Genomic DNA, 576,716 nt, shown 5'->3' with positions numbered 1-576,716 from the left:
AGTGAGGACTGAGCTTGCTATTGTTTTGTCCCCCTCAATGTCATTACCTCACACTTGGACTGTGTTCTTTTGACTTGTGAGCAGGATGATGAAAGGCACATTCCGAACAAAACTCATGAAAACACTATTACAACTAACTTTGAAACATCTATCAAAGTAATGAATGTCTTGAACACTAATCCATGTAGATTTAATCAACCCATATCCAGTAACATACTTTTTTTTTTCAGTCTTACCCACAGTCAAAAACATCTAAAAGGGAACAGGGAATTTGTTCTTGTAAAACAGTCGGCTTTGCCCCCAACTACCGCTGTGTGTAATATTTTTTAGTACTGCAGTTCTGAAACTAATTAGATTTGTGTGCGAGAGATTTACATCAGGTAAATGTTCATTACTTTTTCTCAAGGTTTGAGAGACAGATCCAAAAAAAGTGCTTCCACCTTGCTGCATATCAGTTTGCCGACGTGGATGGAGGCAGGGAGAATGAAATTCATTCTGCCGAACCGAATGGAAAAAAAAAAGAGACATTCACAGTATTGGAAGCTTTATGTGCCGACAAGGTGTTGACTCTTGTCTCGCAACATCTTTGTTTTATTACTTTCTCTCTAGTTGTGTTCACAACAGGCTCACGTTGTTTAATCAGGGACTCAAGTGGTAATTACAGTTGCTGCATAACTCATGAAGATCATCTGAAATTGAAAATGTATCCGCAATTTACCATCACGCTTTGGTGGTGAAGGAGGTTCTATACAATTTTAGGATGAGATACTATATCACATATTGCCAAAGCATTGTCATAAACAGTAATAGCAGAGAGTACATCAAACATATAACAAAGCCACTTTTGTTCTCATCTGGCGTCAATAAAATTCAATTTACTCTGACTCAATAAAAAATAACCGAAAACCTGTTTTGGAGCTCCCCCGTGTAAAGTTAGTTTGAGGAAAGACTGCACTAGTAAAAATATATGATTATACAGAACAGATTATCACATTTATTCACTTTAGGGCATTTCCAGACTCAAATGCTATAATTAATTGAATCAGACAACATATTAGTGATTTACAACAGCATGCTGCTGGAGCCTGATTCATAATCTGTGTCTATTTCCCAAGGAATTCATAAGCCCTGCAAAGAAAGCAGCTTGTTTGCTTTGATTAGCCAATGAGGTGATGTCAGGGGATACATTTGTTGCCTCGGTTCAACTTTATTATTCTTGGATCATCCTGGTGCTTTTTTTTTTTTAACCTATCACGATAGCATCTGTCAAATTACAATGGCGCGAAATGAGGAGGATGTGTGCTCCTATTTGAGACAGAAAATGGCCAGGTGCTTTTTAAGCTAAAGCCTTGTCCTTTTATGTCAGTCTCTCCATCGGTTCACGGCATTTTTAGGTATCGTCACCTTTGCTTGCCTGCCCTTCATTCTCCCTCAGATGGCCTCACGGAGATTGTCTAGCCACGGCGAGGAGCGAGGGGAACATGGGTCCATGCTTGGGAGTTCAAGCATGTGCGGGTGTCAGTGATATAAATGAAATGAAGAATTGAACAACGTGGCGGTGAACCAGGTCATGGTGAAAGATTTGATAAATGTGTTCCTCAAATTCTATGGCCTTCTCGCTCAGCAGAGAGGTCAAAGGACCAATGTACACCACTCATTCCATAACTATCTGGTAGATTACACTGGTCAACAATGTTTTACTATATTTTTTAATCAGAGATTCAAGTTAATTTCTGGAGATCATTTTTTTCCTGCTGATTCGGAATCTGCCCTCATTATTTTTCCCTCACGCAACAAGTCATAATGATAATACTAATACATGTATAATTTTTTTTCATGAAATGTCATTACTATAAATTACAACATATGTCTGTATTGTGCAAGCTTTTATAGGTGAAATATAAGAAAAAACTTTTGAAAATAGCTCAACAAAACAAGTTTTTTTCCGGATGCTGCTTACGTATTTTCACGAAGCTGAAGAAATTACACAAACAGGAAATTCAAACAGGAAGTCGGGCATTGAAAATAAAACCGTTCTGCGAACTTTATTTTTCCTTCATAAAAACAAATTAATTGTCACAATTATGACTGGCATCGTGCTAACATAAGGTGAGAGGGTGGTGTGAGGCCCAAATGTGGCACCACAGTGAACTACGGGAATAGTTGGAAATTACTTTATAATAACTTTGAAATTAACTGTGTCAGGTCACTCCAAAGCCGGGCTACAGAGCCAATAACGTCATGTTTGAGAGAATGAGACTTTGAAGACTGGATAGTCATCAAATGTTCCATAATCCACAGTAAACAGGTCAGGCATGCCCACATTTAATTGGTGTCCGCAACTCACAGAAAGCATTGTCTTGGTAGCAGAATCCCCAACAGCTACACGGAGGGGCAAACAAGCGTGCTGAAACAAAATCTTGGCTGGAAGCAGAATGCTGAGCAACCAGCCAAAGGAACAGGCTGATTGCGCCATCAATAAAGAAATACATAACGAAGGGGGTGTAGCTGGCTGTGGCTCACACACTGTGAATTAGTGTCATGACTGACTGACTGACTGACACATGCACGCTGTGATCATTTCTAACATCTCACAGGCTCATCCAGTACAAGTCAATGGGCATTTCAGTTTTGTACCCCTCTCATCGAAAGGTAATAATTGCTGCAAACAACATGTGTGACAAGAGGGAATAGAACTCTCTATTTGCTGTATGCCAGTGTAAAATGAGCTGGGCCACATTTGGACTGGAGATTTTTTTTGATGACACATAATTATGATATGTTTTGTTTACAGTGCTTTTTAGTACAACTGTAGCTGTTGTGAATGCACCATACATAGAAATATAGTTGAGTGGATGAAAATAAAAGTCGCTGTCATATTTGCATGATTCTGATATCCACAGGAGGGAAAAGAAATGGAATCTTTCTCGAAAAAACATAGGCCTCGGCTCTTGTGGTGATTGATCGATTATTCATGACTTGTCGATGGAAAGGACGTCAGAATATTTATGACCCGTAGTGGCAAAGGAAGATTAAATGTAACTGGTATCATTCGTCATTGCTTCATTGCATATAAAAAAAAAAGTGCGTATACATATTACCTCACTATACCTTCCCCAATATTTGTTCTTGTGATGTATTTCTGAATCAAGCCAGGCATGAAAGGAACCAGCAAGTGAATCTCTTGTAATTTCTCAGCCCATCACCAAGATCCCTTACTTTCATCACATCCCATTTCTCCCGATGAAGGACTAGTGATTTTCATTTGGTGCTACAGTACAAGAAATCCCCTCAAGGCTGAGTTCAAAGACAAGAGAGGGTAAAAAAGATATAGATACTGTACATGGAACAGGAAAGGGAATAAAAAAACGTCCCAAGTCATGAACTAGTAAAGTAATCTGAACTGCTTCTCCAAATATCCTTTTCCTCGAATGTCATTTTTCCCCCCGCATTGGTCAGTGTACTTCTTTGAGGAACATCCGAGATTGCCCATGACGATTGCGTCAAGAGAAAATAATGGATCCAAATGTCTGTTAGTTTTCACAAAGATAAAAAAGGACTCTATCAATACAAGCGTGAATAATTCTCTTCAAGCGGGATTTGAATGTCGACTTTCTTTCAACCACAAATACTGCAATAAGGCCACGACTTCAAAGTTGATCCAGCTTTGAAACAGCATGACACAGCACTGAAAAGCTAAAACTTGCAAAGATGTGCTTCCAAGTTCATGGTGTCATGAAAAGTTTCATTTTAAAGTTCTTTTCTGTTACTACTGTACTGTTTACACAAATGTCTTTCAAGCACACTTAGAGAGGTTCGAGGAAGGTAACACTTTGTGGCACGAGTCAGTACCACCACCTCTGAAACGAGATTTTATATTATTTTTCATAGTAGTTTTTGTGCTTTTTGTGTTAAGCAAACCATTCTTTTCCTAAATATAGTAACTGCAAGCAGACGATGCACATGCAAAAATGACAGGGTATATTTTAAGTATACATAAATAAAGCAATTGTTCTGCAAACTCTTGCTAAACGAACATTGGACAAAAATACAACTTCACACCAATACCATTTTAGTTATACATATTTACTACAAATAATGTGATCGTCGTAGCATGGTGGGAATGCTAGCTTCGTATTGCTCACAGTGCTATTTTGTTGCGTTTCATTTACGACAATCATAACTATGCCTTCTCATAATTGTCTGCCATTATGAAAGACCATGTTTAAAAATTGCCATCATGCATGTTAGTGAGAGGGCGTGCCATTCGTTCGAAATTCAAAGAGGGACTAGTTTGTGAAGTTACATAATGTCATTTATAAATTCTAATTATGTTATCAATTTTACCGCCATCTTCCCACTTTGAATTTGAATAGTGATTTCATAATTTTGCCCTTATGAGAAGTTGCCAATCAGTCTCAGGAAGACAAAGAAGGGCTGTGATCGCTCCAGCTCAGATTGCTGACCGCCAATATTGTAAGGGAAAAAACTTGCTGATTGCACTGCGGATTCCCGGAATCATCTAGTTCAGTGAACCAAGTGGATAAAATGCAGTGGTGTCACTTCTGTGTAAAACTAAACCTGAAACTATCGAAAAAGCCTTAAGAGACTGGTATGCTTAATTATATTCCATTCACAACTTTACTCCTGTTAGAGGAATACCCGTTCCCAGATCATCTCATGTAAATTTGCGCAACAACAACAAATCAGGTGTTAATCTGATTATAATTTGCATAAATATTAAGTCCTCTTATTCCATTCACGTTACACTGCAGCAGTTGAGCAGTGAAGCTGGCTTGAACCTTATTCTAAGGAGGATTTAAAACCTATGTGGTTCCATAACCCATTTTGGATTGTTATATCGGCAATAATGTCATAAGATCCTCAGAGTGGTTCCGGAATCTTTGCTATGATCGGAAGAAAGGACCAATATATTTTACTGGACACATGCGTCAATTCGTATTCCGACAAATGTATAGCTGATGTTGTGCAGACATGGTACATCTAATGCAGCAAGACTGTAGTAGTAGACTGACTAGTATATTTAAATGGACTGCTCTGTGAAAATGCATTTGTCACAATCCAAGAATGCTTTGTATGCGTTTTGCTCTGTGACTGGCACCCTGCAGTGATTAGCCTCCCAGCACAGAACGCCTGGCGGGATTCTACTGGGGATGCGGCCGATAACCATGCAGACAAAATTAGTATTCATGCGGAGTGTGACGGGGTAATCAAGATGGGGGAAATAAAGCAAAGAAAACGAGAGGATTGGATGCAGACATTCCATAGGTGATGGTGGTAGTATTGGTGGAATACTATACTACATTTTGCAGATGAAGGTTCAGTGCCCTATTTTCCTTTTGAGGAAATACATTTTATGTAGAATGTTATGATTGATACGCTCCACGGCTGCTCCATTATGATACAGTAGCTACCGCTTTCATTTCATTTTGAAAACTCCCTTTCTTGTCCATCGACTGACCTTCTGTTTGAAGTGAAGGTTTCAAAAGTAAATGTGGTTGAATTGCAATGTTTGATTCAAAACTCCAGACGCCCTAGGCTTAATTGAATAATGTGTTTTTTTAATTAACTCCAATACCATCTGTAATTCAATATACACTCAAGTTACATTCACAATATCACTCTCCATCCTTACAAAGACATAACTTTGAAGGATCTGAAATCATTTTTGCTCAATAGCGTGTGTCGGTTCTTTAGCAGTGATATAATTGATCAGAATGGATGCTTCTTTAGAGGGCAGAAACAATCGTGCAAAATCTAGCCATCCATTTTCAACATGGCTTATCCTGTTCAGGGTCGCACACCACCACAGAGCAGGGACTGATCGCACGCTACCCGCCCCCACGTCAGGCGTGTGTACCCCTACATTATCAGCGACTCACAGGGCAAACATTTTATGGTCACGTGTCCGTTCCTTCCAGGGTCTACTTTTCCTCGCACACAGCCAGCTGCCGCACCTCCCGGCTTGTCCACAGTCACATCCGCTGTGACCCACACCGTTCACAGCCACGCCCTGCACAATCAGCACTCACTGTCTGCCACCTGTTTCTTATCAAGTCGCCTACTTAAGCGCACTTCTCTTGCCACACACTTGTTTGTCTGTGGTGCTACCCATACGCTCACTGTCTGCTCTCCGACTGACCTTGTCTGTCTGTTTGCCTGAATGCTGTCCGGCCTGACCCACTACCTGTACCCAACCACGAACTCGCCTTGCCCGTCTGCTTCGACGACGCATGCTGCCTGCTTGCTTACCTGTCTGTTTGCCTGCTCGCCTGATCTTCCCCCGCAAGCAACCAGCCGTGTTCCGGCAGCTGTCATCAGCTTGCCTTGGAGCTGCTTTGTCGCTGATCCTGCCCCACCAGCATTCCTTTTCCCCTTGTTCAACAAACAGAATCTCGTGCTGCACTTAGATTCTGTGCCTGGTATGTTCGTTATGACTTAATTTTTTGAATGAATTACCCAAAATACAACTCATCCTGAAAAGCTCATCAAATGATTACTTCTGGTGTTGAAGATTCATTTGGCAGTAGTCTGTACTCTCTGAGAGCTCTTCAATCTTTCTTGGGTTAGCTTTCAGATTGATCACAATTTAGGTCATCAATTTATACTTTGATATCAAATCAAGGCTTGTCGTCACTTTAAAATGTTCAACAGTTAAGGTCCGGCAAGATGAAGCACTTGATCTATCAGGGACCGCATGATAATGAAGCGTTTAATCTTGGTGAAGTTTAATGCAATCAATGACTATTTATCATGTGCTGTCTCATATCTCGTGAATCCATCCTCATTCTCTGTGACTGCCAAATTCATTCACAAATTCATTCCCGGTGGCAATAAATCTGAGATTGACAATGACTCTTGGCTCTTTGCTTTCAGTTCAACACCCTGACAAATAACATCAACAAGACAGCCAATAATTCAGAGTTAATTATGAAATGATGTTCCATCCTCTCGTTTCACATTTTGTTTCACACTTGCACAGAGTGACGAGCAGTGAATGACATCATTACGGACGAAGGATGTTAAAATTGAACGTTAACATCTGAACTATTAGCATATGAGCAAGAATAATTAGCAAATTAAACACTATTTCCCAAAATCTAAAGCAGAACATTTGTAGGTTTTTGACAATATATGTATCTAAGAGTTAACCATTTTTTTTATGATCTTGGCGCATAGTGCAGAGAATAGTTTAACATTAACATTAGCAGGGGGGTTGATCCTAAAATAGGCCCCACTGTGTTCGGCACATTAACGTTGGGAATCCATTATTACAATTTCTTCTCTTGGCATTAAAATATATGAACAAATGGCCAATTGTCTGTAGGATTTTAATAATGTCTCTATGACAACTTTAACCACAAAGGAACATTATGAAATAGTGAGATGAGATGATTAATTCATGGTATCAAGCATGGATTTTAACAGAGCCGCTTAAACCAAAAGTTGTGCTGTTCCATATCAGTCAATTTAAACAGGATTGGCTGGATTTGACACACATAACATCAACATTATTTCTATATATAGTATGGTTAGTGTTTTGTTCAAATGCTTTATTCTAAACGGGGGCTGAACTTATAACATTTTAAAGCAAAAACATGTGGCATGTACAAGTACTTGCCAAAACAAATACTATTCAGATTCATAAAACTGGTCAAGAGCAAATTTTAACCTGGGACGGCTACTATGAGTTCTTAAACATAATTTTGACGCTGATTTCAAACAGGGTTTTTCACAGTGATGGAAAAGGATTACATTCATATTTCTCAATATTTGTCCCTTTGTCTTTTGTGATTAATAGCGAGATAAATACATTTGACTCGAGTAGTTTTTATTCGCAGTCATTTCTTTTGTAATGTCATTCAGTTTCAACAACAATAATACAGTGATATGCTAGTTATACAAACCGTAGACATCCAGTCAATGCAAAAATTGCACATTGCATTTATGCCCATTTCTCAGGATATTGCTTGCGTAATACATCATCTGCCAGTCTTTCTTCTATATGTCCTGCTTTATGTGTTAGCACTTTACTGGGAAGGGACCAGTCGTAAAACAAAACAAATAACGTGATGAATGTGACAAGGTAATTGATTTTAGAAGACTTTGAAAGATGGTGTATATATAATGGTTTGTCTTGTTTTGAGATGTTTCCTTTATGCTCCACTCCAGGCTCTTGGGCATCTTCTGTTGCAAATATAAAAAATCAGGCAGTCCTTGCCATTTGCGACACCCTTTCGTCCAGTACCTATTGCTCCATATGGGCCACGTTGCTGACACAGTTCACAGGGGTTTGCCCACAGCAGAGTCATTCCATGTCTATGTCAATTTCTCTACAGTTTGTGAATGAGCACCGTTATAGGTCCCCTCGACTCTGACAATCAGGTTCCTCTAGCAGGTTTAAAATGTCAAGACCGAAATGTTATGTTAGAAATGTAAAATGTTTTGATGTTCGGAGCGGGATCTGAGCCTGTGACATGAAAGAATAAAGGAGCACACTTGCAACGACAAACTAACATTTGATGGCAAGTTGCCTGTCTCGAGGAATTCCTGTAGGTCATGTATCATATTGTCTCGTTGTCACTGTCATTTTTGAATTCCTACTAAAAGCCTTCAAAGATGACAGCGACAACAGCAGTAACAGACTCACATGAAGTCCCATTCGTATAATTCTCCATATAGAATCCTAATGAGAGAATTATTGCAGCAAAGGAAACAATAAAATGAGAACAAATGAATAATAGTCCTTTCCATGAGAGAATGAACTGCGTATATTCGTGCAAATTATGCAGGCTTGGTATTCAAGCGGCACCTTCCTGTCGGAATATATACGTGCATCTACTGTGAAATTATCCTACATAGGGTTTGATTTTTCAGTTTCAAGGCTTTAAACGCTTCAGCGTGTCAGTTGAGGGTGAGGGGTTGGGGTCGGTGGGGAAATTAGGTACCGAAACAAAGTTAAAAGTCTACGTATTTTCAACATACATGATATCGTGTAGACTCATTTCGATTCATCACCTCATGACTCATCATCCTTCACACAGCCACTGGAAAAATAAATTTAGTCCAACTCCAAGCAAGAGCTCAGACTCCTGAAAGTTATTACAAACTAGGGATTTGATGCCCACTCTGAAGCAAAGCAATTGAAGAAGAGACTTTGGCTGTCCATCCTTCCTTTGCACCGTAACCACAAACATAGCATTCTGGAGAGAGATTCACATTGCAGACATGCTCTTGCTTTCCATGTCCTTGTTAATACAGTAGTTATTGAACAAGAAGCTAAGTATACAACACCTAGTGTGTCGTTTGAGGGTTTAAAGATTTATCGTAACATCTGTGCTAGTTTTGATTAGCCCGTCTGACTCTTATGGTATGACATAATTTAGATCGAAACTGGTCAAATGTTTATAATCGTGATTAATTTTGTTCATTATTATAGAAAGTGACTGAAGATTTTTTTACTTGAAACTCAGAGTACAGTGATATCACCTTAGCAAGCCAAACATGTAAATGTGAATGAACCAATGCAAGTAAGGTGTATTGGGACTGTACTAACCAGAGCGAAGCTGTTCTCGTTCTGCCTGATATCCTCTTCTGTGACACCTTCCCCCATAGGGTATTGTGACGTCCAGAGGACACGTCCAAGTAACTCTTATCAACCCCATGACGCACACACACACATACACGTGCGCACACACACACACACACACACACACACACACACAAAGAAAATGAGCTATTATCACATCTATAATATATAGAGCATCTACCCCGCACACCCAGCCTTCAGTTTCCTATCTGTTGCCCTACCAGTCTGTTTGATAGCTGGTATGCGACCCGTCGGTGTCCCTGTTGTCTGTCCTCGCTGGTTCCTGTTATTCTGTTCTCCACTAACCCTTTGGTCCAAGCTGCATTTGGTCACTTTGTCCCGTTCTGTGACAAAATAAATCAATTTTCAACACCAGTTATCCTGTTCAGGGTCGCGGGGGTTGACACAATATTTCCCTTGAATGAATAACTCGAGTTTTAGCAAGTCTCCACTCTGTGACACAGAGATCAGTTCAAAGTGTGGGGTAAATGCTGGTACCTCTGAAGATTCTGTGGTTAGGGGAATGAAGCTGTTGGCATTCTTCATCCAAACATTCATCTCAATTCATTTAATTTGAAAGTGACTCAGTACTGGTTAGGAATGCAAAAGCCTTGATGATGCGACTTAGGAAGCTGAGCGGCTTTCTTGCAATCAAAAGATTGCTGGTTTGATCCTCCAGTGACTTCAAGTGTCAAAATGTCTCCAGGCCGCATACAGAATCCGTTAATTGCTTCTCATGCTGTGACATTAGTGTGTGAATGAGATGTAGTTATACAGTGTGATCTTCATCAACAGTGTGCGCATATTCATGTGAAAGAGGCAAATGCAAATCAACCACACTTTAGTAGTATGCAGGAGAGAGATGCAGCTGGAGTGGTCAGTGTTGTCAAAGAACAGCGGATATGCCGTCACCATAATTGACCAGGCTCAGTGAGAGGTGAGTGAGATACATTGTCCAAATTTCTCGTCCGAACAATTATGTGCAGTCATTTGCATTTCAATATGCTCTTCTATTACTGCAGAAGCAGAGCATCTAGAAAGAGCGGTACGATATCTGAAGGTTTGCCCAACACCCATGCAACCCTTGAGGTCCATTATTCAAGGTCGTTTTCCTGGGCCAAAAAACGCACAGCTGTGACAAACTGTCAAGGTCGAGAGTTAAGGTTTCTAAAGCTAAATACATAATTAACCACGATATCTCTTAAAAGGACCATTTTAAATATTAAATGTTAAAACTGTCGGCATTACTTGACAGTAGCAGCATTATCACAGTTCACTTTTTGTTCACTGCAGTGCAGATTATTCCCGATATCATACGGATTTTATGGTGATTATTTTTCCACATGGACAGTTACTATAGAGCAATAAATGAGAGACTGGAGGAAAGAGCGCATGACAAACAGATAATATCCAAAGTTTGGGATCATTTCACATTATTAAAGTGAGCAAAAGTACAATGGGTCTATTTGCAAAGAACTGGCACAACCCAAAGTAGAATTGTTAGCAGAGGTGGGCATCATCTTCCGTCATTGAGTTTCCCGTCCCTAGTTCAGCCTCGCCCTGTCGGCCCAAGTCTGCCAAACTCCGTCGAGAACAGACTTAGCGATACCACATCACCTGCGGGTGCTGCACACCTGACATGCAGCAAAATAAAATATTAATAAAAGACAGTTGTTTACCTTTTGGTCCCACAGACAGCAATGACGTGTCGCATATCGTTTTTAGATCAACACGCTGTGCGCTTGTATGTGTCTGTTTTGTTTTTTATTTATTTAGTTGCAGCTCCTTTGTGTGATGTGGAAATGATGTTCTTAATGGCCATTTGGATCTCACCAACGAGTGACGGCCCACGTGGGTCAGAGACTCGAAACTCAGGGATGGAGGACAATGCCCACCTCTGATTATTAGTTAAATAGACCCAGTGCAATTTATATCAATTTATGAATGTGCAAACAGTTTTAATGATGTCACTTGTTAAAACAATGTGAAAATTAGATACAATGATACAAAAATAAAAACACTAGTTATCAATAGAGTTGCAAAACTAGGAAATTGTCATTTTTTTAAAAATAGCTACTTTTTACGTAGGACATTAAAAAACAAAACCTGCCTGTGTACAATAAAACAGATGAAAACAAATACACAGCACTCTGTTGTGGGCCTTTGATAGCCCCCTCTGCTATTCTATGCTGGAACAAGTTTTAGTTTTATTGCTGTCCTTATTTTATCATCCATGGCCTCTTTGTACGTGTTCCCTATAGCTTCTGAAAGCAAAGCAATAGCATGAAGAGAAATTGTAAGTGTGGTGGTCGCCTGTTATCCGTTATTTTAGCGGCAACAACAATATCACTGTTTTAGATTAGCAGCATAAAATTTGCCTGTCTGCAGGAAAGGTTAATGAACACTACTGTTACAAAAATGATGAAAGTGTTGAGGGAATTTTGGGCCTAAAATTCAGCCCTGTAAAACTATTCCACCTCAATACATGTTAGAAATTTCCAAAAATATTATCCACGTTAAATAAAAAAAATAAAAAAATTACTGAACAGGTTGAAACTGAGAAAAAAAGATATTGGGCAATTCTGACAACATTTTAGAAAAATAATATAATATCATATATGAATGAATGATGTGTGAAATCTTGCTGTTCGTATCTGGCCCCCGGGCCTTGAGTTTGACACCTGTGCCATAGAGTATTGGTTTCATAGTTAAAGCTTGGGGAAAAAAAATGTCGCTACTTTATGGATTTAGTCTGTCATGGGGTGGACTGGAACTTAACCCCTACCATGGATGAATCATGAACTATAATTTGATTTGCAAGAAAGTAAGACACCCCAGGAAAATCACTGAACCAGAGACAGAGCACCTGACTGACAAGGTGTTAATCATTTACTGTGCACTCGCAGGCACATCCCCATCAGTCTAATCTCCAAACCGCAGAATTAGGCTGAGCACATGAAATGCATGGGGGGCCCAGATATTATTATCACCAAACAGACAGCACTTATTTTGCTCAGCAGCATGGAACGTACAAGGGCCACCGGGAATAAACACCATAACCTCTGTTTTCTTTTAATTGTAATTCCAAAAATCCAATGCGATCCAGGTCTTGATTTCCTCCAGACAGGACAAAAGTGGCCTCAATGAGAAATCATCTTTTTTTGCTCAACGAGAAACAGATCTGACAGTCATCCGCATACCAATGGAAAGAATTATGCACCAGGTTTTTTAAGATGGAACCCAAAGGCAGCAGATACAATGAAAACACGATACAACAGTGGGGCAGTGCAAGACTCAGAGCAACCAAGGCTAACGCAAAAAATTCCGTCAACCAAATAGGGCCTAAAGCAGTACTGCCCACTTAGTGCTGCGAACGAGCCAACAGTCTTCTGTGAGCCAAATGCTGCAGTTAAATCATACAAAACCAGACACACATTGTCTCCACTGTCATTTGCCAGGCAAATATCATTGAAGGCTTGTAAGACGGCTGACTATGTGCTATGCAACTTCAAGAGTTTAACTTCAAATGTGCCGTCGGTGATGCAACAGCGCCTGCTCGTGCAAATTGCATTGACTATACTTTATATGGAAACGCACTGCAAGCATGTTTTTTTTGTCTGCACGTAGCATAGTTTAATAACGAAAGGTGTTCATCGTAGCACTGCCCCTCCCTCCCCCGTTATAACACCGGGACCATTCTAGTTTGAAAACCACTGCCATTATGAATGGCCATGTCGAGACACGTGAGTGAGTCTTTGGGTCATAGACACAATTTTTTAATGAGTGTAAAATGACATGCTGTATAAACAAGAACCCCGACACATCTCTCTGTAGACATTATTCCATACATAAGCTATGCTGCCGGTTCGGCATTCACCGACAAGCTACTGTACATTACTCATGCTGCCACATGCACTTAGCTTTGTGTTAACGCAAGTCAAGCAGCTGGGGGTAGGAGACGTAACATAGTGTCCCGAGGGTAGCAGAAGACCGATGAACCATTCTGCCTTGTCTCAGTTGCTTACGCAGACAGGCTTGGTGCTGTCAGGGCTCGACAGTAAACCTGCTTAACTCTGATGCTAATTAATACTGAGGGAAGTTCAATACTATACGGCAATACTGGAATAAGACATTGCAGATTTATTCTGTACATGCCATGAAAATCAAGGGTTAAAAAAAAAAGTTTGTCTTCTTACGTCCCTTATCCCCTCAGCAATCATCATTGCATCATCAATATCTATTCGGTTTCAACTAATAATAGTATTCATTTTTATTAAAATACAGATTATGTTTTATATATGTCTTATATAAATGTATAAAGAAAGACTTTGAAAACAAAACCACCGAATTTGTGGGACCTGCAGCGTTCGAAATAATATCAAGGTCAGTTAATATTTATTAATTAATATTTAGAGTATTTGCCAACACCTCTGGGATTGATATTGAAATGATGTTATACATATATTCAGGTGAATTTCTTTGGTAGCTAATTACACAGTTGATATTTAGATCTATTTAATTGGTGATGGATATAATACTGACAAGTTGTCAGTGACAACTAGTGAAAGCCCCTTGAAGTCTTGCTATTTAACAAGCGGGTCTAAAAAAAAATTCTAACTTGTGAACTAGTTATGGCCCAAATATCCACTTGTGCACTAGTGCGACATTCTGACTTAACTAGAAGGGATGTTCCAATCAGTATTTTGTACTACCGATACCAATACATGAGTGTGATTTCTATCATGTGCAAATGTCCTGGTATGACAATAAAGTGCCTTGATCTTTTTAATATCTAAAGCAATTGTAGATTAGTACAGAAGCCCATTTTCCAGAAGTAAGACAGCAGTCTCTTCACACAGGAGTAAAAAAAAAAAACACTGCAAGAAATAATTCAATTAATTTCTTGTCCCACGAACACGTCGTGCACGGACACGTGTCCAGGGGCGTATCTGCATGAATTCGTATGAAGGAGCCGATTGCAACACAAAATTCATTTTTCATTTCTACTACATGGAACATTTCATCGGATCCCTCACGTGGATCAAACCATTGCCGCCTCGCCAGCTGCTGGCGAAACCACCCCTTGCATGGGATGAAAAATGATCGTACATTTTTATTCGAGTGTAGGTGACTGACCTGGAACCTTGTGAGCAATGCCTCATGTTGAGGCCGACCAGTTCAATGGACCTTGAGGTGAGTTGGAGGAATGGAAGCAGCTGAGGTTTGTCCCACATGTTAATCACGATGCACATCATGCATGGTTCTACTTCAACCCTCCAGCACACACAATCGGTTATTAATCGGTGCTGTGGATAAGGTTGTTGTTTTGTCAGAATGTTCAAGGACATGTCTCAGCAGAAATGAACCGCCCTCCTCCATCCCGGGCTTCATTGATTGTCACTGAAGAAAGTAAACAATCGTAAGAGGGTCACTGTGGGCGTTGACGACTTCTATCAATACTGGGAGACAACCCAAAGCAAATCACACTTTCAAAATAGCAAGCAGTTTTTGTGATTATTATTATTTTTTTTCATCATTTGTTTTCCTGTGAAATGCTTTTGCAAGATTTTTTTTTCCTCAAATATTTGATCTACTGCTACTTAACGAAAAATATTTTAGATGCTTCAAACCCTAAAGAAGCATGGCAAAAACGCAATGCAATTATTGTCTGAGTGCACAAATCAATCTTGAAAGCATTTGTTGGAATTTGAAAGCAGTTTGTTATGCAAAACTATCTCCTCCCCTTAACCATCCTTTCTTCACACATACGATGCTCTTGCTTTTATCCGAGTAACAAGTGTGTCACATGAAGCAGTGTGACATTCTGCATTAGTCAGACCAAAACACCTGAATTCAGTGTCTGTAAAAGAATATAATAGTCCCAAGGTAGTAGTAGAGGGACATTGTTAACCAAAAGAAGCGATTAATCTTGGTTATGCCACCCGTGAATGTGTGCATGACGGAAGGTGACAGTGTGGCCTTCACATGGCGATCAAATCTCCATGACAGTCACGTTGTGTTTCTCTTTATTCCCCGTTGTGTCACTCTTGGTGGTGATCGTCTACCTCCTACAATGTGCTTGGTGATTTTATTCAAGGCCAATTTGTTATGGATGGAAATCCTGGGTTTACTTTATCCAAATGCTCCACAGAGAACACTTTGAATAATCAGCATTAAAAAGCCAAGGTTGCACACATGTCTATTTATTTAGGTTGTATTAATGCTCTTCGTTTACATGCAGACAGTTTGTATATTGATGGGAGTCAAGGTCATTATGAAATCCCCACGACAGTCTAACTCTATCTTGAAAATTTAAAACGCTAAATATGTATTTATATGCAAGAATATGAGCTTGTGTTATCTTCCTTACGATGAGTTGAGGAAATTGTTTTGTACAAAAACCACATGAGCTTTGCAGTTTATCACTAACGGTAGAGGTCATGCATAACATTCATGAATAAATGCTGCTTAACAAATATCACAAATCGGCAGGCTAAATATCCCCTAAAATCCCATATTGGTCCCAAGGATCATGTTTTAGGTATAGTAACAACATTTCAAATAATCTAATTTGGAGTAAAATATTCATTAGTTGCCAACACGTAAATAAAGGTTGAAATAACACTGGCAGCCTCATTTGTTGTGAACAAAAGTGAAACGTTCTCCAAGTCTTAAATGTAATTGAAATGCAAATGCACTTGAGGAAACTCATTGCCAGGCACTAATGTAAGGAATGAAACTTCTGTCAAACTACTGCATCTAAAATAAAGAATGAGGGGGGAAAAAGCCATTGCTTGATCAATGAATAAAATCCCTAATGTGGATGAATGAATCTCTTTCAAGCGGGGAAGCTGCGCACATTTACTTATATATTTGACAACGCCGAACACGAACGCTGAACATGAACAGATAACCAAATTAGTCAAGTGATTTTTAAGCAAAGTACATTGTTGTACTCCAATGATATAATGCACTTATTCATGAAATTCATAGAGGAAAAAAAGAAAGAAAAAACAAAAAGATAAGTGCCTTCAGTGTCAATTATATACCTGGTAACTAACATACTTACAGGGAATTAAGAGTCTGTAATGAACCTTAAACTACAGAATATACAGTACAGTTTCATATGTTACAATTAATTTGACTGTCAAGGCATATTTCAGTAGGTCAATTCAAAGTGTGAAAGTCATTCTTTAGAGTCTTTACACAAATTGGGAAATGTTTCTTTTTCTTTTGATTGTGTTTCTTGAAGCTTATAACACCACATTCAGTCGCTCACAAATATTGTGAAGTCTGATATGGTCACCCTCCTAAAATAATCCTGCAAATCATTTTGCACGTTTTTTTTTCAGAAACCACACAAAACTGAATCAAATACTCCTCTTGATATGTTTTAAAAATACACAGAATACATGTATCCATACTGACCTGGCACTCCACACATGCTTTGCTTCCATCTAGTGGCAAGACTTGTGGAGATACAGCCGTATCTCATGCATTATCAGGACTTGGTACCTGCCACCACTTCCAAAATGATCTATTTTTAAAAAAAACCATCCCATTACATTGCTTGACGAGCCGGAAAACCTTCCAGCACTGGACCCCATCAACAATTGATGGGGTATCGCCAAGACTGAATCAGATCCAGACTGATAGGCTGCATGATGGGCTCCTTGTAGTTTATGGATTCATGAAAAAAGGGGTCTCCAACCAAGTACTGACTGTTTATGAATGACCATAACTTTTAGAAGACCAACAAATCTATAAATATTTTCACATAGTATTCTATTTTTAGATGGTGAATCATTATGAAAATAAAATCTTGAAAGATTACCATTTGTGGAATGAATCTATGTAATACAAGTTTCACTTTGGATTAAACTACTAAGTCTTCTGCAATATAATTTATTGAGACGCACCTAAGTACCATCATCAACTGTTTCTCCGTTACAAAAATAAACAAGAAAGCTCCCATGAATGCAAACCCTTGACTTGATTTATGACATTTTTTATTCACTCACTGCATGAGGTGATTGTAAAAAAAGCACTGAAACCCAGAATCAACACACAAACATTTAAATAAAGACATTCATTTGAGATGACCTTAACGATGCACAGTAAACTCTCCACAAACCACAATTCCAGTTGTAATTAAAGCTCAGTGTAGGTACAGCAATCTTGCCGGGGATATAAACAAACATTGACCATGTCGTCTGGGAGCCAGAATCACAAATTATAGCATATTCTAATGAGTCTGAAACGCCGCCCCCCCTCCCCTCCCCTCCACTTCTCTTTATTCTTTAGTTGCCAAAGAGCTGCTGTGTGCATTGTGGCACTTTTGACATTACATCCTCATTCTGTAAGCTTCAAATAATCAGTGGGTGCATATAAAGGAAGAAATCTGGACAGAAATATAAATGAATACAATATAAAATGGCACTATTGCACATTGTTCATCTGACACAAAGTAAACTTTGAATAAAGCAGAACCAGTATAAAAAGTCAAGGTGTTCCTTATATTACTTTACATTCAAAGAGTCAGTCCCTTCACGAGTGGCAAATGCACAGAACTTCTCATATTCTGTCCAGTGAACTGAATCAACTGTTTATTATGCTGCAGACATTGTGGCATTCAAGTAAGGAACAATCCTTTTCACAGAATTAGTTTGCCTCCCAGTGTTTGCTAGTGCAGATTGTCTGAACTTCCTCATGATGGAACAGACCCCAGAGCAAATTCTTCACACAACCATGGAGGCAGTTTAAAAAAAAAAAAAGAAAAAAAAAGGGGGGAGGGGTAGTGCATGTGACGCAAGTCTGTCTCTCACATGCCACGGAATACGTGAGCGCTTTGTATTTCCATGTGGTGTTCACCTCACAGAAGCTCTGCCTCGTCATTGTCGTCCTCTGAACCCGAGGGACCCTGACGAACTTCTTCATACCACTTGTTGGTTAGAGTCTTCATCTGGATCCGTCCGTGCATCAGGTCCTGTTAAATTCATGCTACAAGTTAGCTAAGGTGAACACATTCGTCATTTAACAATTCTGTCAAATTCCAGGAGGCTTTTATTCATGTAGTTAAACACTTTTTCATTCCTTAATATGGTCAAAATGTGTGAAGATATCTATTGTCTTTAATGATACACCAGTGGAAATTGAGAATTATTTCAAGTTCTTGGATATACAAAAGAGTGTGGCTGTATCAATTTACAAAAATTGTCTTGTTAAACAAATGTTAATGTCCAAACTTTGTTTTTGTATTTTAGTCCTGGCACTTATTCTACTGAATGCGGAGTATACACAAGCTTGAAAAATCCATCATTCAGCAATAGTACTTAAATTGGCTTAAAGGATTGCCAGCAAAGTGATGGAGCGGCCTCCAGTGTGGCGGAGGATTTCAGTCCGTCTCTGGCCATCTCTTACCTCCTGGGTGAGCCTTCGGGTGAAGAAGGGGTTAAGGTACTTAGCATCAAGCCACATGAAGCCCTTCAGATCCTGTCTCTGGTGTATGTGAGCCTCATATTCCTCCTCTGTCAGTTCTGATAGATGCTCCGACTCAATGGTATTCCCCTGGAGATAGCAAGAAGAAGGTGAGGGTCAGATAATCGGAGAGAAAAGGGTTGACTAACTAGCCACAGGGGAAAGGGATGAAGGAAAAGAAGGTGGACCATAGAATTAGAAAAAAAGTCCAAATGACACGAGTAGTTTCGAGATCACACTGAAGGATTGAGTGAAGAGACTGCAAAGGGGATTTTAGTAGTAGAGAGAAATGCAAGCTTAATTGATCTTGCTCCCTTTGGCAAGGCTGATTCCCATAAGAAACACATCAAATAAGACAATTCTGCACACAAAGAAATCACGTTTCTCTGTGGTTTAACTGTGTGACTCAGTTATGAGAGTGGTTTATATTGTGAAAATCTTGTGCCCTTCATAAACCATCTCCAACCCTTTGATGCTTTTCGCTCTCAAGAGAAACCACACAGTCTGATGGCAGAAGATGAAGGCAATGGCACTGCTTGGATCAGTGTGTGTTACCATTTTTTGCGTCTTGCTCAGATTGATGTCCTTCTTATTCTTGCGCCGTGACTGGCTATCTTCAATATCCATGATGCGGATGAGTGGCATGGTGCCACCCCCGAGGAGAAGGATAGTAAAGAGCACGATGATGATAGTGGTGGTGCCGATCAGTTGCCGCTTCTCGATTGGCTCCAGGCCAAGATGCAGGCTCAGAGCATACGGGATAGCACCTCTCAAACCTCAAAAATGCAACAACAAAACAACAAACATTACAGTAACTAAATTGCCCAAAGGTGAGAATGTGAATAGTCAACTTTCTACAAACAGAATTTTTTGAGCCAGAATTTTTACTAGTGTAAAAATAAACGTTTGGTGCTCAATTGCGTTTTTTTTTGTTTTTAAGTGGTCCATATCTGATAAACACCATGCACTGAACACAGCTTTATCAGCCATCTTGTGCAAACGCAAGTGTAGATGACTTCCTGTTTCTCTTTCGAAAATTACTATTGACCGTCTTATCTCACCACTGAACCACATGATAAACATCATCTTGGGTGTGATCTTGTGATCTCTGCAAAAGTTAAGGAGGAATGACAGAGGGAAGATGTTGACGGCACGACCCAGAAGAACCAGCACCTAGAATGAGATAAGAAAGTCTTCATGGTGACGGGAGGCATAAGCCACTGCCCACGAGTGTCAACGTAAGAAAATCACTTACAATGCACCAAATAACAAACGATATTTCAAATTTGTGAGGGAAGCTGAAGATGGATAGACCGAGGAAGGCAAAGACGCAGGTCTCTGAAAGGAAAAAAAAAAAAAACATCGTTAACGGCTATAATAGTGATGGGGTAATTATGGGAAACGGTGGGAATTAACTGACCGCACATAAAGGCCACTGAGCGTAGTGTCTGCTGCATGAGGATCTGGGTGACAGGAGACAGATTGTGATGGGTGTAATGAGACATCACGATTCCAGCAAACAGGATGGACATAATTCCTGTGGATGAAGAGTCCACATGAGATATTACAATCATACATGGGAAAGAAAATCAATCAGTCAACCTACAAGTATGTACCTACCAGACAGTGAAATACCCTCTGCCAGGCCGTAGGGAAGGTAAGCAAAAATGATCATCATTCCAAACTCTAGAGAGGGAGTCTTCCTCAAGTCAAAGTGTTTTAGGAACTGGTTCGCAAGTTAAGGAAGATCAATAAGACTGCTGCAAAATAGATGTTCACTAAACAGTACAGTAGCAGACCCAACATAAGTGGATACAAGAGCAGAGATGAGTCCTGTGAGGGTCCCCAAGGCAGCAGAACCAAAGAACATTTTGAGGAAATATGACACTGCTTGCAGAAATGTCTCCCAGCCTGTGGTTGTGTCGGAGCGGGAAAAGAAGCCCTCTGCAGTGCTAAAGAAACACCAGACAGAGAACAAAATGTTAACCAAGACTAGTTGTACCTTTGACTGACCCTAGAGGGCAGACAAATTCCATCTTTCAAATGCAAAGCCGTGTGACCAAAATTTTGGCACCAAAATCTGACGACGTATGACAAATTTGAAGAAAATGGACTCTTACTTTGTGAGGACGATAGAGACCGCATCATTAAGGATGCTTTCACCAAACACCAACATGTTCAGGACGGGGTCCACGTTGAGCGCATTAAAGATGGCGATGGTAGCGACGGGGTCTACAGCGGAGATGAGTGAGCCAAAGGCAAAACTACAACACAAGAAAGGTTCATTGTTTGTTGATGAAACTTTCCAAATGATGTGGAAACATTCTTGCTGAGTTAGTTATCTAAAATGCTCCACTAGTTTCTGTTTCCACAATCTTGTAAAACAAAGAGCTAAGGCCCTCTGCACTGATTAACCAGTTTGCAGAGGTGACCCCCGAAACCTGTTCACTCTCACCCCCACCCTACTTTCTCTAAATAAATATTCCCTTACAAGAGGCGAAAATTAGACTGCTTCCAAGCACCTCTGTACCACACAGGGGTGCTGATGGCTTTCCCCGCTTGCAAGTGTAAAATGTGCAAACTGTCTCACGTGTGGTTCTTGCATAAAAGGTAGAGTAGGCAAAACTCTATCAAGCTGAACTTTATTTGTGGTCAATCAGAGGCACTTTAAGTAGCGGCCGGTGTGTGCTGACTCCACTTTAACATGAGTTTGAATGTGATTGGTTATTTCTTAACACAGCCACATACCCAGTTGTAAGAGGACATGCATAATTCATCATTTCAGTCTAAAATTTATGTTGCTGTGATAGAACCGCTTATTTAGCATAATATTGATGTTATTCGAGTTTTTTTTTTTTAAATTAATAAACATTGAAAAAAAATCAAAACATGCTCTACAGCTCAGTGGCCTAGTGGTAGAGTGTCCGCCCTGAGACTGGAAGGTTGTGGGTTCAAACCCCGGCCGGGTCATACCAAAGACTATAAAAATGGGACCCATTGCCTCCCTGCTTGGCACTCAGCATTAAGGGTTGGAATTGGGGGGTTAGATCACCAACTGATTCCCGAGCGCGGCACCGCTGCTGCTCACTGCTCCCCTCTCCCCCAGGGGATGGATTAAAATCACATGGGGATGGGTTAAATGCAGAGGACAAATTTCACCACACCCAGGTGTGTGTGACGATCATTGGGACTTTAACTTTAACTTTAACTTTACTGTCCCGTCAATGTCTAAAATAAAAAGCAACTATCCTCGCTGGTTAAATGAACAGTGTTTGAACCTGCTATTATTCTCATTTTAATGAAGAAACAGCAGAAAATGAATATTTAACAGCAACAAAAACAAGTGTAGCATGGTGTGTAAGGGCTGGCTGGATTAACTTGAACAACTCTTTATACTCCACTGCATTATTACAATAAACAAAGTTGTGAAACAGGGAGGTCTCACCTATCTGTCATGGTCATCTTGTAGATCACATCTGCCTGTGGGTGAGAGAGAAATAAAAAAAAAAACCCGCAAGGCTATTGAACTCTATATGCCAAAATGTAGTCTGAGCATATCTTACTTGTCCGAGGAAGTAGATGCCTCCTCCTACGATGAAGGCAGAGATAGCCGTACCAATCACTGCAAACAGGGTGATGGAGCCAATGTTCTGGAAGAAGTTACCCTGAACACACATGGAGGGAGGCAATCCGTTAGATTTCAGTGGGGAGGCAATGTATGTCACTTGTATCAATCACACTTTATTCAGCTGTACATCACCTTATGTAAAGAGTATCCTGATTCAAAGATGATGGGCGGCAGGAGCAAAAGAAAGAACATATTGGGTCGGAACATTTCCTCCTCCTATTTGAAAACAAAAAAAGAAAAGGCCCTATTTAACATTTCACAGTCAAAGAACAACAACAACAAAAGCAAAATTATAAAGATTTAACAACTTGACAGTGAATAAGCAAACAAAGTGCTCCCCAAAAGTTAAAGTTAAGTTAAAGTCCCAATGATCGTCACACACACATCTGGGTGTGGTGAAATTTGTCCTCTGCATTTAACCCATCCCCATGTGATTTTGATCCATCCCCTGGGGGAGAGGGGAGCAGTGAGCAGCAGCGGTGCCGCGCTCGGGAATCATTTGGTGATCTAACCCCCCAATTCCAACCCTTAATGCTGAGTGCCAAGCATGGGTCCCATTTTTATAGTCTTTGGTATGACCCGGCCGGGGTTTGAACCCACAACCTTCCAGTCTCAGGGCGGACCCTCTACCACTAGGCCACTGAGCTGCCACGATTGCAGCTCTAGGGAAATTCAACATGCAAATTAGCTTGAACAGTTTTTAACATCCTGAAATTCAAAACCACCAGATTCAAAAGGAGATTCATCGGAAAGAAGGATATTTTAGGAAGTTGTTTCAATTGGATCTGTTACTTTACTGAACTGGTGTGTAAATCCAAATAGTGATGCTAATACAAACCAGAAAATGAATCTAAAGCATGCTTCTTATTAATACAAAATCCACCACACATATTTCTTATTCATTACAATAGTGGCAACAATCATCAGCTGACTTTATACTTAGCTGTGGACAAGGGAATTTGAGGAAGAGAAGCCAAGAAACAGTGCTTTATCTGACAGGACATATTAGCATGTTTGCTTCTAGATGACTGAATAACACACGCATGCATGCACGCACACACACACGCACACAATGCCAGCAAATTCATTCATTGCAGAGAACTGCAGACTCAAACACACATGCTATAAAAAGACACGTGAATTCCCCCTAAGAATAATCCAGGCGCGCACACACAGTCTCTGCGACCTTAGCTTTCTGATCATTTCAGTGCTATAATGAAATCATTGTTGCTAAATGGGCCAGCCTAGGTCAGGCGTGGGCATCATGTGCTCGTGCAGTGCTCCCTTCTTGTCCCTGGGTCTGTGCATACTAGACCATGTGCTCTTGCAAGAACACATTTACTATATATGCACTATGAACACGCATGCACGCACAAGCAAGTGGATGTGACGCACATGCATCGTCTGCCCATGCATAACATTCGGTTGAAGGTGGATGTAAAAATCTATAAATGAAGCAAGAAGTAGCCGAGCAACAAACTGTGCAGCAGAATGTCCATAATTCCTTTTAGTGCACGTTAAACTCAACACACGGTGTGCATTAGAAAGCAAAAGAAGGATAGATCTATTTCGGGGTAGTGGCTGACTGGACATTTGTATCAGTTTTCTGTCAGAAAGATCGAAGAGGGCCGGTCCATATTTAGTCCATCTAGTCAACAATCTCTCCCTTTGTGTATAGGCAGCAGTCTTGACAGCTTGTTCGAGCCTCTCTGCCCCAATGACCCCATGAGCAGATGGAGGCGAACACAGTCTGCAGTCATCAGCTCCAGGCACAGCATACCCATGATGAACAGAGATGGAAAACTGACCCCTTGTGGTGAAAGGAGAAAATAGTTCTGCTGCAGTTTTTGATACCTGAGCAAAGTACACATGGTGCAAGGTAGATCGTATTGATTCAAAGTGGATCTTATTCAATTGTTATGCTACTAGGTTACTAACTCAAACAGCTTTTTTTTTTTAGGCTTATATGAAAAAGCGGCCACCTAATAAAAATAAATAAATAAAAAAAACAACAGCAGCAAAAGTTCGACACAAATTTACACTCCCCCAACTTCAGTTTAAAACTAGGTCAAGCTATGGGATTGCATACAGAGCATACATGTTGCGGAAACAGACTTCCTTATGAGAGAAAAAGAGCCCATTCAGAAATTCTTGAATGTTCCCGCTCAACTAGACTTTTGCCTTACAGGGAAAGTGACAAGGCAAACATAATTCACATCTGAGACTGAGGATGGCGGCCCTTACATGCAGCAGCTTGACAGACATAATTCTGTATGCATGCACAGGTTTAATAGCAAAATAAAAGAATGTGTGCAGGAGTGAGCAGGCACATACGCATAGACATTATGCAACAATTGAAATATAAATGAAAAAAGCATATTCTCTACCCCAGTAACACTTTGCAATAAATAATAAAATGCACCACATTCATTCAATTATATGATTAAAAAGTTTATTTCTCCATCTCTTTTTAGCCTATGAACCTTTTATTCACCTCGTACTATAATGAATAATCTAGTACATAAATATGTACCTATATCTAATTGTACAGGTTGATGTATTACGATTTGCTTTTAATTTGCCTTGATTTATGCTCGTCTGTCTGCCGCCAGGTCGGTGAATGAGAAACAATTCTCATTATCTTACCTGGATAAATAAAATTTAAATGCAGGGTCAGTAATTACGAGACTGACCTACGTGTGAAATCGTGAGGGAGTGAAGTGGTTCAAATTAAAGATGTTGCAGACAGAAGAGATAATTACATTTGAAAAGAAGTGAATTACAAAAAAAAAACTTCGATGAATTTCTGTGTGGTTCCCCTGTGACCGCACTTGATGAGGAAAAAGGGCCCCGAAACCATAATTAAAACCGTTCTGTCCGTGTTGCTCTATTTTCTTGGTGTGAAGAGATTGAATAACGTAAAAAAATATGCACTGCCCTTTGAGGCTTAAAACACAGAACAACAGTCACATGGAAAAACCCACTCGTCAATGACAAAGAGGCAAACTAGGAGACGGGAAATTGTATTCACTAATGTAGCTCAATGTACTGGTCGTTTTTTTGTTCCAAAAGTTGCTGCCAGAGATACTTTCTAGCAGCATTCTAGTTTTCCGGACCTCAAGGCAAATGAGTGTATTCATAATACAAAAGAGTGCAAAAGAGACTTTTTTTGTGTTTGTCTGTGGGGAAAGAAGTGCAGATGGGGGAGTTTGCAGTAAAGGGCAGAGAAAGCAGATTGGTGGGGAAAGGCAAGGGCAAAGCCTGGAAAGGCAGGATGCGACTGCCTCGGGGGTCTTGCTGGTTTGTGGCTGAAGGCTTGATAGGTTTGTAAAATGGGCCAACTTTTGAAACATGCTTGCTGAGAAAGCAAGAGAGAGAGAACGAGGGAGGGAACGCCTGCTTTTAGGATAACTACAGGTTTAAACCTTCAGTTAAAAAAAAAAAAAATCATTCAAATTTTGAATTGAAGGAACACATTGCTTCTGTTGAATATAACGGTAAAAAAAGCATTTACGTAGCAAGTTTTTTTTGTCAGAGTTCATTTGAGGTTTTCTTGTCATTATCGAATTTTGAGAACCCGGATGGAGCGGTGTTCGCCCTTCACCACTCAGTGGGATGTGGTCTGGCATAATTGCTCGCTCGTAAATACGTTAGCCTTACATGACTTGTTAACGTGGCTACGTTAAAATGGTTCGTCAGAGAAGCTTAAACATTTCCTCCTTTGACAACGACTTGATGGCCGAATTAACGGAGCAAATAGAAGACAAGAAGACAGACAACAATATGTTGAAAAAGAAAGACGATGTTCAGCAGCGACTGAACTGATTGATCTAAGTGAAAGAAAAAAAACAAGAGTAGCCGCACAATAAAAGCTTGCAGGAAAAACTTAAAAACAAACGCTGAAGCATTTCTCTCACTAACATGTCTGACAAATGAGATCATCTTCATGTTCAGCTCCAAAACTGTTTCCTCAGTAAAATTCAAGAGGATTAAGTCGGTCTAATAATTTTCTTCTTCTTCATTATTTTTTAGCTATACACCTAAAAAAAAAAAATCAGCCAGTGGTAAAATTAAACTGTCCAAACAATTTGAACTGGTGTTAAGTTTCTAGCGCAACAGGATTAAATTTAACATGGTTTAAGCGCAAAAAATTAGACTGAGATTTACAAAGAGGTTTAATTATAATTTGTCTGTAATCCCGAACCATTTTATCCAGACAAGGTTTTTTGCCAAGCCTGACGTGTTTTCGTGGTGGTTTTCTCCGGGCACTCCGGTTTCCTCCCACTCCCCAAAAACATGCATGGTAGGCTGATTGAGCACTCCAAATTGCCCCTGGTGTGAGTGCCAGTGTGACGGTCGTTCATCTCTGTGTGCCCTGCAATTGGCTGGCAACCGGTTTAGGGTGTCTGCTGCCGACCGTCCGATGACTGCTGCGATAGGCTCCAGCACGCCCGCGACCCCCGTGGGGACAAGAATAACCTCTTTACATGTGTCAACAAACAGAGCTACTTGTGCATTTAAGTATCCTGATTGAACCCATGACACACATTGATTTTAAAATTCCTTTTAAGGGCATGTTCTGGTATCTGAAGGGTTTCTGTGGTCTTAAGAAACCCAAATACTGTCAAGATTTGGCTTTTAAAAAGGGGTATTGGCCACTTGTAAACATAGTCACACGTTCTGAAAAGCAAATAGACACCATGGGCTCATGTTACTGGGGTCAATGACTACACAGAACCCTGAGCGGCCCAAGGTAGAATATTGACACACCCACTTACCAACGCACGCGCGCACGCACGCACGCACACGCACACACGAAACAAAAACACAACAGGTCCCCTTGTATACAAAACACTAGCATAACCTGTCCCCTCTCTCCCTCCCCTTTTTTCTCCAGATTTCTCTCTCTTGTTCATTCATTCTTTCACTCGATGGTACAGAGTGAGGAATGTTAATTAAAGGCTGCAAGCTCCAGAAGATAAACAACGGGGGGGTACAATCAGGGCTCCATGGGAGCACGAGTGAACCATACACAGTGTGCGCAGGTATTGCGAGCGGAAATAGAAGATTTATGACAAACATTCGAGACAAGGCTAAGGGAGCAAAATATTAAAGGCAAAGCAAAACAAATGGACAAATGCAAAACCAACAACATTCATACATACAAGAATGAGTCACTGTACCTTCCAGTTGGCCAATTCTTGGAACTCAATGATCTTAATGAATCCTCCCATTAGAATCCCTAGATGGAATATGGAAACAAGAGAGCAAAATAATGTACCACTTTTATTATATAAGAACATTTCAATCCAACTTCAAGGTGTCTGGTTAGAGGTTAAAGAATGGACACTAGCAAAACATGTTGACTTTAGTTAATGAATATATTACACAGTTCTCCAAATAGTGCTCCCTTTGTTATAATTTACTCATTGAAAGTACCCATGGACTTTAGTGCTCATCACAAAGCTCAGCGAAAACACATTCACTAAAACGGTGAGAAAAGAAAACAGTTTAGGGAGCACTTCAAGAGCAAGATACTAGGGAAACTACAAGTGTAAGCATCAAACCGGCACCCTTGATGGATTGGGATGGTGAGGAGGAGGGCAGTGGATGAGAGAGAAGAGATAAAGAAGAAAGAGCAGTGTCTCCCTGATATGTTCACACATTGTTATCTCTCTTCAGCAGTGTCCTGCTCTAAACATGCCGAGATATCAATGCAGTCAGGGGGCGAGGGACAAAAAGGGATAGAGACAGATACAGTCCTCTCCAAAGGTTTTGGAAAGGTAAGGTCAATTCCTTTGTTTCGGTTGTTCGGTACACTAAACACATTTGGGTTTCGGGATCAAAAGATGAACACAGCATTTCAGAATTCCAGCTTTTGTTTTGTGGTATTGACATCAAGATGTGTTAAACAACTCAGGACCTTTTGTTTGAAGCAGCTGATGGTAGCAGCTTCTTTTGAGCAAGATGAAGACATTATTCAATTAATTAGAGGGATCATTTAGCTGTGATGGTCCATTTTTCACTAACAAGCTCACTTTGTATTCTTTGATCAGGAAAATAAAAACAGTTTTCATTTTCTATGTCATCCATTTGTTTTGGAGAAATAATGAAACAACTAATGCCGTGAAAAAGGTGCTCTTGATGGGTTTGTTCAATCACAATTTGTTTATTCCAGATCATTGTAACTATGTGGCCAACAATGTCAAAATAAAAGGGATGAACCACCCTGAAAGTTTGTGGACAGCTCTACTTGGGCCCACATCTCCGGCGGTGGCGAATGTGGTTCGTGGCGAGCACGGAGCTTTTTGGTTACCTTGACAGCAGGTGTCTGCTATGCAGAGCCTCGTATCTGGCAGGTAAGAAGCTGGAATCATTCGACTAATCTTTTCTGTTAAGCTATTGAAAGCTAATTCTGCCTCCGCAAGACACAGGAACTAGCTGGAGCCAACTGTCGTGTCTGTCTGGCCACAGAAGTGAAGGGAAAACATTCTGTCAGTGTCAATAGAAACTCACCAAGTGACACAACCGCAACACTCTCTGGAAGAAAATGTAGCTTGAACTTGATAAGCAGATGAACCAAGATGATGCAGATACCTGTTGTGACAAGATGGGGCAAAGATAAAAACCATCTGTCGCAATGATTCGGTAAGAAATAAACATTTGCAAGCAAGTAAGTTCAACATCATCTACTTGCCAATCGGTACCAGGTGTTTTCAAGTTTGACATTTGGTCATTTAGCATCCTGGGTATTTCAAACTGGTGATTAGAATATTTGCCAAAAGGGAGTTGTTGCGTATCTGCTTTGCCGTTCACAGGGCAGCCACACCTGAATACATATCCTGCTGCTACATGCTACCACTAGAAAGAATTGCAATTCACAGAATGCACTCAGCGACTCACGTTTAGCAGCAAAAGGAACATGTCGTACGTTTACAGAGACTGATGTGTAATGCAAACAGTGTTGACGGTGCACTGCTTCCCCCTCCTGAGACGCCGGATGGTGAACCAGCATTTCCTTTCTTAATTTATATTTTTTAATTTATTGTTTTTATTTGTTATTGCTACCTATACGACTACATTAACCTACAGCAGAGATGAAGACAATGAAAGCCAACCTACCAATGACTAGAAGGCTAAAGAATATGGTCAACCCATTGGACTGTTCTTCTTCTTGGGCCTGGACCCCGGTTTGCGCAGGTAGAATGGCCTTGGGATTTGGGGGTGCTGGCATTGTCGGCTTGGTTGACAATGCTGTGGAGTGGATGGAATCATTTGCGTGGATTTCTGTGTCATTTGTCTTGCTACAAGGAGAAAAGCAGAGTAGTATGAGCGAGTGGAGTGTAACACAAAATTCACTTCGAAAAGAAATCTTTCTTAAAAAACAAGATTCACTTAGAAAAGACCCTTTCTTAAAAAATGTCATTCAGAATAGTTTTACGGCAACATACTTTTACATTTACTTGAGTATTTTTAGTTAAGAAGAAACAGTCGTCTTTGCTCCAATGAGATACATTTTGCTTGCTACTTATATTTTTAGCTACAGGTATTCATTACTGCTTGTGCGGACTATTTTGGGTCGTCAGAGAGACTTATGTAATACGACTGTTTCACCAATCTAATGTAACTACTAGTGACCAAAAAAAACAGAGCCAGGTAGCCACATGAACAGCGTACAGTCTACAGGGGCCTACAGAAACTAAGGTTTTCAAGGTGACTTGTCTACAAGGAAGAAATCTATATTTGCCTTGCAGGTAGGTTCCATCTTATGCGTGACCCCAATGCAAATAAAGCAGTATACAAAATAGATGGATGGACTATGAAAAGAAAAGCTACACTGGCCTCCATATTTATTGGCACTACTATGAAGCTGGAAGCAATGAAGCTGCCTCATCGGGTTTTTTTGGCCAGCACTGCTACCTTTGTTGGACGCAGGTGACCACCTGGCCGACCAACAGTGGGCCGCACCCTCTTCTTACGGCTGCAGTCTCAGTGTGAGATATGCACCCATGCCCTCTTCCTTGTCGGACCCTGGATGGGGCCGACCTCCGTCGCACACCATCTGCATCTACCCCGCCAGAGTACCCTGGGTCCTCTAGACACAGACACCTGTTTTTGCGAGGCTCGACACCCACAGCCCATCGGCTGACCGCTGTGGATCGAACCGCCTCTGTGCTGTTTCATGGACCTTCTGGGTCTTTGGGTGTGGGGGGTTTCACCCAGCAGGCCTGCAGTTAGGGGGGTGGCCCTCACGACTGCCACATTCGCTTTCTTCCGTGACGTCATCAACCAAGACACGAAAGGGAGGGGTGCGTGGCCCTATTCCTCATGAGAAAAGTGGGCGTTTTTAAGGGCATTCAATGTTTCAATATTTATTCAAAATAAAATAGAAAATGCTAACTTTTTTCATTTTCCTGATAAAAAAACAAAACATAAATATGGCTAGTTAGTGAAAAATTAACCATCCTCGCGTTTACCCTCCCTTTAACTCGTGATGTGTTTTCTGCAGATGACGCAAGAGTTCAAATTTATTGGGACAGTTTCTTACCAATGACATTTACAAACCTCCGATTGGTTTCGTCTAGCCCAGTACTATTTCATATTGAGACCGACAGGCTTCTCCACCAATCACTTATATTAGAACCATGAACTCGCACTAACCTGACAGCCGCTATGTCTTCAGGTCTATCGGGTAAATCGCGAGCCTCTTCAATGTCATGCTTGGTTGATGAAAGCTGGCTGTCAGACAGAGAATAATCCTTGTGAAGAGCGTCCATTCCCTTGTCATTTCTCTCATACACGTCCGAAGACTTTATCGCCTCTGTTCGACCTGACAAGGACGGGCAAAGAAATAAAACTGTCAACAACGAACACAGAACGTGAACTCTATTGGTTTCCATTATTGTCAACATGAGTTCAAACAATAAAACGAATGTTTATCCCTAAAAAGACTAATAACCCCATGTCGACAGCGCCATGTTTGTTTTTAACGTCATAATCTAATTCCTGAGTATATGCTTGTGGGAGTTGTAGTTTCTAATTTTAAACGCATGCGCAGAAAATCCAGAAGCATGTATTTTAATTCGCTGTTAGCTCTTAAAATACGTATTAGGATGGTTTTCCTAAATATTAATTGAGGGTCGACTTCAGTAGTTAAGAGTTTAGTTTTTCATGTTATAAAAATATGTTCCAAATCATAGATTTTATTAAATGGACACCATTTCCCATAAGCCTTTGCAACGGCGCCAGTTGTCAAGTGCCGCCCTTAAAAAGTAGTGCGCCCAATGTAATAAACCGACGCTTCATGTAGGCAGGAACACTTACGAATGCTGCCACCAAATGGAGAGAAAATGTGGGGCTTTATGTAAACGAGTGTCTAAATAACGCAAAACATGAGGTATAGTACCTTAGTTAAGTATTGGCGTACGGGCTGCTTAGAGATCCCCTATGTATTTGACATCTTACCCGTCCCAGAAGGCAATAACCAAAAAAAATAGAAAAATAATAATCAGCGTGTCTGTTTCAAGCGAATGCATCCCCCTACACACACCCACCACAGCCCCCCTCCCCTCCCCTCTGTGCACGGTGGATACGCTAAAGGCACGTTGCAGTGTTGCTCGGCGTCTACGCCCACTGTGGTGCTGCTGCTCATTTTCCTGCGGGAAAAAGCTCATTACAGGAAGGCAAGCAAGCAAGGTAAAGCAGGCAGGGAGGCTGGCTGGCTGGCTGGCTGGGAGGCAGAGAGAGCTCAGGAGCGGCCGAGTTCCATCATCGACGTACAGCGTGACAAATAATGGCCCAGCACTGAAAAACGACAAGGCCGCCGGGTTGCTTCGCTCTGTCACCGCCAAAGTCCGTTGTTCCCGTACGTGTGCGTGTTGTGTGTATGGGTTTTTATGATTTCCACCTCGGACTTTAGACGCAGTTAGAGCTGAAACAACCCCTGTCAGGAATGGAATTCGTATGACTGGACTGATTACCGGAGGACCTCTCCTGTTGTCAACCTGCCGTGGAAATCGACGTGTGCTCTTGGCCGCCTGCTGCCTCGGCGAAGCCGCAGAGAGAGCGACACCACCACACCGCTCGGATCGTTAAAAGCCTACCACTGTCCGAACCTTCCAGCACCTGGACACATCGGGACCGCTCTGTCTGCTGGCTGTGTGTAGATAACGCAAACGTGCCACCGTGTGCTTTTTTTGCTGCCTGTATAATGCCGACACATTTGCGTTTCCGAAGAAGGTCATACCTTGGGCTTTTATTCCTTTTTTCGCTCTCAACCTCGGCACTGTATTTCATCTACTCCGCTCCTGGTATCGGTAAGTCTAAAGAAATGTTCTTATTTTGTAATTTGATGATATCTTGTAGGGTGAATTCGGCTGGTTAAATCATGTGTGTCGTTGGGAGTGGAGACATGCGCCTATATGGGCTGAGCTTCATCAGCTCCCAATCTCAATGATGATGATGATCCTCCACTGGATGGAAATCAAACCCATCATGATAATGACAAATTATAATAACGCATACCTCACTGTGATTACATTGATCATATAAATACTGGCTACTGTAATCCGGCTGGTGTTAGCAGGCCTAACTATGATTACAGAGCTCCAAATGCTTTTGGCTTCAATTGGGAGGCTCGCTAAACAGTCTAATTCGACCATGTGTGTATTAGGCAAATACCGAACGCGACTCACGGCATATTGGTGTTCAAAAGGTTATACCATGACTCATGGGCCTAAGCGATGTTTTTCCGCACCAGTTTGATGCACAGATATTACCGACAGTCAAGTGATTCATATAACCAATTTTATCATTTGCAGGAACCGGGAAGTCACGTGCACCATACGTACAATCCCCCCCACTCCCCCCCTTGCTTGCATTTTTTCAATGTGTGTAAGCGCCTGTCAGCTCGGGCTGTACGGTATTGGGAAAAACACGTGATATGCAAATCGGAATATCGATATTGCGATATTTAACATGTAGTTAAAGAAATATTTTTATTATCTAATGGCAGGGAAATTTTTTGATGTGGCGGTTAAACAAGCTCAGTGTATTTTTAGCTCATAAATTGTAATGTTCAACTATTGGATGGCTATGCACATTTAAGATTGCATCTGGCAGGTCAAATTTATATAAAATCATGCAATTACACAAAAGAATGATTGCATGTCTTTCCGATATGCACAATATATCGAAAAATATCGCAATAGATATTTTTTTTCAATTAATTGTGCAGCCCTAGAACTGCATCTCTCTAATCTTAGACCATGGTCCAGACCTTATTTTATGCCATATCAAGGGCTGATCCCAGTTCCTGTTTTGAGGAATTATTAGTCTGTTGAAACTCAATGGACTGATGCATATCAGACACGCACAACAATACTCACTTGGTTGGATAGGATTAATTAAATTTTATTGAACATATAAAAACATTTAATATTTGTACATCATTTATAGCACTATGGAACATACTATGGGGGTTATTCTTTATAAATTTGCTAGTTTCATATTTATTGGTTGGCTTTTGCTAAATTACTCCAAACACGAATAACATCATTATTGCATCCATTTGTTATATGTATTATTTTATCAATGATAATATTTGTAGCTGTTATAAAATAATCTGAATAGTTTTTTTTTTTAATTAATATAGAATTTAATATTTCCCATGTTTCTGGTTTATTGCTCTTGTTTAGCTCCAGTAGTGCATGGTAATAGTCTCTCTTGCTAGTACGTAATTCTGATATTTACAAGTTTATTTTTGAGTTATTCATTTGTGCTGGACATGTTGCTGTTTTGGTGTACTTGTGTGGGCATGAACTATGAGTATATCATTTGGTAGACAAGTCAATTCTCTATTCCGTGCTGATTTTATTGAGGCACAAGTTCCTTTTATTTTTCGTGACATTATTAGACATTATCAAGTCTTGTATTGTTTAAGTCCCGGATCATTTTGAAAATAACCTTAAAAATGTTCTTGTTGTTGGTTTAGAAGAATCTCTGTGTTGTTGTTATTGTTGTTGTTTGTTTACCTATGTTGGTGTCGACCTCAGGCTTTAGTTCAGAGTTTTGTTTTGGTGGCATGATTTTAATGGAGATTCGGCAAAGTCACTGGGCCTCCAGTACTCGCAGCTAGCGTTCGTCGCTCTCGCTGGTCACTGGGCTTTGGGAAAGTGCTCGCCGCTTGCGTTAGCCTCTCCCGCTGGTGACTGAGCCTCTGAGAAGCTAGCGTTAGCCACTCTTGTTGGTCGCTGGGCCTTGAGGAGGCACTCGCCGTCCCTCGCCACTCGCGTTAGTTTCCCTCACTTGTCGCTTGGCCTCTGGGAAGCACTCGCCATCGCTCACTGCTAGCGTTAGCTGCTGTCGCTGGTCATTGGGCCTCAGGAAAGCGTGCACCGCTTGTGTCAGCCTCTCTCACTGGGCGCACTGGGAAGCGCTCGCCGCTCACGTTAACCATTCTTGCTGGTCGCCAGGCCTCGGGAAAGCACTCGCCGCTTTCTCCTATTTAGAATTCACCCAAGAGCTGACTGAGCTGCTATGTAGTCTCTCACGTTATTGGTCTCTGAATTGGCCTGTAACCTTCCCCATTCTCCTCTTTAATGTAGAAACACAGATGCCACACTTGACACTTCTGTAGAAGTTCTTCTCTAAAATGCTTTCACAATGTACCAGTGGCAGAAACACTAGAAAGACACAATGTACATGCGAGAGCCTTTTCCTATATACTGCTTGAGTCAGCATCGGTTGGATATCCGGTTGTGCTGGCTGAACAAGGCACTCTTGCTAAAGCTGTGCTGCTTTAGTTGGCTATCATTCATCTGAATCAGGCATGCTCAGCTCGGGTCCTGGAGAGCCGCTCTCCTGCCTGTTTCAAATGACTTCCTCCTGCAACTAACCGGATTCAAATGATCAGCTCATTAATGAGCTGTAAAGAAGCCTGAAAACAATCCTGCTCACGCATTTACAATGTCCAATATTCTTCCCACCTGCAATGGTTGATGGTCATCAAATTTTTAAATCGATTTAAAAACACAGTGCTTAAAGTCCCTGCAAAGTTAAAATGCGTTCGGAAAGGTGTTCTCTGCAACGCTGCCAAATTTGATTTAAAATCTAAAACTCCAACCGCGTTCACGTCAGCGCTCATCAGGGTCCGTTCAAGGTCGCAAATGTTCATTAGACGTTAGTCAACAGTTTTAGTGCTTTTTTTTGTGACAAATGTCTGCAGATCATTTGCCGAACGATTGCGACCTTGAACGAACCCTGATGAGAACGCAACATTGACTGCCTTCGAAAACACTCACAATTGATCGCCCCTCTGTAGGATGGGGGCTTACGTAACTTGCAATTGAGTCGGATAACCACTGATGTGAAGAAAGTTGTCCAAGTGGGTGGGGTACTCTTACTGGTTATCACAGGGCACCTGTTTTAGCCACACACGCCCAAAAACAAATCAGTAACATGGAAGTGAGGTGAAACCCGTTCAATTCTATATCACCACAATTCAGTATTGCATAGTCATCAATTATCTTCAAAAATGTAAATGTATTCAAAAACAAATCTCCAAACTCACTTTACAAGGTCTTTAAAATTGATTGTTGAAGCAGGGCGTGATGTTGTAAGGCGGAACATATTTGATTTACTACAATTACATCCACAAAGAAGACCAAGCAAAACTTTTCTCTCTTACTCATCAAAATTGCGATAGATCCATTGTCGCTTTTTACCTGCTGTGGATAACACAATCGATAGTCGAATCAATTCTCATATGGAAGACACATTAGTAACAGGAATAGCCTGTGTAAGTCCCATTTTTATAGGCAATTCCGTCCTCTTGGGTTTTGAGTGCAGGACTAAAATGGTCACGTGGCGTGCTGGGGGTTAGAGCAAAACTGAACAAAGACCAGCAGCACCATACGATTAATTATACATGGTAACCAGGAGCGATAGTGCTTCTCCGGCTGTTACTAAAAGCTACATGAGTTTTTTTACACCCAGGATGCCAGGCGGAGGCCCATCAAGAAAATTAGCAGAGATTAGTTACGTTGAAGTAACATCATCTTTCTTTAGGTTAGAAAAGCTGACTGGAAAGGCTCTCGTATTTTCATTGTGTCTTTCTAGTGTACTCATTAGGTGAGGTCTTCACCATGTGCTGTAAATGGGTCCTTTTGACGCAAAACATTTCACATCACAACAGATGAATATTATTTCTTAATTAAAATATCGACAAGCTTCCTTTATATTGGCGTTTAGCATACAGGGTATGTTTTATGCCCTCTTGTTCTACACGTAATGTGAAGCTGTTCGTAGAGAACAGTCAGGAGCAAGATTGGAGTCTTCAGTAACTAGTATGGGTGCATCAGGCTCATAGATCTCACGACTGAGACACTGAAATAATGATCTCGCTATCACTCATCTTTGCTACAAGCTGTTTTTCCGGTAATCGAGTAATTGAAGCTTTCCAACAGTGATACTTTCTACGTTAGTGACACACCTACAAAGATATCTGTTCTGTTCTCCTGTTCCATTTAATCGTCTGTCTTGACTGCATTGTGGCACCAATGAGCCCTCTCCACATCTCTTTAAAGACGTACTCGGATCCATGTTGGAGGGCCAAGCGCCCTCCAGTCGTAGGTCCTCGCGTTCGTACAGTAGCTCCTCGTAGTTGTAGCAGGAAACAAGGGGTGAAAGTCAACAGTAATCATGCCAATATCGTACGTAAAATATCAGTCGGGTTGTTGTCAACGTCCTGCCAGTGAAGGCGTGAAACACCAAGTTACCCTCAACCAAAGAATGTCATAGCAAGGACACTGACAATGCTTCATAATGGGTTTGCTCAACCCAAAAAGAGTGGCCGCAAATCACCACTCGTGAAATAAATGAACTACTCGGTGCAAGTGTGGAATGGGCAGTTGATCTCGCCCTCCGCCTGTTGTGATGAAAAAGCAATGGAGGCTGTCGAATGTAGCGCCAGGCCAAGTGGAGTGGGGTACAATGCATGCTACCAAATTTTGCTCATCCAGCAGAACTGACTTCTTTGAATTTTCGAGCAATATAATGTGAAAAATTGGGGAGGGACTGATTGTGTGTCAGAGGACATTGCAAAGGAATTTATGAGAAATGGATAACAATGTAAGGAGGACAATAGTCAAGAAAGAGCTCTGCTTCAGTTCGGATTGTACAAGAGGGAGTTGATTCCAGCAAACCCGAGTGGGGCTTCCTGTTAGTCAGGTGGTTTCAGTGCCCCACTTTCACAGCTTAGTTCTATTGTCTCTCCCTTTTACGGGCTTCCCCTGTCTTTCCGTTTGTCTGTCGCCACACACTCTCATACACTGCGCGCTCTCCGCTCCGCCTCTGTGTTGGCCCCAGAGCGTGGATGCTGACTGATGCAGGCCGGTGATGCGGGCCGCAGCTGGGTTCGATTGCAGCTGTTTATTTAATTGAAACATGAGAGAATCCCATTGGTGCAAAAGCGAGGGAAGACACAAATTCTATTTATAGGCTCGAACACAGATGCGTGCACACACACCTCCACATCCCGGGAAAGCTGAGCAGAGGAGACAGGCCAGGTGGCTCCCTTTTGTCTCTGGCGAACAGGCTGCACTTTCCATTGAATGGCAGTGTGTAGGTGACACTCCTATCCAAATTTGTTCTTGTAAAAATGCTGGTGGCTTTATCTTGCCAGGGACACCATTTTAGCACCCTTAAAATACCAATGGGGATAATCGTTACTAGGGCTGAACGATTTTGAAAAACTAATCTCATTGCCAACCCCCCACTAACTCCTGCAATATTGTGTTTGTGCTTTAATATGATTTTATTTCAAGGTGGTTTTTCCATGTCATTTTGTAACAAACACAAGCAATACATTCATGTATGTATTACAATAAGCAATATCAGATTCTCAACCTTTTTTCAATAACGTACCCCCTGTGAAATGTTTATCATCCAACTACCCTTAAGCCAGTGCAAATAATTTTTTAAGGGGAAAAAAACGACTTAAAACTGAGTGCGGTACCATCAGGCTCTGATTTAGGGAACTTTTGAACTCTTTGTAGTGTTGGGGTTGAAAATATTTGGAAATCAAAATTATAAATGAAGAAAAATAATTATCTGAATTACAAATAAAGATTTATGTACAAAAAAAATATTGTCAACATAAAGTGTCCTCCTTTAGGTTTAGATCTGTTCTAAAATCAAATCATTAACTTGTTTGCAATAAAAGCATACATTTGTGAAAAAAAATCTCAATATCTAAATTTGTATTTTATTTAAAATAATTAACAATAATGGTGTGGCGTTGCGGTTCAAAACGGACCACTAAAGATTTATGGTAGGATAAAGACAGAAAGTCAATTCTTTTTCATAAAAACAACTTTATTTTAACCAGAATTGGAAATGCAAATTTAAAACTAAACCAAAATCTGAACATTGAAGAACAATATCATGTCAAGCCAGGTTTTAATTGTTGTGTGCGTTTGTGTACTTGCATGAATCACAATATGTGACGCTTGCCTACAGTGTACATTTCTTGAATGTGTGGCAAATGCTGCTGGTTTTCCTGTCATTGTTGGAGGCCCACCGCTTTCTCTTTCCTCTCCCCTGGTTGCCTGGTTCCTATCCCAACCAGCTCACAACAAACAATCTTCTCCTTTCCACGATGGTCATCTCAAACGTAATCTTCTGAAGAGGTTTTGGAAAGAATGTAGCCAATAAGAATTTGTCAGGCCTGGAAAAACACGACTTCATTTATCGAACCATAAGTAGCAGTAGCAATCATGTGGCAGGCCTAACAAACGGGTCATAGATGAATCAACCTAAGTTGGGTTCAAAGTTTAATGATGTTTATGGTATATTACAGTGATTTATCAAGCGCCATCAGCATGGACTGCTGTGGTAACAATAGGCTTGTAGGTTATGATTCATGTTGTGCCGACACTATCCTAAAAATCCAAATTACAGGCAGATTTGCTGTTTTTGTGGCATATTTCATTTCAGGTTGCCAATTTTTTTTTTTTCTTTTTAACTGGTTAAACACACAAAACACATTGGTGCCTTTTGTTATGCACATACGGTATGTGATTGTTTAATCTACCTATGACTGACTGTCCTGTTGAAAGTACCTTCCCAACGTCCTCAAAACCATTTGCATCCTAATTTGGGTAAGAACTGGCACTGGCGGTGGAGTGGTAGTTTACTAAAAGAGAACAAGCCAATAAAGATCAGACAGATATGTTCCAGGCTGCTCAGTTTTCACACCGCAATAGAAGAAAATGGAACAAGACCAGAAGTATTTAGACATGGTCTTGATGCGTTAGAATGACCTGGCCTTAGTTAATGATGGTAAATGATTAACTTGGAACTTTGCTTCCTTATTAGATTGATGAGTAACACCGTTTAGGACATAAACCCCAAAAAACATTACCAATGTAGCGTCTTAACCTCTAATCATAGCCTTGTAAAGTTGCTTTTCTTGTCAAGTTTTATAGCCATGTTAAGTTATTACTGCCTTGTGGAAACTATGGTGAAATGGTGTGTTTGCATTCTACATTTCATACTAAGAGTGTTTATGATCAGATTTCTATAGCAAAACTTGTGCTCATATGATGGCACACTGATGACTTATTGCATTTATCAAGCAGAACATATTCAGCCCAGAGGCCTCTGGCTATCCCTCTCTCGTCTGCCTCACAAGGTTCTTTTGCAAATGACAATGGTCACAGGAATGTCAAAATAGAGATAATGTACGGAATGCGTAATCAAAAGTCTTACAGACGCCTTTTTTTTTTTAAATTAAATATTTCAACTGGCACCCCTAATAACAAATACAACATGGCTTTAAAGGACAACATAGTGAGTTTAATGGATGCCATTTTAATCACTCTAATTCTTGTGGCTGGAGCATGAAAGGCTAGTGTTTGACATTTTCACTGCAGTTGCTATGGTTCCCGCAGGGCTTATTCGCAACGAAGACTAACTCTTATTTCTTGTCACTGCAACCATAGAAACCTGCTATCCTCGCTCCCATGATGACCTGGGCAAACATCCCAAAGGATACTGCAGTAGCAGCCATTTGTGCCTAACACCCAGCCTCTTGTTTAGGAGGGCAAACTGGACTTTTTAGACCTTCACTTCACCTGCTCTTTGTCAAAGTGGAGCTAAATTGTTGTTTTTGCGACCAGCTAAACGACAGCATGCTGGAGTAGTACACTTCTAAATGTATGTGCGCAGACCAAGGACATGTGACTCAAAATTTCATTGTTAATACAGTTTTGAGTTAAACATCAATAGCGCACGGGTTCATTGCACTCTGAGTCAGTCCGAGGCATGAGCAATCCTCTTAAAGCCTTTCACCGACCGTGCACGTGCATGGACACGCAACCGGAAGGATATATGAGGTACATAACTGGCCGGTGACACTGGAAACTTGGGCCTCGCTCACACCAAATGGGGACCACCGGCGCCACAGAATGTATTCAGATATCCGGCCCTTAAAGGATTCGAAAACCACAATTACCAATGTGAACTGCTCGCACGTCAACAGTATTTTCCATTGTTTGCTTTAAGCGAAATGGACTCGTGTGATGGGTTATTGTCGTGCAAAATGATTAAGTTCCTCTTCATCTATATCACTGGTGTCAAACTCAAGGCCCGGGGGCCAGATACGGCCCGCCACATCGTTTTATGTGGCCCGCGAAGACAAATTGTGCATCAAATTCGTGTCATTACTAGAATTGCAAATTGTCTTCACTTTTAATATTTTTTTTCTTTAAATATTTGACCGGTTTTTATTCGTCTGATTTGAAAACGAGTTATTTGTCAGTTTGTTTTGTAGCTTTTACTGTATATAATATGAGGTGCTCATACATTTATTTGGGGTGACAGTCATAATGGCCCTCCGAAAGAAGCTACGACTACAATGCGGCCCTTGAAAAAAAATGAGTTTGACACCCCTGATCTATATATTTCTCACAGAATCTTGAAGGTTCTGTGCTAACTCTGAGTGCTATGTCAAACTGTTCATAATTCCTCCTACCTTAACGAAGGCCCCAGTTTCAACCAACAAAAAATAGTCTCCATTGAAAGTAGGGATGCACCGAAAATTCGGCCACCGAAAAGTTTCGGCCGAAAATGACCCAAAAGTGCATTTTCGGTTTTTGGCCGAAAGACCTAAATCACCGAAACAACACGGCCGAAACTTGTGATGACGTGAGCAAACAGCGCAGCCAGCACGCGGGAAAACGGGATAAGAGCCAGCATGTCTGCGGTGTGGACTGATTTCACTATCTCAGAGAAAGATCCACGGATAGCGATTTGCAAAACATGCAATGCTGAAATTTCAAGAGGGGGTGCATCTGCAAAAAGTTTCTCCACGTCGGGTTTAATTCATCACCTGAAATCCAAACATCCCGATCGCCATTCTGAATATGAGAAGAAGGCGACACAGAAAAGGAAACTGACACCGAGCACGCCCACTCCGTCTGTGGCGGATGTTTTTATAAGAGAACATATTTAATTTTACAGTCTTTCAGCAGGCCAGTCAGTCATAAGCCTGTAAATTATTATTTAATGTACACATGAGTGGGGTCAAGTTAAACATTTTATTTTTATTTTATTTTTGAATTTGAATTTATATTGTGCATTGTTGTAATGTCAGTGCTAAATAAATATTTTCATACTTTTGTAACTGGTTTATTGCAATGCCTTGATTTTAGTGAGGTTAGTACACATGTAGCCATAAATGCTGTGGTTCTAATAACTGACATAATCATTTCTTTCGGTGTTTCGGTTTTCGGTTTTCGGCCTTGGTTTCCTCATTTTTGGTTTTCGGTTTCGGCCAAGAATTCTTATTTCGGTGCATCCCTAATTGAAAGTATGGAGTTATATTGGTGATAATCAGATTTATTTTTGCCAAACATCTTTTGAACCATGTATAGAAGTTCCCTCATCCATTTAGGAAATTTCAAGTATCTACAAAACGTAGCTGGCCAAGCCCATAGCCCAGACATGTGAAAGGTTGGGGGATTTCTGTCACATGTTTTAATCAGCCAGTACTTGCCAGGAATTCCTGCCGCTTCTCCAGTGTTGCTGTTGGCCTCTTAGCAGTTCTCTGACAAGATTTCTTTCGCATCTTTTCATCAACTTTGGAGAGACGCCTAGCTCTTGGTAGTGTTACTGTTGTGCCATATTTTCCCCACTTGACGATGACTGTCTTTGCTGTGTTCCAAGGGTATATTAGTATAGTATATTATATGCCTTGGAAATTGATTTATACTGAAATAATGTCAAAAACAGCAAAGAAGGACTGAACTTTTTAAAGTGTCAATCAGGAGCCCTTTAAATAGTGCCAGGGAACTTCCATTTAACACAAGTTGGAATGTGATTGGTTAATTGTAAACAGCAATTTCCAAACATATCATGTTTTTAAACAAGCCTCCAAACAATAACTCCTTGTTTTTATTTTTGAAAACAGGTTGTGAAAAAGGTTGCGAGGCAGTTCACATCCGTAAACCGACACTCTGGGAGGCTATTTGGACGTTCTGGAAAGAAATTCAAACGGAAGCAGTTCAACAGCTGTATGAATTACCAAGCTGCTACCAAATGAGGTCATTGTTAAAATGTTACTTAACCTGTTAAGATACATATTTTTGAGCTTTCGGTTTCAGCAAATACAACCTGCCAATGCTACATATTCGACAGATGACTATTTCAAGTTCTATCAAACTTCTAAAACGTCTTGAAACACTGCAGTGTATAATAATTGGGAATAAAATCGTATATTTTTGAAAACAAGCACTGCTATCATTGGAAGGCTTGTTTAAAAACAGTCTCTAAATGTTGATACTCAGAAAAATAAAATTTTAAGAATATAGAATTTATATATATCCACTGGATAACTGCTAACCTTTTTGCCTATTTAACTAAATTTAAAAAAGATCTCTCGCCCTCTATAAACACAGTAGTATGTACGTACATCTATTTTTACTCAATACCGTTAAGCATCGTTTGATACATTCGTTCTCGTAATCCCCTTGTGCAAAATGTGCCTCCAACTATGAAACTTCCTCCAGTTTCATCACGGGTTTTACAACCCAAATTCCCCAACTCTGTGCAAAGGCAACCTTGCAGCATCTTTTAGTTCCTCATAGTAGTAGTGTCTGTAAGATGACACTCGTCCAACCACTATTATCAAGATCTCTTACCACGGACAGATGGTGTGGCCGAGTGCACTAGAGGTGATCTAGGAAAGAGGCGGGCCGCTGTTTGTACTGGTCTACGTGTAGAGTTGAGGGGGGAGTGCAAGGGTGGGCTGAAAGCTCTTATGTTCACGTTCTAATCATTTATGTAACCTAATCATCCTGAGGAGAATCCCAGTCTTTGTTGACTTGGCCTGGAGCTGCCTTTGTTACTGAGATTGTTACCATGGTAACAGTGGTCTTGTGTTTGAGGTCAAACTGACCCGTAAATGAGCTGGCATATATCCCAGGTGATGAGGCCAGTAATGTATAAACCCAATGCATGGGATGATAGCAATGTGATAACTGTATGTCGAGCTGATTAAAAAACAAAATTCCATATGTACAAGTCACTTCTGAGCTCTCTGCTGAGGCTGTTATGTGCACAGAGCATCATTGAGCTAGTTGTGCAACAAAACCTATAAAAGATGACCCTCGACCCTCCCCCCATATCTACTCTGCCTGCCACTTTCCAATTGCATGGACTGTTTGGGGAAGGTGTGGAGACTTGACACCCAATCATCCAAATTAGAGAGCTGGGATATGCATGGATGGATCTGGCAATGTAACAAGATCAACACCTTGTATTGGCCATGGCAGCAAACACAAACAATTAGTTGAGTTCTTGGAAGATTCATGTATAAGATACCCTGGAGACCGCTTAGAAAATTCAAGAATCATAATAGAATAATAGACAAAGCTGATTTTCATCAGCATTATGGTAAAATTCACATTCAGTGGTTGGTCATTAGCTCCCTTATTATTTTTATACATGCATCCTCCCCCTACAAACACTTCAGCTCCTAATGTGCAGTGTAAAAAATACTTTTTTTACCTGCTGTACTCCGATTCTGTGTCCACAGCAGAAATGTAACTGAGATTAGCCGATCAATCGAATGATCCCTTTAGGACAAGTTTATGAAAATGTTAAAAAATGAAAGAACAGGAGCAAAGCTTGGGAAATTAAGCCCTCCCACAATCGCAATGTGCTGTATATGTAAAAGAAACAATTGTATTTGTTCATACTTGACTAAATACTTGAATCTTTAGTGAGGCTGATACAAACTTTGTTAATTAAGTTCTATGGATATTTTTAGATCTTTAAAAGACTCCAATATATGGTATTTTAATATTTATATTGACAACATATAGAATGAATAAAGAAATTCCTTAGAGGAATTTAGGTTGCGGATATAAACAATTGTGACCACAAAATGTGGCAAACAAGCAGTAAAATACAAGAGCATTACCTGCATGTGTCAGACGACATTCTTTACGTTGTCTGTTTACACAGTGTGTACCGTGGGTCTTTCCTGAGCATTTCATGTACCGTAGCAGCAGTCCAGCTATTACCATAATGTGGAGAATGTTCTGGGTACCCACCCGCCAAATACAAAAGCCAGCGGAAATGAGCCGACAGAAGGGAGATGCAGAGCCCCTGCAAGAATGAATCATTATTTGGTGGCCCCAGTCCTGCCAGAAATCTGTCACCATCCTGTAAGATGGCAAACAGGTTTTCCAACAGTCAAAACAAGAACATTCCATGGAGTAGTATTCTGCAATGAAAGTGTCATGTCTGCAATTGATCATGTGCCAATTGGATTTATTTCCGCCTAAACAAGTGTTCAAGTGTCAGCTTTGTGCCAACAATTGATACAGTATACATACTTGACCACAAACTATTAGACTCCCTTTAGATAAGGACATTAGTAACCCAGTGATCAATAATTATGGTAGATTTACATACAGTACATGTATCTAAACATTTTGTAAATGTGTGCCATGTACATTCTGTGACTATTGACAGACAGGACACGGAAGTCAAAAAATAGTCTATACAAATAAAAATTCAAAGGAATAACAGAGTACAGAGATGGATGCAGAATACAAAAAATACTCTGGAAAAACAGCAGGGCTACATACAAATGAAGATGGAAGAAAGCTTAGTCTGACAACGTCTTTCGAAGCAACTCCAGCTTAAATAGTGTTGCCTCGCTCACGGTTCACCTTTCATGACCTTTGTTTAGCAGATTTTGTCAGCACATCATTGGAAGAAAAAAAAAATTTGAATAACGCACTATTATACTGTTCTAAACAAAATAATTGTTTAAAAACTTGTGTGGAGCAACAAGGCATTTTGATTAGGGATGCACCGAAAATTCGGCCACCGAAAATTTTCGGCCGAAAATGACCCAAAAGTGCATTTTCGGTTTTTGGCCGAAAGACCTAAATCACCGAAACAACACGGCCGAAACTTGTGATGACGTAAGCAAACAGCGCAGCCAGCACGCGGGAAAACGGGATAAGAGCCAGCATGTCTGCGGTGTGGACTGATTTCACTATCTCAGAGAAAGACCCACGGATAGCGATTTGCAAAACATGCAATGCTGAAATTTCAATCTGCAAAAAGTTTCTCCACGTCGGGTTTAATTCATCACCTGAAATCCAAACATCCCGATCGCCGTTCTGAATATGAGAAGAAGGCGACACAGAAAAGGAAACTGACACCGAGCACGCCCACTCCGTCTGTGGCGGACGTTTTTGAAAAGGCAAGTTAAGTTTGTGCATCCACAATTCTTGGTGGATTTGTTGTTGATAAAGGCTATGGTAACCATTGTTTTGATACACTTTTATGTTGTACACACAGAACAAAATGTAAAAGGCACTTGACTTATGCACTTTGTGTTTTTATAAGAGAACATATTTAATTTTACAGTCTTTCAGCAGGCCAGTCAGTTATAAGCCTGTAAATTATTATTTAATGTACACGAGTGGGGTCAAGTTAAACATTTTATTTTTATTTTATTTTTGAATTTTCATTTATATTGTGCATTGTTGTAATGTCAGTGCTAAATAAATATTCTCATACTTTTGTAACTGGTTTATTGCAATGCCTTGATTTTAGTGAGGTTAGTACACATGTAGCCATAAATGCTGTGGTTCTAATAACTGACATAATCATTTCTTTCGGTGTTTCGGTTTTCGGTTTTCGGCCTTGGTTTCCTCATTTTTGGTTTTCGGTTTCGGCCAAGAATTTTTATTTCGGTGCATCCCTAATTTTGATATATTTGTATTTTCAATTGGTGCAGAAATAATATTGAGTACAGCAACTTGTCAGTTCCGTTAACCTCGCTTTTCGTTTTTTTCCCCCCACATCTCTTGGTGCAGGCTATTTTTTGCTCATTGATGCAGTCAATAGCGACAGCTGAGAAGACTTGAGTTTGTGCTCGGAAAAGAGAGTGCATTTCTCCATCTCGCTCTCTGTCTAACGCACACACAAATAGTTGCAATCTGTCTACCTCATTCCATTTTTCACGCTCCCTCCCTCTGATCTGTTTTTTTACCATTTGCTTACAGCAGAGGAAAAAAACAAAGGGTCCTGGCACCACTGCAGTGTCCATGTGCAAGCTTTCAGCGCATCTGGTCTCTGTGCCGTGTAACGTCTCAGCAGACATGATGACTCAGGGGAGGGGTCGCAAATGCACACTGTAAGCTGATAAGCACACATGGACTGTGGTGCAGCAGAGTATTCGGGGGCTGAGCAGATACTGTGTCCCTGCTCTGATGGGTGCTTGTTATTTATCACACTGCAGTCTATATTTTAATTGCACTTCACCTCACAACATACTACAGCAGGGGTGCCCAAGTTTGGTGCTCGAGAGCCCCTTTTTTAGCTTGTTTGAAGTGTCCCTCCTCTAACATTCAAATCATCAGAATCGTTATCAGGCTTCTGCAAAGCCTACTTGAACCAGCACCCTTAAAACTGTTGTTTTCAACCCAACATGTTTCAGGGTGTGGTGTGTTTGAGGAGGAAAACATAAAATGGGCTCGGTAGAGCCTCTCAATGGGCTCCCCTGACACACAGTATCCAAATTTCTTTTGTTCTGATCTGAGTTGAGTCACTGACATCATATAGCACTCGTATCTCAAGTTTGCGATCTCAAGTGAACACAAAGCAAATCGGAAAAACTCGTAAAACTTGTAGTTTGTGCCGCAACTCTAATGCCTAGTCTTGCTGCAGTTTCACTTTGTGATTATGACGTACTGTCAGTGAGTCATGAAGTATATTTCGCCATACGAAACTGGGAACTCCACAAACGTGCTTGCATTTTTCCTGGCAAAGTCACTGAACGTGCTTATTGCTGTGATGACCCTGAAACTACTAATTTAAACACACAAGTAATGCACGTGATGGTGTCAGAAGCTTACTAGAACATGACGCTCGGCACTTTTATGGGTCCGGTACTTTGCTCAACTCAGTGGAAGTACCAAGGCAGGTGACAAATCAGGTTAAATAGCAATGCGACAATGTTCAAACGTTTAATTCACTAGTCCAAAAGCCAAATGCTGAAGTGGAGAAGGTAACTAAATGAATAATGAGATTAAAAATCTGTACTTGTAATAAAGAGCATTTGTCAAACATGGTGATATAAAATAGTTTTCAATTGTTCTGCTTGATTAGACAAAGTCCTGCACCGTACTACTAGAGACTTTGTGATTGTTGATTTTAAAGACAATGGGAGAGAACAAGGGCGAGATGCTTTAGATAAATGAAAATTGTATTAATGAATGAATGTGACCAGCCAAGAGAAAATGGCAAGCAAAAAAAAAGCAGGGGATGAGTATATTTTGGAGGCTCTCAGGAAGCAGGCCTGATGCCAGAGACTGTGATAAGTGCTGATGTCATATCTGGACTTTCAAACCTGTCAAAGGGACATCTGCTCAGAGTATCCGTCTCTTTGTTTTAATTTCCTCTATCGCCTGTATATATTGCACAGCCAATGTTTATGTAATTGCGGTGCTTTTGAATCCCTTCGCCATTGGGCCAGCTATGTTTTTTTTCTCATCAATGACTGTTTACATGCAGTCAATCAGTTAAGATCAAAAGTACGGTTTCTCAAACATTAGGAATAACGCGTTTACATGCCTGAACAGACAACGCTACACGCACGAAGCTACCCCAACTGAAACCACAACACACATTGACGCCATGACGCATATAGACGTCATTTCCTCTTCTACCATAAATGAAACACATTATATTCATTTCACTCACCACAGAAATAACGAAGTAGGTTTCGTCCTCGCTCCAAAAGTATGCTTTTCTGCTGCGTCTATGAGCATGACTGTTTCCACCGAGTTGAAGGACTTATACAGATACAGACGTATTTGTGTATATATACAGACTGTGCCATTTTCAGCATATAGACAGAAAATAATCTGGAGAAATCACTGTATTCAAGTTAAGCTTGAGGAGCCGCACATACAAGTACTTCCGTACTCCAAAGACCAAGATTCCTGGCGTGTAGAGTCAGGTCATGTGGAAAACACAAACCAATACCAACCCTACCAAGAGGGTAGAGAGAGAACCCTCTTGCTCTCTTGATTTATTTTTTTTTGCACACTTCCCTCTGAAGTGCCAGATGCATATGCTTAGTAAATTTGGTTGGTGCTGGTGATGATGCTCATCTCCTGATGATTTATGAGATGCTACTTGCTAATGGGTAGAAACAGAGCTGTTAAAGGGATGTCTTTACACCCCTGTACGTCTCGTGAGTGTGGTAGCCGAATGCCTGAGGTAGCGTTCTTCATTTCTAACATGAGATAAAAATCAAAATCCACTCGTTTTTATTCATCTCAGGGTCGGCCATTTTGCCAGTTGCCGTCGACTGAAAATGACATCGCAGTTGTCAGGTCTCAGGTCACGATCAATCACGGCTCGCCAGTTTTCTGAGGCTGAATGGATAATTTTTTATGCTTAATTCATATTCTACAAATGTGATATTAATCAGAATGCCGTGTTTGGACAAGTGGGAGCACATACAACACAATAAAGTGTATAATTGTTTTGGGTTGACTTCCCCTTTAAAAGAAGAAGACCCCTTCTATATATACAGGTGAAAACCAGAGGCAACCGGGGAAAAATTGCTTTTAAAATCTGTTATATTAATCAACCTTTTTTTTATTTTGTTAGGGTAACAAGGGTCAGACTTACAAGTTGGTCTTATTTAGAATTTTCTTGGATTCCCAAAATTCTGAAAAATGTCATTTCAAGTTTAAGCTACGACTCTTGATACTTGAATAGTCTCCCTTGCTCAATCACAATTTCACAGTTACAACTCATTTTAGTTGTGTTTTTCTTTCATTAAAATAACTCCAAAAGTTGACTTCTTTAGCCATTGTAGCATACTAGTATTCAGTTCCTTATTAACCACTACACACTTCCTCTTTGCTTGGGCGTTCAGTGTTGATACTGAATTATGGATTGAGGCATTTAAAAGATCATGGAAGAGAAATTCAGTTTCCAGCCGATAGTCTTAAATGTGTTAATCCAACATTTGAGGACGGAGGTTTGTTAGAAGTCTGGTTTGAATTTTTTACCGTAGTTTAGTTAACGTACTGACTGTGTGCCCAGTGCTGAAGGGTCTCAGAAGGACTCTCATGATCTCTTTATGACTGGCATGTGACTACTATTACGACTACTCATGTTAACCACATGAAGAAAGAATTACTTTTATAGACTTCCTTTGTGACTGGTGTCTTGTGATTATTGCGTGATCAATGCGGTCAATTCAAATTTTCTGATTTATCTCTATTCTCTGTCCATAATAATTTGAAATACTGGCGGTCTTCTGTTTTCCTGTGAAACCCAGTGAATTACAAAAAAAAAAAAAAAAATAGAAATAATTTTGAATTGGCAGATTTTGACACATCCTAAATTTTAAGTAAACACAGTAAGTGGCATTAGTTTTCCTGGTGATATTTATATGTTTCTTTTAATATTTTTTGCTCTATTTTTTCCCCTCTGAACTCATTACATTTCAAGACTTGTTCCCCCTCTGGCTGACTTGTACCCTTAATGCCATTTCATGCACATGTCTCCCAAAGTAAGCGCACAATGCCCCCCTGGGGAATGCTTTATCTGCACAATAAATGCTTACATAACCTTTACGTTACTTGTGACAGTGGTTGTGGGTGGGGATTGTGAACTTGGTACTTTTAAAGTTTAGCAGGCGCCAAAGGCCAGAATCAAGGTAAAAGACAGGATTATATTATATGATATCATCTGATTGGCCAACAGATACAGTATGGGCATTTTTTAACGATGCAGCAAGGAACTGCTCGGTAAACGTCCATTTTCTGGTTTTAAGCCAGTGAAATAGCTGGATGAAAAATTGGACAATACACAGATCTGAATCATACCTGCAGGTATTTATGCTGAATAGGTGTTCGCTCATAATATCATAACTTGCCAGTCAATCATTGATTGCTTCAGCAAAATTGGAGACTGTGTGCATTTTTACATTGATCCATGTGTGTGTGCGCGCACGCTTGTGTGTAGTGTTCACGTGTGTTTGTGTACATCGATCCACTCCAGCCTCAGGCTTTCTCGACATCACTTACAGAAGGTTAAAGGAGGCAATAACATGCTTGTCTCCTTTCAGGAAGATTAATAATAGTTCATTTCTGACTAATGGTGGCATATTTCATGTGCTTGTTTAAAAAGAAGCTTTATCAGAAATGCAGAACAACATATCCTAAACATCCTCTGGAAATCAATACATTAGGAGTTTTGTGCTCATGTGTTGCGTAGTCAACGATTTACTTTCCCGTAAGATATTGAAATAGGATGTGGCCAATTTAAAGTGTCACTTTGCCGATGGGTGTCATTAGTTTAGGTTTGACTCTGATGTAACACGCATTCAGTGTTCACTGGGAATAGTGACAGTCATGTTGCTTTACTTCCTGGGTGTGTGTGGACATCACTGATATCCAGCGGCGGTAAAAATGGCCCGTTTCTCAGAGTGACAGCTTTAATCCCTGAAACCTGGGAGTGCATGTATAGGGAGTATGCTTGTGTCACCGCATGTTTGCATGCAGGGAGGAAAAAGTGCCTTTCAGCTCTTATCAGTGAGCCAGCAGAGTGGGGCCGATCACCTAGCACTGCTGAGCTATCAATGTGGAGTTAATTGCCTTTCAGTGGAAAAATGAAGGTGGGGTTGCGGGGCAGTGAGTGGGGGAGGGGTCATTTTGTTTACCTGGTAGTTTGGCTTTTTCGGGTTTTGATGAACCCTTGTTCCAGCGCAAATCGCAGTGCCATAAACCAGCGGCCAATCCTTTTAGATTATTCAATGTGGGTACAAACAGATTTACTACAACGTGTTGGAAATGACATTACGCAAGCAGCGAAGGAGAGAGAGAGATGAAGGCGATAAAGGTGATAAAGAAGGGATGGGCAGACAGGTGGAGTGGTGCTTTGGCATGTGGACTGTGTGTTCTGTCCAAACTATAGCACGCAAGGTCGTTCAAGGTCTACTTTTATGCGAGATAGGATTGTGTAGTCAATCATCATGTAGTACAGTGGAACCACGGTTTTTCAAGATTACTCTTCGACAAACTTTGACAAAAAGGGAATTCTCTGAAAGTATTGAAGATATATATTTTCATGAATAGCTAGTTTCGCATACATAAAACAGTACAGTAAAGGCTTTATGTATTTATTGATGTCGGCAGTTAGCTAACTCTTTATTGTTGTTCCTCACTTTGCGATCTCATTTCTTTTCTCATTTTTTACTCCTGCAACATCAGTTTCTTTGATTTTTTTTTTTTTTTCTTCATCAGGATGGAACTGATTGGGACACTGGATTTCCCACAAAGTGTGCCAAAATCAGACGCGTTCACACTAGTTTCGTACCTCGCTAGAAGTTCTTACTTTGATTCTATCGTACTGTGTGTGTAAGTTTCTTCATTAAAGGGAACGCAGCGCTTTGTTTGGCCCGATTATATCTTATTTAGCAGTTGTATTCGATAAACAAGAGCAATAACAGTGGAATACATTACAGAATGCTTGGGAAAAACACGCAGAATGATGCTCACTGAACGAGAAACAAGGTTCAGACTGAGTCCCGAACACATTGGAGGCTTTGTGCTGGCGCTCAATTCCAGGAAATGAGTGGCCGAGTTACATAGTGTTTGTATAAAAACTGAGCCAATTTACAAAATCTGAATTGAATTGAAAAATTGAATTGTACAAAAACACAGAAACCGAGATGCCATTGCATAATACAATTTGATCACGTCCCTTCAATTAAGTCAAGAATCTATGTTCAGTACAGTAGTAAGCATGCGCATCCGTTTACCAGTACCGTCTGGCACAAGCGACTTTCTGTTGTCGACTGCCGCATTTTCTTCCTCTGAATGCAAGGTCTCTTGTGTCTAATTGCATTTGTCACTGTTTGTAGCCTCCAATGCCTTGCACTCTCCATTACTTCATTCCATGGTGATGTGTCTCTGCTGCTTTGCTCTAAATTGAATCAACACTATCTGTCTGCTGTAAGAGAATTTCCCGCAATCTCAACCGACCCTTGAAAGAATACAGTCACTGTCCTTTTGGAGAGGAGCAGCCACAATTTTTCAAGGCAACGTTACACTGACCAGGCCTTTTTCTTTGCTTACAGTGTAGCGGAACTTTGCAGTATGATGCTGCAGTCACTACAAATGGACATTAAAACCTATTTGTAGTTTATTTGACGATTGAGAATTATGGCAGATTTGTGGAATTGATCGATTACCGTATTTTCCGCACTATAAGGCGCACCAGATTATAAGGCGCACCTTCAGTGAATGGCCCATTTTAAAACTTTGTCCATATATAAGGCGCACCTTCAATGAATGGCCCATTTTAAAACTTTGTCCATGTCCATGACTTTAATGTGCGAGCGCCGGAAGTACACAACATTTAAATGTTACACGCACAGTATTCATACAATGTTGTATATCCGTATTCATAATTTTCAAACTTGAGTAAAATGCCAAGTGTCCATCCCTAGCATTCACATATATGTAGCAGCAGGAGAACTATCTCCTTTTGCTTCACAAGCATGGGAAGGACAAGAAGGTTGGTGCCTGCAAGACTGGGTCACATGCCAGAAGTCTCTGAGCAATTTTCCATCATATGGCTCCACAGTGTCATCAGCGAGAGAGATTGCACGCATCCATGTCAGAGAGACCACCATTATCAGACATTTTAACGGTGATGCTCAAGGAGTTTGTCATGAATGATGTAGTTTTCATAAGAGTTCTTTGATACCCGTTGAATGCTGCTAGCTTCTGCTAAATTCACTGTGTAACCATGAGTGTCTAGTCCTGTAAGCTAGGTACTTTGTGCTGAACAAGATGAATGTGATGGAAACGGTAATACAATTACCGATGACAAATCACATCCAGTGGATTTATAGCTCAGCGGTATTACTCACACGCGCATGCACAAATACATGGACTTGCATTCATTGAGGGGTGTGCATCATGTTGGGATTGCTTGGTCTGGATTAGTGGTGGAGGGATTGTGCTGAATCGCAGGTTCACAGAGGAAGCAATTCAGCAGTGTTGTGCTAGCATGTTTTTCCCCAGTGAAACAACAAATAAAAGAAGTCAAAATATGATTCAAAGAGTTGTGGCCAAGCGGTCTCAGCTCCCACTTGTTATGAGCCTGTTTTTGAGAAAGTCATGTAGTACCTAGTCATAGGATGCTGATGATCTGATATTGGAATTCAGATGACGGAGACAAAAACAAAAGTTCTTACTTTGCTGTTCCACTGAATCTTTAACAATTTGCCAGGGTAATTTTCACTCACAGTCTGGTGACTTTCCAGTCACGGTAACATCATGTGTTCAACCTGTCATAAAGAGTCAAGAGAGGGAGGTGTCCCCGTTGTAAATGATTTACTGCTTGTTGATCCACCTGTAAGACTAAAGACCTGCCTTCCTGTTTTTTCCACCACTTGGCACGATGATCTCATGCTTGCAGTATTTACAGTGAAAATGTACAAAAAACTGTTTTGTCTTTTCTCTAGTTAGTTTTTTTTCCATTATAAATCATCATTGGTGACTCACAGTCAGATGAATTGTGTTGCCTAACAAGGGACCACATTGCAATACATTACGAAAGGAGCCGGTCAATTTGTGTAGAGTTCAGTTTCCTCCTTATTGTGCCCCCCCGCTGTCTTCATCGCTGATTAAGATTGTAGTTGTTGACTTGTTAAATATTAGAAGGGAAATGATTTACAATCCAAACTTTGCTGCACACTAGAATGATCAGAAACGTTTTACTTACCCTGTTTAAATAACACTTAGATCATGTTTAATGGTTCTCCGACTTGTAACGAGGATAGTACTGTTAAATATTAGCAGAAAATAGTAATGAGAAGAAATGATTTACAATACCGGATGGATCAAGCTCATGCTCAGCACACCTTTGTACGAACTTTACTGCATGCTAGAATGATCATAAAAGTTTTACTTAAATATTTGTTGGTGTTTAACGTGCTCTTTGGTCAAGTCTTTTTCAGTTACAGACATTGTTTAAAGTTAGGAATGAGTTCCTAACTTGAATGAGTTTTTCTTTTCTCTGCCTGCCAAAATGTTAACAAATGAAAACAATATAATACAGTATGTATATAGTTTCTGATGTCTGTGGGACGGCAGCATCAGTTCTTGGAAAATGTGCTAAGACTAAACACATGGACTGGAAACTCAAACCTAAAGTTTGTCTTTGTCTCTTTCCAAAGTGAACGAGTACGTGTTCATGGTCCAAGCTAGAGGGATCCGGATCAGAGAAAATGTGAAGAATATCGGTGCTCAGGTCCTGGAGCAGGTGGTGAGGGGTGCCTACAGCAATGGCACAGGTATTTGACAAATCTCTCTACCCTGAAGCCCATCAGGAGTGGACGGCCCATGCACAAATAATTGTGTAAAGACAAGGATTGACAATTTTGCCTTTTCCAGATTACTCTTATGACTTCAACATGAGCGAGAGTGATGCTCCTCCCACTGCATACCTCCCTGAGGGCTTCACGTACCTCCCCTCACAAGTTTGCCCTGAGAAGCTGCCCTCCATGAGTAAGTTCATTGTTGAGTTTGTTTTATTTTTCCTCAAACACACATTGTTCGGGTTATCTTTTCTTGCCACTTAGCCCAATCCGTTCTTTCTGGTGTTTTTTGGGTGTCATAAATATCAATCTCTCATTACTCTCTCTAAAAAATACCTCTTGAACACTGTAACATTTTTTCCCTATTGAGTTGCAATTATAGTGTTTTAATGTCAGGTTTGATTGATGATTAATACAAATGTTGTCATTGCATGGAATAACTTAATGTGCCTGATTATGCTTCAGAGTGCTCAAGCGTTTCAATCACTTTGCTCTCATTCCCTCCTACGTGCTCATTCACTAACCACCTTTTGTAATCATTAACGCATATTGCTTTTTGTCGTTTTTATTTCCACTGTTTCATATTATACAAAACTTTTTTGTTTTTTTTTTGTTTTTTTTGCCTGCAAACACAGAGGGTAGGTTGGAGGTGAATATGACTGAAGTGTCACTGGAGGATGTGGAGAGATCACTGCTGCAAGAAGAAACAACTTTGGCCTCAGGAGGCCACTGGAAGCCCAAAGACTGTTTACCTCGCTGGAAGGTATGTCACCACACTCTGCGGGGGAGCATTCACCAAAATGCATGCATAAAATAGTCGGCCCTTGATGAGCACACTTGATTTTCTCTGAATGATAATTTCAAGTTGACATGCAGAAGAAGGGTGTGCCTGTGAATATTTTTTGTTCATCCCCGTCATCGATTTCTCTGCGATTTTTCAATCAATTTCCTGGTTGCTTTAGTGGGTTTTTCCATTGATGAAACAAAGAGGTCTACTATTTGCTTGTAACCAGCAATCCTGCATGCCATACGTCTGTTCTATTAATTAATTTGCCCCGAGAGTGTACGAAAAACAAATATTTACGTTCACTCTCCAATTGAACAAGCTTGGCTCTCTCAACTAACAAGCCAACAAGTGCTTTTTGTTCATGTGACTTTTGTTTGCTTTGTATTCATTTTCAAAGGAAGCTCAAAATGCAGTTCTAAATACCTACGTGCAAACCCATGTCAAAACAATAACGCAGTTTTCGACCGAAACTGCCTTGCTTCATATGCACAAATGAGGTTTCAAATGTTTCTCTTGTTGCAAGCACACCTGCATGTTAAGTCATGTCTCTTTGGTTGCCTTAGGTGGCAATCTTAGTCCCATTCAGGAACCGACACGAGCACCTTCCTATCCTCCTGAGACATCTGGTGCCAGTGCTGCAGAAACAGAGGCTCCAGTTTGGATTTTATGTCATAGAGCAGGTATTTTTCAGCTTTACTACCAAACATTTAGCAACGCGATAAGACTTCTCAAAATGATGCATACTTTGCCTAATGACAGACAGGAATTTGAAAATTGGAAGATAGATTCTGGAGAAATTTAGTTTTTTTTTTCCATCCATCTATCCATTTTACTTATCTTGTCAGACAAAAAATGGCCTTTCTTGTAGTGTTATATCGCTCTATCAAATTTGGTCCAAATTGCCTTCAATATAGAGTAAAAGAGTTTAACTTGATGACTTGTCATCATTGACCATCTTCTCATCAACCTTTTGTCATGCTAGTTATGGCGGCATACACAGGAAGCCCGCCAACCTGTTTTCTGGGTTCAGTCATTTGACCTTTATGGCTAAATGCATTTTGTGGGGGATTTCAAAGGCCTTCATTTAAATTTCACGAGGATGACAGCCACTAGTCAGGTTGCTATAAATCCTCCCACAATGACCATGCACATATGCTCCTTCGCCACTTAAATATTTTCAATCCCACATTCAGGCCGGCACAGAGCCCTTCAACCGAGCCATGTTGTTCAATGTGGGCTACAAGGAGGCCATGAAGGATCTGGACTGGGACTGTCTGGTCTTCCATGATGTGGACCACCTCATGGAGAATGACAGGAACTACTATGGCTGCACAGACATGCCCAGACACTTTGCGGTCAAGCTTGACAAGTACTCATACATGTGAGTCCCAGATACGGTCTCCTCGGGGGGTCTCGAGTAAGTGCGGCTCATGTTTGATACTCATTTAATATACGTTTAATTGTTCCTCAAAGGCTTCCGTATAATGAGTTCTTTGGCGGTGTGAGCGGCCTGAGAGTGGGACAGTTCAATAAGATTAATGGATTTCCTAATGCGTTCTGGGGCTGGGGAGGAGAGGATGATGACCTTTGGAACAGGTAAGAACAGAGAGACACACAGAACATGTCCTATCAGAGTCTACAATTGCGGCAACCTGTCAATATAACATTAAGTATGTCCAAGAGCTGAACGAACCGCCTAATCTGGTTATGTACTTGTTTTTTTTTCCTCTCCATTTACCTTTGTCACACAGATTTGTCTTTCCACTGGCTTTGATCAGATGTAGCTGTACACACACAGCGCTGGTCTTTTATGACCAATTTCAATCGTGTACTCTACTTGTTTGTCTGTATTATGTTTCAAGCTGCGTGCATAGTCTTGACAGGCATACTATGAACATATGGTAATTAGTGTCACCAACGGAGCATTTATGCATCAATGAGCACCAAATGTGTTTGTAGAGTGCTGTTTGCCAATTACACCGTAAGCAGACCACACGGAGATCTGGGGCGGTACATGTCCATTCCACACCACCATCGCGGAGAGGTCCAGTTCCTGGGGAGGTCAGTGCCGTTGCATGCTAAACTCACTCATTCACACGCGCTCTGGTCCCCTCTAATTGGAACGAAGCTTAGGCTCATGTGAGCCAGTCACATGAGAAGCCCGAGCAATGACTTGAAGGGAATTCAAACTTGTCGGTTCAAGACTTTGCATGTGACATATTTCAAATCGCTCAGGACAGTCATCCTCACTGGGAAATTTCAAGTTGCATTCATTTCATTCAAATTGTTTGTAAATGTTATTTGTCCACCAATCCGTTTTACCCGAGCAATACATTGCCTTGAAATATGAGTTTAATTCGCTCCATGACTACACTAATATCTCAGATCATCTTTCTCCATTGAAATGAATGGAAATGCCATTAATCCGTTCCAACCCACCCCAAAAAAACGTTTTTTAAAAGGGGAAGTAAACCCCCATTTTTTTTCTTCAAGAATACAATAAAAGAATAAAACTGCACGTTAGAAATAAACTTAACGCAATCTTCTTCAGTTTGTGCATCATGATTAATTTATTGAAGCTCCTTCTGGTGTGCACGACTTAGCTACCAAGGTCCAGTATAATACAATCATTCCGCCACAAACCAAGAAGAGTTTCACCACTGCTGTAAGTACCTCAGTAAGCTATATAAACTTTTGTTGTTTTTTTCCATACAATAAAGAATATTTGCCTGTGCGTAATAAAGCTGGTAAACACTTTTTTTTTTTATTATTAAATCAGCGATGCAAGTAAACTTTTCTGCCCCTATTCTTTTCTCTCTAGCACATCAGTGTTTTATAATATAATAATATTAGGAGTAATCTAATCATATTTAATAATATAATTGTAATATATTTATGGTGCGGTTCAGTTGCAGGTGAAATGTTTTTCTGAATCATAGCTATAAATGGCAGAATCTGTATTGCACAAACTTTTATAGGTCAAACTCAAAAGCAAAAAAAAAAAAAAAAGAAAGGGAATTATCTCAAGATGTGCTCGAACAAAAGTCGACATTTCTGGAAATCATTGTCGAAAATATCTTCAGGAACACATAAAGCCATTTCAAAGTTGTCTAGTGAGATTTCGTCAAATGACAGCCCCTACCTCGAAAATCTTGGTGTTTCAAGGCGTCGCTGTAGTAGTCGAAGAAAAATATATTGAAACCCACCAACCTGATGAATTGTCTGATTGCTCTCGCAGGTATAGTCTTCTTCGCCATTCAAAGGAGAGGCAGAAAGTGGATGGCCTGAACAACTTAAACTACTCCCCCCTAGTGTCCAAGAGGCCTCTTTACACCAACATCACGGTCAGCTTGAGCAGAAATCTTGCACCTGTAGCCGACTACTGATGTAGGCAGAGCTGGACTGAGAACCACCCGGGAATCAAAAGTCTTCTGGGACATCAGCCATATCTCACCAGTTGCGGCACTGCTGAAAAGCGTTTTAGTTTGTTTGTGCTTTGTTTCTTTTGTGGGTATGCAAAAAAGAAAAAAAATACGGAGACTCAAAATACGCATTGGCTAAGTCATACAAGAAAATAAGGATAAACGCTGCACTTGTTTGTGCCACAGTCCACCACTTCACTCATCTGGGATTATCTAGTCTTCAGTGTCCACATGCCTTTTGCACCATTTTGGCCTTCAACACCCATCAAGTCATTAATTTCCTTCATTGAGTCTGCGATTAACTCATCCCTGCACTTCAGTTTACATTAGTTCTATAAAGTAGGCCATGAGACACACTTGCCACTCTTGCACGTGCGCAGCAGTTTGACTTAAAACGTGATGACGTGGTCTATTATTTTGCTTTTGCACTTCTTACTCCTTACATGAATGCAGTAGTCCTGTGAAAACATTTGCATGCACAAACACACACACATCTGCGAGCGCGCACTCACACAGACACACACACCTCTTACCACATGGAAGCTTGCAGCTGGTTCTGCAAAAGGTATGCCAAAATCTACAAATGAAGAGAACTATGAAGAGTGTTTTCAATCATCTACTATATGTGAGATAGTTTACGCTAAATTTAGAGTATATAAATACCTTGCTAATTTCTTACAGCTATATTTGACCCTGTGAACGTACCATTTGAAGACTGTGATATTTGTGTTTGCGTTGTCGCTTTGGGTGTACGTGGCTGCCAGCGAGGGAGTGGCTGTAGGTGGGAAAGCGTTGCTTGTCCTGTTAGCAATAAGCTGTAATATCACAGAGATGACTTTGGACCCGACTGCCTCATGATACAGATGCAATAGCCCAGGTGCTAGCGTATACTCTCATTGGACTACGGAGGCGGAAAGACTGCGTATGCGAAGGTTGCGGTCAGCGCACCTTTGGCTAAGTCAACACGCCACCCGATGAAAAAGGGCGTCTTCTCAGAACCTCTGCATGACCGCGTGCTTGTCTGGGAGTGTGTTAGCGAGCGAGAGCCTATGCAAATGGCTTGGATGGATCAAGTTGTCGTGTCATCAGAGTCGGAGTGACAGGATTGTCTTCAGACCCCATTTTGTTTGCCGGGTGTAATCACAGGCCGTTTTTTTTTTGTGATCGCCTCAGTTTTCATGATCTAACTAGATCACACTTGATTGCTGTCACTGTCCAGATGGTGTTTACAGAAGCTTTTGATTTATTTGTCTGATTGCATAGTCCCCCCCCCCCACTGTAAAACTTTAGTAATGTATTGATGCCTGCCTTCAGTAATATTATTTTAAAAGTAAAATCCTCTTTCATGCAGATCTGAATATTTAAGGCATCAGCTTCTATACCGTCGATGACCAACCCTGTCAGGTTGTGTTGTCGAGCAGCATGCGAGTCGAACATCGCTGATGTTCCACGAGTACACAGCTGTCAAGTAATTGCCCTTGTTTGATTTAAGTGTGCTCTGAATCGACCATCTCAATCTAAACATTTAAAAAAAAAACACACACACACACACACACACACACAGATACGCTCTCACTGGCTGCCGTCTCGTCACGAAGCTACTCCATTTCACTCATATCACCTTGTATGCATTTAAGATGTATGCGTGTTCTTTTGTGGGGGGAGGGTGGGCGATGAATTATTGTTGTTCCCACAGTGAGGCTGGACCTCTTTTTATTTATTTGATCCCTTATGGATTATTTTCTGTAATTGTTTTTCTTATTCTAATTTCTGCCGTTTGATGTGTGCTGATTATGACAAGATGTATGACAGGCCGTGTTAGACGCACTGAATCTTGTAGTCACGTGTATTTGTGTGGGGGTTGTGTGGTTCGGATCCTGTGTTTAAACCTGGGGAGCAGCTTTATTTCATCCAGACGCAAGGTCTGACCAAGTAGACCGGGACCCGTTTAAGATGGTGTGTGTTGATTTGCTCAGCAGACACGTCTGAGGACGCCATTTTGTGTGACAACCGCTGGAAGAGCAAGAAAGCCAATTACGTGTAAGCTCCTCATGGCTTTCATTGAGCACCTCCTTTTAGAGTGTTAATGGCGCTGACCTGCTTGATAGCTTCTCTTTCAGAAGTTTCCCATGCGCTTTTTCAAAACTATTCCAAGAACATTCCTATTAACTAATCCCAGTTGTAGATGTAAAACTACAACTCTTCCTTCATCTAAATATGAGGGAAAAAATCTATTTGGCAGTTCAGTCAAACCTTAGTTTTCATGAATCCATTCCAGACTAAAATGTAATCCCATAAAATCCAAAGCTAGATTTCCCACAGGAAATAATATCATCTCTCGAGTAAGTAAATATCTTCTGCGGTATATCCTAAAACAATGTGAAATGATAAATCAAAATGACTCATGAAGTGGCTGAATGAACTTTTCAACGGGTTTAATGTTTACAACGAGAAAGGTTGTCCTTTATTGGATTGTCGTGTTACTCGTTTTCTTTATGAAACTTCAACTGATGGCAAGGAGCGTTCGTCAATCTCAAGCTTTAATTAACTACTCAAAACAATAACAACAAGCCTCCCTGGAAAAGTTGGGGCAAAACTAATGGCATAACATCCTGTCAAAAATCAGGCCTTCAAAACAAAAGTGCAACAGTTTAAGATGTTTCACCATGCTTAATTTGGCCCTTTGGTGGCGTATTTATTCTATTCTGCGCTTGTCTTTTTTTTTTTAGCACGACTGTTCCTTAATGTTGCTTTTTATTTTGAAAGTCTGGCTTTTGACAGGAGATGTTTTCTAGATTTTGGAGAGCAGACCATGAGGGTTAATGCTACTGATTTGTTACTGAAACCTTACTTGGTGGAATACGCCTTGCTGTCAAATAAGCCACACAACTTAACTTAACAATGCGTAGAAAATGGTCGAAAATACTTAACATATACCAGGACATAGGAAAACCGAGTTTTCACTGTGCTTGCTTGTTTTTGGGCAACATGTGGAAATGTGTTTTCTTCTACTGTATTCAACCATCAGGAGATTGTTTGTTCTGATTCAGCGTCGTATTTACCTCCGAACCAAACTATGAAGAGATGCTCAGTGGCAGTCGTGGATAGTCACAGAATTTGTGTAAAGGACAAAAGCTTCTTCATGCGTGTTTGAGTGAAATGGCGGAACCCTCCAGAGGTGGAACTGCACTCTTTCTAGAGTTGAGACTTTGTAGTTTTCTTTTCCTGCACTGATAATGATTTATAGGGGCCTGGTAGTGAAACTCGGCAGGTTCTTTATTTTCTTGACACTTATACATGAAACACTGTATATGTTTTACTTTATCATTGCTTTAAATTAAAAGCTCAATGGACATATAGAAAGAACCAAATGGTTAAGGTTAGGAGCATTCACATGAGGATTTGACACGAATGGTGCTCGCTATATGAAGAGACCTGATTTGTCAGTGTAAAGTCAGTATTGGGCTTCATTTTCAATAATGTAGAACAAGCAGCTTCATCTGCCTGCTGATGAATTAAAAATGATTTTTTTTTCCTCCTATGACAGTTAGACTGGCTTGTAAAACTATAAGTCAGTCTGCACTCTCATGCTTTTGTCCAAAACAGGAAATTGATTGTTTTTCAGTTGGTGATAGGAGCATGCTGGCCAGTCAAGTACCTCTTTCATTTTTTTATATATATTTATATATACTATATATAAATATATATATTTATATATATTTATATATATATATTTATATATATATATATATATAGTATATATATTGTAACTGGTCTCAGTTCAGGCAAATACAAAGCCCGCTGCTCATGATACCATAACCTCACCTGTTCTGATCCATTCTATGCTGGTTTAAATGAAGGAACCATACTTGGGCATCTGATAAAACTGGCAGCCTTAAAAGCTTCTTAATTTATTGCAGTGTTTTTCACTCAAATTTTTTTTTTTTTTACAAGCAAAATATTTAAATTTCGATAAGTGCATATCAAGTTATCCATTGTAAATATTGTTGTGTGTAGTGTTTTAGAAAATCTATAAGGTCTTAAATTTACTACAGATGGTAGCATAAAGAACAAGGATTTGGAGTGGGTTTGGCTGGTACGGGTGCCATTCAAGTGAAGCTTACATAGTGACGACATCAATGTCTTTGCATCTCTGCTTCCCAGCACATCCTTTTTTTTTTTTAACCTAAAAAAAAGTTCAGTATCCTCGCCTCCCCAAATTTTGATTCCTCTCACATTTGCAGATGTGTTCTACATTCAAGTGGCCTCCCTCACTTAAGATGCTGGTATTGACGTAATGTGTCACGGCAGAAGTGGGCACCTGCCTTTGTATTTTTTTTCTGCTCGTGACATCTCCAAGGGTGACGGCAGTTGGAGTGTAAATGTGTGGGCGTCACTGTAAGGCTGCAAAGACGTCTGCCAAAAACACCATGTGCTTTAAATGCGACAAAAATACTGGCACCCAAACCAGCGACGCAATCTGCTCCAAAATATCCAATGATTCATTTTCTATGAATTTGAACCAATAATGACAAGAAACAGACTCCACTGAATTATTAATGAGAAGATTATTGACTTGATATTGTCCCTGACTGTAAAGAGGGACATGGTCCCTGAATTAGAGTCACTTTAAACCACTTGTCAAAAGTTGATGTCAGCCTTACGTGGATCTGTTTGTGTATTGGCATATTTATCTTTTGATTATAGAAATTTGTATGATGGGGATTTTCTTTTATACCATCGTTATTGTCGAAGTACACCAATAAAAAAAACTTGTAAAGATGCAGCGGCTCTGTCTTTATGTTCCGCACCGCTCATCGTTTACTGGCAATGGCCTAGCCACCCCAATGTGGTTGGTGACTCCATTTTTAAGTATTCCTCATATTCTGGTTACATTTCACAGCAAACGTGAGCATGTACGCTGGTTGGCCACTGAAGAGTTTACATTGGGGCTTAAGCAAATCACAGGCCATACAGTAAAAGGGCTTGGCTAGTGACAAGATCAAGTCTGGTTGCTGCTCTAAGATGACCTTGTTTGGATTTTAATGTTATTTCTCTGAAGGAGCCTGAAAACTAAAAGCCTGTAGTGCAACAAGCAGAGAGAAAGATCTAGTAGTCCATCGGGGGGATCAAACTACACAGAATATAGCCATGACTGCTTCCCTCTTTCTTTTCCCTCTCATTTAGTCTACCCGACAACATATCCCACTCGTTGGAAACTTGACATTTGCGAAAATCATCCGGTGCATGCCCAAGATTGATGCAGAGTAGCTGGAGTATCCACATTAATGGTGTCCTGGCAATAAAACTCTTTGGTATGCTGAGACCACTGCCACTTGGCCATCACTCACTCACGCACGCAGGCGAGCTCTTCAACTCTCTTGGCATGTATCTTTATTAGGGCTGTGCAAGAAATGGTGCTGATATGAATGATTCAAGTGAGCATGTAAAAGCGATCAGTGAATCATACATTTCTAACGGGAATCAACAAAGGGGCCTCAGTCAACTTCAGCCCTGGAAAGACCACCTCCCTAATAAGCCGAGCTCGGCACCTTATTCCTCATGGCTCTCATGGAGGAAAAACATGCGCAACGTCCGGTAAGAGACTTTCGGTAGAATTTAGCGGCTTTTCCAATCTTTTTTCTCGCCGATTGCTGGATGGGTAAGCTTGCATGTTTCTTTTTACGATCTAGCTGCAGAGACCATAACTCATTGAATTCTTTAGCGGCTTCGATGTGGATTGGGTTGTTACGAACATCCGACATGCAGCAAATCACGTGTCATTTTATAATCTGGGCTTTAACAAATAGACCAACGCAGGTAGGCTTGCCTAAGCCTTGAAAAATGAACAAGGAACACCTCATCGACAGGAACGGACGACCTTATTGCCTTCACTTAAATTCCCTTTGATGGCCACTTTAATGTCATCCTCCTCCTCACTACATTAGTTCAAAGTGGCATTTTTGTGTGTGTATGAATGTGTGTATGTACAGACACACAAGCATAGATCTCTGTTGATAATGCATCCAAGTGGCATGTGGTTTTGATGTCATTGAAGGTGCCTCTGCTGCTTGTGTGTCTGACCTGGTACACATCGCTCTACAGAGAGCCTTAAACCAAAATCTGCATCAGGAAACAGATTGGGAACAATTGGATTTGTGGCCTTCACTGGTGCAGAATTAGATCAGTGTTTCTCTTCACCCGTGCTTCCTCTTCTGTTAGTTTGGGAGCTTATAGTTGTTTGTGTGTCTCTCCTCAGTGCTTGCACACACACACACGCACACACAGATATATGCCCTTTAGCTTGTGACAATTTTTAGCTTTGTGTGTACCTTTCATATGAAGCTCTGACATCATGCACTGAAGGGGCCATTCGCTCATATCTGGTTAAATCAGAGGTTTGAGTAAGGGAACAGTGCCTTACAGGAAATTGTGTGTGTGCGTGCATGCGTGCGTGAAACAGATAAAAATATTTTGTCGCATGCATCTACTGACAGCAAATGGGCTTCTTCGTCTCTTTCTTGGCTTTCTTCTTCACCTTCTTCATTGCCTTCGTCTTTGTCATTTTCTTCTTTTTGTTCTTCATCTTCTTTACGGCAGCCGCGATGACTAATTTATCTGTATTTTGCAACATCGAAGTGTGCAATAATTCCCGACCCAGATTTTATCGTTGGCCTATAGAAAAACGCAATATAAATTCAATGCATTATTATTATTACTATTTAGGGATTTTTTTTATTTATTTTTTCAGGAAATACGTTACCCCCACACCGAACCTTCAGAAATGACAGATCCACTCAGAATTCATTCACTGACGTTGCCACAAGTAACGAATAGAGATTATAGGAGCGAGTCCACACCCTAGACTATATCATCTATACAGTATGTACATTCCATTAGCCATAATTTTTCATAGACCATATCCGTATATTCCTGTGAATATTGTTAAATGATGTCTACTTGTGTTGCTCCACCGTTTGTGTACAAATATCCTAAATGGTTCTAAACTGCCACTATTAATTCTGACTGTTGGCATGTAACTGCTGTTTTCGGTTGTATATACAGGCCGGCGTTGCTGTGCTACAGTGGTTAGTTACCCAACACCTGGGTGACCATTGTTGCGCACCGGTTAGCATGTCCGCCTCACAGTTCTGAGATTGTGGGTTAAATTCTGGCTCCGGCCTTCCTGTTTGGAGTTTGCATGTTCACCAGTTCCTGCGTGGGTTTTCTCCGGATACTCCAGTTTCCTCCCAAATTCCCAAAACATGCATGGTAGGCCGATTGACCATTCCAAATTTTCTGTGAGTGTGTGTGTGTGTGTGTGTGTGTGAATAGTTGTGTGAAGACTACTGGGATAGGGTCCAGCATACCCACGACCCTCGTGAGGATAAAGTGATACGGAAGATGAATAAATGAATGTTCACTAATTGAATTCGCAAATCTGAACTTGCAAGTCAAACTAAAAAAAAGTTAACATCAAATGCATACGGTTTCATTCAAGCTACCTCGAGGTTTATCTCATTGTTTTTCCACTTTTAGTGTGATTTTTCATCAGGTCACAAAAAATACAGGGTTGCACAGGACCTCTAGTGACACTTTTAACGCCACCTCCTGTGCGAGGAGGCAGAAATGTGTAAACTTTGCACAGCTTTGTTGTGACTCTGGCCTGCTTTCCCTTGTAAAAACATGTGCTTAGTCTTTCTCTTGCTTGCAGTGACTGTCTGACTGACTGCCCATCCTTATCTCTTCTGGCGGGCCTGCCCTTGTCACATCTCTGCCAATCAGTGCCAGTGGTCCTCCTCAGCAAGCCGTTCTGTCTGCACACTTTCTCTCCGTACTCGCTGTGAAAGCTGCTCTCATTCATTGCGTGCGTGTGTATGCCTGTGTTTGTAAACTGCTTGTAGTTAAAAAGGTGGAGGGGGGGCGGTTAAAAAGTTTGAATAAGAATTTGTATTGTGATACACTGTAAAACAATCTAAACTTGTTTTCAATTTAAAACTTTTAAATACATATAGATGTCCCGGTTCATGTAGATTGGGTATCTTTTTCATTGCAATTGAACAATAGCATCTCGCCACTGAGAGGCTTCAAACGGGAAGTTGCCACTGAATGCCACTGAGCTGAGTGTGTAGCTGTCTTTGGAAATTCTGACTCCTTGTGAGAGACTAGCAAATTGTGCAAGAAGTCCTAACAACACTGAGCTGTTGGAATGCGCATTGAAAAGCTCAGGGAAGGTCAAAGTAAAGTGACCTGTAAAGTTTGATTTGAATATTAGGTTCATCCTGAAATTCTACCCAAAAACTGAAGACTGATAACGTTTTGTGATTTTTAATCCAGTGTTCAGTTTTGTTCACGCCCTTCTCTATTCAAGAGAACTTCTCGGAGACAATGTCCTGACGCTAAACAGAAGACCAGCTGACTATGCACTTGTGTTGGCAGGTCAAACGCTCTCCCCCAATTGTTCATTTTATGGCTCCACCTAACCTCTGACACTTCTAACACTCTAATATCCTCCATGCCTTTACCTCATGACCCACACCGTCATGTGACCGCACCCTGTGACTACAGTCTTGTGAGCGGCATGTTTGGCAATGCGATCTGATTTTCGCACAAGGAAACGTCATGTTTATATTCCATAAACTTAATTACGTTCTTTGGGCAGATGTTCGTCCAATTGCATTGTTAAATGTCAACTGTACTGTGAATCATCTTCTTACATCTCATAAGATGGGTAATGAGAAATGTTTGAACATTAGCAAAACCACAAAGAAGCTGACCTCCATAACCATAAAATCTAATTGTCCACATTTATCCTTCACTTGAGAGCTGATCATCCAGATTTGTCCTTTACTGTTCTTAACCGGAGGACTAGCATTAGTAATACACTATCGTTTATCATCCCATAAACAGATGGAGGAATAACATCTGTTATGTGTCTACTTCCTAGCAATATATATGTTTCACAACTCATCCATCTTTGCATTCGGTCATGTGACACTCACGCCAATCGCACGCTATTGGCTCACCATTTTTACCACCTCCTTCACTCGGTCGACTGTCTTTTCAATTTTTGCCACAAATAATTAGACTTACTTCATTCATTCCAATATTATTGCTGAGTCAATGATGGATTTTGTACTTTTGTGATACTGAAAATGTGTTACGACGCGAGTACCAGTGGTGGTGCACAGGCTTACTCTCCTGATACCGCCCACACCTGATTTTAGCCTGTTCTGAACTTTTTATTCACCATATGCTATGATTTCAAGTAGTTTATGTGAATATATAAGAATATTACATTGTATTGATTGTATCCAAATTCGTTTTTTTTTCTTTGCTTTGTTTTACTCGGCTGTCTGCAGCCAGGTTGGCATTGCAAAAATATGCTCTTAAATTCTATAGCTTAGCTGGATAAATGCGGGTGAAATAAAATGAATAAATATAATTCATCTTTTGTTATGACCCAAGTGTCAAAATCAGCAACAATTCCTGTGGAGGTAAATTGGAGTTTTGGATTGGCCTAGCCAGAGCGGAGATGAAGATGTGACCTGAAGGGCTGTGCACAGGAGATGGAGGTCATCAGAGTGTGACTTGTTTGAAGCATTTTTGCAAGAAAGAGTGAAAGGAAATGCGCTCCGACAAACTTTTAGTTGCACACAGTCCTGTAGCCATATAATATAAATTTGTACAAAGAAATATAATGTGTGCTCTCTGTATATACAACTTTAATTGCATTTTGCATTATATAATAATTCTGCATATTTTTTACAATCTGTACCGGTAGTACTATTGACCGGCTGTATCTCTGTAGCCATGTTTCAGTGAGAGTTTATTAACTTTTCTGTGCATTGAACCTATTCCTGAGAACCATTGTCCACCAGCCAGCCGTATTCAATCCAAATCTTGGCTCATTATCCTGGTCATGGAACTGCTTGGAAATTGAGCTTCATGTTTTTGTTTTGTGAGTGGAAACAACATCCAAGGTCACTAAACCAGGTGTTAAGACTGGCTCTGTACTTTGATAAGCAACACAACTCTCATACGATACACTGGTGCCTTGAAACGAGTACAGTATGTTCCATGACTATGTTTGTGACTCGACGGACGGACGAACGTAAAGTATCTCGTATCTAATGTGCCAGTCGGGCCCCTCGTATTTCCAGTCACCATGCTACTACTAATATGCATTATAGTGGTCTGTATTGTGGTACATTCACATGTACATTCATAAATACCGATCAATGAATACCCTGTTTCCTTTCATGCAAAGAGATAATGCAAGATTAGTTAGTGTTAATATTGCTCCTTAATAAAATCATAATAAGACATGGCAAAACAATCCCATAACAAAACCTTAAAATCTAATATGAACCGAATTTCTGCTTTGTCCCTCAACTGTTGGCCTTGGGGATGGATAAAATTATAATGAGTTAAATAGCGTAACTACAGCCCACATTTTGCTTGCTGTTATTACCCTCATTAATCAGACAATAACACTTACACGCTCCAATGTTCGCAAAGCTGCACAACGCTGGGGAGTTTGGGATTTTATTTCTCAGACAATAATGAGTTGTCTCCCATCTTTATAGTACATTGCAGAAGTTGGCTAAAGCCTTGAAGCAATCAAAAACAAATTCATACAACTGCCACTGGAAAAATGGATATTTTTAACGTGTACAATCAGATGTTTACAGATATGTAAATAGCAACCACACTGATATAAAGACCACACAATTGTCAACACAGACGATATTGGGTGCAACTTATTAGTCCCAGGTTGCCCATTTTGTTTAGCATTATCACACGTCTCATACAAACATATGATAACAATAGTTTTAACAATATGCACTTCATATAAGTTAAAATGATGAGAAACGTTGTAGCCAAATGCCCTGGAGATTAAAACATAGTCCAGCGCCACAGAAATAGGTATGTCTTGGAAATGTGTGTGCTTCTCCTCGTAAGCAGGTCATCTGGAGGCACTGCGGTGGCAGACTTACAAAAAATTGCTCTCACCTCTCCGATTATTTTGCATGTATGGGGAGAGGCAGAAAACATTGATTCTTTTCAAGCCATTGTGGTTCAGATGCTACTGGTCTACCGTTGGGTTTGCTCCCTGCTTTGGCACATTGTCTCTGACTTCCCCTTTCACCTCAGCAAGCTGCTCTGAATGGGCGTCGACCGCACCGTTCACCTGAGCTAGGTAGGAGTCCGAGTGTCTCTCAAGTTCTGCCCTGATCCTCTCCAAGTGCTCAGCCAGCTCCCCCAAGCTTCTGCACTGGCCTTCCACATGGCTCACTCTGCTATCAACGTCTTTCACCTCCTTCTGAACTTCTTTCGCTGTGGTCCGGCAGCCTTGAAGCCCGCCCGTGAGCTGTCTCTTCAAGGCCACGAGTTCTCCCTTCAGCTGGGCTAGGCGCCTCTCCCCGGCCCCAAGGAGAGAGGCTTGGTGGCCCACTAGTTGGGTGATTCCCTGCACCTGATTGACGAGCTGCTGTTCCCGCTCTTCCCACGTGGAATTGGCATGGCCCACTTCACTTGCAATCAAACGAATAGAGTCCTTTAGTCCCTTGAGAGTGCGGTTCACAGAGTTGATGTTGACCTTCAGAAGGGTGATCTCGCCATAGACGGACTGGCCTGCCTCTTCCTGGGCTATCCGCAAGAGTAGGTTCTTCAGTGTACTGTTCAGGCGGTCCAGCTGGTCTGAATGAAAGTCCAGACGATTGGTCATCTTATTCTCCATGTCCTCACACTCCCCCTCCACTTCACTAACTCTGACACCCCCTGCTGGAGGAGTAGAAGGTGAGCACGAGGTGCAGAGGAGCTCCAGGTCGACTAGGCGTTTTTCAATGCCATCCAGATTTCCATGTAATCTTCTCCTCACAGACTCGATATCTGTTTCCCGTGGTGGCACCACCTGGCCCTCCAACAGCGCTGGTGTCGTGGCATTGCTCAGCTCCTCCACAGCCACAATCACCCTTTCCTCCAGGGTCTTCAACTTGTCCTCCAGCATGTTCTTGAAGCCATCTAGGCCACCGGGCAACCTCGACACGCCATCCGCTTCACTCACCGTAGAATTTAGGCGGCCTTCCAGGTCCACCAAGCGGGTCTCAATCAGCGTCTCTACGTGGATGTTCTGCTCCCTGAGTGCTGATTGAAGCTGTCGCTGTGATTCTGTGAGACCTTCAACGGACTCCTCCAGGAGCAGCACACGCTGAGAGAGGCTGTTCACCTGCAATGATCAATCACCGTTTAGATTGTCAAAAACCTTTTGAATTTGAATCTAATATTTTTGTCTTGTCAAGAAAACAAATAAGGAATGTATATATTCTTTAATTATCAGGCGTAACTCCAGTAAGGTATGTCCTGCACATCCTGCACATAAAATCAACGACATTCATATCAAACATTAATTTGGAATGTGACTATTTCTTTTTCATTACCTGTCCACAGCAGCTCTCTGTGAGCGTTAGGCCTTGGATCTGAGCCTGCAAAGAGCCCAACTCTGCCCTCAGTCCAGTTTCTCTCCCATCAAGGGACTGCTGCATCTGCTCTTGGCCATCCATGTGCTCCCTGTGACACTGTCTCTGCACAGCCCCGATCTTCTCCTCGCACTGGTTCTCAAGACGAGAGAGTCGCTGTTCAAATCCATCCAGGATCTCAGCCTGGATCCCAGCCAGCTTGTCCTGGAGGATGGTGTCCAGATGAATTGAACCGGGCCCAGGGATGGGCCTGCCTCTTGCTCCTTCCAGCAGTCTCTTGAGCTGCCCGTCATGGCCCAAGACCATTCCCTAAAGAGGCAAACATTTCAATGAGATCGAGGAAAGGTATAGTAATGTTAAACTATTCAACACGTAGCACGAACCTGAATCTCCTCTAAAATGTGAGTCTTGGCTCGTAGCTCATCTTTGACTTCTGTCACCCTCCCAGCAAGATCTCCAAATCCGTTGAAGCTTTCCTCCCCTCCCAGTACGCCCGGTGTCCCTATTGGGAGCATCCCAAATCCCATGGCCGAGTCCGGCCTGCGTGGCGTGCTGGGCAGCAGCGACACCAGGATCTTGTTGGTGTCTTCCCGAAGAGATGTGCGCAGTCGCTCCTCGAGGCCGGCCACCGCCCCATTGAGAGTGTTGAGACCCAAAGTGAGGCGCCGTAGATTGTCCTCCATGTGGTCCAAACGTTCGCCGCTCACTCCAGAAATCCCAAATTTGTTACCTGTATTTCCATTCATGAAAGAACAGTAGAGGAAAGTGGGTCAGATGTGAAAGCACTAACGTTATTTAATCCTGTTTCATTCTCACCAGTGTTTGGTTTTCCATTTCCGACAGGCAGCTGTCCACTGGGTATCGGTCTGTGATCATGTAGGTCGGGGTAAGGTTTGCCTGGCTCCAGCTGTGCTCCTCCAGGTTTCTGGTCAACGGGGACTCTGGGACCCTGGGGAACCCCCGTAATCCCAGGGCGATGGGGCAAAGCTGCTCCCTTGAAAGGAGGTGTCACGTCAGGCAGTGAGGTGGGTCCATCATAACAGTTGTCTCCAGAGTAACCCGGGCAACATCTCCACTCCAGCTCAGTCACCGTTTTATAACCCACTTTGTATGTCGGTTTGTGGAATGTCCTGTACCTAAAAGGAGAAACAAGTTCACCTTCAGGCATTATTTATGTTGTCATGTGGTTTCAGACTACTAATTCAGTCTTTGTTTCAACTAATTATTACAGGCGAGTCAGGGGAGGACAGAAAGACGAGAAGGGCATGGCAAAGATAACAGGATGTAGTCACTGTCTGTGGGATTAAACACGGATTAAGGGGGAGATCAAGAGATTAGTCAAAAGTGTAATGTAAATGATGTGGCTTTAGGACTAAGAGATTGAACCAGAGTCCTTATTGGAAGCTAGTGTTACCTTTTGTTAAGATTGAATTTCTTTTTGATCGTTCGATTTGGATTCAATATTGTCTCATCACAAACTTGCACACACATACCCCCCCACACACACACACTGATGTGAGTCATCTTTTTGGGAGGGAAAACCCACTCCTTTAATTTCCCCTGTGAGAGACAGAATGTTATTACAAATTAGCCTTTTTGGGCAAATGAAAGTCTTACTCACGAACAATATGCATGCGGAGTCAGATACCGCTTTTCCTCCTAATTTATTCAATGTTGGTGTATATTATTTACAAACACTATATACGTATATTATATTTTACATACATATATATATTATATATAATATATATATTATACATATATATATATTATATATAATATATATATATATATACGTATGTGTGTATATATATATATATGTGTGTGTATATATATGTATATATATGTATGTATATATATATACACATATATGTATATATGTATGTGTGTGTGTATATATAGATATAGATATAGATACTGTACGAGGGACGAGTTGTATATAATTGAGACTAGCATTCAATAGTCCGTGAACTGTACAGTAGTCAATATTCTTCTGCCTTCTGAATAGGTTTTTGACACCAGAGGGCAGCCTTGATACAGTACAAACTCAAGCTTTTTTTGTCACTCTTTCATGTAAGGTAATGGATGTAATGTTACTCAGCACATTTTTCTTTGACAGGGACATTTGCGTGTCAACGTACATGATAACAGGACACTTCTGCCCCCAGATGCATTTGATTGTGTACTCAGCCTTGACGTATGTGGCGACTCCATCCTGCATCGTGCACGTGACGTTCCTCTGGACCACATAGGCACAGTGGTTTCTGCAGGGAGAGGAAAGGGAAATTGGAATTTAATATTCCATAATACGATTCATCCAAAAGTCTTTTTTCTTTTCCAGCTTTATGTGATGACATTATGTCTTCCTAGGTACATCAGTTCAGCTCTTAGACTAGTTAGATTTGTCCCACCACGAAGTCATTACCCGTAAAGTACTTCCGATAGTTTTTGTATCCTGCTGGACCGAAAACCTTCTCTCCTTCCCTCGTCATTGCCAGAAGAGCGATTCCAACACCAAAATGATCCTTTGTGCAGCATCGGAAATTATTTTCTGCAATCTTCAGACTCTCATGTGAACACTTTCTCTCAGTCAATGGGGAGTATTTAGCAATACATGTGGCCCTTAATATTGCTCTGCAGCTGTTACAGAGCAGGAAGGCCGTGTTTTTGGAGGAGCAGAGAGGAACACGGGGGCCGAGCAGGCCCAACATGTTCTGAGTTAACAGGTTAAGAGGGTGAACAGGCAGGATTGCCTTTTACAATCTGCGAGAACATTTTCCCTGCTAATCACTAACTGTGCTGACAGTGTTTGCGTGTCCTCAATTATCTCATGTGCAGAAAAAGGGGGCCTGGAGGGACAGCTGACATTGACCCATATCAATGACAAAACAATGCTTTATATGATGCAAAGACACTGCCTTAGGAATCTCCTTCTTGTGCAAGATCTCATTCAACACAATTTTATAGTGATGGCCAGGAGTACAGTCATCGGAAGTATGTCCATGCAAATAGGTCAGCTGTCCGTGTAGATTTACAGCAACAGGAAGCATCGTGATGGATGTGTGTGTGGTTGCGGGTTGACAAAATACCTCCCTGGGCTTACCGCTGATTAGGAGCAGGCGCAACATGTGCAAATGTTAAGTGTTACTCTTTGACTGTTTTCACACATCTGTCAAAGTGTTTCGCATCTGTGGGTGGTATTTTATTGTTGTGTCTTGTATAGAGGCCTTTACAACTTGATCATGCTGGAAGCGGGATCCCTCTCCGGGAATCTTTGTCAACTCTGGGTTTGGGAAGCCCTTTGAGGGGACTTTATGATTAGAGATTTTTAAATAAACTTGTCTTGCCCTAACATTTGCAGAAAGAGAGACATCCTACTTTTATTAGTTGCACATGCACAAACAGGTGTAAGCACACAATGTATTTTCATATCTCAGGACATACATGCTGTATTTCAAATCATTCTTAATGTTCTCAAACTAACTGCTTATTTTGTCTGCTTCGGTGAAGAGGGAGAATCGATGACCTCCCTTATCCGGAATGATCCAAGATTAGATGTATATGAGGACAGATATAAGCTAATTCCCTCTGGGAGCTATTTTCATACAAGAGTTCAAAACTAATATAGCTCAAGGAGACTGCTGTTCGAAAGTATATATGACATTTGCGTTTGTGATCACGGGTGACAAATGAGAATGAGAGGCCGCATATGATTATTCGATAAGCGTAAAAAAACTAAGGCATGGAGAAGCTCTCAATTTATTGTCTGGGTCTGGCAGTGTGATGTGTAAGAAGGGGGGGGGGGGGGGGGGGGGGGGGAGGGTTTAGGTCAGGACGCTTGTAGAAAAAAGCTGTCAGTTCACCTAATAAATACTAAAAATAACTGCTGCTGTTTAGAAATGATCTAAACTGTCTAGCGGGATCTTATTCCACTTCTCTCTTTGCCAGTAGTGACTGAACACACAAGAGATCCATTTGGGGAAAGCAGAAAGAAAGTAATTGATAATTTACTGTGTCTTTCAAGGAACACGTCAGATGAACAATCCGTCAGATGTAAAAGGGTCACTAGACTTTTGGAATTTGGCAGCTACTTCTTTTTCACAATTTATTATGCAATTGTCTAAGTGACAAAGTTGCTCAAATTATTTGGGGGGAAATCTTATTCATTATTTGCTCCCACTACATTAGACAATGTAAAACAAAAGCTTAATAGTGAGCTGCTGTTCTCACTGCACTGTGACTCAGCAAACTGCACAAATATTAGTGATTTTCATTGAGGATAAATAATATATGCACGTGAGTATTTTTATATTGTCTGTCTACATGTTGTGTTGTGCACCCTTTTCGTTCAAACATTTGTCGCCACAAGGGTGATGTCTCACTCTGCTAGCATTGAGCTAGCAGCTCTCAAGTCAAAGCAAAGAATCGGTTGGACGATTTCATAAATCGGGTCACTTAAGGCCCCACTGTAGTCTGCAAGTCTGCCGATTTACAGCAACACACAAGCCTTCAAGACTTGACTTTTCACTATTTTAGAAATGTGCCTGTACCTCTTATTATATTAAAAACACCAGGTCCGTACGCTATCAGAACCACCCAACTGACCTCATGGTAAAAGTAATTCTCAAGTGAGGGAAACTGTCCTCCCAACCATGGCAGGCCATACTGGCTCCAACTCCAATCAACAAAAAAACACTCTGCCACGCCAGGAGAAACACGCTTCCCGGTTTCCCTCGTCTCCGAGGCCGATGCAAAAATATTGTCCTTCGTCATTTGTCTTTTTTTTTTCACCACGAGCCCCATCCCACTGTAAATATTTCCAGTCTAGCGTTACACTTGTAAGCTGGCTCCCATGGGGAGAACTGAATTCCTATCTTGAATTTTTACGTGCAGTGTTTTTGGCAAATATTGCTGCTGGACCTCCTCCCCCTGCATGCCCCCAAACCACCCACCTTCCAAAGCCCGCCCCCCCTTTCCACACATTTCTGTAGTCCCTCCTAAAAATCTGCAGACAATCCTGTTTTGATTAGAGACACATGCACTTTGTCCCGACTTTACCAATGTTTGTCATTTTGCTCGTCTGATGACTTGAGATATTCTTGTCCTCTCGTTTTTTTTCTGCCGTTCTCTGAGCTGCTTCTTTCTTTGTGTTTTGACAGCTTGGCACCAAAGAGCCCACCTTCCTCATTATTGCCTCACCTCTCACCTGCAGGGTTCTTGACTCTGTGAATGAACCCTGACGCTTTATGACAGGAGTGGTCTGGATTGAAGAAAAAAAAAATCTTTAATGGTTCCTTAAACGATTAATAAGGAGCTGACTCTTGAGGTTCTTGATTAGAGTTAACACATTTCACCCACCCAGTTTAAAGGCCAAGAGGATCATTTAGTCAACTGATTATACATCAAGTCACTTAGGTGTCTTACATTTTTGGTTACATGCTCATAAAAATTGAGGGTCGGTTTGTACACCTTGTAACATCAAAGTTGTCCAGTGTATATTTATTTTCCTCTTTTTTCCATACGGTTTTTGGTTTATATGAGTCAGCAAAGCTTTTCTCTGTTTGAGCTTTCTGCTACTTTACAACATATGATGCTTAAACCACACACCATTGACTTTTTTCTTTATTATCCTCAGGCATTTGGCAAAGCAGATAATCTCCTTAGAGTAAGAATACTTCTCAGTGTTACTAGAGAAAAAAAGAGGTTACAAATTGGACTTGCTAATGAGGATTACTGCTTTTGTGTTGACTGTGGGAGTGTAACCAAAACCGGTGGAATGTCATGCATTGAATTCTTCATTTGGTCATGAATCAAGCAGGACTTGAACTTTTGGAGATTGAAACTATAGTATTGCACAAAATATACATATGATTTACTTGTATGAGCAATTCTATACAGTTAATTTCTTTGAAAAAAAAAAAAAGATATTGTAACGATTTGCTTACTTAGTTTAGCGTAGCTCATTGCTATGCAAATTGCAAAAAAAAAATAGAATATAGAAAGACAGAGGGTCTCACTGCCTGTTTAGGAAGTAACCTATTGCTTGCGCCAAAAATGATGCAGTAGACAAAGCGGTTAGTTCAGACAATAATCAGCGCCAGACATTTTCAAAGTTGTTTTTATCTGCACTTTCCCACATATATTTGTAAAACTAGCCTCGTAGTGCTTCAGATAAATAAATAACTAGGCCACTTCTTTCATGCGGTCACAGACTAAATTCAAAGATACAGTAAGCGGGTGAGGAGCTTAAGCCTAACAACTGCAGGGAGGGGGAAACATTCACCCAGCTCCGTTCAAAGGTAACAAAAACTTTCCTGGCCACATCAATGCAACGCACAGATCTGCACTTTAGCCCTTGTTTATTTATGTTAAGCTGAGCTATGATCCGCAGATGCATATTTAAAGGAAACATATGTGCCATTAGTAGGAACTCAGCCTATGGGCAACTTTCCCACACTCTTACTGCTTTAAATAGCCTATTTGTCCCAGTGGCTTGAAACAAACAATGATGAATCAGCAATCTAGTGTCATGTTGGCGTACGGGCATGACAGCCTGTCCATCATCAGTTGTAAATTAACCGCAAAGCTCATTCAAATTCTAAAGATGTTATCAACACAGAGGGTGATGAAAGCAGAACATTTGATGAAATATAGCTGCGAGGTGACCTGGGAATTTTACTAACCAGCCTTTGTGACCTCTAGCTGGAAACTGACTCCATTCTTGCTCTCCAGTGGACACTCAACACAAACTTACATCTTCAACCAATAACCCTTGACCTTAACCACCTTTGTGTTGCCCCCCCGAGTTCTACCCTCTGGTCTCTGTCCCATGCATCAATCTGATGGTGTGTGGCATCTGCTGGAATCCTAATTGATCTACACGGCCCACAAACCAGGCAGGGGACAATGTTCCACCTGTTGTTTATTTAGTCCTCCGCTGGTGTGTTGTCATGATGACAGATGAGCGGGATGTACTGCATACTTTTTTTTTTCTTAGCCTCACTCTTCCTGTCAGTAGTAAGTGGCTGTAATGATCTTTTTTAACTTTACAGGGTCAGACATATTTAAATATATGTGACCATGGTCTTTTAATGGAACAATGTAACCAAGTAGTAACACTTTAACACACAATTGCATTGCCATACAATTTGACACGGGTTCTTTTTTAATACTCTATCCTTTCCATGAGGGACAGCATGGCTGATTTATTTCTAGCGGTGGTATTATTCCGTTGTGTCCTCGGGTCCAACTATGGTCAAGGTGGGTTAACATCTCTTTTATAAAGGCTATAGTTAGACTTGCAAGCACATGTACAGGATTGTCACCCTCACGGCAAGCAATTACTGACTATTATAGATCAAAAAAAGTATCGATAAATTTAGGTTCCTCTGTCAATCAAAAGTGGGTAGTGTCAAAAGGTACAAGGTAAAAAATGTTCGCCTTGCAGGCTCAATTAATGAGTCTATTTTGATCAGAGTTGAGTAATATTATTTTATGCTCTAGCGCAGGGGTCACGGACACCGTGTAGTCAGTTCCAAATGATCACATGAGTAGCCTGCAGGCCTTTTCTAAAATTGGCTTATCACTGATGGGACATTTTGTGAGGATTGTTGGGGAAGTGATCATCTGAAAAGGTAAAAACTGACAAGAGATATGATAAAGTGTTGCATATTGATCTTTTCTGTTTCTTATTTTTTGTCAGAAATCATTAACATGATCCGTGTCTTCACAAGACAAGTCAAGTCGTAACAGAATAATATTAAAATTAATTTGATTCTTTTTTTAACTTAGGAAGTGTGTGTCAGACTGCGAGCCAATCAGTACCCAAACAGCTTCAAGAAGTTCATGACTCCTGCTGTAGATGATTATAATGATAAGTCTAATTGCTATATTAAAATTATAGCTCGATTTGAAATTCTTTAGGTCTGATCCCAGGATCCTCGGACGTGGAATGCCATCTCTCTGGCAGCAAAGACAGGTTGAGATTTGAGAGCACACGATCCAATTTAGGTAATTTTTAATATACAATAATATCCGACTTTTTTATCTCGTAATTGTTACTATAAAGTATATACCGTTTTAGTGTTTTTTCTTGTAGCAAGGGAATTTCAAGCATGTCCATGTTCTTTACGACAAGAAAAGTACGGGCAAATATCTGTCTTGTGACCACTTAGCGAAGATTTGCGACCTTGAACGAACCCTGACGAGAATGTAACACTTGCCAGCCCTCAGGGAGTTGGGGCTGTAAATTAATATTAAAGTCCTGATCCCTTTGAGCAGCAATCAATTGCGAGTGTTTTTGGGAATGCTACATTCTCATCAGAGTTTGTTCAAGGTTGCAAATGTTGGCCAAACGTTCACCCACAGTTTTGGTGATTTTTTTCAGGCGATCGTCTGTCAACTGTTTGGCGAACATTTCCAATGACGTTTGGACTCCACCAAGGTCGCCCTTTGTCACCAGTTCTGTTCATAATTAATTCATTTATGGACAGAATTTCTAGGCGCAGCTGAAGTCTTGTCAATTCGGTTTGACCGTGTTATGTCTCTCCTTTTTGCAGAAGATATGGTTCTGCTGACATCATCGAATCTGCATCAGTCTGTCATGGCGAAGAAGTAACTGAGCTGAAACGGCAAGTTCTCGATTTCTTGACCGATCTATGTTCCGACCCAAACCACAATCTGTGGGTTGTGACTGAAAGAACAATGCTGAACTGGGTTTCTCTCCCCTAGAGATGGGGTCAGATGCTTGGTCATCTGGAAGGGCTCAGTCGCATGGAGAGGAGCTTGATGAGGTGGCATTGGCATCTGGTTGCAATGCCTCATGGACACCTCCATGGTGAGGTGTTCTGGGCACATCCCAATGTGAGGAAGACCCAGGACATTGGAGAGATTATATCTCTCAGCTGCCTCATGGATGTCCTTGGAGGAGCTGGATGAAGTGGCTGGGAAGAGGAAAGTCTAAAGGTAAGGCTTCCCTGCTTAGATTGCTGTCTCAGTGACTTAACCAGATAAGTAGAAGAAAATGGATGGATAGCTGCATGGATGGATGGAAATTGTTCAAACGCTAAAAGCATATAGAGAATAATTATGTATTTGGAGATGTGTAAAGGTTGTTGGTATCACTGTTATTTAAGCTCGTTTGCATTTGGAGTTTATTGTAGTATTTGACCTTTCGGAAGATCTACTGAATCATAATTTTTGGCTAATTGTTATTTAAGGACTTGTCAGGAGGCAAGTACACTACGTATATTCACGGCTTTTTGGTTAATTGAGTATGTTTGTGATATTTGGTGAGCGCAAGTTGTTTAGCACTTCAATACTGTACATTGATGGATTTCTCCAAGTTGAAATTTGGCTTGTTCTGAAAGGTATGGATGAAACCTAAGCATCATGACAATTAGATGCTGCTGACTTCAGGTTGCGGGATGCTGCATTGTCCCAATTTGCAAGAGGTGAGTGCACAAGGCAGGACGAAGGCAATATTTTGAGGCAGTTTGAGTGAAGCAGCAGGTAGCTGAGGAGCTGTCCAAAGCCATAACCATTCTCAGGGGAAGCCAAGCAAAAGAGACAGGAAGGGGGAGGGAAAACAAAGCCAAACATAAGCTATCTCTATCCAACAAAACATATATCACAGATCTGTTCCAGCTCACAACTGCATGACGTTCAAATTGACGTAATGGTTCTCTGTTCATGTGCTGCAACCGCCCAAAACACATCAGGCCGGAATACAAGGCATGTGACAAGAATGAGTTTTCTTCACCTCGTTTAAAAGATGCAAGGCAACTATTGTAGGGACACTCGTAATCTGCACTCTCCTGATATTTCTATTGATTGCTTACACCCCTCCTTTCTGGCACAGGGGTGCTCAGCTGTACTTTAAGGAGTCCATCTAATGGAGTCTCCCCAGACACCCACCCACCCAACACACACACGCAGAGTGAAGAATCACTTCAGATGTCATCAGCTCATGTGCTAGCAAGACCAAAACATGGGCTTTCTTTGCCATTGTTGCTCTTAAATATTGCTCCCCCCTCCCAAGTTCATCTGGTATTAGGTATGAAGTATTAAAAAAATAAAGGAGGACAAAAAAAGAGCATCAATTCAAGGATAAATGACAAAGCTCTACTTTTGCAAAGAAATACTCAATGTTCTAGTGTAAAGATGAATGACAATGACACCTATGTGTAAAGGCGAGCACTTACTTGTGTCTGGTCATAGGCTTGTTTGGAGTGTGCTGAGGACTGAGTCCAGCCTTGAACATGTTGTATCTGTGTCCATAAAAAGGATTGACATGACCTCCATAGAAAGTTCCTTTGCTGTCCACTACAAAGATTAACACTCCCAGGAGACAGACAGGCGTGAGCACCTGGTGCAACTTGACATTCATTGTTTTAGCTTGCCTTACTATTAATCCCACAGTCTGGAAAAGAAGGTTGGTTGCAGAAGAAATGAAGGCTGACGAGTAAGAGCTTTTTAGGCTCCTCGGGGTGCTGTGCTGAAGTTCCTTAGACTTTGTGCAGTCTTTTTCAGTGCGCCCCGAAGGAGACGTGGAGTCCAAACAGATGTCACTCGAGCAGCATCTCGCCTGTGTCGCTTTCCGCTCGTACACTAACCCCACCGTGCACACATTGGACGGATTGCGGAGGAAGGAGGCTTGTGGGGCTCAAGAGGGAGGAGGGAGAACAGCACAAAGGTGTGCTGGAGGAGGGCAGAGGAGAGAGATAGTGAGGGTGTCTCCAGAAAATGTTTGAGCTACACACATACGCACACACACACACACACGTGCGTGTGTGTGTGTGGGGGGGGGGGGGGGGGGGGGGCTCGCAGTTGAGGCTCAGCCTTCCTTGTACACGGCACGATGCATGAATGAATGTGGGTGTGCGCAAGAGGCAGCGTCTGAAGGGGGAAGGCAGACAGGCAGACCTCATTTGCATAACCCACCCCAAGTCCAGCTTGGCTTCACCACACCAGCAAGAGGAGGAGGAATTGATGTTTTTCTGTTTTATTCCATAGTTCTGTATTAACTGTATTGAACTTTCAGCGATGGTCCATTTCAACTCATCGGTCACAATTGTGATCAACAATGTGATGCATTTATCAATGCATGTACAAAAGTTCCTCTATCCATACCCAACAACAAAGGGTTTGAAATAAACAAAAAACATGGTAGCCTACCAAAAAAAAAGGGACATCAGAAGTCTTAATCCGGGTTAGGGTTATAAACAAAGGTTGAATCGGGGCAACTGTACTTCTTGTTTTTGAATTCAGTAATTAAATACACCATTTGGAAAGCAGATTTGAATAAACCAAAAATGAAAGAAAGGCAAAGGCATGTCATAACACATGAAATACTGTCCCTTTGTGAAACCAATTATAAAAATCTATCTGTAATAATCATAATCTTTAATCAGTGCGGTTATGTTTCAACCCAAATTTAGTTTGTACATTTTAAACAGATCTGTCCTGAGTTTCAGCTTTAATCTTTGAGTGACTATATACTAAGGTGTACTTTCAGCAAAGCTCATTGGCCCATGAAGGAGCTCCATTCCACGGCTGAGTTCCTCAATCACGACTGTAAAGACTCTGTTTCCAATTGACGTCATGGTCTCATTATGGCGCTGGTCTTTGCCAGGATATCTGGCTTCATTTGTGCACAGTGGCAGGAAGTAGAGACATGCCGTGGCAAGACAGGGAGCTCTGAAAATGTGACATCATTTGAAATATGAACATGCGAGTAATGACAAATGAAAGTAAATGAAAATCACTTTGGAGAAGAAAATGATATTCATCAAAATCCCCCCAAAAAAACATTCAACAGAATTTGTTTGAGCATCTACATTTTCACAGCTACAACATGTCATTCAAAAAAGCCAAACTTTTCACTGATGGAGGAAACGCTGAAGATATTGCAAAAGAATTTCGAGCCTGATTTAAAATAGGGAAAAAAAGCAAACTCTGAGAGGGTCAGAAGCAGGTGTCTGGAATGGCCTATTTGTTTGCACAGTTGGTTTAGCGGGTCGTTCTCACCTGGCTGCGGGTTGCGCTCCATTTAACCTGCTCTCTTTACTCTCCATTTACAGGTCAGCGTGAAAGGAAAACACAACATCAAAAGGGCACATCACATAAGTGGGTGAGTTTCCCAAAGCATTTCATAAAAGCACTTAAAAACACAACTGGGGGATAAACCACTGAAAAGATTTTGGAGACTTTACATCCTTTCATCCACATTATGGGATTCCGTCGACTCCGATGCTGTTCATTTCCTCAGATTATGCTTTTTAAACTTCAAGAGCATATATGTGGAGCTTCTGGTCGTGTCTCACGTCCTACTGAAGATTAATTCTGACATTCGAGAAGCTGTGACAGTACCAGCACACAAGAAATGATTCCTTTGTAAAGTTTTCTTTTCTAGAAAACATTTTATAAGGAAATAACAAGGTTACGGCCTACACTATGACACGGATGTGGTGTCCAGATGTGAAGGAAAGTATTCCAATATGGGAGTTAAATAATACAGCACATCAACGCGTCACTCAATAAATATTGCAAAAATGTCCTTTTGTTGATAGGTTGCTGCAGCCAAAGTGTTTTTTGTTTAAACCTTGTGCGTTAATGGCACATAAATTGTTGACCTAACCCTCCCATGACCCTTCATTGTTCACGGAGTGAGATTCTTGTTGGACTTTAACAGCAGAACATCCTCATTTTTAATGTAGGGCTCCTTTGAGTACAGTAACTTAACAAGTACTATGTTAATGCCAAATTAAATTGACTTCTTAACAAGCGATTGGCAGTGGTGTGGCCTTTTGAGATGGATGATCCCAACATCACTGACTCCACAATCGGAACATCAGTCGGGAATAATGAGCCGATTAGTGTTGAGAGATCGTGATGAGTAATGGAAGGCTACTATTTGAAGCTGTCACAAAAATAAGAGCCGAGCCACTGTCACGGGAAGAAATAAAATAAGGTTGAACCACGGGATTTTTGCAAAGGTCAAAAGTTTCTTCCTGTCATGAAAACAGCTCCTTGTTTCCACAATGGGACCAGGAGGATATGAACTCATAAAGACGTAGGTGTGGGAATGGAATGGCATTTAAGAGTGAGCGCACACACACACACACACAGACACACACACACACACACACACACACTAATGACCACTTCATCTGTCTTGGTCCACATACGTTCTCCAGGATATCTCCATGTTGTTATCAGGTATGTGCCAGTGTTTACTGTGTCTGCTGCTCTTCAAATAGGAGCGTACGCAGGTCGACCGCACAACAAAGAGAAGGTTGTGCGTCTGTTATATCTGCGAGGTGCCTCGTTCAGTCCTCGTGGCCTCAGCAGCATCTTGACTGCAAAGACTTGGCAACTGTTGCTGCTCTAGTGTGACGCGGAAACTATCCAGAAACCTTCCGGACATTCATAAATATAAAATCAGAATACTTGCTATTGTCTTCCAGTGAAAAAACAGTCTGAATATCGCATTTAAATCAGGGACTTTGATTCTCAAAGCTAAGTGTGGTACACAGAAAACCACAAAATTAAATACAAATGAATGTATAACATTTTAAACATAAAATACAATCAAAGAAATTCAATCGATAGATACTCCATTCATTCATTTCTTCATTCATTAAATTATAACTCAATTGAAACACGATATATACACACGAAGACAAACGCACAAATTAAAGTTGCAAAAGTCCTGCAAAAAATAAATATAAAAAATACAGACAGTCTTGTTATTGAATTACCTATCATTTTTAGACTTGTAACAAAAGCGGCCATTGTAAGACATAGTACCAAATTGACATCATCATTCCTCCACGTTAATCTCTATATCAACGGAAATTCAATACAGATTGAAAATGTTAAGCAGTCGCCGTGTATTAACAGACTTGATCTAACTACATGAGCAAAATAACAGCGCTGTTCTCCAACAGCAGCCGCTTTATGCGGCCTATATGATTTAGGGGTCATATGAAGCATGAGCTCATAGCCACTTATTCACGCTTTGCCAAATGCGGTTGGTGCAACACGAAATTACATTGGCGCTGTAATCAATGCTGGCGCTCGGCATCCAACGCACAGGCATCGCTCTCCTCAAGTGGCTTCAATAGTCTGCATCCATGCACTCTCCACATCTGCTTTACATCTCAGCAAAACCACCAGCAACAGCACCCACAGCAGATCAGTCATTACACACACACACACACACACACGCAAGCGCACACGCGCACACACACACAACACACACAAAACAACACACACAAATTTGATTTTCTGGAATCCCATAGTGGTGCCTTAAGATATGAGTTTAATTAACTCCGTGACCACGCTCAAAAAACACCCATATCTCAAATCATCTTGTGAAATGCCATTAAATGGCGTTTTTGTTTTTTAATTAGGAAAAATATCACGCAATAATATTGTACTTTATGAAAGTATAACATAATAACATTATGGAATAGAGTGCAAAGAACTTAAAAGTTTGTGAATGATGATTATGATTATGTATGATTTAATGCTGCAATCCAATTCATTGGACCGCTCCTTGTGATGTGCCCAACGTGGCCACCGGGGGGCAGTATAATCTACTCATGCCAATGCAAACGAGGATTAGCACTTTTTCTACTAGTACACAGAGAAACTCAGTAAAATGTAGAAAATAGGGAATCTACACCTGTGAGTGTTTTTGTATTTCACTGCCATCAGACAGTGCTCATATCTCAAATTACCAGTTGCAAGTCAAAATAAAAAAAAAACAGATCATAACAGCTCGTAAGTCGTCAGCTCCTCATGCATCGCTCTTACCTAGTGAAACACAGAAGCACAATATTTACTCTCCCCAGCAACATTTCTGACATCTTAACCTGATGTTGAGGTTTAAAAGTGTGTGCGCGTGTGTTCCGGGCATCTGCACAGTGGGATTGCAGGTTAAATTACTCAGGCGGAGTTTTATTGTCAATACCACAAATCTGGTGGGCAGCGGCATGCAGAAAATACGAGGTGTGCTGAGATGAACTCACGCTCACAGTGAAGGCCTTGTTTCCTCGGCAAATGTGTTTCCAGTTGTGAGGCAATTAAAGGAAAGTTTACTGGCCAACGACGCAGCGTTCTCTGGCAATGACTCAGTGCTGCAGGTTTGCCCATCACGGAGATGGGCACAGTTAAGTATAAACACAAGAATACAGACTACTTATGTGCACATTTACAGGCAGAGGAAAACAGGTGCAGAGTGCTTACAACCAAAATTCCAAAATTCGTTTCATGAAATTGTATTCATTTATTGTCAACATTTCTTAGTGTTTCTCATGGTTATGCTGCTTCCAGCGCCTTGATGTGAATGTTACATTTCAGCTTCTTTTTACTCCCGTCAAGGTAATCCGCCTGTGCTCTCCAGAATCAGTAGCACTCAAACTATTATGCCAACATGCCAGTTGCTGACAACCTCCTGCATGGACACTGAGTGTGGACCAAAGATGTGAGTGGTTCCTTTCAATGTTCTGTTGTATTTTGGTGCTTAATGAAGCATAAACAGAAACATTCATCTGCTGCAGCTGCACATCCGAGCAGAATTAGACATGAAGTCATTCAGTATAAAACAGAAGGCCATTGTTCGTTAAACATGCAGAAAGCTTTTGGCAGCCAATGGGTTTGAGAAGAAGAGTGTGCAACCGCACGGAGGTGTGAAATGAAGACCTACAGGCGACAGACTGCAACCACACGGTGAGTAAACCACACGGTGAGTAAACCACACAGTGCTGCTCGATTCACATGGCTACAGAAGATGCTGAGATCAAACCAGTCAGTCAGTAATCCTTTTTCCATGTCAGATCAGATTTATATATGAAAAACAAATCAAACTGGTTCTATGATTTTCTCCAAAAGGCTCTGTGAGAGAAACACTTTGCAACGGTGAAACAACAATAGTCTGTCCGTTGTCATGTCTCGTCCCCAGCCGTTTTACTATGTGTCTGTTGTCATGGTTTCTGTCTGTGTGCTCGCCCCTCCCCTCCTGTGTGCCCATGATTAGTGTGATCAGTCTCATCTGCCTCTTGTTACCTGCCGTGTATTTAAGTCCTGTCTGCTCCTCACGCCCCGCCGGATCACTGTTGTCGTAATGTCTGCGCGTCTTTTGTTTCACGTCCCTGTCGGTCAGTCCTCTAGTTATTTTGTTAAGTCATGTCAGTTTGCCGAGTCTGTTAGTTTGTTTTCTTTAATAAACCCTGGTCCAAGCTGCACTTGGTCGACCTGCTCCATTCCACCTGCGACATCCGTTTTTCTAAAGAGGTTCATATCTGCCATTTCTGTCATTTGCTACCAGGTCTTTCTTGAATTCTCTGGTGTTTCTCATTATCTTTGAAATTCATTGAATTGTGGCACAAAGTTCTATTGCCATCTCCTACATCCCGGTAAGATTGGACACATGGCCCTTTTCATTCTTTGTTTGAGGTCTTTTTTGTGCATGCGGTGTTTCTCATCTTTGTCAAATGGTTACTTGCTTTACTCTTTGGTAGCTTATTGCAGTTTCACGCATTAAAATACTTTTGTAAACAAAAGACCAGCAGCATCAAAATGGTTGAATTTAAAAAAAAATAATAATCAAAAAGACTTTATTATGAAAGCTAGCGCAAACAAAAACAAGGTTTCCATTAGTTTCAGTATAATCCTATAGAGATAAAGTCGATAAGAACTCAATGCTGGATGTGTGCTCCACGCTGCAGCAAGATGTGTCCCGTGATGGCGTCGAGAGTGTGTGAACTGACATAAGTGCCTCCATGTGTGAAAGAAGTGGTCGACACCTTTACTTCATTTGCCCTGGAACTTTTCCAGCAACAGAAAACGACACACGTGATGAAGGATTATTGATATTTGGAGAGACTTGAAAGGGGGTTCCTCAGTATTTGGCCTGCTCGGGGTCAACGGGTTTAAGGGTTTTTCACGTGGCTCCATGTGCAGAGTGGAAGAAGACTTGGCGATTGCATCCATTTTTTTTGGGATGTTCACGCCTGACTGAAATAACTTTGCCCCTCTCTTCAACTAGAGTTAGTACAAGTGTCCCACTTTATTTCAGTGGAAGTTATCACCCTAAAAAAAGAACATAAATCAATCTAAATACAGGTACTTTCTCGGTAATTCGGCCTTATCTTATCTGTGGTTAGCGTAAAGGACAATAGCAGCCTTGTGGGCTTGTTTGTTTTCTTTCCTGCCGCAAACAAAAGAAACAGGTCAATCACCCTTACAACTTTGTGTGCTGCTTGTGGAAGTATTTGTGTGTCCTTATTTGTGTAAATGACATTGTATAATTTTCCCACACACACCGGGAGGTCGATAGTGCTTCACAAGGCCAACTGGGGGACGGGTCTATTGACGCAACTATAGGCTGAGAAAAAATTCCACCATCTGTTAATAGCCGCAGTTGTCGGTGTTATCATTTTCTCAAACTTTCGGACATGGTCCAACATAACGCCCACAAATAATTACTCATAATTACAATAAGATGTCCAGAGAATCATTGACCGGTGCCAACCGTTTTTCCCGTGTTGGCAAACTGAGAAGTTTCAGTCAATAACAACCCAACACCACCCAGCCAATTATGTCCGGTCCGCATGCAAAAACACTGTTCGGTTCCCGACCCCGAGCTGTTTAGGGTTAAACAGACCAAAACATGGTCGAGAGTGGGATTTATTGCAGAGGGACTCCCGAGATCCTCTGACACACTCAACTTGATTTATGCCACGTCCAAATCAGTTTTCAGTATATGAATAACATATAAATCAAAGTTGCAGTAACAAAGAGTTTAAAATGAGATTAAACATTTAAAGCAGAAAACGGAGGCAGAGTTGGGAAAATGAGGCTCCCTTTTGACTTTGGGCTTGTGAGGATTCTATTGCAACATGTCACGGTGAAGCGCATCAGTGGTAAATCATCCAGTGATGGAATTTCAGTTCTTGCCAACTTCACTCACATCAACAGAGAAAATGTCTTGCATAAATCCATCTTCAGGCTGTCTTCTGTCTATCGCAAACCGCCACCAAAAACCCTGGCTAAATAATACATTCAATGCTTTGATTCTTGTCCAATCACAAGCAGCTCTGGTCAATAATCATAAAGGCCGGACATTAAAACACTTAGCCATTCCAAAAAAGACACGAAAGTCATTTTCACCATGTTATTTCATAGCTTTTAAAACACCATGAGGTGGAGGCGACATTTATGACTTTCCCAGAATTCACAGGAGAAAAATGCCGACCATGTTTATTTTCCACAAATCGTTTCTCAACGCCTCATTCTGTAAAACGACCTGGTTTTTTTCCCTCTAAAATTGGAAATGGTCTCAGTTATAGACTGAACATAGAACCTCCAAATGCAAATTGTGTCTCACAGTTTAAGATCTGTCTTTTAGTCTCCAATTTCCTGTGAGCCGTATGCCGCAGGACAAAGTCGGGCTCATCTGGGCTGCATTGTCAAAGCGCTGCGGGGGCAAAAAGCGGCCAGGCTGCGCACATCAAGGCAATAAGATGGACAAAACGATGGGTCACGCATCATCCGCTGCCAGATATGAGTTATTGTGTCTTGTTTCTGCTTTGAATGATACGCTGCTGGCTTTCTGCGTGGACACATTTTCTCAGCAGATGCATCACAGAAGTCAGAAATTCTGTCAAATGCAATAAAAAGTCAAGACTTGTATAATGTCACGCCAACTGATACACTAATGTAACAGTTGGATTAAGCGTGGGTGGTCATGTGTATTGAGAATGAGGCATAAGGATGACATCATAGAAAGGCAACGCTGCATTTGTGTAACAACATTACGGACACAATACACATGAAAAATATGTAAAATAAAAATATTGCTCATTTGTGACATAAGACAAATCTGTAGGCGGAATCTTCTGAGAAGCAGATCAACAATTTTTAAAAGTCGAAAAAAAAAAAAACATTTTCATTCTGCCTCTAGTGGTGTGTCGATAAGCTGGTTTCATTTTGATGTGCTGTAGATGCACAGTATTTACGTTTGTGGGCTTTTGATATGAAACAATGTAGGTGGCTGCGAAAAACTTCCTTTTTTTATTTGTCCCACTTTGGCTGTCCCGGCCAGTCCACAACTGATTCTGGGGCACAGCTGATTAATAATAGGGGAAAGTGCCCCAATAAAAAGCTTCTGGCAACGCCCCTTGCTGGGAGTTGTTCTTTGAGGAATGCTCACAACCGCCAAGTGTTTATGAGGTGACGTTTGCATGCCACGTGCATGATTGAATGCTGCTTCTTTTGGTGGTATATTGTTGTATTATCTGACCACGTGTGTTACGCCATTGTTTTCAAAAGGTTTTAAAACAATAATTATCAATGCTAAACATTGGCATGTCAATGACGTTTATATTAGCATTGAACAAATAAATCTATTTGATCTTATATAGAAATACACAACGCATAATTCTCTTTGGTTAGGGTTACTTTGACAGTAAACTTCAACTTGGATTTGCATTAAATATCTTGAAGCCTCTTTGTTCATCTGTCAAACTGTGGCTTACTGTGAAATGAGTTGAACTGAGTTCACTGCCACTGAATGGTTTGAATGTACAGTATCTTGAAAAGCTCGTTAAGTCCAGTCACTCAAATCTCAATGCACCACTCCTTTCTTTCCCGCTAAGGAAAGTCATAGTGTAAAAAAAACAATTTATGTGCATTTTAATGAAACTGGTCTGGACTTGGAAAACATGACCAACAACTCATAGTAGAACATCAGCCTAGAAGAAAAAGAGTGAGACATGCATACTGTACCAGATTACAGGCTTTTTAGCGTTTATGAGATCTAAATGAATGTCTTCAACTGGAATACTTTGCTGTATGTATAGTATGGTTTTTTTTTCATGGTGGCAGTCCTCCCTGACTCCAAAAAGCATACAGAGAGTACTTAAAGCACAACTTTCTACTTCACCAACCTAACTGAAACATCTTCTAAATGGCTCACATGTGCTGCCACATTTGGGATTGGCACTATGCCACCGGCTCATTCTCTGCTCTATTAAAAAAAAGTTTCTATAAATCAGGCCAAATGTTTCTCCGCACCACATAAATCTTGGAGAGGGGTTTCTTTCTGCTGTGGCAACTGCCCGGATTGGTCGCATATGTGGTGAGGCGTAAGGTATAAAAGAAAACCAGAACCCTAAATGTGCCAGCAGCCATTGCCATCATAAACTACAGCAGCATTGAGACCACGATTTAGAGTGTCTGCTGGGGTATGAGAAACTGAAACTGAATACAAAGCATGGAAGTCAGAAGTGACATCATTGCATTTTAAGTCAAATCTGTGGCTGTGACTTCCAAATGTTAATGGCCACCATAAAGCAAGTTAGTATTTTACAGCTAAAATTGCAACTGGCAAATGAAAATTCATTGGAGCATAACACAGCTGAGAAATGGGGTACAGTATAGGCCAGGGCTGAGTGATTTTAAATACTCAAACAGCTATTTGGACTGTGTCCCACAGGAATAAAAACAGAGAGCCACAGAACTATTTTGCACTCTATAGAAAAAAAACAAAAAAGAAACTGAAGTGTTGATAAAATCAGATGGTTGATGGATGAGAGCTGCACGGTGGTATCACATCAGCCTCACAGTTCAGGGTTGCAGGTTCGATTCCAGCTCCGGCCCTCCTTGTGTGGAGTTTGCATGTTCTCCCCGTGCCTGCATGGGTTTTCTCCCACATCCCAAAAACATGCACGATAGGCTGATTGACCACTCCAAATTGTCCGTAGGTGTGATTGTGAGTGTGAATGGTTGTTCGTCTGTGTACCCTGAGATTGGCTGGTGACCAGTTCAGGGTGACCCCTACCTACTGCAGGGATAGGCTCTGGCATGCCCGTGACTCTCAAATGAATGGATGATGGAGCGCCTAAAAAGATGAACTCTTTGACCTGATCATTTTTGGCCAGCGGGTTTCAGGTCTTTTAAAAACCAATGAGATTCCCCTTAAATTTGAAGAATAGCATTGACAGTAAGTGCATACAGTGCAGAGGCCAAATCCTTCCCTGCTTTATTACTTTGTGGGAAATATAATTATGGAATCAGGGATTTTTTTTTGCATCACTAATTTCATATGCAGCCGTGCTTTGGCTACAATTACTCTGCTGTGCATTTACCACACAAACCAAAAAGCGTTTAATCCCTACATCTGATTCGTCTCACAATTTAACCACAAGTTAGAAGCTCATCATTAGACTCGGTAATTACCGTGGCCAGAGCAGGACACAAGTCAGACTTGTGGTTGAAACTAATTTCACAAAATCATTCATTCACCATACGCTTATGCATAAGAGTTTACTGTCAGAATAAATAGTATTCAAATCTTAATTTTGGATTCTAAAATCCCATGTCGACTCCATCTGGTGTTGATAAAACATGCAAGTCAACCCTTGACTGCTCCACGGCTTTTCTTTCATCAAAATTCCTCCCGCTTTTCTCGACTTCCTGATCTGGCGTCTTCAAAGCGGCGCACTGTGCCGCCACGGCATGCACCTGTGCCAATAAACATAAAAGCATTGCACCAGCGCGTATGGATAAAAACAGAAATCCTGTTTCTGTTTTTAAACCAAAGCATTATGCGTATTCTTCAAATGTTAACACATGTGACAGGCGAAAGATGCTGATGCCTACAATTTGTGTGCTGATTCACATTTTGCTCAGTGTTTATTGAAAACAGAGCTCGCTTCCCAGACACGCAAATAGTCACCGTCTATACCAACCTCACTGAGAAACGACTGTTTTTGAACTTTTAATTCGGATTTAAGTCAAAGAAACAACAAGAAAAGGTCTCTGAATGGCAGAATTGTATGGAGAAAGTGAAGAATGGAATCAGTGATGCATCTGAAGCTATCACTTGCAAACCTATCCGAAGTTTCTCGTCCCCTCCCAAAACCATTCGCAACATTCCTTCACCTTCTTCCCCTCATTTTGCGATCTTTTTTTTCAATCTCTTTCATTCGTGCTTTTCGTTCTGGGTCATGCAGCAAAGAGAGGCTCCGCTTTCACAACACTGATAGTGGAATGCCATTCATAAATACTTTCTCTCTTTCGGGTCGACTTCAACAGCCCACAAAGCGCTGCATGACGACATTGAGTCGAAATGGCTGCCTCTTGAAAATCACTTGACTGAACCTTTCAACTTCAAGAAAAATAGATCCAAACCTCTGCAATGTTATTTTGAATAGATTGATGCTGACAGCTAGAAGTAGTGTTTATTTAATCACTATTTGGCAAAAGACAACGATAAATATTTTGGATTTGGATTGAGGGTGCGGATTAACCACTACTGCATACTACTCAGTTTGCTTACACGGGGATAAACTTAAAAAGTCAAACAAATGTCATATCCTCATGTAAAAGGCTTTTGTACTAGATACTAAGCCTCCAACAGCCAGTTCAAATGGTCACAGGACATCCCTGGAGCATTATCGGTATTACTCTAAGAGGGATTACTATTTGTTTGTGTGTCCACCCATGCATAAAATATACTTTCGAGGACGTAATCACACAAGCTGGCTGGTTGATATTATCATAATGCGCTCTCATCGTGGGATCTGTGAGCTAACAGAACATCATGACGATAAATTAGACAAAGCACAAAGCAGCTTCTGTTACAACAATGAAACATACTCTTCTCTGTTCCCAACACACTTTTGAAAAATTATCAACAGATGTCCGTACCAACAAGCAGTTCAGGTTCACCACAGAATATTGTTGGCTTCTACCGGGCTCCGTTCCTTTGCGTTTCCTCAATTCCTCTGTAGCAGCTCACTCCAGCCGCACCACAAACACATGCGAGTACTTGAAAAGCGAAACGCAATGTTTTGAGAAACAAGCTCATGCATACTCACCACGCTCATTATTTGGTTTGGGCTAAGCTATGCTCACCACAAACACAACTTTCTCTTTGTGCAGTGTTCAACTCTTTCATGTGGTGTGTTGCTTTACTTTTCATGGATAATCTCTCCATATTTATGGATTATAAAAAAAACTCAACTGTTGTTTTGTTTTATTTTGTTTTGCTAGAATCTGTAGAAAACATTGAGTCTCTCTGCGCTTATTAAGAAGCAGGCTTTTCAAGTACTATGGACTCCATAGGGTGCAGGCCCGGACTGTCCCAACCACAAGCAGCGCAGCCTTTATCGACCTAATACTTATCACCTCATAATTAGTGCCTCACGCTTCATGATTGAAGAAACAGAAAGTGTCAAGGGGGTGCCAGGGTGAGCCCTTGCCAGGCAGTTAAATTTAGAAAATTGTGAGACTGTAAGACGCAACACGCTCAGGAATGTATTGCGGGTCTCATAAAAACAATGAAAAGCAGAGATGTTAAAAATTAGGCACGGTCCTCTGAGGGATAACAAGGTAGAGGAACCAGAACAATTCAGAGAGAAAAATACATAATCACAACTATTGCTATTATTCATTTGGGACCAAGCCACAAAGCAAATACGGAAAAGTCCTCAATGATAATAGTTTAAACCCTAATATAACTCAAAGTATGATCCCAAATACTGTTGCAATATTTCCATAACATAACCCTTTAAAAAAAGGCTTACAAAGGGTTTGAATTTGAAAAAAAAAGCACTCTCGGCGCATGTATGGTGTCGCATTCCAGCCCATAAATACACCTACCTATGACTAATTTCCTATTAACCATCTTATTATGAGTGAGTTTGAGAAAAGGCTGATTTTGGAGCAGAATAATACGAGTCAACAACAAATTTACTGTCAAAGTTTGTATATGAGATCTAACGTCGGTAATGGAGTTGAGAATCTGCTCTCAATTACCTTACCTGGATAAACGAGAGTTAAATAAATCAAACAAATATGTCAATTGTAAATGTTCAGGGTGGTTGCTGTAGTCTGTGAGTGAAATTCCAGAAGGCTTTAGCTTGCTCTTAGATTGTGTATGTGACTCAGTCGGTACCAAACCTCATGGAGTCTTGCCACTGACGACTTCAAAACCAAGGTTTGATTCGGTTATGCTGGCAGTAGATGAGTTGTAATGGTGGGTTTGTGTATGTGCGTGTATGTGTGTGGGGGGCGCGGGGGCACCACCGTTGCAGCTGTGTTTGTTGAAACAAATGAATCACTCTGGAATTGTGTTTAACCTTTTATTGGGCAACAAACCTTAGTTGTTACAAATGAGGCAGCCAATCAGCAGACACAAATAATAATAATAACAATAATAATAATAGGAGAAGAATGAATAATTTAATATGAAATAAACTGACATAATCTTTATTAGATAAATTATACTGAAATATGTTCTTAATAGCAAAAATAATAGCTGTGCAATGGCCTTTTAATGCACTCCAATAATAGCGTTAGTTTTTAAATGAAAGTGTCTGCACTACATCTGTAGGAGGAAGGTATAAACAGAGGGAAAAATACAGATAAAGGATTCATATTCAAATTGCTCCCAAAGTGCTCCCAAATGCAAGGAACAGAGCCAAGTGTTGCTGAATGAGCATGTAAACACATCTGACTTGGATTTCCATGAGACATCTGAATGAACTTTGGCTAGCAGCTGACGCTTTCCCATCATGATATTTCCAATATTACATTAGCAAATTTCCCTCTAAAGGACACCAAGGGGTGGAGAGACAGAGAAAGACATTATATTGAATGCAGATTTGTTTACTTATTTGATCCTTGTTTGTTTGGAAAGTGTTTAGCCTCTCAGCACATTGCGTCAACATTCAGCTCCTGCCTCTTGGTCTTTCTCAGAATCGCAGCAGGATGGCAAAAGAAACATGAGCAGGTAAATGATGCAACTGCATCCCCGCCCCGTACGTATTTGAGAGAGGACAGTCGGTGGAATGAGCTTGAGGACTTTTCATTTTTTTATTTCATGCCCAAGTATGAGCCACCAACTGGACTAGTGGCTGGGAACTTGGAAGCATTTTGGAGTGGTTTGAAAGTAAAAACCATTGTCTTGATTGGCTACTGATGATAGTGAGTGGTTTGCTTTAATCCGAGCCGGTCAAGGTCCAGCTGTCCCAGTTCCCTCAACGATGCCAGCTGGCAGCTTCAAGGCCCCGGAAGACACAGGGCGCAGAGGGACGCCAGCCACACAGCAACAAGAAACATACTATCCAAGCCGATTGGTCGGTCGAATTTGTAACAGAAGATGTGTAGAATAGCCACAGGATTCACGACTGATCGTTTTTTTCCAGTGTGTAATGAAAACAAATGAAGACAGTGATGGTTGAGAATATCATAAATTCAGAAAAGTCTATCGGGAGTACAATCCACATCAAATGTATCAGCGCTGATAATAGGGTTTTTGTTCTCACCAACAAAGCTGTATCATCATCTCTGAATCTCTCCACAGATTACCTCAATTACTGCAAATTGTCCCATCTGGCGCCTCCAAAGTCCCCGAAATCTCAGCACTTATTGCTTGTGTTGGTGTGTGCGTGTGTGGGAAAATTGAGTTCATGTCTGCAGGACAACTTGAGGAAGATGCGCGTTTTGTGGATTTGTCAGAGTGTATCTGAAAGGTGTAGCATAGCAGGAGAGTAAGGCGCTAAGTAATACTGTACCTGCATGAGAACAAATTTACTTAACTGTGTTGAATATAAATGACCAGTTGTATTAAAGTCATTTTCTTTTCCTTCTGGCTTGTCTGCTAACACCAATTGCGCTCGTATCTTCCCTCACGACATCTTTCAACCTTCTCTCTCTCTCTGTCTCTCGCTTGCCTGGCGGCTCCATCCTTATCACCCCTCTACCAATTTCCTCTGGATGTGTCCAAACCATCTATATCTGCTTTCCCAAACTTTGTCCTCAAAACACCTAACCTTGGGCTGTCCCTCTGATTGGCTCCCAAAATAAACCCACAGCATTTGAATTTCGACGGCTGGACTAAGGAAGTGATTATTGATTTGTTTTGAAAACGGTTTCATGGATACCCTGAGCTCTGCATTCAGTCAGATTGATTGACATTGCAAAGTCGTACAAATAAAGCCCCACCAACCAATGTTCACATCTGCTGTCCAGATACACTTGCAAGTAAACACTCGACGATATCGAGGTGACACGTTAAATATCCCTGCTGCAATTATCCCCGCGCACATAAAGTGAAAGTGAGAACAGGCGAAAGGCCAATCCTGTGGAGCCCGCAGGGTTTCATTAAACAGATTGTGCATCGCATGTTTGAACAAAACACAGCATTAAGCAATACGTTGTATTCCGCCACAAACAATCCAATTGTGCAAAACTCAGTGGAGTTACGGTTCTGTAATTAGACGCAGCCACGAAAGCAATCCACAATGCAAAGCGCACGCAGACGCAAAACTTTACCTCCATTATTCTGTGACATGAGCTCGTGCCAACAGTATTTTATTTCACTTTTATGTTTGAAAGGAGACAGCCAGACACTACTCACATGTCACAAAATATTTGGATGTATGCTTTTACATGTGTGGACCACAACGGGGTCACTTTGTCAGTCATCCTCTCAGTCTGTAAATCTCTCTCTATTTTTATAGCACTTTGCATACATCTCGGTGCAGCTTAAAATTCTTCACTGATGACCATCCATCCATCCCTCTTCCATACCGCATAGCTTTGCGAGGGTCACGGGCGTGCTGGAGCCTATCTCAGCTATCGCAATGAAATCCACGGGCAATTCTAGGATTAGAAGTTTAGGTTTAATCTTTCCTAGCTTGTTTGATGTGATGCAAACAATATACAGAAATAAAACTTCTTTAAGATTGAGGAGCAATTAAATGTCATCACTGGGATAAGCCATGTTTGTTAATTATGAGTTTTGTGAAAGGACTTGACAGATTTAGCTTCAGAAGGAAAAATGTCGACTCAAGGCTTGATGGTGTTGATGTCCTCCATGTCTCGAGGCGTCTCCTAAAGTTGTCACTTAGTTTTGACTTGGTGGGTACCAGCATTCACAAGCAATGACAGTCAAAGCATCACTGAGAACAAATTGGAATTTCATGAGCACAGGAGCCATGCAGTTTGAACCGAGCAAAAGCTCAGTGGAAACTCGTCAACACAGAGGGATGGAAATACAAACACATGCATGCCCAGGGGGAGATGGAGTGGTAGGACCATATGTTTATAAGTTTGGGAACACGAGGAAACCCAAACTCAGATCGCAAGCGCTGTTCCTGTCTGCATCCTCACTGATAAGCCAGACACTTCTTCAGCTCACATCATTATGCTCTGACCTTTTGAATCACTGTGGACTTGTAACAAAATGCTACTTATCTGCAGATTTCCCCGAGTCCTGGCCTAAAATAACAGACACTGTATTGTTAGAGCTGAGTGGTTCACATACATCACAGTTAAACGACTTCATATTTTGGCTGTTTTCAAAAAAACAGCAAATAGGAAGTTTCTGCAATGATCTTTCGCTAATTCTAAAGTCGCAGTTATTTGCGTAGGTTACATTTGTGCAGACATGGTGTTAATGCTATATTGGACCCATTGTGTTTTGGTGGTACGGTATAATTTATAAATCAAACTTGTCAACCGACTGTCCGCAGTTATTTATGATTTCTTCCTCCTGCTCGATCATTTAAAAGCCGAGTCACATGCTCAAGGTTATATAATTAAAAGATGATTTTCATTGAAGAAAACAGAATATTTTTTCTAAAAATCAGAATTCAAATTTTCTTTCAAGCCACAAATATAAACAAAAAATCTCAAATGATTTTAAATGAGAAAGAAATGGTCAGATGCTACAGAACCTGAGGAGGCAAATTTAAATTATTGCAGCAATAGAAACCACCATCCTGCCGTCTGCTGACACCTTAGCATCACGGCTGGACCACTATTTTACTGACCTTGACGCATGTGATCTATAACAAACCAGCTCCCATTTTAAGATTCCAATCACAGGATTAGCATCAAATATGCCTTTTGAATTATGCCCAAAAACTTTGATTTCATCAATCCATGATACATTTTGTCTTGTGGTTAAGAGATTTTGTTATGGTAGAGGTTGCTTACATTAATAGTTGATAGTTCGATCACAGGAACCTTTCCAGTGATATGCTTATATTGTCATCCATATTCCATAATTGTGAAAGGGCCAAATTGTAGTAGATAAGAAGCAGTTGACTCATTCCTTTTCTTTGGGAGCAACATTTTAGTCTGTCAGGAGATTAGACATGTATGAATTTGAAGTTTTCACACAAAATTGAAAACAGTCCAATGCACTGGTATGCAGCCACTTATCTGCACACAGATACAAACACAAAATACAAAAGTGCACCTTAGTGAAAGTGGCCTGCTGCGGTGTGTTTGTTTTTCTGCGGATGGCCAATTCCGATGGGTGGACTTTCAAAGCCGTCTCTAATCCATTTGATTAGCTGAACCCAAGAACCTGAGCTGTGGACAAAGAGCTCTTTCACACATGCAGCCAATGCTTACAGCTACATGTGATCTCAGGAATCTGTACATCACAAAACATTCCTCTGCATTCCTCCTCCCTTCTCTTCTTTCCTCACTGTTTGTGTTTCCCTGAGCTGACACTCCCCACTACTGCTCATCCAACAATGTCTTCTTTACGCATTTTCCTCGCTGACACGCATTACAATGCCGTCGACGTTCACAGCACCCAATTGTCAATCACTGTGGAATTTCAGAACAGTGAATAGCTGTGAGGACACACTACATGAATGAGAAGGGCATTCAGCAGGGCAAGATCCCAGACACGTGGTGACCCATGGTGACCTTGCCCTTGAATCTGGTGACAGTGGGTGGAGGAAAGGGGCATGCACGGGAAGAGAAACAATTACAGATTAGCCATGTTTATGCTGCTCTCTGGAATGGAAAACTGCAACAGAATTCCCTTTACGCCTTCTCTGGGACCATTTCTGTGGTTTTCCTGTAATCCAATAACCTGATCAACCTAAAAAAAAAATGTTTTAAAAATCAAGTTTGTTTGATAGTGATCCATGCCACAATCATTATGGAAGCAAAAACCTTGTGCATGATACCACTGATGTGTCATTTAATCAATGAGGTGGTTCCTTCCACTCGGTTTTAATGAGATCTGCCATCTTACACAATACAAGGTAAACCTTAAATTAGATGTAATATCAGCCTTAAGAATATGAAAATTTAAATGAATGGAAATGCCAGTAGTCAGTTCCAGGTAGACACAAACGAAGAAGATTTTCACAGCGACTGTATGAAACCGTGGGAACTTTGATAATATGTTGTTTTCTCAGAAGATAAAGAATATATGCATGTAAGTATTGTTATAATGTCTGTCGCGACAGAGATCTTGTCATGTATTGGTGCACATGGTTATAATGGTGAGCTTGGTCGACCCAGATCTGAATGAATGTCCTGGTGGTCCAAAAAGAGCAAGAGGAAACAGTATTTTGTGGTAAATACATTTATTTTGACACAATGTACTCCCTTCTGTGCACACTCATGTTGGAATGCACACATGTACGTATGCGTGCACATACACACACACTTACACAAACACACACACACACAATTTAAACACATCCACTTTCTCTCGGGATTCGGTAGACATATTCTTATACCTGCTGCAATAAATTAAACAACTGGTCAAAATATTTAATGCATCAAGTATTATGTGTCATTCCCAAAAGAGCAATATGAAGGTGTGGTGCACACTTTGATAGATTATCCTAGACTTAGTTGATGCCTGACTGTGAGGTGAAGTGGGTCTGGTCTGGGTTAAGGAAGAACCAGACTCTGGGAGCAACATTTCCCCTGGGTTTGTCGCTCTTTTACTCTTACACTGTAGCTGCAAAAGCAACCAAGAGGTTTTCTGCACTCTATCTATTAGTTCACAGCCCAGTGAACATTATTCGATGGAGAGAGAAAAGTAGATGAACATTAGTGGAAAAAATCTTAACATAAATAGGCCAGAGTCACCTGTTAATTTATAGTACGAATGTAACAGAAAGAATAGCCACCCACAGTCGAATGAGCAGCACAATTACAGAAGAGAGTGTGGCAAAATGTTTTACTTCTTTTAAATACCATTTAATTTTGTTATTATCAAGTGTTGTTTTTAAGACCTTATGGAACAGATTAATGTTGTTTCCATTCATTTCAATGGAGAAAGATGATTTGAGATACAAGAGTATTACGTTGTGAGTGTGGTCATGCAACAAATTACACTCAAGGCGCCACAGTATTATTGAAAAAGATACCACTAAGGGCAGTCAGAATGATTTGCTATCATTATGTTAATATGACAGGCAATATAGCAGTGGAACGACATTCTCGTCCAACGGATAATTCCATTCCAGTTGTACTCAGCTCAACATGTGGACAGAAAAAGTCAGGTGCAGCCTGGACAAATAAGCCCGAGGTTACACGTGGACATTAATGCAGATAGACAGATGTGTTTGCTGCTTGCTGGGTGGGGGCGATGTTAATGTGGCTTGACACCTGGAGCATACCTTGATTATTAGGCTATACGGGTTTGTCATTACCATGTACAGTGTTCAGAAATTCCACGTGGGAAATGAAATGAGCGAAAAAGACTTTCACATCCCTGCAGCTCTTTGGCAGATGTTGATCTGCGAAAAACTAAACACGCCCGTTTCTTCGTGGTCCATAAAACGTGATCTCACGTGAACAGTACTCATCTTTGTGGAGATGTTGGAGGTCAGACAATGTATTATTGTGCCTTGGTGTTTTTAGGAGAAAAATATTTATCATCTCTGCCAGACATGAGGTCCCACCCAGAGAACAGCGAACAAACACACATTCCCACAGCTAGCCCCTCCCACCTACACACACACACACACACACACACACACACACACACACACACACACACACACACACAAATAGTTGAATCAGGCATCATAATATCTGACACAGTGTTTTAGCTGCTGACATGCACTTCGCTCTCACATATCTCAGTTGGAAAAATCCTTGGTGATGCCGAGAACACGATTCACAAGGAAAACAGATCTCCACCATGCTGTGTTCATCCATGATGCTCCGTCACAATTTACTGCTTTTTTTTGTCTTTTAACATCTCATCCCTCCCTTTGGACTCGCTTTCATGTCTGTCCAAAACGCCTTTATTCACATGTTGCTTCCACATGCTTCATGAGTGACTCAAGCCTTGCTGGAACGTATGTACTTCATGTATTTGCCTCCACCTGCCAATTGTTCAGGGCCCAGTCAATATTGTCCTTTTACAGGAGATGAATATTAATACAGTGTCTTGAAAATACATTTAAAAATAGAATCTGTTTTAAATATATTTGAAACCTCCACAAAGCTCAGTCTTTCAATCTGCTATAGTAATGCTAACACTAATTTGCATATGCAATAGATTGCACACATATAGTGGACAATATAGCAATATTTAATCATACCGTATATTCAGGGTTCTTAAGTAACACAAGCCAACCTGCAAATAGCAGGTTCAAATTTATTTGTGCCGGTGTTAATCAAAAACCTACGAGCCAACTCGGCCAGTGATGCATGAGGCAATTATGCTAAAGAATGAAAAAAGTATTTTGAATCACAAGCGAGGTCACAGAAGAAATTAAAATAATTTCCGAAGGGGCCCCTGTCCTAGCATTTACACATTTTCGCAATTTGGAGTTTAATGAAGTGTTTTTGAAATGTACACAGAAGGAAGCCAGCGTACCCAAAGAACACCCACGAATGCAAAAAGCAGAATATGCAAACTTGACACGGGCCAAACTTTGAGCTGCCGCTGCCGAAGTGTGAAACAGATGCGCTAACCACAAACGCAGCGGTGCCGCCCAGTATTGAAAGAGTTGTTATTTCTTATTTTCTAAAAGCAGGCTTCTGTGTTGTGGTTTCGAAGCAGGCTGTGTGGTCGGACTCATCTCTCAGTGTTGTAGGTCGTCGCCTGCCAAAGTACATTTGTATATCATGTTATCCTCAAAGAGAAATGTCAGCAGATAATCACAACAAATCTTCCTGTCAATGTTGCCCAATGCACTGATTTTGTGTGCATGTAAACAAAACGGTTTCACACGCATCGAGAGATAAAGCGTGAGTCATTTTGCATGTGCTTGCAACATGATGGATCCCCTGTTGACTGTTTTCGACAAACTAAAGCTAAATGTCTTCTGGATGAATTCAGTATTATTTATTGTTGTATTTGCGGTCAATGTGGGACACATTCCATTTCAAGTCTTGGATTGAATTTTTATTTGAATTGTGTTCTTGCTTTCCATTGTACAATAATTTCTGGATATTTGAAGATTTATCTCAAGCAGCAGAGCATAAGAAATCATTTTTTATATCATAGTTGTTGAAGGCAGTTTTTGTTTAGCCTCGGCTTTTAGTACGAGTGCAATATCTATGTGAACAGTCAGCAAGTGTCTTTACCAGTCTACTAATATCCTTTTCTTTCTGATTAAAAAAATAAAACGCAAATGCAGTACCCATTATAGTTCACGAACTGCAGTTCATTTTGGTTGTGTTGATAACCAGAAGTCCAAACAACTTAGAACTTCGGGTTTGCCATTTTTTTTAAGAGCAGACCTCAAGAGCAGTATATTTAGACGACATAAAAAGTTTTCCTCAGATGGCAAACAATGGGTATTTTTATTGGAAAAATATTTGCCTATTCCCTCTAACTCCTGCTGCATACTGTGCAGTGCTATCAAACCTGACTTGGATCGGACCATGATCCACCCCCGCACATTAAACACTGAGGTATGGGAGCCCCACAATGTTAAACGGTCAACCTGTATAGGCTTTTGAGACTGCACATGCAGTAATTATACTTTATCACTTTTCTTAAACCATAAAAAGACAGCATGACAAGTATGGAATGGAAAGGTTGTTACAGAGCGAGGACATGAGCGAGAATAAAGAGAAGAATAGGGACATACTGAAAGGCTTGCTCCCATTTACTTGAATGTACTCAGTATGTTTATATTGCTCGTGTACATTTTGACTACAGGCTTTTTCATATCTTCAGTAGTCGGCTGTGTCTCGCGCTCTTAAAATCGGCAAATGTTCTTTTACCATATTTGAAAGCTCATTTGCATTTTGATTGGCTGTAATCTGCAATGTCGCATTGGTGAAACTGCAAATGACATTTTGAATAGTTGTAAAACTAGTGGCTACTGGAAGAATTAGTAGCTGCTCCTATATGAATTACAATGACTGCTATCACCATGGACTATTTATATTGTTACTGTATTTTGTTTTGCTCTCCAATCAGCCCTTTCTAACCAAGTGGTTGAGGCCAAATGCCACCCCGCAGTGAGTCTGGCTCGAGCCAAGGTTTTTCCTCTTAGACGTGTTTTTCCCTTTGCTACTTTGGCCAAAACGTTCTTGCTCATGTAGCGATGCATTGTGTCCTTTTGAATGGATGAGGAGAATAGCGCCAAACTCGGTTCATGTTGAGTTGACTTGTGCTTTCATTAGCCATTCTTGAGATAAAAGACAAATGAAATGTCAGTCAAAGCGGCGTGTCCTGCACGTCACCCCCTAATGGCTGTTCTTCACTTTCACATGATCTCATCCTGGTCGCTTTCAGGCCACGGTGGGGAGTCTGGAATTCAAGAATCCTAAACGGATTGTCTTTCACTCATGGAAATATTTCCACTTCATTATTTTTTGTACTACTCCTCTCTCGCTCTTTCAGATCCCAAGTATATTTTTAAACGCAGTCATTACAGCACTGCTCTGATATGAACGGTCCAGATGGAGACGTGCCCTGCAGAGGAGCTGTTAGGCTCACTGTCACACAGTTCACTGACTCACAAACAACACATGACCCATGAAGCCATTTCTTTCCACCTGCCAAACTCTTATGGACTCTAAGTGCAACATTATGCATGCGTGTCTTCTTGAATGACTCGCTAATGCATGTTGACAAGTTTGAGTACCCCAAATATGCACGGGGGGCAGCAGAATTGCCATTTTGTTTTGGTGTGGGAACTTGTGAAGGTTTTCTTCAAAATCAAGTTGCGGAGGTCATGTGTCTGTGTGGCCTCATGCCAGGAGGGATTCTAAATGAACCCAGCAGGCATTGCCTGGATGCTGGTACAAGTGGGCACAAGATTCTGTGGCGTGCAGACAGAATCGTGTACACGTGAGTAGATAGAGGCAGAGCATTAGAGTAGAAAAGTAAGAGTAGCACACACTGTAAATCATGTGCTTCAAGAGCACATTTGGAACACTAAATGGAAACTATCTTTGTTGCATCTGGTTAGCGGACCATTATGGTGAAAGAGTTCTTTATTCCAGTGATTCCCATCCACTGTGCACACCAAAAGCAACAGGTGTGCCATGTGAAATGTTCCAATTTCACTTCTTTGGTGTGATGATCATTTTTTTTGATAACTACAAAAAATGTGTTTTGTGTAGTTGTGTTAAGTGAGATTATTCTAATGTAAATGTACATACCTTGGCTCAATAAAGGTTGGGAAACACTGCTCCATTCAACTGCAGCAGAAAATAACTAACAATGAATCATTTATTTTTAAGAAACCCTGTTTATTTTTGTAAGAGGCAAAACAGTTGAGTAACAGTTCTTTAAATACTACACTCTGTGGATAGCCATTAGCTCCATGGGCATATTAATCTGTGGGAAAAAGTTTTTGATAAGATCTTTAAAATTAGCCAAATTCACATTAACCCTATGGGGCAGCTGGATTGACCAATTTTGCCCATCCTGAAACAAACATGACCAGGCTGTGAACCAATCATCGAGAAGATTGGTCTGGCTTTTATTTGATGAAAGTTTCTCCCAGTTACTGGAGGTTTGCCCCTAATGGCAGCCCTCAATAAAGCCAGGTTTAATCAGGACTGGGTTATACTATATTCAAGAAAGAGGGAATTAACATTACCAAAGAAAACACATTTGGTCAAAACATTAAAGTGTAATATGTGTTCTTAAAGGTTACACATTATTTCAAAAAATGCATAACAGTCTCTGATCAGTGGTAGTCTCATGCACCCCGACATCTTTTTTCTTTTCGTCAAGGTAAAGTAGGGTGGCCTCCGTTTGTTAAACTGAATTCAAGCTAAACACATATTACACCAGTGCCATTGAAAAGAGCATTCCCATTTATTATCTAAACTGTCTAAGAACTTAGTTTCATGTCATGACGGTCCAACAAAAAAAAGATGTGAACCTGGCTAACTATTAAATTCCCTGCATTGTTTATTAATCCGACTTGCATCCATGCCAAAATCTCCAGAAATTCTACTTTCCAGTGTTAGAACCAGACAGATCAACCTATGATTTTTAATGTTCACACTAGATTTTCAAGTTCAGTTTGGCCTTTGCGATGCCACATTTCCTGCTTAGAATACTACGCTTTTCACAGTGTCCCGTCCTTGCTGATGTAAGAGTACGTGCCGACCGGGCTGTTACATAAGGTCTGTAACAACATAAAAATGTCATCAACAGAACCACATGATCTTGATATCAAACGACTGGCCGAGCAAATTATAACACAATATCTGCTCCTCCTGCTCGCCCTTTGTGATCTTCACATGAAGGGCGAGCAGCTGAGAGGACCCATGTGACATACTAAAAGTGTATGCAAGCACGCGATGGGTGCAACTTTAAAAGACTGAAGCTGGAGAAATAAGTCAAATGTTCATTCCACAGACAGAAATTATATTTAAAGTTTAGAATACAGTCCACAGGACCATCGAACACATTACGCTTGCAGGGACTCTCAAAGTTTGTGGTATTTAGTCGTAACCCAATAAAGACCAATAAAGATCTCATTACCAAACATCCTTGTCCTTCTGAGGACCATGGTTTCAGATTTGGAGGTGATGATCCTCATCCCAACTGCTTCAAGATCAATGATACAGTGAAAACTATGGAGAAAGTCATACAGTGCATTGTCCCTTTGTAATTCTTCTTTCTGATTGCATAAACTTGATTTATTTAGTTTGACTTCACAAACTGAATTCTTCTGACTGGATCCAAATGACAAAATGTACCTTGTGTAAGTCAAGTATCATAAACAACTCGGTACTGGAAGTTTCCTTTTGCACTGCCAGATGAAGGGGAGTCCGTGCTTAGTAATGAGCTTGCACAAACACACAGGCACACACACATACTTGCAAATGCTTATTGTCCTCAATGGTATATTAAAGGCCAAGGTATCAAGAGCTCTGGTCATAACGAAGCACATTCTGCATCAAAATAAAAGAATTTTACTCAGTAGAGTCATTCAAACACATTTAGCAGTGAAGCGTAATGGAAAACAGATGGATTTGCTCCAACTGAACTCCATTGATGGCGGAATGGAAATTATTTTAACCTTCCCAATCAGCACTTAGAGAGGCTTGCACTCTACGTACTGTACTCTCCTCTCATGGCAGCCCCTTTCCAACTGAGGTGTAATGCACATTATAAATCATGCAGTGGTTATTTTGTGAACTGTACCAAATGAAACCAAATGACCTGGCTTATACTTACTTATACAGTGAATTATCAAGCACACTTGGGAACAGCAATCAGAGGCCACTTTGTGTGCTTATTGCGTGTATGTGCATGTGTGTGTGTGGTTCGAAAGGAAGACCATAGACAGCAACAAATAAATGTTTCCAGGTGTTCCTTTGCAGGGGTCTGCCATCCACTTGAATCCACTAATTATGCTGAAGTCAACACACATATGAGGGAGTTGCAATTTACCTGCACTTTAAGGAATAAATGGACTAAATTGTCTAAATTGAGGCTTGGTGCGTTTGGGTTTGTGTCAGTGCATTACAAGTCATTACTAATTGTGAATTGAACTAACCTTTCCTGTGTGGATGTCACGTTCTTCTAGTCTCGTGTTGGCTGTGTTTTGCTGTCTTGCCAACACCACACTGGCCATACTTAACAACTTAATTTAACAGTGGAACTACAAGCCGGATTGCAATGAGGACTCTCCTGGCTGCGCTCCTTGCAGAGTGGTCACGGCAGAAGCATCAATGCCGTGACAAATAGATATTGTATTCTGAATCCACATGTAAGTATTGAAACTTTTTAAAGTATCAATACTTTTGACAACACTAAGGTACAGTCCACAGTGTAGTATCATGCGTATGGTTTGAACTCATTCCATTTTCTGTACAGTCCAATTCGTAGCGAAAAAGCTGAAGAACGGTGCCAAGGGCTGAAATGAAAATGGCCTAAGCTTCCATCAAGCCGAATGGTCCATGTGGCAATCAAAAAGTCACTCAGCCGAGAAGGGTGAGGTCTTTTTTTTATCAGAACATCAAAGAGCCTCTCATCCCTCAAGTCGGCATCTTTACTCAGCCACTTGGTGCGTCCAACGCCTTGTTTGATAAGTTCAAGCTCAAGCAACCGGAATAGATTGTACGCTATCGTTCACACTGATTAGTCTGTCAGAAGGTCAGTCCCTGCTGAGCTTGCCTGAGGTTTACCTCAGTGGGTCAAAGGTCAGCGCGCATGAGGGTTGAAACTCCTCAGCCAAATATCCCCAGCCTTTCCTCTCTGGCCTCCTTTGACTCAACCGGTATTCCCTCTGTGGCAAAAGATGAATCTGCGAATAATGGGGAACGGGAATGTCATCTGGGATTTGGCTTAATACACATAAATCGGCTCCCTGTTGTGGCCTTGTGACCTGTGCATGCGGCCTTGTCAGTGGAGGGGGCAGGTATGTGGGGAATGCAATTGTTGAAGGCGCATTGTAAATGTTTTGCTCGACCTGGAATCTCTTACGACAGGAGGAGTGCAGATGCCCGAGCCTTGATCCCCTTGACGTCTGACCGGATCACCTCCTTTTTTTCAGGCTCCGCCAGACTATAGCATGCGTGGAAGACGTGTGGGTAGCACCATATACGTACGCTCAGTGCCGTTAGTGCCGCTATCACCACCAACTACAATTGGTTTTTACCTGTCTGTCGTTTTTCAAGCCGAGCGTCTAAATAGGGAGAGGGATCTACCTCCACTCATAATAATCTCTCTTCACGGACTCTGGGGCAGGATCAGAACGGCGGGCATGCATGAAAGGGGATGAAAGAGGCGGGGAGGGGGTGCAGTCACATGCTGTTATATTCGTTTCAATATCATTACACTCTCAATATGAGAAGTATTTTATCACTGAAGTGAATTTCCCCCTTGTCACATTTTTTTTTTCTACCATTTTTACATGTTTATCTATTTCAGGAGAGCTATCAAGTCTTTCGGTGAAATATTCCTGCCTTAATACAGTTTGGAATAAAATCAGTGAATTGAGTGTTGTGTCAATAATTCTATACAAAAATGTGCAAAGAAAACATTGGAGCTCGTCTAAGTAGAGGTTTTGACACACCCTCCATCTGGCAGCATAATCCATGACTAATACACACAAACAAATATTACATTTTAATCAAAATTGGAATCCTGCCCTGAATCTTGTCAGGTGGGATGACGGAGCACAAGTTTATTCAAGAGTCACTGACCAAGATGAAGGTTAGAATCAGGGAATTTATTCATTCTATTTAATATATTTTCAAATTTGGAACAAATTTAAAAAAAAGCCTCTTATAAAGACTCTCAAAGAAAAAGAATAAATAGATATTTTCAAGCAGCGGTCAAATTAAACAACAATACAGTTTCACCTGCTGGACAGGTGTTTGTGAAAAATGACCTTTCTATTCAATTTGGGCCAGCTGTTCAGAACGTATAGGTTAGGCTGTTCTCGGCCTGTTGCGGAAAATTTCATGCATTCGATTGCCTTTGAAGCAGAAAAAGGAGAATCCAGTTTTACAAGATTTGCCACACTGTTCACATGGTCAATCCATCACTTATAGGAATAAAAAAAAGGGGTTCTGGTAAATGGAGGACCAGTGACCTTGTCCTTGACCCAAAGCTTTCTTCATGCCTTTTTAATAACATCCATTCACGAGCGGTAGGCTACAATATGAGGCGTTCCAGGCAAAATATCCTCTATACCAGCAAAGCAACAGTAAACGGAGTGTGGCAGTTTGTCACTGGAAACTGTCAGGACTGTCACATTAACAGAATTTTTTTTCCTTTATTTTACTATAGTGCAGATGTTTATGATGATGTTTGGGGGGGTGCTATGGCTCCCATGGCTTTGAGAAGGGTTAGGATAAATACCTCCCCGAGCAGTGATGGTATGGATTTAAAGCCTCATCCAGGAATCTGAAAGACAAACAAAGTGCGGCTCCACGCTGAACCCGATATGAAATATATGCATATGCCCCAACAATCACAGAACACGTCACAGCCAAAACTGTCCATCTGTTTGTCGTGAGTGCGTGTGGTGTGTATGTGTGTGTGTGTGTGTGAGAGAGAGAGAGAGAGAGAGAGAGAGAGAGAGAGCATTCAAGCAAGGGTGGCGTGCCAATCTACACTGTTTTCTCACGCTATCCGTTGTTGAGGTAAGGATATGAGCATTAAAGACCTAGATGTTTAACTTGAGGCACCGTGTGTCCACCCTGCATGACTGCTGAAATGGTATGATGGAATTCCCAGTATGGCAAGTGAAGAATTACAGTGGATTAGCCTTGAACCCACTTAAAGCATGTTGGCGTCAGTAGTTTAACCAAAGGGAAAACCTCTGTTGCTTTTTTTGTACCATACGTCAGTATAAAGGATGTTGCGTTTACCAATGCTGTTGACTCATTAGATGAACTCAGTCAAACAATTCCCTCATCCAAGTCAGGAATCATGTAAAAATACTGCATGTTCTTTGTATTTATCATTTCCAAATATTATGTCTCATACATTGACAGGTTTAACAAGAAGACAAAATCTTGACAGACCGACATAAAAGAAATTAAAACCAAAATTATTAAAGGAAAATGTAACTTTTGTACTGTATTCCAGCTGCAGATGTAAAAAGCTAACATTTTGCCTATAATTAATTTGGTAACTTCATTATCTTCCATGTTCTATTAATAACAAAATTATTGTCTTATTGTATTATTATCTGTCACGGTTTCTTTCCTGGTTTTAATGTCATAGTTTCGGTTCATGCGTCTGTGTGCTCGCCCCTCCCCTCCTGTGTGCCCATGATTAGTGTGATCATTCTCACCCTGCCTCTTGTTACCTGTCATGTATTTAAGTCCTGTCTGCGTGTCACTCCCTTTCGGGTTGTTCTTGTCTCTCGTCTCATGTCTTCTTGTTTCTTTTGGTTCCTGTCTTTGCCAGTTCTGTTCAGTTATTCTCATCCCTAGTCGAGCTTCTTGCAGTCTGTCTTTTGAGTTCGTTCGATAAACCCTGGTCCAAGCTGCATTTGGTCGCTCAGCTCCGTTCACTCCATGACACACAGCTAAATGAGGCTACTGAGTGAGGTTTCATTTTTTATCTATCTATCTGTCTATCTATCTATCTGTCTGTCTATCTGTCTGTCTGTCTGTCTATCTATCTGTCCATCTATCTTGCGTACTCACACTGGCATAATTTAGCTACATAAAAACTTTGGCCAGCAAATTAGTCAGATATTCCTAAATTCATCTATGGCATCTGCTCTCGCTTATTTTGCATCAAACTATTTACCGTGCGCATTTTAGGATTGTGTCTATTCCCAGTGGTTGGGAAAAAAAGAAAAATGGCTTCCTGTGAGCCAAACACTTGGCCACCTGGTTTGAGTAAGACTGGCCACAACTTGTACCACACAGTCACATGTACAAAAACATGTCCGATTAGGTGGTTTTGCCTGCAGTGATGAAGCAGAAATAGCTCGATCCAGGATTCTGGCCAGCAGGTCCAAACAAAAATGTTAATTTAAAGATTTGTACTTCATAATAAACACACCTTGATGAGAATGAATGATCTTTTGAGATCTGCTTGTGATTATAAATGAACTCCAGAAAGCTGGGGTGCATTCAGTCCATTTGGGAGTGGAAGCAGGATAGAGAAGGAAGGTTAAAATCAGAATGTCCTGCTGTTACTTTGAATGACTGTCCCGTAACTCAGCATGAGTCAGGACAAGGAGAAGAGGATGCGGAATACGACAAGAAAAATTTATGAGGGGGTAAAAGTATACAAAGAAGACAGGAAGAGATAGATTTATTCGTCCGATGTGAGAATAGCTTGCTGGCCCACTTGATTTTTCTGTGACTGTCTAAATATGTCTGAAATTCAGGTGGCATGCATGGTTAACTCATCATCAAACAAGTAATCTATTCAGAATGAGCTACCAAAACATGGAGATGCTGGGGAACGATCCCAGGACCTCATACATGCAAAGCATGCGCTCTACCACTGAGCTACATCCCCATCTTCTAACAGTTGAGTGGTTGTTTCCCGGCCACCATGAGATAGGTGAATCTATGAGCCATGTAAAGTTCAGTTTACAAGCATGGGTAACTCAACATCAATCAGATAATCTATTCAGATTGAGCGAAAAAAACATGAAGATGCTGGGGATTGAGCCTAAGACTTCACGCACACCAAGCATGGCCTCTACCACTGAGCTACATGGGCAAGTGATTGCTTTTGATGCATGTGAAATTCGGGTGGAATGCATGGTTAACTCAGACTAAGCTACCAAAACATGGAGATGCTGGGGATCGATCCCAGGACCTCATGCATGCGAAGCATGCGCTCTACCACTGAGCTACATCCCCATCTGCCAGTGGCTAATTGGTTATTCCGCAGCCACCATGTGATAGGTGGCTCTAGTACGATGCATGTGAAAGTTTGCATGCATGGGTAACTCAACAACAGACAGGTAATCTATTCAGATGAAGATACCAAAACATGGATCTTAATATTAGCGTGAATGGATCAAGATGTGAACAAAAAATGTATACACTGTACTTTAATATGTGGCACCACAAGAACAGGGTGTCAACTCAACTGATTGAAGCAGAACAAGAAAACAGAGGCAGGGTGAAAAACAATGAGCAGAAGTGTTGTGTGGTTGCCCGGTATTCAGATCCTGTCTGCTATGACAAGGTCTGCCAGAGTTCACGCTCGGTTTAGGATGTCATTGCCAAAGACAACAGTTGGTAAAAAGGGAAGTTAGCAAACAGTCATGTGATGGGCAGGTGTAGGGGGAGCAACATCTAGTCGATGGAATCTGTGGCCCAGGAGAAATAAGGGACAGGAAAGGATGTGCGTCTTGTCTAAACCCAACTTGATTAAAATAGGACTTGCCTGATGTTAAGTTAAGCTCTCGTGGAACCGCTTTACCTCTTGAGTGAAGACAAATTTATGACACCATTGAAACATAGCATTGGATGTTATCACTGTCTTTGTGTGCCACTGAAAAGGCTTTCACTCAGTCAATGAGTCCACAGGGGAAATGCATTCGCAAGATCGCTTCTTCATGATCACAATGGCAGACGCCTCCAAAGTGGACCGCTTCGGTTTCAGCTCCTGCCGCTAATCACTTAAGCAGATCATTCAAACAGAAGCGGACTGTTCACACACTATGGTGCGTATGACATTTTCCAGGAAAGATTTTTCACTTCATCCACCTTTGCAACCTGCCCTCGTTCATATGTCTAGATACCAAACTTCCAAACTTGGCCAAGCCCAAACTGCGCTTCCATGTCCTGGGAGGGGGCAAAAAAAAAAGAAACAACGACGACAAAGTCCATGGGCCTATCTCGAATTGTGTGAGTCAGACGTGATGCTTGACTGGGACTGCAGCAGGAGGACATAAAGATGAAGCACAAGCTGGCCATCAACTCACTCGACTTAATTCACAAAGGTGACTAAAGGGCAGCAAGTGGACAGAGAGGAGGAGAAACTCCTTAAATTACTTATCACATATTTTAATTATTTATTTCATTTCAGTAAACCAAAGGCTACATGATGCTTAATCCCAACTTTAATTGATGTGTTAAATATAAAAATATAAAACTCTTCTTAGGTAGAAATTATCCCACTTTTAGGAAGCATTTAATGATACTGTAAAGATAAAAGTTTAGAGGAGTAGAAGTTGCTATGAAAGTTGTTACATTTTCATGGTGATGTTCTTTTTACAGTAACAAAGCAGTTCCATGCAAAGTTCAAATAGAGTATCAATAAACATGTAAAATCATACCGTGAATATATAAAACGTCTACACACGCCTTTTCAAATACCATGTTTTTGCAATCTAAAAGAAAATTGAGACATTTCACAACTTTTTCCACCATTTTTTTTTACCTTTAGCGTGTGACACTAAATGGGAGGAAGAAATAGAAACACTTTCAAGAGAGGGAGTAAAAATAAACAACTGAGATAATATAGTTGCACAAGTGTGCACACCCTCTTATAACTTTGGATGTATAAGAAGACTTCAAACACATTCAAACTCATGTGGCGTCAGCTTACACCTGCAACCTTTTGAGGTGCTACTTATTAACCCCAAGTTAAGATTCCATATTTTCTGTCCTTTCTGTGTTCCATGATATAGTATGTAATACCTTGGAAGGTCTTTACCTACCATGCCCTTAATAATGAGACCCCTATGACATTATGGAAGCTCTCTATGGACCCAGAGTTGTGCTGTAAGATGTGACTACAAAAGCCAACTAAAACAGCTGGGGTCAATCAGGCTTTTGAACAGGGGTGTGTAGACTTTTTATATCCACTATATGTAATAGATATGCTACTTCAAAGATGTGTGCAGCATGTGGTGTGATTGCTTGACTTCAGCCATTTTGTGTTGAGAGGACAAGATGGTGGTGTGCAGCATGTGATCGTTTACAATCAACAAAGCCTAAAAGGGTATCCCCATGCATGAGTAATCAAAAAGCATCAGTTGATGAATAATTGATTGACATTATACACCCATGGTGAAACACCTCGCGTGTTCAGTCACATATAATGAACATTAAACCGCTGAGTCAAGAAGTCAAAAGCATTGTTGGTGGAAGAGAGTTTGTGAGTGAAAGCAGGCTTCTTCAAGAGGGTTTTTTTCTCATCATCACAAAGCCTAAAATTATAATCAAACACTGGACTGTACCAATAATTTGCATCTATATGTCTATATTGGGAATCTAAGATACATTTGACATAATTTGGATAGGTAAATAATTCACAAAATTAGCTAGGAAAAAAATCAAGCCTAAATAAGAAATCCATTTTATTTTTAAAAATGTAATAATTATTTTCCATTTCCAATTTCGCGGGACATTTGCAATACCACCACAGACTACGAGAGAGCCACCGGTTGGTAATCGCTGCAGTAGATCAACTAAGCAATTTTTTTATACAGTATATCGAATTTACTCAAAATTTACAGAAGAGGGCAGTCAGTCTGCAGAGCACTGACAGCAAAAAATTAGAGTTGAAAAACAATTTGTTCTTGAAAGTCCAATTCTGCCATCTGGTGCCAGAAGCTGTTACGACAACCTCTTCATAAAAAACCTTAGAAAAGAGAAAATGCTTGTTCCTGAATTCCATAACCGTTTTTGCAGAGCGTAACAGGAAGAATGTTTTTTTTTTGTGCAAATCAAAAACCAAACTTTTTTTCCCCACCCCCATTATTTCTGTTTACATCTACAGAAGCATCACTGATCATATGAACATGTCCTTTCATAAATTGTCCATTAATTACCATTACTTAGAGTAGAAGTTCACCCATATTAAAGGCAAAGATCAATTTAGTCATGTATTTTATTTTTCTTCCCAGATTTACAGAAAAAGGCTTAGGAAGAATACCTACTTTTTGAAAAATATATAGACAGGAAGTTACAAACAAGTATGAACTTTACAATGTTACAGGCTTCCACATCGAGCCACATAAACATGTGTATCCCCAACTTGGTGAGGGACAACTATCTGAGATGGAAGTTCGAGCTTGACTGATCTTTTAGTACACGCGAAGTCAGTCCACAGTAAAACCCTCGGGAAGATCCACCACCACAGGCGAATACTCGTCCAAGTCTGCGTCAAAATCCCAGGAAAACTTCTTAGTCAGGTGGGCTTTAAACTTCTCCGCTCTTTTGCGGAGCGCTACATCCACTCCGGGTCCGCTGGCCATCTGGAAAAAGTCCTACCGGGGGAAAAAAATAAAATAAAAAGTTGAAGTTGACTGGATAGGTACAAACAAGTTGAGTTTGGTAAACTCATGATTGTATTATTATCATTATTATTATTTTGTGCATGATGGTGGGACACTGGTTAGCACGGCCGCCTCACAGTTCAGGGTTGCTAGTTCGATTCCGGCTCCGGCCCATTCACGTCATCTGTATTTGTTTGACTACCAATTGGCGGTTGAGAGCTGTAGGATAACGAAGGCTTGGAACTGAAATACCTAAATACCTTTTATTAATGGGAATGGTAAAAATGGGTTTGAAATTATATTTTGTTTTGGGCTCATAATTAGTGTTGTATTTTTGGTTCAAACTATTAACATGGAAAATTTGTTAGGATTGTCGGGGCTGGGGGAGCGCCAGCGAGTTTCACAGTGTTCACTGTACTTCCGTGAAATAAAACCATTGGTTGGGTTTTGCCCCACGAAGCTGGTACCTGCAGAGTGGAGGTGAGGAAGTTGTCCTGAGAAACAATGTCCACAAAGAAGTCAGGAGGGATTTCTCCTAGCTGGTGGTAGAGCACGGCGATGAGCCCCAAGTAGAGCTCCTTGTGCTTCTGCATGGCCGTCTCAGCTCGACACAGAAGGCTCAGAAGGCGCTTCCAGTGCTCGAAGCCCTCGTACACGTTTCCCATCAAGAAGCACACAAAGGCAAACTGCAGCTCACCTAGGAAAGGAGTTTTGTGGTCGGCTCATAAAGTTCAACAAAGTCCTCCCATCCACCGCACATTTTCTAAACTGCTTGTCGGACTCTTGAGTAACATTACTCCGTGTGTAAAAATAATCATCGTGCATCTTCAAAGCATAGATAAACCGGTAAATATATTACTTTATCCGGTCAGCCCGACCAATGTTAAATTTAGTCAAGTAGTACAAAGACTACCAAATTATAATGAGCAAGGTAAACACTTACCAAGCAGGTCGAGAGGCCTTTCTTGGTGGTTCTCGTTGAGCACAGTCTCCAGGGCGTAGGTGAAGTCCAGGCTGCACTGGGTTATCTGGGCGGGTGTGGCCCCTGCTGGGTAAGTCTTCTCTGGGATGACAGAGAAGCGTAGTTGTGTCCCCTCCCTCTGCTTCATCTTGGGAAGCCTGTCCAGTCCCTCCCTCATGGTCTGGCAGGCCGTGTCGTTCCTCGGCTGCTCAGCCCGGTCCTTTGTGTGTCGGAACTCTGTCTCGGGAATAACGTCGCTGAAGGCACATACCCGTCCAGAGAGCGGCTGCAAGTTTTTGGCCACCTCCTCACTCAGTCGGTCTGTGAGGGACACCCACTTCTTCATCACCTCATACGGATAAGGCCCAAGGTATGGGTCCAGATCCTGCAAATTTGCTCGGACTCTGCTCACTTCCTCCTCATTCTGGGTGGCAGAGAAGTCAAAATCCTCTTCTTTGGGGTTCCAGTTAGCCAATAGGAGGTCTCTTGGTTTCAGACTGAGAAACAAGCCGGTCTTTGGGCCCACTTCTCCTCCACAGCTTGGTGGGTTGACAGAGCAGTAGTTGAGAAAGTGCAGCCCTGGGGGGATCATCTTAATACCCTGGAAGCGTGGACCAACCTTCCAACTTTTGCAGTCAATGCCAAATTCTGTGCCCTGAGGGACTCCAAGCAGGACCAGGGTGGCCCCCTCCTCAAACAGCCTCCGAGCAACATCGGGGTCCATGTCTACAGTGCTACTGCGAGCCATTTCTGGAATCTAAATTCGGCAAAAATTTGACGGAGTAAAAATTTTTGAATTATTTTCCAGCATTTGCACACGTTCATACTCACGATTTTTTGAAGAATTTCTTCAGTGTTCGGCACAGTTGACACGATGACGCTACGATACGATTTTGTGGCAAGACGTTATTCACAGAAATACTATTTTTAATAGATCGTTCGTGATTGATTAACTAGATCGTGTGATGTTGCGATGTTTATGTGATGTTTCGAATCGGGAAGAAACAGTGCACGGGCATGTCCTGGTGTAATTTGAGCCCGGAAAGGAACAAATGTTTCTGCGAAAAGGTTCCTACCAACGTAAACTAAAAAAAAAAGTACCCATTACGATTGTATTGAATAACTTTATTTTACTGCTGAAATTGCTGTTATGAAACAGCACTGACAGTTTTACAGTTTCAAAGACATTGCATTTTCAAAAAACAAAAATTAACACTTTTGGCAGAAAACACGTATGTTTAACAGGAATGGTTGGTCACAAATACGTCACAAAAAGAAACAGCTTAGAAAATTGACACATATTTATAAAAAACAATGTTCACAATAATGTATGAAGCCAAGATATTTTTGACGAAGCTTACAGTCAACGTATTGTACATCCATTCATTCACAAATCTAGATGATACCTCGTGGAGGGAAGGGGGGGAAAAGCCAGTTTGACAATCACCATCCGTGACAGAGTTTTATGTGCTTTGCAGAGAGACACTCTGAAGTTTCTGCCAACAATTTATTAGTGCTTTGAGAGCTTTAATTAACCTGATCTTATTTCTCTTCTTTCCTTGAATTTTCTTGACATCTGTACAAGAAACAGTCTTACCCTGGAATAATGAAAGAAAGCTGTTATTATTTGAAAGAAGAAAAAAAAAAAAAAAAGTGATCTTCCATTCAACCTTGACACTGTTATTTTCAAGTTTACAACCAAAAAGGATTGTCCCCTTGTTTGGTTATTTGCTAATTAGTGGTTGATAATCATGCAAATAAACTATTACAGTCAACAATCCTAGTACTTGGCATCTCACCAGGGAATTTGGACTGCAGTTAAGAACAATGAGTCTCTCCATGTTGTCAAGGGGCCGATCCAGGTCCGAGGGGCCACCTCGCTGACAGCGCATCCGCTGAGTCATTACAAAGATGGAGCGCAGGATGTGATGAGTCTGCTATTTTTGATGACAGTACAAATAAGTGTAAAAAAAAAAAATCAACAATAATTATTACTCCTTGCCCTGTCCGTAGTGTTGGAGTACAACTCCTACCTTTCCGGGACAGGGGTCCCTTGCTTTGGGCGTATCATTTGAATCTGTCAAATTCTACAAACAAAGCATGACAAACATTTGGACTGATAACCCATTGTGTCACAATGAGACCACTGAGCCCGATTACCAGATTCTGTAGCTCCACAAAGATGACCTCGCTGTACGAGTCCAGTATTTCTCGATAGTTACATCTACGTTTTCCACAAGAGGTGACCAATAAGAGAAGTGCCAGGACACTGCTGAGTAGCTTTCCAGTTTGACACTTTGAGAAACAAAGAGGGCAAAATAGAAAAATGCCAATCAATGTTAGATTTGACCCTTGAGGCACAGACAATTTTAACACACAAAAAAATAATTATTTGTGGAGCACCACAAATAAGCACCAGGAATACTATAGGCTGCATCCTTAAAATGCTGGGTTAAATGCAACCCAATTTGATCCTACATCCTGGGTTGTTTTGCACAAATCAACCCTTTTTTTGTATAGAACTCAGCAAATTGGTTTTATTTTTGCAAAACAACACAAAGTTGGGTCAAATTGAGTATCAAGCAAATTTATATTGTCATCAGCCAATAAATCTTTACTTTATACAACCGCATAGGAAAGTTGATGACATAGCATATTGGGAAAGTGCAGTAATTAACCTCGTCAGAACGTTTATTGTGATAAGAGTTAAACTTCCATAGTTACCTAATAACTAAAAGCACACTCACCATTTATATCATCTTCAACCTGCAGATCGACAGACGAGCAAACTGCCACCTGAAGAGTCAGGATTCACCTGGCTCGAGTTCTATGCAAACCTCATCTTGCAGCACAAAAACTTCCAAAAAAGGATGCAGTGAAGCGTACATTCCTTATCCAATGTCACCTCGGCTCTATTTTCATTCCCAGTCGTGGATGGCTTCCTCTTGGCTTGATTTAATCGCGGTCGTGCCAAGTCAAAGAAAATAATAACCACTTTAACTCACGCGGCATGTGAAGCAAATTGTGTGCTCACTTCGGACAAACGCACAAGGATAGCAGCAAGGGGAGGTGGTGCAACAATTTATTGTTGGCCAATAAAGTATTGCGAATCCATGTCTAACAAACTACAAAAACAAGACTACAACCGGACAAGGAATGCGATAAAAACAAAATAATGGAGAATGAGTAACTCCTGAGTTCAACCTAAACACTAAGGTGACATGAAGAGACACATTTCTGCTTCTCTCACGCTGTTTTTCTTTTCCTCTTCTACACAAGGATCGCAGGAGTGCTGGATGCTCACTGCTGTAGAAAGGGGTTGCTAGTTTACAGCACAAGCAACAATGTCTCATTACGCTGTTTTCATATCTCATTGAATATACAATTTGGAACACTTGCAATAATATTTGGGATTCAGCTGCACACATGGATTGAGATTTAATCACCATTATGTCATCATTGAGCAGTCACGGTCTAAAAAAAAAAAAAAAAAAAGTCAAACAGCAACTTGTATTTTCAATTTGTTATGAAAGCCTTATTTCACAGGTGATCACAAAGCCAGAGGTACTCAATTTACATTGTGTCTGCTGCAAATGGACAAAAACAAGCAAAAAAGCTGAGCTGTGTAATTTGACTTGCTTCATGTGTTGAGTCCAGCTCCTCAGTCTCAGAATGTGTTTTTGATCTTGCTTGCAACTTGTGCAAGAATCTCTGTTGTCTTCTTCTGCCAGTTCAGAACATGTTTAGACTCAGCGCACCACAACTCTCCGTGACGTGGCTCGGCATTCTCACAGCGTTTGCGCACTTCTTCCTGCTGCTCCTATTGGATGACAGTGAGTATTAGAACTAAGGCCCGATTGTTGTGGACTTTAATGGCCAAAGTTGATTCCAAGATTTGGCAATAACTGATAAATCAGAATATTAACTTTTATAAGAACATATAATACATCTATTATTATCTGTGACATTTGCATTGTGAAAGTCCCAAACAGGAATGTGAGCTGTGACGTTCACAATGGGACCCCCAGGGGGATTTTGATCTCAATTTCAGTCGACAAAGGCGGCAGTGCCGTATAAAATGTCACTCTCCATCCAATTCTTATTCCATAAACATATTAATTTGAAGAATATGTTTATACTCGTGGGGGACACAGAACATTGCAAAGAACATTTTTTAATAAAGTGCCCCTCTATATCAGGGAAAAGGGGATCTTACTTCTGTTCCATGCTGCAGCTCAAACTTGTAGAAGAGAGCCCAAGCATCTCCCAGGTCAGGCTCGATCTTGACTGTGCGAAGGAACCACTCTCTGGCTTTGGTGATCTTCCGCTCACTCCAGAACAACCTAAGGTTACACATTTGCATTGCAACGCTGGAACTCACAAGGAATCTTGAACAGAATACAATGAAGGATGCAGTCATACTTGGCTACGGCGAGCAACACATGTGGATCGTGTTCACATTTCTTCAAAGCATCCACACTCTTGGTCTTCCTCTGTGGCCTGGCTTCCAAAAAGACTGCCTCGGCCCACAGGATGCCTGGAACAAAGACGAATTTGAATGACATTATTACGCTGAATTAAGTGAATGGCTTCATCCCACATTGGTTATACTCTCACCTGAATTAGGACATTCTTGCAGAGCTTTGGCCATCAGTGTGTTTGCAATGTTCTTCAGTCCTGAGCGGAATTCTAATCGGACCGATTCCAACCTGGTTAGCGGGAGACACGGGCAACAAGTCTGGTGTGAGCGATGATTTTGTGTGTACAAGTTCCTCCCTCTGTTTTCTGTGGTGTGCCTTTCCTCACCACAACTCGGGACTCTGTGGGTTCTTGAGTCGCGCCTTCTCCAGGATGGCTCTGGCTCTGGTCAGCTGTCCCACTCGTTCTTCCAGACGCGATGTCAGAAGCCACAGGCCCACTGAGTTGGGACACTTTTTCAACTGTGTGGAAAATATGGGATGTTAGCTGCTTAGAGGTCAAAATGAGAGCATTTGAATAAGTAGCTCACCCCTTGGTTGTAGGCCTCTCTGGCTTTATCCATGCTGTCACATTGTTCTTCAATTTGGCCCCTCATCATCCAGAGTTTGGGAAAGTCCTCATAGTGTTTCAGGGCCTCGGTGCACAGCTCCTGAGCAGCTTCAATGTTGCCTAACACCCATTCTAACTTCACCGACTTCATAAAAACCTTTCAAGACAACATTCGTTTCAGTTAATATGGCTGCAGTGAACTGAAATGACCCTTTGTGAGTGTGTGTGCGGCGGCTCAAGTGCCTTATTAATGTCATATCATGACAGCTTTTCAGATGGACCAGTCAGCAAAGTCAAAAGAAAATCAAGACTCATGGGATGTTATTTGTCAGCAAACAAAATTCTCAGATCACCCGAGAGAGAAAGTGATCAAATGCACTGCTGTCAGCATCCGTCAGCATGAGCTGAGGTTTCAGAATCGAGCAGGCCCCAACTTGATGCACCAAACACATTAGGTTATCGACAGGATTTCTATAAAGTTAAGAAGGACACCTGACACTGCAACTATTCGCAATGCAAAGATGGATCTGAAGGCAACGAAAACATTCAAAACGTGCCGGTTTTAAGGTGTTACTTTGTATACTTTGCAAACAAACTAAAGAGTCGTGCACACAGAGGAGTTGAACAGATTCTGAACTCGAACACTGAACAGTGGGGGATAGACAGTGTAGCTGCAGGTCGAAGGATTTGGAGATGGCTCAAGAGGGGAAATTGGGAAGGAAGAACTCACTCTTGCTGTGGGCGCGCTGCTGCGAGCTTTGGCTAGCAGCCGACGAGCTCTCTCGTACTCGTTATTTTCGGACTCCAGCTTGACAGCAGCCAGCCAGATCTCCTCGCTGTTTGGGTTAGCCTGTGGGAGAGTGTGAAGCAGTGTAAATACAACGCTCAACATAAATGAGGACACCCCAACAGATGTGTTAGAAAAGCATGACATTGCTATCAGGATCTATATTTTCTACGGCAGTCAACAAAAATACTCCTCATGAAAATGACAGTTATCTCACACACACAGAAATATCTCAGTTAACGGTGCAAAAATGACTACACTCCAATCCAAATCTAAAATCCAGAATCTAATCCAAACAGAGTTAAAAACCTATGAAGGAATTCATACAGATTTAAAAAAATTGGGTTTACTCATTTGTTAAGCACAGTAGCTGAAACATTAAATATACAGCTTTCTTCAGACTGGAGACTACTTAGTTTTGAGAAGATCCTTGATTACCTGAAAAGCCAGAGCGAGGATACTTCTGGCGGCGGGCACGTCCTCAGCTAGCCACTTGGATTTGGCTCCCATAAGCCAGAGTACCTCCGCCTTTGGACAGTGAGCCACGGCTTTCTGGAGGAGTGTCTCCAAAGACTCCCTGACAGGTACGTGCAAAATATGAACCAGATGATTGAGTACATAAGATTGCCTTTGAAGGGAGCCTATTCTTTACCTGGTTCCGTGGTTCTTCTCAAAGTAGGCCGCTCGAAGCCACACGCTTTTCTTACTGGGGAACACCTGCAGAGCATGAGCATAGATGGCCCTGGCACACTCCAATGCTCCGTGCGCCACACACTGAAACACAAAAATATTCGTGTTCAAGGACCCTCACAGATATCGCATCTTTTTTTTTTTTAATGACAATTAAATATACGCACACTATCAGAGTCCTCCATCCAGGTGTGCTTGCGGTCTTCCTCGTCGATGCCTATCCCAATGACTGCTCTGATTACGGCCTGGCAGGTGGCCACACTGCCCGCCTTGTCGCACTCCTCTGCGTCCTGCCAGCAAAGAAGGGCATCGACAGTACATTCATCTCTTGGTCTTTTCACTGCCATCTGTTGTACAATTATGACGCACTACGTAGCATGAACACCCGGAGCAACTGATTAATTCATTTTAAATGCAAAGACTTAAATTGACTGTTAGACTGGCCACCTGGCCGGAAAATGAGCTTGACTGTCGCAGCATCACCACTCAACACAAAGTTAGCAAGGCTGCCCTACACGAGAATATTGGGGTATAAACTCAAACACACCTGTATCCACTGCTCTCTGTTGATCTCCACCCCGTTGGCACGCAGTGAGGTGATAGCTCTCTCAATGATCTTTTCCACCATCTGCGTGTTGCCATTGGCCTCCTCCAACTTTGCAGCGGTGATCCAAATGTGGCGGTCGGTGGGGATGTTCTCACGGGCCTTGTTCAAGACGCGTCGGGCGTTCTCGTACGTCTCAAGGCGAGCCAAAGCCAGCCACAGCTAAAGACCATGGACGGAAAGAGTAAAGAGCTCTGATGGGATTTTTCACATTAGGGAGTCAAAAGGCAGCATTGGTTCAACAAGTACCTCCACACTTGTTGGGCAACACTCCACTGCTCGGCTCAGCATAATTCTGGCATCTTCTGGCTCCTCCAGCTCGACGGCTGTCTTCCAAAGACGGACTGACTTGGACACATTCTCTAGGGCTGCATGAATACCAGAAGCCGCTTAAAAACCACACACACAACAAAATGAAGGTGGTACATTAAACCTGAGTCTTACCCTTCCTGAGGACTCTTTTCTTGGCTCTGACGTCTGTTTCTAGCTCCGCAGCTCTGATGTAGATTCGGACCGACTGCGGCATGTGGCGGACAGCTTGGGCTACAACAGCTTTTGCCGTGTCACCAGGCTGGAGCCTGGCTGCCTCCAGCCACACGTCCTCGCTCTGATAGACACAGACAACAACCACAGTTTTGCTGAAGGGCAAGCTATGACCTTAGAAGGAAAGCCAATAGCTGGTAAGTGTTGACTCGTAACATTTATGTAACTGAGACGTCAACCTATAGCTGATCAATGAAACACGCATCTTGTACCCAGTAGAAGTGAGTGTCAAAGTTCTTGCTTTTGACAACACACACGTACACAAAGAAACATACACTTGCATATATGCCCTCAGGTCAGTCTCTTTCCTCCTTTACCTTGGGACACATCTCTGTGCCTTTCATGATGAGGTTCCGGGCCACCTGAAGTTTCCCAGTTACTTCTTCCAGCCTGGCTGAGGCAATCCAGGCAGGCGGGTGATGAGGGTTCGTCTCCCTCACGGATTTCAATAGCAGACGAGCCTTTTTAATGTCACTGGACAACACAGAGCATGAGGAAATCAGCAAATACATTGTGGGCAAATAAAGCACATAAACCTTGGGCGTGGCACTGCGCCTATACCTGATGTCTCCTCCGTGTGTGGGGATCATGGAGTTGAGGTCTGTCAGGTAACCTTTCGGATCCACCACCGTCTGACCGCTGACTGAGTCAGACACCTGGTGAAAAAAATAGGCAGACACTTGACAAACAAAATCATGAACTCAACTACTAATTGAAAGGTGGGGTGCTGGCCTGATTACACGGTTGGCAATACTTTCTCATGCAACATCAAATGTTGTCAAGTGTTGGTGTCAGGCAGAATGATGTGCTTGCACTGTTTTTCCACAACCCAATAAGCGTCTTGCCCAAAACGATTTCTGATGACTATTGGAATCGGCCTCAAAAGATCCCAAAGAGTTGGGCCCAAATGCTTACCTGACTGAGTCTCATATCCATGAGTGTGTTCCTGGCCTGACCAATTTTCCTCATGTCCAGGTCTCCCGTCCCTGGCGTCATCAGCCCTGGCGTCATGCTTCCTGGGTATGGAGTGTTCAGACCACCAAGCTAGCGGAGAGAAAAGACAACAACAGTTGAGTGTTCCTACTTAGCAAGGCTGAACACATAAACCAGAACCATATTTTTTCATTCACATTGAATATGTATTTGCATGTCTACCGACCCCCTTCAGAGGATCCACACTTGTGTGGTTTTCTCCTGTCTGAAGGTGCTTGGAAAAAAAGCTGTCCGGGACAGGAGTGAGTTTCTCAAAGCGTGGGTTTCTCTGGCGCTTATTCCTGGCGTCTCCCACTTCAGGAATGCTAAGCCACTCCTCCTCTGAGACCTCTGCCAGTTTCCTCTGTATGGAAAAGAAGAGAAATGAGAGGTGGGGGGATCTGAGGATAAAAGCAGCACATTTAAGAAGATTGGTGGAGTCGTTCCATACTGTACCTTGAGATCTGAAAACTGCTGCTGAATTTTGGGTCGCTCCATACGGTATTTCTCAATCTCCTCCTTTTCTCTCAGCTCCCTTAAAACACAAAAGAAAGATATTCATCAAAAATCGACTCAGAACTCATAAAAGATGTGCTTTTCAATCAACCTTCTTTCTTTGCGTCTTTCATCCATCCTTTTATCCAAAGCCGAATATATGGCATCTGCTTCTTCATCGTCCTTCTCGTAAGGACCGCTGGAGAACAGGCTCCCAGCATATCCGTTAAACTGGAAAATTTAGAGTTGCATATTTTCAAGTGTACAAAGAATAAGAGGAGGAGCTCATCCCAAAATGTATACCTCATCATAATTAGTGTCATTCAGATCTTCTTCATCCTCTTCCTGGTTCTTCTTCATTTGGTCCCCAACCGTTCTCTTTCCTGGGGGTGCATGTCGATCATCTACTGGATCATTGGCATCACGAGCTGGACCAATGTCAGAACGGGTCGTGAAACCAGTAGCCCTGAAAAACACAATAAAGAAGTGGGTACACGTGTCGCCATCGCAGATGGTCAGAAAGGGTCACTGAATGAGTCACACTCTTGATCATGCCCGCAATATGTGTCAATCTGTGCACACACTTTTTTTGTACGCAGTACTGGCCAGGACCCTTAATGCTAATTTCATGAACTGTATCACATATAAAATGAACCTTATATCGTGTTCTACACCTTACAATGCACTATAAACAACTTTTGATGTGTCAATTTGTTTTTTTTCTATGTATGCTGGTTGTAAAATTGAACATTAGCTGATTGGCGTCAGTGGACTCTTGACCGATGTTTGTTTTGTGAAACTTTGCACTTGACTTTTTATAATCACTTTAACCTAATAATTTTCATACGTTGAGTGTTTCTGTGTTCAGCAAGAATGTCAATGAAAAGAAAGATGAAAAAGTTCTATAACTTTGGAACTCATTTTAAATATCAAAAAAACAAAAGGGTATATTAATACCGGTGTCGTGTAAATCAAAATAATAATATAATAATAAAGCACACCTGAATCAGGCTCATCTTCATGTTAGACGTTGAGCACAGCCTTGATTTTATTATATTACAGCGTAATCATAAATTACTATGCAACATGTTCATTAGGAGGAAGAATTAAAGTTAAATTCACGGACAGGTATGGCTAGCAAAAAGGCTAAAATGTTAGCTTACCCTCTGCCCAAACCGGGAACGTAGCCTAGTGGGGCAGGCATCCCCAGGAAGGGTTTCTTCTTTTTCCCCATTAGCGGGGAGGCGAGAGGAATAACCGGTGCTCCACCGGTTGCGCCCGCTGCTCCGGCGGCTGCTGCGTTTGTTTTAGGGGCATTTTTAGAAGGCGGTTTAGCCACACTGGCGGACATCTTTACTACACACACGACGAAGATGCACAATACCGGAACAACAATACGGACACATCCGCCTATTAAAATTGACAACGTTTGATTTGGAACAGCGCTCCTACTGGAAAGGAGGGTTCACGTTGTCAAATTATAACAGTTTAGCAGACGCACATTTTTTTATAAATACAAAGTGTGCCTTTGTGTAGGTATTGTGTAGATAATATTTAATTTCCAATAATAGGAATGAGGACGGTACTTATAATAACTGGACAAAGTTTGTGTTCCATTTGGTTGTCATACAGCCAATAGCCACAGAAAGGCGCTATAGCCATAATCCAATTGCTTATAGCAACTTGGTTCTTTTAATAATAGTGTTATTTTGGTGGTACTTTGCATATTATCTTTTACACGCACACGCACATGCACACACGCACTTACAGGATTTAACAAGGTTGAAAAAAAAACAACTAAATATCATGCAACACTTTATTTACTAAATATGGGCAAGTATTTACATTTTCAAATAATTCAAAAGGATCACCTCCACAATATTCCACAGTCTTATCACTGGTAAGCTATTTTTAGAACAAGAGCCAAACACATGGTCTTTGGGCTACTTGGTGCCATGTTGGTGACCCCTGATATGACATTTCCAAAAATGTTTAAGAAAGTCTTCCCACAATTATGAAAGCCGTGATACTATAGCTGCAAACTTGAGAACATTGTAGCATTTCTCAGTATTTGTCATTCCTAATGGTGAAGCTGTCCTTGTCCAATTAGTCAGCATGTCTCAAACTCAAAGCCTGGGGGGTAGATCCGGCCAGTGATATCAATTTATGTGGCCTATGAAGGTAAATAATGTGTCAACTTCATGCTTCTTACCATTTGTCATCGCTTTTAACAACATCAAATTGAGACAAGACAAGGTTTTTTTTTATTGATTGACCACCCACATCCCCCCCCCCATTCATGTCAAATTGAAAAATTGTTGAACAAACCATTCACTGGCTTCTGATTTCAAAACTAGTTATTCATAATTTTTGGTGTAAATGTGACAATGTAGGTCGATCATACATTCATGTGGGTTCACAATCATAACGACCCTCTGATGGAAACCATAGCAACGATGTGGCTCCCGACAAAAACCAAGTGTGACATCCTCGAATTAGTGTCATCATTACAGAATGTTTCATTCATCAAAAAACAAACAATTTAGTTGCATAATCCAGTATGCCCTTGATGACATTATTTAAAGACGTTATATTATGGCATTGTGTCGTAAATTAGCTTGGCCTATTTTATACTCGCCATATTGAAGAGGCTGTTCAAAATTGAAACAGTAGATTACAGTAATTGTAATTAACAGGACGACTCAGAATGTTATCCCTCGAGGAAAACTGGCTCCAGATACCGCATCAACTTGTTTCAATGATGTTTCACTCCACCCATTCACGCCTTGGCATGAGCCTTCACATTTTTCTTCATTTAAACGGCCGGGAGCATAGACATTATCATGCTCATGGGAAAAGGTGCTTTGATGAAAATGTACTGCCGGACAAAACACTGGCAAGGACTAATTTAAAAACCAAGTACATCTCATTTTATCCAGCTTTCATGATGTTCCTGTTACTTTTATGTGATGAGCGTCTTATAACATTATGCACTGCTTGAATTAACATCACTGGCCTGCATAATTGGTGAGAGAAAGTAGTAATGGAACAGTAAAACATTGTCGAGTCGTCTAACCGCATACAGAATGGTCTATTGTTCTATTTTACGTAGTTTAAGTATTCATCTGCTCGACCTAGCATGTCCAAATATCTTTCCTACAACCTTCACCAACACAGACATCTGAAGAAGTCGTTGCCTTCAGACCTTAGTTGAACACAGAGTGCCAGCGGAGTCAGAAAATACAACAACAGGTTAATGAAATAAATGTAAAGCTATTTTTTCCCATAACCTCTTTCTGGTTAGGTTACATTTAATATTTTACTCATATTGTAAGGCATCAGGTCGACAAGAGCCAGGTTTGGTGAGATCATGAGACGACAAAGTTATTGACATACTTTCGTACATCCGCCAAGACACACACTCGTACACACACAAAGAAACACTGATGCATCATTCATACAGTCTGAGTGGCATTGGCAAGTTAATTTTAGCTCATTAAAAAACAGTGATGGTAGATAGGACACTGACATTATCGTTTTTCCGCTATTACACACACAGGCAAAGCTCAAATGGCATCTGTTGGATTTAGGCACAAAGTAATGTCTACATGGAATAATATCCGGACAGGATGATTGATTTGTTGAGCTCTGATTAGCAACTGTTGTATAACAAAGAAAAGTGTCCTTGTAAAAGGTCAACTCTAAACTGCTTTTTTTTTTAAGTCACAACCCTACGGTACAACCCAAATGGAGTCTCTTTTTTGTTTTTTTGCCACAGATGCTCAAATGGAATTATTGATCCACTAAACTGAGCCTGACAGCAAACTTTTCACACTGATGATGAGAGCTAGAAATTGAGGCTGTGCAAAGGCGACAAAGGCTGATTGCGTGTTTGGAATAGTAATGTGTTGCATTGCAGACCACTCATATTGGGTATGATTCATTAGGCTAATTGCTATGTAAAGCAACTGAACCCCTTCTCTCTTTGTACAAGCAAGGGCACCTTCAGTAAACACCATAGAAATCCTCTTGAATATACAACATGTACATAACTTAAATCGATAGAGATGCTTATGAAAAAGAGTCATATCATGTGTTACATTACTTTGCAATTGCTTTCACATAGCGTGGGAAAAGAAAGGATGAGTACATTTGATACATTGATTCATATTAGGTATGCCTACATGTGTTCAAAACAATGTCTGGTAAATATTTCAAATATGTCACCTAATAACACCACGAGCTTGCATGAGTCTGAGCCTGAGGAGAGTTGACTTGTTTTTGTGATGCTGGGCAGATAAATTAGATTATTGACCCAGGCTGTTATTCAAGCACACGTGAGCAGTTAGCATTCGTTTCTTTAGAGAGGAGACGAGTCGATGCATGCAGTTAATGACTGCTAAACTCAAGTAGATGAAAGTGGAAGAGGTGCTAAAAGAGATTAGTGGGATTGAAAAGCAAATAGGAAGGCAATGACAGACATAAATTTGGAATTTGGCTATTCTGCTAAAAAGGGAATTTAAAGACCCTGCAATGAATTCAGGTTTTTTCGACTAAATACATTTTACATAAGTGAGGATGATTGCTGAGAAGTGTGTAATACTGATTTGTGGAGGTCTGGGGTTCAAACAGTTTTTGAAGGATTTCAATGTTACTGATTGTTATTTTTACTAAAATGGTGCCTAATGACACATTTTGGTTCAGGTATGAGTTAAAATTACAGCCCGACTGTAATTTTAGTGTCCGTGGTGGTGGGAATATTTTCAATGCGTTCTGTCAAAGCCAGTGAAGTTGATTAATTTGTTCTAAATCCATACTGACTGTCAAATAGTAATCTATATCTTTCAATAAATAGATCTAATCTATGAATTATTTTTTCTAAAATTTTAGGAAATTGATGTCACTGGTGAAGCTAAAAAAAAGATTTAATTTGGAGAGGGCATGGGGGGTCCAAGGATCTCAGGAAGTCTACATAACAAACAAACAAACAAACAAACAAACAAACAAACAAACAAACAAACAAACAAAAAATACAAACCTGCAAAAAAATCTTCAGAAAAAGCTGGTAAAGATTCATTTTATGTTTTCTGCAGGGGACAGGTGGGAATATTGGAAAACATTCCTGGAAAGTACAATTATATGGCGTGGCACCTTAGGAGGGTCGAAGCATATTTGAACTCTCCCCACTAGCCCCGCCAGCGATTGAGGTAGCAGAGAACAGGCCTGTCACTTATAAAGCTGTGTTTGTCACCCTGTTTGGTATATCTGTGTGATATTTGCAATCTACATTTTGCTCCACTATTACACTTTATGGGGACTTTTAAAATAAATTACAATAAAAAAATATGAGAACTGTCCAAATTCAACTGACTTTCAGCGACTTATGAAGAAAGAAAATGCCCATCTGTTTATATGTGATGAAGAAAAAAAAGCACATAAGGAGATTTAAAAATAAAAGAAGACAGAGAAAGCTACTTATCATTATTTTTCAAAAGAAACAAAATTCTTTCAAAAATAAGAACATATGCATATGTTTAGTGAATGCAGGCCAAATTGTGAGGAAAAAGAAGCGCTCACTGAAAAGTAATCACGGCCAACGGCATTGGTGGAGTGACCATCAGAGTGAATGCGACTGACTTTCAAAGATGAAACCCTAGATAAGACAGGATGATGAGTAATGTTGCAAATCTTACATCCGATTTCCCCCCTTTCTTCTTTTGGCTATGTCTCTTGGAGATTCACTTGAATTGCTTCCTCCCCGGCGGGCGACTTTCCAGCCGGTGTTGTTGAACCAGAGGGACATATGCATGCATCTCATCTCTCCCTACATGCTGTAGAAAATACCTATATGGACTCATACACACATTCACACACGCGAGACAAACACAGATGATGATGATGAGAAGCTAGCAAATGGATTCCCCCAAATAGGTTCTGTCAACATCCGCTCTCCATTTGAAATAAATGAGAGGAGATATTGCATGGTTACGGAGAAGGGCCTGTCGACAACAAGAACAAGAACTCCCCCCCAGGTCAGTGATAACAAAACAGCTCAGAAGCTGACAATATAAAGTGACTTCCTCTATCATTGGCACCCAGCAGTGAAACCGCTTCCTCTGGGAATTCAGTGCATTTCTTTTACTTTCACCTGAAAGAGCCACCCCTTTCATATCAGATTAAGAAGCTCCATTGAGCTCGCACTTCTTTCAAACTTCACTTTCTATGCATTCAAATACACCATCAAGATCCAACAACACACACTTTTCTTTGCGAGTGCTGTTCCATTTGGCCACCGTGATTTCTCAGTGCTCGCCAAAAGACCGCCATTCACCATGACACCGGCTTTAGGAAGGCCGATGCCACACTCCAAGCATCAATAGCTTCTCTATGTCTTTTCAGGAAGTGCTCCTCTCTTCTTGAATGAAGCCCCTCAATACACGCTCAATAAGCTCCCTTTTTCTTCCCGCTATCAGGCCACAATAGTCCATTTGAGCACGAGGACACTACAAACTACATATGAAGTGCTATCGTCAAATTGGGTGCTCGAGTTGAATCTCATGTCTGTGTGATCATATCGAAAGCGCTCTTAGCAAAGAAGACATATGAGGTGGTAGTATAAGACGAAATGGATATTATGCATGTTTTGTAGTGTCATCTGTTGCTTCAAGGATGTAAGGTATACGGATGCTATTATAAAATGTGGGAACATCACATGTAGCCATCCAGTTTGCACAACAAAACTCCCCCCGCCCCCCTCTGTAAGTCTACTTCATTATTCACAGGGCTGACCATCATCTGAATTAAAGATACATAATTTGACAGCTTGCTGTTAGGACCAAATGTCCTTTCAGGCATACATGAGCACACTTCTAAATTAAGATCTCTCTGAAATTAAGCACATTTGCAAATGTGCGTGTCTCTGGGGGTGAGTGAGTGAGTGAGTGAGTGAGTGAGTGAGTGAGTGAGTGAGTGAGTGAGTGAGTGAGTGAGTGAGTGAGTGAGTGAGTGAGTGAGTGAGTGAGTGAGAGTTTGCCATTACAAGAATTTAGCCAATACATGTCAAAGTCGTCATTGCACATTTTGTACATACTCGAAAATATTTAGGAGATACAATACGATTTAGTTTATCTTCTCAATCAGCAATTCCGTAAAAGCAAGCGAGACAAAAAGACTCAAAATATGATCATTAGTCTGGTGCATCTATATTTCCATGCTGTAATTGAGCAGAGAGTGGAGGACTGTGCATATTCTTAAAAAGACTTACAGTGGAAACGAGAGATTTAAATGTTACTCTGAAGGCTTTCCAAATTTCTTCTTATACTAAAACCTTGACTGTGCTTTAGAGCCTGTGTTACGCATGCTGTACATTCGATCTCATCCGCTCACGTGATCACAACATAATCCTGATGTGCTAATGGACAGGATGGATAGGGTTTCAGAGTGAGGGGCACTTCACAAAAAAGTCAGGAGCTCTGGTGCCTTGCTAAAGGGCTCATGTCAGGGCTCGAGTTACATCAACTCATCCAACCGTACACCATTGTTAACACCTTATTGATCCAGATGCTGCAACCCTCAGGGTGCTTCACCAGAATTGCTCGGGAATACACGTCTGGCCTGGGCATTATAATATTCAGGCAAACATTTGACCTTTGCATCATCAGTGATGCAGGCGTACCCCCGAAAAGGACGAAACACATCTATCCGTGGGGATTGTCTTTGTTAGGATAATCTCACCCTGGCTAAATGATTCACCAGTTTTCAGATGCTGCTAGGCACCAGTGCACCAAAAAAACGGTCCCCCAAAAGACCTTAAACAAGAGCGAATGGGAGCAGATGCGATTTTACAACGTTGTTCTCACCATAGGCAAACATGAACATGGGACAAAGTATACAGTAAAGATAACAGCGGCTTTTAAGATTGCCGCGGAACACAACGAATCATCTTATTTCATCAGGGTTTTATGAATACAAAGGATTTTCCCACAGCATTTTAGCAATTGTTTGATTGGTAGAAAATTAAATGAAAGATGAAAGTCACTTTCGTTTTCTCTTCTACTGCACTGCGACACATTTTACAAAGTACAAATTAATGCAGGCAAATGACACAGGCCATGTCAGTTGTGAATTTTAATATATGCAGTGGGCCGTTAAACGATCGCAATTAGCCCCAGGGCTGTAGTTTGGACACCCATGATTTTACTTATTTTACCAAACAACCGATTGATTAAAGCGTCTAAGGAACAATAAGGTGCTTCAGTAAGGGGAGTAGAAGAAGCTCTTTGTCTGTAATTAAATTATAATGAGCAAAATTGTTTTACTACCACGACTTCGATTGGAATAATATTCCGATGAACTCCCAATGGCTCTGACTCTTATTAAATCTGTCTGCATTTCTATTCCCAGATGTGCCTTTGGAAATTTAACCAATTATCACAAAAGGTCATTATTGTATCTTTATTGTGCATTGTCTTTGCAAGAGTGGACGTGTGTGCGTGTGTGTGGGTGGGAGGGTGAGAGAGTTATTTCACATTTAATGTTTCATATTAATCGTTTCATGACATGGAATTCTATTTATATATTCTGGGGAGCTATGCGGGTCTGCATTCTCACACATTTTTCTGTTTTAATCTTGTGAAACCACAATTAATCTGTACACATTGTATTGTTTTGATGTTTTTAATATACTGTAAAGCGGTCATGTACTTCATGCACAATCACTTCAGAATAATAAAAAGCACGACACCTTCAGTGTATGCAAAGTGTCATCAAAGGTTGGGTAGTTTTATTATCTGATACAGTGGTTCACTTATTTTTGCCCAACCACCAACCCATTTCTATACTGCTTTGGGTTGGAGGTGAAATGAGACCTATCTCAGCTGACTTTGGGTGAGTGGGGAAACTTAACTAACAATGTCCGAAGATATAACCACTACACTCTGTTTATCGAACAGTACTGTAATAATTTGTTTGCAATATTCTGCAATGTTTTTAAAAGTGAATACAATTTGCAGTTAGCAAGACACACCAAGTCAATGCACATAATTTGTTTTGGCTGCATGGCCATATAAAACGATGCGGCGGGCCGGATCTGGCCCGCGAGTCTTGGGTTTGACACCAGTGCTTTAAGTTGTGCCTCACCCAAAAAAAAAAAAAATTTTTTATGGGTTTACATGCACGCGACCAAATTCCACAGCGTTGCTTTGTATTTGACATTCTTTAAAAATATGTCAAATATTCAGCTTCCCATACTTGGGACTAAAAATGAAAACCGTGATGGAGAAGAAAGTGTACTGTCGTGACCTTTCAATCTCGGGGCAGTCAGGTGCAAAGAGGAGGCGGAGCTTCAGTGCTCACCGCCTCATGTGTGCGGGCTGCCGGCTTGTGTGACAACAAATGGTCGCGGGATGCGCGAGTGCAATCCGGCTGTCCGATCGAGAGGACTTCTTCGCCTCCTCCTGCACCGTCCACGCACCCCCAACGTTCCATCGCTCCGGGATCAGAATGGAAGAGCCCTTGTGACAGCACCACGGACAGACCCACGCTGAGACCGAGCATGGCCGTGGACGGTAGGCGCGTTTTGTCTTGACGGAACCGGGTCAGCCCCAAGCCAATATCATACTTTTTCTTCTTTCACACGGAATGCAATGTTTACGCCAAAAGAAAAGTGAAAGCGCCAGACTAGTGAGAGGCTGTAATATTATTGCGAAATACAACAAATATGTATACACTAGAAAGTAAACGGGATAATTATAAGGCGGAGTTTCCTGTCATGTTTCACAAAATTTGCCTGAACTTTTTTTTATTTATAGATTATTCTGTTGGCTAATTGTATGGACAATTTTAAATAATTTAAATGATTTCCCATTCCCTCACCTGATTGGGTGGCATCCAGTATTGAGTAGAGAGATACAAAAAATGAGCTGGCTTTTATTTGTTCTCCATTCTTTTGTTTGGCTATAAATAGAGATCAAGCAGTGTAAACACATGCATGTGTTCTTCAGTATGAATGAGCTCATAGCAGTGAGGGCTTTCTTTTTTTTACACACACAAAATGTGAAATTTCATGTGAAATATCAATTTGAATTTATTTTCACAGAATGTCACTGATGAAATTGTGGTACATTAACCTGACTGGGTGCCAGCAATGTTGGTTCAGTTCATGCACAGTGATGTTCGGAATATTGTTATAGAGACAGACGCACACATTCAGTACTGTTGACCAATTCAGGGTGAAGTTTAACCCTGTCTGAAGTCAGGCTTCATTTTTCCATAACCCTGAACAGGATAAGCAATATAGATAAAGCATATTTCAAAAGCTATTGACATGGGCGCCTAAATTGAGCCACATGTACTATTTTGATAATTAGAAGACTTCCTATTAGCTAAAACAAAAAGTGTTCCATTTCTCCTTAAAAAAAAAAACAGGATCCAAATCATTTTATTATTATACTTGCTTGCAGTTACGGGAATTGCATGACAACCTGGAATCATTTGAAGACTTGTAGACCCTTGCAACAGCTACTCGTGTATTGCTCACACTAATGCTATGGAGTCTATTCTGAATTACATGAATCACCACCAAACAAAATGTCTCAAAAATTATGCGCGTTATATTGAAATGAAATACTGATATGGTGCTAGTGGAAGAGGATTTATTTGTTCTACCTGTCACAATACATCACTGTCATTGGGTATTGGTGGTGATATGTCTGATTAGTTCTCATAAAATCCACCAATATTACCTTCAGGTAAACAGATGGCAACACTTTTTTGCAGAGAAATTTCTACATCCACCAGACTCCTCATTCTTCTTCCACTTAGTGTTGTCAAGATACCAAAATTTTGACTCTCATTGAATATTTAACATTTGACATCTCAGTCACGGTCTATCGTAACATGAGTAACCATGCAGATGGATGAGTGATGGCAATGAAGTCAAATAGCACGGTGATTTCACCCCTATCATTTTTCTTGTATGTCAGCTTTTATTGCTTGTTCGACAGCCCACATTGTTTAGACATTTGTAGTTCTTAGCATTTAATTCATTGATGGAGGATTTTTCTGTGTGAGTTTAAAATGTCCTTCTGTCTTTGAATGCACCTCGTGTTTGGTGCAGATTGCGAGATTAGTGTTTAACTGCTGTTATGATCCTCTCCGTTTTATCAATGAATCACAGAGATTATTACAAAGATGGCACAAGTGATCCGAGTGATCTACTCGCTTTTACACCACGCACAGTAAATACAATGCAAGTGGCAGTTGGAGACGGAACCGGCTGGTCAGCCACTTGAAAAACATCCAATCAACTGTTAAATTGTCAGTAATGTCATTTCCCCAAATTTTTGTATTTGTTTAAATCACAAAAAGTTTGTGTTTTGTATTTTTGACCAATATTTGGTTAAAATGAAGACATTTTCATCACAATTGCAAAATGTAACAGTATCAGCGAATATTGATAGAACAAGGAACAACAAACAAGAACTGGAATCAGAGAAATAAAATAAAAAATACACAGTAGGGGCAGATTAAAATGACTAGACCATTTTAAACAGGTGCATTTTGAATTGTGATTTGAATTTCATGAAAGAGTCTCTCCCTAAGCGGCACATGTGTGGTAAAATGAAAATACTGGCAATAGAAAGACAAATAGTAATAGGGCTCCCACCATCGCCTGCGTTGATAAATGTGTGCATGGTCGCCTTCTTGCCTATGTATTTGAACAGCAAATATGCACACTCAGCTATTTTAATGGTGAAATCATTGACATTATTGGATTCCAAAAGAAAATCAACATAAAGCACAAACAAGATAAGTGAAATGGAAAATAATTTCTTTGTTTTATCCTGCACATGGGATGGGGGGGCAGGGAGGCTCCAGCCTGCCCTGAATGCATGTCCCTGGTATTGATTGCAACTTACCAATTTTTCACTCTTGACTAAGCTCACAGTCGCGGCCATTTCCGCATTGATTTTGGGGCTACCTTGTTTCAAGCCTTGATGGAGGCACAGTACGTGCTTCGTAAGCACTCTTTTGTTTGTCATGTTGTCGTCATGCTTGTGCTTGACTAGCTGAGTGGTGTTTGCTTCAGGCGACTTAACATGAGTGAGGCCGAATGAGAGCCTCTCTCAGCTCGGGGGTATTAATATTGGTGAGGAGTCTGATGATTGTTTTTCAGTGTGTCTCTCATCAACTGAAGGTTCATTAGTAATACAGATGGCACACAAATTCAAGTATGGGCACTTAGTCGAACACGGGCTATGTTTTAATTAATCCATAGTTTACTTATGCATCATTGATTGAATGCTCTGGGCATCAATGAAACATTGTGTTCTATTTAACGAATGGGGGTTAGTTTAAAAATGTTGCAAAATGTTTTTCACACGTGGCTGACCTTCACAGTTTTGACATGTAATGTGTAATGTATATTTACAAAATTGGTGTCTCAGTTTTCTCAGTGATACGCAATGGAATATTATATTCTGTTATGCATAGATAACTAATTTCTATTTGTTAAATGGGGCTTATACATATCATACGTATAGGGATGAATTTACACTTTACATGAGCCTTGCCTATAAATTAATGAGACATTACTGCCTGCCGCACATCAAGTCCCTTTATGGTTGCTTCATAGCTATACTCCACAAATTGTGTAATTCATCATGTCTTTTTTTCTTAATCGCTCAGGATAACTGGCATGCCTTCCCATAAAAGTATGCACAATGCCACCGGACATATGGTGGTCAAAGCCTAATGTGCGCATTGTACTTGACCTTTTGTTTCAGAGGAGGGCTCCATCGCTCATTTCCAGCAGGATTATACTATACATGTGTAAACGTGTACTTGTGTTGTGTCTTCACTCACACTATGTGGGCCTAGCCAAGCTCAGCATGCGAGCTTTTCAGGATCTCTACTATTCCTTCCAATGCATCTTGGCTTGCTTCCATACATATGTAAGACGTGCACGCACACACACACACACACACACACACACACACACACACGCACACATTTACATCGGCCTGACAGGCCAGCATGGGGCCAAGCACACAGCTTGATCGAAGCACAAATTAACCCCCCCCCAACACGCCCACCAAGCCTCCGTGTCAATGAGACTAAACCACACACTGTCTATAAGAAGTGGATATTAACTTGTCACCGTGACAACATCTGCAGCTTGTCATGCTTGAAGCTTGGCATTTTGAACAACCACGTGTTTATGTGTCATTAATGCCTATTTCTGGCTTGTAACGTGATAGGGTTAATGCATTTTTTTATTGCATAGATGATGTTTAACCTTCAGGACTAAAGGTGATAAATGTCCTTTTCATGTTTATTTAGGACAGTAGTCAACTCATTAGTACATTTTCCACTTAAAGTCCCACTAGGGAACCTTTCAGTTCAAAAGCGATCGTATCCCCTCTTCATCGACAACAACTCTCGAGACAGTGGCAATAGAAAGGACCAACTGGTGAAACTGAGAATTTTGTCAAAATAATGAGAAACCCCCCCCAATAAATTTGACATTTAAAACTGCTATGGAATGTAAACTTGGAGTACGACAGTACAATTTTGTAAGATTTTCTGAATCTATTTATAGGTTTCACAAAAAATTAATCCATGACTTAAACTGGGAAAAGTTCTAAAATCTGGTCTCAGTTGTTATGGACCCAAATGTTCATTATAACGAAAATGGGAAAAAAAAGAACGCTGAGAGTGCAGCTTTAGGATGCCTGCCATATAATATTTTGGATGACTCTGCAATAACCGGCTTCGATTTTACTCTACCCTGGGCTACATCGCAGAGTTGGATTCTGGTAAAGGAAGGTTGAAAAACTCTTGGTCATGTAGTTGTGTGCATTGCGGCCTGTGTGTGTTTGTGTGAACATGCAGATGAAGTAGAAGGGCAGCCAGCCAGCACCCCAAGTGGGTGGGAGGATGGGGGTAGGCGTTGTTGCGGGCCTGTTAATTCAACAAACAAATGCACCCTTTGTCACTTTCCCGCCTTGCGTTCCAGCCCCATTTGCGAACAACGTCCATTTGGCCGATCCAGCTCTGACAGCAAACCACCTTTTGGTCTCTGTCGTCAATCGTAATATGGTGAAAATCTTTTACTTTACGTTACGAAAATAGACAAACCAAATACTTACCATGGAGGTTTTTTTAACGTTTTAAAAAACCCCGAAAAGTAATACTTTAACTAAAACCAAATTAAAACTGAACTTTTTTGAAAAAACTAAAATAAACTAACAAAGCCACCCTAAAAAAAATAATATAAAAAATAAAATAAAACTCAGAATGAAATAAAAACAGACTATAATTAAAATTCCTAAATTCTCTTTATATTTACACTGCAAGCGGCTCACTTGCAGGGTCTCGTGCATATTTTCTAAAGAGCGTGCGAGCTACTGACCAAACCTCCGCATCCTCGCAGCACGCGGTATGTCACTCTGTATAACGTTCGGAGATAGAAAAAACTCTTGAAGCCACACATGCACGCACTTGAATTCCGATTGGCACAGATGGCCCACCTGGCTTGATCCGGTGGTCTGGCCAGAGGAGGATAAAGATGCTGCAAACAAAATGATTGACCTAAAAAATGTTTGAATGGTGTAAACTTGTGTAGCGTTCCCCGATGAGGGTCGTTAAAGGGCAGCCTACTATATATTCTGTATTATTTTACAAGCATTTGTTTTAAGTGACCCCACTCGTATACGGTATTCTGATTAATATAAGTTTTGTAGCGTAAGAATCAATTTTCATCCACCTCCCGGGGTCACCATGGTGAGCAATCCAGATAGCGTAGCACTTTGGACATTCAATCGATGTACGTCCATCCATCCGCTGTGACAAAAACCTTTAAATTCTTTTTGACTCTACTAATGTCATCAGTACTGTGTGATTTTAAAAAGTGCAAAATTCGGAGTGTTATTTTTCATTCATTCATGGTATTTCCATTCATTTTACTGAGCAACCATGATTTAAGATACCAGTGTTTTAAATTGTGAGAGTGGTTATGGAACGACATCCATATTTCTCTTCATTATTATCAAGCACTGCTGTATCTCCATAAAAAAATACCTCATAATGGAAGGACTACATTTATTAATAGTGTCTCGGACCTGTGCCACGATAGATGAATAAATCAATCAGCAGATAAATATCTACATGCTTAGGCCTTCCAGGGAATGATGAGGTGGAGGAGAGCAGCATTCAATAAAAATCAGCAGCGGATTAGCACCAGTGCACACGCTGAATTTTGGATTCCCGTGGTCACGCTTCAACAGTCTCATCCAGTCTGACCTCGCCGCTAACCTTGGCATCCTCCAATATTTCCTCAAGTGACAAGGCCTCACTACTCGTATCCAGGGTCTGCATCTACGGCTCCGCCAATTCACACCCGTTCCCCCCGGCTCCTTCTTTCTAAATTAGAGTGCTCGTAGGTCCGTATCCAATTTCTCCCCTTTAATTGGGGAGACAGGAGAAAGTCTGAATAGGTGTCGGTACGATGGTAAATGAATACGATAGTAAAAAAAAAAGATGCCATAATTTCGAAGGGATTACTAATTAGGTTACATCATGTGAGGATTCTAATCTTAAAGAACTACACCGATGACTCTGACTTTACAGACACACACAAAAGATGAGTGACTCGGAAGCTGCAGTAATTGTATTTTTATTCACAGAAAATAAAGGCTGTGATTTTTTTCGTCTGTCTACACTTATTGCTCTACCGTTTGTGTTCAAATAGCTTTCATTCTGAAGGGTTTTGACAAGATGCTCTTCATTAAAACATCTATGGCATTTTGCATTATGTCTGACTTTATTAAGGCAAAGCTATGCGGTTAAATAAGCACGTGTAATTCTCATTGTTTTAGATTGAAATGTAAATTGAAATGGCTTTTCTAAGGAATATGTCACTTCACACTTTACCTCATTCGTTACAGACAGGAGTCGAACGTTGCGAACGTCTACGTGCGATTACTTCTGGCATGGCACAATCTGCAAAGCAATAAACGAAACGTTTTGTCTGAGGAGACAAAATAAACAATAAAAACTGAAACTTCTTAAGTTTCACTTGTTGCAGGGGTTGTCTGGAACATAACCCTGGCAGTGGACTGTATTGGAGATCATCAAAATGGAAACTTCAGTCTTACTTAAGCCTACAAGAAACCCACACTAATGAGGCTTAGGTTTTAAGGATTGATAAACAAACGCCTCTCATTTTGACTCAGTTTACCTCTTTTTAATGAGTTTCATCTCTTCCACCTCACAGTCACCCATCTGTCCTGAGAGCATGAAAGCCCCAAACACAATATGTCCTCAGCCTCATCGTTGGCCAGATGACTTTCAGCCTACAAGTTTCAAGGAGAGCAGTCGGCATCCGCCATTTGCAATCTTTCCATTAGAGTCTGCTAATCAAACAGTCTAATTAAGTGTGGCCTTGTGTGATAGGGTGCGCTTGCAGCTTCCCACTCTTTGTTAATAGGTTGGCCTTCTCCTCCCACTAAGTGCTGGGGGTCACTGCAGTCTGTGCTGCAGATTGCCCATTAAACCAAATGGCTATTGGCCTCAGCTTCAGTTCTCATGACTCAGGGAGCGCAAGTCACATTCATGCACTTGAAAAGCAATCGCAATTGCCTCTCGCAAGCTCAACAACTTGATATGTGTTGGTGGATGGGTGTGTGAGGGACTTAAGAACTATCTTTCAAACTGCCTACTGCTAACCTTTTTCAAGTTGCTTCCTTCCGCTGTGAGTGTGGCAGTGATGAATAGCGGAAATACTGCTTTGACTGTCCCTGTGCCGCTCAAATGGACCCTCAATTGTGTCAACAGACTATCAAAAATGTCTGTGCCAGCTTTGCATTTGAGGATGGGAGAGTGTGTTGTTTCAATGCCCATCAAAAGTGACTTTCTTTAATCTACAGAACTAATTGCTCTCTCTCTCTCTTTCTCTCTTCATCCTAAAGATGGAGACTAAGTCGGATTTTTCAAATAATAACAAATGCAGTTAGCTATCAAAACTTTTCAAATAATTTACCATTGATTAATTGCTAGATGCAATTTTATTTTGCATCAACAACTAGGTCAGTCAATTTGTTTCAGAGTCCATGTTGCAAATGCCTTATTTTGATTAAATACAAAAGCTAATCACTGCTTTCATAAAAGGGGCTGAAATCAGAGGATTCGATTGGTCTGCTTTCTTCTTTCTTCTTCTCTTTCTTAGTTGGTACATTCCGCCACCTACTGTACATATACTGTCAATACAGTCTACTCAAGCACACTTGTTATATACTAGTATGTATAACAACACACGAGACACGCGGGGTGTTTTTCAGTCAGTGACAGACTGAGAATTTATTTCCGTCAGTGCTGTCTGTCATTTTTAAAGTTTGCCATCAAGCGACCATGGTCGACAAAATCTTCCCTCCTCATCCGTGCGCAACTACTCAAAAGAAAGCAAGAAAAAGTTTATTGGAGGTAATTAACTTCAACGAGGCCACTCTTTTAGTCCATTCTGCAAGCAGCCAATCATATTTTGCAGTGCTTATAAATCCCCTCAAAAAAAAAAAAAGAACTCATTACCAATTACAGATGGTATTAGCGGTTATTGAAACCGTGACTTTTGAAAACCACGGTTAATCCTGAAAGCGGTTATCAGCCCGTGCCTATTGAGTTCCCGTTGTTGGATTTTGCTCGAAATGACAGCTGTTAAAGCCACTGCATGACCAAAATGTTGTTGCGAGAGGTAGCCGAGGTCACAGAGCTGTCAGTCAGAGTTACAGGGGACGCTGTCAACGTTACGTTCTCGCTCCACATTTCAGGTCACTGGTGCTTTGAAGGAGAACACATACGGATCCATAAATGCTCACACACATGCACAAAGTATAAGTCAATTTTATTAATGCATTCACACTGCAGGGATTCCTGTAGCAAAGAGACTGATTTTTGAGTTTGGATAAAAGTGACCCTAATTGCATATATTGGATGAGGGATGAGTTGTGAAACATTTAGATGGATATATAGAATAAAATAAAAAACAAGGAAATGGAATACGATAGAGATTAATGTTTGACTTTATTTGAAGAGGTTCATTTTTCACTTTATTTGAAGTTCAAATGAAATGTAAGTCCTGGGAGTCCCCGGGCTTAGCAGCATCTCTCTTAGAAAGTTAACTGAAAATTTAAATGAATAGTAGCCTGAGGTTTACGCAATCTTAAGATGATCTCATCAGCCCTCCCTAAAAAAAGCAGAAGCTGATATCACAATGACAAATATTGACTCAGATAATCATATGTATTGTCAATAATAGTCTTTCCCTATTTTTTATGACAGTCCGTTGAGACATGTCTTTATGCGAAACTGCTCCGTGTCACATAAAAAGTTTAAGAGCACTGTTCTGTGCTGAAAAATATTATTGGTAACGATGACATGGGCAAATCATCTTCAATCCAATCAGAGTTCGGGTTAACATTTTAATCGGTTTCACTGTATTCACTGACACTAAAACTATTGATCCGATTAGGACTTGTGTGTTCCTGCGTCACACTTCAGGCGGAACAAATAATTCTGACATGCGTAGATTGACGAAATAAAACATAAAATAGAATAAAACACTGCGGTGTGAAAACACTCAACACTCACTTGACTACAATGCAAATAGAAAATCACTTGGGGGATCTATAAATTCATCTAAATTCATTTTTATTTTTCAATATTCACTTTTAATTAAGTGATGTTTGCCAGGTGTTTTCATTGAAATGTATTGCGACCAAATTCACGCAAAGACTTAATTAGACGATAGCTGATCTCCTCGAGATATTTCACTCGTGTGTGTGTGTGTTTGTGTGTGTGTGTACGTGAAGTACAGACGTGGAGAACAGACGTTCCCTCTGGATCGTTTGGCCTTGAAAAAGAAGCTCCTTTCAGCACTTTGCATCTATTGATGTGTGTACTCGTCTACGAGTGTGCAGAAATACTTCAATCCAGGTTGAATTGTTTTATCTATTCCTTCTTAAACTGTCCATTTTTTTTTTTTTCTCAAGCTGTCTCTTTTATAACCTGACATATGGGACTTCAGGCCGTGTGAGTGGGCGAGGTGGTGCTTGTCTATCTGATTGAACTGGCTAGATAAGGAGGCAAAGCTGGTGTTCGGCTATGGCAATTAAGAAGTTCTAAGACACAGAACGTCTTGGTAGTTCAATACTTCTCCTACTACCCTTCATTCACATTAGTTATCAAGCATTTACAGTCTTGTCATGTTACGGTGCGATAATCCTGATCTCTAAGTCAATAATAATGATGTTGTGGTATCTAAAAATGAAACCACCAAAGCATTGGTGCAGCAAAGGAAATAAAAAGTAATTCACACTCACTAATGTGATTCGATCACCCAACCTTAACTGTGTCCATTGACATGCTTTGGGTTGCATGTTGAATTGCGTGATTTTGCATGGTGTGGCTCAGTGGTCGAGTTGTCATCTACCAATCCTGAGGTTGAGGGTTCAATTCCTAAACATTACCACTAGGTGTGATTCAATCTTCAAACACTCTTAATGGAAATTGTAACATAAGGTGGCAAGGAAGCCGAAACTGGATCATGACATGGTGTGTAAAACATTCTTGAACAATATTTTTCCCTTTGTCCACTCACCTGTCTCAGCAGTCGTGCACTAACTTCCGCATCACTTCCCCTTTTCTTCTTTCGGTCCGTCTCAAGCATCACCGACCAACAAAGCTGGTGTTTCTCATCAAAGTTTGACTTGTATGAATCAAATGGATGTTTGCCCGTTTGATTGGGCCAGTCCACCTCAACTTCAGACATTTTCCTTTTCTCCCTGTTAGGTAAGCAACTGTAAAGAAATTTGTTTTTGAAGTACTTTAATTATAATTGATGAGTGTATGGCATTTACGGGTTAAATATGAATCAAAGTTCTTGCTGTATAACACCCTTTTATGCAAAGCTATATTAAGGTGCAATTGCAATTAATATTCCTTCCCACTCTCTCTGTGTGGATGCTGGTAAGGCGCTGAGCAGTTCATCAACAAACTCTCATTTATTCCCGTCTTTGTTTGCAAACCACTCTATGATCAATAGCCACTGTGTTTGTGTGAGCGTGTGTGTGCGTTGATACATTTAGCCGTATTGACTGGCAGCTGTTTCAGCCACGCTACATCACTTTTTTCTCATTTGTCACGAGGTCTGTGACACGTACGCATCAATGGCGTGGTGGGCATCGGCTAAGGACGCTCAATATTTTATCGATCGGTGCGCCCCACTGTATGCCATTCACTCAGCAAGCCACAGCATCAGCGCTCCCCATTGATTTATAGTAGGCCACATGTGACAAACCCTTTGGAAGAGAAGTCCATGGAAACAGTCACTTCTTTCTAGCAAGTTTAAGCTCCACCCATAACGATCAACTGCTTTGGACACTAAATGACATGATTGTCTAAATTGTTGGTTTCTCAATGTTCACCCAATTGAGTGTGTTGGATACCTGGCAAGCTCTAGCTGAAGGTAAGTCATGTAAATTGTGGGTTTCTCAATGTTCACTAAACTGAGGGTGTTGGATACCTGGCAAGCTATAGCTGAAGGTATTTGTGCTCTAACTTGTCATGTTTTGGAAAAATAGTTGAGATCTTGATGACTGAATTGATGTGTGAATAATTGTGACTGCGGTAAATGCTGTCTAGATTAAATGTTTTTGCTAAACAGCAGTTTATTCACAAAGAGAGTGGTACAATTTGGGGATCAGCAGATCAGTTTGGACTACACTTCAATTTATTCCCACACATGATATATTTTTTCCAAAATGTAATGTGCCATTGTCATAAGTTTCAAACTGGAAAATAAGAAACTTGTTTTATTATACATCAATATTGTACATCAGAACTACTCAACCAACTGTACTACATTACCCTGACCTACACAATGTTGCTGAGATTTTGCTTCAAACTTTCTTTGTTATTGAATTATTCAGGTTGTTTAATTACTCTTTGCAGCTCAAGGGCAGACCACCAGTTATTTGCATTGTAATGCTCACGACTCCAAAAATAATAATAAATTATTATTTAGCGTTGTAGGCATATATATATATATATATATATATATATATATATATATATATATATATATATATATATAAAGGGTTTGGTGTTTTTCAGACCCTAGCTCAACCGGAAAGTATTTGGTATTCTGATGCTGAATTCTCTCAGGGTGTGGTTGTCCATAAGAATCATAACAGAAAAGCTGAATCCACCTGAGCGCTCAACCCTGCAGTACATTCTGAGCCACAATTGCCTGCAGTGTAAATCCAGAATCCATCTACTGTCCACACACTTGCTTCATTCAGACCCTGTGGTCGGAACCAACGCAGAAAAGAATTATCCAGATGTGTGGCTATCGGAGTCTCCATGCTGTCTTTGTGAGTCATATTCACATATGCATGAGCCTGCCAGCTTTGCCTAACACGCGCTTTCATACACAGATTTAGTTGGCCTGTGTCCTGATGAGAGTTGGTGTGTTGTTATCTTCTATCGGCCTGCATTGTGTATGCCCATACATGCCTAGCCAAGTGATAGTGATAGCTTGTGAAAAGTAAACCTCAGACCCAGCCTCCGCAACATTGTGTCATGTCAGAGTGGATAATGGACTGCAATGCATCATGGGTAAAAGCCCGGCTTCTGGGTTTTATATTTATCCCGAAGCACGTTCTTGAAATTGAGTAATTTCATGGCTCATTCCTGGGCTTTTTGCCAGGTATTGAAGAGGAGAGGCATCACAGATAACCCTCGGCTAGACCTCCGACATATTAAAGCTCAAACACATGCTAATCATTTGCAGACGTACCACCGACTTGTTGGTAGTTGACACGATTTCTCTGCTTTAACATGTTCTGCGGGCATGAAATCACCTTGTGATGAAGTTTCGCCCACTTTTCCATCACAGTTGAATGAGGATGAAAATACACCATCGCACTCCTCCACCAATGCCTGCAATAAAGTACATTATACAACTCTAGCTGACGGCAAGGTTATACAAAAATCCTACAAAAACTGTACTAACCGAGGTAAATGTTCTCTTCTGGAGTCAGATGAGTAATGTTAATCGAGTGTGGGATTTGCCTCGGAACGACCTTCCGCAATGCTGGCGCCAAATTGCTTAATTACCTTTTGTGAAGAAATACCTTTGAGATTTACCTGCCGCTCCGCACAGTAGATAGAGTACGCTTGTGCTGCCATGAAAAGTTGATGTGAGGTCACACTTCACTGGGTGGAGATGCTTTGACCTCTCTACCGTCTGTCTGCACACACATCCCAGCACTCACACACATGCACGCACGCGCACGTGCGCCAACACCTTGTATATGACTTTGCCCTTTAATTTGAGGCTTCTTACCTTCAACTGCGTTTCTTGCTCTGTTGTTCTGTTTTGTGTAAAGCTTTAAAAAAATGCATCTCCATCCATTGTCAAATGTGACACCCTGTGTTAATTTATCATGGATTCAGCTAGAGCCCTTTCGGGTCACCCCACACCGGGAAATAGGTCTGCAGATGCGTTTTTATTCTTTGCTAAATAATAGACTTCTTTATAATTCTTCCTGCCTCCTTTCATCCAACAACCATTTTTTATTTCACGTTTCCCTTTGGGAAGTTGTTAAAGGCTTCTTGTCAAGGGTAGGGGGAAATAATTCAACATCAGTTAGTGACAAATAGGACAAAGTATATTTGGCAGTTGTCCAAGCTAATCAAGTACTGAGTGTTGAGACAGAAAGGTGACAGATGACTCGTGATGCTGACCAGTGAAGATGCTAATCACCTCTGAGATATGACTGGCAGTTCCTTCCTTCCATTGTAGTCCTGGCCAAGCGACAGGACCAGGTGCCAGATTTGGCCCCGGTCCACCTACCAGGCCCACGATGTTTGCAGAGTTTGTTGCAGGTCGATATTTCCAACCCCTTTTCTTCAAAAACTTTTGGGCAAAGAGATTTTTGGTCAAATAAGACTTTTTAGTAACTATGCATTCTGAGTGTTTCCAAACGCCTTGACTCAAAGTTGGGACATTGGTTGGTTGATTAGAAATGATATGCCTAACTACATGATTTGATGGAGTATAATTTAACAATCAGAATATTTTTTTTCTTGCTGTTATTACTCAGCTATGGATTTTTCTTTAAATTGTCTGTAACCTCTTCTACGAGGTTAAGAACAAGTCTATGATAGTCTGCGGCGCGAGTGCTTTATCTTCGTTTTATGACTTCTGGAGCTCACAAGGTCTGGTGAAAGGGCAGCGAATGAGACATCAGTGGAGCGGAGATGAAATGATGCTCATCTAGCACTCTTGTCTGTCTTGCTTTGTCTCGTTCTTTTGTCTTTTTCTCTTCGATTGGCAGGTTTTTAGGCTTGCAGGGCGCTTTAGCTCCCCACGTTCCCTCTCCTGTTTCTTCCATCTCAGTCTGACTGGCAGTAATTGCACGGGTTTGTCCCGACGACCCAAAAGACCTGCCAGCTACAAAAAGGCAGAGAAAAATTCCGCTGGGAAACAAGGAAAAAAGCAGATGAAGTTTCAAAAGATATCAACAATTCCTGCAGGCTGTTTCTCATGTTTTCATCTGTTTTTTGCCACCATCATGGCAAAGCGAGCTTTGTCTTGTTGCAGCTGCTGACTGAACACACGGCTGAGTTGTGATAACACACGTCAGGTATAAATGGTGTGTCGAGAAATACTCTGAAAAACTGGTGCTCCTTTGTTGTTGGATGGAATGGCTCGTTTACTTATTTTTCTTTTAAGTATCTTTTTGGCAATGTGCAGCTCAGTTGTTCCTTTTTTTGTGGAGATGAATGTCGAAATGGATCGTACGGCAATTGAAATTGAATTGTATGAAATGACCTGTGTAAAACACCCAGGTGTTACTTACCTTTCTCTACTTCTATCTCCTCTCAGCGGCGTCCAGCTTCAGCTTTTGCCGCGCCTCCCTGGAGCACACGTTGTCGGCTGAAGAGCTGAGCTACCAACTGCCACGTCGGTCCGGGGGCAGCAACCTGACCTGGCATGACGGCCGTGGCGAGAAGACAGCTCACACGCGCACCGTCAAACTGCTGCAGCAGCCTGGCACAGAGGGCATCCAGGTACAAATTGTTTTGTTAGATTTAACTATGATAAATCCATTTTTGTCTTTTGAAATACTATAGCCCGGCTGGTCTGATCAAAGGCATGTTCATGAGTAAAATAAGTAATTAAGATTCACCCATTTTTTTGTAAATAATTAATTGATTTAAAGGTTCAGCTCACTGCTTTTGCCTATACTTCCATTTTTCCTGTTGCTGATCTTACATCAAAAGCATGCAACGGATCTATTCAGATGTGACTTTTATGTTTTTAGAGTCCCAAGTGATAACAAATCTGTCGTTGCTGCTGGAGGGGCAAGTAGAAATTTCCGTTTGCAAAGGCTGGTTGCAACGTTGTTTCCTCCTGCCTGGAGGCAGCAATACGCTTCCTGCGCTTCGCACCACACATAATAGAAGAAGGAGAAACTAAAATCAGACACTCTCCATAGTCATGTTTTATCATTGGGCATGTGCTACTTCCAACCAAATTGCTCAAGATCAATGATGCAGTCTTTGTCTCTCTATACACTGCAAATATGATGTGCCAAAATACCGTTTAACAGATTATAATTGACAAATAATCTTGATCTTTGAAAAAAGTAATTCAGGCTAACACAAATTTTACTTGTTGACTCAACACAGTCTTTGTTTAAATGGGTTTTAGTGAAGAAAATAGTTTCGGCAGATAGTAATCATGATTGACCCTCAAATGTCACATTAATTTTTAGCTCATAAATTCTGCATTCATAGTATCTGTGTGAAGCAGATACATCAAGTTGTTCTGACCCAGTAGTTGTATTCTATATGTCCAGCGTCTGTTAGTGTCGGAGGACGTCCATCCCTCGCTTGGGGTTAGCGATGCATCGAATCTCGAAGCTGGCGGAAACGTTAATTGTTTCTCTGCTCTCACCTGAAAGAAACTCAGTCTCACCGCTTGTGATGTAAACACGCTCAGATATACAGACCTCGTTCGCTCTCGTGTGACAATTATGTCTTTTATGGTATATATCCTCAAGTTTGTGTTTTCAGCCATCATCGGCAATTAGAATCTCCTCGGTGGCACCATGGGGGGACAAAAACAAGGTGTAAAAAGAAAAAAATTCAAAGCATTCCGCTCCTTGTTTGAGCCAAAACAGCGCATGACACCTTCGACTCCTTTTCCTGGTCCAGCTGCTCACGTGAAAGAGAGCCCATAGCCCAAAGGGATATTCCCACTGGCCTTAAAAACACTTGCAGCCGGGAGGCTGTAAGATGTACACATTCTCTGCAGGTTTGTTTAATAATTCATGAGTAGCCCCTCAGCTTTAACAACTAGAAAAGCTTTAATAAAAGACGAGTGAGAAGCTGTTTCCATATGATTACGCAGCGGACGGATAATTAAACCTCTAGACCATGAGGCTTATCGTTTCCTCGTGGCAACACGCCACCTCATACAATATTAAAAATAGCTCTCTCGAGGTGTGTATGTTTGTGCATTCACACTTTGTACGCGCGTTGCCCGTGCCTGCATTTTCGAGAGTCTACGGGCATGCACGGACGGTGGCAGACTTGTGCCCTGTCTACGTCTGGTGGGAGTGATGATTAGATTATTCTTCATTACACTGTTTATTCACACTTCAGCGCTAATGAGGAAGCAGTTATGTGAAGCCAGCTCATTGTTGGATTTAAGGTGCAACCTTGGGATTCCTCCTGGTCAATTTAACAGTGTTAATAGAACAACTCGATATACATATGCACAATCTCAGACACAAACAAATGACCCATGGCACTAAATTTAAACCCTGTTATGTGTCAAAGAAGACAACAGATTGAGTTGTTGCTTATTTAAAAATATTATTACCATTATTTATTCTGCCCTAGTCGGGGGATAAGTGAGAAGTGTGGACCGGTCCCTAGCTCGAGTTCCATCAGGCAGGGCATCCAGCTTAAAGCTTTACCAAGTGATTATGAGGACTCAAGCGGACATGGGACGACATCAGGGATCAACTCTAAGCCCCTTGCTCTTTGCATTAGTGATGTATAGGCTGTCCGATGAGGTTAGACTGGATTCCCCATGGAGCATGATGTTTGCAGATGACATTGTGATCTGCAGTGAAAGCAGGGATAAGATGGAGGAACATTTAGAAAGGTGGAGGCATGCGCTGGAAAGGACAAGAATGAATATTTGCAGAAGATAAAAAATAAATGTACGTGGATTAGAGTGCTAGAGGAGGAAAAGTGAGGCTACAGGAAGAAAAGAGGGTAGAGGATTTTAAATACTTGAGCGTCAACAGTCCAGAGCAATGGTGAGTGTGGTAAGGAGGTGAAGAAACCGATCCAAGCAGGATGGAACAGGTACAGGAAAGTTTCAGGTGTATTACGTCATCGAAGAGCCTCGATTTGTATGCAGGGAAAAGTTTATGACGGTGATGGCCTGGCCATGATTTATGGATTGGAGACAGCAGGAAGCAGAGCTGGAGGTGGCAGAAGATGTTGAAGATCTCATTCAGAGTCACCAGGATGGTTAGGATTAGAAATGAGCTCATCAGAGGAACAGCCAAGGGTAGATGTTTTGGGTGAAAAGATTGAGAGAGTTGATTTAGATTGTTCAGGCACGTACGGAAGGGAGAGTGTGAATATATCGGTAAAAGAGTATGGAGCTGCCAGGAGAAAGCGCAAGAAAATTTAAACTCGTATTGATTCTTTTTTCATTTGTTTGTTTTTATTTCATTGACCCATAAATCTGGGATTTTATTTTTTTCATATCCATTGTTTTCCAGATGAGGCGAGGAGCGGGCTCGCTAGGTGACCCCATAATGCTGTGTGACACAGCATGGAGGAGAAGCTTTTTTAGGGGAGCAATTTAGGAAGTTTCAGTCACCCATGTGTTGTCCTATTAGGAGAAACAAGTGCAAGGAAAATTGGCATTTGTAAAGCAGTTTTTCAAACTCCAAGGGTAAAGAAAGGCCAGTCGGGGATTTTTCTTCCATGACTTTGCTATTTTTTTTTACATGGTGGCGAGAGATTGAAAATAGAGTCTATTTGTTGTCATTTTCCTCATGCCACTAATAAGCAGAATGTCTTGATCTTAGACTTCTGCTTAATCGAGGGTTTGTGAAAACCCCATCTGTTCCTTTTTCCCTCGACTGAGTCTCTGTTACCAGACATTCTTATTTGTGTCCCATGAGGGACCAAACAGAGGTTGTATGTTGACAAATACCTAACAACCTTTACTTTTTTGAAAGTATGTAAGACAAGTCTGTGCTTGTTGAACGACATCTGAAGCAGCAAGAGATAGGGAGGCTTTGGTGTCAACAGCGGATGAGAATGAAGGATGGGAAGTGTGTGAGATATGCAAGATCATGTATCAAATCATCTGTCACAGTGGGATCGAAGAGACAAGTTGAATCTAAAAAAAGCAAGAACTGAACAGAGATCAACTGTCAGCCGCATCAGAGCAGAATCAGATTGTTGTTCACATAAATGTAGACATATATATGTTCCATTTCTACTCAGTAACACGGAAAAATATTCTTCATGAAGAATTTTTTCGGGGTGCAGAAAGGATGCTGAGAATTGCTCACATGAATTTATAGTAAAACTATATGATCCTCATGAAATCACATACAATGTATAAAGAGCAGACAGATGTCCGATTTTGTGACATAATGGAGGTAGGGGGGAGACGAAAAGAAGCATTGGGTTTATTTGACATGTGCAAAATCATAATAGGCGGCTCTAGCAGCAATCACACATCCAAAAAATTAATGCACAATAGATCATGCAATTTAGATTCTTAGCTGCAATCAGAGATTTGCTTCTAAATATATTGTATTTGTTTGACCATGATTGCTGAAAGCATGAGCAAAGGCGGAGAACTATAGAAATGCACTGCGGAGATATAGAGTTTTCCCGATTTTTATTTTATTTTTTTTCAAGTGGTGTCTAGGTAAAATGGCACCTGACTTGGCCACTTGACAAGAATCAATATTTTCCCACGATATACACTAAGAACCTAAGCAAGCGCTTTTGTTCATTTGTGAGTTCCTTTGTTGTGATGATTAGGCCCAAGTCTGTTAGCTTGCAGCCCCCCCATCAACCCAGTGGGATATATTCCAGCTACCTTTAAGCATCTGGTTTTATCCATCTCAGGGGGAGGACCGTTTTGCCACTTGACATCACACTTGCCAGGTCTCAGGTCACAACCAATCATGGCTCAGCTTGAGAAAATTAGTGTGATTAGTGTGACTGTGATTGGTTGTTGGGAGGTTAAAAATACCCCAAATCTCTCAGGGAAATTGTAGAGATAAAAAAAAAGCATTCATATTATTAAAATTATAATTAATATTTTGTTTTTGCACATAATAACAGCAGTGACAAAGAAAAAGGTTTGACCAGTCGTTCTATTGTCATGTGTGCTCAGCAGTGTAAAGTTATCACGGTCAATGTTGTGTTCGGCTGAACCAGACAAAAAGTAACTTTTTTTTTTCCCCACACAGATTTGCTGCTTTTAATATCCTAACATGACGACGATGGAAGTGTGGCGATTTTAATATTGCAATATTACGATATCAGCATGACCGTTACATCGCTGCTAACTATTGTATTTTACTTAAATTTAACGGAATATGTCAACTTTTTAAAGCTTGCAGCAACTGAAGGTTAAAATTAACTTCTCAGCATAAAATCTTACTGTCTTGATAGACAACAGGAAGACAATAAGTGCAGTATATATTACCCATCCTCCAATGTCTCATACTTCTTCTCCATATTGAGTTTCAGCAGGGCCTTCCATTCCTCATTCTCATTTCTCCCTCGCTTCCTGCGTATGTAATGAATGAGGGAGCTCCTCCCACTGGACAGAATTAGGTCTCGGGAAGAGTGGGGGAGTCGACAAAGTGTGAACAGGATCAGAAGAGAATTGGCCAGAGGACATAGACACTGATGGATGGCCATAAAGGCACGCAAGAGTAGCGGAGGGGAGGTGGGGGCTGAGAATCTGAGCATGATGTAGAACAATCACTCGGTTTGCCTTCTGCCAGCTTTTTTGACTCACACACGCTAACTTATAACTATGTTTTGTCAGTCTCTTGCCTGCCTTTTTACAAAATATACTTTATTCTTTTATTTATGACACTTTGCAGTGTCACAATAAGTAAAGAAATCAAACCCTTCCTTTTCAAGTGTCAATGCACAGTTTATTTTATTCATATCCATAGAGAAGAATTCAGTAGTCGACACCCCTTTTATCTTGTCAGCTTTCATGATCCAGAGAGCCAAACTGAGTTACTTTTTGTCCCCCGAAGGTGCCTTGAAATGAAGCAGTATCGTTCATAAGCTGTATCCAATAAAAGTGAGCAGCAATGTGCTGCCAAATACTTAATACTGTATTTCAGATGTAAAATTTAATGATGAATCCATCAAAGTTAGAGCAAGAGATTGTTCTTGTTGCATTGATAATAGCGGATGATTACCAGGCACTTGCAGGTCACGCTCACTTATAAATAATCACTGTGATTAATCTTCATTTTATGGATTTGAACATTGGGTGGGACTACATTTGCATATCTGCATTTTCACTCTAGCATCTGACGGAGAGAATTTCTACCTTACTTAGTCCGCATTCATAGGGAATTGTCTAAACCTTTACCAACTCAATTATAGTCAGTGATGGGGTGATAAATAGATGGATGGACAATCCATTATGATGATGACAAGTGGACCAGGAAAATTTGAACTTTCTGCATTTGGTTTGAATCCAGAGACGCGGCTCCAATTATTCCGGTTATGCAAGCAGTGTCTAATATGGGCTGCATTGAAAATATGTTCTGGCAACTGGCTATGGGTCACCATTTTTTTATTAAGCCACAAGAGTACATGCACGCTTGCGCTTGTTTGCATAACATGCCGACAAAAATAATCTCCATGACATGTAGTTCGGCAATGGAGTAGAAGTTTTGGCAGCCGATCTGTGTTTCTCTCCTGTTTCACGCTTGGCTCAATCAGGACATTTTAATTCATGGATTTTATGTACAAATGAGAACAAACAACATCATGACCAAGTGGGACGTTTTTCTCTACCCACAAAAACAAACTTAAATCAGCAAATGTATTTTGCCTCTTGAGAAAGGAAAGAACAGCGACATCATTCTAGCAACTACCTAAATTAGTCCCTGTCCGGCCTTCCTTTGTGGAGTTTGCATGGGCTCCCTATGCTTGCGAGTGTGACTGTGAATGTTTTTTTTTTGTCTATATATGGGTTGAAATTGACTAGTGTACCCTGCCACTCGCCCAACGTCAGCTGGAATAGGCTCCAGCTCGGGCTAATGAGGATGAGCGCTATAGAAAATGGATGAATTATGAACTCTCATCACTTGGGCCAGACCGATTAATCGGCCGGCTGATTTAAAATCGTCAAAAAATGGTCTGATTTTTTTCCCCCCCCGTTTTAGACTTTAATATGTTACAAAATCAGACAAAGATAGTGACAGTCAGTCATTCTTGTACAAAATAAGCAACATAATGGATTTTTATCTCTCATAAAGTTAAACAAATATTAAATTCAAGTCAACTCAAGGACAAAGTATTGTAAAACAGTCAAGTGTTCAACCCGTAATTCATATCTTTAATGTTGTAAGCATTAAGGGATCCAAAATAAAGGTTTTCAATTCATTACATATTTTTAAATTAATCAGCCAATTATCATCAGAATCTGAAATATTATCAGAATTTTACACCGCCAAATATCGGAATTGGTATTGACCTAAAAAAAAAATCCATAACCACTGGGCCCTACTCACCACCAAAAGATCAGTCAACGTGAACGTTCTCTTCGTGAAAGCAGAATTTGAAAGTCTGCTTGTGGAGTCATCTTGCATCCACAAATGTGCTTCACTGGTTTGCTATTTCTGTACACCTTCAAACACCTCACAGGAAGCAGATAATGGGAATCTGTTGCCTCTTTGTTTTCAGGTGCATCCAGGTGAAGCCTTCACTGTGTTCCACACCAGCCCCACGTTGTCCAGTCTGTCCAAACCCGTGGTGCTGTGGACTCAGCAGGACGTCTGCAAGTGGCTTAAGAAACACTGTCCTCACAACTACCTGACCTATGTTGAAGCCTTCTCTCATCACGCCATCACAGGTATTCACCTAACACGCACTGCGTCTGTAATTGCATTCACAGCTTGCGCCATTTCAAAGGACAGAAAAGTTGCGTGACTGTCACAGTCAGACTTTGTTGTGAATCAGTGCAATAAAGGGCTTGGCATATCTGGCTTTGCAAATTTTATTTTAAGGTATGTGGTTGCACAGCTTAGTTGGGTTTGTGGCTCCACAGCTTAGCTTGCTCAACTGGAAGCACGTTTGCAGCCAAATCTCTCCAAAGGAGATTGAGAAGGCATTCATGTGTAGTCCTAAAAAAACTGCAGACTATTTTTGGTTAAGAAAGCAAGAAAGGGGAAAAAAAACTTGGGTCATTCGTCATTATGAGTTCAAACAATACCTCCCACAAAACAGTCAAGCTATGTCGTAAAAAGTTATTTTCAAATCTAAACGACGGTGGTCCCTTGAGATATGAGTGCATTTCGTTCCTTGACAGCTCATATCAAAACACCACAAATCTCTTTCCCAATTGAATTGAATGAAAATGCCATTAATATATTCCAGCCTCCCTAAAAATGTTTTTTATTTATTAAGAAAATAGCATTTAATTCATACTTTATAAAAACACGCAATAGTTATTTTAAATACAGTTAAATATTCAAAGTGATTCACCCAAGTTAATTTATTAATATTACTTGTGGGCGACTTGGGTCATGGGTTGTTTAACTCCTCTAGATACAATAATGCAAAAATACTGTAAAAAACTGGATATTAAATTCTAGAGCAAAAAAAAAGCAGACGCAGCCAGTCGATGTAGGCTGTTTCATTCATTCAGAAAATGAAAATGTTTATCCATTGGAGTAATAATAAGGCAATCTGACAGGGTGGCGAACAGGAGTTTAAGCTCAGCAGATTCGGATTCGCTCTTCGATAAACCCTGATTTTGAATCAAATGAATGAGGATTTTTTTTTTTTTTTTTTTTTTTTTAAAACAATGTCTAAATGTGTGCATATGGCGAGTACCAATGCAATTGTCATAGTTGCGCATTCACAGAAGGGTGGCGGATCCGAGCAATGGCCCCAAGATGAATTCTCTGTCTGTATCATCTTTTGTTCAGTGACCCAAACGTAATCATGTCTCTCACAGTCTCTCAGTAAGCGCACCATCACAGCGGAACAAGCTGCCTGAGGAGATCAGTGTCGCCATTCAATTTGCACTTGAACATTTGGGACATCATTTTTCAGAGTGGGCTTTTTATTTAATCCTTTTACCAAACCTCTGTCCCTTTTTTTCCCATAACATACAAAAAGATGTTGCAAGTCCTTGTGGAAGACAGCTGGCATTCAAGTGATGTCCAATAGTATATTGTAGTATAACGTCAAATAACGTCATTGGCCATGTGTCAGTTATGTAGCAAATACATAACATGTAGCTGCTTGTCCACTTTTAAGCACAGCGTGCAGAAAACATCTATGATCTCGGCACCCTCACAGTAGCCAAGAGACTTCAATCTTTTGCTCCTCTCGCTACCCACAAAGCTTCAAATGACACGTGGGAATAAAAGTTTGCACCTCTTGTTTGCAAAATATCAATATAAAGGCAGCTAAGGTGTATTCTGATTAGAAAAGTGAGCAGTAAGAAATAAAATCTCTTCAAACTATGTAAGTAGCACCACTAGGTTGTTCTGCTTTTCACAGTGCCTATCTAGCTGCAAAAGCCTCATTTGCCATTGGAAGTGTTAATATGCAATTTGTTTTGAAGCCAAATTGAGACTGGTGATCTCTATTGAGCAGCTTTTGTTTTTGTCTTTCTCCTCTTTTGACAGCTCTCCCCAATCTGCATGCAATTAATGAGAGCCGTAGCACGTCTGTGGAGAATTGATTTGAATTCCATTCTACTGCTTTGTCTCATTTATGCACGCATATAGCAAGGGCATTGTGTCTCGAGGACAAGCTGGTGCAAGCGCTCACAAAGGAGGGGAGAGGGTGTTGGATGAGCTTGGTCTGGTTTTTGTGGATGCAAGCGCAAGGTTTGTGAGGAAAAAAATATAACTGCGCAGAAAATCAATAGGATATTGGTGTCAGTTTATTACAGAATGGGTTTCGTGCGAGGAGCATCGGAGGTTACAAACAATGGAGTCGGTCTCAGCAGGAAATTTGAGGTTTGACTAGATTGTGATGGATGAGCGTGTGATTCTATGCAGAGCAGCCATGTAGATTTGGGAGCAAATAGAAAACAAAAGAACTGAAAGTGGCCTCCATTTGCCTTTGCAGATGATTTTTAAAGCCGAACAACAGGCCATCACTATGAGGTGCCCATATAATTCTATCTTTTAAAATATGACCGCCAACTCTCTATTAAGATCATTTCTTTGTAAGATGTAAAATGGGGCAGAGGAGAAAGTACTGATTGATCAGTCTTGCTGTTTTTTCTTTTGTTTCCTTGTCTGCTGACCTTTCATAGCGACATGCAGGGTTACAGGTAGAAGAAGTGCTGGAGAGCACTTCTTCTGGGGACTTCACCACTCTGCTGAGTGACGTCAACGATCACTGGGCATGGGAGGAGTTCGGTGAGGCAATGGAGAATGACTTCCGGACGGCTTCGAGGAAATTCTGAGATCCTACCCCAAGTGGAGGAGTTCAAGTATCTTGGGGTCTTGTTCACGAGCGAGGGCAGGATGGGGTGTGAAATCGAAATGGATGGATGGATGGATGGATGGATGGACGGACGGACGGATGGAAAAGGAGATGAGAGCTTCATGAGTAATGACTATAATTATATCATTTGGGAGCTGCGACAGATATGATGGATTTTGCTTTCTGCAGTGAAGGACATTACCTGCCTGTATTAACGTGTGTGTGTGTGTGTGTGTGTGTGTGCGTGCGTGTGTGTGCGTGTGTGTGTGTGTGGGGAGGTGCGCACGTCTGTTGCTTGAAGCATATTTTTTTTTCTCATATGTTAACGTGAATGCAGGCTGCTTGTAAAATGTGCTCACTGTGGGAAATGGTTTGTTTAATGAGTGTCTCCCCTGCGTTAATGCCAGTTCTTTTATAAGTCCGATGCAGAACGAATGCTTCCCTCTTCATTCCAGACGTTTTACTGCCGCTAATTGGAAATGTGCAGTGTCGATTTGGATTAGGCTGTGAATCTCCAGGTTGAATTACAAACATGCCAACGAGTTTTTAAGTTTCCCTTAAAAGTGAAAAGTGAAATTTGTTTCTTTACAATAATGTTCTATGCGCCTTAAGGTGTACCCATGGAGGTCCTACGTTGAGGTTTTGCTGGGAAAATTAAGCAATAATATGAAGTTTGATCAATAGCTAGTGTCCCCATTTTTGTGTCTGGTCTTGTATTTGCCAAAGTAATCGCCCTCTCTATCGTTTAATGCACAGCACCATCATGTCGTTAACAAGGCCAAGGCCCTTTCACTTCAAGGTGAAGTTTAAAGCCCGGCGCACAAGGCGTTTGGTATTTTGCCATCTGCTCCTCGCCTAATCTGATGGGATTTAGACACAGATATGAAATGGAGTTTGAACATTTCAGTGGAATTTTCCATAAATTCCTGCCCAATGTGCAAATGGGGTCAGATCCAGATTAAACTTCATTTGGCATTATAGTGTTTGACATCAGGAACACAAATTAATTTACCAATGAAATAACTGGCTATCCCTATATTCCTACTATTAAATATAGTCATGAACAAATTGATTCCAGACTGCCCTAACCTTTTAACCCTTTTCTTTGAGGGTATTATATTAAACAAGAATCCGCTCTCCTCTTGACAGGGCGAGCCTTGCTGCGTTTGAACGGGGAGAAGCTCCAGAGAATGGGAATCGTCCAGGACACCCTAAGACAGGAAGTCCTCCAACAAGTCCTCCAGCTTCAGGTTCGAGAAGAAGTCCGCAATCTTCAGCTTCTCAGTCGGAGTAAGTCATAAAATAATCATGTTTGTTGTGTGTGGTGGGGGGCAGGGGGTTGCGGTCTGTACTGAGAAGAAACAGTCAGATTTGATTTAGCTTTGGCCAAATTGACAGCCTGGGAGCAGGTGTGCCTTCTGTGACATTATATAGAAAGAAAGGCAGTGTGTGCTTCATTGATGGCAGCACTCAATTCGCTGCCTTGCCCAGGAGTGACAGCTTCGGGAAACTTTTTTTTACGAGTCACTCATCAATAAAATGCATTGTTATTCAAAACTGGCATTTGCAAACCCTGACCTAGCTTTAAGGTCTGTTAAAAAGTACACATTTTGTCCTCACAAATAAGACAATTCAGTTCACTCGTAGGAAAACTGTAATGCTCCGTAATCCACACGTAGTAGCAGATCAGGGATGCTCACATTTCATTGATGTCTTAATCCACAATTTACAAAGAGCAGGAGGGAAAACTCACACTTTGTTTTCTTTGGAGCAGAATCCTCAACAGCCATCGGTAGAGGCAAACAAATGTTTAAATTAACATTGCTGACTGATAAATGCAAAAGGAAAACAGAAAATGATAGATGAATTGAAACATTATTTAGCTGTTCATTTTGTTTGGGCATGATATGCTTAACATTAACCTCAAAATGGATTTTTAATTTGAAATGAAAGGTAGGTCTTGAGTTGATTTTATTATGCTAATATCAGTGGAAGTTCTGCACTGAATTACTCTCTGGGTGAGACTATTTTTTTGGGGGGGGGGGGGGCTCATGCTCGTGACATAAAAAATTCACCCCGGACGGCCACTCGTGTGGCCCATGCCAAAAAATGCTACTGTGTAATGCTTCAACTCAGAAAACAATTTAAAAAAAAAGTATATTGTGTTCGTAGCTTGATGGGGATTTATTAAGTCACTCTTGATTGTTAGACACAAGATTGATATATCTCATTCCATTTTTTGACAGCATGACGCTCTCAAAATACTCATGGTTGTGGAGTTTTTTTTTTTTTCATAATAACTACACATAGCAATGGACTTTGAGATAAGTGAATTCGTGGTGAAAAAGCAACAAATTATTTCCAGCCAAAGTAAAGCTTTTTCCAATTAATCAGGCCTCATAATTAACAAATGAAAGCAATCAGCAGCACTTGATTAAGAATTTTGGATGAAGGAACAACACGCAGAACGACACAGTGTTTGTAAGACCTTAACATTTTAAATAAATGCTTGTAATCTAGATGAAATTATAGATTCACGTATTCACTTTAGACTGCTACTGATACAAATTTGTTCCAGTGGCTGGTAATAATTGACAATTAAACTTTGAAAAAAAGTGCTATTCAGATTAAAATTGAACTACGGTCGGGCTGACTTGTTTGCATGAAAGAAGCAGACAGTCAACTAATTTACTGAATTTACATTCATTGATCTCCAAAAAAACCCCATATGTGGGTATCCATTTGAATTAAACTGAATTTAAGTGGGAGCTTTTGAGTTGATGTTAGACTTGAGTGCAAACTAAAGTGTGTGCGTGTAGTGTGTGTGTGTGTTCGTTTTATTTTACTTTTAGTAAAGGGACATATTTTGCTGCTTGTACATAGTTGTTACCTTTTTTGAAATGAAAGTGTTGGAGCTTGTCCAATACGCAGAATAGAGTTTGAACACACCGCACGGCAGGACAGAATAAGAAGACTGAGCTCTGATTAGGTTTGAGCTGTATGACAGAAAAATTGACAGGCTGAAATTGATAGATCAGAGGATAATGAAGCAGTGCGTAGAGAGAAAACATTGTCTGACAGCACATTTATTCACTGGCTGCATGTCTCTGCCTTCCATTATGTGCTAATCAGTCTGTGACAGGCGCACTTGCTAGAAGCGCCGTAATAACGTTTCGCAGTCGATATTGAGCCGCCGTACTAATTGCAGGACAGCAAATTAGAGTTTAAAATGTTATTCACCAAGCAACACCTCGAGAGTTAAATAGAGAAAATTGACTTTCAGTGAGTGAAAGGATGTTTTTTCATGGTGGGGTGTGTATAAACAGTGTCAAATGGTTTCTGAAGCAAACTTTATACGGGAATGATGTGGCTACAATGAACTCATCTCGTGCTTGGTTTTCACATCAAAAGGCAAACAGAGAAGATGAGAAAATTCATAAAACATTGATATCAAGATGACATGGAAACTGATGAACCTTTGAACCTCCAGTGATGACAACAGCGTGTAAAAATCATACGTCTGCAGAAGCTGTTGAAGCACACTCCTTTTTTTTTTTTTTATTCAACAAAACTTTGAGCAAACTTTCAGGTCACGCTTAAGTAAGCCACTATATACTCCACTGGCAAGCTGAAAATTCACATGTGTAGAAAATTTAAATCAAAGTAGAATGCAAATGTATGTAAGCGAGCGTACAGGACATAAACTTATTCAACCTTCAGTGCAGAACTTTCACCCCTTTCATGTTTGAAATCTATTTGCTGCATAATCTCTCGCATGTATTTTTAGACTTGACTTTCCACGGTCAATGTAATGTTTCCAGCCTGGTGTATTGTGTCGCGTGTGCCGTGAAAGGTAAAGGGGAGTCTTCCAGAGTCCAAAGCCTCTTAGCTCTCCCAGTGTGACATCGGCTTTGCAGGGGTCGCTGTAACATCTGGATTGCTTTGGGACTGGCGGGCGGAAGGGTTGGAACCGGAGTTGAAAGCTCCTCCTCATTCATATTTCTTGCTTGTTGGTTTATCATTATAATAAAGTGTCAGTTCCTCCTTCCTTCTCAACACATCAATTTTTCATCAAAGTCTATCTTTGTATGCAGCCATCTGCCATCCCTCAGTATTTCACTAGTAATTAGATAAAGCCAGATGACTGTTACACCCCGCCCCCCATTGCATCTTTGACTGTTTGTATCATGATAATAAAAAGATGATTCAGTTAGTTTGCTTTGCTTTGGATTGACTCACATTTGAACTTCCAAGGTGCAAATGCAACATATCAAAGCACAAATTTGGTGGCTGGTTGCATCTCGCATTCTTTCCACATCCTCCTTTGGGAGCTCATTTAAAATATTTCCCATCAGAGAAATGTTTCTGCACACGCCTGCAGTCATATCTCCAGCCACTTCATTTTTCTGCCTCTGCGTGTCGTGGCTCAGGTTCACCCGAGTGCCGCACTCGCATCTGTCTGTGCCCGGAAAACAGGTGGCGAGTGTTTGTCGGCTATCACGAGAGAGAAGCTCGTGGCCGAAAATGCAGACAGTTTATTCAAAGAAAGTGTGACCGCCTAATGACGCTTGATGTCAGGAGTTGGCTGGTTGTCAGGGAAACCATCTGGTTTCATCTGTAGTTTTCTGAGAGATAGATTATGACATCATGTGAGCTTGTTATCGCGTGCTGTCACATAATAATTGGCATAGTATTAAGCAACAAACCACAAATGCAAAGGCTTGGTGTAATAGGAATAAAATATCAGTTGTTGCCCGCTTTATTGCGATTCAACAATTGTGTTCTTGCTATATTTTTGAAGATTAATTTGATCATAAAAATCCGTCCACCCATCGATTATCCGAGCAGCTTCATCCTCATGGTCGCCAGCCAATTGCATGGCACACATAGACAAACAACCACTCACAATCACACCCAAGGACAATTTAAAGTGCTCAGTTAACCTAGCATACATGTTTTTGGAATGTGGGAGGAAACCTGTGTACCTGGAGAAAACCCATGCAGGTATGGGGAGAACATACAAACTCCACACAGGAATTGAACCCTGCACCCCTGATGATGACCTTGATCATAATAATTAATAATGATAATCATGATCATCATCATCAATATTATATAACCCCTTAAGCATCACATATTTGAACACAAATGGTGCAGCAGCACATTTAGTATAACAGTATTCACAGTTATATTATCTAAGAAGAGCTGAAACAAGCTGTGACATATATACTGTATAGTAAAGGAAAAATGGCACTCGATAATATTGTGCTTTATAAAAACAGACACAAAAATAAAGTCTTTGTCACACTGCTTCAATTGAATGGCCATTGTACATACAGCATTTAAGAAAAACTTGCCTCGAGTTTGAGCCTACAGCGCAATAATTAACTAATAAAAAAAAACAACAACACACATTTATAGTCCTATAAAAGAGAGGCAATGCATTTTGACGAGTGATACTTTTCAAACTATGGATGCCTTTGGATCAGTCCTAATTATATGCTGCTCTTCTTTCTTTCTCCTCTCCTCAGCCTCCTTTGGAAACTTCTCTTAGCTCATCGTGTGGTCCATTTGGCAACCCTTGTCCTCAGCCCCTGTCAGAAAAACTCCATGGAGATAGATGCTTCTGTCTTCACATTTGCAATGGAGAATTAAGCCTAGGAAAAGCCTGTTGACTACACGCCAACCAGTCTGCTGGATTCTCATTCAACGCTGGTTTACCAGACCTCCGGGTGAGAGACAAAGCCTCGCTCAAGGCCGGAATACCAACTGTAGCATAGCGATAACAAGGTGATCATCTGAAATCGTCTGGTTTCGATCGAAGTAGCAAATCCATCCTTGTTAGTGGGATTGATAGATACACAAGATCCATTACAAGAGTTGGATCAAAATGTCTGCTTTTACAAAGTTAATGATAACAATAATTGTATTTGACAGTTTCAATTAAAACAGAGCATTATTTTGAAATCGAAATGGTGGGGTAGTCAAGGTTGTAGTTTAACTTTAAGTTTAACTTTTTTTTTTACATAAATTTTAACTTTTGAAACAAAGGGTGTTGAGACCATAGTTGAAATGATGTGTGTATATGTACTATATGATAACTTTACACAAACAACAGTGCATTTTCCTCTCAGGATTTGAGATCGCTGGTGGATGACTAATAGTAGATATCATCAGACGTTTTATATTGTGATTGAATTAGACTAGATTGACTATGTAGCGAGACACTATATACTACAGCACGTTTGAGGATTGTAAAATAACATGCACTGTAAGCAAGTGCATTCTCACAGAAGCTTGTGCTTATTTCTATGGGACAAATCCCAAGGGCAGGCAAGTATAATGTGATGATCTCGTTGTCTACGCTTGATCAAGCAATAATTTAAATGTAATTACACAATGAGGACTAGCTGTTAGGGCTAAGTAAGATACATTGAAATGCGTTATTTTGCAGAATGATGTTTATACGTTTGCCTGTTATAGAGGCAGCATTTAACTGCCTTGCAGTGTTGTTCAAGAACGTTACTGGAAGTCATTTCCCTCTCGAAGAAAAGGACAAACCCGGCGGATACAGTCAAACGTGCACCTGTCACTCTTACCATCCCATAAAAAACACAACAGCTTGTTTACGTTGCAAAAACTAAGAATTTGCTGTCTCGTGATTTTGTCACTCTAAGTGGTCTGTACCTCAGAGCGTTTGCAGATTATGTAAATGTCAACATTTAATGGACAGTTGTCAAGCCACTGTGATGCTGTCTATGGAGTGGGAATAAAAGAGACATTTGAACAAACAAATCAATAAAGAAGACATAACTAGACATTTCTGAAAGGTGGTAATGACAAAGGTTTTAATAACTTTATGATCTGATATGTATTTCTGTGCACTTTGAAATAACAAATGTTTTTCTATATATTGCCTGAATAGCTTAATGACCCTTAAGGAACTGTTTAATGCATGCCTGATGATTTTCTAAATCACGGACACTGCCAAAGTCGTCTAAAAATGTTCAGTACTTGATTATATTTTATGTTTTGAATAATGCTAGACGCCAGTTTTGGATTACTACTGAATGTTCTGGACAGAGGGAAATGTTTTGCCTAACAATGAAAAGATATGTGTCAAAAGATAGTGTCAGAAGAACAAACAAACAAATGCATGGTAAGTGGTGAGTAAGAACTTTGCATAGTCAGGGAACATTAACAAATTGATGATGTCACAGCCAAAAGTTCACATAATTCCGTACAAAATGACAAAATTGAAAGAAGGATGAATGGGCGGTGTGCAACAGAGGGCAAAGTGGATGTATGTGCAAGAATGGTTTACAGGAAGGACACTTGGAGATAAAACCGGTAGAGGTGCCATAGGAAAAGCGGCAGGAGGAAAACAACCAAGAACCCGGCCAAAGGTGATCGCCAAGGCCGAAAGACAGGATGGAAAACAACAGCCCCCACATAATCAGCACCCACCCCCACGGAAGCAGCTCTCACCCAACCAGCACCCACTCCCATGGAATCAAACTCTCCTGCGAACCTTGAATGTTGCCTTTCGGAATGGACTTTCTGCTCTTGAGCATGGTCGCACGAAAGGTCCAGCACTGTATTGTACTCTCCTGAAAACAGAGCTTTCTTGACAAGAATTGTGATTGAACTCAACCAACCTGTGTAAGTCTAAATTTTGTTTCGGTGTCTTAGCCTTTTCCTAAAACTGAAGAAATAAAACGAGCACGCAGTGAGTAAATTGGATAACAGGTGATTGGCTATGGCTTTTGCCGTGAGGCTTCCCAAATTGCGCAACAAATCCAACATTATACAATAGATAGTAGATACTGCATATTATGCTGCAGTAATATTTGTAAATTGAGTACCAAGTGAGAAGAATTATTGACAGTGATATATAACTTTATGCGCTCAAGTGTATGAAACATTTGTTGATTATGCCTGATGTGTTTGCATAGTAATTCAAATAGAGTACACATTGAAACTTTGGGAATAATAACCTTCCTTTTGACACTGTTAGATTGGCATTCATTTAACATGCCCAGAAACTGTGGTTGAAGTGCGACGGTGACGTCATTTTTAATGGCGCCTACTAACGATTTTTTACGAAACAACACCGCCCCTTAGTGGAAAACTAATGCATTAAAAAAACACTCGGGATGCAATCAAAAATAGAATATGTCTCCAGGAGGCCTACAAATGAATAAACGATAATTAAAAATAATAGCAGGGTACTCAATTCTGGTTTGGGGTCAGGCACCCTGTATATAGCTGAGTAATTAATAAAATACTTATATGTCTCGCGTGAAATGAAATCTCTTGCAAAATTTTGCATCTCCTGCCCTCTCCCGGCTGCACTTAAAACAACATTGACACCATGGGCATCGTCTCAAATGGTGCCCGTTAGGATATCAGAGTATTAGGTCATGACGACTGGCACCAATCAGAGAAATAAACATCCTTTTTTGCCATTACCGAACATCGTGACCTCATTGATTCACTTGAGACGCCCTGTGCTTGAACGACTGGCGTTATTATTAGCACAGTTAAAATGGGAAATGTCAAAAAACAGCTGCAGCACTTGGGAAAATACAGTTGTCCATTCTCTTTAACATGAACTAAATTGTTTATTTACAGACAACATGAACTAAGGTGTTATTTTCGGGTTATAATCGTGCATGTACAATGTTGCTGAGGCTTATTTTGATTTGGCAGGTTAAAGGAAGGCTGTGATTGGCTAAGCGCCCACCACATGCTAAACTCGAAGTGTAATCATTAAAATGACAGTGGACTAGATGATTTGGCGTGCTACATGCCAATATTAAGCGTGGTATTTTATTTGTTATTTTTTTATGACCTCAAATAGTTGGCAGAGCTTTTGAAGCCCTGGCCGTTTAATGTCAAGCGCGAAGCGTCTGGAGAGCCGGTGGCACAGCAGCAACTTTACCCCCGCTGGAATCTCCATTATGAAGCTCCCCCCGAATCGGAAATAATGATTGGAATAACAACTCTGACAACAATGACGCCAAGTTGCCTTGAGTGTCGTTGAAACTGTCAAAGGTGGCGTGCTGAGTTAAGCGTGTGACCCAGCACACATTAGTGGGAACGAACCCCGTGTACGGCCGCGCGCGGAGACATCATATCCGTATTAAAAGCGAAAATAATCCCGAGGTAAGGAGCCGAGGAGTGGTCGAAGAGCGAGCGACCGTGCGTTTCTCCTGATTTTCCTCCGCTTCGGGTCGCTTCTCTCCCAAAGTGGCCGGCAGACGTCGAAATTACTGCCCATATTATAATTTGGTGGCTCCCTTAAGATCCAGCCAGCGCAAGGATTTTTTTTTCCTGCTTCTCCTCCTTCGTTATAAAGTCGCCATTTTGCTTCAGTGCCTGTATAAACCATCCGGTATTCCAATATTTTTCCTCAAGGACTCGAGGATTTACGCATCTTTTCTGACTATTTTTGGAGTGTTTAACGGCAAGCTTGGATCGATGCCTTGTGGAAAATACATATTAATGCCTCAAAGGAAGGGGGCACGATCAGGCTAAATCTCCTGGATTGTTGTGGTATTTTTTTTAACCTACACGCAATTTGTCATTTTTACTTCGTTTCACCCCCGTTTCAAGTGGGGGCAGGACGACGGCAATCACCCGTCAGCAGCGTTTCGACCAGCCCTTGACACACAGCAGGTGGGATTGCGATGTAACAAAACATTGGCGGATAAACGCCCAATACGGTGCCTGTCTCCGGACCCCCTCCTCGCCCACCGGGCTAGCTGACCTGGGGCCAGCCGGCTGTGAGCTGTGGTTCAGCGGCCAACGCCTCAGGTAGGTGTGGCTGACCACAGAGCTCGTGGAAGCAAGAAAAGTGTCACTTTCTGTCTCATCGCGCTCGCGAGTCACACACTAACATGGCAGCGTGCCATGTGCACGGCGAAATGACTTGTTTCCAGTTTGTCAGCAGATTGCGTGAGTGGATTTGAGTACGAATGTTGTGTCTCGCCTGTTTTACATCTACCGCTGTCATTCATGCACTTTAAGCTCAAACTAAACGATGGTAGTGATTATGTAATAAGAAATAAGCACTTGTAATCAGACCTCTTCCAAACGTGGATAAAATTCAGATACACATCATATTTCCTATGTGTTTGATCAGTACCGTTTGGATATGTGTCACTTAAAATGTACAACTGGCATAGAATTGGAACTGAGCATAAAGACCTACTGTGTAAATCCTGCCTCAGAAAGTTCATAATATCCAGCAGTAGGACCGAGTCAACTTGCTTACAAACTAACAACTAATATCTCTCAAACAGAAAGCTTTCCTGCATGAGTTGAAACGGTCTCAATTTATATAAAACAATAAATAATGAGCACAGCATTCATCCTGTAATTTATGGACAGCTCACTGCCATATTTTGTGGAAACAGCCTATTTTTCCCATTTCTTTTTCCTCTGAGATCTGGCTGCTGTGAGGAGCGGTTTGTCTTTGACGACTGCAGAGTAAAACTCTTAGCAAGACACTGAGCGCACGTATAATCAGTTCAGCAGAGCATTTGTTTCGTGCATCTCTTCAATTATGCTTGATAAAAGAGAAAATCCTCTCCCTAGACTGCTTTGGGTTGTATGCCATTCCATTCCTTCTGCTTACTTTTCTCTTTCCGTCATTGTGATACAAGTCAGAGTCATAGGCAAACATTTCTCAGTGGGGTGACCATGGTGACACAACCTTTCACTGAAGGCTGTGACCACGTGCACGTGTGCATGCACTCATACGCACACTTGTTGCCCCTTTTGTAACTTAGAAGCCATTGTTTATCATATCATCCAGTGTCAGTGTTTACACGGGACACATTGATTCCGATTAAAAGCCAGATCAGAATAAAAATGCTTCATGTACACACCCCATTAAGAATATTCTGATCCGGTCAAATTTACTGTTACAGTCACGTTCAGAGATTCCCGTAATAAATTACGGACAATCTTGAATACTTCTCAGATCTGGAATTGTGAAGAATGAATTGATATTTGTGTCAATGTGATTTTTAAATACGATTTGATTTCAGAATGCTAAATAGTGTTGGTCTGTTACAACTGATTACTGAATAACTGTTAGCTAGTGAATCAGTGCATGAGATAGAAGTAAACTATAAGATGCAGTTGAACCCAAAGCAATGGCAAACTTTCATTGTTCACATAATTACATTACCTCCGTACTTAATTGCATAATTTTCTGCAGTTCTGTTTTCACTGTTTGCTATTCAAGCCTCCACAATTATTAACAACAATCTGAGTGACACCAGGTTCAATTGCAGTTCATTTGACACTGAATGGCACAGCACATAAACAGAGTGGCCTCACTGAGTGACCCTATGTGTGCTGTTGTAAATCATTATGAGACTGACAGGAATGTGCGCTCGGAGAAAATATGTGAAATCCCAATCAATCCCACTTAGCATAATTAGCGAATGTCAGCCTTCATCCATTAGACTGCCTCCACGTCAATGGCGAATGAGGGTTCAGCACCCTCAGCTCGTCGCTAACATATATCTTCTTATGGATGATAGCAATGTGCAGTTAATCACACACTGGGGTCTTCTTAACACAATTAGGAAAAAAAAAAGATGTCTGCCTGTATTGATATTTGAACAAGAGACATGCAACTGGCTGTCATATGGAGCTTTGAACCTCTCACCCTTGTCCCTCTCTTTGCCTTTACCCTTTATCTAATGGACAGAACAAGAAGTTAGTGAAGTCATGAGTGTATTGATTTTGAAATCAAACATGGAAGGTCATAGCCTCATTACCACTACTGATGTTTGCCTCCAATCAGATGACCTTCAGTGCGGCTGCACTCATGTCTAACTATCGTACTATGTGAATACAGTATCGTGAAATGCTATCGCTACAATTTGTGTTATTATCGGAATCAACAGGAATAATGCTTTTAACATGTCCTGTGTCTGCCCCCCCTCCACCAATGTAGGCATGGAAAACCCCAGTGGTACTAGGCTTGGGAAGCTTTCGACATCGGTGCTGCCAAGGGGACGGACCTCCAAGCATGGACATCCCCAGGAGCCTGTTAGAAGTGTGCCATGCCTTGAAAACAACATCAAACACAGTGAGTGACAAGCTGTCCTACTTAATTAAAACAACAATTATTGTCGCATTTTTTGGGAACTGTGAGCGCTTTGTTTGTGTGAGTCAGTTCCTGGTGTGATTCCAGGCAGAGTTCTATTTTAGCATATGTGGTGACAATATTTTGCAAATTGTTTGTACACATCATATCTGTTAGCCGTGACAAAGACAAAATGCTTCTTTGGGTTTGTCACACCACAATTACTCATGATGACTTCATTGAACGTCACTGGACCAAATTGTTGGCTCACTGCATGAGGCCTCTGACTTCAAATCTTCTGCTTCACCCCTTGATGGTTTAGAATTTCCAGTTGCTGTTGTCTGGGACCAGGTTTGTCTGTCTCCACGTCGCAATCACCAAGGCAGGTGATTGCTGATCGGTCCAAATATTTTTTTTTATGATGCTTGCAGTTCTGTCGATGGAAGTGAGAATAAAAACAGTTCAATGTAGTTGTAGTTGAAACATGCAGTTCCATGTTTTAAGGGGGCAAAACATGGACAAGGGCCTGCTAAATAGATTACAGACTGCCTTGCAAATGAGTTTTGCTCCAAGTCATCTGGATGGAGATGGAGGATTATAAAAAGAAATATGCTATACCGGGACTACTGAATTGGGTATCAGTCCAGTAACGAATGCAGCTTAACTACCTCAACTTTTTTTAATGGGGTGACGTAGACTTGGAAAATTCAAATGACCCAGTTGTTTTGGCTGCTACAAAATAGTCTTTTAAACCAACCCCCCCCCCCCCACACACACACACACACGCTCCACATTTGTAATACCACTGCACAGAATGACGGTGCTTCATTTTTTAGGTTAATAGGCTGCCCTCAAAGATGGATTATGATGCATTTGAGGCTGTGTATGTGCGTGTGCGTGTGCATGCATGCATTTGTGTGTGTGCTGACTTGTGTTTACCTGCAGTTGAGAGATTTACAAATCTTCCTTTGCGAGACAAGAATATAAATCGTAGGAACAGTCTGTATTGAACTATTCCTTATATCGCTTTCATTTTAGTTAAATGTGGATTCAAGATTCAAGATTCAAGAGTTTTTATTCGCCATGTTTGAGCGTGCCAAACAAGGAATTTGACTTCGGTAAAACACACCCTCTGTTCAACATATAGGTGACTAACAACACTCAGGACATGTGAATAATGGCAAAAACAGTGTAGACAAATTCAAAAGGTGTGAAGAGCAGGATGTTATTGCACAGTAATGCCTCTGAGACTCTATGAGTGGTGTGAGTTCATCAGAGCAACAGCCTGGGGGAAGAAGCTGTCTCGGTGTCTGCTGGTTTTGGCGTACCGAGCTCTATAACGCCGTCCGGAGGGGAGTAGTTCAAACAGACTGCAACCTGGGTGAGAAGGGTCTGTAGAGATGTTCCTTGCACGTTTCCTGGTCCTGGACAGGTACAAGTCTTGGATAGAAGGGAGGTTGATTCCAATGATCTTTTCTGCAGTCCTGATTGTCCGTTGCAGTCTGTGCTTGTCTTGTTTGGAGGCTGATCCAAACCAGACAGTGATGGAGGTGCAGAGGACAGACTGGATGATGGCAGTGTAGAAGGTCTTCAGAAGCTCTTGCGGCAGGTTGAACTTCTTGAGCTGTCTCAGGAAGTACAGCCTCTGCTGGGCCTTCTTCCGGACAGAGTCTATGTGGCCGGTCCATTTCAGGTCCCGAGAGATTGTGGTTCCCAGGAACTTGAAGGTGTCTGTGGAGAGAATAGTATTACTGCGGATAGTGAGGGGTAAAAGTGGTGAAGGGTCTCGCCTGAAATCCACTGTCATCTCCACGGTCTTGAGCGGGTTCAGCTCCAGATGGTTTTGGTTGCACCAGTGGACCAGCCGCTCCACCTCCTGTCTGTACGCAGTCTCATCACCGTCCTGGATCAGTCCGATGAGAGTGGTGTCGTCTGCATACTTCAGGAGCTTCACAGGAGAGTCATCTGAGGAGAAATCATTGGTGTAGAGAGAGAAGAGCAGTGGGGAGAGGACGCACCCCTGAGGGGCTCCAGTATTGGTGGTCCGGGTGTCAGATGTGATGCCCCCCAGCCTCACACGCTGTCTCCTGTTGGTCAGGAAGCTGGTGATCCACTGACAGGTGGGGGCAGGCACCGCAAGCTGGATGAGCTTCTGTTGGAGGATGTCAGGAGCGCATTCATCCATCCATAGACCTATTCAATTGAGCACTGCTGAGCTAGCATTGCTATGCTAGTGCCGGTGCAGCTGCTAAACACGGAAACAGGCACCATATAATACAGAGGAACTGTAAGTAAGTCTTTTTTTTTATGCTCAGTGTTATCAAGTCATTTTTTACCTCACCTAAATTGAGATTAAATATAATTTCAGGTCATTGTGTTGTTGAAGACAATATGCCGCAATAGGCTGCTGGTAATAATTTCAAAATAAAAGCGGACCAAAGCATTGATGGCCATATATTAGCGTCGAGCATTTACTCATTCTATTGTCCCTTTGTCTCCACAATGATTTCACCACAATTATTGCACGTTCGACAATGAGACATAAAGTCCATTTGTGATTTTAGAGACGGCGGTTACTTGCAGGGCGAGCTGAAGTCCATTTGTGATTTTAGAGAAGGTGGTTACTTGCAGGGCGAGCTGCTGCTGCTTTTAATTATTTATGTTATAAACACGCTGTCGTGTGTGTGCTTGCGTGTGTGTGCGTGTGCGTGTGTGTGCGCTCACAGCCAACTTCAGTGACTGCAGGACATCATTCATGTGCCATCTGCTGACCCTGCGTATTTGAAACAGCATCCGTTTCCCAATCACCCTCTGCTTGCATTTATTGTCCTGTTCTTGTCACATAAACGGACCCTCCAACCTCAAATGCAATCCATTCCATAGTGCTGGTTGACTTCCAAGTTGTAATTTGAAAACAAAAAGTTCCCATCGGAAATCAAGTTAAGTCAGGTTTTTTTTTTCCCCCGACCTCAGATGCTTCGTAAAGACATTTTGGTCTGATCTTGTCATCTCGTCACTACACTGTAAAGTAGAGCAGCATTTAGTTTCCATCTCTGCTAGTTCAAATCTGCCTCTGTCCACACGCTGAATACGGACAGTTATTCAAGCGCTCCAGACTGAATGTCAGTAAATTCACTGCTGACCTTGTCTCAAATGAGCATCTGGCAATAGATACAGCTTCCAGGGTTGGTGGAGTGTGCAGCTGATGTTGAAGGCTCTTCGAATCAGTGCCGATCTGAAGAGACCATTGAGGCACCGTGAATTACCAGAGAAAGAGGCAGCAATCTGAAACCCAAGCTCTTTTATTCAAAGCATGCGCCGTACGTTACATGTGCTATAAACCGAGCCACAGGTGCGCTCACAAAGTGCTGCTCTCTTCACAAAAGCTTTTGTCAATCAGCGGGGCTTAACCATTTGAGCAAATGAAGCTGTGCTTGAAAGAAATGAAACGACATGCATGGGCTGCTTATTTCCTGCCGTGTTTGTTTAGGAGTGTTTTGAACATCTTTATGCATCCATCCATCCATCCATCCATCCATCCATCCATCCATCCAGCCATCCATCCATCCATTTTCTACAGTGCTTGTCCAGTTCAGGGTTGCAGGGCATACGTATTTATCCGTCTTGAATGTTATGCGTTGGAGGCAGCGTTTACTTAAACAATCCGGAGCTGACACGGCAGTTTTATTTAAAACATGCACTTTTTGGGGGGTTAGGTGGATTTGTTCTTTAGACTTCGCTAAAGAAGGCTTTGTTTATCTGCTTTCAAACCCCAGTCACATATTCCCTCAGAAGAGGTTAACTTTGACAGAAAGTTGTGATAAGGGATCTTGGTTCCACACGGCCATTTGTATGCTTCTACCAAACAGCAGTATCGTTCTAATCCGACCGAGCTGATGTAGACAATGGCTCCTGTGTAAGCACTCGCCGAGAAAAACAAATCTGCATTCTCTTTCTGTTGTGTGAGTGTGTGGGGACATGCGTGCGTGTGTGTTGGAAGCGTGTGGGGAGCAATTGCAGGGGGAGCTGGGAGAACTCAGGGGTTATATGAGAACACCAGACAGCTGCCAGGACCCCATGACTGTTGAGTTCTTATTTCCATGTAAACTGAAAAAACACTTTTCTTTCATTTACACAAACAAAGTTTGTTTATTTTCTATAACCAAAGCGTCCCCTGTAAAATGTTGGCTTCGGTCTGAAATCTCCCATATGTTATAATTTCTTAAATGTAATATTTTTACACAAATCTATACTTTTTGTCAGTCTACACGTGGTTGTTAATTTTTGTTCTCATTTTTGACCAATTTAAAGTGTTGAAAATGGCTTGCGCTCTTTCGCGATAATGGTTGAACTAACATGACATTTCCTGAAAAGTGATGATTTTAGAAATAGTTTACTTGGATTCCGCCCGACATCAGTGAAATGTTATATGGTAAATTGATTAGACTATTTCAACAATCAATTAATCTGTTAATTATTTTTTTAATCAGTTAACGAATCGGACAATTAAATATTTTAAAAATCACTCAATTGATTGAAAAATACCCTTTAATTTAGCAACAAAGACAGTTTCAAATATGTCCATAATCTTTACTCTCTCAACAAACAGCCAATACAACTTCAACATCATTCCCCATGTAAGCTACAGAATCAACAAAAACAATATGGATATATTGTATCGTATATTTGAGGGCAGGTTTGTCCCTTCATTGAAACCGTACCCAAACAGTTGCTGTTGATGCAAGGAACACACATTGCCGTTGGTTTGCATTCTGAAGAACTTTACATTTAAAGACACGCATTCTTCATTTGTGTTGTTCGAAAGTTTATAATTTGCTGTAACATTGGTGCTAATTTTGATGAGCATGTCTGTCGTCTGTCGGCTGACTAACATAATTGTGCAACATAATAAATCGATAATAAAATGTATTGCCTTTTTAAAATCGTCAAATGACTTTTTACTGAGGGTTTTCGTTCCTGCTCCTCTCATCCCTGATTTAATTTACACGGGCGAACAGCCGCACAGATATTCAGACAGCTGGGAGCAAGTCGTGTCCTGACATTAAATGAACAGCTGTTTCATGCCTTTGACTTGTGTCCGAAAGTCGTGGTTTGGATGTGACAGGCCTGCTTTCTTTCAGTAGGGACAATGGCTTACTATGACCCAAGCAGCAGCAACGAGGCTGTCTAGTTTGTCAACCGACGTCTATTTCATCCCCACCGAGTGCTCTGCCTGTGTTGACTTCCCTGTTCATTAAATGGATCCGCTGATTTCAACGAGTTTGCCGCAAAGAGGTTTTTGATAGTGCTATGACAAGTCGATCTTATTCCCATTGCAACGAGAACACATCTTCCCCGGGAGCGCGTTGCGTTAATTAGGACCTTATTTTTACGAGACCTTTGTTTTGCGAGACAGGAATGAGTGCTCAATTTCCTGCTCGGCACAACAGCTGTATCACCCCTCCAGCTGCTACTCTGGCAGCCAGTTGAAATTTGCTCTGTTGCCCGGAGAATATCAATACGCTCCTCTCATAATAATAATGATAGTATTCATGCTCACAACCACACGGTTTTGCATACTTGTGTGATTATTTGTAGTTTATGTCTTCACACTATGAGCTGTTTTTGTGCCCAGTGCAAGTCTAGCGCTACTGTGTGTGTGTGTGTGTGTGTGGGGGGGGGGGGGGGGGGGGGTGTCTTTTAATGCTTTTTTGAGGGAGAAAACCAATCCGTCCTGATTCCATTTTTATAATCCTGCCAGTTACGCTGAGTGCTCTGAACCTGTTTGGATGCCACCACAAATGAGTCTGCATGTGTGTACGCGGTCACTGCTTGCTAATGAGTGTGAACGAGTGGACATGACATGTTTTACGTAATATTATTGGTCGTCATCGTGAGCCTTCCGAGTCTTTTTTCCCTTTTCACAACAAACAGGTACGAGTTATTCATTTAAAGGTGTTTCCTTTTGTCTAGATCTGATATGGCGAATTTTCTTTTTGCTTTAAAATGAAGTCGCTGTGAAGTTCAGTTCTATCAGTATTTGGAAGCTGACATCAGGTTAGATTGTGCACTATTTTGTGGTGCAGTAGAGCGGATCAGTTTGTACCTGCGGCACTGCCATGTAGGTCATCTACTATTCTGCTTGGTCAAAGGAAGAAGTCATTCACCTCGAAGATTGCTGACTGCACTCCCTCAGCTTGTCTCAGTTCATCGCCCCGCCCTACAAAAATCTACTGCTCCCCTTTATTTGTAGCGCTAGGCAAAATGGAGAAGCGGGCTGATTTATCTGAGATAATTGTAACAGAGGTACTGGTAATACTAAACCATTGTGCTGTGATCGTCATGTGGGTAGAAATCATGGGTTGAGATCCAATGGACAGGAAGACTATAGGCCAGACATGCACCAGACATTGCATAAGCAACATTGACAGTCTCGGGAACTGAAGTCGTCGTTTTTCTGCGTGCTGCTGTGTCAAAGATTACCAGCACTAGCGATTCATAGTTGATCTTTTTGGTGTGACTGCACTCTTAAATTAAAACTGCAGCTTGAAGCGTGTTTTTCTGTTTGATCCGGTTGGGGACAATTACAAGAACGGACAAAAACCCACTTCTGTCCTTGCTTAGTTCCTTTTTCTAAAAACCTCGCACTCTGGCCGGACAATCGGTGGTCATATGGGACGAACGGACAAACCATCACAGTATATAATCATGTGTCTGCACTCATAATATATATATTTTTTTCATAACAAATGAAGTATCAGCCCAATCAATTGCCGAATGTTATTCTTATTCCACTGACCACCTCTGTTATTTAAATTTCAGCGTCCTGAATGAGTCACCAGTTTTATGCAGTTTTAACACAGGATTTTTTTTCCCTTGTATTTTGCCAGCGTCTGTGTGTGATGAGACCGCAGAGGGGAAGAGGAAAGGTCGTCCTAAAGCAGATGAGCAGGAACTGAGAAACATCCCTGTGAGTAGGCCTCTTTGAACTGAGTGGGTATTTCAAATGGTTCTCATTTATTTGCTCGGGGGTAGCATACATTTGCATATCACACACTGCATTTCACATTTATTCTTTTCTTCTTCTTTCTTGTCCCCATACAGGCCCACTTGATAGTACAGTGGAAGGAAGAGTTTAAGCGCCGTTCCAGAGTTAAATGTCCCTGTTCAGGCTGTTGGTTAGAGTTTCCCAGCATCTATGGCGTAAAGTACCACTATCAACGCTGCCAGGGGGTGAGCCTCTCTCTACCTACATAGTAATATTCTATGAACATTATGCTTCACAATAAACTCATGATTTCCTCAGACCATAGTCGCTGAGAAGCAGAGCCACTGCTGTCTATATTGTGACACAGTGTTTGCAACAAAGGTGCGACTACAGAAGCACATGCTTTGGAACCACCCAGACAGGGTTAGCTTGGAGTCAAAGGATGAGCATCTTAATAAGGTTCAGAAAACCCCTGTCAAGTCCAATACCGTTAAAAGGTAAGCAATATTTAAAGCTTAATGGGGAAAATGGCCGCCCCTTGTGATGGATAAAAACAGGTGGATTTTGCCACGTTTAATTCATATTCCACAAACGAAACATTAATCTGAACACTGTTTTGACTAGTTGGGTTGCACAGAACATATTATGACAAAGAAAATTTGGGGGTTTGCCTTTTTCTTTAAAATTTCTGGCATAAGTCATTAAGTCTATTAATATTAGTTATGTCATATTAATTTTCTTGGTTTGCGATTTCAGGCCCCTGGATAACAACCCTCCATCCCCAGTGTTCTTCAAAGTCAAAAAGACGCTGGAGGCATCTACCCCCTCTCACAATGGAGAGCTGACCCACCAGAGGAGCGAGAGGAAACAGCACAGCCAGCCGTCACTGCAGAGTCACCAGTCGCAGTCAGCCCAGCCTCAGTTTGAGCAATCGCGTTCCCAAAGCACATCCTCTGACGCAGGGGGTAGTGAAAGCGAATGTGGCAGCCTACCGCCATCGTATCCTGATGAAGACCCAGAACGAATGAAACACAGTAGGATTCAAGCGTTTTTAATATTCACCGTGTATTTCTACTGTAAATGCTTGACCTTTGTTGTTTTCCCTTTTGTGATTTCTTGGGCAAGGGCGGAAGCAGAAAACACCGAAGAAGTTCACTGGAGAGCAGCCTTCAATCTCTGGAACGTTTGGATTGAAAGGTATTGACAAAAATATCCAGCTCACCTCTGTGTAGAGTGATCTTAGTGTGTGTGTGTTTGTGTGCTGCAGGTATGACTAAAGTGGAGGAGAAGCTGAAGGCAAGCCGCATCAAGAGACCAGACAGGAGTGCATTTAGCGAGGAGCCTCACAGAAGAACGGCTTCAAATCAGTCCTTCACTAAACACGCAGCCAGCACCAGTTCAGGTAAACACCTTTTGTCTAACCTTTTCCAAAGATGGGGTGAATCTTTGGATGAAGCTATGTCATCTAGAATTGTGCTTCTCAGCCACTGTTGAATAACTTTAACACACAACACTTGAATAACAAATGCTGTGAGCATACCTTAGACATTCTCAATTCAAATATCTCTATTAACTTCATGCATGTGAGATGATGATGTTATCTTAACTCATATCAATAATTTACTCTTGGCTGCTGTATATGCAACAAAATAAGTATAGTTTCCTGTGTAAGACCAGTAGGAGGCAGCAAAACACTCTTTGTAACCAATTTGCTTTTAGTTCCAAAGTAGATCTGGAAAGTAATAAATACAAACTTGCACACAGCAGCAAAATTTGCAATATCATGGCCATCCATGACTGAGGAATAGCAGAAGCAACACCTGCAAGATGACAGTTCCTCCGAGTCATACTACAAATATTTGATTTGCTCACTTCCAAAGAAACATCATCTTGTTTTTCTAGGTACAGTTCCTGACATTCAGTGGCAGAAAGCCATTTCAGAGCGAGGGGAAGTGGTGTGCCCCACTTGCTCCATCGTCACCCGAAAAACAATCCACGGCCTGAAGAAACACATGGAGATTTGCCAGAAGGTCAGAAGATGTGGCCATTTGTTACTGCATTTGCAAGTTCTCAAACTGAGATCCCAGAGCATTATAAGATAAGATAAGATAAGAGGAACTTTATTAATCTCACGTGTGAGAAACTGCATGTAACAACAGCTCGATTTACAGGAAGGTACAAGTTGGGGGATAAAAGTGCAAAAAGTGCAAAAATCCTGGGGGGGGTCGGCCAAAAATGCTTTACAATAAATAATGTAGCATTTTAATAAAGTGCATACCTCCATATACAAGTCAGGAAAGCAAACATGATAAACCGGTTCCCCCCTTCCCACTTTAGCGTCGGAACAATTATAACCTTGGATATGATTGTGACATATCACATTAATGTGATATCTCTTTTGTCTTGTAGAGTTGACGCAAGATCTTGGCAAATATTTGCAGCTTAGAAGCACTTACATGGTTTTAAAAGTTTCCAACAGAAAAATCGGAAACCTTTCACAAACGGCAAAACTACTGCTTATTGATTGACCCATATGCTTTTATTTGAAATCTTAATATGGCGCCTTGATTTGACTTCTGACCCCATGCAGCTTCAAGAGGCCCTGAGGTGCCAACAGTGCCACAAACAGTTCAAATCCAAGGCAGGACTCAACTACCACACCATGGCAGAACACAACTCCAAGGTACACACCCGTCAGCAGAAACATTAATCAATAATCACTTAATTCCACCAACAACACTGGAGAACGCAGTACATATTTTAGATTTAGTTCCGTCAATGACGTAGATGGGACAATGTGTTACTTGACACTACAACTATACAGAGTTCCAGCGGGGACTTTAAAGTCTTACTTGTTTTTTCCCCAAAAGTCTCATTTTTCATTTAAAATAAGTAACGTATCTTAAATAAACTCAACTGAGGAGCAAATCATTGAAATTGCAACAAAGTTGTTCCTTTCCTTTCGCAAAAAATGTCATGTGTATAGAGTTACCTGCACTGTTATTGTTGCACCTAAAGCTGTCCTGACCACTAGAATACATCGGGATTTTTATTTTGTGGATGCCGCGGGAAGTGTTGAGTCAATCTTTGCAACGTCTTTTCCAGTCACATTGAACATGACGGGCAGGCAGGAGGGGACGGGGGCTAAAAACAATTTATTGTTTCACTAACTTGGCTTGCAGTTCTAATGAAATGCCATCCATCAATCATCAGAACCACTTCTCCTCAGGAGGGTTGTGGCCAATGCTGGAACCTGTCCCAGCTGTCTTCAGGCTGTTGCCAGCGAATTGCAGGGCACACGTAGACAAATAATCATTCACGTTCACAATCGCTTGGCAATGATAGATGCAGTTATTGTGGGGGGAGGTGCTGCAATGGGACCATTGGCACTGGAATCAAACAGAGATGGACATGACTTGATGGAAAAATCGATAGTGGTGTCAAAAAATAACAGCCTCGTGTACGTGATTCGCCATTTCAAAAAATCTGTGTAGTGAGAATGCTACAAACAAAAGTGTTCCGCCACCAATTCTGAGGAAGGGCCATATTTTCTGTTTCAAAATTTCTCCTTTTTCGGACAAGATATAAAACTGATAGGGAGAATATTATTTAAAAAGAATGTTTTTTTTTTTGTTTTTTTTTAGTTTATTCATATTATTTATGAATTATTTATAACATGTAAATATATCATTTTATATTAGCGATATGGGAAAAAAATCACTAAGCTCACTCCTGTTACCTACATGACACATTCACGGGAGCGTTTGCACTCTCCTAAGCTATACTGCACAATATTTTGTATGTTGCATTTTAATTAGTCACCACGGAGCCTGTTTTTATCTTAGGTTTCATTCGTGAGCAGACGTCCCTCAAGCACTTACTATTTCTGCAGCTGTCTCAAGTCTGACAGCTATGAGAGCATCTTAAAGATATTATCAGAGCAGTCCTGCATTAGAGCTCTGGGCTTTGCTGAATAATTCAAATGGGTTTCAAAAAGTAGCATGAATGTTTCATGAATGGACGTACTTGCAAACCTTGTGGCATACTGCATGAGTTTTCCTTTTTTAGGGAGGGGCGGCATACTTTATAATAGTGCGTGACATGCAATATTTTAGAACTAATACAGTGGGACCTCGAGGTACAAAATAACATAGTTAATGACCAGTTAGTTTGACACTGAATTTTCACGAAAAATCCTTGGCTAACACACTTTTTGGTTCTTAAACTTTTTTTTTTTCCTACGTGAATTGTCCCTGCAGTGTAATAAGCACCAGCCAGGAGGAAGGAGTGTGTAAAAGATCAAATGTCCAATATGGTCGGAAACATAACCCCTACGATAGTGTGTGCAACAACACAGCATGCTGTTTGAGTTTGTACTGTCATATTGTACATGTGTTTTCTTATGCGCTGTTTATCATCAAAGCATTTAAACAATGCGGTCGATATTATATCACGGTTTCATCAAAAGCGATGCTATATGTTGACATGAGAAAACACATGAAGGTCTCTCTGCTGGGATGTCGATGCTCTCTCCAGTCATGTGCACATCTTTCTTCCCCATGGCAGCTCTGCCATCTGTTGTTCTGCTCTTTTGACGGAGGCTTGGTACAACACTCTGATTTTACAGGTGTCATAAATGACCATGAAAAATAGCCTCACCTTGAAGACATTTAATCCTCATAGATTGTGAACACATAAAATGGAAAATACATTTCATGACTGACGTGTATCCCTCCCCACCCCCCAGTCATCGAGGAGTGAAGGCCAGATGGACGACGAGCATGAGGAGAGAGAACGACTTTGTCGAATACTTAAACAGATGGGTAGAATCAAATGTCCTAGTGAGGTATGTCATTGATTTTTGTTTTGCTCATTCTTTCCAGTCCCTGCAATGCTGCACCTCCCATTTCACATTAGGCTCCTTGTTATGCAAGCTGTCATTTCTCTTTTGGCCTTTTTACCAATCTATTCCTTCTTTCCTGCCTCGTAATACACGTTGCCCAAAATCGTATCAATATTTCCCTCTCATTACATTCCGTCCAAATGCAATGCCAATGGAACAGAGAGGGAGGGAGGGAGGGAGGGAGGGAGAGCCAACAGCATGATTTCAGAGAACAGAGAGCAAGGGAGAGCCAACAGTATGATTTCATGCTGACAGTTGGGAACAATAAACAATATTTTTCATGCATCCTTGTTGTCCTTCTGTTAATGTGCAGGGCTGTTCAGCTCACTTCTCCAGTCTAATGGGCTACCAGTACCACCAGAAGCGTTGTGGACGTGAGTTCTCTGATGCTGAGAAAGCCAGGTTTTTGTGCCAGCACTGTGAAAAAACATATCGCTCCAAGGCTGGCAGAGACTACCACGTACGTACTGAGCACCCCCCAACCATCAAGTCGACTACGACAACCACCACCACCAACAACAAAGACAATAGGACCGACACCACCACCAACAACAACAGTGGCAAAGAGAGGGTAATATAGCAAACATGACAGGCATCTAATTGAAGAAAAATTTCCTAGTTTAAATTGCATCATGTCTTACTTTTCCTCCAGGTCACCTTTGAGAAGTTTTCAGCCATGAAAAGAGAGCAAAGCCAGCCGGAATGGCATGTAAAAACACAGTTGCATCGGGAGAAGGACAAGGTTAAAGACGAAGGCAGTCAAGTGAAGAACAGAGTCAAGGAAAAGGCAGCACAAAATCAAAGCCTTCCCGAGGATTTTGAACGGACACCTAGTGGCAGAGTGAGGCGGCGCTCAGCTCAAGTGGCAGTGTTTCACCTGCAGGAGATTGCAGAAGACGAGCTCGCCAAAGACTGGGGTACCAAGCGTCGTATCAAGGATGACCTGGTGCCTGACAGCAAAAGGGTAAGGAAGAAAAAGGAAAACTGTACTGTGCTGGCCATGAACACAGTTAATGATCACTTTCTTGTGTATAGCTAAACTACACCCGCCCAGGCCTTCCCAACTTCAGCAGGGAGCTTCTAGAGACCTGGAAGACTCAAGTCAAGGAAAATGGCTTCATCTGCTGCATCAATGAAGTAAGAGTGTTTCAGGTTTCACATGCCAACAAATCTGTTTCTAGTCTTCAATCAAATAAGTCTGTCTTATGTTTATGAAAATAATGCCGTTGTTTTTGGTGGCCTTTTGATTGATTTGTTTTTGTTGTCTTCAGAACTGCGAGGCTGTCTATTCCAGTGTATCTGGACTAAAAGCCCATCTTGCAAACTGTAGCCAGGTATAAACACTCATCAAAACCTCCCCTGACACTGCAGACGTAATCGTACTCTATTAAAGATATTCATGTACGACAATTCATTGTTGCAGACTTCAATGTTAAGAATCCATTTTCTTTTTGCAGTTGTCATGATCATCATCATTCATCATCATTTTCTCAATAACATGCTCGGAAAGGTGCTCTGTAATATTTGTAGTTGTATATGTGTTGCAGGGAGGTGGAGAACTGGCAAAATACACGTGTCTGATCTGTCAGAAGGAGTTTAATTCAGAGAGTGGAGTCAAGTATCACATAAGCAAGACACACTCACAGGTAGGTCGCAAACAGTAACACCAATTGGATACAGTCTTTAAACCATCAACATGAGGATAAATACTATTTTAAAAATCCCTTGAGGCTGAAGATGACACTCGTTTTGGTTGTTGTTTGTTTTCAGTAGAGATATTTTGTCCACCATAGTACCCAACCATTTACTGGAACCAGCGAATGTGTTTACCAAGTCACTGTTCTACTTGACGTCATTTTTCCACACTTGAAAGCTTCTAATCAGCACTAACAATGTTTGTATTGCGTCAGAATTGGTTCCGTGCATCAGACGGTGAAGGGATTTCTAGCAGCAAGAATAAAGCACTGGATTATGACGGCATTAGAGAAGAGGTGAGGAACGGTGCCACCGCTGGCAAAAAGAGAGGTCGCAAGCCCAAAGAGCGACTCCCTGCTCCTCTCCAAGCACAGACTGAAGAAGCCAACGTCAATCAGTACTCAGCGATTGACTCCACCCCGTCCTCTGACTCAACGCAGTCACCCGCGCATAGCCCTGACTTTACGGACATTACCGATCCAGATCCGAGCCAACAGCTCAACGGTTCCACCGCGCGACAAAGCAAACCTAAAAAGTTTTCGCTGTCTGAGTAGCTGTTTTTTATTTTGCTAACAAAACAACTGCTCCAGCAGATGTGATTGAACTTTGTGAGAACCGAGCGCTGAGGAAACAAAAATTGTGGCTGCAGGTTCTGGAAAGTACAAACGTAAACAGTATGTTTTTTTTCCCCCCCCATTCCAGTTATCTCCTTTTAAGGCACCCACTTTAGTTCCCGCACTCAGCGGGATTTTCCCAAAATGAAATCAAAGACTTCAGCAATGTTGCCTTTCACAGCAACACATTTTTCTCCTAGCATGGTAACGTCATGTGCATTTGCATTTCTTTCACAGTTCTACTCTGTACATAAACACTTAGTATATAGCTATATACTCCAAGCAATGATGCCGTCACATTTATACATCTAACAAAACCATCATTGATCATGTGTGTTAGGAATGTTTTGTGTTACATGTTTATCAGACTTTTTTTTTTAACCAATGAAGCAAATCACTTTTAAGCTATTTTGCCCTAAACTATTTTGTTGAATTTTGTCTGTGTACCACTTGAAGGGTATATCTGCTTTGAAACTCATAATTAATTCATTATTAGTAAGCAGAAATTCTAATAGGGATTGTTTTTTTCTATATAGTGTCAATTTAATCAATTTCAACAGAAAATGAAAAAGCTTGAAATACTGTCACTAATGTCAGACTGGCAAAGCTGAAGAAAATTCTTATGAAGATGGTTGCACTGTTGCAGCACAATCAAGTAAGGTAAAAATTGTTTTTGTTTTTTTAAAGAAGCCGTATTTTGGCTTTTACTTTATCCTAAAGAGATCAGACTCGAATGAAAATGCTATCTTTTGTAGAGGTTTAGGAGAGTGAGCTTTTATCATTGCAAATCATGATTCACATATAATAATATATATGAACTTACACCTGGATGTTCAAAGATATTGCATTGCACTTTAACCCTTGTCGTTCCCCTCTTGTGATTTTGCACTCTGAGAAAGTACTTATGTAACCTAGTCGCTGTCACACAGGAACAAAGATATTTTATTCTCGGGACAGACTTTTAGATTCTATTTACGGATAATGGGCACCTCTGTGATCACGTCGAGCATGACTATAAAGTTTTAACCCACCGCACAAAGCCATAATTGCCACCTCCTGTAATGATAGTTTTAGATTGAGTTTTCAAAGAAATATGAATCCCATGTTATCAAATTACCACATCTGATGTGTGCAAAAATCTGAAGTGTGCAATCAGAGAATAGCAGCGTAGATAGTACTTGAATCCACTGTTTTATTAATGAAGTGAGCAAATGAGAAATCCAGAAAAGTAGATGACGCATGTGTAGAAATCTAGGTCGCGCTCTTGCCAACTTGTTTCTTAAACGATTCGAGACAACTCAGCGGGTCCGCTAAAGGCCGTCAGCGCCGTCACTTCAATCAGGCCGGTCACGTCTGATTCATAGCGTGATTAGGATATATATTGACACACCTGACCTTTTTTTATAGTGCGAAGCTCAGATGTTTCTCCATTTTTAATCAAGGTGGAGATGATTATGCATGTCCGTTTCTCTCCTGATGGGATGGACTACCTTCTACTATCCAGGTTTATCCAGTGAAGATTTATTAGACAAGCACTGATTCATTTCCATCAGAGTCGAGTCGAGAATATGTGCGTGTGTGTAACATTTAGCAACTTTGTAATGACCAGGAAATGAAGAATCTGTAATGCTTTCTGTTGAGTGTTATGAACTGGCACAGAATCAATTGCTTGTTACTTGTCATTATTAGCGTCCCATTTTCCGGGCAAGCTTTGGTTTTCCGATATGATAGTTTAGCGCCGCTTTTACCTGGGTATTTTATCACGCCCTTTACTATCAGTCTTCCTATGGTATGGAAAACGCCTATGTATCACGCCGTGTGCGCTAACTGCAACATGTTTAGAGAGTAAAGCAATACACCATATTTAGCTGAGTTTGTGTGCTTGCTTATATTTTGATATTGACGTCTTCACACAATTGTATGGCTTTTTCTCAATTACCAACTTAGTTTGTTTGCTCTGAAAGTGCTTTTTTTACCACATATATCGTATGCTTATTTGTCTGCATACACTGTTATTTTGCCATTTTTGATTACTCTAAGAAAGTTTTTTTTTTTTTTTTTTTTAAATACATCATGACAAATACATAGGGATTGTCCTTTATTCTTATTCAATATGGGACAACGAGGCATATGTACATGTGTTTGTTTCAGTATTTTGTGCACTTACTATACCATGAAATAGGCTTGAAATACGAGTGTTGTTTGAGCTTTCTAGTGATCTGGACTGTGTGTGGTGTGACTTTTCTTGCCGGACAACAGCAGACTCAAGTGTCTTCCCTTTGTTGTTTCCTAAAAATGAGGCGACTTTCCGCAAATCCGGTCAAGACCGTCTCAGAAATATACACCTTTATTTGTACGCTACCTACTTTTAGAATAGTAAAAGACATCGGCTTATGTCGCAGGTGTCATTATATTGGTTGAGAGTTTTAAGAGATGGTGTTGTAGCTCACAATGGTGAAGTAGTAACAATATCTGAAATAAAGCTGTGTTGTATCTAACAGAAGAGGCTTTCTCCCTCCTGTGAGTCTGGACTGCTAACAGTTTTCTTCCAAATGTATTGTATGAATTGTTCATTATCCCTCAACTAATTAATAAAGATTTGTTGAAGAAAAAAAAAAGGCCATTACTATATTTGTCCAATTTGCCCTTGTATTTTCTCTTAGTATGTATTTTGTGTTATACCCATGCACAATGCATATGTTGTCGTCCAACATTGAGGAATTGATTAAGATGGAAATTTTGAACATAGCCTTATCAATATCGAACATTTGGCATGAAATCTGCCCTGAAGGCAAATTGCAGCTCTGTGGAGGGTGGACTGGTAATACACACAGATACAGTGTGCTAATTGCCACAAACATTATTTAATCAGTGTCCCACTCAAATGTTGTCATGCATATATCAATATATTGTTTAAAACTATCGAGACTCCCCAATAAAATGTCCTTTGCGAAATAAAATGAGATGATTCATTCCATTCAGACGTGGTCTGAGCCTGAGGCCCTTCCTTTTTTGGTAAAGTCACAAGGTTTCAAGCCAGGCACTGCAACGGACAGTGCAGCGAGCCCATGCTGCTTGTGGGCGAACGGAAGCGCACAGTTGCATTCTGGGACTTGTATTGCAACGTGGATTGAGTGCCGCTGTCATTGTAGTTTACTGAAACACTGGATGCCTTCATATCCCATCATGCTACGCGGCAAAACGTAGATTGTCAACAGATTAGCAGTGTCTGGTGCTAGCATGGAAGAAAGGCTCGCCAAAATGGAGGAGATCGACAAAACTTCAAACAGGTAAGACACCTATCGATTCAAGACGCTCGTTTTACAAACTGGGAAATGATGGCAAGGGCTTTATTCGTCTGCAGTAATCACGAACAGTTGTCATCAGAGAATTAGGACCTGGCATAGGAGCCAATGGTTGGCTGTAAGAACTGAGCACGTTTACTTCCAACCAGTGAAGACGTTGTTTATAATGGACGCCACACCGGCTTTTAACTATTAATATGGCATCTATTTAACCGTCGTTATGGTCGATTTTGCCTGATCTCTTAAAACAAACCGAGAAGAGCCCCATGACAAGATGGAACGTTATATATCGTGGGAAAGTTTCAGCAGAATAAACTCTTGTATTTGAAGGTTAAACGGTGGTGACTAAATGAACTGGGAGTGATTTCGTCTACATTTAGTTTTTCCAAAATGTGAATGTGTCAGTGAAACGCTCAAGTTGACTCTGTTCATGCTCAACTGGCCACAAGATGGTGTTCCTTGCCTTCATGTGCCCAGGGAGGCGTCGATCCCATTTCCACAAGGGGAAGGAGTTTTGCTTGCTTTCAGGTTTTTGATCATCAAAGCAACCGCATTTAAAGGAATAATGGATCCTTCTGATACGACTGTAATTTTCCGTTCCGCTTTGAAATCAATGGGAACGATGTGAATATATCCCAGCACCCTCGGAATAAAACACCGCCACATAGATGTCAATATCTAGCCTGTGTCAATTTCCCATCATATGGTAGCATTAATATAGATGGCTATGTAGTTGTTTTAAATACATAAGTTATAATTATCTTTTATGTTCTATGACTTCCTTCTAGACTGCCAGGGGCTTTTTTCCAGTATTGTTTATTTTGCAAGTAGTGAGTTTAACACGTGCAATGGGGACCGAAGAATAGTCCTCAGTTACTTTCTGTTGTTGGTATTTCAGCTTTATAACGCATTATTGAATTTGAACGTCGCCGTCTGGTGTGATATTTTGGACTGCAGCGACTCTCAGCGCTCACACTTGACATTTTAGTAAGGAAGCAGCTCTTGTGACTTATTTGCAAGTATTCGAGATGAAAGACGCTCTTCCGCTTATGCTGATTTAAATCACATGACGTCACAAGTTAGTTTTTCCCCACGCTGCCAAGCAATTACTTAAGTACAGCTCTGATGTGACCATATTGATTTGTTTGTGTTTTGACTGGAGTGGGCGGGACTAGAGGAGCGGTGTCAGCTGATGAGAAGTGTCGGATTTCATCATGCTGTTTATGAAGTGTGTGCGCCTGCGCGTCTGCGAGAGCGTGCGAGACTCTTGTGAAAGATCGGGGTGGATTTCATCATGCAATGTGTTTGTGCGTGCGTGTGTGTGACTGGTGTAAAGCACTGTGAGACACAGGAGTCCCCGCAGGGGGAAAACAAAGCTTCCCTCCCTCCCTCCCTACTCGGCCTTCTCCAAGCTGCCGAGTATTCAGACGCTAGGCAAGAATAATAACTTGTTTGTTCCTACTTGTTAGCCCCCAGCCTTTCAGTCCTCCTGCTACTTATTTCAGCCCCAGCTGCACCGTGCACGCGCGCTGTCAACCACAGATGACTCGCGAGTGACGTAAGCGCGCTCGCGGACGGGAGACTCTTTGGCAAAACTGCCGCTATTAATACCGCCTAATGAAGTTAGTCGTAAGGGCGGATCCGTCCTCTTGCATTCGCTGTTGGTGGGCAGGGGGAGGAGAGGAGGTGGAGCCTGCAAGTGGCTGCTGGTGCCGTGGTTGGATCCCGAGCGCGCCGGCCAAGAGAAAGGAAACGGAAAGCATGTTGTAAAGTTTCGTTTCTCCTCCAAGATGATCCCCTACAACCCTGTTTTGCACACTGTGGCTCACATTTGACGTTTCACCACAAATGCAGCAGAGTGTGCATGTACTGTACATATGAAAGCGAGGGTGGGCGTCTGCAGTTAAATTAAAGTGGTGGAAGTCTCCCTCGTCTCTACAGTACCTATGAGCATTCTACCGAATTACTCAGGAGCCAGAATATCTGGTTGCTGGATACTGACATCAGATGGCCGGTAAGTGCACTTTATTGGATTCATTTGGAATGCTGTAGTGTGAATAGGTTTCTCTCTATTTGTGCCCTGCGATTGGCTGGCGACCAATCCAGGGTGTTGTCGCCTCGATGCCAGGTGTTATGGACTTCCAACAGGTTAAGCAGTCTAGAAAATGAATCGATGGGATTTGTCTCACTCACATGTGTAATGAGTTCTACATGACTCTTTGTAAATCCCAAAGCCCATTCAAGAGCTCTGCACATTCTTTGGGTGTTTGTTGACATACTTGGTTGTGGCGCTTGAGACTCATGTTGCCCTCGAGTATGTGAGTGGATTTTTGTTTCTTCTCACTGGATATGTTTTCATGGATGCATTTATCCGAATTAAAAGCCTGATCGAAATAGAAATGCTTCACCGACACGATTTCATTGTATACCTGTTGTACAATGACAGTAAAGGCATTCTATTCTGTTCTACACAGGCTCTGATATTTGTGGGTAGGCATTCCAGAGTTCTGGAGTCTGGAGAAAATGCTCTCGAACCTGCAGACTTCTTTTTGCCTCACGGGGTTACTAAAAGGCTAGCGTTTTGTGACGGAACATATGGCACCAAGTCAAAGAGATAAGAAGGCGCTAAGCCGTGTAATATATTGTAGATAACAGAACCTTGAAATCGCAACTCAAATGGACCAGCAGCAAATGTAAGTTGGCTAGTATCGGGGACTTTTAGTACTGGACATAAGAAAAGTACGCTACAATAATGGAGGCGTGACATAACAAATGCATGTATTATGATTGCTGCATCACATGCTCAGAGAATAGGATGCAGCTTAGCGATAGTGCTGACTGCGGAGGTGAAAGAAAACAGTAAGTAGAGAGTTGGGTCAAATGTCAAATGTTTTTACAAAATAACTCTGGGTAAGAAGAAAAGGAAGCAGTTGCCAGAGGTGGTAATGCAATCAATGCAGAAGTGTTTGATGAACAAATATTACGGCTGCTATGATGAACTAATAATACGGCTGCTATAAATTTGATTGGGGTCATGACGATGACAATGAGACAAGACTTGAAATTTTATAATAGTGCTCAGACATAACAGTAGTATACGGTAGTAGCATTACAGTTGCGATTGACAAGCCTCGACATGGTACCAAATCAAAAGTATTACCTTTTGTCTGCATTGCTTCATGTATTGATGACTCAATAAGTTGAATAAGAAACTCGTCAAAAGGTGTGGTAGTAACGATACAACGCTGCGTTATATTTAGAAATGTTCTATGCTGTTGACCTTGGGTAAGATTTGTGCTTCAAGGTACCCCTGCCCTCGTTCTCAGTTCATCAGTGTATACACTGTCTAGCGAGTGAGTGCAAATACAGAAGTGCATGATTCAGCATTTTCACCAGTGACGCTCATCTTTTATTGCACTCCGGTTTTGTTTTAACGGATAACCCACTAAGTGGTTGCTGCGTGTACGCTCTTACTGGGTCCATGCTACGGTGACCCCGCGCTGATAAGATAAATGCTTGTGCTCTTCACCTCTGAACACTTCGCATTCCACCTGTAAAGGCATGTTGCCACTTACGAGTACATTTGTACAGTGACGGTCTTTTGGAACAATGGCACATGGCTTTTTACAGCACTCATTGGGTGAGGTGTGGATGTCTCGGATAATGTGGTAAGTGTTCTGCCTAACAAGTTGAGAAAAGTGAATTGCTGAAAGTCAGCGTTACGACTATTTGTACATGTGTGTATTTGTGTTGAGTATGCAACAATTAATCGATTCATCGACAAACAATCGATTGTTAAATTAATCAAGAATGTTCTTGAGAAATGATTCATCGTTTCTCGAAATCGTTAAACTCGAGCTGCAGTTAACGCTGATTTTAATAATCGATTCATCTGTTGATTTTTATTTATTTTTTTCTGCCAAGGATTTAGGCACTTTTAAGTTATTTAAAGTGCCTGTAAACGTGTTTTTGAATAGAGATGGGCACAAAATGTTGTCTACGATTCATAACTATCAGCTTCATATGTTATTCCAAAAATCCTTAGTTGCAGTGTGAGTGAGTAGCATTTGAATCTTGAACGACCAACATCATAGCTCGTGACACCCTTTTGAGACGACACACTGTGGTTTCCAGCAATTGTAACCTTACTCAGCATGCAACAGGCACATTACTCAGTCGCGCAAACAGCTGAGCTGTTGTCATGGATTTGGGTTACTTTGTGTACTTTGGCTCCTGTTGGAGTTAGACTGGATTGGCCAAAAGCTTGGTAAAAACTAAACATTAACCCTCAATACTCAGTAACTCAGCGCATCTGGCTCTTGTTTACTGTTAACATGGTGACCAGTCACACCATGACGAGCTGGTTGTCTTGGGATTTTAAGCCTTTGTTATACACCAACCAAGTAGCAAACCCATCTGTCGAACAATGTCCAGTCGTTATCACTTTTGTCTATCAGATTTGACAGGATACTGTTACACAGGTATTCGTTTGATAAACTACTACTTATGGTGGTGTTGCTGTGGCCAGCCTGAACAGTATAAAGAGGGTGATATTGTGATCTTGTTTTATTGATTTTGGGTCTTTTGTGGTTGGCACATCGGCTAGGTGATCCGGTGGGGCGGTGTTTGTGTAGAGTTTCTCTTAATTACTTTCTCAACTCATCAAAACATGTTTCACAGACTGAGTGATGGTGACGAGCTCTGTTGTGTTTGTAGCGGAAGTGGTGATGGCTCACTGGACCGCCTCCTCCCCTCGGTGAGCACGGGCCTTTCACCGAGGAAAAGGACCACCAGTCAGTGCAAGTCTGAGCCGCCTCTCCTCCGCACCTCCAAGCGCACCATCTACACGGCTGGGCGTCCCCCCTGGTACAACCAACATGGCACCCAGTCCAAGGAGGCCTTTGTCATTGGTAGGATTATTCATGCGTGTGCATAGTCAAGAAACGCCACTAATTGTTTGCTGTATACATATTTGTGTTTATTAACCAAGGTTGCTCATAGAGAGTTGTGTTTTTGATTCTTGTTTAGGATCATGTTCAATAACTTGTCCTTGAGACAATGGGCTTGTCGAAGGGTAGGGGAAAGGGTCTTTGTGTGAAGGGAAAAGCCAGCCATTGTTGCTGCTCTTGATGTAACCCGATACTGTTTATTGTTCAGATGAAGTCGTAGCGAAACGCTATGAGACCCAAATAGTCTTTACACCATATTTTTCCCTTCTCTCTGAGCATGCGCTATTCAGTAATCCATCGTCTCAGCTTTAGCCTGCCTTTCAAACTCTCACATGAAGCTATCTACAGTGGTGCAATTGTGTGCTACTGTCTATTAATTAACGCAACAAAATACAAAATTGCGTCCACCGTTATGATGTCAACATTGTGCGACAGGTCTGTGCGGCGGCAGTGCTTCGGGAAAGACGACCGTTGCTAGAAAAATCATCGAAGCGCTCGACGTTCCTTGGGTTGTCCTCCTTTCCATGGACTCCTTTTACAAGGTATGCAAAAGCTCGCTGACACTATGTCAATATTTAACATGGCTGTCTCAGCATGGCCCCTCAGATGACAACCCGGTTTTTCCACTGTCTCGTTTTTTATTTAATCTCTGTCTGGTCAAACTGGTTAGCGAGCACCGAAGCGACAATTTAGTGCAGTCATTTATTGTGGATCAAAGAGAAGAACTCTTTGCTTTTGGTTCCCTGAGTGATTCCGTCTGAAGGGAAGGATTCAATATTAGAGCTCAGAAGTGTCTTAAGGAGGGCAAAGTGTTGTGAGGAAGCCCATTGCTCCTGCTTCTCCATGTACCCGCCCACTGTGGTTATGTAATCTTGTCACTGTGATCAGCGGCGCTGGAATCCGGCCGGCACAAGTGCCAATTTCCACACTGCCGTGTCCAGGAGTTGAGCTCTAAAATGTTTCTGAAATCTGTTTTGAGTTTAAATTCGCATGTTTATTAGATTTATCACGCAGAGGAGTATACAATTATGTCATTCATTTTCTTAGAGACGTCTCAGTGTCCAAATAACGTTTTAGTGTTTGACCACCTGGTGCAAAGGTCACCGTGGTACATTTAATTTTAGTTCTACTCACTTCTTTTGCTCTTGAACTTGAATCTGTGGGCAAGAATGCCTTGTTTGAAATGAACTGTTTGTCATACCCCACGAGCACATTGCAAATGTAATTGGAACAAGATTTCTTAAACCTATTTGGCGGAATCCTGTCTGTGACGAGAGTCAGTTTGCATCTTTTTAATTTAAATAAATAAATATCCGGGTCCGGATGCCACATTCACAGCCATCTAACCGGCCGGGTGGATCCTGGGGCGTCTAGCTGTCGATTTAGGAATCATTTGTGGCCTTCCTGTTTAGTTTGGAGACATAAATATGTAATTGAGTGCAGGCTCTGGGTCCCATAGCAACAGAGCAGGTGACTGATAATATCAGGCACAACAGCTAAATGAAAATAAATGAAACAACAAATTGATAATAAAATTCATTGCCAACACTTTTAATTAGCGATTTTTATCACTGTTATGTTTTGTTGTTTCAGCACTACTTCAGCGACTTAAGGACCATTTGCAAATGCACCCCCCAAAAAAATGCAGCTCTTAAGATGCGTGCTCGTTTTCATCAAAAAAAGCATCTTCAGATATATGAATTTTTCTTATCTGATTTATAAAATCATCTTCAGAAAACATTTGACAAACCATGAAATTTCAACATGAAGACCAGGTTAAGATATTTCGAAATAATTTTTTTACCGTTATCTTTTTTATATTACTGTCAATCATTCAAATACTCATGTCAGTAAAATTCTACGATTTGAATGAACGTCTTTACCATTATTGATCAAATGATATGATAATGATTGCATTTATGCAACAATGCTATAGCTGCATTATTTATGAAACGTGAATCTGATGCTTTCCCTCAGGTCCTCTCCTCAGAACAACAGATGCGGGCTGCCAGTAACGATTATAACTTTGACCACCCCGATGCCTTCGACTTTGATTTGCTGACGCACACGCTGCGAAAGCTCAAGCAGGGCAAGAGTGTGAAAATCCCCGTGTATGATTTCACAACTCACGGGAGACAGAAGGAGTGGGTCAGTATGAACGTACCAAATAATCAACAGCCTGTCAGAATGATTGCACCACAGACGTGTCTAGCCCATTTGCTGGGGTGTTAAAGCTCCCCAAAAGAGAATGATAGCACCTCCAAAATTTTAGAGGCAAACAATTCCAACACTGTTGGCGTAGTTAGCAAAAGGCACATTCTCATCAGGGTTTGTTCAAGTTTGAAGAAGTGCTCACAAAATGCCGTCTAGACGTTCACCTATAGTTTTACTATTTTTTTTCTTGTCGCAAGGACATTTTTTAAATTTCATCTTTATCTGATTCGTAGCCCATTTATGCGTAGACACTTGCAGGTGATAATGCCCAAATATTAAAGTGCTTTTACGTCCTCGATGGTGAAGGAATTTTGGAGGCTTGAATAAGCACATATTTGAATGTAATTTTCCGGAGTGTAAAAGTTAAATTGGTTCCCACATACATGGCCCAAAACTAAAATAACTCCGCTGATCTGCTGATGTCGTCACATAAACACGTACGTGTGCCAGTACAAGGAAGTACGTACTTTTACTGCATCCTTAATATTTTTACAAATGTATCCACCACAGAAAACAGTGTATGGAGCCAGTGTGATCATCTTTGAAGGGATCATGGCCTTTGTCGATAAAGACCTCTTGAAGGTAAGTTCAGTGTTGTTGTTGTCCAATAACATAATCTGATCAAGTTGGCTTTTTTTTGCCCTCCTATTGAATTCACCTGTGCCATCAAATACCGTGCCTGCCACAGTATACAGAGCAAATGATTTTAACCGAAACACTTTTCATTTTCCTGTGAAGTTGCTGGACATGAAGATTTTTGTCGACACGGACTCAGATATCCGTCTCGTGCGTCGGCTGAGGAGGGACATCACCGAGCGAGGCCGGGACATCGAGGGTGTCATCAAACAGTACAATAAGTTTGTCAAGCCATCCTTTGAGCAGTACATCGAACCAACCATGCGTCTGGCTGATATTGTGGTGCCTCGGGGTACGTATGCCGTCCACCCACACGCCATTGATTGCATGACTTACTGTGAACAGTAAAGGGATGGACACCCAACAAGAAGTTGCTTTGGAAGTTATTTCCCCATTATTGATATCAACTTGGATTTCTGTTATTCCATCAGGTGGCGGGAACATGGTGGCCATTGATTTGATAGTGCAGCACGTCCACAGTCAGCTGGAGGAGGTGAGAAAGTTCTTGACCTAAAGCAAGTACACGCAGAAGACGCATCATGCCAGTTAATTATAAGTGTGTGAGTTGAGACTTGGGCCCTCCTCCTTGGTAGTGTTATTTACTATGTTTAGGGCCTGTCAAATTCTTCCATACCAAACACATCAGCGCCCTCGAGTAAAAAATAACCTTTCTCCAACATTTTCGCAAAGTTAGATGTTAAAAAAAAAAAGTACAGAATGGCTTGGTATGATGATATGTTTGAAGTGAACACAGGGGTCCTGCCCAACCCTGATGAAGAATGAATCCAGGTTAAGGCCTTTCTCCTCACTCCTGTCGATGTACAGTACTGTATTTGAGCCTGCTTGCCTCGCTCTAGTACTCCCTCTAGTGGTTAGAAGATGGGCTGCATTTAATAGGGTATCCTTGTGAATTATCAGACTTATTTTGAATGTCGTTATTCGTAATGGCTCCTTATTGTTTCCACATAATAGAAATATTAGTCCATTATGTGGAAACATAATGTCCGTAATTAGGAGCAGTGTCCTCATACAACTTTGTTTGAAATTCTATCACACGGTCTCATTCTATTGTCGAGGCACATTACGCTTTTATTGTTCCTTTCTACCCACATGTGCACTTGCACACTCACAATGAATTGCTCTCCCACTCTTTTCCCACCACACCGTCATCCCACCACCTTCCACGGCTCACAGCGCGAGCTCAGCGTCAGGTAGAGTGGCCTTTAATCCTATCTGTCATCCATCCTTTCCTCAACATATCCGCCCCTCTTCCCCCGACTGCTGCTGCATTCTCTTACTGCAAGGCGGTGGAAAAGAGAGGGAAGCAGCCAAGCTCTTCCGCCTTCACCCGTTTGCTGGCTGCCGTGTGACATCACCAAGCACCACAATTGTAGACCCGGCCAATTCAAATTAATAAGGGCGCAAAACTGTTCCCAAATTGTGTTAAAGGTCCCATGGCAATTCCTTTTATGAAATTTGCAAGATCATTTGTTGTAAGTGTCCCGACGTGAAATGCGACACATCGCGTTGGCAGGGATCAAAGGCCGACGGGCTGGGATTGTGCAGGCCATTCACTTGAATATAACCTGTGATTCACGAACATATATTTTTCGAACAATGACTGCAAGCTTCCATCCTTAGGTTCATCCTGAATTCTAAAAGTTATGTCGTAAAACACGCTTGCTTAAAATTCAGAAATATATCGCGAAAGCTCACATTTACAAAGCCTTCCTCCACCATATGCACCCAAAGACAACACAATTCTGGTTAAAAAATGTTTGCCCTTCGAAGTTAGCACTTGAGACAAAGTTTTGGCTTTGCTTTAAGCTGCAAGTGTGCAGCCATTCAGTCAAAAAGTGGGCAGGTACTTGAATAATGATTAACCAATCGATCTCTGTCTCAACGGCACCAAACTCTGATGCGCTCATTTTGCAAGCCTTCGGTCTTTTTAACGGGTATCGCATACAATTGACAAACCACATAAATAACTCATTTTGACCAATTTGATGTAGAAAACAGTTGGGGGAGGGACGCATTTTGATGGCATGGGACCTTTAAGAAAAGCAATTGGAGAATTGACATTACCTCGAAAGTGGGTGGTGAGGTGAATGTGGAGCAGCCAGCATTTCATGTCAGGATGTTGCTTTTCCCTCTTTTCAAGAAATGACAACTCTCGCACACTCTTGCTGCCTTCTGTCGAGAGAATTAGTCAAGAGCAGAATGTTTGACCCCTCCTCTCTCTGGCGACAGGGGTGAGGGCGACTCTAAGAAATAGATCAATAAAACGTGTGGCAGTGCTGCAGTTGCACACATTAGCAGCCACCAAGTTGCCCTTACTGCATGCAGTGCGCTAGCTTTTTTTTTCTCTTTCCATTGAACGTCGGGCCACAGAATCACAGACCGATATATACACAAAGGAAGTGAAATGAAATATCAACTTCCACGACTGTAGACTTTGGTGAAATACGGGCCACGCTAGCTCGTGTACCACCCACGCATATGCACGGAGTCGATGCACAAGTTATCTCGACAGATAGACGGACGGCCATTGGAAACACGTAGCTTTCAGATTGGCCCTTCGTCCATTCATCCAGCCTGATGTTGTGCCCTTTCGTTTCTCTCATCTTCTGTTCTCCATCTGTCTGCGTCCCCTCCGTTGTCGTCATTGTGTTTCATCGAAAATTCCCCATAGAGGAAACTTCGCTGGGATATGTGAGCAGATTTGCTATGATTTCTGTTTTTCTTTGCATCCGGCTAAAGTGACAAATTTGGCTGTAGCATTTTAGAGCCACGACTGCATCACTACTTGTAACCGTGTGTGTTCAGTTTGCAGCCAAAGGGTAACCCCCTCGGCTAACAGTTTCTATATGCAAAACCTGCGTAGTTACTATATGTGTGTGTGTAGTAATCTTGGAAAATTATTACAATTCACCGAGACCAAATGCTGTCAAACAGAAAGCATCCACTTTATAGACTATACAATTATCATGGTCTCTATTCTGTTGTAATTTTCTACCAAATGACTCTAACAAGGACACTGTGTGCTTTGCTCTGCTCTTTTGCCTTTCTGCTTTTGCAATCCTACAGCTGTTTGTGATTTTTTTTTCATGCCTCCTTGCATTCACACTACTTACAAGTTTCTGTGCGTGTGTTTGCATTTATGAACTTGCACATTGGATGGTGCTGATGCCCACTCTTTTTTTTTTTTCTTCCCTGCACCTCTTATCCCCCCCACCACCACCATTTATTTATTGCTGTGGGGACAGGGCAGCCCTGGCTTCTGCACACCAAGCGCAACCGCTTCCGCAGACGCTCAGCGTTCTGGAGAGTACACCCCAGGTCAAAGGCATGCACACCATCATCAGGTACAATCAAGGAAACCGTTTTCCGCCGCAATCAAAATGCCTGTGTGGACATAACATGTACACTTGTCACCTCTTCCTATAGGAACAAGGAAACCAGCCGGGATGAGTTCATCTTTTACTCCAAGAGGTTGATGCGTCTGTTGATTGAGCGAGCGCTCTCCTTCCTGCCATCACAGGTGCTTAAGCTCAAGATACACGGTTGATTCATTCATTCGGAATCAATACAGACTTGACACCGAGGAGCCAGAGCAAAGAAAGTGTAAGGTTAATAAGAAAAATATCGCTCCATAATGTTATACTTTCACAAAATATAGAATAGTAACACTTGAGTGGGAACATTTCCTCCATTTTTGCCCATTTGCAGGTTTGTGTTAGCAGGTTCTTAAGCCTTTCTGGGTGATCGTCCTGTCGGGCCACAAGTTCACAGGGACTCTTGCTGTGAACAAATTAAAATAACAAGATGACTGTTGGAGACTGATTGACTACTGTTGGGGTTGCCTTGAGCAATCATTTCATATTGATGCTTTCACAGGTCCACGTCGTCCAGACACCCCAGGGAGAGGACTACGAAGGCAGGCGTTTCCACGGGAAGAGGGTAATGTTTTTCTCAAATCCTTTTGGTTTTCTCCATAAAGTCGACGAATCACTCTGTAATTCTTTTTCTTATTTCTTTGCAGATCACCGGCGTGTCCATTTTGCGGGCAGGAGAAACCATGGAGCCCGCTCTAAGGGCCGTTTGCAAAGATGTCCGCATCGGCAAAATCCTCATCCAGACCAACCAGGACACAGGAGAACCTGAGGTCCAGGTTTAAAACAATAGGATACTGGAGACAGCCATCTAAACAATGCGGAATATTATGGCATCAATTCATACTTTGTTTCTTGCTCAGCTTCATTACCTGCGTCTCCCCAAAGACATAAGCGAAGATCACGTCATTCTGATGGACTGCACCGTGTCCACTGGCGCCGCAGCCATGATGGCCGTTCGAGTGCTGCTGGTGCGTATGCATTTGTATTTCCATTTTTAGACATGTTGAGACACCACACCTCAACTGACCTTTCTGTTTCAGGACCATGATGTACAAGAGGATAAAATCCTTCTGGTGTCTCTGCTAATGGCCGAAATGGGAGTGCACTCGGTGGCCTACGCCTTCCCGCAGGTCAAGATCATCACCACGGCCGTAGACAAGAAGGTCAACGATCTCTTCCACATCATACCTGGCATCGGTAAGCATCCTACAGAGAATGTGAAGTAACTAAATAACCTTCCTATGGTAAAGAGTAGCACATTGTTTGCACCCCAGCCCTCTGCAGTGTCACTTTTTTGCGGGTATTTCCAGTATACTTTCGGTACTCTTTGATACTTGCCACATTGTCATTTTATAAAAAAAAAATATATATATATATATATATATATATATATATATATATATTAGCTCATGAATTTATACCTATTGCAGGTGGCGCTGTAACATTTCCTCCTTATGATATTTACTGGATGCACAAAGGCGTTACAACAGTTCGTTCTCATGTGACTATCGTTTTACATTTTTCTTTTCGGTAGGAAATTTTGGGGATAGATATTTTGGAACTGATGCACCTCCTGACTGGAGCGACGACGAGATAGATGAGCCTAGTTACTGATTTGACATGAGTCAGTGGCTGTGAACTTGTTCATCAGGTGGCCCACGAAGAACAACTTTGAAGCCTCTGCGGGGCCCAGAGCAAAACAATCGCACTGTACACTCGCACCATTAAAATGTTTAAATTATTTTATTCTTCCTGAACTCGTGTTATGAAGTTAAAGATATTTTTGTACAGTATGTTAATAGCTTGGTCCATGTGCAATTTGCGCCTTAAAAGCCTCATACTGTGGACGACACTGAATGTGAACTTGTACAAAAAAAAAAGGGGGGGGGGGGTCTGCCTTCATCAGTCACGTGCAGTTGAATCAGTACACAAACTCAACTTTCATCACATGCACTTGTGAAACGACCATTCAACCGGAAAATGTGTAGGTGTATTTTTTCCCCTTCTTTCTCTCTGGGGCGTGAAAACAGCTGAAAGCGTAATACACCCAGACGTCTGCCTTTCTGCAAACTGTCTGACCAGCAGGCTGTTAGATTGAATTCAGAGTGTGTCAAACACATTTCAGCCCCATTGTGTTTTTGGCCTCGCGTGCCTGGTTCGTACCTGAGTAAAAAACAAACACTTTTAGTATTAAAAATATAGGCTCCGTTTTTTTAAGATGTTGGATTAAAAATAGATATTACAAACCAGGTTACTCTAGTAATGCCTCTTTTTCAATGTCCTTTTGAACTTCATTGCTCTCCTCCTTATAGGACACTGTAAAAGTTTAGTTGCTGAATGCAAGTGGTGGCTTGTCAACTTATGCCGTTGCCTTTGCACTGTTTTGTTTACAAGTTAAGCTGCATGTTTTTTGTATATGTTCAATAAATATGCAGTTGTTTTAAACCTTTTCTAGCAGTGTCTTTCATTGGTATTACCCAAATGTAGTTTTGCTCCCTGTCCAGGAACAGGCAGTTTTTAATAGCGATGTTATTCAAATAAATTTTGCCTCATCAGAGAGAGTCCTTCATAAGGTCTTGTAACAAGGCTTCTTTAGAAAAAAACAGACACAGAGGAGTCCAATTGTGATCGATTCAATGCCTTGAGAAAGAAACGTCTTGGCTGAATGACAATATCCACAAGCAAGGCAATTAAAATCATTTTTAAGCTGTCCTGTAATGCTGTGCCTGATTAAAATGAGGGTTCTAACCCGATTCGGGATCTTTATAAAAAAAAAAAAGGGTTTGTAATGTTCGTGTGCTAGGAGCGCTCACTGCCATTAGGACAAAAAAGATAATGATTGAAAATGCAACTTTATTCTCATGTTTTACCTTTTATTCTGGAATACGTGCATTTATTCTTTTTTTTTTTTAATTATTGCACTAACGTAAAAATAAACTTCTTGTTTGTGAGTTCCTAGAGGTAAGTTTAATTATCACAATTACACCAATGCTTTTATATTTAGGTCAAAGCTTGAGAAGGATTGTTTTGTTAAATGTTTTTGATGATGTCATACTGTATTGCATATTATTTTAGAAACCAACAAGTGTGGCTTGCCTCCTTTTTACCGATGTTTTTCATAGATTGGGCAACAAGGTGTGCAGAATTTTTCCCCCTGTATATTTTGTCCTTTTCTTAACATTGTAAAAGTGGTTTTATTGCTAAAACTACTTATTTGAAAATTTATATATTTTTTTATCGGTAATCAAGCGTGACCCACTGCCTGACTGACTCATAAACAATTGTAACTTACCAATAGAACAAACATCAAGCAAAATCTCTAAAAAGGAAAATCACCGTACCTATTTTCACCTTTATCTCACACTTCGTACCAACTAAAAAAAGACCCTTGATATCAGGAAGGATGTTGTGGTTGTCCTCATCTCGTGGAAAGTAACCTTGATATCTTCCATCACTTTCCGTAACGCCCAATGACAGCTGTCAAGAAGAAGTATGATTGACGCCCGTCTGATGAGCCTGATGGACAATTACAAAGCAGAACCCTGTCAGACTTACAAGAAGCACCGATTGGAAGGGGGAGGACGAAGCTGTGTACGCGTTTGTGAAGGACAGTCAAAAGACGTGAGGGGAGCTAAGAATATCAGTGGGCCCGTTTGCCTGCTTCTCTTCAGCTGTCAGAAGATGTGAGCGTGGAAATGATCAAAATGTGCTGTGCCTTTTTTATTATTTTTTTAATAATCCTTTTTTCTAAGACTCCCTCAACAGAAATGACAAAAATGCTTCTCGAGCTTAATAGATAGAGCAGCATTTAAATTTCTGTTTCTTGAGAACAACATTGAATAATAGTGTCAGTGGAAAATTTAGCACCAGCAGTGAAACCAACAGGAAGACACTCAAGTATGTGTGTGAGAAGTACTACATCCCCATTGGTAGTGACGTAGGCGTGGTGCATTGTATATTCTTCTTCAATTAGTTCGGCTGTCATTCTTAAATGTTCTTCTCAAAATAGGCCCACTGCTTAGCCGGTCCACCTGCATGCTGTCCACAACCTTCACATAGGAGCAGAGGAGTGAGTAAACCTTTTATCTTCACTTTCTAAGAGCTATTTCCCAAAACCGGCTCATCATGGATTGATTGAACGCTTCACACATTTCTCTCATTAGAAAGAGTCAATATTCGCCTGGGGGAAAAGTCAAATGGAAGTGGATGGAGATACGCTTCATATATTCTGACAACAGCAGCAAATTAGACATTTGAAGTAGCAACAATGTTTCTATTTATAATAAACGCCCGGACAAATAACAATAGTGTGAATCACGATCTGTTGATTCACTTTTTTACTCCATATCAAGGTCCAATTTGTGAAAGACATTTTATGAGTAATTATAATGATGTAACAATGGCCCTTACTTCCTTCTGTTTTCTGTATGTGGCCCTGAGGAAGAAAGACACCCTTTATCTAAGTGTTCATCAAAAATGAGGTTTTTTTTTTAAATACAAAAAAAAAAGGTGAAATATCAAGCCATTGTCTAAAACGCTTTTGGTGTGTCCACTGAAAAATTGATTCTTCTTTGTTTAGCAGGGATCTTAAATCCGAGACCTCGGGCCCTGGGTTTCTGGGATTTTTTTCCATGTCTCCCTACCGTCACACATCTGATTCAAATGATCAACGAGGTCTGCATAAGCTAGACAATGACCTGATCCTAAGAATCACGTTATGTGACAACAGATAGGCATAAAAAACATCAATGAGCCGTCAAAATGGATCTATTCAAAGCCTCCACTGGTTGGAAAATAACCCGCCAGGTTGTTGCTGTATTGAGAGGCACCATAGTTTGTGAGCTAGCAAGCCTCCGAGGCTCCCCTTAGGTGGCTGGGGGGGGGGGGGGCGGCGGCGGCGGCATTCCCTCCAAGCTCGGCAATGAAAATAACGGCTCCGAGCTTTTCTGTTAATTATAGGACTAGATACATAGCTGGCTAACGAACTGTAGTTAAACTGGGCCTAATAAAAATCTCACAATCATGCCGGATAACCACTGATCCATGCAAACACACTCAAGGAATTTGTCTCCTGTAATTGGAGTCACTTGGGCAGCAAAAAAAGACATAAGTAGTTCACGGTAGTATATTAGTCCCGTATGTTTATCTATTTACTTTATTTGTGAAAATGGGTTCCAAAGGAAGAATTTCTTTGTCTTTTTTTTTTTTCGACATTTGACCTTTGAGCCGGCAATTTTCTGTGAGAAGGATGCAGCCGAGTGGTTCTTTCTTGGACTAACCGACTTTAGAATGGTTTTGTTTCAGTCTCATTCTCAGGTTTGTCAGTCCATCAAATAGCAACTCTCTTAGACAACATGCCTTCTGATTGGACAGTAAAGTACTTCATATTTTCAGATATTGTACGTAGATGAATGGATTTTCAGTATCTGTGCTTTACTTGAGTATTTATTTGTCTGATGACTTTTTAATTTAAAATTTTACAGTTCAGAACAAATACAATGGTGCCTACTGCTGCTACTCCACATTTCTGTCCATTCATACCACTGCCTTTTATTTGGCTTACAAAATTGTTCACTTACAGTACCGTTCAAAAGTTTGGGGTCACTTAGAAATGGCTATTTTCTCAACGAGTATAACATTAAATTAATCAGGAATACACTCTATACATGGTTAATGTGGTAACTGACTATTCTAGCTGCAGACGTCTGTTTTTTAAATGCAAGATCTACAAAGATGTATAAAGGCCCATTTCCAGCAACCACCACTCCAGTGTTCATTGTGTTTTCTAATTATGGAAGAAAGCTAATGGATGATTGGAAACCCTTTGAAACCCCTTGTGCAAGTATGTTAGTTTTAATGGAATACACTAAATTGCCTGGGTGACCCCAAACCTTTGAACGGCTGTGTACATAAACATATTTGCCAAATATAGTACATCTGCATTTTTTTTTTCAACCAGCCCTCTTCAAATCAAATGACTTTAAGATGAATCAGTCTCTTTTTCAGTAAGTATCTATACTTGCAGTGTGGAAGTCGAATTTCTTTTGCATACTTATTGAACATAGAAAGGCCCTGAAGACTGAAGAAAAAAGAAAAAAAAACATGAAAAAATATTACCAGTAGGTGGCGAAACGCACACACGAACCAGTGTGTGGACAATTGTCACTGAGCTTCGTTTTGGATTTTAATTTGAAATTGTACAAACATTTTTAGTATTTACATCCACAATCTGACTCTTTTTATTTGTATTTGAAAATATTTGAATTTACAAATATCTTAATCTTTAATTGTATGGATGTAGCATTAGGAAACCTAATGTGTGTCCATTTTACAAATTCTTATTATAGTGTTGAAATAATACTGATCAGGATAAAAAATTAAATTAGCAGGATGTTCATCCTTGAAAATCTAAAGAGTAAAGATAAGTAGTGCTCTTCTAAATGAATGCTCAATGTCTGAAGCTGGTTTATGAATTCGGAATAATAAACACACAGACAAAAAAACGTAATTGCACCCATACGACACAATTATCTTATCATATGAAACATTTTCTAATAATTTCACACTTGGATCAACTCAGTTTATTGACTCTATACTTTAATTACACTAATCAAAATGTTGTCATTGTGTAACTTTGTTTCCTTCTTGTAGCATCATAGAAAAAAAGACTTCTGCTTACTAAATAAAATTACACTTTTCAAAGTCTCAGAACAGGCATTTGTGTGTGTTTGTGTGTGTGTGCGTAAGGGGGTTAAGAAGGTGTGGCAGGAGGGAGCTTTGAGCTGAGGTCACTTTGTTCCATCCCCGAGGAGGCGAGCAACAGTGTGGGGGTGGCTCACTTCCCCTTTCCCCTACCCTGCCACTTCCTGTGAACGCAGCAACCGTTGACCACGCCCGTTTCGCCCCTGGCCTTCAACCCCCACGTTGCCACACACACACACGCACGCACACACACACTCGCCCCTATTTGTGCTTCCCCTGCCAAAGAACACAATCATATACTATACACCCAATAGCAATACTATCTGGGGCGGTCGTCAGGGATAGGATTACCTCTCTCACACACACAAAACTGAAATGCCTTCACAAATACTACGAGATTTTTCAGGTCTCACATTTGCAGCATTGCACTCCTCTCACACATTACTGATTTTTTTCCTCGCTCGTAATGCATACGACTAAAATGTTCTCACAGGCACACAAAGTGAAAAGCTCCCAGACCCACCAGTGAAATGATTTGAAACACTCAAACACACACTTCTCACACTCAGAAATGGAAACGCTCTCGCTCACATTTCTGAAACGATCTCACATGTAGAAACTGAAAAGATTACAGAAGAGACTCTCTCACCCACTATTGTAATGCTAACCAACACACTTACTGAAATGTTGTGATCTCTAATAATAATGCATATTTCTGTCTTGTATATATAATCGATTAAGGATTTCAGCACGGCGTGAAAGCATTTGAGTAGTGCGTGTGAGAGGTAATCCTGAATTATTTTTCTGATGACCCCTCAAACAATACAACCCTCACACCTCATCCTTCTTCTGAGCCTTTCTGCCTTGACAACCTCCGAGGCCAACTTATAAAATCGGGTTTTCTGATGTGTGTGTGTAGGCATGTCACTGTGCACGAGTACGTCCCATTACCACATTCTTATGAAGGACGGGCTCTCTGAAGATCTTGGTTTCTGGTTAGCAACAGCAGAGTCATGCAGGCAGTCGAGTGAGTGCAGTCGACTGGCTGCAGTCCCCCTTTGAGAAAAGACACGGGGAGTCCATTTTGCCACTTTTCATGATTTAAGGCAAGGGTTCTCAAACTTGTTTGGCTCCAGGGGCCCCTTACATTGGACACAATCCCCCTGTTTTTATCCATCTCAGAGGGCAGCCATTTTGCCACTTGCTGTCGACCGCAAATGACATTACAGTTGCCAGGTTGCAACCAATCACGGCTCAGATTTAGATAACTGGTGAGCTCTGCTTGGTTGTGACCTGAGACCTGGCAACTGTAATGTCCTTTTCAGTTGACAACAGGTGGCAAAATGGCCACCTCTGAAATGGACAAAAACGGGTGAGTTTTGTTGTTTAACTCATATTTCACAAACATTAATCAGAATGGGGGCACATACAATATATTATTATAAAGAAAATTTGGGACTTGATTTCCTCTTTAAATTTGCTTTACAGGAGTAATAAAAATATAATTTATTGCAAATTATTTTGACCCCTAAGCTGTCACTGAGGTCAGAAAAAGAAAATCATTCTCAACATTGCTGTCAATGTGTTTTGATTTGTCCTACACCTCTTGGAGTGAGATTGTCCTGATGTGCCTAATAAAGTGTCTACTGTAGGTGAACGCGATACTGATCATGCTTCGTTTTGCGCAGTGGGTATGGGGGGCATGTTCCCATCGGGGAAGGAGAAGGGAGGGGTGCACAGAGTGAGTGAATGTAGGGGAGTGAGCCAGTGTGGGGGCAGCAAGGCCATCTGGACTGTGAAGAGGCTGAAGAAAAAGAGTGTCTGTGTGCATGCATGTGTGTATACGCGTGTGAACAGAACGAGAGAGTGCGGACACCAAGCAAAGACGCACATAGCTTTAACTCTTCCAGCTTGTGTGGGTCAATATCACTCCTCTGTGTGCACAATTAGAAGGCAAAATTGCATTTTTGAGGATTCATTTTGGTTTTTGAACAACTACAGTGCTCTCGGTCAACCAAAATGTTAATAAACCCCAAATATGAATATTCAAGTGAGTAAAAGTGAGATTCAAGAACATGTTTATATATGCACAATTTTTAGGCAACTAAAATTTCTGTGCAGAATTAGTATGCAATTAAAGTTAAAAAAAAAAAAGAAAATTTGAAGTAATTGTTTTGTTTTTAGAGTTAATTTTAAACCCACCTTTAACTCAAAATGGTCCAACCAGCTCATCTTAAATAATACCAGCCCATACCAGTATCTTGGTGGCGTCTGATTTGAAATGAAGCTCTGTGGCCGTTACTGATCCAGCCTCGGGTCCAGGTGGTCCGTCAAAAGTCCCATCAGTCCATAAGATGTTTGAAAAATGTGGATTCTGATATCTCCTGGCCCAGTCTTGACATAGCACTGGAGGATCATGGATTCCTGGTAGTTTCATGTTTGTTTTCTCAAATCTTTGGTATTTTATTTGCGTCTTTTTTTTCCTTAACACGTTTCTTGCGACATTGTTGACAATGATACATTTGATGGTTCTGTGATCACACCACAATATCTTAGCAATTTCAAGAGTGCCGCATCACTCTGAATTTTTGACTTTTCAGAGTCACTTAAATGTCTTTTCCCCCGCATTTTGCCTGAGGAAAAAAAACACCTGCCTAATTATGCACACTGTGATATAGGCAACACCACTTAGATCAGGAAACTAAACCACATCATACCTGGCCTCAAATTTCATTATTACACAACATTTCATTCTTAGATATTGTAAATAGTGACCTTTGACATACAACGACAACGTGATGTCCTCTGTCTAAATACAAAACATGTCCATTTGTTGTGTTTTGTACTGTGATAGGTGAGTTGTACGCATCAGCCAAAACTGTCCTTGCATGGTCAGTTGACCCCCTCCCTTCCCCCAACCCTTCTGACCCTGTTCATTGCACTTTCTCCCATCCCCCGTTTGTTGTTGGTCAAATCAATAACACCCTCAAGACAAACTACCCTCCGACGTTCCCTACCCCGCACTCGTCACACTCCTCCTCACCGAGAGGTCATCAGGTCTCACAAGTCTGCAACTTTATGCTCCGCTAGCCGCCCCGGCCCTCTCCATCCCGCCGACCCACTTTCCCCTTGCTCCCCCGTCTGGGTTTTGTCAGTTCTACAGCTGGCGTGAAGCAGCTCTTGGATGGCGTATTGATCTGGGTTTCTATTCACCTTCACTCCCATCCTCTCGCCTCTTTGCGCTCCCCAGTGTGCTGTAATGCTCCAACCTCTTTGATCGCTGTGTTTGTGTCTGTCTGTCCGCTGCTTTCGTAAATGTCTCCATTTACTGTAAGCTCCACCATTTGTCTCACTGTCTAGCACGCACACACACACACACACACACACGCAAACACACAACACACACACGTTCTTGGAAAGGAATCTCGTTTCCCGCAGATGTATTACAAACAACGACTGTAGCCTCACTTGCAGATCTCATTTAACACATTTGTCAGGTTGGCAAGTCTGCGTTGTGTGTTTGTGTGTGCGTGTGTAATCCACATCTTCTTTATGTGGGTTTTGTGTATGACTTGTTTCCCCCCCCAAGGCCATCGTTGTTAAATCGTCATTTTGAAAAAGCACGCAAGTGCAGCACTTGGGTGTTTGGTGTTTTCAGACCTTTCCATCTAGGCTGTTGAAACGCGTGCAACAACAAACAAAACATATCGCTGAAGGGAGGGAAGATGGTGTATAGAGAAAAAATTTCCAAAGCAAATTAGAGGAACTGTTGAGGTGAGCGGTGGGGTGTGTGTGTGTGGGGGGGGGGACCAGCGACCTGTGGATGCAGGGTGGGAGTAGGGTGGGCCTCTGAGAACCTATTCACCCAAAACAAAGCTGCTGAGTAGACACAAATTAAGTCAAAACATTACAAGTGGCTCACAGGGAAAACAAGCGAGCACATGATGCCAAACGTGGGTTATCAGTTTCTTTCACCTTTGACCTTTTCCTTCTGTGTGTGTGTGTGTCACACACCCATCCACCTACTCAACATTCAACAATCCCTGCAGAAAACAAGACTTTGCTCAGCGCAAGGTCTGTCAAACTGAGAAGCTAAAACCTCCTACAAGCGTGACCCCCACCCCCAACTTGTCTTCCTCCAACTCTCCCATTCTCCCTCTCTCATCCTTTTATCAGAATCCCGTTCCTTTCCTCCCCCCCTCTTCCTGCCTTCGATTGCCTCATCTGGCTTTCTTGTTGGTTGCAAGTAAGCAGCTTAAACACCTACAGGGTGTGACATCGGGGTCCCACGCGCCTCCAAATGCAGTCAGTGCAGGCGGGAGGAAAAAAAAAAGTGTTTTATCCATTTATTCTCTCAGTCCCGCTCTGCCTGGCACGGTGTGGTTAAGGCAAAGCCAAGACTGTCCTCTCATATTAGGCCAGCCTGAGCCTGACAAGTCCTCATAACCCCCGACCCAGCACCCACCCCCGTCCACCTTCCCTGCTCCCCAATCTCCAAGGTGATTATGATAAAAACGAAAGACGGCCCCGAGAGATGGGACCGGTAGAGATAAGTGAGGAATAAGCGAAGGGCATAGGGGGAAAGCAGGGAAGAGGAGGAAGAAGGTAGTGGAGATAGAAGATGTACTAAGGATTTAGATGGGTGGATTGATGGGCAGACAGATGGATGGATGGATGGATGGATGGATGGATGGATGGATGGATGGATGGATGGATGGATGGATGGATGGATGGATGGATGGATGGATGGATGGATGGATGGATGGATGGATGGATGGAGAGCTGGATGGATGGATGGAGAGCTGGATGGAGAGATGATAATGGTAATTTGCTGTGGTGTGGAGTGGGTTCATGACCCCATGCGGTCAGCTGGGTCAAATCGAACAGCAGCACTGGGCCCTAAAAGGTCATTAAAAGGACAAGGGAGGTTTGACGGCGCAGGGAGGCGGGGGTGGGAGGACGCTGTTAACCCCTTCCCCTGCTTGCTTGCCCGCCTGCAGAGAGAAGAGAGGAAATGTAGCGGAGGAGAGGAGCTGAGAGGTCACGTTATGGTAGCATAGCAACCCAGGTTGGAGTGTGGGCTGAAGCGAGCAACAATATGTAATATCGCTGAGAGGTTAGACAGCTTCGAGGAACCTTTCAAGATGCATGCGGAAAGAGAGGTGCACTTTCGGCACACAAGAGGGGGAGGGAAGCCAACAGAGGAGGTGGGGGTCGCAGAAACGCGGTCGACGAAAGACAAACGTCAATCCTCCCATTTTCCTCCTCCTCCTCTATCCATTTCTCTTTGATTCCCTCCTTTCTCCCTGTGCTCAGAGCATCGTTAAAACAAGTGGAGTTGTGTTCGGAGCGTGGGGCTACATTGAGACAGTGACCTCCGCAACGAGAAGACGTTCTTGCTTCGGGGAAGAGAAGGTCGTTTTGTGCGCCTCTCTCTCTCTCTCTCTCTCTCTCTCTCTCTCTCTCTCTCTCTCTCTCTCTCTCTCTCTCTTTATGTCTCTTTTTTTTTTTTAGTTTACTCCTACCATTTGCAGTGGAGTAAATGAGACTGGGAGGGGCTAAGAAAGCAGAGAACAGGATCAAGAGGGTAGACATGCAGAACGAGAGTAGGAGATCACGAGCCTCAGAGGGGTTTGATGTAGGATACAGAAAACTAATAAACAGCGGGAGAGGAGCTTTGCTTTTCATATACTACGGTATTGAGTAATCATTTAGAATCATTGTTAACTTGAAATTCTCCAAATCTACCAATTCAGCCTCTCTGTAAATATTCTCTGGTCCTCATGAAAGCAGGCTGATTCTCTTTGTGCTTCATCCAAAATAAGACTTTTGCAAATATATGCTTATATGATATGATACAGTATCGTATGATTGATTCTACAAAAGGAACAGTCCTGTGAGGTGAGTCATCAATGCTGACCAGCAGCATCCAAAGGCATCTTTCTTTCTATCTATCTATCAGCAGCCTCAAAGTCCAGTGGGTGAAATGAGGACAGCCCCCTTCCCTGCATGTCACTGTCACGCAAGTAAAAAAAAAAGTGTGGGCAGCAAGCACAAATACATTCCCCTTATCCTCCACATGATGACAAACATCCTCTAAATCCAATAACCTCCATTCACTTGCCTTCCCCCGACGTCACTCTCTTCCAGCGCCCCGTTTTTAACACCTTCTGTTTCCTTCCCTCCTGGCTTCCTCACGATCAATAACGACCTCGGAATCTCGAAGTTTCTTTTTTTCTCTCCGAGGGACGACTCATCGTTTTTGCCACTGCTGATTTTAGTGTCACTAAGCTGCACCTTCACATATTATGTCTAGCACCTGGCGCCAAATATTCCTTTGTGAATCCCTCCCGCAGCCCCCCTGCCTGCACCTGGAAGAGATAGTGTTCTTTCAGCCGCAGGCTCTGCTTTCAATACAGCCAAGGCTGGGATGGCACAGGCCGCGCACAGCTGTTCCCCGCAATAAATTGATAGCAAAGGGTCGTGGATGGCGGCTCGTGTTATTTTTGTGCCACTTGTAGATTTTTGTGCAGTTGCAGTCGCTGATTCGAATCATACATCCTCCCGTGCACTGCAAGTGAAAAACTCTGACCCTGAATTGAGTTTGAAATTCCCCACATCCAGTATACTCTGCTCTGTTTGTTTTTTATTGAACCACAAAGACATGGTGCGATTGTCAAAGAAGAAGAAGATGGCGTCAAAGGGGAGGTAACGGGCGAGAGGTGGAAAGTGGATGATTTGAGAGGCTCTTGGCAATGGCTGCTGGCAAACTGGCAACACACACACGGTGGTGCATTGAGATGTGGTTGAAGTCATAACTCCCAACCGTGTTCCAAACTCCGCAAACTGATGAAATGAATGGAAATCCTATACCTTAATCTTTTCCAGCCCCCCTCCAGAAATGTGAATTGTAATGTGGAATTATACACTAACACTCCATAATAATGTCCTGTAATGACATGATTAGGTATTGTGATTGTGAGCGTGAAAGGTTGTTTGTGCGACAATTTCGGGGGTGTTCCAGTTCCTCCTACTGCCCCAAAGACAGCCGGGATAGGCTACAGCATGCCCACGACCCTCGTGAGAAGAAGCAGTTTTTGTCGCACTGCATTAGTTGAGTGGCCATTGTGCTGCTCCTTGTGGTGTGCCTACTTTAGCCACTTGGGGGCAATATAAGGCAGACAGATGGATTTACTGTTCAGAGCTGTCTCAACTCATTTGAGCACATCAGTTTGACACTCATATTGGTTGTTCTTTGCAGATGATAAAGATTATATGACTGTGTTCTGCTATAGTTTCAATTGGTGCACCATTTGCATTGAATCTGTTTCTTAAAGTGTTAAATAAACGGCTATATAAATAAAATTGACTTGACTTATTTACATTGTGCATTTCATACACAATGTGCTTTACATGATGAAAAGTACAACATTTAAAAGCATTAAAAAACAACAACAGACGTTTAAAAACACAGTACAGAAATAAAAAAAATCTTACGAAAATTACTCAAGTATGAATTAGGCAAGATAAAAACATTTTTTTAACTGAGTGGCAGGAAACAACCTTTTGGATTTTTTTCTTCCCACTATTTGCCAAACTGCTGCTTGATTAGAAGTGTGTTGTTAGCTCGATGGTGCAGCTAACACACAATTGAAACAAGGTAAATTGTACCAAACCATACCGAGCTGAGCTTGACCGAATCATACCATTTAATGGAAAATGCGTCCGTCTGCACACAAGCTCTGTTTGCCCCGCACCCACCCACCCTCCTGAGTAGATAGCCGTGATAAGTGTTCACAGGATCGAATAGATGTGTAAGTGGCCCTAATGAAGGGTTGTGGGGATGAGTGAGGTCACGGAGGGCGGGTGAGGTCACGCTTGTCATGTCGGCCAGATTTGAAGGCCACGATGGCGTGAGAGAGCGCAGCTTTGCGTAAAGCAGCTTGTTTCGGGCAGGGATTGTGTTAGAAGACCCCGCTTACGGCGGGGAAGTGCAGAGACCCGTGCTCAGGCATTACAGACCTGCATCCTTAATCCACATGCTGTTATCGCAGCGTTATCCGGCCCTTCAGTCGCCAACAAGCTGATGGAGACCGTGCTCAGAGCCTTGCTGGAGCGCGCTAACGCATCACTCTTGCTACACACATTAACACATACATAAACATTCACACACATACATACATACACACGCAGTCACAGTCTTTTGTGATCATGCTTAATTTCTATCGAAGTAGCGAGTTCTTCATTATATACACACATGCAGCAGGCATGCACAACTGAACTTGAGCTGAATTGCTTTTTCTACAAAGATATGTACATAGTGTCGATCCTTTTGAAAAATCTAAACCCAAAATATTTGAACCCAAATGGGCTTGCATTCGTCAAAACCGACTCTATTAAATATTGTGTTTGTGGACAAAGAGTTAAACATAATTATTCATCAACATTATTCCAGTGTCTTGCTGAGTGGGCATTTTCAGATGTAGGCCGGAGAAGACGTTTAAGCGCAAGTAGCGCCTTGCCTGCGACTATACAACGCTGTTGCAAAGTGTTGGCTGACAGATTGGAGTGAGCGATGGATTGAATAATTCCATCCTGCGTACGCTACGGCTGTCAGAAGAAGTGTAGTGCAAATTAAAAGGGGTGTACATCAACTTCTTGATCGCAAAGAGAGCTGCAAAAAGAATTTCAGATTGGCTCACAACTTAGTAAATGATATGTTGATGATGTTAGGATCATTTTTTTTGCAAGTAGAGCAAGTAGATGCAATGTTTTGAATATAAACCATTTTTTTGATTGTAAATGCTTTGTAGATTTAATTTTGCGGCAGCTGATGAAGAAAATATTTAAAATATAACAAATTTAGAACTAAGAACTTTAAGTTTGATATCTTGGGTTTTGTTTTCTTTTATGACACATGACACGTCACTTTGTCAAATGACACTCCATCCTTCCGCCACCACCGCATCATCAAGTAGTGTTTTTCCTATGGTTACCACCAGAGAGAATGGCTTTCCCTGAGCCCCTAATCAGTCCCATGGCAACCGATACCGCTCGTACCACCCGTGACTATGCCACAACACAATCATCCACATCTATTGTTATTGCTATTGTTGTTGTGATTATGATTATTGTTATTCTGATTATAATATCATCATCAGTACTAATAGTCGTAGTAGTACAATACAAGACAGGAGCTGTAACAAAGATAAAGCAACTCGCAAATAGCAATGGGACAACCACAAATGCACTAATGTCACCAAGCAATTTCAGTCCAAAGAACTTCCCATTTTTTCACCCATGTTATGCTTTTTTCTTGAAACATGTTGTTATATGTTACCATGAAAATAAGACCAAAAATAATTAATTTGAAATGTGTACATCGGTGGCGTCTGGAGGAGTGAATGATGATTTTGGACATGTCCAAAACTATCATCACTTCTCAGTGTTCAAAATCATCATCACTTTTCAGGTGACCCCAAAAATGACAGATTTGTTCAATCATTACCATTGTATTGTGAAAAAGAGAAAGCCATTTCAAAACTTTAGATTGGTCAATAATTTGTAAAAAAAAACAACAACACACATGTCTGGACTGACCAAAAGTATAGATTAATACTATTAAACTGACCCAAATGTAATTTATGAGGTTTTGGCCAACGCCAGCGATACGTTTTAATTTTTAAATGTCATTGGTTATCCCCTGAAAATTATTATTTTAATTTTTTTATATTCATCTATTTATTCCTCAAAATATGAAAAAATGTGATTGGTAGAGATAAAGAAGACGTGCGGGGGAGAGAAAGAGAGAGAGGTGAGGGGAGGCAGAGAGTATAATGGGGGGAGGGAGAGGAGAGGAGGGAGGGAGCGAGGGGGAGGCTCATGATTGCAAGACACGGAAGAGCAGGGGAGGGAGAAGCTGGGAGAGCGAGAGAAAGCGGGGCTGTGGAGTGGGAGAAAACACGGGGAATTACACTTGGCAGAAAAGACACGCATAGGAGAGGACAGAGCTTTCCGAGTGGACATCCCTCCCCCCCGCCCCACTGCACTCATCCTCCTTTACCGTGTTGTTTCTCGGGGCTGTCACACCACATTGGACTCGGAGGGAAGCGACACCGATCGCCCATTCAGAGCCCATGGGGTAGCAGGTATGTCTCACTTGCTTCAAGTAAGAAGCTTCTCCTTTTTTTTTTTCTTTTTTTTTTAATCGGCTTTCGAAGACTAAGCCACGCTGCATGTCTGTGCCTATTTCATTGATGCATTTTTACTAGTTCCCCTGGCGTGTCCAGCAACTCCGACACAGAGGTACCTGCCCGTGTGTTTATTTCAGTTTCACAGAAATAAGAATCAATCTTACGGTGGCTCCGTCGGATCACTGTGACAGGCTCCCCAGAGTGCATGAGCGGTGTGAAAGTACCTGTTCGGCTGTCTGCCGCTTTGTGCAAACTGTCACTCATTGACACGCGTGGCGTATCACACACAATTGAACACGGCACGCACTTGTCTGCCTTTGTTTGTGATGACACGCCACTCTCCGAGTTGACTTTTCCCAATGAAACTTTCATTTTGGTGCCAAAGAACGACTCGTTGATGTGATCATGGCAACAGGCGACCGCTTACGGCTGTGGAGCGCTTTCTTGCGGGGGCTGGCTGCAATGCTTGTTCGGCTGCTTGCAGGGCGGAAGACTGGACGTGAACCCTCCTCCGTCTGGCCTCACTTAACCTCCAAAGAGGGATTCTTTGTCCAGCTGAAATTTCTTCTGTTTCAACAGACCAAACTTAACAAGGAAATGCATGATCTCTTTTGCCAATGCAAATATTTTAATTGGAAAAACGTCACACAAATGTCATAAAAGCGTATGTGATAATCTCGTCTCACAAACGTATTTGCTGGGAAATATTGGTATGTTAAGTTACAAGGCAGTTTTTCTGTAGGATGAATTGCAACAGGTGGACACAGGTTGGTTGTACCTTCTGCCATCTAGTGGAAATGCATTTTGTTTCTTTTGCCTATAGCTATAAAGCTAACATAGTTGAGATGAACAAAGATAGTTGATTTCAAACAAATACTTAAACCAAGTAGCTTGAAGGCGTATTTAAACAAACATCCTGTTTTATGGCGTGGGGGGGGGGGGGGGGGGGGGGGGGGTTGAAAAGTGATCGTTTTGGAGGATGGGAGGGGGTGTGATGAAAAAGCAAAGTGTGGAGAGTCTCTGTCACTGACAAGCACGACTGCTGTCAATAAATAGTGTGAATAGTCACAGCCTCTGAAATAATCTTATTTCTTGTCATTTCCTGGCCATGGCAAGCCACTTCTTAGCTTCTTCAGTAAAAAAAAAAAGAAAAAGAAAAAAAAAGAATACAATACAGTGTAAGTAGCACCTCTAAGAGTTGTTTCCTGACAAGAACACCAGGGGGCGCACTTTCCTTTACAGTGTTATAGTGTTCGTTGTATATGCGCGGGTCATTCGACGAGTGCGAGGCAGTCGCCAACTGTGAAAAAAAAATTTCGTCATTGTCCAGTTTAGTCATTTTTGCCCACATCGCTTCATGTGCAGTGGTGCTATTATTGACAAAGTGGCTCGCTGATGTTCTGGGTTCGAATCTCAGCTCTGGCTGGAGTTTGCATGTTGGATGCGTCCGTGCTGCAGTTGTTGCTCATATTTGTCTTCTTTCTTTATCGAGCTGTCGACCCACATGTTTGTGTTCAATGAATTTATAACAAAGCCACGGAAAAAGTATTTGCGTCAAGGGCCCCACACGGCACAGTTTGACAGCAACTAACAGGATTTTTGGATTAAAAGACTGTCTGCTGATTTCCCAAATTGTCTTAAGGCCCGATCGGATTTGTGCGGTTGTTTTTTCCTCCGTCATTCCAGGTTAAGAAGTCCAGCTTGATATGGTAAGCCCTCCAAATTCCTTTATTCAGTTATTCAATTATTGTAGGATTACATATTCTATTATATGTGTCTGTGTATGTATATTTCCGTCAGTTTTGTTTGGCCCAAAAGTTCTCGCTGCATCTTTTCTTGACACCACCTGGTCTGCCTCAGGAGCCCTGTGCTTCCCTGAGGTGGTGTTTTGTGCTACCCTAACAAGAAGAGCATCACGGCACGTGTGTGTGTGTGTGTGTGTGTGTGTGTACACAGGTTAGAGTCTAACCACTGACCAAGATGGCAGTGAGAAGGTGAGTGGAGGAGGCATGCGGGGGCGAAATCCACTGTGAGATGGAAAAAATATTAGCTGCACGTTGCCTGTGAGATTATAAACTACTTTCCACTCGGGTTTGAGCTTATGTCTGAAACTTTATAAAGATGATGACCTGAGGTGAGATTTGAACACATCTTCTGCTCAGTTTTGGTGGTCCACATGGTAGTTGGAGTGTGGATGGGAGTAAGCAAGCGCTGGTGGGTCAACCCGACATTTGACCGGTGAGCTTTTTGTGCAGATTGGGTTGAAGATTGGATTTGGGTTGGCTAAATTGAAGGTGGTTGCAGTTGTTTGTTTAGTGCCTTGCTCATGGGCCCTGAAGCAATGAGCGGCGTGTCTGTGTACCATTTACGAGGAGGGCGGAGCTTTCAGTCAGATGCTGCCGCAATGCCAGCAATAAGTGGGGGAGGCACGGCTTGGCACGGCATGATTCGGGTGCCAGTTTGGAGGCTCGTGACGCTGCCCCCTCTCTGTTGGTGTATGTGCGAGCCTGCTGGTGTGTAGGAGGTGCTCGGTGCCCCCGTGTAGGTTGTAGGCTGACGTGTGCTAGTTGCTTAGTGGGCTTCTATCCCCAGGGACGCAGTGTACTCCCCCCCCCCCCTAGTGTGTGTGTGTGTTTTATGTAGATGGTAACCATACACCTCTTAATGACCGTAGAGAAATGCGGAAAAGAGGTCAAACGGTCCGTAACGGGATACATGCTTCATGCATTGTTTTATCTCTGCCACTTTTTTTGTAGTAATAACTTGTTAATGTGTTCACCTGGCTAGCAGGCCACTGGATTAACTGTTTGCTCTCACTTTAAAAGAGATCCCCCAAAGTTCACTGTTGTACGCATCCCATCTTGAATGTTATCCTTCTCACTACTTGATTCACGGCTTTGGCTCACAGTGAGCCGGAGCCAATTGCGGGCTGCTCCCCCCCACCTCGGACAACTCCTAAAGCTTTTTAGATTAACTGCCTTCCGTAGCACATTGTGAATACAGGTGCTCCTAATCCTAGTGGGGAGCCAGTGGGGGATGTGTGTGTGTGTGTAGCATCTGTCATTTTTGTCCACCTATCTAACATGCTCATCTCCCCGCCCCCCAATTAGGAACAGGTGAGTTTGACGTACCCTCAACATGAACGACCCCCACCACACACGCACACACACACACACAGGCAAGTCTCCATGGATGTGATGGTGCTTGTACGTATTTCGCATGCATGCACCTGCATGTCCATTGGAGCTCCTTTTGTCTCTATTCTTGGTTATTGAGTTTTCAATTAGGAAATCAATTTGAACTAAAAATGCATTCATTCTTGTTTATTAACTATCATTCATTCATCCATTAATTCATTCATTCATTTCATTCAAGACAAACAGCAGATTTTTTTGGTCAGCATCAATTCAAATGTATTATGATTTATTTATTCAACTTCTTCCCGCATGCTGCGCCAGTTGTCCTTGAATGACTCGGAATGTTGGACGCGCAGAGTGGCCATCCTCAATGTAATTACCTGGCAGGCATGCCAGCGGGCACACACACATACACACGCGCGCACTCTCTTAGTTGTTCATTTACAAGTGACTTAGAGTCTTAAACTCTGTGCAGAAAGATGATCAGCCCGACTTCTACTGAAGGTGTAAGTTTAAGTGTGGACGGTGCTGAAAGCTTTCCCCCCGCAAAAAAGTACATACTTGTCAGTTGATATTTTTCAAGTGAATGAATTTATTTTTTGTACATACAGCGACAGCAATTGATGAGAAATTGAGTGGCTTGGAGCAAATACATCTTCAGAAATGGTCCGCTAGCCTCTGGCTCTGCCTGGTGCCACATTTCCATATCAAAGCTCAGGTAAGAGAGAGAGAGATGTGCTGAACGTGGGAGAGAAAAACGAGAGAGGGGTTGATGAAACCAAAAGCAAGCTATGTTGTTGTTTTTAATATGCGTCTTATAGTTTATTCTGTGTCCGTACAGTCTATCCTAATCCAAACTCATCAGTTTAGAAACAGAATCCACAAATTTTGTCTGCTCACTTCTATATGTGACACAAGCAGGAACATGGTGGAAAAACAGCTTTCTGAGCACTTGATGATCAACTGTACATTTATGGGGGGGAGACTGGAGTGATTTAACCCATTATGGTCTAAAGCACCTCGCAACCTCTAAAACCTCAGGGCGACTTTAGAAGCATACCCAAAAACAAAAACGTATTACTGGAAATTCAACTATACGGGTTTCAATTCTTTTCAATGGGCAAGGATGAATTTAAATTGAAGTATTTTCCAGACCTTTGTCAAGAAACAAATTCAGTTTGTATCTCTAGGATTGATTATTCCTGCGACTTGGAGTGTCATCCCTGACCCTGTGGACTTGATGGTGACACCAACAAATGGATGGGCTCTTTGTTTGCCGCTGTTGAACATTATCCGGCTTTGCGGACTTTAGTAATCCAGTTGTGAACTGGAGTGCTAAAGTGCCGCTAACAAGACCTGTTTAACATTCACTCCTCTGCTCAACATACAATTATTCCACTTGGCTGCCATTAACATGTACAGTAGGACTTGGCTTTTAATTGGCCTGATATGACTAATGCCAGATCAACTCGGATTTGCTAATTAGTTTTTGCTTTAAAAGTGCCATCAGGACATAAAATATTCATTGATGTGATGTAGAGCGAGGACTGTGGGTGGAATTATGGGATATTAGTGCTATAGGCAGGCTGCGCCGGGAGAAGAGATTGAACCTTCGTCGGCTTGTTGTGGTCGCTTATTCATACTTTGGGTGAGGTGTTAGTATTTCGTCACACGCCCACGTACCACCTCCATTCAAAGCATCACAAGGCCACTTTTTCTCCACCAGTCCCCTCCTACGTCGTCTCCATCGCACCTGTTTTACCCCCCAGCCCCCCCATATTTTTGAAACTACATCTGCACTGTGTCTGTAGGGTGGCATGAGATTTTGGCCATCTTTTTCTAAGTTCTCTCGCTCTCTCGCTCTCTGTTGCTCTCTCTCTCTAACACTCATTCAACACTCATTCAACATCAAGTGTTAGAAACTGGAAAGCTACAGTTGGTAAGGCAGGTAAACTAAATACAGGGTTTAGTTTTAGAAGAGTTGTCGGTGGTGAGTGCGAGATGGCGGGGTACACAGTCTTTCTCGTCTTACTATGGACTGGCCGATCTCATTCGCACCCCAACACTCATGGCAGATTAATCAAATATAATTCTTTCTAGATTCTAAATCCATAATTCACAATCACATCGTATAAGTGTATTATGGTGTTCCACAAGGTTCAGTATTAGGTCCCAAGCTATTTATGCATTATTTAAATTGACAGTATGAAATATTTTGATAGAAATAAGAGGAATGAACGCCCAAACTAAATTGATGGTGTTTGATGGTAGAACTAGTAATATTTAATTCAAATGGCTCTAAACTCAAAAGAGTATGTGAAAAGAAATTCTGGAGTGATATTATGAACATAATTGTAAAATGTATTAAAACGTAACTTGGAATAAAGAGCTTTCTTCTCTGCTCACCTTTTGGTCGCTTCACCTCACACGTGCCCCCGTCCTCTCCGTGCCCTCTACTCATCCTGCTCCAATACTCCTCCCACTCCTTCATCCCCCGCCTCTCCTCCTCCTCCAGTCACCCTACTGTAAGTGGGCCAGGTGCCTCCTGTGGCCTCCCCTACTCTATTTCTCATTTTTACCCTTGCTCTCCTCCCTCTTACATTTTCACCCTCTTCCTGTTCCCTTTCTCATTCCTGCTCATATTTATATATCCTGTTAGTGCAACAGTTACTATGAGGGTACCATGCAGGATCAGTGTTGCTGCCTTTGACCCAATGGGGCAATTTAAATCTAAAAGGTCAAGAGAGCTCTGCAATATTTAAAACAAATAGTTATACAAAACAAAGTCGCAAAGTTATATGAAATAGTGCTTACTACATCATAAGACAGAAAAGGTGTCTCGAGAATTAATGCATTACTACTTTGCTATTGTTCCTGAAGATGATTGCAAAATCACAAAGACGATTTGCAGGTTTTGGTCCTGATGTAATACTTTCCTGGAAAGAGCCACATTCAATTGAAGTCTTCTAACCTTCAACACAATATTGTGTCATATTATTTTTACCTTAAAACAATTGCCTCAGCTTCATTTGAAATAGACTTTTAGTAGCTAACAAAGACAAGAGCCTCATTTTCATCGCCATGGCAATCCTGTACATTTTTTTTGTCGTCGCACTCTCAATGGACCAACAACCCTGCTCTTGTTGTCTAGCGCCAGTGTCAATGCCAAAATGATCACACATCATATTTTATTGCTTTCACATTTGTCATTTTGACTTCATTTAGCCTTGACAGTTTTTGTTTTCTCTCTGTGGAGTTTCCATGTTCTCTCTGTACTTGCGTGGGTTTTCACTCACTCCTTTCTACTTCCACGTTCCGAAAACACGTGGTCTGAATTGTACGTGCATTTGAACGTGAGTGAGTGTGAATGGATGTTTGTCCCAATGGCGACCAGTCCAGGGTGTAGCCCTCCTCTCACCCAAGTCAACCCTAACGAGAGGTATAGAAAATAAGTGGAGTCCCTAGTTCGGCTTTAATAACTGTTGACTATGAATTGCCATTGAGACATCAGAGTGACTGTGCTTGTTTTAAAAATGGTTAATGCTTGACATTTTGAGTTTCTTGAAACAAATCACTTGTGTGCGTGTGTAATGAGTGTGTAGTCTCATCTGCCGATGGGTATTCTTGAAAATAGAGATCAGTCATTGTTGCTGGAAGTCTTTTGTTGAATTCAGTTCCTGTTTTCAACCAGGAGTGATCAAGCCAGACCTGAACAGAAGTGAAAAAGTCCACATCCCCTTTTAAGCTGCGAGGGGCGAATTTCCCCCCACTGAGTTTTACGTTGACTGTATGTGAACACAAAACGAAACGTCGACTCATTGCGGTCGCCTCATTGTCTGCGGCTCTGTTAATTCTCACGCTGAACTTTCAACATCACTTGTCATTTCATTTCATCTTGTCTCAGCTCACACCTTTCACTCATTGTCATTCCTCATCCCTTCGTCAAGTCTTTCTTCCTTGCCCTCTTCTTTTTAATCGCTTTCTCACCTCTGTACACCGCCTTGTACTGTCTCACCCCCCCATTTGATTTTTGTTCAGGGCATTTCCACGGACACCTAATACCGTCCCTTCCTCACAAAAAAGGGAAATTTGCGTGATTTCTTCAAATGAAATTTCCAAGGTGGGCGTCGTCCTTGGCTATTGATGGCGTATATCGTGCCAGTTGCACAAATTAATTTGCTTTTTGTGGCTGCAGGGGTTGCAGGAGTTTAACATCAGCGCCATAAGCCTGCAAGTCGCGGCCGTCTTTCGTGTTAGTCAGAAGGTGTCAGTCTATGTAATGTCAATGCCCACTTTAGACGAGAAGACAGACAGACAGAAAAGGAGACGTCTGGAAAGAGGAGCAAGACAAATGTGAGGCTGTCCATGAGACTTGGAGATTCATCACAGAGGAGTTTGTAGCCTTGAGGCACAACAAAGCAAACTTTACATTGCTTTTTCTTTTTACCTCCCCAAAAAATATCTGCCTGAAAAACAACCTTTGGCTATCGGTGGGGTAAAAAAACCAACTGATACACAACTAAGCGACTCACGCTGGATTGCTGCTTAAGTTTTTTTTTGCGCTTAATAAAAACTACTTTGTGTCTGCGGGCTGCGAGGAACTTATCTGACAATATTACATAGATTATACCATATTTCTTCTTTCAAAGCAACAGTTTAAGTAGTATAATAACACATATTGAACTGTTGATTGATGAACATTTGTAGTGGAAACGTGCTACATTGAGTCTTCCGCTCAAGTGTCCCCGATGCCCAGTTCTCTATTCGTCCACTGCACATCGATCTCAAGCTACTTTTCTTCTTTATCCGCCACAACACTGCTTTTGTTCTCCATCGCTCTTCCTTCTCCTTTTTTCTCTCGCACCCCCATCTCCTCCTGTCCTTCTTCTCCTTCACCGTCTTTTCTCCAACTCCAAAAATGTGAGTCCTTCTATATTTAGATGCCCCTCTCCTCTCTGCTTGATTCTTCTCCCTTTATCTCACCTCGTTTTTTTTTTTATTATTATTTATTTTTTATTTCTGCTGTTGAAGGACAGATTTGCCAAAGAGCTCCAAGATTTCTCCCTGTTTGATTGTGGCGGCGTTTTGATCAGGTTGATGAGTGACACGGCAGCCTCAGGCCATTCTATACAAGTGCGCTTTTATAAACACGTCTTTGTATGTAAATCACTTGTATGATAGACTCAGGAAGCCAGTGAATGTTGTATATTTGTATATTTTTTCCTGCTTTTCATGCACTCTGCAGTGTTTGAAAATTAGATTTGCTGTATTTGCCCATGAAGGGGAGTGTGTGGGAGGGCGTATGGGGGGTGGTGACATCACACTTTTTCCCCTTTTCTTAGCTGAACTTATTGTGAGCGAAAGTTCATTTTAGAAGAATTTAGAATTTAAGAAGGATGCCTGTTTGCTTTTTTAGTAAGTGACTTTACCACCAGGTTACCCTGCACGCACGCACGCACGCACGCACACACACTCTCTCTATTGAACACCCGCCTCGGCACCAGATAGCTCGCCACCAGTGAGTCATTATCATCCAGTCATTCAAAAAGCACACATCTTAATAAACAACAATGAGCTCACATGGCGTTATGATTTATTTATTTTTTGTGTGAACATGGATTCCTCATGCACTGTCACTTTGGCATGTATCAGTTTGTAAAGCCTTTGATTGATTTTACCTCTGACTCATACTGAGAATTGTTTGGGATATTGACATGATTCACAATTCCTTTTGACTTTCTGCGTTAAATTTAAGGGTGTTTACATCTTAAACCAACTGAACAATTCAGGAATTACAACAGTTTGTTGTATATGTGTTTCCCCACCGTTGAAGGGCCAAAAGTAATGGGACAGTTGACTGCTAATCTCTCTTGTAATTGTAATTCACTGCAAAGCATTTGGAAAAAAGGGAAAACATGAAAGTTTGATTCATGATCGCTCCTATTATTTTCCTGCTCCAAATGAAATGTGATAGTCTGCATTTAAAGCACATCTTGTTGATTTCATTTTACAGCCAAAATGATGACAATTGTGTCCATGTCCCAATCTCCATGGACATTACTGTATGCTGTCATTTCAAACTATGACAGATGATTGTAAGGATTCAGAATAATTTTTCATTTTTTCCCCCAGCTCTGTTTACATAGCGGTTGAAGTCTGGCCTACTGGCTAATCTAACGGTAGCGATTCTAAAACAAAGACTCACTGTCTTGTTATCTGTTTGTGTCTTCTTCAACTCCTCTATCCTCCCTCCTTTCGCCTTGACATCCTCTGCTCCCACTCACACGCCCCATCCTGTCCTCCGCCTTCCTTTATAACCCCTCTTTTGTCCTAGGGCTCCAATCATCCACACCTCCTCCCACACCTCCCACACCTTTTCATTTGACTTCTCTAACTACAGTAATGAGATGTTTTATTATTTGCATTGCACAGCTTTTAATAGAGAGAAAATTTAGGCTAAGCCCCAGGTCGTCCATCATGTTGTTACCATGGGAGGCCGAGCGGGCGTAGAGAGGAACGTAGCCCAGAAACGACGCATACACATTGAGAAGGAAATGACAAGGGTGCACCATCTTTGTGGAATAAAAAAAAAAAGAAATCATGGAATGAGCACTTCAAAGACCTCTAAAATCCTCCATAACAAATTATCAATAAAAAAATATTTGCTCAAAATGTATTACATGACATTTGCAATTAGTAGGCTGCAATTAACGTTTATTTCAACCATCAAATAATTTATTGATTATTGATGATTTTACAAATGTAAATGTTTGATGCTGTCTGAAACAACACGGTAATTTTGATGCGTTGCCTTGGACAACCCCTCGAAATTTCGACCTGTACAAACTTACTTGGTGGATATTTTGAACTGCAACTTGACAGCCAATTGGAGAAGGGCTTCCCCGAGTGGCAGTGGAACTAAAATGCTTGAGTAAATAATTACATTCTACTGCTTCACTTTAATTTGAGGGCATTTTTCTTTTTAAATCAAATTTCTCCAAAAACCCATGATCTGATTCTCAAAAATGTTTGTTCCTCCCAGACTCTGCTTTTTGGCACAGTGTCATTTTTGGTGAATCTTGTCACAACGCTAACTACAATACATCCACAATACAGTCACATGCATGCAGTATCACTGACTGGTGTCATGGGGGTCACCTGAGGGCTTGAGGAGCCAAACAAACCGCCATTTTGGGATGATCCTAGTCTGTCATTAGTGTGACTGGATTTCAAGACGAAGGGCTTAACACCTCGTGAAGCCGGAGGTGAGAAAATGAGATGGTGCCCAGTATAGTAATGTCTTAAGACAGGCTCAAAACTGGAGGCTAAGTCCCTCACAGAAATTGAATCTCCGGAGCTTGATGGGTGACCGAGGCTGACTTGAAGGGTGTTGACCTGAGTTTTCAGGTGCTGGTTGAGATGGAAGGGAATGAAGGTGGATGAAGGAAGTAGCATTAAGTCTTCCTAAGCCTCCTGGATCTTCTTTGGTGCCTCTCCACATGACATGACTATCCTTTTGCCCTCCACCCTGGCTTCCGGGAAAGCGGCCAGCTAGACGGCCGGAGGGAAAGAGGTGGCAAATACAGCATGCTCAAAGCTGATGGGGACAGGTAGGTGCACGGGGACTTGATATTAAGAATATGTGAAATAGGAGATGTAAAGAACCGCAGCAAAGATGAGAACGGAGGAGATAAAAGAGTGCAGGATGAAAAGAAGAAAATGAAGGAGCCAAGAATAATAATTCCTAATATATATATATTTTTTAATGTAGCTGGTCTACCGGTCTCTCGCTGGCATTGTGTGTGTGCGTGTTATTTTCATTTCCAGCCTTGTTGATGGGTGAACAAGCTGGCTTGTCCCGAAAGGCTGCCAGCTCTGTCGGATTGGGGATTAACCCCGGGATAATGGCCTTGATGCCCAGTTGAGTGGAAGCAAAGCTGTTTGAAAATATTGGCTCCCTGACTCATTTTCCTCTTCCTTCTTGCCTTTCACTTGTTGTCTATCGGTCATATCTCTTCACCTGATCTAGTCTTGCTTTCTTTCTTTTTTTCTGGATTCCTCATGTCCCGCTCTGCCTCCGTGCTTGCGTTTCACCATGACCTTTGACTGCCCTCATGTCGTGAAGGGAAAGTGAGCGTAGAATCATTGCTGCTCATCTAATTGCAAAAGAGTGATGACATAACCAATCATTGAAAATGAGCATTCAATTAAATAATACTTTCTGCCCATGCACCTCAGATGTGTGACGGTCAAAACACAGTCTGACTCCAATCTGTCTGAAGAGCTGCAACTCTGTTGTTGCTCACTTGTTCACCCCGTTTAAACCCATTTTATCAAGTAATGTGCAGAACTGTGACATTTTCTGAGCAGACGAGTGCAATTTGTATGCACCGTGATTAGATGAGGGTGGCAATTTTCTGAGCAGCCTACCGGCTGGGGGTCAACTTCCCCTTTAAAGGGGATCAACTTCCCCTTTAAAGAGGAACCCATCCAAGGGAAAGCTCATGTAAACAAAGTTTGCCTCCGTGTTTGGTCCACAAGGTCGTTTGTATTGGTCTCGGGTCAAGGAAGCAGAGGACAGGCTCGGAGCGACAAATTGAATAGAAAGACACACACAAGGAGGAAGAAGCCCCTTCCTCTCACTCCATCACGTCTCATCACTTTAGTTGTCTGCCTAAAGTGACTTTGGTATGATGTGACCGGCACAAAGCAGCCGCAACACCACGAAGGCTCTGCTAAGCGTGTGTGTTTTAGCGCTTATATGCGTTTGTGTGTTTGAGGACCGTAACAATGTGTATGTGTGATTTTAGAGCAAGGGGGCCCTTGATTTTTTTCTGTGTGTGTGTGTGTGTGTGTGTGTGTGTGCTGTTCAGCCAGGGCCGAACGACGACAGTCACTTCTGATTTGGAGTCAGAAGGATGACAGAGTCTCGAAGCTCTGGTGGCACCTTCACTGAAACAAAACCGAATGTCAGCCATCTTGTGTCTTCTGAAGAAAATTCATGGAAGGAAGGATGAAGATATTTTTATATGTCAAGTAAATCTCTAAGAAAAAAAAAGAGGAACAACAGTGGAGAGATTTGGGATTGTTGGTTCTGGACGGAGTTGAACATGCTGAAAAGAAACAAGCCAATTAGGCCTGCGGACCGTTTAGAGGTCAAAATACACTCTTTAAAAAGTCCCTCCTCTCTGATTAACTGCATACTCAGAGTCTATGTGTGAGTCTATATGTGATTAAGCAAACATTTTCCTCCCTCATGTTTTCATTTCTTTCTCCTTAATGGCTATTTCTGAAGTGTTTGTTTAAGTCATGATATTTCTGGTTGTGGTGGTTGTTCACAAAATTTCATTTTGGATTCCTGGATTACGTTTCATGCTCAAAAGTGAAATAAAAAACCTTAGAGATTAGATCAGCCCCATTAGCTGCACTATACGGAAAATTTGCATGATACACAAGTGAGGACAGGTTGATGTCATCTCCGCCTTGCTTGACAATCAGTCCTGGTACAACATCATCACCTCTTCCTCCTCAACTCATGTAAAATGTCACGCTCCGATAGGTAGCATAGTTTTTGCAGCGAGGGTTAAAAATTGATCACAACCGTAAACAAATGAGTTGTACTTCCATGTTTGTAAAATTGATGAAAGTCTCTCACATTTATACAATTAAAAGAAATTTCTGATCAGCTCAGAGACGGAAGTAAGAAGAGCTCAAAGTGTCATGTCATTTTTCAAGCAATGTGGTTTGTCTAAGTTTCTCCGGGCTGTAGTGTCAGTGTGACAGTGTGAATTTAGTATCAGGATTCCGCTTGACTTTTTGAAATGAAAGGATGATGGCTGGTAAGATTGACTGGTCGCTACGTATTGTGATATTTCAGTTTCCTCTAAGAAGTTAGTTGAAGATTGACCTTGTATTTCTCTAGCTACCGAGAAAAAATAATTAGCAGGGTGCTTTCACAATTGAAGGCTTTTCTGGTCTTGTGTGCGGCAATAATGTTTTTACCTTATAGAAATGGGCTGTCTTTACAACATTGAATGCAAGTGGCCCTGAGAAGTAAGAGAAAGGATGCTGTGCCTTTAAAGTTTGTCTGCAAAGGTGATTGGAGAAGACTCTTGATATTTCCATCATACCAACGCAGAAAGAAAAAAAAAATATCTCAAGGTTAGAACAGCAATAGATTTCTTTCAGCAATGCGTCAGCCAGAGGAAAAACACCGGAAAAAAAAAAACATATCTTGTTGCCTTATGAAACACATATCCACGCATTTCTCAATCTTTGCTGGTTAAATAAATGCTTATCTCAATAAAAGGTTATGAATGAGCAAAAATTGATCCGAGCCTTTTTCCTCGCAGTGGTCCAGTTCTGCTCACAGGAGACACGTCTGAGCGGACGTGGGAGACATTGAGGATTTATGTGATCCTACAAGCCATCAGGTTGAGCAGAGCTTTGCTAAACGTGACCTGAAGTGTGCCGGCCCCGCAGCAAACGTTGCTGTCACCTTGGCCCAGGCAAGCTGTCATCTCTCCGAGAGGCCCACCAGACCTGACAGCTGTGGCGTTCCCAAAACAAATCACCGCTGCGTTTGGTAACACTCGGCATCCCCGCGATTTAGTCTTCGTCCAGACGAGAGCAGGGAAGGCAGCTGTTAATGCACTGCCTAAATGTTCCGTGTTCATGTTTTAGGCTCGCTCGGCTTTGTTTTCCGCCATCTCCTTCAATGTTTCGATAATGCTTCGGCGACGTGCGCATCTCCCTTTGTCACTTTCCTCGTCCTCCTAGCTTTTGTTATCACCTGCATCTCTTTGTGTTCAAGTGTGAAATGCCTTTTGTGAACAGAAAAAAAGTGGATAACAATTGGGTCTGCAATCCCAAAATTCAAATCGGAATGTTTATTTTTGCATGCACGTCGCTCTTCAAATTGTCATAAATGGGCTATTCTTTGTAGCACGTCCATCACCTCGATTTTGCAAGACCAGAAGCTCCGAGGTGAAAGTTCAAGAGCTTTGTCTTGTGGTGAAAGCAAGTCCTTGTTTATTGGTTCAATGCTCCATTTCACGCTCGTGGTGAGCCTTGGTGGTCTGCCCTAAATGTGCCCCCCCCCCCCATCCTCCCTCTCAACTTTTTAGTGAACATGTTGTAATGTGGCTGTCACATCTAATGACACCGCACACACACACCTTTTCTGTCTCCGACACACACTTTCGAATCAACCTGTCAGACAGTGTTTAAAAAGAGATTTCTGTGTATTTATTGCTGGGCTGTTTTTAGACATCAAACTACAGCGGTTGGGATGTGGCATCTATTGATGTCATTGTCTTTATGTCACATTCATTATTGAAAGATCCTTAGCCTGGCTTGTCTTTCTTTTTGCTAAATATACTTTATTCTTCTTCTTAGAGTAGAATCGAAACAATGTCCAGTTTATTTATTTCTCTTGGTCTGATTTATTTAGCACCGTGTGCCGAAGCACTTTGTGACACAAGTACTTGGCTTTTTTTTTTTTTATTTGGGTTTGAGACTGATATTGGGACCACTAACTGAGAATCACACACCAGTACTTTTAATTCCAGAGTAAAGCAGCCAAATGACATCTATTGCGTATAATGTAAAGAAAACCTAATGTTTTCATTGCTAATTGATTTGTATTTAATGCATAGCTTTTCGAACTTGCATCTTGAAAACTGGCAAATCATACAACGCGCTTTAACGAAGGCTGCAAAAATTGAGAATTTTTTTTAATCTTGATCACGATAACTGTCATTGATACAGTATTTGAATTTAAAATGCAAGCTCTGCTGTATATCTAAAAGGCACTTTGACAGCCAACTACCTGAAAAATGCCACATCGTAGCTCATGTTTTTTTTTTTTAAAAAACGTAATGTTTCTAGGTATGGAGCGTCATCCAGACAGCCGCCGCTAAGCAATACAGCATATTGGAAACGGGTGTTTTGCAATAATACCAGACTATAGTTATGCTGTACTTTTGTACATTTGCCTGAGGCTGAAAAAGCCAAGTGTAAGGAGTCTCTGTCAACGTAATGCACGAGTGCAGTCAATGAATGGAGCCAAAAGTCTGTCAAATAGTCACACTTTCTCCTCTTTTCCCCTCATATCTTTTCTTTATGGTATAATATACCTACAGTGGCCAAGACGATCCGCTTCTTCCTTGACAATAATAATGGCAACCACACTGTTGGTGGTGAAATAAAAAAAGAAAGATAACTGTGGCACCTCCAAACAATTGTTACTCAATAAGAACACCAAGTGTTGCAGTGCTTCTATTGGGAGAAGGTCAACTGCTTGTTGGGGGTGTATGATTTGGAGATTGGTTTTCACGATTGTACATTTCAGTCACATGTGGCCTTAATGAATCACCTTCTCAACACTTTTGCAAATTTATAATGTGACTTCTTGGCAGTTGTGCCCTTTTAAATTTTTTTGCTATAATTGTGTTTTTTTTTCTTCACAATCTAGCACAGAGAAAAACATGACTCATTACACAAATAACACCAAATTCTGTAATGTTTGTAAATATGACGATTATGAGTTGCAAAATGACAATAAGAGGGAAAATTTGATTTCATCGTCTTTCTTTTGTCTTCTCAGAATTGTGGAAGAGAGGCTTTTGTTCAGATACCCAGATGAACAACAGGAAGGAGGACATGGAGATCTCCTCTCACTACCGTCAGCTCCTTCGAGAGCTCAACGAGCAGCGGCAGCACGGCATCCTCTGTGACGCCTGTGTCATCGTGGATGGAAAGATCTTCAAGGCCCACAAGAACGTCCTCCTGGGCTCCTCACGTTACTTCAAGACTCTTTACTGCCAGGTGGGGTTCCAAACTCTCGCTGAAGTCATGACAAGGGAGCGACTTTTATGTTGCTCCTCGGTGTCTCGACGAAATAAATAAATGCAGCTTCACTTTATGTCCCAGGTTAAAAAAGGTTCAGAGCCTCATCATCAGACTACAGTCACTCATCTGGATATCGTGACGGCGACAGGCTTCAAAGCCATTCTCGACTTCATGTACTCTGCTCACCTCGCCCTCACAAGTAAGAACGTCATTGAGGTCATGTCTGCGGCCAGCTACCTGCAGATGACAGACATCGTCCAAGCGTGCCACCGCTTCATCAAGGCCGCCCTCGACATCAGCATCCGCTCCGAGATGGCTGACGAACTGGCCGAATTTGAAATGGGAGCCGTCGTCACGGCTGGCATTGGAGGTGGCGGTGGAGGCGGCGGAGGTGGAGTTGGCATAACTGGAGCAGGGGGAGTACCCGGAGTGGGCTTGGGAGGCGGTGGGATAGTAGGAATGGCTTCCGAAGCCCTCGCCTCCATCATGTCTGGTCGCAGCACTTCTCCCTGGCTGGCACGTCGCACAAGCCCCGCCAACTCCTCCGGGGACTCTGCCATCGCCAGCTGTCACGAGGGAGGCAGCACGTATGGCAAGGAGGACCAAGAACCCCCCAAAAGCCACGAGAGCCAGGAGGAAACCTGTCACGACTCTCAGCCTGCTTGGCCGCATGACTACAGACCTGTTAGCGTCAAAGAGGAGCAGGTGTCTCCTGCCTCTTCCTCGCACCCCCGGGACAACCCCAGGGGTGCAGCCCAGAGCCAACGGGATCCGGTGATAGGGGGCCCAAATGCAGGTGGGGATGGATCCTGGCAGCCCTTATCAGGATCGGGACGGAGGAAGAACAGGAAGAACAAGGACACGGTCAGACATATAACCCAGCAGGCGGAGAGGAACTGGGAAGGAGAGCGGCAAAGGGAGAGAGACAGAGACAGCAGGCCTGGATCTCCGCTTCCATCCATGCTAGCTGTGGCCGGCTGGAACTACAATGGACAGGATATCCCAGGTATGACTTGAAATACTATACACATACACAACTACTTGAAATGTTGTTGCCGCATGTACTCAGTGTCAAATCACACCATCAAAAGCCCCTCAGAGGGTGGTGAGTTGAATGAGTGGACACAAGGCAATTCCTTGATCCTGAGAATTGTAGCATGACAAGAAATGGATGAGTGTCTATCAAAATGCAAAGTCTGCTTGGAATAGTGCTTTCAACTGTAGTACAACACACCAGGGACAAAAATGAGCGAAAAACATCCCCAATAACCAGATGTTCTGATGTTTATGATGAGAAAAGTGTTATGGACAGTCGACTAGACCAGTGTTTCCCAACCACTGTGCCGCGGCACACTGGTGTGCCGTGAGAGATGTTCAGTTGTGCCGTGGGATTGTCCACTATTAATTACGGTGCGCATTGTAAACAGGATCGCCAAACCACTGGTCAGTTCGCGCAAGGCCTGGTCAGCCACTTGCTATTTGTGCATGCGTGGAGAATCGGAGAATCTTAAGATTTCATGTTGTGTCGGTCTGATTGTATTGCATCGGCACATACTCAGTTTATGTGTGTTGCCGTGTGCTTTTGCTAACAGTGACAGACACGATGACGGTCGTGGTGCGTTTGGTGTCCGATGGAAATCAGATCATGCAGTTCAACCGGAGAACCTCGACTGTGATAGCCACTCAGCTGCTGTCAGAACAGCAGAGCGTCATTAAAAGTGACTTTGTTCTTATTGTTGCAATATTTATAGACCTAGTCTAAAACAGTAAACAAAATCACGTTGATTCTTTTATTTTAATCACAATCACTTTAAATAGTTTATTTCTTACACCGTCTAAAACCTTTTTAAAAAACAGTCACTTTTATTTAAAAAAAAGGAATACAATTTAAAGAATATTTAGTATTTATTTCTATTAAATTATTCGACTCTCCATACATATATATATATATAGGAATAGGACTTTACGTCTTTCGTTGTAATATAACTGATTTTAATATAGGAGCATAACAGATTTTTGTTGGCGGTGTGCCGCGAGATTTTTTCCAATGAAAAGGTGTGCCGTGAATGAAAAAAGGTTGGGAAACACTGGACTAGACTTCACATGTTTTTCCAAGAATATTTTTCTTATGGAAGATTTTAGGGGCCTTTGAGGTGCTTATTTTGTGTTTTTTAGAAAACTACAAAGACGACAATTGTCCTGTTACTACAGTGAAATACTGATTTCATCACATATTGTATATTATGTACTGTTTTCAAAGGGATAGCAGTTAGACGTTGTTGTAATCTGAAGAAGACATTTCATGTCGTTGGAGTTATATACTTGTTTTGCACCTAAGCAGAAAATCAATTTGCCCAATTTTGTCTTGACCGTTGAATTTTGAAATTTTATTGAATTTCTCTTTTAGAAGAAATTCCACTCACAGTTCAGCTTCAGAGGCAACATTCAGTCACTTTATGTGCAGCATGAGAAAGTGTGCATGTGCTACGTACTGAAAGTTTACTCGTGGAGTATGACCTCTTTTCTTCCGGCGGGGTTGAGATTAGCTTGCTTCCACATGAACGTGTTAGGACTAAGATGATTATCTCAAATCTTGGAGGTGTGAGGTGGAACGGGGTTAAATGCAGATAGATGATACAATCCTCTTCCTGCTCTTGTTTCTGTAACGCAAACACACTCAAGTCACCCACCTCAAGAAGCAAACCCAATCTAACATTCAAATTCACTTTTTCATTTGAGGAAGCCTATCTCAGTTCACAATAGTTAATGAATTTTCTATGCACAAAAACTAATTCATCAAAAACACCTGGCTGTGTGTTCTTGTGTGTCTGTGTGTATTTGTGTGTGTCTATTGGTGGGGGTTTAAGTGCGCTGTGGGCCCAAGGCGTCGATAGTTAGATCATTAAAAGTAAGAGAAGCTAATCCTGGGCGCATTAAGGGAGTTGGCTGTGAAATGGGCACACACGTCGCACCGCTAAAGAAAACAGGATAATTGAATTGACCTGGGTCACTGCACGGATTACCATGGCGTCCTCACTATCCTAAGCTCCACCCCCTCTCTGCGGGATTTAGGGAAGGACCTCCGGAAAGGGCGAGCAGATGGAAAAAGGTAGACATGTTGAGGAGAGTGGTACATGTGTGGGGTAAATCAGAGCAGAGGACAGAAAATTGTCCGCTTAGAACTTCATCTTCCATCTCATCTTGAGATACACATTATCAACTGTCAATCAATTAATTCTTAGGGTGGTGATCAGTCTATTCAATATTTGGAGCTGATCAATCATTGTTGATCTTTTTACCATGCTGCACTCATTGTTCTGCGCTTCCGATGAATTCCTTCCATAAGGAGTGGCTTTATTAAATTTATACTGCAAAACAAATGACAACAGAGAGGTAGCGGTTTCTTAAATGTTCAAATAAGATAGTATAAAGACACTAAGTATGAAATAATCATTGGACCTTGATATAAAATATCATGAATATATGGGCCCAGTGCCTGTTCTTGCAGGACCACCACAACGTGGCTCACACCTAAAAGACATTGTGTCGGAAACTGGACAGTTGGGATATGATTACCATATTGTGTTTAGTAAGACTCCAGGAAGGTGGTTTCTTTGTACTTAGGGAGAGGGTTGAGATGGAGTTCTTTCCTGAACAGGTTTTGTGAGGTCATTATTGACTGAGGAGCACGTAGAAGACCTCTCACTGGAGGTGGTGTGATTTGGCTGGTAAAGCATTCTGCTCTAATGTGAAGCCAGTAAATTCTGACAGAAACAAATCTTTACTAGAACAAAAGTAGTGTCAGTTGATCCTGAGTGGCGGTCATAAACACGCAAGATCTGTTTAGGCTTATGTCCTCTTAAGTTTTAAGTCTCTGTAAGTAAAGGATTTTGTCACCTGCCGTTGGAGATTTGAATCAGATGTAAAGGGCATATGGCCATCCAGGGAATTAGAAAGTTGTGTGTAACTATATTTAAAGCTATTACGCTCATCATGGAATTGCAAAGGAAGTAGAGTTGAGACTTGGAATACAATCCGTTCAAGACTTACAGTAAATGCTGTTTGATGTGTTACGTTGGTTTTATTGCCATATACATTGTAAAGGGAAATTATTTGTAACTACAAGCACAATTTAACAAAAAATTGGATCAAGTCTTACTTCAGATTACTTTTATTTACTTGGACAGGTGGATTCACTCACATTAAGCAGCAACGTTCTTCTTTATCTTCAGCTGCTCCCTGCACCTTTTGAATTTGCACAACTTTTACTTCAGCGATGAACCGAGAGCATATCATGATTGACCCGCTGCTTTTATTCAACAGTTTGGTGAAACTGTCAAGTGGCACAAGTCTCTCTGATTAACCAAAATATCTAGCACAAGCAATAATAAATACCTTTAGCTGAAAGTAAGGATTTTTTGTCGCCCTTTTTAATATTTGAAAATCTGATTTGGCAACAAATTAATTTATTAAGTATATAATGAATAAAATTACAATTTTATTTGAAAGTTATGAATTGAACACAGGCAGAACATGTTTTAGAATATCCTGTGCTTTGGGTTTTTTAACCACAACAAAGATGCATTCAATTACTAAAACACGCCCAAAAAAACCATCCAACATTATCTTTAGATTCTTAATTCATTCAAGCTATGCAGTATGCAGCAAATATGCAACATGAGTAATGTTACAAGCAAAGCATCATTTATCCTTAATGCACTATACGTCACAATTCTTTTCCTCTATTATTTTCTATGCTGTGAAGCGATGACTTTGAAATAAAAAACATGAGATGCAATACGTGTCTTCTTTGACAATTGCATTTTAAATACATGATATGAAGAGAGAATTCCACTGAATTTCTGAGAGCTGATCTTTTCTTATTCGTTTCCCTGAAACAAAATTCCTGATTAAAATGCCTGGCAAATCTACATCCGATTATGATTATTTTGAAAAGGGCTAATATTGTTCAATAAAATCAACTGGCTGATCAAGCGCTCGGGCCCTACTAAAAATACTTGTAGCAAGTGCAGTGTAACTAACATTGTGGTTTCTTAACAAAAAGGCTTAAGTAAAAGCAAAAAGTATCTATTAAAACCACTCTGAAAAAATGATTATTTGAGTAATTGTAACTCGAATCGTTATGGCCTCGTCTCAAGGACGGCCATATCTGCTGTATCTATGGTGATCACTGTCGATGTTTTGCAGCAGTTTTGCAACGATTGCCTGACTAAGGATTTGAATGGATTATTTTCCTCACATACGGATGATGTATGGTCGTGTTTAAACTGTGTCATTCGTGGTGGCGTGTCCATGTTGACATAAACGGCTGCACGAATGAGGATTTGGTTTCTTCAGATCCTCTTCCCTTGCACACATCTGCTGTGTTCACTTGACGCTATTATTCGGGCCACCATGCGCGCAACTTCCTGTCTGTGACACGAGATCTACGCTTGTCTGATGCTCACCTTGTGTGCTGACACAAAAAATTGAAACTGCTCACATGTGAGAAAGGACAAGAACTCAGAACTGTTTTTAGATGGGCTCCACTAATCTGGTTATCTGTGATAATTTTGTTTCTGCCCACTGTTTTATGAGAGCTGGCAATTTCAAAAGAGATGTTTTAAATAGCATCCAGCTCTGCCAACTGATGCGTAAACCTTTAAATACTTACTACCTGAAACTATTTTTAGTTTGTTATCCGCCGTTTCTACCTGACCTGGGATGAAAAGCATCCACAGATCAAAAACTGATCTGATATATATATATATATATGTATGAGATTGTTTACATCCATCCATCCATTTTTATCAACACTTATCCAATTCATTGATTAATCGCCAGATTAATCGATGATTAAAATAATCGTAGGTAGCAAATATCCAAAACACTTGCATTTGGGGGCGAGGCTGGAACTGATTAATGGCATTTTCATTCTTTTTAGTGAGGACAGATGATTTGAGACACTGCAGTAGTGTTTTGAATAGCTCAACACTGTAATTCAACTTCTCCTTCATAACTTTCTATTTCAAGTTATCTTATTTATATAAGTCCCTGCTCATTATTTAGCTTGTGGATTTCTTTCGAGATTCTTCAAGTCATTTTTCAACAACCCTGTGCATAGTTCTTTTTTGCTGTATGCTTGCTTTGAATTCAGCCCCAAGGACACACCCACTCAATCTGTTGTCCATAGTCTACATGGTAATTATTTTATGTATTTATTATTTATATTGAAATAATTTCATGACCTTTCAGGGGTGCTTAAGGGGATTTTTTCAACTTGGTAGAAGGCCAGATTGAGATGCTCACACATGAAGAGTTCAGACACGTGGGTTGTTCTTGTTCTGTTCTGTTTTTCCCTCGAGCTGATGCACATGGATTATATCTCAAATTCTTTTTATTTTTTTTTCTAGTCCAACATCTTCATGTGACTTTCTCCTCAACAAAACACTCATTCATTCTCTCACACCTGCCCGCAGAGACACACAAAAAAATGTTTTAGCGTCAACTCTACTCAGGTGCTGCTTGGTTTGGCTTGTTGGTGCTCAGACCTTCACCCAGAACTCACCCGGGGCCTGCAGACTGGCGTCGCCCCGCCGCTCACCTCATGTTTGAACTTCCGCATCAACTTTTGCTCTTTCTCGCTCTTTGTCGCCTTGCACCCCGTCTCCCCAAGCCTCGGCAGTCGAAAGGTGAACACTTAAAATAATGAATCAGATCCCCCTTTCACCCCCTTCTTCTCTGTATTCCAGTTAAGTCTCTCCCAATAGTATTTGCACTTCATTAATCTTGAAATAGGTTTAATATTTAAAACACCATGAACAGCTTTCAACAGCTCCTCATCCCCCTCCACTTTTTCACTCCCTTCACACTTTTTGGTTTAATAATCCACTCCTATATTTCCTCCCTAATTCACTCCTCCTTCATTAAAAACCAAAATAGATTTAATATTTCAGATTGTGTGGACTTAATTTGCACTCTTTTCTTCATACGCATGCGGTGGATGAGTACTTCATCACAATGAAGGCTGTCCTCTCTCGCCCCCACACTATTCTCTTCTGTGTGTCTTCTTTTTTCTGGCCCCTGGTTGGGCTTTCTCACTTTTTCCACAGTGGCTCCTTTATCTGTTGTCTCGCATTGTGTTCCACACCTCGCCGTTTCCCCCCTCCATCGAGTTGCTCTTTGTCCCCAGACTACACGCATGATCATTTCAGCCCTTTCCTCCCATCCTATTGACTCCTGTGGCCGGCCTGCCCCACCTCCCGTGCATCAGGCTGTTCTTCCCCCACGATTCTTTTTATTGAGAGCCTCATTTCAGCTTTAAGCACAAAAAAAATATAATATTGCCGTGGCAACCAGTTTTTTCTCACCGCCCACCAGCCATCCTTGTTGTATGACCTCACATCCTGCCGGACATTATGGGCAGTCCACCAGCTAAAAGCCCCTTCTCCTACCCGCACACATTCACACCATTTTTCACACTCTTGCTGTCTGTCTTGTTCTCTTGCAGTTCTGTCTTCTCTAAATGTGCTCTATTTTTAATTCTATGGCTTAAAACCAACCACATTGGGCAGGGGGAAAAAAAACCTTTTTGATGGTCCTTTTTATTCCTATAGAATCTTGGACAGCATCCCCACCACCACCCCCGCCTCCCTTCACTCCCCACCTTCTGCCCCTAGAGCATGCCAGAGAATGTTGGTGCGGGGGTGTTAAAGATTAGAACTACCACCCTGCGTGCACTTGGGATGGGCACGTGTGTGCTGGAGTGAGCCGTGGCCCACACACACACACACACGCACACACACTGTATGCGCTCACCCGCGAGAAACTGCATGCAGTATATGCACTACAGCCCCCACAACTCTCGGCATCTGTCAGTCAAGTCGAAGAATTAAACGAGCCTCTGCGCATCACGGCAGGATGTCCTGTTGGAACAGCATGCAGGCTGGGCGGGTCAGAAGGTTTCTGTGGTTACACAATTCACGGCAGAACACCCCCCACCACCACCAAGCCCCAGTGGTGAAACTCCACCCTAAATAACCACCACCATAAATTGCTATTTTTAAAATATGATTTTCAGTTTGATGGGACAAACTGCAAGTGTTTTAAATGCTCTTAAATTGGTAGAGATGGTCGAGTAATGATACGAGGTATCAGTATCGGTGCCGATACCAGTCTTATTTCAAGGTATCGGTAACTTGTGCCGGTGGCCAATTGTGACCGTTTTACCATCAGAAATGACTCAAAATTAGAAGAATAGAAAAATGCCATTCATTTCATCTGTCATTGTTTTTGGGTGGGAAATTTCAGGTCTGAAAAGTGGTATCGGTGCTTAGTATCGGTGATACTCATACCAATATCGAAGATCCCTACTAAAAAAGTGTTTTATTGTTTGTGGTAAATGTATGGTTCCCATTATTAATATAGGCAATTATAAGCACTTTTAGGGGTGCGTCAATTAATGTAAATTTGCCGTTTGCCCGGTACTTATTCCATTTGTGGTTTTCTCAAGGTGAGCCACATTTTCAAATAGCTATTAGAGAATAATAGAGGACTACTATCATCTACACATGCCCCTTTAAAGTCAACGTGAGGCCCATGTCGCAGCTTCTCTTTGGTGATGTGAGCAAGGTAACATGCTTCCCTCCCACTGATCTGATAGCCGTTAATGGACCCTGTAGCCATGAGCCTGGCACCACCGCTGGGCTATAGCGTGTCTCACTGTACCTGACATTCGCTAAGAGCCATTTGAGTACAAGCTGCAAACTTCAGCATGACAACAAGAAGCTGAAAGTGTGTGAAGAAACATTCCTGTTAACTGATGTCTGAATCTTTGCACTCTGTCATTTTCAGCTAACCTGGAGTTCCTCTCCCCTGCTCTGTTTATTTGAGCAAGGTAGCTTTGTTCTCTTCACTGTGCTTGCTCCCTCTGTGGCCTCCACCCCCGCGCCACACCAGTTAGAAAGGAGAGCCAAGTGGGGAGGGGGAAGCGTTGGTGGGGTGGGGGATGTTTGGACAAAACGGACAACCTGCACAGGATGTCGAGGTTTACAGCCAGTGGGTGTGTCCTTTTCATTGAAGCATTGAGCTCATACGTATACTATACACACACGGACGCACACGCACACGCACACACACACACACACACACACACACACGATACCTCAATGAAAGTTATATATATTAAATTTAAATATACGTGTATTAAATGTATGTTTGTATCTACATACTGTACATGAACGCATGCATACAGGCACGCACGCACGCACGCACGCACGCACACACACACACACACACACACACACTGTGGGTATGTTCCACTGGAAGTCTCCTTCCTCTCTGCACTAATTTTGTTCTTCCCTCCTTTGCCATCGTCTCCCCTTCCACACCTTCTCCTTCATCCCTCATTTCATCTCTTGTGACGACGCCCCCTCCTCCCATGCTGCTCCCCCCCTTTTTATCGAAGGACGTGTTAATCATACATCGGAGTTGGCCAACAGCAAGGAGACACTACGAGTGAAAGGCTGGAATAACAACAAGGGACAAAATTATCTTTTAGGCTGTGTTTGTTAGTGAGTGGGTAGTTTGGATACACTTTGTCTGTTTGGACGGTCGCATCGCCATTCCATCTTGTACATTGTACAAAAGTTTCTGTATCGCTGCCATATTTATTGCGATGCTTCTTGAAATGGCTAAACTTGAAGATGAAGTCACACTATCACAAACACACATGCACACTGTTGATCGGAATGTATGAACAAACTAGCATACACTTATGGTTGGTTCAAAGCTATTGCAGTTTTTTATATTCATAAAAAATAACAAAAGAAGATTCAGTCTCAACTTTATCAATCGACAGAAAATGTAACGGGTGTCAGCGTCTACTTTAATTTTGATAACAAATGATGATGAAGCTGGAGTTTGATTTACGTGCTGATCTACTAAGTAGACACAACCAGTGTTGTGTCTGCCAAATACGCTAAATTGCTAAGCAGTTCATTTAGTGCATTATGGGAGCAGTTTATGTAAATGAATTAATTAACTTGTTCAATGTGATTTATCAAAATTAAAATGAATGACGGAAGTTAGATTTTGGTGCGTCTGAAAGGCAGATACAAACTACACACCTACAATAGGAGAATAATAAACAAACATGAACATTTTGAAAGGTGAACAAAAATGATGGCAATATATTGTCGATTCAGCAAAGCAAGGAGTCATTCCATTTCAACAATGACAAAAGTCAACTTTCACATCTGGACTTTCATCTCTTCTGTTTTTTTGGGTTGGCTGTGCCAAGTCTTTTATACACAGGATGAACGTATACCTGTACATCCAATTGCCACATAAATGGCAAGAGTTGAATCAAACAAAGCATGGCTTTAATCATGCAGCTGCTAGCTTCTGCAAAATTAGCAGAGTGATCAATACTAATTTTTGTTAGCCTCTTCTTCTAACACTTCCAATTCCATCACTTCAAACCTCATTTAGCGCACACAGCATATTCCTGACTTTTCCATGGTGACCGAAAAACTCTTAAATGTAAAGATGTATTGTTCTATTTTGAGCTTTCCGCAATTAAATTGAGTTAAATAGGATTATATGTTGCCATTGTTTTATCCAATATAACCATTTGAGACACCAGCTGTAAAATTACCATATTGTTCAGAGTCAGTGGGGGGGGGGGGGAAAAAGACTCGTGGAGACATTTTAGATTTTCGGAATGGGAATCGCGTGGTCGGAGGGGGGTGGTCATAGTTTGATGTTTTTTCTTTTTGCTGTGAGACTGTTTGGCCTTCCCATGGTTCCTCTGGTGCATCAGATGTTCGGCTTCAAGGTTCTGTTTGTGTGTGCTTTTGTGTGTGTGTGTGTGTCTGTGTGCGTGTGTGTAGATGCGTCAAGGAGAAAGGGGGCAACGGCGGCTTTAAAGGTGGATTTGATAGCGTTACACACCCGGACCCTTCTCCTCCTGCATACCCCTCTGTTTAGACCTTGATAAGTGGAGCCGGAGTCTGTGGGGGTTCGGGATTCCTGTCTGGCACAAACACGCATGTACAGACTGCTAAACACACACACACACACACACACACACACACACACACTGGGATACGCCCGCTCTACATTCCAGTGTCCGACTAAGGAAGCAGCCGAGCCGTCTTCCCCTCCACTCCCAAATTATCCCCTTGTCCTTAAGTCACATTGAACTTGTGCTTTCTTATCCTTTCTGACTCATTCATACTGCCTGTGTCTGTAATGCTTTTATCCTCCACTCATCTCCATCATGGTGGGTGCAAGCTCTCGTGTGAGTCAGATTCAGATCATTCATGGCATATTTTTGTTGTTTCAAACCACTTTGGTAACAACAAGTCCACTTGGTACAAGGGGAGATGTGTACAATTGATATTGACAAAAGTAGCTTGCTTGATAGTTTGTGTCTTAAAGTAGATAGATGATAGATAGATGAAATAGAAGGACGGGTAGAATTTAAATTGCCGCAGCAGTTCACAATTACCCCAATAAAAGAGCAATCATCTGACAGAAGAATTAAAAAACAAATAGAAAAGCAGTGTTTAACGAGCCCTAGGGAAAACTTACCCTCAATGGCCCTCGCTTACTAACAGTGTGTATGTCCCAATTTATGCGCAAAACGTGTACAATGATTCACGTTTGATGCATGAATGTGTGATTCATCAATATCTTCATCATTAAGTTTGTAAAAAAAAAAAAATGGACTGCCTGAGACCATATGTATGCACAAAGAATGAATGACCAGCTTCTGGGAAAACATTAAAAAAACGTTTTACCCCAGATGCATGACACATTGCTACTGTAGTCACAAATAAACAAGCATGAATTTTAACAGTAATAACTGAAATGGAAAATTTGCTCATGTTAAATACTCATTTGAGCCGCTGCATTGTATCCACAGTCACACAATACACTCCACAGCATGAACCCAACTTTTCCTAGTTGAATAACTGACATTTTAATTTGTTTTTCTATGCCTTCCTCCCAGTGTTTTTGTTACACTGTGGCTCTCTTTCCATTTTATTTTGCACATCCCATATGACTGTGTATATTTCTAAGCCCTCCCAGGGGTGTGTTACTGGGGTGAGGAAGGGGTCATGTGGTCTCACGCTGACCTTCTCTTTAATGGCTTCTTAATGAGAGCGTCCGAGAAGCCGAGAGAGGAGCAGTTTTGAGAGGCAGGGCAAGATAGCGCTCGTTCTCCTTAGGGCGCTGACTCTGGGCGTGTGTATCTGTGTGTGTATGTGTTCGTGCACGTACTAACCCCTTGTTCCATTTCGAGCCCTCTCTGAGCACTATGTTCCTCTCTGGGGAAAGAGGAAATAACACGTTAGTAGCCTGGAATAAGCTCTACGGTGAACCCTTCATATTCACCAGCCTCTGCCGTGAATGGTGAAAACCAGTGATGAAATGCCGCCCCCTCAAAAAGGGTTTATAGTTGGTATAGATGTGACAAGATGGACGGCAAATCACTTAACGCAGAGTATCGTAAAGCATCAACTCATGTTCACACCATTAACAACTACAATTAGTACTTCTATTATTCAAAACAGCCACCTTCGCATTAAGCTCATAAGTCGCATTAATTTGCATGCAAGCCTGAATAACCTGACCGCCCATTGACAAACAAATATGCACGCTCAATTCAAGATAATGACGAAATACTCATAGGCATGTATTCTTTATCCTCTACAAAAAATGAAACACTGCCATAGTGAGAAGCTGAGAGAGGAGCTGAGCCTCTCGTACAATCTTATCTATATGTCTGTCTTATACTGCCCCCTGGTGGCCAGGACAGGAACACCAGCAGGAGCAGCACAATAGTGAGCCTTAACGAAGCAATTCTTGCATTTTATTTCCATTCTCAAAACATGATTTCAGATGCAAGTGTTTTGAGTTACAAGCATTGTCAACAAAGGAAAAAAATATATATTTGCAAATTGTACGCAAAGTGTAACTGTGCAAAAAATACAATATAATTATGGGCTGAAATGTGTCTCACCAGAAACTGAATTTCAAACATTTAGTGGATGCACGTGCATTCACCAACAAAATAATACATCCCAAACACAGGCGTAAAAACATCGTGAATTAAATCTAACAAATAAGATTCCACAAGGGGGCGCCAAATAAATGTTTTAATTGCTTTGACCTAAGCACAAGACGGCAAATAACCGAGATTCTCAGTGAGTAACCGAACATATGTAAAAATAATAATAATAATAAAAAAATCCACGCATGACAAAATATGCATTGCACTGTCCACTTGGTCTGTCATAGGTGGGCGGGTAGGGCGCTGAAGTGGAGCCATGAGGGTTGGAGAAGGGGGTGGGCTGCTCTTTAATTTGCACATCTTATGCTCATTTGATCATAAGCAATTAATCTCGGTGGCTCAGCTCGGTAGCAAAGGGGGAAGGGGAGATGAACACACTTGCTTTGGTTTCCCCACCATACTTGTACTCTTACTGATTTCGTTAAATGAATGAGGAGGCATACATGGATAAACATTCAAACTTGGAGCGAAGCCCGCTGCAGTTTCCTCCCATAAAAAAAAATTATATATAAATACACACACACACTATTCTGCACACTGATTGTATTTTTTATTTGAATATTTTTATGATAGTGAGTAGGCAAAAAATTGAATTCATCACCTAGCTCTTGTACACCCCATATTAGCTCATGAGTGATAGAGGTCCACGAACGCTAAAGCTGCAGCTTGCACAGGTCTGCCCACGACGCCCCCCCCCCCCTTTCCTTCATCTTAGTTTATCTCACTTCCTTCCTGTTTCACCCTCAGCTCTCCTCGCTCATTTTGATCTACACAAGAGTGCACGGTAAACACTGCGACTTGCTCCATCACTCTCCGTCGCTGCCCAGACTGTCTGCCAGTTTTCCATCTCCCTCTATCTCGCTTGGCCTTGCTTTTCCTCTCTATGGCACCATACTCCTCCCATGCTGAGTCCAGAGCTCTCTCCTTTGTTGGAGGCAGGTTGCCAAGGATACGAGGACAGAGAAGCACAGTCTTAATGTTACGAGATGGGAGAGATGTACGATTGCTTCCCCCATCAGCGTCCGCTCCTTGGAACGCACCCTGACTGACATGGGCAGTTTGTCAAGGAACCTCTTGAGCTGGTCATCTGCTCTCTGTTTCTGTTTGTTTAGGATCGCACTGTCTTGTTTTATGTTTGTTTGTTTTTTCTCCACCTTTGTCAGATGGCCCTTAAAAAAGTCAAAATGACAATGTGAAGAAAATAAGTGCAATGCCAATTTTTTGGCAAACAAAATGTATCAACTCGTACCATATTTTGGTACGCACAAAATTGCAGATATCCAGCACATTTCTTTGTGATATTCAATACATTTGTATAGCATTATTGTACCTAGAATATGTACATTTTTATTATCTAACATTTTATTATCTTACATGTCCTTCATGCAGCAAGATAAGCAATTTCAGTGTATCAGTAGCTAATTAATTTTAATTACCTTAGATGTTCAATTATTGGTTTCCCATGCACACTTGCGCATAGTGATCAATTTCAGATGAACGCAAACAATTCCATGAGAAACTTATTTGGTGTCTCTGCGATATCCATATTGCATGGGCCAATATCGCAATATTGATACGTATTTGCTATATTTTGCAACCCTACCACCAAGAATCATTGTGAGTGGTTTGGCTGTGTGCGGAATTCCCACCCCGACTGGAGTGTTGTTTGCCCCTCCATTTTCCATTACCACTCAAGAGCTCATTCTGCAGCCTCACGCGGCTAATTCGACCCCTGGACTGTCTGGCCGGGACTTTTGAGTCCATGCCTGTCGGTGACTTCCTCCCATGCTGGAGCCACAATATGCAAGCTCTCTGTCTCTCTCTCTCTGTTTTTCGCACAAAGCCCCACGTGTGTGTGTGCGCCTTCCTTCCCCACCCAGCATTCTTTCCCCATGCACACCTCTCCCCCGCACACCGGCCAAGCGGCCACTTTGCCTCTTGCCGCCAACTCGCTCAGCTTCACCCCACCTTTCAGGAGCAAACTCTTTATCGCACATGCTCACTTGATTTGTTCTCTCCACTCCCTGCTTCTATCGCTATGGCTTTTAGTTTGACCCTCCTTACCCTCACCTCCCCCGCGTCCTTGGTTGCTGATACATCTTCATTTATTTCTTCCTCTCCCTGCTGCTTATAATTATCTCCGCCGGGGAGCCTGTTTTCATTGCAAGGGCTTTATTTGCTTGTTTGGGTAAACTTTTTGCTGCGGCCACAGTTTGTTTTTTTCAATGACGACAATTTTCTTTGTATATTGCTTATGTGACACTCTAACGTACAAAACAATTTTGATTCAGATTTGGTGCCAATTGTTTATTCTATATAACCCTGTGTAACAGGTTGCCATAAATTGCCATTTTAGTTTGCTGTGTTTATGTGGAATCTTTCCCCAACGGAATTCTTGATCGAGATGAAACTTCCCAGATGTTGGGTTTTTTGCAAATGTTCAAGCCTTGGCGGAGGTCTGCGCTCTCTCTGTGCTCTTGTTTTCTCTCTCTGGACTCACGCCTCCCCTCTTTCCCGCTTTACCTCCCTCCCTCGCATTCCCTCTAAGCTGCATTAACTCTCGAGATTACCTCAAACCCTGCAATCCTCCACCCCCTTGTGCACTCTCCCCTAGCACAGTCCTCCCCTTAATCATTGTCTCACCTATAGACTACCCACTGGCATTCAGTGCAGCAGCAAATTAACACATATAGTTTGCATTTCTCTTGAGATCTTTTCGAAAGCTATTCATTATTTTTCAGGCAACAGCTCTCATAACTAATATGACATCAAGACAGACAAATAATGACCGTGATGCTTTGGACTGGATTAGAACGTAATGTATTTCTTTTACTAAAATTACACTTGCTACATGTCTCACAAGCAATTTATTATTCAACTCAATCAATCAGAGGAATAGCTTTCCTAGTACAGAACTCTGTCAAGGCTTTAGCAGTTGTCACGCGTGAAAGTCCTGTAACGAGTAAAAGATTGCAACACGTGGAGGTAATCAAGTGTTCTCTGGAATTTTCTCATGATCCAGAACAAGATGTCAGAAACCAATTAAATCAATAAGCACAAGTGCTATAAATTACAGCCTGATGTCATGACATTTCACCAAAATAGATGAGTAAGTCGCCACACGCCAAATATGGGAAACTGAGCCAATCATTCTGGTTTTGTAGATCGAAAATTACAGTCGCTTGTTTACTTTTAAACTTAAATGTGCCGTCGTGCCCGCTGTGATGGTGACTTCTGTGATCTCTCATCCATTAGCAGCTTCAAACAACAAGAGAGAATGGCATTTTTTCCGTTCTTTGGCAGTACAACTTTAGGTTGGCAATTACCATTGCACTCTGTAGCTACTCGTACTCTGTAAGTGATAACCAGAGTTGGGCACCGATCCGTCCTTTGTCCCCGAACTGGGCACCCTTTCGTCCTTATTCGTAATATAGTCGACCCCCATTCCCGTTTTGACGAAAAAGTGCTGTTCCTCTTGTACGCTTGAACCAAAGTGAAGTCAATCCCTCCAGTATATACAAACACCCTGAACACGCTCGAGACAAGTAACGCATTGTGATATTTCATATTCAGTCTGTATTGGTGGATTACACACACACACACACACACACACACACACACACACACACACACACACACACACACACACACAAGACTGGGCGTGTTTCTGTCAGTCGGTACTTGACCAGATTGGGGACGATTTAGAGAGATGGAAAAAAGCCCACTTCCGACCTTGCTCAGTCAGTTTTCCCAAAACAGGTGTCTGTCCAGGACCGTTCCATCCCTGGGACGCAATGCCTATCAGTGGTAATAACGATGCCTTTGTGGGAGGATGTTTAGCAGCTAGCAAGCTAAACATCAGCTACAAACACAGCCCTAGTATGGCATGTTAGTGCCAAATATTCCCCCAATAGCAGCTTTGAGCTTATTTCTGTGCAGGACCAGTCAGAATTCTGCTTCTGATAGGTGAGCTTGGCGGGAGAGGAGGGAGCCAGCGCTTATGTGTGAGATTATAGATGATACAACAGATTCTGGGTCAGTTAGAAGCGCTGTCAAAAGCTAAAGCTCTGGCGATCACGTGATCACGTAGTCTGGAATCGCACTTCTGACCCTGCATGGGCACAGGAGGTTTTATTCAAATTACATTCATTATAAAGATTGTCACTTTTGTATGGATTGTCACCAAAATGCAATGAGTACATTTTCAAATCCATTCAATATAATCCACACAAAAATAAAGTGGATACAGTATGTACTGTACATACAAAATAAAACAGTGGTACCTTGAGATGAAACTTTGATTTGTCCCGTCACCATGCCTTAAATCATCTTTCCCCATTGAAATTATTTAGTCTGACATCTCAGATCCTCAAAATGTATGCCTGCGATTACTGTTATATTGAATGTCTAAATGTATAGCTGCACCTTTTGTGATCAAATATCTGTTGAGTATGTTTTTCCCATCAAGTTAGCAAACTAAAGGCTAAGCTATGTACGTGTTTGTTTTTAAATACACACTGTGTAATTCTCCTAGTTTTACGTTTAGTTGGACAGTAAACTTCAGCTGGGCGTGAAATTAAACAGCTTTGCTCAAGAATTGTTCACTAAGTGCATCTTATATGATGTGAGTTAAGTTGAGTTCATTACCATCATACAGTGCTCAAATTTCAAGTTTGTGCTCGAATTCAAAGCAAATAAAAATGGCTGAATATCTGGTCACTCAAGGCACTACTGCGAACATAAACATATTGCCCCCCCACTCTAAATATGCTTTGCTCTTCATTGAAATAAAATGCATGCAATCTTAACACAAATAGCCAGCAGGCTGCTAAACCAACTCGGGATCATTTCAGTATGACCCCTGATACATATTGCCCCTGCAACCCATTTGTATAACTGCTGTACGCCAAAGCACAGTTTAAATTTGGCAGCCTGTATTATAAACATGAAAACATGTTTATGCAGCGCTCGGAGATCCTCATTCAAAACTTTTCTTCAGGGGTGTCAAAAGCTGCGGATGAAGGCGAATAACTCCACTCAAATGATTTACTTTATAAATACATCTTGCCCCTGCAAAGCCTCCCACCTACGGCACCCCCCTCCCACCCGCCATCCTGGCTCCCCTGCACTCACCCACCCACCCACACTTCATCACCTCGCTGTCCACCTCTCACCCCTCTACTCGTGCAGTTGCTGATTCTCCTCTTCTCATCCCCTCCACCCACACTACCCCGCCACCCACTCACCCCCTTCCAACCTCCCCCAACAGTACCACCGACTCCACTTGTACCATCTCTCGCTCTCTTTCACTCTTTCTCTCTTTCGCTTTCTCCTGTCCTCCACCGCTCTCACCCCTCCGTCCCTCCCTACTCTAAAGCCTTCAGGCTCTGCTTGATTTATGCCTGCCCTCCCTACACGCACACACACACACACACACACACACACACACACACACACACACACACACACACACACACACACACACACACACACACACACACACACACTACCACCACCAGCCTTCCCTATCTCTTGTGGAGGTTGTGGCCTAGCTAGTCCCTAAAAACAACAGAGGGAGAGCAAGCCAGAGAGGAGGACTGGGAGCAAAAGAGAATAACAGCTTCTTTTGCTTTCCATCTGCCCTCCATTTTTAACCCAACATTTTTTTCATTCCCCTCTCCCACACCGCCTTTTAAATTGCCTCCGAATTCTTGAGCTGTTTTAGTGTCTCACTCCCTCTTCTCTCATCTGAAATTACTTTTTTAACCTCTCAAACATCAGCATGCCGAGGAAGCGCCCTCCACCTCGCCCCCCCTTCCCCTTTGTCCACTCGAGGCCAAACACACTAATCATGCGTGCAGGGCATGGGAACAGTTTGGGTTAAGAGAAGATGGATGCAGATGTTGCAATAGAAGGTCATGTGATGACATCATAGTACCTATACAAGGTGTCCCACAAGTCATTAGACACTTTCAGGTGTCATTCAGATGGACTCAAGGTCATCAACATTCAACTTCTCAGACTTTGTCATTTTGAAAACGTATCATTCCCTTGCCAATTGACATTGGAGCAGTAGTGCAAAATTGCCACTTGGCAAGAAGTTTTTTCTATTCCAAACTTCACTTGTGCTTTTAAACGCAGCAAAACAAAAGTAGTCAAATGCTGGTAGCCTCATGTCTGTCCAAATCTTTGGGACACAAGAAGCGGATGAGAAGATGATGATATAGATGGCACATAGTACTTCTATTCATCTCCAAAATTGGGGGCTAATTCAATTCCAATTTGTGAGGACAAGCAAACGTGAGCATTCTTTCCTGAATGAGACTGACTGGCCACTACTGACTTTTCCGTCATTTTCAATCTGTACTTAAAACATAAAGACAAAAGTTGTTGTTTTTATTAGATTTTATCCTGTCAACTTGTCCTGTCAAGGCCTCTTACTTTCATGCCCACACACAAATTCAGACAAATAAAAAGACGCCGTCTCTTGTTTGCACTTCAATACATGCAGACAAGGCCCAATTTCTTCTCTGACTGCCCTCTTTTAATTCAACACTTGTTGCTTAACCTTCCTGAACATGTTCTCTGTTGTGTTTGGTTATTTTCGTGCGACCGTCGCAATGCATGACCTCAGGTTTTAAAGTAGGTTTAGGGTTGAAGTTGTGTGAGAGGTTTTGTGTGTGTGTGTGTGTATGTGTTATGTGTGTGTGTATTGCTAAGTGGGAGTGAAGAGTGAATGATGTTTTGGGGATATTTGCACGCACACACACTTCATGAGCACAATCGGAACATGACAACATAGGAGCAGAGTTCAAACTGTCCGATGACCTTTACCTCCCTTTTCAGGCCTTCTTTTTTCTCCTTTTTCATTTCTCGCATTTTAGCTCTCACTGCGACAACACAACTTCCAATACACAGCACCCACCCATTGGCACGCACACTCAGGTTCGTCACACTGGCTGCAGCCACACAACCAAACTCTCTCCTATTCATGAAGTGAAAGTTTTGCAATAGCTTTAGAATGCTGTGTCCTTCACTGTTTGTTTGAGAATTTTGTTTGACACAAGGCCGATCTTGTTACAGTGTTGTCTCAAAACTCACCAAGGCGCTCAGAAATATTTTCCGGGTGTCCGCTCACTCACACCCATGAACCAAGTAAAGCACACATTTGCCCATCTTTTGTTTTAAAACTGGGGTTTTATTTAGCAAATGATGTGCAAGCCAAGCGAGGTTGGCTACTATGGCAACCAAATTAAACGGAAAATCTCTTCAGAAAGCAGAAATCTAAATGATTCTGACTTCTTTATCAGAGGGAAAATGAAATTCCCCTCTCTATAAAGTGACCACTGTGGAGGCCAAAATAAATGAGGTAAAGATGAGGAAAATGCTTTTGTCCACGTTTAACCGTTGCTATTGGGAGGTGTTTAACAATTGTCATGTGTGCACAAAGGGATGATGTAACTGCTGCGTCTCTAAAAACTCCAGATAAACCTCTTGCCTCCAAAAGACACCGCAACATATGTGTGTACAAATCCTGAGCGAGCCCGTCGCCCCTCTTACGAAATCCATAAGCTGTGTGGCCAGGATTAGGTGTGGACTGTTCCTACTCCGGTAAATGATTCTATCTGTCGGAACAGAACGAGATTTAAGAAACACACAATCCACGCCGACCTGCTTACGCTTACATAAGTGAAGGAGGATTATGTGGCGTATTGCCATTATTTTGTGCGGGAGCCTGTTTGTGGTCAGCTGAATAGTAATTTCCAATATCTGCCGCTCAGTCGCAGTAACGTGGGTAACTCCTCCGAAAGCAGGTTAGCGGGAGAGCCTCTGGCGCCGAACGCAGAGAGCCATCTCGCTGATTTGGGAAAGGGACGTAATAGCGCCTGGAGTGTGTGTTGAGTGTGTGCGGATTGTAGTCCGTGCATCGTGTGGACAAAGTATTGTCACTGTTTGCCGATAAGGAGGGCCCTTGTGTGCCTCCTGTAGACGCACGTGTCCAAGCTGCGCTGGGAAAAGTGGCCAAGGGTCACACACTCATCCCCTGAAAAAAATGAGTAGAGCAAGGTGAGGGTCAGAGGTCACACTCCTTTCTCTCGCTCTCTCATTCGGATCATCTCCTTCCATTTCTTTGCCTCTCCGTGTGTGTGTGTGTGTGTGTGTGTGTGTGCATGTGCATGTGCATATTGTTGTTGGCCAACAGGAGATCTATGTTATTGATTGACTCCTGTGGCTGCTGGGCTGCCCACTGAAAGAGGGGGCAGAGCTCTAATGAATTCCTGCACCTAATGCCCCGTGCGCCAACCCCTACACTTCCTTCTTAATTAACTTTGTGTGTGTGCGTGCTTGTGTGTGTGTGTGCACGCATGCATTTTTATATTTTATTGTATCTTGTCTCCTTCCCCCACAGATCAACACCCCCGCTCTTTTGTAAGATCCCTTGCCATTTTTTTCCCCCCTACCTCACTCCCACTACTCAAAGCTCCTCTCGAGCATCATTCGTGTGACTTGAACTCCTCTCTTCCGTCAGTGTTTACAAGGAGCACCTGTCACAAAATTAGGTACCTAAGCACAAGAGCTGCATAAAAAACATCTTTCTATAAATAATACTTATGGGAATAATGATAAATAAATAGACAGACAGACAGACAGACAGACAGACAGACAGACAGACAGACAGACAGACAGACAGACAGACAGACAGACAGACAGACAGACAGACAGACAGACAGACAGACAGATAGATAGATAGTCGTGGCTTAACATGATGTGAGTTTTTGAGATTATTGATTTCTTTTAAATGGACTCGTCACCCAAAAATGATACGAATACTGTATGGTGGCGGTGACGTCGGTTCACTCACTCACTCACTCACTCACTCACTCACTCACTCACTCACTCACTCACTCACTCACTCACTCACTCACTCACTCACTCACTCACAACAGATTGCTTAAAGATGACGAGGTAAACATTTTTTTAATCCTAGTCACAGAACAAATGAAGCTTGCACCACCGTGTGTTTATTGAACTGTGGCGTATCATCCTCAGAGCGGTTTCTAGTATTTTGGGGACCTCTATTAGACAAGACACATGAACCCTCACAGAGTATGATACATGCAACTACGCAAGTGTGAACTGCATATTTCATTGCCTGATTTGTAATGCTGGTGGTCACAAACATTTCAACATCCCCCATTGCGTGATGGTCATTCATCTATACGGGTGATGAAAATGACAAGTGTGTCTGAGAGTGTGGTCAACACTGGCCTAGTACGGCGTGTGAAGAGGCTGTGGAGCCATCAGTATTCCAGACAAACTCCCATCACTGTCACCTTGACTTCCTCTGCACAAGACAAGGCTGCACAGCAAACGTACATTACAGTTCACAATTGTCATTCGAGGGGACTAAAACCTTGATTTGTTCCCACATATTTTTCCTTGTATGCGCTTCATCACATCTGTTTTTGTGGCACTGTGCCTATCAAAGGTGACTTCAGCTGTTGTGTTTAGCCTAATATCAAAAAGGTACAGTAAGATAAGAGTTTAATTTGTTCTGTTTGCACTCTCAAAACACTCCAATGATCTTCTCCCATGGAACGAATGTAAATGCCATTAATCCCTTTTTTGTAGGAGAAAATAGCACTTTATATTTCATTTACAACACCCGCGGCTTATAGTCCGGTGCGGCTTATATATGAACAAAACAGGATTTTTCCCTAATTTTAGCTGGTGCAGTTTATATTCAAGTGTGGTTTATATTCCGGATTATAGTATATAGATATACAAGTAAAGAACTATGTGCTGCTCTCTGTACTTTTTATTATTAATTGTGTGCTACAGCGCACTTCGTCTTTTGTTCAGAATCAGCAACTTATCACAGGTAAACGACTCAACTCTCTTCTCGTTGCGCTCTTATGCAGCCGCACGTTGAGTGTCTACAATGTGTTGTTCCACTGCGCGAAACTGGACGGTCATTATTGGATAAATGCTGGGCTTTATTCCGCTCATCGGATGCTCGATGTCTCTTGGGGTCAATGGGGCAGCGGACTGGCCCGAATGCTCGGCTTCTGCATAATGACTGAATGATCCATCTTGGGCGGAGTTAAGTTGCCCCTCATTTCAATGACCAGCAGCAACTACTGAGGCCAGGGGTCATCAATGTGGTGCCCAGAGGCATCAAGTGGCCTCCAAGGACCACAGGAGTAGCCAGTGAGCCTGTTTTAAAAATAGCTCACCAGCGATGGTGCACTGTAATTGTCTCGGACTAATCATATGGAAATCAGAGGCGTAGCCAAGCCGGGGCGAGCCGGGGCGGCGCCCCGGTTAGGACTCCCTGCGCCCCGGTTGAAAAAAATCAAGCTTTTTCGATTCTTCATTTTCATGCCGTTTTTTTCTTTCGGTCTTGCGCGAATGTGCTTGCGCTATTCTATGTGCGCGATGTTATCCATTCACCGTTTGCCTCCCGGACCCGGATGTTGTTTTAGCGATCAGCGAACGGCGTGGGTGATGTTCGATTTTTTTTCCTGTGGGCGTGCGCCCCTACTGGAAAAATTCCTGGCTACGCCTCTGATGGAAATATGGAGAAAAATATGGAGATTTATAGAAACAAAGTGTTATTATTGTTCTATTTCTTCATTATATGTAGTGGGAAATTCATGACATCAGAGTCTTCCCACACATTAACATAATTATTATTAATAAATTAATAACAGCATTACTAAAGGTGATTTGAGCAAATTTATTTGTGTCTCGCAAAATGATTCCAGTTCTCAGTGTTGTAGTTGTTGTAGGCATCTCAGTCCTTTAAAAAAAAAAAAAGCCAGATAGCGAGCTGTCAACAGTTAACAAAAGCGTGTGCGTGTTGCCGTGTGCGTGCACAAGTGTCGATGTGGAAATATTGCATCGCTCCCGTGGAACCTCCGACATTGCATCGACTGCTGACAGTTTCTCCACACACAGACAGTGTTTGAGCTGTTCTAACATTCTAACCTTAGCGGACAGACTGCTGCTGATTAGACACGAGAGTTGAATGAAATGTTATACTCGTCTGCTGAGACATTTCAAAGAATTGCTTTAATACGGCCTTTCTAGTGTTCTCTCCCGAGATGATATCGCTGTCAGGTGGAGCTCTTAAATCGTGACAGCTTTTTCAAATACAGTGTTTTTATACAAGCGCCATCCTTTTTATCCACTCAGCAAGCGAGTCACAAATCCAGAGCGGTGGAGTCTCCAGCCCACACGGAGGCTTGTAATCTCTGGAATAAAGTTGAGGCAACACTGTGTGAGGCACTGCCCATTGCCGCTCACTTGCGCTGTGCCGGACAGACATTTTAGTTCGAGCTGAGCAATTAAGCATAATTTTCTGTCTGTCTTTTTCTTTTTTTTTTATGCATTATATTTTTTGCTCAAGAGCATAAGTCGCACCAATCAAATATTTGCAAGAAAAATAAATGTATAGAAAAGAAAAATATTAGATAAGTTGTACTGAACTGCAAATTGCATTTTTGAGGGAAATTAATTCCAGAAAAACCGAGAGGAAAAATAGCAGAGCTCAGACTCGCACCTGAGTTCCACATATTGATGTAAAAAGTGGTGAATTGATTATTTTTCAAGCTGGTTCAGCCCTAATTTTAGCAATGGCAGCAAAATGACAATCTATCGTTTCCTGTCTCTATCTACGCAGACGCAGACATGATCGAGCCCAACAGCTCCGACAGCCGCGGCGAACGCCTCGACTTCTTTCTCAAACAGGAAGAGGCTCTCGCAGCGGAGCCGGGCTTCCTGGGTCCCAACGAATCAGAGGAGGCGGGAGGTGGCGGAGGCAGAGGCGGCAGTGGGATGCTCTCGTCGGTAGCCAACCTGAAGGCGGCGCTGATGAGTAAGAACAGCTTGCTGTCACTGCGGGCTGAGATGATAGGAGATGATAACCCCTTGCTCTATGAGTACCTTCCCAAAGGAGGACATTCCTTGACATGTAAGTCTGTATTTACACACACACACACACGCACACACACACACATGCGGGGGTCACACACCAACATGAATAGCCTGCATGCCTGTTCTAGGATAAGCTCAACAGTGATGGCGCATTGTGATTTCCTAGGAATGTTGATAAATAGATGGATTTATAGAAATCGTGTTGTAGATTGAATCATATGTTTTCTATCCTATCATTGTTGATAACACTGGACAACAGCAAATCTGAATCCGAGATGGGTTTTATGAGTTCCGAAATGTATTTTTGACTCTGATTTAAAAAAATGTCCATATTTTTTCCATATTTTTTTTATAGCACATCAGGTTTATTGAGCTATTTTTATTTTTTGTTTTTGAGTTTGACCTATAAAAGCTTGCACAGAATAGATTTTAGCATGATTGTTTCATAACTGACATTTCAGAAAAAAATTCCACCTGTTGCTCAATTGCTGAACCTAACCTTTTATTCTTATATATTATATGTATTACATTATTTATAATATCCTATTATAAATGGTGCTGAATATATTACTATACGTATTATTCTACGAAACCAACAACACAAGTCGTGTGTTTTTGTTTCTTTGCTTTTACTGGCTAGTAATTGGATCTTTTGTCCTGAGCTGAGCCTGCCTTTGAGCACGGCTGAGAAGCAAAGGAAAAAGAGAAGCAACTCTTGCCCCCCTCACTTATAAAATAAAAGCCGGCGAGTGAATAGATGGAAACGCATGCGCACGCACGCATAGTGTACGTCACCCATGCAAGTGCAAAGTATATGAGATTGAAATGTTTGGGTTGGCTTCCGAAGGTCTCGGAATGCTGTCACAGGTTCACGGGCTCCACAGAATATGAGGCTCACTCTTATACATAGACTCAGCCTTGGCTGTTTGTACATGAATAGGAGAGTTGGTGAATTCAGAGCATTTTAAAACATTCGTAAAAGAAAGCATACTGTACGAAGTTACTTTCAAAGCGATTTCAAAGCTGCTGTGCAGAATGTCTTGCTTGTAAAGCAACCATGAAAAACCTCCTTTCAACTTTTGCGGATTTCTAAAGAGACCTTGGGGAAGGTGTTGCTTGGTTATTCTGGAATAAGCTGCCACAATAGGGGTCACGAAAATTGTCAACAAGCTCCCCTCCCTCCCAGTAGTGTCTTTATGGCCACATAAAAAAAAACACTGCACCTTCGATTACTGGCTGGAGAAGTCATCCTACTTTGAGTCTTTGCTCCGCGCTTCCCCCGTCATCTTGTTTTCACACACCGTGCTTCTCCTTCACCCCCACATCCTTCCTGTCCCCTTCCCTTCCTTGACTCCCTCCCTCCCACTATCCTTCCCTCCCACTATCCATCCATCCATCCATCCATCCATCCATCCATCCATCCATCCATCCATCCATCCATCCATCCATCCATCCATCCATCCATCCATCCACTTCTCCTTCACCCCTCCTTAACACTCATCCCTCAGACTCGCCTGTGTTCCCTCCCCGTATCCTTTGCTTCCTTCTTATTTGGCTCACCCTTGTCTATTTTCCCCCTTTATGCTTTCGAGCATCAAAGAGGGTCTGTTTAAGATCCTGGGAAAGTATTGATCACGGGCAGGAAGGAGGGAAAGAAAGGTGACCCGGTCCAATCCAACAGAGACCTCCGAACATTTGCAGAAGGTCTCAACTATCTCATTAATGTACGTGTCACTCGCCGTTTACTCAACTGCGGAAAGGAAAGGCTGCCATTTGTCATTTAATGGTACAAAGTTGGCTCTCCGGAGCATAAAAATGGATTGCGGAGCGACCGTTTGCTATTGAGCTGACTCTCACCTTGTTGCCTTTCAAATGCATCAATTTGCTGTCTCACGGAGATGCAACTGAATCCGAACATGCTTAACATCAAAACTACAAGGCATATGTCAGTCAGCCCTCTGAATCCAGTGATGATCAATGGGATTTGACCCCATTGCTCCTTTGTGTGTAAGGCAGTCGATGGCAGATGGTGGATTTCGCCCAACTGTTTACGCTGCCGCTGTGTACAGTGTGTGCAGAACATCCAATTTATCATACTGATATTAGCGGCTTGCTCTCATTGCAGTGCATTTCAATTAGAAAAAAAAACAATCATATTGCCAATAAATGGGACTATTTTGGCCATTATTTAATCCAGATTTTACACATTTTGAGGCCTCTTTCAATGCAAAAAGAAAAACTATGAGCACAATTGAGATTTTTTTTTTTCTTACATCTTGCTTCTGTTTGTTCAGAGCTGATTCAAAGCGGTCTTCTAAGTAATTTCTGAGGAAAATACAGACCCAAAACCCATGCCATTATTTTTTGAGTAGGTAAGTGGTGGGAGGAAACAGCAGAAACATTTGGAAAGCTTACGTCATTCGCAACATTTTATATTCAACAAATAAGTCACTTTAGGTACAAAACTCAGTTTTTTTGTACAATTATGAAACGCTACTGTGACTCTGTAACTCAATATACATTCATAAGTATGACCAGTGTGCACCTAACGCACAGTTCCATTAAGATCCAATACAAGCGTCGCAATCAAAATGTCATTACAATGATGACATTGATTCATTTTGAAAATATTTTAAAGTACCTTTGTAAAGGCAGACTCTTTAGTACAGCTCTTGGATTTGGCTGTATTGTGCATCTACGGCTGTGACCTCCTCCCTCTCTATTTGGCCCCTCCTGATGTCGCCAGAGGTGGCAGAGAGGAATGGGAGTTGAGCATTGGTGTGTGTTCTCAGTAAGTGGGAGTGTCGGGTGCGGGAGTTCAACATTCCAGAAATCCATCCACGGTCAAGCCTCAGCGTTGCTAGATTGTGTCCATTGTGTTGAGGAGGGCGATGATAAATGCTTCACCCACGGCATAACTTAGTTGGCCACACTGGCACCTTCACTCACACCACACGGTACCTGCAATGTGTTAATTAATGCACATAAAATAGCAATGTGGCAATAGTTAGTGGGAGGGCTGTAAGATTTTATTTTTTTTCCTCGTGTCTGAACTTGTTGCTGGTAAACATCCTCCCTGGTCGATGTCCTTTCGCCCTGCGTGTTCAGAAAGTCTTCAATTGAGCTGCAAGATGGCACCCCTCCAACACAATCTCCCTCCACGCTCCAGAGGATCCTCAAGCCCTCTCCTCATATGCATTTTACTCACTCACAAAAGCACCAACACGCACACATTCGCAGCATCCTGTGTGTATGCATGTGGGTGGAAGGAGAAGGAGAGCAGAGGAGCAAATGGAAAAGAGTGAGAAGAGAAGCCCTAACCCTTTCCCCTCGGCTGGTGGAAAGTGAAACTTCAGAGTTTTTCTTCCTCCCCCTCTCCATAGTGTTTGATAGTGCAGCACTGGCAGCCACTGTGTGCCCCTCCACCACCGCCACGCACCCCTTCTGCCCACTCTCTCCTGTTCTGTTCTGGTGGCCAGCTGCTAGCAGAGTGTGCAGTTGTACGTGAGTGGGTGGGTGAGACTCGTTTCCTGTGCTCCTCAGGGCTCCGCTCCAACAACTACTGCAGCACGCTCCGTCCAGGGGCCACAGGGGCCACTATTCATAACAAACAGGGGGCTGGCAACTCTCCTCCTCCTCCTCCCCCTCCTACTCTTCTTCCTCCTCATCTTCGACCAACACCGTTACCGCCATCATCATCATCATCATCAACGTCATCGTCATACCGCCCCGCCACTACGCCCACTCCCCCGCTGCCCACTGAGCCTCGGTCCCTGGAGGCCCCCGGTTTGCGGGCAGGGGCACCCCGGCTACGCTCAGACAACTTGGACATGGAAGTAGAAGAGGCCCCCGAGGGCCTGGAGTCCTCCACCCTGACTGAGGTAAGCACAAAGATCCTGGCTCAACTCCAGAGGTGAAGGCTGCTCTCCGAGTTTCGCTCCGCCTCTCGGATCCAGTTTTGATCCGAGTGAATGGATGGGAGCGTCTCGGAGGCTGCCTCAACCTATCTTGCTAACTCCCCCGAGGAGGCTGAGTGGTGTTAAAGGGTATGAAGTGACCAGCAATGTGGTGGAGGGTGGGCACCAAGTTAAGTTATGGAGGCCACATCAATAATCACTCAGTCTCCTCCCAGTGTTTCACTATGTGTGGAATCCGGCACATTTCCTGCTTGCTTTGTCTTACACTTCAATGTTTTCTATTCTCTATTCACATCTCTTTTCTTCCACATTTTTTTTTTCATATAGACAGGGCCAAAGCGTAGCTACTCGGTACTAGTGCTAAAATAGTTTTTAGTTGTTACTTTAGAGATGACAGGCAGCATGTTGTAGGGTGGCAGATAGCGGCCAGGGTGGAATCGATACTAAAAGACAATGAGAGGTTTGCTCTTGTGGCGCAGGAAATTGCTTGTTCTTTTCAGTGTGTCCGCGTGGGCGTGTGAGCGCGCGTCTGTGTGGCCGAGTGTGTTTTGTGCCAGTCTGTGCTTGTGGCTAAGTAAGCCTTCATGAGGAACATTTGATTTCAAAAGGACTTGCCTCTCAATCAGTGTCCCCATCTCTGCAAACAAGCCATCTGTGGAACCAAGGGCATGCTATTCTCTTCATGTGGCTCTTTTCTCAGGACCGAGGGATGAGTGTAGGGGGCCAAGGTAAAGGCTGTGGGTGAAAGAATGGACTAAGGGATTCAGTCAAGAGAGAGCATGTCAGATAAGGCAGGGGGTCACCCTTTGCATTGTATTCATTCTCACAAAGCCCTCTAGTAGCATTCATATCTTGTTTTGTGGCTGGATCAGACTATAAGATTTTAGCTTCATTATTGTCCCGTGACCATCGCAAATAATTTACCAGAGCAGGCCAACATATTTTGTCAGGAACAACCCATAATGCACAATTAAGCGTTTGGCCCTACAATTCCAAAATGAAAAGTCTGTCAAAAGTTTGACACATTGACATCAACCAATCAGGCAACGGCGCCTCGCCTCGCCTCGTCTCCATTGATTGTCGTTGTGAGCGCTATGGTAACCGTTACATCTGGTAGGACTCTTTCCGGTGCCGTTTTCTATGACAACTTGATTTGACAAGATTAACTCAATGATTGAACAAGACAGGATATAGTGACATTGCAATATTTGCCTTGTGTAGTGATGCCAGACTGAGGCACCATGTGAGAGAGCAAATTTGTCTAGTAGTCTGATCCAGGCTTTATTTTCACAGCTTGTCTCACCTGCCTGCCTGCCTGTTATGTGCACAACCTGACATACACACTTTTCACATTTGTGTGGAATAACGGGATTTTCTGTGCTTCCAGGATTGTGAAAAAGATCAAGACGAGCTGAAGGAATATAACGCAGGTAATGCGCAAACCTTGAGCAGTTAAATCAGGAGCACCTATTTTTTTTTTTTTTACTAGACAGAAATTCTGACGATTCTCTGTGTTATTCAGGCTTGGAAGATGACCAGTCTCCGAGTGAGACGGATCAGATGGCCAAAGCGACTTGTGCTGGTTCTCTGACGGTGCCTACGTCAGTGTTCATGGCTTCCGGCGAGATGGAGGCTCTGGCGGCGGTGACCAAAGAGACTAAATCAGGGGTCCTGCCAGAAACCAGTCGCTGGACCTCGCAGGGGTTTGCTTGCTCCCTGTGCAAGCGGCTGTTCAGCAGTCTGGAGTATCTCCGAGAGCACGAGTACCGCCATACCTTGTCTCTCATGGCTATGTCCCTGGACTGGCCAAGCGTGGCCGGTCAGTTTGGCCGGCCCAGCCAGTCTCAGTTTCTCCACTACCCCCAGTCATTGTATCGACCCGCCGCGGTCGAACCAACCCCGGTGCGCTACCTCTGTTCGCAGTGCCCGGCGAGCTTCACCCTTAAATCCAACGCAGACCGCCACGAGAAGACCATCCATTTTAAGAAAAAGCTCATGCAGTGTGTCTACTGTCTGAAGCATTTCAGGGACCGCACAGACCTGCACAGACACCTGTCCTCGGTGCACTCCAAAGAGAGGGGCCACATTTGCCTGGCGTGTGCAAAGTCTTTTAGCACCCAGAAGAACCTGGCCACCCACATCAAAGTATGCTGCCAGGTGGGGTCTGTGCCGGGAACTGTGCTAGGCAGTAGCACGAGCACCTCTCAGGATGGTGATCAAGTCCCTCTATGGAGGCTTTCTGAAGAGATGAATGTTGAAATGAGTGAGCATAGCATTTTGGACATAGCCAACTGAGAAAAATTCATGCCGATCATATGATGAGAAGGCTCCCTTACAAAATCACTTGGAGCTACTGCTGTGCAAGTTCTTACGCCAGCGGGCTGCACACCTTCCAAAAAGTTCCAGTTTTTCTTTATAAGCCTCAAGACTTGAATATTTCCAAGACTTTTGGAGAAACGCTCTGTGGACTGATGAGTCAAAAAATCTTTGGAAGGTGGGCAGATAATTCCGCCACAGCGGTGTAAAAGACTCATCACCAATTATCACAAACGTTCAATTATTGCTGCCAAATGTGGCACAACTCGCTATTCGGTTCAGGGTGCAATTACGTTTTCACAGACGGTCAGATAGGTTTCTATTAATTTTGCCCCTTGGTGAATATCGTTTACAAACTGCATTTTATATATCCCTGAGTTGTTTCAGTGGGATATTGAAAATGGTTTGAAGAAACCTTTGCCAGATAAAAATATGCAAAAAAAACTGAAATCAGTACATACTGTACATTTTTAAAAACATTTTTATGCTATAATCTAAATATATTTTTGTATTTAATCTAAAACGTAAAAGTGAATTCAATTTACGCAATGATAGTGACAATGTCTATGCAAAGCAAGTCTCATTACTGTTTAATGAGTTGATGTGTTCAGTACTTGAAGTTCTCACGGATAATCACTTATTGTGATGACAGGCAGCAACTTTTCATTTCCCCCCCCCAAACGTTATCTTTGTATGAACCTCTCAATTAGAAAGAAAGCCCAATTCAAAATAATTCCAATCTGGCAGAATGTGTTGTAGCTAAACAACACCGCCATCTGCAGGACATCAGTTGCACTGCTCATTCAGAAACCATCCAACTATCATCCGAACCGCTTCATCCTCTCAAAGTTCGCCTGTGTGGTCTATCCCAGCTAAAAGATGCTTTAAGACACATTTACAAGACTTTTGTGTCCACCTCCAGGTGCAGGATTAGCAGTAGCTTTTATATTGTCACCATAATAACCTGAGATTGTCTGCAGTGCAGATGGAAAGGCTGAGCTGGACAGGACAAAGCAAGCTAAAACAATGAGCCAGTGGCAGTAAGCTGGGGGTTGGGTAGTGTCATTTTCTTTCCATCCTACATCTGAGAGTGGCAAGAGATCTCAGGCCTGTAATTGGTCCTCTGTGGCTACAGCCCTCCTTAACCTTTGACCCTGAATCAAAAGAGGAAGCGGGGACAGTGGGGCAGGTGCCCTTTAGACCCGATGAGTTCAGTGACGTCACTGGTGTAGGAGGGATAATGATGGGCTCAGTACTAAAACAAAGGAACTAGCTGCAGGAAATTGGACAATGGACTCTTCGTGTCCACCGGTTTAGTGAAATTCACTCTAATATCTGCCAAAGATTTGTCCTCAGAGTTTACAAGAAACAATATTTAATACAATAGAATTGTGGTCGGCATGGCAATCTGCTTTTTTCTTGACAATCAATCGCGCCATATTGTTTGAGTCTCAATGAACAAATTATTCCAATTATAATGCCAGGAGGTGCAGTTTTCCCAGGCAGCGCGTAGGTTATTTGTAGAAGGGTGGGTTGTGTGGCTGTATGGTCGCCAGCTTTTTTTTCCCCCCAGGATCTTTTTGATACCAGCTCCCCACATGCCAAATCCTTTCGGACAAAAAAAAATCTCAGGTAGCACAGCGCTGTGCTGCACAGAAGCTGCAACAGGTGGAAGATAAGGACAAATCAGGATCGCTTTTTAAGATTTGTATATTACAGAAGAGTGTGTTGCTGCTTATTCAGATGTGTTTTATCTTTTGAAAAGGTGCTGTATAATAGATGTACTTTTCTAAATAAAAAAAAAAGACTTTGAGATAATGTTTGAGTGCTGAAATGAAACGTTAATAAAACGTGCAAACTCCTCTGGTGGTGTTGCTGCTGCTTTTGCTCCTTTGGCCCGGTGGTGTCGTGCACATTGACAGTCTCACAACAAAAGTTGCAATCTCTTAATGCAGTGGCTCAGGCGCTTTGTGTTCTTGCATGTTTTTTTTGTGTGTGTTTTTCTTTCCCCTTTGATTGCTATACTCTGAGCAGAAGTCATTGTGACAATGAAGGTAATCATTTGATGTTGTTGAAATGTGTTGTTCAGTGCTGCTTTTTCTTCAGTCCACTCCAGTTCTGAGCTTTTGTGGTCATACACGCACGCATAAACACACACGCACACACACACACACACACACACGCTTCACTCTACAGTTAAGAATCAGCTGGAGATGTAATTTTAGCCTCACCTGACCTTTCCCTTACATTCAAACTAGTGGAAACACGAGTGGTTTTCTTTTCTTTACCTCGACTCGCCCTTTTTGCGTGTGATTTTTAAATCCCCCTCCGCCAGCCTCTGTTTTTATGTCTGTGTTGTCTGTCGCAGAGACCTTCTAGACTAGAAACTAAATGTTTGTATGATCTCTTCTTTTGATGCTTGAGTATAGCGGAAGAACTGTTGCCAGGGCAACTGTAGCTTTGATTGGGATAGAGGGTGGCCATGGGGATTGATGATGCAATTATTTGTTGAGCACCCTGCTAATTAAGTGTAATAACTGAAAATTGATAGTGATCATTTATTTACAAGATTCATTCAAATCTAATCTTTCTTTATTTTTACCTCTACCCCCCACCCCCCCTACCCCTCCCTTTGTCTGCAGTGAATGACTTCACGGTGATCCGTAAAAAGTTCAAGTGCCCCTACTGCAGTTTCTCCGCCATGCACCAGTGCATCCTCAAGAGACACATGCGCTCCCACACTGGCGAGAGGCCCTACCCGTGCGAAATCTGTGGCAAGAAGTTCACCAGGAGGGAGCACATGAAGAGGCACACACTGGTGAGTGCCGTTGTGTCATCACCGATAGGGGGCAGTCTCGCGCCGAAAGCTGAGAAAAATAACTATTCGAACAATCAGTAGAATACTCGATAGAATAATCGATTAGAAAAGTATTTGACAGTGACATCCGTGCCAGATTTGACGCCTACATTTTAGGGTCGCTCTACCCAGAGTATTTGTCTTGAAGATGTGTAAATGACAGATCAGCGTGAACGCGAGTGTGCGCATAACCAGAAAAATATGGCCTAAATTGCAAAACTGCTTGAATGTGTCCACCAGATTGACTATGTGTATTTGCTGATGTGTTTCCACTTTGCAGGTCCACAGTAAAGACAAGAAGTACGTGTGTAAAGTGTGCAGTCGCGTGTTCATGTCAGCGGCCAGCGTCGGAATCAAACACGGCTCGCGACGCCACGGCGTCTGCGTCGACTGCTCCGGTCGGGGAATGGCGGCGCTGCTGGATCACGCCGGCGAAGCGGGGGGCGACATCTCCCCGGAGGAGGAGTTGTACCCGGGCGACCGCTTCCACGACGACCAGGCCGAGTGTGACGGCGAGGAAGAGATGATGGCGGAAGGGGACGGCGAGACCATGGGAGAAGGGGAGGACGACGCGGCCAAGTGGAAGGAGTCCGGCGTGACGACGGAGACTCGCCGAGCGCTGGACAACGAGAAGGAGGAGAGCGATTCCTCGGCGCAGGAAGGCGAGCCGCAGAACGGCTGTGAGAGGGACTTTGCGTGGATCTCCTAAAACCTACTCGGCTCCCGCTTGCGCTTCGACAACCTGTTTGTGGAGATCTTTTTGAGGATCTTTCAGGAATCTCTTGACCCCACGGTGGGATGGAATGATTTATAAATAAGCGAACACACAGTTGACGGAGAGTGATCGCAAGTCCTTTTCTGCTTACCTCTTTTTACCTCTGATGCAGTGTTTGCTCTGCCAGTCTCTTTGAGATTGAGACCGAGGACATGGCAGACATCTGCCTGCGACTTTGCCATCACAATCACCATGGAAACCAGGGATCACTGTTAGCGCGAGGGAAGGAAGTGGTCGACTTTTCATTTTTTTGGGGTCTCAATCTATTGCAAAGCTCCGCGTGTCGGGCGGTCCGACGGCACACTGTGGACCGAGTCGTACTGCCACAGACTTGCACTTTAATGACCTGTCGAAGCAACCGAGCCCACGGTTCACAATTTGTAATCTGTCCTTGACTGACCTAAACAAGTCGGCGACCGCACCTACCTTTAAGGATTGACGTCCTCTTGACTGTTATCGACGCATCGGAATCCTGATCCAGGTTGTCGTCCTTTATCGCCTTTGCCCTTCAAAGTGAAGTGGGGAGAACTTTTGTTTTTCCTTCGGTTTGGTTCACAGTTGCCACAGACGGTTCTGTGGAGTTTTGACGCATGTACATAGAATTGTGTGGAATGGAAATGAACGTTGGACATGGACGGCTTGTCCGTCTCGGCGCACACGAGCCACACTTAAGCAAACGGCTGCCTTTGTTCATTCCAATGAGTTTTTTTTTTCCTCCCCTCTTCTGGCTCAGTATCGTTAACTCCCAAGATTGAGAATATGCAGACTTTTTGATCTTTTTTTGGAAGGGGTGGAGGTCCAACCTGCGCTCACGGGGTGACAAAAGGAATCTAAAAATTTGCGCTTGATATTGTGAGAATCTTGTTATTGTTTGCTATTTATTGGATGTGTGTTTGCAAACTTCCCTTTTCTTTCAAGTGTGAGTGAGTGAGTGAGTGAGTGAGTGAGTGAGTGAGTGAGTGAGTGAGTGAGTGAGTGAGTGAGTGAGTGAGTGAGTGAGTGAGTGAGTGAGTGAGTGAGTGAGTGGGTTTGGGTGGAGTGAGTGAGTGAATGAGTGAGTTGGTGTGAGTGAGTGAGTGAGTGAGTGAGTGAGTGAGTGAGTGAGTGAGTGAGTGAGTGAGTGAGTGAGTGAGTGAGTGAGTGAGTGAGTGGGTTTGGGTGGAGTGAGTGAGTGAGTTGGTTTGGGTGGAGTGAGTGAGTGAGTGAGTGAGTGAGTGAGTGAGTGAGTGAGTGAGTGAGTGAGTGAGTGAGTGAGTGAGTGAGTGAGTGAGTGAGTGAGTGAGTGAGTGAGTGAGTGAGTGAGTGAGTGAGTGAGTGAGTGAGTGGAATGTACGCAAGGACGCTCATGGTCTTTATTGCTTTCTGAAGATTGTTGCAATGTTTTTAACATGCGGTATTGACAACTGGAGTGAAGCAGATGACAAGTCTTATTATGATTATCACAACTATGATTACTGTGGTTGATGTTATTGTTATTCATGATTATTATTATTATTAAGTGCTGGATGCTAAGCTTTGTTGTGTTTTTAATTTGGGGATGTTTTATAAATTGTACAATTTTGGGAAAAAAAAGCTTTTATACTTTGCCTTGTTGTGGACAGCAAGCCATGGGGCTTTTTTCTCGACCCTTTTATTGTGCCAGTTGACGCTTTTTCTGTCGTGTTTGCTTTTTTTCTAAGGGGGTGGGGCACTGTTATCCGTCTGTTTGATATTAATTGCGACCTATATTCTGCACATGCTTTTGCGTCACAAATGTACACTAATTGAAGAATACTGAACCAAAAACAATCTAGTACCTTGTATACATAAGTGCTTTTGTTCCAATGTCTGTGTGCAGGTGCTTTTGGATATATTTGGTGTGCTTTTGTTGTTCCTCTTCTTTTGTCACACGCTTGAATAAGGTGCACACGTTGTTGTTGTTGTCGTGACTCTGAAGGGCTGTGTGGCAGAGTCTCGTCAAAAGTGCATCTCGCATGACAAACAATCAAGGAAGAAAGGCAAGCATGCAGAGGAACACTTTTGGGATGGAGAGTCCGGCACACATCAGGCCTCTCGCTTTCCAAAAGGTGCCATGGATGCTCAGCCCTTCCCAGTGCACGTTCTTGATTTGATTTGTGTTATTTATTGTGTCATCGTTTAACCCTTTTATCAGATAGTTGATCGAGTGAGGGCGGACGGCTTTCGTGACAAAGACATTGGGGATTGGATTTCAATGAATGTTCATGATTTGTGTGTGTGCGTGTGTGTGTGTGTGTGTGTGAGACCCCTGCACTGTTCTCATAACCTCAACCTCGTCTTGTTCCTCATACCGAGTCGTACTTCAGGAAAACGTTTGCCATCAACCTCCTCAAATATGTGCCTCGATGACCTGTTGACCTGCGCGCTTGTGGGACAAGTTGGCTGATTCTCCAGCGGGATCAGATGATGACTCAAGATTCCCCTTCCCGTTGTGTGTCGATGAGCGCCTGTGCCCTTTTTAGTTGTTGGCGCGCGTGTGTGGTCGTGGTCCTACTGCATGCCCGCGTTTGTTTCGTCATACCAAAGTGATGTCTTCAGCATCCGCGGACAACTCTCATTCCACGCGATGCAAAACAAACGCTTTGCTCTGATGCAAAAGATTATGGGTAATTCATCGATGTTGACAAATCCTCATTTTGCTTGATTCACACGTGCAAATCATGAAGCCATAGATATGGGTTTATCTATAGTATACTATATTTCAAAGTTGCCGCTTTTTACTTTAGAGTTTGTTCTTCTACTAAGAGTGATGTGTGTATACCTTCATATATATGAATTTATATGACTATGATATTTATTTTCTCAACTTTAAGAAGGGTCTTTTATTTGTTCGAGGTCGCACTTAAAGCTTGAGCTTTGCTTATTTTCACTGGGAACATTGTTCAATATGAAACAGACTTTATATTGATGATACAAAACCTGTGTTTGTAACAAAACGTGTTTAAATAATCCAAAAAAAAAACAACAACAACCTGTCCTGTCTTTTTTTTGTTTCGGTTTTTGTTCTGGCCAGAGTAAGTGCTCTTGTGCATATAGTTTTGGGTTGCAACTTCTGATCACAACGTTTTTACAGTTGACCTTAAGCCGCCAATTTTGATGTTGGCCCAACGGCCGTGCAAGCTATCGTCATGTTTAGTGGAAGAATTAGCTTGACTATTATTTGCAACAATCAATCAATCTCAATAAATTTTGAAATTGCTGCTGTAAAAAGTATTTCACGTGTGCTGTCGTTTTTTGTAGTACAGACCGCTGTCCACAAGAGGGCGCAAAAGAAATGTCAACCAATCTCGCATATATTGTCGTGACTATGAAGGGCTGCCTCCACGCACCGTTATACACCATACACACCATGTACCGTGTACACCATATAGTGTACATACCTTCCCTTCACCTCAAGCGGGGATTCCATAGTGTAGTGGTTAGTGCTCTGGACTCTCACCCCAGCGACCTGAGTTCAAATCCCGGTGGAACCCAAAATATAATTTAACATGGAAACATTTTCAAGTTTGCAGGTGTGGACGCCCTCACCCCCACTTTCTGATTGGCTGTTTGATCTGTGACGTCACTCGGACACACTATTAGGTACACTGCCATTTTCAGGTGTTCCTAATAACAGGTCACTTCATTAGGGAAAAATCATGGTCAAAGCTTAAATGAAAGTGAAAAGTGCCACACCCGCCCTCACCCCCACTTTCTGATTGGCTGGGAATCACACGGACACTCCATTAGGTACACCGCCATTTTCAAGTGTACCTAATAACAGGCCACTTTAGTAGGGAAATATCAAGGTCAAAGGTCACAGGTGTCAAGCTCCAGTCCTCGGGGCCGCATTCCAACATGTTTTCCAAGTTACCCTCGTTAAGCGCACCTGCGTGAAAAGTTTTTGGTCACTTTCACGTTCTGAAGGAGCTAAAACTTTTCACGCAGGTGCACTTAACGAGGGAATCACACGGACACTCCATTAGGTACACCGCCATTTTCAAGTGTACCTAATAACAGGCCACTTTATTAGGGAAATATCATGGTCAAAGGTCACAGGTGTCAAGCTCTAGTCCTCGGGCCACGTTCCAACATGTTTTCCAAGTTACCCTCGTTAAGCGCACCTGCGTGAAAAGTTTTGGTCACTTTCACGTTCTGAAGGAGCTAAAACTTTTCACGCAGGTGCACTTAACGAGGGAATCACACGGACACTCCATTAGGTACACCGCCATTTTCAAGTGTACCTAATAACAGGCCACTTTATTAGGGAAATATCATGGTCAAAGGTCACAGGTGTCAAACTCTAGTCCTCGGGCCGCGTTCCAACATGTTGTCCAAGTTACCCTCGTTAAGCGCACCTGCGTGAAAAGTTTTGGTCACTTTCACGTTCTGAAGGAGCTAAAACTTTTCACGCAGGTGCACTTAACGAGGGAATCACACGGACACTCCATTAGGTACACCGCCATTTTCAAGTGTACCTAATAACAGGCCACTTTATTAGGGAAATATCATGGTCAAAGGTCACAGGTGTCAAACTCTAGTCCTCGGGCCGCGTTCCAACATGTTGTCCAAGTGACCCTCGTTAAGCGCACCTGCGTGAAAAGTTTTTGGTCACTTTCACGTTCTGAAGGAGCTAAAACTTTTCACGCAGGTGCACTTAACGAGGGAATCACACGGACACTCCATTAGGTACACCGCCATTTTCAAGTGTACCTAATAACAGGCCACTTTATTAGGGAAATATCATGGTCAAAGGTCACAGGTGTCAAGCTCTAGTCCTCGGGCCACGTTCCAACATGTTTTCCAAGTTACCCTCGTTAAGCGCACCTGCGTGAAAAGTTTTTGGTCACTTTCACGTTCTGAAGGAGCTAAAACTTTTCACGCAGGTGCACTTAACGAGGGAATCACACGGACACTCCATTAGGTACGCCGCCATTTTCAAGTGTACCTAATAACAGGCCACTTTATTAGGGAAATATCATGGTCAAAGGTCACAGGTGTCAAACTCTAGTCCTCGGGCCGCGTTCCAACATGTTGTCCAAGTTACCCTCGTTAAGCGCACCTGCGTGAAAAGTTTTGGTCACTTTCACGTTCTGAAGGAGCTAAAACTTTTCACGCAGGTGCACTTAACGAGGGAATCACACGGACACTCCATTAGGTACACCGCCATTTTCAAGTGTACCTAATAACAGGCCACTTTATTAGGGAAATATCATGGTCAAAGGTCACAGGTGTCAAACTCTAGTCCTCGGGCCGCGTTCCAACATGTTGTCCAAGTGACCCTCGTTAAGCGCACCTGCGTGAAAAGTTTTTGGTCACTTTCACGTTCTGAAGGAGCTAAAACTTTTCACACAGGTGCACTTAACGAGGGAATCACACGGACACACCATTAGGTACACCGCCATTTTCAAGTGTACCTAATAACAGGCCACTTTATTAGGGAAATATCATGGTCAAAGGTCACAGGTGTCAAGCTCTAGTCCTCGGGCCACGTTCCAACATGTTTTCCAAGTTACCCTCGTTAAGCGCACCTGCGTGAAAAGTTTTTGGTCACTTTCACGTTCTGAAGGAGCTAAAACTTTTCACGCAGGTGCACTTAACGAGGGAATCACACGGACACTCCATTAGGTACGCCGCCATTTTCAAGTGTACCTAATAACAGGCCACTTTATTAGGGAAATATCATGGTCAAAGGTCACAGGTGTCAAGCTCGAGTCCTCGGGGCCGCGTTCCAACATGTTTTCCAAGTGACCCTCGTTAAGCGCACCTGCGTGAAAAGTTTTAGCTGCTTTCACGTTCCGCAGGAGCTAAAACTTTTCACGCAGGTGCACTTAACGAGGGAATCACACGGACACACCATTAGGTACACCGCCATTTTCAAGTGTACCTAATAACAGGCCACTTTATTAGGGAAATATCATGGTCAAAGGTCACAGGTGTCAAGCTCTAGTCCTCGGGCCACGTTCCAACATGTTTTCCAAGTGACCCTCGTTAAATTTTAGCTCCTTCAGAACGTGAAAGTGACCAAAAACTTTTCACGCAGGTGCGCTTAACTTGAAACTTGAAACTCGCAAACTTGAAAATGTTTCCATGTTAAATTATATTTTGGGTTCCACCGGGATTTGAACTCAGGGCGCTGGGGTGAGAGTCCAGAGCACTAACCACTACACTAGGGAACCCTCGCTTATATTGCAGGGAATGTACATACACTATATGGTTTATTGGAGCAGCTCCAAGTGACTAAGACCAGAGACTTGTTGAACTCAAAGTCATCAGCATTAACTCTGCTACACTTGTGACTTGGATGCGTTTGCAGTTCAATTCTTCACCATACTGATGGAATAAAATCGAGAGGTTATTTGAATTCTACGCTCCTCACGTCTGCATGTGCGCTATAGTATGGTCGTCGTTATGTTTCATTATCTTTAATGTCTGCAGGCACAAAGCATTAAATGTCGGTAATGACGCTGTAGGGCGACGTTGTAAATGTATATCTTTTATGCAGTTTTGACCTTTTTGTTAACATGCACATTACCTTTGAGGTCATTATTTATTCCTGTTTGAAAAAAGTGACAACCAAATTGGCTAAAATGGTCTGGAGCCACTTTTTCTTTCTTTTTATAGGCACTTATATGTGTGTTAAAAAAAAAAAAAAAAACTCCATGCACACTCTTCTCTGTTAGAACTTGCTTACCTTAAAGCATCCAAACATCGCATGACAGGTGATGCTGAACTCCCAACAGGCAATGGTAACATTAGCCCCTTAGACCTTGAGTGCCTTGAAAGGTATTATTATTATCCACAAGGGGGCGGCTGGGTGGAGCACTGGTTAGCACGTCCGCCTCACCGTTAGGAGCATGCGGGTTTGATTTGACCTCCAGCCCGCCCTGCGTGGTGCTTGCATGTGTCCAAAGGGGCAAGGAAGAAGACAAGTTTTCTTTAATTTGGAAGTGTGAAATTGCTAAACAGTTGAAATGAAATATTGATTCATCAATTTTAATTAGTGTTTAGATCAGATTTGGCCCACCACTTCATTGCAAAGGCCAAACATGTATATCAACTTCCATGTTTATAGCTAGTCACTCACTCAGGTTTAGTCAAAATTAAACTAAAGCATAAACAGAACAAATTGGATTACTTTGCCAACACGAATAACAAATCTCAACAGCATGTTTGTTCCATTTTCTTTTTATTTGCTTTCACTCACATTACATCACATAGATCACGTGATCACATGCTCAGCCATTGGCGCTTGACATTCACACAAAAACTCTTGGCAAAGTCTTCCCTCCGTCAGCACTGTGCTGATGATGACGGGGAGGAGTACGACAAAACCATTCGGTCCCCTCCAATGTGTCACGTGGTATGGCAGATATATGGAAAGCTTTTGGAGCATTTATTCGATAGCCTTGAAATCTAGCTTGTACTCTTTCTAGGAGGCGCACAAGTAAAACTTGTAACATTTACCACATACTAGTATGACTTGAAAGTGGATATCAACGATTTCAAATGATATCCTGCTTAAGGTCCAATCATATACTAGTGCACTCTGTCCTCCTTCACTAGTAAGACAATGATTGCGTCGCACTAGTAAACTTCTTTTCCAGAACTGCGTGGCATTTCTGCAACACTATTAGTGCCTTCTGATGCTATCAGTAGGGTTTGGGAAGCTGCTCGTTCAACACAGTTATTAAGGATATCAAGGATATTGATGAAATGCTCCATGAGTTTCCATCGTGATGGTAATAGTAACGCATTACGGTACAGAGAGGGAAACGCGTAACAAAGCCTTCAGTGACATCTCACCAAATGAACCCAGACACATTCTCGACATAGGAAATTACCTCATCATTTCATCTATCCATTGTCTTAAGCAGACAAATCAATCAATCAATCAATCAATCAATGAAAACACAAAACGCAAAAGGTTGCGGCCCGCATGGGGCTCCACAACTACGAGAGAAAAAAAAACGAGGGTCATGTGAGGGACAAAAGGAAGGAAGCAAAGCGGAGCTGCCATTGCAATCATCACGTCGGATTTGGAAAGCTTTGCTGCTGATGCACACAAAAACTAACATTCCACCAAAAAAAAGCAGCAAAATGTTGACATTTTGGGGAAAAATACATGGAGGCGTCCTCTGTGCACATTTGACGGGGTTCCGTTAGCTTAATGTGCTGGCTAAAAGGCTTAAACCTGGAGGAAAAAAGGAGACAATGGAAAGAAAGCCAGTTGACATTTAACTTAACATCCATGTACTCGTACCTTCTTCATCCTCATCGGAAAGATGATTCGACACACTGTTAGGACGTTTATGTCCGAGCAAGTGCCTTAGTATAAAAAAAGTCCACTACTAGTGCATCTTTTGGATTAGTAGTTTGTAGATCTTAAGGTGGATATCAAGGATACCGAAAACAAACATTCACACAACTAGAGAAGTGAAGTGAATTGTCTGGTGGAACAATAGATGTTAACTAATAGAATTTTGTGTCCGTAGTAGAAAGCTAGTGTAAGTTTTTCCTCACTACTACCATGTAGTGGTCTTACTAGCGACAACAAAGAGTGTACAAGTACATGGACATTAACTTCAAACTAGTAGACCAAACATGGAAATTACATGCATGGTAAGAGTAATACTCTTTCCGCTTTGAAGACACATCTGCTCTGCTAATGTGCCCTAGTTGTTCTTTTACTGGTGAGGACAAATACTTTACTAGTATCTGATCCGAAAATTAATAAATGCTCAAACATCTTTCCATAGGAAGGCAGTAGAGAATAAAACTTTACCAGTAAGACAGTCGTTGTACTAGTGCGAATTAGTAGTTTTTCAACTGGTGTGCAAATTAATGACGACCAAGATCTTAAGATGGGTATCAAGGAGATGATATAAAGGCTTTCCAAAGAGCTTGTGTGGAAGACACTAAAAGCTTCCGTATGATGGAATGTGCAAGACAGGAATACGACTCCCTCTTGGTTTTCCTGCCTCGCAAACATCTTGACGGCACAAAAACAAAAAGCAGAGCGAGTGAGCAGAAGTTAACACTTGTGTCTCTGCCAAACGGTACTTTAAGAGGAGCAATACTGCACGGTTGCTGCCATTCCATATGACGAAGCAGCGCGGCAAAAGACGCCACAGCGACGTTGAAACATTTGGATGCCAAAATCATAACTAGAGGCAGTACACACTACACGGCAGATACAACCAAAACAACTTTTATTTTTGTAAGTTTTACATTCAACAGGTTGTCTTCCCCCCCTTGTCCTCAAAGCTACAATAGAATCTTAAAGCCAAGTCAAGTCAAAAATATTTGTTTTGCAATAATATATTCTATGTGCCCCCCCCCCCTAATTTTAAATTTTTTTGCATTTGTGTAATACAAACTAAGAAGACTAATCCAACCTGTTTTCCACCAGACAAGGATGTTGACATCCAATCCTCTTAATTGTTTTCCCACTGTCGCAATTCTGCCACGTCAAACATATTATCGCGAAGAATATTTTTGACTTGACTTCTACTTTAACGTATGTTCACAACAGCTTCTCAAAGCAATGTAAAAAAAAAAATATTCGGAGCATCTGTGCTGTAAAAAAAAAATGTTTCCTTTTAATATAAGAGAAACAACAACAAAATAATATATGAAAAAGCGTCAGGGTTCGCTTTATGCTGCATATGTACAAAAAAAAAAGTCCTGAAGCTGCAAGTCCATCTGTCTCTTGTCCACTAACGCCAACCGACATTCGCTACTTCGCCCACCCATCGTCTTTGAATCATTATTAGCAACAAGCGGCCTCGGTTAAACGCAGTTAAGGTGACACCGCAATGGGCTTGATCGTCACTGGCCAGATTAGTGCAACACAAAGAGGAGGTGCTCTACACGCTTGAGCTACACGTGCTGGTGGAGGAGATGGAAAAGTGCTTGCTTGGGAGCTTGGAAAAGTCAAATCGAAAATCCCAAAGCGGATGTGGGGTACAAGTACGCCCGTAACGCATGGCTCAGCTGGAGATGTGGAAGTGCAATGGTGATTTCAATCAGGGGTGTCCAAAATACAAGGAACAAATTAATCTCAAGGACTCACAGCAACTAACTTAAAGGGAACGTGTGGTTTGGCTTTCAAAAACTTTTTTTTTTTTTTTTTTGTGCTCAGGCCAAAACCGTGTCTTAGACGAAAATATGGCTTTGACGCCACCTGGTGGCTTGCTGGTGCTAAGTGCCAATGTTGAACTAAGTAATTCAATCAGATCAAATCTTTGTCTAGTATAAAAAGTGCTTTGCTGCAATATTGTGGCATCAAATACAAACTTCAGTATGGAAGTCAATCGCAAATTTTGGCTATTCCTTCTCCCGTTGATAAGATTTCTTGAATAAATTAATAAAATGGCGTATCTTGCTTTCTCTGTATTCACTCCCTGGGCGGCAAAAAATTGGACACCCCTGGTCAACCCACAGGAGCGGTAAAAGTGCCTGCTTTAAAAAGTCATCAACCGGGTTGCTCGTCTATCTTGGTGAAAAGCGGTATGAGCGCACGCGCACGCACACAGCGGGATTCATGCGAGCGAGTGGGAAGCGCAATCACAGTGCACATGAAAGTCCGGAGATTTTGCAGAAATGCAAGAATCAAGCACAGAACTCACAAGCAGGTACCGCACTGGAGGAAACACGACAAACTCTTGAGTACAGAAAAAAAAAAAGAGGGCCAGATCATTTCATCTGATGAGGACCAAGAAGATGAAGATGATGATGCTGATGGGAGGTGTTTCAACCTCAATCCCTGACACCCTGGTTTCTCTCATCGGGCCTTGGCCCTCAAACACTATTTTTGGAAAACTGAACAATCGCTTTGAAATCACGCGTGTAGAAAATGTCCACATAGAAAAAACACTTGTCTTAGCACAGTGCAATGTAGTGCAATTTGCTTCAGGTCAGTATAGCTTTCCTTTTTCTTATGTTCTTATCGTTGGCACTTTGTGAGGTTTCTGTCCTTTACGAGGTCGGCCAATCACAGGACGAGAGGGAGTTAGCTTATCACTTTACTGGAGGAAAAACAAAAAGAAGGTGGAGAAACCTGGGAATAGACGAGATCCCACGCATGCACTTAGGCAAGCATCGAGAAAAGAAAAGGTAAAGTTTCCATGGCAATAAAGATCAAAGGTCACCACATTTGCTCTGATAGCCTACGTGTTTGTCACTTTTTCTACAAAGCTGAAGGGCTGCGCAAAAACGTGGTCAAATCCACATCGACAACAAGGCTTGAAAATACGGATCCTCGGTCACTGCGCCAGTTTGTAAAATTAAAAATTAGTCCGATAAAAGTACAACGACCATATGACTTGCTAAAGAGGAGATACGTCAAGCGCTTCTTGGGTCTTTGAATAGAAGAATTATACAACAATTAGAAAAACAAGTCCATCTTAAAGAAAAAGACACCTAACAAAAAACTACATTGATTAGCAATGGTTTAGTCTACTTTCATCAATAAAATCACCCACGAGAGCCATCCAGCTTTATTTAGCCAATCACAAAGCTGCCTGTTATTGAATAGAAATGTCTTGATTGTCGCTGGCTATTATTCTCCTCAGCTCTCTCGCGTGTCTTGGACCTCCAAGAGGAATTTCAAACAGATTTGTGATTAAATAAAGCAATTGCCCTTACTGTACTAATCTTAAGATCCATCAGCAAGGTTTAATCTGGGGGGAAAAAAAACGGAGGACTATACTTCCATCTTATTACAAATCAAGTAAATGCTTTGAGACGCTGCATTAGAATTGCAAATCTTACAACCCAGCGAGGATCACTTGAAGGTTTGAAATGACAACAAATGTTCCAGTGAAGTCAGGTTTGCTAATGCACAAGTCTCTCCGCATTAAAGGGCTGCCCTCCAGACAGGAAGTCATGACGGGCTCACTACCTTCAGCGGCTAGAGAAAGTCTGCACACCCCCGCTCAAATGCGATAAACAAAAATGAGACCATGACAAATCATGTGCGTGACCTATAACCCCTGCAAATCAAATGAAAGAATAAGTCTTTTTTTTTCTAGAGAGAGACAAAAGTGAAAAATGAACCGAGATATAATGTCATTGTGGCAAACAATCTTTGGAAATTATGGCCAAAGGTTCGCACGTTAACAGTGGAAAAATTACCTTCATTTCGTTGACCTGCCATTTGAGCAAGGGTGTGTAGACTTTTTCTATCCTCTTAATCAGACGGGGGTGGTTTGAAACGGCAAAATACACGGCGACAAAAAACAATCTCTTCTCAGAATCTCAAAACATCAGCTGTCACGTGAAAAATCAAGAAAAGCAAAGACTGCCCGAATCGCCTTCCCGACAACGACAACATGAAAGCAAGAAAGACAATATTCAACGAGTTGTAATCCTGCTGATTGCATGGTGCAACTGCTAGTTGCTTCAGCACATCCATGCTGAAAATAAACTCTCTATAAGATAAACACTTTCCTCTCCCCCAGGCTTACAGTGATACTCGTAAAAGTCGAGTCGTTTCTTCAAGGTGCATATTTCTCTGGGTTAAAGAGGGGGGAGGGGGAGGGGGGTATGTTTCTTATGTTCTGTACATCTCTAGAGCTTTTTTTTGCAAAAGTTGAAAGAGGGGGAATTCTTGTTATTTTGTACCACATGATGTGAGGGTTTTGTGCATCGTTGCAAAAATGTGAAGGTTAATGTCTAGCTGAAAGAGTGAATGGACAGGCAGAACGTCGGCGTCCATTACGGCTGCGTGATAGAACTTGGTTGGAACTCAACAAGGGCGCGGCAGTAACACTGATGTGCTATGGAGCGTCGTGAACCCGTCCACTGATGCGTCAACAATAACTTCCATCATGCTGCTAGTATGAGCGACTGAGTATACCAAAATATTTGTCATTTTACACATTCAGTGGAAAATAAGTGAAAAATAGCATCTGAACGTTCCCAATTAAAATGGAAGTTTCTTTAACCCTGCCCTTATCCCCCCCTTTTTTTTTTTATCAACAGTGAGCGAGTGAAAAATCTCAGTCTTAAGGGAAAACAAATTTTTTTTAAAACCAGCAGAAAGTTCCTTTTTCTCTGTTTTTTTTTTTGGAAAGAGTAGAGAGCAAAGTCAAACCCCCTGCTGCTCTGCAGGAGGCAGCACTGAGAAGCAGAAGAAGAAGCCTGCTCCAGCGCCAAATAGCGGAGCTCGTCTTGCCGGCGACGGGGGGCGGGGGACTAAAAGTGGGGTGGGCTCTTAGTCGGTGAATCTCTGACAGGCCTTCTTCCAGCGACAGGCCGTGCACCACATCTCTTTCTTCTCCATGCCGTAGACCTTCCGGCACTTTTTGGCCTCCCCGCGGGGTTTCCTTGAGTAACAGCATATGTGAAAGCGTTAAGCGCACGCATACGCAACCAAACGCTCAGCATACCGGGGGTCACCGGCGTGGGTTGCCGGCAATGGAGTGTTGCAAAAGTGGTCATTTAAAAACGGACACACTTTTTATTTGACAGTTTTTAAACTGACCCATTGAGCTTTTAAAGTATAATAATACTCTTTGCAGAACTATGTTTCTCGTAATGTATGATAACTATACGTATTAATGTAATTATATTTGCTCATTGATTGTTAATAATAAAATATAAAAATTAACATTTTGCAGATGTGTTTGGTTAATTAAAAATAATAAAATTACTAGTCTTCATAATTAAAATAAACAGGTGTTTTTTATAAAATATACAATGAATACAATAAACAATTTTATCTTCTTACAAATGTTATCTAAGTAATTTGAAATTAATTAGTTATAAATTATACAATTTCAAAATGAGCATGAATTATTTATTATTATTATTTTACACAATGACTACACTGCAATAAAAAAAAAACAGATTGGAGCAGATTGTTATGTACCTGTTTCCCTGCGCTGATTTCGGCATGGGCATGATTAAAGCGTGGTTCTTGTTAACGGTGCCATTTGTGCCGGATGCCGGCTGCCGCTTTTCCCCGATACTCACTGTACGCACGTGGGTCACTGCGGGCCCCTAGACAAAAGTACAACTTGACTCAGAAGAGCTCCAGCCATGCATCAGACAAGTTCACAAAATACAACATTATGAGACTTTGATCCCTTTTTGAAAAAATGTGAAAACAGTCAAGCACTTTCTGGGTGCACTTGCCGAATTAACATAATGTTTATTACATTTTCACAATACTAATGTATTCGTGTCCGTGAAGGAAGAAGGACCTTGAAGAACAGCAATTATACAGCAGAAAAAGAAGATTTTATCACGAAGAAATCTCCAATGTGTACATTTGAAATGTGCCATCAGATTACTCATGTTTTTCACAAAAACTAAGTGCAAACAAATAATGTTTGTTTCTGGAAGCCAATTGCACTAGTCAACATAATTTAGAAAGCAAAGACTCTATTTCGAAAAACTTTCGTTCAACTTTTGCACACAAATAAATCAACATGATTTCTGGTGCAGATATTTAAAGGAAAGTAGGATGCTTTGACCATTTAAATTGTTTCAAAATTCATCTCGATTTGGAGGGGAAATTTGATCACTTTAATAACGTTATTTATGTTTTATAAGGGCGTGCACCTTATTTTAGTGGCTCATTTTTACATCTCTCTTTAGAATGTTGACCCCCATCCCATCCCCGCAATTGATCCATCCAGGTTATAGGTCATAATAATGCTGGAAGAATTTTGAATTCTTTGTCTCTCTCAAGGCGAGAGCAATCAATCTGGTAAAGGCATGTGGGTATTATGCAAAATGTGAACGTTAACAGTTATTTTACGAGTCTGCTTGTCCGCTACTTTCAAGGTGCTCTCGAGCAAGGCGTCGCCCCCTCACCACAAGCTCAAGTGGTGCAGCACCAATCTCTCGTAACGTGCTTGCGTGTGCGGTGTGCATCAAGAAAATATACAGCCAAGTGTGAGTTGGCCACCCACTTGAGGGAATATAATTAGTATAATAAAGTAAAATCGAAAAGAACTTTGACTTCGTTCTTTGTGTGAACTTTGGTTGATATTTAGATGAAACTTTCTCCACTTTATTACTCTGGTAGAGCCTCCCACACTGTTGAGCTGCGGATGACCTGTGTTTCCCACGCTGGTCTCCAAAACCGCCTCGGCTGAGCGCAAAGCATTTGCCAAATGTGAGAATACTGTTTTTGTAGGTGTGAGCGTGTCCTGCGACATAACCTACCTGGTAGGCGTGGTCAGTGCGGATGTGGCAGAGGGTCGAGGGAGCCGATTGGCTGAGCAGTGTCGGAGCGTGGCTGTGCACCCCGTTCAAGTTGATGTGCTCCGAGTGCGGGACGTCGGCAAGCGGCGACGGGAAAATGGGCGGGGGGCCGGCCGTGGTGGGCGAGGTGGGCGTGAGGCTGGACATGCCCTCCGTCAGGCTGTCCATGTTGACCTCGATCTCTGAGTAGTAGAAGTCCTCCTCCCCGTCACTGTAGTCCGAGTCGCTGTTACGCCTGAAAGGAAGCCATGACAACTCATTGCAAACATTCAAATAACTCTGCATAGCTTTTAATTTTCAAATGTATACATTTCAGTTGAAATTATCCATTCATTTCCCATAGTCCTTGTCTTAATTACTGTTGCAGGTGAGTTGAAGCCTATGCAAGGTGACCGTATTGACAATTTGTGATAAAACTCAATTGCCGAAGTTGCGATCAGTGTTATGATCATTTTGGCCGGCAGGTGGCAGGAGAAGGCAATGTGCAAAAAAAAAAGAAAAGAAAGGGCAGTGAGCAGTACAGCAGCTTCTCTACTGCACGAAATAAGAAATAAATCCCGGCTCTTCTTAATATTATTGGTAGGAGTGGTATTTAGCACTTTACATGTACATCGTGCACAGTGGGGGAGAAAACACTTCGGCCTTCCTTAAGTTTGTTCGTGAGGATCGTAATGAATGAGAAAGCGCTTTGGTCAAATCAAAGTTGAGCTTTTTGGCAGAAACTCGACATGCCTTTTTTGGAGGACAAAAAAAACTATCACAAATCTGACCCAAAGAATTCTACATTTCCCAATTCCCTTCAGTTATGGTTTGACCTGTCATTATGCAAATAATGCAAAAGCAGCTTCACTGAACTGAAGGGCCAATGAACACATGAATGAAAATCTCATTTTCCCCAGCAAGAATACTGACACATACAAGTGTAAATGGATTTTCAAACATGGCAATGCCCCAAAGCATACTTCCAGGATAATAAAGGACAAAAGTGTCTCAAGAGGGAGCATATTAAGGTCGTGGAGTGGAGCTGGGTCTGCCTCCAAAACTCAAACCAATAGAAAAGCCGTGGAAGAACTTAAAGCATTGAGTTTCCGAGTGGCAGCCAAGAAACCTGAAGAATCTTGAGAGTTTCTGCAAAGAGGAGTGGGCTAGAATGCTTACGAGAGGCATCTGCTCACTGTACTTGCCACCAAGTACTAACTTACGCTTTCCTTGCACAAAAGACGCAATAACGCAAAACATCACAAATATAAGAAGTTCAAAGAGAGCGTTAAACCGAAACAGGAAATATGTTGAGTCAATCTTATTTTCACCTAATCTCACCTATCAGAGAGACTGTGCTTGTATTTTCTTCCATTTAGTATTTTGAGTGGGTTTCTTTGTGGGCGGGTGCATTAACATAATCAAGGTGACTTGGGCACTTAACCGTGTCACTGAAATGCTTCCATTCTCCTGATGAGATTGGATGGTCCGCAGTTGTGTGGTTATTGGTCATACATGACATTATTGGTCATACATGACGTTTCATCCTCTCCTTGGGTTGCTCGAAACTAGCATTAGCCGTAGCCACAATTTTGTTCACTCCCGTCAGATGGCCGTCACCGAAAACAGTAGTCACGACATGATGAGCTTTGCTGAAGTAATGTATCACCGTTCAAGGTTTATTTAAAGTAAATAATGATTCATTATTATTTTTAAATAAGGAGACAGATGACTATATTTTGCATAAGGATGGCGTGATGATGACAAAGGACAAATTTACCTCTGGCAAAGTCATGCATGTAAACCATGTAGGACCAACTCACCCCAGGTGGACGGTGCGGATGTGCCGCTGTATTCCTGAGGAAGTGCTGAGGACCTTTTCACAGTTCTTCCACAGGCACTTAAACATCACCTTCATGGAGTTCTGAAAGAGACATGCAAGTCAGAAGTATGAGACGCCTCCTTTTCATGCTGTTCATTTGCGTCATCAGCAATCTTTGTGTTGCCTCCTTAGGAGGCCACTGGTGAGATTTCAATGAGAGGATATGATCCATGACGCTCGCTGCCAGATTCCTCTGGGGACCCTTTAACTGGCAGCCTCAGCAGAAAGCACTTTGAGGGGTATTGAACGCTGCCCAACAGGGGGTCTCGCCTATTAGACGGCTGTTTGAACAGCCAGTTGCTCCAACAGACCTTATGCATGAAAAGATCAGACACATAGAGTGTTATCCTCTTTAATACTCTGACTACACATTCAGTCACTTTGTTTGAAAAGCGTAATTTGTTATTTGGACAAATGTATTTGTATTGATATCTCATATTTTTACAAGAGGGCATTTTATCTATCGAGTACAGTAATTTGATAAAATATAATTCTGAATTATAGCGTTTGCATGAGAGGTGGAGTTATTAATTCTGTCCACTTGTGGTCGTCATCCTCACATTTGACTGTAGCATCTGTCTGTGACTTTGAGTTTGTATGGCTTTAAAAGGCGGGGCTTGGCATGGTGAGTGACGTGGGCATCGAGTTGGCCGGCTGCGATCGAGCAAACTCAATCAGTCTACAAGTTGTGTAACTCATGAGTTGTGGCCATTTCATAATCAATTTCTTTGTGCATTTTCTGCACCGTCAACTCAAAATAATGTCCTGTTTTCTACTAAAGGGATGGATTTTTTTAAAAATCGGAGTCATTAATAAATTGAGAAAATAATGGAGAAATGAATCGATTGTCCAAGCAACTCTCAATTGCTGCCTTAAGTGTGTAAGAGGTGTGTCTCAAAACCTTTAGTCCATCAAAAGTGCATTAGTCCCATTTTGACACAAGTCTCCATGAAATTGCGAGGCTCGCAGTGCGGACATAGGAAGAGGGGGAACGGTTGTATTTTTTTATCTCTTCATTTCCTCTTTTGCGTACAGTACGAGGGGCTGGCACCTGTCCCATCCATGAGCAGGCACGGACCTGCTCTGGCGCTAATGAGAGAAAGTGGGTGTGTACTCTGGGAAACCTTTCAACAGCCTCTGGAGAAGGGCGGGTGAGGAGGGGGCAAGGCCAGTTAGTGTGTCGAGAGTTAACCCTTACACGGACTCCAATGAGTTACTCGCCGGTGCTTGAGAGCTTCTAATGGCACATTTAAATCATAGCTATAAATACTTGGCAGCAAAGCCCCGAAGTCCAAAAAACACAAATCACCTAATTCCCGCAGGGGTTTTCTTACATTAACATGGTTATGCTAAGGCCGGTGACAGCCATGTTTAACAGTCTTCTTAACTTTCTGCCAAGAAAGGAATAAAATAGTTACACTTCCACGGCCGATATGGAAATACTCGTCCTCTGCATTCTCCACAGCCTACACGCATTTCCCTTGAAACATTTATCCAGCGGTTTGTGCATCACTCTTTACTGCTGTCGTGCTCCAATGTGGCCGACTCCCACATATTGCGCAGTCTGTGTACACTCCTCCAACACTGCGTTGCCAGAGGAAATATTGAGTTTCATTTCACCACATGCTGTTACTTTGTGCCTCAGCCCTCGTCTCCTTCTACACTGACGATCCTCATCTATATGCATCCCCTCCGTTGCTTGTGCACGCACTTCACACGTGTGTCCTTTCTCTCTGCGGTTAAAGTCTAAAAAACTAAGCAAAGGAGAAGTGAAAGCGCAGAATCCATCGGCCATGTGCAGTCACGGGTTTGAAAGCGCATGATGGTGACTTATTTCGTTGGCTCTTCTTTTTTTTTTTTGTGTCGTTCATTATCTTGGCTGTCAGAATTCAAAGCCCAAACACAATTCCCATAGGACATAAACTCCACATACAGCCGGCCGGCCCACCTTTCGTTTGCGAGGTATGGGGTCCTCAAACATGAAGTGCGTGCTTTCGGCGACGTCCTCGCTGACATCATCCCCTTGCGACGGGAGCAGGAAGTTCTTGTTGGCGTCGTTGGACAGAGGCGGTGATGGCGTGGAGGGCACCGATTGGTCGCTGGCATCCCAGCTCCAGTTGCCGCTGGTGGAGCTGCTGTAGCTGGCTGACAGCGCCTCCTTCCAAGCCCGAATCGCTGGTTCTGGAACTGCAGCTGACAGGATACACACTGGTTTGAGCATTTCATAATACGCTACTATGAGGGTGTCAAGGGCCACACACTTGCCACAATTTGATTTCAAGCCAGGTCAGCCCAATATGTTCATGGCCTAATTAGCTATACAACATCTATGATTAATTTTCCTCATAGTTTTGGTGCTAATAATTTATTGATTATCCTGGTTCTATCATATGCTCAGTATGACATTTCTTAACAGTTGAAATATTATGAATCCGTTTTTTTATTGCCACGTGCAACTTGAGGATCAAAGTGAGATTTATGCATGTGCGTTTTATAGAGTAAAGTTGCATATTGTCTTATGTGTCCCAACGACTAAAAGTATGCAGTAGCCGTGCCAGTTTGCCCTTCCCTGCAACCCCATGCACACAATGCCGCACTTGTGACTTTTGTTTACCAAGTTTAACAACACCCAAGTGTACTCTGACAAGGGCAAATGCCAATTTCAAACAGAATGTATGAAATAAAACATTCAAATCAATTAGTCAGTTCACCTCCATGTTGGCTCATCCGGAGCAAAGAGCCTCGGTAAGTTGTGCAAAAAGGGGAGGGGGGTTGAGAAAGTTGCCAGGACTTTGACCGTCTGGTGAGGTTGCCATGGCAATGGCAAGCACAGCAAAATGGAGCTGCGGTGATAAGGTCGCGACTGAACAGTTGGCTTGGGCACGTGACACAGTATTTGGTTTGCGTGGAGACTCGGCTGCGTGTGTTCCCAAAGCTGAGGAGGGTGTACCTGTCGGCGTGGAGGACGGGCAGAGCACCAGCGGGGATGTGGACAGCGATGTCAGGACGGCGGCGGCCATCACCTCCTTATCAGCATGACCTGAGGGCTTCCTGCAGACACACACACAGGCCAACAAGGTTTAGGTGCTGTACCAACTTTCTTGATATGCCTGCTTATTCGATTAAGGAAGCTCTGACCGTCACCAGAGACCAACACAGCGCTCCAAACAAACAACAGCCCGAGGACAGACAGATATGATATTAGGAGAGAAAGAGACGCAAACAAACAAGTCACCCCCACTACTGTCTTCCAGCTCAGTTACAAGCATGAGAGCTTGAGCCATATTTACACTGCCCACTTCAACGAGCACAAACTTTACACTCCCAAAATTAAATGTGTGCTAAGTCTGCTCACAGTAAAACTTTTCAACTCACTTCCTGTTATCTTTGAAAGCAAAACATGGGCGAAGATATATTTAAGGCTGGGCCTAGAATTCCTCAAAACAAACACACACACGAACGCACGCACGCATATGCACACAAGTGAGTTTGTCAAGAGAGTTGTAGAAACGGGTTCTCAAAATAGCCACCATGTGGTTCACATGCTACACTACACGTATGCATCTTAAATGTCCACATTTGAACTTAAACGTCCGTCACACAGAAGCACAGTGACTGGCCAGAATCTGCACATGTTGTGCAGCTTTAAGCGATCCATGACCCGCCCACAGACTTCTCCACTCCGCAACCAGAGTAAACTGGTTTGAGGCATTCTCTCAGCCAAGCCCTAAGCCCTGGCCCAGATTCACTACAGGTCTCTGTGCAAACACACAAAAACTTCACTACGGGCTCCACAAACAAGAACACAAGCACGTACGCCGTAAATTGAGCAAAGCTGGAAGTGCACAAGACCGAACGCGCGGCCGCCGATGAGACTTGAGTTTGTGTCTCTTTTAAAAGTTTCTGAAACTTTTAAAAGGGTCCCTGTTGGTGACACGTCAAACAAACCAAAAAATGGCAAGTGAGACTCAAAGGAGAGGAGGCTAACGCACATGCGCACACCTACACACATTCACTCATGACAGAGGCAGAAACAACCCGGTCTGGACGTGAGATAAAGAGATAACAAGATTAGTCGCGTCCTGTTTCTGTGCATGGCCTTGTTTTCTCTACTAAATATGGCCAATTGAGGACAGCCGTTTGATTATATGCCCATTTTTTTTTTTTTTCCGCTTCTTGTGTTTGTCACAGGGAACATGTTGACATCTTGACTCTGGAATGTAACACTGCACTTTCCCACCCTTCAAAATGTAGATCAGGACTTTGTGTTGTTTCTAAAAGACTCGTCTGAATTGAAGCCGGCAAGGAAAAATTGTGTAGGATTGTCGGATGGTTGGTCGACAAGCACTGATCAGACCAAATTCTTAATGATGGAACAATCGCTGATGTCAATTTTATGGAGGAAAACACACACACCAGCACACTACTTAATTAAGAGGGGGTTGCCTCATAAAAATATTTTGTGTCATAGCATTGACAGCTTCGCCACAGCACAGTAAACCACAGGAGGTTTACTAGCAGCAAATATGGGGCGGGGGTAGTGACTTTCATGTTGTCATTTCATCATGTGTGATACCGGCCATAAATGCTGTATCCCTGTATAAACACCCTCAGCTCTAAATTTACTCGCAGACACCCAGTGCACACAAAGTTGTTGACGGCCTGTTTGGATGCTAAATAAAGACGTAACCCGGTCAAAAATGTAAGCTTGCTCATCCTCTCATGAGATAGACGCACACTCACTGCAAGGTTGCACTGTGGCTGATTCTGTGTCAGAGCTGTCAAAATAAACCATGGAAGTGATAACAAATTGATTATCAAATGAGTTACCTCATATTTTAAGAATTGAGTGATTGAAAGCAGGCTGAATTATCTTTTGTGTTTAGTTGAAATAATTTGCAAATATCTGATTTTACGTTGGAGAACAATGACTATAAATCCTTATGTGATATTGCTTAGTTGTTGTTCAGTTGTTATTATAATGACGAATTAATACCAAGTAAACAATTCATGATTTTGATTCATTGATTAATCTATCAATCAAATAATTGTTAGTTGCAGCCCTATCTCCTCTCTGTTGTGCAGCTACGAATACTGAAGGGCAAAGAATTGTAAAATCGTCAAACATTGGGCTTGTTTTTCACATTTATGTTGCTCAAAGGATTAAAAAAAAATCGTTAACATTTTTAAATGTATCGTCTGATTATGCAATCGGTTATCTGAAAGTTTTGTGCCCAACCGCAAAATCCTCACTAAATCCATACTGCTCGGGCCCTATATTTTCATACGTTTCTGTTGCTCTTGGCAGAGAACACGATGCGCACGCCAACTCTCCCCGGGGAGATACTGTCCTAAGTGATGCTACAGTACTGCCGTGTTTTGTAAGCCCCCACCACAGCCGTCCGGCAGTACTGAGCGCCTTTGCTGTTGTTGGGGAGAAGACAGGCTCTATATTTAACAACCACACCTCTGCTCATGTTACCAGCCTTGCAGAAATCCCTGGCACCTGCCAGATTGATGTATGGTAGTTTAAGACCACTTAACTTTGAATTTAGGCAAAGATGTGACAAACATTCATAGCCAGACCAAGAAAATGTTGATGTTCTGAGGTGTTTTATTACATTTATACTACCAATCTTTGGTCTGCCATGCATATTAGCTTATCACTCACCTTTCATGCGCTGTGCACAAAGGGATCGTTTACATGTTGCTGTACACAAACAAATACAACACACGTTGGCGCTTGTGATACGCACACCAAAAATAGATCTTAATGTTTCCAGTCATTTATGTATCTTCTTACTACAGTGACAGTACGTGTGTCATCAACAACATTCAAGCGGTGAAACAAAGTAGAATCTAAAGGACGACTGAGCGATATGAGTTACAGGACCACAACCACCGTTTACATTTGTTTACATTGATTTGATCCCTTTTGCTAACAGTGGTAAAGATTTCTAAAAGGTGCCTGTTTGGCTGTTTGATTGTGTGCACGAAAGTGTGTCATCATCTAAGGCGCGCTCAGATAAGAATTTGAATAAACTGGTTATTACCACTGGTACCATGAAGTCCGGCGGGTAAAAATGAGGTAATGTAGTGACAACTGAGCGGCGTTGATGGCTGACAGCTGCCCGCCCCGCACCAGATACATAGCCTCCTATTAATAGCACACTTCTCTCAGTTCCCATCTCACTGCTTCAACGCCATTGAATGACGTAATTTCCTGCGTCGTCTTGCCTCTCCCTTTCTTGCTGTGTATTTGTGTGTGTGCTAATAACAAGCAGTAAGTAGACCACCCCGGCCGGCCCTCCTCTCTTCTCCATTCCGCCATGCGCAGCACCCAGTTCACGACTGGTGCTCTGACTTCTTTCTTTTTCGAGAGATACTACTTTTTTTGTGTTTTTCATATTGCCCTTTGGTGAGCATCAGCATATTCATGTGCATACTTATTAGTCCTTCATTGTTGTGCAGTCCACACACACTAGGCCTTATGTAAGTCAGAGGGCTGCGAGCCCCCTGGAGAGGAAGAGGCTGTGTCTCTTTAATGCAGGCCATCGAGTGTAATGACTTCAGTCCAAGGATAAAAGCCCACTCTTTGGTTCACTCTTGATCCTCAAAAGCAATCTGTGCCTTGGGGTAGAGCACAAACAACTGGCGGCTTTGTTGAAGTGCAATAATGGAAAGAGATTTCCTCTTTGGGGTGTCCCCACATCTGAACTTTCTGTGATGAACTATATGATTACATATGCACAGGCAGAGTTGTCAGACATGCTCAGAATTTCTGTGAGAAGAAGCTGACTCAGCTCGGGTTGCACGCTGTACCGATACTAATAAAGGTACAGCGATACTTTTAGTGTTGTGTGCAAATTTAACAGCTCAGTAGTTATGGGATGAAATATGTGATACCAGAAAAACAATTAGAATTATTTAATTAAATTTTAATCTGCGTATTGCTACCGTAATTTTCGGACTATAAGTCGCACCGGAGTATAAGTCGCACCAGCCATAAAATGCCCAAAAATGTGAAAAAAAACATATATAAGTCGCTCCGGAGTATAAGTCGCATTTTGGGGGGCAATTTATTCGACAAAATCCAACACCAAGAACAGACATGAACGAGCAACAACAGGCTAAACGATACGGTATGCTAACGTGACAAACACAAACGAGGAGCTGAGAACGGGCCTGATGTAACATTCAGTTATTTAAAAAAGACTATTACATAAATAACACGTTTATAAAACCATCTGTGTCACTCCAATTCATTAAATCCATCGATCGTCCTTTGTCAACAATGCCGTGTGCCGCGCCGCAGTTCAAATTATTCCACAGGCCCATACAACGATATATAAACTATATTTTAAATAACTATCACATAAACAACAATATTATCAAACCATTTGTGTCACTCCAAATCATTAAATCCATCGATCAAATTTCTCGTCTTTTATGTCATCCTGGTGACAGAGGACATGTCCAGAGGATATGGCGCTTTAAATTACTTTATTTGATTTTTTCTCTCTATTTTTCATGTTTTGAATATGTTCAAGATAAAGATATCAAAGCATGTGAAGTGATCAACTATACTAAAAATAACATGTGAAGTGGTCAACTATACTTGTAAGTAAGTGATGTGTTAATGATCAAGTAAAAAGTTGTGAAAAAAACATATATAAGTCGCTCCTGAGTATAAGTCGCCCCCCCCACCCAAACTATGAAAAAAACCGCGACTTATAGTCCGAAAATTACGGTACTCTTTTAATAAAACGTCAACAGACTTCGAGAGGGAGCATTCACGGTGACCTTCGGCTGCCCAACAACATGCCTGGCCTAGAAAAACAACAACAAGACTTTCTATACAACACGCTTTCTGGGTTAATTCCCCAAAGTCCACGCAAAATCGAGATTTAGGTGTATTGTTCTACAGCCCTCCCACCCAGTGCAAAGATGGCATAAAAAATACAACTATTTCCTGCAAAAAAGCACCAAACGTTGAATGGGTTAGATCGCAATAGCGCCCCCTCACCCCTAAATTGGGATGAGATTGCAAGACTGAGATTGTGCCTGTTTTGTTGTACATTTAAGGGCAAGCAGATGGAGCTGAACCGGAAGATCGTGTCATTAAAAAAAGCCTTCTGAATGGGCGTATGCAGCGGAAGATATTTCACAACTTCGCTATGAATTTCACAGGCCAAAAGAGACAGATAGGAACCAAAGTGAATCATAAAACAAGCTCGCTGCCATTTTTTAAGAGCTAAAATGGCACAGAGCCCCAAACACAGTGCTTTATACTCTGCAGCACTTCTTTTGCTTTTCATTCTTCCCACTCCCACTCTGTGCTTGAGTTTTGCACTTTTGCAATCCCAAGCCAGAGCAGGCCTTTCCTGAACTTTGTGAACGCAAACCAGAGCTGCTCCAAAGCCACTCAACTCTGCTTATAGTCCCATATAGCCAAGTCTGCAGAAAGCCAACCAGACAGAAAGAGGAGAGAGAGGATTCTTTTTTTTTTTGTGAACAGAATGTGAGGAAAGCTCAAACACAAAGATCAGGAAAAAGAAGGGCATACTCACGTGATGACTCCATTTCCCCCAAATAACATTTAGGGAGGGATGAAATCTTTGGCCATCACTCGGGTTCTTGTTGTGACATTAAAGCGTGAGAAAATGCTGTTTTCATGGGGTTTCTCCAGGTAAACTGGCTTCCTCTAAAACTAGATTGTTTTTTCTTTAAACTTTCTTAATCTAGTTAAGACAACTGAGACCAAATTCTCATTTGCATTTTTGATCCAGATGCCAACAGCAGTCAGTGTGGATGTTATTCATTTTATTGAAACGATAATTGATTTTATTTAGTAGAACTCTTGCTAGAACTCCTGCTATTGTTATGACTGACATCAGAAATAAAGTTTGAGCAAGCATAAAATTAGGTCAGGCAGACAATACCATGGAAGCCTCAAATGGTAGAATTAAGGACTATATACCAATAACTACTGCTACAGATTTGGGTGTCGAATAATAAATAAATAAATAAATAAATAAATAAATTTCATAAATTCATCAGCTTTTAATTGTTTTATGAACAGCTTTCTAGAAGGTATTGCATCAGACCGAACTCATGTGCTCCCATGGTGCCTGCATCTACTGAGAACAAAGAAAAACAATGAAAATGTGGATATTTGCATTTTTGGCCTAAAATCAAGAGTGGGTGGAGGTGGCGACAATAGACGGACAATTACCGCATTGTGAAAAGTCCTTGGAAGCGCTACAAGTGGCGCTGGGGTTTTTCGGGCAGCGAGCAACGCTCGGTCTGGCATAGTCAATGCTTTGTGCAACGGCATTGTGCTTACTTTATACTTGTCTCATCATAGGCTGCTTACAGTCTTTGAACTTAGTTGACATTCAACAGACTTTTCAACACTACTAACACAATTTTGCATGACTGAGTGTGGCTTGTCTTTCCAAAGTGTTCCTGACTTGACCGCAGGGCCCATCCTCATGGGTTAAAACGAAACACGGTGGTTGTAAAGCCAGAAACAAATTCCACCCCACAAATGTCTGTCATTCCAGACAGATGAGTCATACAGCACAAATGTAGCGTACACAAGTCACACTATGAAGTTTATATAGCATCCACATGTGCAAAGCGGTGCTCATGACAGTAGTGTAAATATACGTGAGTCAAACCTGAGTCAGCATTATGTCGCAAATTCTCGGATTGAATAGCTTGTGGGGTGAGTGTTCTCAGCAAGCTGCTGCTGAATGATGACTCAAAGCACCGATGTGCTGTCTTTTCTACCAATGAGCTCCCACTACAGTGTTTGTAAACCCACAAAGGAATCAAATAAATCTTAATTTGCGTAACAAGGTAATGTTGCATTTTAGCTGTGTTGGATATCTCACCACGTTGCCACAACCGCACAGCTGTTGTATTTTTGCATCTTTGCCTCTATAATTAATTCTTAACAAAGAAGACAAAATATATTTTTTGGAGGGGGGCAGGAAAGGTTTTCATCAAACCACAACCCAGACAAAAAGGCATCTTGTAAATTCAGTAAGATCTTTTAGAAAATCTTTTTAGAATCATTACATTTTATTTGTTTCAACTGTACAACGTCTTACAATATAAAAGAAGAAGGACAGGAGCACAACAATAGTTATTTTGAGATTAGGAGAAGCCGAAAGTCAGTGGTCAGCAGTAATATGGGCCAAAAAACAAATTCTAGATGGTATGTAGACCGACACTGCTGAGGCAAAAGTGATCTTACATAATTGTGGGTGAGCCAGTTTCCTTCCCTCTGGATGTTTTTTTTTTTTTTTTGCCTGTCCCACAGGCCCATAAAGACCAACTCACACTGTGATGACATATTTAGCATGATGTGCAATCAATGCATATTTTGTTAGAATTGTGCCTGTGCAGCACACTGTTTGCAGAAAACATTCCTCCTCACCTCCTACGCTGCTTGATGTGTATCAAATTGATTTCTCCACCCACGCAGCGTAGAAGCAGATGATAAACAGCTCATCGTCGCACTACACTATCGCATTGCCCATCGGCAGGACGCCCTCATTAGAATAACGAATGACTCAAAACTAGCCATTCCCGACCACGGTGCCATGGCACTTGTGTATACCATAAGAGATCATCTTGGAAAATAAAACGATTTTACCAAATTGATTAATTATTTTCTAATATGTTCTTGCTCATCCATTGTGCCAGCAATGCATAGTCAAAGGCAGAACAATTGAATGCACTTCCATTGGATGGCAGAAGGTTCATTAAACCTTTGCATCTCGTACTTGTTGCCATTCGTACAACAGACAACAATGTCCTGGCTTGATATGACTTACTATGTTTGCATGTAGCCAATAAACTTTCTAAAACCCAACATTTTGGCAGGATTTGGGTTTTAAACATCCATGTAGAGTTTTAGAATAAAGGAATAATATTTTTTAATAATAGCGAGTTCAATATCATTAAAAAATAATCATGATTATTAATTTTCCATAATTGCCCATCCCTACCGTGTAACATGTCAGAAATAAATACCGTAATTTTCGGACTATAAGTCGCACCGGAGTATAAGTCGCACCAGCCATAAAATGCCCAAAAAAGTGAAAAAAAAACATATATATGTACATAAGTCGCTCCTGAGTATAAGTCGCCCCCCCACCCAAACTATGAAAAAAAAACGCGACTTATAGTCCGAAAATTACGGTACTGCTGTTTCCGAAAAACGTTTGACCTACAGTATTATTATTATTATTATTATTATGAGTTAGAAAATTCTGATTATACATTTTGTAAAGATTTGTTGACCAGTGTAATCTTGATCTTATTCCTAATCAGTCTGCTCTCATGGAAGACTACAGGAATCACAGAATATATACTGCTGAGAGTCTGAAATAATTTAGCTAATTCTAAATTAAACATGACTGTAAACAATCGATTCTCTAAATAGTTGGCAATTAACTTACTTCATTATTATTATGAGCTGTAATAATAACAAGCAGTTAATTGATTAATGCTTGCCCTGGATAGTTATGATTTGCCGGTGCAGCACGTGACACAAGCTTAGGGTGACCAGCTGGACATGCCCTACTTGCTTACCCGTTCAACCCTCCCAACGCATGACTCCACTCATTAACGATGACCTTTCACCCTGCGGCTGTCAATGCAAGCTTTAACCCGTTGTCGTCTGTACAAGAGACAGAAGAAATTCATGCCAACATTTATACTGAAGATAAAATTTAAACTTAACCAGAAAAATACAAAACTCGGTCAAATATATAAAAGGAAGCAACTATTATAGGTTGCTGTGTTTAAAATGCATGTTGAGGAGTGTGGCCTAGACATCCCAGGCAAGTGTGGGGGGAAGGTAGCTGTTCCTCTGACCTTAAGCAACAGGCGGTAATATCTCCTTTGGGAGACGTGCTGTAGCAGTGGGGTTGTCAAAAGAAGAACAGGTTGGGGAGGGGTTCGTTGAAGCTTGTCAAGCTCGAGCCTGCCAGCCTGGCTCAAAACCCTCATGGTGATTCTTCCTGGTCTAAGTCTTGCACTGTCATTATTCTCAAGCCGGAGATGCCTATTGTAGTTACTTTGTAGCGATTTTGCGCCAAGTCAGCGCTTTCTATTCACTACAGTGAACAACGTGTACCTGAGTAAAGACAGATAAGACAGAAAAAGCCTTTAAATTCAAAACAAACTGCCCGCTCTCTGCCCCAGAAAACTGCTTTTTTTTTTTTATCACCGCGCCGGATCCCACACTGATGAGTATTGACAGGTATAACAGACTGTGCATTATGGTGCGAGAGAGAGACGGAATGGGGGAAGACTCAGGGACGCGGGTGACAAGACAGATGGGAGTGAAACAGTCTTCTCTCATTTGTATAGCTGTGTTTGTGCTCAAATTCAATGCAAAATGCAAATGTGTACATTTTCCCTTTCACTGCTACGTGCATACGCACGGCGGTGGCTACAGCGCTTGTATCACAGGCCAAAGCAAAACAAGCAAAGAGAAAAAGACAGCTCTGATACAGAAAAAAAGGTCACTCTCTAGTCACCACTGCACGTGGAGTTGGCTCAGCAAGACCAACCAGTTAGACTAATTATCTCATCCATTCATTCGCTTGAATGGTACGTCTGTTATGAGTGGAAGTTTAGTGTTATTTAATTTTCTTTGTCTCTGCATTTTCATCAGCTTTTGCGATGCTGTTTTTTTTTTTTTATTATTAAATCATGTATACAAATGAACACAGAAATATGTCTGAAATGAAGGAATTTGGAATACATGCTTATTCAGAGTGCATTAAGGAGGAATTCTTTTACTAGGGGTGTGCCTCTCGCCACAAAAGACTATTTGGTTTTGGTTTTCGATACGTAGTAAATGAAACCATTCAATAAAACTCATTTTAAAAGTGAAACGGTTTCGATCTGAAAGTGGAACAGGCTATTTGAAATAATGTCCTGTTTTTAATCATGGGATAGAAATAATCCAATTCACTGATTAATCGACAGATTAATCGCTAGTTGTAGCCTTAATGCCTTAATGCGCATACACTCGATCCTATAGTGTTGCATGATTGACAACAAATGACAATTGTTGGTTCCTCCTCCTCCTTTTGCAGCAGGCTCTCTGCCCTGGCATGTTCAAGGAACAGTGACCTACTTTGTAGCATTTGCAAACAGATACGACAAGATGTGAACTTTGTGAAGACACGAAGCTTAAAGCCAGGAAAACTGTTCGGCAGGAACAAGAGAGGCTCAGCGAAGGTGAACCACAGCTTTCACACTTAAGTGTCTTTAAACAACTCTAATCCTTGAACACAATGGTCGCATTACTAGTTAATCCAAATAAATAAATGCATCGTTTACATGATCCAAACAGCGGGAATGAATGTGCAATGAGTCACACCCAGTATAGCACATATACAAATTGGCCACAATGATCAGAAAATAATCCACAGCAGTACCTTGAAACACAGTGTAACTTCAATTGCGCCCGTAACCACGCTCACAAGAAAACACTGCACCTCAAAACATATTTCCCCAATTAAAATAAATGGAAAGGCCATTTATTTCACTAAAGTCTGTCTATCACTAATATCTATTTACTCATTGCTTCAAGGGTTGTAACGCCACAATTGTTGATGCTGTTTTCTAACGCATCACGGCTTCCAAAAGGTGCTTCTGTGGTCACGGCGCCAAGACAAAAGACAAAGGGAGCCGAGGGTCGGGTTCATCCTACAGGGCAATTGAGAAACAAAAGCGGCTGCGCCGCTATTATGACCACACCGTTATTTCTTGGAACCACATTGAGCAGCTGTGACATGTATGTTTAGCCACTACTGTGGGACGAGTACGAAGCTCACCCAACGATTTCAATCTGATGACGACCAATCAGGATTGAGGGGCGAGAATTGACACACATGCACGGAGAAGCAGACTTAAAAAGAACATGTCAAGACCTGCCAAGCGGCCCTGAGACGCGCATCATACGAGCGAAGAGGCACATGATGTTCTTGGGACGAAGACAGAACGATCAACCACGTGCACCACGTCCACTATCAAAGTTGGAAATTCCAATCTGCTTTGATGGCAGCAGTTACGTTTTATAATCATGTATAAAAAAACATTCAACCTTATTATTAACAACCTTGCCCTCGCTCTACACAGTCAGCCATCTGTTACTGGAGGCCATGAGTTTCCCTGTTAATGAATAAACAGTTTTACAGAAAGACACAGCCAGTAACTCGTCATAGTGCAAAAGGAAGGCGTGCTTAGGCCCAGCCTGCAGCCTCTCCCAGTGCTTTTTACTGTTACATAATCACTTTATCAGTGCACACGGCTTGTCCCCGAGGGTGCTTGCTGCTTGTTTTGTGCAAAACTGTGAGCGCATGGAAGCTTCGCCCCGGGTAAAAATAAAGAATGCCCCGCATACAAGTGCTTGTGCCAGAAAAATGAGGTGAAACAACAACCACAAGAAGCCAGGCCATGTGGAAACTAAAACAGAACGCACCCCCTTACGACAAGGCTCATTTTCCTGCCTGACAAATGAAGTGAGCATGCGTTGTCAAGAGAGAAGGTCAACAGGGAGGGCCAGAAAGTAAGAGTTCTGCACGGGCCAGAAAGGTCCAATCAATAAACTTTCCTAAATTGTTCACTAATTCACCGATTCAACAGCAACATCTAACCCAGTGGGTTTCTCAAATATTGGCTCACTGACGTCTTGTGTGCCATTTTCAATCGCAAACCTGTTCAGCTGACCCCCACGCCCCATTATTGGGGGAAAAACCACTAGAATGGCGGCTGCAACTGGAGGCTAAGTCAGTGAAACCTTTATTTGTTCTGTGAGCCTGTTTGTAATTCGAAATGTTTCAAAGCGAGGCAATATGAGTAAAGTAATACTTAACTGAATAGATATAGTGCAATGCAGAAATAGATGAAAACACACAACAAATAGCCATTCAGAACCCGAGGATACACTGTACGTATATCAAAATCCTTGTTATTGTTAGCTTTGTCACACAGCTAGATTAATGAGTCTAAATTTTCTTAATCTTCCAAATCCAAAGTGGCTGATATTATTGTGATCAAGCAAAAATGAGCGGCTCAGCCGACATCCTTTGAGGGGGTTAGCGGTGGTAAGTGGGCTTAATGTCGAGAAACGCCAGGTTTATAAGGAAATGCAATATCAGCAGTTTTACCAGAACTGGCATTTTCCCTCTTTCCCTGACATCAATAAGAAACACTTACTTGATTATTTTGATCATTTCTTGCTGAATATCCTGAAAGCAAGTGTGCTACCTGCTAGGCATAACTGCAATCCTGGCAAACCAGGTCCTTGAAAAAGTACTTCAAAGTAACTGGCAATGTCTGCTTTTGCCAGTGGAATAGTGTCAGTCAATAAAAAGTTACCATTCAGAATATTTTGTTTCAGTTTATGCACACAAGGCAATATGCACACTCTCGACATGACGGTCACCTCACATTTTCCTCCCGAACTGTTGGTATCACAAGTGACGTGGACAATCACTTGCATTACTTGCATTTGCACTAAAGGTTACTTTTTAATGTAGCACAACATAATTATCTGAGATGAATTTTAATCAGTTGAACAAAACGTCATGTAATATGGGATGCCCCAACAACACTAAACAAAAGCAAGTCAAGTGCAAGAAAGTGTTGTCATACCTGTTCCTGGGGACAGGGATATGAGAAGAAGGGAGCGGTTGTCTCTCCATCTCTGGTACATTCTGTCCTGGTGTTGGCCTGAAGCTGATAGCCATCTCCACCTGTCTCTCTTGAGTTGTGATGTCCAAGGACATAAAGCTGCCCGGTGTTTGCCCATTTGTAACTGGGCGGTGAGTAGGACTGGTCCTCTTCAGGCTTGCAGTGCAACCAGTGTCTCTGTGTTCGCCCAGGCCAGTCTGGGGAAATTGGGAGATTCAAATCAGGTTTGACATTATGAGTGCGAGGGACACAGATTTTCAGAAGGTAAACTCTCATTTCATGATATTTGCTATCATTATAAATTGAAGTCTTTAAGGATGGGTCAGAAACTCATTTGATTAGCAGGCCACATCTTGTTTATGATTTTCCCCAGATGGCCTTAAAGGAAAAATCAACCCGAAAACTTTCTTGACAGTAATATGTTATATGTGCCCTCACTAGTCCAAACACGGCATTCTGATAAAAATTATGTTTGTGGAAACGAGTTGAGCAGCAAAAATCACCCGTTTTCATCCATGTCATGGGACGGCCATTTTGCCACTTGCTGTCGAATGAAAATTACATCATAGTTGCCACAGGTCACAACCAATCACATCTGAGCAGTTTTCTGAAACTGAGCCCCAATTGGTTGTGACATGACATCTGGCAACTGTGATGTCATTTTCAGTTGACAGCAGGTGACCGCCCTCTGAGATGGATAAAAACAGGTGAATTCATAGCTTGGTGAGCTGATTGTGCTATTTCAAAGAAAGTTTCTTGAAAGAAAGTTCATTTAAAACTACCGTAATTTTCGGACTATAAGTCGCGTTTTTTTCCCATAGTTTGGGTGGGGGGGCGACTTATACTCAGGAGCGACTTATATACATATATATGGGTTTTTTTCACTTTTTTGGGCATTTTATGGCTGGTGCGACTTATACTCCGGTGCGACTTATAGTCCGAAAATTACGGTATGTATTTCATTCATCCACCTTCCATACTGCAATTAGGTTCTGAGTTGCAGGAGAATTTTCCAGCTGATTTGGGATGCGGGGCTGGGTGGGTACTCCCGGGACTGAATACCAGCCAAACAACGGGCCACATGTAGACAATCATTTACAGTTGCATTCACACCTAAAGACAACTTAGTCTTCAATGAATCTAACATGCATGTTTTTGGAATATGTGGGGGGAAGCTGAGGAACCCCATTTATGCATGGAGGGCTCGTACGTGCAAAAAAACAAAAAAAAAACAGAGAGAGGGCTGGAGCCTGGATTTGAACCCTCAACCTGTAAAACAGATTGCGAACCGCTTTTTCACCATGCTGTGGAATACTTATGGCTCACTTTGCTTTAATTCACTCTTGTAAAAATGAAATGTTTTATTATAATTCATTTTGTTTTTTCGTCAATATCACGTTTTGTATTTTGGTAGAGTATATTGTTGGACTACTCTACCAACCACTATGGTCATGACTAGTGTGACATCATTTAAACAGCATGCACATATAGGGTGCCCGAGTGACGAAATTCAAAGCAACATTAGGGGTTAACATTGAAAACTTTGAGCAATTACGAGAAGCAACAAACATGCTGCAGGCACAATAGTCTTGCGGTGAGCATTTATGCGAAAGGCCAACTTTGGAGTTTTTTAGGCCTTTTGCAAAGCTCCACCCTAAAGTATGGAAGAGGGGGGAGGGGCACCACTTCGGCCCCCTCTTTCCGGTGAACTTTGCAAACACACGAGATCGATCTGAATAACACTTTCAAACTGGATTGAGGCCTATTCGGAGCGTGTAATGGCATGTGCGCCGAAGTCCGACGTTGGAAACGTGCACGTAAAAGCGTCAAACCTGTCACTCAAGTGCGCACCACGATACGATGAGCCTGCCCCAAAAAAACAAAAACAAAAAAAAACATGCTACTCATTTGACAGTGGTGCAGTTATCCACACTAACTTTTTCCCCGTCGTGCAATCTTCGTCCATTCCCTTCAGCAGAGACGTTATCCTTCGTCGCCTGGCCGCCTCGCACACATTTGAAGAGGACGGTCCCGTTTGCGGTCGCCCCCGCCCGCAACCCGCCGCTTTTCTCCAGCCGGCTGTCGTGGAGCACCGAGCGGGTCGTCCGGTAGCCGAAGTCCGCACCAGCGAGCCGCGTCCCAACCACCGGCTTGTCCAAAATCGATCTTGAATCCATTTTCAGAGCGACCAAGTGGAGACTAAAGAAAGAAAACTCGCTTTCTATAGATCGTAATGCAAAATTCTCGAGTGGGATTCATTTATCGGGATTGTCGTGACTTTCTGGGTATTATTGATATCGTCCGTCAACGTCTACTCTACATGGGGCGTTCAGCTAGCCGGGATATCCAAAAAGCCGCCCGGTCCGGAGGATAAAAAGATTGTTTTGCCTCTTTCCTCCAAAAGAATGCCACGCCCCCTGTGCTTCAGTCCCATTGGTTGTCGCCGTACATAAACATTACACTTTGGCACGCGTCCACAGCAAGGCGGCCAATGATTGGCCTATCTCCCCACGTCAGTCATTTCTGTGTGTAATCTAATTGGTTTAGAGGGTTTAAAGGTGGGCGTGCCTATCATTTCACCGGCCGGTATCTATCGATGTCCTCACATTAGTGACGCTGAGGCGAGTATTGGCTGAAAAACAAAGCATTTTTCTTTGCACTAAGTATGTCAATGTCAATCGGCCTCCACATTGGTTAAAAGTAGTTCGACGGGTTCTCTTGCTGGGATTTGTGAGTAAAATGAGCCATACCTTAAGGTCACTAAATGCGTTTTGCAGCATACTATCATTATACATTTTATATCATGGGAACTGGCACAACTAAAACCAACGCACTAAACCGATTCCACTTCCCATCTAAGCAAAACCTCAGGATTGGGATGAATCATTATATTGCAAATCTGATGCATGAATACATGAGTATGGATATATATTTTTCAGAATTACAGTCCTATATTTTATGCAATAAAGGACTATCTCCTAGAATGAGAGCAAAACTTGAACGTATAGCATTCAGAAATGATTGTAGGTTATATGCTATTATTATAGTAGATTATATTTTAATGTGATTATTAAGAAACCCAAATCTGTTTCAAACCATGGGTCAGCGATCTGGATATGTGATAAATCTTGTGTTTGTTGTTTTGATGCAGCCCGAGTAAAGTGATGCAAAAGCCATGTAAAATGTAACAGTTATTTCATTTGTCAGTTTGCAATGCTAGTTTTTAACAACTGCAGATAACATTAAGGCAGCCACAAGTGGCTGTGTGCTTTGCTTGAGCTTTGTTAATAGCTAACAATTGCAAGCAGGATCATTGTACCCTACCTGGTACAAAGGAGGGGACTGTCTGAGCAAAAGACAAAAACTTCATAATGTGCCACTTTATTAGAAAAGTAAAAACTCACTTTAATATTTTATGAAGATTAATATAAAACATTACAATCTTTTGCATATCTGCACTGCCATAATATAATTTGTGTGTCATATATATATATATATATATATATATATATATATATATATATATATTATATTATATATATATATATATATATATATATATATATGCATATCTAATTACACACGTGTCTGTGGGTATTTGTTTCCAACTAAACCCTGTGCTTTGAGAGGATACAGTATTGGCTACAGTTGTTATGGCCCATAACTATATCCAAAGACAATTAAAACCCATCATCTGTATGTGCATGGAAAGCAGGAAACAATTTGCACCCACAAATGACAATATGTCTGTGCTAACCAGCGGACCCCCACATCCATTCCCAACACATATAATGCAAACTATACATTGTGACAACATCAGGACAGCAGCAGAGTATTGGAGTATTTTACACATTTACATATCCATTGTGTATTTGTGCAGCGAACATCTGTCTCCATCAGCGTACAACAATGTCCAACCAAATAGATCATATCAGTGCTTTTGTATCAAGATAAAGAAAATGGGGTCTAAAGTGATAGCTTGGGGGGGAAGGATTACAAGCGAGAAACAGCCAGCATTGTTGCTGAGAGGCTTCTCAGCTGTTTGCCATTTTTCATATTGGACAGTTGTTGGGCCAACGTTGCAATGTCATCAGAACGGACCAAGTATGACATTCACGCTCTCAGAAGTGGACATCAACCGCCCTCAGCACAGCGAGACAGAGAAGTAAAGAAGCAGGGCAAAGCGAGTTCTGTGTCCATGATCGGGAGTGAACACAGCTGGGGTAGGGAGTGTAGGCATGGGGCAAAAAGTGCTTCCTCCCCTTAACTAGAAACGCACATGGCTCAGTGTTGCAGTGTGCGCTCACTACGTGTACTACGTGTGTGTGTGAGGAGGAGGAGGAGGAGACTGTTGGGTCTGTGTCCATTCGTGGTGATCCACATCCAGCTTCATGCTTGCGCTCCTTCTCCCTCCCCCACTTCTATCACTCCTTCTTTCTCCCCCATTGCAGAATATAAACAGTGAGGCCTAAAATCCTTGTGGCTTCAATCAATCTTTTCTAGTTCCTCCCCTCCTCCTGGTCGCTGCTTTAGAGTCGGGGAAAAAACTCTGCTGTGCATTACATGGCAAAAAGTACAACAAAAGACTACCAAACATGAGATTAATAAAGTACCACAAGAATTGTTTCAGCTCCATATATTAATGCATGCACTTTTGGATCAGGCAGAATAAATTGCACCAACACAGACCAGACTTGATTCATGGCAGTGGCGTGAGCTATTCATTGTCCAAAAAGGAGAGGAAAAAAAATGAACAGTGCAATAAAATACATCAGTGCATTTGCTTCTATGCACGTTTTCACATAGTAATACATATGCTACTGACCTTTGAAATATTTGCATGGTTCTCTCACAGTGAGATCATTCCGTTAGATCCCTCGTAACCTCAGGCCCATTTATTAAGGGTTTGTTTTGTCCTTCGATCTTTTGTTAACGTTCCCCAAAGCTACATGAAAAAGATGTTGTTTACAATGAAGGATGCGGGGGCCGGAGAGCAGGCTGAGGAGAGGGCGAGGAGACTCCACGGTTGTTTTCTTTTGAGTTCAACATTTCGCTTGCTATTCCAACCACCTCGAAAACCATCGAGAGCACAGCTTTTGACTCGGAGCCGGGAACATTGACAGCGTACGGGATGTGGATGGCGTTTTCCGCAGCTGTTGAGTGCAATAGTAAATTTGAAAGGAAAGAAAAGTCACTTCTTTAAAGCCTTTGAGAAGAAATGCTTTTCTACTCATACGTTAACGGTCTTGTATTGTGAAATCTGTCACCCGTATAACTCTTGCTCAACATTCTGGCAACACTGGCCCTGATCGCTTCACCCTGTAAAACGATGCCAAGCATGCATGAATGTGTGTGTGTGTGTGTGTGTGTGTGTGTGTGTTTGTTAGAGAGAGAGAGAGAGAGAGAGAGAGAGAGAGAGAGAGAGAGAGAGAGAGAGAGAGAGAGAGAGAGAGAGAGAGAAGGGAAGGTTTGTCATCAAGCCTTTGACTACATATAGATGTTTGTCAAATTTGAGTGTGAATTGTTTACTGATGTCATGATCACCTTGAGGATTACATTGTGGATCAAACACAGAGGCGTTACCGAGAGAACTGCTTTGGATAACTGCCAATAGGTTTAAGCTTTAGGGAACGATGATGGTGGTTTGTGAAATGAATGCCTTCACTAGCCTTGGCTTTCATTTGAGTTTGCCATTGCTTGTACAAAACACCACAACTTTCCCTGCCTGGCAACAGGTCAGTATGCACAGGGAACCTGTTTCAGATGTTTGCTTAGATTGAGCTGAGCTCCAAAAATCTTGGGGACATCCATCTGCTTATATTACATAAGTGGCCACAAAAGTGTGTGTGTGTGTGTGTGTGTGTGTGTGAGTGCATTTGTAAGTGCGGCCTCCTTCACCTAATATAGCCAGCATTATTGCCACTGCTCTCTGTGGTTTGCACAAATCATGCATTTATGTTTTCTGTACATATATTTATATTCAAATGTGCTCGAATTGTGAGTCACGCCACAAGTCAAATAAACACCGTTCGTACAAAAATAAAGATATTATGGAAAATGATGCCCATGAAGTCACTGATACAGTATGTTTGAAGATTAATATTCCAGTTGTCCTGTCCTTTTCTTCTTTTTTTGATAAAATATTTTGGTCCTTTTAGGGTCAAAATTATAGAGCAATGAAGGAAAAGTCTGAACCTGGATTTAAACCCTGTTTGTACCTGATGTCAACACAAATTTGATCGTCATTTTGTTTGCCTGGCGTAGTCATACTATCTCAAAGTATGTACAGCAACCTTATGGCAAGTGAACAGGACTGTCTCTGTTACGATCTTTCTGGGCCGTATCTGCATGTCTGCCCGCTACAGGCCGGTGACATACATCTCCATTCCATCATTAAATGTGAAGATGGTGGTGGTGCTGGAGCTGTTGCCTCCTTTCACATCGCTGATGCTCTCATAGAAGTTATCTCCTCCGGGCAGGCCCCGAACAGGTAGGGGGTTGGACGCGGAGCCTTGAGGCGCAACCGATGGCGCCTGTTGCTTCTTCCTCTTAAGGGTGGCAGTGCCGCCAGCCGCGCTATTACTGGTGCTGGCCTGCTCACGTTTACGGTGGCTGTCAATGGTAGCGTACGCGGTGTCAGACTCTGCTGCCACACAGGCGGGCCAGGCCCTGTCACCTGTCGGCTCGTAACATGGCTCCTCCTGGGAACGCGCCTGGCCCTGGGCCCCTCGACCCCGGCCCTTTCCTTTATCGCCGCCGAAGGAGCGTGGAAGGGTCTTTGCTCCGTTGCTTTCCATGGAAGTCTTTTTCTTCTGGGGTTTGCACACAATGGAGTAGGTGTCTGCAATCTGACAACAGAAAAAATGTGGGTGCACATGGTTACGAACGAATGTCTTGAATTTAACGAATTTGAGCATATCAGGCTAAAAGGTACAATGTGCGAACATGGGCGAGAACGGCAAAAACTGCTAATTTGAGGTGTGAGCCTGATAGCGTGGGTGTTAAGAGTGGCACTGTGTTTGCTCTGTGCTGTAACCTGACCTATTTTGACAGGCTAGGATAAGACAGAGTAAACTGTGTTATCGCTTCGTCAAGGTCTAGCCGGGGAGTCGGCGTTCAGACTCGCAGTGGATGGACCTGTTAAAGTTTCACAAGTGCTTTGGCAACACAACAGCGAGCTGCGGTGTGAAAGCTCTGGAAGCCAGCCAAGCCATTGACAGAAAAAACCTGCTCATGGTGTATACCCATGGACTTTGCTCACATTTCATTTGCCTCGAACCAGGCGTTGTGATTGGACGTTTGTGTACATGTGTACTCAACATTCGATTTGGAACAATTATGGAAAAACATTATTTTGATTGATCTTAAATGAACAATTAAAATAAAAAACATAACTATTTGTTCAAAACTTTGATCTTTTTTCCAACTCAACTTTAAATAAGTAAAAAAAGAAATATTGTAATACATTAAAGGAATAGCAATAGAAAATAAATACATAAATAAATACTGTCTGTTCCTTTTCTGAGTGCCTTGGTCAGTGTGGTGCATTACGTGATGATAATTAGAGTAGAAGAATAAAGTTGCGATTGAGTTTATTAATCCACCTTATCCCCGAGGGCTCGGATGTAAAAACAATTATGGGCGCGGCTTTCTGTATTACAAAGGAAGTAGCAGTGAGCTATTTGTTACAATGGCTTACAAAAGGTGCTTTGATAATGCAGGATTTTGCAAACGCACACCGTGCCGTCGCACACATCAATCGTTTTTCTTTGATTAGAATGTTTTCGTAATCGTGAAAGGCCAAAATTGAAATCCTGATTAAAATTCAATTCATTGTTCAGCCTTGCTGTACCTGTGTCCGTGTCTACTGTAAGACGGCCGTGACGCCTGTGTGAGGTCGTGTGGGGAATTTGAATAACCTTTGCCACGACTTGCGGCATTTTTGTGTCCAAATACAATCAATACAAATAAACAGCTTGATGCCTCTTTTTTATATTAATTGTTCAGTATTTTTTCAACTGCTGCTTGGGTCAATCATATCTCAAGGCAGCCCTCTATTGTTATCCCTCCCTCCCACCTTCTCCGAAATGCCCCAACAAATCTTTTTTGTGACCTTTTAGGATAAATAAAGCCCAAGGTGTAGGTTTTAAGTGTTTAGAAAAACTGTGCACCGTGCATAATGGAGCAAACGCGTGTGCTGTTTGTGCACCCAGTGTTTGCAACATTGCGCAGCACAGGAAGGAAGTCACAAGACGGTGGGGATTTCAGAACTGGGCTGCAGCTGTTGAGGAAGCCTGCGCATTGTATGTTGTCTTCCCCCCCCCTCCCCTCAGCCCGCTTTCTTTTCTGTTATGTCTCCCCTGCAGAAGACACAAATTATACAGGCTGCTACAAACTTCAAACTGGGGAACGTGGCAATGAACAAGTCAGAGAAATAAATCAAAACAGACAGCCAAATTGAGATAACACAACATGGAGTCAAGGCCAGCCGCTCTGGAAACGACAGTCGACGGGCGCTACGTGCTTGTGCAATTTTACAACTACTTTAACTCTTGACTTTAGACTTTTAGGCTTTTCGAGAGAGAAAAACACCCTAGGCCAACTACATTTGTTCAAACACACTCAAAGATCAGGTTAGTAGTCCCCTAGGAGCGGCATACGTGTACGATATGACGACTCCCAAACTGCTTGTAGCTCTCAGCGTGCCGCACGAGCACAGTGAAAAAGAAAGAGTGGATTGCGAGCGGATTAACGGGGGAGGAGCTGTTGCATGTGGAAGCAGATGTGGTCGGGTATGTGACATTGAGACATGATTGGACAGTGGAGACTTCCTCTTCTCACCACCAGACATCTTCGCCATATATAATTAGAAAGAATAGGTTTGTTGGCAAGCCAGTCCCCAGCCAAGGCTCGTCCCATTCAGGCTGGTGTTTGAGGGGGGGAAAAAAACGTTCAGAGAAAAAATATCTCCATGGATGAGAAACAGAGATTAGCTTTTGGGAGCGAGTGATGCTTATGTTGGATCCATCTGGTGGGTTGTACGTTGGAGACTTAGCTTAGGGGGGGGGTTGTCAGGGGATTGCGGCCAGGGTTCATGCAGGGAGGGGGGGGGGGGGGTGTTGGGCCTGCGTGATGCGTGTAACCTAACCTCTGGCTGCAAGCCGAGTATGACAGAAAGGTCCAAGGGCAGCCGTGTTATGACGGCATGCCCAATCAAAGGGGCGCCCCCATCTATAAACAGAGCAGCCACAAATCACAGATATTTCTGTATGCACCTTCCCCTCCCACCACCAAAGATTCGCTACCTCCTTGGCTGTCGGGGGAGACGGGTGTCCCTGTCCGTTCTCAATGCGGTGCGGCGGCGGAGGCGGGTGCAAAGTGATGATGTCGTCATCCTCTGGTGGCTTCCAGATGTATTGCTCACCATTGCCCATAAACACCGGCTCCTGGCACACATAAATCAAATGATGAACTCAAGTAAATATTGCAGGTTTTTTTTCCCATGAATTTTTCACTATTTGCTTTTGTGAAGTGAGTTCCTGCAGCACTGGTTTTATGTCAAATCTTATCTCTTAAGTCAAAACAAACAAAAAAAAAGTCAGCCAATCAATGGCTCATATCTCAAGGCCATTCTATTGTTATTTAGAGCCTTCATTTGCAGAAAATCCAAAATCACTCGTCATCAATTTAATTTGCATGCATGCTGCTTCAGATACAACTTGTTGATACTTGTTCAGTCAGCAACCTGTCCACAAATTTCATGCAAATTAGCACTTCAACAATACTCTACTCCCACATTAGGATAGAGAAAGAGAGAGGAGCCCCTGAGGTGGCAAAAAGAAAGGCAATAGAAAACAATTTGCCATACTATTGCAAAATATACAGTAAAAAAAATAACGTCCTATATACATATAGGCATTTCATGCTCAAACACTATAATCCGCACTGCAATGTACTTCAAACTTCATGACTGTTCTATAGCTGCAGGCAAATTGCACGCAATTAGAAACCAATTACCAAGCGTGTAACATGCCTGCGTTATCAAAACCGTATTCACTCCTCCAGCGCGAGCCAGTATGTAATTTGGGCCAGAATAAAATCGCTTCAAGATGTGAGGCATTATTTATCGTGCAGATGGCTACCTGTTTGCCATTTCTGGGCAGACTTACTGATAAACACAACGGCGGTGCACTACACGTACACGCGCGCGTGTGCACAACACTAATACAAACAGGCAGCTTGGCAGCCCACCAAATTGTTACATAATGTATCTTTCCACTCTTTACACGCCAGTAACGCGGTACTGTAGCAAAGAGGCAGAGGAGCCACATCTGCACTCACAAATGCAGAATATTGCACACCGATTTACCAACTCACATCAAAATACTAGCTAATAATTATTTTATTTACTGCAAAGCCCCAAAAGTGAGGAACATAGTTAGGAATAGCCACTTGCACTTATATTATTTTCAATATATTTTTGAAGCACAATGAATATATATTTCACCATGTCCAATCAATATGTGCATACACACTGTACAATGTTTATACAATTTATAGTCACACTCAGAGCTCCTAAAGTGCAGTACGATTTATAATCTCAAAGCAGCACTAAAAGTGCGTTTACTTTGTGGACAGTGCCCTCTAGTGGTTCATCAACTGCCTCCCATTGGGTTTGAACGGGAGTGCTGCTGCACAGTGATTGCCCAACCACTTTGTTTATTATTAGTCACCTTTGGGAATGAATGCAGGTGAAACGGCTCCAGGGTTTTACGTGGAAACTCCTGACTGCGCTGTAGTTGCGGAGCAGCAGCCGAGGGCGAGTCGCTCACGCTCGATTGGTCTGACTGGCTGTCGGCGCCGTTATTTTCCTTCCTGTTTGTCTTGTCAACCTTGACGTCAGCAGTAAAGACATAATGTACAAAGCTCAAGAAAAACAACACAAAATATGAATAGGTATTTTTGGACTTATGTGGACCAAGGGAGTATTTTCAAGACTTTATAACAACATGCTCTGATCTGCCTTATTCAAATATTTAATGAGATAAAAAATAAAATCCCCCATCCCAACTTATTTAAGCACATGCCTCATTCATCTTTTACAATGAGCAACACACTTTCAGATCAGATCTTTTTTTTTTTTTTACCTTTCTGAACTTGCGAATTGAAGCGTAGTCGGCAGCAGTTGGTTCTTGGATAGCCAGGGAGTTGACTGAGGACAAGGGGGACCTGTTAACCCCGTTCGCCCCATTACTTTTCCCTGCCATTGTTCCGTTAATGATGCCATTCCCTTTGCCGCCCTGTAAAGAAGAGACAAATGCAAGTGCATAGCATACAGTGAACCCCTGTTCATTGCTGAGGCTATGTTCCAGGAAAAGCTTCAATGCAGCAAAACTTAAAATAACATGTTTTGATCACTATAAATGTATTTGAACACCAGCACGACGTCACAAATTTTAAAAAGTAGTACTTCCACTACTATTATAAATGACTTTGCACTACAAGTAAGACCATCCAAAATTGCAAAAATACCGGAGAGGCAAATAAGGGTTAGGATAGTTGTATAAAATTGCTGCCAAATTATTTCAATGTTGACCCAACGGTGTGCTTCTGCTTCAATTGCGAAAATATGTTTGCAAACATGGAGTTGTGTGTATGTACATACGGTTCCATTGCCATTACGGGCTCCGTCGGCCTGGGCAGGCGGGCTTTGGCAGGCCCTGACTGAAGTCGGAATGTTAGTTGATGTTGGCGGTGGCGCCGTGGGTGCTTTGGGGCCCGCTTCCCCTTCCCGGACACTGACAGTCTCGTACAGGCCGTCGTCCAAGACGTGCGTCGGCGTCGGATTATTCCGCAGGGCCACCTCTGTGTAAGTGTGGTCTCTCGCCTCCCCGCCTCCCCCGTCTCCTCCGACGTCCCCTTCTCCTCCTTGGCTGGATCCCTGGGGGCTGGTGGGGATCTGCGGAAGCTGGCGCCCCTGAGATGGCCTCAGGTCATTCTGGGAGCGCCGACTGTGGAGGAGCAGCAGGTCCATGCTGGCGGGACGGCTCTTACTAACAGCTGAACAAGAGAGCGGTTGGAGGAGAAATTGGTGGTAAATCATCAAAACTCTTTCCGCTGCATGGTGGATTGTCATATGGATTGCAGATAGATCACTTACAGTTCCCGTTGCAGGGAAAGCGATTGATCTCATGCAGCCTGGTGTCCGATTTGCTCATGGAATTCAGTTTTGGATGTCGAAGGGTACCCTGCTGTCAAACGTAAAATGAGCACATTTATTGAAAGCTGTTTATGTTTTAGGTCATACAGAAAAAAGGGAGAAGTGAAAGTACGTCTGACCATATTTACTGATGTGCCTTTCTCTCCGGCTGAAGGGTGCTTGCTCTTACTTTTTCTGGAAAAGATCAACATAAGAAAAGTTGAAGGGAGTCGTATTGTTATTATGATGTTTTCTATGTTTTGTTATATTGTTTTCTGTGACGCAAGCATTTATTGCCACCATTCATCACGCTTCCCTTTCCTTATTCTCATTCTAAAAGAGGGCGACAGTCATTGTGAATCCTCGGAGGTGGTAGCTATAGGCAACTGTTGACATGGAGCTAGCAAGCCAAAAGATGGAGCACAAAAATAACAAAGCCCATGGTGCAGGTAGGAAGGTTTAACCCCGCCCCCTCATCTCAGTTCTTCCACATGAGTGTGAATCTCACTTTCTGAGCAGCTATTTTCTCCAACCAAGTATGACACCATATGGATAACACGCTATAAAACTTTCAGAAGACTTCTCTGCTGGCTGAATGACATAAGAAGAACTGACTTACATATACGATTTATTAGATCTGATGATTTGTGTTTGTTTCACGGAATGAATGAGTTCTGCAGCCTTTCTCTTGGCTGTATGGACATGTGGATTTTGTCCAATCAAATTGAGGTCTTTGTTGCAGTGTTAATCTAATCTAACATGGGCCTTCAAAATTTGCAGTGTTGACAATAATAGCAGTCACATTTCAAATTTGTCTCTGTAAGTCCCTTGTTGAGGTCAGTCATTTTCAGTTGTTGCGAAAGCGCTGCACAAAGTTGAGTTGAGCTGAGTTAAGTTTCTATCATCAGACTTTAAATTTCCCATGTATGTGAATAGTTGTTTGTGCCCTGCAATTGGCTGGCGACCATTCTAGGGTGCCAATTGGGGCAAGATGAATGGATGGAGTTTAGCTTCCCGTGAGCGTCCGCTCACCTCTGGCAGCCCACACAGACGAGGACGATGAGGATGGTGACCACGAAGGCCGACGCTGCTGCGATGGCCCCCAGGAGCAGCAGGTTTTTGTAGGGAGGGTCCTCGAGATTGGTCCCTTCGCTGTCAGCCATGACACACGATCCCTCTCGCGCCCACTCACTTCCACTCTCAGCTCAAACTCCGCCACACAATCGCTCTGCTCAGGAAAACCTGCAGAGAGGAAAGGCGCAGCAAATGAAAGAAACGAGAGATAAGACCAAATGCGGCAGAGAGCGAGAAATGCTTTGCATGTGGTTGGCATGCCTCTGGCTTTCTGTCACTGTCTCTTTCTGACATTTCCGTAGCTATTTTTGACTCTCACAATTCACAGAAAATAGAACACCTAACGAGGCAGCCAGAATGCGCTCGCTGAAAAAACAGGTTTCAGCAACACCTTTTTTTCCATTTTGTTAAACAAGATCAAATGGTGTTGTAATGTTCATTTAAGTCATCAGAGATTCTTCATGTATAGTTTAAGAGTAAAAACTAACTGAGCTCAGACTCTAGCGTCTCATTGGTGGATAGATCAGAACTGCTACTTTTGGATTTTAGAAACTAATTTCTTCAATAGAAATTTGACACTGCTGTGGAACCTTGAATGCCACTGGCCAACATATTTAAAAAAAAAAAAAAAAAAAAAAAATAGAGATGCAAGTCAACAGATGAATATTTTGTGCTGATTCAGAACGCTTTTCCTCAAGCACATCAGGTTTTCATCATAATAATGATATAATAGGTAACAGTGATATATGTGGTGCAATTTGTTTTCTGAAACATCATAGCTAGAAATAAAGCATGCATATTGCGCAAGCCTTTATTGTATTTGCCATACTTACAAACACAAAATGAAAATATCTGAAATAAAAATGGGAAAAAGTAAAGACAGAAATCAGCATCAAAATACACTTAGGGACACAGAAAGCCATATCTGATTTAAATGTGCTCCAGTGTAATGTGAAAAGGTTAATTTCAAATAGAAATTCATTTTAGTAAACACATGCAGGCCTCTTCTCCATACCAGTGAGTACACGTTGAAAACAATTTGAATGAACTCACGATTTAAAGGCAACAAACTTATTAAAGTGGTCAATTGAACAGTTCAAATTTTATTGCCGTGATAATTGTCTTTCTCACATTTCACAACAAAGAAATGAGTTTACAGAGCTAAATGTCTCAGTACCCCAATTTAAGTTAAGCGCTAACAAACACTGTTGTCACGAATGTCATCGTTTCAACTTTGAAGTCGTTTCTGTTTAAATGATTGTTGTAGCCCTCTAAAATCCAAGTTGGTCTTTTTTTATCACTTCAATGTTGAACTTGCTACATTCCGAATGTTTTTTTGTCTTGAAAAAAGGGCGTGTAATAGAAAGCAGCCTCGCTAGGCATAGCGAGGTCTGCCAAATTCCCAAACACGGCAAACCAGACTTGCCGCGGCACAAAAATTAGCATCTGTTTTTACGTCGAGGGCACATGCACCCGTTTATAAAAATAGAACCCTTTCTATTATAACAAAACAACATCAAAAAATCCATTCTTCCCGTTTCAACATAAGAAAGCCTCAATTATTTTTTGAATCCAACAAATGCAACTGACATCTGTTGTATTTGGCTGAACCAAATGGCATCGCCCATTGTGCTTTTCGAATGCGGGCAGTATCGGTTTTCTCGAAGATTCCCGTACATTCTTTTATGCACACAGACAACAGCACAAATGTGAGGCGTTATGCCGAACAATGTGGAGTACAGACAACAAACCAAGAAGTAAAAACACAAAGAGGTTAAAGCTGTGTGAAAGATGCTTGGCTTTCTGTTTCTTGGAGATAAAACTACATTTCCACTCCACCCCCCGTGTCCCATTTTCTTGCTTTTTCTCTCCTTCTTCCTCCGGATCTCCTCTCTCCTCCTCTCTTCCAGTGTGTCGGCCTGACCCTGCAGAAATGTGAGGCGATGCACGGCGAATGAATTAGCAGCGTTGAGGCCTCAGACAGCCCTTTATGGATCAGACAGGCAGCAGGAGAAGACAGAAGCAGAGAGTTTGTGAATGGCGGCGAGGGAGGGGATGAGACACGAGAACAAATGAACGGGATGAAAGGGCTGACAGGTGGAGGAAGGCGAGGTTGAAGGCGAACGTGGGAAGGGGGGCGGGGGCGGCTAACTTAAAACACTGAGGCGAGCACCGGGAGGGTTGGGCGTGATGACAGATGAAGATGAAGACAGCGAGTGGAAGAGTGAGGGGAAGCCTGCGAGATTGTGCGACGAGCGCAGGAGCGGGGGGGGGGGGGATGCGGCAACGAGAAGGAGGTCACCAGCGGTCCGTCTCTTCTGCCTGCATTTCGTCAGTGCCCTTTGAAAAATTCAGTTGAGAATATCCAAGGCATGCAGAGTGGAGCGCCAGCGAGCAGTATGCGGAGCTCACAAGTGATGAGACGAGCCTGCAGGAGGAGAGGCGATATCTGCATAGACGCCCCTGCAGCACGCTGCCATTTACTAAGGTGCAACAATTCTCATTCCAGCATCTGTCTTCATTTCAAAACACCCTATGAGGGAAAACATGGCGCCGCTCAGATTCGGGAGAGCAATGATGATGCCGCTGACTGTAATGAAGATGCCAACAGTGATGATGAAGACTGATGGTGAGAATGAGGTCAAATTGAGAGCCACAAGAAACCAAAGTGAGAAAGCTTCCTGGGATGGAAGAAGCTCTTGTTTGATAGAAAACATAATCAAAGAGAAGCTCAGAGAATTATTCTTTGTCAATTAGGGTGAGTATCACTACAAAGTGTCCTAATTACAGTCAGTCATCGTTTTTTTAAAAAAAAAAATGGAGCACAAGAATGAATTTCGTAGTCTTAAGTGGCCAAACTTTTACATACATGCCCCATCGAAATTTCCTTCATTTTATTCCATTTGATTTTGGAAATCACACACACACGCACGCACGCACACACACGCACACACACACGCGCACACACACACACACACACACACACACACACACACACACACACACACACACACACACACACACACACACACAGAATTGCATCAAATATTACATCACACGATGGAAATTCCGGAATAATTGAGCTCTGCATTTTGCATATCTCTCAGGTACAGCTGGCATCCGTAACTCTCCAAGCATCTTTTTAGTCCAAGATACGTAGAAGACAAAATTTGTTTTCAAACTCTTGCCATGTGCCATAATTTGTTTTAGCCAGCAAACATGTAGGTTTCTGATATATGATTTAATTTCTTCATGTCTTTAAAAAGTCTCATTAACAACTGCAGATCATCATTTATCAATAGCCTATCTTATTATACAATGTATGCATGGAGTCCAGTATTTTTTGTTACTTAATTCCTCTTATGGGCGTAAAAGTGAAAAAAATATATAGTTTAACCTCAGCCTCTTTTCTATAATTCCCTCCAGGAGTCCAGTCACCTAAAAATGAACACTGTACACCCATAACTTTGGTCGTGTACATTGTACAGTCTGATGAGATCCATTAAAATTCTTCTATCAGTAACTTTACAAGTGCTAACAATGACCACAAAAACAACAGGGCCCAAAAACAACAAAAAAAGCTTCTTTCCGTGTCCACATGGGATTAACACAGCCAGCGTCCATGCAATTCTCCTAATTGTAGGTAGCCAGAGATCCATGAAGCCGCAGCACTGAGCACGTCTGTCATCATATTAAGACAAATTCAGATGAGTGGTTATCTGACAATATACACGATGGGGACAGAAGTATTGGGACATCTATCCTCTCACACCAACTAAACAGGACCAGACAACAAGTTCGTATTAAATACCTCACAAAAGCAAAAAACTGTGATTACATAATGTTCCCAAACATTGAAGCATTACAGGCATCCATTTTTAACAAGCAGCTGTACTCAAATGTCTTCAACCTAACTTTTTCACTTATTGTAAAAAAAAAAAAAAAAGGTGACATAATGCTGCAACAAGTAGACAGTTCATAGATTTGTTCTGAAACAATTTTCAATCATTAAATTGGTTAGAAAGAAATACCAGATGATCTAGGGACAGCTCAATAGTGTCCATTTGTGAAAAAATAGCAAACACACCTATTTGTCATAAAGGGTTTCTGCTTAACAGCAATGCTACAAAGCTAGTGAGAATCAAAAATGGGCATGAATGATCTATAAATAACTATCAGGTGAATATAATGTATTTTATTTCAGGTTTTATGTTTTTGGTATTTTTGTTTGATAAACTTTGATTGTCAATTCCTCCAAATGATATTGCATAGCACCGTTTGGGATGTTTTTGGAATAAAGTTAATTGTTTTTCTTAAATGGTGTTTAAATGCTTCTCTCTTTCTGTCTGTAATGCCACAAATGGTTAAATTTTGATTTTGTATATTGTTATGCAAAAGGTCACTAAAATCACCACTGAATGAATGTTAATGTCCCCAATGCACCGCAATAACATACAAATGTGATTCCTCATCCAAGGGAGATGAAATATCAACTTGTATTTTGCTGCTCTTTGCATCTAGAACATGAAGCAATTGCAAACCGAGAAGGCAAAACAAAAATAATAATCATGAGGGACAAGAGAGAGAGGCAGTGGGGGTGGGGTGGGGGGGGGGCATTGTGGCTTAATGCATTTTTGCCATCAGCGGCAATGCCTATCTAAGCTGAGCCAACACACAACTGCTGTAGAATAAGACCTTTAGCACTTCGAAATGAAGTCCATCCCAGAATGACCTTTCACAAAGTGCCACATCACACTGTGAACCTTAAAAACAATTTGTCCTGGACCCATCATTTATAACAAAACAAGATTGATTCTGTGATGGTCTTCAAAACATATGCCATCATCCTCATAAGCACATTTGAATGAAGGCTATTTCCATTCAGTTGGGCAAAAAATCCCACCATGATCCCCAGCGTCAACTTTTCAGAGCTTATTCTCAATGTCACCCTTTGCCAAAACCTCACATCAAAACATGTCACAAATACATCCTTACATCTCGTTAGCACGCTGAATGACACGTCCTTCATTGGAATGAATAGTGACGTTTTTTTTGTTTTGTTTTTTAACTAAATAAAATCCACTTGCCCGCCTTGCTGCAGTGAAAAACTGAGCAGCGAACAAACGCGGGTGAATGTTCTTTATTGTTGTGCTGAAAATAGTCCTGAAGAAACGCTCTATGTTCTTGTGTGTCAAGTCCCTACTGCAGAATGCCTGGCACGACGACATAAATACGCAATGAAAATGATGTCAAAACATCGTCCTTTATTGGGTAAAGAAACATATTTGTTTATCCAAGCGGACAACCAAAATAGACCCTGCTTACATTACTATGCAGTAGTAGGAGTCACAGGAGTAGTAGAATTTATTTTGTTCCAGTTGCTAATTTTTAAAATGATTATATACAGTATCCTTCGAAAGTGTAGGAATTTTTGTTGTCTAGCAAAGCCATTCAGATTTCAGATCAGAAGGTGGATATCCGACTGTTTGGAATTACATCGAGATATGTTGAACTCAGGACAGAGCGCCTTTTGTTTGAAGCCACCAACTTTTCAAGTGAGCAAAAGTATTGGAACAAATATTAATTAAAGTACATTTTAATAATTAATTATTAACCGACTGTTGTATTCTTCGTTTGAAATGTTTTCTATGCCTTCACTGCAGCCTCTTTCATTTCATGGTCACAAGCATCAGTCCATCTTTTATATGAAATTCTTGTCCTCACAAGGGTCGTGGGCTGGTCACATGCATAATGTATGAAAATCGTATACCATTTATTGTGTTTTTTTTTTACTCCATGGATAGAATGTTATTGCGTTAAATGCTAACCTGTCAGATATGATCATGGAATGTGTGCGTGAATAAATTATGGATTTATACTGTATGTTACATAAGACTGCACTTAAATCATCGTGACGCTCTTTTTGTTCATTTAAAGATCTTCGTTTCTCTGCCATATGCAGAAGAAATCTTTCAAGGCAGTCAAAAAATGTAGTGTTAAGGGGACTTGGAGGAAACTTTATGCAAACATTAGTAAAATCCACGGAATGCAACTCTCAGGAGAGGACATTTGGCAGTGCTGCTGTGGTTGCTGTTGGCTGTAAACAATTGTTTGTCTTATCTGTCCCAAACCCCAATTGTGAGCCTGCAAAGTCCTCCAAAGGCAACCCCTTGTGTTGTTTTATTTTTAGAGCCGCGCCAAATTCTGACATTTCACTCGTTTGCCTCATCCTACGTCGCAAAGCGCAGAGAAGATCCCAAAAGGTTTCTCCATTGAATTATTTTGGTGTGTGTGTGTGAATTTTTACTGCAGGCAAGTGTGGGGCCTACTAATAGCATCAATTACAAATGAAGCTGGATGATGATGAGGAAAGCAAGCCATGATGCTGAATTAGGGGCAAGTGGGGGGTTGTGATGGTCAGAGTAATACAAATAGCAGAGAGAAACTTTCTTGCTTTCATTGAGTGCAAAGTGGTCAGTTCCATTGAGGAATTTTGTGAGCCTTCACTACAGTACAGCGGTGATCCTCGCAACATACAGTAAGCAAGCCGAGACCCCGTTTTCCATTTTCCTCTCACTTGGCTTGGCTTAATTAACCAGAATGAGTCAGAAGCAACACTCAGGATTTAAGATTTATTCTTAAGGGATTGGGGAGCTCTCTTTGCCTCCCTCACCGTGTTTATGGTACATTTCCGCGTTAACTTCCTTCTCATTACTTTAATGACGACGCTGCTGCAAGCTTATTTTCACAAATGCAGTATATTTTTCAACGACGCTGTTTGGGCGTCTAGTGAGGAGGAAAACAAAATTACTCAGACGTATTCTGTCTGCACAATGCGGCTTCAAAAAGCAACAGTGCGAAGGTCGTATGATAAACCACATCGGTCACAGTCATGAAAGGTTTCCGGACGGAGGTGACAAGAAATGAAAGAAACGGTCCAAAAAACAAAACAATAAACATCTGTTTTGGCCTCCAAAGCGTCAGGCAAACTCGCAACATTAAGTGTAAAACAGAGGAAGAATCTGACGGATACATCAAACCCCAGCTCTCCGCCTTTGCTTTAGATGCATTATTCATCTGTGTGCCAATTTGGAGGAACCCTCCCAATCCCTCAGCTAGCGCCAAAAAGAGGAGAAGCGAGGTGGGGAGAAAAAGTCACAGCAAGAAAAAGACAAGTCAGAAGGAAAACGGGAGACGAGAGACGCCGGAACAAAAGAACGAGCGAGACAGACGTAAGAGAAGCACGAAGGGCTTAATCTCTTAGCTGCAAATTAGAGAAACATTCAAATGGGATTTCACATGATCCACAGAGACCTCACTCTGTCACGGGTTTTAACACCGCCACAAGTGCAGCCAGACTTGTCTTTGCAGCGCTGAATCATCAGGATTTCCTTGTAAAAAAAAATAAAAATCTTCAAATTGGGCTGACAACAGACGGAGCAAAGCCCAAGAGGTTGCAATCTTGTTTAGCTAGGGACGAAATGATTAGCACAATTATTCGGATCAGTATGGTAATTATGAGTATCTATGAGTTATTCATTAAGTTTGTGCACCTTCAAGTATACACACTCTGGGCCGAGCCACCTTGAAATGAGGGCATTCTGTCAAATCTGGTGGTGGACATATTCTCCCAGACATTTTGTCTCGCTCTGCAGGCTGCACAAAAGTTTGGCCTCTTGAAGGTGAAACATCATATTGCGCATTTCGATTCACTTAAATGCTTCCGTGCCTACGCTGGTGACAGCCACGCGAGAGAGCGGCTGCTGACTCGTGCTGACAGCTTAGAGTTTGTCTTAAAGCACTGCACTGAAGGTACAGGGCAGCCATTCTGCGTTGCCCCTGACTTATTTTCTCTTTTTCCCCCCTGAAAACACAGTTATCAGTGACATACACCAGGATCCCTGTCTGAAGTGAGAGCAAACATTGCTGGCTGTCGGGGATGGCAAAGAGAAATGCCAAAGAGAAATCAACGCATTCAAGTTAGATGCGCTTAAACAGTGGCAACGTAAGATGGCCCCCGGTGGCTTCACTTCTTACTCTGGCAAGTAAGGGGGCATTAGAAATGCAGGTTATTATGTACGTTTGCGAAGCTGCAGGATGCACTTGATTATTGTTTAGGCAGCTTAATGAAGCCCTAACCATGCGTTCAGCCCTTGTGGTCGGCTGACTACTTGTTGAGAAAGCCAAATTAATTGAACAAATAATTTAAAATCCAAATCTTGCCGACAATCAGGCTCATTTAATTGTGGCAGCCAGGAACATTTGGTGAATTGTGCAGCCCTACCGCACACACTCATGCACACTCCATCATCGGAAACACCATTTCTACTGGATTTCATGCTCTGCCACAAGCTCTCATCATCACTTTGTCTTCCCATCACCAAACCCCCTTCCTGGCAGCCTTAATGCTGCCCATATTGGGAACTAAAGCCAGGTTTGTTACCTTTTATGGCAGCAGCCTTTTACATCACAGCCTGGAGTATACAAAAGTGTGTGTGTGTGTCTGTGTGTGGTGGAGGGGGTAAGCGTGTGTGGGCTGGATGAGTAGGATTGCCTTTTAATCTGCCTCCGTTTCCCTCCTGTAACACGGCTCTCGTCATTTAGAGCCAACAGCTGGATGTGTCTGATTCACATCCAATCCAACCGACTGCCCCCACCTCACCGCTGCTGCTACATATTAACCGACTGAGCAGTATTTAGTCAGTCATACAGCACTTTTTTTTTGTAAATTGCACAACCCGATTCACAAGTTTTTCGAGATATATTTGGCAGATTTTTTTTTTTTTTTTATTGCTTTGACTTACAAGCAGACTCATCAAGCAGCGCTGGATGGTGGCAGTGAACTCATCGAAACTCGCTTTACAATAAACACCACTTTGACCAATTATTCAAATGAGACTTCAAGTCAGTTTTCCAAACTAAAAAAAAAGAGACAATTACACAAAAACAAAGTGTTCTCAAACCACCAAATAATATTGCTTTAAGGCTGGCCTACTTAGATTAATGCTAACAAATGATGCAAAAACACCATTGACATGTTATTAGTCACAGTTTTAGAAGCAATGGATATATGAGAACAAACTGTGGAACAAAACATAATATATAGATATATATATATAGGGGTGTGTAATCTATATTATACCTTCTATGAAAAACGAGTTTATTACAGCAACTTAATGGGTCATTTAGAATAATGGTAGAAGAAGTGTGCCATTCGTCTTTGTTCGTGTCAGCATGACTAGAGTATGATAATGTAAACACTCACCAGACCCATCCCTGAGCAGATTTAGACGGCGCTTCGTGCCAGACTTGGAAATGGAGCCCTAAATATTAACTGGTTTGAAGTTCTTTTAAGCGTGCCTGTGAGTAAAAATGGCACAATCAATCTATGCTGTTAACTAAAACATGATGGACAATTCTTTTGCTTCATTAACATTTTTGCCTCACTGAAGCTTTGGAAGGGCGTTGACTTGCAAGCATTCCGTTAAGCCGTCAACGTAGAGCTGCAGTTGGAATTTGGCTGTAGGCCCTCATGTCAGTTTGTTCTGGTCTTACCCCCTCAGCTTGGTCAGGTCAGCATGGCGGACTCGGCTTCAGAAAGACGCTTGCATGCAGAACACGTTCGCACCATTGCGTTTGTTATTGTAATAATTGTTTCAGCAGCACCACTAATAGTTTTGAGTGAGGATATGTCACATTTAAAACTATACACAAAATATATTGTTTAATTATTTAAATTATTATTTTTTATTTTTTTTGTAATAATTGTTTGAGTATGCACTCCTACTTTTCCAACTTGCTCCCTTGCCCTTGGGTCTGATACCTTTTGCCACCAACCCCACTACACAGTATTGCACATACAAGTGCTGGGCAAAACAGACCAAAACTACCTGAATTGTATTTCATTGTGTATTTTAAATAATTTCATACAGAGGACCGACCCACTCACATACTGACTACTGAAATATAAATGTATAAATGACTGCACTTTATGAGCTAATTCAGGTTCACAATGTTCTGATATCCCTTTTTAGTCATTCATTTTTGTCCCTTGTATTCTATTCTTATCAAGCGATGCATGCAAGTGCAGATGTCATTGTCATATTCTGAAAAGCACATGAAAATGCTGCTAGAAAAATGCATATTGAGCCTAGCCATTATAACTTTATGTAACCATTTTATAGTGACTTTATCGCAGTTATATAAGCAGAGTGACTTCACTCTCATTACAGCATCAGCGAGAGCGGCATCGATCAATCGGAAAATACCTGACGCAAATTCATCTTGGCCATTAAAAAAAAAGGTGAGATTGTATTTGAAACGCACTAGAAGCGGACACAAACTGCGCTGTTCCCAGGTCTTGCTCTGCGACTGATGTTTTCACACTTGTGTGGAAGATTGCTATTTCTGCACACAGCCACATAACTCAATTATTCATTGTGAATACTGGCGCACTCACTTTACCTCTTTAAGGGAGCGAGCAGGGTGTGTCTTGCATGTGTTCCGTGCCTTTCCAATGTAATGCAACATCACAGAAAAAGAAGAAGCGGTGCTATTTCACAGCGTGCAGTGGGAGAGGAGACAAGGGGCTGTCATAAACATGCAGTCAAAGCGGTATGAGGCAGGAGGTGCGGATCAAACAGCGGAGGGAAGAAATGGGAAGAATCTGTCTCCCTTATCTTCTCTCGCAGACAGCTGCGCATCCTCCGCTGCTCGGTCCACTGTGACCGAGAAAAACACTTTCTTAAACGCGAACGCAACTCTTGAGAAAGGACCAGACTCATATCATATGCACACAGCCTTGCCGAGGGGTCAACTTGTTCAGGGTGCACTTTAACTAACAGGATCACTTCAAAGCACTGATGAATCGCTGTGATTTATCAATTGAAAAGGAATGCATCAAACAATAACTGTCGTTATCAATCATGACTACAAGATTGATAAAAAATGAATCGTGACTGTAATCTTGGCCATAATTTTGGAACACGTCAGTCAATTTTCCAGTATTAGTTGGTAGTTGAGCGATCAAAAGATTTTACCGGAACAAAAGCATTACATCAAAACAGCTAACCACATGGAAGTAGTGATTTCTCAAAGGCTTACATAATACACTATAATATGAAATAATTGAAAGAATTCCATCCATCCATTATCTTATATCATGAATATATGGGGCCAGTATCGGATCTGACTGGGCCGCCACGACAATCTCATTTATTTATTTACCTGGTGGTGTTTTTAATTATTATTATTTTATCCTTTGTATTGTGAAGGGAAACGTCCTGGAAGAATTTCATTTTAACGCCATATCACAATAAAAATCTTCAATCGACTCTCCTATACACATACCTGTGTGATTGCACACCTTGCACATTTATTGGACCTCTTTCTCTGACTCGCACCGAGCAAAATAAATAAATAAATAAATAAAAAGTACACGTCCAGGACTGACAGTCTGTGACACTTCTATCAGTATGTGCTTCTGCTGCCCATATTTCCCAGAGGAAAAGTGTTAGGAGCCAATTGAAACACCTCGACAGTCTGCACAACCATTTTCCACGGTGCTCTTTCCCTCATCTTTAGGGTTTGTGACTCACTCTCTCATGCTTACACACATTGATAAAAACAAACTGGCACGGAAAGATATTTCACGAATGCATTTTAAAGGAATACAAATGGTGTAGGTTGACAGTTACACCACAGTGCTGGTTTCCGACGGGTCGCTTTCTGCACTTGCAAGCTTGCTTTTAAGTCTGTGCGTCAAAACGAAACAAAGATGTCCGTTAGGCGTGCGCATTTCCAACCAGCACCAACCTCAAGCACTGTGCGAACGCTAAGCTATTCAGTGGAAATGAGACACACCCCTAAACTGCCTCGCTACCACATTTTCAGCGGCCTGTGCTATCCAAATGACTGTCTAATACTCTTCTATTCCATTTCCATGTGAAAGGTGAAGCCTTATCGTGGCTGTGCAGACGCCATGAAGCTCCCCTGCTCCGCCATCGATTTGATTCAGGCATAAAAGGCCGGTCATCGTCAACAATGGCGGCTTATGGAAAAACCATTACCTGGGGTAAATTCTAAAATGGTAACCGACGTGCACGTCTGAGATGGTGCTCAAGCTCTCTGCGACTGCGATACACACGTAGATACACGGAGATGGGTGAAAGAGCGGTGCGGGTTTCAGCTTAATCAAACATGTAGGCTCCTAGTTAGGTGAGTCTTTCTAATCTCCTGCAGTGGTTATAAAAAGTCTGCACACCCCTGGTTTTGTGATGGAAAAAAATAGATATAGAAAAATATTTTCAAAGCTCTTTACAGCATTATTGTGACCTGTAAAGCCTGTATTTCGCTGAGCAGTGAAGGTTAGCGAGGGTTTGCACGAGGCCTGAATGTTGATTTTCTATCAAGGTTCGTTCACGGTCGCAAACAGTCACAAAGATGTTTGCTAGACATTCGCCATCAGTTTTAATAGTCGTCAAGAGTTTTTCTTGTCGTTAAGCAATTTTGAACATGCTCAAAATTGCTTTGCAACAAGCAAAACTGTTTGCAACTGTTTGCAACATTTTAGGAACCCTAATGAAATACGATAAAATATTTTTTTTTCAAATTAGTTGGACAGGTTTTAGGGGCAATGGTGGAAAATGTCATGCAGTGATTTTTATTGGACACATTTTTTATATTACAAAACCTCACTTTTGAACAGGCGCCCTTTTTGTATCCACCTTCACCCTCCTGAGCACTTTAGTTTATTTTACCTGTGCACACATTCGACCACTCACAAAACAAAACAAAGCAAACACCACTTTGTTATTGGTGAGGAATTAGCATTTGAACATGGCTAAAAGCTCCAAAAAGTTGATGTATGGCTCCTTTAACACGGCTCATGAAGAGTCATATTCTTTCTTCAGATGAAGACTAAATCACCGTAATCATTCCGACGATAAATATACAACAGCTTGCATTGTAAATTATATTTCATGATTTCATTTCAGCAGAGCATAAGGAAGGCTCAGTAAAATTTGGCAAGTGAGCAATATTATATCAGTGCCGCACACTTGCTGACTACCAATGGAGGAAATGACATTGATATCATAAGATGTGTGTGCGCATGTGTGTCTGAAAACATGTGCGTGTATGCGTCCGGTCTTAACGTGTTAATACATAGCGCAAGACCCTACTAATTAGTTTAGCGCAGGGTCCCGTAATTGGGTTAGCGTCGATTCGGTGACAGCTAGCATGTCGACAGAGCTTATCTTGTTCTTGATCAAATGACTTCATGTAGCGACAAACACAGCAGGTGCTTTCGTTGGGCAAGTGTGAGCACAGCACAACAAAACCAATCCTCTTGGGATCTCAGCTCTTCTGTGTGATGCATATATTTAAAAACACATCAAAAACAGATAAAAATAGTCTGTGATATTTTCTCAATGACACGCTTGCTTGGCATTTTTTGTAGGTTTTTTTAATATTTTCAATTAGTCAGTATGTATCGGATTTACTACGTACGGATTTTAATATGTTGAATGGCATTTTGTTGCACTTGTCTCCTCGCTAGCATTATCTGATAGAAGGTGTGAGGTGCAAATCCGCAAGGTGCCATGGGAGGGAAGTACTAAATAAAGCTATTTCAAAGTTTTGAGGCACCAAGAAATCTCCACCCCAGTTGTGTCACTTTGCTTTCCGACTTAACACAATCTGCTTCCTCCCAAAATAGCTCAGTGCTCCTCTGAAGCAGGCTTTCGGCACACCACTGTGATTGACAGTTATGGTAGCGTGCAGGGGATGGGAAAAAAACAAAAACACACAATATCCACGCTGTGACAAGACTACCGACTCACTACAGGATCTGAAGAGTCAGTTTGTGTGATGTTGCTGCTGTGCTGCATGCTAAAAGATAGGCGGAAACAAATAGACGAGACCGCTGGGGTTGCAAGCTCACACGTGACGCGTATGACACTTAACCTGACACGCCAGATGGCTTGTTTCACAAACCTCTGACTTCCTTCAGAGATCCAGAGAAAGAGCTACTCAGAAGAACATAAAATAAGATGAATGGACAGTAACACTTACGGTTGCAGCTTTGGAATATTTTTCTAATCGAATATGCTATTGATTAGTCTAGCTACTATCTGAATAGTCTTTCTGCCATCACACCAACTCATTTCTACCCTGAATGGTATGTGTGAGTGCAGTAACATAATCACAGGATTATTCAAATTTTTCAAATAATCCTCGCAGCCCCAGTCACAGTTCATCGAGTAAACTATTGCATTGAGACTTGGTAGTGTTTCTGGAGTCAGTCCGAATAAGAAAGTGCGCCACTCTCAATTGTTAAGAATTGCAGTTGTTCACTCATTGTGTAAAAATGGAGTGCTCTACTGGGTTGTATCCAACAGATGTGCTGTTGAGTCAGTCTCAACTGCAGTTTCAAGAAGGACAAGAGGTCAGTGAGAGAGATTCTCCCCTGCCATTAAGAATCATTCACAACAAAGTTCATTATTATTTGTCACAAACTATACAAGGGAAACACTCCTGAAAAGATTCTGTTTTGAGCAATTTGTCGAGGATATGGACTACACAGTTGAGCAGCGTGACAGTCGCAAAGATTCTCAAACTGGTGTTGAACTGTGGTTGAGAAAAGAGTTATTTCACAACTACAGTCGACCATGACTCATATTATTTAACAGTATAATCTGTGGATTTCTTTACTCTTCTTTTCACAAAAAACGGCTATTCAGTACTGGTAAAACTGCTGCTATAGCAACATCTATGTTCATCTATTCAAGGGAGACCATCAAGGTCTCCTTTCGGTGATGGGACACAGCGGTATCACATACCTCACAGACAACTATGTTTTTAGCTTGGTCTAAAAACCAAACCAGATCACGTCGAGAACATATAGAGTGTGACCCAAGTCCTTTCATGAAATGTTGTCAACCGTCTTCAAGCGGATGTTTTGATACGCTGTGAACTAGTCCTTCAAGACCAAGGCGGCCTCTGGGGTGGAGTTCAGTTGATGTGATCCCACTTTCAGCAAGCAACTCTTATTAAGCAGCACATCTAAAAGCCGGCAGATTCTCTTACTAAACCAATCGATGCACAACGCGCCTCTCTGGGGGAGACGTCGACTCCACCCTTCCTGCAACTTTCGGCATCCCCCCCGCACGCTCACTTGCAAACGGAGAAGAGGTGGATGCACTTCGCCACCCTGAGACCCGAGTGATAGCGTATGCGGGTGCAAAGAGTCCTCTGAGAGAACACAGACCGCCTGTTAATGAATAAATAAACACAGCAGTCAGCATGAACACTGCTGTCCTCTTCATCCCGTACACCTCTGTGACAGTCAGAAAAATCGATTAGCAGCACTCCTGTGCAAAGGGGGACTCGCCCGCCTGCTGCTGCTGCTGCTGCTGAGACATTCCTGTAGACGAACATGCTCCTCATTAATGTTAACAGCAGAACTGGTACGAAACCAGGGCACCACATGCAAATGAATTCATATGGCAGAGCAGCCCAACTTATTTTGCCGCACAACGCATCAGGGTACCCGCCTTCCTGTTGGCAAGACTGATAATTATTTCATCTCCTCATTCTGAAACACACCACTCAACAGTGCAAATGGTTCAAATGTGCACATTGAAGTATTTCCAGATTGCCCTTCCTCACTCCAAGTAACAAACCAAACAAATAAAAAGAGCCAAAAACAAAGGTGTATTTAAGCTTCTCCGCTGAACAGCAGCCGGAAGGCACTGTTGCCCTATATAAACAAGAATATTTAAATCCCTGCAAATTTGAGGCGCTATACTCACAACTGCCTCTGTGGCAAATCTGAATGTATTGAACATGAAGACTTCACACATTGACTGAAATTACTTTTACTTCCAGCAGCACCGAATCTCGTATTGTACAAGCAAGGCGATCGATGCAACTCACGCACACTCTGAAGACCAAATAAAAAGACCACAAGTATAATTTGATGCTAAGACGTTTGCTTTATTGGGATTCTTTCTTTCACATCAGATAACCTGACGATTACTTGGCTCGTGCAATACAGGATAAGCCTGGAGCGCAGGACGCCAGCGGTGGAATGGGAATAAAACAGAATTACAAGGAACAAATTGCTTCGAAACTGCAAATGCATGAACATCTTTTAAAACCTACAAACCGACCTCCCATGTGAAAAGTGGGCCAACTCCTGACGAGGCTACACAAATGCGCAAGGTAGAACGGTACCAATTAATTTCAATAATTAAGTAATCTTAAATAGACTAAGGTGTGTCCTTCCCAGAACGTCTAACCCTAAGTCATCCTCAAGCACCGCACAACAACAAATACAACTTGCAAAATATACCCCACGATAATTTTGGTCTGCAAAACAGCAAGGCCACCCCTCTGAACGCATAGTGGAATGGTGCCTTCCAATTTGCCACCAGCTGTTCCCCAGTCGCTACTTCCGTGAGGCAGAAGCATGGCCTCACTCTTTAGCAGCCCCGAGGTAGCAGAAAGACGAGGCAAGACAGAGAAGTTGATATTCACGAGGTTACACAAAGCCGAGGCATAACGGCGCAGGGTGTCACGTCAAATAAAATGCACGGAGGCTTTCTTTCAAACAGGAAGGTCTGATGCGGTCAGATAAAAGATGTCAAAGCTGCACGCCGCTGGATAGGAAGGATGTCAATGATGAGTCTTTCTATGATGTCATATTATCTTTCCAAGAACAGCTGTCCCACTGCTGCACCCGGTCGGCGGCTCATCATGACAGCAGCTAATAACAATTGACACTTTCCCCAGGCGCACGTGACGGACTGATACAAATACGTTTGCCATGCAACTGCAAACGTCTTAACTATTTACCTAAAAATTGGCCCACTTCAATTCATGTGCAGTTGTTTCATTGTTGATTTTTAATTACCCATCATTCATCCAGACAAGACAATTGAGAACAGATGCTCATTTGCAAATAATGCCAAACTGTCTGCAGACAGACTACATAATTCATTATCATAGCACATGGTGAATAAAAGGTTCATAACACACTAAAGTAGGTGTAGCAATCACGAACAATAACTCTCACTAACTTTTCCGAGATGACATAAGAGGTATCGGAGATATAAAACTGCTGGAATGGTGTGCGTGGGTATGCAAAATGAGCAAAGAGCCAAGATAGGGCGGGGTCTTGCCAATGATTGCTTTAGCCCCTCCGCAGCATCTTTATCGTGTCTGGCTTGAAAGTATCATGTGCGGAAAATGAATTTTATTGGATGTTCAATTTAAACATGATTTGGCCTGCAAGGCCTTTTCCATGGCAGAAGTACTATCAGTAGCTCTGACCTACATTTGCTTAGCCAAACAGCATAGCTGAACAAATCTTAGTTGAATATCATCAGAAGACCCCCTCCCCTCCCAAAAAATAAAACCCGACAAATTTACCAAACAAGAAGAGTCCAGTTTTCTCCATTCAACCTTGGTGAATGATCATGACCTGGATAACTGTGAATCTACACAAACATAAAGAAACAAAATGAAAGCCCAGTGGTGTTTTTTTAAATTGATATTCTGACAATACGTTAAAAATGACTTATAAGGCTAACTATTTATAAGTTATTCTAAATTTGAACATCAGTAAAATTGGATGAATTCATTCCCAGCATTCTATTCCCTAATTTCTATTTATTTTGTAATATTTCTCTTTGTGGTCCTTATATAGTGTTGTATTTTTGGAACATCCGACTTCATCCTCTATGTGCTGCCATGTCAATCTATTCTGCCCAGGGTCAGTAGTGTTGGCAGCTGGAACTGAAACTATATTAGAAATGGGACTGTTTGTCCTCCCAAGGCCAGCGAGCTGGCTCTCAATGACATAAGCATTTTACTGTCCTCTGATTGGTTGGTCTGAGCGCAACTTGTTACAAAAACTTGTTACATCCAAAATCTGTAGCGATTTATTAATCGGTATCACTGGTGAATGTAACAATTTATAGAAATATTTCGTTTTTGTCCTAAAACATATTGTGAACTGTTTCAAATGATGTATGTGAAACAGTTGTGCGGTCTTACTTGTTTTTGATGGTTTTCATGAGGTAATAATAAAAGTTGGATTAAGTCGGTTGAATCCCTAGGTATCAACCCACAGTCCGCCACATGTACAGACAATTGTGTTTTTAATTTGTTTTCATTCTACATTGTGTCTATATCCACTATATTTACAGTATAGTCACTGTGTTACAGTATTACGATACTCCAAGCTAACAGAATATCTTTTGCGATGTGACACTATCTGAGCTCATGATACATGTCAGGGCTCCAGACTGTCCCCAAATGAGACAACGCAAATACATCTTTCATCTTCTCGTTCCTGTAAACCAGTAAATTTGCTGATTTCTTTTTAAAATGACTATTCTTGAATATTTTTTGTTGCTAACACACATCAACCAATTTATCAGTAGTATAGTGAAAAGCCCTGTTCCTTCACTTGGCCTCTGCATTGCCTCCTTGGCCTCTGCTCAGCATTAATAATGAAGTGATTTTCATGCAGACATGATTCTGTTGCCATGAGCCTGTTGGTCTCCACATAGCATTAAAAGTTCGCTCAGGCTCCGGACTAACACTTCTGGCTAGGACACGCCTGTCTGACTGATATATACCACAATGATATGGATAAGGTGCACACGCAGCAGTTTATGCTCACCATTGCACACCCACAAAGCAGCAAGCCAAGTCGCCTGCAAAGTAACAGTTTGAGAAACCAATGCAATTTTTGTTACTTTTGTTTCAAGGTCAGCTTGTAGGTAGAGGTCTTTACACAAAATACCTTTACAGAAAAACATCACCTCTATTCGCAGGAGCTCAAAATGCCATGCACTTCCTGTCTCTTCCTATCAGTCCCCGATAAGGTCTTACTGTAAATTTATTTCAGCTTTTGTTAAATGCGAAATATTTCTTTTTTTTTATGTTTTGTGTCTCGTTAATTTGTGTTTTGAAATTTGCATTTTTTTTTTCATGCAATGTAAAAGTGTTTCACCGTTTGTTATTGTGTCTTGCACTTCCCAGCCAGTGTAGATAAGAGATTGTCATTAATGGTCATTTATAAGTTACGCCAATGTAATATATTTAAAGCTACATATATAAGAACAGTAAAAAAAAGTATTAATTATAAATATAAATTAAATATAAATTAAACTCATATGTCAAGGCACCACTACTGTTATACAAAAGAGGTGAACGTGTGTGTGTGATGTTTGGTAGAATGTACAGTTTTCCATGTTGTCATATGAAAGGGATGAGATATTCATGCAAGGGCGGGGCGGGCAACTCTCATACTCTCGCCTACTTTATCTGCGAGATGAAGACAGCAGGGCATCACAGTAGAGAAAGGAGCACTTCAGTCCTTGTCGCCTTGGGTGCAACATCGGCAGGGATAATTCTGTGGGGAGCATCTGACTGTTTCCTACCCCTCAACAAAAGGCTGACTCTGCCCTCGCCCGCTTGATGTCGAACGCACGCAAAGAATTTCGAGGCTGAGACTTGTCGTCATTTCCCACAACAAGCAGGGAACAGGCGGCCCTTCTATGCAAAGTGTGGGTGTGCTGCATGGCGTGAACATTATTGCCCAGGATTCCAAGCAGGGGGCTGGAGCTTCATCGCTAATGTGAAAGGTGGAATTCCTCACATCGTTCATCGGAGAGGTGGTCACAGGGGCTTAGGTCAAACAATTCAAGACAGATCAATTGTGCGAGCGACTTGTATCTTGAAATTTCATAAGTTCGATAATAAATCGAGCAAGCTTCAGAAACACCACTTAGTTGAGTAAAAAAAAAATAGAGCAATAAAGTTATTAATGCGACAGACTTGCTGATGCACTTTTTAACCCAAAATGAGAGCGCTCGCAATGAGCTGCTGTACGCCACAACTCATTCCCAGACGCTCACACAGACTCACCTGCAGCAAATCATGAGATCACACACTAGGCTGCACCTCTTAAAGCCACACAGTGAGATGACATTACATACAATAGCTACACTTCATAAAACTTTTTTTTATCTTCCTTTTATTTTGCTGAATACGCAAGTCAAACTTAAACCTTTTGAAATTTACGACACTAATGTGAAATCGATGCCATTATAACGTTATAACATTGTGGAATTGATGACATTACAACGTAAATTTTACCACATTAAAACATGAAATTTACCCCATTAAAACGTGAAAGTAATTTATAGAATGAAAGAAAAAATGTAATGTAATCTAAAATCTGAATTCCAATCTTTTCCAACAACACATGCTCACCCAGAAAAAGTTTAGACTTGAAAAGTCATTGGAAATAACATTCAGGGGTCATTTGGGTCTTTCTGACCACCACTCCTAACAAGCAGCTGCAGTTTGAGTATGACTGGTGCTTGCTCTCTTATCACCATAATATGGCAACCCACGCCCTGTGGGCCACGAGCGGATTAGTGATGAGTGTCTGTGATAGGAGGGCCCCCTGACAAAGGCTTTATTAATTAGGCTCACATTGACGCTGGGCCCTCAGTAATATGCGGCACACACTGACTTTGATCAAAAGTTTTCTCCCCAAGCTTCATCACATCTCGCGCTGCAATCCTCTGCATGATGTAAAACGGTCGTGCGTGCAATGCGCCGAGGGGGTGCACACAAGAGGGAGGGGCGGAAAAGGAAAGTGGAGTTGGAAGGGGTTGGGGGGGTGCACCATTTCCAAATTGGTCAGACAACTTTCACACATGGTTGATCAATGCACGGATGCACTTTTACCGAGGAGCGATTGATTGATTGATTGATTGATTGATTGATTGATTGATTGATCTCAGGGAGGGGGCGAGTGGTTTAAAATCAGTCCAGGCGTCATTAGCGCGGGCAAGCGGAAAATAGATTGAAGGGTACTCACTCGACCTGCCGGTGCTCTAGAGGAGCATCTCCGTCTCTCGCTGCCAGCTTCTGGGTTGACTTCTCCCGGGACGAGGCGCGTTGAACATCGCTATCCTTCCTGGCAGGGCTCCAAATCTCCTTTAGCGACTCTCAGCGCTCATTGTCGTCACCATGCAACATAAAAGCTGATGTTAACGCACAAATGTCTGATTTGGATCCCCCTTTTTGTGCCTTGCAAATGCCAGTCTGTGCGTGCAGGAGTCAAGTGACAGCGGCTATTTGAAGGGATGCTGACGCGGAAGCAGAGGGGCTCGCCTCCTTCCTCCCTGCTCAGCCTCCATCAGCCTTGCAGCACACGTGACGACCAGTGGCAAGCACAGCGCTTCGCTTCCGGGGACAGCTTTCAAAATACAAACAAAGGGTTGAAGTTTGGACTTGCACAAACAATGTAGGGATGCAGCCCGGTGAGGGATTACATTTAAAAGTTTGATGCACAAATGAGCAAAACGGAGTATTGCATTTATATTAAATAAGCAGCCAGACGTCGAGCAAATATTTAAAAAATGCAGCATCTATTTGACCAACATAAAGCACATATAGACAACTATACAAAATCATTTATGTCATCATTATATGTTTGTATGCTTGACATGGAGCTCTGCCTCCTTTGACCAAATGTTCATCATGGCAGGCAGGGTAAACTGTGAGGTCAATGTGTGCTAAGCAGTCACCCACTGTGCCACATTATTATTATTGTTATTATTATTATTATTATTATTGATGATAATAATAATAATATTTCTTTACTGACACAATTTTGCCCTTACTGTATGTAGTTTGCATTTTCTTCCAGCCGAGACAGAAGAAGTCTAAAACAGAAAGTGGAACAAAAACACGAAATTCTTGGGACAAACTTAAATTTTGTGTACATAAATATTTTGTCAATACTGCTGCTTATTTTGACAGAAAGCAACTCATATCCTGTATTTTTTCGCCGTCTTGGGTTTGGCTTGACAGCACCAGAGGCATCCATTCATTGAAAATCGACCTCACTCACGCTGGCCTCCAAGCGGCCAAAGTGAGCCATTACAACGACTGCTCACTGAAAAGCATGATGTCATTATTAACTCAGAGAATACTGGAGAGGAGCGGGTCTCCGCCAAGGTCCATGCACTACTATATATATATATATATATACATATAGTGCGGTTACTTTTCAGCACTCGGTAGGCTTATTTGGCCTCATAGGAAGACTTATATATATATGTATATATATATATAAATATATTCCATATATATATATATATTCCATATATATTCCATATATATATAAGTCTTCCTATGAGGCCAAATAAGCCTACCGAGTGCTGAAAAGTAACCGCACTATATGCCCCAAACGAGGGGAAAAAGCTGATCCTTTTGAGGTCTCTTTTCTATTGTTGTCCATCTCAGAGCCAGACTGCTGGGTCTCCTTCACAATGCGGGTCCCCTTAGAGCAGAGCGCCATTGGCTGACCTGTCGTTTCACATTAGCGTCTTTGCACAGAACGACTGCCCCGCGAGGGGACTTGGACACAATTGTCATGAAAGAAGAGCAGTGGACACACACGCACACACACGATAATACTTGCACAAATAGAAGGTGCTGGCCAAACTGAATAAACCCAATGAGTGCCTACTTCAAGGCTTTGAATGGAATTTCAACGATGACCTCAGCTTCACCTTTCAAGTAGTACTGCAGGAACCACTCACACAGAGCACACATTCACAAAATGCTCTCATAACATATGCAGGAGGGAAGGAGGGAGCAATCTCTAATGTAGTCGCGTGCTTAGTGAGGCTTCACAGGATATGGAATCTACTCAAATGTAGAAAATGTACACAGTGGCTAGAAAAGGTCTACACACTTCCTAACTAACTAACTAACTAACTAACTAACTAACTAACTAACTAACTAACTAACTAACTAACTAACTAACTAACTAACTAACTAACTAACTAACCAACTAACTAACTAACTAGCCACATCACCACCTATAGGGTGTGCACATTTGTGCACTAACATTATACTAGTTGTTTATTTTTACTTCCCTCTTGAAAATATGTTTCTTTTAGTTAAATTGTACTGGTTATCAGTCATATTAGTGGTGGAAAAAAAGCTTTGAGATGTTTATCTTGACCTGGCATTAAGACAGGGGTGTGTGCCTTTTATAGCTGCTGTAAATTATATTCTTCTAAATAAATTAATATACGTAATAGCAAACAAAACTTCACATCTACAGCTCAAGGGAAGTCAATGTTGTAGTCCAATGCACTACCGGAAACACAACTCAAGGAAAACAATTGCAGCGTAAACAACCAACTTGCAGTGTTTATAAATGGATTCATGAGGTGCACATTTTCATTTCCTGCTGGTCCATTATTCAACCTAGTCATGCTGCTCATTTGTAGTGTGTGAACTCAGTTTTAACAACACCTAATTTTCAAGGTGTTAGACCTAAATCTCGGAAGGATACTTTGAGTAACTGGGACTAGCTCCTCCTGAGTGCAAATAGATGCAGATAAGAAGTGCAGTGTGGGATGGAGGCATCAAAAAGTAGCACAACATACGTACTGTAGGGGTGTGTGATGAAATGAAATGTAAAGTGTACTCTGGCTCAGGCCGCAGAGGCGTAAAACATTTATCAAGCTGAGAAGAGGTAGGTCCTTCCTCTATGCACTGAGTGCAGGGTGGGGAGGGCAATTGGTGCTCTTATTGTTTCCATTATTCTGTATTATACTGGACCGCAACTTTACCAGGTACAGTATCTTTGCAAATTTTGCATTTTATTTTTAAAGGCTTAAATCAATAAAATAATAAATCCCCCATTTTTTAAAAAAAGCAATAACATTGTAAAGAAACATTACTTTCAAATGCAAGTCACTAGTAATACGTAGTACGTAGAACGTGACACTGCGCACGACCATCATCATTCAACTGTGTTTTAAGTAACTAGCAATGATCAACTTCATTTCATGCAGTACTTGAATTAAAAGATGAAATTGACTCCTTAAAGAAAGCTCCGGGAACTAAAAAAAAACAATTCTTCTTTATATTAGAAAGATTCACCACATGTTGACATTTGCTATCAGGGTGAAAAGCTTCCCGTGCTATTAGGCAGTCCCAAATCTGTGAGCTCTTTTCAGGGTTCTTTATGGGTCAGAAACAATTGCTCTTGTATTTTTGCCATGTCTCTTTCTCTTCATTTGAGACAGACAGACAGACAGACAGTTGTTTATTTATTTTTTCTATTGCATTGTCACTGTATGTGATTGCGTGATTAAAGAACCACGAAAACTTGTGTTTCATTTTATGACCACAAGATGGCGCCTCTTTTCCATCCCCAAATTGAGACATTAGGCAATTGAATAACTTTTTGTCCTTGCACATTTAAGCTCTCAAATATAAGCGATCACTGCAACATTATTTGTCCATTTTGGCATTTTTTCTAAATGGTCTGATCAAGACAGAAGATGGAAGATGGTGGAATCGCAAATTGACGCTCCTAATTACAATCCAGCCTCCGGGTTGATTGCTTCACCAACACCATGCAGCCCCTCCTCCTTCACCTACCAGCTCACCAGCGTCGTCTCCCAGGCAGCCAGTCACCTCAGCAAGCCGAACAGAAACACCAAGTGTGACGCTGTCGTGTTCTCTGCTCAAAAACGACTAGGTTGAGGGGGAAAAAACGAGACACAAGACTCCGCTTTCTCCATCAAGACTGAATTTGCTCGCTATATTTGAAGCTCCTTGGACCAGCTTTTTAAAGTGTTTCTCTCCCGGATCAGAGTTCGTCACTGCGGACAGACACGATGGGCTGCTGCAGCGGCCGGTGCACGCTCATTTTTATTTGTACCTTACAGTTGGTAAGTGGAGATTATTTGTTGTATTAATAGAGTGACATCTCTGCCTTTTCGAATGATGATCACTATGCCTTTAAAGTTGCCGTTGAAACCTTGATGATCTTTCGTAGCTTACTTACCCTTTGTGTTTGATGACAAGCAAACTTAACTGTCAAGTTTCAAGCTATAAGAACAATTACAAAAATATGTGACATTAACTTTTTACTGTGATCCAGTTGAATTGTTTTGATGGTGACATGTTGTCAAGTCATCCATTTATCTATTAACTGTTCATCCTCACGAGGGTCGCGGGCGCGCTGGAGCCCAACCGTGCGGATTCGGGCAGTAGGTGGGGGGCACCCTGACTGGGTGCCAAATAACCATTCGCACTCACTCTCATGGGCAATTCGGAGTGCCATGCATGTTTTTTTGGAAACACGGCAGGAAACTGGAGTAGGAAGGGGAGAACAACACTGATATTGTGATTGTATTCAAGAACCATATTGCATGTTTTTCCAATATCGTGCAGCCCTAGCAAGTGGTGAAGACAATCTCGTCTTCACTTACCAGGTCAAACGGGGGCAACGTTGATTCACCCTGTTTATATGTTGTCATGGTGGCTTTCATCCTTTGCGCCATGCTGCACTTGAATTGGCACATTAAGACGGATGGGCCGTTGAGAAGAAACCTTGTTTAAAGCTTGTCACAGTGTGACACACTGGGGTAAAAAGCGAGGATGGTGGCTCTTTCCTCTATAGTGCACCCAATCACTACAATCACACAGTTTAAAGATCATAGGTGTCAAAGTCAAGTCCCCGGGGCCACATCATTTTACGTGGCCCCCAATTCAGCCTCATGTCAATACTCAAATTACGAATGACACTTTATAAAATAGAGATAACTCTAGAATTTTTTCTATTACCATTCATCTTTTTAAAATATTTGAACGGTTTAACTGGTCTCTGATTTCAAAACAAATGGCCTTCCGCCGACTGATGCCGACCCCCTGTTGCGTCGGACTGAATGTTGGGAGTTGCGCTGGAAAAAATTATGAAAATACAGTGTAGCGGACAGACAGGGACATTAACCATCACGCACCTTCTGCTCACCCGTGAAATGTAATACCCTTCCACACCATCAGCGGTGGTAGTCATCATTTCTCATGATTAGAAAAAAAACAATCAGAAAGCTCTTTGTTGGGGTGGGATATAAAAATGTAAACAATTCTGCATTCTGCTATATTTTTATCCAGACAGACATTGTACGTCAAAATGTGGAGGTTGACGATGTGTAAAATGAGCAAAATTCTCAAGGCTTTCCAACACTTACTGTTTCTCCGCATTCATCACTTCCTGTTCTTGCCCTGTGCGCCGCCGAATCGCTTGCGAACAACTCGTCAGTGTGATAAAATGTCGCAACGTTACGACACCGATTCAACATGCTGAATCCGCCGAAAACACCCCCATAAATGTTTCCCAACAGGATCCGATGTTATGACGGTACATGTGTGTTTATCAGACAGTGCAATCGTTTCAATTAGGTGTGTGAAGGAGGGAAACTTCTAAAAAAGATAGGACAGCAGTTCTCCAGGACCGGACTTGCCTACCCCCGATTTAAGGACACACCTGATCCCTCTTCACCCTCTTCCCTCCTAGACATCAGACCTCATTAGAGAGGAGCATTTGTTAAAAGGTTTATGAAACTGTCAGCGAGCTGCCTAAAAAGTCCCCAAAGACTCCAGGAAACGGCTTTATTTCCCCTAAGGCACTATTTCTAGATGACCTGACACTTCCTGTCTGCTAAAACGCATGTGCACGCTTGCAAATTTTTGATGAGTTCAAACTACAATAAGGGGTCGCGTTAAACCTTGTGTACCCTTTTAAAAAGTAACCAGGTTGAGTATCTGTGTGCGCTCGCGTGAATATCCGTGCAAGTATGGGGGCCCCACTCTCCCTTTGAGGAAACCTATGCATTGGCAATGAACCAGGTTATTCCCAGACCATTACAGGCTCAAGTAACATTAACGAAACAACATAGACGGCCGCTCAGATGAAAAAATAGCTCCTGTGAAGCACCTCTTGTGCTAATTATCTGAGAGCTTTGATCAAACCTCTTTCGCCATCTCAGGCATCGTCTAATTGAATTGCGCTGCACTTTTTTTTCATCAGCTGGCCTAGCGCGGGGGACCCTACTCTCCATGACGGAAGCCAGCTGATAATGAGGCTATATTGATCGAGAAGCCTCCGTTCGCTCCTCGTCGCCAGCTTAGCTATTCCAAACAACAGGACTGGATGCTAGCAGAACCCCAAATCAACCCAGATAGGGGCCGGGTAGCTCGGGCTGCTTAATGATTTGTTTGTGCTCAGAGGAGCTCTTTTTATCCGAACAGTTGAACTAAAGATGACCTGGCATAAAAGCGTTGGTATTAGGAACTCAATCAGGATGCCTTGCACTGCGAATGTCAGTGAGTTGCCATGACATTGGTTGAGTGGAGATAATGGTCAGTCTCTAAGGATTAATAAAGCTTCCCTTTGCCTTTGTCATGGAAGGATTTCAGTAAATTGTGTCTACTCATATGTCATCACAAATATGAAAATGTGCAAACGTCATCAATTAATAAAATTTTTTTTTTTTTTTTTCCACATTCAGGTGCTTCCTTCTTATGCGAGTCACTGGCACTGTTGCGCCCCCTAGTGTCAATACAATATCAATATTTAACTAGGTATTGATATTTCAAACACACCCCTATTCAGATTGATGCAGCTTCAAAGAAACCTCGACAGACTTAGCAGTGTAATCCAATTTTCAGTGAATGGCCTAAAATGAGTGAAAAGACAAGTCTTTTTTTAAAAGAAGAGCAACTACTGCTTCAAACACATCTTGAGAGCATGAATGAAATGCAAATATACACCATATGGCATATTATTTGATTTCTGACAAACAGGTGTACGTGTTCCCGAGGCAGCCCAAGAAAGTCTTAATCGTCAGACAGTGCACTTTTCCCTCAATTTTTGATGACAAACAGCAGCTAAATTGAGTTTGTAGTGAAAACCTCTGGGAGGGTTCAGCTCAAGTGCTTCCAAGAAAGTTTTCCCCCAATGAGGAAGATCCTGAATAGCATTGTCTCTAAAGGCTAGACGTTATCCTTTTGGCTTGTTGCCATCTCCCACACATTACAAGGGGTTTAGGCTGCGTTATCTCCCCCGCCTCACACAACCCAACGTGCTTCTGCTGCTAATTCTTTTGCTCAATAGAACGTTCATAATTGATGCTGAATATTCATCAGGAATTTTGGATGTCCGTCAATGTTTTGTTTCTCCAGCCACTCCGCTCATTTGCGAGGATGCTGGCAACTACATTCTGCTCTGTCCACAATGGTGACGAGCTAAAATCTGCTGTCAGTTGGATTTAGTAAGCAGGCCTTTGCAAATGAGAACATTATTGGTTTGCCACCATTAAGTTCACACAATGTTTCTCTGGACAGTGATTCATAGCATTTTAAATAGAATACAGATATACAGCAGACCCATTGAAATGATCCAAACAGATAAGAAATGTGTCATGGGTGTTAGAGCTTTCCTGCCATTTAGTATGTTGTAGAATATTCGGAAGACTCTGAGCCCATTTCCGGATGAAGCTCAGGGTTACCAGCGTATGAAGAACACAGGTTTTGATTGTGTTTTTTTTTTTATACTTATATGGCACAAAAACAAGCCGTTCCTGAACCCCAAGAGATTTTGTATTCCAAAACATTCCTTTATTTTATACTAATACGTGAATGATTATGACAGAATGTATGCATTAACGGTACATTAGTTTTGTATCAATTTGATGGTGCTTGGGATTTTTTTTTTTAGTCCGATGACGATTCCAATAATCAGTAGAAAAAAAAATCTAATAAATTTTAAAAAAAGAAAATCCTTGAATAACATACTAACTTTGTTTTTGGTCCATTATCACTTAAAAAAATAAAAAAATAAAGCTATTAATTACATGCAATTACTTTTGGTGGGCTTTACCAGTCTAATATTTTCTATGGAAAACCACTTCCATTTTGGCAGGTGTTGTAGGTTGTCCTAGTTATATACAATACAGTACAGTGTGGGTCAGCATGAGTACTCCCTTTGCCCTCTTTGTCAGAACATCGGTGTTGTGTTCTGAGTGGCCTTGACCGAGGCGTTCTTGATTGCGTTACGCCAACACCCTCATCATCCTCTGAGGAACAAAAAGAGCAGCAGCACCAAATAAAGTTGATTGAACAACGGCCTGTAATTTGTGTGTGTGTGTGTGTGTGCGTGTGTCACAAGCCAAGGTACTTAAGCTAGTCAATGAGCGGCTCGTGGGCCACATGTGGCCCAGAACCAACCTCCGAGTGGTCCAGCCTGCCTGAATTGAATTGCAACACTCGCGTAGCTTATCCACATTGCTGATGGTGTTGTTTTGAAGCGTGGCTAGCCGTGATAAAAACAGGAATAATGGCAAGATACTGGGTAAAAAAACGTGTTTGTCACAACTTTCAAACGTGTGATTGACAATGAAAACTGCCGATATTGGTTTGAAAATTCTCAGCTGCTTACTGGTCGACTAATGTGCAAAGATGGTGGTGGTCTTTCTGGGCTTCAGGCCTCTTTCAGCCTTGTCATAATTCTAATAACGTTTGTGTTCTTGGACAATACAATCTCTTTGTCTCTACCACTCTTGAGATGACCATTTACATTTTTAATGTCATCAATTTACCAGGCTATTAATTTTGATGACCTTTACTGGGGAATTCCAGATTGTGGACGTCCATTCACAAGGTTGAATACGTGTGTGCGCGTGTTTGTGTTCCACATCAATGACACCGCAATTTTCCTTTATAATGAAGATAAAACTCAACCCGTTTGCAAGCCCATTTGTCTTTTTCCATTTCAACGGGTGTTGTGGAGTGTCATTTGTTCTGGGGTGGCATCACAGAAATTGCTTTGGGAGCATCAGCAACCTTGACAGATTCTACTCTGTTGATGGGAGGGATAACATTCATCCTCCTTCTATCAACCAATGATGCGGGCATTCAGCCGTGTTTCATTGAGAGTGTGTACTTATCATATGTGTTTCCATGATGTGTACTCAAACAATGCAGATGTATTTTTTCTTCCATTAAATTGTTAACATCATGAGGTAGTGGATAAAAACACTCATTGACTCACTCGGCTGGAGTGTAGCAGCTGCTGCTAGCCATAATGAGAATTTACTCTGTCACAGTTAAATTGCTGCCTGTTAATTGGGGTGAGTCGGGTGGCACTTTACGATTTTGGTTTTAGCCAAGATTCACAAGAGAGATTGACAGGCTGCTTTCATTTGATCGCTGTTGTGCGCGGGTTTATCCAGCACTTTGAGAATAACTACCGTGTTCGATCTGTCAAATAATATGTGGTCATAAAATAAAAGCATTACATTGCGTCTTTTGGTGTCAGATTCCAGCTGTATTCCTTCTCTCGGTGCAGCAACCTCTGACTTCTGCCACTTCTACATAAAATGAAAATTGTTAGGTTCAATCAATCATTTCTGAAAATAAAACCAATTTAGCAAACAGGAAGTTACCCCGGACATTGTTTGGACCGACGGGAAGGCCGTCAACATTTGACCGCTTTGGCTTTGCAATTTATTCCAAGCATATTATTCCCTTGATCATGACTCACTACTTGACATTGATACTGCGTTGCACAGTTGCCACCTAGAAATAAATACTAAATAGATCATTTTCTGTCCCCGGTTGCTGTTCAGCGGCAGTTTGAGAAGCTTTATGAGTGTCACACTGCTTCAACTATTTACGCTTCAGGTTGTTGAGCATCATAATCATCTACTTGAAGCCTGAAGAGCTTTTACCTAGCCTTACGTGAACAATGTCAAATGGGAAGCTATGGGTAAGAGAATGATAGGCTTATAAAAACTGGATAGTCTTTGCTGTCAAATGATGCATGATGGTCTCATATCTGTCTGAATTGATACCTGAAACAAAATACAGAAAGAAGACACCACGTATTTGCCTCGGAGGACTATGTACACAAATATACCTGAGTGAATCAGCGATCCATAAAAATGATGGCATCATTTGGATTAATCCATCAGTGCATCCTCAGAGTTGGTTCTAAGCAATACAAGTAATGATAAGAACGAGCCGCGATCAGCCGGAGAGTCCAGTTGATTTACTAAGTAGTATTCAAGTGAAGTGGAGGAATGCAATGTGTGGGTGACAATCCTTATCATGCACACCCAAACTAAAACACCAAGAACTTGCCTGCCTCCAGGGAGTCATTTGTGCACGATCAGGCGATCCATCCGTAGGAGGCTTTTACGGGCCACTTTGTTGCCTGCTTACAACTCATGGAAGAGTGTCGGTGATCAAATTCCACCCCACTCCCTGGTAATCTGCTTCCTCAGAGATGTTAGCCATACGGACATGAATGATGGTGCGTGAGTGAGATCGTTCTCTCCCCGAGATTGATTGCCGTCATCTCGATGGACGATTGAGTTAGTGGCGATCTGAGAGTCTTACGACCGCATTGAGAGGAGAATTTGGCATGCATGCACACCTCTCTCATGCCTGTACACTTTTATATGTCACAACCAATCTTTTCAATCTTTGTACACTATTCCAGACAAACAGACCAAAACCAGCTAATGAATTTTGCACGAATGGACTTTGGTGTTTTTTTTTTTTTTTGTTTCTTTCATTTAAATCGGCACTTTGAATGGCTTTTTTTGCGTGCACCTTCAAGTTCTAGTTTTTTAGAAAATCTGTTTGTAGCCTTCATATTTTTCCACACTGATGACTCTGGATGAATGACTTATTTTGATGTGAATAAATATTCAATTTAGAGGTGTAACGATTGAACCAACAACTAATCAATTATCAAATTAATCGATGATTTTTCTTTGCTAAATCGATTAGCCGCTTTCTGAATCCTCAAAATTCCAGCCTCTCAACAGTAGATATCTTTTGATTTCTTTAGTACTCCATGAAAGCAGACTTTTTGTTATTGTGTTGAATCCAAATAAGTTAGTTGTAAACATCTGCTTTTACAAAAGCGATCAATGAATCCTAATTAATTCATGTTTGTGTTTTATCCCATATGCGCCGTCAATTTAAAATAACACCCTGGTTTTGAATACAGCGATGGAAATTAAAACTAATAAAATAATCAACAGATGAATCGATTATTCAAATAATTGTCAGTTGCGGCTTTAATTAAATTAAAAGCTCCCAGTGTGAACACATCATTCCTTGCACCCTGTCTGCTGACCTACATAATCCACACGAAGATCTTGGAAGCCGGCTCTTCATCCAGCCGATAGACAGAATTTATTAAGAAAGATGGCGCTCAGTTATTCTTTGTTAACCTACAATCTATGAGTTGTCTTGCTTTGTCCGTTGCACTTTGAACATTTTCTCCTAACTTTTCAATTCCGATCAGCCCATTTTGCCCTTGTCAGTAGAGTGGAAACTATTATACCGGGGTGAGCAGCTCCACGATTTTCATTCTCATTGTGGCGGTCCCTCACTTTGTTCGTTGTCACTACCCACTGCGTCTGAGAATTTATTGCTCTCGCTTTCTACGCGGAGGACCGTTCACTCTTAATTATCACACTCTATTTGATAATGTCCCCCCTCTCTGTCTGTCACAAGGTCTCATTGGGTTGCCTGGTAACATTTCCATTTTATTAAGAGGAGCCTGCTCGATTGTGTAGAATATGTGTGCGTGCTACTCATGCGCTGGTGTCAGTGGGGTGAAGTTCCCTCCCTCCCCTCCCTATCCATCTTCAAGTGTGTGGCTGAAAATGACATGTCAACACAAACTCAAACACGTCGTTTCAGGCTCTCACCAACACACACAAAAATTGCGTGTACACACAAATTGGCAGTGCAATGGAATCAAAAGGGAGATGGAATCCTAATGAAATGGTTTACGTTCTTCACCCGCAGTTTTGACTTGATGCAAACAGCAAATCCCTGCTGTCATGAGCTTTCAAATTGCTTTGCTCTGCCTCCAAGGAGATTGGGTAGAGTTTTGGGACAGTGGGAAATGATGTAAATGATACAAAATATTAAATGCAAAAATGTGCGAATGGAGTATGTCATGGGAGCTTTGAATGTTTTGCTCTCACTGTAGTGGATTTCGATTACTTGTATGTGGGCATGCTGTTCATGCATGTGAAAACAATGTATGCCAGCTTGTAGTTTATTAAACGCCTAAGCTCCCTGTGGCGATATATTTGTCTCACCTCCCATGAAGTTTTATGCTTCTAAGAGGCTGTTGGCAGGAAGAGGAAATGGTGAGCTTCTCTTTAGCTCTGTAGTAGATGAATCAATACATCTGCCATTGTTTATTTTATTCAACTTCAAGTCTGTGCCTTTGGGGCGCTCCCACTGTTGGAGGAGAATCACTCAAGCCACTCCGCCAGATTGGCTCAGTGTTGAATTGTCGGCCAGTTGCCGTGAGCCTGAGTAGAAATGGTTTTCAGTCGATCAGACAATAACAGCGTGTGTGTGTGTGTGTGTGTGTGTGTGTGTGTGTGTGTGTGTGTGTGTGTGTGTGTGTGTGTGTGTGTGTGTGTGTGTGTGTGTGTGTGTGCCTTCCCAAACCCAAAATATTCCCAGGTGCAGGAAATGCATTATGCTTTTAAATCTAATGTGTTTCTCCGTTCTTCATATTGCTTTGCAGGTTTTGGCTCTAGAACGGCAGGTCTTTGACTTCCTGGGTTACCAGTGGGCGCCCATCCTAGCCAACTTTTTCCACATCATCATTGTCATCCTCGGCCTCTTTGGCACCATCCAGTACCGACCGCGCTACGTTGTGGTGGTGAGTTCTTGTAACTGACAGCATATTCACATATCCCAGTTAATCTGGACTATTTGAACAAACTAATTGGATAAAATTCTTCCTTGTGGGCTTATTCTAATCAGTATTCTGTCTGCTGGCTATTATACCTCATTATAATTCTTGATACTCTGTGAACAACTGCATTAGACATCTGTGTCAGATGGATAAAAAAAAAAATTGAGTTAACACGTAGATGACGCCATCATCCAGTGCTTCTCAATTATTTTCTTTTATGAGGAAGAAGAAAATATTTCCTGACCCCCAACTTTCCTCAATGACTTTAAATCGTATCATTTGTCTATAAAATCTGCATATTATTGTATCCTAATTAACATGTTCCCTGGATTTACACGCGATGCCCCGTTGGCATTGCACCACACCCCCACTATTTGAGAAGGACTGCAATCAACGGTTCTATCATAAAATACGAGATAACTTGAGTTTGGGAATCAATGACTTAATTTGGATTGAAAAAAACCCTCATTAATTCCATAGTTAGAAAACTTATGATCTAGATAAACCTTAAGTCTTCCGCAATTACTGTTTAGGGCAGCGGTGTCAAACTCTGGCCCGTGGGCCAAATTTGGCCCGCAGTGTACCGTAATTTTCGGACTATAAGTCGCACCGGAGTATAAGTCGCACCAGCCATAAAATGCCCAAAAAAGTGAAAAAAAACATATATGTATATAAGTCGCTCCTGAGTATAAGTCGCCCCCCCACCCAAACTATGAAAAAAAACGCGACTTATAGTCCGAAAATTACGGTAATTATATGTGGTCCGCCAAGACAAATTCTGCATCAAATTTGTGTGTCAATACTAACATAAATTGTCTTCACTAAAAGAGATGGAGATTCATCTTTTTGAAAAATTGAACAGTTTCTACCAATCCCTGATTTCAAAACTAGTTACTCATCATGGTCTGCAGTATCGAGCTGTCCCGAGACTCGTACCAGGCTGCAGACTGCTGTAGTAGGGAGCAGATACACCGATGACAAAAATCTTCCTAATTTTCCCAACCCAAAATCAGCAATTATGCGTCTAGGAGTGAAATGAGTCCTAAAGTAATTTGGGTCCCTCAATTAAAAAGAAAAGAAAATAACTGGGGAAAGTGATTTGAGTGTTTATAGTCACGAATGTTGTCACGGAATGAATTAAACAAAAATGTCAAAGCAGCCCTTTTATTTTGGTACAAATGCCAAGTTTTCCTTTAACTTTGTCTCTATTGTGCACATGCAGACAGTCAGCAATTTTTGCCCTTGTTAGTTTTAGTTTATTTTCACCTTGCATTATACGACAATTGACACATGGTGTTTCCTTCATCAAATGTTGTCCTCTCTAGTGTATTATTTTGCAACACCCTTCAGTCATGGTATCTGTGGTAATTTGGTCAAATTAATTAATAAAAGTGGGCTAGGCGTGGGTGGGGCTGGGGGGGATCATCACAATCCTGGACAGCGAAGGTCATTCTTGGTGCACAAATCATCACTGTAATAACCATGCACAGTTTCACTGGGAGGATAGGGAAGGGAGTAAATATTCAAAGCACGTTGTTTTGATAACTCATTTAAATCTCTATAGACATTCAACAGCTGCTACTATAAAGCAAACAATTGTAATGTCTATGTCACAATTAGGCTTAAAATACTTAAAAAATGTCCTTCTTAGTCACAGGATTAAAACCTTTGTAAATCAGATGTGATGTAGAAGATGACTAGGAATGCTTTACCAGCAATTCTGGGAAAGAAATACGCATGATAAGAAGAGGAAGTTGTTTGACGCAGAATAGGGAACAAGTCAGGACATTTTCATGATTCAATGTGTACGGTATGTTTTCACCAAAGCACTGTTTATCTGTCTACATTTCCTCTGACACATGATTAACACATCACACAGAATGAGTCAAAAGAGTTTGTTGAAGTCACGTTGAGAACTTTAATTTCTCTTGTTCCTTGAGGTATTTCTAAAGATAGTGTATCAATCAAGGGAAACATAGTAGATGAGTTAAAAGTTTGAAACAATAGTAACAATAGTGTATCGTGTTTTGATGGTGTCTATAAAAATTAAGGCTGTTGATTTGTGCATGTAACACTGATGTCCTCCCTTCAGTATGCAGTTTGGGTGGCTCTCTGGGTGGCCTGGAATGTCTTCATCATCTGCTTTTACCTGGATGTAGGAGGCTTGTCCAAGGTGAGACTTTTAGCATTGACAAGTACACGGACCAGCCACTGGCACAGTATAATGATTCTTACACCCTGATTTCTTCCTAATATTTTAAGATGGTTGTCTCTCATCCAACTTATTTAGATAAGCAAAATATTAGCTCAGTACACGTGATGTGGTGAAACTTTACTTTTAATTCTTACGCTTGTAAAGGCAGAAAACTGGATACAATTCTTTTTCTTTTGGATTTCATAATAACCTTTGAGTAATCATTGGGTTGTGACTGGCTAGTGTCTGTCATCTGTTGCATGTGTTATGTTTGAAACCTCAAGAGAGAAATGATCCAGCATCTTAAGTTTAGTCAAACAGTTCTGATTCAATTATTTTTAGCAGTAGTATTTCTAGACAAGCTAGACACAGCAACCTTTGGCTACATCTATTTGTTTCTGCTGGTCTGGCGCTCAAAAGGTCGCTAGACGCCGCACAAATGCTGAAAAAACATCGGCAAATTTCTACCTATAAGCAGATAACCCAAGATATACAGTGTTCAGTTGGGAAGTCAAAGCTATAAAACTAAGGGACAGGTTCAAATGCTGTTAATGACAGAAGAGAATTTGTGCTCAGCTCTGTCCTCTCTGGGGATTCAAGTGCAAAGACAAGCATTTCGTTTTATGTCCTCTTATAATCTCTCCACATTTTTATTTGTCGTGTTTTAGGTGACACGTTGCGACAGAGGTGTTGTAAACTTTAAAAGGCATAATTGAGTGTTGTCAATTTTTTATGACCGCGAAACATTCTTTTTTCAACTTAAATGTGATGCACTCCACCAGATGCCACTTTTACAACCTCAAAGCTGCATGAGTTAACACCAATACGTGTGGTTTTGTAATAAACATGTGCCGCCCTACTGTACACCCACAATCACTCTCAAAGCAGTGATTCACTGATATTTTGAACTATTCATAATTCCTTCCACCTTGACCAAAGCCTCTGTTCCTCTGGGGGCAAAACAGCCCCTGGTCACAATGATAACTGCTGTTCAAAGTGCTTACTCCCGCAATGCTTCACTGTACTTTGTGGCGACGTGCTGTGATTGCACCAAACAAACATTTTGGAATCATGTTGCTTTTGCACCAATCAGACCATTGAATTGTCAGACCATAATATATTTTCAACATGTGTTTGGGAGATATTGTTATCCTGAATGCTGATGAAACTCAGCCACATATTAGAAGTTAGAAAAACGTGTGCACACTTGTGCAACTACATTCTTATGTGTGTATATGTGTATATATATATACACACACATGCATGCACGCACACACACACACACACACATACACACACACACACACACACACACACACACACACACACACACACATACGTGTATATCATATATCAGATTTTCCCCCAAAATAATATTGAGTTCAAACCTGGCTTTTAAACATGAGTGTCAACCTTTTATAACCATTGTAGTATATAAACAGTCATCCATGTCTATCCCCCTAATATTTGCTGAAATATTTCCCCGTCCCACTTTTCATCCTCTCCTCCCAAATAACATGATCTCCACCCCTTCCTCACCTAGATGTGTTTTTTGCCCAATTGTCTGCCTGACCATTGAGAATAATTAATACAAGCAGCAAATCTCACACTTTCTCAGACATCCAAAATGAATTTCACAATCACCTTTTTCAAGCACTGGTAGATCTGCCATTGTGTGATGGACCTCCCATCCATCACGTATCTCTTCACTCCACTACGTGCGTCTCTTATGAATGTGTTTTTGTGTGTGCTGTACAATGGAGCGCTTAGGGGCCAGCTGCTCAGGAGTGAGCCTGGGCATTAACCCAACAGATGGAGCCAGCCTGGGCTCCCAGCCTCGCATATGGTGGCCAGGAGTAGAGTTGGCTAATGGAGCATGGACACACAAACACTTGGCACACACACGTACACTTAACACACAGCTTTATTTGAAACCCCTGACACATTTTATCATGAGACAGTGGCGGCTAATTCAGTCAGACCCTCCTTGCACAACCTTGACAGGACAGTTTGAAGGCGTGTGTGTGTGTTGTATTAAGCAAGTCAGAGCCTTCAAGCAGGGGGGAGGTCATATGGCGCATGGTCCGTCACCTCCTATTGATCCTATCTTGTCCCCTGTGGTGCAAGACTGACTAACAGACAGGCCCCTGCTTCTCGAAACAAACCTTTGACCAACACGGTGATCCTTTGCCTCTTTTCTCATTTTATCTCCATGTTCTCATATTGATGGCATATGAAAACATCATCGACTGATGTCAGTGTAATAAAGATAATGAGTCCTGTTTCCCCCAAGCGAGAGAATTGATTGTTATGACACCTTTAGCTGATTCATCACATTAATTATTGTATCAGCAGATGTGGGAGGAAGCAAGCTAACGCCCATAAAAAAAAAAACAAGAATTCAGCTACTGTTTTGTGTTGCCGTTATTTAGCAAAGCAATGTGAACTTCTTTACGCAACATTTCTTATGTATAATTAAAAGCAACAAAATAAAGGTCAAGTTAAAGGAATGGAAAAACTGTTGATTGGAGTCCTTCACCGGGTGCAGGATCTCATCCCGACCCGGAGACGGCACTTCAATATTTTTCTGAGTGACTATCATCGCCTCATTTTGGACGTGCTGATTCTCATCCCAAACGTTACACACTTGGCTGCAAACCACTCAAGCGAGATTCGAAAATTGCCGCTTACACCACCACATCGTTTCAAAAAGCAGATACACAAATACAGCAAACCAGCGGATCCCTTCAACGTCTGTTACTAGAAATTCAGTGACGAGGACGAACCTTGAATCTCTGAGATCAGATTGATTTGTGCCTTGTGGCAAAAAAGAAAAGCCACGTGAATGTCAACAGCTGGAGTGCTCCATCATCGAGAGTATCCTATGCTTGGATACAGAAGCTTCCGAGCACAATCAATGACTTCTCTTCACTATTGGTGTTCTCCTTCTCCTTTGACCTTAACACCACTCTCAAATGTTAGAATTTAAAGAAGAATGTTTGTTGTTGAGGGTTGCATGAGATAGGAACAAATGAAGTGTGTGAAAGTGTGGGGTTAATGGGATGCTTCTCGAGAGCATGTGGCTCTGTTAATAATGCATGGCTTGTCACGGTGGGGCACATGGGAGGTTGGATCGCCAAAGAATATTGACTGGTGTCAGCATCTATACGTCCTGGATTAAATACCTGCTGATTAGACATCATAAGACCATTGAAGAGCCTCATTTTGAGGTGGCTGACTTTGAAATTGCCCAGCGTGGACTATTTGTTTGTTTGACGCCCACATCCTTACTGGTCAAGGTTTGTCGGATACAGCCAACCTCCTTTGCATGGGATAGGGACCCGACCGGCCTGCAAATAGTGAAAATGTGCATTTATGTAAATGCAGATCATTTATATGCAGGTGGTGGGATATATTCAGATCCCAAATGTTCTGTAAAAATATGCAGATAAACGTTCAATATTCATTTCCACAAAAACAGGGAGAAAATGTGTGTGTGTGTGTGAATGCAAAGAACCCGCCTCCAAAAACATCCATCCATTCATCCATCCATCCATTTTCTGAACCACTTCTCCTCATGAGTGCACTGGAGCCTATCCCAGCTGACTATGGACTGACCAGGCGGGGGACACCCTGAACCGAAAGATTTAAATAATTTAAATGTATTTATTCATTTATTTATTTATTTTTATAGAGGCCCAAATAAATCTGGGAATATTTATCTGTCAAGATGCTGGAATTCCGAGTATTTAGAAATTCCAAGTCGCGAAAAAATGTTGATTAATTTCGTATTTAATTATTTGCCAATTATTGGATTATTTGTTGCACTTCTACGCCATTCCTTTCATAAAACCCCACTTCACAAAGATAGCATGTTAAATCTGTTTTTCTTTTTCGTGAAGTTGTTGCTGCTTCTTCTTCTGCCTCCTCATTTGACCTTTTCCCTTTTCAAAAGATGCTCACCAAAGCCTTTTTACAGATTCTTGAAAGCTTGCAGGCGAACCTTTTTTTATTTATTTTTAAATACCATATCACTTGACTAAAATAAAACCCTTTTCTGACGAATGATCAGTAACATGTCTCTCCGTTCTGCTCTGTACCAAATGTCTTGCGGTCCAGTGGTACGGGACCGCTGACCTAGATGACTGTTTGAATGGTGAGATTGAATATGTGCTGATTTGAAGGCAGCTACAACTCAATCATCTTGTGTCGGATAGCATTTAAAATCAATTGTGTGTCCTTGCTGTGAGAAATACAAGAAGCACTTTTAATTCCCCCCCCAAGGCCTGGTACACAGAAGAAAACACTGGTCAACAGTAAATTGAATCAGCAATGGCCTAAATATAATTTTGATGCTGATTTAATAAATATATCTACTTTTTCTCATGCACATCAGGTTTTTGAGATACTGTATTTGATTTTTTTTGTTCTTAAGTTTGAGCTTAAAAGCTTGCGCAGTACGAATTTTACCATACATTATAATTTAAAGCTGATGTTTCAGAAATTTTTTGCTAACCCTAACTTTATAAGTAATTCTAAATAAATTACTATCTATAAATTACAACAATCATCAGATTTTTTTTGTTTTGTTTTATAAAATTATTTTTATTTGATTAAAATTGGGTCCAAGGTATGTTAAGTGAATTTATCCCAATAACAGGGTCCACAACAGGTCGAGCAGACAATATTAATTTCCAATCAAATATCTTCGTGTTGCGTGTAGGAAACAAATGATGCAAATTTCCCCAATGTTTTTTTTTTTCTTTTTTTCCAGGACAGTGACCTGCTGACGTTTAATATCTCAGCCCATCACTCGTGGTGGAGCGAGCATGGGCCAGGCTGTGTAAGGAGAGAGATGCCACAATCTGAAGGGGTCTTCACCACTGAAAGCCACTCCTACATCACTGTCATGGGCTGCCTCATGGACTACCAGTACATTGAGGTCATGCATAGTGGAACTCAGATCCTGGCAGCTGTGAGTATCAATATGCACTTCCCACAGTCATGTGTCAAATTGTTGACGTCAGGCCCAAAACTCTGTCACAATTTAGTAAATTTCATACTTCACAAATATAGATACTATCTGTACTATTGGTTGGCCACACATGTGGGTGTTATTCTAAAAAAAATGCTCTCCCTTTCATCTCCCAAAACGATAATGTGGTGCAGGCTCAGCGTGGCAACAACAAGCTCGTGCAGAAAAGATTTTTTGATGTCATGGGAAGGTAAATTATTTGCATAATGCTGCTCTAAGCTCATTGCTGGAACATTTTGTCCTATCTCTTTTGTGTTTGAAACACAGAGCAGCCACTCAAAGGAGCAACGAAATAGAAAAGAAAGAACGCAAGGTTTTTAGTTGTAGCAAGAGGGCTTTTGAAGATTTCTATGAAATATTTAGGTGGGGCTCCAGGGATGGTCGTTGGTGTGATTTCACTGCAAAATTAATCTGCTGGCTAGTAATCACCGTCTGCTCAGATTCACTGTGTTTCACAAGATGCTGATGATGACAAACAATCCTGAAGAGGGGCTAATTCCACTTGGCGCAGGTGGAACAGTAGTCATCGCTCAATTTAAATGAGCAGATTTGATCCCCATTGTTCAAAGTCACCTGGGATAGGCTCCAGCTCACCCATGACCCTCATGAGGATTACTATAAGCGCTATAAAAAATGAATGTCTATATGGGAATGTTCGCCCTCCCCCACGCTGCTTTAAAATGTTTCATCTTCCAAAAAAGATGTACTCTGATACATACTTGTATTGAATGCCTTTTTATCTTACACCCTCATGCCCGTGAGAGGCTTTTCTTATTGGTTAAGGCAGCCGCATATGTTATTATTCTTTCACCACTGTGTGCCTTTTTGCTCCTTTGTGTCATATTCATTGTTAAATAAAACATGTGGCATAAAAGACAAGTTTTATGGGGAGGAGAGAGAGCAGTGTTCATGGCGGAAGAAGGGATCGAAAAGATACCAGGGATGTTTTTATCTGCATATGTCACATTTACTTTAGGATGACAGTTCTCTTAAAACGATTAAGTGCACGCAAACACACGAGAGTGAATTAACACATCACTGTAAATTCATTTTTATTCAGCGGCAGCCATCATGGGATTTTTCCAGCGAAAGCTGATTATGCACATTTGTCACGTCTGCCTCACTCCCTTGTTCCATTGCTTATTTCCTCTTTTTCTCCTCACCCAACCCAGCGCCGTATATCAGTACAGCCTATCTTCCTGTCTCATTTTCCCATCCGGATGTCAAATCATTTGACCTTCACGTTTGTTAAAGCCTGTCTATGAGGACTGTGCACTGAACTCTCTGAAAACCACTTTCCCTCTGTCGTTATTATTTCTCCTCTCGGGCAAGGCACTTTTAGGCTATTCACCAATCTGTGTTAAATTGAGGCCTGTCTAATGGCTCCTGAGAGCTCTGCTCTGCTAGCGAATACAGTCAGGTCTATCAATATTGGGACATGTACACAATTGTTAGCTTTTTGGACTTGATATGAAATGAACAAGATACGTTTTAACTGCGTTAATTTGACGGTAGAGGTGTCAAATTGAATCCGTTAATTGACAACAAACCGATTGTCAAATTAAGCGGCACGTATTTTAATAGTTGAATGAACATTTGTTGACATAGTCCAAATCTGATTTCAGCCTCTCAAAACTAATCATTTTCTGATTTATCAAAGCTGATTTATCTTTTGTGTTTAATCCAAATAGGACATTTGCAAACATTGGGATTTATTTCAAAATCAATTGCCGTCAATCTATCTTGAGTGAGATTGCTTAATTGTTGTGTAATTGGTTTTTAATCGTTTAATATCATTTAATGCAAATAAAATTGTATCCTATTCAGCAATGGATGGAATAATCGATAGACTAATCGATTCTAATAATATTTGATATTGACAGCCCCATTTAAGGGTACCTAAGTCAGCTGATCAGTGGAAGAATTACAAGTTTGTTTATGTTCCTCTCACTTTTTAACAGACTAATAGTGGCACAAATAAACAGTTAAGAATTGAACTTAAGACTTTGTAATACTTGGTTGGCAATCATCAATCAGGTCCTGTGATTGACTTGACCATTGCGTAACGTTCAACTTCTTTTCCGTCAAAAACTCTTTTGTTTGCATTCGCACAATGCTTGGCGTGACTGTCCATCTGCACTATGAAGCGTGATCCAATCAGGTCTAAAGCATTTGGCTGAATAGTAGCAGCTATAATTGCCCAAAACATTCCAGAATGCGCCATGCCATCATGATTAATTAACACAACGGAAGCAGGTTCATTGGTCGCATGCCTATGGAACAGCTGTTTAACCAATTGAAAAATGAATGTCGTTTCTTTCAAAAGTGGGAGGCACATATACAAACGGATTTCATTCCAACACCATTCACCTGATCTGTGTATTGACACCGCAATGTCACATGAGGAAGGATTTTTGACTTAATTGCAGTAGTGAGTGTTCTACCCAAAGAGAGGAGAAAGGAAAAAAAGACTTGTGGCAAATATGTCTCCAGCAGGAGAGGTTTCTTCCTTTTTTTTCATGTCTCGCTCAGAAGAGTCCTCTTTCCCTGTCCCCTTTCACCCACTCGGCCTGCGTGTGGAGTCTTTGAGCGGTGCTGCATTTGAAGACAAAGCCCTGTTTTGTTTGCCACTGCAGCTTTCTTTGTGTAGTGCAGGCTCTCGTGTCGATGAGGTGTGTTTTGGGTTATTAGCATACCATGCAGTTATTAGATGTGAAAGATGCAAATGAGGTCGTGCACATGTGTTTGTGCCCTTGCGTGTGTATTTTGACAGTGGGAGAGCTAGTAAAAAAAAAAACAGGTGGGTGTGGTCTCTGCAGACTATCTTTCTTGTTTTATCATGAAGCGCTCAGCTGCGCACACATATAAACATCTCATTTTCAAGGGGGAAGCCTTCGCCTCATTGTTAGGCTGGGGCCGTGTAATTAACCCGAGAAGACATCTGCAAAACCCCCTCGCTTTGGTCTCTTAACAGCTATTGCTCTATTTTACCTTGAACGTCATTCACGGTGCTGAGCCATAATCAATAATGTGTAGACTGACACAGATTCCCATCATCACTAATATTCTGAGCATGCTCACTCACAAAAAAAAACATTATCTGTTAGGAGTTGTATGATGTGCTGTATGTCATTGACTTAATCCCCGAATCTTATGATTTTATTTTATTATTTACTTAAAGTCCCTTCACAGTTTTTTTGTGGGGGTTAGGGACATTGGGCCAACCCGCAAATAGTGAACGAAAGAGATCAGAACATATTATTCCAATATAGAAGCAAAGAAGATCAGAACATATTATTCCAGTCGTAGAGGCTTGACACTTGGTCCCCGATCACACGTAGGAAAGATTTGTAAATAATGTTATTGAGCTATAAATCACTGAATGGTTAATGTTCTGCTTAAGAAATGCAAATTAAACTTAAACCCGGTAGGGCTCTGAGGTTAGCAGACTCATGTGGTGGCCAGAGTTCAAAGCAAATGTAGTGAATCAGCATTTAGTTTTTATGCTGCGTGCAAACGAGATAAGCTGCCAATGCAAATGAAGTTAGCCCCAAGTAAAAATGCTTTTCCAGGTTAGAAATCATGCTTTTTTTCCCTGCCATCCGCATAATTAAAGCGTTTCTATTAAAAATAAATAAATAAATAAATCTTGTTCTTGCGCTGTATGTTCTTTGGTAATTTCAGTAAAGTTGATCGCTTTAAATGTTATATCCTTATGTGATGCACTTTGTGGATGAAATGCACGTCAAACTCATTTTGTCGCAGGCCACATCATAGTCATAGTTTCCTTCAGAAGGCCATTATGACTAACAACCTAAATAAATTTATAATCCATCTTATATGATATACAGTACAACAAACTGATGACCAACTAGCTGTGAAATCAGAGAGTCGTAAAAACTGTTCAAATTTTTAAAAAGATGAATGGAAATACAATAAAATAAAATAAAATACATGTAATACAATAAAAAGAATAGCAACATCTCTATTTTTTTCAAAAGTGAAGACAATTTGCAATTGTAGTATTGACACAAAGTCGATGCACGATTTGTCTTTTTTTTATTGCTTTATATTTGAACATCTTTTTGAACAAAGCAAGCGAACCACACATCTTCAAATCAGTTCGTGATCATTCCATAAACGAACACCTCAAATGGAGACGCATCTTATTTTGTGCACTCGGCCGGATTCACGATGTAGCAGAAGCATCCACTTGTACACTGAAGAAAGTAGCAATCATAGTTTCAACGCCTGATTGATTAATTTATGTGAGAAACTTATGTACGTCTGGTCAACATTGAAAACGTCTAGAGCCTTTTCTGTAAGATGAAATTGATTTATGCCTTGTGGACACATTTTCATGATTGAGTGTGCGCTATGAAAATTTAAAATGGCATTCTGAGCTGGTCTATTCACCAACCCTCATTAGCCTTTGCAGATACACTTCGCCCTTTTTTTTTTCTTTTTCACCCACCTCACATTTAGCCCTTTTTTTTACGGGCCAATGTAGTGTATGTGCAGCCTTTCTGTAACCAAGGGAGTCTTTGGTCTCATATTTTGTGCACGCTGCTCCACGACGTCGCCAGTTGACCTGCAATTAACCTGAACCTCCACCAATTATCGTTGGGAAGATGAAGGAGAAGCAGATAAAGACAAAATAAAATGATATAGCCATGCTGAATTTTAGCAAGTAACCAAATAATATTTAAGAATGATTGTCTGACTTTGATTCAGTGTGACTGTTATAGTGCACCAAATTTATAAGCCATATTTACCTTTTGGGATTCAAAATTATGAGTGATTGATCTACATGACCCATATTGCATCAACTACAATCTTTCCTTTTTTCTGAGAAATTGGAAAGGCCATAGTCAAGAGGTTTTGGGGTGTTGGAGAATTCAAGTCTGAGGCAAGCAAAGTGCTGCTGGGAAAATTGTCCATTTAATATGCTCAAATTCATAGCGTTAGTGACTCAAAATGTTGAAACACCAGGAAGCTGGCCCGCTATCATCTTTGTGGAAAGAAGATGAAGCGGCTTCTTTTCAAGATCAGGATGTGAAGTGATTCTATGGCTACATGCTGAACATGCTGAATTAACTTTCACCCTCAGTGCTTTTGAACAAACGTATTATCTTAATTGGACACTTTCTGGGAAGCGTTGTTAGACTCTGCCTTTTCTCCACTGGTTACATTAACATTGAGAGTCTGGATGTTTCTTTTGTTTTCCATCTTTTATCCCACTATTGGCTTAAAACCTTTGAGAGTTTAGAAACGATGTAACATGATTTAGGGGTCTTGTATTGATGTTGGTAAGCAGCAGTAGAGCGTTATAAGGTTTAATGCCAACGTTGTTAACTCAAGAAATACGATTTCTTTCATTTCCTAAAAAGTAGCAACTTGAGAGATTTGACGATTCAGCTCAACAGTGATGAACCTTTAAAGACCACCGCATCCATGTGGCAGAATAAATTTGGAATGTTTTAAAGGGAGTGGGACAGATAGACAGGATTAAGGTCCGAAGTGCAAATGCAACATGAACAATTTTCACCCGCGTTGAGCTTTGGCTCGGGAACTGTTCCATTTAAAATGCATTGTTTTGACATGTGCCAACTCCCATGCCCTTCTTTTTGGCCCTTTTGCCAACTTCTGTGCATTTATGACTGCCATGCGCTTTTCCTTGTTTGGTGTGCCAGTGTGGAAGGAGGGCAGCTTGCCCAGGACTGTTTTAATTGGCATGACAGAAGGCCAAATGATGGGTGAAGACACGCTGTCTCAGTCTCCGTCGCTCGCTGGCTCTGTTTCACAAGCAATGACAGCCATCTGCCACTTTGAGGGCTCCTCTCAGTGTGCATACAGTAAATTATTAGCTGCAGTCACTTGTGGGCTGTCTGGTATGTTTCCATGCGGACTGTTCAGTTTGTGCAAACTGCCAAACCCCCTCAACAAATGGAAGACTTAACTCATTGATCAATATATGTATGAGTCAATTCTGCCATCATTTCTAAGAAAGAAATCCTTTCCCCCGCGGGGGGGCAATCTGTCACATCAGACTAAGCCAACTGACAGTGAAATTAAAAATATATTGGTGTTGATTCAGCAAACCTCTGTCTGATAACAATTATTATTATTATATAATCATTATTATGACCGGTCTAAAATCAATTCAATTAAATCATACAAATCTGTTATTCTTTTTTCTAATCATTGACAAACAACAGGGTTGTTAACAGCACTCTTAATTGTGGTGTGTCAAATTTCGAAGACATTTTTTACGTTATAAGGAGTTAAATCTTAACCAGTTCTTGTGAACCAACTTACACAATAGTATTTGTTGCTATTCAGAAAGTTATGTCCACAAATTATTGACTCTGTGACCTCTGTGTTTGGCATGTTGTCCTTTTGCAAGAACAAAACAAAGGCAGGGTGATTTTTATTTAGGTCAGAAACATTGATTAGGTGCTTAATGACAATCACTTTCACTCGTCTCAGTTGATTATCTACTGACCCGCAGAAACAACGCAAAGAGGAGTTGCATATTTTCAAACTAGAGAGACTCTACTGTGCATGGATTTAATGATGAGTACTATTTCTTTCCGTCAGTGAGTAAACATTTGCTACTTTTGTATCAAGATGCTGTTATTTAACCTGGCTCGTCTCCTTCTGTGTTCACAGCTCCTCGGCTTTGTGTACGCCTGCTATGTTGTCAGCGCCATGACTGAAGAAGAGGACAGCTGTGAGTATAGTCAGACTCCCGAATGCTTTCCACTTTCCTTTCACCCACCTCTCCCAAACTCCGTGCCTACTGGCTTCGCTCTCTCTCTCCATACTTACCCAGACGAGCCAGGTCTTCACACCTCCTTTGGTATGTCATCTCGTTTCAAGCTTTTCTTCCTTGCTTCTGCTGTGCTTCGGCTCTTCTGATGTATTTTGTTATTTTTTTCCACCAGTGTGCCTTTGAGTCGAGTCGTGTCTAATGTGGGCATGTTGGCTTTTTCTTTCATGTGCCAGAAATGCACCGCCACCCATGTGTGATCCAATAAATACAGTCAGGTCCATAAGTATTGGGACACAATTGTCATATAGTTGGCTCTAAAAGCCACTATAATGGATGGGAAACAAGACAAACAAAATATGCTTTTATTGCAAGCTTTCAGTTTTAGATTGAGGGTATTAACATCCAAATTAAGGAGTGTGGAATTGGTTCCCTTGTCTTTAATGATGATGTGACTGCTGACAAAAACATCAAGTTGAATTTTGAGTTTATCTGCTCATATTCAGCCAAATGCTTCAGTAATCATTGGATGGCACTTTACAACACAGATGGACAATGACTCCAAGCATACTGCAAAAGCAACCAGAAATGAATTTTTGAAGGCAAGACGTAGAATCTTTTGCAACAGCCAAGTCAATCACCTGACCTGAACCCAAGTGAGCATGCATATCATTCCTGCTCCGTCCACTTGAATAGGATGTAAAAGTCTGCAGTTAAAGCACATCTTGTTAGTTTCAATTCACATCATTTGGAGCCAAAAAGATGAAAATGGCTTTGAGCTCCCAATATTTATAGACTTATTGTTCAGCAAGTCAACTCTAACCATGTCTCTGTGGGCTAAATCATTCCAGCGCTGGAGTGTGTGAATTGACCTTGATTGTCCCTGTGCAAGGAGAAGGTGGAAAAAAGGGTGTGGGAAAACGCAGCAGGCCTAGTGAAATGAGTCACAAGAGAAGACTGAGAAACCAGAGAGGGGCATTTGTGATCAACGACACAGCTGCTGTGACCTAATAGGAAGCGGGTCAAAGGCCGTCTTTGGGGATAGCCAATCAGAGCAGCAAGAATTTGATCAAAGGGTCAATGGGAGTCATAAATATCTGATTAGTGCTAAGTCAGGACTAATAGCTTTGTCCTTAGGCACAAAAGTATGCCATGCTCGTTTTCACCACTGCTTTATGGAAGCTTTGGCTGAATGGATTAGCTGAGACTGTATGGCGTGTCTCATGTTTGGTGTGTGTGTGTGTGTGGGGGGGGGGAAGTAGTGTACTCAATTTCTTGGAAGTTTTTGAAGAACTCTTCCTCCTCTCTGTAATAATGTCAGTCGCTTTTGTCAGACATCCAAAAGTCAGACAGCCAAAAGTCCAATGTGATTTTTAAAACACACAACACAAGCTAAATTGCATGTTCAGCCAGAAGTCTCTTGTAATTTACTGCGGTCATGTATGTTCGTGTGGAACAGCTCAAATGTCTAACTGTGCGGTCACATACCAGAGATCCACTGGCTGTGAGCAGTTCCCATTTTGCCCAGCGGATCACCCCCATGCTTTGAACAGTAGCAATTACGCGCCGTGCACTCCCTAATCAAGCCTGGAGGCCCGCATCGTCTCAGCTAAAGTCAGCTTGACCAAAATCTAAAGATGCTTTCCATTTGTGTTGAACACATGACAACCGTTTAGCTAAAAACAGAACTGTTCATGTCTCCTGTAGTTCAACTTTGCGTAAGCAGTATTTATACATTGGCTCAGCGAAGCTTATGAATTCTGCTGCACTTTCTAAGAGCAGTAACCACAAAGTGACATGTTTTTATCTGCAGTTGGTTAATGGAGACGACATTCTGGATATAGTGAACATGTAGTTGTTCACTTGATCCAGACTGAACTGCAGTAAATTGCAGCGACACCGTTTTGAACTTGAAACCCCTTGTTATTATAAATCAGATCCATGTCCGCGTCCGCACCCACTACGCATCCCCCCTCCGCACACACACTTATCCATGCGCTTGCTCTCACACACACATCAACCAGAAAAGGTGCTCTCATTTTCCATTCTCATTTGATGTGTAGATTAAAGCATCTTTCTACAGTGAAAGCTCCCTGTCTGCCTCAGCATTTCTCTTCCCTTTAACGTCTCCCTTCTCTGACGACTTTCATGTTTTTTTTTTTCCCTGCGTCCCTTTCGGCAGTAGCTCTGGAGACGTTCTCTTTGTAGCATGTCTGCTTGTAGGTACTGTACAGAATAAGAGGAACTTTTTCTCCTCACATTGTTACAAAGTTTTACATTGCTCTGAGGGTGTCGCTGGTTATAGAGTTGAGGCTTAAAAGTTGGGACGGGCAGAATAGTTCATCAATTAATTGACGATGAGGGATTGTGATCAATTGTGTGCATAAGGGTTAGTGGTTGTCAAACTTTTTTGGAGCTGAGAAAATAATCAATTAATCGCCAACTAATTCATTATGAAATGACTCAAAAACTATTTTAATCATCGAGTAATCGTTTAAAGCCATTGTTTGTCATAAAACTACCCAAATCCTTTGATTTCAGCCTCTCAACAGTAACTACTTGATTTTTGTAGTCCTTCGTGATACACACTTAGCACATTTATCGGTGGCTCGCAGACACATCGTCTGTGCAAGTGGTGGGGAAAATCCTCTTTGTAAAGTAGGTCAAGAGCATTATGCCATCGAGCACCGTGATAAGCTCACTTTAGCATTTCTACCAATTATATTTGCTGCCCTTTGTGCTGAGTCACATCCCAGAAAATCCTTCACTGCAGACCTATGAAACTGGACCGATTGGTGAATGGATATTAAGCAGGTGGACTGTGGGTTCAAAATGTTTTTCACCTGGTATTCATATATAAAACATTTAATAATTGACTTTTTTTAATTGAATTTTCCATTGTACATGAAGGTGTTCGACTTTTGAGGTTACACTTAAGTCACGGTTGTCAGTTCTGTTCAAGCATGCTTCAAAGCGAGAAACAAACCAGCAGAAAGCTGCAAGTGTGTGATGAGAAGATAGAAGTGAGTCACAGTGGAAAGGGCCAGCTCCCTGTGGCTTCTGACCCTCATCCTTCAAACCTATCAGTATTCAGCAGATACTCTCCTTATCAGAATGGACTCGATCTGGCCTGACTGTAGTTTCCGTGGCGGTCATGGGTCTGTTTCCCCTCCTTCAGTGTTGGTTTAGCAGGATGTATCTGCCCATTTTACCCGAGAGAACGGAAGCGGCTGTTTGACTTGTGCTTTGATGAATCGCATTACCGTCAGTATCCGTTGTTCTTTCCATTTGGTGTTTGCGTGGGCCTGGACACAAAGCTCTTTCATATGCGCCCCTTTAACCTAATCTCTCTGGTCTCCTGTCAGTCAAAGCACATTGCGTGACCCCCACATCCCTCTGCTCCCTCCCTCCCTCTTCGCCTTTGTACCTCAACAAGCATCACAGAGGCTTTTCCTTCATCTCCAAAATGTCTCTCAGCAGCAATTTTCTCTCCCTTCTGACACGGCTGCTGCTCGCTCATCGGCACCTCACCTTCAGTCTGACCTTCTAATCGAGGAAATAGACCGAGCGGGTTGAGCGTACACCGTGCGGCCGAAGGTCACCTCTGTGCGTGAGTGATAAAAACGCAGAGGCTGTTTGGACAGCCGGACAGCTTCCACCTGTTTCCGAGCTCCCTCGGGCTCAGAGCAAATCATGAGGAAAAGTGTTGCATTTCTATTCTGTGTGTGTGTGTGGAGGGGGTTCTAAAAATATCTAAAGTGGTGTGTTGAAATAAAAATCTTGTTTTCCTGTTGAAATGAATATAAAGACAATCACTGGACAGGGCAATAAACACCTTGAAGTTTTTTTTTTTCTAGGGTTGAGTTTACTACCTCCATGCAGTGCTCTTATCTCAAATTTCTGCTCACAAGTCAAAGCAAATAAAAAAAAAAAAGAATTGGTCAAGTGATTACTTACATGTCGAAAAACTCGTATTTCATGGCGACAGTGTGTTTGGCTCTGCCATCTTTGTGTGCTAGCTACATCTGTTTCTGCTCATATCACTCCCATGTTTTCTTTTTGATATCGATTATCTGTCCATCCATCATTTGAATTCATTCCATAATTTTGATTTCCTTTTTGTTTGTTTTCAGTTGATTTTATTGGTGGATTTGAGCCATTCCCACTCTACCATGTCAATGAGAAACCATCTCATCTTCTCCTAAAGCAGGTGTCCCTGTAAGTACAGACATGCTGTCAGCCAGCCATACTGTGTGTGTACTGTATGTGTGTACCGTACGTCGAGGTTTTAATACAAAGGACAAAGTTACATATAAAAAAAAAAATCCTCATCAATCACACCAAAGGTTTTCTGAGTCATACAAGTACAAACTTAATATTTGTCCCCAAAATGTATTGTTGTGACTGGAAATGAAGCCTTAAATTATGTTGAAAAGTTAATCCTCCTTTTTGTTCACCAGACTATTTCTAATCCTTCTTACTTTTAGTAGCATATTCCAAGAGCATAAGCTGCGGAAACACAGGAAATCTTGGCAACATTTCAGCTTACGTCTGAAGCCTTTGCACACCACAACATACTTGACAAACGGGAGACATTTATATATTTTCAGTGTTCATCCCTTTCAAAATAATCCCAAAGTGTTACTTTTCTGCTATTTATAAATGTGTTTCTTTCTTCATGGAGTTCTTTTGAATTAGCTTAGTAACTGTCCTGAGCAAGCGAAATGTTTGCAGATGGGGTCTTCACTTTATTTTCAGATTGAAAAAGAACATACGAACAGTTTCATGAGTACCGTAATTTTCGGACTATAAGTCGCGGTTTTTTTCATAGTTTGGGTGGGGGGGCGACTTATACTCAGGAGCGACTTATATACATATATATGTTTTTTTTCACTTTTTGGGGCATTTTATGGCTGGTGCGACTTATACTCCGGTGCGACTTATAGTCCGAAAATTACGGTACAAATAAAATGAGCTCGTTCCAGCTGCCAAGGCTGCTAATCTACAATTCACCCGTTCCGCTTTGTTGTTTTCTTTCTGGTGCTAACGCCTATCTTGGACATTGTCTGGGGATTCGGGGGCTTTTATTGGTTTCCTTGCTTTGTGTTCTGAAAAGCGAGAACTTGTTTTCCTTTATCCGAGGACCCCGTTGCCTAATTTGTCGATGATTACCTCAGAGTACATTTCTGTCACTCAGGTATTTGGGTGTGTTGTTCTTACCTTTTCAACTTGTTTCCATGTTTTCTCTGCAGGTCTACGTAAATAGAAGATCAATCATCTCTTGATGCTGACATTGTTTGTCAACTTGCCACAATTACGGGACATTGTGCCGGACTTTTCCCTCCTGCTCTCACTTTACTGTTTTTAAGTACATGGCACTCACTGGTGGGCTGCATGAAAAAAAAAAAACACCTCTGTTTGATTGTCTTCTTCTTTATTAGTCTCTTTTCAAGCAACTTTGGGGATTTTTTATTATTTTTTATTGTATCTGTGCAGAGGTGCTGTGGCTTTCCAATCAACTGTAAAGAACATCACCTAAGTTGTTCTGAGTTTCTAATGGCTCAGCATTCCCGATGTGTGGCACTGTGTTTTAGAGCTGAAGTCATTTTGCATGTCCACTGCTGCTTTGGTTCACATTCTGGCCGGAAGGGCTGAATCCCAGTGGAATGAACACACCATTGTGCCCTGCCTGTTTACCTCAGGCCAGGGTCTTTGGGACAAACGTACTGTACCAGAAAAGGAAGCTGATCTACAGGGTCACACATCAAAAATAGACAATGTGAATAAAGCAATGATGGCAGGAAAATGAATTTAGTTAAATGTGAGATATGAAGAATGCAAAAGTCATGGCATGCACATTTTAGATATTTGATTAGTGAAGTCTTACGTTTCTGATTATTTTCACCCAAAGACAAGTCGCCATCAGTGAAGTATCAAGTGTTTGTGTTTGGAAAAAGCGCTGGTAGCTGAATGTGAGATTGTAACACAATTTCAATCTATTATGAGGTCGATTTCAACAAACATTAGGAACTGAAGTGCAGTCAGGTGCATCAATATTGGGACGAGTTAACGGCGTAAGAATGACAGCAGTTCGTATATGTGCCTCCAACAATCTAAGGGACCAAAACTCATGGGACACCTGGCTGCTGAAATTTGCATATATAAACATCCTCAAATTCAAAATGGCAGTCTGCAGTTAAAGCACATATTGTTTATTTCATTTCAAATCCACTGTGGTGGATTTTAGAGCAGCCAAAAGGGTGACAATTGTGTCCATGTCCCAGTATTTATGGACCGGACAATATGTGTCTATAAAAATAACAATGGAACTCGTCGACTGGCTACATATTATCTGATTTATTTTCTTGTAATGTTTCTATTAAGGTATTTCATACTTGAAAAGCACTTAACTGCCCATAGCCAATGTGCTTCAAGTCACTTAGTGAGAGACAAATCCACTGTTGCCTTACTGCCCTCTAGTGGTTACTGCGTTCATGCGCAAGAGCAGAAGGATTTACTCGACCCCCCGCCCCCCCCCCCCCCCCTCCAAGTCCAGCATTACATTGTTGAACAAGAAATGTTTTATTCAGCGGTTTATGTCCACTTGCTTTTATCATTCAAAGTTTTGTTTCTCTGGACCTCTTGAAATGTTTTTGCGTTCTACTTTAGCGCATGAAGTGGCTTCGGGATCAAAAAGAGTTGCGAACAAAGACGCTTTCCTTGTTTTTGTTCTATTCGCAGACCTTTGTGTTGTTTCCAGGAAGCTGAAAATAGCTCTTATCAGATTGCTGTAATATTCTCACTGCCGGGTGTTCACAAAATAACCCAGCCCAGTGCTGCTTTTTGACCATACAATGAACTGCATTGAGTGTGATGCAAATGCAAATATGTCTTTATTTATGTGCAGTTACACACACTGTATTTCCCAACTTTTTTTTTTTTTAGCTATTTACATTAGCAAAATATTGGCACTCCACGAAACATGTTAGAAAAAGTCAAAATACCGAAATAATGATGACATGATCTTCCACCGTATGTTGCTGGCAAATGTATGTAATTGATAAATCATTTGAAGACAAATGAGGTCAAATGGGACAGTTTGCCATCGCACTCTGGTTAAGAATCAATACTGTAATGTGTGTGCGTGTGCGCATGCGTCTCTTTGTGTCATAATCAGTATTAAAAAAATTGATAGTAAATCTTCCATTTTACTCTTGTTGTAATATAACTTCTTAAAACTGTTCCATGTACTGAAGAGATAACACATCCTTGTTAATATTTATATAGACATTGTTTTCTATTTTCTCTTTCAATTTGTCCCCAAACCTAATGCGATCCGTCCATTTTCCATATATATTCTTTGTGATCATGTAAATAATATTAAAACAAATGATTCTCTTTCAGTAGTGGTGTGTCATTTAAAGCATTTTTTTCTTTGCAAGTGGGCACTCATTTTGTCCTGTACTGCTCTCTGCTGTTGACCAAAATTGTGAAAGTGCCCCCTAGCTTCCTAACACGAAAAAATTCAACTCAATCTGCAATTCTGAGCAGCCTCAAATGTTTATTGTAGATTTCAGTTTTTCGTTAATGTAGTAACTGCTGACAAAAGCAGCAACCCACAAGTGGAAATGCGCAGTTTGTCAGGCAGGCAGATGCTGGATTTTGTCTTCTCATGACATGAAAGCCCGGACGCTGCCTCTGATTACGGCTCTGCAGATGGGGCAGTGTCGCAAGCTGGCCGCGCAGTCGCCACACACCACCAGATGACCGCACGGGATAAACACGATGGACACCAGTTTGTCCATGCAGACCTTGCAAGTCCGCTCTTCCTGCAACTGCCGCAGGAGCTCTTCAGGACTAGGTTCCCTCACCCCTGAGACTGGATACATTATGTAAGAAAGTTAGTTACGAAAAAAAAAAAAAAGCATGATTGAGTCACATGGAAGAATCTTGTGACCTTTGTCTCTCAGTGGTGATAGCGTCCTCATGTCCGCAGCATCAGATCTTTGCCTCCGGTCAGGTTCTGATAATATAAAGTCAGAAATATGTATTTAAATTCTGAATTCAATACTGCAAATAATACTTTTTGGACCAATTGAATGAAATGATATAATAACAAGACCCCAATGTTCATGGGCCCAGTGGCCGGGAATCACTATTTTCATCTCCCAGACATTACCTCGGCTCTGCGGCCTTCTCTGCCTGTCCTCCTCCTCAGCTTGCAGCACATCACTGACCAGGCTCGACACGTGCGAGTACTGTTGGCCTGTCAAAAGGTACTTGGTCTGGACCAGACTCTCCACCAGGCTGGCTTCAAAGCCCATTTGGAGCACCGTCTGCACCACCGGCGAGAGCATCACTGACGACACTGTCAGGCCGCCAACCACATCTGGGAGGTGACGGAAAACAGAATTCAACAACATTTGTTTAAACTTTGTGGTACAGTCAGGTTAAAAATGACCATACCATTTCTGGAGCCAATTTCTCTGCCTGTGGATGTCTGTGAGCCACCCTGGAGAGTTGAATAGGTTTCAAATTGAATAATTGACTGCTAATCACCATTCAGTCGTGGTGCCAAGTGATTAATAATGATGATAATAAGCACAGTAATCTAAATAGGAAGTTAAAGAGCCTCACAACAGTGTCGCCCAAATGGAAATGAGCATCCTGGATGTTGCTAATATATTCCTGTCCTCTTGACTGGATTAAAAATTCACAACTGAAAAAAAGACACAACAGTCCTCCTTTTACTTGCTGTGAATACACAAATGTTTTCGTATTATGTAGATCAAGCATCCAGATGACGTCATATTGCCTGTGTCGTTACCGTGGAAACCACTTAGCGTGTTCCTGCCAAGGGTCGTCTCCTGGCTCCCAGTTCCTTAGACCCCCGTCACAGTAGAAGCACTTGACGTTGTCGCCATGACCTGACAGCAAGTGATGGTGGTGGAAGGGGGGTGATTTGAGCAACTAAACACAATTTTATTTCAAATAAAAAACTTGCAAGTTATGGAATAGAATCTCGAAATAGCAAGAAGCATGTTCAATTTGATTTTTCAGTCTTTAAAAAATGACAGACTAGCACTGACGAAAATTGATTTTCTGTGACGTAAACACGACCCCGCCTGTCTCGTGTGTTTATTATGATTAACAGGTTTGCTTGAGTAGACTGCATTGACGGTATATGTCCAGTAGGTGGCGGTATGGACCTAAGAGAGATTTACCAGTTAGTCTGGGAGGAACACGAGAAACATTTTTACAGGGAAGTTCCTGGCCGTTGAGTTTTACATTTATATTTGCATTTTTAGGAAGGGGAAAATTAGGACGCTGTGTAATCTATTTGCAGCCCCACATTTCATTTCAGAATGTGGCAGCAATGCACCAAAAGTTGTTTGCCAACCGCTAAAAGACAGACGAGGCTTCATGCATGTCGCCATGTTGTTTACTTTATCATAGCCGTGCATGACCCTTGTTGACCTAAGCCAGTTGTGCTTTGCAATCAGCACATTGCACTCGCACCAAACTTTCAACATTCTCTATCATTAATGATAGTTGGGTTGAGTCTTTTTTTTTTGCACTCTTTCCTCCTGGCAATAGTGCTCATTGCTCTGCAGTAGCAATCTATTTCGTAAATTAAATTGAGGTAAATCCCACGATGTAGACAATAATCCACGTTATAGGTAGGATCACAACAATTTATGATGCTGTGAACATTGAGGGACAACCTTTGCATTAACTATCTTGGTAGTAAGAAAAATTATTTTGTGACTATTCAAACTGGTGGCCATCTTTGTGGCCGCTTATGATGTTGAATGAACCCTGACGTGTTTGCTACCTTAGCATACACTCGCAAACTTTCATCGACGGTAGAAGGATGATTACATGAATTCGTTCAAGCATATTCATAGTATGGTTAAACTGGAATGAAGACTTTGTGAAGCATCAGTAAAAGATTCTGAGCATCCTTCAGCTGGAGACTCTACAGTTGGTGACCCCCTATGACCCCTGATATGTCGCTGGTGCAAATTAGAATTGATTTGTCTTGGTGTAGGTCTGAGTGCTAATCTCTTAAAAAAAAATGTAGCAGAGCGTCCCTGTTGCTTTAGTAGCCCCAGCTGAGTCCAGGATGTTCTCTTCACAGCATAATGACTCAGCAGGACAATTATCAACTCTCACAATGAAAGGTCACTCTAGCACCAACTAGGTCAAAGCTAAATACCTCAACCATAATATGGATATGCAAATGTTGCTTGGAGTAGAATATAGTAGGTAAAGAGATGATGGACAATGAGCACCTGTGTAGAAAAATCCAGCCCTGGCGAGAACATCTGGCTGGACTGAGGCCTCTGTGGGCCAGTTGTGGAAAGTCGTGAGCCGGGAATCCTCCGCCTCCATCTCGGGGTAGACGGCTTGTCCCGCCGCGCCCTGGTCGTCCATGGTCATCCTTTGGAGTTGACTCAGCAGCTGTCCGTCCACAGAGTCTGGCGATCCGCTCAGCAGCGGAATGTTTCCCACGGCGTGGCCCAGAATGAAGCTGCACATGGGGAAATGCCGCTTGTGCTCGGCAGCCGGGCTGTCCCCTTGCACCCAGCATCTCAGAACGCCGCCGCAACAGAAACACTGGACTTTATCTCCCGGACCTAAGAAGAAAAATCCCGCCTTGGCCAGGTCCCCGCATGTGACGGGAGCGTCTGGCGGCCAGCTGTGAAATGTTCGAAGCCTCTCGCCTTCTCGCCGCATTTGAGGCTCCTCAAGGATGCACAGCATAGTGCTTCTGTCATCTGTCATCATTGAGCTGGAGGGAATTCTTGTCCGTGTTTCTGCTGTGGCCCGCATCCCTTCTGTGGTCCATAGTGAAGTGCACACTCAAAGCAAGTGGAACACAGCCGTTGAAATTTGATGTTTGTGGGGGCCTGCAAGGTGGACTATGGGAACCTACATTCTGGAAGAAGAAAAAAAAAAAAACACCCAATGGTGGAATGTTTTCTCATTGGCCCCTCACTGAATGACTGGCGAAACATGCCATGTTGCTCCGCCTCCAAGGCAAATAATGCCAAACATTTCAGAAAAGATACTTCACTTGACATCCCATCGGGCAGTGGCTCTTAAGCTTTTGACACCACCCCACCAAAAAATACATGGCTCTGTAATTACCAATATTAAAACACAGGAGTGTAATAGGCCAAAATGTTTAGCAAAAACAAGATAGTAGTTTTATTCTTAAAGTTATAATACAAGAAAAATGACATTTCTCGAAAATAAAATCTCTTTTATGGGGGTGGGAGACAACAACAAATCACATTAAATATTATATAGTTAAAAAACAGTATAGTAATATATAGAATATTGTTAAAATATTCCGAGAAAATATCAACAATTATCCGAGACTAAAGACAAAATACTACTAAATTAAACATTTTAAGAGGTGGGATAAAATCCTAAAAATTTACAAAATGAAGCTGTCATTGGAGGGCAATAAAATCCCTCTAAGTTCCTGGATGAGAAAATTGTGATATCATGTGGAAAGACCTAAACGTGGATTTTTTGGGAGGAAAATTTGCATTACTAAAGGAAATTGAGATATAATTTAGGAATCAAGTCAAAATATTACAAGACAAAATTAACTATTAGTAAGTAAAGTGTCAACTAAAATGTATTGCACTTAAAAGTACTTTTGCCTTTGCTTTTGTTATTTAAGGTCATAAACCCTTTTTTGTATTCCATCTTTTGTAGGGCCTTATACTGTCCTAAATAAAGTTCATTAAAAAAATACCAAAAGTTTAAATCATAGTTTCAATTATGCAGATTAAATAAAAAATGTATTGTCATAAAAGTTGAATACAAGTGAAATCTACAAGGGCAGTGATTATAGATTGTCCAAGGATCATTGGTGCTCCCTGCTGGTGACTATGTGTGACTGCTGTGACTAACACTTCAGTTGCTGTGATTCATTCGTCTCATTAAATAATTGGTGATTTATTTATTGCGATGTAATAAAACAATTGTTAATGCACACATTTCAATTAATCGTGGTTGAGCGATTTAATTAGGATGAGTTATTAGATAGTGGTAATTATAATAACAGAAAAAAAAATAGACCAACTCATTCTCTTATGATTACAACAAACTATTTAATCTATTTTACAATATCCCCAATGGGCAATTCCAAAACCATGCTCACCTTCATCTGGATACAAATATTCCAAATCACCCCAATATTTGTTTGCATTATGTATTCCTCTTGCTCTCTTTCATTACTGTAGATGCGTTTAAAATGTGTTTGAATTTTTTAAGTATGTTGAAAAATGATGTGATGATGTATTTCAAAAGGCTACTTTTAAATTGCGCATTTCACTTATTGCGGGGGTGGTGCGATGCGTAACCCCGCGATGAACGGGGTATGTCAACCTGATTAGGAAAACTTTCGCCCCCAGTGCGGACGAGGGGAAGTGCAGCCTTGTCGGCTGCTCGAAGGTTTCGAAGCCCGGATGGAGTGGAGCAGCCATTGGGGAAGTCTTGTACCGTGCTGGGCTTTAACGTTGCACAAGGGGTCTCTCTCGCTCCCTGAGATCAAATCGTCTAAGTAAAAAAGCGACGAGGACAGACATTGTCGCGGCAGGAGATCCCTTCTTTGACTCGTCGCCGGAACTTAAAAACTCCCTAAAGGACTTTTTGTCCTGCTGGGGGAAACGTACAAGTTGAGGAAAAGCGCACAGCGGAAAAGAGCACCACAGCTGAGCTACTAGCGCGGCACTGCTAGCCACACAGCTAACAGGGCAGGCAGCAGAAGTGGCAACTACAGCCTGGCAGCTGCCAACTCGTTTTTCCACATCCGGAGCTTGAAATCCAGTCAGCGGGCCGGGCTCTGATTGAATCCAGGGACTTGCTTCATGAATTATGTCTGCCACAAGCATTGACCCTCAGGTAGGACACGCCAAATCGCCTCGCCTGTGGAGAGCTGGCGAGCTAGCCGCCTGCTACTTAGCGAGCGACGGGGCTATGGTGGGGGGCCATTGCTGCTGCCTGCTCCCGGGAAGCGATAGACATCACAAGCAAGTCGGAAGCGTTCACGCAAATAGTGTCGCTGAATGATACATGCAAGAATATACATGTCCTACCCGACACAATACTATCTGTATTCCACCAACGTGAAGACCAGCGACTTCCCTGAACGCTAAAGCTAACCAGCAGAACGCTGCTAAATCGCAGCGTATCAGTCACGATGAAGCACAGTGCTACTCAAACTTTTTGACACCAAGTCGTACCCCAAAAAACAAATTTGCCCCCCCTCCCAGTATCTATAGAATAGCCAAAATTAAAATAGAGGCGCGAAGCAGGCCTACATATTGATCTAAAACGAGACAGCAGTTGTAATGATGAAAGAAAAACAAAAGAATGAATCGAAAACTTTAAACGAACTTGTACACGAAGTCATAAAATTATGAGAAAAAAAAACACGTATGAAATGGTGATACTGTATAAAACTAAATGCAAACATTTACACGAATAAAGTTGAAATATTACCAGAGAAAATATATCCATCAAAGACTGATTCCTAGATTTTTCTTTTAATAAGATTTGAAAAATACAACATCATTAAGTAGAGCAAAACGTTAGGCTGCTCGATTGTGGATAAAATCCTAATCACGATTATTTAGTTCAATACTAAAATCACAATTATACAAGAAAACCAGTCAAACTCAAGTACTCAGTTTTCAGTAGTCACCGATACAGTACCAAGTATCGATACAACTAATGATACTTAATAAGTCCAACCCATGCAGAAAATCAATGGCATGGGATTTTAAAGAAAGACTGCCATATTTCTACTTCCTGATTGTAAAAACTCCCGAAGAGATCAGCCAATACTGATATCGGTTGCTGTCACGAGTTCTGATACTTTAAAATAAAACTGGCATCTGCACCGTATCGGTGCTCACCCATGATACTTTGCATACTCTTTGGCATGTCTAGTTCAGTAGTTAGGCCTCATTTCTTGAACCCCCCCCAAATTTCTCTGTGCATTCAACAGAAAAAAAACCATCCCATCTGTTTTTCTTGAAATTAGCTGTACTCATCAAGAATCTTTTCTCCTCAGTGAAAAGTCTTTATGACAGTGTTTGGGTGCCAGTATATCGTTAACTTCCACTCGCTGTCACTTCAGAATTACGTTTCATCAAAAGCCTTAATGATCTTGACCTCTGTGTGGTAGCCCATAGGTGATTAAAAAAAATGCGCAGAGTAACGACATGGCAAATAACTAGAACCCACAAAATATCATTCTGTAGGCTGCAAGTGACCCTGGGGCCACAAGTTTGATACCACTGCCTTAAAGTATCTCCACCATTAGGTTGACAATTCTACTTGGAATGTGTTGGTGGTGTCAGTGTCTTATTATCGGAGCATAGTTCAGAGTGTCCCGGCCTTTTTAAGCCAAGGTACATAACAAAAATCACTCGGCACACCAGCAAAGGAAAACGTTGCAAACAATTCTGTATCCATGATGAAATTCTTATGATCATGTGTGAATTTACTCATGAATCGACGGATTATGAAATCAGAGCCCATCTGGCTAGAACAGTTGTGGATGTTTAGAAGGCAACAGGCGTATTCCCTCAAGTAGAAGAACTTTTTTTTCTTGTTCTGCCTGTCACTAACTGGATAGTGATTGGTAATGGTTAAAAAGTACAATCTTGGATAAGTGTAAAGATAACTTTTCTACTTTGTCTCCCCACCCCACCCTTTCTTCTGATGTGACTCCAGCGATCAAAGGGACAAGCTTCTAAAGGTGAGTTCTGCATGTAGTGTCTTAGAACCGCTACCTGTGCATTGATTGGAAAGCAAACAGTATCCAACATAAATGTGTGCAGGCCAATGGACATGTTTTTTTTTTTTTTATATATAAATAAAATAAATACTCTACGGCATACAGTTAACCCCTGCTATTCATGTTGGGCAGAGACTGGGTGGCCTGTGAATAGGAAACAATTGTCTTATTGATGTACATTGAAATTTGTTTAGGGGATAAGATATTCAAACTACTACAGCTAAATCTCAATTTTATTTGCTTCGATCCTACGTGGCTTTCTAATGCGGTTTGGTCATGGACCCCAATTTTTTTGTCATACATTTTCAAATAGTATTTTAAATGGATGATATAAGGACTGTACAAAGCTAAATGACTAGTGCATAAACCTTAGAGCTAGTGATTCGCCAAATTTCCGTGACTAATTTAAAGATAAGAATAAGAAGTCGGGCTGTTTGATCTTTATAACTGCATTATTACACTGTTACGGATAGCTAGGATGGTTTATGATTCGGAAAGGGGGAAGTTTGCGGAAGAACGTCATCCACACAGTCACAAGTCAAAGAGCGTGGCCGGACACTGTGGTAGAATAAGTGGCTGCTTTATTCTCTCTTCCGTCCAAGTCACATAGCATCAAAATGACTGACTCAATCTGTCTGATATTGTCATCTGCGTATTACTTCTCTTTTAATAAAATGTCAACAGACTGATGTGTGTGGGAGATTAACGGCAAACGGACCCCTTCGGCTGCCTAACAACATGCCTGACCTAAATTGATGTAACAAAGGACCCCTTCGGCTGCCTAAAAACATGCTTTTCTTAAAAAAAAAGACTTTCCATACGATACGCTGCTCAGGGTGAACACAATTCCCAAATTTTGGACCCCAAAGTCAGCGTAAAATCGAGATTTTGGTGTACTTATAAAATTTCTTCCAAAAATGCCGATAAACATTGACTATCTGTGAAAACTGAGGAAATGTGTGAAAATCCTGTAAAACAAAAATATTTATTTTAAAGGATGCAAATCTGTGGGTCTTGGCTGCTTTATCTCCACGTGTTAACAACGTTGTTTTGTTTCAGTGCAAAATGGTTCACTGCATCCGAAGGAGACTGTCCATGACAATGACTTTGAGCCATACCTCACTGGTCAATCAACTCAGGTAAATCACACTCAAACAAACCTCCTGTAATATTATGTTCTAACATTGCTTCTGTCGCGCATCAAGAACAACAGCTACCAGTCCATCACCGATCCTTACCTGTCCAGTTACTACGCTCCTTCCATCGGCTTTCCGTACCCACTCAGTGAGGCTCCTTGGTCCACAGGCGGCGATCCCCCAATTCCATACCTTACCCCCTACGGACCCTTGAGCAATGGCGACCATCATTTCATGCCGGACACGGTGTTCGGCCAGCCGGGTGGCCTGGGAAGCAGCATTTACCCTCACAGGTTTAATTTTTTCCCCGAAAACCCCGCCTTCTCCGCTTGGGGGACAAGCGGCTCTCAGGGCCAGCAGACTCAAAGCTCAGCCTACGGCGGCAGCTACAGCTACCCGCCCAGCTCCCTCGGTGGTACGATTGTACCTGACGGTCAGACGGGTTTTCACAGCGACACGCTCAACAAAGCACCTGGTATGAACAGCCTAGAGCAGGGCATGGTGGGTTTGAAGATTGGCGCGGACGTCACCAACCAGGCGTCTGCGGTCAAGGCTGTGGGCTCGGTGATTGGCGGCGCCGCAGTGGCAGCCGCGGGGAATGGCGCCACGCCAATTGGAATGCCCCCGCCCAAACCCGCCTCCTGGGCAGCCATCGCCAGCAAGCCTGCCAAGCCGCAGCAGCTGAAAGCTAAGCTGAAGCCGGGGCTGGCCAACCCAGGGATGGCTCTTCCCCCGCCGCCCATTAAACACAATATGAACATTGGCACTTGGGAAAAGGGACCTGTGACCAAAGTGGCCACGCTGCAGCACCACCACCACCACCACCAGCAGCAGCACGGTGTTCCTCATGCCATTTCCCATCAGGCCCCCATGCAGCCTCCCCATCCTCAGTCTCTGGTGCAGCCTCAGATGCAGCCCATGGCCTTACAGCACCAACCGCCCCACCACCAGCACCACCCGCCACCCCCCCAGCCCTACCAAAACCACACCCAGCCACCGCAGACCCAAACCCGCTGGGTAGCCCCGCGCAACCGCAACCAAGCCTACGGGCAGGGAGGTCCCGGCCACGACGGTAGCGTGATGATGGGTATGCTCGGTAGCGCAAACTGCAGCCCGCCAACTTACACCAGCCAAGGACCTGGCGGCGAGTCCCACCCAGTGCTAGAGAAGCTCCGTGCCTCCCACAGTTATAATCCCAAGGACTTTGAATGGAACCTGAAGAACGGCCGCGTGTTCATCATCAAGAGCTACTCTGAGGACGATATCCATCGCTCCATCAAGTACTCCATTTGGTGCAGCACAGAGCACGGCAATAAGCGACTGGACTCAGCCTTTCGCACCATGAACGGCAAAGGCCCCGTGTACCTGCTCTTCAGCGTCAATGGCAGCGGCCATTTTTGCGGCGTGGCCGAGATGCGTTCGCCCGTGGACTACGGCACCAGCGCCGGCGTTTGGGCGCAGGACAAGTGGAAGGGCAAGTTTGATGTGGACTGGTTGTTTGTGAAGGACGTGCCTAATAGCCAGTTGCGTCACATTCGCCTGGAGAACAACGACAACAAGCCGGTGACCAACTCCCGCGACACGCAGGAGGTTCCTCTGGAGAAGGCCAAGCAGGTGCTTAAGATCATCACCACCTACAAACACACCACCTCCATCTTTGATGACTTTTCACACTATGAGAAGAGACAGGAAGAAGAGGAGGAGGTGCGCAAGGTGGGTGCACATACCTCAGAATCCAACTTTTTTGGGATGTACGTTTGTGTTTGAAACAATGACTGGCTGTTTAAAAGCATGAGTAAATTCATCAAATAATTTTCATCTCAATGGTTTGGAAACTATTACTTATTCAGCGAATCATTTTCATCTCTATGGTTTGGAAACTCACTAAATAACTGACTTGAACTTTAGAGAGGATGGACACAATTGCTGGTGCACGCTTGAATCGCTTTATTGAACCAACGGTAACAAAATGCAGTAAACACAAGAACCTTGTTAGCCGATCTTATTAAGCCTGCGCCTTTTTTGTTCACACGGGAAAGTATATTTCAGTATGGAAAAAAAGTGGGCAGCAACACACCAACACAATATTTATCAGCAAGAAAATCATTAGCCACAACACAAAAAAATCCCCAAGAACTGAATGCAAACCAAAAACAACAAATCTTTTTCTGTCAAAAGTTTTTCACGAGAAAAATAGCACTCTGTAAATTTCTACTTTATGAAATCACACAGTAGTTTACAAGAAATGAATTGATTCACAGCTTATATCTGAGGTTGCTCATACGTCAAGGCCCAAAAGTGATTGATCTGCTTAGTCATGTTTGCCTGCTGTTGTTTTGGAATGAAACAAACATTTTGGTTCCCGTTTCTGCTCATTTCCTTCTTTTTTCTTTTTTCCCCTCCCCCCTTCATAGACGTTTGAACCTGCTCAAATTCAGAGCCGCTCTCGCTTGGATCAGGTCAGACATTTTCTCTCTACTGTTAGTGTCATTGACTTGTACCTCGAAACTAACAGCATTTTGTGTTTTTGTTGTCATCTTTGCCCAAACAGGAGCGCCAAAACAGGAATAAACAATAGAAGACGTTTATTTTTGGCTTGATCAAGTTACACTAGGACACGATTGATTTAAGAGACAGAAGAATACGAAATGCAAACGGACCCTTCATGTTTTCATTTTCAAGTCTGGGAATTTTCTGCCATCAAAGAATATGTCATTTATTTTTCCCCCATCTTCGCTCTACTCCACAGGCAACACTTGTGCAGGGATTGAGTTGATTTTGTGTATTATGCCACTTTAAATTCACTGTTTGTTAAAAAAATCTTCCAAATATTTTCTTAACATCTCGCCAGACTGGTTGAGTTGTTTCCTGTGCCCACTAGCTCCTCTCGTCTGATCTCCTCAGCTGCATCAGGGTTTGACTGTATCCTCCAGAATAAATCTGCCAGCCACTTTATATTTCCGTACAATCAGGAATGGCCATGTCTTACCCCTATTTGTCCACGTGGGGGCAGAATTGCCAGGTTTTAGAGGTCTAACTGTGCCAACAGTGTTGGAGCATCCTAAAGGAAATTTGAAACTGTGTGATAATGAAACTTCAGTGATTTGTTTTTCATGCACATTAACAAAATCTCTATTTTTTGGGGGCATACTACTGACAACTTTGATGATTGTTTTCTGAAGCCTTAGTGTTGTTGTTTTTTCCCCTCCTCCCCACTAATTGAACTGCGAACACAGTGACACTGCTGTAGAAATCAGGGATCGTGTGACATCACACAAGACATTTCAGAGGAGGATTCTGGGGGGGGGGGGGGGGGGAACAGAACCATTGACCTATCTTTTAACAAACAAACAAGAAAACATCAAAATGTACGCTCCACATCGTTCACATCTCTGTTCTTTGGATGTTTGTCTCCAAGGGTGCCCGTGTTTCTCATGCTGCGCCCTTTTCCATTTTTACAATCAAATTGATGTTGTGATGTTGCTTTGTGTTTTGCTCCAAGAAGTCAGGGGGGAGGGCTTGCTCTGTTTGTCACCATTCTGTCTTAATCCTCATGCATTTTTGGCCACTTCCCCATCCAACCACCCCCGAGTTTGCCAATTCTCATGTTGATGGTCATGCTAAGCTTTAACGTAGAAGCCTATATATATATTCATGGAGAAAGCCTAAAAATGTATAACCTAATAATAACTGTAACTGATTTACTATTTAGTAAGAAAAAAAATGAATGCAAAGTGGTTTGTGTCTTTTTTTTTTTTTTGGGTTTAGGACCCTGAAATCATTGTCTGCTTGTACACATGACACGTGTACCTATTCTGATGACAAAACCTAAATGCCCCATCTTCAGAAATGTGTTCATGTATGTCAAACTGGCATATGGCCAGTGTGCCATTCAGTAGGCTGGTGATGAAAAATGTGCAACGATTGCTCGAAGCTGTGAGCCATCTACACCTGAAGTGAATTCCAGACTTCTCATTCGGACTGTGAGGTTTAACTCAAACTCCATGCACATTCAATAGCAGCTCCAAATGCAATTGCACCTTAAGGTGGAACTCAAATATTTGCTTTGTAATAATATGTTTCGTGTACCCCCACTAGTCTAAACACAGAATTCTGGTCAATATTGCGTTTGTGGGATATGAATTAAGCAGTTGAAGTTATCCATCTCGCGACGCTGCCATTTTGTGCAAGTGCTCTCAGGGTCGTGTTGTGAATGGCACGGCTCACCAATTTTCTGGATTTGGTCATGTGACGTTTGCAATGCGATCCCAAAGCAAGGATGTAATAATAATGCTGTTTACTTTCTGTCAGAAGGAGTGACGCTACCGGCGGCCATCTTACGTTGCCAATTACTCGAGCCAGTCATACTTGAATACAATAATTTCTCTGGGTTGGTTTCACATTATTTTTTGTCTTTGGTGAAAATTCCCTCTTGTATGGCAAACAATTGACAAAATGCAGGAGATTGATGAATACAGATGGATTATCCATTCTTGTTTCACAGATGCAATATTGTTCAGTATACCGTGTTTAGACTATAGTCAGGACACATGGATCATAGAGAAAATACTTGCCTTGAATTCTCCTTTAAATTAGACACGCTTGCCATCCGCACAGTTGTTAGATTTTACCCTCGGTTTGATGGAGATGATGGAAAACTTCGCCACTTTATAATCGTTTGTGTGTGTGTGCGTGCGCGCGTGTGGACTTGACTAGTGACTCTGCAACATAATTTTATCCATCAAGTCTGGTTTCCATGGGAACTGACCTCTTGGCAGCATCCCTCCCACACCTCTATCCTGTCGTCAGGTTGCTTGACCGAGCTGCATAATGAATAGCCTTCACAGCTTTGCTTGTCTCCATTCGAGTAGTGTGAAAGGTGAGGGATGTTGTTTTTGTTTTAATCTATTGGGAGGGGGTCAATCACCGAGGTCAGTAGATGCTTGTGTTGATGTAGGATTGACTTGCACATCAACGGGAAATGGCAGAAGAGCGGGATTAGCCATGAACAGATGTATCAGAGATGAACGACAAATATAAAATGAAAATTCTCTTCTAGACCACAGTAGTAATAGAGATATTGTTCAACAGATGTGTCTTGTTTTTTTTTCTTTTCTTGGTAGAAGAAATCAAGCCTTAATAAACTGTCCATTCAGAAATGCTTTGCTCTCGAGCTCTTGTGTTCTGTGTCAAGCCTTAACCTCGACTAACCTCACAGTTTCTGTACTTCCTTTTGCGTTGCTACTGCTAAAACAGTCCAAAAACATCCAAAATAGTTTGATCAAGATGACTAAAAAAAGAGTCATATTCTGGCGTTTCTCACACAAAGAGTAGTTGCTGGATCGTTTTTTCTTTCCATCTGAATTACGTGATCCTATTTTATTGCTCACGATTCTCCCCGTTGACGAGAGTGGGCCTTGATTGGCGCTATCCGTGGTGCTGAACTGCTGTACTACTTATGCAGGTGTCAGAAAAAACACGAAACTAACGCGTTTGTAATCGTTTCCTCGGCAATTGTCAGCCAATTGAAAAAGTCGCTTTCGAAATCCTAGGCATGCCATGAAACATTGCCAAGTTTTTATATTTGACATATTACGCACGTTGAAAATGGTGTGGTTTTATGTATAAATAACAACATACAGAAGATTCGGTGCAGCTCAAGACTTTATTTGTCAAATAAATGCAAAGGATCAAACAAAATAGAAACAAGTTACACTCGAATAAGATTGAAATATATTCCTGTGATTTAGAAGAAATCTATTGATAATGTCATTACTGTTCAAATTGTGCACTCGACCAAATGACCATTTTTTTAAATTTTGCCTCAGAATAAACAAATTTAGGACTATTTGGTTTGAAGAGAATCTCGAAACCCTTTCTTGTGTGCATTGACAGGAAGAGGCCACTAGATGACGTCGAAGGATTTTGGTTCTCTCTGCACCGACTCCAGCGCGTCTCTACCAATGCAGTCGTCACTTTGAATCCTTTCAAGCTCATGTTGTACCTACACCTCCGTGAGCTCTGCAGCCACACAATACGCTTCTTAAAAAATTGCAACATGGAGCTAGGGGGCGCTTGTAATATTTTTGAGGCTAGGGGGATTAATGCAGATTTAAAGCAGTAATCAAGTTTCGCACCGCACCTCTTCAATAATAGAACATTTCGTGACGTACAAATTCGCCTCTTTTCCTCTTTGCGGCCAATTTTGATGCAAACAGGATGAAACATAATATCAGCGGCGACGCAGTGACCTCATTCCCAAACAACAACTGCACGTACGCATTGCACCGTTGGAACGCCAAAGCAACGCGCGCCGCGCACCCAGTGACAGCACACAGATACGACACCACACACTGCAAGTTGAAAGAGGTCAAAGTGAGGGAGCGTAAACCTCCTCGACACATACAACATATACGAAGCCATGTTGATTCCTCTCTTGGCATTCACCGCGTGCCTTAATTGTTTGGACATTAAATCAAGGTCCGCTGTGAACACGCAGAGTGATAACCATTTCGTAGTAGACAAGAAAAAAAAAAAAAGCCTTTCGGGGAAAAAAGGGAAAACGTCAGCCTCGATCCATGCAGCTTCTGCCCGCCAAAAGGATGCAGGCACACCGAAACGGACACATTAGCATGACACACGCACATCGTCGAAAGCCGATTTGGCATTCCAATCTGGCGCTCACAGCACGAACGTATACATGCATGCAGTTCGAAAGCCGATTTACAACCCGCACTGGCAATAATGCGCCACTTTGGATTTAACGCAAAGCTACGTAGGTGCAACTGCGCCATCACTCGGCGCTGAAGCCGCTTGACATTCGTGTTGGGCAAACTGCGCTTATATAAAATAAACATAAGGTGAATTCACATCTGCGCCATTTTACGCAACACTCCTGCATTGTCCCGCTTCCAAATCACCCCCCCCCCCCCCCAACACACACACGCACACAATCAAAAGTGAGAGTTGGCGGCAGAGCAGCACGATGTTCTTTCTATTCAAAGTCATAATCCGTCCCACTGCGAAGCTTACTGTACGTCCCATTCAATTTGGCTCGAATGTTCCGTGAGGGGTCCACTGCACAAGATGCCTCCTTGTCTGAAGGCTACTTTTTTGGGAACATAATCTGAATAGAGCGGGAAGAAGATGCTGGCGTCATGTCCTCCTCTTCCTCATCAAAACTCGAGCGGTTCCTTTCGGATGCAATCGCGACCCATTTGGGGGCTCCGGTCCTGCACGGATGCTGTCCATTGCCTTGTCTTGTCCTCCACTTGTCTCGTGTTCCCCTCTCAGTACATCGGGCTGTGTGATCCACCGTCTCCCGGATTAGAGCGGCGCGCTCTCGACAACCGCGAGTCTCATGCTGATTGGGTTTCAGCGCAAAAGGATACATGGGCACAAAGTGACGTCATGCACCCCGGCCCAGCCTCCCCCTCCCCTCTTCCTCCTCTTCACCTCCCCTCCATTAAAAGCAAATCCTCATCAACCCCGAGAACGTCCTTGAAAAGTGCGTGACATTCTGCCCATAAGTCACGCGTGCATACGTGCAACATGCGTAGCGTTGCTCCACGTTCGGATCGTCTAAATTTAACATGACCCTGTCCCTATCGGTGTCGACAGGCAAGCACCCCCGCCCCACACCCCCAACCACAAGAGGGTCTACGTCCTGCACGAGCAGGTGCACGCGTCCCGTATGTTGCAGCCTTGAGATAAAAGCTGAAGATGTGATCACACGCACGTCCTAAAGCATCGAAATAAATTGACAAACATCCACCGGCACATTACGTCTATGACATAGATGAGGACGGACAGGAACGTCAGCCTTCGTGAAGAAGCCTGAATCTAAATTAATACAAATATAAAATACGCACTATAATTACGAAAGACTTTGGAGCAGATTATTTTGTATTGGGCCAATTGATGGCTACTTATTTGCATGCCGTGCAATATTTGAGCTACGACCTGCATGAAGTAAAATATTTCAATTTAATAAAAGCATGCACTTTTGGTCTTTATATTTCCACCAAAAGTGAATGCAGTCACCTCAAGTGTAACACATTTTTCGAATATATTTTAGCTCACTCAATTGAATTGTCATTTTTTAGTCGTCGCTATACAAAGCGCCTACAAATGCAGGACTACATAAATTTGTGCCCCGGAAGAAGAAGGAATTCGATTTTCAAATTTTTTTTCCCTCCCCGCTGTCTTCTAGCTTGTGTCCACCTCCCACGGTGTGCGAACAAAGACGTGAAGAGGACCAACCTACAGCAGCGCTTGGCTGCTATTTACTCCTCATTCTTGAGCCTATAGAATCGCAAATGCCGTCATTATAGCTCGGGCAAAGGCAATGATTAACTATTTTAAAAAGCATTCCTACTGGCCGCCTCCCTAAAACCATGCCTACATTTGATGCAAGGCCTGTTGGTCCCCCATTTGCAAAACTCAAAATAACGCAGAAAAACACAGCATCCGCGTCTCGTAAAAAAAGAGAAGGAAAAATCCTAGGCCGAAATCCTTTGTTCGTGCAGTTCTCGCTCTCGTCATATCAGGTGCATCCTCGTCCACACATGTACGTATAGGCTGGCGCACGTCTTCTCCTTTTCTTTTTTTGCGCACAACCAAAGCTCTTCAACACGCAACAGCAATGCGCCATCATTTCAGCCCAACAATATCCGTTAAGCGAGCTGGCCGTGTACGCAAGGCGACTCGTCAGAGGCATGAGTGGGTGAGCTGGAGTGCAGCTTTTCTTCAGCGGCCTCCTCTTCGAGCGCTCAAAGAAGGGGGAGTTGTCCCCGTGCATTACAATGACACGCAGGCCCCCATTCATTCAGCTGCTGCTGTCTAACGGTCTTTGGACAGCAAATGCACCCCCATCGGGGGGTCGTAGCCCCCTTAGTACACCCCCCATCCACTCCCCCAATCCCAATACGCAGACCCCCACAATGGCCCAACAAAAGAGAGAGCCCCAGTTGTGCGAGCAGTGGCCCCTGGACTTGTGAAGTGTGCTGCATGCAGGGGAAAATCTAGTCAACTCTCGATATGGACCAAACGAAGGGGTGCAGCTTGATGACAGATCGAAAATCGCGAGAATTAAAAAAAAAAAGGAAAAAAAATCATGTTGAATAAACGCGAGGGGAAACATTGGCCATCCGGGCGCAAAATGTGCACGCGCAATAGCTAACTGCGCTACAGCCATTTTATGCCAACATCACACAAAAATCCCCAAAATTAAAATTACATTCTGCAACATCTGAATTCTTGCGCTTATTATTTTGAATTGTTCTTATTGTTTTATTCTTTTTGTTTCTTCCTGGCCCTTGATTAAAGTTTCCTTTATTGTTGTTATTTGTCTTTTAAAAGCAGAGCTGACTCTGTTTATCTAGAATTTATCTTATTTGATTTTATTAGATACGAATCTATTTATTCCTTGGTAGCAATAATGTTATCGTAATGATACTGATAAAATAATATAAATATTATAATATAAATACAATATAAATATATAAAGTATTACTAGTATAATACTACTACTACTACTGCTACTGCTACTATTACTGCTACAACTACTATATAATATATATATAAATAATATAGATATAATATATAATATAATATACAATAATAATTATTATTATTATTAATTTTTATTACAATTATTATTATTATTATAAAGAGGCAGGATGGAGGTACAAAGGTGGACTTTTTGTGGTATCCCAGGAACATCACTGCGATTTTGCAAATGCAGTTGAAGGCCCGAGTAGGCACAGCTGGGCATCTGCTTCTGCTTCTATTCATAGGGAAGAGGGAGAGGTCACGAGGAGCTGCGACCCTGCAGCTTGTTACGCAGATGCACATCGTATTCTATATTTGTTTCTTTCTATTCTTGTTCAAACACACCCAACTCACCTTGATGGTTACCTGGATGTCCAGAAAAGGGGAGCTTGGTTTTCCCTTTAACTCACTTTGTTCATTAATGACGCTTATAGAAAAACGACTCCATAACTAAATGATTTAAACATGTTATGAAATGTTAGTAAAATCAATTTGAGTGTTTGGCCAATCAAATTAGATTATATGAGATTATATGAGTTAGGCTCCTTGGAAATTTTCCTATTTACAGTGTATTTATTAAGCAAAATGCAATTTGGAATTAACCAGACACAAAAATTGTGATTAAGGGCCCCGTTGCTCTTTAGAAGCCGGTTAAATGCAGGGTGTTTGGTGCAAAAGGATATTAAAGTAAGACAAGAAAAGAAACAAATTTTCCGCTGCATGCGTTTGCCCCTCTAAACCTCCCACACTTTTCTACTGGCGCTGTTATTTGTTTTGAGAGGTACATAAAGAGATGTAAACATTTTGTAAGTGCAAAGAGCCAGAAGGACCCTTTAGCATTGTGCGCGCGGAGAAAGAGAAACACGTCGACAAAGGAATCCATTGTTCCTTGGAACAATCCAAGGGGCCTGGTAAGCTGTCCTCCACGATCAGGCTGCGGGCCGCTGATTTCAATGCAAGGGGCCCCTCCAAGGAGAAATGCACATATACGTACGTATATAGCAAGCAAGTGGGTTGGACCGAGCAGCGGGCTCGCTGAGGAAGCTTGCAAATGGACCTCAGTGAGGTGCATTCACTTCAAGCATATATAATGCACGGAAGCTACGTTTGCTGTGTTCTGGATGCAATGTCGTGCTCCTCTACTTGCAGGATCATGTTTTCTAAAAGCCTCAGCACACGCTAACGTGGACAAGTAGTCACAGGTAAGGGATATGCTGATGAAAAATGGGTCATCAAATAGCAGATTTCAAAATAGCACACATTTCACTTCGGCATGCACACACACACACACACACACACACACACACACACACACACACACACACACACACACACACACACACACACACACACACACACACACACACACGACTCATATCAATAATGCTGAGGCACTTGAACAACGGTGAGCATCAGCGCTAATATGGAGGTCCTTGAGGCCGCCTGATAAATGTCATGAGCTGCCACCATTGATCTGTTGCTGACTCATTAGCAGCACAATTCCACTATGCCAGGTAATATGGATTCACCGGGTTGACTATTGAACAACTTAATAAACGTCATATAGGAAGGCAAAAAATAGACAACCATTTTCATAACTCGTTGTGTATATGTTTTCTTATGGATGCAAACGTTCACCATCATGTTTTTAAATTTTTAACCTTTTTAAACTCTTTTAAAATCGTTTTAAATTCACACACGCACGCACGCATGTGCACGCGCACACACACACACGCACACACGCACACACGCACACACACAAAACGGGTCAACGTAGTGTAGAAGCCTTTCTGTGACCAAGCGAGTCTTTGGTCTCATATTCTGTGCACGCTGCTCCACGACGACGCCAGTTAACCTGCAATTAACCTGCACCTCCAAATAATATTTTAGAATTATTGTCTGATTTTGATTCAGTGTAACTGTTTTAGTGCACCAATTATATAAGCCATATTTACCTTTTGAAATTCAAAATTGTGAGTGATTAAGCCGTATGCTCCATATTGCATCAACCTTGGGACCTCTGCCCCACACACCCACAATGATTTTTTTCTTTTCTTTTCCAGAGCGGATTGCAATGGCCCCAGTCAAGAGGTTTTTGGGTGTTGGAGTGTCAGATGTTATGCACACAACTGAATTCAAGTCTGCATGGGGGATTTGTCCTGTTAAAATGTTCAAATTCATCCAGTTAATGTCTCAAAATTAAAACACGGGATGCTGGCCAACCATCATCTTTGTGTAGAGAGGATGAGGCGTCTTTTTGTGCAGCGATTCAATGGCTACAAGCCAACAAAATGGTTTAAAAAATTTTCAGCTGCAAATATCATGGTTCCGATTTCATTATCGATACTGCTTATGGATATGATCCCATTATCGATTCTCTCATGGTTTCTCTGCTGGTCGAGAGTATGATATAATAGAAATTGTCACTATATGTGCTATTATTGATGGCATTATCCCTATACGATTTAGTAATATAAAGATAGCTCTGCATAGTTCTGTTTGATATGGACAAATCCTACGACGCCATTATGGTCATTTTACAGCCTGTAAACCATAAATATCTAAATATTATATACTATTTTTATCAAATTATATGAAAGTTATATGAAGTTTTATTACTATATGCTGTATATAGTATTGTAAGACTTTGTAACATTGTAAATACACTGCACAAATAATCGGAAAGAAGAAAAGGGATTTTAAATTATTATAATTGAATAATATAAAGAATAAAAATAACAGTAAAAATGATAAAATAATCCATTAAATTAAATGTGAAATAAAAATGCACTTAAATGGTTAAAAGTCGTTTTTAACGATAAAATGCTAATACTTACTGCTTTTCAAATATAAACTACTAAACTACTATTTGCAGTGATGCCTTGAGATGCGAGTTGAACTATTTTCGTGACTGCTGGTATCTCAAGTCATCCTTATGCCTGGAAATTAATGGTAATGCAATGGATCTGATGCAGTCCCCCCCTTCTCACACAACTTGATTTAAAAAACAATCCAAAACATGTAAAAGAAAAATTACACTCAAGAGTATTGTACTGTATAAAAACACCTGGAAACGTGCAAAATTATTGCACAAAACACTTCAGTACCTAGTGTATTATCCTTCCTTGTCCTGGTTGCAACGAGCGTAAAGGCACATACTGCCATCTACTGATACTGCTAAATTAACATTAGCGCCATCTATCGGTGAGGTTCGGAAGATCACCTGTATCTGTATCAAGACAAAAAAAATTGTCCAAGTCACCCCCCAGCTTGAACGCGAACTTGCAAAAGTTTTGTTCATTCACTCAACTCGTAGTTGTTAGTTATTGTTATAGTTAGTATTAGCTATTGTAACAGTTGTTAGTTTTTGTAATTGTGATGTTAATTTTGGTCGATAGCAGATGGCAGCATTCAGGGGTCGGCAACCCGTGGCTCCAGAGCCGCATGCGGCTCTTTAGCACGCCCCTAGCGGCTCCCTGGAGTTTTTGCAAAAATGCGTGAAAATGGAAAAATATGTTTTTTGTTGTTGTTGTTGGTGGTGTTTTTTTAAATATGGTTTACAATGGGGACACAACCATTCGTATGCTATAAAAATGTATGTAGTTGTAAATATATTAAAAATACCAAATTTAAGAATGACGCCAAATAGCAAAATTGCGTCATAGCCTGCGACACAGCACAGGTGAGTTGTAAGCAAACAGGTGTGTGAGTGATGGGTCATGGATTCAAAAGGCAAAAAGAAAAAGATTGCTGATGAGAACTTTGCTTTCATTGCCAATGCTGAAGCATTGCCTGCATGTATGATTTGCAATGAGAAGTTGTCAAATAACAAGAAGAGGAATTTGGAGCGACATTTTCAGCTCAAGCATGCTAAATTTGCTGCCGATCACCCAGTTGCAACTGAGAGGAAAGGTGCAATTGCAGTGCTGGTGGAGAAATTTGAGGACCGAAAAAACAGGTTCAAGAAGTGGATTGCATCTCCAAACTCTCCTACCGCTGCAAGTTTTGTTGCAGCCCCGGAGATAATAAAGCGCGGAAAACCATTCACCGATGGCGATTACATGAAGGGATTTATTCATTGAAATATCAGAGTGCCTATTTTCGGACTTCAAAAACAAAACCGAGATCATTCAGAAAATTAAAGACATGCCTTTCTGCACAAATAATATCACCGATCAGCAAATCAAGGACATCAATTCAGCTCCACCTTTTCCCTCAATTGCCTGTGATGGATGAGTCGTGTGACGTGACCGATATGGAACAGACAGCTCTGCTATGCAGGTACGTGAACTCTAATGGGGCGCAAGAAGAAATGATCGGATTGATACCACTTTTTTAAAATTATTATTTTAATAGTAGGCATACAACTTATGTATTGACAGTCTAGGTTGCCTTATAAAAGACTTTTAGATTTTAGCGGCTCCAGACAGGTATGTTTTTTGTTTTTTGAACATTTTGGGTTGCCGAACCCTGGTGCCCCTCTGAAATGGTTGAAGCTTGATGAATTCATTTATTCCTAATTCCACAAAAACATTATCAGAATGCATTAAGTTTTCCCCCATTGCTGATTCATGATCCAACTATTTTGCAATTTTTTTTTTTTCCCCCCTTTAACATTCTATTTTCTCATGCCTCCTGTTTATTTTGTGTGTAATTCCACTGTTGACCACTTAATGGGGGCACACTATTTTCCTTTAAACAGTCAATTTCAAAGAAGAATCGAAACAGGTAGCATTTCAGTTTTGGGGGCGGGTTATTTACTGTCGACACATAGAGGGGTTGGTACGCTACTATTTTTGGGTCATCCCTTGCTCTTGCTCTCTTTCAATATATCATGTGTTTGTTTCTCATTTTATGTACATGCACATCTTTTGACCTTCTCCTCCCCAAAGAGCTCGATTTGAAATGACAATAATGTTGCTGTGGTTAAGGCTGATGTGTCACGTGTCAAATATTGTTTTGGCTTTTTCTCTATTTGTACTGTCTGCTGCCCAGTGGCCATTGTAGAGTGTCTGGGGGAGCTGTTTAGTCCCCCATAAGAAGATTAGAGATGATTGCTTTTATTGACTGGCCTGCACCGCGGTTATCAGGGCGGCTGTCGGAGCACCGAGCCTCGCTTTTGTATGACTCTCATTGTTCTTCCCAAGCCCCAACCCTGCACTGATATCAATTTGATATGACAGTAAAGTGCCAATTACATACACACACATGCAAGAACCCGCTCCCTTTCCGCACCACGGGGAGCGACAAGGCGGCAAAAGACAGGGAGGATGGTGACTGAGTTTTTGTCGGGCTAGCGAGGAGCTCTCTGAGAGAATTTGCAGCTAAAGATGTAGAGTTTGTTAGTTTCCAGGTCCTCATATTTTTCAATTAAACATTGCTAGAAAAAGGTTGATGCAATAAAGAGGCTTGGTTAGTGTGTTGTGTCTTGTAAGTGATAGACTGATTCTAGTAAACATGGACGTTACTGTAAAAAGTTTCAGCTGCCAATATTCAATACTCGTGATCCCACGTGATTTCACAAAACCGAAGAACAGAGGAATCCCCCGTATATGATGAGCATTGTCAGATGGCGATGTGGCGAAAAAGACTTTCTTAGGAAAATCATTTTTGCCATCTGGGGAAACCAAACACAGAAATATATTTATGGCGGTTTCCTTGTTCCAGCAAAAAACAAGTCTATTTTATTAATTACGTTTTTTTTTGTACTAATTCTTACAGAGGAAATTATTAATCAAATGAAAGGCCAGATGTGCACATCGATGTTGCAGTTCTTTGTTGCTCTGAAGTGATTCAACTATTTCTATATTTATGGACAAAGCAGGTATACTTTTCGCTCAAATTCAACAAAGGGACAGAAAACCAACAATCCAATCGAGTGGTCCATGTCTACTCAGTATGTGTGTAACGGGTGAAACATTTGAAGCGAAGGTCAGCAATACATGGTGTGACTCCATCACTAATTCCTCTTTATCCCTCTTCTCCTTTCCTCCCACTTTTATTTAGTGGTCGCGTAGAAAAGGTGTTCAATCATCTACATTATTTCCCGGCTATTATATCCAATTAATGCCTCCTCGTAGTGTTTTATTGTGTTATAAACTGCTATCGCTTGTGGTTCACTGGACAAACACAATATGTGTCTGTGGCGCCTGCCACCGGGGTTGTGTCTGCCTGTGCTGGGGAGGGACCTGGGGGGACTTGGCCACTGCCCACGGGGGCCCCGGACACTCGGCATCAGTTAGTTTTGGAGGAGATCCTAGTTGGCTTTTTAAGAGGCTCCATTATCGGCTTGTTAATGCCTTCGCCAAGGGGGAAACACGACCCAGCGCATTCAATTCTCCATGCGCTTCATCTCCTAACTGGCAGATACGTGAAAATTTCCTGCCCGCTCGCTCTGCCGGTGCCCCCTGCCCCCCCCGAGACGGACTTACGAGTGCGGGCCGGCCTCCCTCGTGCAGCCCGTGGGTTATCCGACACGCTGTTGCTGCCTCTTCATGCTCCTCACTGTTTCATGCATTGATCTGTGTGCGCTGGTCTTTCGTGTTGCCACCAACTTGTCTGTGTCAAAGCGTGCGTTTGTAAAATGTGTTTAGCAGATAGATAACCCTTTTGATGATGTGTTTTGGAGCCTTGAGAGGGAACTTGGAAATGTGTGACTGTATGATTAGGACAGCAAGTGAGGGTGTTTTTCTTTTTGAGAGAGAGAGAGAGAGCGTGTGTGTGTGTGTGTGTGCGTGTGTGTGTGTGTGTGAGTGTGTGTGTAATTTTAATTAACAAACTATATGTGAAGCGACATACTTTATTTACCAGTAACGAGCATGTTTCAGTACAAACAATCAAGCACACACAACGTTCATTTAAGGAACAATTTGTTTTCAGATTTAATGGAAGTTCTGATGTGCTGCACACCAAACTGTGTGCCACTTACTTTGTTCTGTTTGTGATCAAGCCCCACCTGAGGTGTCAATGCTATTCTCCTTCAGCTCCACATTATGAAGCGTTGTCAAGGCAAGTTGCCTCTCGGTCGCCCCGGCAACCATTGCCTCCCATCATGCTCAGTGTGAGTGACAGGGGAAGGTGTGACGGAGGGAGAGCTTTGTGTAAACGGACATCTCGCCGAAATGGACCAGCTCGTATTCAAGGGTGGCTCTGAATTTACCAGCGTGTCATATCACGATTCCATTCGCCTCAAACAATTTCAATGTTATCGTTTGCACAGAAGCATTTTCCATGCGATGCGAGCCAGCTCTGTCAACAGGGAGAGCAAAGAGTGAAAGATGTGATTATAGTGTCTCTCCCGTGTTTCAATTCATGTTCTTGAAGCATAAATGAAGCAAGTATGAGAGTGCAGCAGCGAAACAATTGTGTTCTCTGTTGAAGGATAAGTGGCTGCCATTGATTGCTGACAGCAATGGCAGCCTGTGTTCATCTCGCTCCCCTCTGTGCTTGCTCATGCGAGACACTCGAAGAGTATGTCCTCTTCGCACAAGACATCTTGGCCGCTGCAAGTGTGTGCGTGTGTCTGTGTGATTAGGCTTTCCACTTAGAATTTGACACTAAATTAGTCAGAGGAATGATAAAGTGCTCTTGGTGTAAATATTGTATCGTATGTTCCGCTTTTCCTGCAAACACATCTAAGGGTTCTCAAAAGTAGGACATCTGTCGTCTTACTTTGCTATTTGAGAATGTTCCACGTCCTGTCAACGATTATATTTCGGGATGCACATTTTTGTGCCAAAGCTTTGCATCAGTACTTGGAAAAAATGCTCTGAGACTGCACACTGATACCACTTTACCAGCTTGACATATGACATCCAAGCAGGCGTAGGAGCCACGTAAGAGTAATCTGGACAGCAATATTTTACTATATTATTATACTTTGAATTCCAATATATAAAAAAACCTCTCTGAGTTCTGATAGAGTTCATAATGTTAATTGGCATCCAGTCAGTTAGCCTGTCAGCAGCATCTTGGTTTTATTATGAACACAGCATGACACAAGTGGCTTCTCTCATTCCAATTCAAACAGAGGACAGGACAGTGGTGCGTGTCTGATTACCTGAGAAATTTTCTAGCGAGAAAAAAAGTGTCAGCTAACACCAATAAACAACTTGAACAGTGCACTGATTACATGCAGCAAAAATGAGGCATTTTGTTTGTTGGCATCGATTGGTAGACGCTAAGAAAATGTTCCACACAACCCAGTTTGAGCCAGGTACTTCAACCTTGTATATCACTACAAGGTAGCAAATTACCCTGTGCAGATGGCTTGTGCAGAGCCCGGTCGGGGTTCGGTGGGCGGGCCTGGGCTGAACGAACCATTTTTGATGCAAGGTGGGGTTACGATCAATGCTGTATGGTTATACACTTTTCCATCTTGTTTAAAAAGGACGCACAGCAGAAAACAAATCATCTTAAAAAAATAGGGGTTCATACAATTTAGGGGTGGGCCAGACACGTCAATGGCACGCGTGTCTTATATTCATGAGGATGTCTTGAAATAGACCCATGCTTTCTCATCCAACCTATTCCTGTCTTCCAGTTTTCCCTCATCCTTTCTTCGGCGCTCTTCTTTTATTTTGCCCAATTAGCCTACTTTCCCCTCCTCTTCCTCTTCCTTTTCTGGTCCTGCATGCCTCAGCAGCTTCTCCTTCCTGTCTGTCTGTGTTGGCATGAGGCTCAGCCCCCGCCCGCCGCACTTTATGCTGATTGGACCAGCTGTTCCACTTAAATTCACCATAGCAACCACAACCTGTTGCCAAGCAACCGTGCTCCTCTCTCACTGATCCCCGCCAGTGTTCTCCACAGGCAGAAGGCGAGCAAAAGAGATAGAAAATTCCCTCAGATTGTGCGTGTGTGTGTGTGTGTGTGCATAGGTATGTTTGACTGCTCATCCGGGAGTCACAAAGAAATGTGTTGGCGTACTGATGAGATCATACGAAAGCCAATCCTTTCAGGTCAGCCGGACCGACCGACAGTCAGGCAGGCCTTGTTTGCGCTGAATGACCTTGCACGTATTTGCACCCAGAATGCACGTCTTCCTCTGACTGTCCTCTCGGGCGTGATGAAGCGCGCGACAGTACAGTTGAGCCCATGTTTAAGAATTCATGGTGCTGCAGCTCTCAGAGGCCCCACTGTCAGTGTTGCCTCATGGCCCGAGCATACTAATCAGAGACACTCGACGGTGAGAGGCAAATACGCACGCTTGCTGTCCGCCTCTTTTCATTTAAAGATTAGTAATGCTAATGGACTTTTCCTGCAGCCGGAGAACCAGTCCCAAAGTCGGGTAATCCCATTGCTCATCTCAGCAGATTAAGGACAATGTTTCTAGGTTTTTTCTCAGGTAAGGTCACCGAGCGCAAGACAAATAGAGCTGCGTAGAGGAGCTCATCTGCTGCAACTCTACAGTCAGGGCCATAAATATTGGGACACAGACACAAGAGTCATCTTTTGGGTTCAAAACTACACTACTAATTGATGTGAAACGAAATGAAGAAGATCTGCTTTAACTGCAGATTTTCATTTTAAATGTGACGGTATTTATCAGGTGAAGGGCATAGGAATGACAAAAGTTCTTAAAGCCCTTTGTTACAAATATTTAATATTCAATATATGTCAACTATGCATCGATTTTTGAATAGCAGGGGTCCACTGTACGTGGCTGCTTTTCTTCTTTTGCTGTTGCATATAGTCTGAATTGTGCAGCATATCAACAACACCAGACACTAAATTTCACCGCCAGGACATTAACTTACTGATGGATACTAATACATTGACCCATTACTGGGGGGGGGTTTCAAAACACCAGCCCTCCCTGTGTCTTTTTTTTGTTGTTGCTTTGACTCAGAAGCATTTACTTGTGACATAAGCACTGTGTGGTAGCAGTTAATGCAACTCAACTCATTTCACAGCGAGCAGCCATTTCTCAGAAAAGAGATTTCAAGCTGTTTGTTTATTGTCGCTCCCAGTTGAAGTATACTGTCAAACAAAACGAATGCTTGCTTAATGCCTAACATATAATGGGAACGCCATAAATGGGTTAACAAATAGTATTTGTTTTGAGGTGTTATAAACCTTTACGCAAAGGCAATTTGAAGGCATACAGTGAAGCAACACATGTAGATGAATAATATAATATGCACAGACATGTATTCTTTATCCTCTGCGAAGAATGATCAGTGTTATTGCGGTGAAATCTAAAGCTAAGACCTTCTACATGTAAACTTTAGCTGGATGTATGTCTGCATTGTGATGTCCCCTGGTGGCCTAGGTAAGAAAAAGCACATCCCATGATTTGAAAACGGAACAAAAAAAACGTGCTTTTTTTTAAAGTATTTAAATATTCAATATAATTATGTCATAACTATTTTTTTTTTATAAAGTACAGTATTACAGAGTGCTGTTCTTTTTAGAAAAAACTAACTGAAAAACGTTTTGTGGAGGGGCGGGGGTGGCTGGAATAGTATTATCATGGTTGTATTCACTTGGCGGACAAAACACAAGTGACTAAGAAGTGAAAGAACGAGAGGCCAGTGAAGGATTGCACTGGATTGAAATCTATGCGGAACACTTCTCTCTCACACACACACTCCTTTTGGTCTCCATTGTCACTCGCTCTGCAGATCAGTAAGCAGGCACAGCTACGGTCTCATTCTCTGCTACATGTGTAGTTTGCTTTATGAATACTACACTTTTGTTTAAGCAATTGTACATCCACCTCTGTGATTATTCATATTCTAGCTCTTCATTTCATTAACTTTAGCAAATGTTGACAAACGTGGGTGAGAGACATGTCAGAGATAATGTGAGCGATCTACTTCATCACACAGGTGCTACCAAAAGCAAAGAACCTCCTTCCAAGTCATTTGAATGACAGTTCATGCATTGTCCATTAACAAGGAAGACAAAAGGAAATGAAGCAAAGCTCTTATGGTGATTGAAACAGTTTTCCTGAGAACCTGCCAGTTGTCTGCATCCGTCCCCCCAGAATTTAGAGCAACTCTGGGCCCCTTGAGTCCTTTGGGGCCCCCTAACCAATCTGTCTAATTTGGTAGACTTAGCTCCAAACATAAAAAAAAACCTGTCCTCATTTGCACGGATAAGAATGGCTTCTTCCATAAGTTAGAAAGAGTTGCGCTTTCTACATTTTTCACAACATTAAAATGTGTTATATTGTCTGATCCTCATGCACTGGATCTGCTAAATAATGCTCTTTTCTTAATTGTATAAAGAGATAATTAGTCTTTAGAGTTTGATACTGAGGCACACACAGAGATTAAACAATGTTTACTGACAATAATATGATGCATATATAGTGTATATATAAAATTTTAAGTGGGAGATTTGTGAGCTAGTTAATAATCAGCAGTTCATCCTGATGCAAAGGTTTCTCAATCAATTATTTTTTCAACTATCCATCGATATAGAATTTTGACAGATTCTTTTTTTCCCTTCCTTCTGCGATAGATGGAGGAAATGATGTGACTCCTGGTGGGGGCTTCAGTGTTTGGGCAGATGATTATTTTGAGGGATAGGTCAGGAGTCTGCAGGTCCAAACAGAGGTCTTGGCTTTGCTTGAAGATAGCCTCAAGTGACGCTTTGATTGCTGCGGCAGTTTATCTTTATTATAAAATTCCATAATGGAAAATCGACCCCGTCCGCTAAGCCCAGGACCTTATCTGGAATGGTTGAAAGTGTGTGTGAGTTCAAAAGGTGTATTTGTGAGAGGCTGATAGAGAGATAAAAAAACAAAAAAAAATGGCAAAGACAAGTGTTGCAGCCGAGTCCGACTTTCTGGAGTTTCTTTTTGTGCTTAATGAAGCTTCCGACCTTGGAGCGTTTTGTTGAGTTGCAAAACTCTTCATTTTGCACGCCCTGTGTTAACAATGCTGCCGTTAGCCCGGCTGCATGGCTTCAGCGGGTGGCGGGCCCCGATGACGGGGGGCCCTCCATTTAGCCAGCAGCCTGGAGGACAATAGCAGGCTGGGGCCATGTTGCCATGTTGCCTGGCTCTCTTTTGTCCGCGTGGACGTATGAAGTTCCAGTGACAGATGGCTGCAACATACTGCCATATTTGTTACCTTTCCCTGTGACGTGCGCCGCTTACTCTTTTCTGCAGTCGACCACAGAGAGACGGCAGCTGTCCATCGCTCTCCCCGTGTCGCCTCGCAAGGACACACACACTGCATGATTAAAAATCAGCTCCGTGTATTCAGGCTACATCGTGTTAAGTCTAATCTCGATAGAATGAAAATCTTATGATGTAGAAAAATGGAGCATGCTGAGTGTTCTATTTGTAGCTTTTGTTATTTTGGGATTTTGTGTGTCTTTCTGCCATGCTTTGTTTTGCAAGTAAAAGGGATAGCTGATCCTTTTATGTTGATATTCCCAAAGGAGGGCAATGTGCAGTATAATATTCAAAAATTGCACAACACGTCATCGTTTCATACTGACTGACTCTCCATTTGTCTCATGCATAAACAATTTGTTGTTCTTTAAAAACAGCTTCTTACTTTCAAAAAAATGGACTCAAGTATTTCTCAAAGGGGAAGTATGCAGGGTTAAAAGTGCTGGCAAGATTTGAACGTAGCCTCACTAGTCCCACCGAGTCTCTGACCAAAGTCTCTCACCAACGTGCACAAAAGCAATTCTCAAACACGAACTTAGCATGTGATTATAAAAAAATAGATACAAAAACCACGGCTATTTATAATAGCATGTAATTATAAAAACTAGATACAGAGAAATTAGCGCTGGGAATACTAAGATAGCATTAGCATGGTAAATGTAAACAAGGTGACATCAGCTAGCCATGGCCATGAAATAAAATAATCTTCCTTCACGAAAGAGGCAAGATATTTTTTCTGATCATTTTAATGATGTACTATAGGTTGTAGTCACAAGTATGACAAATATAGAACTCCCTCCATCCTTCTTTCTCATTGCGGAGACAAACTCAGAAATCTCATACTTACATTGTGGGCGGAAAAGACTACGCCTGTGTCTGTATTACTGTTTGTGATCATCCTGTTATCTCAACTTATTTGGACCATACAAAATGGTTCAAAATAATATTTCCTCTCCTCTTTGCTCTCCACTCATCTTAACAACATCAAATGGAATCGCAAGTAAGCAATCGTGAAAGAACGCTGTTTGAGTCGCCGAGGTCAAGCGTGGTAAATTGAATGCATGTCGCATGCAAGGCCTACAGTGAAACACAGGCACTAACAGTGTCTTTGAGCCGCCTCGCCATTTAAGATTTATATTGTCTGAGTCGCAGTGAGAACCCTTGAAGGCACATTGCAGGGAATTGGTCTGATTCGCACCAACTGCTGTTGATTTATCGCCGTGCCAAAGGTTAATGATGGTATTTCCCATTGCCACGCGTTCTCTCCACAGTCACGGAAGAGCCTGATGGCAAAACCCTGCAGCATTGTGTCTTGAACTGTCCCTTTCCTCTTAGTCACACAGTCCATTCAGGTCATCTCCCCTGACATTTTATTTATTGAGATTGGGCTCTTGAGAAAATAATAATCTGTATGGTCACAATAGAAAAAGCTGAAGTTTGACAAAGAGTGAACAATCCTTCAAATAAAGAATCCAAGATGATGATGATGATGATTATTATTATTATTGCCACTCCCACTTGATGTTGGGAAAATAAACGTAGAACATAAAAAAGGAGAATTACAGAACAAACAACATACAGAGCCTTTTGTCTGCTAGCTTACTGCTAATGCCAACACAAAATGGTAATCTGATACATAATATTTTAAGCAACTGTTATTCAAACATAAACAGTGCAGCAATATACACTTTGAATATAACAGTACTTCAAAGTCATAGATTCTTTATCCTCTGCATGGTGCTGAGACCAGAGGGGCTCGGGTGATGATATATATTATGATATTGGTCAGTGACAACGTACAGACACATGTTTTTGTTTTAAATAAGTAAATACATTGGCACATTCTATGTAGAAGCTTACCGATTGAATAAATGCAACACATCTTTTTTTATAATACATTCAGATTAAAAAAAAAAAAACTCTAACACATGTCGGCGTGCAGCCTTGCTCCTGCTTCATTGACTAAATAGACAGTTAATGTGAGTGCAACTCAAGGGTCAGAGGTCAAAATGACTCCATTGTTGTTGGGTAAATTAGTTGCCTTCTGCCAGCGTCAAAGTTTGGTTAAGGTTAAAGATCCCTAACAACCACGCGAGCCTTATGGAGCAAGGTGATTGTGCCCGCTGCATCGCAAAAACATGAGCAGCCAGAGCATTGCAGATCTTTTCTGGAGAGGGCAAGGTAGAAAAGTTTTACTTAGAACTAATTCCATCAATCGTAATCTTTTTTTTTTCATTTTAATTGCAAACAACCAAAACCATGTTTTGTGATCCAGGCTGGAGAATTTTACTGGGCAAACTCACGCAAATACACACACACATGCAACACACACACACACATGCACACACACACACACACACACAGACACACACAGGCACACACGCAAATACAAGAAAATATTAACCAAAAGCGTCTTCCCTGCACCTGCCTCCACCCATCCGACCATCCGTTTGCGCCTCCTCCCCCTTAGTCACCAGCTGAGGCTGCCAGCGGCGACCGTGGGGGTCGAGGTCCCTCTGTGGGAGGGGGGAAGTGGTAAGAAGTGGGATTTTTGGGTTGCGGGAGATGAATGAGGTCGTCTAAATGTGCGACACGTGCCGGGTGGCTAGTGACCCCCCCACCCCAGCCTTTTCTCACAAAACAAAACTGGTTGGCGCACACACACATCCTCCAAAGTATGGACGCGCAATCAAACATTGTGCCTTAATCTGTTTAATCCGTTTGTTAGTGCATCGCCACTTGGGAAGAGCGCCAACAGACATGGTGAAGAACGTCACTCGCAGATATGCACACGCTCAAGTTACGCACATGCAGTGCTGGGTTCATCTCTGATCCTAATTGTTTGGCACATGGCGAAAGCAGGCGGTGGGGAATTAAGGTCACATGGTCACATTTTTTTACTGCACCCACATATAAAATTTGGCCTCCGCAAAGAAGCAGACAGCATCTACTCGCAAGAGCATGAGGGGTGGGGGTTGGGTGGTGCTTCTAAGGGGTATGGGGGTGGGGATGACACGTGCGCGCACACACACACACGACACAAAAATATAAGAGTTTCTAGATTATTCGTGAGGGTATAAACAAATGATTTCCCACCAAGTCTAAACAATAGGAATAAGTACAATCTACTGGTAGTATGATAAATATTGCTTCTTATGGGAGGAGGCGTGGCAGGAACTGGTACGCCTCTCACCTCGCTGACTTTGCCTGCTGCTTCATATAGCCACATCTCTCTGGCCAGTTACCATGGAAACAAGAGGATAGGGTGTATATTTTTTGTGGTGAAATGTACATTGTGACAGGAGCTGGTTGGTGAGGGGAAAGGCAGAGTTGTGCCCATTTGTTGTTAATTTGTGAATTACTTCAGCATAAATCTTAAGTGTGTGTGTGTGTGTGTGCGTGTTTGAGTGTGTGTGTTTGAATGTGTGTGTGTGTGTGTGTGATACTGTTAGGTTTTATTGCCCTACTCCACTCACCTGAGAACTGGATTTGGTGGTAATTAGTGTTAGATTAAGTGAAGGCCAATACTTTGCATCTGTTAACACCAATATACACACATGCAAGCCAGCAGGCACGCATGCACGCACACACACACACACACACACACGCATGCACGTGCGCGCACGCATGCACGCACACACGCACGCACGCATGCAAAGAGGCAATAATTTAGTTTTTCGCTCCACCTCAGAATCTGTGCCATCGACTTGTGCACATTGTTCCTACGCATTACCGTATGTGAGTCAGTCATGAGGTGAAACCGCACGAGCACGACTCGTTTTAATCAAAATGTTAATTGACAGTAAAAAAAAGTGGGCTTAATTAGGTGCAATGAGACAACAGGACCAGCAGCAGTGCTCACCTAATGATTGAATGTTCTCAGCCTGCTGAAGCACTCATCTCCATAAGCGCATGCACACAACATAGGTCATTCTTACTCAGAGAGAATTCTTGCTGAATGAGGGGGTGGGCAACAGTTCGGATCCCATTGAGTCAGTTATTGTTAACCACTTATTGTGCGACTGTTTCATAATGCTGACATGATAACAGCGTCAGAAAGCGGTGGGGGAACAAAGAGTGGCGGAGGAAACGAACTGCGGTAGGACATGTAAAAACCAATGAATAGTTCTCGTCACAGTCAGCAAATGGCAACAGGGGATCCAAATTCATTTGCGGACAGGTGATCTGGACAGGAAGTGTGACGTGGCGGTAATGGGGTGCTATTCTGTTTGCATGTGTGGGCGCTCTCGTCTGATGACTTGGTTAATTGAGCTGCTCCTTTTGTTTGGGGACGTCCCTCCTGCCGCTCGCCTCCTCCCTCTCCCTCCCTGCTTCCGTTATTGCTGTGATATTTTTCTCTCCTCCATCCCAGAAGTAATTTGGCTTGTGAAATTGCACCTTTTTTCCCCGATACCCCACCACCAAGCAGCACTCACAAACCCCCAAAGTCAAATACACACACACACACACACACACACACACACACACACACACACACACACACACACACACACACACACACACACACACACACACACACACACACACACACACACACACACACACACACACACACACACACACACACACCTCGTGCTCCTCTTCGATTTCCTGTCTTGGTGGCTGCAATCACTCTCAACGTGTCCTTGGTCTTCGACCTTGGGCGGCCAACACCCCCTGCAATCCATCGTCATGGTGATGACCCCTCATCTATCACCATGGAGACACCCTTTCCATGGCGGTGTGCCACACCCGTTGTTCACACACTCTTACACACGTACACAAAAACCTGGCAGGATAACATAGCTTGTTTTAATTGTGAGCAATCCTTGCGCATGGTCGAAGTGAACGGCAACATGCAGAAATCGGATTACACTGAGATAAGAAGGAAGAGGGAAGATAAAACTCTTCATCTTCTGTCCTTTCATCAGCGGTAACATTCTTTCTAAATTCATCACTGCTGTTATGGACATTTGAAGTTGTCCTCTATCTTTAAATGTCAGCATTTCAGTCTGTGTTATCCTGTCATAAATACAGTTATCCAGTGTAGTGCAGTTCGTTGAATTTCAGATGTGAGCCTTCAGTGGGAACTTAAGTGATCTAATACACCCACAAGGGCAGCAGGGAGGCAGATTTATTTATTAACACTGTGTTCAAACATCAGTTGATTAAAGGGTTTATTATGGTTTCCATGATGGGTTAGCTTTAGCATTAGGCTAACATACATAAGACTAAGCTTTGTAGTTATTTTTAATACACATTGTGTAATTGCACGCTTCATTGTGTGTTTAACTTGAAATTAAGCTTCAACTGTTTGGTATTAATCGGCTTAAAGCCACTTTTTGGCAGAAGAATTGCTCACTTTTTTTTTTTTTAATTATTGGATCCTTTTTCTGTTGCTTGAAATCTTAATGGCAAAAAGTAAGTTAAGAATTTTACATCCATGCTGAACATGGAACCCACTTTAATGTCAGCAAGATAGAGCTGCCTCTCAATATGGTATTCCCATGTGTCAGTGGTCGGATCAGCAGCTTTCCAGATGCTTATAAAGCTCACCTCCCTTGATTTTTTCTTTGAGGGCATTTGAAGGTCATGGTGTATCAAAAGATGACAAAACAGGAATCACCTTGTACTATCATCATATGACCAACATGCACAATATGTTCTTCAGTGGAGGATATGCACTTCAATGTGCTTTTAAAGATAGAAGGGAACCTATGGAACATGTATTTATTAACCATGTCCAGTGCTTTGCAAAAGTATTCACACCCTGTCGCTTCCCCCCAATTCTCAAGGTTTTAAGTGAAATGAGAAATACATGCAATATTTAAAAATCAGTTGAATAAATTAATTAACCGAGAATTGGCGTGCTTATTGTTTACCCACTTTCTTATGAAGCTCCTAAAGCACAGCTCCTTTCACAGCTCTGACAAAAACCTTTCCCCCCCGCTGCTGAACTCCCTGCCTGTTATGGCATGCGCGCATCTTTCATTAATCAGCAAAGGAAAGACACGTTGGCAGTCAGAGGAGGCAAGAACAAGATGACGGGAAGGAGCAAAGAAGTAGAGACAAGAGTAAATCCCCCACCCCCATCCGCGGTATTACGCCCTCTGACAGGGAACGATCTCGGGGCCACGGGCGGATTCACTCATGCTGATGCTTCTGCATCTGTGTCAACCATTACTGTTTTAACACTACACTGTCACATTTTTTTTTCCAGTTATCCGGACAAAATCTAGGAGAACAAGAGACACATGATTAGGAGAATATCCTGGTGTGGGACCACTGCGGTAGAATAATGATTGCGGCATTACTGGGTGTGTGGGTGCCAGGGGCTGTGTGGCCATTTCATGCCAGCGCTGAGTGAATGTAAGGGATGTTTATTCATGAGAGGGTGATAAAAGATTTCAGGGAGGTGGGGAGGTAGTGATATTACTCCTCTGCTAGCTGTTGGTGTCTGTGTAGCTTGAGGTGACACAGAGCAGGTCTGTAGGTGCAGTTAATGACTGTTCTGTCACTTGATTTCCATACACTGCTAAGAGAATCTGGACTGATGCAAAATGGCCTTCTTTCTTTGACAACGGTGACAGAACAAATACAAATTGTGTAGTCCAAACAAACAATTACTTTGCCTTATGAATAGCCCCCCACTATTTTTTATGTTAAGATTTGGTAATGCTAACTTAAAAAAGAAAATGTCATTGATATGCTAATGAACACAAATGGTGGCACAAGATATGTGGACATAATGGACAATACTATCCACTATGGGAAAAAAATATATATAACTGCAGCAGTTAAATTTGCAGCAGTTATATATATACGTCTATAAAATAACCTAAAATAACCTTATATAGACGTCTATAAAATAACCTAATTTAGACGTCTATTTTAGGTCTATATATAGACGTAATTTAGACGTCTATAAAATAACCTAAAATAGCCTAATATAGACGTCTATTTTGGGTCTATATATAGACGTAATCAGATATGATCAACATGGCCCTTACATTGGATTGCATTAGGTGTGTAGCTAATGTGCATAAAATAGTTATCATATTAACATGTTTATAATCCTTATTTGTTCATAAAATGTGACTGGTGAAGCGATTCAATAGTTGCCCCTGCACATGGGCACTTGTTTCCACTGTCATATGTTGTTTTTGTCGCTTCAGCTTTCACACATTTTGCTCCAATCTCATGAGAACATGGAGGGAAGAGCTTTTAATCAAATGATCTCAAACAGAGGCTTGTGTGGGTGTTCGTATTGGGAAATGTTAGTCGACGCCCACATCATACATGCACCTATGATTGGCAGCGGAGCTTAATTAGATCCGTTCAAGAAAAGTATGAAGATAAAGCTCACCTTTATGATGACACATATTTGAGGTTTCCCTTTCTGCTCTCCACCACTGCTGCCCACCGCTCAATCTTTCCTCCCCTTACTGTTTCACCTTATTATAAGCCACACATTTGACACCGTTATCTGTGTGTTCAGTGAATATTCCTCACACCCTGAACTTCACGACAAAACGGGTCGCTGCCACATGACCTGAAGTGTTGAAACATTGAGCCTGGAGCACACACAATCTTCCACCTTCCATCTTTGCAATTACTGATGCTGGCAGCTGCAACCACAGGACTCCAAAATGTTCGGAAAGTGCTCCATTTGACTCCCCGTTGGCAGCGAGGGAACTGTATACCATAAATGACTGGGGCCCTGGGTGAATCATCACAAGAGAGTCAAAGTAATATGACAGCAAGATAAACAAGTACAGTAGTTGTGAAGAAAATTGCAGAAGATTGAGATGATTGCACATATTTTGTCGCAATTGGAGATCGCATCACTGGAGCCATACTTGCATCCATTTATCCTCATATGGGATGAGCTAATTCGGGTCACTTGTATCTCAAGGCACCGCCGTATTGGGAAATGCTATCTAGTGTTCCTCATCTACAAACCTCACTTCAATGAGGTGTACTGTTACGGTCAAACAAACATTTATTATACAGTACATGATCGCCAACACTAGGTTACACTAAGCAGCAAATTTCTTACCTTACAAGTTCCCTACACTTGGAACAAAATAGCATTGTGTAAAGTACACGTGTATTGTTTTAATATTTGTGCATATATATAAACATCCAATGTGCAAGTTCTATTGTGATTGATAATGGAATTGAATAATGATGAAATGCTTTCAGCTTTCTGTCTTTTTATGGGTGCTTGAATGAAATATAGCCGTCCTTGAGCCTATCTCAAAAGGTCTGCGTGTTGAGGAAGCATTTTCTCTTGAGCTCACGATGCTCTCCACGAGGACAACGTAAAGTCGGAATGGCAGAGGTCACTCTGGTGCATGTGCGTGTGCCTCGTTGCTGTTCACCCCTTAGCGGACATCTTCAGGCCTGCATGGCACATTTAAGCAGCCAGGTGTGAAACATGCAGTGGGCCAGATGAGGATGGCTATGTTTAAGTAGAGCAGAAATAATCCTGCATTTCCTCCTCTGTGAAACCAGCCGGGAGCATCACTCCCTTATGACTGCTTTTCTCATTCTCCCACTTTGATGTCGGAGGTTGCGGGCGGCTCGACTACACACGGGGAACAAAAGCCGATGCTGACGACGCAAAGCTTGAATGCATAAGCGAGTGGCCTCTGCGAAGTAATCCGCTAATCATTGTCCACAAGTCGGCAGAAGAGCCGCAGGATGAGAGCAGGTGTGTGTGTACGTGTGTGTTAGCGTGTGTGTGTCGGCGTATTAGTGTGTGCGCTCATGTTTTCTGCCGTTTCTTTGTCTGTTTGGTCTTATGCTCCATGCTAATTCAAATGAGAGGCCTCAGTAGTTATCGCCTTTGAACACGCGCTGCCGCTGCTGTCTTGTGCAGCAGCCTTTGTGTGTGTGTGTGTGTGTGTGTGTGTGTGTGTGTGTGAGTGTGTGAGTGCGCGCATGTTTTTGGGAGGCATAGTGGTGGTGGTGGTGGGGCAACTGGCTTAGCAATAAAAGGGACTCTGTCGCCTCCGTGTGAGCTGCGGAGGGAGAGGAGGAAGGAGACACAAATAAGACACACCCACTCAAGCCAACGAGATAACACCCAAACCAGTCCAATGTGAATTTATCAGATAATAATCCTCATTTATTACAGAACTTTGGACAGTGATGCCCCGCAATAGAAGTTTGATTAGTTCCATGACCATTCTGATGACTCAAAACATTTGCATATGAAATCATCTCCAACTAAATTAAATGGAAATGCAACAAAACTGTTGTAACATGTATTTTAAGGAGGAAAAATAGTACTCTGTTAGTGCCAATGTTGTAAAAACAAACAGCAATTACACAAGCAAAGAGAAATAAAAAGAATATCTAACCGAGTACTGTCATTCTACACGAGTTGCTGCACTCTTTGTGTTCATTCCATTGTTCAAAGGTTTTAGCACCGTAAATATATACATATACATATATATAGTATATATATAGTATATATACACTACCGTTCAAAAGTTTGGGGTCACAAAATTGTTTGGGTGACCCCAAACTTTTGAACGGTAGTGATTATATTTATTTAGGTAATTATTTATAGATTATATATATAATCTTCTGTGTAAAAAATCTTATAATATATATGTATACTTATATTCATAGATTATATATAATCTTATACAAATATAAAATATAATTTATAATATTTAATTCATAATATTTTATTATAATAATATTTACACTACCGTTCAAAAGTTTGGGGTCACAAAATTGTTTGGGTGACGGTAGTGTATATATATATATATATATATATATATATATATATATACATATATACATACATATAAACATATATCCATATGTTTGTATTGTACTGAAATTTTCTTGTAAAGTACAGTATGTATATGATATATATGATACGTAGTGGCTGGAATGGATTAAGGGCATTTTCATTCATTCCAATGGATAAAGATGACTTGAGATGCATCCAGTGTGTTCTACCTCCAGCCTAAAGTGAGCTGCCATTGATTCCAGTCAGCCGCACCCCTAAAATAATTGGTCGAAACGTTGGATGGTGGAATGACGCCATCTTGTTGGTCGATGGGCAAAAGAAAGAGAAATGATTCAAAAGTGGTATATACACAAATACATGGACTCTGTTTTGCTTGTATCATATTTTTTTTAACCTTTGACTGTGTGAAAAACATCAATTTCTAAAGAATCCAAAATTATGGAATACCATCTCACTGGTCTTGTTTGCAATGGTCTTACTTTATACATGCTTTTGTTTTGCTTCGAGGCAGACATGAGTTCGCTCCATTAGTGTGAACTGCTGCCATGTTTCGTCATTGCAATCACAAAGAAAGCGGGCAGACTTGAAAGCGGCGCAAGGCGGCGGTTCACAGCCGACCTTGTAAACCGAGTGTTTCAAAGCAATTAACAAGCACAATCTGAGCTGAGGCAGACTGGTGAATAGCTTAGTAAACAAGTGTCTTTGAATGGTGATCACTTGATGAGGGTAATAGTTCAAGGTGTCTCGATCTTGAGCATTTTTTTAGCAATGAAAGGTTCTCATTGATCTGGTTATCATTATGAAAACAGAGTTGACACATTTTTATTCAACTGACATACTGACGTGGTGTTATAGGTCTAGGAAATACATTTTGGATCCATAATCTCAGTATTAGTCGCAAAAATAATTGGTAATACAATACAACTTTATTTATATGGTGCATTTCACAAAAGCTGGCAAAGCGCTTCATATATAACAATGGGACAACCACAAACATGATTTTTTTTGCCTTGATCTTGAATTGTTTTTTTCCCCCCTTAGCACATCAGGTTTTCATAATAATGTAAAATAATATATGTACTATATTTATTCATAATCTTTATGAATTAAAGATAAAATGTGTAAAAAAAAAAAAAATCCATCCTGTACAAGCTTTTCTAGGTCAAACTTAAAAACAAAAAACGAAACTATCGCAAAAACCTGATGCGCTAGAAAAAAATACTTTTTTTAATCTGTGTCAAAAATAAAATTAGGAATTTATAAAGTCATCGCTGATTAAAATTTGCTGTTGTAATTATTATTTGTGCATTTTTTTCCGATATTCATTATCTCAACAAAATTGTGATATATACATTTGTAGCTGTGGATATACACAAGATGGCAGTAAATCACTCTTTTCTATTTGACAAGGCTACGTCCTGACTGAATACACCTCTCCTTACTCCAACAGAGTTCCTTTGGCCCAAGATGCCACAACATGTTGCCAAAGCAATACTTTTACAGTAAACAACGTTTTGGCCTGTGCAAAAGTAAAGGTAATACTTGATGTCATTTATGTATGCTGAGTTGTGTTGTTTGCTTTTACCCAGTGGTGTCAAATGTATGGCCCACGGCCCATAACCTGCACATTAGGGGCTTCAATCCAGCCGGTGGGGATGATTTTGGCAAAAAAGTAAAAACGGGCAAGATGTTAACTGCATTTGTATTTTATTCAATTTATTTCTTTTAAGGTTTTTGTTGTTATTTTTGTCCAACGAATGTCGCAGACGTAATGGTTACGTGAAAATAATAATATTATATACTGTTAAAATGATGTATTTTAAGACACTGAAAATTTCAAAATGAATACTTTAAGAATTGACTTGTGAATATTTTCACCAAAACAAAAGCCATGCCGTGCAAGACAAATGATGATGTTTGGAAGGAAGGGAGACCTGTGCGCACTCTGCTCACTCCACAGCATTGGGAAGATCGTCCCTGCTTATAACAAGCAGTACTCCAAGATACTGTGTGGCCTTATCAATAAACACCGGGGCATATCTCCTGACAGGTACAGTATGCAAACCAACTATTATAATGAGTTGAGATGGTGACTAACACATTCTATTTCAGGATTCATATTCATTTTGTGGGAATGGATGACAGCAGTGTCACCACAAACTACTCTACTTTTGGCTGAGATGGAGGTTGAGGTTCAAATGAAAAATCATTCCAGTTCCAATGAAAAGTCGTAGTTAAAATTTGCCAAGAAGCCACAAACACCAGATAATAACTTGTTTGATTTTATAGCATTTGTTTAGTTAAAGATTTTCATGTTCAACCATTTTGCATATAAAGATTGATGCAATTTTTTTTTCAAGAGAGACTCATCAAAATGTCAACATGACACAAGCGGTTGCAGGAAACAGATGAAAATTTTACATCATCATTTGCAAGGATATGCTGAAGCCTTTGCATCTTCTTCCAAGAAATGAGAAACTGCTTTTTTATGTGCACAACTAACAGTGACGGTTGAACAAATAGTTTGAACAATTTCAATTATAATCTGAGAAATTTACCAAAACAAAAGAAAAAAACTGTCAAGCAAACGTTTGAGAAGGCCCGTAAGAGGACAGAATTACAAGAAAACACCAGATGAAGTGACAAAATTCGAGTAATTCACCATGATGGAACCAAACAATAACTTACGTTTAATATTATTTTGCTCGCAAAAAACCACAAACTTCAAATTTAACTATTGTCGGCATCAACCTGACTAAAATATATACAACAAGTAGGAATTGATAGAAGGAGCGCTTTCCATAGTCAATTTTGAAAAAAGGTTTCATGCAAGAGACTCTTGTAAGTATTCTCACTTTTACACACTGACAAGAAATAGTATTCAAATTTATTTTAAATGGCTGCCTATTCCTGTTTTAAAGTAAACATCTTTTTTATCTCATCTTGATGGTTGACCCGATGGTGTTGAATGTTTCCACGTTCTCTCTTCTAAATTCAACACACCATAAAGAGTGTTGTCAATAACCCTGCCAAATTTAAATGATTGAAGAAAAAAGTCTAACTGCAATCATTGTTAATGCTGCCTGATGGGACGAGAGGGTCAGGAGAGTTACGCTGTCCAGGGTACTGGTCATGCAGATGCATGACAGGCACCTTTGTATTCAGTTGTGAAAATATAGTGTTACAGAGTTTGACACCATTTCAAATTTGTGGCCTGTGGCTGAAAACTGTACTAGTCTTTGCATATTTTCAGCAATTATCTTCAAATATGTACATATGTATGTGATCCGCTTATAATCATGACTGAATTACATTTACATGACTTTGTTGACACATGACAAAAAACAAGAAGGAGAGGGCATCGCTCCGCCTTTGCGACTTTACCTCATCTCACTTACTGGACCTCAGTCAGTCCCATTTCGAAGGAACCAGAAGAGAATATACAAGGAAACCATGCCGATTTTTGTTGTTAACACCAACATTGCCAAAGACGACCTACCGGCAGATCTGCTGTCAGAGGCTACAAAGGAGCTTGCCATAGCCATAGGCAAACCCACAGAGGTATGACAAGACCTATGAAACATAATGATGACGTGATGATGAACATGATATTAATGATATCACCCATTCAGCATAATTGTTTTCTCTTTTTTCATGCATCAGTTCATCGCAGTCCATTTCCACGCGGATCAAATTATAATGATTGGTGGAAACGAAGACCCATGTGCACTCTGTTCCTTTTACACCATTGAAAAGATCGGCTGTGCTGAAACCAAGCAGTTCTCGAAACTGCTGTGTGGACTGCTCAACAAACAGCTAGGCATATCTCCTGACAGGTACGCATGCATTTTTATGCAGTTTACACGGAACTACAACACTGTAGCCTCAGCCCATTCTCATCAATGCATTTGTCCATTTGTGTATTCTAGGATTTATATTAATTTTGTGGACGTGGGTGCAGGCAATTTGGCCTGGAACAACACTACTTTTGACTGAGAGCGTATTGAGCTAGCGATTCAGAGAAAATCATTGGAGCTGCATTGAAGAGTCATGGCAAAAATTGACCAAGAAGCAAGAACACAAGATAGTATAAGTTTATCTGATGTAGCTTTGCGCTGGTCTTTCTCTCCTACAATAAAGAACACCCTATAATAAGCAAACTCATATGTTCTCATTGTCTATCTCAACTGAATGGTATTATAGTGTCACATCTTACAAGTTAAAGTACACTTAGAAATTCCTGGCAGCAAAAAAATGTAAAAGAAATTGCAAATTTGTTTTAAAATGTAATGACGTGTAAGAAATATTTTTCCCTTTATTTCTTGGTGGGGGTCACTTGAGGAAACAACCACAGTTTGTCCAAAGGAAATCATTGTACAGACATCACTTATAATGGCAAAATAACACAGATCAACCAGCATATCTCTACCCAGGCCCTCTTCAACCCCTGAAAACCTCATAAAATGATTTGCCGTTCCATGGCGGACTTAAAAGAGTCTCCTCTTGTGCTGCCGGCTGGCCGACGCAGTCCACAGTGAGCAGATTCAGAGCTTCCTCGCTGTGCGGCTGACTTTGGCTGCTGATTGACGGCGGGTTCACAGGTTAAAGTGAGCAAGAGTCAAACTGTTCATAGTATGAATTTGGTGGCAAATAATCACCATGACAACAGAATGTGACAAACCAAGCCAGCAAACAATAAGCATTACAATGCTTGCCGACCTGACGCAGCAAGCGGTTGGCCAGTTTATCATAAATACAGCTGTATGTTCAGATACAGAGTTCCTTTGACGACGATAAACCTTATCAATTTACATTCACCATGCCTGAAGCAATTCAAACAGTAAGCAAACAAGACAGGATAATGTTCCAACAAGTTCTTCATAAAATAAGCAACCATCATGTGAAAGTCAACACAGGGTTTGTACTGGCACACAACAAAAACAATCAAACCTCTAAGGCACACGGGAAATTCTCCTGACAGATAAAATTATCTAATGGCGTCACATACGAGGTTGCGGTTTAAGGCTTTGTAAACTTGGCAACCGTCCCATTAACAAGTAAAGTACTTTGGGTGGATTCATGTTTAAACGTTGCAAAAGAAAACGAAATGCCACCGCGTCGGGCTACCCATAGAGCTGCTAAACTGTTTTGATCGGTAAACCAAAGATTTTTCTATTATTATTTATATGCAATATTGTTGTACTCATGTTTCAGTGTGTTAAAAAAGTGTGTTTATAGCATTTGGAAGGAATAAAGAGATGCAAAAAATGTTTTGCGGTCTTTATATACTGCGATAAACAGGGCTCATTTTAGTTTAACATACCCCAAACAAGAGTCCAAACAGAATAAAATAGAAATTGGGGTGACCAAATTCACCTTTTCACTGAAAATCAATAACATTTTTATTATAGCAAAATAATGAACTGTCTCGTGGTAAATTACCTCATCTAAATCGCTTCTTCAGTCTTTTTTTTATTTTTATTTAGATCTTTATGGCGCTACTCCGTCACCAGGATACCATCTGGCTCGTCTGGCACGTACGCGTTCTCCACCGTGGAGGGGTTCGGTACTCCTCCACACTCTGACACAAGAAGCCACACAGCATGCATCACACATTTCATCACCACATTCAACCATGCTGGAGCACAGTAGCACTTCCCCTGCTTAGTTTGCTTGCATTTTACAGCTTATCTTTCATTTCACCAAGTGACAAGACGGTGCACAGTGATTAGGCTTGTTTGCTCCTCATGCCTGGAAAGTTGGTCCGAGTAGGGGTGGAAACGTCATTGTGTGTGTGCATGTGTGTTAAATAAGAGCTCAGGGCTTTCCATATGCCTTTTTTTTGTGGAAAGAAAATCTTCAAAAAGAGGTATCAAGTGTACCACCAAACTACACATGAAAACAGTTTGTGTATTTATTTAAACAGCTACCTTACTACTTGCATACAATGGGAAACATCATAGATTCATAGGCTAACAATTAGCGCGACAGTTTTGCTACACTTTATTCAATGGAGATTCAAATGCAAATATGTGTAGCAACACTCAAGGTATATTATCTATCCTCTGTGAAGAATGACTAATATTCAGGGTTGGGGAGGTGGTTAGTTTTAAAATCTATTCAGCTGTGGTTACTTAGTAAAGTAATCCAAGTACTACAATTTTAAAGAAGTTTAACTTGAATACTTTTAATTCATTTTCAAATTAACGTGGAAGGGTGGGGGTCCATGACAGGCCAATGACGTTAGGAGCAGTTTTTGGACTCAGCAGCAGACAAGACACGCAAAGTCAATGACTTTATATACAAAAACACAAGTCATAATAGTGAGATTGGTGTGCCGTGCTGAAAAACCAAGACGTCATCCTTCAATCGACTTGACTATAAAGTCGACTACAAAAATCTTTGCTCATGTTCATACCTTATTTAAACTCATGTTGCTCCTTGACTTTTCTGTTACATCAACTCATCAGCTAGGCCATCTCAATTAGGCTAATTAACCCTCAGAAAGCATTCAGTGAGGCTTCTGTGGCACCTTAACAAAGCGGATGAAACCCTGAAGGTAAAAAGAGCACAGAGCACGTGTGTGTGACTGATCCCTTCCCAGATACATACAAAGGAAAAGCTGTTTCATCTCATTAACATAAACAAATTAGAGCAATCCTTACTCCCTTGTTAGGCCAAATTTGTCTCATTAGTGCCACTGCTGAGCAATCCTCTTGATTCGGCCGCACTGTCTCCCTTTGAAGAGTATAAAATCAGGAGTGAAGCTCATTCAGAAATCCGAAGATAAATAATTAGTGTTGGTTTGTGGAATTTTCTTTGTTTGGCAGCAAACGTGGAACAGTTTCTACCTGCGAGCACAACAGCAAAATAAATAAATAAATAAATACTAAATTAAGCAAACAAGGAGTAATAGCAGTATTGCTTTCTGCTAATGAAAATACAAAGTAAACCCAGGGTCACTCTGGCATTCTGAGTTTTCATTTCATAAACAAACTTTCAGAGTGACAGCTAACATTTGATGTGCAGTGCCAAGCAACGTTATTTACTGCGTGAGGTTCATGCGAGGCCCTGGTATTGCACAGTCCCTGGGGGGTGCATGCTAGGTAGGACGGCGACGTGTGGGTGGCGTGTCACGCGAGGATGAGGAGGTGGCAGAGAAACTATGATGTGCGTGAATGTTGATGTGCGTGCTGGTGGGAGAAAGGCAGGGAAAGAAAGCAGGAAACAGTGTGATATTGTCAATTAAATAACCCTCCCACGCAGCATCTGGTACGCTTTCTCGCACCGTCTGCCTGTTTTCCAAATATTACAAGCTTATTTTCATTCGTCTGTTTCTGAGTTTTTATCTTTTGTCTTTGGTAAGCATTCATCCGTCTTGTTTCTCTGCCTGAAATGCCAATTGATGCCAGTTTAAGCTAGTTTCCCATCCTCTGCCCTATTTGATCTTAACATCCCCTTTCTGATGTTTATAGGTTGGCTTGAATTGTGGTTGTAAATAAGAGGAAGACAAACAAACGTCCAGAGGACGCAAAAGCCCGCTTCATGCATTATCCCGAAACACTTGACCAGCTTAGCTTTTATAAGTACGTCTTATAACTTTCTGCCTCAAGTGTGTTAAGTGTGGCTTTGTCGAAACTGGTCAATTTTGAATAAATCCGTTCAAAAATCGAAAACCGAAAATATTGGTTCGACCATGTGTGGGCAAAGCTCTCGAACCATTTGATTCTGTGAAGTGTGACGTGAATGAAATGGAGCCAATCCAACAAGCGTCCTGACTGACAAACTAGGACAGATCAGAAAATAGAATACGTCCTACGCAATGTCGTATTTTGTGTAAACAATGAGTGGAAATTGCTTAAATTGCTTGCACTTGACAAAGTCAAACTTTCATAGCAAACCCTTACAAATCAATTGGTTATGGCTGGAAACAATGAATTTGGAGGCAATCTATCAGAACCAATGAAAGTTCAAAGAGTCTCTGGAGACTCATTTGTGTTGGGTTCGCTGACTTTCTTCACCCCGCAAAGAGCAAGGATCTCGCAATAATTTCATAGCATCCGATCTACCAAGTGCTCATACCTATTCTATCGTCATCCTAACCTTGCTGCTCAAATCAATACGCTGTGATGTAGGTTGATTCATTTCTGTGACAGCTTTGGGAGTGCCAATATTTCTGAAAAACCTTTCAGAGTCATATAAAATACCCACAGCATGACCTCTTGACTGTGCTCGCTTAGCTTAACTTGGTTCAGTCTGCATGCTGCCCTCATCCTCACATCCTTACTTCTTGTTTCATGCCTCTTTCAACGTGGGAAAGAAAAGACTCGTACTGAGTCAATTTACGAGGGTGAGGACAGCCTTTATATTAATAGTCAAAATCCAATTATAAGTTTGTGGGAACGGAATTGACTGGGAAAATGCATTTACATTTTAACTTTGGGTTTGATGTGAGAGAGCCCAAGATGAGAAAGAAGGAGGGGGATCTATGAAATGGGGAAAAAGGAGGAATTATAAATGTGTGATTTGCTGTGACTTGATCCAAGTGGATCTTCCGATGTGAGAAATAATGGCTGGTAGAGAGCGGAAGACATTAGGCTGATTGTGTTTTTGTCTCCAATGTTGAGCTGGGCGACGTCTTCTCATGTTTTTGGGAATCTAGGTCATTGTGGTGAATTAACAATATGCTGCTCTACACGGCTAAAGTGAAAACCCTGAGGATTCATGTACACACACACGCACGCACGCACGCACGCACGCACGCACGCACACACATCTTAAACAATACAGTCCAATTTTAGAATCGTATCTCCAAAAGATTCCTGAGAGGATTTTTGATTTTGACAAAAAACGAGCATTTGTTTTATTTTATTCATCATCACACCTCATTTCAGTGCATGGGAATGCTGAGTTTGACACCAGTGTGTGTGTGTGTGGGAATGGATGAGTTCTGATGGAGTCGACCTTTTGTTGTTGAAACACTCTTGGTTAATGATACGTCTCAGCCATCTTGCGCTGTTCTCCCTCCCCTCCCGTTCTGCGAGCGATAACGAAGGAGCAGACAGCCCCGAACTTCACACAAAGACGGGAGGAATCAGCACAATGCGCAAACTTTTGACTTTTTCCTCTGCGTCCTTGGTGACACACTTCAGATGATTGTTGAAACTTGTTCATAAGAGCCCACTGATCGAGTAAGGGACAGCTGTACCAGTGCAAGTCAAACACTGCAGGGATTTTTTTGGGTTGCACGTCCAAAACGAACGCAGAAGAAACAAAGAGAAGTGAATTTGTACTTCTCCCCAAGGGTGACTGAGAAGACTGTGTTGCTCATAAGTGTTGCATTTTCCATCATGGTATTTGTATATGTGGGTGTGCGTGAGTTGGGCCTCGCTAGCTTTCGCATGTATGTTGGAACTCGGCGGGACTGAGACTCGACGCCCGCTCAGAGCATCACGCTCTGATGGATGTTAATGTGGACTGACGCAGAGGTGTCCCCCGAGGGATGGAAGATGGCCAGCCAGGGAGCAAGAAGAAGCTAGAAGCTTGCGGACGGGGAGGGGAATTCATCGCTCTAATCCTCTCCGAGCTTCGCCGAGCTTGAGCAGGGGAAGAAGCAGCGAACCGCCCAATGAATAAATAAAAGCCCTGCCCCTCAGGCCCTAAGCTCTGCACAGGAGCACTTAAAACCTTTTCAACAAGAGAGCCACTTCATTAAATATGGACTTCTTCTGCAAAAAAAAAAAGAAAAAAAAGAAACTTGCAAGGGAAAGTCCAGCGGACACATTGTGAAATATAGGGTGAGGTGTGGGTTGTTGAGGCAGAAGCACACTGGAGTAGATACACAAAAAGACACAATATAGCAGCGCTGAAGGGAAACGGGAAGAAGCAAGATAACGGAGGCAGTGAGGTGAAAACTGGGGATGATTACTCAGCTCTCACAATGTGTACGCAGAGACCTCACAACTGTGTTGTAATAACCAGAGGTGGCTAGTAATTTGCTGCATTTACTCCATTACATCACTCAAGTGACTTTTGACATGGTCACAATGGCCGGGTATTAAACTCGCAACGTTTTGGGTTGGGAGATGACCTCTCTCTCTCTCTCTCTCTCTCTCTCTCTCTCTCGCAGATCATTCTGACAGTTTTAACAAATATAACAAATACTTCCATTGCTGCTTCAGTCTATGATCCACAATAATACAATTAAATAATACAACGATGTCTCTCCAGCACTGGTTTAGAAACTTTACCTCCTTGGTGGTTCTTTTTGGTGCATCACCACTGCAAAGCTATAATACGGCTTTAGGGTAAACACATGTCACCAGCGGCAAGGCTTGGGGCAAGTTGAACTTTATTCGCAGTAATTTTGTTGCTCTCTAAAAGTCGTGTGGTTCCGCTTTGAATTATTGGTAGCCTGCTTGGCAGTTGAACGAGTTGAACACACTGTTGTCAGCATCCCAGAGAGGGAGGGGATGAGGCTATTACTTGCAGGCAGAATGTTCCAGTGCTACATAATGTCCTTGCAAAGTCTCAGCAGAAAGGAAATGGTCTGTACTGTACTGTTCTTCATGTTTCTTTGTGGCTTATAGTCTGCTTCACTGGCGTGTGCATTGTCAACGAATAGCAGGATGGACAATATCAGCACATGTAAACCACACATTCACGTATTACCATTAATTTGGTAACGCCGGTTGATCGTGAATATTTTGGTGTGAACTGTCGGTCACGATGCACAGCACATGAAACAATCAGTGACATCCTATTATGGCTGCTGCACATTTAAGGGGCGGGGGGAAAGGCACTCACTTCAAAGTGGGTCACAGTAAAAATATCTTCAACAATTATTCATAGGACCCCGCCCGTCTTTCTCGAGCAAAAAAAAACCCTCTTTTGCATTGCAGCATTGAGAGACGACAGAAAGCGAGCGATAAGAAGACGCAGGAGACATGAGGGAGGGAGATTTAGGGTAAAACGAGGGAAGAGAAAGAATAGTACAGTGTGTTATTTGTTGACTTGTTAGAGCTTGGCTCGTGATGAAACGTGGGTGCGATGTTCAAAAGTACAATGTGCAACGGTTGCCAGGAAAACACTTTTGCATAGGCGGCGTCAGCCTCCCACCAAACACTAACACTGTGTGTGCTATTGCAGATGGCTGCCAAGTGGCGTACTTAAACGCTTACCAACACAGTTCTGCTGGGAAAAACACATTTAGTGAAATATTTCTGAAGGAAGTGGAATGAATATTTGCACACTTTAGGTTGCTCCCTCCAAGGTCAGATACTGAGTTTGCTTTAGTGTTTGGTGAGCGCCACTATGATTAGAGCAGTACGCCATCAATCAGAGGCTTTGATTGGCCAAGTGGGAGACAGGATTCCAGTGAAGCACAAGGGAGTCATGGCTGCCAGGTCCATATGTAGGACTGCACTGCAAATCCAAACCTTAATCAGAGTCGGCAGCGAGGGATCAAAGCGGCCTACTCCATCTTTATTCGGAGTGGCACTTTGATGTGTGTGTGGGGGGGAGGAAACGAATGCAAAGTTAAGCACACAAGACGATGGCAAGCCTCCGTTTGTATCAGCGTAAGAGTAGGCAAACTGCGGTTTCATTGCCACATGTGGCTCTTTCATTCTTCTGCTTCCGGCCTTGGTGAAAAATGATGAATATTTACCAAACCATGGATAAGTCCAAGACAAACGTGTCAGCATGTCGGTAAAGGTAGAGCGGTACTTAAATAATGCTTCAATTAAAATGTGTTGCACATAAAATTTAAATACAAATCATACTAGGTATAAAAACAAACTGTTCTTGCAGATTAACTGCAAAAAATGGTACTTTACGTAAATGTTACACACCACTGAACTGTGCCTAAAAAGGGAAAATGTGCACTCTATTGGATTTAAAAAAAAAAAAAAAAAAAGGGCATCATTTCTCCTGTGGGCGTTGAGAGTGAGAGGTGGAAGGGCGCGATTGAGAGGAAAGGCCCCTTCCGTTTGAACCCGAGTGGAGCTCTGTTACTGGACCTCTGTGGTCATCACGCATTGCTCATAATGCACAAGCTATCGGAGCTGTGGCTGTGAGGTGCTTGGTGCCTGTCATGGCTGAAATCCCCGAACCCGCTGGTGGTCAGGCATGTCGTCAAGCTGAAGATTTCAGTCCTATTTGGTGAGACTTTTGAAACAGCTGATGGGTACCGGCTGGCCAAGCGAAAAGCATCTTTGGCGGTCCCTGAGGAAAAAACTCTGGCCTGGAAGGAGTTTGGCAAGGCCATGGAAAACAACCTCTGGAGGTCTTCGAGGAAATTCTGATCAACCATCCAGCAGCACAGGAGGAGAAAGCAGTGCACCATTAACACTGTCTATAGTGGAGAATGCGTACTGCTGACCTCCACCAAGACATTGTGAGTCAGTGAAGCGAATACTTTGAAGATCTCAGGTCCGCCGACACGCCTTGAGGAAGCAGAGCCTGGAGACACTGAGATGGGATTTCCTATCTCTGGGATTAAAATCACCACGATGATTGAAAAGCTCCTCGGTAGCAAAGCCGCAGGGGTAGATGAGATCTGGCCAGACTTCCCAAAGGCTCTGGATGTTGTGGTGCTGTCCTGGTTGACAACATCCTGTGGACATTCGGGGACAGCGCTTCTGGATTGACAGACTAAGGTGGTGGTCCCGCTTCTTGGATGTGGAGAGGAATCATACTTCATCATTTTCATCTTTTGATTGGAAACCCAAATGTCTTCAGTATACAACAAAGAAATTGATGCAGGATGCAGCACAGAGACCTTTGCAACTGTGAGCACACAATGTTCCTGTCAAACATGACGCCAAATTCGGAGCAAAATGGAAAGGGCTCTTCTGCCACTTGGTGGACTTCGGGTAGCACTGCAATAGACAGTCGACAGTGATAGGCTCAAATGTTGGCCAGCAGCACTCGTGTAGCAGCTGAGGTTGCAGTTGCCATGGTAACTGAGTCGTTTTAGTTGGTGCGTTGACACTTTTGCGATGCTTGTGCTTTGTCCGGCAGCAATCGAACGCAAGTGCTTTGCTGTGAAAGTAATCTATAAATAAAGATGTATTGTATTGTATTGTATTGCATTATATACAATAGAATGCAATACAATCGAATTCAATACAATGGTTGTATTGTATTGTATTGTATTGTATTGTATTGTATTGTATTGTATGGCTCGGTGGCGCACTGGGTAGCACGTCCGCCTCACAGTTAGGAGGGTGCGGGTTCGATTCCACCTCCGGCCTTCCCTGTGTGGAGTTTGCATGTTCTCCCCGGGCCCGCGTGGGTTTTCTCCGGGCACTCCGGTTTCCTCCCACATCCCAAAAACATGCTTGGTAGGCCGATTGAGCACTCCGAATTGTCCCTAGGTGTGAGTGCGAGTGCGTATGGTTGTTTGTTTCTGCGATTGGCTGGCAACCGGTTCAGGGCGTCCCCCGCCTACTGCCCGATGACGGCTGAGATAGGCTCCGGCATGCCCGCGACCCCCGTGGGGACTAAGCGGTACAGAAAATGGATGGATGGATGGATAGTTAACTTGCCAGATCTAAAATGGATCCCTAGTGCACAAGTTTACATATAAAAGGTCCACTAGTAACTTTGTTGCCCATTGTGTCATGATTGATTGGAGGTGTTCATACACTTGTGTCAAAGTTGAGTTGTTTGAAGGCAAATTATGCTTTTTTTCCCATATTTTACAGTTTTTATTGATTGTTTTGACGCAGCCACCAAATCAAAACCCACATTTTCAAAACAGGTAACGCAGCGGGCACATGCCGCAATGGTCAAAATGACACTTTTTGTTTACAAACGGCTCTAACTGTGCCAAAACATTTAAAAGATGGAACAAAAGCAAATTTTGCCTTCAAACAATTCAACTTGTATTATGAATTTACAGTCAGGCAGTTCAAAACAGTTTACCAGCTGGATTAAGCAGGACTTGTTTGTTTATGCAACGTTTAAACATGAATCCACCCAAAGTACTTTTTTTTTTTTTTTACCTGTTAACGAGACAGTTGGCAAGTTGACAAAGCCTTGAAGCAAAACAGCGTGCGTCATCACGCCGTTAATTTTGCTTGGGATAATTATATCTGTCAGGAGAATTACCCGGATGCCTTCAAGGGTTGACCGTTTTTGTTGTGTGCCAGTATAAACACTGTAATGACTTTCATGTCATGATTGCTTCTTTCGTGAAAATTTAACCCTAGTTTTAAACCCTAGTTTGAAACCCTAACTCTAGTTTAAAACCCTAGCTTGAAACCCTAACCCATAGGTGTCAAACTTAAGGCCCGGGGGCCAGATACGGCCCGCCACATCATTTTATGTGGCCCGCGAAGACAAATTATGCATCAAATTTCTGTCATTACTAGAATTGCAAATTGTCTTCACATTTAATATCTTTTTTTTTATATATTTGACCAGTTTTTACTCATCTGATTTGAAAATGAGTTTGTTTTGTAGCTTTTACTGTATATAATATGAGGTGCTCATACATTTATTTGGGTTATAATGGCCCTCCGAAAGAAGCTATGACTACAATGCGGCCCGCGAAAAAAATGAGTTTGACACCCCTGCCCTAACCCGTTTGAAACCCTAGTTTGAAACCCTAACCCTAGTTTGAAACCCTAATTTGAAACCCTAACTCTAGTTTAAAACTCTAGTTGGAAACCCTAACGGTTAGGGTTTCCAACTAGGGTTTTAAACTAGAGTGAGTTAAACACACACACACCCCTCCCTCCCTTGTCTTGGTGGGAGTCACAATTTGTCCGACTGTCACGTCTCGTCACCGGTTGTTTTATTATGTGTAGGTTGTCATGGTTTCTGTCTGTCTGTGTACTCGCCCCTCCCTTCCTGTGTCAACTCACAAACCATGTACTAATCACAGTCCTCACCTGCCTCTCGTTACCTGTCTCGTATTTAAGTCCTGTCTGCGTGTCACTCCCTTTCAGATCATTGTTGTGTGTTGTTGTCGTTATGTCTTGATGTCTCCATGTCGTGTTGTTGTCTTGTCTCACGTTCCGGTCAGTCAGTCTAGTTATCGTTTTGTTAAGTCATGTCTGTTTGCCGAGTCTGTCTTTTGAGTTCCTCCAATGAACCCTGGTCCAAGCTGCATTTGGTCGCCCTGCCCCATCCGATCCATGACACCGACTTGTCTGACCCTTAATGTGATAATACTTATTTTGTCTTTTGTATATTTTTCAGTGTCAGACGGACAGAGTAGACTGATTTTTTAATATCACCACGAGATGGCACTGGATCCTCATACTTGTCTCACGCAGCCATTTAAAACAAGTTCCATTCTTTTTATATACCACATTGCTGATGTAACGTTTCAGGGTCTGTGGAAGTAAGGTGTCATCTGTTGCATAGAAGGTAAGAAGACAACATTTGCAGTACCATACACTGACTCAGCTGGTCCAAATGCAGATAAATATGTCAATGTTTCTCAAATATATGTGTGGAATGGTATTGATTTATTTATAATTTAACAAATTTAATTTATTTTTCCATCGGTACCCATGTCTTCTTAATGTTCTGTGTTCTGCTTCACCACATTTTGAGGCAGAGGGTGCTCTAAAAGGCAAAAAGAAATCCAGTTATTATGGTCCATGTTTCATTAACAACCTAAATTTTTGTATTATTCTAAAAAATCCAGTTATTATGGTCCATGTTTCATTAACAACCTAAATTTTTGTATTCTAAAAAATCCAGTCATTATGGTCCATTTTTCACTAAGAATCTCAATTTCTGTATTTTTCTAAAAGAAAATCCTGTCATTATGGTCCATTTTTCACTAACAACTTTAATTTTTGTACTTTTCTAATCAGAAAACAGAAAAGAGTTTTGATTTTCTATGTTAAGTCATTTAGTAGAAATAATCAAAGAAATGCCTTAAAAAAACGACCACTTTTAATGAGGAATGTGATCACGTCCGTTTTCTTTCATACAAGTCACCAAGATGCACAATGTGTCCCGAGAGGCTTTTTGGAAGTTCAATTGTTCAGAAGTGGTATTCTTCTAAAATCTGTAAACGGGTACTTTGATTTTACATCGTCGTCATGATTGTTTTTAGGCTTAAGTCAAGGTCCCAATCAATCAAGATGTAACCTCTCTAAGTAGTCAGAAAAAAGTACAGACGAACAATGTACTACTTCGTTCCATCCCATCGCTGCACTTGCCAAGTCTCATAAAGTGAAGAGTAAAGTGGGCTATGTGTCGCTATACCTTAAAACAATCACACAGCAAATAAAGAATGGAGAAGAGCAGCTCGAGTTAATTAAACGCTCGCCCTGATTGGTCGAGCGAGTCATCCCGGCGGATCTGGCGCGCCTACTAACGCGTGCGCGGGGCAGGACGCAAGCCGCACTTTGCCCAAGGCGAGGGAGGGCGCAAGCGAGAGGCGGAAGCACAGCGCGCCATCATCCGCTGAGCACACTTTGACAAGTTTGATCCCAAGTTGTTGTTGGTTGTGGTGGTGGTGGTGGAGGTGGTGGTAGTGGTGTTGGTGAGCTGTGCGCGCAGCAGCGAGAAGCGGCGCGCACATGTAGACGCTTCACACTCCACAAAGTCTCCTTGTTCAAGAGTCATCACCGAGGCGAGGAGAGGGGGAAAGCGAGGCGGAGTGTTGATTCCATCTTCAAAAAGAAACGGGAAGTAAACGGCTTCTTTCCTCCTTTGGGAGCGAAGATGAACGCCAGCGATGAGAATCTGCTCAAATCCATCAGCAACGACGCGCTCCTCGACCTGACGCAACGCTACGGCCAGTCAGCCTTCGGCTTTGGCGCTGGCCATGGTGCTGGAACCCCCGGCCGCTTCCCACTCACGCCGGCCGCCGACTTCCTCAGCGGGCAGACGGCTAAGTCTAACGAGAGCGGCGGGGAGCACACCAGTGACGACGAGGACGCCTTCGACTCGCTGGAATCCCGTAAAAGAGGCGCGCCCTTCGGGGACGACAAGCCCGGGGGTCCCCTGGCCAAGAAGTCCAAGGAGCAGCGCTCCCTGCGGCTCAGTATCAACGCCCGTGAGAGGAGGAGGATGCACGACCTGAACGACGCGTTGGACGGCCTAAGAGCCGTCATCCCCTACGCCCACAGCCCGTCGGTGAGAAAACTCTCCAAAATAGCCACTCTCCTCCTGGCCAAGAACTACATCCTCATGCAGGCTCAGGCTTTGGAGGAGATGCGGCGGCTGGTGGCCTACCTCAACCAGGGACAAAGCCTCACGTCGCCCATCCCCGCCGCCCTGGCGCCCTTCGGCCAGGCCGCCGCCGTGTATCCCTTCTCGGGCTCGGCTCTGGCCAGCTGCGCCGAGAAGTGTTCCAACTTCTCGGGAACCCCGTCAACTCTGTTTAAACATTGTAATGACAAGCCTTGATTCGCACCCCCTCTCTTCCCCGAACTTTCTAACTGCGTATTGCATCCGCGTTGCTCTTTCTGTCCCTCTACTTATTTTTTAAATCACGCTGTGAGGAAAATTGTGCATAATTCTAATCAAGTGATGCTGCGATGTTTCGTCTTAATTTAACGGATGCTGCATTGGTAATAAACTATTTAGGCCTTGTCACTTTCTTGCTCGCGGGCCAATTTTCAAACAAAAGTCAAATATCAATTTGATCTATTTTCTCTTTTAATAGTAATCTATGCAAACCTCAGCAACAATCCAGTCAGTAAAATGTCATTTAATTTTCACGTCAAGTATTACTGAAAAGTAGGACGGGATTTCCCTTAATGATGTTTAGATGCCTCATCCCTTTTCCCACAATATTGACTTTTTTTTTTTTTTTCCAAGGTCTTGCGCGTGTCACATGATTGTATTGATTGTACAAGTTTGGGGGGAAAAGCCGGACTGCGATATGGCTTCCATTTATGGCCTGCAAAGAAAATGTTTTGGGGAGGGATGGTTGTGTCGCAAAAATGAATTTCATAAATTGTTTACATGTGTTTATAATTAAAATCATATCTATATGCTCGGACTCGCTTTGGTTAATTTTTACCTAACTTCCAGCTTTGTATTTTATTTGACCTAAGCTCACTTATAAATACACACTTCAAATGTTTGCATAAACCAGTCAAGTATTACTCATTTTGAAATATTACCAACTCTAATCCAGCGGTTTAAATAATTACCGAGTGTCACTGTTTAAGCGACTCTCCGTGGGCAACTTTGCTTTCTTGCACGAGAAGCCCCCTAACATGAAGAGATTGGTCCAAACGAGCTCGGCGGGGCTGGTGGGGCGACTTTGGCTCGCCGAGGGTCGTTGACACTGAGGGGGGAGAACACAAGAAGAGCCGCCCGGGGCCACCCAGGACCTGTCTCTGGGTATTTGTCTGATTGCAGGCAGCTCCCTGCGTGGCGGCCTCTTACACCCCGGACCGCATATTAACACGATTTCAGCTCCTGTCTGCCCGCCTGCCCCAGTTCATGACAATATTGCGAGTCCACGGCTTTCGTTCTTGCATGCGGGGGGGAATTTCGGAAAACACCTGCAATAACGACGCATTCAAGTACTTTTTTCCTGGGTGATTTCTTCGGTTTCACTATCTCATCGCAATTTTTTTGCGACCTGCATAGGACATTGGATTTTGCACGCAGGTCGCTTTAATTTGCACAAACAGAACGAATTTGTGGCCATTTAAAATGGATTGCATTCTTTTTATATGGTTGATCATTGTGTTAGAGCTCAGCGAAGGATAAATGAAAGACTGTTTAACGTGCAAGAATCATTTTATTAGTTTTGATATTACACGTGTCGCAGACCTAAACTCGCTATATGTGGGAAAATGCCTTTTTGGAATACCCCTAGGCATTATTTAATAACTTTTACCGAAATTAGAAGTTCTTTAAACACTTCAAACACACTTTAAGAATTGATCCACAATTCCATCGTGACATTTTGCCTATATTTTGCACATTTCTGTTGAGACAGTCACTTATAAATATAACTTAGAATATAAACTTATAAATATAACTTTTAGCACTCTGCGTCATTTGCATAACTGTTGTTGATTGATTCTTTCAATCTGCATAAATCTAAGATTAAACCATGCATGAACACAGATCAACAAAAAAACATAATAGTTGATCGATCAGTCTGCCACACTTATAAGGAGCCTCCGTGTCATTTGCACAATTGTTGCTCTATCTTTTGCACTACAGGTAACTTTAAATTTTGAAAGTACCACAGTCGTGGTAACCTTACATTCAGTCAAAACTTTCTGTATTTATGTTATGTCCAAAATGTTCGTTCTGTTGTGGTGGCTTGTTTGTTGTCATATGAGAGGGGATAAAACTGCCGGACGAATTCCTCATGTGTTTTACATACTTGGTCAATAAAGATACTTCTGATTCTCTTTTGACAACAATACAAATACATTTAAAGATAATAATGGGATGGAAAAAGAGTAATTAGAAATGGTATTTAAAATAGGCAAACAAATATAACAAAATTATCACGAGTGTGAAAACTCAGCTGCATTCGAATGACACTGAGCTGTTCTCAATCTATTACACAAGACATTCAGCCATGGGAGAGTCTCCCTCTCTGCAATTTAGCAGCATGTCACAACAATACCCCCCCTGTGGCATCTTAAGTTGCCCCCTCTGATGACATGTGTCTTGTCAGGGATGTGATGTGACAAATACTGCATGGCCATGATATCCGGACCCTCCGCTCCATTGCATTCGACACAACACCGTGCCTTATTGTCCAAAATTACACTGTTGCCTTTTTTCTTTTTTTGGAAGAAGAGATGAGGGTCACTTTCCTTATATGTTCAGTAGGCCTCTGACAAAAGTTGGTTTTCCACTCACTCTGGTTGTTTCTTCTTGTGGACATTTTACATCTACGTGGTCATTTTAAAAAAACATAGATGTGTGCACATAATGATCACAAAAATTATGTATTTTCTACAATTGATTGATCAAAACCGAGTTAATTGCAGTTCCTTCTTTCTATTCAAAGTGTAGTAATCTGACTATTTGATTTAATGTACTTTTACCGATTGTTATTCAGTGATATATATATACTGTATATATATATACTGTATATATATATATATATATATATATATATATATGCAGAATGCGACAGCCTGGAACTGAACCTGGTATTACGAGTGCAAAGAATATTACACATGAACAGGACACTTTTTGTTTGAGGGGGTCTTCCCGCCGCAGACCAGCAGCCAGGCCGGTGCACTCGCCTTCTGCCGACAGCCCAGCATGGTGCACGTGTATACGGACAGACTGCGTGATGTCTGTAAACATTTGTGTTTGCTCCCAGTTGGATGGAAAGAGAGTGATTTCATTAGCATGGCTCCCAGCATTGAGGTATGTTTGTGTGCTTTTCTCCAAGCCGATGCTATAGTACTAAAACCATATGCCCTTAAGTGCGGACCTCTGCTTAATGCTTCTGACAGCGCTGTTTTCTCTAATTAAGTTCTCTTCATGTGCAAGCTTATGTGTCTAATGCGCGTTGTAGCACTCCAAGTCTCACACATACACACACACACACATGGCCACACTCACCCACAACAATTGCGGGCCTGCGAGGAAAAGGAGCATGCTTCAGCTCTTATTATGCTTACCATAGAGGACCAAAGGGGGTTTGAAAATTTGCTTTATTTTTATTCAAATGACGAACTAGTTGTGGCTTAATTATGTGGGTTTTTTATGCTGGTTGAGAGGAGAAGGCTCAGGTTGAGGTGAAATAAAGACCATCACATAAGGACCCTGTAACTTTTTTTTGGTGACGTCACATTCCTTCACCCCAGCCCCCAGCCCCGCCTTGTCGGAAGGGATGAGCGGGTGAGTCAGTCGGTTCCGAGGCGCCATGTGATTCGGGGCGACGTTGCTGCGAGTGCAGTGAAACAGGTCGGAACCCTTCATCTAAGTGGGGGGATGTCTGCTTACATGTGTCCATGTACTATGTGCTGTGTGTGTGTGTGCGCGTGTGTTTGTTTGGCCACAGAGCCTCTAAACACGGCAGCTGGGCAAAGCGTTTTGCCGACTGCCACAAGGCACCTGACACCATGCGTGGTAGGCCCAGACAATGTGGTTGTGGTACGGGACTAAATTAGGCTGTGTGGGAGAGAGCTGAGTAGGACAGTGCACTTCATGTCCTACGCGTACAGTGGAGATAATAAGTCTACTCACCCCTGTTCAAATGATTGTGACAAAAGACGAGACTATCATTTCAAATAATTTTCCATTCTTATTACAACCTCTTATAATTAAGAATGGGGTCTGTTTTTTTTTTCATGGTCAATATGAAGGAAACTATGAACAGTTCCAAATAGCCGTCAGTGTTAGCAGATAACTTTCAGGCTTCTGCTCGAATGAAAAATAAAAACTCTATTAGAACAGTGAGCATCCAAACAGGGCTTTGTGGACCTTTTACATCCATTTTAGATGCTCTTTGTGATCAGTTGAGAGCTGTCAAAACATATCGTCACGCTCTCAGACGCGCCTCTGAGTTTCTTCCCCCCTACCACCACTACCACCATTCCGTTGCCATGCTTATCACTCTTCTCCATTTAGCTTGTAGTTTTGACAGAGGATACGAGCTGACAAATGGGGGCATCCGTTACTGTACTGATGCCTAATCTCTGTAATGGCCTCACAGATATTGGACTGGTGGTGAGCAAACAAACACACACACATGCGCGCACACCTCAACTAGCTGGACAAGCGTACATGTAAAGCCCTGAGGTCACGTCTCATCTTTGTGCTCAGCCATTTGTACACACTGTAACCCCCTTCGCTCTCAGACAGCTCTGTCTCATTCTCTGCCCCCCTCACTCGCCACAGTACACACACACACACACACGCACACACACACGTAGAGGGACCAGCGCCTGTCTTCCTGTTCTGCACCAGCTGAGCAGCACCCTGGTTTTATGGGGAGCAAGGGGAGCTCGTTATCCTCATTAATTAATGACAAAAGCGATGTAATTGGCCATCCATAATCCTCCATGTGGAGACAGTGTGACAGGCAGAGACACACACATACACGCACACAAAAATGTTCATTCTCATTTTTGCACATCTCTAATGATACACTTGAATAATGCGACCTGCTTATAATTATGTGCAAGGCGACATACAGTATATTTTGGTGACTTAGATGAACTGAGAGTGTGCCACTTGACTGTTTAATTCTTATCCAGTTGGGGCGTCGGAGGTTCCACTGGGCCTGAGCTGCAGCACCACGCAGCAACATGCTGAATTGTCCCACTCCGCCCCCTCCAATCAGCAACTCCTTCCCCACATCTGAATGGAAAGACAAGATTAATAGCAGTTCCTGTCGCCGACTGGTCTAATTAAAAGTGTCGGAACATGCGCGTGGCCAAGGATCAGTGGCTTTTAATGAGGAGCTTGTTGGCTGATTTGGGCCTCATTTTCTGCTTAATAAGGCCAGTTTAAAAAGTAATTTTGCTGGGATGTGACTCCTTTAAACCTGCTCATTATCAATGAGAGCGCTTCACTTAAGTACTTCAGGAAGAACGCTGTGTTTAATTAATATTGTGCTGTGAACGTGGATTAGCTGGCAGTCTGCAATGGCAAAGCGCGAGCAAACTCAGCTCAGGAGTGAAAATTGATGAAGAACTTTCAAGGGCACTGATTTCATTAAGCAGCTTCATTACGGCCCAAATAACTCTTCCTGTCATTCTAGTGATTCAGCCGCACATAGGACACTTCAGTGCGAAATAATCCTGATTTAGTATGCTACCACTGGATGGATGGATGGATGGATGGATGGATGGATGGATGGATGGATGGATGGATGGATGGATGGATGGATGGATGGATGGATGGATGGATGGATGGATGGAGCATCCGCTGTTGGCTAGCCGCCATTGGATGCAATACTTGTTGACTGAGCTCACTCCCTGATCTGTGCAATAATTGTTTTTGATTTATTAGTTTCCATCTTCCTTTGCGTTTTTCTGCCAGAGTTCGCCAGCAAAGCTTTAAAGGTCAAGCAGTTTAAGGGCTTGAGAGCATTGTAGCAACTTTCACTTTGCACCAGGAACCCACCCACCCACAACAAGAAGGCTTACAGCCTCTTCATCCCATTGTGATAATCTTCTTAGCCCCTCCGACTCTGCTGTTCAATATGTAAAGAGCAGAACGGAGCCGGACTTGAAGGGCTTTAAGTGTCCACGGGCTCAGTCGCTGGGATTTTCCTCTCTCTAGGACCAATTACCTCACGCAAACCAATACGACATGAGGCTCCTTTATTTTTCATCCTTTTATTTTGACTTCTTATGCTAAACCGACTCGTGTTGTTTTTCCTTGTTGTCACTCCTGTCAACGTCAATACACAAACATCAGATTTCAATGCCACTGTCACTGTCTAAGTATGCAATTTTAAATACTTATTATTGAATTTTTTTATTTATTACGTATTTATTGAATATCAGTCCCACCCAAAAACTATATTTTGGGCTTGTCATCTGGCGTCAGAGTATTTTTATGAATACCAAGTGCTGCACAGATGTAGAGTATTGACAACAAACTGCTTTTGGTATCGGCACATGCATACTTGTGATGGCGCTGAGGTACGCATCTGCTGTTAACACGTTCAAATTCTTTCCATGTATCCTTTTATTGATTTTCTATATACCGCTTATCAAACCTGGCCTACCATTAGAGGTGAGATTCACCCTAGAATGATCACCTGTCAATCACAAATGGACAAAGACATAGTCAAGTCAAATATATCTACATATATTGCCCTTGATCGCAGACATGTCTCAAAGGGCTTTGCATGCCCACAGTTGCCAAACATTAACAACATCCTTTAGCCTTAAGCCCTAGGAGGGAAAGGAAAGACTTAAATAAATAAATAAATAAATAAATAAATAAATAAATAGCAACACCCCAAAACTACAGTTTCATAAACTTGAACATTATTTCATGCAGAATTCCCAAACAAAGCAAAGAGGACAGTTTGAAATACAAAGAATGGAGGTTACATTTTCGGGGAAGAGATAAATTGGGACAGAAACATGCTTGCTTTAATCTGGACAAGAGGGACTTGCTTCCATTATTTTTGTCATGTCTTGTTGATAGTATTCACAAAGTACGACATCCTATCAGGTAATATCAGCCTTTGCAGGATTAGCACGAGTAAGAAGGCTTTTATTCTGTTTTGCCAGAGATAATTCCTTTGAACATTTGAACATTTTCATTCTAATATGGAAATTGATTTTTTTTTTTCCATCCAGATGTATCTTGAGGACACTGTGTTATAAGGACACTTTTCTGATTGAAACATGCAGTCACAGAAGCTGTACTACAGACAGTGAATGTTCCAGTTAAAATCTCTGATATAACAGCATGAAGATTTTTTTTTTTTTTTTTTTTTAAAAAGAAATGTTAATTTTTTTGTCACCCTCAAATATGAATGTTAGCTTCAGAATGCTAATGCTAATACCACAGTGGTTAATAGAGGAGCTGGAGATAATCTGCAGCTCCACTACATTGTTATTCCCTGTTCATGGAATGCAAATAAGAGGATCACAACACAAAATATGATCCGCGGAGATAGTTATTGTTCTCCAATTGTTTTCAGTCCAACAACATCAACAACAGAAAAACACCTCTTGTTTGTGCCTGAGATGGCACCTGCTCTTTGGGTATTTAGCTTTTGTACATAAAGACATGAAAACTGGATGAGAAGTTATCATCCCATCACACTTTTGCTCTCAATTATTTCTGACTTAAAGGACATTGCTGCCACGCATCAGTTTATCTGTCCTTACAGATGCCCTGCTGACCTTGTGTGCTCTTTAGATGCCCCTCCCAGGTCGCCTGTCCCAAGGTTGATCGGTGGCGGGGATGGACATGAGACAGCTGCCTATCAGTCTCCTCCTGCTCGGGCGAGGTTGTTAGAGCCCAGACGGTGGTTGCATTGAAATTTTTGTTGTTGGCGTGTTTAATGCACAAAATGGAAGAAATTACTTTGCAAAGCAGCAGATAAATGACTACCTGTCATCTTGGCCAGTGATGTTGCGCTAAGTGCCTCAAGAGTTCAGCTAAAACAGGATGGATGGTCATATTGATATTATTTGTGTGTGTGTTTGTGTGTGTGTGTGTTTGTCTGAATGGAGCCCCATACTGTATCCCTGTTGGTGCAGGTCACCTGCCGTTCCCTCTGTTGCGTTAAGGATTATCCCAGGAAGTGAACTGGAGCAACAATAATTTGAATCATGCCTCTTACTGTAAGATACACACACACACACACACACACACACACACACACACACACACACACGCACGCACGCACGCACGCACACGTTCAGTGACTGTACAGTTCCAACATTGTAGCAGTGACAAGTTAGATGTGCAAGTTTGTGTGTGTGTGGGGGGCGTTTTCCTCTTTGCATGCAATGGCCACCCCTCCCGAAAAGCTTGTCAATAAATAAATGTACTGGATTACCTTTCCCGAAAACAAAATTTTAAATAAAACTAATTCCATCAATCATAATCTTTCTTTTATAATATTGCAAACAACCAAAACCATGTTTTATGATCCATGCTGGAGAATTATAAGGGGAACACACACACACGCACACACACACACACGCACACACACACACACACGCACACACACTGACTTCTGATCTTCCTTATAAGGTGAACATGGGATTTCTGCTAATGTCCCTGCTCCAATTTCATTTTAATCACGCCAATGGGATGAGACAAGCTGGTTGGCCTGACTCGCTTGATTGTTCTGATTGACTTGTCTTTGTTTGGCAGATATGTAATATAGTCTGCTTTAAGAGGATTTGATGAGGGGAGGAGGGAGGTTATTGTGGGCTTTCATCATGTTTGCGGAGGTGAACCTGCACTTGTCCACCTACACACACGCACACACACACAGGCACGCACACACACACGCACGCACTCATTGCTTAATGTCCATCTTTGTTTGTGTTAGAAATAAGACTGCCGACATGCCAGAAGCGGTGCACAAGGCTCCCTATTAGTATGACGGGTATCATTAGCTTGATGAATGGACACAAGCATGGGGAGGAGTTGGAAGAAAGTACTGTATACAGTGTATATACAGGGTTAAGTCTTTTCTTTTTCTCCCCTTTTGATTTTTTTTTGATTCGCTTGAGTCAAAAAGGAAAATTGGCCACACTGATGGACGGACGGATGGATGCATGAATGGATGCATGAATGGAAGCAACAGAGGGAATCTTGAATGTGCTTAATGGATTACAGTACTAAGTAGAACATATAGATGGATATAGACACAAATGTCATGTGTACCTGCGGGCATGTCTACCTATGTTCTGAACGATACACAAGCGATACAATCAAGACATTCATTAGACACTTGTGTAAATGTCCTTTTTGTTAGCACACATGACAAAGGGAAGCATACGGCAAAACAAGGTGTCCCAGCAGAGCGAAAGCACTGGATATGTCCAAAATGTGCATAGCATTTGCGATATGGGACTGGTCTAGCCTTCTGTCTCAATCTGGGGATTAAGCAGGCGGAGGTGGTGGGGTGACCCCTTTTCCCCTCTCATGTTCACCCTCCTTCCATTCTCACTCTCTCCTCCTCGTTAATATTAGTATCAGGAATCAGCCCCCCCGCAACCAAACATAATCACCCCATGCAGATGGGCAAATCTACAGCAACTTGCACAGTATGTATGTGAGGTACTGATGATGTCGCGAGGTGGTAGGGCATTAGGCATTAGCTTTGCTCAGTTTGTGGGTTTTCCCTGCATCTGCGGCAGTATTATTTACAGAAAAGCTGGCAGGGGGCCAGCCGGTCCCCTTCCAACATGCTGGCAGGCGTGACACTTGAGAGAAGTAAGACGTCAACTTCCTGCTTGTGTTGCTTAAATATTGACACTCACAACAAGCTTATATTTCCTGGGTGTAAGATGTACAATATTATTCTACATTTTTAACTGCATGCCCTTAATTGCTTAATCCTCTTATGACCCAATGCGCTGAAAAACAGGGTCATATCTGTCTGTGTTCCGTGTCTGTGTTTGTGCATTACATAGTGTATATCATGAGCGAATAATCCGTATGTTCATGTGTTTCTAATCACATCAATTGCAACAGACAAAATCAGACACAAAAAATTCCCACACTCTCATTAAGGTCAGGATATTGTCATATGAAATTATTCAAAGCGCCACCACCAATCTCAGAACGACAGATAGCCGCCTTGTTGGTTACGATAGTGTAGTCAGTGGACACGAGATTTTAAGAAAAAAAAAAAATGGGGAAAAAAGAATACTGTAAAAAAAAAAATCTCATATGTCTTGGAGACTTTTGGGTGCGACAACTGCACAGATGAGCTGCTTGAGTGTGACTGCTTGGCTTAGCATCAGATGTTGGCCCAGTCAGGCTCTACTCAGATTGCACCAGATTAGGAGACGGGGCACTCTGAGAGCAACTATGATCCATATTAAAGCTGCATAAAATGAAAATTGCAAAGATTTAAAGGCAGATCATAGGCCGCAGAGAATTTAATCACAACCAGGCAGTGCATGTGTGTGTGCGTGTGTGTGTGCGTGCGCACGCAGAGCACAGTGACATGAGGATTATGGATGTAGGCTGTATTTACTTATCAAGCACTGTTCCGAGATGTATCACAAATGTTTTATCGCTGCTGGAGTCCATCCCCAGTCAACTATTTTTTCAAGAATGTTTTAAATTTGAAGAAAAAAAAATCCCTCAAAACTCAGACATGCATTTTTCTGTGTTGTGTGAGTAGGCAAGAGTGTGTGTTTATGTGTGAGCATAGCTGGGATGAAACTGTTCTAGTGTCGTCAGCACTTGTAATCCCCCAAAAGCTTTAAATACTACTACTGTGCATTCAGTAATACACTGTAGAACTGTGGTAGCATGATTTTTACTTTGAACACCCAAATTTGGTTATATTGTATATGTATTAAGACTGTATGGTCTGTTGAATTGAAATCAGTTTTGACTTGGCCAGTCAAAGACCTTCCACTTTTCCCTTTGGATGAACTCCTGAAATCCTTTGCAGTGTGTTTCGGGTCATTGTCTTGTTGCATGATGAAGCCTCTGCCGATTAATGCATTTTTCTGTAAATGATGAAATAGTTTTGTAGACTTCACAATCTATTTTTCCTTGTCCCTATTCCCATGGATAGCAGGGACTACTGTACTTTTGGTGATTTTTTTTTTTTTTTTGTTTTTAAATTATTCCAATTTGACACGGGTATCTGCAGTGTGTCAAAGTTTTATTTTTTTTTCAATTCAATTACTAAGTAAAAGAACATGCAGAAAGTAAGGAAAATAGAGTTCCCCACTCCCCACAATAATATATAATATAATAATAATGAAAAGGCATAAAAAAATCAAGTAAGGTAAAATACATTTGAAGGTAAAATAGCAAAAGTGAGCATCACTTTCCATGTGTTCTCTCATGACTTCAAATTGGCGATAAAACGGAGAATACAGCCCCATATGGAGTAAAATTCTTTTCATACTATATTACTGGGACTTTCGCATTTTTATTTGATCACACCCGCTCTCAAAAAACACTCACAATCATACAGGTGAGACGTCCGTTGTATTGTAACTAGGATTCACACTAGGTTTTAATTTTAATTATTGTATTTTTTTTTCTTTCCTTGCCAAGTGAAATTTGAGCAAATGATTTATCGCATGAAAAAAATTTAACCAAAATTTCTAACAGAATTTTGTGTGTATGTTTTGTTGATCAAGTTTCCTATTAAAGCTCCCCATTAAAGGCATGCATCATTGTCCTGTTAAATGATTGTAACTTTTGCTCAATTATTATTGGCAACTAATGAAATAAAAATTGCGCCTTGATGTGGTTGTTGGTGTTGTCTGATCAACGTGACCTGACAGCATTTACCACTCGTGCCCTATTTGTGCTCACCTGCATTTACATCTCCTCTGCAGCTATCTCTTTTTTTCCCTATTTGCATGGCTTGATCTTCTTTTTTTAATTAAGTTGACATTGTCTATTTTCTCTGTTTGGTGCGGGTCTTTGTTTCTTATCCTTCTTCTGTTGCTCCTCTTTTCTCCTCCCTCCCCTTTCCTTCCATTCCATATTTCCAAATCCTCCTTTAAGAGCGCCTTGTGTCTGTGTGTGCTGGCATGCACGCGTGTGAGCGTGTGTATGATTGCGGACACACTCACACATGCACAGAACACAGACTTAGATGGAGCAGATGGTGACCGTATTCATTTTTTCCCCGACTAACATTAACCATTCATTATAGACAGCAGACTAAGCCAATCCCACATCCGCCCCCGTGCAACATTTATACACACAGACACCGACACACACACACACACACGGTGTCCCATCACTTTGTCAGTGTCCCAAATTGCAGCATGAGCCTGTTGTTTGATACTTTCTCCCATCTCTGCTCTGACTCAATCTGTTGACATTTCTCATTCACTCCCCATGACTCAAATTTCTCCTCCTTCACTTAAGCAGCCCACAACAAGATGAGGGAACATCTGATGGCTCCCTCTGCCTCCGTTTCCACTCTGTCCAAGATGTCTTTCCTTTGTTCCATTCCACACACACACTACTATCTGTGTCCTACCGGAAACTTGATGTGCATGCTCGGGTCTCGATGTGCCTCCTTTGCCTCCTCCGTCCACTTCCGTCACTCTGAGATCAACAAGTGAAAATGAACAATGATGGCGATGATGCTGCTGCTGATGATAAGTAGTATTAGTGCCGTACTGACAAATCAAGAAGAACTGAGACGTTTCAATGAATAGTATATTCGTCTGTCTGTTTTATACTGGCCTCAAGTGGCCAAGGAGTTTACACCAAAATGAGAAGCACAATGGCCATGCAATTGACGCAGTGCGAAAAAGGTTTAATTGTTTATAGTTCTATTTTATGATGCCATTGTATGTTTTTATAAAATACAACAAATTCCTGATCATTAAAATACAATTTACAACATTTTTTGGAGGGCTGGAACGTCTTAATGGCATTTACATTCATTTCAATGGGGAAAGATGATTTGTGATTTGAGAGTTTTGATTTATGGAACTGCCTATTGTTTACTGTTGAAGAACAGTTGTAAGAGATGTTTCAATAGTTGCCATAGCATGTTCAAATCGGCTTCGTATGTTTGCCGGCAGAGGTCTGCAGTTTTCTCATGCAGTAGTACGTTGTGTCCTATTAATGAAAATGTATTGCATCAAGTGAGATTTCTTAGCTGACGTGCGCAAAGGTTTCACAAATCCAAACCGATATCTGAAAATTTAAATACTGTTGGCCACCTTTTTGTCATCCCCACATGCCCTCCGCTGTCCAAAATGACTTCATCTACAAGGCCGCAGTCGGCTCGTGTAGCGGGGCGGTGTCTGTGTGTGTGCTGTAAGGGGATTGCAGTAATTACTGGGATCTGTGCACCGTATTTATCTTTTCAAGGGCTCGGTGATCCTGCCATAAAAAGCCCAGCATTTGGCAGTTAACTAATGCGAGCCATTAAATTGATTGTGCTGGATTTGTGTTTGTACTTTGTGTCCATTCATGTAAGCATGTGTGTGCGTCTAAAATTTGCCGACTGGTGTTGGTGTGCTATGTGATGTCTGTTAAATAATGCCTGCTTGTTCTCTGTAATCCTGATTAAATATGGGGTAATGTGCATCTGCTTCCAGTGGGCAAGTGGTTGGTCTCAGCAAAAAAAAGAAAGAAAAAAAACAAACAGTCTGATTCTGTGTCCGGCATTTGCACATACATCATCTTCCTTCTACAATCCAAATAGGTGCGGCTCAGTGAAGATTCTCCCCCGTGTGCAGATCATCACATGATTAGGATCAACATATGAACTTACACAAATAAAATTGTACTCACACAAGGGACTGGCTGGGCCCACGGAGGTCAGTGTCGTAAGGACGGAGGACGACACCCACCCAATTCTCGGGAACTCAAGTAGAATAGTTATTCATTCAAACACAGAAGATGTAAGATGACATCACATGCATTTGTAGTTGAGCAAGGCGTGTTGTCAGTGCAACCAGCAGACACAGCATTTGAGAGCAGTGAGAAGGGCTTGATTTTTCACCACTTTGTAACTTCAACTGAATGGGGATAAAGACCAGTCGGGTTAATTTAATTTTGGAAGGCTATTTGACAAGCATTGGGATAAAAGAGTGAAAATAACAAACGCAAATGATATCATCACTCCTCTTGGATGTGGCAGTGAAATAAACAGATTGACCACATTCTTCTTTCCAAAATCCTCCCCCGTGCAGGCAACATGTTCCTCACGTCCATCTTGGCTGTTTTTTCAGATATTTGGTGTCAGTGTGTGTGTGCGTTTGTGTGTGTGCGCACGCGAGAACGGAGGCTGCACCAGCCTGTCCAGCCTACACACAAACCGGCCCGTCGTTAAATCACCTTATCCACCGTCAGCTGCCCTGAGCATGTTTTTCATTTCATGTCTGTTTTGCTGGCTTTGAAAGACACACGGGGAAAAGGAGCTGTCGGACAAAAAAATACAAATGCACATCTACATATGAGAGGTGATGTGCAAAGACAGATTTTTTTTTCTACACATAACTAGAACTTTGGCACTCTGTCCATACTTTACTTACTACTTTCGTCTCTCTTGCCTCTCTGCAACGTCTTCACTTTTATATTTCTGACCTCCCAGGCGGACATGAGTACACAGATATATTACTCTAATGATCTAATTTTACAGCGCCATTAAATGTCCCAGTATTCCAGAATTATGGCGTTAATATAATAAAGAGGGTTCAGGCCACAAAGGTGATATGTTAACACTGAAGCAGTCCGTGAATGTTTCTCCGCACGTCTCCGTTCACACCGCATGCAAGGTGGAATAAATCTACACAGCTTTTATCTCCATTGCTTTTTGAAGAACTACATCTTCCAAAATAATTTCCTACTTATAATATTTATATTCTCATCATATTCCAGAATTCCATCCAGAAGCGGTGTTATTTATCTGAGGCTCAAACTGAGGCACGTTTGGGAGCGGTTCAAACTTGAAAGCTGTGCCAATCTCCCTCTTTTCGATCTGTTTCACCCACAATCACGGCACATTTTGATGTAGCACCCTCCCAATGGATGGCCATGTGAAATATTAAAACACACTTTGTTGTTTGGGGGACAGTGCACCTCAGCAGATGGGCCATCACTGCACAGACTCCAATGTATGCAAATCTCCATACAAAGCAGCCCAGGATGTTTTCAATATAACACAAGTGCCTCAGGCCCTGTTTTAATCCCTCTTTACCCGCAGCCAATGCACTGTTTCATCCAGTCAAACGCCTTAAGCGTTGTGTCAACTTGGACATCTGGCCACATGACTGAACCCCGAAAAGTGCGCATGTGTGTGTTTGGGAGGGAACAGGTTGACGAGGAAGCCAGGATGGAGGTGATTGAGTGCATGTTGTTGTTCTGGGATGAGTCCATAAAAGTGAGTTCACCATCCACGCCGTTTGGGGGAACAGAGAGGTGCCATTGCTGCTTTCTTCATTTGCTCGCAACTTGCTTTGTTGTTTTCACACTTGGTTTTGTTTCAGCCCTCCCCCCCAACCTCTAGGAATAACACACACACACATTCGGACATGCACAGATGTACTAACACTCACATTCATTTACACAAATGCGGTGCCTGCGCACCTTCTGGTCAGAACACTGATTTCCGTCGTTGTGACAGGTGAAGGCCGCCACAGCGCCGCCAGACACCTGGATACTCATGGCAGCCTTCACCACTGTGTGTCAAGGTCCGTGTGTGTGTAAGTGTGTGTGAAAGGTGTGTTAGGTGGGGAGGGGGGGGGTCATCAAATCCAGCAGCTCCTCAGGGCTGCTTTTCCTGGATGGGACACAAGTTCAAACACTCTTGGCAATGTTGCTTCTCATCTCTGACCTACATGATAGAAAAACAAATCACACATAATCATTGAGAGTATACGCACAACACACTTTTACACACACAGTGTGAATCACTGGATTAATTTGACAATAAAACACAAATAAATTGGACTAAATCAGTCGACTACATAAAGTGTTTTTGCTCAATTATTTGGTTGTAAAGCTATGGCAAATAATAGTTTCAAAGCAACTGTGAGTGGCTGTGTGCTCGCCCCTCCCTTCCTGTGTCTACTCTCAATCTATATACTAATACCAGTCACCTGCCTCTTGTTACCTGCCGCGTATATAAGTCCTGTCTGCGTGTCACACCCTTGTCGGATTGTTGTCGGTTTGTTCTCATCTCTCGTCGCGTCTGTCGTCGTCGTTCCTGTCTTTATCCTGTCTTTATCCTGTCTTTATCCTGTCTTTATCTTGTCTTTATCTTGTCTTTATCTTGTCTTTTTGTTCAATTAGTCTTGTCCCTAGTCGAGCTTCTTCTAGTCTGTCTTTGATTTCTCCACTAAACCCTGGTCCAAGCTGCATTTGGTCACCCTGCTCCATTCCTTCCATGACAGCAACTTTGTAAGTTTTGTAATGTTTGTCGCAAGAATTTATGTTCATAGTCTCTGATTTTGATTCATATGTGCATTATATTGTACGATTGCGCTAATGATTGTTTGTTTAGTATCTTCAGTTATTGCAACTCAATTATCAGCACATTCAATTTAAATGCTTCACACTTCAATATTTAAACATTTCAAGGCATTACGTTGATTTTTATGAAGCAGTTATTCAAATTTACAGTGTAAAATGGCGTTTAGAAAAGAACAGACGTATCAAATGTGTGACATAATGAATGCAATTCTGTTTTAATAATCAATTGCATAAAAGCACACAACTATGAGTGGCCACGATCAGAACTCTGTGACCATATTCCTTCCTATGTGTTTGTAGCTGGCATGAGAGGGACTGCCTGGAGGTTTTGCACTGGTCTGTGGATATGTGAGTGTTTCTCTTTTTTTTTTTTTTTCTTTTTTTTTTTTTTTGTCGGGGGGGGGGTCTATGCATGTGTGCTTAAACCTCAGGCCACAATAGTCGAGAATGTGTGTGCGTGCACGTGCGGGGGAAGAAAGAGTGTAGGTGAGTGCAGGAGACAAAGCTGTCAGTTTCCCAGCTGGTTACCCTGGCTGCAGGGCTCAGGCTGGAGAAGGGTGACACTCGGCATCACAGCACCACTACACGAGGCCTGAGGTTAACACGTCATCATATACACACACACGCACACACACCTTGGCTGGCCGTTCTCGCTCATACGACCAAGAGAACAGCGAAACCGCTTGGGCGAGTCGTCATATCTTTTCAAAGATTTTTTTTTTTCTTTGGCTCGCTAAGGTGTGAACAACATCGCAGACCAGATTGCCTGGCAATGGACTGACCATCATGTTGTAAGGAAGCAAGTATGGTGGGGGGGAGGTGGTAGAACACAGAGACACAGAATGAGGAAAAAGAAAAACACCAGTAATGATGTAAGCTTTTCTTTCCGGATAAACTTTAGCGAAGGAGGAGATTGCGAGGCAAGTTGTCTCCCCGCATCACGGCGAGGGACACGCACTCTCGACGGCGCGACTGCAATGGAGGTTGACGGGGACTAATAGCTGCGTGGCCCCTTCTCGCATGTATGAAGAGACGCCATCCCCATGCTTTGCTCTCATTTCACCACTCGCTTCATGGCGAGTCCCTCAGCGGCGTGGAGTCTCTGAGGAGAGAAGCGCCTGAGGCAAGCCAGCCTTCCAAACCCCCCACCGCACCCATCACTCCCCTGCCTCACCAAGAGCACACATTTCCATCTCCGCTACAGTAGAAGTGATGGAGAGTTCTTCAGGCTATGCAGACGAAGATGGCCTTTTTTGGGGAGGGGTGTTATTTAATAATCCGCATGCAAACAAGAGTTGGCAGACTGGAGAAATGATTTACTCCTCTGCGGAGAATTCCAGACATTTATTGTCCAATAAAACTGTTTAACTGGAGATTTGTGGAATCCTTCCTTCGTCAGTCAAGTTGTAGTTTCTTTCAGTTAATCGGTATCAAATGTTCCAATAGAGTCATATAGAGTATTCAGTTTACTATGTTGTGGACCCATTTTGACATTAAACCGTCTGACAACATTGACTTAATTATAAGATGACATCACATTGTTTCGGAGAGAACAATGTGACTTGTTTCTGTAATCTGATGGCAAGTGTTAGTTTTGGAAATGGAAATTTACAGGGTGATTCTATCCTTACTTTTTTTTATATAATTTAATTGATACATTTGCACCTTTTATTTTAATAACTATCTTTATAAATTTTGTTTAGTCCAAAAGGAACTTGCAAAATGAAAGTGTTCCAAAGAATTCTATTTGTTTTAATGTCTTTTACATTTGAATATAATTGTAAGTTCAATTATTACCAAAATAATTGTGATTAATATTTTTCCCATATTCAAGCAACCATACAAGTAACTTACTACCACTTTTTTTCTTGTCAGTGATTCTTGAGGCCAAAAAGTTGTCATTTAAAATGTATAATTCTGTCAGTGATCTGCAGTTTTTTTCTACAAAATTAATTGAATGAACATCCTCTGAAACTGATGATTCCATTCCATAATATTTGCTATGGGTTGTGATTGAGGCACTTTGTCTGTTAAAGTAGAGACTTGTATTTGTTCAATGGACTATTAGCATATCTGCGTCACACAATTCTGATGTTTTGAGCTTGCATCTCACCTCAAGCCTTTCTGTCTCCCAGTGCTTGAGTGTTTTTTCTGCATTCTGCATATTTCGCCGTCCCTATCATAAGTGGGACTGTGAGTATGACTGTCTCTATGTGCCCTCCGCTTTTCTGACAACTCGTCCACGGTGTCCACCTCTCCACCCAGATCTCCAGTTTAACAGAAAATGGATGGGGAAAAACCTCAAACTGCAAATGTAAATATTTAGTTGCTGCAGAAACAAACACGTTGACAGGTGAAATGAGCCTGTGTTCTGCCTGCTGCTGTCAAGGGGTTGCCGTGTCCGCGTGTGTGTGCTCTGCAATCAACTTCTGCTAAATACTAATTACTGACTACTTAGTGTGAATGCCCTTTCTATTGGGTCCCTTTAGTATAAACATTAATTATAGGTCTTTTTGCATGGCCGTCATCATTATTCCACCAAAGGCCCCCGAGGAGTGAGCCGAGGCCAGGCGCTGGGGCCGGACCAGGCCGAGGGGAGCGCGGGGATTGTGTGAAACTGCGTCGAACTAGAGCGCCAGGACCCGGTAATGCACACAAGTGATATTTGTGTGCCGAGATCAAAAAGCATTTACCTTTAGATGTTTCCTGCTATGAATATTCAACATCCTTATTGAAATCTAATTTGGGTCTCCTTGTCTCAGGGGTCTTTTCATCAGTGCCTGTTGCCTGAGGCCACTGCTGATTGACAGCCAAACTTTTGTAAAGAGCACGCAGGAAAAATAAAGTGGGGGAGGTGGGGGGCGCGATCTGGTGGCGTGAGCGATGTGAAGCTGGAACAGACGAGCGGGGTGGGGGGGAACGGCCAGCAGGGCTTGGGAGCCATTTAACCTCGCTTACAATCAAAATCAGAATGCTGCGCTTCTGGTTGTTTGCTAACAGAACAAATATTTTTGAAAGGTTTCATCAACTTCATTTTATGAATACATGTATTTGTCATTTTCATCTATGCTGTTTTGTGTCACTGATGTAAACTTGGGACAAACCTGCACACTAGCAAGCAAAATCCTTTTAATTAATTTATTTTTTCAACTTGACAGACATAATGTCTGTTTGCATCTATATTTGAGCTAATCTACCAGGATAACGAATGTGTGATCAGCATCTTTGCAGAGATCAAACGCAATTAATTTGTTGTTGAGTAAAGAAAAGATTTGTCCATATTTACACAGTTGTGACACTTCCATCTGACGTGCCCTAAAAAACCAAAGCGTTCTTTTTTTTTTTTTTTTAGTGTTTAACCGTTATTCCTTAACCTTACATGTCTCAACAGAAGACTTGCAAAGTCGTCAAAAAATATCTTTCTATTCATCTAATATAGTGCCCTCCATAATTATTGGCACCTAAAACTTAGTCACGTTGTGTTAAAAAAAAAAAATCTGTCCTGTACTATTTAATGAAGAAGGGCTTTAAAAACCTGAATACTGCCAATATTGGGGTTTCAAAATGGTAATTGACTGCACGTAAACGTAGTCAATGAAGGAGGTTGACGATGGCTTGCTGTTCCTTGCTAAATTTAATATGAAAAGGAATTTTGAGACAAGGTGGAGGGAAGTTTGAACAGTCTAAACGTTTGAATGTTTTTTCGGTTATAGGCTACATTAATACTAAATGTTGGGAATGAACTATCTTGGTCTTAATTTATTATATCACAAAAACGGTCATTGTTTAACATGTTTTTGGGAATGTGAATGGAAAAAACCAGAGCAAGCAAATGTAACATGAAAACTCTACAAAGGAAGGTCAAGATTCAAACTCCGAACGTCAGAATTATGAGGCAAACCCACAGCATTGTCTCTTGGGTAATATAATGTGATTCATTTTTAAAGGAAAGTGGCTCCTTCAACTTCACTGGTGCATAATACTGAAATATCAAGTAAAATATGACAATACGACAATCAGAACAGGCAGAAAGGGATCAACACACACACATACACACACAATTCAATGTGGTTCTCATCTGGCCAGTGGGTTCTTACTGCGCAGGTGTAGACCCGGTCCCTAAGGGTTCTATTAAAACGATGCCCCTCTCAAGGCCAACTCGGCTTTCTCTGTGGATTTAACGTTGGCCATATGTGTGGCAGGAGGCAAACAGCTGATGGGGTTTAATTGACCGAAATCAACATATTTAGTTGTGCGATTGTGTGCGCCAACCAGCGGGAAAATCGTCAGTGGGTTTGAGCGTCAGGATTGTTTGAACGGGTCAAAAATGGATCAGACCCCAGGTGGTGAAGAAATAGGAGCCATCAAAACACAGTAACGTGCCTGCTATATAATCATCTTGTATTTTTCTCCTTTTATAATGTCATTTTCAAGTGCAATATTAAAGCAGTTGTAGTATCTAACAGCTGGACTGCATTATACATTTTTTGTAGAACTATTGAAATGATATATCAACTTGAATAATTGAAAAATGTTTGAAAGCTATTAACAGATTTCTGTTTTAAAAATGGCAATACTCTAAATTCACAGGGTATATTTAGCTTTCTTTTAATTCTGTTAAATTGCTTCTTTTTTTTTTAAACAAATCAAACTAGTATAATACTCTTCTATAAACACAAAGAAGTGTCACCAATGAAGTGCAACAATTTTGTTTAATTTCTTTAATTGGAAAAGTAATATATACCATTATAAATACTGGGTAAAAAATTGGACCAACCCAGGAAGTTGGGTCATTTTGACCTAACTTTGGGTTCTGTTGCAAAAAACAACAAATTGTTGGCTTGTTTTGTACAAAAGAGGTGGTTTTGTGCAAAAATTGGGTTATTTTTCATCCAGTATTTCGAAAGGTGTATGCTTATGAGTATTGTTGTAACATTTGTCTAAATGTTGCATCACCATTTGTGTTCATATTGCCATTGCTTATCAAATGCATATTGCTTGTCTATAGTGTTTTCCATTATGAGTAGGGGTGGATGAGTAACGATACCAGGTATTGGTATCTCAGCCTTATTTCAAGGAGGTATTGGTACGATTGTTTGCCCTCTGTTTTCTCCAGGCACTCCGGTTTCCTCCCACATCCCAAACACATGCATGGTAGGCTGATTGAGCACTCCAAACTGCCCCTAGGTGTGAGTGCGAGTGCGGATAGTTGTTCGTTTCTGTGTGCCCTGCATTTGGCTGGTAACTGGTTCAGCCTACTGCCCCATGATTGCTGGGATATGCTCCAGCATGCTCACGACCCCCGTGGGGACAAGCAGTATAGAAAATGGATGTTTGCCCTCTTGTGGACATTTTACAATCAGGAATTTGAAATTAGAACCAGAGAAATTTGCCTTTAATCTCATGCAATTTCAAGGACAAGCACTATGCTGAATATATATTGGTCTATTTAAAATGATCTGTCATTATTTTTTGGGGGACATTTTAAGTCTAAAAATACTAGCATTATTGACACTTGGTATTGGTGACTATTCCAGATTTGAGTTCTTGTACTGGGATCTCTCTGAATAAAAGTAGTATTGAACATTTCTGATTATGAGTTAGCATTAAGATAGTATGGCAAAGGTATTAGGTTGTTTTAAATACACAAAGTGTAACTATTTGATGTTTGGTTTGACAGTAACCTTAAACTTAGTGGCATTAAAAAAAATGTCTTGGTGCTCGATGCCCCTGCTGCATGTGAATTGAGCTCAAGGACACCATACAATGCTATAAGCTCAAGTTTGCACTCACCAGCAAAAATTAAAACAGCCAAATGACAATGAAAACTTCTAAGTCAAGTATCTCCAATCTCAAGGCACCATTAAGAATCATTTCTATGAATTAAGTCACAATTTAAGCCTTTGAAACCCTTACATAAAGGGATAGTTTGATGACACTGGTGTGGAAGAAATTGAGATCGGTGACCCAGCAGGCATTCTCCTCAGGCCAAAATCTTGTCAAAAGAGTGGAATCCGAAACGGCTGCAAAAGAAGTTGATAGACTCCATACTATTTGTGTAATGAGGGGTCAAAATACTTCATTCAGTCTGGATACGGCACACATCACTTCAAAATTTTAGTGGCTTTACAAAACAAAGAAGGATTATAAAGTAGTGAATTTCAGTCTTGTTGGAATGGTTAAAAGTAGTAGTAAGTCACAAGGGATATTCCACCAGTGACCTAAAAGGCGCAACGCAATTAGCACACAAAGCCCATCAACGGCCCCCAATATCACAGTCCTCTAAGGAGCGGCAGACTTATAATGCCTCCTGATCTATTACCACAAAGTGATTAATCCTCCCTACACAATGACCACTCTTCAACTGGGCCTCTATATTATGAGGTGGCCCTTTACGGCGGTTGAGTTTTGTACTAATTAGCATTCAACTCAGGAAGCAAAGACAACCCCTCCACCAGGAGAAAGGACAGGAGACGGCGACACAGTGAAATGTCATTAACTTGATGTTAATTACTAATTAATAGGGCTATTTCATTTACATGTATCTCTGATGGAGTCTGCCTTTAGTGGGTTACTCTGAATGGCCGACAAGTTTGGGGAGGGGGGCGGTATCATGTCTTTCTGCTGCTCTCTGCTTCTTTTCTGCTAATTAAATAGTGGGTCGCTCATCACTGTTATGTCTGCTTTTACAGCACCATTTTCTGTCAGGGAGGACGCACAAAATAAGTGACCGCGCCAGCTCATTATGGATGAGGCTGTTGATCATCGAGCCCACCAACTTGGAACTTACTTTTGGTGAGCCCCCCCCCCCCCCTCCCTTTCTTCTCCCACCTGTTTCTATGGCAACCTAGCTGTTGGGTCCCATGAGAAGGTGTGGGCTGGTTTGACAAGTGTCTGGCCATTCACGCATGGACAGTGCCAGCGAGCCAGCATGGCACACAGTGTAGTGCCATATGGTGCCACTGCATACAGTACGTTTTGTTGGCCAGTACTTGGGATTTCGGGCTGGGGTAGTCCACGAGTGGTACCAGAACTTACTGTTCTAAAGATGATGCAGTGATTGACTGTGAGGTCAGGTCAAATCAGTTGTGTTCCGCTGCAGAAAAAAAAAAAAAAAAAAAGCCTCGAGCCTTGCACTCTCCTGATAAGTGACACTTTACTGCCTCCCAGTGGCATTGCACATCAACCACATAAAGATGCCTCAAATATTGCAGCTAATTACAGTGTTGAGAAAATACGTTGTTTTTTTTATTCCAAGTTAAGACGTGCTTTTAAATAACAGCATAAGTTGAATTTTACAATACTGCATTTTTGCAGTAATACTGTTATTTTTTTAAAGGCAAAATCCGGGAGAGCTGTCAGGAACCACACTGAGCAATTAGTAATGTTACAGTTTGGGGGTTGAGTGACAGAGAGCAGGTAAGAAAAAATATAACCAATACAGTAAAAGTGAAAAACTTGAAACATCAGAGGATTACCATATTTGTTGAACAGATAATGGAACAAATGTGTTCAAGGCATTCACATTGAGGAACGTTAACAAGGTACAGCAAATGTGCACGTTCAAGAGTGTGGCGATTCATGATCAATTATGTAAAAGTCTATGACCTAACTAGCCTTATCCCGTTTTCTAGTGCTAACCCTATACACAGGCAGCATGTGATTAAGAAGAGTAATGACATTTATACTGTGACACAAAACAATCTAACCATATTTGAGATGACAAGAAATTTGATATGTGATTACAAAAAACAGCCATTATAAGATGCATACAAAGCTGTGCCTTTGTATGTGAAGGTCAAGCCGATACACAGTAACAGTTGTGACATAATGATCAGATCACTGTGAGTCTCAAGCAGGCACAAAAACGTCTATGCATAGATTAGCAAAGTCAAGAACTAAATATTAAAACTTCCAAGCGTAAATGCTACAAGCAATAATTTACCATTTCTGGATGTGCAATACAAAAGAGTCTTCGCTGTTCTACAAACTGAAGATCTCTCATTGTCTTGCAGCATGTGCAACATTCATCATGTCAGTGTGCAACAAGCTCACAGTTAAGCAAAGGAGGAGGAGGAGACATCTCCCAAATAAGTCAAATATCGATGACGACAATAAGTGCTTTCACAAAAGCGAGATTCAAATAAAAACTAGTCAGGTCTATCGGGCTTCTTTTACCGTACCATCGCAACTTAATATATTCATTCAGTTTGAAAATATAAACCAAATATATCTTAAGCCATAAAAATATAGAAGTACTTTATTGAAAAATAATTAAAGGAGGTATTTCTACATCATGAAACTATAAAAAAAAAAAAATGTACATTTTCAGTAACTTTGGTCTTTCTGCTTTTGAACATTTGTTGCAACAGGTAGGACTCACTCGTTATCTCAAAGCCTTTTCACCTCAATGGAACGAAACATGTAACCATGTTGATGGGAAACAAACAAGTTAGAGGACAAAAGAGCGCTGCCAACAACTCACACGAAAACAAAAGAGGCAGAACAACCAAACGCTTAAAGCATTGCGTAACTAGACAATGAGTTGGCATTTCAAAAGCATTTTTTTTTTTTTTTTTTATAAACGAGGAGCATTCAAAGTGCAGAACGCCACCAAGGCTAAAATTAAAATCTGGATCAACAGTTGGGATACAATTTTGATCAGAGGTGGGCATTTAGTCCCAGAGACGGTTGTGGAATGGGACGAAGGATGAGAAAGTTAAAAGATAAAAAAAAAATAAAAATGGATCGATTATAGTGGGTTTACGGCCGTCCCGGATATTGTTCAAGTGTTGACTGAATACGCTTCGGCACACTGCCAAAGATAAGGGTCTCCATTTTCGCTTTGTGTAATCTCTATATTCAGACTAATTGTGAATGTTAAAAAGGGGAAAAAAAATTGTTTCTTTAAGCAGGATCTGGCAAAAGCGAAGAAAGTGATTTTTCTAAAATCCTGCACTGTCAAACAAATCTTGTAATATATTACCATCTGGTGGTCTTTTTGTGTCACTGTCTTATTACGTCGTCATCAAATAGTTTTCACTACGCAAAATTTGGTACCCATCGTATGGTGTAGCTGCTCTGATGTAAGCACTCCACATTTTTAATCAAATTCAGTTCCTCATTTGTTGGACTGTGACTTTTTCTTCCAAGGAGGTGTACGTTTAAATTATTATTATTATTATTAAAGTCGCTCAATAATAAAGGCAAAAATCAAGTATAATAAGATAATAGGAACTGGCAGGCCCCTGCCTATGACTCAAGGTAATGTGTATTACTACCATCATTAGTTAGAATGTACAATTGACGAAATGATTGATAGGATGATTGATTCTAAAATGATCTATTAAAGGGGTTAAGTTTGTTTTTGCAGGCCCAAAAATTCACCAGTAAGGGAGTAGGAGTATGTTAGGGTCTAAATACGAGGTACAAAATGGGGCCGGACAGTTTCACTGATCATATTTATCGGGCACTGCTGCCAAGTCATAATGACTGTTCTGACAAACATTTTTGAAATTGGCAAACTCCTCTTCCGAACTAAAAATGAAGCTACTTTAAATAACATTTAACCATGATGTGCTTTTTGTTCATCCTGAAAGCCTTGATAAAACAACAGCCTCTCTGAACAGTACCCTGACATCACGCTGGTGTTTTTATGATTTGAGGTTGTGTATCTATGTGAGCAACAAAAGGACGGTGCAGAGTGTGTGCATGGAAGACAGCTAAGAGAGCAAACGATCTAGAAAGCAAGAGAGCGCGAGAGAGAGGGATAGACAGACAGACAGACCTGTGCAGACAATGCAGGTCTTCCACAGGATAATGAAGTCCAGTCTTGGACAAAGTGTTCAAATATGGATGTGGTGATTGCGTATCTTGCTAGGGTCAATGTCAATGCGGCGGGCCTCAGCAAAGACCAAGAAGATGCAAAGGCCAAGCAGATTGACGACGGTGATGAGGCCAAACACGGACGACCATGAGCCTGTGGTCTCGATGAGATACCCTGAGAAATACACCATAAGGACCCCTACACACACACAAAACTTGAGATTAGTCTTAAGAGATAAAAAGTATGCGTGAAAGAATCACATTGCCGCTGGGAAAACGGCACAGTCCCACACAGGACCAACGGCTGTCATTCTGTGTCGTCCATTATTCATTCATCTGTCGCGGCCGCTGTGATGCTGCTTTCTTGATGAAATAAACATGACACAAAGGAGGCGACGCCGTTGACAGCGCGTGAGCTCAAAGTCATCATTTTGAGTGGTAGATTAATTATTTGACCAAAGCGTGTGTTATAAGGTGAGGGGGAAAAAAAAACGATGTTGTTTTTACCCATTGTTGTCAAATGAAAGAAACTCACCTGAGAATGCGCCGCATGTGTTCATAACACCTGTCAAAAGAAAAGAGAGACTTGTGTGAAACTTTTATACGAAATGATCCTCCTGTAGAGGTTTTTCCATCCAAATGTTATTTTTCACTTACCGAACAAGGCCCCTGCACAAGATGGAGCGAGATCTTGAACGTTTACAGATACCCCACTGTAAAGCAAAAGTGTCATGAGCTCACTCTTTTCGGTTGATCAGTGTCAAATACAAACGAGATGAGAAACAGAAAAAAAGCACAAACTGAAAAATGGTGACAAAAGGGAGACAATTATGAATACCCCTTGAGACCAAAGCATCCCTGACTACCAACCCTTCAAGGGCCAAATCAGGGCAGGGCAGCAACTGTTTTCACGCAGAAATGCAGCCATTTTGTTCCGTGATGAATTTCCTACATCTAGCAAAGGAATTAAAAGATGTAGCTTCTATTTGCCAGAGGACATCTGTTGAATTATGACTTGCCTAGAGATGAAATGTATTTGCAAATCAAAACAGCCTTATAGTTTCTGTCTGTGTTGGAATGTGCCCCATACGGTTTGCAACTTGAACTTGGGACACCTGTCGCAAAATTGAAATGCCCAAGCGAAGTTGTAACCTGGAATGTCTGATGTTATGTTGCACAAAAAAACAACTGCTATGGGGCCATCTTTACTAATCTCAACAGGGATTTTTTTTTGGTTATATGAAGTTTTATTTGGCATACACATGCCATTTGTGGTTACCTCGAAACTCAAAGTGGTTAGTTTAACAATTTTTCAATTACGACACATTATTTTCAATTTAAGGACCAGAAGTCACATGGTCATTTTGTTGTCGGGTTGGTTACACATTGAAGGATAACACAATGGAAAATCCACAAGATTTCAAGTTGGATGAATGCCAGACCAAAGGCAGCTCTAAACACTTTTAGCTCTAGTTTTTGTAAGCAAAGGGTGCCAAATGTTTTTTTATTTTTTATTTTTTTTTTACCTTGATTGGTGAGCTAAATTTTCAGGCCACTTGCCTCAGCTCTGATCCATATTTGAAGGAGCAGAAAGTGTGGTTTTACTTACAATTTACTCTACTGTATTAAAAACAAGAAATACAAATGTATTCTACTGCACTTAAAAGTTAAACACAACTGAACTGTACTGTGCTGGGTTTTAAAACAATGCCAACAAGTGTCGTTCTAGTAGAATGTTTGTATTACATGTTTTAAATCTTTTTTGTAATTAATTTGGTGATTCTTTATGACTGTACCACACCAACAATCAGTAATATGGTCAATTATTCACACTGTTGAGGAGAGTGCAAGTTCTTTCTAGCGATTTGCTAGTCATGTCTGTTGCAAATAGCAGAAGCCTGCGGTCCTATCATGCATCATTTTTTGTAACACTCGCGTTCAATACTTCAACAGGAGGAAGTGTCAGTTAACCAGCACAAAGAAATCAGCATAAAGTAAACGGTTTCTGCAAAATGGCAATACCTGTGACTGAAGGTGGTGAGGCCCATTGTGGCCGACACAAACGCTATGGCCCAGGAGAACGTGGTGTTGCCGCACAAAAGCAGGGTAAACACGCTGGAAACCCCCATCGAAAAAAACTAAAGAGGCAAATATATGCATAGAAAAAGCCATTGATCCAAAAATGTAAAGGTTGCAACACACTTCAAATACCAGGATGTTTTCACAGCGACTCTACCTGCATTAACTTCCTCACAAAGGCCGTGTCAAAGCCTGTTGGGACATTTGAACAGCCACTTGAGTGAAACGATTACATTTGAATACGGCGATGCCCGCAGACTGAACGTTCATACCTTGGCTTACGAGGTGGTCCGACAGGTAGCCGCTAAAGACCGATGAGGGGATTGCTACCAACCAAGGAATGACATTGAACACCCAACCCTGGAGGGACAAAACCAAAAAACACATGAGGATATTCTTTTGTCATGTTGCAAAATGGATTTGCTTTGCTCGTTACATTTGAACCCCAACTCAAAACACGTTTGCATAAAAATATATTTGGATATTTAGTCATTTGCTTTTGCATTATTTTGCATACGCTTTCACTACAAACCAGTCTTGTCTGCTGCCATTACAGTATTGCCTGCTGTTCGCGGTGAGGAAGCAAGCATAGCCATGGTGACTAAAGTACTATACCCTATTATGACGGACAAGCACTTAGTAAAAGCATTGCGTAACCACAATAAGGGTGGAAATCCGCAGCTTTATATTCATTGAGCTACACAATCTTGATTCTAAGAGCGTCATCACAAGACCGGCAATATTTCCCCTCCTCCTTAAATGGATCAAATTACCTTAGCATCAGGGAAGGTGTCTTTAAAGAAGGTTGGCAGCCATGACAACAAAGTGAAGAATGTGCTCGCTGTGCAAAGGTGTGTAATGATCACGGCGCTGGTCAGTAAATAAAGCAAAATAGAGAAATAGTGTTAAATTCTGGCGGTACGGCGGTTCAACTTTAACACGTATTCTCAACGCATGATCTCTTTATCATTTTCTCACCAGACTGCAGGTTGTTTGAAGAGCCGCAACCAGTGCCTCTTGGTCAATTTGGACTGTGGACCACCATTTCCCAAAGACTCCAGCGTGATGATTGGCCCTGCGAGTACAAAAGAACACAGAAGGGTTTGCATATGAGAGGACAGTGACCTCACTTGTAAGCGATAAGAAAGCACAGCAGATAGCAGAGAGAAGACTGAAAAACCTTACTTGCCTTCTCCTTTGAGTAAGTATTTCCACATGCAGTATGCCCACGTTACTGCCAGCAAACCCGACACATAGAAGACGCTCTCCCAGCCGTACAAGTCCAGCATGAGGGAACCAGCCCCTCCAATTACAAGGGTCCTGCGAAAGGTCACATGGGTGCACGTGTTGCGACGGCCCCCTCTGCAAGACGTGTTCCTTAGGTAAGAAATGACTTACCCCAGGTAAGAGCCGCTGCCCACGGTGCTCATGAGGAAGCCTCTCTCACTCTCCACCACCTTCTGAGAGCACAGGCTTGCCAAAGAAGGGTAATGAACACCTGTAATCAGGAAAGGTCAGATTTTCCATGGTGTTATTGTATACTGGATGCCACAGGTGTATCTAAGAATGAAAGTTACAGGATTAAATCAGTGTCAACAGACTTTGTTTGCAGAACAGGACAAACAATTAGATGTCTGTTAAAGAATTCTGCGACACACAGCCGTGCTGTCAAAATTAATGTCGGGACTGTTGTTAGGATGTTAAATAGTACAATCGTGATATTTTACCTTGTAAAAGGCCCATGAGAAAGCGAGCCAGTGTCATTGAGAAGATCGGCTGGGAGCAAAAATGGGCCAAGATGGGAGTGAAGGCTGTCATGGAGCCCCAGGCAGCTGCAGAGAGCAGGAGGACTTTTTCTCCTCCCACCCTGTGAGCACACGATGATGCATTAGTTCCAACTTAAGACTGTGACTTTGCATGTTTCACTCGAATTGCAATGACGACACCCACCGGTCACTGACGTAGCCTCCAAACACTTGCGTGAAGCAGTAACCCCAAAAGAAGCTTCCCAGAACCATGCCAGACTCCCTCTTGCTCCAGTTGAACTTCTCCGCCATGCTGACCGCACAGATGGGCATGGCCACCCGAGCACAGTAGAGGAGGCACGTACCAAGTAGGAGCACCACTGTCCATACCCTTGCCACCGGCCTGCACAGGAGGGATTGCACCGTTTAGTAAAAACAAAGAAGCGAAAGTTTGAAAGTGAGCATCACTGAGTGCAATGCCGTTCTCATTTTAGACGAGTCAAAGATATATTCCACAGTAGCCGTGTGTTAATAAGCATTTAGATGCAGGTGCATTTGCAACAAATATCAATAATGCACATCAATTCTGTCACTTGCCTGTTTTTCTTGGAAACACAATACACACCGCTGTGCACAGTGCACACGCTGCACACGCAAGGTCACCTGATGTCATCGGATGCGGCTTTGCTCCTTGATCAAGTGACACGAGTGTCATTGAATCATCACTGTAGCTGGATGGCCCAATTTACATACCCATACTGACCAGGAGAAATTACTACAATTATATACTTTTGTTATTAAGTCCATTTCAGTCTGTTAATGTTGATAACCATTTTCAAAAGAACGTTAGGTGTGATGCAAAGCCTAATAACTTCAATAACAAGCTTGAGATTTACCCGTTCCATTTTCCCCTTTGTTTTTTCTCTGTACTGTAAATCTTATGTCTAAGATATGTTTTATGTGTGTGGCCCTTATGTAAGAGCGTTCAGTTTTGAATCCCCGTGTTGTCAAAGTGTGGTATAGAAATAAACTTGCCTCGCCTTATGTATAATATGCGCCTTGGCTCAATTGACAAGTTTGGGACAGACTGTACAAGGTGTGCCGTGGGAACGCCAATTTCACTTACCGGATCCAAAAATTATCGATACGTACGTATTTTGTTGTGAGTACTTTGGAACATGCATCGTCATCATTATTATTTCAGTATCTATACATTTGGTGACATCATCATTTTCGGTTTGTTTCATTTTCACATAGAGGTTCCAACTCAAATAACTACAGCTAGAAGCAAACAAACTCACCAGACTTAAAGTTCTGCAACATGTCATGTAATGTATTTGTTTATTTGATGATCAAGTTAACACTGGAAACTAGCTTGATGGGTCGCTCATCACGGCTAATCAATGAAATCTTTGATTGTCTCACCCACGAGGGTAATCGTTACCTTGACCAGTTATTGTTGTGTTCAGCCCACTTCTTGTGACATCCAGATACTCCAAGCTTGTCGGCCGGATGGTTCTCCTTGTGACAGAGCAAATCTGGACCATAGTTCTTGCCATGTTTTTGAATTACTGCCATTCAACGTGCTGTCTGTAATGTTAGCGGCAGCCTCGACCGTCAGCTTCAATTTCTTCCCGGTGGTGGAGACAGGAAGACACGGCGGACTTTCGACGTTCGGACATGCATATCTTACTGTGAAGAAGAAGAAAAAAAGCTTCAACAGCCGACCGGAAATTGAGCGAAGGACTCGTTTTGTCCTGACTTCTGATGCCCCGCTGAGGAGAAATCCACGTGTCAGTTTTTACCTCTGCACGTCTTTGTGTGGTCGTTAGAGGGCGCTCAACCAGGAAGTGATTCCACAACAGCAAAACATCCGTGCACAACTCGATCAAAATCATGAATAAAGCCAACAACCGCTGATTCTTTTTTCCTGGCGTATTTTGACCTTTTAAGTCGACGTCACGACGAGGAACCACTGCGGATGCGATCATGCAAGGGACGTGTGTAATGCAGTGCGGGGCGCGATGCGATGCATGTGACATGTTCATTAGAATACAATGTTATGCATATGTGTAGTCACTGAGGAGAGTTGGGGGCCTGAAATAACAAGACAGAAAATAGTTGCGAAGCACTGGTGATGGGTTTAAAGAGAGCTGCAGACGTGTGCTCACTTTCAGTATCCACCGTATCTACATCGGCAATACGTTGACAAGCAGAACCCAAGTTTGGTGGTGTGCCTCCAATGTAAAATATGCGCCTTGTCTCAGTAAGTGTTGGGAACTGAGTTAGCGCATCCCTCGTAATAGAACACTCCAAGCTTTGGTAAAATTGTAAAACTTGCATTTATTGCAAAATAAAATAACAGTGAATGGAAGCACAGCAGATATAGTAAAAGAGAAGCTTATTTCTATCATGTACATAATACCATCCATGTGTCTTTGTATCTGCATTTGCCTTTACTTTTGCAGCCATTAACGGGAAAGTTACAGTCAACAAAGTATTTCGAATCATCCCCAAGTGTCTTATTGTGTCTCATGTTGTTCACTTGCTGACATGTGGAAGCTTTTATTGACATGCACACAGCTAATCTTTTTCACTAGAAGCATGCGGTCGGTCACGCATAGACTGACAGCCTAATTTAGGCTTTATTCACCTTCCAATACCAACTTTCCCTGCCAACAGACAGAAAAAAAAACTAGTGTACAAGTAAATATGAAAAAGAAAATACTGGTTTCATTCAGTATAGCGAAATGATAACACCAGGTCAAATAACATATTCCATTGAGTGAGGTCATTTTAAAACAGTATCAACCAAGTTCATCCTAATAAAAGGGAAATCTTTAGGAGGACAAAAATGATCTCTCATTTCTTTATGGTACAAATAGATACTGGAAACCTGTCCATTTTATCCTTTCATTATTTTGGTTCCTCGATGGTCCCCTTACTGAGGTCTGTCATTTTGGGATACTTGACTTTCTTTTGATCGAGTTCATTTTGAGCCCACAGCAGCAGCTTCAGGAGCTTGGCCAACTTGGGTGTTGACTCACGATTTTCATAGTCGAGTACAGATTGGTTCACTTCGCTCCACACCTGAAAGACAAACAAAATGTATCGCGGATCATTTTATTTGGCCAATATTTACTCCGTTACAAATAGAGCTGAGCAAAATGGACTCAAATTCATACCGCCAAATAAATCACTATGCAATGACAACATTGTGGTTAGCCTTTTCCTTCATGCTCGTGTCTGCTGAGAAAGCCATACTAATGTCAATTGACAATGACAGTCATAAAAAAAGTTGGAAATACGAGTGCACTCCTAGGCACACATTGATGCTTAAATGTTTGTTCAATTGCAGTTAGGGCTGCTATCTCTGATTGATTAATTTGGTGTAATATTTAAAGCTAGTTTTGCTTGGTTGGTACCAGCACACCACTGTCTGTACCTACGTTACCTTTTGTCTCTGCATCATATTGAGCAGATCTCCAAAAGGTGACTCTTCAGGGTTATCGAACGCCAGCAGGGCCAGCGTCCTTTCCATCTCAGTCAGACATTCTCGGCTCTCCTCCCCTTGCTCCGCTAACTGGGACTGAGCAAATTCAAGGGCAGCTTCCGTCTCCCTCAAGCGAATGAGCTCAATAAGATGCTGTTGCTGCAAACACAAATTGAAAAGATGCAAAATGGGTCAAAACAACAAGTGTGAAGGATATCTGCAGAGTGAGAAGATCCATCCATTCATACTTATAAATACTTATTTAAAGATATAGTATATTTAGTAGTCAGTGGCCGTGTGCCTTTGCAATTTGCTGACAACTAGTTTGAGGCGCTCAACTGCCTCTTGACCATGTTCTGCTAGGACAAGCTCCAGCTCACAATCATGAGGGCAAGTGGAAGACATTATAGACGAATGAAATTACCTGCAAGTGAAAGTAAAGGTAGCGATTGGTATCCAGCAGTTCCGGATGCAGACTGTTGATGAGCGCAATGGCATCCTGGATCTGCCCCTTCAGGATCATTTCTCTAATCTTTATTCTCTCATCAAGCGATTCCAAATCCACACTTGGCTCAATCCCAGACTCCATTCTAAACTTCTCCGCCGCCTCCTTGAATCCCTCTATGGCACAAAACACTTGTCATATTCTTATATTTTGCTTTCCACTATCGGTTATTGAAAATTCATTTTGAGAACCACACCTGTCACCAAATAGTTCATAATAAGTCTGTTCATATCAGCTCTCTGAATGTGGACATTGTTGAGTTTATCCATCCATTCGTCCCTCGTTATGTCGTCTGGTTTCTCTGCATAACTCATGATGATAAATCCTTAAAATATAGGGAATACAAGTGGTCTGAATTAAAAGTCTGAAGCAAAACCTTAGCATCATTTAAATCGCTGTAGCAACATCATGGCACCGGAAATGGAGTAGTCAGGCCTGTGATAAAAACACAACAATGAAGCCTGACTACATCATTGCACCAAATACAAACTAAGACAACCTCCGCTTGGGGGGGTTCAAATCACCCGCAACCTTTAGGAACGAGTGTCCATGCATAACCCAGACCAATAATTCTTTATTTTCAAGTTAAAACAGCCCTAACAATACCTTCAACCAAGTCGCTTCTTCGCAGCATTAGCAACTCGCCACTAGCTTCCAGCTTCAGCGACGGAAGCTCTTTCTTCTTCTTCTCCCTTTGCCCGAGTTGTTGATTAATGGAGCCTGGGTATAACTCTGCTGCCCCTAGAGGTAGCTTTTAGTTACTGCGACAAGACCAACTCTATCTGAAGAATAAAAATATCTGAAACAATTTAATCTAGTCCTACCCCTTGTTCTCTTTGAATTTCTCACATAAAATAAGTATTACGCTGGCAAGTATTTTAGAAAAAAAACTGCGTAAGATGATTAAAATGCTGTTGAGTATAATTATTTGGTATTTTTTGTTTTGTTCACATAATTTATATATTTAGAAGTTTTCCCACAAATCCCTTTCAATTAATGGTTTGATAATCGCGTCTGGAGCAAAAGTACACTGGGAAAACGAAAAAGACACAAGCCCCGCCTTTTTCTTGAGGTTCGACTCGGTGGTGCTGTGTGTCTATGGCAACGACGCGCTGAACATGTTGCGCAGTCAATGGGGAATCAGTCAGTAGGATTCTAGAAAAATGGTCAAATAGCCATGCGCTACAAACACTGTATGAAAGAAAAGGCACGTTATATCCTATGGTAAGTAACCTTCCAGAAAAATATTCATTTGACAACAGGTTTTCAAATGGGAAAAAAATGTACTATGATGGACGATGCATCTGTTCTTAAATAATAATTATAATAATACTTTGGTGCTAGAAATGTGGGCTAAGCAGAGACAAACAACTCACAATCAACTTTTGGAACAACGATGGAGGAAAGTGCAACAACAACGACTCCATTTACCAATGTATGTTCCAGTATATATGTAGTATGTTTCTATTATTATTGGCAACAGTACTCATTCAGAGCTTTATAATGTGTGTGTGTGTGTGTGTGTGTGTGTGTGTGTGTGTGTGTGTGTGTGTGTGTGTGTGTGTGTGTGTGTGTGTGTGCGTGCGTGCGTGCGTGCGTGCGTGCGTGCGTGCATGCGTGCGTGCGTACGTGCGCTCACATATTATTTTTCCAGTAGTTCCAGTATTTATGATGGCTACAGAAATGTATCAAATACAAAATGTTTCTGAGCTGCACTCAAACTGTTCCTTATTTTGCAGGCCAATTGGCTTCCTGCAAAGTGCCACCACCATGGCCGTGTCCCAAGCAGTGGAGGCTTACAAACAGAACAAAGAGAAAGGGAGACTTGTGCGCAGCCCATCACCAGAGCCGCAGATTCCTCCAAGTGTAAGATGTTGCTCCCGACAGTAATGGTCACAAATCATACATAAAAAGAAATGAAAATGAAACATAACATTTTGCAATTCAACATTTGCATTACAGATGCAAAGTGAAGCTCGGAAGCAAAGAGTGAGTTTACTTTTGAAAGCAATTTCCAGTTGTGTGTTCATTTGAAAAAGCTGAGCCACCTATTTCCTTGTATGCAGATGAATTATATATTCTTGAAGCAGTGTGTAGAAAGCCGCCCAGTCATTCCAATCCCACAGGAGTGGTTGGACTCTATGGATGGTCAACTCCCTCCTCAACTAAAAGACAGCCCTCAGAAAAACAAACTCTTGCACCAGCTCCTCACGGAAGTCAGCGACAATTTCTACGATGTTATCATCAAACAAACAGGTATTGAAAATTAGCAGTGTGCGTGTGTGTGCGCACCTGCACTTTCTGACAACACGGCATGTCTTCATTTAAGTGGATACGTTCCTGAAGGATCCAGAATGTGAAAAACCTCCTCCGGAAAAGAAGACATCTCTTCCATTTGAGTGAGTGTTTTATGGCCATACATGATTTCTATGGAGCTTGTTTGCGAAACAATTTTCTGTTTTGTAGCATTCTTGAATATTCCCAATCACGGCGCAAGAGCTTTGTCACCAACCGGAACCTGATGAAAGTGAATTTGCACATTCTACATCCCGTAATGCAAGTTATTTTGGAAATTGGATATGCGACCTTTTCTTCAATGACCTTGGTGAATCTCACCGGGTATAGGTATGCAAACGGTCCGAATGCAAAGAACGTCAAAGAGGCAAGTGGCCGTGCTGTTGTGCAAAGCTGCACGTGTTTATTCTTCAGGGCTTTGGGACCTGTGGCTAGCAAGGAATTGCATAAAGAGCTGGCTGTCGAATGTGAGACAGCAGAGGAACAAATCATGAATAACTGGTTCCCGAAAGTCATCAATGTATTAACAAGTCCAAAAACACTGGGCTCAGTTAAAGAAGATGTGATGGAGGCCTTCTTTGATTGTGCGTGCACCCTCATCTCCAATCAGGTGGAGTCCTGCCGTCATACATAATCCAACATTTGCTTGTCTTTTTCTTTGACTTCTGTTTTCCACAGATTGGTTCATTGACAGGGTTTGCACGCTTTCTCAAATTTCTTTTTGTTCTTTCCCATTTCCCAGCTGAAATCGCTTATTCAGAGAAGCGTGGAGGCCTTCGTGTACCCATTTCATCCAGACAACTACCACTTCTTACCCATCTTTCATATGTCCCTGACATTTAATGAGGAGAAAATGGGAATATACCCCACCTTGCAGGAACTTGAAGATGATATTTTTGAAATTCTTAATGCCATTACAAACACACTGCAGGTGAGCTCACTCGGAATCGCTCTTTTTGTGCCAAGTCCACCCGTCCTAATCTGCATATTGAAATGTATTTACATCGCTCCACAGAAAGTGCAGACGGTTCAGTCGTGGCTGGCAGAATCCACATCTGCGTTTGTGGATGCCAAGGCCCCTGATCACACACTCGCTTGGGCTCAATTTACTGTCAGCACAACTGTGCGCAAGAATCTAGAAGGACCTGACCAATATTTTCAGAATTATGGTGATGGAAACATAATCATAAATTATTTCATCATCCACCCAGTTATTTAATATCTCGCGTTTCTAACGTGCATTTATCTTGTAGTGGACAACTATGACTGGTTAGTCAATGGAACCGCTCAGACACGAGTTGAGACTTTTGTGGAAGAAACTCACTCGTTTGCTGAATATATTGAGGTGAGGATTCACAAATTGAAAAGTATATCAAGCCACTCCTTCCACTCTTTCCTGATGAATGTCGGTCCATGATCTAACTTGTGCTTCACAGCAAGTGGAAGAGTTCCGTGTCTTGTCAAGGAAGCTTGGCAACCTTCCTCCAAAGGTGCACTTTCCAATGGTCCAATTGTATTGTGAGGATCTCAACCAGGGACTGTCCCAAAAAGCCCAAACATGTGCTGAAATACTCATCAACAACATGAAAGCTAAACACACTCAGCAAAATTTACAGTGAGTCTCATTCTTGTTGAAATGTGTCCCTACACTGTGTTCCTTTACTGCATGAAATTGTTTTGTTTCTACTGAAAGGATCATCTCTGATTTTGAAGCCATCCAAGAAAATGCTTTGAATGTACCAGAGACTACAGATGAAATGGCCAAAATGATTGAATACATTGAAACAACTAAGACACAGAGTATTGCACTTCTTCATGAAAAGATAAAGGTGCAATTTAGTAGTGTATCTGATTTTACAATCCCTAAAGCTTCTTGATTCATTGATTTACATCTTCAAATTTGGTTGCTTTTATCATCTGGCAGAAGGCTCACCACAGATTGAGCTTTCTCCTGGATGTCCACATACTTGAACCTGAAGACCTCCAACTTAATTCAACTGTCTTCATGTGGCCACTGAAAATCCAAAAAGTGTTTGAACTCAATGCTGAGGTAATGTCTCATTCAACGTACGTCTGTATCATGGTGTTTAGCTACTCAAGTATGATCATAGAAAAAATACTGTTTTTGCAATTTTAGGTTTCGCAGGAAGCCAAGAGGAAAGGGGAGAAGGAGATGCTTGCCAAAAGGGAAAAGGTCCCGATTCATCTGGCCAAGCTGCAACGAAGGGTTGACGAGTTCCATCACTGTTCTGAGCTTGATATGATGCAGCAGGTACTGTGAAGCATTGGTGCTTCCAGGATTTGGCTTTTTTTTCCAAACAATCTTTGATTTTTACAGTATTTAACCGAAGTCAAGACAGTTCAGAACCTTCTTCAGGAGGCTGAGGAAACAATCAGTGACATCCACAAAGACGAGATGTTTCATCAGTGGGAGCAAACATATTACCCAGAAGTGGAGGTCATCAGAGAAAATGTTGAACAGTACCAGAAGTTGTTTGGACTGCTACTAAAGTGGCAACGCGCAAAGAGCAGGTCTGTCTTCAGTCATAGGTTGCATTTTGTAATTTAAGGTATTGCATTTAATCTTTTCTCCGTCAATAGCTGGATGGATGGCTCTTTTGCGGATCTAGATGGTGAGGGTATAGAGGTAAAAGTGGATGAATTCTTCAGGGACACTGTCAAGATGTTGAAGCACTTCCAGCTGAAAAAGAGCAAGAGTAAACAGGATACTAAAAAAACAACGAGACTGTCCAGAAAACAGCATGGTGAAGAAGTTACAAACATGTATGAAAGTCCTTCAGTTTTGTGCTCCACCGTATTAGAGCAGGTCCAAGAGTTCAAGGTAGCCAGTGTATCTTATGTTAAATGCGCTCATGAAGGCCATGCTCGTGCTTTCTAACTCCAAATTATTGTTATATTGTAGGAGCACATCCCGTTAGTGACAGTTCTGTGTAATCCGGGCATCAGAGATCGCCACTGGAAGCAGATGTCAGAGATCGTTGGGTATGACCTCATTCCTGACGCTGGTACAACGCTGCGCAAATTTCTCAAACAAAACTTGACTCCTTACCTGGAAAAGTTTGAATCAATCAGTGCTTCTGCTAGTAAAGTAAGGATTTCTCCGTTTTGGGTTGTTTGTTTATTTTTTTTCTTTCAATTTGTGCTTGAAGTAAAACCCAATAGGTTTCATAACATATCTTTCTTAATTGATCTATGTAGGAGTTTTCCATGGAGAAAGCCATGAAAAACATGGTGACTGTTTGGGATAGTGTTTCTCTCCAACATCAGCCTTACAGAGACACTGGTGTGTCCATCCTGACTGCTTTGGATGAAGTCCAGGCGATTTTGGATGACCAAATTGTGAAAACTCAGACAATGAAAAGTTCACCTTTCATCAAGCCCCTTGAGAATGAGATCAAGGTTACATAACCCGTATAATGTAAAATACAATAAGAACTATCGTGAAAAGCTTTCACCAAACTGGCTTGTGATTTAGATTTGGGAGGAGCGTCTTCTTCGTATCCAGGAAACCATTGATGAGTGGCTCAAGGTGCAGGCACAATGGCTCTACCTTGAGCCCATATTCTGTTCTGCCGACATCATGCAGCAGATTCCGGAAGAAGGGCGACTCTTCCAAATCGTTGACAAAAACTGGAAGGAGATTATGCAGCACTGCGTTCAAGAATCAAAGGTCATTGTCACCATACGGCATGATAACAATACAGTCTTGCACTTCTCAGTGAATGATGCAAATTGAAGAGAACAATTATGAAATTGTCTTCTACCAGCTTCTGGAGGCAACCTCAATGCCTGGGCTACTAGAGAAACTACAAGAGTCCAACTACCACCTGGACACCATCATGAAAGGACTAAATAACTATCTGGAGAAAAAACGTCTATTTTTCCCAAGGTGAATGAAACAGAATTGCATTAATTTCAGTTTTCCAGTTATATAAATCCAAAATGTTGTTGTGACATTACTGTTTGTTACCCAGGTTCTTCTTTTTGTCCAATGATGAAATGCTGGAAATTCTGTCTGAGACCAAAGATCCACTGCGTGTCCAGCCCCATCTGAGGAAGTGCTTTGAGGGTATTGCCAAGCTAGACTTCCTACCAAATCTCGATATCCAGGTAAGTGCACTTGCTGCATGGCAATAGTACATTTGGTTGCTCAGATGCTGACTGTTTCTTTTTTAACTTAGGCCATGTACAGCAGTGAAGGGGAGCGTGTTGCTCTTATTCAACTCATATCGACAGCTGAGGCCCAAGGAGCAGTGGAGAAGTGGTTGGTACAGGTGGAAGACTTGATGATTCGCAGTGTCAGAGATGTAGTGGCTCTCTCCAGAACGGTGAGATGACTTAACTGAAATAAACCACAGGTCTGAGATTTTTTCCAGTAAAAATGCAAAATACAAGTCAGTTATAGTGGAATTGTTGTTTTGGCAGGCCTATGCTGAAGCCCCAAGGAATCAGTGGGTGAAGGACTGGCCCGGACAGGTGGTCATCTGTACCTCACAAATGTTTTGGACCCTGGAGGTACATGAAGCCATTCGGGCAGGGCCTGAAGTAAGTTTCCAGAAAAGCTATTTGCTGAAAAGTAATATTATTAATATTAAATTGTATTCACCTACACAAATTGTGTTCAATTGGTCTGACTTCTCGTGACACCCTCATGCCGATAAGACGGGTAATGATATTTTTGACTGTCTCTACATCGCAGGGTATGAAAAACTACTTCCAGCGACTCCAGATACAGCTGAATGACATTGTGGGTTTGGTGAGGGGGCAACTACCCAAACAAACACGGATTACTTTGGGAGCACTTGTAACAATTGATGTCCATGCCAGGGATGTGGTTTTGGAACTCATTGAGCATGGTACGTCATGGCATGAAGGCCTATATTCACGATGCTATAACTATGTTTTCCAGTTACTATGTTAAAATAAAATACAAATTTGTTTACTGCACGTGTTTCATTTGTAGGTGTAGAGAATGAAAGTGATTTCCGATGGCTAGCGCAGCTTCGTTACTACTGGAGCAACGAGGATGTTCGAGTTCACATCTTGAACTGTGATGTTAAGTATGCCTATGAATATTTGGGCAACTCTCCTCGACTAGTCATCACCCCACTTACTGACAGATGCTACAGAACTCTGGTATAAATAACGGGATTTTGTATTTCAACAGTTGTTTTTATTACTATTGAAAATTCACTCCGTGTGTTCACAGATTAGCGCTTTTTACCTAAATTTGGGTGGGGCACCTGAGGGTCCAGCTGGAACTGGAAAGACAGAAACCACCAAGGATCTAGCCAAAGCGTTAGCTGTGCAATGTGTGGTCTTCAACTGTTCCGATGGACTGGATTATCTTGCTATGGGCAAGGTAACATTAAACAATAAAGGTCTGCTCTGATTGTGATTTCTGGTTCTAACAAAGTTCTTTGTATTCTGCTGCATTCTTTTCAGTTTTTCAAAGGATTGGCTTCTTCTGGAGCGTGGGCTTGCTTTGACGAATTCAACCGTATCGAGCTTGAGGTCTTGTCTGTAGTGGCTCAGCAAGTCCTCTGCATCCAGCGCGCTATTGAGATGAAGTTGGAGTACTTTGACTTTGAAGGAACCATGCTTAAACTCAACCCCAACTGTTTTGTGTCCATCACAATGAATCCCGGTTACGCCGGGCGCTCCGAACTCCCGGACAACCTCAAGGTCTTATAAGTTAATCATTTATGTGCTCTTTTATCCCAAAACTTTTATCTGAAAATGTGCATTTGGAGTTGGTAGCATCCAAAATTAATCGACATTATTTGATCATAACTCGAGTTTTTTTATTTAGCTCAACCCTTTTATCTTCCTCAGGTGTTGTTTCGAACAGTGACCATGATGGTCCCCAACTATGCTCTGATAGCAGAGATCTCCCTCTATTCATATGGATTCCTCAATGCCAAGCCTCTGTCAATCAAGATTGCAATGACTTACAGGCTCTGTTCAGAGCAGCTCTCCTCCCAGTTCCATTACGATTATGGCATGAGAGCTGTCAAAGCTGTACTTGTGGCTGCAGGAAACCTCAAGCTCAAGTATCCCGATCAGAATGAGGACATACTGGTACTTGTGATGAGCTTAATATTTACCCAAACTCCTTTTGCTCTGTTTATTGATCACTGTTTCCTGTTCATTTCTAGCTTCTGAGGTCTATTAAAGATGTTAACGAGCCCAAGTTTCTTTCCCATGATATTCCACTGTTCAATGGCATCACCAGCGATTTGTTCCCTGGCATCACCCTTCCGGAGGCAGGCTATGAGGTAAGACGTTTCAATGACTTATTTTTGTCTTGTCCCATGCAGGCTCACACGTGTCTGGGAGACAAAATTGCAATACTGTAATATATGTGACCATCTTCTGCAGTTGTTTTTAGAAGCTGCTACAGAGTGCTGCAAAAAACACAATGTACAGTCAACACAAATCTTCATAGGGAAGATGATCCAGACATATGAGATGATGATAGTCCGGCATGGGTATGGTGTTTTGAAAATTCCAGGTCACCTCATTTGGATGTGTTATATTTCATGTTCTGGGCTATAAAGTACAGTATTTCCCACAACTTGGATCTACAAGGCATTGCAAGTTACAACTTTTATGCTTCAGGTTCATGCTCGTGGGCGAGTCATTTTCCGGAAAGACCAAAGTGCTCCATGTTCTAGCGGACACGTTGATTGGAATGAATGAAAAAGGGTACGGAGAGGAAGAAAAGGTCATCTTCAGGACGTTGAATCCAAAAGCGATTACTATGGGACAGCTCTTTGGACAGTTTGATCTTGTTTCTCATGAGGTGGGCCAGCTCCTTGGATCATTGTGTATTCCACCCACAAATTGTTTTACAATACTTTTATTGTCTGCTTGTCTTTTTTTGTAGTGGACAGATGGGGTTGTGGCCAACACATTTCGTGAGTATGCATCAGCTGAAACACCAGAACGTAAATGGGTAGTGTTTGACGGTCCCATAGATACATTATGGATCGAAAGTATGAACACTGTGCTGGATGACAACAAAAAGGTAATATATATATACCTTATATGTATATTTATTATTTACTATACGTTGTCTTTACTATATTTGCTTTTATTCACACAACAGCTCTGTCTAATGAGTGGAGAAATTATTCAGATGTCTAATCAGATGAGTCTAATTTTTGAAGCAAAGGATCTCTCACAGGCCTCTGTAAGTTTGGAGTTTTTTTACAATGTTGCTACAACTTAAACGATCTATTTAGGAATTATCAAACAATGTCTGATGTAATGATGGCAAGCTTTGAAAAATTATTATATTTCCCATGGCAGCCTGCCACAGTCAGTCGATGTGGTATGATCTACATGGAACCTTCCCAATTGGGCTGGGAGCCTTTAGTGCTCTCCTGGATGAACACACTTCCTGAAGTTCTGAAGAGTCCTGGAAATTACAATCTGCTGCTAGAACTCTTTCACTGGCTTCTGCCAGCTTCCTTCAGGATGGTGCGTAAACACTGCAGAGTAAGTATTACAACAACCTGGAGTCATCGAGATGCAAAAACAAAGGTCAAAGGACTTTTCACCAATTCAGAAGAAACACAAATGTTGTCATTACTTTCTTGTTGACAGGAAGTTGTGCCCACAACCAACTGGAACAATTCTGTGTCCTTATGTAGACTGTTTGAGATGCTACTAACTGAGCCACTAAAGACAGAGAAAAATGATAAAACTATACGCACCTGGATCATGGTACAAATATTAATCATCTGTCACAATATTATTTGTGTATTTATACTTGTGCAAAATTTTCTCTACATGCATTTTATTTTACTTTTGTTCAATAGTTTTCTCTTTTGGTATTGCAGGCAGCCTTCTCCTTCTCCCTGGTGTGGTCTGTGGGTGGCAGTTGTGATTCAAAAAGCAGAGAGATGTTTAGTGAATTCATTCGGGATATAGTGGCTGGGAAGATGGCAGATCAGCCAGTTCCTGATATCGTTGGCAAATGGGAGTGCCCAGTGGATGAGAAAGGCCTTGTGTATGACTATTTCTACGAGGTACTGCTGAATAACATTAAGCAGAACCCTTTGTCTTTTACTTTTGAATCTCTCTTCTGCAGTCAAATCGAAGTAATGTCTTGTTCAGTTTAAAGGAAGAGGCAAATGGGTTCACTGGAATGATACCATCAAAAATGTCACCCTCGGAGACAAAACCACCAAAGTGCAGGACATCATTGTTCCGACCATTGACTCAGTTCGTTACACCTTCCTAATGGACATTTGCATCACCTATGGAATGTATGTTATCTGGTCACGGACATTTGAATGGTATGACTTTGCGTGAACGACTTTCTCTGCTCAGGCCTCTGCTCTTGGCTGGCCCTACTGGCACTGGAAAGTCAGTGTATGTCATGGAGAAGTTGATGAACGGTCTGGACAAAGACCTCTTTTTACCCCTCGCAATCAATTTTTCAGCCCGCACCACTGCCAACCAAACACAGGTAAATTGGAACCACTATGACGAAAATGAATGTTTTTACAACTTGGATTGTTTACTCTTGGTCTTTTCCAGAACATTATCATGGCCAAATTAGATAAGAGAAGGAAAGGTGTGTTTGGCCCTCCTATGGGAAAGAAATACCTCATATTCATAGATGATGTGAATATGCCAGCGCTGGAACAGTTTGGAGCTCAGCCACCTGTGGAGCTTCTTCGACAGTTTTTGGATCACAAAAAGTGGTGAGAGCCGCTGCCATCATACGAAGGACATTGAATGTAAGAGGATAGAAAACACTTTTGGAACATTCCATTATTTTTTGACAGGTATGACCTGAAGGATACTTCTGGCATCAAATTAGTCGACATCCAGATCCATACAGCCATGGGTCCTCCTGGTGGCGGCAGGAATGCTGTGACATCTCGCTTCCTGCGCCACTTCAACATTTTTAGCATCAATTCTTTCAGCGATGAGACCATGGTTCGCATCTTCTCCACTATGGTTGCGTTCTGTCTAAAGAACAATGAATTTCCACCGGAATATTTCACTGTTGGCAGCCAAACGGTGACAGCAACCATGGAAGTGAGTCCTCAGAATCGGACCAACACATTCACATTCCTATCAGCAAAGTCTTATCTTTCCCATACTTGAGTTTCCCAAATGTCTTTCCAAAGGTCTACAAGCAAGCCATGGAGAACTTACTCCCGACACCAGCTAAGTCTCATTACACTTTTAATCTGCGGGACTTCTCACGTGTTATACAAGGGTTCCTGCTTGTGAAGAGCAAGTCTCTGGAGAACAAGCGCACTATGATCCGACTGTTTGTCCACGAGGTCTTTCGCGTCTTTTATGACCGTCTGGTGGACGACAAGGATCGAGCTTGGTTCTATCAGCTGATGACCAAAATCCTCAAAGATCACTTCAATGAAGGCTTCAACCTGGTGTTTGATCATCTCAAACAAGGCAGGCTCGTACGTTGGCTTGTGTTTTTTATTGCTCTGATTGTGCATTATTTTGATGTCAGAAGTTTTATACTTTCATACTGTTTAAGATAAATATTTGTGATGTTTCTAAAACTGTAGCAGTTGTGCAATTGTAATTACGTATGTTCTTATTTGTCAGCTGGTCGAACAAGACATGCAGAGGCTACTGTTTGGTGACTACATGAACCCTGACCTCGAGCCTGATGAACGCTTGTATGCCGAGGTGCCTTCTGTAGAAAGCTTTGCTGTCGTAGTGGAGTCATGTCTTGCTGACTACAACCAGATGAACAAGAGCTGCATGAATCTCGTCATCTTTCGGTAAATTATAATCATAACATGACTAAATTAAAACAAATGATACTTTGCATACATACATTATTTTTTTTAAGAGTGCTCTTCTTCGAAAATGTTTTTTGTGTTATAAATTCACAACTACTGTAAATGCTGCTGGTGTAGCACCTCTAAGAAATTTTGCCTAATGTAGCTATCTCTTGGAGCACCTGTCCCGTATAAGCCGTGTGCTGAAGCAACCAGGAGGACATGCTCTTCTCGTAGGAGTGGGAGGCAGTGGGCGCCAGTCCATCACTCGTTTGGCTACTTTCATTGCCAAGATGAATCTTTTCCAACCTGAGATCTCAAAGAGCTATGGCATGGTTGAGTGGAGAGATGACCTCAAGGTGCTTGTATTTTGGATACACAACATTTTTTTTTCTTTTTCCTTTTTAGTTTGCTCTCTGAGTGTGATGTCGCACATTTTTACTTGCTTTTACAGAAGCTTCTCATAGATGTAGGGGTGAAAGGTCAAAGGATCGTTTTTCTGATTAGTGAGGCTCAGCTCACAGATGAGGCTTTTCTTGAAGATGTAAACAATGTCTTGAACTCAGGAGAGGTGCCTAATCTCTTTGCTACCGATGAGAAACATGATATCATTGAGGTATGACATGAATCAAAGTACCTTCTACTACTCAGAATTATACAATTGTTGGAATGTTCAGATCACCATTTTTGTGATCACAGTCGTTACATCCACATTTATATATATTTACATAATCCCATTTTCTTCTCATTTCCAGACAGTGCGCCCCATTGCCCAAGCGAAGAATAAGAGTATAGAGTTGAGCTCTTTAACTCTGTTCAACTACTTTGTGGCACGCTGCAAGGCAAACCTGCACATCGTTGTGGCCTTCAGTCCCATTGGCGAAGCCTTTCGCAATCGCCTGCGCCAGTTTCCGTCCCTTATTAACTGCTGCACCATTAACTGGTTTCAGGTTGGAGTTTTCAATCTGTTGCCTTTCTGTATTGTGTGGTATATGTATAATATGTGCTTGACTGGCCCAGTCATACAGTGATGACAGTTTTTCCACTTTTACGAACCAGTAGGGTGACACTCAAGCCACATTTTTACCTGTATGCCCTGACAGCCTTGGCCGGAGGAGGCTCTTGAGCGGGTAGCCAATTCTTTCCTGAATCCATTGGAAATGAAAGAAGATGAAAGGAAGGAAGTCATAGTGATCTGCAAGAAAATTCATACCTCTGCCAGTCAGCTTTCAGAAAGGTATGACATGAGTATTGAATGTAAGAGTTCAAACAGTATATCGGCATCTGGCTGCAATCTTTCTTTTGCAGATTCCTTGCTGAGTTAGGTCGCTATAATTATGTGACACCCACGTCCTACCTGGAGCTCATGGCAGCTTTCAGTCAGCTCCTCACGATGAAAAGAGATGCTGTCATGAAGGCAAAAAAAAGATATACTAATGGTCTTGAAAAATTAGCCTTTGCTGAATCTCAGGTACACAACTGGAGTTTATACTTTGTTCTAAACACAAATATGTCATAATTTAAAGTGTTTTTCCTTTCTCCATGATTGTACCCCTGCAGGTTGGTGAGATGAAACAAGAGCTGGTAGACTTACAGCCCAAACTTGAAGAGGCACAGATGGAAAACGATAAAATGATGAAGGTAAAGAGATTACTAACTAGCATCAATTGCATTTTATGAAAATCTACATGCAAAGTCTACCATGATATGTAGGTGATCGCAGTAGAGTCTGTTGAGGTTGAAGCTACGAGTAAACTTGTACGTGTGGAAGAGGAGGCCACGGCTGTTCAAGCTGCTGAGGCACAAGCTCTGAAAGATGAGTGTGATAGTGAATTGGCTGAAGCCATCCCTGCCCTGGAGGAAGCAATGGCAGCTTTGAATACCTTAAAAGTGAGAGGCCTCTGAAAAGACAACTTTGCCTTGCATGTCATGACCTTCTCTTTGACCTTCCTGTAAATTGCAGCCTGCTGACATAACGGTTGTGAAGTCAATGAAAAACCCTCCTGCTGGAGTTAAGATGGTGATGTCAGCTGTGTGTGTAATGAAGGGAATACCTCCAGATAAAGTGGCAGATCCTGCTGGGTCTGGAAAAAAGGTTTGTTTTGATAAAAAATAGATCTCTAATCATCTTTGCATAAACGTATCATCAATGAAAACATGACATTTGTTTTACCATGAATTTTTCTGAATGGCCTAGGTTTTGGACTACTGGGGTCCAAGCAAGAAGCTGCTAGGTGACATGAACTTTTTAAGGGATCTTAAAGAATATGACAAGGACAATATTCCTGTAAGTTTCCCAAAACATTTTTGTAATGCGTTATAATAACTTCACTTCATCTCTTCCATCTCTTTATTACAGGAGGAATTAATGCAAAAGATCCGTACTACCTACATGACAAATCCTGACTTCAACCCTGCTAAGGTGGCAAAAGCGTCCTCAGCAGCAGAAGGCCTTTGCAAGTGGATCAAAGCAATGGAGTCCTATGACAGGGTGGTGAAGGTGGGGCTTGGCTTCTTTTGCTCTTAAAAAGTAAATGCACTTTTGCGTCTTTGGATACTTACCTCTGTGCTTTTAGATTGTGGCTCCCAAAAAGGCCAAGCAAGCAGAGGCTCAGGCCACTCTGGCTTCTGCCATGGCCACACTATCAGAGAAGAGAGCCCAACTCAAGGAGGTTATGGACCGTTTAGCTGACCTGCAGAGAATATCTGCGGAGAAGACTGAGGAGAAGGCCAAGCTAGAAGCCCAGAGAGATTTGTGTCAACAGAAGCTGGAGAGAGCTGAGAAACTCATCGGTGGTCTTGGTGGGGAGAAAACAAGGTATAACGCTTCTTTTTAGGAGAAGAATTTTAAAGATGAAAATATGCCACTAAGTAAACTTGTTTTTCGTCAGATGGTCCAAGGCTGCTGAAGATCTGCAGAGCATATATGACAACCTAACCGGGGATGTTCTTATCTCTGCTGGTGTCATGGCCTACCTGGGCGCTTTCACCGCCAGCTTCAGACAGGACTGCATCAGTCAATGGATCAAATTGTGTCAAGTAAGTCTTCTAATTATTTTATTGACAAAGTCTTTTACTTTCATTTCTAACATGCATGTATGTTGTCATTATGTATTTTCTCTAGTCTAAGAACATTCCATCATCAGATGACTTCTCTCTGAGTAAGACCCTGGGAGATCCCATTCAGATTAGGGCGTGGAATATCGCCGGTCTTCCCACGGACTCTTTCTCGATTGATAACGGTGTCATAACGAGTAACTCACGTCGATGGTGAGAAGCGTTATGCAAACTATGGTCATGCAATGGTTGCACAGCATTGATATGCTTGAGTCAATTACAAAGCCACTCAGAAGGAAGAGCAGGACTGTCCTCATGTGTCCCTGCGCTTTCAGGCCTCTGATGATTGACCCTCAGGGTCAAGCCAACAAGTGGGTGAAGAATTCGGAGAAAGACAACAACTTGCAGATTATCAAATTAACGGATGATGACTACATGAGAACTTTGGAAAACTGTATTCAGTTTGGAAGCCCCTTACTACTTGAAAATGTAGGAGAGGAGTTGGACCCTTCCCTGGAACCTCTTCTCCTCAAACAAACCTTCAAACAAAGTAAAACAAAATGGTCCTCGGATGCAAAAGGGCCACCTGACATTGAAAATAATGTAAAAACCATCATTGCTGTCATTCTTAATCCACTCAGGTGGTGTGGAATGTATCAAACTGGGGGAAACCGTGGTTGAGTACTCCCCGGAATTCCGCTTCTACATCACCACAAAGCTGAGGAACCCTCATTATCTACCAGAACTTGCCACCAAGGTGTCTTTGCTCAATTTCATGATCACCCCAGAGGGCTTAGAGGACCAACTGCTCGGGATTGTGGTTGCCAAGGAAAGGTACGACAAATTCTATTGAACCTCCACTCAAATCCTTTGGTCTCTTTGTTAAAGGCTGCCTTCTTCTTCATTTGCTTTGCAGGCCAGAGCTTGAAGAGGAGAGAAATGCACTCATCTTACAGTCTGCTGCAAATAACAGGCAACTAAAGGAAACTGAGGACAGGATCCTTGAGACGCTATCGTCCTCAGAAGGAAATATTTTGGAGGATGAGAGTGCCATTCAGGTGCTCGACTCTGCAAAGATCATGTCCAATGAGATTACAAAGAAACAGAAGGCAAGTACCGTGTTCAACATAAGTTGTCTGTGTTGATGCGACGGGTTTCTTTGACTCCAAAGTCTCCATGAATTCTCCAGATTGCAGAGGAGACGGAGATCATGATAGCCGAGTCCCGAGAGTGTTACAGATCTATTGCCAAGCACTCGTCTGTCCTGTTCTTCACCATTGCTGACCTGACCAACATAGACCCAATGTATCAGTACTCTCTCACCTGGTTTGTCAACCTCTATATAAACTCCATCCAAGACAGGTAAGGAAAGCACACGGCGTTCTTCGTTTCATGGTATCATGTGATGATATTGACAGCATATTTTTAGATGCTATTTCTAGGTTTTGAAAATCCTCTCCTGGTTTTAATTCAGCAAAAAGTCCAAGATCTTGGAAAAGAGGGTCATGTACCTGGTCGATCACTTCACCTACAACTTGTTCTGCAATGTCTGTCGGTCTCTCTTTGAGAAGGATAAACTTCTCTTCTCCTTCATCCTCTGCTGCAACCTACTTCTGTGAGTGTCACAAACCATTTAGGGATAACAAGTGACTCGTTCGGATCATTCTGCCTTCTGTAAATAAAACAAATACTGGCATTCCCATCAGGGCAAAGGGTGAGATTGAGTACCCCGACCTGCTCTTCTTGATGACAGGAGGTGTGGGCCTGCAGAACACCCTTGCTAATCCTGATCCTAGCTGGCTGCAAGAGAAGAGCTGGGATGAGATTTGTCGAGCCAACGAGCTTCCTGGCTTAAAAGGAATCAAGTGAGAATATTTACCAACGTTCTATGAATTGTTCTGAATAATACCGAACCTTTTAAAAACGATGGCACTTTAATTGTGTTCATTCGACAGAGATATATTTATTGCAAGCCCAGAACTTTTCAAGCCTGTTTTTGAAAGCAAAGATCCTAGTGGTGTTCCTTTGCCCTCACCCTGGGATGAAAAACTCAATGAACTGCAGAAGATGATCATCGTCCGTTGTCTCAGGCCTGACAAGATTGTGCCAGCTGTGCACAGATATGTGATAAGTAAGATTGGGAAGAATTTTGTTCAGCCGCCTCCCTTTGACCTGAGCAAGAGCTACAATGACTCCAACGCCACCATCCCGCTGGTGTTTGTGCTTTCCCCTGGTGCCGATCCCATGGCTAGTAGGTTCTGCAGTTTACTTCTGAAACTTCATGCAGCGCTGACACTCAAAGATGATGACATATTAACGCTCCACAGGCTTACTGAAGTTTGCTGGTGACAAGGACATGGGCGGGGCCAATTTCCAGTCCATTTCTCTGGGGCAAGGCCAAGGACCCATTGCTTTCAAAATGATCTGTACAGCCATGCAGAATGGGACGTGGGTGTGTTTGCAAAACTGTCATCTGGCTGTGTCCTGGATGTCCACCCTGGAGAAGATCTGCGAGGACTTCAGTCCCGCAACATGCCACGAAGACTTCCGACTTTGGCTCACGAGCTACCCTTCGCCCAAGGTAAAGTGAAACGCGATGTTCACCAAGCTGTGGAGCAGTCTGGTTTTATCTAGTTTGTGCTTTGAAGCTGCCTCCTCTCTGAATTCAGTTTCCAGTGACCCTTCTGCAGAACGGGGTCAAAATGACAAACGAGCCGCCAACAGGACTACGATTAAACATACTGCAGTCGTACATGTCAGATCCTGTTTGTGACCAAAACTTCTTCAATAATTGCCCGAATAAAGAACTGGTGAGTTCGGGGCTGCCGATTGAATGATTTGGCCACAGTCTAGTATCAATACGTTTATTTCTTACACCGTTTTAACTGTAATGGCTTTTAGGTCTGGGAAAAGCTCCTGTATGGCCTGTGCTTCTTCCATGCACTCGTTCAGGAAAGAAGGAAGTTTGGCCCACTCGGCTGGAATATTCCGTATGGCTTCAATGAGACTGACCTTCACATAAGCATCAGACAGCTCCAGGTAGTCACTCCCACTCACAGAATTGCTCCCGTCGCATTCCCCGTAAGGCATGTCCTCTGTCTTCTTCTATAGTTGTTTATCAATCAGTACGATGAAGTGCCTTTTGAGGCCGTTACTTACCTGACCGGAGAGTGCAACTATGGAGGCCGCGTCACCGACAACTGGGATCGGCGCCTCCTGAACACCATGTTGGCTGACTTCTACAACAGGGATGTTGTGGATAAGCCTTCATATCCTTTCTCACCTAGCGGTGACTATGTTGCACCCCCCAAATCTTCCTACGATGACTACTTACGATTTATCAAGGTAAAGCGTAACGTCACAGTCATGAGATGGTTTATGAGACTTCCAAATGCCTAACAATAAGTTTGTGGCCTACCAGGAACTTCCACTCACCCAACACCCAGAAATATTTGGGATGCATGAAAATGTGGACATTTCAAAGGATCTACAGCAGACCAAGCTGCTGTTTGATTCGTTGCTTCTCACCCAGGGAGGAGGCTCAAAGGGGGGAGGTAGCTCTGGGAGTGACAATGTGCTGTACGATATAGCCAGTGACATCCTCAATAAGGTATGGTGAAGATATCAATTTGTCCATTTCCAGGTGTGACAATGCTTAACTGTACAAATATCATAAATTTCGGAAAATTATAATAGATTGTATTGAATTTCATCAGATTCCAAATAACTTTGACCTCGAAGTATCTCTCATCAAGTACCCAGTGCTCTACAAGGAGAGCATGAACACCGTGCTTGTCCAAGAAATGGAGCGCTACAACACGTATGGACAAACACTTCGTGTGTAATTTGATGTCGTGTAAAAAAAGCTCCCCTGACCTCTTTCTTCTTCTCAGGCTTTGCAGTACCATCCGTGTTAGTCTTCAGAACCTGCTGAAGGCCCTCAAGGGTTTAGTGGTGATGGATGCAGAGCTGGAGGGAATTGCAAATAGTCTGGCAGTGGGCAAGGTTCCAGAGCAATGGGCCAAACGCTCGTACCCGAGCCTCAAGCCCCTGGGCAGCTACATTAATGACTTTCTCGCAAGGCTCAAGTTTTTGCAGGTGATTGAGGATTGCCTGGACACGAGGATATCTTGTCCACTTAGGTATTCACATGAATCCTATGTGCCCGCAGGGTTGGTTTGACAATGGCAAGCCCAGTGTGTTTTGGCTGTCGGGATTCTTCTTCACCCAGGCTTTCCTAACGGGAGCTACGCAGAACTACGCCAGGAAATACAATATTCCAATTGACCTGTTGGGCTTTGATTTTGAGGTCAACATTCTTTTTTTTCTTCGACACGTCACATCTTAATTGCTCATAACAGACTTCTTTGAGGAATTCCATGCTTAATGTTGTGATTTCATCCTTCAGGTTCTCGCAGTTGATCAGTCAGACACACCTCCAGAAGATGGTGTCTACACTAATGGGTTGTTTCTTGATGGAGCTCGATGGGACAAAGAAAGGTAGACGGGACCACACAATGGTCTTTTACCATCATCATAATTATTTGAAGAGCAGGACAAATACTTGAGAAGCAGTCTAAAAAGTATAATTGTGTTGTTTCTATCATCAGTGGGATTTTAGCAGAGCAGTACCCCAAAATCCTATTTGACACAGTGCCCATTATCTGGATCAAACCAAGTGAGTATACGTTTAGATGTGTTTAATACATTGCCCTAATAATCACCAATATTTTTTTGACAATTGTTACTTCATCTGTATGTTTTTATAATTTCTTTGCTTATTTTTCTTATCTGCAGCAAAAAACATCCCAGATGAATCTGACCGTCGCTACGTTTCTCCTCTCTACAAGACAAGCGAGAGGAGGGGCATCCTCTCTACAACGGGACACTCCACCAATTTTGTCATTCCAATATTGTTGCCCACCGGCAAGCGCCCGCAGCATTGGATCAAACGCGGTGTGGCACTACTCTGTCAGCTTGATGACTGACAGAAAAAGAAAAAAAAAAGAGAAACACAAGAGGTTGTATAGGATGGATTATACCCATCAAAGACCCTTAATCACAAAGGGAATGACAACGTCATGCAACTTGGAATAACTATAATATATATGATAAAACTGAAGTGTTTACCATGTGACTGAAGACACTGTATCTAAACTGCCCCTGTTGTAAACATCAAACTCCTTGTAAAGAAGGTACTCTTTCAGTCTAGGCGGAAGAGGGAGGTAACTGATGAAAACAGACGCTTTCAAACGGAGTCCATTAAGATGCTCTCGAATCTGCAGCCGGCACAGGTGCTTCAAGCTTCGTGCATTTCCTGGGAAATAATCAATTCAGCAAGTTCACCTGAGGTCAACAATGCCTAAAATGATTGATGAAGTAACAAATGCATACTTTGGATTTGGCAGATCTGCGCCCACTGCTTTTGCTCCTGTAAGACTTCCCTCATTTTGGCGCAGAAGGTGACATGGTTGGTGTAGTCGAGCATGATTCGTACCACCTGAGCAGATAAGTGCTTGAGCCAAGACACTGTTATCACCTCACAGAACTAAAGAGAAAAAATAAGATATCAGGTCACTACCACTGAAACATCCTGGAATGTGTTTCCTCCACATCTGTAGTCCCCAACCTTTTTTGGACCAGTTTCATGTAAAGCAGGGGTGTCAAACTCATTTTTTTTTCGCGGGCCGCATCGTAGTCATAGCTTCTTTCGGAGGGCCATTATGACTGTCAACCCAAATAAATGTATGAGCACCTCATATTATATACAGTAAAAGCTACAAAACTGACAAATAACTCGTTTTCAAATCAGACGAGTAAAAACTAGTCAAATATTTTAAAAAAAGATATTATTAAAAGTGAAGACAATTTGCAATTCTAGTAATGACACACGGATTTGATGCACAATTTGTCTTCGCGGGCCACATAAAATGATGTGGCAGGCCGTATTTGGCCCCCGGGCCTTGAGTTTGACACTTGTGATGTAAAGCATACTGAATGTATGCTACACAATTTGGGGTACCGCTTATTTCTACAATTTTTGACCCATCTCACCACCATATCTTTGATAACCGATGTTGTCCAAGGAGCCGAGTCATGGCGACCGTCACCATACGGGCAGTCAAAACAACGTTTGACGTCGTAGCCGTGGTTCAAAATCATTCTCAGCATGACTTCGTCTTTTAGTGCATCCTGCAGGGCTGAGGGAAAGTGGGTAGGGTTGACTCGAGAGTAGTAGTTCACATTTGCCCCAAACTTCAGCAAGGTATTAATGAGCTCATAGTTGCCCTGTCTCATTGCCACTTGTAAACAACTGATAGGGTCCTGGTTCACCATTGCCCCCGCCTGCAGCAACAGGCGAGTGCACTGAAGATCGTTGTTGGACACGGAGAAAAAAAGGGCAGACTTGCGTTCATCATCATAGTTGCGGCGCACTCTCGGGTGTAACATTTGGTTTGGGTCAAAGTCAGCTTTGAGCAGCAACTCCAAGCAATGTGCATGCCCTCCAGCAGCTGCAGAGTGAAGAGGACTCATCCCACTCTCCTTTATTGCACACAGTTTTGTCACTGGGATGAGGCGTTGTAGTGCTCTGTCAAAGAACAGGTGAGTTAAGAACAAAGCTGTAGGGTCAAGTAAAAATGGAACAGCACAATGTTACTCACAGAATGTGACCATGATATGCCGCATGGTGAATTGGCAGATGGCCACTGTAAAAAGGCGAGTTAGGATCTGCTCCATGGTCCAGCAGCAAGGATATTACATCAGGGTTTCCTGATGCTGCTGCGTCAAACAAGATACTGCCAGATTCTGATTGGCACTCAACATTTGCGCCTACAAAACAAATATTCAATTGCTTTATGGTTGTACAACATACGTATTGCTCATATCTCTTTCCTTTTACTCCAGCTCATCTTGTACCTTTCTGTAACAAGTGCTCCATCACGTTTAGATGTCCATTTTGTGCCGCCAGAGCAAGTGGTGTTTTCTTTTTGATGTCACATGCATTTGGGTTGGCACCAGACTCAAGGAGCAGACAAACAAAGTTCTCCAAGCCAAGGAAGGCAGCCTCATGCAGTGCCGTCCTTCCAAGCGGGCCGAGCTGATCCACTTGAGCGTCGTAGTGAAGCAATAATGTTGCCAGGTCATACTGGTCATTTAGAATAGCTAAGAAATAAGGGGCAACAGATACATAAAAGTCTCGGAAAATACCAAATTTTCTAGACAAGCATGCAAGACCTACCTGCCATTAATGGAGAATCTTGCTCATCATCCTGGATATCGGGGTTGCAGCCATTCTGTAAAAGGAATGTGGAGTTCTGTCGACGGCCATAAACTACAGCTAAAAACAATGGTGTCTCCCCCTTGAATGTGCGACACTGGGCAGCACCAAAGGGTGAAGCTGGAAAACAAACAACATGAGCACAAAAGCCGTGTGGTCAAATAATTAGAAGACAATACCTGAAAAGATGATCTCGAGTATGTATTTACTCTCCTGCACTGCAGCTGCATGTAGAGGAATCCACCCATGCTCATTAATTCTGGAAAGTCTATCTGGTTGTTCCGTTAGTCGTTTGAGTGCATCCTCATCACCTGTATGAAGCCAATAATACATAAAGACATATACATGCATCCTCCTCGAGTGTGACACACAAGTTTGATCATAATAAAAATAAGGAAAAGCCCCCAAATCCGAGCAATCTTTGGTAGGCAGGGTACACCGTGAACTAGTTGCCAGACTATCGTAGGGCACACATAGACGAACAACCATTCACACTCACGCTCAATCAGCTGACAATACATGTTTTTGGACAGTAGGAGGAAATAGGAGTACTCAAAGTAAACCCATAGAGGAACAGGGAGAACATTCAAACTCCTAACAGGAAGGCCGGAGCCGGAATCGAACCCTGCATCTCTAAACTCTTACATCAAATTTAAAATAACAGTTATCTTAACAATGAGCTGCAATCTATATTTTTTTATGGGGGTTGGTATTTGATGCGCCTTGCATGCAGTACATTGGAGTGAAACCTGGTCAACTCTCAATTTGCACTAAAGTTTTCATTATGAGCACGCTACTCCGATTAAATTGTTTTTATTGGATTCTAAAAAGTGAATGCAAAAATGCACGTTCTTTCAAGTTATTCTTAAATGAGCCCTACACATGTCATGTTACTTATAAGGACCTGACAGAGAACATGTTCTTGTAGTCTACGGTGCAAACTCAAAAAGTAGCTTCCTGTCAACATAAACAAATGGGCACACATTCAGGTTTTTCCCAAAGACATTATATTTTTGTTTATGGCCAATGTTTTGGAAGCAATTTGCAACAGCAACAATAGCTAGTGTCTTTAAGGCACTGAAATGCGCAGGAGTTAATAGCATCTTACCCTCAGCAATCGTTTTGAATATATCATCAGGGTCTTCGGTACTATTCAGATGACTACAACATGAAAATAAAGGGTGAGGCAAAAAATGATAACCACTAAAGTTAATGTTGCATCAACAATCACCTTGGACTCAGTCCCTTGAGCTTTCTGTATTCAATGAGACTTTCCTCTATTATAGATTGGGTTGTTACATCTTCATCCGAGTCATCTTCGGATTGAAAAATGTCATCTTTTGTATCTGCGTTCATCTGTTTGTCCAGTTGATAACTATAATGTATGGCCAAACAAGGTATTGCAATCCTCAATCTGTTTCCTGTTGTTGAAATGAACATAGAAATGACCAAAACATACAAGACAATAAATTAGGAAAAGTGGGCAAAATGCAGAGGTTCTATTTCATAAATTCAACATGAGTCAACTTTGTCAGGCCACTTGAGAGCAGAAAAATATGTAGAAAGTTGCCTCTTCCAGGTAAATTCATGCATAATTATTATTTTTTTGGACAAGCCGGGGTGAAAGTACACACATTAAAAAAAGAGCAATTTTGATTAGCCTGGCAACATCAACATTTCATAATCGATAGCAATAATAATCAGGTTGTTCGATAGACGTTGATTTTGTAGTGTACTGTTTACCTTCAGTCAGGCTGTGCTCCTTCTGGGACTCGGACAGCAGTGTAGTTGGACACCCTTGCACTCACACACGACTGATATTTATAGCTCTTCAACTATAAATAACAGATTGTGGCGCCTACCATGCATATATTACCCGTACACCTAGTTTTCATCCATTGCTGAGGTCATAGCTCAGATCAGTTGGTGCAATTGTAATCAGACACCAGAATTCAGGGGATTAATACTTTATGTCAGTGCTCTCAGGCATTGGAGGTGAAAGGTCAAATCCGAATCACGGTGAAGACACAGTCTATTGTACAAGATAAAAGACAAAGGTGCCAGAAGGGAGAAAAACCTCAGATCGCAATCCAATCATCTGATCATATCTGTCCCCCACCACTCAAAAAACACTATTAAAAATGTAGCTTCCTTAGAATATGAAAGACAGCAGTCTACAGGTTTATATTTATTAAAAAAAAAAACATACTGTAAAAACAATCCAATAAAATCTAAAGAATTAAACAGTTTCCTCATCATGATCCATCTAACAATCGTTTAGCGTGCACGCCATGGCCACCATGAAAAACTCATCATAATCAAACGAATACGTAATATTAGTTTTTTCTCACCGAAAATATAAAAATGTATGCCCGAGTATTGTTACAATGTTTGTCGACATGTGACACTGTTTAAAAACATGTTGGCTAATCAACCCCTATACAAAACCAAATCTACCGTAATTTTCGGAGTATAAGTCGCACCGGAGTATAAGTCGCACCAGCCATAAAATGCCCAAAAAAGTGAAAAAAAACATATATATGTATATAAGTCGCTCCTGAGTATAAGTCGCCCCCCCACCCAAACTATGAAAAAAACCGCGACTTATAGTCCGAAAATTACGGTAAATCACATGCACATATTATATCTTGTCCTTTTCATTGAAACAAATAATCCGAATTGGTCTGTGAAGTTCTCAGTCATCAAGCTGACAGAGTAGTGCCACGCCACGCTTGATCCAGTGCTGAGGGCGCTTGGCGGTTGGCAATAACATTGGAACGACAAAATTGGTGGAGTGTCCCGTTGTAGAGAGAGTGCCCCTCCTCTCGCTGGTCTTGTAGAGAGGAGAAAGGTAGCGACCGTCAGATTCCTCCGGGATGTTTTTTGCTGCAGATAAGAAAAATAGGCAAAGAAATTATAAAAACATACAGATGAAGTAACAATTGTTAAAAAAATATTGGTGATTATTAGGGCAGTGTATTAAACACATCTAAACGTATACTCACTTGGTTTGATCCAGATAATGGGCACTGTGTCAAATAGGATTTTGGGGTACTGCTCTGCTAAAATCCCACTGATGATAGAAACAACACAATTGTACTTTTTAGACTGCTTCTCAAATATTTGTCCTGCTCTTCAAATAATTATCATGATGGTAAAAGACCCTTGTGTGGTCCCGTCTACCTTTCTTTGTCCCATCGAGCTCCATCAAGAAACAACCCATTAGTGTAGACACCATCTTCTGGAGGTGTGTCTGACTGATCAACTGCTAGAACCTGAAGGATGAAATCACACCATTACCCATGGAATTGCTCAGAGAAGTCGGTTATGAGCAATTAAGATGTGACGTGTCGAAGAAAAAAAAGAATGTTGACCTCAAAATCAAAGCCCAACAGGTCAATTGGAATATTGTATTTCCTGGCGTAGTTCTGCGTAGCTCCCGTTAGGAAAGCCTGGGTGAAGAAGAATCCCGACAGCCAAAACACACTGGGCTTGCCATTGTCGAACCAAAGCTGCGGGCACATAGGATTCATGTGAATACAAAAGTGAACAAGGCATCCTCATGTCCAGCCAATTGTCAATCACCTGCAAAAACTTGAGCCTTGCTAGAAAGTCATTAATGTAGCTGCCCAGGGGCTTGAGGCTCGGGTACGAGCGTTTGGCCCATTGCTCTGGAACCTTGCCCACCGCCAGACTATTTGCAATTCCCTCCAGCTCTGCATCCATCACCACTAAACCCTTGAGGGCCTTCAGCAGGTTCTGAAGACTAACACGGATGGTACTACAAAGCCTGAGAAAAAGAAAGAGCTTTTTTTACATGACATCAAATTGCGTACAAAGTGTTTGTCCATACGTGTTGTAGCGCTCCATTTCTTGGACAAGCACAGTGTTCATGCTCTCATTGTAGATCACCGGGTACTTCATAAGAGATACTTCGAGGTCAAAGTTATTTGGAATCTGATGAGATTAAATACAATCTATTATAATTTTCCAAAGTTAACCATTATCACACCCACCAAATTGATATATTCATCATACCTTACTGAGGATGTCACTGGCTATGTCATACAGTGCATTGTCACTCCCAGAGCTACCTCCCCCCTTTGAGCCTCCTCCCTGGGTGAGAAGCAGCGAATCAAACAGCAGCTTGGTCTGCTGTAGATCCTTTGAAATGTCCACATTTTCATGCATCCCAAAAATTTCTGGGTATAGGGTGAGTGGAAGCTCCTGGTAGGCCACAAACTTATTGTTAGGCTTTTGGAAGTCTCTTAAACCATCTCATGACTGTGACGTTACGCTTTACCTTGATAAATTGAAGGTAGTCATCGTAGGAAGATTTGGGGGGTGTAACATAGTCACCGCTAGGTGAGAAAGGAAATGAAGGCTTATCCACAACATCCCTGTTGTAGAAGTCAGCCAACATGGTGTTCAGGAGGCGCCGATCCCAGTTGTCGGTGACGCGGCCTCCATAGTTGCACTCTCCGGTCAGGTAAGTAACGGCCTCAAAAGGCACTTCATCGTACTGATTGATAAACAACTATAGAAGAAGACAGAGGACATGCCTTACGGGGAATGCGACGGGAGCAATTCTGTGAGTGGGAGTGACTACCTGGAGCTGTCTGATGCTTATGTGAAGGTCAGTCTCATTGAAGCCATACGGAATATTCCAGCCGAGTGGGCCAAACTTCCTTCTTTCCTGAACGAGTGCATGGAAGAAGCACAGGCCATACAGGAGCTTTTCCCAGACCTAAAAGCCATTACAGTTAAAACGGTGTAAGAAATAAACGTATTGATACTAGACTGTGGCCAAATCATTCAATCGGCAGCCCCGAACTCACCAGTTCTTTATTTGGGCAATTATTGAAGAAGTTTTGGTCACAAACAGGATCTGACATGTACGACTGCAGTATGTTTAATCGTAGTCCTGTTGGCGGCTCGTTTGTCATTTTAACCCCGTTCTGCAGAAGGGTCACTGGAAACTGAATTCAGAGAGGAGGCAGCTTCAAAGCACAAACTAGATAAAACCAGACTGCTCCACAGCTTGGTGAACATCGCGTTTCACTTTACCTTGGGCGAAGGGTAGCTCGTGAGCCAAAGTCGGAAGTCTTCGTGGCATGTTGCGGGACTGAAGTCCTCGCAGATCTTCTCCAGGGTGGACATCCAGGACACAGCCAGATGACAGTTTTGCAAACACACCCACGTCCCATTCTGCATGGCTGTACAGATCATTTTGAAAGCAATGGGTCCTTGGCCTTGCCCCAGAGAAATGGACTGGAAATTGGCCCCGCCCATGTCCTTGTCACCAGCAAACTTCAGTAAGCCTGTGGAGCGTTAATATGTCATCATCTTTGAGTGTCAGCGCTGCATGAAGTTTCAGAAGTAAACTGCAGAACCTACTAGCCATGGGATCGGCACCAGGGGAAAGCACAAACACCAGCGGGATGGTGGCGTTGGAGTCATTGTAGCTCTTGCTCAGGTCAAAGGGAGGCGGCTGAACAAAATTCTTCCCAATCTTACTTATCACATATCTGTGCACAGCTGGCACAATCTTGTCAGGCCTGAGACAACGGACGATGATCATCTTCTGCAGTTCATTGAGTTTTTCATCCCAGGGTGAGGGCAAAGGAACACCACTAGGATCTTTGCTTTCAAAAACAGGCTTGAAAAGTTCTGGGCTTGCAATAAATATATCTCTGTCGAATGAACACAATTAAAGTGCCATCGTTTTTAAAAGGTTCGGTATTATTCAGAACAATTCATAGAACGTTGGTAAATGTTCTCACTTGATTCCTTTTAAGCCAGGAAGCTCGTTGGCTCGACAAATCTCATCCCAGCTCTTCTCTTGCAGCCAGCTAGGATCAGGATTAGCAAGGGTGTTCTGCAGGCCCACACCTCCCGTCATCAAGAAGAGCAGGTCGGGGTACTCAATCTTACCCTTTGCCCTGATGGGAATGCCAGTATTTGTTTTATTTACAGAAGGCAGAATGATCTGAACGAGTTACTTGTTATCCCTAAATGGTTTGTGACACTCACAGAAGTAGGTTGCAGCAGAGGATGAAGGAGAAGAGAAGTTTATCCTTCTCAAAGAGAGACCGACAGACATTGCAGAACAAGGTGTAGGTGAAGTGATCGACCAGGTACATGACCCTCTTTTCCAAGATCTTGGACTTTTTGCTGAATTAAAAACAGGAGAGGATTTTCAAAACCTAGAAATAGCATCTAAAAATATGCTGTCAATATCATCACATGATACTATGAAACGAAGAACGCCGTGTGCTTTCCTCACCTGTCTTGGATGGAGTTTATATAGAGGTTGACAAACCAGGTGAGAGAGTACTGATACATTGGGTCTATGTTGGTCAGGTCAGCAATGGTGAAGAACAGGACAGACGAGTGCTTGGCAATAGATCTGTAACACTCTCGGGACTCGGCTATCATGATCTCCGTCTCCTCTGCAATCTGGAGAATTCATGGAGACTTTGGAGTCAAAGAAATCCGTTGCATCAACACAGACCGCTTATGTTGAACACGGTACTTGCCTTCTGCTTCTTTGTAATCTCATTGGACATGATCTTTGCAGAGTCGAGCACCTGAATGGCACTCTCATCCTCCAAAATATTTCCTTCTGAGGACGATAGCGTCTCAAGGATCCTGTCCTCAGTTTCCTTTAGTTGTCTGTTATTTGCAGCAGACTGTAAGATGAGTGCATTTCTCTCCTCTTCAAGCTCTGGCCTGCAAAGCAAATGAAGAAGAAGGCAGCCTTTAACAAAGAGACCAAAGGATTTGAGTGGAGGTTCAATAGAATTTGTCGTACCTTTCCTTGGCAACCACAATCCCGAGCAGTTGGTCCTCTAAGCCCTCTGGGGTGATCATGAAATTGAGCAAAGACACCTTGGTGGCAAGTTCTGGTAGATAATGAGGGTTCCTCAGCTTTGTGGTGATGTAGAAGCGGAATTCCGGGGAGTACTCAACCACGGTTTCCCCCAGTTTGATACATTCCACACCACCTGAGTGGATTAAGAATGACAGCAATGATGGTTTTTACATTATTTTCAATGTCAGGTGGCCCTTTTGCATCCGAGGACCATTTTGTTTCACTTTGTTTGAAGGTTTGTTTGAGGAGAAGAGGTTCCAGGGAAGGGTCCAACTCCTCTCCTACATTTTCAAGTAGTAAGGGGCTTCCAAACTGAAGACAGTTTTCCAAAGTTCTCATGTAGTCATCATCCGTTAATTTGATAATCTGCAAGTTGTTGTCTTTCTCCGAATTCTTCACCCACTTGTTGGCTTGACCCTGAGGGTCAATCATCAGAGGCCTGAAAGCGCAGGGACACATGAGGACAGTCCTGCTCTTCCTTCTGACTGGCTTTGTAATTGACTCAAGCATATCAATGCTGTGCAACCATTGCATGACCATAGTTTGCATAACGCTTCTCACCATCGACGTGAGTTACTCGTTATGACACCGTTATCAATCGAGAAAGAGTCCGTGGGAAGACCGGCGATATTCCACGCCCTAATCTGAATGGGATCTCCCAGGGTCTTACTCAGAGAGAAGTCATCTGATGATGGAATGTTCTTAGTCTATAGAAAATACATAATGACAACATACGTGCATGTTAGAAATGAAAGTAAAAGACTTTGTCAATAGAATAATTAGAAGACTTACTTGACACAATTTGATCCATTGACTGATGCAGTCCTGTCTGAAGCTGGCGGTGAAAGCGCCCAGGTAGGCCATGACACCAGCAGAGATAAGAACATCCCCGGTTAGGTTGTCATATATGCTCTGCAGATCTTCAGCAGCCTTGGACCATCTGAGGAAAAACACGTTTCCTTAGTGGCATATTTTCATCTTTGAAATTCTTCTCCTAAAAAGAAGCGTTATACCTTGTTTTCTCCCCACCCAGACCACCAATGAGTTTCTCAGCTCTCTCCAGCTTCTGTTGACACAAATCCCTCTGGGCTTCTAGCTTGGCCTTCTCCTCAGTCTTCTCCGCAGATATTCTCTGCAGGTCAGCTAAACGGTCCATAACCTCCTTGAGTTGGGCTCTCTTCTCTGATAGTGTGGCCATGGCAGAAGCCAGAGTGGCCTGAGCCTCTGCTTGCTTGGCCTTTTTGGGAGCCACAATCTAAAAGCACAGAGGTAAGTATCCAAAGACGCAAAAGTGCATTTACTTTTTAAGAGCAAAAGAAGCCAAGCCCCACCTTCACCACCCTGTCATAGGACTCCATTGCTTTGATCCACTTGCAAAGGCCCTCTGCTGCTGAGGATGCTTTTGCCACCTTAGGAGGGCTGAAGTCAGGATTAGTCATGTAGGTCGCGCGGATAATTTTCATGGATTCCTCCTGTACAAAAGAAAGGGGAGAGATATATTGAAGTGTTTTTCTTGTTAATGCATTGAGAATCACAATTTACCGTACAGTCACTCACAGGAATATTGTCTTTGTCGTATTCTTTCAGCTCCTTTAAAAAGTTCATGTCGCCTAAGAGTTTCTTACTTGGACCCCAGTAGTCCAAAATCTTGGAAATTAAGAAAAGGTAAAACAAATGTCATGTTTCCAAGCAAATGCTGTTTATATTTTTTAAATATTGGCAATCTTTTAAAATGTTAAACCTTTTTTCCGGATCCAGCAGGATCTGCCACCCTATCTGGAGCCAATCCTTTCATTACACACACAGCTGACATCACCAGCTTTACTCCACCGGGAGGATTTTTCATGGATTTGACAACTGTAATGTCAGCAGGCTGCAAACAAGAAGGGAACTGAAGATCAGCCATACAATCTTAAAAGGTGACGTGCAAGGCTAATGTTAGCTTAGTGAGGAGTTTTGTCACCTTTAAGGTGTTCAAAGCTGAGGTTGCTTCCTCCAGGGCAGGAATGGCCTCAGCCAATTCACTATCACATTCATCTTTCAGAGCTTGAGCCTCAGCAGCTTGAATAGCCGTGGCCTCCTCTTCAATACCCACAAGTTTACTTGTAGCTTCCACTTCCACAGACTCCACTGCAATCACCTAGAGGTAATCACGGTAGACTATGCAATTTTGTACATTTTTCCACGTAAAACTTGCAATTTTGAGTTGTTGCTACCTTCATCATTTTTTCATTTTCTATCTGTGCCAATTCCAGTTTGGGCTGCAACTCTACCAGCTCCAGTTTCATCTCACCAACCTTAAGTGACATTGTGTTAAAGGGGACATATATCAGTTTGTAGACAAATTCAGTCTTGCCCTCACCCATCAGGCATAAAACTAAACAAGTCACTCTTTTGTCATCTTTCTATTCCTGACAATTTATAGCTTTGAACAAGTCACACTGAATTGCAGCGACACAATTCAGTTAATTTACATAATTTTACTTGATATTTTGGAATAAAAAAAGTCTCCAGTAAAATCTCCAGTAAAACAAGTTTGAAAGCATTCCATATTTGAAATGGAGAAAAACAATCTAATCCAACTTGAACACACTATATACCTGAGATTCAGCAAAGGCTAGTTTTTCCAGACCATTAGTGTATCTTCTCTTTGCCTTCATGACAGCATCTCTCTTCTTCGTCAGGAGCTGACTGAAAGCTGCCATGAGCTCCAAATAGGATGTGGGTGTCACATAATTATGGCGCCCTAGCTCAGTGAGGAATCTGCAAAGAAAACATAAGTGTAAAACACAAGTACTCTTACTTTTAGTTTGGTTTAGTGAGTCACACCTCGCTGAAAGTTGGCTTGCAGAGGTGTGAAATGTTTTGCATATGGGTACGACCTCCTTTCTCTCCCTTTCTTTCATCTCCAGCGGCTGCAGAAAAGAGTTGGCTACCCGCTCAAGGGCCTCCTCCGGCCATGGCTGTCAGGTCCAGATAAAAATGCTTTTTAACACAAGTATGCAACTCCATATATCCACAACTCCATAAATTGATTCTGTATATTTCTTACCTGAAACCAGTTAATGGTGCAACAGTTAATAAGAGATGGAAACTGGCGCAGACGATTGCGAAAGGCTTCACCAATAGGACTAAAAGCCACAACAATGTGCAGGTTTTGCTTGCAGCGTGCCACAAAGTAGTTGAAAAGAGTTAAAGCGCTCAACTCCACACTCTTATTCTTCGCTTGGGCAATGGGACGTACTGTCTGGAAATGGGTAGAGAAAGAGATTGTTCATATGTTGTGCAGTGTGGATGGTATTAAACTTGGAATTGTGATGGTCTGATTAGGATATTAGGCACAATGGACATACGTACGTATGGGCAAAAAGCACTTCATAACAGACATTAATACATACAGTGCAGTGAAAAAGTATTTGACCCTTCCATTAAACGCATATTTTTGTATGTGCATATATATATAGTATATATATATATATATATATATCACACTTAAATGTTTGACATCGTATCATAATCATAATTCAATCAATCTGATTATTCTATAAAGATGTCCTAAGTAAATATAAGTGCAGTTTTAGAATTTTTTGGACCACGACAACCCAAACCATCCATCCATTTTGAACAGTGCTTATCCTATTCAGTGTTGCCGGAGTGCAGGGGCCTATCCCAGCTGACCCAGCTGACTATATTTATTCTACTACTGTAGTGCTGACACCTCCTGAAGGTCACAAAAAATCCAGAACAACATGCAAAGAACTGCAGGCCTCAATGCCAACAGTGAAGGCTCGTGTTCAGGACTTAATTGTAAGAGTACTTTGCAAGTGAACTGTGCAAGTAGAATTTAATGTCATACCTCAATGATTTCCTGTTTCTCATCCATAGGAAACATGTTGGGAACCTCTCCTGTGTTCAGGACACTGTTAACATCTTCAAGAAAAGCCTCATCTTTGATCTGAGAATCAGTGAGCAAAAAAACGATTCTTTGACCTTTCACCCCTGCATCCCTGAGCAGCTTCTGTAATGTCATGTTAAAGGTTAGTGTTGACATCACACTCAGACAACGGATGTCATAACACTTATGATGCATGGAGATAACAAGCACAACACTGACCTTGAGGTCCTCTCTCCACTCAACCATGCCATAGCTCTTTGAGATCTCAGGCTGGAAAAGGCTCATCTGGGCGATGAACGTGGCCAAACGAGTGATGGACTGGCGCCCACTGCCTCCCACTCCTACGAGGAGAGCATGTCCTCCTGGTTGCTTCAACACACGGCTTATACGGGACAGGTGCTCCAAGACATAGCTAGATTAGACACAATTTCTTAAATATTCATTGAGATTTTTGTGTTAATGGTATTAGGGGTGCATTAAAAGCAAAGTTTGTCTTAAAAGAGCCATATCATGCTAAATTTACTTTTTGGAGCCTTCAGTTAAAATGCAAATTCCTAACCAAGATGACCACCAGAGTGTTTTTTTTTCTATTCACTCTTCTTGAAGCATTCTTGCCCATTCCTCTTTTCTGAGTACCAGCCCCGCCCGATCCAAGAAAATGACCGGGTCCTCACATTGTGATGTCATAATGTCAGATTGTGCTAAAGGTAATATCTAATCATACTATATATGCATATATTTGCTTGTGGAAAGCTTAAAATAGCATGACACAGCTCCTTTTAGAGAAACTAACATTAAAAACCAAACTGAAATAATCTGTTTTAAAACAATATTCTTGGATTTTACAAGCGAGTAATGTCATTGTGATTTACCGAAAGATGACGAGATACATGCGGCTTTTGTTCATCTGGTTGTATTCAACCATACATGCCTCCACTACCTCAGCATAGCTTTCTACTGAGGGCACCTCAGCATATAAGCGTTCCTCCGGCTCGAGGTCAGGGTTCATGTAGTCGCCAAACAGTAGATTTTGCAGGTCTTGCTCGACCAACTAACAAATAAGAACATACCAAATCAAAATGACAGACAATCTTACGTTTCATTTTTAAAAGCATCCCAAATTCTTATCCCATGCGTCACAAATTAATATCCATCCATCCATCCATTATCTGTACCACTTGTCCCCACGGGGATCGCAGGCGTGCTGGAGCCGATCCCAGCTGTCATCGGGCAGTAGTCACAATGAGAACAGAAAAAAAATAAAAGCAAGCCAACGTACGAGCCTGCCTTGTTTGAGGTGATCAAACACCAGGTTGAAGCCTTCATTGAAGTGATCTTTGAGGATTTTGGTCATCAGCTGATAGAACCAAGCTCGATCCTTGTCATCCACCAGACGGTCATAAAAGACGCGAAAGACCTCGTGGACAAACAGTCGGATCATAGTGCGCTTGTTCTCCAGAGACTTGCTCTTCACAAGCAGGCACCCTTGTATAACACGTGAGAAGTCCCGCAGATTAAAAGTGTAATGAGACTTAGCTGGTGTCGGGAGTAAGTTCTCCATGGCTTGCTTGTAGACCTTTGGAAAGACATTTGGGAAACTCAAGTATGGGAAAGATAAGACTTTGCTGATAGGAATGTGAATGTGTTGGTCCGATTCTGAGGACTCACTTCCATGGTTGCAGTCACCGTTTGGCTGCCAACAGTGAAATATTCCGGTGGAAATTCATTGTTCTTTAGATAGAACGCAACCATAGTGGAGAAGATGCGAACCATGGTCTCATCGCTGAAAGAATTGATGCTAAAAATGTTGAAGTGGCGCAGGAAGCGAGATGTCACAGCATTCCTGCCGCCACCAGGAGGACCCATGGCTGTAAGGATCTGAATGTCGACTAATTTGATGCCAGAAGTATCCTTCAGGTCATACCTGTCAAAAAATAATGGAATGTTCCAAAAGTGTTTTTTATCCTCTTACATTCAATGTCCTTTGTTTAGTGCCAACGGCTCGCACCACTTTTTGTGATCCAAAAACTGTCGAAGAAGCTCCACAGGCGGCTGAGCTCCAAACTGTTCCAGCGCTGGCATATTCACATCATCTACGAATATGAGATATTTCTTTCCCATAGGAGGGCCAAACACACCTTTCCTTCTCTTATCTAATTTGGCCATGATAATGTTCTGGAAAAGACCAAGAGTAAACAATCCAAGTTGTAAAAACATTCATTTTCGTCAGAGTGGTTCCAATTTACCTGTGTTTGGTTGGCAGTGGTGCGGGCTGAAAAATTGATTGCGAGGGGTAAAAAGAGGTCTTTGTCTAGACCGTTCATCAACTTCTCCATGACATACACTGACTTTCCAGTGCCAGTAGGGCCAGCCAAGAGCAGAGGCCTGAGCAGAGAAAGTCGTTCACACAAAGTCATACCATTCAAATGTCCGTGACCAGATAACATACATTCCATTGGTGATGCAAATGTCCATTAGGAAAGTGTAACGGACTGAGTCAATGGTCGGAACAATGATGTCCTGCACTTTGGTGGTTTTGTCTCCGAGGGTGACGCTTTTGATGGTATCATTCCAGTGAACCCATTTGCCTCTTCCTTTAAACTGAACAAGATATTACTTTATAGATTTGACTGCAGAAGAGAGATTCAAAAGTAAAAGACAAAGGGTTCTGCTTAATGTTATTCAGCAGTACCTCGTAGAAATAGTCATACACAAGGCCTTTCTCATCCACTGGGCACTCCCATTTGCCAATAATATCAGGAACTGGATGATCTGCCAACTTCCCAGCCATTATATCCCGAAGGAACTCACTAAATATCTCTCTGCTTTTTGAATCACAACTGCCACCCACAGACCACACCAGGGAGAAGGAAAAGGCTGCCTGCAATACCAAAAGAGAAAATTATTGAACAAAAGTAAAATAAAATGCATGTAGAGAAAATATGATATTTAGGGCAGTTTATTTAAAGATTTTTAAATACTATTGTGACAAATTATAAATATTTGTACCAAGATCCAGGTTTGAATCGTTTTATCATTTGTCTCCGTCTCTAGTGGTTCAAGTAGCAGCATCTCAAACAGTCTACATAAGGACACAGAATTGTTCCAGTTGGTTGTGGGCACAACTTCCTGTCAACAAGAAAGTAATGACAACATTTGTGTTTATTCTGAATTGGTGAAAACTTCTTTGACCTTTGTCTTTGCATCTCGATGACTCCAGGTTGTTGTAATACTTACTCTGCAGTGTTTAAGCACCATCCTGAAGGAAGGTGGCAGAAGCCAGTGAAAGAGTTCTAGCAGCAGATTGTTATTTCCAGGACTCATCAGAACTTCAGGAAGTGTGTTCAGCCAGGAGAGCACTAAAGGCTCCCAGCCCAATTGGGAAGGTTCCATGTAGATCATACCACATCGACTGACTGTGGCAGGCTGCCATGGGAAATATAATAATTTTTCAAAGCTTGCCATCATTACATCAGACTTGGAATTGAGTGCCAAAGCTCATCCAATAGTTCAAGTTGTGGCAACATTATTTGAAACTTATTTTCAAATTATTGAGTAACTCCAAACTTACAGAGGCCTGTGAGAGATCCATTGCTTCAAAAATTAGACTCATCTGATTGGACATCTGGATAATTTCTCCACTCATCAGACATAGCTGTGGTGTGAAAACAAACAATAGAGATGGTAGTAACAAACTATGATGAACCCAAAAGTCTGAAGACAGTGTAGTGCTGTTGCGTCATATCAGCTGTACATGTGGCTTATGCTGTGTGAGACTACTTTTTCAACAGATCCTGCACACTCGGATTGACTGGTGTCCATACGACATTTCTATTTTATGTGTATAACAAATACTGTACCTTTTTGTTGTCATCCAGCACAGTGTTCATACTTTCAATCCACAATGTATCTATGGGACCATCAAATACTACCCATTTACGGTCTGGGGTTTCAGCCGATGCATATTCACGAAATGTGTTAGCCACAATACCATCTGTCCACTAATAAAACAAAGGAAAATAAAAGATACAATACAAGAGGAATAAGATTATTGAGCTTTAAAAATATAGAAAAAAGGTCCGAACCTCATGAGAAACAAGATCAAACTGTCCAAAGAGCTGTCCCATGGTGATTGCCTTTGGGTTCAACGTCCTGAAAATTACCTTTTCTTCCTCTCCGTACCCTTTTTCATTCATCAGAATTAGTGTGTCTGCTAGAACATGGAGCACTTTGGTCTTTCCGGAAAATGACTCGCCCACGAGCATGAACCTGAAGCATAAAAGTTGTAACTTGCAATGCCTTGTTGATCCAAGCTGTGGGAAATACTGTACTTTATAGCCTAGAACATGAAATATAACACATCCAAATGAGGTGACCTGGAATTTTCAAAACACCATACCCATGCCGGACTATCATCATCTCATATGTCTGGATCATCTTTTCTACGAAGATCTGTGTTGACTGCACATTGTGCTTTTCACAGCACTCGATTGCAGCCTCCAGAAATAACTGGCGAAGACATGATTGCATGTAATACACAACACATACTGTATATACTGCACTATTCAGCATAAATCTGCTTGCACACATGACACTGGCACATCTTACCTCATAGTCAGCCTCCGGAAGGGTGATGCCAGGGAACAAATCGCTAGTGATGCCATTGAACAGTGGAATATCATGGGAAAGAAACTTGGGCTCGTTAACATCTTTAATAGACCTCAGAAGCTAGAAATGAACAGGAAACAGTGATCAATAAACAGAGCAAAAGGAGTTTGGGTAAATATTAAGCTCATCACGAGTACCAGTATGTCCTCATTCTCATCGGGATACTTGAGCTTGAGGTTTCCTGCAGCCACAAGTACAGCTTTGACAGCTCTCATGCCATAATCGTAATGGAACTGAGAGGAGAGCTGCTCTGAACAGAGCCTGTAAGTCATCGCAATCTTGATTGACAGAGGCTTGGCATTGAGGAATCCATATGAATAGAGGGAGATCTCTGCTATCAGAGCATAGTTGGGGACCATCATGGTCACTGTTCGAAACAACACCTGAGGAAGATAAAAGGGTTGAGCTAAATAAAAAAACTTGAGTTATGATCAAATAATGTTGATTAATTTTAGATGCTACTAACTCCAAATGCACATTTTCAGATAAAAGGTTTGTGATAAAAGAGCCAATAAATGATTAACTTATAAGACCTTGAGGTTGTCCGGGAGTTCGGAGCGCCCGGCGTAACCGGGATTCATTGTGATGGACACAAAACAGTTGGGGTTGAGTTTAAGCATGGTTCCTTCAAAGTCAAAGTACTCCAAATCCAGCTCAATAGCGCGCTGGATGCAGAGGACTTGCTGGGCCACGACAGACAAGACCTCAAGCTCGATACGGTTGAATTCGTCAAAGCAAGCCCAAGCTCCAGAAGAAGCCAATCCTTTGAAAAACTGAAAAAAATGCAGCAGAATACAAAGAACTTTGTTAGAACCAGAAATCACAATCAGAGCAGACCTTTATTGTTTAATGTTACCTTGCCCATAGCAAGATAATCCAGTCCATCGGAACAGTTGAAGACCACACATTGCACAGCTAACGCTTTCGCCAGATCCTTGGTGGTTTCTGTCTTTCCAGTTCCAGCTGGACCCTCAGGTGCCCCACCCAAATGGAGGTAAAATGCGCCAATCTACAAAATAAATTATTTCATACTGAAATTGAAAAAAATGAATACTGATACCCATGCCTAACCACTGTACTATTTGTACCAGAGTTCTGTAGCATCTGTCAGTCAGTGGGGTGATGACTAGACGAAAAGAGTTCCCCAGGTACTCATACGCATACTTTACATCACAATTTATAATGCGAACTCGAACATTGTCGTTGCTCCAGTAGTAACGTAGCTGGGCTAGCCATTTAAAATCATTTTCACTTGAAACACCTATAAAATACAAATAGAGTAAATACAATATTTCAAATAAACAGAATAACAGCAAAATGAATGTAGTCTTTGTGCCATGAGGTACCATGCTCAATTAGCTCCATAACTACATCCCTGGCATGGACATCAATGGTCACCAGAGCTCCCAAAGTAATCCGCGTTTGCTTGGGTAGTTTCCCTCTCACCAGCCCCACAATGTCGGCCAGCTGTTTCTGGAGTGCCTGGTAGTAATTTTTTACACCCTGTTGAGGCCATCAAAGTTATACATTTAATTAGAGTTTAGTTTTTCAGTAGAATGAAGTGTCACATAAGGTGAAAAGGGCTGTGTAAAGACAGTTGCGGGACACACTGTTCCCTTTATTAATCTTCAGTATTCTTCAGACTAAATCTTACTTCAACCCCTCCCCTGATGGCTTCATGCACCTCCAAGGTCCAGAACATTTGTGAGGTACATATCACCACCTGCCCAGGCCACTCCTTTACCCACTGGTTCCGTGTGGTTTCAGCATAGGCCTGTCAAAACAATCATTTCAGGTAATACTTGCAGGATTACTAATCACCAATAATAAATTGAAAGATGAGCTATTTCAGTTCCGCTTACTCACCGTTCTTGAGCGATCCACTACATCTCTGACACTGCGAATCATTAAGTCTTCAACCTGTATCAACCACTTCTCCACTGCTCCTTGGGCCTCAGCTGTCGATATGAGTTGAATAAGAGCAACACGCTCCCCTTCACTGCTGTACATGGCCTAAGTTAAAAAGAAAAACAGTCAGCATCTGAGCAACCAAATGTATTGTTGCTATGCAGCGAGTGCACTTACCTGGATATCGAGATTTGGGAGGAAGTCTAGCTTGGCAATACCCTCAAAGCACTTCCTCAGATGGGGCTGCACACGCAGTGGATCTTTGGTCTCAGAAAGAATTTCCAGCATTTCATCATTGGACAAAAAGAAGAATCTGGGTGATAAGCGGCAATGGAACAATTATTAACATTTGGCAGTGATGTAGAATTGAGGAAAAACAATATCTCATTGGACACCTTGGGAAAAAGAGACGCTTTTTTTCCAAATAGTCATTCAGTCCCTTCATGATGGTGTCCAAATGGGCGTTGGACTCTATTAGTTTCTCTAGTAGGCCAGGCATTGAGGTTGCCTCCAGAATCTGGTAGAAGACAATTTAATAATCACTGTAATCTATTGACAGGATAACACGTGTCTTCAGCTACCTTTGAATCCTTGACACAGTGCCTCATGACCTCCTTCCAGTTTTTGTCAACGATTTGGAAGAGTCGCCCTTCTTCCGGAATCTGCTGCATGATGTCGGCAGAACAGAATATGGGCTCAAGGTAGAGCCATTGTGCCTGCACCTTGAGCCACTCATCTATGGTTTCCTGGATACGAAGGAGACGCCCCTCCCAAACCTAATCACCAAACAGAGAGCAAGATCTTTGGTAAAAGACCTTCACTATAATGCCATGAGACAAATAAATAATTTACTCATCATACTAATGTTAACCTGAAACTAACCATTATCTCTTTTTCAAGGGGCTTTATAAAAGGTGAGTTCTTCATTGTCTGAGTTTTCACAATTTGATCATCTAGCAATGCCTGAATGTCATCCAAAGCAGTCAGGATGGACACGCCAGTGTCTCTGTAAGGTTGATGATGGAGAGAAATATCATCCCAGACAGTACGCATGTTTTTCATGGCTTTCTCCATGGAAAACTCCTGTAACATGCCAAAAGGAGGATATATTAGTTCACCTCTTACGTTTTCTCTCTGAAATATAAGACTGCAGTCACACTTACTTTACTTGCAGCAGCACTGATTGACTCAAACTCATCAATGTAAGGATGTAGGTCTTGTTTGAGAACTTTGCGTAGTGTTGTACCAGCGTCAGGAGTGAGATCATACGCAACGATTTCTGACATCAGCTTCCAGTGGCGATCTCTGATGCCCGGATTACACAGGACAATCAGTAAAGGCGTATGTCCCTATCAATATGAAACACAATAGTTCAGAGTTATCAAAAATGACCACGGAATCTCACTGCATCACTTTTCAGAGTTAAAGTAGCCTACCTTGAATTCTTTGACCTGCTCTAGTACAGTAGAGCACAAGACGATTGTAGGACTCTCCGCTTTGGCTTCTTCTTCACCACGGCGTCGTCTGGTTGTTCCGGTACTTATCTTCTTAGTAGCCTGTTCACTCTTGCTCTTTTTTTGCTGAAAATACTTAAGTGTCTTGAAGATCTCCCTGAAGAACTCATCCACTTTTATTTCCATTCCTTCCCCATCGAGTTCCAGGAAAGAACCATCCATCCAACTGTTCACAGAGAGGATATTAGAAGGCTTCAATGGGATTGTTGTGATGACAGAACAAAAAAACAAAATCATAAAAAGAATTTCAAACCTGCTCTCTGTGCGCTGCCACCTCAGTATAAACGAAAACAATTTCTGATATGGCTCGATATTCTGTCGGATGAGCTCAACTTCTGGGTAAGACGACTGGTCAGCCTCATGAAAGGTTTCATCTTTGTGTATGTCTTCAATTGACTCCTCGGCCTCCTGGAGAAGGGTCTGAACTGTCTTGACATCTACCATATACTGTAGAAAATACAAATAAAAGGGTTTAAATCTAGTAGAATGGTTCTCACAAACGCTTCACAGTACCTGCTGCATCATATCAAGCTCAGAGCAGTGAGGGAACTCGTCAACCCTTCGTTGCAACTTGGCCAGATGAACCTTGACCCTTTCTCGTTTAGCAAACATTTCCTGCTCCCCTTTCGCTTTTGCCTCCTGGAAAACCTAAAAACACATATCCATCCCATTATCATATTTGAAAAGAAAACTTAAAACATACAAATGTTAATACAGATCAGACAAGAGCATTACCTCATCGCTGAGTTCAAACACTTCTAAGATTTTCAATGGCCACATAAAGACAGTTGAATTTAGTTCAAGATCTTCTGGTTCAAATATGTGGACGTCGAGAAGGTAGCTCAGTCTGCTGTAGGCTTTCTGATGAATCAAACCAGCAAAAGCATTCAGAACTCTAAATGAATGAATCATGCCGCTTTTGTAGACGTAAAAATAATTATGTAACAACAACAAATAGGTACATCTGTAAATTGGACCTTTATTTTTTCATGAAGAAGCGCAATGCCTGTTTTCTTAGTTGTTTCAATGTATGCAATCATCTTTGCCATGTCATCTGTAGTCTCTGGTACATCCAAAGCAGTTTCTCGGATGCTTTCAAAATCGGAGATGATCCTTTCAGCAGAAAAAAAATAATTTCATGCAGTTAAGGAGCAGAGTGTAGGGACACAATTCAACAAGAATGAGACCCACTGTATATTTTGCTGAGTGTGTTTAGCTTTCATGTTGTTGATGAATATTTCAGCACATATTTTGGCTTTTTGGGACAGTCCCTGGTTGAGATCCTCACAATACAATTGGACCATTGGAAAGTGCACCTTTGGAGGAAGGTTGCCAAGCTTCCTTGACAAGACACGGAACTCTTCCACTTGCTGTGAAGCACAAGTTAGATCATGGACCGACATTCATCAGGAAGGAGTGGAAGGAGTTTTCAATTTGTGAATCCTCACCTCAATATATTCAGCAAACGAGTGAGTTTCTTCCACAAAAGTCTCAACTCGTGTCTGAGCGGTTCCATTGACTAACCAGTCATAGTTGTCCACTACGAGATAAATGCACGTTAGAAACGCGAGATATAAAATGACTGGGTGGATGATGAAATGATTTAGGATTATGTTTCCATCACCATAATTCTGAAAGTATTGGTCAGGTCCTTCTAGATTCTTGCGCACAGTTGTGCTGACAGTAAATTGAGCCCAAGCGAGTGTGTGATCAGGGGCCTTGGCATCCACAAACGCAGATGCGGATTCTGCCAGCCACGACTGAACCGTCTGCACTTTCTGTGGAGCGATGTAAATACATTTCAATATGCAGATTAGGACGGGTGGACTTGGCACAAAAAGAGCGATTCCGAGTGAGCTCACCTGCAGTGTGTTTGTAATGGCATTACGAATTTCAAAAATATCGTCTTCAAGTTCCTGCAAGGTGGGGTATATTCCCATTTTCTCCTCATTAAATGTCAGGGACATATGAAAAATGGGTAAGAAGTTGTAGTTGTCTGGATGAAATGGGTACACGAAGGCCTCCACGCTTCTCTGAATAAGCGATTTCAGCTGGGAAATGGGAAAGGACAAAAAGAAATTTGAGAAAGCGTGCAGACCCTGTCAATGAACCAATCTGTGGAAAGTAGAAGTCAAAGAAAAAGACAAGCAAATGTTGGATTATGTATGACGGCAGGACTCCACCTGATTGGAGATGAGGGTGCACGCGCAATCAAAGAAGGCCTCCATCACATCTTCTTTAACTGAGCCCAGTGTTTTTGAACTTGTTAATAAATTGATGACTTTCGGGAACCAGTTTTTCATGATTTGTTCCTCTGCTGTCTCACATTTGACAGCCAGCTCTTGATGCAACTCCTTGCTAGCCACAGGTCCCAAAGCCCTGAAGAACAAAGACGCGCAGCTTTGCTCAACAGCACGGCCAATTGCTTCTTTGACGTTCTTTGCATTGGGGCCCTTTGCATACCTATACCCGGTGAGATTCACCAAGGTCATTGAAGAAAAGGTCGCATATCCAATTTCCAAAATAACTTGCATTACGGGATGTAGAATGTGCAAATTCACTTTCATCAGGTTCCGGTTGGTGACATAGCTCTTGCGCCGTGATTGGGAATATTCGAGAATGCTACAAAACAGAAAATTGTTTTGCAAACAAACTCCATAGAAATCATATGTCGCCATAAAACACTCACTCAAGTGGGAGAGATGTCTGCTTTTCTGGAGGAGGTTTTTCACATTCTGGATCCTTCAGGAACGTGTCCACTTAAACGAAGACATGCCGTGTTGTCAGAAAGTGCAGGTGCGCACACACACGCACACTGCTAATTTTCAATACCTGTGTGTTTGATAATAACATCGTAGAAGTTGTCGCTGACTTCCGTGAGGAGCTGGTGCAAGAGTTTGTTTTTCTGAGGGCTGTCTTTTAGTTGAGGAGGGAGTCGACCATCCATGGAGTCCAACCACTCCTGAGGGATTGGAATGACTGGGCGGCTTTCTACACACTGCTTCAAGAATATGCAATTCATCTGCACACAAGGAAATAGGTGGCTCAGCTTTTTCAAATGAACACACAACTGGAAATTGCTTTCAAAAAGTAAACTCACTCTGTGCTTCCGAGCTTCACTTTGCATCTGTAATGCAAATGTTGAATTACAACATGTTATATTTCATTTCTTTTTATGTATGTTTTGTGACAATTACTGTCGGGAGCTACAGCTTACACTTGGAGGGAATTGAGGCTCTGGTGATGGGGTGCGCACAAGTCTCCCCTTCTCTTTGTTGTGTTTGTAAGCCTCCACTGCTTGGGACACAGCCATGGCGGTGGCACTTTGTAGGAAGCCAATTGGCCTGCAATTTGAGTGAAAGTCTGCAAGGATTGCTACAGATATGACTGAATATCGACGATTGAGGTGAATACGTACATTGGTAAATGGAGTCGCTGTTGTTGCACTTTCCTCCATCGTTGCACCATAATTTGATTGTGAGATGTCGGTTGCTTATTGACATGGATGTACAGTTACATTGTCATAATTTCAGCAAATGTCATGACATAGGTGTACTTTATTTTCCCTAACAGTATGGACCTGCTCATTTTATTAGATGACAAAACCTTTGGCTTGCACTACTGATAAGAGACGCTACAGTAAAAATGTCACGATTATTTAATCTCTCCACAGTCCATACTTGCACGACAGTTTACTGATATTATCTGAAAGTGTTCCAATGTTGTCTGCAAAAGTAACATGTATGCCACAGTGGGCTAGATTAACATGATATTTGCAAGCAAATGATCAAACAATTAACATTGTCATTAGGGGAAAAATTAAACAAACTCACCACTGAATCAGGCTCCTCCGTGTCCATCTTTCTGGTTTTTCGTATGTATGGATGTATATTATGCAGAATGCATGGACACACTTCAGTCTAAAGTTGATTGGAGCAGCGCAACTGATGACGGTTATGTTTACAAAACATTTTCGAGTGAACGTGACGAATTTGCGTATGTAAAAAGATACGCAACATGCACTCGTTGGTGACGTCACACGGGTACCTCGACGTCTTCTCCAATTGATAACCTTAGTTAATATAGTGTTTTTATGTTGTTTTGTTTTGATCATGCGGAAACTGCAGTCAGAAATCTTCCCGTCATAATACGAACAACGGAATAAGGGAGACAACTGTGGACTCATTTGAGTGAGCGTGAGTGCGCGACATTATAAAAAAACGTTGTATTTCAATTTGGCAGTAAAATAAACAAATAAATAAACAAACAAACAAACAAACCAATAAACAATCAAATAAATAAATAAATAAATAAATGCGTCTGTTTTTTACTTTTATTTCAGTGAATAAATTGAATCAGCTCCTCTATCGGAGTACTAAACTTATCATATATCTTGTTTGTACAGGTAGTATATAAGTGCAGCAAGTAACCGCTGGTCTCATTTTCCCCAGCAGATGGAGCCCTTCGTCTTTGTCATCACATCTCATCAGGTTTCAGCTCCTCTAAGAAAAGAAAAAGCGCTCAGGCTGGCAAAAAATGGATTATTCACATTTATTTATTTTTTAGTGGTGAAACCGGCTCCAATGTCACACACCTAATATCTGTGTTCTTTGTATTTTTAAAATGGTCTTCTAGCCAATGTATTGTGTCTTTACTTTTCTTGTTTTTTGTTTGTTTGTAACTGTAAATAATGTCCCCGGAGACCCTCGATAAAGATGAATTAATCGGATTGAATATCGGTGTCAGGTCAGGCTTGAAAACTTGACTCTTCTCTCAACTGTCATTGCATTCCGCACTTCTTCTTTCTGACGTTAGGTGGCGCAGATTTGCTGGTATGTAAACACGGTGACGCTGGCGTAATGCAGTGGAGAAGAACGTCGACGTCATTTTCACAATGGCGGTGGCAGGCTGAGGAGCGGCGTATATGTGTGAGACAAGCGGCTCGTATTCACTACAGGCTTACGTTGCATCGCCCTAAGTCGTGCACGGCGCCCTGAAAATGGCCCTAAACCCCAGTCCGATGGGGAAAAGGGAGTCGGATTACTCCGATACGGGCAGCCTACACCAGGAAGGTGGCGAGCCCCAGAAGACTTCAGCCGCCACCACGGCCACAGCCAACCAAAATGGCGATCAGCCTGGCTATGGAGACTGTGTAATACCCGAGCAAGATCCTCCCGAGCGGCATAACAGCGTGCATTCTGACGCCCGGAGCTGGAGCGGCTCCCCCACGCCAGGCCAGAGACGAAGCGAAGAGCGGCCTCGGAAGCCTTTTCAAATCCCGAGGAAGAAAGAACGAAAAGGTGGTGCCATATCGCTGCTAGTTGGAACAGAGCGTGTAGAGTTGCTGCCGCCGCTACTTTTGCTGCTGCATGTTGCTAGCCTGCTAACTAGCCCACTACCCGCGGTAACTGACAAAATGCTAGTCGTCCTGGATCGAAAGCGTACTTTTGCAGTGAAATACACACACACACACACACACACAAGTGGTTGTGGCATGGTTTACCATTAAATTGGCGGCCTGTGTGTCTCCAGTGAAAACGAGCAGCGTTGCTGTCTACCTGCCTCAAAAGTTTCTTTTGGAAAACTGCCATTCCAAGTTACCCAACCCACTTTGTTCGGTTTGTTGAACTTTAACCAGCCTTCTTGACCCGTCGAGGGTTAATTAATGCAACTACGAAGGTCAGACATTGACAATGACACCATTGATCGGTTTGAATTCACCTTCCCATAACAGCACTGCAAGTATTGCCACATAATCAAAATGGGGATCCCAGTTTTTCATCACGATTCCCAAAACACACACACATTTCCAACACAGATCTCCCTAAATTTGAAAGGGCGAAGTAACCCCATAGGCTGTAGTTGTCACAAAGCGTCCTGTGACTCATCAGCTCTTTGTGTGTACTGTACACAGAAGAAGGCTTCATCAATGCAGCCATACTTCCCCAATTTATCCCGTCGCTGGTAAATTATTGTGCAAGAAAATGAAAATCTTATCGTTTGCCTTTGACTGTTTCTGTAAGCCCTCTGTGATTCTGTGTTACACTTGTCGATTGTATTGGGACATTCTCTTTGAACACCAAGATGGAAGGTTGATTGCTTACTGCACATTACTCACTTCACTCTCTTTGTGACCTGCTAGTTGTGTTGGACAAGATTTCCATGAAACAAATGTTCAAATCCAAAGTTTGAAGTGTTTTGTAGAAGATTCCACCTCTTGACTGCAGTAGCGCCATGTTAATCCACATGCCTTCCTTTTGTGTGCACAGGCTTGTACCAGGTTCTGCCACCCGACAGCCGTGAGTTTGACAACCTTGTGAAGCTCATCTCCTCTTTTTATCTGGATGCGTCATCGAGAGGAACATTCTCCTACTGCAAAGCCAGGCTCATTCACAATGAGCTTCTGGAGAAGGAGGTTGGTCCATATTTCAGATCAGGTTTCACTGTAACAATGTGTTTTAACAGCAGTGTGGACAGAAGGGATGATTTAGTGACCTCGTAATCCACGGTGGTCTTTTTGTCAGATTTGTTATGTGCATTGTGTGACGTTCCGATTTAACCTTCTCTCGATTGTGTTTCAGTTCATCGAGAAGAGGAGAGAGATGAAGCAAGAAGGGCGCACGGAACAAGAACTGACAGAATCGTACTGTTTCTTGTATCCAGAAAAATCCAAGGTGATTTGGGCTACAGATCCTTGTTTACGTATCAGAGGCTGCAAAGTGGACAAGGAATGTTTTTGTTGCTGTGATTTAGAGCTTTACATCTTCCTTTTTGGATGATAAACAAGCACTGGTACTTCTGGTCTGTGCCATAGTCGATTATAGAATACTTAATTTAGGCTTTGAGGCCCTTCACGCGAACAAGCATGGTGGCTAACTGCCCGTATCTCGCAAAGCGAGGAAAATCTGCACGTGTGCATAGCGAATGTTTTCTTTGTTTTTTTTGCTGGGGTTCGTTCAAAACGTTTGCCAGACATTTGCCAACAGTTCCACCATTAAAACTGCCAGTGAATGTCTTTGCGACCTTGAACGAACCCTGACGAAACTCAACAATCACCATGTGCACAGCAAACCTTCGCCACTCAGTGAAATAAAGTTTAAAGGCAGCAATGGAAGACTAAAGATTAGTCTGCAATACTTTGCTACGCCCGCTTGAAAGTCACTGTATGCATTTGACACCATGAACAAGGAGGAAGAACTAAATATTTAAGCACCAAAGCTGTAAACCAAGCCACCTCATTTGGTTGAACGAAAGTCAATGCTAACTAGTTATCCGAAATGTTGTTTTTATGACTGCTTTTATTGATGTGTTTTTCTGCTGCGGTGCTGTTTTAGTGTGGGGTGACTTTACAGCCATAAAGTATGAAAGTCATTGTTGTGGTCTCATGACATCAATGTCCCTTTGAATGTTTTAGCTTCAGTGGATCTGTGAGAAGGGTTTGTCCGTGGGACACTCAAAGATAACAACAGTAGGAAATGCATCAATGGGTAAGTAACGTGACTGCGTAAACAAGATGCCTGCTTTATTGCATTTGTGAAAAAATAATTCTCGATCCAATTCCTTTTCCATTGTAGGTGTATATCTCTCCAAATTCTCTGATTTATTACAAATCAATCCGTTTGAAATTGGTTCAGCTGGAGACATGATCATTTTTAAAGTTATGAGGGTACGTATTTCATTTTTAGCGTACGTCTCGACATCCTCAGGATCCCAAATCTGACTTGCTCTTTGGTCCTTTCAGGGAAGAGTAAAGCACATCCACGAGAACATGCCAAACAACGCAAAGGAACCGACAACCAAGTTTGACTGTCATTTGTCCAAAAGTGCCAATCGGGTTACATCGTTGCTGTCTTACAGAGCGTTTGAGCTCACCCAGGTACAAACGCCATCAATTGAATGACTCCGTTTTCTGTTATTAACACGACTGCCTTTTTGTTTCCAGCAATATTTTTTCGAGTTTGCATTTGAAGAAATCAAAACACGGCCCAGGCAAGTGTTCCCCTATGCTGTGGTTTCCTTTCAGTACAAAGGCAAGGACGCTGCAGCCACTTCTTTAGCGACACACAGGTAAAGCATTCCTTGACATCCGTAACATCTCCCCTGGGAGTTTTTTGTCTCTTAACAGGCTTTGTGATTCTCTGTTTGATAGGCTTGGTGTTGTTTCGTCAGAAGGAAGTCGAGGTAAAATGTTTATATTCATGAATTGGTATTAGACTCAGCAACGCATAACTACTTTTTGTTCTATGTTAGTGTTCTAAGTTTGTCATACAAGACCAGGGGTGACCACACTTTATTATCTTTCTCTGAAACTTAGACGGAATAGAATAGATTAAGAATGTTCAGTCCAGACAGCAGCTGCACACTTCTAACGGGGGTGACGCACATCCTTCCAAAAAATCCATAAATCTAAAAGCAAGGCCTTAATTGGCATTAACATGTCTTAAAGTCTTTTAAAAGTTTTGTAGCTTTTGAATTTTACGGAAATGTCGGCTTTAAGCTTACCTTTTTTCAAATGGAAATGGTACACTTGCAGATGAAGCAAATCCTCTTCGATTATGACGTTGCTCCCTTACTTTTCTTCACCCTTTAAGTTAAATAGAAATAATCTAGGCTTATTGGGTGACTCAGTAGCTCCCTTGAGGTTTGCAGCTGCTAAAGCAATCGAACTTGCATGATGACCTTGTCTAGAGAAGATGTTGTCCTGCAGCTCCTGTTTATGTTACAATGTTGAGGTCACGTTAGGCTAATGTCTATTTCTTAAAGCCATGCAATCAACGTAATGCACAGCCCTGTTTTGTCCTGTTTAAGAGACAAAAGTATTTTTTTCAAATGGCAACGTGCATTTGATGCAATTTCAGTGCGGCGCTGCTATTCTGTGTGGAGTGGTCCACTGGTTACCAAGGGCCAAGAGTTATTTCCAGTCCGTTTACGATCATCCTCACGGGCCTATCTACCTTTCAAACTGTGAGTATACAAGAACGTTGCTTTACAAATTGATATCATCCAGAAGTGTTTTCTTTTGAAATGTATGCAAAATCAATTACTCTGTTCTAGTTGTAAAATGACAATGTATTTACTTTATTTTTTATCACGGTGTACTTAAAAATAAATAGTTCACCAAAAGAGAATAAATACACACATAAATACTACTATATACGAATATATGAAAACACTTATTATGAAGTATCAACACTTTTTATAGGAAATAACTTCCCAGTGCCTCAGTACTTTTCCATACAGTGCTATTAATGTTCCTCATGGAGACAGCCATCCCATAATGCAACATGTCTTCTGCTTTGCATTATGGAATGCGGTAGTCATTTGCACTCGCTGTATCCATGGCGAACGTAAACAATGTCACGTAATCAAAGGGCTTGTTCATGCCTGGAAGGGCATTTATTCACGCTGTCAAATAAATCAAAAATCTTTTTTAAAAGTTGATTCTATCAATTAGTTCATTGATGAATTGAATAATCAAATAAAATGTTATTTTGCATTCAAATGTATTACAAAATAATTTTCCCCAATTACTCATAATTAACTAATCATTGTTAATTTGGTATTAACAATGATTGCAATGATTAAAAAAAACCCAACTAAACAATAATTAAACAATATCACTTGAATTGGATTGATGTACTCACCAAAGTAGATGTTTGCAAAGGTTTTATTTTAATTATACACAGCGATAAATCAGTCTGTTTTCATAAATGACTACAGAAATCAGAGCATAATTACACCAAGAAGGTGAAAAAAACCCACAATATTGAGACAATTTTAAGTTCAACAGTGGCTCCAAACAATTACCTGATTATTAAAATAGTTGTCAATTAATACGTTTTTAACACATCTAGGTATTATTTAGACCTCGGGTTTAGGCTACTAACACGTTTACTGGTAAAATTGAATTGCTTGTTCTTCAACAGTCCGGAGAAACTTGAAGTGAATCAAGGCATGCAGCTTGAGCAGGTGAAGAGAAAGATTCCTGCTGTGCTCTTCTCTTGGGACACCTACAGTGCATCACGGGAAGGTCAGCCAGCACGGATTCTGCAAAAATAACATACCCCGATGGGATGATGAGTGCTAGCTAGCTGTTTGAGCAAATTTGATCAATCCTGTGACTCAAAGGTAGTTACTTTGCATTCACCAATGTGTTTTCATTTGTTGCAGTGGTGAAATATGGAATGTCATGCAGCCTTTTTGAGGTTGTAGAAGGAAAAGGAAAACCGACCAGTGGCAGTCTGGTAGCACTCATAAACAAACTGGAGAAAGACCGAATGGTGAGTCACCCTTTTCTACATGTAATGTTGCAAGTCACAAAGTTGAACTGCCAAAATGATGAGGATTTTTTATCGACCTCTCTTTTAAAGCAAAAAAATCCAATGCCGGAAACACAGTAGTTCTAGACTTTCTACAACGGTATTTAATTTGTGCCATTGTAAGCTCGCTGCACACCGAGCGATGCAGCCTAAAGTAAAAATATAAGTCACAGTCTTCAAGCGATTGAGCACCTCACATCAACCGAAAGACAGAGAGACGCAGCAGCAGAAAAAGTGTGACCTTGTATGGAGTTTTAAGGCTGCACATGCAGAAATATGCACTGGATTGTTCTGTTTTTTAAAATTGAATCACAAAAATATGGCATGATTGTCAAGGAAGACGCAAAATGGCGCAAAGAAAAATAACAGGATCACACAAATATTTAAGCTTGCTTTTTTATTTTATTTATAAATAATATATAAACCCTTGTGTCTACCCTCTTATGTAGGTGCTAGTGAAGTCCCTGTATGACCGGGGCTTTCTCTTCCTGTTGTCTTCAGCACAGATGGTGGAGTCCAAAGGTGCCAGAAAGCCTTTCTTTTTTTATTGTATTTTTATATTTTATCTCACATTTCTCTACTTTCAGTTTGCCTCCTACTCGTACCTCCAGTGAGGATTACACTTTTAAAAATGTCCATTTATTTTGCAGAACGGCGAGCGCGGGTTGAAAAGAGCCTGCAAGCAATATTCCTCTTTCATGAGTCAAGGGCGGTTTTCAAGTACTGTGAGTTATTCACTGTCATTTATTTCCATTTCATGTGAGCATCTGGGGCAAGCTCTGGCAAAGTAATGGAATGTAAAAATCTTGATTGAGGATTGTGTTGACTAATGTAGTAAAAGGTTATTTCAGGGCTGTTTAGGTACAGTCCTCTAAAGTTTTAGTCAGAACAATTTCAACTATAGCTTGATATCATGCCTAATCATTTTTGTTTTTGTCCGTCGCAGCGTCCCGACTATCAAAGTCAGAGCCATTGACAGCAGAGCCACATGCCATTTTTCAACCTTTGGAACGGTTCATCCCTGCCTTGCATTACGCCTTTTTTACACTACGCCCAAATCCAGGCAAAGACCCGAGTTCCGGTGTGGAGCGACAAGCCACGGACTATTTAAGTCGCGTCGACTCTGGAAGAGTGCGGCCATTCATCTTGCCTGACTACAAATATCATGTGGATGACAGGCCATATACGGTTCCTTTACCCAGGCCCAAAGGGAACATGGAAGCCATACTGCGGACTTACATTCACAACTCATCGAACTACACATTTCCCATGAACAAGGCGAAGGACATCATTGAACAGATAAGCAACCCCACACCTGTCGCTGCCCCAGTCTCCGCAGAATACAGTCCTGTTTCTGACTGGGGTGGTTCTGACCGCTCTGAGAGATTGTCAGAAAGGCCACCACCAGAACGACTCACACAGGAGAAACCGGCCACAGACGCCAACAGACAGGCACCGGTGGTCGCCCATGCAAATGGTGCCCAGTTGCACCACGAGTCCCACACTGAATCCCAGCCCCAGATCCAGCCCCAGATCCAGCCCCAGGCACAGCCCCAGGCACAGACACAGCCACCAAAGGTGCCGCTGTCACAGGGCAACTACGATAAAGACAAGATGAGGCAGTTATTGAAACTAATCCAACTCCACAAGAGAACACTAGTTAAGGACCCTGGTAGGCAAAAGCAAGATGGAGCCTTTGAGTCCAATAACCTCAAGAGAAAATTTGAAGGTGATGAACGAGGAGACAAGAACAAACATCAACGCACAGATCTTTTGAGCAACGGCGAACCCAGCCGAGGTAAGGAAAGCTCTGTGATGAAAATGTGTCGTGTCCTTTTTGCCTCATTGGCCAAGGAGAATCATTAATTTCACAACAGTCTATCAAAAGAGCGACATTGTTTTTGTGTGTTTGTTTGTCTCCGAGTGGTAAGTGACATGCAACAGAAACGTAACTTTGTCGTCAGTCCACACAAGGTATTCGATTTTTGCACAGCAGATTCAGACTTTTGTTTGTTTTCTGGCAGTACCTGTGATCTACAACATTTCTAGTCATACTAGTGGTTATGTGTGGACAGGGATATTTTATGATATCTTTATTGATAGGGGCACCAGCGGAGGAGACGGTAGAAGATGGCGGCCACAGTGAAAATCTGACCAGAGTAATGGAAAGCATGGGTATCTATGACACTGACTTGAGGGCTTGTGGCGACACCAATACAACAGCAGTTCACGAGACCCAGCGTCTTCTCAAGATACTACTCTCCACTCTCAACAAAGCCGTCGCTCAGGGATCAATATCTATGAAATCAAACCACGGCGAGCAGTCAACGGGTCCTGAAAAGTTGGAACAGGCTGTACCAGCCTCCGATTTTAGCAAACAAAGTGAACCTGCATCACAGACGAACTACACGGAGGTGAGATGGGAACTGTTGATTTTGACATTTGTTACCCTACAGCGCATGCTTTTGTAAATCATGTCAACTACTGATGCGTATGCTCTTTTTAGGAGGATATGGACTGTAGCCCTGGAAGTAGTTTTAGCACAGGCTCTCCAGTGGACCAAGCTCAACCCTCAGCCAGCACAACCTCTGCCATACCCACAAATGAAGGTATAGTGTCAATTATTGGATTCGCAGTACGGTCCATAAATACTGGGACATCGACACAGTTTGTTTCTCTGATTGCCACCATAATGTCTTTGAGATCAAACAAGTTGTGCTTTGCATGCATCCTTGAAAAACGTTTTCCAATTTGCTCTCTTTCAGAAAAGCCACAATCCTTACCTGAACCTGAGCCAGAGGCCGTGGCGATAGAGAGCCTCGAGCCGAAGATGCCCTCCACGCTTGATGTGAAAAAGGAAGCCCTGATGTTATCATTAGCAGAGGAAGTTCCTTCCGGGCCCTCTATCAGCTTGGACACCATACTCAACCAGGAAATGTACAGCCTCACTTCGGACATTAAAAACATCATGCGGAGTCATTGCGTCACTTACACCGTGCAGCTACCTCCAAGACTACCTCTGTCCAATTCCTTGCAGCATAGGATCAGCTTCTCACCCTTGGTCATAGATCACGTCACTCCTGTCTCCGTGCAGGAGCATGTCGAAGCGCTTAGTGAGCAGATGGAAAAGTTGGTCCCGGTCCCACCGGTTTTACCCAAGGCCCCTTCCCCGGAGCCGGCTGAGGCGATTCCAGATTTATCAGTGCCATCATCCGTGCAAACGTCTTCCAAACCTGAAGTAGCCCAACCCCTGGTGAACCCCAACTCATCTCAGAGTAGCAATCAAAGTCCTGCAAAAGAGGCAACAGAAGGCACGGCAAAATCAGATCCTGTTCCAGCGGAGATTGTGGAAGAGGCTTATTCTCCCTCCCAGATCCCCCCAGAGTCAACAGCGAAATCCCAAAAGTCCGCCTCTGCGACGTCCTCCGGCACCGTTGATAGTGCCGGCACTGCCAACGGCATTGGTACGGCGGGTCTTATGACGGGCAGCCTCATCGGTCAGCTAAAACCAGAAGTTTTCAGCAGCTTAGTGGAGATCTTCAAGGACGTCACCAAGAATACAGTCAAGTTCTACATCCATTCCGGGGATGAGGGCGAAGAGAGCACTGTCTGCAAGGAGATAAAGGTACAACTCTTTCTTATGAAGGCGACACAGTGCATACAGCAAGTGCGGTGTAAAACGACTTTGATTCTTTCATGGACCACTAAAGGCGTCCTGCGTCCCACTAGCGGTACTCGTGCCATGTTTCGAGAGTCACTGCAATTAACACGACCAACATCACACTAACAAAGACAGTTCAACATTGCAAATGTGCCGTCTGTGTGATGGTTTTGTATGCTGGCCATCGCTTGCATGTTGCTACAGTTCCAATTAGCAAATAATTATGTTCCTGTTTGTCCTGAAGGAATACTTGAAAAGTCTTGGCAACAACGAGTGCACCCCGCAGATGTTTCTGGAAAACAGCAGCAGTCTGGACAAACTACTTATCATCATTCAGAATGAGCACATTGCTGCACACGTGCACAAGGTAATATGATGTCTCGGTGGTCTCAGCTGCGTGTATGACCCCCTTTTTTTATGTCGCATTCAGCACTGACGTGACTTTATTTTCACACCCAAATGTTCCTCTTAACTTGTAGATCCCGGCACTGGTGTCTTTGAAGAAATTGCCTTCAGTGAGCTTCGCTGGTGTTGACACTCTGGACGATGTCAAGAACCACACCTACAATGAGCTGTTTGTGTCTGGAGGTTTCCTGGTGTCCGATGAGTTTGTCCTTAATCCCGACCTCATCACACAGGGTTAGTCCTTTGTTCTTCATTTGTTCTTTTTGTAAAGTTCAGTGAATAACTCAATATTTCTGTCTCTCAGATCGCCTGCAGGCATTGCTGAATTTCTTGGAGGAGCAAAGCACACCTGAGCAGCCCTGGCAGTGGAAGGTTCACTGCAAGTCACAGAAGAAACTTAAGGAAATGGGCCGGTCAGTTTGAGCTTGGGGGTGCACTTCTTTGGCTAACTGTGAGCTTTGAAACAAGAAGAACATTGTGATTTTTTTGGTATCATGCCATAGGTTGAACACCAACGCGATGGGGCTACTCAACCTTCTGACATCTTATCAAAAGAAGCACCTTGTCGAGTTCCTTCCATACCACGAGTGCGACGCCCAGTCGCGTCAGGCTCCCGATCTCGACTGCCTGATAAAGCTGCAAGCTCAGCATACACAACAACGGCATCTTATTTTCATCACAGGTAGCTTCATTTTGATTTGAACTCAAATATTTGAATATGTATTGTGGATGAGGCCCAGAAAATATTTTGGTGAATTTTCAGTGACATTTTTGTTTTGTTTTGGTTTTTCCAGAGAGGCCCTTTGAGATGTTCCTGCAGTATTCCAGGAATGGAATAATGATAGCGAGCATTGACGATATGATGAGCGCTTTCCACAGCCTGATTGGTTCTATCAGTCAAAATGAGATGCCAACGCCCCCCTCTACTGGTGGGTACTTCCATCAAGAGCAGTGTCCCGTCTTTGCCTCAGCGTTTGCTGTATTGTTTAGAGATGCATCTGAATCACCTTGATTCTGTTTTTTCTCTCTCTTTTAATTTTGACCTCATCCTGTCTTCTCAGTAGTGAATGATGAGTGTGAGGGAGAGGAGGACATGTCGTTAGACTCCGATGACGGTGAGACGCCCGCCGTCGTCGATGGCAAAGAGGAGAACCCCAAAGCGGACGCGGTGATGCCGCCACAGCCGCCCCTCCCAAACATGGAAGAGTTCCGTCCACCGCTCCCCGACCAGCAGGCCACCCCTGATGAAACGCCACCGCAGGCCGACTACAGCGCTCTCAAAACTGCCATCTCTCAGTTCAAAGCTACAAATCAGTTGGGCATCGGGTCAGCAGATCTGGGAAGCACATCTCCTGGAGGTTTTCCTGTCAATCCCCACCAGAGTTTCTTGTGTCCCTCTTCCTCGTGGTCATCCTACACCGGCTCATCCAGTTACGCGGCCTCCCCAGCCTATCCCGCCTCGCCGTGCAGCGGCAACCAAGAACAAGAGTATCGCCCCCCGGCAACCGTGCCAACCACGACGCCCCCCCCTATTGTCAACCCCACAGTGGGACCTCTCGCTAATCTAGCCATCCTTCCGTTAGAGGTTAAACCACCTCCCCCGCCTCACCTCATGATGCTCGGTCACACGTATGGCACGGACCCCGCAGCAACTGGAGTTCCCGGAACTCCTCCGCTTACCCCCTCCCTCCCGTATTTAGACAACAATGACACAGTCAAGCAAAGTTACATGACTGGCATTCCGAACATCAATACTAGTTGTACCCCAGCACAACATGCGGATAGGACGCTCAGCGGAGCCGGGGAGGGGAACTGGGGGCCGTCGGCGCCTGGCACTTTTCCAACGGCGAGCAATCAGGTTGCGGTTCCGCCTGGCCCGGTTGACCCCACTGTACAGCCCAAGAGTGGGGAAATCCCCAGCGGCGGCAAGGCCACTTGTCCGAGTGGCAGGACTCAAGTAAATTGCACTGACAAACCTGGAGCTAATGTGGGTGTTCCCACAGTAGCTACCAGAGGGGGCTCAGGAGTCAGACCTAAATTTCCTCCGCAGCAAATGTGCCGAATGGGCTATGGCAATGTAGGTGGCGGGATGCCCATGCCCATGAATCATGGCCCTATGAGGGGTCCTATGGGTCCTGGGCCGTTCCGGGGCAGAGGAGTTCCTCCGGGTGGACTTTGGCCACGACCGGGACTGGGGCGAGGGCATGAACGGCCAGATGGGCCTGGAGGGGGTCCTTGCTCTTGGGGTTACCCAACAGGCAGAGGTGGGACGCAAAATTACTACACGGACTACACGTACTCTCACAATTATGCCCCTGAGTAGACAATCAAGTTGTTACAAGGGGTAACACAAATGTCATACTCCAGAGACTATTAGAACTGGCTGAATGTATATATATATCTATATTTCCTTGTCATAAACTTTATTATTTGAATTGGTAAATAAGGATCCTGGTTTTCTACATTAATAAAGAATTGATACAGGCAGTGCCGAGTGTCCTACTGTCGTGTAGACTGTATGGTATGCACACTTTCCTTGTGAACTGTTAAGACGTGCAGTTCAAACCACTATATTTATATTTGCCAACAAATGATATTGGCCTTTCAGCTTCTCTGAACTTACCTTGTAATTTCTGTTTATTCTGCTTTTGAAACTGTTTATGGACAAAGGAAGAAGATATTTTTTTATTTAATTGACTACCATTTCACTTGGTTTTTTTCCCCCCTTTTTTTTGTTTTTTTTGGCATTTGGTTGTCCTAAATTCTGTGAAATAAAACATTTCAAATTGGTTGGGTGAAAATGGTGTTAAAGAAACCATTAAAAATATTGTATACTGAACAGTAAATCACAGTGGTCTTAATGTTCTTATGCTCGTGTGAATGCCGTATTTCTGGACTCAGATGTAGATCGAATGTTGTATGTGCTATTCTACTAATTCCAATATCTTCTACAAATTACTCAAATGAAATAACAAAACTATTTTTCAGCCTTAAGTTGGTCACATCTGTACTATTATTGATTTGAGGGTAGTTTAGAGTCGGTTGAAGCTTTTTTTTTTTTTTTTTTAAACTTGACTTGTAAAGCTTCAATTTAGTTCTCCGTAAAGTACGCCAGATGGCGCCATTTCGCTATTAAAGAAAATAGGTGAGCGTTCTTGGGAAAATAATTATCTAAACCAACTTCAATTCACAGGCGCGTATTTGCTTTTATTTTATTGATTTTTAAAACAAATATTTACCTCATCCCAGTCCCGTTCGGCAGGGAAGACACATCGCAGTGAATTAATTCTGTCTCACAGAGCTCACTAGATTTGTTATGTTATAATAAAATAGGCAGAAATATGTTTAATATATAATACACAAGTAATCATATTGGATAAACAAATTCTCCAATCAACAAATAAAATAGGTGCTATTTCTCAAGAGTCAAGCTTGATCTTTCTTTTGCAAATGTAATGCATATGTATTTATAGAAAATACATATTTATTGGTTTCTGTCTCTATTTTTTACAAAAACAAGTCATTTAACAAACGATGAGCTTGCTTTCATAAATGCATTTATTTATGTAACCTGCAGGTTAAATCTGTCCTATTAAGACCCTTCTACACTCTTCTATTCCCTTAACGCACATCACTACACATGTCCAACTATGTCCCTCTGCTGGTCAACTGTTAATACTGCAGATGGTTCACTATATATGGTACAGGTACTGCTATCTGGCAAAGCATTATCTTGGTTTTGTGAAATGGCCCCTCAAACGTTGAACAAATTCTGTAAGGTTGATCCCATTTTCTCATTATTAATATAGGTTCAGGTTACATTCTTCATAGAAAATTGTCATTTGGTTTCTTCAGAAATAACAGCAACCAAACAAAAAGGACTAATGTTCATAGAAACAAAAGTTTGTGGTTCTAAATGTAATAATTATCAATTTAATAATTATTCTGGTGAAACGTCATATCCTCAAATACAAATTTAGTAATTCAAAACTATTTATTTTTGTATCTATAACCAGCTGTGATTGACTGACCCAAAGACAGCTGGGATGGGCATGCCCGTGACCCTTGTGAGGAAGAAGCGGTTCGGATGGCCTATTTTATTTCTGTCACATGTTCTGCTTTTGGATGTTTGTTTGCCTGTCGTGTCACTGTTTGAGGATTTTGCTTCCACAATAATGAAATGTGTGTTTCCCTCTTCAGGATTCTGTGCATTATCAAGCTCGCCAGTAGTTTGTACTTATACCTAATTTCCACTTTTACAGCCTCTCTATCCAGACTGTCTGGTTACTACGTACTGGAACTTGGAAAAGTGTCACTACTTTGAAGTTAACTCTGTGGATACTCAACTGTTTGTCACTGAACCTGTCAAGATCAATATTAAAAGTCATTTCCCAGTAGTCTAGCGGTGTGCTACACTTGGGCCCCTTTGCTTGTGACATTTTCACAAACAACCTGTGCTAAGGAGAGGTCCTCCCTGACATCCTTCATTGACACCAACTACTATTTTTGGTCCACAGGCTAATTATGATTTACAGGTGGTATTGTTATTTTTTTTCTCTTGTCTTGGTGCATCTGCATGCTTCTATGAAGAGATCTAGTGTTCCACTATGATGTTTCTACCTCTTCTTGTCAGTTGTCATCAGTGCTCTTCTGATGAAAATCTCATCTATCTGGTCATTTCCTCTGCATTACTCTCCTCTATTATGTGTCCACCTCTTGTCATCCTTGCCTGCTCATCTCCACCGCTGTTCTGGGCTTTGAGCTGTGTTCATCCGGCTCATTGTCAGCTCCAAACTATCCTAGATGGCTTTGGTTGTACTCCCCGGGCATTGATTCAATAGCAATTACATTGTTGTGATTGTCGTATTAGTAGCTTTTGTAGAAATTCCATGCGTTTGTCCTGTGGGACTAAGTAAAGAAAAGCATAGATGATTTATCGAGTACCTCTCACAGACAAGACTCACAAAGTGATGCACATGGTTAGCACATCCACCTCACAGTTCAGAGGTCAATTCAGCACTCCCTATGTGGAGTTTGCATGTTCTCCCCGTGCCTGCGTGGGTTTTCTCCACGTCCTCCGTTTTCTTCCCACATCCCGGAGGGAGGAATGGACGGATGGTTTGTCTGAAATTTTCCATAAACCTATGAATTAATCATCAGTCGTTACCTCCCGCTGTGCATATTGTCACTTTAAATATAATGCGGGACCTAGACAACGCAATCGTATTAATGTTTCGTTTAGGAATCCTCTGATGGGAAATAGCTCTGATCAGCCTACTAGATTGAAACTCACTTTTATGAATATTTGATCACTCTCTGCGAAAGCGCTACTGGGTAATGACATCATTAGATCTTAATCGTAACATGATTGGTCTTTGTGAGACCTGGTTAAAACCTAATGAGTTGTTACCGCTTAATGAGGCCTCGCCTCCAAACTTTGTGAGCTCTTATGTCCCATATGCTCGTGAGAATCTGATCCCAGGCTGAATAAAAGTCTTTCGAACATTTAAAGTTTTTGTCTTGCAATTCACAGCCTTGCTGTCATTTTATCTTGCAGTTTTTTTTCCGTCCCCCTCGGTGCTTAGTCTGGCTTTTTAGATGACTTTTCATAATTTCTGTCTGGCTTGGTGACTCATGCAGATAAAATAATAATTATAGGTGACTTTAATATTCATATGAATCTCACGTCAGAATCACTTACCGTGTGGCATTTCAGACAATAATCAAAACTTTTGATTTTACGCGGGCAATACATGAAGTGATGCGTAAAAATGGTTATATTTGGTAAGATTCGGTTGTTGAGGCATGTCAACCTCAAATGTAATACCGCTAAAATATACGTACAACTACTATAAAATTTCAAGTCTTGCCTCATTGTCATCGTCATGACCCCAATCAAACTTATAGCAGCCGTAATATTAGTTCATCAAACACTTCTGCACTGCCTTCACTACCGCCTCTGGCAACTGCTTCCTTTTCTTCTTATATCGCTTCGATTGATAATCTCACAATTGATTTCAATGCTGTCCTGTTAAATAGATTCGACGCCTTTAAGACAAAAAACTCTTCCCAGGAGGCTTACTTCATGGTTTCCAGATGAAACACGTCTTTCGTCAGGCATGGTGCGACAGCCTGCAGAAATACAAAGCACTCATTTTAGCTGAAACTAATTATTTCTCTAGACTTATCTGTCTCAATAAAACAACCTTAAATACTTATTTGATACGGTATGCAAAGCCAACGCAACAGCAGCTGACCTCTGATAGCTCGCTTCACTCAGCCGACGATTTCATGGAATTTTTCGCTCGGAAGATTCAATCCATTAGAAATCACGGTGATCGTTCCAAAAACCCAGTTAAGACCTGCGATTACGGGAGTTCACATAAGGCTGAAAATCATCTGACAATTTCTCATTTAAAAAAAAAAAAAAAATAGATCCCTTGAAAGGCTTACACAACTGGTTATGTGTAAATATAACATTAGTTTTTTTATTGTTATGTCGACAATACTCAATAATATATGCCGTTGGTAATAACAAATCCACTTTAATCTTCAGGCATGTCTTGCTAAGATTAAATAATGGATGTCTTTCACTTTTTTTTTTTTTTTTTTACTTCTTAACATTGATCAAACCAAGAGGCTGATTGATAATTGGCCCAAGTGTCCAACAGCCTCCTTTGGTGTAAGTAGTGGCAGGATTTTTAAAGCTGGTCTCCTTCTGTAGCAGCCGGTACATCACGTTCCCAATCATTTGTTTAAAAAAAGACGGAGCACACTCAGTCACTCACACTCAGTGAGGTGCCACCCTGGATAAACTTTTCAAAAATACCAAGGGAAGCAGTAACATATACTCTTGCATTTAGTTTAGTTCCTTCCAAGCTTGGGTAGACAACCGACCCGAAAGTTGATGTCTGGATTGTACACCATTATGGGCTATATAAATAAATTTGACTTGACTTAATTTAATGACAGTGATGGTAGATTTCTTTCCAGCCCAATTAGTAGTCATCCACACCAATAGACTTCCAAACAGTGCTAGGTTTTTCACTTTTCCTCCAAAACTTCATTACGTGGTATATATGGTGACCCTTGAGCTGACCTGCTTGTTGAAAACTAATGAGATATGCATAAGATAGTCAAAGCGAGACACTCAACTGGCCACAGAGGTGCTTGTGCATTTCGGTGTCCTCATTAACGGTTTAAAATGTCATGATAAAAAAAAAAAAGATTCACAGAGCATATGTTTATTGGCAATAGAATGTTGGTGAGTTGCTTGTAAGCTGTTCAAGGAGAGTGCTTTACCCACTGTTCTTTTGACTATTAAATATTTAAGTTTTGCTGGGAGAAAATGAGTTCGGATATTCTGCCGGAAGGGGAGCGTATCAAGATATGCAACAAATCTCTTGGGCTTACAAGCCTTTTCCTTTTCACAAATTTAAATCCAATTTCATCAGATCATTGACCACCGGGGAAGTAGCTTTTGTTCACTGCACTAGAGCTGATAGGACCTTGCTGAAACAGTCCCACTGAAGACGTGTTGATGGTTATGTGTGGCACAAGTCCAGAAAAAAATATTGATTGGCTTGTTAATTAGTGTTACTGCATAGAGAACAAGTTGTTCTGTCAATAGAACTCCGGGTGTCATGTGACTATTGCATTTGTTTACACAGCCATATTGGCAGTAAAGTACTTGTATATACCCAGCCAGCATGTGCAGTTGTGCCCCACGTGGGGTGAATACGTGTTTCCTGGGTACTAAGTGGGTATGGCTTTCATCTGGTCTTGCTCCTGGGTTCCACCAGGGGCACACCTATATTAGCTCACATTGTCTGATAAGGGCTAGAAGTGGGCAAAGATGCTGAGTTCCGCACAAGCTCCATTTTGGATTTGTGGGCATGGGATCGAGCTGGGTCAATTTTGAAGTATAGTGTAGTTTTGGTATGACCAAATAACAACTCAAAGAATTTTCGATTATGATTCATATCCATATTTGGGCGGGGGCTCTGCCGAGCTCTCAAAACATTCATGTTCAGTCTGTGGACTCTTCTGAGGAACACTAAAGTCTGTATCTAGTAGAACTCAGACTCCAAGTGAATTAGAATGGAATTAAAGAATGAATGAATTTGGTGTACCTGTTGTGTATTTGAGTGTCTCGCATCTGTGAAATGTGCAAATATCTGCCACAGATGGCTGCTTCGACTTGGGGCTTGGTGACACTTTTGGCGGTTCAGTAATTGCCCCAGTTGACAGCCGAGTCAGCCTCCTCACACAAAAGCAATCGAAACTTGTTGTTTGGAGTAAAACTTCCCTTTCACCTTTAATTAGATTCCTGAATAAAATTATTTTATTTCCTTTCCAGGCTGTGTCAATGAGGGACAACAATTACTCTGGGAAGGGAATTGCATTATTAATTGATGCCCAGTGAAGTGTTTCCTGCAGGAGGGGCATCTTTCAGCATTAATGGGTCATTGCTATACGTCTGGATCTTTTGTTATCCGTTCAGGATCATTTAGAAGAAGCAACCCCAGTTTACAGCATTCTGTGATCATTAGAATTTCTAATGAGGATTGAAAGCCACTAAAAAGCTTGCTAGTCTGAAGAAGGCGATTGTTAATTCTGAGTCTAAGTGTGAAAAACTCTAAAACACTTGAAAAGTACATTTCACCCATTAAATTAGTATGAAAACCATTGCAATGTTGGATATAAATAATTGAAATGAGGTACTGGTTCTTTCATTTGCTAATCATGAGAATCGGATCAGACTGAAACTAGCTTGACCTTCTGGACCTACAAGTGAATTTGATTACATTGGATGAGATTTGATCAGCCAACAATAATATAACTGTAGCATTAATAAAAAAAAAAAAAAGGTAAGTTTTCCTTTTTGAAATGAGTGCAAAAAATAATTTGAAATCTTTTCCCTTGTTAAATGTGACCAATAAGGTCCCAAGAAAAACTGAATTAAAAAATAAGAAGGAATGCAGAAACAAACATAACATTGCATAAGTGTGCACACCCTCTTATGTGCAGCCAATAACCCTTTCAAAGCCTAAACATTGGCAGTATTAGGGTTTTGAAAGGCCATGTAAATTTCTCGGTGTTTTAGGTTATTTTCTACCTCGACAGTGAAAAGTACACAATTCGTAGTACCTATATATACACATAAATGAATGTTTCACAAACTGAAATATTGACCTTAACCTTGACTGTAAGAACTGGGATGTGCTTCTGTTCAGAATGAGCCAATCACAGTGGAACGGATGTTAAATGGGAATCAGCAAACCTCTTCCAGCTTGTAAAGTCCCTTCTGATTAACCATCCAAAAAGTAAGAGTCGGCTCTTTCTGACTTATCAGCCTGAAGGTTTTCTGCGATAACACTGACTACTATTTCATGGCAAGGCAAGGTAGGGTAGCTTTATTTATATCACATATTTAATACACAAGGCAACGCACATAAAAGTACAACGTTCCAAAGCATTTACAAAAGAAAAGAACTAAAGATATTTAAAAGCAAGGTAAAGAAATAAAAGTACCGTACAAAAGTTTCCGAACAGATCTGAGAATGCGATTTTATAACTTCTTTTTTAGACTTTAATCATAGGTATGGGAAAAGAACATCATTTTTAACCTGGATTTAAAATCATTTGAGCTGACCTCACTTCTGTTGGCAGCTTATTTCATTTGAGTGTAGCATAACCACTAAATTCTGCATCACCATGTTTGCTTTGAAATCTGGGCTCCACTAATTGACCTAGGTCTGCAGACCTCAGGGTTTAGATTCCATTAGCATTTCGGTAATGTAATGAGCACCTAAACCGTTCGGTAAGAATTAACTTAAAAGTCTATTCTAGAGCTGACTGGGAGGTGGGGTAAAGCCTTTCTGATGAGAGTAAGATGTTCTGATTGCTTTGTTGCGGTCAGAATATGAGCTTCAGCGTTCTGAATGAGCTGTATTGGTTTGATGCTCTTTTTGAGCGAATCTAGTCAGAAGATCATTACAATAATCAAGCCTACTGGAGATAAATACGTGAATCAACTTATTAGGGTGTTTACTAACAGCAATTCTATTTTCTATGTTGCAAAAAAACCCATTCATTTTAGTTTTGTTTTTTGTGTGATGAACAGTGTTGTCTTTGTGTCAAACATTTTGAAATTGTTCCCTAAATGTTCAGCCTCACCGCTTTACTGTGCCGTTACAAAATCTCCCAAACGCATATAGAGAAAACGTGTTATTAAAATTGATATGATCTTCCGGTTGCACTCAACTAAATCTGCTTAGAAGCTTTTGTGCATCCGCTGACTGACAATTTCAACCATTTGTGTTGTGCTTTTCAAACGTCTCTTGCCCCCCGCCCCCACCCTTCTGCTTTTTTTTAACAAACCATGTGACTTTCAGTAAAGTAGTTTCTGTCACAAGGTTAAATGAAATGTTTCGTTTCATCCTATCAATCCCATGCTGCCTGCACGGAGGTTAATCACCTGTCCGCCATTTACAATCAGTCCAACAGAAGGAATTACTTTCATCATATCCTTTCGGTTCCGTTAATAAGAAACAATAAATCCAGAGGCAGCTGCGTGTGCTGTGCCGCAAAGCGGAGGCAGATTAGAGGGATTTAAAGACAATGAAACATTGCACCTGCTTTTATCCCAATGTTAATCTTCTACAACCTTAGGTCACCTCATTGCACCCTGCAATATTTGCAGAACACGAACCAACGCACATGGGAGGGGGAGGGGGGGCGGCACATTATGTAATGTGATCAGGATGATGCTTAATGTTTCATATGAGGCCAACAAAGTTGTAGCACGTCACTGTGAAATATGTCATTCATTTGTTGATCATTTCTAATTTGAATCATTTAGGAACCACTTAGTTTGAATGGAACCAATTTATTAAAACCAGGAACAAGGCTAATTGCTTTTTAACATGACAATGACAAAAAAAAAGCGAGCAATCATGTCAAAGAAGGTAAACAGGAATGGAAGAAGCTCACCTTAAGCTCACATAAAATAGATTTGATGAGTATAATTAACAAAGTCGTTTTCTCATTTCAACCTGCTTCGTGTTGATGAGGCTCATTCAATGTCAGTTTAATAAATGGGCTTTCTAATGTTATAGAGTATTCAAATCATGAGAATAAAGCTGCAAAATTCCTACATATAGGGCCTTAATCCTCTTTTGTATCTTTAAAATGAGGTCAATTACACTTTCAAACACTGAATGCAAAATCCATGACTTGGCTGAGTTTTTCTATACATCTTTCGAGTGACCTAACTTAAAGATTTTGAAGACTGTTGCCGTCGCTCCGGCATGTTTTTTCCCCTGGCTTGACAGAAATTTGAGTTACGACCACTAAATTTAAGATGGTGGCAGCAAATGTCACAAGGAATAGATTAGCAGACAGTGAACAGTTCTTCCAAAAAGTACTTCAAGCTTTTTATTGCCGCTTCCAGTTGAAGTCTTCTGGGAAATTAAATGGTAAACATAGGGAATTGCGTGTTGTGTAGTTCGTTAGACCATGTTAACAGTTTCTTATGAAAAAAAAACACCAGCCTAATGCTAATAACCTTTAAACAGTCTAGTAAAACTAGCATCTATGTTGTAACAATTTTAAACCTCATTTGCAAAAATGATCTTAGATGAAGTGGCAGATGTTTCAAATAAGGGGAAGCTCAGCTCCGACTTGAACAAATCGTCCAATCGTCATGCAGAAATCGAGCGTCCCGGCCTACCCATTGCCCCCGGAGATGCTGAGCATTCGATGGGTGGTCCAATGACCGTACAGCTTTACGCAGATCAAAAACCCATTCTTTGAAGCAATAAATGCTCAGCGTACGACTGCCTAAGTGCTGCGGGCATGAATGAAGTTGAGTCAGTTACCTGTGATAAATAGCTGATTCTAAACAATAGATTAAGTTACTCAAGCGCATATTTAGTCAATAAAATGTAGACGCTGCAGTGCATATTTCACCGCTTATTTTTTTCGTTTGAGTGGGAGCTTCCCTTACAGTCGCTTAGTTGTCAAATCTATATCTGGTATGTCTTTATGTATTATACTGCTCCTTGGTGGGCAAGGTGTACACAACTACCATTGAATTATCATGAAGTTTAATTCATCATAGCAGTTGAATTCTTTGCATTTGATTCAGTTATGTTATTAGTGTATGTTTTTTTATTTATACTTTTTTTTATTTCATAGGTTGCTGGAACCGAAAATTGGCATTTCCATTTATCTCAATGGGGAAAGATGATTTGCAATGCATGTTTTGATTTGTCACAAGACAAATTCAACTTCTACGTGAAGACGCCATCTACGTACATACAGAGAGTCATGTTAAGTATTCATCAGTCATTCATGTTGGTGCCCTGATTTCCATTATTGCATTAATCTAGAGTGATGGTCACCGGAATTTGTGCACATGCTTGAATGCATTTAGCAGCTGTGGTTTGTAAATACTGCTACTCATTGGTGCGCATTAAATTCAATTGTATTGCACAATGACTGACTTTTCTCAGGCTCTAAATCACTGAACCTTGGATGTGGCTTGTAGTCAAGTCATGGACAGATGGCAACACAGACATTTACATCAAATGTAAACACTGACGCCTGTGTAATTAGATAGACGCTAACTTGATTTTTGATCACTTACTGTACTTGCATCTTGGAATAATTTACTCAAATCAGACAGTGATTGACAACAGAACAACCAAACACTAGTTTACCTCATCACACATGCAGAAATAACAAATGTGCATACATCCTTGCTGAGACAAGTGAGTAGACCGACCACTGAGCTCTTTTAGTTAGATTATATCAGCCATTAAATTTAGCACGGGCGGGTAGCCCTCCTGCATGGCTCCTCGTTAGAATTTTAAAGCTGCACTTTTTAGTTTGTGAATTTTCATGCGGGTTATACAACGATAGACGTTCCATTAGACATAAAAGGTCAGTTTTGAATTGGGGTTTACACATAATTCCAGGCCCTCTCCCATGAGCCTGGTTGTTTCAAATGATTTTGTTTGACATGAAGGATTACACCTAATCCAGTTAAATATGGATACAGCGTTTGTTTTAAGATTAAACTATAGGCTCATAACATCAAGATGATTGGAAGGAAAGAAATGATTTGTTCTTTTGTCTCTGCTGAAAGGTTCCCGGCCCACCTCTGTATTGTCTTTCATGTCATGACTTAATGCTTTCCTGCAAGACTTCACCTCCTTTCATCCCCTTTATTGTACAGTAGTGTGTAAATGCCATCAAATAATATGCACATCAAATGTACAACCAACCTTTGGTCTCACATGACAGCTGCTTGAAGCATTAGCCAGTTCTATTCGGGTGTTGTAGTTATATTAATTTCATAGGGCTCTATTTTTACGTTTCTATTCTTTTGTCAATTCTGCAAAACATGCAGCTTGGACCCGGTGTCACATATGAGTGCAAGCTGGTGGAGCTGAGAGAGGGAGGTCTGCGCCGCTGTGGGAGTACTCACAGCCAACCATTCAGAGAAACTTGCCTCATTCCCTTTGTAAATACTCACTTAGACCGGATCTGAGCAAGCATAGCTTTCGATCAACTTTCTGCCACAAAATTGTCACTCCGCCAGGCACATCCCTGACGACACTCCCTATGCTGCGCCGGTAAACCCAATTTAGCAGAGAATGGTCTGCCAAGTTGGCAAACAAACACAGCCAGCCTGCTCTTACAGAAGAATTAGGATCAAACAGCATTTATGGGCATCTGCAGATGAAATTGAGCCTATTCTGTTCAAAATGTGTTGTTTGTTACCAAATCAATTCAAAGATTTACAAATGACGTGATGAGGGGAGGGGGATTGCCTGACTCACCTTTTTTTTTTTTCCCAGACAAAAAGTGACAATTCTGTGTGGTTGACTACAGCATGATTTGCCTTCTTATTCTTAAAATTACATGACTTATTCTTAGTGAATTCATCTTGTACTGTGCATACAATAGTCTGTAGTTTTAGCAACAGAGAATGTAGTTAATTAAAAGTCATTTATCAGGGGCACTAAGAGCATTTTTTTTTAACAGTTGCTAATAGAAACATGTGCCATTTCTCGAGTCACCCTTGACCATAATTGCACTGCACCAAATCATTACGAGGTGACTTTAGGAGGTGAGGATGGCTCTATTGTGCTCACTGTTAAACCCTACGGCCAATTTGAGCAGCTAACAAGAACAAAGCAGAAGGAACTTTTATGCTTGTTAACAGCAGGTGACATCCAGGAAAAAAAAGGTGACTTTGCGTCTGATGGCCTCTGTTTTTGTTCTGGAATCAGCTTTCATGTGTCCATTCAGGCTCTTCTTCACTCAGCATCGGCTGCATGAACGCCACATGCTTGTTAAGGTGGCTTTTCCCTCTGTCTGCTGTGCAAGAGGAGAAAACGGGCATTGAATTCTCCGGTTCGTATGTTGCAACGGGGATGACCGGAGGGTTGGGCTGCTTGCAGCAGCTGCATCGGCACGGGGTAAGGTAGAGGTATACGAGGATGAGGACCATCGTCACCGCACAGCCCAGCAACGTTGTGTAACCCGTGCTGAAGGACCCCACTTCAGGCAAGAGCACCGTCACGTTTATTTCTCTGGTTGCGTTCAGGGCCTCTTTACCATCCACTGCTGTACACACATACAGGCCTGAGTCGTTGACCTTGGCTGCTCGGATCTCCAAAGTACCATTGGCAAACATGCTCATGAGTGTGTCATCAATGTTGTACTGAGTGATGTAGCCCTGGCTGGGCGAAAACCATGTAAATGAGAGATTGGCGCTACTCAAGGATGTTTGGCAGTCCAGACGCAGCCGTTGACCCTCGGAAACCAAAACCTTGGAGAGGAGCACGGTCACCGGAAGCGACACGGCTTTTTCAACGCTGCAGTTGTTGAAAAAGCGATTTTGTCGAAGGAACCGGATAGATGCTCGGGGTTCCCCATAGATGGTGCAAGTGTGTTCGTCTGTGAATTCCCTCAGGGAGGCGTACCCTCGGAGATTCCAGTGCCAGAACATGCTGTACATGGAGCAGTCGCAAATAAGGGAGTTGTTGTGAAGGTAGAGCCCCCGCTGCACCGACCTGGGCAATGCTTTCACATCTTGCCATGGCAGATGAGTCATAAGGTTGGATGAGAGATCCAGCATGGCCAGAAAGGGGTGACTATGGTCTTGGATGGAGAAGAAGGGGAAGTGCGTGATCCGGTTGAGGCTGAAGTACGCCTTTTTCAAGCTGCTCAGACCCATCAGCGTGCCGGCTTCTACCTTTGTGATTTTATTGTTAAAGAGAATGAGCTGCTCCAGCCTCCACAGTCCCTCAAAATAGTGCTGCTCCACCGTTTGGAGCTTGTTGGAGGACAGGTCAAGATATCGTAGGCTCGAGGCATTCTCAAATGCCCCGTTGGCCAGGCTGCTGATCTGGTTGTGGGCCATCCAAAGGTTTTCCAGTCTGGACATTCTGCTGAAGCTGCCTGGACCCAGCCAGGACATTTGGTTATGACTGAGATCAAGCGTGTTGGCGAACGAGGGCAGTGACTTGGGTATCTTGGTGAGACCGCTGGAGCTGCAGCTGACTGTGTCGGACGTGCAAAGACACATAGAAGGGCAGGTCTCCTTACTTGGGGGGAGGAGGCAGAGGAGCACCAGGATGAGGATGATGCGATTGATTCTGGCAATCATGTTTCTACAGCCAAAGTCTTGCAGGTTTGAAATTCTTCCAACTTTCCCTGGATGGATGAGAATCACATTCTAAATAGAATATTTGCTGAGACAGCATTCATTACAATCAAAACAAAATGTTTAGTAGTTATTCTTCTTGCTCTCAAAGTTGTGTCGTCGATACAATCTAAATAGAAATGTTTTACCTTAAAGGTGAACTTGTCTTCTCAGTCGGCATCGGATGACTTCCCGCAAGTTTCGAAATGAGGAAACTTAATGAAAGGTCAAAAAGTTGAAATGTGAGCAGTTTGTCCTCACTTAATCCCGCATGTAATAGGAGAAAAAAAAAAAAAACAGAACCTTGACTTGGAAAATAAACTGTCAATTGACATGAAAGTCCAACTCAGCACAGCTATTTTCTTTGATGAAATAGCATCCCCTTCGTGAATGCCAACAAATGTCAGTGTTTAATTTTTATCTGCTTCTCTGAGCCTCAATCCCGAGGCGGTGAAGGAACTAATTCATTGCTCCCGCCTGATTTCTCAGCTTCAAGTTTAAGGTCCTCCGACTTGATCTGTCCGGGTCCCAAATGAGACTGCCGCTTACCAAACATTCTGCATTGCTTTGTGGTGTAGAACAAACACGGCGGTGCTCTCTTAATCTCCCACAATCCCCTCCTCTGCTGCTGCCGCCTCCTCCTCCGCCGCCGCCGCCGCCGCCACCACCATGTCTCATTTCCAGACCAGCCTTGTGTCTCCTTCTCCCGTCATTGAGTAATGATGCCGCTGTGGCCCGTTCTCTGCGGCTCACAAATATCAGCCTTCCTCACCATATTCTATTAATATTAAGCTCCATTAAAATTTTAGTGTTTTTCTAACGAACAAACTTTGCCCAACCGTTAAGAATTCCTCATGAATGTTGCAGCTTTTGTGTTCGCCTAGCATTGATAACCCTCGGGAGATGTGGCATGACAGCCATGACTTGTTTTTTATTTGTTTGTTTTTTTCAAATGCCTTGCTGTCAATGTTAAAATTCAAATTTTAGTTTCAATATTCCTGATATTGTCGTCATAGTGTATAACTGATCAAATTTAGAATGTCTACTCATCTAAGCCCTGAATCTCCTGCGAGAGCTGTCGAGAGCGGCCACTGATCAAGGTTATGATAAACCTTTTTAGATTAGTTCATATCTTTTTTCATTCTAAAACCTCCCGCATCATCCATCTGTGATTTGCTGTAATAAAACCTCTCAGATCGAAGGGTTCTTCTACCTGACCTATTTTTAGTGTGTAGGGTTGATAGTTATGCATGCACACACCTTATCCGTCTTGTTGAGTGCATCTTATTCTCTTCTTTGGAACGCCAATCATCCGACCCTCAACTAGAACTCGTGGGTTTGACTCGATATATGCTGCCTGTGCTGCTTGGTCACGGTGGTCGTGATAGCTCCGATTTCTGTCACAGTAAATTAGCTTTGCCTTCTAGCAGCCACCTCCTCATTGGTACCCCCCCTGCACCATCTCCCTGCACTTACATGTCTCTGAATGCGGCAAGCTTTCAATGACTCCCACTCTCGCCTAACCGGATCATCGTGGACTCGTACTTGCTGAATGGGGCTCACTGCTCAAAAGGTGCTCAACTGGGAGCAAATGTGGACTCTATAGACATTGCTGGGGAATGTTATGTGATGCTGTCTCCTTCTTTTTGGTTTTTCTTTTTCTTGTGCGAGAGCAGGATTAAGGCTAAGAAAGCACATTTGGATGTATTTGTCTTCAAATGAAAACACTATCATGTCTGGCATTGTGGCATTTCCCACAATCTTGTCCCAAGGCAAACCAACAGCTTGGCTAGAACATGCAAGGAATGTACACGCCCACACGTACACTGGAAATATGTCGGAAAATGATTCCCAACACACTATGCGTTGTAGGTGTTATGTTTATTTCATGGCTAAAATAGCAAATTAAGTATGATTTCAGTTCGCCTACATATTGAACTTTGTCCCACTGGATGGAAAACCTTATAGCATTTTAAATATTCATGCTTCATTGATTGCTTCAAGGTATCATCTACCGCTCTTATTTCTTGAACAGGCTTCACAAAATCATCTGAAGAAATATAATCACATCATATGGAGGAAGTGTTCTTTCATCTGCATAAGATGGACATTTTTTGTGCAGTGTGAGCATAAAAAGCCTTTTTTACAATTTTTGCTGTATTTGTTTACTGCACGGGAAAATTTGTTTTGCGGTGCTTCATTAATTTCGGTATTGACTTGTACACTGTAAATTAACGTTGCAATCATTTGTCATTGTCACAAAATCATTTCATTCAAAACATCATGACAAACGCAATACTGAGCCTGCTGTGCATACCTATTCACTTAAGTGGATGTTTTTGTTGTGATTGCCCCCACTTGTACTACTTACCGTAATTATTAGCAAAAGGGCCACATCAGTAGGGACTGTTTGCACAAGTCTAGTGCAAAGGCTAGCGTTTGATTTCTTGTTTTAATGACCTTTTCACAGCAATCATTGTGGCGCAGTAAATCAGTGGCCAATAGGAAATACAGCTTCAGCATTGACCAGTTGGAAAAAAAGTAATTGATGATACTCCACATATTCGACTCTTGCCAGGTAAATTAGGCGGTGGGTAAGAGCAAATCATTGTCCATTAATTAATAAATAAATGAGGGATGTTCCGATCAGTGTTATGCTACTGATACGATATTGATAATTCGGCTTCAGCGCCAAATTTTTAATTTTAGACCTACAACTACCAATTTTTCTTGAGTAATTGATTCATCTGTTGGAGCTTTTTCTCAATTAAGTGATTAATTAGATTTAAAAAAACAATTGTTAAATGTCTATCCGTTTATTTTTCAAGAAAAGGACATTGCTTGTAGAGTGCAGGAAAATGCAGAAACAAATGAATACATTTTGACATCTACAGCATCAACCATTTTTACTCAACTTACATTGCTTGTTTGAAATAAAAGCCACTTGCAGGCTGTTTTGTGCAACCATTTTTTTTTCAGCATGCGTCTGTATCGTCCAATGTCTGCATGATTGTTCATCTGTGCAGTGACCATTTATGATCACAATAGCTCAGAGTGTTAAAAGGGAATATAATGTTCTAATACCTGTAACAGTGTGGATTGTTAAACCAAATCACTGTATTTTTTTTGCATTTATTTTCTTGACTGACCAACTCTGCGCAAAACAATCTGTTCAAATCAGCCAGGATCTGATGGACCTCAAAGCCTAAGCTCTGACCCTGACATCTCCAGCCCCCAGGCAGAAAGGCATTTTTTTCATTCACCATCTGCTGCAGATGAGAGAGAGAGAGAGAGAGAGAGAGAGAGAGAGAGAGAGAGAGAGAGAGAGAGAGAGAGAGAGAGAGAGAGAGAGAGAGAGAGAGAGAGAGAGAGAGAGAGAGAGAGAGAGAGAGAGAGAGAGAGAGAGAGAGAGAGAGGAGAGAGAGAGAGAGAGAGAGAGAGAGAGAGAGAGAGAGAGAGAGGAGAGAGGAGAGAGAGAGAGAGAGAGAGAGAGAGAGAGAGAGAGAGAGAGAGAGAGAGAGAGAGAGAGAGAGAGAGAGAGAGAGAGAGAGAGAGAGAGAGAGGAGAGAGAGAGAGAGAGAGAGAGAGAGAGAGAGAGAGAGAGAGAGAGAGAGAGAGAGAGAGAGAGAGAGAGAGAGAGAGAGAGAGAGAGAGAGAGAGAGAGATGCACCAGCTGAGGGCAATGCATCTTATCTTGCCCTTCAGAAGCAGTGAAGCTCATAGAGTCAATAATATGCAACTTTATAGTCTCAGATGCATGGATATTTCTTATTCGGTCAATTGTTTAAGTGTCATCTTGGTATCCAAAGTCCAGATCGCGGGCCAAATTGAGCCCGTGTCTAAATTTAGACCGGCCCGAAGCATCGTGTTCAATAATATGTGGCCCGCTGGCACTGTCGCGGGGATCTGCGCGCCCCGGAGCAAGCCAGGGAAATGAAACACGTACGAACGGGAACGCGCACATGAGCGAGCGCTCATGATCGGGTGCGAGCCCGTCGCAGTTCACGTGCACACAGGTGTCTGTTTGCAATATAATCAGTGACACAAGACACTTCCTCATTCAAAAATCCGCACACCAAGGACTAAGGCAACGCAAACATCAGAGACGCTACCAGTGACAATGCACAGGAAAAGGCAAAATAACCCACGGCCGACTGGTGAGAGCTGTCTCTTTACTACTAACTCTGCTGCGCGTCCGCGGTGCCCACTCACAGTGATTGCAAGCAACAAAAAGACAATGGATCATTATTTTGTGATATCAAGTATTTTGTTTTGTATGAAGTTAAAATAAATAAGATAAATTCAAGAATGATTTAATTTAGATTAAAAACAAGACATGGCCTGCAGTCGAAACATCAATATCACCCCTCTCATCAATATAACAATAATAAGACAAACTCAATACATGTAAATAAGAAATCATTCTACTTTCATAAAATAGTTCATTTGTATTTAAATATATTATTTGAACCTTCAACTATCCTGGTAAAACAATAATAAAAGGGGGAAAAAACCCAATAGATTCTCATTTGCAATATCAACCTATCAACAAATCTGGCCCCCTTCGCAAAAAGTTTGGACTTTGACTAAATGAGAAAAAAAGCGATCTTGACAGCCTTCCATAATTTTATCGTGATTTGAATTGAAAGTGAGGACAGAGACACGCAGTACACATATCAAGTTGGGACTCGATTATTCAATGCACATGCGCCACGTCAGAATTTTTAATGTAGTATAATTCCTCCGCGCAAGCACTGCACCGAAATCATCTTGTGTTGTCTTTTGGTCTGCCTCTTCCGAACCCTTTGAACCCAAACGCGCACACCCTATTCACAATTTATTAGGCGTTTCAATAGCGCGGATGACGGCCAGGCTCTCAAATATGAATGAGTCAGGGTCGCAATAAAGATTCAGGAGATTGAGTTTTATTTCTGCTTTTCTCTCTCTTGATAAATTTGCTGTCATGATGAACTCTCTTGTTGGAAAAATAGGTTCAGGCAGAGAGAGATTTTCTTTTGTGTTCTACCAACACACCAATATTTCTACTCAACTGAGAGAGGCTTTTCTGTGTTGCATAACAAAGACCAAAGCACTATGTTCTCTCCTCATCATGTCTGGGGGCTCAAATTCCAGTGTAAAGAGCTACGTGTGCCATCTAGTGGTACAGGTCTCCATCCTACAGGCTATAAATAACACAAAACAAGATTTGGCTATATTGTCTGATTGCTGCATAATATCATAAATGGCTCCAGTCAGAATTGAGGTCTGTTAGTTTGCTTTTTTGATTTCATTTGTATTGTTGACACACGGTTGACTTTACAGGTCTGAAGGTAGAGCTCACGAAAGAGCACTTGGATATGAATAAAATAAATCAACACTCCTTTCAAATAAAAGTGAACATTAAACATTTTATTGGAGGGCTGTTATATTACAGTGCATTAATTTTATCTAGGTGTCCCCATCAAATTTTATGTTTACTAGACATGTTTGCGAATGTGCTTTAAATTTTTTCTTGTGGGTTTTGCACGCTCGGTTATTTGTTCATATTTCATGGACAGAGAGTGACACTACCTCATTTTAGTGCTGACACTCGGAGGTCATTTTGAATCGGAAATGCACTGAATGCTCACGTGTGAAGATGGGCAAGAGTTGATTTGAGTGTAAAAAATGGCTTAGGTAAAATGTCACACTTGATTATAAATTAAACTCGAGTCTTCGCCGTGGGGCTCTGTCTCTTTGGCCTTTATCATCTCTTCTGATTGTTAACCGATTTCAATTAGGACTTTGTCGAGTTAATATGATCGCTCGCTGTTTACCCCCCCTTTTTTTTTTGCCTCCTTCCGTGGAAGCCAATTATGCATGAGTAGCGGCAGATGAGCACTGGACGCTTCTAATGGTTCAGCCTCTCCCTTTGTGTTCACATTACTGAAGGATATGAGTTGTGAAATTAGATCACTACTGACTACTGCACCATCAGTGATTGTACTATAAAACATTATGAGCCAGAACATAGTAAATCGTTGGATGTGACTGTGGGGTGGCGGACTGTCTGCTGCTATTCTTTCATGTCCCCGCTATTCCTATTTCCCCTCATTTTTCCCCGCCGCTCTCATATCTCCACTGTGCTCCCTCGTCCATGCACACCAACGAAACCTGCCTCCTGCTCCTTCCATCCTCTAATCACCTCATTCCATTTATTCCCTCAACTCCAATCCCGCTGAATCACTTCTTTACAGCACCCCTTGGTTTGACTATCATCGTTTGTGGTTATCTATAGGGACAGATGGGCCACAAGCCAATCCCCCCCGCACGTCATGTATAGATTGACATGTTTTAAATATCCATTATGTCGAACCCAATAAGGATTAATGTACATAATAGAGTGGTTCGCTCTTTCTCGCTCTCCTTTTCTTTCTTTAGATAAATCACAACCATAAAATGATTCATTATAATTTTATTGGGGAATTGTATCATCTAAAAAGGCTGATTATGTGAACTTGTGTCCTTGGGTTTAATATTAAAAGACAGTCGGGTAAGCTCACCGAGAAATTTTCAATACAGCAAATCACAGACTGTTGGGTTTGTCTTTGCTTTGCTTTCTTAAAGAATTATTGAAAAAGCACTTATTGATTTAAGTCATCATGGATAATTTAAGATTATCGTATTTTCCGCACCTAAAAACCTCAAATTTTCTGAAAAGCCAACAGTGCGCCTTATAATCAGGTGCGCCTTATGTATGGACCAATATTGAGCCACTAATGCAGGCGTGTCCAAAGTCCGGCCCGCGGGCCAAATGTATATATGGACAAAGTTTTAAAATGGGCCATTCATTGAAGGTGCGCCTTATAATCCGGTGCGCCTTATATATGGACAAAGTTTTAAAATGGGCCATTCATTGAAGGTGCGCCTTATAATCCGGTGCGCCTTACAGTGCGGAAAATACGGTAGTTGTTTATGTTTAAGAAACATAGTTTAATAACTTCTACAATTAATTGTTTTACATAAAGAATGAATGAAAGAAAATGATCTGGTCGCACTTACTTTACAAATGCGGTGGCACCTCAAAAGTTGACCACATTTGGTTCTGTAGCCCATTTCCCACAGGGATAAATAATGAGTGAGATCGTTTCCAGAGAAGGCCTTATTGTATAGTCTGTCAGTTTTGTCTTCAGCATGTTCATTTGGATTCAGGTCAGGTTGACTTCACATAGCCTTCCAGTTTTTGTTCCCCCCCAAAAAAAAACCTCTGCCATGCTTCAGGTCATTGTCCACCTGCACTATGACCTGCCGTCCAATGAGTTCGGAAGCATTTGACCGAGTACGAGCAGGTTGAATTGTCTGAAACACTTCAGAATTCATTCTGCTGCTTTTGTCCCGTCATCAATGAATAAAAAGGGAACCAGTTCCATTGGCATCCACTCATGCCTACGCCACGGCACGACCACCAGATTCACTGATGGTGATGAATTTAAAATTGGCCTGATGAGAATGTGTCTCCAATATTTATGGCCTCTTTATAAGAAGCGTTTTTGTGAACTCCCTGACTTCTGCACTGCGCATGAGAATGTAAATTACAGTAATGTGCTTGAGCAGACACGATGAGTGCCTACAGTATCTCGCTGTCTTTCTTTCATGCCATTTTTAAAGTCCTGCATCCACTATTGCTGCCAAACGATGCACATTTCCCAATTTTGAGACTGACACTGGTTATCTTAAAAACAATTTATAGCTTTGCCTGAATTTGTTACAATTTGTACACAAGCCTAGAATTGTACCGATTTCAAACTTGGTTTGAATCTGTACAGCTTACTGTTTCTTTTTGTAAAACTCCAAAGATGCTGGGGACTTATAATGAGGAGACTCGTAGGTTACCTTGTGCAGAAAAATGATGACAAGCCTGCAGGCGGTGGTTATGACAATGCTTGTGACATTTGTGGTAGTTATTTTTTGGAAGTTTTTTTGACTGAGATTGGCTGAAATGCAGAAAAAAATTGATCTGCCACTTTACTGTGAGGTGATAGAGTGGCAGCTGGATGACATTAAGACCTCTAAAAAGCTTGCAAATCTCAGTCGTATGCCCAGGAGACCCCATGGCGGTGTCTGTCTACACAGGAACGTTGCAAATGTGAGCTGGCAATGGTTCAAGTGTTCATTGACCCTGAGCTTTCTTCAAAAAGGACCAACAATACTTCACTAAAACATTTCTGCCAATCGTTAGAGCATGGGAATGAAAACTCTCAGGTCTGCCTGACTTAACAGCCTAATGGGGCAAAAATGAAAACAGCCCTAGAAGGACAAAAGGGTTTTGTCCAAGATGCCGTAAATGGTCTGTAAATGAACGAAATATCTTCACCCTGGTACACAAAGATTTGTCACCTTTTTAAAATGTGAGAGACCCCACACATGACGATAATAAAAAGAAAGCCATCTTTGCTCTTACTGCTCATATAGGCGCACATATTCTCCTGTTGGTGCGAAAAGTCAACCCCCAAATTTTCACTGTAATATGTTCTGTGCAGCCCAACTCGTCGAAGCGCAGCGTTCTGATTGTTTTGTTTGTGGAAAGTGAATTAAATAGGTAAAATCACCCTATTTGTATCCATCTCAGGGGGCAGCCATTTTGCCACTTGCTGTCGACTGAAAATGACATCACAGTTACCAGGTCTCAGGTCACACGGCTCAGCTGCAGAAAACTGGCGAGCGGTGATTGATCGACATCAGGTGTCGAAATGGCTGTCAAAATGTAGGTGGATAACAACGGGTGAATATTGCTGTTTAACTCCTCTTCCACAAATGCAGTATTGATCAGAACTGGTAGGGCACATATTATGTAATATCGAAAAGAGAATTTGGGGGTTGACTTCCTCTAAGTATTTTACGCGTCCGGCTTGCGTACACATTAAAGTTGCAGCAATTCTCCCATCTTGACCTTTGACACACCCAACATACAGAACCTGAAAATTCCTGCCCAATCACAGAAAAGGCACGACTTGTTTGAATACATAAGAGTGAGAAGCGGGTGGAAGAAATTCAGGGAACTCATGCCCTTCTTAACATTTAAGGCCCCATCCCTGAAGATGAGAGGCCAAGTGTACCCAGAAGTGGTATGATGTACGGAAGTGAGGCATGGGCCCTGAAAACAGAACATGAAGACAAACTAAACAGAGCAGGAATGAGGATGATCAGATGGATGTGTGGTGTGTCAATGAGGGAGGAAAAGACCAGTGCAGAGCTGAGAAAGAAGATGGGATTGGAGGCCATAGTGGATGTGGTGAGGAGAGGCAGACTGCGATGGTACGGACATGTAGTGAGGAAGGACGAGAACGACTGGGTGAAGAAAGTTATGTCGTATAACGTAGAGGGAACAAGACCCAGTGGCCGACCTAAAAAGACCGTGGCAGCCGACACGAAGGCACTCGGCATCAACCACGAGATGGCCATGGACCGTTCCCGGTGGTAGAAAGCCATATCGAAAATCCAGTCCAACCCAGCGGCGCCTGGAAAACGGACTTTAAACCGATGATGATGAAATATGAAATTAACTTGCAAAGTGGATCTGGAAGTTACACTTATTGTTTATCTAACAGGAACTTTGAAAAAACATGTGTATTTGCACTTTGTATTAATGAGAATTAGAATATGCTCAGTAACCGGTTAACTTTTTACCCGTGAATACAGTCCACACAACCGAATAATCAGCCAGGATAGTCATTCGAGCCATCAAATCGGAAGGGAGGAATGAGAATTGTTCAAAATTGTTCAAATTATATGTGTGCCAGATTTTGTGGAGAGCAGCTTCTCTTCATTAATTTGCAGTGTGTATAATTTGCACAAAGAACTAGTTCTGGGAAGATAGGACATCACAGGACTTCTGTTTATAGCAATACTCAGCAATATTGCGGAGGCTATTTGTGACTCAGTAGACACAATGGGGTAGGTGGACAAAAAAAAAAGAGCCAAAACTACACGCTAATCCTTCTGTATTCATATTTAAATGAAAGACTTATCACATTTGGAGAGGTTTATAGCTTTTAAAATATTTTGGTGTGCTGCAAATGTTCTCTCCAACTTCATTCGGTCTATAAATACAGACTTTTTAATAGCTTTTGACTTGGCTCCAGATGAAAGAGCTTCAGTGGATAGGGCAGTGCATTCTTTAATCTTACAGTTTTCAGCTTGCATTACATGAGAATCCCACAACAATTAAAAAGAGGTGTGTCCCTAAACTAAAACAAGTCGAGTTAAGAGATTATCAAGCGCGGTGTATCGGATCTCCCTCCACGGTTGAGTTGGTGTAAAGAATCCCACGCCGTCTATTCCTCGGCGCTGTCGCTGCTCACCGCTCAGATGAACACGAGCGGACAAGAAAGGTGACGAGTAGTTAGCAGCTCCATCAAGAATCTCCGGGGCCATCCCGAGAAAATGAAACCATCTCCGAGCAGGTAACTCAATTTAACTTGTGGCTGCTTTCTGTGGTGCAAAAGGCAAAAACACTTTCCCAACTGATGAAATGAGGAAGGCTAACCGAGCATGGCCAGAGTGGCCGAGTGCAACAGGAGACGACGTGGTCAAAGGAGCATGCCCCCTCCCAACATCCCCAACACCACGTTTTACAGAAGAGGAAGCTGGGCTTGATGAGCTGAAAGGTGCAGGGTTGTTTCTCCCTTCTTTGCAATCAATAAAGTCGACTGACTTTAATCATGGTGCTATTGAGTGCTGGAGATTGCCTGCTTGAGAGTCAGTCTTTTGGAACCATTCCCAAGTTTATCCTTGCTCTGAACACAACTAATTGAGCGGGAATCGAATTGGACTGTAAGTGAATTTTCAAAGAGAATGATGAGCATAAATACGAATTTATTTCTCAATTTTACTTGTTGCATTCCGTTTTACGTTTAGCCCAACAGATTTAAAAGGATTTTTACAGATTGCCACCATATAGAATTGTCACTCACTCCACCTGACAAAATGACTGTTAGACTGTCCCATAATTGTTCTCTAGCTGAAGTATGGAATGATCACATTGACCTTTTTATCGTCCCACTTAGTAATTTTAGTTGCCGTGCTAAAAGGAAAGAAAATGACAATTTAATGTGCACTTCTATGAATCATCATCTCCATTAATAATCTGAACAAAAACAAAAACGTTAGCTGTGTTAATTATTGCAAATGTGCCCCGTTAGAAATATCAATATGATGCCTGGTATCACAGCAGAGGTAATGCACAATATTTAGGAGACATTTAGAAATTACTAACAAATTGCCTCAACAACTGAACTGCAGTATGTGACTTTACACAATCTGTCAAGATTGTAGGAAAACACATCAACTGGAATTTAAAATTATATGTTTTTATCATTATATTTACAGGGTCATGTAGTGGGAAGCACAGAACAAGCTTCAAGCATGTTGTTGTTTACAGTAAGCAGCCATGCAGCGATTAATGTTGATGCATGTTTTTCTATTCAATATTTAATAGAATATTTCAACTTTATTCAAATATATATTACATTTTTATAGAATTATAAAAAGACTTCCCAATCAAAGAAGACTAGACATACAGCTTAACACTACATGCTGAACATCGTAAATGTACTTTAGTCGTCTTCAAAAGAATTACACGTATATTTAAAATGATGACATAGCTTTAGAGCCTGGTAGTTTAATGCTAACAGATATTGGAGAAAGCCATAAACAAGCTAACAAAAAGCATTGCTGTTGTGGTGCTAAGCAAGGGATATTTGAACGCAAATGGTGGATCAACATATGTAGCTATAAGATATAATGACAATACTCACACGGATATATTTTATATCCTTTGCACAGAAGGAATAATATTACAGGGCAAACTGCAAAGCCGAGTTATCTCAAACAAATAATTATTTGTAGGTCTGTATTATTGTGCCAGGCAGAGGCACATAGTGTACACCAGAATGAAAACCACAATGTCCAGGGAATTGAGGGAAAAACCAAAAACATTGCAAAATTGGTTTTATTCCTTGACATTTTCTTATTTCTTTACAGATATAGTTTAACAGCTAAACATTTCTTGGATTCTCAATAGGGAAAGCACACAACTCATATTGCAAGGAAGCATTGCATTGAGGTTTTGATGATTCCATTTTTGTCGAGAATTTACAATTTAGAAATGATACAGAAATTGAGTTTGCACCAACAATCCAATGCAACTGTATTTTTCATCAGATTTGCATTAAGGTTGCAGCAACACCAGCGACCTTGCTGCTTCCCACTTGATTCACATCAGGTGCAACATGTTTTTCCAATCCAATCTGGCTGCAAGGCCACAGGGAGGCTTTACTTATTGCTCATACCGTATTCCAGAACAAATCATAAACTCAGCAAACATCTGGGACTGAGTCTGCCTGGGGAGTCGCTTGAGGATTCAGGGCTTGAATTTGGTTTTGAATGATCACACAACTGTTACCACCCACTGTGCATTATCTACACTGTGGTGCTTTGGGATTCTCTATTGAGTTCATTATGAGGAAAAAAAAGAAAACACCTAGCTGCATTGGATGCAAAATGAAAGTACATTTCAACGGCGCGTTACCCCTGCAAAGACCAAATGTGAATTTGGGCTTGTGGGATCTTCTTATTTTATTTCTTCTGTGTCAAGAGAAAGGGTTGGAAAGTAGGAGCCCATCTGTCATTGGAGTTTGGCTACAGTTGGCCTTCGCCTCACTGTTTTGATTATATCCTTATTGCTCTTTTACCTACTGGGGGATGAGTAACAGTGACCTGCTGGATTGCTTCCTTGGCCATATTTCCAGGCCTCACTCGGGCATCGTCATCCATTCCAAGTGTCAGTAGATTTATTTTGGGTCATAAAATCTCACAAAGCAGCAAAAGGATGACTCTTCAATAAAGGCACTGTTATAGAACAAACTGCCATCACAAACATGCTCAATGGGTGTAATGATGAATTGGATGCAGAACATCAATACTTTTTAGTGCTCGTAAAGTAAAACTAAAATAGGCGTCACGTTCTTGAAAATATTCAACTGGCTCAGTGAGATTGTAAGTGGTCCCTCTTGATTGTTAAAACAAATCTCAAATGGATGGTAGAATAATAAAATGAATCTTCTCGCTGGAATCTTGGAAAGTTACGGTAAATACAGTCATGAAAATAGTTTTTATCACTTGAAGAATATAGTCAGAGTCCGCCCTGTTCTCTCTTGGGCCAACACGGAGACGCGAATACATGCTTCTAACTGGATTGACGACATTAATGCTCTGCTATCTGGTCTTCCCGAAAACAAAACCAATTTCAAGCTTATAATTATTACAGAACTCAGTGGCGGATGTCCTGATAAAGAGCAGAAGGTGGAAGCAATTTTAAAATCACTGCATTCGGTTCCCGTGTGTTTCAGGATCCATTTGAAGGTTATTTTAATAGTTTTTAAATGTCTTACGGAAACTCTCAACTTCTTGTACCCTATGAACCCTCGTCCTCTGGTTCCGGCCAGAGTTGTGGGATACCTGAGATTTTGGATCGATACCAAGTAAATACTGGCGCCAGTACAGAGTATTTTTAGGTTAAAAAAAGATTATATTAAATTGTTTTTCCTATTAAATAACATGTTTTGTCGGATAGAACTTGTTGAATTCTTAACCGTGCCATAATATCTTTAACGGAAACTTACCTGCATTGTTGTAATGGAAGTCGCAATGTACAAAGTAGTAGTAATATGCATCTTCTTAGTCCTTGCCGCTCTTATATTCCTTTAGTCCAGACACCTTATGCTAGCTTGTTTCCATTTGATTCTTTAACTAAGCTAATCAGTGTAACTTTGTTTACCATTGTTTTGGTTTCAGTTCCGATGGGCTTGTACTGCCAATCAGAGGACACGAGAAAGAATTGCGCACTCTGCTTTCAGGTAGTTTACCTGCAATTAACAATGAGCAGCAAGCTGGTAGATAGAAAAGCTCCAGCAATGACTTTTGACGTACACAATAATTATTTGAAAATAACAAAAATCATAGAAAAAAATGTAAATGAATGATACTAACTGCTTGGTATTGGTTTGATACCGATACTCACTTTAATACTGATTGTATCGATACCTGGATCGATCTGCACGGGCCTTTAGTTACTCCGAAATTAAGGACACACATTCACGGTGAGGCATCTTTTCAGTTTTTCAGATTTTCCATGCAATATAATTTATGATGTTTCAGAAACGATGATGAAACAAACCTATGCTTGAGATTTCTCACACTGCACATGAACAGCATTGCAGAATATCTGTCGAGATGTATTAAAAGTCTCAGTGAGTGTTACAGAAATAGTTTGGTTGCAGTGTTTCCCTCAAAAGGTTGTGCAATAAAATATTAAGTTCGGGCACCACCATTGTTATCCAGCCTATTTTCATTACTTTACTTAAATTACAATTTCACTTTGTCTATTTAAAACAGGGCGGCTCGGTGGTGCACTGGGTAGCACGTCCGCCTCACGGTTGGAGGGTGCGGGTTCGGTTCCACCTCCGGCCCTCCCTGTGTGGAGTTTGCATGTTCTCCCCTGGCCCGCATGGGTTTTCTCCGGGCACTCCGGTTTCCTCCCACATCCCAAAAACATGCTTGGTAGGCCGATTGAGCACTCCAAATTGTCCCTAGGTGTGAGTGCGAGTGCAAATGGTTGTTTGTCTCTCTGTGCCCTGCGATTGGCTGGCAACCGGTTCAGGGTGTCCCCCGCCTACTGCCCGTTGACGGCTGGGATAGGCTCCAGCACACCCGCGGCCCCCGTGGGGACTATGCGGGTCAGACAATGGATGGATGGATGGATGGATATTTAAAACAATAGGTGCTTCTGAGTCTGATAGCTTAAATGTTAGTGCTAAAATAGCACATATGTTCTGTAAATCTTTAGACAATGGCTTGAACACAAACGATGTAACAACACATGTAGACAGACAAAATAAGAGTAGTCAGTCATATATTGTATATCGTCTGGGAAGACCAACAAATAACTGGTCTATAAACACCGTGAGATTCTTCTGAAGCCCAGCCAGAAAATGCTGCCAAATAGTACTGATGAGCTGATTATAGTTGACATAAACAGTATGCCGGTCTATCACTTTTACTGTCCCCAGGTGGGCAAGGCAGGCATGCATTCTGTAATAACGTTAGCGTAACTTTGTTATTAGGTAGTGTAGTGACTATCCAAAGTGGTTTAACAACGAATGAATCGACTATTTATTTAACAAGGTGATTAACAATTAATAAAGTATTAGTCATATGACTAATGATGCCGTGGTATTGCCGCACTGCCTGGAACGTGTCCTGTCCGATTAAACTGTCTTTGAAGTATTCCCCTCGCCGTTAATAGCCACGGCACCTTTAATGATGAAGTAACAGACAAGGCCTGGGAGAAATATTAGCTCAGCAAGGTCATAGCAGACAAGGTCCCATCTGTCTCCGCAGCCCGGGTGGATCCCAGACCCTTACATTACTGTGGCCCGCAGGCGAGAAAAAAAATGGATCATCAATCTGATTTAGGCAGGCTCTGGTCAATGCTGTCATTTCCGAGCCGAGTAACACTACTTTCTTCTGCCGTCACCGTCCGCAGGTAGATTCATAATGGCTGCTGACGTTAAACTGTCTCGCATTTGCAGTCGCTGAGCCGAGACCTTCAGAGAGTTTCACGTCGCGTTACATCACAACAACAGCGAGGCGCTGCACGACTGCACAGCGCCTAGCTACAATAAAGCAGAGAAAGAATTAGATGCTGGCAAATGTACAACGGATTTCAAGGTAATTCCAAGTTTTAGTCTGCTGTTAAACTCAGTGACCAATCACTTGGCTCCAAATTCAGAAACGAGACACCGTGTGAAACGGGATCAGCCACGCTTTCGTTGCGGTAGCTTTTTCTCTGCATTGGATAGACACATGCACACGCGTACATGCATACCCATCCACACGGCATAATCAGAAGAAAAAAAAAAAGAAGCAAACACCTGGGCACATGTGGCTAACACAGTGGAAATGTGGTGAAAGCGACAGAATTCCATGGCCACACGGCACTGTTGATAATGAGTGGGTAATGCATTTGATAGTCTATAAACAGGGTGAGATTCTTCTGAAGCCCAGCCAGGAAATGCTGCCAAACAGCACCCAGGGGTGGAAATTACCATAAAGAAAGCTGCATGAAGAAGAACAGCAGTGTAATGCAGGCGGGTCACTGCTGTTCAAATCTCATCCTGTTTGCGGATGTTGGAAAAGGAACGGGTAGGAGAAGAAATCCCTTCCTTGCTGATTTCTGGTTTCTCCACCATCCAACCTCGGCTGTCGTCCTATTAGTCTTCCCACATATGATGCTTCCTTTTCTGCAACTGCCGCTCAGGCAAAAATAAATGTCACTTTTTTTTTTAAGGAACTGTATCTTATCCAATACTGAAATTAGTCATGACACTCGGTCTCCACAATATGAGGCGTTAAGGGCTGTTTTGAGACCTAGTTCTTTTCAGCTCTACGTCACAATCGCTAGATTTGTTTTCGGTACATTGTTGTTATCTTTTGTTACATTTTGCTCAGTCGTCTAGCTATAAATAAATAGGGGAGCCCCAACTATTTCCCCAGGGTGAGTGTATGAAAACCTTGGCTTTAGCCTCGGAAGTAAGCGCGGTTTGCCAGGCAAAGCCAACTGTGCTTATGCTCACAAAGAACCTGATGGCTCCAAATCAGCGCTTTGTTTCGCTCTTCAAATTTACGCGTTTGGTTACCTTCCAGACCTCAAGCAGCGACGTACTGATTCTGCTCTGCAAACCTTCCAACAATCCACCCGCCGGTGTCTTTATTCTTTGCACCGCACGCTGCTTTCATGCTTAGACCAAACACCCAAAAGAATTCCCTCCCTCTGCACAGGAAAAAAAATGGCTCGCTTTTGTTCATACTGGCAAGGTGAATATTGTCAAGGGATCATTTAGTCAAAGCGGGATTGCTTGGCGAGGACGAGAAAAGGCTTCAGGTGGAGAGCCGCCCTCTGATTAGGATTAGTTTTATGCCTCATATGCAAATGCTATTGATTAAGACGTACTCTGTGCTTTTCCTTCTTCATGGTGGCATTCCCGCTCCTGCAGGTAATTTGAGAAGGTACTGCAGGAGGGCTTTAGCAGATAATACTAACATAGTTGAGGATTAACTGCTCAGCACCACAATCATCATTTGTGGCTCATAGAAAGAGCTGGTGGCAAATTGCAATGAAATGTCATTGAACAACCGGTGTTTGTTTTCACTGATTGGCACGCTGATTCGCATTCCTCAAATGCACTCATGCTTCATGCAATGCGTGGCCTTATCGTCTTCCTATGATGGGATTTTTAACGTCTTAATCCCCCAGCATATTGCAGGAGATTATCTTTCTAAAATTAACTGGGCCCTTGAGACTGCCGAGATACTGTAGCAGCTGCTTTTTTGCCACTTGGTGAGTTTCAAATAAACAAAGTGAATTGTTGCATACGGGAGCGCTTGCTTACTTTCGTTTTTTTAAAGGACGGGGATTATAGGGCTATTATTCTGCTTTCGATGTGGAAATTCTTCAATAAGGGTGTTTTATTACTTGCAGAGTTTCTGCAGTTTTGCAAGACCAGCATGTGTCTGAGGTGATCTCGGTCAAAGGCAAATTGAAGATGTGTATATAAAGGTTGCGACACACATGTAAAGGTAACCAAAGTGATTTTGTGCTTTCCTTCCAACGGAAATTAGCAAAGGCCTGACAATTTGATGGCTGTAAACAAAAATCCTGATAGATTGTCTTCTGGTGTGATTTTTCTTTTTTTTTTTTACCCCTCACCTTGATCTGTTCAGAAAGTTTATGAGGCCGACAATGCAATGATACTCATCTTGTTAGAAGAATTCAGGTATCTCGTAGCTCAGGGTCAATGAGTCAAAATAAACACATTATGCTCACTAACAGCGTTGCCACGGTTACCTTGGAAAAGTATCTTCGTTAATTAACTGCTGGTTATTTGGTTTTACAGATGAAGACAACTCCACTTAACATAAAACTTTTGCCAATACTTAATTGGAAGCAACAGTAATGTTTAAGAATTTTTCTTTTAAATGAAGACAACCATTATGTCTTAACACACTGTGAAAGATTATTTTTATATGAAAAGAGTCTATAGTTTTCACTTATTATGGATGCTTGATTCCATATCCTAGAAAAATAATAGTCCCTATTCCAGTGTCTACCTTGTTCAAACATAAGACTTCAAGTTGCCTGGGAACCAGGGCCTCCTCCAGAGGGGACTGTGATGTCCCCCACAGGAGATCAACTTTTGCACGGAACACTCTCTGTGAGGGCCAGTAACATCTGGAACAGTTGTACTAAGTTAATTTTGTTTTTACTTGTTAATCACTTCACTGGTTGTTTTATCTCAAACAAAATATTTTAGGTTGCATTACCTGACATGTATCGGCTTGTACTTCCGCCTTCATCAGAGTGTCACTGGTGTGTTTGTGACGCGTCTTTATCAGTTGATGGCTGAAGGCGTGGCTCACCTGTCAGATTTGACAGGTGAGTCACGCCCTCTGCTATCCGTTCACCTCTCCAGAATGCTGTTCCAGGTGGTAGAGAGCATGTAGGCTCCCTCATCCCTGTTGGTGGTCCTCGGGCCCCGCTTGCGGATCTCAATGGCCTCCCTGATCCAACGCTGATGTTTGTTTTCTTCGGTGCGGATGACTCTGGCCTTTTCCCAGTCCATGATGTGATTTTCTCTTTTGCAGTGGTCGGTCAAATCTGACAGGTGAGCCACGCCTTCATCCATCAGCTGATAAAGACGCGTCACAACCACACCAGTGACACTCTGATGAAGGCGGAAGTACAAGCCGAAACATGTCAGGTAATGCAACCTAAAATATTTTGTTTGAGATAAAAGAACCAGTGAAATGAACATCTGGAACAGTCTTCCTCTGAATATACGGGAGAGCCCTACACTGATTAGTTTTAGAACTATGGCTGAAAACAAACCAGTTATGTGACCGTGAGACTCCTTACATTTCTTTTGTGTTACTTATATTGCATTTTTTCTTTCTTTCTTATTTTGTATGTATATATTTATACATACATATGTTATATTTTCTTTATATATTGGCCTGACTGGGGACTATGGACTATCTTTGTAGCTTTAATCTGGCATATTTACATTTGCTGATGTTCATTAATATGCATTGTCTCAATTCAAATAAAAAAATAAATAAAATAAATAAATAAATAAATAACGTTACTTTTTAATTTGTTACCGGCGTCCCTCCACATAGCAAATACATCTCAAGATAGGCAACCCGTAATCTACCCCTGAGTCAAAGTAAATAAATGGGTCCCATTTAAATGAATCATTGAAGAGTATAATTGCTGTAGGGACAACAAGACATCCAGGCCACTAACTATTTAAGAACTGCACTGAATTAATTTCTGGCCACCATTTTTTTTCTAATCAGCGCTACTTTAGGGGCACATAAGACCACACGCCACTTTTTATATCGGGCGGAGTCTATTTTTTGTTTCCAAATTGTCAAGTGCACTGAGGGTGCGATACCTCCGTTCACCCTGAAAGGCACAATGCTGTCCCAAACAAAAGACTTGCCTCGGTGTGAAAATGATTGAATAGAATGATTATTGTCATTATTATTATTTCAATTAATTTGGAGGACGCTTGGCATGTGGGCACAGGTCATTTACGGCCTACAGGGTACCAGTTGAGCATTCCCGCAATAGTTACTCATTTGCTAAACAGTGTGGTGCCTCCAAATGATTTTTAACCAGCGTTATATTTCTTTATTTGGTGATACTAATGGCAATAGTGAGGCGGGCATTCCTCCATCACTGCAGTAGTGACGACTTCAATGCAAAAGCGATACTTCAAATTAATGGATTGTCTCTTTTCTCATTCAGATTCATGATCATTGGTTGTTCAGTCTCGTTTAAAGGCTGACAAATATGTTGCCTAGAATGCTACTTTATCACAGTGATCGCAGACACAAGTAATAAGTCACACTAACACCTATTGGTAATTCACAGCTATTAATCCTGGTCATTGGCATGTGTTTGGGCCAAGGGGAACACATGCAAATATTCAGAAGACTTAATTATATGATAACAACAGTTTTTTTTTTTTCCTTCAAATTCCACATTTGTAATGTGCTTGTGTGATTTGTAGATAAAGCACAATCTGTGTCGTAATGTTTGCAAGCTTGTTTGTCAATTGAGTCACAGATCACGTATCCAAGACCAAAAACAAGACTGTGCAACACCTGCACGTGTTTCTTCCATCCTACTTCTGTAACCATGCCAACGTAGCATCATTAAGAAATTTAAGTGGTTTCGGTGCTTAAATTTGACAGTGACCTCATTCAATACTGTACATGTATTGTAAACTGTCATCATGTAGTACAAAATGAAAACAAACAACTCTTAGTAAAATGTATTTTTGATTTGATCATTTTTCTTATTGAGGCTCATCGCATTTTCTTAAAAATTTCATTTCAACCATTTATTGTATGGTTATGCAATTGTCTAACTTGTTTAAAACAGAGGGAGTCAATTCCGTTAATCTCACAAATTTGAGGGGAATTGGGATTCAATTAAGAGTTGCTTGGGCACCCGCCAAAATGGACCCATAGATGGTGAGTTTGCAGCCAATTGTGTGTCTTTGTTTGATCTCAGAGCTCAATCGCTTCCCCATATTAACTAGCGCTTATTTGATACTGCTACAATTGAGGGCAAGGACCAGAGTAAGCGGAACTGAAAAGCACATAAGACATTCATTGTGAGAGTGATTGTGTTGCTGGTGTGTGCTTTTTCTACTCATTATTCACGATTCGATGGAGCGCTCTTTCCTGCTTCAGCCCACTTGCCTGTAATAGAAACTATTTTGGAGTGCCTCTGGTTTGTGTAATCAGATCAAGAATTTGCAAGATTGTGCGCATGCAGTAGCTCCAGCCTCCTTTGTGTGCAGCGACAAGTGAGTCATGTTAGAAGTGACAGCAGATATTTATCATCGCCACTGTTTACGGCCTTGCAAGGGCTCCTTACGCACCCTCTGTCAATCTGGGGGCCTAAACAGGGGAGTTCAGTTTCTTGCGTGTTCATTTAGCATGCATAGATTACGACAGAGATCGGCGCTCATCTTGGATCACTGATAACGCACACAAGACTTACGACAATGATAGTGTGCAGCGGTGTATTTTGCTCTGGGCAAGGTTTTGCTCTATGGAAATGTAAAGCAATTAGTGGATGGAGAGTGAACAGAAGCAATGTAACAATTATTTCTGTTTCATTCTGAGTCATGGAGTTGTCCTGAAGTGGAGGGATATTTTCCACTTTGATGTAAAATACATATAGATGGAATATCTGTGTTTGGATTCGTGCCTGGTATGTCAAGATTTTGTTTTGTCGTTGGACTTTGCCTGGATTCTTCTTCCCAATAGCATGTTTAGTATTCTTTCTCCGGGTCTTTACACATTTGCATTCACATAACAAGGTGATAGAATAGCGAAACACATTCCGCATAGAGATGACTAACACCAAGGGGAATGTCTTTGTGTTTACTTGGTCTCGGTGTGTGATCATGATGTACTCACGATTCCCAACAGCTAGGCTGAGATTGCATTGTTATTTTCTCCGAGTTTGTCGGTTGCATTGTCAAATTACTTGCATCGCTGAGTGACACCGTTTTTGAAAGCATGCCAAAAGTAAACATGCCATTGACTCGCTAGTCCCGGTGTCTCCCTTATACCGCGACCTGTCTCAATCGAGAGGCATTTCCGCTTTCCAATGAATGGAAATGTCTGTGATTCAACCACTAATATGGCTCCTGATGACTCTGAGCGGCTGTCAGCATGGTGTTATCGTTGATGCTTTCCTGCACTCTTCACCGGCGCCGCAATGTAAAAAGGCTCGGGTTCATTCTATCTGTTCTCCTTGTTTCCTGCTACTTGCATTAGCTTCCCCGCAGGGGGTTCTTTTGGCACATTAAAACAGATTTGGGTAAATAATTGATGCTGCGATTTATGGACTGGCGTGCCTGAGGTTCCAACTGTGAACCCTCACTTAAAAGGAATGCGTGACTTTCATTCCTGTCTTTATGCTAGAATGGCACTGTGATTTATAACCGCAGTCCGATAGGTGCTAGTTATTGTATGGGGTTCTACTGAAGAAAAGACGCACACGTATCATTTTTTCATGCAATAGTCATTTTGATGTGATTAGATTATGTGCGTTACTCACGTTACCAGATCTCAAGACAAAGCAGGAAAAGTATCGATCCATGTAAGTGGAGCAGAAAAATCTATTTGTGCTGCACTGAGCGCTAGGCTCTATTTTGATTAAGAAACGTTGCTTGAAATTAACATTCAATACCAACATCACTTTCGACATTATATGAAAAGATCTGCAGGGTGTCAATCAATACTATTACTTAGGTGGTCATAGAGGGTGTAATATATGTGCAGGCATTTGGCACGGCTATAATTAAAAATCTGCACGGAGCCTGTCAAGACTTACATGACTCATAATGTCTGACTGTGATAGCCTCTGCTTCTCCTGACGGCTTTCAACTACACGTCACGGCTAATTACATTTATTTGAGACGAAAAACATCACATGAAGCCCCAAGAGCAGGGGCGTACAGATGTCGGGGGTCAACTCAAATGGCTGTACCTGCATCCACAGCGCCCCCACACCACAAGTATTGGGCGTACGTTGATCGGGGGATCAATAATAAGACATTCTGTTCGGATATAGGGGGCATGTACTTCGAGAAAGACCGTCCACCACACCGAATATGAAGATAAGGATCACTTTACGTTCCTTCTAATAAGGTTGTAAAGTGTAAGAGCCGCCCATACTTCTAGCTCAAGGTTTAGTGCTGTGTTCTCAAGCTGATGAGAAGGGTTCAGTTCCCCGATTCATGGTCATTACAGGAGTACAAATGTCAAAGTTACGGTGAAATGAAATCCAAATTAGGTGTCGCAAAAAGCTTAACTGAACATACTCTTAAAATGAAGAATAGGAAGAACAACAACAGAAGTGCGTTACCACATAAACACCACATTTGCAACACTCCCTTCAACCCTTCCATGTTCCATGGGGGAATACTTGATGCGAAAACCACAGTATAATATAATCATGAACGTGAATCCACTGTGTAGTCCTCTGCAATTTTACCAGCAACGTCCTTATATAATTGCATCAACAACATAACACGAGTAATGTTTTTATGTTCACATCACAGAGGTGTAGGAGAGAATCCGGTCCATTTTCCAAGATTGTTCAGACTCAGATAAGTAAAATGGAAATAATCCAAGTTATTTACGCGGTCTTTCCTTTTAAGGCAGCTTCCCTTATCAGTTCTTGACTTGAGTTCCAAATCTTTGCATGTGTGGAATCAGTTGCCAATTTGTTTGCATCATATCGTAATGATGACATTGAAGTCTGGCCAGAATTTGGTAATGTAAGAATCTGTAAACTGGTGATTCCTGACACGAGCTACCCATAATGTTAAGCAGCCCTTCATTTATGCTATAAACTTTTGTCCTGCTTAGTGGATCTGGTTCTTCGACTTTTTTACACTAACAATACCATACTCACTCAAAAACAAAACAAGGTTTTATTTATTTTTCCCCCACATTGGCACAACGCCAGCACCATGGCCGGCCGGGGAGGCCACTCATTGTGCCTCTTTCCCCGCTATACGCTTGTCGGGCATCCCGCTGGCTGCTCAAGAAAGTCGATGTGTGTTTAGTCTGCAGAGGCGGTACAGGGGTGGCTCCCCAATTTCATATGGATAGGATTGAGAACAAATCAATTTCTTGAATTGGGCGGCGCTGTTGCTTCGGGAGCAGGAATGCACAGAGTTGGGGAAAACACCACTTTAGGGGTGTTTTGGTGATAAATGATCCTTTTGACACGCGTAAAACCTCAAAGTTCCTCTTTTAATGCTCTACCACATACATTTTCAACTATCATTGTCAGGCGGGGAGTTTTTATCCTGAAAATGCTGTAGAGCCCCGAACGTCACGTGACTCATGTTCAATAGATAAAACTTCAGATCCCGGTGAATTCACGTCACATTGATGGACAGGATATTGGATATTATTGATCTATCAAGTGCCAGGGGTGCTTTTTTCAACTATCGCGACGGCAGATAGGGAGAGTGCCCCATCCTGAACAGCAATGCATAGATTCTCTCAATACACAGGAGAATGCTGGCGATCAATACTACACAGGCCTGGAAGGTTACAAATTTTGGGTATGGGCGTATGAACTTGCATGGCCTAATCTTTGATTCAAGTATAATACTACAACCAACCAAGGGTGGTCTTCCTGGCGGGCGTGATCGAGGCTATTTAGTAGGCAAAGCTTGAGCCGATTAGATTTATTTTTCTTTTTGAAATATACTGTAGTAAAATAAATTCAGCCAGATGGGGAAGCGACGATGATGGCGCCATAGATTTTGACGGCATTTAAGTTGGCTGTGTACAGATGAGTGTGATCATACTGTTGACGCATCACACACAGCCGTTCGACATGACACACTATAAAATGAAGACAAAAGACTGTTGGAAATATGTTATCATTTCATGTAAGTACTAAATATCAGTCTGTTCTATTGATAGTGTTTCCGCCTCCAGAGAAGGATTTGAAAGCCCTGCTCGCATACCATTGCTAACTATTAATTAGCATATTGATAACCTATATCTAGCATAACCACAACGCTAAGAAGAATATTGATTTACACTCTAATGGATGTAAGAAGAGACATATACATCTTAACGCCCTTCTCTAAATTGCTGCTCGGTGCAATGGAGGAAGGTTTACAATATGTCTGCGATGGTTAGTTTGGGCAAATGCTGTAAAAACAGCATGGAGAAAAGGAAACTTTTTCAAATGTGAAATAACTGAGTTGTATTCCAGTGAGATTACACGCCGAGACAATTAACTGGGACTTTTGAGGCCAAAGTATATGTCAAAAAATACGGCCATTTTTATTTTTTGACTGTACTCAGCCTTCAAAAGTAAACGCCTTGTGTGTGTGTGACAGGGACAGAGGCGTAGCCAGGAATTTTTCCAGTAGGGGCGCACGCCCACAGGAAAAAAAATCGAACATCACCCACGCCGTTCGCTGATCGCTAAAACAACATCCGGGTCCGGGAGGCAAACGGTGAATGGATAACATCGCGCACAAGCACATTCGCGCAAGACCGAAAGAAAAAAACGGCATGAAAATGAAGAATCGAAAAAGCTCGTTTTTTTCAACCGGGGTGCAGGGAGTCCTAACCGGGGCGCCGCCCCGGCTCGCCCCGGCTTGGCTACGCCTCTGCACAGGGAGCTGTTTGAGGGGAGGGACCAGTTAGCAATAGTAGTGTGTCTAAGCCTCAGGCTGCAGTCTAAATCTCTTCAAATGCTCAAAGAGAGTGTAAAAATAAAATACAGTAACTCCAGCCTACTCATTCTTGTTGTGGGTATCGGTAAATGGTCAGGGGTGAGTGTCGAAAGCAGCGCGGTGCCAGTTGGCTCGGCAGCTGAAATTTTCGAGGTCGCCAGATTGTGTGCCGGCAAAGGTAGTACTGCCACAGTGAGGTTGTTTCTATGGCAGCCAACAGAGTGCATTGTTGTGATGAATAGTCCTCGAGAACGCAAATTAGAAGGGCATTAACGCTTTCTATAATCAAACATTAGTCAAGGTAGCGTCACTTCTTTCTAAGAAAGGGTTACTACAACACAAAATGCTATCGGTTTGAAATTTCATTTTTTTAGATCATACAAACCATAAAGAAAAAGAACTTAACGCAAAATATGTTAAAGCAACAATACTTTGCATGTCCCAGCCGCAGTGAAATTACAATATTGCGTTTGTGGACTAAGAATCAAACAGAAATGGAGAATGGGGAGCAACATGTCAGGCGAAATCATGAGCCATTTCTCACTATCAAAAATGTAGAGTGAGGAGGTCATCAACTCTGCAAGGACGATCTTCCTCAAAACGCTAGTCTCTTTGGGAGCATGTGAACCCCCACAACACCCTGCCCTCGGCTCTGACATACTTCTGTAAAATGATAAAGCCTTTGTGATAGCAGCATGAAATGCATTTTAGGATATATTACCAGCCAAGTCTTAACAATTCACCCACACTTGGTTTAAGGTAGCAGACAAAATCCGGGTACCCTTTGCATTTCTGTTTTATGCAAGCTGTCAGGTGGAACAGGACTTGGGCGACGTTTCACGAGATCGCGAGGATGTAGGATTTGACAAGAACGGCACTTGAGAAATGGCTGCTGTCAGTTGCAGACTCGAAGTGACTTTGAAACTACAATAGCATGTTGCCTGCTAATACAGCAGCCTATCCACTATATCCCTGAGGGCTCTGATGTTGCAATAATCATGGGTGCAACTTTCGAGACATCAGAATTAAAATATTTTAGGGAAAAGATCACCTTAGAGCTGTTCAGATATAATATATTTGTCAAAATTTCTATATTTTAATCTTCCTAAAAATTATTGCTGTTATTGTGTACCAGGTTCCTATGGTTGCCTAAAGGTAAATAAGACTGTTTCTACCCACTTTTAACAAAACTCAACCAAGGTTATTACTGTGAGGGTAATGATACGCCTCAGAGATTTTAAGATTGCTCATTTCCTTACCATCTGAAGCGGGGGAGTTCAGAAAGTAGCTGAACAACAAACCGTAGCTTGTCGCTGGCCACTTTTTCTTTTCATCTGCCTACCATGCTACCTTAGAAGGATTAGAGATGTTTTTGCTTTTTAAGCAGCAACAAGTATGCACATTTAAATATAACACATTTTTGACATCTTGGGTTTAATTTGGCTTTGAAAAGAGGCGAGATCCGCACCTTTGGAGCATAATTGACACAAATTGTTCATCGCCGCTAAATCCTCTCAGGTACCTGAGGGCCCTCAGCACTTCTTACATCTTAAGCTCGGTTATTATTATTTTTTTAATTTAACGATGGTGGATATTACCACATGGGTTGGACTAAGCTCCCGAAGCCCAAGGAAATAAATCAACGCAAAGCTGACAGTGGTGTGCCCGTTAGTGCATGGCAAATGACTGACACCTCATCAGTCATCCGTTCTCTCTCGGGTAGGTTGTTTCCCCTCAGGAACGGTGGTTTCTTAAATATCAAATTAGAGGCACAAGATGAGGACAGGGGCGGCCGATCCCCCCCCCCCCCCCCCCCACACCCACACACAGACACCCACCCACCCACGTTGTCAGGTCTTACCGATAGTATTAACAAATAGGACAAAGTGATTCTTTTATTATAAAAAAATATAAAACATTTATTTATAAAATAAAAAAATCACTTTGAAATCACCAAAATTTTACCAACTGTTCTCAGGGTGATTTAGTGGCAATGTGGACCAATTAAAACTAACTGTAACTGAATAGAAGTTTGTCATTGTCACAGGAACAATTTACAACACTTAATTAAAAAATATTTGCAAGTGTCAGGATTATGGCAGGACTGGGGGACCCAAAATTCAGGGAAGCGATCCAGGAGTGTAGTCAAAGGGGATTTTTGGAAAAAAAAGGAAACAAGAAGGCAAGACAAGGTACTGACATGACTACGAAATCAATAAAAGCACAAGTTAATGAGACATCAAACTACCAAATGCAAGAAAAAGTCTGCCTTTTTCCATTCTGTTATGAGCAACAAGGTAGGTTTCACAAAATGCAGCCTTTTCCTCCAGTGGAACCACAAACTGTGCTGCTCTGATATCTAAAATGTAGCTTCTCTGTCATCTGTCTGCGGTTGTGTATCAGAAAGTTGTTTCCAAGTTTGAAATTTATGGTGAAGTAAAGCACCTGAGTCGGAACAGCTCACCCCGAGTCATCTACCCACCCCACACACAGCTAAGCCTGTTAAAGTCGTCATTATTTTTCATTGTGGTGTGGGTGGGGCGGATGGTTTTTGAATTGTTTAGAATCAGAATTGATTTATATTCCCTTTGTAAGGGCAGAATAGATCCAATTGAATAATTAACGAATCATATTGTGCAAATGTGTAAAGTTGTGGCCGGTTAGTATGCAACAAATGCCGGCCACAGCGTCTCATTCTTTATACGGTTCAATGTACCTTTTCGATTCCATTTTGCAAACGTGTCTATTAATAAAATTAATAAGCGCACAGTGACTTTCTGAACACCTGAATAAACTGTCAAATTTGAGTCTGCCTTAGCAGCAACAAGGGTATTTAGAAAGAATGGAATGTTCTATTATTCAGTCAATGATGACCTTGAGAGGCTGTCTGCATGGTCTGTTTGATGCTTTACTGCTCTATCTTCCAGTTCCAGCATAAAAAGAGTCAGGCCTATTTAATCTGTTCTTCTGGCTATAAACTGCACTTATCTTCATTTTTTCGTTATTAGTGGTAAATTCACTCACTTATACGATAGTCCTGCGCATTGGTTTGCGTTGATTAATTTTCCTAGGGGTTACAGACCTGCAGTCTAATCACAGACTTTCATGCAAATTAAGTTCAACTTTAAGGTGAAGCCAACAATACATAAAAATAAGATGAGCTTATACAGCTGCAGGCTCTTTTTATTATTGGATCGCTGCCTTTGAAGAGGCAGCATAATGTTGTCGATGGTCCTAAGCATTGCGTGTTGACCAATTTTGTTACTAAATCATTATTCTGTTTTTGTTGTAGTGCAGATATTGCTTCGCAAATACTTTGCAGAAATTGAAGAGCTTCAGGCACTAGGTAGACGTAATTAGGACCTTAGAGGAGAAATGCTAAACATTAGCATTTTGAGTAAGATGCCGAGCAACCCTCCAAATGTGCTGCTTTTGTTGTGACAGATTTTAGTTTTGTCAGGTTTTGAAGTCTCTCAGTCACGACGTCTCTTGACTCATTAGTGATTCATGCACCTTAGCCATTCATCATCTTTTATGCAAATTCAGTTCAACACAGGTTAGGCCAACAACTTAATTCATGAGGCAATGTTTCAATGGAAGGTGCCAGGTGAGCCTATATAGCTGGAGGCTGTGTTCACTTGGATGGCAAAACACAGTCGGGTGGGAGCCCATTAAGAGCTACTGCCAAAGGAAGCATTTGCACTTTGAATATTACATATTTGGTTACTGACGGGGTGGGGGGGTGCAATTTATCACGATTTAATGTAAAATTGATTTACTCGTACCTGAAATCATTCCACGTAACTTTTCATCATAGCTTCCTGAGGCGTCTCCGCTCTGCTTTTGTTTGGCAGTTTTTTAAGGAATGAGGGTTCCTTAAAACCCTCATTCAAGGGTTTTCTTATTCAAGAAATAAGAAACAAGGAATGTTTTCTTATTCCAGATGTGGATATTGATAAATAGTTTCAGCGTTGGTCCTGATGTCTTCCTCAGTGAGAAAGATCAGAAGAAATACAAAAAACATGGACCCAGTTTCCTGGAGAATGGGCTGGCCACCATTTCCAGCACCATTTTAGTTTCCAATTTATTCACAGTGTCAAGATTTGGGAAATCTGAAAGAGTTTACCCCCCCCCCCGTTCCATGCTGTTGCCTTTTCCAATGGCCTTTGAGTTTTAGATTTGATCATCACCTGGAAAGCAAGAAATTCCAGCTGGTTGAGAAAATGGCATCATGACAGAGGAGAGCTTAAAACGAGCTGAAAGGTGTGAAGAGGATATAAAATGCCCATTACCGTCTCTGTATTTGAAATATGAGAAAGCTTCTGAAACCATGCAGCAAAATGAGCTGGGCTTTATTCAATCCCTGAGTAACCATAAGACGTCTCTTTGCTCTGCACATTGTGCTGTGCTTTGTGTTGACATCGCTCGCTTTCACTCAGCACTGTCAGCCTGCTATTAAATACCACAATACACAATCATTGCTCCTTCCAAACCGTGTAAACAGGGTAGTCACTGTTACTCCGAGCCACAGTTCCTCAGCACCAGATGCCGCTCGAGGGACGGGCACACTGACCCGACCGTGACGACCACGATCATCTCCTTGTTCCCTTTGAAACGGCCCGGTATGAATTTATGAATCGCCCCACTTTGAGTCTCTTTCTGCATTCAAGAGATCAGCTGTGCTGGCCCAAAAAAGCACCCAGTGTGCCTGCAATGGATGTGCCCCGGGGAAAATGCTGTTTCAGTGACCCGTGGTTTCCACAGGGCTCCACTGGGCCATTAGGAATCCAGAGGGAAGCAGAGAGACATGGCGGATCACGGGGGACCATGAAGCATTGAACTCCGCGGACAGATAAACTCGTGGGATTACTGTCACGCTGCACAGTCCTCTGGCTCGGTCAAAATGGGGCACGATTTCACTCGGGTCTCGAGAAATTTCATACGGCCTCAAGTCAGAGAAGGTGCTAGAGCGCAGGAGCGGCGACCGTAAATGGCATCTGTTCACGATGAAGTGATTTATCGTTCTGTCATGTGGGATAGCTACGTGTGAAGATTTGTTAATTTCTTCCTAATGAGTCTGAGATTCATTCCCATGATGAATTGAGCGGCAGCAAAGCAGAGAGCTGAATTCATTCTTATTCCAAATGTTTGCATCGGAGTACATTTGTGTGTGAGCGCACCTCAATATAACCTGTACCAAGTCCAAGGCACTTATCTCGCATAAAAAAAAGACCTGCTCTCCACTGCAGCACTTACTAGTATGTTGAAATGAGTTTCAGTTGATACAGTTGAAAATGACATTTTCAACAAGAGCACTTTCTCCTGCAGTAGCGTTGAATGAACCAAAATACCGCAGTGCAATTGCAATAAAATCGGCTATTTGGAAAACGGGAAATCAGTTCAAGTGTGGGTTCACTCAATAATAGTGTGAATGTGAGTGTGAATTTTTATTTGTCTCTGTGTACCCTGCGACTGACTGGCAAACAATTTAGGTTGTCCCCTTGGCCCAAAGTCAACTGGGAGATGCTCCAGCACGCCTCGATCCTGAACAGGATACGTTACAGTGACTTGCTCTCAATGCTTTATCTTTGTTGTCCATTTTGCACTTGCTGAAAAATAGCCAGTGTTTTTGCTCAGCCTTGACTCAGTAAATTAAATAGTTTTGTGCGACTTTGGCCACAGCACTCCACTTTTGAGGAGATCCATTTGTTTGGCTGCAATCTTTCTTCAGAATTGCTATAAGCCCATTGTGCACATTAGTCTTTCAGAAACTTCAGAAAGTCGACGTTGAGTTGCTGGAAGCTTACTTTCACACGTTGTGGGCCCTTCTGTATAAGATCATCAGTCAAAATATATGGAACTTGAATTGTAACAAGGCATTGAAGTGAAAATTTGATTTGTATTGTGATTTCTGACCCGAGGATTGATACACGATTAGAATTTTCTCATCTCATCTCATTCTCAAGATGCTGGCTCGTCCCAATGCTCGAATCTAAAGCCCGTCCTGAATGATTGAGCTTCTCACCGTATCTCTAAGGGAGAGCCCAGGCACCCTGTGGAAGAAACTCATTTTCGACCGATTGTATCCAGGATCTTTTAGGTGAGGGCAGGAACGCAGCTTGACGGGTAAAATCAAGAACTTCACCTTCCGACTTGGCTCCTTCTTTTCCAAGATGGCCCGATACTGATTCCGCATTACTGCACTGATCCACCTGCTCCATCCTTCCCTCATATCTTAACAAGACCCCAACATACTTCTCATCAATTTCATCCCGCATCCGGAGAGGGCATTCCACTCCTTTTCCGACTGAGGACCATGGTCTCAGATTTGGACTTGCTAATTTTTCAATTATCGCCTCCCCTTACACACACCTCAGCCAACACAATATCGGTGAAGACACTGCTCTGAGAGCCAACAAATTAACAGCCACAAGGTCAGAGACATTTGCGATCACTATCAAATTTGTGGCTGCAAAGTCTTCTCGGTTAACAAACACAGCTGCGTCCATTTATCGTGTGAGGCTATTGGAGCGTGAATTTGGTCATCAGAACAGAGGCTAGGTCACCCACTAATAGGCCCTCTGCAAGAATCCACAACTCTGCGGGTGGAAGGTCGGCCCCCTTTTGTCCTAATCTGCCACATGTAATACTGCTGATCATTACCTGGCAGGCACCTAATCAGAGAGATGTCTCGCCAGTGGGGAAAATAACAAGACACTTTTAATAACCAAGTCTTGAAGATCACATCCCTATATAACCGGTAAGATTTGTTGTCATGTAACCCAGTGGTTGCCATTCTTTGAAACAGTTTCACGCAAAGACAGATTTTGACAACTCGCCATAGAAAGAAAGATGAATGATTAAAGGGAATCTACACCCAAGATGTCAAAGCTTGTCCATATCTCCTTCATCGGCTTATTTTCTTAAATCTAAGAAGTATTTTTTAACTTTAAAAAAAAAATATATTTTTGAAATATTGCAGCTATACCGCTTTTAGATCTTTTTGTGAAATTGTGACACATGTTCACCAATTTCTGCACACTTTATCAACGATGACGGTTGCTAAATATTCATCAGCAAAATGCTACATACGCGAGCATCGTGTAGCCTACTTATTAATTGAATTTGTGAGTTAATCTGGATTCCTTTTAGCGGCGCTCTTTCATGTCAAGACGTTGCGCCCACTGGTGCTACTTGTGCCTTTGATGCCACTTCCAGATTGCAACTGAAAACTATTTCGGTCACCATGGCACACCACCCTTACGTTGATGAATTGTCCCATTGAACTCTCGTTTCATGAAAGCAATCATCAGAGCCCCGTGCTCTTACTAGAGCTGGCACATACCAAGTATTCTTTCTTTTAAAATGGGGGGGGGCAGTTCCCCTTTTACAACACACCATTGCCCCATGAAGCTTAATGTAGTTGTGATAAGTGATCGGTTCACTTTCTCTTTGGTACCTTGAGATGCCAGTGACCCAACTTCCGAGTTTTTACAAGAACAATAAAATGTCGCTATGTGCAATCGTGTTCACGACTAGCATGTCGGACTAAATGTCACCGATGAAATGAAGGTCCCCGTTGTATTTTTGTGTGCCAATGGTCACTTGTGCATTATGAGCCCATCTTTTGTATATTTCAGCGTGTCGGTGGATATTGAGCTCAAGGAATTTTCTGTACTGAATCCTAATTACATTGGTGCAGGTATGACAGATGGATTAGGGTCATAATTAAGAGCATTGAGAGTGTGGACCCGCTTTGTCTTTGCAATGAGCAACACGAGAGGTAAACATTCCACGGGGCTGTAAAATGACACTCTTGTTTTCCACTTTTCCTTTCCCCACCCCTCACATTGGCGCCAAATCTGCTGACAGAGATGAATAAAAACACAGCCCAATTTATTTTATTGTTCCAGAGCAGATGGCGCGCATTGAAGACGCAGGGGTTCTGCAACGAGCTGACCTTCATGTTGCTAATGTAACATTGGCCCTGCATTGATCTAACATTAACACCTCACCTCTCCGCACACAGAATATGCGGGACTCCAAACAAGTCGGTGCTCTGTATGCTTTCAAACAAATCAACTCGACATGCAATTACCTTCTGCTGTGGAGTTATTTTGTTCCTGTGGATTCGACGGCCTTTCCATTTGAGTCTGGGAATTAAACCTGTTTCCAGGTTAATTAATTTGACAGACAGACCCCATTGTGGCCAACGTCAGCCTGAAAGGAGAGCGTATTGCTTCTTGTCCTAAAGGTAGACTTTTTATTGTTCCTTTGCCTGTTGTTCACTCCGTGCCAGCGCTGTAATTGACTTGAAGAAGGCTGTATTGAGCAGACATGTTATTGAATGCTTGAAACAAAGGCCCCGCCCTCTCATAGGAAACCATCATCTATCTAGTGCCGGATATATGGAATTGTTTTGCAACTGTGGCATATGGAAACCGCATCTTTTCTTTTGCTTTCATGTCTATAATGGATTATAAGACGACACGCGGTCTCCAGCGGCCTGTGTTTGCTTGATAATTCATTACATGACGAAACTGAAATAGAATTCTTTTGAGTGGCTGCGTGTCTGGCGGCTTCGCCACGGAGTGAGGAAAGAGAAAGACAGAAGATCCAATCCAAGGTATAATCTTACTCTAAATCACAGCACCTCCCCTGGGGAAAGACCCCTCTTCCTGAGGTTAGTCAGTGAATTAAATCATGGCACAGGCCCCATTTCTCAAAAGTAACCTTTCAGCTGACAGTGGAAGTGGGAGTCGGGCTCTTAAAGCAGAGAGTCCGAGCGGTGAAATTAATGCTGTGCGTGGCGACACCAGTTTCTCTGGCTGTCACTTGTGGAAAAGCTTGCTGCTTCCCTCTCGCGCTCGCCTGCCTGTCTCGGCGTGCTCGTATTAGAGGAGGCCATCTGCCTCCTTCGCCTCTCACGACTCTTCTTCCCACACTTTCTCCCCGTGTGTGTCATGAATCCCTGACTCAGTGCACACAATGTGCACCCGAACCCATATTAGCATGCTCGGCGTTAGCATACTTGCATGTATTGCCTGTTGTAAAATATTCAAAAAGCTAATGGAGATAAATACACTGCATGACAGGATTAAGATTGAATTAGTCACTATTCAACTTAATTAATTAGAAATGTGTCCATCCAAGCTTGTAATGTCAATAGGACATGCGTGTTTCAATTAGTGCTACATTGCCTTTTCTAATCTTTTAATTGAACAGAAATGAATGGGACCAGCATGTTTTTAAAGCGAGGTCCGATGTAATTTTTTTTTTTTAACACCATACAGAAACTCAACCAAATTGAATAAGCAAATTGACATCCCGTAATCCTTTGCTGTGTGTTTATTTAGCAACTGCAGCCTTGCAGATTGCTGCATGAATGCGGTATCGTCACTTTATATTGTTTTATTGCTAAAAACTAATCTTTAAAAAAACTCCTGTAATAAAGCTTTAAAATATAAAGACCTGCAACATTCTGTGAACTAATCATCCTCTTACATTTTTATGGAGGAGGGGTATGATGGTGGTAAGGAAGCAGAAATGTAGCTTGTTAGAACATAAGAAAGCTTTAGACCTCTCTGGCTGCTCAGTACAATATTGTTACAACTGATATTAGTGCCGTATCAATGATCAGAGAGGAGTGGAGGCCTTTATGAGTCACACTTATAGACAGTAAATACCCCCACTACATTTTGCTTGGCTGCTGCGTCCAGGAAGAACTGCAGCCAATCATATCGCAGCAAGAAGTGGGATTCATAATAACATATCAATCAAAGTACATTCATCCGTCTGTTTTTTACTGACACCAGGCGACCAAGGCAGGCACACCTAAACGAGTACCATTTAGTCACAAAGACAATTTTTCTAAACATTTTTTTTTCTCTTTAATGATATAATTTCTGCGTGTTTTTGTAAAATACAATTTAACTGAGTTTTTTTTTTTACCCTCATAAAAATATGCATTAGAACAAATTGGGTGAGGGGGTGTTGGAACAGATTAATGGCCCTTAATGGGATTTGAGAGACAAGTGTTTTGATTGATGAGTGTTAAACTCATATCTCAAGGCACGACTCTCACTCTCTCTCGATAATATATCGTTTTTGGTGGTGATTGGTAAAGATTGAATGACGATGAAAGCACTTTTTTGAGGAATTTCTCTTTTCTTTCCCTTTCAAATGTGGTTTAGGCAACTTTGACATAGGTAGTGATATAGATATTTACGCCTATTGACACTTTAAATGAGGATGGGCTGCTTAAATCCACAGGAAGCCACAATTACTCATCAGTGCTAATGACAAAATATGTTGATACATGTAAAATATAAGTTCTGAATATATTTCACTTGTGATAACGCATTTTTCAATCCATGTATGAAATATCCACAACCCCAACTCAACAACAAAGTGTTTGCAGCAAACAACAAAATAATCACACACTGTGTAACCATCCTGGAAAGTATGGAATAAGAATTCCAGGTCTGGAAAGGTATGGAAAAATATGCATGTTTCCAAGACAACAGCTTATGTGAGAGTGCACAGTGCTATGATATCTGGGTGAATACTGGATTCTCACTCGCTCCGAAAATTACATCAGTGCCTTATCATGCAGCCAATAGTGTAACCAACAAAATATGTGATTAGAACTCTAACCTTTTGGCACAAAAACAGACAAATACAAATAGTTTTGAATACACAATTTGAAGCCACCATCTGTCAATGAAGTCGGCCAGGTTTGCCAGCTTGAGAACCGTCACATTTTAATTCATTGAATATATGTAAAAAAAGATTTTATCGTTTGTGTTGTCGAGGGCCACCAGTTTCTCATCCTTGCTTCAGATCACTGATGTCAAAGTCAAGGCCCGGGGGCCAGATATGGCCCGCCGCATCATTTTATGTAGCCCGTGAAAACAAATCATGTCTCAATTTTTGCCATGTGCAATGCGATTTTTTTTCACAATAACGTGAACAATAATTGAAGAACCTGCTATAATTGACATCTGAAACTCAAATCTCGGAACCTACTAATCTTTTGAGTAGTATGTGATCAATTGATGCGACGATAAAATATTTATTTGGTTTCACCGTCATAACAGCCCTCCATGGGAAACTGCGCTTACAAAGTGGCCCTCGACAAAACAAAAGTTTGACACCACTGCTTTAGATCAAAGATTCTCAACCAAATTTGTGTCACAAAATAGGTCGTCTCTATGGTACTTGTGTTTTATTTCTTTGTTTTTGTGGTGTGCCTTGTAAAATATGTACGTACCTTGAAGTTGAAGCGCAAAGTTAAAAGGCCCTATTTTCACACCCAGCACAGGTCTCTCACAAAGTGTAGTCTAGCTGTGCGCGTGGGTGGTTTTCTTTCTTTTAGTATTTTCTTAGAATTTGCACAGGTAGAATTTGTGTTGGCACCGTTGTAGGAATGAAAGTAGCCGAGTCGCGGCCAATCGTCGTGGAATCCATCATTTGCATTAGAATTAAAATAGAGTGCACCAAGCTTGACGTTGTTGAAGAAGAAATAAACTTACTGGTCCATTGGTGCATGCAGGTTGCATGTACACATGTAAACTGCAAGATTTCCGCTTGCGGACGATGTAGGCCATGCAGCCATGCATGTGATGTGAGCACTTGGATACCTCCTTGCACCCACGTCCATGCGTCATACATTTTTCATTACTTTCCATGGGAAAGGTTCCAATGTTACATCATTCCCTTGAAAAAAAAAAATAAAAATTTTGCAAGAATGAAATCTACCATTCAACAGTACATCGCTGGCAAGGACAACAAGATATGTCTTTATTCGAAAGCGGTTTAATGCAACATGTTTGTTCTGTTTTGCATCACTTGTTTGATGTGGAAGGCTTGGCAGCGGGGGTTTTGTTTTGTTTTGGGAAATAGTAGCACCGGCTTCTGACATTGGCCCAAAATATATCAAGACAACTACATGACAGGCTCCAACGCTTCTGAATCCTATTTTGGAAGACAATAACACGACTTAACTAGATTCCAATTATTTGTTTAATTAGATGTGCAGCACACTGACTATATAAGACATTTGCACACACCTGCTTTAACTCTTAATGGAAAAACTAAAGATCACTTTTGCCGATTTTGTGATGTATTGTACAGACCAAACTAGAAACGGAAGATATCGTAAATGTTGATGCATTTTCTGCCGTCAGTTTGAGATGATGTCTGGTTTTAAAAGGAAGGAAATTCACTTTAAAATCCAATTTATAATATTTATATTCCATATATCTATATATTTGTTCCAGTGTTTTTGCTTGGTTGTGTGCCGTTAGAATTTCCAAATGGTTCTTGGCCTAATAAAGTTTGGGAAACACTGCCCAAATAGAACCTACCTATAACGATATTGGATTTGCTCTCTCCTTTGAATAATACTGTAACTTTTTAGAATGCGACGGCTCTGCCAAGAAACTCCTTGACTAACGCTTGCACATGAAATTGCTGGGAAGTCGGTCAGGTTTGTAAAAGCACCATCTGTGCACTTTTTGGTGAGGATGGTGTTTTGTGAGGGGCTTCTTGCTCCTATAGATGTGGTTAATTCCTTTCGATGTGTGCTTGTGTGTGTGTGAACTGTGGAGGATGAATCAGGGATGTCTGGTGAAAAACGCGTTGCCTTGGAGACCATGCAGGCTGGACCCTATCCAACCCCCCCCCCCCCCCCCCCGCTCCTCTTTTAAAGGTCCACGGTAATGAATAGAAAAGTACTTGAGGAGCTCGAGACAAGCTCTCGTTGTCATCGCTGCTTGGCAGTCGTCGTCACGATTTTAAACTGCGTGTCACCGTCAAATCGACTTTCGCGTGGCAATAAAAGAGGGCGGGGAAGTGCGGAGAGATTGCATGTCGAGATGTGCTGCATCTCCGGAGAGCGATTATTCAGCTCGTCGTCTAGTTTGCTTACTTTCTAAAAACCATGAAGTGCCAGGCTATACGCTCGCCATTTGACTTGCTCGCAGTCAAGCCAAGTAACGTCCTCCGTGGAAAATAAAAGAGGAGGGGAAAAAAAACAACAAAGGGGGCCGTACACCATGCAAGCCTGCCCGTGACTCATTCGCGAGCGTTTGCAGCGACAGAGGAAAGCTTTAATTAGCTGCATTTTCCTTTTCACGCCGCTCAGTGGACGAAGCGAGCGCGCACTCGTCTTTTCTTTCTATATTTTCCTTCCCTCCCCTCCCCTCCCTCGGCTCTGTCTGAAGCCAGTGGGAAAGAGATGTTGCACCTCCGCGCAAGAGTTGCTCCACAACAAGAATGTCACCGACTTCTGCAGGAGCTCAGATTCAAGTACTGACCGCATCTGCCGTTCACTGCGCGCGCTGATTTCTTTTTTGTGTGTTATTTGGGATTGGAACCCCAGTTGGACGCGGCCGGAGTCGAGTTAAAATAAATTTTCCACGAGAGGCTTCGCCATTCAACAAGCTGGCAGCGAGGAGGCAATGGGCGCATCGAGCCTCCTTCACGGACCGCGTCTTGCTTGTATTCTTGCCCAGCTTGTTGAATCTCCGCGGTGACGAGCGAGCCACGATGCCCTCGCGTTAACAACTTCTCGTGATTGCACCATTCATCTCTCGATTTTTATTTCATAGTAAAACATGGCTCGTCCCGTTCTATTCGCCGAGCTGGGCTCCGTGTGGACATTGTTTTGCCTCATGCGGACTGCGCTGGATTTGGCTGTGGCTCAGGAGACGTACGCGCCGCATTCGATCCGGACCGAGGGCCACTTGACCCTCGGCGGACTTTTCCCAGTGCACGCCAGGGGGGTGGACGGCGCGCCGTGCGGGGACCTGAAGAAGGAGAACGGCATCCAGCGGCTCGAAGCCATGATGTACGCTCTGGACCAAATCAATCAGGACGAGCAACTCTTGCCCAACATCACCCTGGGCGCCCGGGTGCTGGACACTTGTTCGAGGGATACCTACGCGCTGGAGCAGTCGCTAACTTTCGTGCAGGCCCTCATCACTAAGGACACCTCAGATGTTAGGTGCACCAACGGGGAGCCGCCGGTCTTTGTCAAGCCTGAAAAAGTGGTGGGAGTCGTCGGAGCCTCCGCGAGCTCTGTATCGATCATGGTTGCCAACATCCTACGCCTCTTCCAGGCAAGTGGAAAGTACACTTTTGCACGGAAACGACATTTCGCAATTTTTTTTTTTTTTTTGTGACGATCGATATACTCGTTATACTTTTGAGAAATATACCCAAAATGTCACAAAAGTATTGCCTACTCAGGGGCTTTTCTAGACCCCCCTCCAAAAAAAAGGATAAAAGAGAGAGAGAAAAAAAGGAAAATATATATATCTTTCTCATCAAACACTGTAGTGGGTACTTTAGATACAAGGACCAACGATACGAGTTTTTTAAGAAAGGAACCATCTTTTTTTCCCTTTGATTTGCGAGCAAATTTTTGAGATACCAGTGCTGTATGGTAGCAGAAAACTCAAATTAGAACAAGTACTACTTGTGCAAATATTCTTCCAAAAGAGGCTTCAAGCTATTCAGCGTCACTTCCGTTTGTACATTTAAAACGACAACAAAAAATGTTTAATAGTGTAACACTAATATAATGGGGAAACTGTATTGATGCACTAATGAACAGCATCAGTGCGGCATTCGTAGAGGAACTGAGATGTTGCATGTAGCTCTGGATGTGTGCATCATACTGCCCCCACGTAGCCAAGGTGTAGGTGGAGCAACACAATGTTTGTTGAATTGAAGCAGAAAATACCTAAAATGGTTTAATATTCCTGCCATTATATTTATTTACTGCATTTTTTATAATGTGCAATATACTATAATTGAGTGTCATTTTGTACATTACAAACGTTTTGTTGGATTTGTTGAATGCTGGAGGCTGTACTGAGAAAATGGCATTTCCATTCAATTAAGATAATTTGCAATACAAGTTGTTTGCTATGAGCTTGGTCATGGAATCAATTCAACTCCTATCTTAAGGCACCACTGTAAATAACATATTAAATGAATAACATTAACTGAAAAACCCAGAAAGTAAAGTTCACGTACATTGTAAAAACGACAACAAACCCAACCCACAAAATTTACAGAATGATAAAATCACAACCAAGTTCGCTATTTGGGATCCCCATTCGGGATATTCCGAATCCCGACATGATGTTGAAGTTTTTTTGAGGTGTTCCAGTGGTGTCGTCTGTAGCGGTAATATCTCAGGGTCCCCTACTTCCTACCAGCCAGTAACAGCTAGTAAGGTGCCCTGTGTGTGTGGGGGGGGGGGGATTCCCAATGTGTTGTCGTTGCAGTGTCTAAAACGGTGACGTTGAAGTGAGCCAATGTGGGGCCGTCTCTCAGATCCCCTTTAATTTGGGGTCCAATGTCTGGATTGCCTACCTTGTTTTTGTGTCTTTGCATATCACAATGACAATGATGCAACGTCACCCACAACCCTAATAAGGACAAGCAGTATAGAAAATTGATGGATGGATCATTTCTCTCATGACTCACTGAGGTGCCGCAGCTCAGCAGTTGGGAATCACTGGTTGGAAACATCAAAGTGTAGGAGAGACGCACTTAAAAGGGATTCATCAGTCTTGATCTTCAGTTTGTTTTGTTTACTCATTTCTGGTGATTTCGATTGGGAAAAAAAATTGGCTTCCAGGGCTGCACAATTAAACGATTTAGAATCATGATCAAGATTTTGACTGCCACGATTAAATTAACCTGATTGTCTGCGATATTTACATTTCAAATGCAGGCGCTGCTGCATATTTAATCAAGGACTTTCTCAACAAGCAGTCAACCAACCACCTGGGGGCAAAAACATGCTAAAGGCTTTATGAAATTGTCTAAATAAGAATTCAACGCACCCTGAAGTGGGAGCCTCATTGAGAGTAGTTTTCCCCTAACATTGTTGAGTTGAAGAAGGCTAAGCATGTTAGAATAATCTGGGAGTGCTGGTGAAACAAATTTATTTTGAGGGACCAAGTAATGTTTAAATTTTAGTCAGTTGAGTGGGGATTGTCATAATTGTCATCAGGCTTCTGCAAAACCTGCTGATGAGCTGATGGTTTGAATCTGAGTTGGACTTGGGATATTTGGGCACCCCTCTTTTACACAATAGGAGCATTGCCGGGTGGTGCTGAAAGAACAGCTCCTGTTGCTTGCAGTCCCTCTCCAAGTGCTGATGAATGGGCCCTGACAGGCCGACTCGTCCCGAGCACGGCCAAATTCAGCAGGGAATTGGAGTGGCAAGAGAGTAGACACATACAGGAGATGCTTATTATAGAATAATGACACTCAGCAGATCACTGACCTCCACCAATGCCAGACGATGCTGTAGTTTGGATCGGCACCAAAATCTATTCCCTGCGAGATAATCACTTTCTGCAGATGCCAAAATTTTGCATTAAGATTTAAACTCGTCCGACTAGAAACAAGGATGGGAAGTTTGCAACAACAAAAATTTTACTATGACAGTGCCCCGGCCATTTACATATTCATGGAAATCAGTGTTGGTTGAAAAAAACATTAAAAACAACAGAAAGATAATATGAGGGTAACGGAAAATAATTCCCTGTGGTGGTGGTGGTGCCTACAGATACGATTGTCTAACGAGTGATTCACTTATGACATTTTCAAGATACGCCTAACGGACAATTTTTCTGCTTTGATTTGTGAGTGCAAATTTGACATATGTGACTTGTACAGTATGGTGGCAGGTGACCCAACACAACTCACTTCATAACAAGCAACAGCAGATCATTTACAACCCCTCAAAAAGATGCTTCGGGCCATTTGTTGCCATGCTCAGCTGAAGTTTACTGTTTACACTCATAAAACAAAGACAACCGTGAAGCCTCAGCTAGCCTAATGCTAAGAGACAATGCAAAACATCACAGATGGATGAGCAATTTGCATCTACAGTTTTTGGAGGTGCTGTTACAAGCAATGGATATTGGAGGACAAATGGTGGCGCAACAGAAGATAATGTAATACTCACAGGCATACAGTTATTCTTTGTCCTCTGGAGTAACTAGCCATACTGAGAAGGTTAAGAGGAGCCAAGTATGTCTACAGTCCACCCCTCCATTGCCGCCGTTAGGCACTCCGGCACCCATAGATTCTCATATTTGCACCCCAACCCCAATATTTTCAAAATATCTTCATATTTCTTAATATCTATTGGGTTAACATCCCCCACACACACTATTTCCCCCTTTGTGGATTGAAAGTTTCTCAATGCATTTCAATGGCCGTCATTGGATTTTCGCTATTCATGGTCGTTGACCCCCAATAGCGGCGGTCGACTGGATGTTTGTCTTATACTGCTCTCGCGTGGCCAACAAAATAGCAATGTGAGTGGATATATTCAGTGAGTGAGATAGTCTGACAAAAAAAAAATCTTCATTTTCTTTCATTTCAAAGGGGAAAGATGACTTGACGTGGTCACAAACTTGTTTCTCAAGACATCACTTTACAAACCACAAATCCCGGGTGGCTAAGAAACTGTTCGAGAATTCGCAATTTAGGTATAACCTCATGCTGACAGAATAACTTTCTTATTTCTTGCAAAAAAATCTACTTTACAAACATCAAGAACACCAAGCTACAACACATGAATAAATAAGTCATTTATAATTGGGGAGTTACTTTTCAGTCACCGCGTGCTATGTTGTAAAGGGCAAGTGAGAGAATGAGAAACGCCAAACATTAGGTGCACTTTTCCTTTCGGAGATTGCAAGAGAAGGTAGCAGCTTGATAATAATAAATCAAAACTCCAGCCGTTCGGCCGCCCGCCCGCCCGTCCGTCCAG

The 576,716-nt window shown here is 41.9% G+C and overlaps 24 protein-coding genes, 1 long non-coding RNA gene and 2 other non-coding genes across 52 annotated transcripts in view; 13 read left to right on the top strand and 14 right to left on the bottom strand.

Moving 5' to 3' along the window:
- Positions 1-17,597: 17,597 nt before the first annotated feature.
- slc9a8 (solute carrier family 9 member 8) lies at positions 17,598-31,718 on the bottom strand. Its single transcript, XM_037239517.1, has 16 exons — positions 31,377-31,718; positions 29,838-30,019; positions 29,232-29,312; positions 27,899-27,957; positions 22,848-22,931; positions 22,651-22,752; positions 22,533-22,567; positions 21,208-21,351; positions 20,904-21,039; positions 20,708-20,813; positions 20,508-20,624; positions 20,343-20,425; positions 20,149-20,260; positions 19,643-19,863; positions 19,031-19,177; positions 17,598-18,596 (listed from the first exon to the last, which is right to left on the bottom strand). The coding sequence occupies exons 1-16, from the start codon at positions 31,625-31,627 to the stop codon at positions 18,483-18,485; spliced, it is 1,974 nt and encodes a 657-aa protein (XP_037095412.1). The 5' UTR covers positions 31,628-31,718; the 3' UTR covers positions 17,598-18,482.
- Positions 31,719-32,305: 587 nt separating this feature from the next.
- Positions 32,306-61,416, top strand: b4galt5 (UDP-Gal:betaGlcNAc beta 1,4- galactosyltransferase, polypeptide 5). Its single transcript, XM_037271144.1, has 9 exons — positions 32,306-33,031; positions 55,516-55,632; positions 55,733-55,846; positions 56,292-56,419; positions 57,007-57,123; positions 57,637-57,824; positions 57,917-58,039; positions 58,403-58,504; positions 59,682-61,416. Exons 1-9 carry the CDS (start codon positions 32,926-32,928, stop codon positions 59,827-59,829), a joined length of 1,143 nt encoding a protein of 380 aa, XP_037127039.1. The 5' UTR covers positions 32,306-32,925; the 3' UTR covers positions 59,830-61,416.
- An 8,981-nt stretch (positions 61,417-70,397) lies between these two features.
- Positions 70,398-83,117, bottom strand: LOC119117579 (EMILIN-3). The gene is made up of 6 exons (XM_037243884.1): positions 82,550-83,117; positions 74,489-74,611; positions 73,164-73,483; positions 72,731-73,077; positions 72,309-72,656; positions 70,398-72,097 (listed from the first exon to the last, which is right to left on the bottom strand). Exons 1-6 carry the CDS (start codon positions 82,732-82,734, stop codon positions 70,955-70,957), a joined length of 2,466 nt encoding a protein of 821 aa, XP_037099779.1. The 5' UTR covers positions 82,735-83,117; the 3' UTR covers positions 70,398-70,954.
- A 30,376-nt stretch (positions 83,118-113,493) lies between these two features.
- On the bottom strand, positions 113,494-113,565 carry trnaa-ugc. Its single transcript has one exon. It is a non-coding gene; the product is annotated as a tRNA-Ala (tRNA).
- A 278-nt stretch (positions 113,566-113,843) lies between these two features.
- Positions 113,844-113,915, bottom strand: trnaa-cgc. Its single transcript has one exon. It is a non-coding gene; the product is annotated as a tRNA-Ala (tRNA).
- Positions 113,916-116,355: 2,440 nt separating this feature from the next.
- Positions 116,356-119,281, bottom strand: aar2 (AAR2 splicing factor). The gene is made up of 4 exons (XM_037277023.1): positions 119,082-119,281; positions 118,233-119,007; positions 117,757-117,986; positions 116,356-117,280 (listed from the first exon to the last, which is right to left on the bottom strand). Exons 2-4 carry the CDS (start codon positions 118,996-118,998, stop codon positions 117,113-117,115), a joined length of 1,164 nt encoding a protein of 387 aa, XP_037132918.1. The 5' UTR covers positions 118,999-119,007; positions 119,082-119,281; the 3' UTR covers positions 116,356-117,112.
- Positions 119,282-121,318: 2,037 nt separating this feature from the next.
- Positions 121,319-128,758, bottom strand: prpf6 (PRP6 pre-mRNA processing factor 6 homolog (S. cerevisiae)). Its single transcript, XM_037277008.1, has 21 exons — positions 128,533-128,758; positions 127,673-127,835; positions 127,482-127,600; positions 127,331-127,409; positions 127,062-127,238; positions 126,818-126,946; positions 126,464-126,558; positions 126,220-126,376; positions 125,804-125,966; positions 125,609-125,727; positions 125,303-125,521; positions 124,923-125,045; positions 124,718-124,839; positions 124,504-124,642; positions 124,009-124,128; positions 123,259-123,435; positions 123,057-123,190; positions 122,868-122,959; positions 122,673-122,787; positions 122,467-122,593; positions 121,319-122,070 (listed from the first exon to the last, which is right to left on the bottom strand). The coding sequence occupies exons 1-21, from the start codon at positions 128,718-128,720 to the stop codon at positions 121,918-121,920; spliced, it is 2,910 nt and encodes a 969-aa protein (XP_037132903.1). The 5' UTR covers positions 128,721-128,758; the 3' UTR covers positions 121,319-121,917.
- Positions 128,759-136,712: 7,954 nt separating this feature from the next.
- Positions 136,713-168,017, top strand: samd10b (sterile alpha motif domain containing 10b). Its single transcript, XM_037243759.1, has 5 exons — positions 136,713-136,935; positions 151,317-151,501; positions 158,432-158,600; positions 162,347-162,487; positions 166,729-168,017. Exons 1-5 carry the CDS (start codon positions 136,923-136,925, stop codon positions 166,749-166,751), a joined length of 531 nt encoding a protein of 176 aa, XP_037099654.1. The 5' UTR covers positions 136,713-136,922; the 3' UTR covers positions 166,752-168,017.
- A 1,957-nt stretch (positions 168,018-169,974) lies between these two features.
- znf512b (zinc finger protein 512B) lies at positions 169,975-190,119 on the top strand. Of its 2 annotated transcripts, XM_037275405.1 has the most exons (18): positions 169,975-170,365; positions 170,816-171,016; positions 173,175-173,309; positions 180,197-180,276; positions 180,411-180,539; positions 180,613-180,791; positions 181,051-181,328; positions 181,414-181,491; positions 181,562-181,696; positions 182,197-182,324; positions 182,885-182,977; positions 185,042-185,140; positions 185,511-185,768; positions 185,850-186,161; positions 186,233-186,334; positions 186,469-186,531; positions 186,745-186,843; positions 187,108-190,119. In XM_037275405.1, the coding sequence occupies exons 3-18, from the start codon at positions 173,177-173,179 to the stop codon at positions 187,444-187,446; spliced, it is 2,505 nt and encodes an 834-aa protein (XP_037131300.1). In that variant the 5' UTR covers positions 169,975-170,365; positions 170,816-171,016; positions 173,175-173,176; the 3' UTR covers positions 187,447-190,119. The 2 variants fall into 2 exon arrangements, with proteins under 2 accessions (XP_037131300.1, XP_037131309.1); XM_037275414.1 differs by having other exon boundaries at positions 169,976-171,016; positions 181,420-181,491.
- A 576-nt stretch (positions 190,120-190,695) lies between these two features.
- Positions 190,696-204,450, top strand: uckl1b (uridine-cytidine kinase 1-like 1b). Of its 6 annotated transcripts, none has more exons than XM_037278054.1 (15): positions 190,696-190,796; positions 195,528-195,721; positions 196,196-196,302; positions 197,738-197,908; positions 198,485-198,556; positions 198,713-198,902; positions 199,042-199,103; positions 201,303-201,322; positions 201,877-201,975; positions 202,058-202,151; positions 202,508-202,570; positions 202,653-202,781; positions 202,866-202,973; positions 203,046-203,202; positions 203,540-203,681. In XM_037278054.1, exons 1-15 carry the CDS (start codon positions 190,747-190,749, stop codon positions 203,617-203,619), a joined length of 1,596 nt encoding a protein of 531 aa, XP_037133949.1. In that variant the 5' UTR covers positions 190,696-190,746; the 3' UTR covers positions 203,620-203,681. The 6 variants fall into 6 exon arrangements, with proteins under 6 accessions (XP_037133949.1, XP_037133911.1, XP_037133920.1 ...); XM_037278016.1 differs by lacking the exon at positions 190,696-190,796 and adding an exon at positions 192,533-192,825 and having other exon boundaries at positions 203,540-204,450; XM_037278025.1 differs by lacking the exon at positions 190,696-190,796 and adding an exon at positions 192,533-192,825 and having other exon boundaries at positions 202,653-202,775.
- Positions 204,451-218,597: 14,147 nt separating this feature from the next.
- Positions 218,598-270,196, top strand: zbtb46 (zinc finger and BTB domain containing 46). Of its 3 annotated transcripts, XM_037276504.1 has the most exons (8): positions 218,598-218,855; positions 220,587-220,609; positions 234,645-234,865; positions 234,971-235,895; positions 259,657-259,947; positions 263,454-263,791; positions 265,215-265,257; positions 265,350-268,005. In XM_037276504.1, the coding sequence occupies exons 3-8, from the start codon at positions 234,680-234,682 to the stop codon at positions 266,120-266,122; spliced, it is 2,556 nt and encodes an 851-aa protein (XP_037132399.1). In that variant the 5' UTR covers positions 218,598-218,855; positions 220,587-220,609; positions 234,645-234,679; the 3' UTR covers positions 266,123-268,005. The 3 variants fall into 3 exon arrangements, with proteins under 3 accessions (XP_037132399.1, XP_037132392.1, XP_037132408.1); XM_037276497.1 differs by lacking the exon at positions 220,587-220,609; XM_037276513.1 differs by lacking the exons at positions 220,587-220,609; positions 263,454-263,791; positions 265,215-265,257; positions 265,350-268,005 and adding exons at positions 268,786-268,961; positions 269,281-270,196.
- Positions 270,197-271,020: 824 nt separating this feature from the next.
- Positions 271,021-289,720, top strand: LOC119131483. The gene is made up of 3 exons (XR_005099675.1): positions 271,021-271,699; positions 286,002-286,004; positions 289,709-289,720. It is a non-coding gene; the product is annotated as an uncharacterized LOC119131483 (long non-coding RNA).
- Positions 276,945-304,966, bottom strand: si:rp71-79p20.2 (zinc finger protein 704). 3 transcript variants are annotated; one of them, XR_005099672.1, is made up of 9 exons: positions 304,519-304,966; positions 302,543-302,778; positions 289,803-289,903; positions 288,801-289,045; positions 286,794-286,894; positions 284,953-285,226; positions 283,649-283,779; positions 277,986-283,103; positions 276,945-277,951 (listed from the first exon to the last, which is right to left on the bottom strand). XR_005099672.1 is itself a non-coding variant. In XM_037265952.1 (8 exons), exons 1-8 carry the CDS (start codon positions 304,756-304,758, stop codon positions 282,992-282,994), a joined length of 1,440 nt encoding a protein of 479 aa, XP_037121847.1. In that variant the 5' UTR covers positions 304,759-304,966; the 3' UTR covers positions 276,945-282,991. The 3 variants fall into 3 exon arrangements, 2 of the variants coding, with proteins under 2 accessions (XP_037121847.1, XP_037121862.1); XM_037265952.1 differs by having other exon boundaries at positions 276,945-283,103; XM_037265967.1 differs by having other exon boundaries at positions 276,945-283,103; positions 304,515-304,676.
- A 1,663-nt stretch (positions 304,967-306,629) lies between these two features.
- Positions 306,630-337,120, bottom strand: LOC119139736. Of its 4 annotated transcripts, none has more exons than XM_037280704.1 (9): positions 336,760-337,120; positions 315,813-316,022; positions 314,921-314,975; positions 314,742-314,829; positions 314,247-314,641; positions 313,729-313,881; positions 313,315-313,473; positions 311,887-312,027; positions 306,630-309,429 (listed from the first exon to the last, which is right to left on the bottom strand). In XM_037280704.1, exons 2-9 carry the CDS (start codon positions 315,941-315,943, stop codon positions 308,941-308,943), a joined length of 1,611 nt encoding a protein of 536 aa, XP_037136599.1. In that variant the 5' UTR covers positions 315,944-316,022; positions 336,760-337,120; the 3' UTR covers positions 306,630-308,940. The 4 variants fall into 4 exon arrangements, with proteins under 4 accessions (XP_037136599.1, XP_037136581.1, XP_037136591.1 ...); XM_037280686.1 differs by having other exon boundaries at positions 314,742-314,832; positions 336,760-337,119; XM_037280696.1 differs by lacking the exon at positions 336,760-337,120 and adding an exon at positions 325,120-325,206 and having other exon boundaries at positions 314,742-314,832.
- A 3,203-nt stretch (positions 337,121-340,323) lies between these two features.
- On the top strand, positions 340,324-370,904 carry nkain4 (sodium/potassium transporting ATPase interacting 4). Of its 4 annotated transcripts, none has more exons than XM_037265210.1 (7): positions 340,324-340,645; positions 349,327-349,464; positions 351,593-351,673; positions 356,469-356,669; positions 363,402-363,462; positions 363,565-363,591; positions 363,677-364,402. In XM_037265210.1, the coding sequence occupies exons 1-7, from the start codon at positions 340,592-340,594 to the stop codon at positions 363,685-363,687; spliced, it is 573 nt and encodes a 190-aa protein (XP_037121105.1). In that variant the 5' UTR covers positions 340,324-340,591; the 3' UTR covers positions 363,688-364,402. The 4 variants fall into 4 exon arrangements, with proteins under 4 accessions (XP_037121105.1, XP_037121097.1, XP_037121115.1 ...); XM_037265202.1 differs by lacking the exon at positions 363,677-364,402 and adding an exon at positions 368,754-370,904 and having other exon boundaries at positions 340,325-340,645; XM_037265193.1 differs by lacking the exons at positions 363,565-363,591; positions 363,677-364,402 and adding exons at positions 367,635-367,719; positions 368,754-370,904 and having other exon boundaries at positions 340,334-340,645.
- Positions 370,905-371,037: 133 nt separating this feature from the next.
- Positions 371,038-376,726, bottom strand: birc7 (baculoviral IAP repeat containing 7). 2 transcript variants are annotated; one of them, XM_037265166.1, is made up of 8 exons: positions 376,620-376,726; positions 373,797-374,443; positions 372,329-372,428; positions 372,139-372,220; positions 371,968-372,013; positions 371,681-371,890; positions 371,459-371,524; positions 371,038-371,380 (listed from the first exon to the last, which is right to left on the bottom strand). In XM_037265166.1, exons 2-8 carry the CDS (start codon positions 374,335-374,337, stop codon positions 371,172-371,174), a joined length of 1,254 nt encoding a protein of 417 aa, XP_037121061.1. In that variant the 5' UTR covers positions 374,338-374,443; positions 376,620-376,726; the 3' UTR covers positions 371,038-371,171. The 2 variants fall into 2 exon arrangements, with proteins under 2 accessions (XP_037121061.1, XP_037121072.1); XM_037265177.1 differs by lacking the exon at positions 376,620-376,726 and having other exon boundaries at positions 373,797-374,478.
- Positions 375,893-383,201, top strand: LOC119131057 (YTH domain-containing family protein 1-like). Its single transcript, XM_037265153.1, has 6 exons — positions 375,893-376,425; positions 378,265-378,289; positions 379,388-379,467; positions 379,534-381,177; positions 381,879-381,923; positions 382,016-383,201. Exons 1-6 carry the CDS (start codon positions 376,399-376,401, stop codon positions 382,040-382,042), a joined length of 1,848 nt encoding a protein of 615 aa, XP_037121048.1. The 5' UTR covers positions 375,893-376,398; the 3' UTR covers positions 382,043-383,201.
- A 30,285-nt stretch (positions 383,202-413,486) lies between these two features.
- On the top strand, positions 413,487-415,075 carry LOC119119442 (macrophage migration inhibitory factor-like). Of its 2 annotated transcripts, none has more exons than XM_037245801.1 (3): positions 413,487-414,476; positions 414,579-414,751; positions 414,877-415,075. In XM_037245801.1, the coding sequence occupies exons 1-3, from the start codon at positions 414,234-414,236 to the stop codon at positions 414,905-414,907; spliced, it is 447 nt and encodes a 148-aa protein (XP_037101696.1). In that variant the 5' UTR covers positions 413,487-414,233; the 3' UTR covers positions 414,908-415,075. The 2 variants fall into 2 exon arrangements, with proteins under 2 accessions (XP_037101696.1, XP_037101695.1); XM_037245800.1 differs by having other exon boundaries at positions 413,526-414,476; positions 414,845-415,075.
- An 11,303-nt stretch (positions 415,076-426,378) lies between these two features.
- On the top strand, positions 426,379-428,895 carry bhlhe23 (basic helix-loop-helix family, member e23). The gene is made up of 2 exons (XM_037245619.1): positions 426,379-427,008; positions 427,048-428,895. Exon 2 carries the CDS (start codon positions 427,611-427,613, stop codon positions 428,295-428,297), a length of 687 nt encoding a protein of 228 aa, XP_037101514.1. The 5' UTR covers positions 426,379-427,008; positions 427,048-427,610; the 3' UTR covers positions 428,298-428,895.
- A 22,790-nt stretch (positions 428,896-451,685) lies between these two features.
- slc17a9b (solute carrier family 17 member 9b) lies at positions 451,686-459,999 on the bottom strand. Of its 2 annotated transcripts, none has more exons than XM_037270229.1 (13): positions 459,561-459,694; positions 458,322-458,519; positions 458,099-458,238; positions 457,770-457,869; positions 457,561-457,691; positions 457,350-457,446; positions 457,145-457,241; positions 456,644-456,731; positions 456,529-456,563; positions 456,315-456,430; positions 454,950-455,005; positions 454,828-454,857; positions 451,686-454,491 (listed from the first exon to the last, which is right to left on the bottom strand). In XM_037270229.1, the coding sequence occupies exons 1-13, from the start codon at positions 459,692-459,694 to the stop codon at positions 454,313-454,315; spliced, it is 1,401 nt and encodes a 466-aa protein (XP_037126124.1). In that variant the 3' UTR covers positions 451,686-454,312. The 2 variants fall into 2 exon arrangements, with proteins under 2 accessions (XP_037126124.1, XP_037126134.1); XM_037270239.1 differs by lacking the exon at positions 451,686-454,491 and adding an exon at positions 454,613-454,655 and having other exon boundaries at positions 459,561-459,999.
- Positions 460,000-460,434: 435 nt separating this feature from the next.
- Positions 460,435-462,789, bottom strand: LOC119133932 (glucose-induced degradation protein 8-B homolog). Its single transcript, XM_037270253.1, has 5 exons — positions 462,721-462,789; positions 462,311-462,439; positions 462,034-462,230; positions 461,571-461,768; positions 460,435-461,206 (listed from the first exon to the last, which is right to left on the bottom strand). Exons 1-5 carry the CDS (start codon positions 462,746-462,748, stop codon positions 461,033-461,035), a joined length of 726 nt encoding a protein of 241 aa, XP_037126148.1. The 5' UTR covers positions 462,749-462,789; the 3' UTR covers positions 460,435-461,032.
- A 419-nt stretch (positions 462,790-463,208) lies between these two features.
- On the top strand, positions 463,209-482,405 carry LOC119133938 (dynein heavy chain 12, axonemal-like). The gene is made up of 74 exons (XM_037270267.1): positions 463,209-463,338; positions 463,459-463,549; positions 463,854-463,980; positions 464,077-464,103; positions 464,181-464,370; positions 464,444-464,513; positions 464,581-464,739; positions 464,824-465,019; positions 465,152-465,340; positions 465,425-465,578; positions 465,663-465,754; positions 465,846-466,024; positions 466,103-466,238; positions 466,334-466,459; positions 466,547-466,681; positions 466,748-466,941; positions 467,011-467,251; positions 467,333-467,518; positions 467,629-467,829; positions 467,906-468,100; positions 468,198-468,319; positions 468,405-468,540; positions 468,612-468,758; positions 468,856-468,975; positions 469,130-469,286; positions 469,394-469,566; positions 469,640-469,792; positions 469,876-470,115; positions 470,266-470,511; positions 470,589-470,708; positions 470,812-470,921; positions 471,052-471,235; positions 471,320-471,460; positions 471,542-471,625; positions 471,745-471,933; positions 472,042-472,161; positions 472,278-472,466; positions 472,555-472,706; positions 472,771-472,909; positions 472,981-473,147; positions 473,232-473,487; positions 473,580-473,876; positions 474,028-474,206; positions 474,373-474,565; positions 474,661-474,822; positions 474,962-475,156; positions 475,310-475,443; positions 475,515-475,677; positions 475,767-475,847; positions 475,920-476,096; positions 476,170-476,301; positions 476,404-476,493; positions 476,566-476,706; positions 476,783-477,024; positions 477,098-477,245; positions 477,331-477,476; positions 477,599-477,813; positions 477,905-478,097; positions 478,180-478,372; positions 478,453-478,625; positions 478,738-478,878; positions 478,970-479,128; positions 479,219-479,514; positions 479,591-479,844; positions 479,933-480,073; positions 480,165-480,302; positions 480,375-480,608; positions 480,685-480,873; positions 480,980-481,083; positions 481,157-481,361; positions 481,435-481,572; positions 481,672-481,763; positions 481,874-481,941; positions 482,061-482,405. Exons 2-74 carry the CDS (start codon positions 463,461-463,463, stop codon positions 482,249-482,251), a joined length of 11,835 nt encoding a protein of 3,944 aa, XP_037126162.1. The 5' UTR covers positions 463,209-463,338; positions 463,459-463,460; the 3' UTR covers positions 482,252-482,405.
- Positions 481,828-486,976, bottom strand: asb14b (ankyrin repeat and SOCS box containing 14b). 6 transcript variants are annotated; one of them, XM_037270195.1, is made up of 11 exons: positions 486,286-486,974; positions 485,774-485,962; positions 485,651-485,703; positions 484,722-484,853; positions 484,504-484,662; positions 484,182-484,427; positions 483,926-484,043; positions 483,318-483,852; positions 482,658-482,811; positions 482,394-482,580; positions 481,828-482,247 (listed from the first exon to the last, which is right to left on the bottom strand). In XM_037270195.1, exons 2-11 carry the CDS (start codon positions 485,896-485,898, stop codon positions 482,211-482,213), a joined length of 1,746 nt encoding a protein of 581 aa, XP_037126090.1. In that variant the 5' UTR covers positions 485,899-485,962; positions 486,286-486,974; the 3' UTR covers positions 481,828-482,210. The 6 variants fall into 6 exon arrangements, with proteins under 6 accessions (XP_037126090.1, XP_037126101.1, XP_037126071.1 ...); XM_037270206.1 differs by having other exon boundaries at positions 483,926-484,040; XM_037270176.1 differs by having other exon boundaries at positions 483,926-484,094; positions 485,774-485,965; positions 486,286-486,973.
- A 196-nt stretch (positions 486,977-487,172) lies between these two features.
- On the bottom strand, positions 487,173-506,739 carry LOC119117927 (dynein heavy chain 12, axonemal-like). The gene is made up of 72 exons (XM_037244577.1): positions 506,619-506,739; positions 506,502-506,528; positions 506,234-506,423; positions 506,091-506,160; positions 505,865-506,023; positions 505,585-505,780; positions 505,264-505,452; positions 505,026-505,179; positions 504,850-504,941; positions 504,593-504,771; positions 504,379-504,514; positions 504,137-504,262; positions 503,915-504,049; positions 503,655-503,848; positions 503,324-503,567; positions 503,051-503,236; positions 502,770-502,970; positions 502,469-502,663; positions 502,283-502,404; positions 502,065-502,200; positions 501,846-501,992; positions 501,634-501,753; positions 501,326-501,482; positions 501,068-501,240; positions 500,836-500,988; positions 500,513-500,752; positions 500,117-500,362; positions 499,920-500,039; positions 499,711-499,820; positions 499,397-499,580; positions 499,172-499,312; positions 498,883-498,966; positions 498,549-498,737; positions 498,321-498,440; positions 498,004-498,192; positions 497,761-497,912; positions 497,558-497,696; positions 497,320-497,486; positions 496,980-497,235; positions 496,591-496,887; positions 496,184-496,362; positions 495,531-495,723; positions 495,273-495,434; positions 494,469-494,663; positions 494,246-494,379; positions 494,017-494,179; positions 493,633-493,713; positions 493,380-493,556; positions 493,158-493,289; positions 492,974-493,063; positions 492,748-492,888; positions 492,430-492,671; positions 492,209-492,356; positions 491,978-492,123; positions 491,641-491,855; positions 491,357-491,549; positions 491,082-491,274; positions 490,829-491,001; positions 490,576-490,716; positions 490,326-490,484; positions 489,940-490,235; positions 489,610-489,863; positions 489,381-489,521; positions 489,152-489,289; positions 488,846-489,079; positions 488,581-488,769; positions 488,396-488,499; positions 488,128-488,332; positions 487,917-488,054; positions 487,726-487,817; positions 487,548-487,615; positions 487,173-487,428 (listed from the first exon to the last, which is right to left on the bottom strand). Exons 1-72 carry the CDS (start codon positions 506,712-506,714, stop codon positions 487,238-487,240), a joined length of 11,718 nt encoding a protein of 3,905 aa, XP_037100472.1. The 5' UTR covers positions 506,715-506,739; the 3' UTR covers positions 487,173-487,237.
- Positions 506,740-508,278: 1,539 nt separating this feature from the next.
- tasorb (transcription activation suppressor b) lies at positions 508,279-520,632 on the top strand. 2 transcript variants are annotated; one of them, XM_037277366.1, is made up of 23 exons: positions 508,279-508,701; positions 509,671-509,816; positions 509,983-510,075; positions 510,816-510,888; positions 510,976-511,067; positions 511,143-511,277; positions 511,344-511,468; positions 511,551-511,582; positions 512,260-512,365; positions 513,328-513,431; positions 513,572-513,681; positions 514,170-514,242; positions 514,371-514,445; positions 514,667-515,518; positions 515,824-516,134; positions 516,227-516,329; positions 516,486-517,345; positions 517,626-517,748; positions 517,861-518,020; positions 518,091-518,199; positions 518,290-518,468; positions 518,581-518,715; positions 518,851-520,632. In XM_037277366.1, the coding sequence occupies exons 1-23, from the start codon at positions 508,401-508,403 to the stop codon at positions 520,107-520,109; spliced, it is 5,556 nt and encodes a 1,851-aa protein (XP_037133261.1). In that variant the 5' UTR covers positions 508,279-508,400; the 3' UTR covers positions 520,110-520,632. The 2 variants fall into 2 exon arrangements, with proteins under 2 accessions (XP_037133261.1, XP_037133252.1); XM_037277357.1 differs by having other exon boundaries at positions 518,848-520,632.
- Positions 520,633-529,802: 9,170 nt separating this feature from the next.
- LOC119118789 (amphoterin-induced protein 3-like) lies at positions 529,803-534,062 on the bottom strand. The gene is made up of 2 exons (XM_037245613.1): positions 533,657-534,062; positions 529,803-533,518 (listed from the first exon to the last, which is right to left on the bottom strand). Exon 2 carries the CDS (start codon positions 533,469-533,471, stop codon positions 532,086-532,088), a length of 1,386 nt encoding a protein of 461 aa, XP_037101508.1. The 5' UTR covers positions 533,472-533,518; positions 533,657-534,062; the 3' UTR covers positions 529,803-532,085.
- A 37,648-nt stretch (positions 534,063-571,710) lies between these two features.
- LOC119135326 (metabotropic glutamate receptor 7) overlaps positions 571,711-576,716 on the top strand; it is a 94,701-nt gene continuing 89,695 nt past the window's right edge. The window contains exon 1 of the mRNA XM_037272803.1: positions 571,711-573,030. Coding sequence (XP_037128698.1) covers positions 572,527-573,030 — 504 coding nt within the window. The 5' untranslated portion in view covers positions 571,711-572,526. The remainder of the gene's footprint in view (positions 573,031-576,716) is intronic.

The sequence above is a fragment of the Syngnathus acus genome, chromosome 2 (assembly GCF_901709675.1).
Source record: "Syngnathus acus chromosome 2, fSynAcu1.2, whole genome shotgun sequence".
Taxonomy (NCBI): Eukaryota; Metazoa; Chordata; class Actinopteri; order Syngnathiformes; family Syngnathidae; genus Syngnathus; species Syngnathus acus.
Note: the sequence above shows the minus strand (reverse complement) of the source record. Positions and strands in the feature narration are given on the sequence as shown.

Bases quoted from the DNA above. Each gene is read 5' to 3' on its own strand.
- znf512b (XM_037275405.1), top strand. From the start codon at position 173,177: ATGGAAAACCCCAGTGGTACTAGGCTTGGGAAGCTTTCGACATCGGTG. The intron at 173,310-180,196 runs GTGAGTGACAAG...GTATTTTGCCAG, and splicing joins TGAAAACAACATCAAACACA to CGTCTGTGTGTGATGAGACC. The intron at 181,492-181,561 runs GTATTGACAAAA...TGTGTGCTGCAG, and splicing joins TGGAACGTTTGGATTGAAAG to GTATGACTAAAGTGGAGGAG.
- aar2 (XM_037277023.1), bottom strand. From the start codon at position 118,998: ATGGCTCGCAGTAGCACTGTAGACATGGACCCCGATGTTGCTCGGAGG. The intron at 117,987-118,232 runs GTAAGTGTTTAC...CTCCTTTCCTAG, and splicing joins AAGGCCTCTCGACCTGCTTG to GTGAGCTGCAGTTTGCCTTT. The intron at 117,281-117,756 runs GTACCAGCTTCG...TTCCCCCGGTAG, and splicing joins TCCTCACCTCCACTCTGCAG to GACTTTTTCCAGATGGCCAG.
- LOC119139736 (XM_037280686.1), bottom strand. From the start codon at position 315,943: ATGGCTGACAGCGAAGGGACCAATCTCGAGGACCCTCCCTACAAAAAC. The intron at 314,642-314,741 runs GTAAGTGATCTA...TCTCTTGTTCAG, and splicing joins CTTTCCCTGCAACGGGAACT to CTGTTAGTAAGAGCCGTCCC. The intron at 313,882-314,246 runs GTATGTACATAC...TCTTCTTTACAG, and splicing joins CCCGTAATGGCAATGGAACC to GGCGGCAAAGGGAATGGCAT.
- slc9a8 (XM_037239517.1), bottom strand. From the start codon at position 31,627: ATGTTGACAATAATGGAAACCAATAGAGTTCACGTTCTGTGTTCGTTG. The intron at 20,426-20,507 runs GTCAGTTAATTC...TTTTCCTTTCAG, and splicing joins CTCAGTGGCCTTTATGTGCG to AGACCTGCGTCTTTGCCTTC. The intron at 19,864-20,148 runs GTGAGATAAGAC...TGCATTTTTGAG, and splicing joins GTTTATCATGTGGTTCAGTG to GTTTGAGAGGTGCTATCCCG.
- LOC119117579 (XM_037243884.1), bottom strand. From the start codon at position 82,734: ATGAATGTCAAGTTGCACCAGGTGCTCACGCCTGTCTGTCTCCTGGGA. The intron at 73,484-74,488 runs GTACGTTGACAC...TTCTCCTTTTAG, and splicing joins CAGAAGTGTCCTGTTATCAT to GTACAGGACATTCCACAAAC. The intron at 72,098-72,308 runs GTAATGAAAAAG...TGATCATTGCAG, and splicing joins CAGAGAGCTGCTGTGGACAG to GTGAACAGCCTCTCTCAGCG.
- zbtb46 (XM_037276497.1), top strand. From the start codon at position 234,680: ATGAACAACAGGAAGGAGGACATGGAGATCTCCTCTCACTACCGTCAG. The intron at 234,866-234,970 runs GTGGGGTTCCAA...TTTATGTCCCAG, and splicing joins TCAAGACTCTTTACTGCCAG to GTTAAAAAAGGTTCAGAGCC. The intron at 263,792-265,214 runs GTAAGCACAAAG...CTGTGCTTCCAG, and splicing joins AGTCCTCCACCCTGACTGAG to GATTGTGAAAAAGATCAAGA.
- LOC119133938 (XM_037270267.1), top strand. From the start codon at position 463,461: ATGTGGGCTAAGCAGAGACAAACAACTCACAATCAACTTTTGGAACAA. The intron at 473,488-473,579 runs GTGAGTCCTCAG...GTCTTTCCAAAG, and splicing joins CGGTGACAGCAACCATGGAA to GTCTACAAGCAAGCCATGGA. The intron at 475,157-475,309 runs GTTGGAGTTTTC...ATGCCCTGACAG, and splicing joins GCACCATTAACTGGTTTCAG to CCTTGGCCGGAGGAGGCTCT.
- nkain4 (XM_037265193.1), top strand. From the start codon at position 340,592: ATGGGCTGCTGCAGCGGCCGGTGCACGCTCATTTTTATTTGTACCTTA. The intron at 340,646-349,326 runs GTAAGTGGAGAT...ATTGCTTTGCAG, and splicing joins TTATTTGTACCTTACAGTTG to GTTTTGGCTCTAGAACGGCA. The intron at 356,670-363,401 runs GTGAGTATCAAT...CTGTGTTCACAG, and splicing joins GAACTCAGATCCTGGCAGCT to CTCCTCGGCTTTGTGTACGC.
- asb14b (XM_037270176.1), bottom strand. From the start codon at position 485,898: ATGAACGCAGATACAAAAGATGACATTTTTCAATCCGAAGATGACTCG. The intron at 484,663-484,721 runs GTATTGTCTTCT...TTTGTTTTCCAG, and splicing joins ACTCGAGATCATCTTTTCAG to CTTCACCCTTTGGTGCTGCC. The intron at 484,095-484,181 runs GTACAAGATGAG...TTTGTTTTGTAG, and splicing joins GGAGCACTTGTTACAGAAAG to GCGCAAATGTTGAGTGCCAA.
- si:rp71-79p20.2 (XM_037265952.1), bottom strand. From the start codon at position 304,758: ATGGATTCAAGATCGATTTTGGACAAGCCGGTGGTTGGGACGCGGCTC. The intron at 289,904-302,542 runs GTATGACAACAC...GTGTGTCTGCAG, and splicing joins ATCCCTGTCCCCAGGAACAG to GAAGCCCTCAGGTCATGCTG. The intron at 289,046-289,802 runs GTACACCCTCCT...GTATCCTGTCAG, and splicing joins CCCGTCCTCCACGCCGACAG to CTGCAGTTCCAGAACCAGCG.
- bhlhe23 (XM_037245619.1), top strand. From the start codon at position 427,611: ATGAACGCCAGCGATGAGAATCTGCTCAAATCCATCAGCAACGACGCG.
- samd10b (XM_037243759.1), top strand. The intron at 158,601-162,346 runs GTATTCACCTAA...TCCTCTTGACAG, and splicing joins CTCTCATCACGCCATCACAG to GGCGAGCCTTGCTGCGTTTG. The intron at 162,488-166,728 runs GTAAGTCATAAA...TCCTCTCCTCAG, and splicing joins TCTTCAGCTTCTCAGTCGGA to CCTCCTTTGGAAACTTCTCT.
- uckl1b (XM_037278016.1), top strand. From the start codon at position 192,758: ATGAGCATTCTACCGAATTACTCAGGAGCCAGAATATCTGGTTGCTGG. The intron at 198,557-198,712 runs GTAAGTTCAGTG...TTTCCTGTGAAG, and splicing joins TCGATAAAGACCTCTTGAAG to TTGCTGGACATGAAGATTTT. The intron at 202,782-202,865 runs GTTTAAAACAAT...TTTCTTGCTCAG, and splicing joins CAGGAGAACCTGAGGTCCAG to CTTCATTACCTGCGTCTCCC.
- LOC119117927 (XM_037244577.1), bottom strand. From the start codon at position 506,714: ATGGCTGTGTCCCAAGCAGTGGAGGCTTACAAACACAACAAAGAGAAG. The intron at 504,263-504,378 runs GTCCAATTTACA...TTGATTCATCAG, and splicing joins TTCTTCATGAAAAAATAAAG to AAAGCCTACAGCAGACTGAG. The intron at 492,889-492,973 runs GTGAGTGACTGT...TCTTTTGTACAG, and splicing joins ACGACAAAGACAATATTCCT to GAGGAATCCATGAAAATTAT.
- LOC119119442 (XM_037245800.1), top strand. From the start codon at position 414,234: ATGACTTTGTTGACACATGACAAAAAACAAGAAGGAGAGGGCATCGCT. The intron at 414,477-414,578 runs GTATGACAAGAC...TTCATGCATCAG, and splicing joins CCATAGGCAAACCCACAGAG to TTCATCGCAGTCCATTTCCA. The intron at 414,752-414,844 runs GTACGCATGCAT...TGTGTATTCTAG, and splicing joins CTAGGCATATCTCCTGACAG to GATTTATATTAATTTTGTGG.
- prpf6 (XM_037277008.1), bottom strand. From the start codon at position 128,720: ATGTCCGCCAGTGTGGCTAAACCGCCTTCTAAAAATGCCCCTAAAACA. The intron at 127,601-127,672 runs GTATACATTTTG...TAAATTTTCCAG, and splicing joins ATGACACTAATTATGATGAG to TTTAACGGATATGCTGGGAG. The intron at 126,947-127,061 runs GTCGGTAGACAT...TCTCTCCGCTAG, and splicing joins GTGTGGATCCTCTGAAGGGG to CTTGGTGGTCTGAACACTCC.
- slc17a9b (XM_037270229.1), bottom strand. From the start codon at position 459,694: ATGGCAGTAATTCAAAAACATGGCAAGAACTATGGTCCAGATTTGCTC. The intron at 458,239-458,321 runs GTGGGTGTCGTC...GTGTGCTCACAG, and splicing joins GGAGGCTACGTCAGTGACCG to GGTGGGAGGAGAAAAAGTCC. The intron at 454,492-454,827 runs GTGAGTTTCTTT...GTGTGTGTGTAG, and splicing joins CACATGCGGCGCATTCTCAG to GGGTCCTTATGGTGTATTTC.
- LOC119118789 (XM_037245613.1), bottom strand. From the start codon at position 533,471: ATGATTGCCAGAATCAATCGCATCATCCTCATCCTGGTGCTCCTCTGC.
- tasorb (XM_037277357.1), top strand. From the start codon at position 508,401: ATGGCCCTAAACCCCAGTCCGATGGGGAAAAGGGAGTCGGATTACTCC. The intron at 513,682-514,169 runs GTGAGTCACCCT...CCTCTTATGTAG, and splicing joins AACTGGAGAAAGACCGAATG to GTGCTAGTGAAGTCCCTGTA. The intron at 518,469-518,580 runs GTAGCTTCATTT...TGGTTTTTCCAG, and splicing joins GCATCTTATTTTCATCACAG to AGAGGCCCTTTGAGATGTTC.
- b4galt5 (XM_037271144.1), top strand. From the start codon at position 32,926: ATGCCGACACATTTGCGTTTCCGAAGAAGGTCATACCTTGGGCTTTTA. The intron at 56,420-57,006 runs GTATGTCACCAC...TGGTTGCCTTAG, and splicing joins ACTGTTTACCTCGCTGGAAG to GTGGCAATCTTAGTCCCATT. The intron at 58,040-58,402 runs GTAAGAACAGAG...ATGTGTTTGTAG, and splicing joins GATGATGACCTTTGGAACAG to AGTGCTGTTTGCCAATTACA.
- LOC119133932 (XM_037270253.1), bottom strand. From the start codon at position 462,748: ATGCTGCGAAGAAGCGACTTGGTTGAAG. The intron at 462,440-462,720 runs GTATTGTTAGGG...CTATATTTTAAG, and splicing joins AAGAAGCGACTTGGTTGAAG to GATTTATCATCATGAGTTAT. The intron at 461,769-462,033 runs GTAATTTCATTC...TTGTGTTTGCAG, and splicing joins ACCTTTACTTTCACTTGCAG to CAACAGCATCTTATTGAGCT.
- birc7 (XM_037265166.1), bottom strand. From the start codon at position 374,337: ATGCGGGCCACAGCAGAAACACGGACAAGAATTCCCTCCAGCTCAATG. The intron at 372,221-372,328 runs GTAACGACACAG...TCTTTTTTTCAG, and splicing joins CACGCTAAGTGGTTTCCACG to TTGTGAATTTTTAATCCAGT. The intron at 371,891-371,967 runs GTATGGTCATTT...GTCACCTCCCAG, and splicing joins AGAAATTGGCTCCAGAAATG to ATGTGGTTGGCGGCCTGACA.
- LOC119131057 (XM_037265153.1), top strand. From the start codon at position 376,399: ATGTCTGCCACAAGCATTGACCCTCAG. The intron at 376,426-378,264 runs GTAGGACACGCC...ATGTGACTCCAG, and splicing joins CCACAAGCATTGACCCTCAG to CGATCAAAGGGACAAGCTTC. The intron at 379,468-379,533 runs GTAAATCACACT...TCGCGCATCAAG, and splicing joins TCACTGGTCAATCAACTCAG to AACAACAGCTACCAGTCCAT.